This window comes from Artibeus jamaicensis, unplaced genomic scaffold (assembly GCF_021234435.1).
Source record: "Artibeus jamaicensis isolate MK-2021 breed Jamaican fruit bat unplaced genomic scaffold, CSHL_Jam_final contig_2790, whole genome shotgun sequence".
Classification (NCBI taxonomy): domain Eukaryota; kingdom Metazoa; phylum Chordata; class Mammalia; order Chiroptera; family Phyllostomidae; genus Artibeus; species Artibeus jamaicensis.
Genome location: NW_026521616.1, coordinates 1285171 through 1766112, shown reverse-complemented (window position 1 = coordinate 1766112; position 480942 = coordinate 1285171). Strand labels below are relative to the sequence as shown.

Sequence of the window (480942 nt, the reverse complement as noted above, 5' to 3'; positions counted from 1 at the left end):
TGTTCTTTCATTAGGGCCATATTTCTTTGTTTTGGTGGCCCTGTTATGTTGTAAGGGGTGGAGCCTTAGGTATTTTCCAGGGCAGGGCAACCCATGTTGCTATGTTGTGGTGCTGTCTGTAGGGGAAGGGGTCCAGGAGGGAACAATGCCACTTGATCAGCTTTTGGCTGGCTTTCAGTCACTTTCCCAGCTACCCACAAGAAATTGGGACCCTCTCGTGCTGATTTCTGGGTGGGTGAGCTTGTGTACATTCTAGGACACTGTGGGTCAGCTGAGATACAAAGTTTTAATTCAGGTTTGAATCACAGGGGTCTGACTGGGTCCATAAAACCACTATGTGGTGATCTCATCAGTTCCTGGATGTATAATTAAGATAGATACCTGGTAGCTGGCAACATTTCTATATGGGCTCCCTGGTCCTGGAATATGAACCATTATAGTATGAAGTGCCAAGCTGAAGCCCTTAGAAACCCCCTCCCCCACATACATACATACCAGGAGAGTAAAAAAAAAGTTTGCTTTCTTGGGAAAACATATTGGGGGGATTACAGAGATTAGTGACACCAGTAAAAATGTGAAAGAAGCAGGGATGATGAAACCTATCTCATGCCAGTTTCGCTTGCCTGTTTGGTCTGTGAAGGTAGATGGATCTTGGAGAATGACTATAAATTATTATAAATTTAATCATGTTACAGCTGCTTTTTTACACGTAGTATCTTTACTGGAGCAAATTGATATAGCCCCTGCCACATGGTATATAACTGTTGACCTAACAAATGTTTAATTCTCCATGTAAATTGGCAAGGACCACCAGAAGCAATTTGCTTTTACTTGTCAGGGCCAACAATATACTAATTTAACAGCCTCGACACAATTCTCCTGCCCTGTGCCATAATATAGTCCACAGAGATATCCATCATCTCCTTCCAATTAGCATTGAGTTAGTCGAGTACTTTGATGACATTATACTGATTGGATCTGGGGAGCAGGAAGTAGCAAATGGGGGGAAAAGAGCTAACAGTCAAATATAATTCATATTTGTAAATTGTGAATTGTTGTGAAATTTTAAAAAATTTATCTCCCACTTGTATAAAGTAAGTTCTCATCAATAATGACTATCAAATGATCAGTTAAACTGTCTTGTTGAGGAATTACATCCAGTCATTTTAATTATGAAACCCTATATAGCCCTGGTTAGTATGGCTCAGTGGATTGAACACTGGCCTGAGAATCAAGGGGTCGTTGGTTCGGTTCCCAGTCAATGCACATGGTTGGGTTGTGGCTGGGTCCCCAGGGTGGGGTGAGTGAGAAGCAGCCACATATTGATGTTTCTCTCCCTCTCTTCCTCACTCCCTTCCCCTCTGTCTAAAAATAAAATAAATAAATAAACCTAAATAAAAGAATTATGTCTATAGACACAATCTCAGGTTTTTCATTAAATTTTTAGAACATTTATTTGGAATCTTATATAAATTCAATATTTATTACCATCTTTAATGTGTTTCTTATGTTTCTCATTATAATTTATATAAAGAAAACAAATTTTTCACCCAGCTTATACAGCTACCTTTAAATCCCCTTTAATTTATTCCAGTATGCTATACAAATATCATCATTTCATGATATGAAAAAAGGTTGAGAAGCACTGCTTTAAACTTCAGGATTCGTAGTCTTTAATTCTTAAACCCTTATTAGTGTTTATTGGGTGTATGAAATAGCCAAGTGTGTCTTTCTGGAGAGATAGTTAATAGTTTTCATCAGGTTCTCAAGAACCTGATGATCTCAGGAATTTCAGAGGTTCCCCTATAATTTCACCCCTGAAGGAGTGATGATACAAATTAAGGGTTAATTGTACAAATAGGCCTCCATTATCACAGGAGGGAAGAATAAAGGTGCTATAAATGGAACTAGAAGGACTTTTATCTCTTTGGCTCACTCTTGTGGGAATCTTGGTCTCTTCTCCAATTCAACTAGTATAATAAGAGGATTCTAGGATTTTGTCTCTATTTGAAGTAGATAACTCCTCCTTCAGGTCACCAGAAGACAAAGTAGGAACAAGGGTGGAACCCAAAAAAAGTGTAGGTATAAATGCGGCAGAGAGCATAGACTTCAAATACTCACATGTGATCCAGCTCCATTCACAAAGAAGCTATACTGGGATTTTCAGACAAAGCTTGTAAGCCAGTATCATAAAGCCTGCCTTTGCCCAGACTTTCTCCTCTGTGTTTCTAAAATACTTCATACATATCTAGACTTATCCTAAATATTTATCTCCCTTGGAGCCTAGTAGTGGTGGCTGAAGCCACAGCACCACTAAATTATACTGTCATTATGTGATGTGGTTTTCCCTGCTAATACACTAGAACCTGTTATGAGAGGTAGATATACTGTCATTTTGTCCTTAAAACTATGTAGCATATAATAAACATTCAATGTTTTCTCAGTTAAGGGTGACTAAATTAATGAACATGCACCAATAATTTCTAAATCTTAGTTTCCTTAAAAACTCATATACCTGGAAGAGACATTTCCCCAGTAAATTAATAAATTAACTTACTGATGCAAACTTAATGTGAACTTAGGTACCTTATAATCCCAATTTTGACCAAGATTTTATCACTGCGGATATGCTGAATAAAGATATTCTATGTCTATCTACAGATGAGAGTATCTTAACCACTAATCTACTTCTCTTACTATTAAGAAAAGGCATGAATCATGTCTTTACAGTTCTTTTCGTTCCCTTTTTGCTTGATGCTATTTTCTACACATAGGGTACACTCAGCAAAAGTTAACTGAACTTGGAACAAACTTTATAGAGACTAATAATCTTAATTACATACAAGGCTTTACAGTTTATACTGCACTTTACCAAATATTATCTCATTTGATCACAAGAATCCTGTGAGTTAGAGCTTCATTGTAGAAATGAAGAAACTAAAACTCAAAAAGTTTAAACCATTTGCTTCAGGTTTTAGAGCTGGAACTAGAAGACAAGTCCTCTGACTCCTGTGATAGTGCTCTTGCCCACTGTAAGATTAATTGAATTGTCCCTCGTCTTCTAAAAGAATTTCTTAAGATTATATTGCTACACAAAAGTCAATAATTAATGCTGTTGTCCTTGAGTCAGTAAGAAAGTCAACATACAAGTACATTTGTAAGACCTGTTGGTTTGAATAATATTTTTTAAAATGACGCTTTGGTTTAAAAAGCACATTTCATTTATTTGAATTCATTCAGCTTTCAGCTATGTATATTTCTTGGCTATGCATATAGCTTCCTGTCAGTGTTTTTACTTTTGAACTTTGTCTACTCGTTTCCTGTTTTCCAGGTAGCTCTGGGGGGGAAAAAAAAAACACAGTTCAAGATGGTTTAACCTGTGAACCATACATCTTTAATTATGCTTGGCAGAAACTCTTAACCACCACCAGGGGGCAAAAACCTACCAGCTGGCGTCTTTGTACTACGTTTCCATAGAAGTCAGGAGAATACAGTACAGGGACCCTCAGTGTCTGGATTTCGATGGAGCCTCCCTTCTAATTATTTCAACCACGGAGCCCCAGGGAGAGAACAAAGGCTCAGCACAGAGGGCTCTAGTGGCACTTAACCATACAGAAGCCAGAAAGAGCTCATCAGCCCTGTTAGTTTAAAACAAGCAATGAGATCCAAAAAAGTTTGAGTGAAAAACAGGAGGTGGGCTTTTATAACTGCAAATTCTTACATGTTTTCTGCAGCTTTGATATCTATGGTGGAATTTACTAGCGCATCCATTCAAATTGAGAAATAGTTTTGTCACTGTGTGTAAATACTCAATGGTATTTGCATAGTTTGATCTTTTATTCCTTTTTAATTTTGATTTTTTCATTTCCTTGGTTTGTGTTCTGTGGACAGTTTATCTTTTAGAAACTGATTCCTTGAAAATATTTAATCTGTATTTCACAGGTATCTGTGAAACCTAGAGACAAGAAGAAACCTCAAGAAGCAAATCCTGTTTAAGCGAATCTCTTCCCAGCAGGAAGCAAGTGGGAGGTAATTAGCAGGTTGGACCCTTAGAACTTTTAAGCCCAGCTTTCTTGGCCTCCCAGGCTGACTCAGCCTTTCTTCAACTCAGGAATAAATGAATGAATCCTTAGACAGGGGACAGGGTAATGGAGGAAACAGGAGGGTACCCGGAAGCGGCCCACGGTATAGAATTTTAAATCTTTCTTCAAAGACTCCTCATAAAAACTGAGGCCGAAGGGTGGGAAAGCTGAGAAAAAGCCCAAGCGCCAGGTCAAAAGTGGGTAAAAACTCGCATCCTGATTGCGCCAGAAGGGTTTCTAGCTCAGTAAGTCCCACGCACACTCAGAGCGTTTGAATCTCCGCGGAGCCCTTTTCCACTAGAAAATGTGTTTGCTTCAGGTTTTCTCCTCAGTTTCTTTTCACTAAGGTTGGTTAAGCTGTGCGCCCCACCTCATAAAATGGTTATCAGTGAAGAGTTGGGACCCCAGCGGCCCCAGCCCGGGGCCCCTCGTCCCACCCCCACACCCCACTCCACAGCCGCGCGCAGGCAAACGGAGCGATGCCTGCGCAAAGGAAGAAACCCAGGAGGGGGCGGTGGCCAGAGGCGCACACTCCCGGCCGGCTTCCGGCAACTCAGGGGTTACCGCGAGGCAGAGGCGCGCGCCGAGGGGAGAGGCGGTTGCTGACAGGTGGCGCCTGCGCACTGGGAATGCTCATTGTGCCCCGCAGCTGCCGAACCGCCCGTCAGTCCGCCCGCCAGCCGCCCGTTCAGTACGTCAGTCCGCGAGAGTCCGGTGGTGGGTGCGGAGCCTGCATCCGTTCCCGCGGCCGCCTCCTCATCCTCCTCGTTCGTCTCACCCCTACCCTGCACTCCCTTCCCCATTCCGGCTCCGTCACCTTCCCGTCCCCCACACTCAGGACAAGAATGCCCTGCCCGGAACAACCCAGCAGCGCCTAGATGGCTTTGGTCACGGTCCAGCGATCGCCTACCCCCAGCACCACCTCCAGCCCCTGCGCCTCGGTGAGTCCCTCCAGGCGGCCGCTCAGCTCGCTTCTGTCACTGCGGCTCCGCTTTGCCTCAGCGGGTCCCGCCGAGCGCCACTGCGCACGCGCCGCGCCGCTTCCCAGGCCTTGGCACTCGGCTGCCGCGAACCCCCCCCCACACCCCATCTTAAAGACGAGCTGCAGGAACTGCAGGACGTTGATTTTTTTGCCCCCATCATGCTGGGCACCTAGCTCTCCCAGTCCTCGCCTGAACCCCTGTGGCATGCTTTCCTATGGCTTGGGCACTTCCTTTCGGGAATGAGTCATTCTGCTTTTCACCCTCCCCCTTCCTTTTCTCTCTGTTGCTCTGCTGCAGGGAGAGGACCGAGGGACTCCTGCGTTGCCCCTAACACCCACTCACGTCCCTTTACCCACACCCATTTCATGGACCAGTTCTGTACTCGCACACTGCACACCCTTCTTCAGGCTCTCTCTCTCTGCCTTTCTCCAGTCACTTGCTGTCTTTCTCGTGCTCCGTACTGTTCGTGCTTCATTGGACTGCTGAACAGTAGTTACTCCTCGGTTTCTTCCCTCCTCCCCTCCCCCAAAGGGTGGCCGTGGTCTCTGCTTCTTGGACCTCGTACCTTTCCTCTACCACATCCCAAAGCATCTGGTGCTACGTGATGACCAATGCCAATTCACATCTTACAGACATTGATGCTTTACTCATTGCTCATGATCATTCTTGTTCTTGGGTAGTGTTTGTATGGCTCGTTAGTTCAGATGCCTATGCCAGTGAAGCATGCTGCCAGCAGGAAAATACCCAGTAACCAGTCTTTTCCTGCTGGGCCCTTCTTTCCTCACCCTACCCTCACTCCTGTACACTTTATTCTTTTAGGCTTTATTTTTCAAAGTAACTATTTTTCAAAATAAAATATTGCACCAGCTAGGCGAAATGGGATCTTTCAAACACATCCAGATGTTTTAAGGGAAAATAGATGAAATGAAAATATGGGCCAATTGGAAAAATCATCTTGAACTTTAGAGTTATAATTTTTAAGATTGTGTTGGTGGATTTAGTAGTTTCACGTTGCAAAAAGATATTCAATAAACACCGTGCCACCATCCACTGTAAGAAATTGGGTTACTCTTAATATTTATGTTATCTGGCTTGTAATTTCAACATAGTTTCCTGAATTTCAAAATTTTGTTGTGTACAGTGGTGGGTGGTTTCTTTCTTTTTTTTTTCCTGAGCTTTCTTGTTCATTTTATGTGACCAAATTGACAAATACATTCTAGAAGTGATTCTATTTCAGAGGTTAATTTACCTTATGTTGTTCCAGAGTGCAGAACTAGGATCCTTGGGTACAAGTTCAGGAAGGCAGATTTTCGGTGATTGTAAGGAAGAATTTTATAACAATGGAGTAAACTGCCTTGCCCATTGCTGAAAGCATTCAAGCTGAGGCTGGAGGCCTTTTGCCTATGAGGTGATAGACAGTATTCCTGTAATAGGGGACTTCTAAGGTTTTTTCCAGATTCTTAAAGAATCTGTAATTTGAGAATAATCACCATTCAAAGCTGGAAAACATTTTAAAGTACTCTGAAGATAAGTATCATGGAGATAAAAATTTAATATATAATACTTTATTCTTGTATATTATGCTGTAATATACAGCATAAATGTGGTACTTTATGCTAGTTTTTGGAAAGTCATTAACATACCATCAGACTATCTTAATTCACTCCACTAGCGAATTCTTTAAGCATAGTGGTTACCAGGATTGATTTTGATTGAAAAACAACTGAAGGTTAGAGGAGTCATGCAAATAAACTGGAAACCATATTATAGTGACATAATTTTCATTAGGCATTGTTGAAAACATTTATGCTATAATAATATATGTGTATATTGAGTTATCATACTAGTTTCCTTGAGGTGAATGGTTAGTATACAGTAAGACCATATCTACTTGATGTGATTTAACTAGCCAAACTTGGTTATTTTAGATTCTTGAGGTATGTTAATAGTCACTTATGACATAAGTAATTAAGTTGGTCATGTGGTAAGCTCAGTTGTTGAGCTGAATGATATTTCTATATCTACTTGCTATACTAGCCTGGTTATTTACGTTGTTTACTATGTGGCCCAGGGTACAAAGGAATGCTGGGACTGGTGTGTGTGTGTGTGTGCGTGTGTGTGTGTGTGTGAAACAATCAACATCAGTGAACAATCAACTGATGAGCCAGTTACCTTTCCCTTTAAATTGTCTTCCTGTTACACTTCATCTGGAGCTAGTTCAGTTGAGTTGTCTCCTGGTCCTTGTGTTCCATCCAACCTGTGTTCCGGGATGCTGTATGACTTCCAAATATTTGCTGTTGCATCTTGCTGCACAAATAGGTTGAGTTATTTGTTTTAAAAGAAGGAGCAAGAAGAATGTAAAGAACCATGAAAGGAGAGATTTAATTTTGTGAGGCTGGAAATCTAGTTGTTTATTATATTAAGTACTTTATTACACTTTTTCACTATAGGAATTATAACACTTTAATACTGTCAGTTTTTCTGTATTCTTTCATTTGGGACTAAACAAATCTATTGATCATCTAGTGGGTATTATAGACTATTATAGATGCTAAGATGTATAAGAGATATACTCTATCAGGATCATGTAGTCTTGGGAGGGAGGAGGAGGGGATGGGAGGAAGAAAAAACATGAGGAGAGAGGGTAGAAAAGGAGAGTGAGGAGAATGATATTGTATGCCCATGGACATTCAGTTTTTAATAGCCATAAGTACTGTCTAAATTCAGATTAAGATAAATTCATTAATGGCAAAAGTGATATGAATCTCTATATCTCTTGGGTTTTTCTCTATGCCAGGCATCATGCTAAATGCTTTACATGGATTGACTCATTTATTCCTCACAGTATGCCCAAGGGAGATTGCTATTATATCCATCTTACGGATGGAAGAAACTGAGGCAAAGAGCTATTAAGGAATGTGCCCAGTGACACTCAGCTGTTGAAGCTGTAATTGAAACCTAGATGTGTCTAACTGTAGAATCTGCCATCTTTTTTCTTTGTGGTAAAATGAAGAAGTATATAAAGTAGGTGGTTCTCAAGGCTAGTTCAAACTAGCCTTGAAGTATGGGCTGAATTTCTATAGGTTGATAGGGAAGCTGGGAAGTAGAGAGTATTCTAGGTGGAGAGAAGCTCTATACACCAAGGAGACTTAGAGGTAGAGAAATGCAAGGCATATCTGAAGGTCTTAAATAAACCAGTCTGAGGAAGGATTTGTTTGGAAAGAGGAATAAGAGGTAAAGGTGAGGAGGCAGCTAGAGCTGCACAGGGACTGCTGAGTTTAGGAGTTTGAACCTGATAGAGAAGGTAATGCAAATTCCTCAGAGATTTTTCAGCAGATATGATCACTGTGGTGTTTTAAGAAAATTAATCTCATAGCTGTGGGCCAGAAGGATTTAAGAGGGGAGAGGCCACAAGTGAAACCTGTTAGATGCTGTTGCAGTAGCCCAGGTGTGAAGATAATAAAGACCTGAACTGGGAATGTGAAGTGATAATGAAAGAAAGGGGCAAATGTTAGGGATTGTGGAGAAGACACAAAGGACCCAGGGAGTGATTGTGTATAAGGGAGGAGGAGTCAGAGATGCCAACTCTAGGAATATATTGTTATTCCTAGATAATAGAGATTAGCTATTTAACTGGCAATTTGAGAATTATCTCTTTCCCTCCATTCTTCCCGGTATGAATTTTCAGAATGGATACCTATATTGATTTAGGGTCATATATTCACAGTGAACTACTAAAAAAATCCCTTAGTTTTCTGTAGTGCTTTATATTTCTCATAATGTGTTTGTTGTCATGATCTGGAGCTTTCTAGAGTAGCCTAGTAAGTTATGCAAGACAGGTTACCCAGGTTAAAGGACTTGTTGAAGGTTATAAAACTGCCTAGTGTAAGAACCTGAACTAGAACTAAGTTTCTTGTCTCCTGGTCACATCTTTTTCCATGATGTGATAAGAGAAACAGCATATGAACTTCTGATCCTGAGAACTTGACTGCCAGTATAGTAAAGGAAGCAAGACTTGACATACAATCAAGGATTCACACTCTCTTTGGAGTTCATGTATATTGCAACCTTGACTACCTAGAACAGAATTATCCAAGTCTGAGCAAATCATTTTTAGGTGATACCCTTATTCAAGGCCTGTTGTCTCTTAGTTTACACAGAATTCTTATAAAGTTGGCTATTTAGTTTCCTTACTTTTAGAAGATTATTACCAATTGCAAAATAGGAATGGAAAGTGGCAGGTGCTGCTAAAGGCTGGCTCCTTATAGTTCTGGGAAATGATGGCTGATGGTTTTATAGCAAGAGAGGAAGAAGAAAACCTGTAAATAGCTGGCTTAAGGAAAACACATAGCAATTATAGACTACTTAATGTAGGGACAAATATCCACCTTAGATTTAATACTCTCTCAGAGCTACTATTAATGGTCATAATGATGACCCTGAAAGCTTAATATTGTTTTGTTTTGATTTAAGCAGTCAGGATTGAATGAAGTATATTTTTAGATAGATGTTCATCGACATTTCACCAAAGTTTTTATATTTAAGATGCACATTTTAATTAATTTGGAAATTCATTACATATATATCATTTCCTGGTGATGCGGATAAATAAGGTATTATTGAGTTATATATATTCAAATAAGACCATACTTCTCTCCGTAAGCAGAGAAAATAAAATCATAGCAAATATAAAATTAGTTTAGATGAAGTATAAGTACTCTTAAAAGTGATACTTTTTTATTTTCTGGAAGACAGCTTTAGAAACTTAAACTGTAAAAATAGTACATGGCCATTGTAGGAAATTTGGAAAATACAGAAAAGCACAATAAAGAGAATAAAAGGTATGTGCCATAAAGTTCTGTATATATTTTACATAGTTGCTAGTGCTGATGTATATATAATTTTATATTTTTTAAGTTTAATATATATCATAGATTTATTGCCATATTACTTAAATGGCTGCATTGAGTAGTTATAATTCATTCTAACCATTCTATCACTGATGAACATCTACGTGTTTTTCAACTTTTTTCTTTTTTTGCTATTGTAATTTCTGTTGCAGTGAACATCATTGGGCATAAACATTCAACTGCATTTTGGGACATTTATTAAGATTTCAAGAAATAAAATTACTGGATGACAGAGTATAAACAATTTAAGACTTCTATTACATATTTATACTTTCTATAAAGATTGTATGATTAACATTTATTCCAACCAGCATAGTGTAAAAATGCTCATTTCTCCTAGTCTTATTTATTATACTGGATATTCTCATTTTATTTTTAATCACTAGTAATTTTAAGAATAAAGATAGTTTGATATGTATTTTGTTATTAGGTTGAATAATTTTCAGGTATTTATTAGGCATTTCTATTAACTTTTTTTAAAAGCTAGTTTTAATTTAATTTTATTTTAATTTATTGATTTGAGAGAGAGAGGAAGGGAAAGAGAGAAACATCAATTTGTTGTCCCATTTATTTATGCGTTCATTGATTGAGTCTTGTATGTTCCCTGATCTGGGAATTGAACCTGCAACCTTGGCATAGGGGGATAACAGTTTAACTGAGCTACTTGGTCAGGGCCCAAAAGATAGTTTTATTGAGTATACTCTATAAACCCTAAAACAAAACAATTTTAATATATACAATTCAGTAATTTTAATAAACTTAGAGTTTACAGAGTGCAACCTTCACTAAAATCCTGTATTTCCATTTTATGAGTTGTTTACTCTTTTCAATCTATATACCCTTTTAATAAATTATGAACATTAATCCTTTATTGTATTTATTAAAACTATTTGTTTTTTAATTGTTTGTGTTACCCTTAGCATAAAGTCTATACTACAGAGTTTTGCTAGCAGGACTTTTAATAAGCCAACCTCACTTATCTCTTCAGCTTTGTCTTATCACAAGTCCCTGCCTTGCACACTGTTCAATCAAGCTGACATGTCATGCTTCCTTTTATCTCTAGGGTTTGTACATGCTATTTCCTTTACCTGGAGCACTTTTCCTTCACCTCTTTACCTGACTAGTTCCTACTCATCCTTCAGGTCCCAGGTTAAATGTCATTTCTTTTGGGAATCTTCCCTGACTCTACTTTCAGACTATGGTAGGTGCTCCTGTGCACACCATAGCACCCTTTCCCGTTGTGGCTCTTACCTCTTTATTGTACTTGGTTGTTTGACTGCTTATCTCCCCAACTAAACTTTAAGCCTGGGACTAGGTCTACTCATGCATATTTTTGTGTCACCAGACTAAAAATACTGGATGCATGGATCAGTGGATGGTGGATTGATATAGTCATGTTTAGCAATATTTTCCATTGTTTTTAAGGATTGTTCTGTTTCCAGAAGCCCAAAGAATATGACCACCTTTACAGCTTTTCGTGTATATTGTTGAATTGTCCTCCAGAAAAACTGAATCAATCTTTGTTGACAAGTTATGTATAAAAGTGTCTGCTTCACTGTATCCTCATCAGCCTTGAGTATTGTCATCATAATTCATTTTCTTTATCATAAGAGCTATTGTTTATTGAATACTTACAGTGTACCAAACACTGTGCTGAGTACCTTACATGCATTGTTATTTAATTTCTATATCACTCCTGTGATGTAGGTATTATTATTTTCTCTATTTTACATAGAAAATTGAGGCTCAGAGAAGCAAAAGGAATTGCCCAAGATTATAGATAGGCCTGGTATCTGATCCCAGAACCTTTTCTCTTAACCACTAGTATTTTATTGCTATTTTAATTTACATTTCAAAAATCAGAGGTCAAACATTTTTCCAAATACAGGGTCCAGCAGGAGGAAGGCCTACTTGAGTATGGTTGGTAGGGTAATAATATTGGTGTTAATAATTTATAGTTTTAATTTGAACATTTTACCTAAAATGTCATATGGTGTGTTTGAGTGTGATATTGTTATATTACAGAATTACATGCTTATGATTTTGTAATCAAAGATTTTGTAGTAAAAGGGGGCGCTATTAATGCCAGACCCTGTGTTTATCATATATATTTTGTATTCCCCATTTTGTAAGTCATTGATGTGATTTGCCCAGCTTCTTCGTGGATAGTCATTTTTGCCATATTGATATGTAAATATTTTTTATATACTAAAAATATTAACCTCTTACTATTATCTTGCACACTTTTGGGTCATAATTAACTTGCCATTTTTTGTTTGTTTTATTTATTTTGAAATGCAGATATTTAAAAAATTTTAATTCCATCACTCCAAAGTCTTTTTTTGTGTGTTTGTTTTTCATACTGTTTTTCTACTTAGTTTAATTTTTCATCAATAGAGTAGAGAAATATTCACCTATATTTTCTGAAGTTGTCCGATAGTTTATTTTTAGTTTTAACTTTAATCATCTGAAATTAATTTTACTACATAGTATGAGGTAAATATTAAATTAATTTTGTTCCAAATAGTTAACAACTTGTCCCAGTTCATTTTATGAAACAGTCACTCCTTTTTTCTAATGGTGTATAATTCTACCTCTGGGAAATACTAAATTGGAGTATAAGCTAGAGAATGTTCCATTGCTATTCTCACAGGAGGTTTGTTAGTTTAGCAGGTATTACTTAGTATTTGTTAAATTGCATGTACAGAAAATAAACTTAAACTAGCTTAGATTTTAAAGTTTGACTCAAGTGCCTGGGAAATCCAGAGGAAGAGTCGGCCTTTAGTACTCAGAAGCTATCTTCTGGTATCTCATTCTTTCTACCTGGCTTTAAGTGAGTGGGAACGGATCTAGATTATTTCGTCTAGAGAAAGGCACTATGAAGAGCCCGTACTACATAGCACCATTAAATAATATTCCTGGTTCCAGCAGCTTAGGGCTTTACTGTTTTTCCATTAAATGCTTGCTGTCAGGTTGGCTACACAATACCTGGTCTGTTGTAGGCATTCACATGTTCATGTTTTTCATTTATTCATTCATTCATTCAAAAAAACCTAGGTGAAGTAGGGAAACTAATAAAGACAAAACAAAAGGATATGAGTATTAGTAAGATTCTTTACCTAATTTGAAATATGCCAGAGGCAGAGTACACATGGGAGAGACCTAAGGAATCTTGTTAATCAGCAAATATTTAATGAGTACTATTTTGTGCAGGTAATGTCATCTGTTCTCTTCCTCTGGCTCTTAGCACTGGGTCCTTTTCAGATACTTGAACAAACTGCCCTGCATTTTCTTGCCCAGGTGAGCAGCTTAGGTGCTGTTCACAGTGCCCCTTATTTTCCTGTTTGTTAAGAGATGTCTGGTAAAGTGATTTTGGCCCTGAAATGTAATGAAAGGTCCCATGGTTTCCTAAATTTTCTGAGAGGTGGGAAATATTTCACTTATTAAGTAGGAGAGGATATACGTAGGAATAAATGGAGAGAAGTCATGTACTATGTTCCAGCCTAGATTATGGAGCTGTATGATTCAATTAAAAAATAATAATTTAGTGCCTTTTTGTATCCTATGCTATACTTGATTCTGAAGATATCTATTTATTTACTCCAGGAGTGTCCAACTCATTTTCACTGGAGTCACATCAGCCTCATGGTTGCCTTCAAAGGGCCAAATGTAATTTCAACTCCTTAACAGCTAAGGAGTAGTTACATTTATACAGTCCTAAAATTATTTCGACCCTTAGAAGGCAACTGCGAGGCTGATGTGGCCCTGGTGAAAATGAGTTGGACTCCCCTGATTTACTCTTTCATGCCAAGATTGGGGATCAAGCAGCCAATTAGTCTGTTGCTACAGGAAGCTTAGCATGTAAGTGGAAAGATTGGTATTAAATAAGTAGTTAGAATACATTGTAGTAATCACAAATTATATAAGCTTTGAGGAAGAGAAAGAAGGCCAACAAGGACTTCTAAGTTGAGCCTTAAAGATTGAGTGGTAGTTGGTCTGCAAACAGAAGGTTAGGGGTCAGTAGCAGGAGAGAGGGAAGCATTCTTAAGTGTGAACCAAGGCACAGGCCTAAACATTGATGTATGCTGGGAACCACAAACAGTACTGTGCTGATGTCATGTAAAGTGCAGAAAAGGAGGCAGGAGAAGTAAAAAACAATTTCTTCTGAATTGTAACATCTAGGCACTTATTTTTATCTTTAATGCAGTATATGGATTCTCTTGGCTTTCCTTTAAAGTGAATTTGTTAAAATTTGTGATTATGGACATATATAACTGTCCTAATAGCTACCATGTTTCATGTGTTTCCTAGTGCTGTAGTCACTAGGTTTGGCACTAAACAGGCATCACAATCATTTGAAGGAATAGTATTACTGTTCCTATTTTACAGATGAGGAAACTGATTTTCGGAGAGGTATGTAGATCCCCTCGCGTAGGAGTGGCAGAGCTGGGATTTAAACTTTGGTTGTCACACTCAGAAACTAAATTACCTTTCAGGTGTTAGAATTATTCTCTGTGTCTAGGTGCTGTTTGGGTCACTTCCATTTTTTAAGCCATGTTGCTTCATGTTTGTCCAGCTTTAGTTTGAAATCACTGCAATTTGAGTCATTTTGTGGCTTATGCCTTCATACTTGATAAACTCCGTTCAGCAGAAGCTTGTTGTGAACCTTCTTAAGCACCGTGTGATTATATTAGGCATTATCCTTACCTTAGAAGTCGGGGCATGGGGGAGCAGCTATAAACTAAGGATGTAAAATTAAAAAACCTAGTGTGGTGAATACAATAGGGAATAATGGACAGGGAATGTGGAACAGACTGATTGGAAAAGATGGAGGAGCAAAATATCTTTGCAGCTAAGAAAATGAAAAATGTTATTTACTTCTAAATATTGATTCCTTTTATTTTTATTTATAATCAGAAGCCAGTTTTACCTACATAATGATTATTGTAAGAGAGAGTGTTGTCTAAGGTATGGTAGCCAGATACTGAAGCTTCTATTTTTGGAAAGTCTGCATTTTTAGGTATTACCTTGCCCCTCACCTCTCCCACCCCTTACCTTTCTCTGCTTAAAGAAAACAAACAAAAAACCCCCCAACAATCTCTTTTTTCCTGATTTAGACACAGCAGAATATATAAAATTATGTTTCTTTAAATTTAATTTTTAAATTTTTAAAGAGATTTTATTTATTTATTTTTAGAGAAAGGGGAAGGGAAGGAGAAAGGGAGGGAGAGAAACATCAATGTGTGGTTGCTTTTTGCACATCCCCTATTGGGGACCTGGCCCACTATCCAGGTATGTGCCCTGAGTGGGAATCAAACCCTCAAACCCTTTGTTTCGCAGTCCGGTGCTCAATCCACTGAGCCACACCAGCCGAGGCTGAAATTATGTTTATAGAAGTTTAAGAGAAGACATTTCTGCACAAATCGCTCATTGGAGCAGTGATTCTCTACTTGTTGCTTCAGACAGTTTTTATAGAAGTAACAATTTCAGAGAGGCTTTTCTTCACAATTGCAATATTAAGCATGTCTCAGACAAAAATTAAAATAAACCACAAGTTAGCTTCTCATATTATCTTAATCTATTAAGGGAGCTCATTGATTCTTTGGAGTTTGAGAAAGCAGTTGTGGTTTAGAATGAAAATAATATCTGCCAATGGTTCTGATATAGTCCACATGGGAGTGGGGAACCCCAAAAGTATTTTCATTTCTTTCTTCTTAGGCCTTCAAAAATACTATAGCAACATGAAGCAATCTAGCGTAGTGGTGGTTTTGAAACTGCCTGAATCTGAATCCTTTTTTTACAATTTGCTAGACTCAGACACCACACTTAATTACTCTAGTTTCAGTTTGCCCATCTGTAAAATAGAGGTAATAAATAGTACTTCTTTTACAGAAGTAAACATTAAGTGAGATAATGCCTGGCACTAAATAAGCATGCACTCATGAAGTATTAGTCATTTTTATAATGATGGTGATTTAAGTTTGCTATTTCGTTATTAAGTAATTTTTCATTATAATACAAATTTGGTGGGGAAGATATTTGCTTTGTGATGATATAATTCAAATGAATAGCCTATTTCAGGAGTTTCTCTTTTTTCATTAAAAAGTTTTTTTATTCAATAGCTTTATTTTTTTTTAATTAGAGAATTTCTGCTCTTGTTGCTAATCTCCATGGCAAAGTATGTCATGTATGATTTTGTAATGACCTGGAGCACCATGCAGAATGATTAATGCAACTATAATCTTGAAAAATCTTCTCTTGAGAGCTCATCAGTGTACTAGGCCATGTTTAGCAGCATATTAACCTATCGGATGTTTTGCTATATGGTAGGACAGATCATTGCAGGTGGTCACCTTAGTTTGTATAGGTAAATCAGCCTGAAGATGTTGGCATTTTTAATGATCAAGGCTATAAATCATGTGGCAAAATAGAATAGAAGTTGACAGATTTTTTTAAATACAGAGAATCTGAGGACACTGAATGTGTTCATGGGTTTAAATATATCTTTGTACAAGAAAACAATAGGTGAGAAGAATGATTTGTGTAATCCAGCTATACCAGGCAGTTGGCAGTTGAAACTGAATGCAGCTTTGAGAAGTTGCATTTCCAAAGCAACTGAATGAACTTGCATTAATAAGAGGTCTTTGGTTTAGACTTTGGTTGCATTTGGATTACAGTTTTTACCATTGAATGCTGTCAGAAAAGAGAGACAACCTATTTGATTTTTTTCCTTGAAAGAGTAATGAAAAAAATTATACTAAACTTTCTGAGTCCAATATTTTAAAAAATTTTTTCCTAGTTTGTTTCTTAGTGCATTTCTATAGAGCACCTTATGTGTCTTTTTTTTTCTGAGTCCAATATTTTGATTCATCTTCTAGATCTGTCTTATACCAGAGAGGACCCAAAAAATACCCAGAATTATCTTCTGGAGGGTGGGCCACTTGTAGTACGTACAGCTTTCCCTGCTAGGTGAGTGTTCTAGAAACACATCTGTATCAGTGTACCAGCTAGCACTGTTGTGAGAGGCTGTATTCGGCTTTAGTGAATTTTTTTTCAAGATTCTTTCAACACATCTGCCCATTTCATGATGGATGATTTACCAGCAGGGCCCTGAAAGTTCAGCAATTTTTGACCAAAAATGGCATGGCCTTCGTGTCCCACCTTCCCTATATACCCAATCTCTTCCTGAGCGATTTCTTTTGTTTATTTCCCTGGATGGAAAAAAGTCCTCAAATGGAAACGTTTTGCCTGCGTGGAAGAGGTGAAACAAAAAATGGAAGAAGTACTAAAGGCATCAAAATTGGTTAGTTCAAAAGTGTTTTGAGCAGTTGAAAAAACGTCTTGATAGGCGTATTACATCAAATGGAGAGTACTTTGAAGGTGACTGAAGTTTAACATGTAAGAATAAATGCACAGTTTTTTATAAATAAAATTTGGGGTCTTTTTTAGGTCTCCACCCCCCCCCCAAGCTGCAACCTTCTCAACTCTGAGCATTTTAATGTTAATTCTGTGGTTTTCAGGTAAACTTCAGAGGAACTGTAGACTGTAAAGGAATTCTCATGAGGCAAGGTGTGGCTGAAAAATCCAGGAACTTCTCCACTTGCCTACAAAACATTCTTGCAAGATATGGAATCTTGATAAATAGGGCTTTTAGTAGAGAGAAAATATTCTTAGGAAATTTCCACTTAATCACCATTTTGTAGGATTTTAATCTATAAGATAAAAAAGTTTAAGAGAATAGTATTAAACCAATGTTAAAAAGTCATCTTATATTCTTATAATTGCTTTGCAGAGAACTATAGTTATGGTGCAAAATGAAAAACTTTAAAGATACAAGGATGATTTAGATCTCTATGTTGCATGAGCTTGTTCAAAATGCCTGTCTGCTGAAAGTTGGAAATGAGATGATGTTCTTCACAAAATTAATGTTTGGTTTGTTTCCATCTGTCCTTTGAGGTGATTCAAGCCACTTAGAGGAAGACTTTGTTTTAACAGGTCCAGGGCTTTTACTTCCTTTTTTCATAGATTTTTTCACTTTATTGGATTGTATTCATTTGCAAACATTTATTAAGTATCTACTGTGCACAAGACTTTATATCATTTAAACTGCTAGTACAGTCTTCTCTTTTTAAAACCAGTTGCCTTATCTGAACATATGATTTAGAAAATTGGATGATCGAGGTTCTGTGTTTTATTCTTTCTTCATTTGCTGATATACTAAAATTTCTCATGTGATTTTGTACTTTTTTATTCCATATTCTATTTGTGGTTCACATTTCTGAAATAACTATAATAGTGGTTCTTTCATTAGAAAAAAACTTTTCTGCAATAGTTGTGTGGACTCCAAAGTGAAATCTTACAGTATTGAATGAGATCATACATAGTTCTAAATTCAGTGATGAAGGGAAAAAATTATGGAAATGGACATCTGTCTTTGGAAAAATTTGAATGCACAAAAATGTATTTGAAAATATATGGGCCAATAGTTGAAAAAAATGCCTTATCACGTAGTTATTTCTTAACGCCTTCTTAAAACTAGAAAGTTCTCTTTTGTCATTTTGCTTTTTGCCTACTTTACTTCATTTATTACTAACTTTCCAAAATACCATTTTGGAAGTTGAAAGTACCATTTCTTTAAGATCAGCAGCAAGCAATGTGACAGTGAGTTTTTTTAAATCCTGGTAAAAACCTTATTTTCTTCTGAAGAAACTATATTTTCTACACTGGCCCTCATTTTACTTCCCTGCCAAATCCAGACCCAAAAGGATAGTTTCCCTTTCTGGATAATTTAATAATGATTTTATCTTTTAAGCACTTGTCCTCAAGAAAATAGACTGCATCATAGCATAGTGGTTACATTGGTCTTAGGTTCTAGAACCAGATCTTGGAGTTAAAATCTTATCTCTCCCACTTACAGGTGTAGACTTTGGACAAATCACTTTTCTAAGCTTCAGTTTTCTTATTTTATGGGGTTATTGTTAGCTTTCATAAAAATAACTAAGTGAATGCTCAACATATAGTGTCTAGCACTATAGCATAGTGAGTATCCAGTAACTGCTAATGATTACTAATGTTAAGTGGATTTAATTTCTTTGCTTCTGGCACACTATCTCATATAAATACTTAATTTAAAAAGATTATGGTAGTTGGCTTCTAAAGCATAGTGATGTATTGCATCTTTACTGAATTGTATCAAATATGTATTTCTCTCAGATGCATTACTTTGTGAGTAATTTTATACCCTGAGTAGAAATGGGCATAACCATCTTTGAATGGTAACAAAGTAATGTGTGATGAAGTACATTTGAAGATAGTGAAAACTGTAGTTTGTGGTTATCTACAAACTACAGTTTGTAGTGCCGTTAAAGCTATTAAAGTTCTTTTTAGGTAAAGATGCAGTGAACTTTTGTACTGAGCATATGAGTCTGAATTTAATGCTCAGTTGGCAGCACAAATAAGTGATATTTTATTTTATTTATTTTTTTAAAAGATTTTATTTATTTATCTTTAGAGTGGAAGAGAAGGAGAAAGAGAGAAATGTCAATGTATGGTTGCTTCTCCTACATCCCCTGCTGGGAACTGGCCTGCAACCCAGGCATGTGTCCTGATTGGGAATCGAACTGTGATCCTTTGGTTCACAGGCCGGTGCTCAATACACTGAGCTACACCAGCCAGGGCAATAAGTGATATTTTAAATAATTTAGTCCATTTTTATTATTTATCAAAGGATTGACAAGAAATAGTCTTTTGGCAGTTGAGATGTGTCATTTCTTGAAAATGCTTCTAATGAAAGTCTACATTATTTAGCTATACTAAATGACAACCTTTTAAAAATGTCCCACAATATCATCTCTTATTTGTGACATCTGAAGTTTCTGTGAAATTCTGGCTTAATAGCTTTGTACATCAGAACCCTAAACCTTTTACCAGTAATGTGCAGTAGTAGTGCAAGCTTACCTTGCTGAGACTCCTGAATCACAATCTCAATTTCTTGTTTGATCAATTCGAGAATACGATGATTTTAATATTTCCTTGCTTATTCTATGTGAGAAATCCAGGAGGTTTCTTGGGCCTTTAATTGTTATTGAAATCTTGGGGTTTATTCATAAATATTGCTTCCTAGGATTTCACAGAATTTCAGAACTTGAAAATTGACTTTTTAACTCCTCATTTTACTGTTAGTTTCCAGAGTTTGACTTCAGGGATAAAGAATAACACAGCTGTTGGGAAGATTCAGGAATGTTTACCATTGTAAAAACCGTGTACTACATTGTTAGTAGGGATTGATTGGAGGTTTTCGAAGATGCTAGGCATTCAAGTGGACATCTGACTTCTAGGCTAGACATACACTGACGTATAATATAGAACATCACACATTTAAATGTGGCAATGGGCTCAGGCAGGTGACTGAAATTAGTGAAACTGGCCAAATGGGGCCTGTTGTATGTTTGAGACTATGAACTCTTATCATCAGGGGCTGCCAGTTGTGACCAAGTGAGAGTGTTGCCAGGAAAGTCTTCTATTTCAAGACTTTAATAGAAAGTCTTTCTATTTCAAGAAACCCTAGTAATGCAGAATGTTATGTGAAATCTCATTTTTAAATGTTGGTAGCTGAATTGGCTGGAAGTGACTTTGACTGAAAGTAACAAAAGACCAAGGTTAAACCATAAAGAATATTTTCAGTTTATCTAGCAGAAATCTAAAGATACATAGTCCTGGACTAACTCAGTAGCTTAACAGTGCTATATAAGGATTCAAGTTCTTTATAACTTTATGTTCTGCCATTAGTAGTGTATTGGATTAACATTTTTATGCTTGTCTCCACATTAAAGACATCTTTTGTGCCTGCAGGCAGTGCATCCTTATTTGACTGAAGAAGAGTTAATGGTGCAGTGCCAGTAGGTAGCTATACCTTTAATTAGGAAAGCAAAAATTTTCCCAGAAACCAGTTCCCCATTCCTAGTAGACTTCTCTTTAAGTCTCTTGCCAGAACTAGATTCATGGTTGCCTCTAGGTACAAGAGAGCCTAGAAAAGCAAGTATATGACTTTCCATCTTAATCATTGAGTGGCAACAAGGGAGAATGATGTTTAGGATAGCTGTTGTCACACTTTGTCTATCACAGCAACTAATGAAGATCAAAGAAATGTATGTAGAGGGTTAAACAGAACATATCTGTGGCCCATCTTTATCTTGTGAGCCGGCATTTAGTGAGCAATTTATATCAGGATTTTCTCCCTACTTTAGTATTCTATTACTCCTTCCTTACTTCTATCAGTTAGTTATTTTACTAGGTTTTCAGGGTAACCTAGTAGAAAAGAGACATCTGTTTATAATGTAGGAAAAAATTAGAAAACTTGAATGTAAGTTCTGGCATAAAGACTTGCTAGCAGCGTAATATTGGACAGATTTGCTTAATCTTTCTGAGCCTCTCATTCTTTGTCTGGAAAATGGACATACAATATTGCAGTATGGCATAGTAGTTAAGTGCAGAGGCTTTGGAAGCAGAAAAACTTAAGTTGTCAGTAATCATCTAACCCCCTGTGTACCTGTTTCTGTTATTTTGGCATGTGCTGACCCATATCATGTCTTTCATCTAGAAGTTTGTTCTTGAGAACTTTTGTTCTTTGGGAACATTATAATACTCCTTACATAGTGTAGGCACATTGCTGCTAGTAAGTAACAAACATGATGATAGATAAAGGGTCATATGACAATACAGATCACAAAATCAGCCTTGCAACCAGAGTTCTTTGGGACTTTGTGAAAAATGGCAGCATGCAGTCTCTGCAAGCTTTAAATCAGTCCTGCATGAAGGGGTCTGCAACCTAGTTTGTGATGTAGCAGAAATGCTTGGCTTTGCAGAAGACAAATACAAGGTCACACTGTTAGGAATGCCCTGGGCCTGGTGCTATAAATAATAATAAAGATAAACTGGAAAAAAAAGACCTAAGTTGGAATTCTATCTCTGCCAAACTAGTTGTATAATCTCTTCACATGTTAATTCTTCTGTAAAATGGGGTTAATAATTGAACCTACCTCCCAGAGTCTTTATAAGGACCAAATGAAATACAATGAAGTCCTACCTCAGTGGTTCTAAAGTTAGCATATAAGGCTAATTTACCTTTGGGAAAAAAATCTCTTAAATCACTCATAAAGAACAATATGCATGGTTTTGGGCATGCAGCTCTGTAACTGAGACTGTCTGAGGGGACATGTTTTCTGCCATTTCACACTCACTTTGTTACATGCATTTGTTACATGTAATGGTAGGTGAAATCATATGCACTATAACATACATATTTTCATTTATGTTAGTTTATTGCCTTTTGAGAAAATATTATCAAATTTGTGTAAATTAAGTGTATATTGAATGCAACTCCAGCGCTGTTATTTGTGAGATGCTCAGCATAGAACCTAGCCTTCAAAAAATGGTAGGTAGTGTTACTTATAAAGAGGATGAAGAAGTTGAGGTTGTCCAGGGCTCATCTTGGCTCCTGATGTACAACATAGACCAATGATCATTTTTTTCCTGCCACACCAGTCAAAATTTATAACAGATGAGTGTGGCCAAAAGAATAATGTCACTCTTTTAGGGATTAGGATAGATTATTAATTGTATCTCAAGGGAAAACTCTAATGTAACTGTCTCAAAATTGCAGGCCAAAATTAACATGATCTGCTGAAATAATATGCTAATTTTACTTTTTTGTTGTTTAAATTGTGAAGTATATAATTTACACAGAATATTTAAATTTTTTTAATGAAAAAATTTTTGCTTTCTTTCAAATTTATGATGTAAAGGTTTTCAAAGGACAAAGTGGTATTAAATGGAATACAAGATGTCAGGAAGTCCTAATGATAAAATTCATTTGGGAGTCACTCATGAAGGATGTTAACCATTTTCAAGTGAAGCTACACTGAGCCATAAACAGTTTTATAGTGTTGCTCTGTTTTATGGTGTTGACACGTATGTCTAACAAGATATACCACTGACAAGAAAAAGTACTTACGCCGAATGCAATAACATAATAATCTGGGTACACTCTAAATAACATGCATTTGTAGCTTAACATACTTTGGGACTTTGGTTGCTTGGGTCAGATTATGGTGCCCATATGTAATGAATCATACATATGTAGCGTAAGGCATAAATGATAGCTTAAGAAATTGCTGCGTGGAAAGACATAGTTGCCTCCCTTTTCTTGGAGGAAGTATTCTTTCTGATTACAGTGGACAGAACTACAACTCTGCAAGTTTTCTTGAGGATTCAGAATTTAAAATTAAGAATGATAGTGACAGGCAATAAAATTCTAAGAGCAATAATATGCTTTTGTTCAAGTTCTGCTGAAAGTAAAGTTGTCTAAACTTGTACCTTATCACTTGTTGCTTGGGATAGGATTGTCTTGTTTTTAAACGAGGAGGAAAATCTTGTTTTAAGGTGACTCATAGTGACATAGTATATTAGTAACGGGGTGGTGTTTCTTTGCTCACTATGAACATGAGTAGTAACAGCTACTGGCAGTTTTCCCATGAAATTTAACTCATCTTGGGAATTCTTAGGAATCTGTGTTTATAATTACCTGGTTCCAGGAAGTCTTAATAGTAAGAATAGTAAAATATCACTTCTATGTGACCATGAGAATTTAAGGTGTGGCATTTATATGAGTTATAATTAGCTTATACTTTTAAGACTTTAAATATCTAGCAGTCTCTCTTATCTGTGATTATGTTTCTCCCCCTATCTTTTAAGAACCATTTATCTTTGGTTAGGTGATTTATCGATTTAAAGTTAATTAAATCCAGCTACTGAATTCTATTTTATGTTTTTATTAAAAAAGACTTTACAGTGGTTATGAAACTATGTCTAATGGTAACTTGATTTTAATATCATTATAGATGTACAGATATTACCATGACACCCGGAAATACAGTTTGCTAGTAAAAGGAGAGGATAGGACAGGTATGGATAACTGAAGAGATACATAGACATTTATTCTCCTAGTTAAAGATTTAGAGATTTTTATAATTTCCTGTAAGAAAAGTTGTGTTGAAACCTCAAGTCATTGTTACAGTAAGAAAGATTATCCTTTTTAAAAAAGGGTTTATTTATTTATTTTTAGAGAGGGGAAGGAAGGGGGGAGAAACATCCATGAGAGAGAGAAACATTGATTGATTGACTACTTCTCCTATGTGCCAGAACCGGGGACTGAACCCATATCCTAGGCATGTGCTCTGACTGGGAATCGGGAATTGCATCAGACAGAGACCTTTCCCTTTAAGGGACCACACTCAACCAGATGAGCCCCACTAGTCAGGGAAGAAGATGATCATTTTAAATAATAAGTATCCTAAAGCTAAAGGAGATTTGGAGAAACTGTTCATGAAAAACTTAGGGAAATTATTAAAATATGATAAAGTTTTAGCAGGGTCGATACATTTTGACTAATTGATTGGCATTCTTTTCTTGGAGAGAATAAAAGGTTTTTTAAATTTATTTTTTTTAAGATTTTATTTATTTATCTTTAGAGGGGAAGGGAAGGAGAGAGGGAGAGAAATATCAATGTATGGTTGCCTCTCACGCGGCCCCTGCTGGGAACTGGCCTGCAACCCAGGCATGTGCCCTGACTGGGAATTGAAGTGCGATCATCTGGTTTGCAGGCCTGCGCTCAATCCACTGAGCTACACCAGCCAGGGCTAGAGAATAAAAGTTTTTAAAAATAAGAAAATCTGTGGGTCTAGATGTTGTTGAGGAGTAGCCTATTTGGCTCTCTACCTTAGTTTTTTCTTTATTTATTTGGAAGATTTCAGTTAGTTAAGGAGTTCTAGGTTATAGGTGGTAAGACTAATTCTTGTAACATAACAGAGCTTATATATTTGAAAGACTGTTGGCTAGGTCCTAAGAAAAGTAGACAGTAGTGTACTTGTGCAAATGATGCAGTATTAATTTAATATTTTGGAGCTCCTTTGTGGTATTGCCTTCAGTTCTTTTAAATCTCTAAGGGGAGCAAATCTTCCTTTGAGGGTGAATTTTATTTTTGGAAATAGCCAATAATAATTTGTATCCATACTGATGACAATTAAATAATCCAAAACATCTTGTCTTTTATATTTCATGATCTAGGGGTAGAAGAATATCAGTACCCACTCTCAAAGCTGTAGGACAATGGGTGGTACATAACCATGGGGGCAGCTGACACTTCAAACTATTGTCTTAGGGATTTGTCAGGGAGATGCGGAACAGGGAAGGGGGCTCTAAGCCATGGAGCCGTATTTACAAAATTAATAATTTTAGTAAAATAAATAAAGAAAAGGAAAATAGGCTTGTCTATCATGATATAAATTTTTGTGAATCACAAAATATCAAAGCAGATATTCCAAAGATGATTCAAGTGGTGGGATATTATAGAACCTCTCAAGATGATTATTTGAAGAGACCATTCATTTTTTTTGCTTTTATTTTTAAAAGAGAACATTCATTTTAAAGTATAGATTCTGTTGTGTTGGCTAAAAAAAGAAACTTATTAGTTTATTATTTTATAGGTTTAAATCAAAGTCTTTATTTTTACCTTGAGAGATATTTCAAAAAGTATTTACCATGTAAAATTAACATAGATTTTGTCCATTGTTTCTTACATCTCTTAGAGGCCTCTACTAGTTACCATTTTTTAAATATTGAAGATAAAGAAGACATTCTCCTTTTGCAGCAAATATTACTGGAGGAGTGGGAGAAAAGATAGTAGAATTCAAGAATATTTTGAGTTGATCCATCTCAGAGACAGAGTAGTTAAAATTAGATACCATATTTTTCAGACCATAAGATGCACCTAGGTTTTAGAGGAAAATAGGAAAAAAAATCGAAGCAAAAAATGTGGTAAATATTTAATAACATAAATAACATAATATTTCACCAATGTAAATATAAAGCTACATTCGGACTATAAGACGCAATCCCATTTCCTCCCAAATTTGGTAGTGCGTCTTATACTCTGAAAAACATGGTACTTTTTTTCACCAAAGATGTTGAATGATAGGGAAAAAACCTTCAGGTGAAGAGAGTAAATTATTGAGATTGTTTTTAGTGGAACAGGAAGTGGATGATAGGTAAGGTGACCTTATAATTTATTATCCAAACCAGGGTAATAATGAGAATGAAAGGGGGTTCTGGTAATGACTAAACTTGCAACAGATGTTAACTAGGATGTGCAAAGCGGGAATATGTGGCTATCCTAGTGATAGAACTCAAATTTATCTTGATGTTTATTGGGTAAGTTTTAACTGAGGGGGGGGTGAATATATTGTTTGGAATTTGTTTATTATTATATTTGTTTGAAACCACCTTACATAAGTTAGTTATTCCTTCCCTTTGTCCAGAAAGAAACAATAACCAATATTTGCTGAACATTTACTCTCTGTCAGGCACTGTCCTGCATTCTTCAAGGTATGATTTGAGTCAGCTCTCACAGCAGTCCTCTGATTATAGATACTGTTGTTATCTTCCTCAGTTGTGGCAGATGAGGAAATTAAGGTATAGGTAAGGGATAGAACAGGATTAGAATCCAGTCAGTCTGATTTTAGAGCCCACTGTTTTAACAGCTCAAGCTAAAGATTGACCTGCCTTATCCTTTGTGTCTTAAACTCCAGTCTTGAATTCCACATGTCATGTTTTGGTGGGTCTAAGAAAGAAGATCTAGGAAATACACCTGAGGTACCCTGGATTTTGTAGTTGTGTTCTTTTCTACAAAAGCTGAACCTTATTCTCCATTAATCCTTATTATACAACTTCATGAAGATAATGTCCAGATGCACAAAAATCTCCATGCATACATCAGGACTTTTTTATGTTATTAAATGTATTCTATGCTAATATCTTGCTTTTAAAACATTAATTAATTAGTGATCCTAAGTATAAGTTATTATCAAACTATCCTACAAAGAGATGTTCTCAAGTAAAATGCATGTCCCCAAAGTAAATAACATTGGCCTGATAGGAGAGCCATCTATCTGGTTTTGCTATCATTTAACTGGCCAGTCTCTGCATGTTTGGCCCTACTTTTTTCATCTGAGAAATAAGAGTTGCATCTCTAAGGTCCTGTTCAGTTTTAGCATTCAAAGATATTATATATTGTAGGTAAAGGGTCTTCAGAACCATGCAATAGTAGTCGAAGGAGTACTGTAATTGGGTTTTATTCCTGAGATATTATGGTAATTATTAGCAGGCATGAAAAACAGGTTGAGAGGTAATTTTGTTAACTGACCTCTGGCCCTGCACAGGAAGTGTAATTTACATACTATGTCTTGGAAATGTATTTTTAGATGCTCTAGTGTTTTATTAAGGATATGTACAGCGACTGTTCAACAGATAACAGAGACTGTTCATGGCTTAAATATATTCAGTAATGAATTAATACATTAATTACTGAAATTCTATTTTTAAAAACTTGTTTTTTTAAACTTTACTTGAGGATATATTTATTGATTTGAAAGAGAGAAAGGGGGGAGAGAGAGAGAAAGAGAGGGAGAGAGAGGAATTGTTGTAAGAAACATTGATCGATTGCCTCCAGGACATGCTCCCAATGGAGATGGAACCTGCAACCTGCGTACTTGCCTGGATTGGGGATTGACCCTCCAACATTTTGGTATGTGGGATGATGCTCCAACCAAGTGAGCCACCCATCCATGGCATGGATGGCTTTTAATATTATACTTGGCGTGTTCTTATGCTTTTACATTTTCAGTTTTTTTAATTTAATTTTATTTTTTAAATTTATTTTATTGATTATGCCATTACAGTTGTTCTATTCCCCCCCTTCATTCCTCTCCACCCTACCCCCCCGTCCCCACCATTACCCCCCTTTAGTTTATGACCATGTGTCTCAAGTTCTTTAGATTCTATATTTCCCATACTATTCTTGCCCCCCATCTATTTTCTATCTACTGTCTATGCTACTTATTTTCTGTACCTTCTCCCCCTTCTCCTCCTCCCACTCCCCTGTTGCTAACCCTCCTTGAGATCTTCATTTCTATGTTTCCACTCCTGATCTAGCTGTCCTTTTAGTTTGCTTTTGTTTTAGGTGTGGTTGTTAATAACTATGAGTTTATTGTCCTTTCACTGTTCATGTTTTTTTAACTTCTTTTTCTTAGATAAGTCCCTTTAACATTTCATATAATAAGGGCTTGGTGATGATGAACTCCTTGAATTTGGTCTTATCTGAGAAGCACTTTATCTGTCCTTCCATTCTAAATGAAAGCTTTGCTGGGTAGAGCAATCTTGGTTGTAGGTCTTTAGATTTCATGACTTGGAATACCTCTTTCCAGCCCCTTCTTGCCTGTAAGGTCTCTTTTGAGAAATCCGCTGACAGTCTGATGGGAACTCCTTTGTAGGTGACTGTCCCCTTAGCTCTTGCTGCTTCTAGGATTCTCTCCTTCACTTTAATTTTGGCTAATGTAATGATGATGTGCCTTGGTGTGTTCCTTCTTGGGTCCAACTTCTTTGGTACTCTCTGAGCTTCCTGGATTTCCTGGAAGTCTATTTCCCTTTGCCAGATTGGGGAAATTCTCCTTTATTATTTGTTCAAATAAGTTTTCCACTGGTGGCTGTTCCTTTCCCCCTTCTGGTACCCCTATAATTCGGATGTTGGAGCATTTAAAGATGTCCTGGAGGTTCCTAAGACTCTCCTCACTTCTTTGAATTCTTGCTTCTTGACTCTTTTCTGTTTGGCCATTATTTGCTTTCTTCTGGTCCACTCCATTGATTTGAGTCCCAGTTTCCTTTTCATTGCTATTGGTTTCCTGTGCAATTCCATTCATTTCAATTGGTTTTGCCTTCATATGTTTCTCTAATTTGTGGCTATAATCAACCAGTTCTGTGAGGATCCTGATCACCAGTGTTTTAAACTGTGCGTCTGAGAGTTTTGCTATTTCTTCATCACTTAGATTTATAGGCTCTGGGGCTTTGAGATCTTCTTGAGCCATTTTTGGTCTGTTTGCACCCGTTAAGTCTGAGGAGCGGAGCCTTGGACTCCCCGGTCGCTGGGTTGTCACTCTGTATGTGGGGGCCCCTTCTGCTGTTTTGCGCTGCTGGGTGAGGAGCAGAGCTTTAGGTGGTTTACCGGGGCCCGCCACTTAGAGTCTCTGGGTTATGACGCTGTATGTGGAGGTGGGGTCAGAGCAGGGAAATGGCCCCGGGGACCTGCTGGGCCCCGTTCCAATCGCTCGCTCCCTCGTTTGTCTATTCTCGCACAAATTCTCGACCACAGTCAACCCGAAGCCCTGCTCCCTTGCTGTTTTCCCGCGGTCGCTGGGTCTCTCACCAGGTCCATCCCTGCGCCTGGATTCCACGTGCCTGAGTCCGTCTGACCAAGTTTTTCTGTGCTACCCCGCTCTGCCAGCTGCTGGTTTTGCCCCTTACCAGTCAGGCTGAAGAATTTGTTGTTAACAGACTTCCGAAAAGTTCAATTTTCTGTGTTCTGGCTGTGTTTTCTGTTGCTAATATTTAGTTGTCTCTAAACTTGGTTGTGTGAGAAAGCACGGTGTCTCCACCTATGCTTCCATCTTGGCGGAAGTCGCATTGGTAAGAAATTTAGACTTAAACTTTAGCTGTACTTCTCAAGCTTTAAATCGCATCACAATCACTCTGGAAGTCTGTAGAAATTCAGATTGGCCCAGGAATGTGCGGTTTTTATGAGCAACCTTTGGTAACGCTGACACACAGGTAGTGCTGCATTTGGCAATGAAGAACATGAAAGGTTTTATTCACAGAAGTAAGATCACAGCTCTTATTGCAGTGGATCATTGCAGTAGCCAAATCCTAGGACTAACAAAGGCCCAAACTAAGGCAGTGTGGTTGGGATAAAGAGGTTGAAATAGATTAGAAAAAAATATGAAAAATAAAATGGTAGAGGTTTGATGGTGGATTGTGAGAGGTGAGGCAAAGGGAGAAGCCTAAACTAACTCTTGCAGATTTTGAGCTTGGTTGGGCTGAGTAGATGGTGGATACCATTAACACAGATATAAGAATGTAAAGCTTCAGTAGGTAGAAGGCGAATTCAGTTGTGGACATACTAAGTATGTAACCTTGTGGACCATGTAAGCCAGTGTTCCCATTAGGCAGCAGGATATCCAAGGAGACTGGAGATGAAAAGTTAGAAGTAATTAGCTTATAGGCTCTTGTTGAAACTCAAGGGAGATGAGATCATTGGAGAAATACCATGGACACTAACTACCCAGGAGAGAACCCCAAGAGCCCCCATGGGTAAGGGGTAAAAGTGGAAAAGGAATATTCGACAGACTCAGAAGGGACAACCAGGAGGCGATTTATGGAAGACCAGTACAGAATGGTATCACAGATGCCAGATGAGTAGTAGTCTTAGGAAGGAGTGATTGGTTTAGTTCTGTCCAATGCAGCTGAGAAATCTAGTAAACGAAAGTGTTCTGAATTGGTAATTTGGAAACCTCCAGTGACTTGGGTTAGAGCCGTTTCAGTGGAGAGGTGGGACAGAGACACCTGACTGTGGTAGGTAGAAAAAGAAATAGATCAAGTGGAAACAGTGAGTATAAAATATTTCTTTCAAAAAAATATTTCTTTCCAGAAGTGTTCTTGTGAATGAGAGGAGAAAAAGAGGATTGTATATAGGAATAAGTGAAAATTTGTCTTGTTTCTGTTTTTAAAGTATGGGATAGATTTCGAAATATTTATATGCTCAGGGAAATGAGCCAAAGGGATGGGGGATGGGAGTGAGGGAAGTGATAGAAGATAAAAGTGAAAGAGGAGCTCAAGTCCCAGGGGAGAGTATGTGGAACACTAAATAAGGAGTTAGTCTGGAAAAAGAACTAACATCCTCTGTAATTTGAATATCTATTTCCTGTTATGATTGAATCTTACTATATAGAATGACATTTAATCTTTACTTGCTGTAGAACTTAAAATATATCCAGTGTGTAGTTTTATCAATCTGTCTGTACTATAGATAAAAATTCGCATGAGTAACTACTATTTAGGTAATATAGTATATCATATATAACTAGGTTAATACTAATTTCTTGCTTTGACTTCCATATGGATTAGGAAAAACCTTGATGAAACATGGTGAGAAAATGAATCTTCCGTTCCTTTTTTTATATTCTTCCTTTCTTTTTACAGTTGTTCAACACATAGTGGACACCCGGTAAAATGGCAGCTCATGATAGGACTTGGAAAATGTTTGAATAACAAAGATATAGTCTAAAATATAAAAGGTATTCACCATTCAAGGTTTACAGTTTTTGAGCTTATTAACTCTACAAATTAACACCAAATTCAGTTTTGAATAGGTGCTTTTTGTTATCACTAGGCATAATTTAATCTGGCCATTAAGGAAAAAAATTGTCTTTAATGATGACTTGGTAGACTTCCAGCCTAGAACATATTTATTAAAAAACATGTAAAGTTCCATGGGAGAATGGAATGCTGCATTGAGGGGCAGGGCTGGAAATAACACCCAGGCTTATCAGTCTCTAGCATCTTTTTTTAAAAGATTTTATTTATTTATTTTTAGTGAAAAGAGAAGGTAGGGAGAAAGAGAGGGAGAGAAAAATCGATGCATGAAAGATACTCACACCCCCAACTGGGGACCTGGCCTACAACCTAGGCATGTGATCTGGCTGGGAATGGAACTGGTGACCTTTCAGCCCGCAGGACAGCACTTAGTCCCCTGAGCCACAGCAGCCAGGGCTGTCTCTTCCATCTTGAGGCCAGTTATAAATCCTTGATGGTTTCAAATTAGTAATATTAATTTAATGGTGATGATAGTAGAAGAAAGAACATTACATATCAAAATGGATTTACTAGAAAAAAGGCAGTGAACTTTTTTTTCAATCTTACTTGTATTGGCTTAGTGGTTAGATAATCATATACTTTACATGGTGTTCCTTTCCCTCAATATTTCCAGTACCCCAACTGATACCATATATAGTTATATCATTGACTATTCTCTATGCTTTTCTTACATCCCTGTGATTTTTATTAACTACCAATTGTGCTTCTTAAGCCCTTCACCTTTTTTACCCAGTCCCCCCAAAACCCTTCTCTCTGTCAACCACCAGTTCACTCTCTTTGTCTATGAATATGTTTCAGTTTTGTTTGTTCATTAATTTTGTCCTTTAGATTTCACATATAAGTGAAATCATATGACATTTGTCTTTCTCTGCCTGGCTTATTTCACTTAGCAAAATGTTCTCCAGATCCATCCATTCTGTCCCAAAGGGTAATATTTTCTTTTTTTTACAACTGAGTAGTATTTCATTGTGTAAATGTCCTGTAGTTGTCTTATCCATCCATCTACTGATGGACACTTGGTCTGTTTCCATATTTTGGTGATTGTAAATAACGCTGCAGTGAACATAGGGGTGCCTGTATTCTTTTGAATTAGTGTTTTGGGTTTCTTGGAATAAATGCCCAAAAGTGTAATCACTGGATCATAAGGCAGATCCATTTTTAATTTTTTGAGGAAACTCTGTACTGTTTTCCATAGGGGCTGCATCAATCTGCATTCCCACCAACAGTGCCACAAGGGTTTCCTTGAAAAAAGGCAGTAGACTTTTAAAAGGATTTTGTAAGTGTGCCAAATTGCTTTCCAGAGAAGTTAAATTAGTTTACACTTTCCATCAGTAGTGGCATGAATATGCCCCAAACATCTTTTTCTAAAAATTAAAAATTATATTCCCTTTTAGCAAATGTTGGCATTGTACCAGGTGGGGCAAAAGTAGGTTTACAGTTTTGAGTATGCAAAGCACAGTTTATTCTTGTATTATTATTTATTAATTATTGTATTCGTTTCCATACAAACAACTGTAAACCTACTTTTGCCCCACCCAGTATAACTGTTCAGGTGACAGGCAAAGCTGATAGCTGTGAACCAAGCAATGTATGTCCCAGAAGCCTCCCGCCGTTGAGTTCAAAACCAAATTTCTCCCTACACATCTTGGGGAGCCAATTATGCATCTGTTTTTCAGCAATGATGTTTAATGTATTTTTCTCCTTGAGGGAAGTTGAGTTCCTTTTACAGTTTTTAGGGAATTTTCAAGTTGTAATTTAATCTCCCAGGTATAATTTTCATAATTTATTATTAACAAAATAATTAGGAAAATAGGAACTGCAGATGGTTTACAATTCCCCAATTCCATTTAATATAAGGATTTTATTTCTCTTTTTCATTTTAAAGCCATCCTGTTATTCTTTGGTGGTCAATTGATAATAAACTTATTTTATAGCTACTATAACTAAGGTTTGGGAGATCTTTAGTTCTTCACATATGTGTAGGTGTAGGCAGTGTGTTATTAAGTTCTAGTTTCTAGTCTTTAGTTCTTTAAAAATATTTAGACATTTAATGCTTTGTTCACTTTACATTCCATTTATGATCATTGGCTATAACATTTGTGTTTGAAGACATTATCACAACTTGGAATATATAATGGGCATATAGGTACTACTCTGTCTTTTAGATTCCCTATATGTAGTGAAGTATATTATTCAGAGTACAATATGATCACTTTTAGTTTGATGTAAAATTTTTTTCCTGAAAGGAAGGAATTGAGCTATAGATGAATTGTTTGTGGGATATGCTATTTGGTTCTATGTGTTTAAAGCTTAAAAAGACCTCTGAGCTGAGCCAGGAATCCTATCTTCTAGCCTTAGCTCTGTCACTAATTAGATTTGTCACCTTGAACATATAACTTATTTCTGTGTTTTTATAAAATGTCCTACGCAAAGAATATAACTTATTTTAAAGTATTACTCAAATAAGAGGTAATATTATTAGGGAGAAAAGAAAAAACTTGGCATTTAAAATTTGGGATGGTAGGGAAATACCAGTATCTTTCTCGATTAAATTTAGCATGTACTACTAGAGAAGGCAGCACAGCATAAAATAGGGTCAGAATTCATTCTGCCAGAGCCAGGCAGATAGTATGAATTGAGACTATACTCATAAAACTTAGGGACTAGCTGGAGTCTGTGACAAATCAGTCTCTGTGTATCTCTTGCTTTAAAAATTAAGATTATTTAAAAAAACCCCAAAACACTGTGAGGGCTATACAAAAGAGTTCTGCAGGCAGGATTCTTCTGTGAGCCTCTGGTTTTTGACCTCTAGTTTAAAGGAAAGAATGCTGGACCAGAAATAGAAGTCCTAAGTTAGCTGCTTAACTAACTGGGCAATCTTGGCCAGGTCATTCAATTTCTCAACCTTAGTTTCCTCATCTGTGTAAGTTGAACTAAATTCCTCTGTAGTTACCCTTCCAGTTTCTGAGAATAATATACTTTCTTTTAAATTAAGAAGCTTATGTTCTGCCCTGGCTAGTGTGGCTCAGTGGATTGAGTGCTGGCCTGCAAACCAAAGGGTTGCTGGTTCGATTCCTGGTCAGGACACATGCCTGGGTTGCAGGCCAGGTCCCTAGTGCAGGGCACTTGAGAGGCAACCACACATTGATATCTCTCTCTCTCTTTTTCTCCCTCCCTTCCCCTCTTTCTAAAAATAAAAAATAAATAAAATCTTTTTAAAAAAGAAGCTTATATTTTGGTGGCAACAAACTAATGCACCTGAGTTTATTTTTTTATCTCACTATTTCGCCTAAGGCAGTTGCTGTGTCTTACCTCTCTCTGTTTAGCTCAATAAGGTTAAAACACAGATCCAAGAAGGCAAAAGAATTCTGTAATATGTACTTGATTATCTTAGTTTTCACTTATTAATTAGCTAGAGAAAGTAACTATGGCTCATGCAATACTTATTAAGGCGCAATTAGGAAAGAAAATGTAATGTGTAAAATTATATTCTACCTTTTAAAGTTGAGGAAAAGAAACTTCCTCTGAGAATATTACTACTTTGTAGGTATTAATTATTCCTCACAAAATCCTAGTCAAGGAGGAGGGTAATATTAGCTCTATTTTATAGTTTAGAAGTGGGGGTATCTCAACATTTATGGGTTACTGTATTTTTTAGACCATAAGATGTACGTGGATTTTAGAGGAAGAAAATAGGAAAAAAATTTTGAAGCAAAAAATGTGGTAAGATATTTAATAACATAAATAACATAGTATTTCACCAATGTAAGTGTAAACAGAACTCAACAGCAGCATTAACAACCATTATTCCTCCCAAATTTGTGGGGGGAGGGCATCTTGTAGTCCAAAAATATGTAAGTGGGCATATTTAACAAGAGAATCATGGACTCCAGTATGAAGCCTGTGTAGCAGGCACTGAATGAGTTCCAGCTAGTTAGAGGGATAATGGACGGGGAGCGAGTGGGGAAGGGAGGGATGCATGGATGCATGGATGGATGGATGGATAATTGAATGAATGATTAGAAGGCTTTTATCATAGCATAACAACTATATTTAAGTGTAGCACTGCAGTTAGTTTGCATTTTATTTATTTATTTTAAAAAATTAATAACAACTTTATTTGTAATAGCCCCAAACTGAAAACAACCTAAATGTTCATTAATGGGTGAATGAATAAGTAGGCTGTGGTACATCTATATGAGGGAATACTTGTCAGAAAAATAAAAAAGGCATGGACTGTTGATATCTAAAAACATGTATCAATATTGAAATAATTATGCTGAATAGTAGAAGCTGAACAAAAATGCATATATACTATATGATCCCATCTATGTAAAATTTCAGAAAATGCTAACCTATTATAGTGATACAAAGTTGATTTGTGGTTGTCTCAAAAAGGGCATATTGAAAGTGGCAGTGAAAAAAAGATTGCAATAGTTTATGAGGAAACTTTTGGTGTTGATGGATATGTTCATTATCTTGAACATAGTTGTGGTATCATGGATGTACATTTTATTTTTTATTTGATTCTCAAGAATAAAGTATTTTGAAACATTAAGTTTTGAAAACATCCTTCATTTTCTAACATTCTATTCTTTTACATGCTTAGGTGTAAAAATTTAGAATATCCAACATTATATTTATGGCATTGCTTTCATTAGCTGAATTTTCATGAGCCTTGGCTGGGACTTGGAAACAATGCATCTTGTTTTGATGACTTTCTCATGGGCCAGAGGCTTCAAATGAACATCACATGCTGTTTGAGCAGATCTAACAAAGAAGACAAACAGTTGATCCTCTTTGTTTCAAGTAGTGTCCTTTTCTCAACCCCTCTCTCTCTCTCTTTCTCTCTCAGTTTAGTTTGATTCTGGCAGTATTTCAGTATGTATGAGCTTTAAAGACAAGTTATAATTTCTTTTCTAATATCTATTTACTCACAATAGTGCCCAGTAGAAACTCAATTAATATTGAAGTGAATGAAAAATGAACAGCAGAAAAGCATTGTAGCAAAGTGAAAACAACACGAGCTTAGTTTGAATACTGATTCTACCTCTTGTACCTATCTTGGATAAATTATTTGACTGAGTCCCTGTATTATTATCTATAAGATGGAAAAATGCTAATACTTACTTGGGATTTTTAATCCTCCTAGTTTTAAATATTTGGCAACATATTAGGATTTTTTAAAAATATGACTATCATGTTTTAGTTAGACTTTTTACCATGGAATTTTAACACTATATACTTTTCAACATGTTTTTAGTAATAAAACGCACAACCCTAGCCAGTGTGGCTCAGTTGGTTCGAGTGTCATCTCATACACCAAAAGGTTGGAGGCTTGATCCCTGGTCAGGGCACATATGGTAGGTAACCAGTTGATGTTTCTCTTATCAGTGTTTCTCTCTCTCTTTTTCTCTCTTCCTTGCTCTCTAAAATTAATAAACATTTTTTTAAGTTAAAAATATACAGACATGAGATTCAGGAGAAATTCATGTAATTTAGCCACCAATTTGTACAGTTGTTGTAATTATGAAAAATAAGAACACCAAATGCTTTACTTAAGATTTCCTATGATTGACATAAAAAAAATTCATCCAGTCTTGAACCAAACTTTTTTAGTTGTTCACTTACTGTTTTGAGCTTATTTTTCTGCTATTCATAATTTATGTAGCTTAGATAATTTTGAGATCACAAGTATCGTATTGCACTATTAAGTTTGCTAGTTGCAATAATAGCATAATATATTTAGTAGGATACAGCTAGATTTGATTTTATATTCTCTTGCCTATGCCTTCACTGATAGTTATGACCACTAACTCATTATTTAATATGGAATACTATAGTAGAAATCTGGAAGAAATTTGAATGCTGAGTAAGGTGGTATGATAAGGTAGTTTTTGCCCAAATTTTCTTGATCTTCTGTTGTTTTAAATATTACTTTAATTGCTTTTTAAAAATCTTCATTATATAATCGATTGATTTTAAAAATATATATTGAGTGTTATGTGTCACAACCATGCTATACAATAACTGTGCATTGATGAGTATACCAGATACAGTTTCTTCTTTTGTGAAGCTTACTCTATATAATAGTGAAGATAGAATTAAGCATGTACACCAATATTTAATTAGAAATTGTGATTGTTATATGACTGAGACAAGGGAGCAGTAGTTCTTAAATGGAAAGTTAGGAAAGGCCTTCCTCAATAGTGTGTTAATTGTGGAGTTGGGGAAGTGTGTAAAGGTGAAAGAGTATATAAGGCGGATAAATGGTAATGGAAAAATACAATAAAAAATAAACTATTAAAAATGGAGTCATACTTGTGAGGCTTGAAGAATGAGTAGGAGCCAGCCATAGGAAAATCAGGAAAAGAGTAGTTGAAGCAAAGAGAATAGCATGAGCAAAGGCCCTGATGTGCTGGGAGTTTGGTGTGTTTGAGAATTTGAAGGAAGGCTAGTGTAGCTGAAGCAACATGTAATGGGGCATAATGAGGAAATCAGAGATGTGGGCAAGGGCCTGATCATGTAAGGCTTTATAGACCATAGTAAGAAGTTTGGATTTTTTTTTTCCAAGAGGAATGGGGAAACGATATTTCTGTTTTCAAAAGAAGGCTTTGGCAGCTTTGTGGAGAACAAATTGTAGGAAATGAGAATGGAAACAGGCAGGTGAAATGGGAGAATGGGAGCAGGGTAGTAAGTTGGATAGAGGGTTGAGGCAAAGGAATAACTAAAATATGACTCCAGCTTTTTGATTAGAGCAGCCAAGGTATATGTTGGACCGTTTTCTGAAATAAGGAATACTAGGCCAGGGCAGATTTGGGGGGGAGGGAATGGGAGTTGAAGGAATGGGAGTTAGAAATGACTGTGAGACCCCCAGTAGAGACGACAAATAGTTGAATATATTAGTCTGGAGCTTAGAGAAGTTTTGGGTTAGGGATATACATTTGGGAACACCAGTGAATATTTAGTATTTAAGGTTCTGTGACTAATGAGATCATTCAGGAAGGAGAATTATAAAGAGGAAAGAGGGCTCAAGACCAAGCAAGTTCTTTATCTTTTGAGATTCTGCAACATTCTGATTAACTTAATTTTCAGACCCAGTTAGACATTGTCCGACTGTCACAGAGAATTCTGCATCTCTGTGTTCTTTTTTCATAGCCTCATGCAGGCAATAAATAAACCTAACTGTGAATTTTTTAAAATTAAAAATGTTAATCTGAAAACCACTTTATTTCTTGAATATATTCATAAGCTTTCCTGGAAATCTGCTACTATTTTGAACACTTATCCTTTAATGAAAAATGCAGATGTAGAAAGTAGAAGAAACTGGGCCAAATATAAGATCTCTGATGAACTTTTCGTAGAAGATTGTTCATGAATCAGTCAATTTGTGTTCTTGTCAATAACATCTCTAAAAACAGAATGTAAAGGGTGGAGATGGCAGAGAACCTTCCCTTAGATTGGAATTTCCAATTATTTAAAATTTTCTCTACTCAGGTCACGTTTTCTGTACTCATGGAAGTTGATTGATGTTTACCTTGGTAGGTACTAATGATAAAGTTCAACTTTTCTTCTGGATATGTGGCTTTTGTTTTTTGTTTTGTTTTTATTTTTTTTCATGTGTTTGTACCACATGTTTCTTTAGAGGTTTTTGAGCCACTTTTATATTTTAAAGCCTCTTTAAAAAAAATTATATTAAAAGCCATCCTACTCAATTTCACTTCTCAAGGTTGTTTGTTACGTAACCCATTAATAAATATGGATTTTTTTTAGCTTGCATGTTGTCTTGCTTGCTTGTTTTGTTAATCCTGAAGCTCTAAAATTCTTCATTTGAATTATTCTTTCAAACATGGAGTATTTCAGAATCTCACTACTTGTGCTTATTATGCCAAAAAATACCTTTTAGGCTACCAAGAATTTCCAGCTGCCACCATAAGCGCTTTGTGCTCAGAGAGCACTAGCCCCTCTACCTTCATTAGTTGTTCCTGTACCCACCTAATCTTATGCAAATATCATTACACTTTAGTTTGGGGGGGTAGATTTGTCCTTTCTTGTTTTGATGTAGGCCCTAGGCATAGGAATACACACTGATTTTTATTGTTGCTATTGTATTGTTTCTTGGATGGAAGCCAAGACTTCATGTTAATGATATGCAGTTATGTCCAGTGGGTACTGATAGTCACCAGTTCCTATTGTAAGACATTAAAACAAACTTAAAGTTGTAAACTCTCAGTTTCTAAGACTGAGAGCTGGAATTAGTCTAAAATTAACATGTAAATAATTCAAAAGAAATCATTTTACCCTTCACAACTTTGAAAACCAAAAAAAAGCATGTTTAACATTACTTTTCATTACTGTTTTTCTGTTTTTAAAAAATGAATCAGGGTTATTGAAGGGTTTGGCTACAATAAGATTTCCCCTATGTTTTACTGAGATATTCCTTTCAATGTGCTATAATTTAAGAACCTATTTTTGAACATGTGGGTTGCAGTGTAAATTCTGTAGGGAATATTTTGTATATTAATCTTTGTATGCATCTCTAATTATTTCTTTAAAATAAATTAGGGAAATTACTAAGTCCAAGATGTGAACATTTTCAAAGGTTTTGACACAATGTTATACTACTTTTCAGAAAAATGATATATTACTTTTCAGGAAAATCTCCCAGCCATTGGTGTGTGAGTTTATCTTTCTCTTCCTTAGGAGCTTTGGAAGCATTTGTAAGTCTCTTAACTTTGCTATTCTCAAGGATAAGATTTGTATCTTGTTTTATTTTGCAGTTTTGATTAACTAGTGAAGTAGGACATGTTTATTATCTGATTTACTTCAAAAAATCAAATGAACCATAAAACACTAATGTAGATAGAATAATATCTCTCTATTCCACGGTGACATGAAAAGGGTTTGCTTACAAATGGCTGCAAGAGAGTTTATTTTCAAATCTTGTTTCTTGAGAGACTAGAGGTAAATTTTCAGTTCTGCCATGAAGTTCTCAGACTTTAACCTGTGTTTATTAGGATATTAACATTTTGAATCCAGTGCTCCAGAACACAAATTTGCCAGTTTTTTAAAAACACTGGATAAATGGAAAATTCAACAGTCTTACTTCAGTGACTTGCTTATGATTCACCAAAGGACAAAATACAGGCAGGACTACCAGCTGCTCTGCATCTGCAAGCATTTGTGCAGAACTAATTTTAATAGCAGATGTTGGATATATTAAAAAAAAGGTAGCCTCCCCTCTGAGAGTCAGACCTATCCCGTGACTTCTCAGATGCCCCATAACCCTGTTAGCCAGAGTTTCATTCCTAAAATTCCGTATTTTGCTTCCCTTACTTCTCATGTGACAAGTTTCAGAAATGCTTAAGGGCATCTCAAACCAGAAAGTTTTGATGATGTCTTAGTTGGTTCCCTAGGATCTTGTCATATTTAGAAGACTATACACTTAGAGCTCACCTATAAAAGATTCTATTTTGACCTTTTGGGATGTCCTGAGTTCATATATCCATCATAAGAAAGCCTATTTCATCACTTTGTATTGAGGTAAAAATGATAGGTAATGAAGATAAACTTTACAGAGAAACTTTTTTTTCAGTTAAATCTTTTTTTACTGTTTTTCCACTGCTATTTAGTCCCTTATTCCCCACTCCCCCCATTAATCACCACACTGTTGTCCATAGCCATGTGTTCTTTTTCCTTTTTGCTCAATTCCTCTACTCCCTAACCCCCACTGCCCACCCCACCCCCAGCACACACTAACTGTCATCCCATTCTCTATGTATGAGTCTGTCTCTGTTTTTCATGTTGGTTTGGGTTGTTTATTAGATATTAGATGAGTGAAATCATATGGTATTGGTTTTTCTTGGACTGACTTATTTCACTTAGCCTTATGTTTTTCAGGTCCATCCTTACTATCCCAAAGGGTAATATTTTCTTTTTTACGGCTGAGTAGTATTTCATTGTTTAAATGTCCTGTACTTGTCTTATCCATTCATCTACTGATGGACAGTTGGTCTGTTTTCTTATCTTGGCGATTGTAGCTACTGCTGCAGTGAACATAGGGGTGCTTATGTTCTTTCGAATTAGTGTGTTGGGTTTCTTCAGATATATTCCCAGAAGTGGGATCATTGGGTCAAAAGGCAGATCCATTTTTAATTTTTTGAGGTTTCTTCATACTATTTTCCACAGTGGCTGCATCAGTCCGCATTTCCACCAACAGTGCAAAAGGGTTCCCCTTTCTCCATATCCTTGCCAGAATTTGTTGTTTGTTGATTTATTGATGATAGCCATTCTGACAGATGGGAGATGGTATTTCCTTGTGGTTTTAATTTGCATCTCTCTGATGATTAGTCACATTGAGCATCTTTTCATATGTCTATTGGCCATCTGTATCTCCTCTTTGGAGAAGTGTCTATTCAGGTCCTTTGCCCATTTTTTAATTGGGTTGTTTGTTTTCTTGGTGTTGAGTTTTGTAAGTCCTTTATAAATTTTGGATTTTAACCTCTTATCAGATGTATTGCTATTAGCAATGTGGGTTGTCTTCTTTTTGTTGTTGATGTTTTCCTTTGTTGTGCAAAATCTTTTTAGTTTAATGTAGTCCAATTTGTTTATTTTTAAAATTTTCTTTCTCTTGCCTGGGGAGATATATCTGATAAAATATTGCTACAAGCAATGTCCAAGATTTTGCTGACTATGTTTTCTTCTAGGATTTTTATGGTTTCAGGTCTAACATTTAAGTTTTTGATCCTAAATAATTCTAATTTTATTTTTCTGTATGTATCTGTCCACTTTCCCCAACACCGTTTACTGAATAAACTATCTTTAGTCCATTGTATGTGCTTGCTTCCTCTGTCAAATATTAATTGACTATAAAAGTGTGGGTTTATTTCTGGGCTCTCTTCTCTATTCAGTTCCATTGATCTATGTGTCTGTTTTTATGCCAAAAACTGTTATTTTTTTTAATCACAGGGATACTGAAAGTGGTGATTCTCCTACAAACTTGCTGCATCAGTGTCTGAATAATGACATGTACAGATTTTGGGTTAATGATATTGGTGTTTCAGGTCTCCAAAGGAGCTCACACAAGCCCAGATAGCTGCCTGTGTGACATTTGTCATCCTCGCTCACATGTCAGAGTTTAATTGAATCTGTTGTTTTTCTGGGGCTTGCTTACTGGTAAAGGGCTAAGTATATTATTTCATTATTATTTGATTTTTAAGTTTATTTTTAAATTCTGTTTATAAAATTCAAAATTCAAACATTATTAAAAGGTATAAAAAGTCTTCCTACTTTTGTGCCCTTAACATCCAGTTCTCCTCTTCATACAACTAACGTTATTAGTTTTCTATGTGTTTCTAGGAGTACTGTATACATAGATGAGCGTGTGTGTGTGCCTTTTCCCTCTTTTATACTAATGATAGTGCACTACACACAGTATTCCGTACCTTGCTTTGTTTTCCACTTAGTCTAACTTAGAAATATTCCTTATTAGTACCTAAAGAGCTCTATGTTTTTATTATTACTAGATAGGATTCCATTACATAGATATACCATAATTAATTAATCAGTCTCCAGGATTTTGTTTATCACCCAAGGATATTTTCATTGATCTTAGAGAAAGAGGAAGGGGGTGAGAGGGAGATAAACAGAGAGAAACATCAATGTGAGAGAGAAACACCAATCAGTTGCCTTGGACACCCCCACCAGGGATTGAACCGGTAAGCTAGGTATGTGCCCTAGGTTACAGGATTCAAACCAAAACCTTTTGGTGTCCAGGATGATGCTCCAACCAGCTGAGCAACCAGGCCACGACTAGTTTTATTTTTATGTATTTATTTTAAACCTCACCTGAGGATATGTTCAGTGATCCCAGAGAAAGAGGAAGAGAGAGAGAAGCAGATAGAAACCTCGATAAGTTGCTTCTCTTCTGTGCCCAGACCTGGGATTGAACCCTCAACATAGGTATGTGCCTTGACCCTGGTTCAAACTTGCAACCTTTTGGTGTATGAGACAACATTCCAACCAACTGAGCCACCCAGCCAGGGCCATAGTTTTATTTTTAAGAGACATAAAGCTATTATGATCCAAGGGTTCAACCTTAAGAACTAAACCTGACAAGAAACAGGTCATAGCTGAGCAGAGATTATCACTAAATGAAATATTTTTCTTCATATAAGTAAAAATGGCTGTGAAAATGCTAAATGATTACTTTTAGTAATTTAAATCATGTTCTTATTGCTACAGATTAGTGATTTTCAACTTTTTTCATCTCATGGCACACAAGCTAATTATTAAAATTCTGTGGCATACCAAAAAAATGTTTTTGTGCTGATCTGACAGAAATAAGGTATAATTTTGATTCATTCACACTGGACAGCTATTGTGTTAGATGTTGTCATTTTTTAAATTTGACAATTTAAGGGAAAAGAGGTCAGTGCCCTTGACTAAATAGGTATTGCATGGATTTTTGTTCACTTGTTTGTTTTGTTTTTTTAAGTAAGAGAAAGTCACTGAAGTAGAAGAAGTGAGCAGTAGAAGAAATGGATCAGGAAACAAGTTACAGAGGCAAAAGAAGGGCCCTTGGAGCTCAGGAGAAAGAGAGGCAAGGAAAAAAGTGCCTGGGGTAGAGGGGTGGGAAAGGGCTTGGGCAAGCTCCAGAGAGCTGCCAGGTATTGCATGTTCTAAAAATTCTTGCAGCACACCAGTGTGCAACTTGGAGCACATAGGTTGAAAATCACTGCCATAGGTAGTTCAAGTCAATTATGTAATTCTAGTGAAGTTCATTTATTTAACTTGCTACCATCCTGAATACTGTTCTGCAGTTGTAAAGAATTAGTTAAATAACATCATGATTTTAAACTCATTCAGAATGCACTAGGTTTAAACGATTTATTAGGCTCCTAGTGTATGAAGACATTGTCCTTGCCCTTAAGGAGTTCACTATATTAGTAGTTACAATCTGGGCAAACATTCAGAAAGTATTCTTTTCATATTTTAATGTTATATTATGATCTGTACTTTATCTGTGTTTTATCTTTCTGTCAATAAATGGTTCCTGGCTAGCATCTTTTCATGTGCTTATTTGCTATTTCTTTTCTTGATGAAGAGTCTATTGAAATTTTTTGCCTATTTTCATTAAGATACTTGTCCTCTTGTTTAGTTGTGATTCTTTATATATTCTGCATACAACTACTTTGTCAGGCATATTTCACAAATATTTCTCCCAAGTCTGTAGCTTACTTTTTGTTTTCTTAAGTGTGTCTTTCAAAGAGCAAGTTTTTGATTTTGTTTAAATCTATTTTATAATTTTTTTCTTTTATGGTTTGTGTTGTTTTGTATCACTGAGGAATCTTTGCTTACCCCAGTGCCACAGAGATTTTTTTCTATATTTTCTTTTAAAGTTACACTTATTATTTGGTTTGGTAACTATATGATTTTCACAACTGGTCTTCCTAATTGAAAAAATAGGCTCAGAGAGGTTAAAACAGTTTGCCAAGGTCATTTAGCCATTAGTTGTCACTATGTTTCCTCATTCTCAGTTCTGTGCTTTTCCTATTGTACAAGTCTGTGCATATTGTGTCAGAATATGTGCATAGTAAGATCATAGGCCTGTGTTGGTCTGATATATCCTGGGGGTGATCATTTAGTTTGTCAGTTCCCACGGCCTTGCCTTCTGTTATTTCCTGCTGGGATCTACAATTTGTTTAGCACGTCCACCCGTGGTCAAGGGAAGAAAGAATTGGTAAACTTACTAATCAAATGTTATTTTTTAGTGCTCTCATAAGAAATATCTTGTAATTGCTTGGGTTTAATCCAAATTTTGATTTATGGAATATAGTATGAATAATATAAGAATGTGTGTTGAATAGTCAGTCAACAAACATTCGTTGAATGCCTATTATAGTTGCCAGGTACTGTGTTTAGTTGCTAAGTATACAGTAATGAGTGAGTTAAGTATACTTGATCGTTTTCCTCATTAAACTTGTAGTCTAGAGAGGTAGCTTTCAAATTTTTGTGACTGAAATCTATAGTAAAAAGTATATTTGCCCTGTCCCGGTGGGTCATTGGTTGGAGCATCATCCCATATACCAAAAGATTGTGCATTTGATTTCTGGTCAGGGCACATGCCTAGGCTGTGGGTTTGATCCCAGTCAGAACACATATGGGAGGCAGCCAATCATTGTTTCTTTCTCTCTCTAAGATAAGTGAGGATTTGTTTTTAAAGTACATTTTACAGGATGAGCTGATATGCTTGTGTAGGTGCTCCTGCACACACATGCACGTCAAAAACAATTCTTTCTCTTTTTTTATGCAGCATACTCTGTTATTTTCTATTCTATTCAGCTTAAAAAACAACAGAACTATATTGATGCAAGTCACTAAATTGATTTTATAATCCATTAATGGTTCTCAGCCTGAAGTTTGAAAAGATATTAGTAGAAGCTGATTGATTACTGAATTTTGCGGGGGACTTTCAAAAACTAGTTTGTTGCCAAGAGGCTTGCTGGGAGAACATGAATACTCTGTCTGCCTCTAGAGATTCCCGTCTGCCCACTGGTCAAGTAGGATGGAGAATCTAACTACACATTTCCCCCAAACACATCACAACTTTCAAAATTTCAAAGGAAGTGCTAACTTCCTTCAAAAGATTATGTAGTGCTGGAAATGACAATACTTCTTTACTTGTTCTCAAAATTACCCAGCTTATTATAGTTAACTAGTTAACTGGTTAAGGAAATTTGTCACTCAAAGATGAATGCTAGAACATAGAAACCTGAAAAACCGTTTCACTAAGCAGATTAAAAAGGATCTTTCTTTATTTGATTGTTTGGAATTGAGGAAACCAGGTATACTGAGCAGTATTACTTGGCTAGATGTAAATTCTGAACAGTCCTTGGAGAAGGGAGTTTTATCCTAGTCAAGATTTACATGGTTTAGTTACCAACCAAGAAACCAGTATTGTTCTCATATCAATATTTGTTCTCCAACTAGACAGTGAGAATAATGAGAATAACAAAACGGGCTTAGGACAGCTCCCAAGTCAAAGGCTCCTCAGGTTTGTTGTTGTTTCCCCAGTTAGAAAAAACTAGTTCAAGGGGGACCCAAAAAACTCCAGAACTTACTTATAAAAAATTGTATATTTATTCTTACATGTTTAAACTTGAGTCACCTTCAAAATATTCTCCATTTGATGCAGTATATCTATTGAGACATTTTTTCCACTGCTCAGAACAGTTTCTCAGCTAGTCAGTTTTGATGCCTTTTAGGGCTTTGGCCATTTTTTGTTCACCTCTTCCACATCAGCAAAATGTTGTCTTTGAGGACATTTTTCATCTGGGGAAACAAACAAAAAGTCACTCAGGGCAAGATGGAGTGAATAGGGAGGGGGCGGGACATGGGGGTCATGCCATTTTTTGGTCAAAAATTGCTGAACACTCAAACGGTATAAGCATGTGTGCTGCTAAATCATCCATCATGAAATGGGCAAACATGTTGAAAGAGTCTTGAAAAATAATTCACTGAGGCCGCATGCAGCCTCTCACCACAACACCAGCTGGTACACTGATACAGATGGGTTCCTAGGACACTCACCTAGTGGGGGAAACCTATATTATAAGGGGCCCACACTCCAGAAGATAATTCCAGGTTTTTTGGGGTCCCCCCTTATATATTTGGATAGAATTTCTTATGAAAAACAGACCTTTCAGAGGATATGTTAACATGAGAACTAAGATTTTTATGTTTGTGGAAAGAACATTTTCTATTAGAGAAGTTACCCTCCCTAGGGGAGGATTTTCTGCTGGAATATCCTGGTTTCTGACCATCCTGCTTAGACTCAGACAACTCTGGCTCTCAGAACTTGACTGAGGTATGTAGGACATGACACTTACCACTTTGCTTTCTCTGCTCAGGGGCTCTGCCTGGAGTTCTTCCTCAGGCTGACTAATCCAAGAAGTTTGTGCATGAGCTCCAGGTTTCTCTCTAGAATCAGGGCAATAGCTATAACTTCCATGCTTAGTATTTATCCTTGTTGCTCATGAAAAGAGCTCTGGTTTTATTGGGCCTGGGCTTCGTGCAGAGGCTGATATGGACTTGGATTTCTTCAGAGGACCTTCTTGCACTTTGCCTCTGGTCTTGTGAAAAATCACAGTCAGAAGCAACTTATCCTTTTGTATATGTTGCTTTTCGGAGGGACTCCTTTCTGTGGCAGTAATTAGATGTTCTTATTCACAAGAGTCTCTGCCAAGCCCCTGGCCTGGGTAGGGTGGCTCTTCCCTTCTGAATTCCCTGATCCTGCATCCCTCTTTGATGCTCTCCTCTTTTGGGTCTCTGGTCTAGTATCTTTGCTCTTGTCAACTGGGGCTAAATTATTATCCTAGCTCTTTCCTTTGGCCTGAAACTTGGGGACCTAAGGTGTTTTGTTTGGCCTCTATAATGACACACAGCACCAGGAAAGCTACCATGCCTATAGTGGAAAAACTCTGGAGATAGGACTACAAGACCTTAGAAGCCAACCTGAGTCAAGGAGCATTGTAAGGGATACATGTGGTGCTGGCCCTGGAGCCTGACCTCAAATTTGAGACACCAACAAGCTCCTCTTTAAGTCATGGTTGGCTTGGATTTGGGGCAGCCAACACTTTCTTGGTTGTAAGAGGCATTCTTTTGTCACTGGAACCCCTAGACTACTTTAGCTTTGGGGAGTTTCTTACCACAAAGGCTTTTATGATGTTTCCCAATTGTGATTTAAAAGATAAGACCCCCCGGTATTGACCATCCCCTTGGAGTCTCTGGCTGAAGCAATTCTGAATTTAGCTCCAAAATCCTTTTCCTAAAATGGATACTAAACTTAGAAAAATGTCCCCTTTCTTTGATGGGTTCTTCTCTCTAGACTCTCCTTCTCTTCCATTCTTTGGCTCTGGGGCATTGCTATTTAATGTCTGGAATTTCTTGAGGTACTTCCAGTCTCACCCTTTCGCTTATTTCCTGACATCATTCAACTTATAGTCAGCTCTAGGCTGCTATTTAGCCCTACATAAAGCCCCACTTTTCTAGGTTGTTTTCTATGATGTTAGATAAGATGGGCTGAAGAGTCTGTTTCTCCCCCATTGAGGGGAGTGTGGAGGACTCCACAGGCCCATGACTAATATTTGATGGGGACCCTTCTCAAACTCTCTGGTGGAAACTGAATTGTACATGATCATCTTGTCTCCTATCTGCAAGAGAGTTGTCCCCAAGGAGTCTGGCCGTCTCACTATGGTGTCAGGCCCTGAAATGTGGGTGACTAGGTTTTGAGAAAAAGGAGAATAGGGCAGATTTTGTAATTGGGCTTCTCTCACCTTTCACCAATTTTATGAATTCAAGGATCTTGAGGGGTAGGCCTCTCCTACCTCTACCACACCCAAACTGAATGTGATGTGTTGGCATGTGATGAGGGTTGGATCAGGGAAGGAGAATTCTAGGGAGGTATTGCTGTTCATCTGAGATAGTTTTAATGGTTGGTGTAACTATTTCTCCAGAGAATAGGGAGTGAATTTCTTCGAAAGATTATACCTGAGGTTTACAACCTTTTAGTTCCTTCTGGGCAGCTTCTTTCATCATAGTCCAGTTAATCAATTAGAATACAAAAATGACCTTTCTGCAGTGTGAGGAGGTGTTGTGATCAGAATGCTATGTTAGTCTTTAATTGTAGGTATCTTTCGCCTTCCTTGTTAATCAACTTAGAGTCCTACTCCAGTACTAGAGGTAAATCTTTCAGTTTTTTATTTATTGAAGGAGGAATCAGGCTCTTTTTTTTTTTTTTTAAACTGGGAAAGAGGCCTAAACCTTGGTTCTAAGTAAAAAACTGTTCTTTTCACAATCATCTGAAACCTGACTTGGTAATGTCTCAGGATTCTATCTCAGTAACAGCAATCTTTTTGGACTTGTCTTTCTTTCCTGGCACACATCCCCAGACAGCTGTCCAAGAGAGGCTTTTCTCTTTCTTGCTGAGTGTCTTCTTGTCTTCAAATTCCTCTTGTTTTCTGAATTCCCCTAGTTTCTCTAAAATAGCCTTCTCTTTGCTCTTCAAACCTGCATTCCCCAAAGAAATAACAGCATACAGTGGTCATATTACATGTATACATGTTAGTATCCCTAAAACCCAATTGACTCTCATAGTCTAGCTTCCAAATCAAGCTACATAGAAATTTTTGAAAGGTGTTTGTGTGACAGGTGCTGGGGGTAATTGGCAGTTGTGTTTAAACCACAGCTAGCTCTCATACCTTGGTCTGAAGATGGGAATAATTAGAATTCAAAGGCTTTAAAGACCATAAAAATAATATATAGGATGACTTACCAAGTAAATGGGGGTCAACAAGAATTATATGCTTTCAGCACACATAGAATTAAGCTTTCTGAACCTTCTTGTTGGGCTGCCCTGCTGTCAGCACTTGAAGTTGACAGAACCGATTTATTTTATTTATTATTTACTGATTTTTTAGAAAGAGGGAGAGAGAAACATTAATTTTTGTTTTTCTAAATTTATTTATGTATTCACTGGTTGATTCTTACATGTGCCCTTGGCTTAGTGGGATGGTGCTTTAACCAACTGAGCACTTGGCCAAGGCAGAACTGATTTTTTAAATCTCCTACACAGAACAGGAGGGAAGCAAGCACCTAACTTGTTAATAGCAGAAGCCTAACCAAAAAGGGAAAATAATAGAATATTTGGTTTGTATAAATTGAGACTAACAAGTTTATGGATTTTATATCAACTTTGAGCCACTTAATTAGCAACTAGAGACATAAATCCAAAGCTTTTGTATCTTGAGATTTCAGATCTAGAAGTTCTCAGTTGCTGCTATTTTATTCTCATACTTTTTGTGGGCTTTCAATGAGGGTGAACATCCAACATTGGCTTGTTTTTCCCTATGTTTATGAACTTGTTCATTACTTGTTTATCAGTTTGTTCTTACTTCTGTGGATGATTACTTTTCAGAATCCACTGTAGTACCTAGCTTAGTTACCCTGTGTGGGCATTCATTAAATACATAAATGCCCCACTATGTAAATTGAATAACCTGTGCATATGAATGACCACTTTACATCTCACTGGCAATGCACCAAATTCTTGTTGGTTTTGTTATCAGGAGCTAGTTTTGGCCCTAAATGGTGTGGCTCAGTTGTTTGGGTGAGTTCCCATGAAGTGAAAGGTTGCAGGTTCCATTCTCAGTCAGGACACATGCCTGGGTTGCGGGTTCTGTCCCCTGTTGGGGCATATACAAGAGGCAACCAATTGATGTTTCTCTTTCACATAAATGTTTCTTTCCCTCTCTCCCTCCCTTCCCCTCTCTCTAAAAATAAATAAATAAAATCTTTTTTTAAAAAGAGCTAGTTTTGGAGTGATGTGATTCCATCATCCTGGTTCTAAAGCAGCGATTTAAGTCTATCTACAGACGCAAATACTTTAGACTAGTGGCTCTCAAATTTTAATGTGTATCAGAACCACCTGAAGGGTTTGTTGAAAGCACATTTCTAGGTCCTATCTCCAGATTTTCTGATGTGGGAGACCTAAAGGTAGAGCCTAAGAATTTGCTCTTCTAACAAGTTTCCAGGTGATGCTGCTGCTGGTGGTCTGAGGACCACACTTTGAAAAATCACTGCTTAGGGATTTTTCTACTATTTCAGAAACATAGGACAGATGGTTATATCAGAAAAAGGGTGGGGGGACCTTCAAGGAGATGACAGGGTTTGTTGGACTTCATATATATATATATATATATATATATATATATATATATATATAAATTATCTGTGTATGAGGGTGTGAATTTGCTATTAAAAGTAATGTGACATTTTTAGAGGATCTGAAATACTATCATAAATGAACATGCAAAGAATTAAAAGCAGAACCTCTAAATCTGCAAAATATTCATATACTAAATCATTATGTTGTATACCTTAAATGAATAAAATATTATATGTCAATTATACATCAATACAGGGGACAGAGGGAATCCTCTAAATCTTCTTACTATTAGTGACAATTAAAGACTTAGAAGAGGAGGGGGCAGTATAGTGTAAGAGTGTGAATGTTGTTATCTGTTAGGTAGCTGAGGTGGCTAAGAAAGGACCCTGAGCCAGAAAAGTCCAATTAAGGGCTCACTGTGTTCAGGCAGTCTGGGCCCAAATGGACAACAGCCCCGCGGGAAAGGGTAGAAAGGCTTTTAAACATGTGTAGCAGACCCCCTGGGGAGGCTGAGTCACTCTGCTGATCTGCTCCAGGTGTCCTGGGTATCTGATTAGGGAGGGCTGATTCTGTAGAAAGCTTGAGAGAGAGGGATTGGGGCAGTGAGGATTCAACCAGTTTCCAGAAGGATGCCAGCAGCTATGCCTCAGTTGCCTCTAATATGGGGAATCTTGTGGTGGGGTATTTAGCCGGTGATACCTTCTTTGTTCCGACATAGGTGGTGGGTTAGGTTCATGTCCCAGTACATTCTAACATTATCTAAGATACTCGACTTAAAATTCCTACTCTGCCACTTACCATTTAATGAGTGATTTTGGAGTGTATAACTTTATTGGGTTATTACAGTATTAAATGAGATAACAAATGTGAAAAGCTTTGATTATTGTATCTGTCCATCAGTTATTTTCATAAAAGCTGACCTCTTCAGTTGATTTTTGTACACTCAGGAATCTTTTCAGACTCAGTGGGTGGTAAGTTTTATACAAAGTCATTGTTCATAAAATAACTATATCCTAACATTTGTAGTCCTGTGGATGCTGTAGAAATGCAGATATAGAAGATGTGGGTCCTGCTCTCCATGTACCTAAAATTCTGCTTAGAAAGTTAGAATTCTTTCCATTGAAAGTACCAAAATACCGTATTAAGAGTAGGGTAAACATTTTTAATATGAGAAGCCCAGAGGAAAGGCAGTGGCTCAATGCAGTTATCGGGGCTCTGGATTCTTTCCCACAAGTGCATGGCAAACTTGTCCTCTGGACCAGGATTGGAATATATGACCATCTTGGCCTTCAAGGAGGCTGAAAAGACAGGTATGATATTTTCAGCTTCATTGGTAGGAGTGGCAGGTGGGAGAGGTAAGAAGTGACTGTTGGTAGACAACAAAGGCAGTCCACCAAAGCAGATAAGACTATGATTTATACAAAGATTAGAGGCAGTTCCAAGCAATTTATCACTATGCTGAACAGTGTGCACCATTTAGGCCATAGATCAGTAAGCATTTTCTTTTAAAAGTGTGATAGTCAATATTAGATGATGAGACCACAAATGGGCTGTTTGCAAAGAGAGCAAATGGACACTCTGTTTTTTTAAACAACCCTTTAAAATGTGAAAACTATCCTTAGCTTGCTGGTCATATAAAAATAGGCTGTAGTTTGCCAGGGCAGAGGCCCTGAAGGCTCAGAGGAGAGGGAGATCAGTAAGACTGAAGTCATGGTTTTGAAGCTTCCTGAAATTCTGGGATTTGATTGGTGCTTTGAAAAATGGATAAGATTTAGATTGACAGGACTCGACTTAGGTTGTTTCCATGTTTTGGGTATTGTGAATAATGCTGCACTTAACATAGGGATACATTTATCTTTAAGTGTTTTCACATTTTGGGGATAGATAGCCAGAAAAGGAATTACTAAAGGAATTATATGTTAGTTCTACTCTCAGTTTTGGGGGGAATCACCATACTGTTTTCTATAGAGTCTGCACCAACTTCCATTCCTACCAGCAGTGTACAAGGGTTTTCCTTTGTCCACATCCTCTCCAACACTTGTTATTTCTTGTTTTATTGATAGTAGCCATACAGTAGAATATTACTCAGCCATAAAAAAATGACAAAATATTGCCATTTGTGACAGCATGGATGGACCTTGAGAATATCATGAAATATCAGATGGAAGAAGACAAGAATCATATGATTTCACCTATGTGTGAGATATAAAACAGAAAGCAACAAACAAACTCATTGATACAGAGAACAGTATGGTTAGCAGAGGGGAAGGGGGTGGAGGAGAATGAAGAGGGTAAAGAGGGTCCAATATGTGGTATCAGAAGAAGACTAAGCTTTGGATGAAAAGCACATGATTTAATATACAAATGATATATTTTGAAATTGTACATCTGAAATTTATATAATGTTATTAACAACTGTTATTCCCCCAAATTTAATTTTAAAAAGATTTAGATTGAGAGATTATGTTCTCTCTGAAGGGAGTGGTGAATAAAGAAACAAACCTGTGATACCACAAAACAGCTGTGTGTTACATGCAAAGAGTGGAGAGCAACAACATATTTGTAGATGAAATGGGCTTTGACCCTCTGCAAGTCAAAGTTAGGGAGCACTGTGGAATAATATAGCTGCACTGCCTTAGCCACTGACTAAGTAGCTCTGAGAAATAAAGATGCTCTTTTGGCATAAAGCCTCTATGTTGACTTGGAGCCCAAGGAAGCCAGTGTCTCATGTAACAATTGGCTCTTCAGTAGGAGCTGTTGTTACTGTGACTAATTAAAGAACAAACATCATGTGTTTAGGATAATGAAAACAACTGGTCTCTTAATCATACCTATACCTAAAGATTAAAACTCATGTTCAATATGTGTTATTGTTATTGGCAACAAGGAAGAATTGCAACAACTAATGCTAAGTCATTTATTCACTGAACATTTATTGAATGTTTTCTGTGTGCCAGACCCTAGAGATACAAATTGAGAAGCTCAGTCTAGAGGGAGAGAAACAATGTATATAGACATAATTACAATAGAGTGAGATAAAGGTTAGAAAATATATGTGCAAGGAACTGTGGATGCCTAGAAGAGGGAACCACAAGTTCATCTTGATCTAAACTTTCAAGTTGACTCAGTCTGATTATTGCTGCCCTTCAGTGCCATAGATTATATTTTTAATCCTAGACAATTATTTTACAGATCTGTACCATTGATTGCAAAGAGGCCTGTGTGAAATACTGTTTTTGAATTGAATCCAATTCATCATTTCTCCAGAAAAGCAATTTTAAACATTCTGCTGCTGCTACTAAGTTTTTAGGAACCTCTTTATGTGCAAGTTTATAGCTGTAGTGTTGCTTGGTCACTTCATTTTGTGCTTTCCCACTATGCTGATATGAATATTGGTTCTAAAAAACTATTGTTTTCCTCAGTAAAAGTTGCAGAAAAGAAGATTATGTGGTAGACAGTAATGGTCCCCCCAAAGAGACTTTATCTTAGTTCCCTATGAACCTGTGAATATATTATTACATTCTGTAAAGAGTGGGGAGAGTTAAAATTGCAGGTGGAATTAAGGTTGCTAATCAGATGACTTTAAAACAGGGAGATTATCCTGGATTATCAGAGTAGAGGCAGTGTAATTACAAGTGTCTTTAAAAAGTGGAAGAGAAGTGTAAAGGATACATGGACAAAAACAAGGGTTTGTTTTTTAAACATAAATGATATTGTTTAAAAAAGGGGGTGGAAATGGGAGGTTGGAAGGGCTGGAGGTGTGGGCTGGGATGGGGGTAAAAGGCAAAAAAACTGTACTTGAACAACAATTAAATTTTTAAAAAACATTTAAAAAGTGGAAGAGAGACAGAGAGTAGATTGGATTGATATGAGACTCAACCCACTTTTTCTGACTTTAAATATGGAGAAAGGGGGCCACAAGCCAAGGAATACAGGTAGCCTCTAGATGTTGGAAAAGGCAAGAAAATGGATTCTGCCTATATTAGTTTATTAGGGCTGCCATAACAAGTACCATAGACTGGTGACTTAAACCATAGAAATTTATTTTTTTATAGTTCTGGAGGCTAGAAGGCAGACATCTAGGTGTTTGCAGAGTTGACTTTTTTTCTAAGGCCTCTCTTCAGCTTGTAGATGTCTCTCTTTTCCCTCTGTCTTTACATGGTTTTTCCTGTGCATGTTTCTGTGTCCTGATCACCTCTTCTTATAAGGACACCAGTCATACTGGATTAGGGCCCATCCTAATAACCTCATTTTAACTTAATTACTTTTTTGAACACCATATTTCCAGATACCGCCACAGTATGAGGTGCTAGGAGTTAGGACTTCGACATAAAATTTTGGGTGGAGGGACACAATTCAGCAATAACACTCCCATGAAGCTTCCAGAAGGAACATGGTTCTGCCACTTTGATTTTAGGACTCCTGACTTCTAAAACTAAAATAAATTTGTGTTGTTCAAGGCTTCAAGTTTGTGGTAATTTGTTACAGCAAATTAGAAAATGAGTACAATTACAAGTAACCTGAATTTATTAATGGGAGACTGATTAACTGAATGTGGAAAATCTATACAATAGACTATTATACCACAATGAACAATAGTGAAATAAATGTCCATTGACAGGTAAGTAGATGAACAAAATATAGTATATACATAAATGGAATATTATTCATTTTAAAAGGGAAGGAAATTCTGACACATGCTATAACATAGATGAACCTTGAGGACATTATGCAAAGTGCAGCCAGTCATAAAAAGGCAAATACTATATGATTCCGTATATATAGTATACACATATAATGAGGTATGCAGAGTAATCAAATTCATTGAAACTCAAAGTAGAATAATGGTTGATAATGGTTGCCCAGGGTTGGGGGAGGGGGAAATGAGGAGTTTTTGAATGGGTGTAGAATTTAGTTTTGCAAAATGAAAAAGTTCTGGAGATTGGTTGAACAGCAATGTGAATATAATTAACACTAATGAACTTTACACTTGAAAATGATTAAAATGGTATATTTTGTTTTTTACCCCAATTAAAAATTTTTAAATAGTAAAACAATATTGTTTAAAAAGGCAATGACAGAAAAATAGGTGTAGTGTGAAGTGCTTCTGTTACATATTTTAGAGAAAGTATATATACACATAATGCTTTATGTACATAGAATATCCCTGAAGAGATATTCAAGAAACTGGCATAGTGACTACTTCTGGAATAGGGTTATAGAGAACTAGGAGGTGGGGGTCAGTGATGGGAAGAAAAATTAAACTCTTTGACACCTTCTGAATCTTGTTTACCATGTGTACATCCTATACATTGAAATAATATTTTTTATGGAGCTCACAGACACAGACAGATTAATGGTTGCCAAGGGTAAGGGGTTGACAAAATGGGTGAAGGAAGTCAAAAGGTATACAACCTTCCAGTTATTAAAAATATAGGTCATAGAGATGTAATAATTTTAAAAAGAAATAATGGCTTTTAAATGTGTCACTTGGAGTTAGGGACTGCAGAGAGTTTCTCATTTACATTATCCTTAGGCTATGAAATCCCTTTGTCAATCCAGTTACACTCAGATACCAGGATAAACAAAACCAACTTGTCTTTGCCTTTAAGGGGTTAAAAGATTTTAGTCCCAAAGTTGTGATCAGGCTTTAGGGTACACACATACAGTTATACCTCATCAGCTTCAGACCTTGTCAGACCTGGTACTCTTCACATTTTGCATTTTGATGAGAACGAAATGTTTCAACAGTTGGCACTTGCTTGGGACATGTTGTACTTGCTTGAACTTGTATGAGTCGTGATGCCGCCCCTCAAAAGAAAATGCTTCTTCACTTGTTGCTTGCTCACCACTCCTTGGTTTCTGCACTCATCTCGAATTCCATTCCAGAGCAAATTAACGATGCATACTGAAGTACCACTGTATTTTATTGTTTGATCTCTAACAGTATGTTTTCTAAATCTCTAGTTTCTTTAAGAACAATTGCAGCATATTCACTCAGAACCCGCAGAAAAGTTGCATAGAAGAAAAGGTGGAGGAAAAATAAAAGACAAATGCAATAGTCAATGTTTTGTCTTTTAAAATTATATAACCTAAAATGAATAGAATAAGAGACTTAATAGTAACAACAGGTTTTGACTCTTGTGGACTTACTCGTTAAGACTTCTGTTTGCATCTCTTCAACAAATGGTGTTGGGAGATCTGGACAGCTACATGCAAAAAAAAATGAAACTCTACCACCAACTTACACCATACACAAAAATAAATTCAAGGTGGATAAAAAAATTAAATATAAGTCGTAACACCATAAAAGTTCTACAGGAAAATATTTGGCAGGAAAATCTCAGACATTCCATGCAGCAGCATCTTCATGGATGTGTGCCCTAAAGCAAGGGACATAAAAGAAAGAATAAACAATTGGGACCTCATCAAATTAAAAAGCTTCTGCATAGCTAAAGAAAACAGCACTAAAATGAAAAGAGAGCCAACCGTATGGGAGAACATATTTGCCAATGACACCTTGGACAAGGGCTTGATCTCCAAAATATATAAAGAACTCACACAACTTCACTCCAGGAAGACAAAAAAATAATAATTAAAAAAAATGGGCAAAAGACTTGAACAGACACTTCTCCAAGGAGGACATACAGAAGGAGCAGAGACACATGAAAAGATGCTCAGCATCACTAGCCATCAGAGAGATGCAAAGTCAGAATGGCCATCATAAACAAAGCAACAAGCAAGTTTTGGAGAAGATGTGGAGAAAAGGGAACCCTAATGCACTGTTGGTAGGAATGCATACTGGTGTAGCCACTGTGGAAAACAGTATGGAGCTTCCTCAAAAAACTAAAAATGGAACTGCCTTTTGAGCCAGCAATTCCACTGCTGGGATTATATCCTAAGAGCCCTTAAACACCAATCCAAAAGAACCTATGTACCCCAATGTTCATAGTAGCACAATTTACAGTAGCCAAGTGCTGGAAAGCAACCTAAGTGCCCTTCAGCAAATGAGTGGATCAAAAAACTATGCTACATTTACACAATGGAATTCTACGTAACAGAGAGAAAGAAGGAGCTTATACACTTTGTGGTAGCATGGATGGAACTGGAGAGCATTATACTAAGTGAAATAAGCCAGGTGGTGAGGGACAAATACCATATGATCTCACCTTTAACTGGAACATAATGAACAAAAGTAAAAACCAAATAAAATATAACCAGAGTCATTGAAATTAAGAACAATCTAACAATAGCCTGAGGGGTATGGGGAGGGGACAGTGGGGAGAAGGGTTTTCAGGAACTACTATAAAGGACACATGGACAAAACCAAGGGGAGGGTGGAAGCAAGGGAGGGAGGTGGGTTTGGAGGGGTGGGGAGAAAATACAGACAACTGTAATTGAACAACAATAACATAATTTAAATTAAAAATAAGTAAATAAATTACTACTTAAAGACTTCTGCTTAAAGACTGTTAGGTAACTACACAAGCTAGATTTTAATGCTCTTCAAAACTTCCTTCTTAGTCCTTGCACCAGATATTCCATATAATGATTGCTATGTCTTATTACTGTAATTGTTATGTAGATGTTCTTGATACTTCTTGTTACATATGGATGTGTTTTCCTTACCAACAACTTTAGCCCATGTTTTTCTCCAAACAATACTTGGCCAAAGGGCATACCTGGCTACACAGCCATATCCTTATATTTTGTGGGATTTTAGATATCTGTAAAAAAAAAAAACAACACTATTTCTGGAACCTGTTCAGTATCTTTGGTTTGGAGTTTTACTTAATTATTCAGCACCCAGAAAAGTGCTTAGTACATAGTAAGGGTACAATAAATGATAACAAATAACTCACTGTAAGCTCAGTACTTCAGAAGTATATAGGGAATACAAATTTGACTCTATTTAGAAGTGAAAAACTTACAATTTTATAGAAACAAAAATTCCTTACATGGCAAAAGTTTCTTTGAAAAAGAATGTAACCCAAATGTGTAAGCCTTTTACATGTAGAAATGAGATTATTATAACTATAGTAACATTTATTATTGTTGTTGTTAGAAGTAGTAGTAGCAACATCAGTAGCTAAGTCATGCTAAGTGCTTTTCTTTTTCTTTTTTTATTTTATTTTTTATTTTTAAATATTTTATTATTTTATTTATCTTTAGAGGGGAAGTGGGGGAAGGAGAGAGGGAGAGAAACATCAATGTATGGTTGCCTTTTGTGCGTCCCCTGCTGGGAACTGGCCTGCAGGGAACCGGCCTGCAACCCAGGCATGTGCCCTGACTGGGAATCGAACCGCGATCGTGTGGTTCGCAGGCCCACGCTCAATCCACTGAGCTACACCAGCCAGGGCTCTTTTTCTTTTTTTAAAATATTTTATTGATTATGCAATTACAGTTGTCCTATTCCCCCCTTCATTCCCCTCCACCCTGCACACCCTTCTCCCACCCCTCCCCCCTTTTGTTTGTCCATGTGTCACAAGTTCTTTAGATTCTGTATTTCCCATACTATTCTTGCCCTCCCCCCTGTCTATTTCCTACCTACCATCTATGCTACTTATTCTCTGTACATTCTTCCCCCTTCTCCTACCAGTCCCCTGTTGCTAACCCTCCATGTGATCTCCATTTCTATGGTTCTGCTCCTGATCTAGCTGTCCTCTTAGTTTGCTTTTGTTTTAGATGTGGTTAATAACTGTGAGCTTGCTGTCCTTTCACTGTTCATATTTTTTATCTTCTTTTTCTTAGATAAGTCCCTTTAACATTTCATATAATAAGGGCTTGGTGATGATGAACTCCTTGAAATTGACCTTATCTGAGAAGCACTTTATCTGTCCTTCCATTCTAAATGAAAGCTTTGCTGGATGGAGCAATCTTGGATGTAGGTCCTTGCCTTTCATGACTTGGAATACCTCTTTCCAGCCCCTTCTTGCCTGTAAGGTCTCTGTTGAGAAATCAGCTGACAGTCTGATGGGAACTCCTTTGTAGATGACTGTCCCCTTAGCTCTTGCTGCTTCTAGGATTCTCTCCTTCATTTTAATCTTGGGTAATGTAATTATGATGTGCTTTGATGTGTTCCTTTTTGGGTCCACCTTCTTTGGGACTCCCTGAGTTTCCTGGATATCCTGGAAGTCTATTTTCTTTGCCAGATTGGGGAAGTTGTCCTTCATTATTTGTTCAAATAACTTTCCCACTTGTTGCACTTCCTCTTCCCCTTCTGGTACCCCAATAATTCAGATGTTGGAATGTTTAAAGATGTCCTGGAGGTTCCTAAGCCTCTCATTTTTTTGAATTCTTGTTTCTTCATTCTTTTCTGTTTGGTCATTTTTATCTTCCTTCTGGTCCACTCCCTTGATTTCAGTCCCAGTTTCCTTTCCATCACTGTTGTTTCCTGTGCATTTCCCTTCATTTCAATTCGTTTAGCCTTCATTTGTTCCTCTAATTTGTGACTAAAATCAACCAGTTCTGTGAGCATCCTGATCACCAGTGTTTTGAACTGTGCATCTGATAGGTTGGCTATTTCTTGGTCGCTTAGAATTATCAGCTCTGGGGCTTGGAGTTCTTCTTGAGCCATGTTTTGGTCTGTTCACGCCTGTTATGAGGAGCAGAGCTCTAGGTGTTCACCAGGGTGGGGCAACCCAGGTCACTGGGTTGTGATGCTGTATGTTGGGGCAGGGTCAAGTGGGGGCAATAGCAGTCCCCTCTGCTGCTTCCTGCCACTGGGGCCTGCGCGGTCTGTCTTACTGCTGTCTCCTTCACTGGTTTATCTGCGCACGAATGTGTGACCAAGGTCAGCCTGCTGCCTTGCGCCCTCACTGGGTCCACCCGTTGCTACTCCACACCTGGGATCGGCCAACAGCTGCCTGCATGCCTGGGTCGGTCCAGGGGATCTTTCCTGCCAGACCTTGCTCTGTTGCTGGCTCCGCCCCTCTTACCGGTCTGGCTCACCCAGGGTTCGTTGTTGTCGGACTCCCGTATAGTTCAATTTTCTGTGTTTTGGCTGCATTTTTGTTACTAAAACTTTGTTGTCTTTAAACTTGGTTGTGTGAGGAGGCACAGTGTTTCTACCTACGCCTCCGTCTTGGCGGAAGTCAGGATTTCCTTTTTAAAGGCTGAATAATATTCCACTGTATGTACATACCACATTTTCTGTATTCATTTGTCTGTCAATGGACATTTGGGTTGTTTCTGTATCTTGGCTCTTGTGAAAAATGCTACAATGAACGTAGGAGTGCAGATAATCTCTTTGAGATCCTGATTTCAGTGCAGTTGAATTTATACCCAGGTGTGGGATTACTGGATCATGTGGTAGCAAGAAATTTTTATGACTTTAGGGTATACATCTCTATGAAGGGATAGCTGGGTTTCTAGCAGCTGTTCCCTAAACTGCAAACATTTGAATGGAATTTATTGGGTCACAGTTGGAGCTTTTCTCCTCTTTTTTTGTGGTGTTTTTAGTCTTAAGGGAAAAATACTGTTTTACCAGTTAATTGTTTTATTCTATTGTCCTGTTTTCCTTATCAGTCTTCTACACAGATTTTGAAATAGAGATTGGTAGTGGAAGAAAGGTCTTAAATCATTTTTTGGAATCTGTCAGGAAGACTTGACTAGGGCACGTCTTTTGGTTCTTCTTATAATCACTAGTTAGCAGAGGGCTAATGAGGCCAGGTTAAGTGGTTAGATCTCCCAGTCATGTACTTTGTTATATTTTAAAGCCTGTCTCTAAACTCCCATATCAAATATGTACCCTTGAATATGAGGATAAATGAACACAATTCTACCCATTCTGGGAAGAGTACATAGTACATAGTATGAAGAGTTAGTAGCACCATCTTTACAGAAAAAGAACATCCCATTGCCTGAATTGCAAACCACAGAAATGCTTCAGCTAATCAGTCATAATCAACTTTCCAATTGCCTAACCAATCACTTGTTGGCTTTTTCTTCTTGGCAAAATAGAAATTGCTAATCAGAATTGCAGCTTCTCACCTATGATCTAACACTGACTCAGTGATTTCTGCTGGCTTTTTCCATCAAGTTTGTGGCCCCATTTGTCTGGATCTCTGAAAAGATCTTGTTTCTATTACAGAGCTCTCATTTGGAAGACAGTGAATCGGCAGCATTACTTTGCTGTGAATGTGAAGAATCAGAAATCTTTAATGATTCCAATGTACGTAGGTATATGATTTTATATAGTCTTTGGTGATTCAAGGGAAAGCTTTTTTTGGGTGAAATGGCTTTTAAATACAACTGGGATAGTGCCTAAAGGCAAATAAGTGATTTAGAATGAGTATGTATACAAATAGTGTGATATATTTGTACACATAATAACTTCTCCTCAAAGCATATCTACTAAAAAATAGAAAAATACTATACCCTGGAACCTTGAGTGAGTCTTCCTCAATAAGGAATATGATTGTTTTTGTGTGTGTGTTTTTTAAATGGTCAGTAGTCTCCTCTTCCTGGTGACAGCTGTTTGGTATTGGTGCTGCCACTGTACCTTCTTATTTTAATCCTCACTTGAAGATATGCTTACTTATTTTAGAGAGAGTGGAAAGGAGAGAAAGAGAAACATCTATGTGAGAGAAATATCAATCAGTTGCCCCACCACCACTCACCCCCCAGATATGCACCACAACTGGGAATCGAATCTGCAATCTACCCTGACCAGGGGTCCTTGCCCTGACTGGGGATGGAACCCATAACCTTTTGGTGTGTGGCATGATGCTCCAACTAACTGAGCCACCTGGCCAGGGCTGCCATTGTACCCCACATGCACAGATCTAATACATCCTGACTGTTGATAATGTTAAGCCAAATAGTATTATAATTACTGGGCTGGAGAGTCAGCTAGATCATCTCAAATGTAGAACTAACTGCATTTCATGACTTGTTATTAATTTTATTTATCTCATCTGGCCTCCAGCACAGTTGCTGAATTATTGCAAATTATCCGTGGAATCAGTTTAAAGTTGGAGAATGACTTAAATTGATGTATTAAAAAATTAATATCTCTTCAATAAGGATAACTTCCTTTGCTAGCCATGACTAAAACAAGATTCTACAAACCTTGATGACAAAATCTGGTTTCTGTCAACTTCAGTGTGTTTATTGTGCATAGTTAGCACTCTTTAAATGTTGAGGTTTCAGCAGTGGAAGCTTTCTCTTGAAGTAAGCTATTACTCTCAATTATATTACCATAGGACTGCCTTCTCTTTAACTGTCTTCTTTACATTCATGGCACGATGAAGGCGATCACTATTGTAGGACCTCATTTGACTGTTACATTGATTTATCTGGTTACACTTCATTCAGCATTGATGAAGAGTCTGGAATGGCATGAAGTCATTTATTGTGACTCATGAATAGCTAGAGTGGTGCTCATTTTCCTAGTTCTTGAAAACATTTATTGATGAATTCACATGAACACTCATTTATTATCAACATTTGCAATGACAGACTTAGAGTAGAAAGGTTATATTCTTTGCCTAGTGTGTGATAAGCAGGGGCAGCGCTGACATCAGATCTCAGCTGACAATCATCAGTGAGCTCATCAGCAGGCTGCATCATCATTGATAGAATGGGTACCAGCTGCCTGTATAGTATCCTACAAGATTTATTTTGTTCAGTCTACAGTAGAGCCCTCTGGACTTAGACCGACTTATTGTTTTGGCTGATTTTGTCTTAAAGAGACCAGTATATGGCAACCCACATGAAGAATATCTTTCTGAGGTTGAATACATGTGGTGAAAAATCACTCAAATTTTAATGATTGTTCTCCCTTAGAAACAATCAATTGGGCATATGTATTTACAGAGTACCTGGATTGCTTTATTTTAGTGCCAGCGCTTTCATTCATTTAAGTCAGATTTGTTTTTCCTCTCCCAGAGGCAAAAGTGGTTACATGTACTTACCTGGTTTTTTTAAGGTATTGGATCCTCCTCTTTTGTTTGCTCAGGGAGTATTTCCCATACTTTTTTTTCTCTCTTCTCAGCTCCCTATTTCTACCTTCACATCAAAGGAGATTGAAGAGCTCCTTTGCAATTTGAAGACTTAAACTTGAAAAAAAATTTATTTGTAGAGCAAACATTAAAATCCCTGCTTTGAATTTTCTTCAAAGGAAGTGGTATGGGATCTTAATAACTATTTGAAATAGAAGTTAACTGATGTAAAGAAGAGTAGAAGATAAAGTGAATCATTGAAGGACTTTTTATTTAATCTTGGAATAACAGAAATATGAAATTTGGTTAGCTATATTCATTCACTTATTTATACACACATTCATTCACCAAGCATTGATTGACTGTCATGTATAAATCATCATGTCCAGGGTTATGGGGATTAGGCATAAAATATAGAATCTCCCTAAAAACAAACTTGAAGCAATAAGAAAAATAAGATCTGAGGATCTAATGTAAAACATGGTGACTATAGTTGATAACTCTGTTGTATAATTGCTAAAAGAGCAGATATAGATGTTCTTACCCCCCAAAAATAAGGTAAATATGTGAAGTAATGGCTATGTTAATTAACGAAATGGGGGGAAACACTTTACAATGTATATGTTTATCACATCACCACAATGTGAACTTTAAATATTTTACACTTTTATTTGTCAAGTATATCTCAGTAAAACTGAAATAAAAAAAATAATCTACCCTAGGAGAATGTATAACCTATGCTCCAACAGGTTAGTTTTATAGATATTCATGGAAAGCCATGAAATGGAGAGGAGAAAATAACTCATATGTCGTTCTGGGGGCCAGGTGGGCAGGGGGAGAAGCAATCTGTGAATGAGTGGAAATTTGGCTGGAGGCAAAGAAGGGATGGCTTTCTCTGGAAGAGGGCTGACTGTCTTAGATCTCCTGGGGCTTTCCCAGAAGGGAAGAGAGTTTTATCAAGGCCTCTGTTCCTTCTCTGGTCCCACTCAGCCTCTAGGGAACCGCAAAAGAGTAGAAGCAGCTACTTGTTTCTTCTGCTGTGCACCGGTTGTTGGAGGCCTCCATAATGGGAAAAGGGACTGTCTGCCCCAGAGTAAGATGACAGTGTGACTAGAAAGGATCATGGAGGAGAAAGATACTAGCCCTAGCTGCAGAAATTTCACTTTGGTTCTAGATAAGAAAGAATTTAGGTAGTACCTGCAGCAGTTTGGGATACTAGTGGCTACAGCAGCCACTGAGACTCTTGAGTGTCCTCTCCATTCCCCATCACCCCATTCCTACTGCTATCCTGCCTTAAAGGAGAAGAAAAAAAACTCTGCATTAGCTTACATCCCAATTATTGTGTTTGTGGGGGTTCAGCTAGAAACAGCTGGATTCATTACCACTGTATGTGTTGTTTCTTCCCCAGCCTAGAGGTTGGGGGAAATGCTGGTTACATTAGTTTATTTCCTAAGAATACAACTAATTTCTTTGTCTCCTTTCCATGCTCTTCTGACCCTACTCTCACCCTCTGCATGAAGAGGGACACATATAGATGGTTATACTTTTTTTTGTCTATTCATTTATTTGCTAGGATGTTATATCCTTGTAGGGAATGCATTTTTACTCTGTGCAATCAAAATAGCTTTTTTGTTTACATAGCCCAGTGAAAGGAAGAGATGTTAGCCTTTTGTTATTAAAGGAAGAAAAAAAAATCCACCCTCTAGAACCAAATGTGGAGAAGGCAGACAAAAAGAAAATCTAAAATGTAAGAATTACTTAGTTTAGAATACTTTACAAGAACTGTAGATCTACATTATCCTTTAGGGCTGGACAGATACCTTAGAATGCAGTATCCTTAACTAGTATCCTTCTAGGTGGCAGCTTCTTTGGAGGTTTTCACACACTCATTTTGTGCAGTGGGGGGAATGGCTTTGGAGAGAGAATATTTAACCTAACGCTAAATTCAAAATGAAGGATTTAAGAATTTTAAAAAGTTGTTAGAATTAAGATAAGCCCTGCCCTGGCTGGTGTGGCTCAGTGGATTGAGCGCCAGCCTGTGAACTAAAGGGTTGCAGGTTTGATTCCCAGTCAGGGTACATGACTGGGTTGCAGGCTAGGTCCCTGGTAGGGGTCACTTGAGAGGCAGCCACACATTGATGCTTCCCCCTCTTTCTCCCTCCCTGCCTCTCTCTAAAAAGAAATAAATAAAATCTTAAAAAAAAAGATAAGCCCTAATCCAAGGCCTACTTCGGGGTAGCCTACCTGTGGAGTTAAGATAGAAGGGACTTGAATCTCCAGGAGTCTTCTGAAACATCTGGTGTTTCTTGTGTGTTTCAAGTTTTGTAATGCGGTGTACAGGATAAAAACAATGAGTCCTGGCCAGGTAACTCAGTTGTTTAGAGTGTTGCTCTGATACACCAAGGTTGCACGTTTGATCCCTGGTCAGGGCACATACAAGAATCAACCAATGAATGCATAAATCAGTGGAACAACAGACTAATGTCTTTCTTGCACTCCCTCCCTTTCTCTCTCTCCCAAATAAAAAGTAAAGGAGTATTATTCCCCAGCCATCAGTCACCCCTTTTCCCACCTCCCCTGTCCTTGCCTCCTTCCAGTCACTACTCACCCTCCCAGCCATCACCTCCCAGAGATAACCAGTATTCTGATTTCTTGACCAGATGATTTTGATGTCGGCATCAGGCTATGTGCTTTCTTTTTTAATCCACCTGAGGTCATGCTTATTGATCTTAGAGAGGGGGGAAGGGAATGAGAAAGAGTGAGAGAAACATGATGTGAGGAAGAAATATGAACTGGTTGCCTCCCAGACATACCCTACTGGGAATCAAACCCGTTGCCTTTTGGTTTACAGGATGATACCCAACCAACTGAATCACACTGGCCAGGGCCAGGCTATGCACTTTAGAGGACCCTCTCTGACCTCCAGAATCAGAGCTCAGTATCATGTGTGTAATAGTTAAAGAGCTCATGCTCAAGGTTCAGACAGCTTGGGTCAGTGTCCCATCACATACTGGCTTTGTCACTTCACTTCTCTAAGCCTTATTTCCCCCATCTTTGTAAAATGGAAATAATAATAATACTTGTCCATAGAGTTATTATAGTTAAATGAGATAATTTGTGTAAACTATTTAGAGGGCCTGGCACGTTATGTATGATGAGAGCAGGGGCAGGTATAGGATGACATGGTGTCACCATCTCTTCAACGGAGTCAACAATGCTGTCGTTGTCTGTGGATACAATTAAGTTCATCTCTGGAGGGAAGGAAGAGGAAAACATGGGCATCCTGACCACCTTTCCTTTCTTTACCATCCTCGATTTGGCTCGTGGCATGACTAAGTTGTGGCAACTTCTAAAGTATATGATTTAAGTTTATAAAATGGCCATTGAAAGGCTAGAAACTTACTCATGCATCTTTGTATTTGCCACAATGCCTACCACAATATCTTGTAAATTGTATATAGTTAACACCTTCACTAAAAGAATCTAAAAATGATTCTTCAGGCACACTATACTTGCATGTGCTAGATTTGTATGGGTCTGACTTCTGGTCTTTTTTTTTTTTTTTTTTTACCAGAGGCATAGTTTTGAGACATCTTGTATAAGAGGATATAAAATGTAGCAGTGAAGTAATTGCAGTTAGAAACCAGGAGGTTGGCCTGATTTACAAAATCAACCAAATAAAAGCTCTAGCTAGCTGAGTTATCTTTCTTCTATAATCTGAGGTGGGCTTGCTCAGGTGTACTTACTCCTGTTTGGCTTTAGGAGAGCAGTAGATGTCAGGACTTGTAAGTTTTTTTCATTAATAAAACTGTACAAACTTTTTTTTTTTTAGATTACAGTTTGGAAATAATTTACCCTTTGGAAGGTAATAAGCAAGACAATTTATTGAGCACTTACTATTTTCCAAGCATGCTAAATGATTTTTATTTTATTCAACACTTTAGTGTTGAATTCAAGTCTCTGAGGTCAAGTACTTTTAGTATTTCTTGTTTAAAGTTGAAGAAACAGAGACATGCATAAAGTAGGTGGCCCTGCTGGTAATGACAGCCAATTCTGCCTGACATTGTCTGCTTGAGCTCTTAACCTTATGTTGGATTGCCTTTGCCTTTGAATGGAATATTGTCATTCTGGTGCTAGGAGCTCACGGGCCAATGAAAGAATGGTTCTTAATTCGGGCTTTGCACCGAAGTAATTTGTGAACTCTTTCAAAAACAGACACTCAAATCTCACTTTTGGAAGTTTCTTATTCAGTGCATTTTGGGTGAGGCTCAATATCTTTATCTTCCATAGGTGCTTCTTCATGTAGCCAGAGTTCAGAATCATGGTTCTTAGAAATTCCCTAGGGTGGAATTACAAGATAACACATTTGGGGACATTTGAAGACTGAATTTGGAATATTGTAAAGATACATCGTTATTTATTAGAAGTGTAGGGAAGGAGGAGGTAGCTTAAAAACAGGTTTCATGTTTCAGATGGGGAGTAAGATTGTATTTTTCACTGGAAATTGGATATATCACTGGGGTATTTTATAGCCAGATTAACTCTCTGTTCTTTCTATGAATTTGTCAAGTGCTGCCACTGTTGTACTCAAGCAGTCTTTCTCAGTCCTAGTTTGCTCTGCCAGATATCAGTTATCTCAGTGCTTGGGGTGGAGTCCTGATTAAGACAAATGTCATGGGGGAGTTATGTATTTAACAAATTCTTAATCTCAGTGGAAACTATCTTCTGGATTTCTCCTAATGCCTTTGGTATTATTATTATTATTATTATTATTATTATTATTTTGTAATCTCACAGTGTGCTTAAGCAGTAGGAAAGAGGTAGTAATTCTTCTTTTCACTTTAGGAAAGTTAAGTTACAAAGGCTGTGACTTGCTGAGAACTATAACCGAAATAATGGCTAACATTTGTTGAGCATTAGCCATGTACCTGGCTCCATACTAAATGTTTTTACATGTTTACATCTTTGATATAAGTAGTGTTATTTATCCAAGTCTTGAAGAAAACTGAGCTCATTTAGTCTACAATTATTTGTGTCTACTCTGTGGCAGGCACCAGGCTAGGCAATGAGTATCCAGTGGTGAATAAATCAAACCCTGCCCTATGGGACTTACAGTCCATTGGGGAAGATACATAATAGAAAAACAAATAAGCAATCAATTATAAAATGTGATAGCACTATAAAAATTACAAATGGGGAAATAATAAAGAGTAAGACAGAATAGCCATTTAGATAAAGGATGGTCAAGAAGGACCTAATATGGTGATGTTTTAGTTCAGAATAGGTAAGGGGTTTGCTTAGTGTCACATATCTAGTGAGTGGAGAAGTTCAAGTCTGATTCCCAAGGTTATGCTCCATGCTGCACTGTTTGTCAAATATATGCTTGGAATCTGCTCCAGGCTTGTGACTGAGTCTCCTCTCTGGTCTATCCAGTGTCATGTCTATACCATGACACTGTACCAAATTTCCAGAAGGGACAATATAATATTTATAAATAATAATTTTTAATAATTAAAATAATTCTTCAAAAGAAGTTTGCTCCTTAAAATGCTTTTGGAAAGAGAGCTCTAGGAGGCAGCAAGGAAAAGGGGGAGCAAAAGGGTTGCAAGCAACATATAATTCAGCAAATGATAGAGAGCTCCCCAAGAAGTAGAAAATCTCTGCTATATCCACACTAGACTGAGAGTGGAAGTTCATTGTTCCATATTAAATAAACATTATTTCCTGATCTTGACTTAAAGAACTTGAAGGGTCTGATCCAGGAGCCACATGGAAGACTGCTCATGGAAGAAACTGATAAAGAAGTATTAGATGGTGGCTAGAACTTCAAGGTGCTTGCTTGGAAAGAATGTGGGAGGAAGGGAAACTCTACTCTTGGGAAAAGAGAGAGGTGAACAGTGAAAGACAGCATTGATTGTTTATTTATTTATTTATTTATTTAGGGGAGAGGAGAGAGGAAAATAACATCAATTTGTTATTCCTTATTTTTGCTTTCAGTAGTTGATTCTTGTATGTGTTCTGACTGGGGACCAAACCCACAATCTTAGCATATCAGGATGATGCTCTAACCTACTTAGCTCCCTGGCCAGGGTACAGCTTTGAATTTATTTATTTGTTTGTTTATAAAAAAGATTTTATTTATTTATTTTTAGAGAGGGGAAAGGGAGGGAGAAAAAGAGAGAGAGAAACACTGATGTTTGAGAGATACATCGATTGGTTTCATCTCACTTGTCCTCAGTTGAGGATCTGGCCCAAACCAAAGCATGCCCTGACTGGGAATCGAACCAGCAACCTTTCAGTTTGCAGGCTGGCACTCAATCCACTGAGCCACACCAGCCAGGGCAGAGCCTTGAATTTTAATACTACAGACTTCTTCTGACTCTATTGCAATGCTTGATTTGTCAAGTTACTCTTTTAGGATTTTCCAGTAGAGTCTTCTGAATTGCCCTTGGCTCCAGAAGAACTTGTCCACTTACTCATTCTCCTCCCAGGAAATAACAGCAATTCTTAGGGTGATCAGACTGTATAGAAGTGCAATATAACTTTTTTGACTATGGATTAGGAACCTAACTGCTGAGATTTGAATAATGCCTAATGTAAATTTCATTTTGGAAAAGATTTGTGCATATGCATATATATACATGTTACTTGATGATTGTATTGGTGAAGATTACAAATTGGTTAGATCATGGCAACCTGACAATTTAGTCAAAGGTTATAATAATATTCAAACTCTTGACCCATAAATCTAATTCTTGAAAATTTCCTCTGAAGAAATTATTTAAAAAGAAAAAATATATATAACTAAAAATTTAATGAATATGTTTAGTAATAGGAGACAAGGAGTAGCTTAGTAAACTATGGTAATGTTAACTCAGTGAAGCCATTAAAATTAAAAAATATGAAATCTATATAGTTCTATGAAAAATTATATATGAAACAAGTGAAAAAATAAACAAAAATAAAGTTGCATTTCTACCTCATTCTTATGACAAAATAAAAGATGGATCAGAGAAAAAAAAGATGGATCAGAGAATTATATTAAATGTAAAATAATTGACATTACAAGGAAGAACATACAGGGGGGACTTTTTTATAATCTTGGATTAGGGAAGACTTTTTAAAAATAAGATGCAAAATCCAGGAACCATAAAAGAAATGCATAAATGTTGGGAACTGCTCTGCCTGGTTTCAGGAGTTGTAACTGCCTCCCATGGCTAAGGATGAGTGAGCAACCTCCGGAATGCAAGCCACAAGGAGACAAAGTTTGTGTCTGGTAGCAAATGCCATCTCTACTTACTCCCCTGCCTCCAAAGCATGGTCAGATAGTCAGAGACAGGTAGGATTCCTCAGAGGAGGGGCAACCTAAGCCAGACATGATCACTTGGGAGGCCATCATGGAAGGACTCAGGGGACGGCAGCAAAGAAGGAGTGATGGACCCTCGCCTCCCGGCTATTCTGACATAGCTCAGTGCCCATGTCCTCTGGGAGAAGTGCTTCCTGGCTCTAATCCAGGTAAGCCTGAAAACCTGTGATGGGGGAGGCTGTGCAGCCCCTTGCCAGCTAGAGCAGGATCCAGAGTGATCTAGCATAAGAAAGAATTCCTAATAATTCTGTGAAGCCTGCTTTACTAAGAATGTTTTTAGTTAAATGATAAAGGCCAGGGCAGAAAATGAGTTTGTTTTCCCAAAGTTCTGTAGCCTTTGAGCTGATGGACCTTCACTTAGAAGAAGCCCTAATGGTTCTTTGTATACTATCTTAACTGTTTACTGCCTGACAATGATTAATAAGTTGTACCTGAACTCCTGTGCAAAAAAACCAATAAAAGCCTGTCTAGGCAAGGGTCAGCACGCTCGCCCATTGAGAGAGTTGCAGGCTGCTCTGAGGCTCTCCCTCCTTGAGGGAGTAGCTGTGCCGTCCCTTTTCCTCCACAGGACTCGGTAGTCCATGTGAATTTGTCTCATGTCTCATTCATGACACCTTGGGCACTGTGAGCCAGTTCCCGCATCACATAAAGTCAAAAATTTTACATTAAAAGATTCTATAAACAAAGTGAAAAGATAACATGTGAAGATTTTTAACACATGACAAAGATCTAATTTCTACAATATATAATGTGTTTTACACTTTAAAAAAATCAGAAACATGACAGAACATGCGCAAAAGAAATTAACAGACTTTCACAGAAAAAGATATGCAAATGGCTCTTCAACATATGAAAAAATTAACATATAAAAATAGTTCTCATAACCAATACCTTTTTTACCTCTTAAATTAGCAAAGGTCAAAAAAGTTTACTATTGGATTGTGTTGGCAGGAGTACAGGGGAAGTGGTATTGCTATATGTTTTAATATATTATTGATGGAGTATAAATTAAGATAACCTCCATGGAGGGCAATTTGTAAATATCTTTGAAAATTCTGAATGTTCACAGAATTTGCTCCAGAACTTTAATTAGCAGAAATTTATCCTCCAGAAATATTATTACATTTGTGCAATTTTGTATATTCAAAGATGATCCTTGTAACATTGCTTATAATGGCAAAAAATTAAAAGTATCCTAGATGTCCATCAAAGTGTTTCCACATCAACTAACATGGAACTGTCTCCTACTGTTAAGAGAAAATACCAGGGTGCAAAGATGTATGTGTATCATTTGTGTAAAACAAAATCAGAGCCAAAAACAAAAAACAAAAAAAAATTTATTTAGATTTTTTAATTACACCTAGATTGTGTCTGGTAATATACATAAAAATTTAAAAACAGCAATTCTCTTTAGGGAGAAGAATTTGTGTTGGTATGGGGAACAGATGTGAGATGAAAACTTATTAACATTTATCATATTGTCCTTTTTGAGTTTTATGTCATATGCATGTGTTTAAAAAATACTGAAACAATTTAAAAGGAGGTGGAACAAAATTTTATAGCCATCATTTATTCATTCCACAAAGATTATTTTAAAAAAAGAAAATGTCAGCTTTTTTTCTTAAATGCCCATAGCCTAGAAGGCGAGATAGAAATATAGTGTGGCAAGTGCAGTCATGGAGATGTGTATACTAGGTACAACTGTGGCATAAGAAGAGAGTAATTCATTCTTTACTTGATATGTCAAGTTTAAAAATGAACAAAATTTACATATATACTGTGGTTACAACTACATAAACACTACAGTGTGGGCAAAAGTAGGTTTACACATATGAGTATGCAAAACACTTTATTCTTGTTCTTTATGAATTATTGTATTGTTTGTGTTGCTGTAAACCTACTTTTGCCGTCTCTGTATATAAGCAGATAAATAACAAAACGAATTGAAACTCACAGAAGAGACCTAAAATAAGAATTTTCAGGACTTCCATCCAAGATGGAGGTGTAGGTAGACATACTGTGTCCCCTCGCACAACCAAAATAAGGACAACAAAAATTTAGAAACAAAAAAGCAACCAGAACTAACAGAAAATTGAACTGTACTGAAGGCTGACAACCAAGGAGTTAAAATAGACACATTCATCTAGACCATGTTACAATCCAGCAACTGGGTTGCCCTGCCCTGGTGAACACCTAAGGCTCTGCCCCTTACTACATAACAGGTGTGACAAGACAAGACCAAAAAAAAAGGCCCAAATGAAAGAACAGATCAAAGCTCCAGAAATAATACAACTAAGCAACAAAGAGGTAGCCAACCTATCAGATGCACAGTTCAAAACACTGGTGATCAGGATGCTCACAGAATTGGTTGAATTTGGTCACAAATTAGATGAAAAAATGAAGGCTATGCTAAGTTGAAATGAAGGAAAATGCACAGGGAACCAATAGTGATAGAAAGGAAACTGGGACTCAAATCAGTGGCGTGGACCAGAAGGAAGAAAGAAACATCCAATCAGAAAAGAATGAAGAAACAAGAATTCAAAAAAATGAGGAGAGGCTTAGGAACCTCCAGAACATCTTTAAATGTTCCAACATCCCAATTATAGGGGTGCCAGAAGGAGAAGAGAAAGAGCAACAGATGGAAAACTTATTTGAACAAATAATAAAGGAGAACTTACCCAATCTGGCAAAGGAAATAGACTTCCAGGAAGTCCAGGAAGCTCAGAGAGTCCCAAAGAAGTTGGACCCAAGCAGGAACACACCAAGGCACATCATAATTACATTACCCAAGATTAAAATGAAAGAGAGAATCCTAGAAGCTGCAAGAGATAAGGGGACAGTCACCTACAAAGGAGTTCCCATCAGACTGTCAGCTGATTTCTCAAAAGAGACCTTACAGGCAAGAAGGGGCTGGAAAGAAGTATTCCGAGTCATGAAAGGCAAGGACCTACATCCAAGATTGCTCTATCCAGCAAAGCTTTCATTTAGAATGGAAGGACAGATAAAGTGCTTCTCAGATAAAGTCAAGTTCAAGGAGTTCATCATCACCAAGCCCTTATTATGTGAAATGTTACAAGGACTTATCTAAGAAAAAGAAGATAAAAAATATGAATAGTAAAATGACAGCAAACTCACAGTTATTAACAATCACACCTAAAACAAAACAAAAGCAAACAACTAGAACAGGAACAGAACCACAGAAATGGAGATCACATGGAGGGTTAGCAACAGAGAGTGGGAGGAGGAAAGAGGAGGAAAAGGTACAGAGGATAAGTAGCATAGATAGTAGGAAGAAAATAGACAGAGGGAAGGGCAAGAATAGTACGGGAAATGTAGAAGCTAAAGAACTTGTGACACATGGACATGAACTAAAGGGGGGATGTGGGTGGGAGGGGGTGAGCAGGGAGGAGGGGAAAGAAGGGGGGTAAATGGACAACTGTAATGGCATAATCAATAAAATATATTTCAAAAAGAATATTCAAATGGTGAAGATATGAAAGGCGTTTAGAGTATCAAAGTTGTCTCATTCATATTTTAGAGTCTTTTTTAAAATTTATTTTAGATTCCTTAAAAATAAAGTTGCCCTGGTTGGTGTGGTTCAGTGGATTGAGTGCCAGCCTACAAACCAAACAATTGCTGCTTGATTCCCAGTTAAGGCACATGCCTGGGTCTCAGGCCGGGTACTCTCAGGTAGGGGCATGCAAGAGGCAACCACACATTGATGTTTCTCTTCCTCTCGTCTTTCTTTCCTTCTCCTCTGTCTAAAAATAAATAAATAAATAATCTTAAAAAAAAAAAGTAATCCAGGATTCTGCAGGGTCTTAGTTCTAGATTAGCATCTCATTTGTAGTCTTAAAGTTGTATTTGCCTGAAGTTAGTATAGGAGATAAAGAGACTATCATACACATCTCTTCTGTTCCCCACCGTTTAAGCCTGAATCTCAACATGCTACTATGAAGAGCCTTGGACCTGATTAGTGTGCAGGTTTTATCTGTAGAAGTGGTCTGTGATCTTTGGTATGAAACTGATTTTTCTCTCTCTCAAGGAGCTTTTTTAACACTAGTAGACTCCCACCAGGGCCATATGTAGATGCCTTAAAGGGAAGCTGCAGAGTAGCCAGAACTATATGAAGTAATTCTAGCACTCAGAATTTATGGCTCTTCTTGTTATGAACTACATATAACATGTAAATATCAATTAAAATCCACTGGAACATTAATCAAATGTGATGTTGCTGTGTTGTAATACTTTTAAATTCTACCATGCAAAGTGAGGTCCAGGTCCTAGGATCAGCTTTATCTCTCATTGCCATACTTTAAAAGTACCACTTCTTCATTTCCTTCTCTATTCATGGATTTCCATGGTCTCATTCTATGCCTCTACCTTGAACTATTTAAACTGGCTTAGTCTGGAGTAGCAGCACTAGGCACAATACCAAAAGTGGAGCAGAACTGGTACTTCCTTTAATGGTTATAGTCACCCTTCCTTGCCTGATCCCTGTCCCTTAAGGGCATTGTCTTAGTTTCCGTTTCTCGTGTTTATGGTTACCTTCATTCAGTTATTGTGTCAACCAATAGGTACACTGTACCCCCTATGTGCTATATAGACACTTGCTCATTGATGGGGATATAGTGGTACATATAATAAACATTGTTCTTCCCTTTGAAACAGATTCTAGTAAAAAAAAGGTGGCATTAAACAGTTAATCATGTGGTGAATTTTAAAATTATGACTCTGAAAAGAGGAAAGTGCACCATACTATGAGAAAGTATTCTGGGACCTGACCTGCTTAAGGGTTAGTGGTTAAGGGAGGGCTTCCTTTGAGAATTGGTGTTTTTAGTTATGCCCTATAAGGTGACTCAAAGTCAACCAGAGAAAAGTCAAGTGGAGAGAGTGGGGAAAGAAATACTTACAGGTTCAGAAACTTATGGCATGTTGAAGAACCTGAAAGAATGCTAGTGAAGTTGAACATAGAAAGTAAGGAAAGGAATAATGCAAGATGATGCTGGCAAGGTCAACAAAGGCCAGATGGTGCCGAGTCTTATAAGCTAATTAAGGATCTTGGACTTGCTTCTTCATACAATAAGAAGCCACTGAAGGGTTTGTGGCTGGGGAGCGAACATGTTAACACTTTTAAAAGATTTATTTTGCTTTACTATGGAGAATGGACTTCTGTATATATGTTTATTTATGTTAGCCATAAATAGTTGGAACTTAATTTTTCTGTGACTTGACTTGGTTAACTCATTTGTTGGAGGATGGAGCTCTTAAGAAAGAGGTTGGCGGGGGACTTCCGCCAAGATGGAGACGTAGGTGGAACCACCTTGCCTCTGTGCATAGCCAAATCTAAGAACAACTATTTTTAACAACAATAAACACAACCATGCCACACAGAAAATTGACAATACGGAGTCCAAAGACAACGAAATGCTCAGCTAAACCGGTAAGAGAAGCAAAGCCAGCAGTGGAGCAGGTTGGCAAGAAAAAATCCCCGGGTGGTGCCCGGTGCATAAGCAACCGAAGGCACTGATCGCGGGCTAGCTATGGGAGCACACAGGGAAGAGGCTTGGCGGGCTGTCTGTGGTCGGTAGGTTGCGCGATGCATGCGGATAAACCAGTGAGAAGGGAAGCCTGCGCAGGGCAGCAGGCTCGCACAATTCCGATCAGATAAACAGGCCCGGGTCGAGTGGTGTGACTAGACGGACTGGGCTAGCGGAGAGGGCCGCCATTGCTCCCTCTCTGACCATGCCCCCACACACAGCGTCACAAACCAGCAACCTGGGTTGCCTCGTCCTGGTAAACAACTAAGGCTTTGCTCTGCTTACTTAACGGCACGAATAAACCAAAAATGGCTCTAGGACAACTCAGAGCCCCAGAACCAATAGATCTAAGTGATGAGGAAATAGCCAGTCTTTCAGATGCACAGTTCAAAACACTGGTTATCAGGATCCTTACAGAACTGGTTGATTTTAGTCACAAATTAGAGAAACATATGGAAGCTAAACTAATTGAAATGAATGGTAATACAAAGTAAACCAATAGTAATGGAAAGGAAATTGGGACTCAAATCAAGGGAGTGGACCAGAAGGAAGAAAAAAATGATCAAACAGAAAAGAATGAAGAAATAAGAATTCAGAAAAATGAGGAGAAGCTTAGGAACCTCCAGGACATCTTTAAACGTTCCAACATCCGAATTATAGGGGTACCAGAAGGGGGAAAGGCACAGCCACCAGTGGAAAACTTATTTGAACAAATAATAAAGGAGAACTTACCCAATCTGGCAAAGGAAATAGACTTCCAGGAAATCCAGGAAGCTCAGAGAGTCCCAAAGAAGTTGGACCCAAGAAGGAACACACCAAGGCACATCATAATTACATTACCCAAGATTAAAATGAAGGAGAGAATCCTAGAAGCAGCAAGAGCTAAGGGAACAGTCACCTACAAAGGAGTTCCCATCAGACTGTCAGCTGATTTCTCAAAAGAGACCTTACAGGCAAGAAGGGGCTGAAAAGAGGTATTCCAAGTCATGAAAGGCAAAGATCTACAACCAAGATTGCTCTACCCAGCAAAGTTTTCATTTAGAATGGAAGGACAGATAAAGTGCTTCTCAGATAAGACCAAATTCAAGGAGTTCATCATCACCAAGCCCTTATTATATGAAATGTTAAAGGGACTTACCTAAGAAAAAGAAGATAAAAAAGATGAGCAGTGAAAGGACAGCAAACTCACAGTTATTAACAACCACACCTAAAACAAAAGCAAATTAAGAGGACAGCTAGATCAGGAGCAGAACCATAGAAATGAAGATCACATGGAGGGTTAGCAACAGGGGAGTGGGAGGAGGAGAAGGGGGAAGAAGGTACAGAAAATAAGTAGCATAGACAGTAGATAGAAAATAGATAGGGGGGAGGGTAAGAATAGTAGGGGAAATACAGAATCTAAAGAATTTGAGACACATGTTTATGAACTAAAGGGGGAAATGGTGGGGGAGGGGTATGCAGGGTGGAGGGGAATGGAGGGGGGAATAAAACAAATGTAATGGCATAATCGATAAAAAAGTTTAAAAAAAAAAAAAGAAAGAGGTTGGCAGAAAGGCAGTATGGTTTGGTGGTGAAGAGAGCAACTTATCCAGGATAAGTTGCTTTCCTTTGAGTAAGGAAATTGAAGTCTCAATTTCCTTACTCAAAAGAATGAATAGAACAAATAGAATAATTACTTTGTGAGGTTGTTGTGAAGATTAAATGAGTTAATGTCTTCAAAAACACTTCGATTAAGACCTGGGACATTGTAAACCTATAATAAATGTTAGCCACTGTTACAATCTAACAATCTCATGCAAAGTTTATTGCTACTCTAAGAACTACTCATTCTTGCTGGCCCATGGAATAAGTCACATGTGGACTTGTATAGTTACTACCGCTGAACTGTAGGAATCTAGCCTAGTCAACTGATAGAAAAACATCAGGCATAAGATTTAATTTTACAAATGTCATTTGGAGATGGAAATGGAAGCTGAGGAATGGGTGGTTGCTTTGACCCTACCTTTGGTTTTTCTTTGAAGCTCGCTTTTCACAAATACCAGTGAGAAAGTTTTGACACTTGCAGAAAACTCAACAGAATATAGTTAGTTGCTTGGAAACATCTGTATCTCTTTGTTTCCCACAATACTAGGTAAATAATGTGTGTAATTATACTGCTGAGCAAAGCTTCAGGTTGATCAAGATTTAATGGTTGACGGTATTTGAAATGTTAATAATATCTCCTCATAAACTGCTTTTCAAAAAAGATTGTTCCCACCTCTCAAAAGATTTAAATGCCAATGATTTCTTCATTCAGTGAGATGTAATTTTAGGTCTGGAAACTGGGATCTTCCCATTTTAATATTTTCTAAGAAATTTGTACAAAAACACAGAAAATATTTTTCTTCTGCTTTAAAATTTGCCACATTACATGCTCACAAAAATTATCATTGCCTGGATTTTTTTTATAAGTGTCATAGAGAGTTTTGGGCAGGTGGGAATCTATTCTTAAGATTTACAGTGGATTCAGACCCTGCCCAGGAAGTCTTTGTTTTGTGTGTAAATGCATCTTTTAATTTATTGATTTGTTTTTTTTAAGGAGAGAGGAGGAGGGTGGAGAGAGAAAGAGAGGGAGAAACACTGATTTGTTGTTCCACTTACTTTTTAAAATATATTTTATTGATTATGCTATTACAGTTTTCCCATTTCCCCCCCTTCACTCCCCTCCGCCCTTCACTCCCCTCCGCCCTTCACATTCCCTTCCACTCACATTCTTCCCCCCTTTTAGTTCATGTCCATGTATCATACATATAAGTTCTTTGGATTCTACTTTTCCCATACTATATTCTTGTCTATTTTCTACCTCCCCCTGTCTATTTTCTACCTATCGTCTATGCTACTTATTTTCTGTACCTTCTCCCCCTTCTACTCCTCCCACCCCCTGTTGCTAACCCTCCATGTGATCTCCATTTCTATGGTTCTGCTCCTGATCTAACTGTCCTTTTAGTTTGCTTTTGTTTTAGGTGTGGTTGTTAATAACTGTGAGTTTGCTGTCATTTTACTATTCATATTTTTTATTTTCTTTTTCTTAGATAAGTCCCTTTCACATTTCATATAATAAGGGCTTGGTGATGATGAACTCCTTGAATTTGGTCTTATCTGAGAAGCACTTTATCTGTCCTTCCATTCTAAATGAAAACTTTGCTGGGTAGAGCAATCTTGGTTGTAGATCTTTGGTTTTCATGACTTGGAATACCTCTTTCCAGCCCCTTCTTGCCTGTAAGGTCTCTCTTGAGAAATCAGCTGACAGTCTGATGGGAACTCCTTTGTAGGTGACTGTCCCCTTATCTCTTGCAGCTTCTAGGATTCTCTCTTTCATTTTAATCTTGGGTAATGTAATTATGATGTGCCTTGGTGTGTTCCTGCTTGGGTCCAACTTCTTTGGGACTCTTTGAGCTTCCTGGATTTCCTGGAAGTCTATTTCCTTTGCCAGATTGGGTAAGTTCTCCTTTATTATTTGTTCAAATAAGTTTTCCATCTGTTGCTCTTTCTCTTCTCCTTCTGGCACCCCTATAATTGGGATGTTGGAACATTTAAAGATGTTCTGGAGGTTCCTAAGCCTCTCCTCATTTTTTTTGAATTCTTGTTTCTTCATTCTTTTCTGATTGGATGTTTCTTTCTTCCTTCTGGTCCACGCCACTGATTTGAGTCCCAGTTTCCTTTCTATCACTATTGGTTCCCTGTGCATTTTCCTTCATTTCAACTTAGCATAGCCTTCATTTTTTCATCTAATTTGTGACCAAATTCAACCAATTCTGTGAGCATCCTGATCACCAGTGTTTTGAACTGTGCATCTGATAGGTTGGCTACCTCTTTGTTGCTTAGTTGTATTATTTCTGGAGCTTTGATCTGTTCTTTCATTTGGGCCTTTTTTTTTTTTTTGTCTTGTCACGCCTGTTATAGTGAGGGGTGGAGCCTTAGTTATTCACTCAGGCAGGGTAACCCGGGTCCCTGTGTTGTGACACTGTATGTTGGGAAGGGGTCCAAGAGGAAACAATGGCACTTGCTCTTCTCTCTGCCGGATTTCAGTCACTTCCCCCAAGCCACTTCCCACAAGCAAATTAGACCCTTCTAGTGCTGATTCCCTATGGGTGGGCTTGTGTACATTCTAGGACCCTGTGGGTCTCTCCAGTGAATTTTCCTGTTAGGCTGGATGTTCCCGTTCCCCCGTTCCCATTCCTGTTCCCACCCGTTCCGTGTGGGAATGTGGGACTGCCCAGTCCGCCAGCTGCAGTTTTGCACACCCAGGTCCACTAGCTGCCACCTTGCCTCTGCCTTGCCATGAGTCCTCTCCGCCCCCACTGCCCTACTGCGCCCCTCCTACCAGTCTGGATGAATGTGTCTTCTTTAATGCCTAGATTGTCAGACTTTCATTTTCTGTCAGTTCTGGTTGTTTTTTGTTTTTAAATTGTTGTTGTCCTTATTTTGGTTGTGCAAGGAGGTACAGTGTGTCTACCTACGCCTCCATCTTGGCTGGAAGCCCTGTGCCACTTATTTATTTGTTCATTAGTATGTACATGCCCTGACTGGGCATTAAACCCTTGGTGTATTGGGATGGTGCTCTAATCAACTGAGCTATCTGGCCAGGGCCTAAATATGTCTTCTAATTTGAGAACATAAAAAGGCAAGATTTTTAAAAGGAATTTTGTATTAAGTGCTACAAAAGGTAAAAATTTCTTACACAGAGTTCACTACAGTCAAGTTTACTTACTGAGTTTGTCACAGACTTCCTGTGGTAAGATGGTTTACTAATGGTGAATATTACATTTTAAAAATAAAAGTGTGTTGTTTTTCTCTTGTTCAACGTGATGGCTCCACCTGCATAGCTAAGCTGTTTTTTCTGTTACTCAGTGCTCTAAGGGAAGACCCAAAAGCATCATCTAAATTGTTCTGGCTACAGAAGGGGTATTGGGTGAAAGGAATTGGCCAAAAATAGGGCTTTTTCCAGTGGTTGCAGGAAGATAGAGGTTCTACCCTTTGTAACTACCTTCTTTTAAATGTTTAAGTAATGCATTACATAGCATTATTACTAAAATGTAAGTAGTATGTGGTCTTACGTTGATCTAGAAAAATGGTCACATACAGATACTGTAGCTGTGTTGTTTTTTTAATGCATGCTTTCATTTTTTTGTTTATTGTTTTGTGTTTGCCCCTCCCAGCTTCAAAAAAACCATACTGTGGAAGGTATCAAGTCACAATGTGTATTATCTGGAGCTGCATGGAAACTGAGCATTTTATTCCTGTAGAAATTTGTTTACCCAAATTTTAGAAAAATGACAACATGGGCTAAGCAAGTTTATTTTATTGTTGTTGACTATTACCTAAAACGGGAAAAGGAACTTGGTCCTTGCACTTCTTTACCAACCACTTAGTATGTGCCACACAGTTCTAGTTGCTTGAGATGAATCTGAACAAAACCAAAGAGCACTGCCCTATAAAGCTTATAGTTTGATGCTTGTTTCCATTTCACCTTCTGCCTCTGCCAAGAGAAGTGCTGAGTTCAAATCCTAGCATGTTGCTATGTTGTGTGTGACCATAGGAAGTGATTTCCCCCTCTTTGATCCTCATATTTGTCATTGTAAGACTAGTAATCATGTTGTCATGTTATCATTCATTTGGGTATCTCAAAAATCATCCCTTGCATCGTCTCTACAGGAACACATTTTCTTGTTAATTGCTTGGATCTGTACTCAGAGGAACCTTATGCCAGATAACTTAAAGAAATTTTGTTCCAGGATTTACCTGTATATGTACTCTGGTGTGTTTTTACAACTTATCTGGCTTAACATCAGCAACAATTTGTAGCACGAAAGCCAAGACCACATGAGTTTATGTAGCTGCTATTTTTCCAGTATGTTCTGCTTTGAGGGGAGAGCTTATTTGCTCTATTCCATGATTCTGGTGGGGCTGACAATCACTTGGCCCTGCTTTCCTACCACTGGGGTGGTCATATGTGCATAGATCCATGTCCGTGTTTATTATAGTCCATCTAACTGATACATATATGAAATATATTTTCCTATATTAAAATATTCTAAATATTTCAGGTGAAAATATTTTAATATAACATCCAAAAATGCTAATCTCCATAGAATGAGATTATTAAAATATTTAGTGTATGTGGTTGTTCTAGTTCAGTATTAAACTATAGGCTGGAAGTAAACAACAGTGTTTCCTAGTTCCAGACAGGAAGTAAACCTGCTTTTAGGGCTGTAATCTCTGACCAAATTATAGTTGCTTGTTTCATATTATGTGGCAGGACAAAGTCTATAATGACAGGTGTTTATAACGCAGTCACTGTGTAAGCACTCTAGCCTTGCCCATGACAATTTCTCTTATGTGGCCAGGACAAAGTGGCATTTCCCTAACCAGTTTTGGCTAACTGAAAATAGAGAAACCAGAGGGTAGGAGGAAATGGTTTAAGGACCAGTTGAACGAAAGTCTGATTTGCAGCTGTATAGTATCTGTATGGAGGCCTTGAAATGAACAGAGCCTTTGGGAGATAACCATCAAGGAAGGTGCCTGCAGTCTGCAAAGTGAGTGTATAATGTAGGCAACAGTGAGCCCTGTGGTCATGAACATCCTCTTTGAGCCATGCCTATTTGAGGCAATGCCATTTGTTCATGCCACATAAAACATACTTTCTTCTCCCCAACCTCTGTTGCTGGACTTCAAAGGCAGATGTATAAAATTTCTTCACTGAAATTTTAGAGAACATTTTTTTTTAAACACACACACACACAGATTGAGATCTTTAATGTCTGTTGGACTCCCCAGCTGGGGTGAGGGGCAACATAATCTCATGGGCAGAGCACATCTGAGTACTTTAACTTTTCTACCTGTAAAATGGAAATAAAAATATTTTCCTCTCTTACCTCTTTTTGTGCACATGGGAAAAAGTGGTATATAATATATTTTGTCAGGGCTCTTATTTGAGGCTAATAGAAACTTGCTTAAGTAGGAAAATAAGGATCATTTGCTGTTTTTAAAATAAAAGTTGTTGTTTCATGTACCGCCCCATCAAAGCCTGCCATCCACTTGCCAGCAGCTGGCTTAAGCATGAACATGTGATTCAGTTCAAAACAGTGAGATGAGGAGGAAGCTGGGGGCCTGGGGTGCAAGCAGCTTCTGGGATATTTTTTCTTTCACTTCAGAGACACAGGGGATGAGCTGTTTACTTACTTCAGCTGACTGTTGTTGCGTATAAATGTAATGAACCTTGAATGTGACTGTTTTCATGGGACATATTAAGCCTGAGAGCATTACTGACATAATCAGGATGGCAGAGCAGAGAGATGGGGAAGACTGCGTTCTTGATGAAGTTCAGCTACTGAATCAATTGAAATACTTTTCCTTAGTGTTTAAGCCACTTTTTTGTGGATTAGTTTTACTGCTTGAGACTGAAACACATCCTGAATAATACGTAGAGACATTCTGGGTTCCTTTGACAGACAAGAAGCTCTTGGAGGGCTGCATAGTTCTACTGGACATAGTTGAAGCTCAGTAAATATTTTTTAGATAAATGTGGTTGTCTTTATTTATTTATAACTGAAGAACTTAAAAATAAAACACCTTTCTTTTCCTTCTCTAACAATTCAATATTAAAGTCATTAGATGGGACTAAGTATGATAGGTGTCTTTGAGTGGGTACCAAGGCCCAGTGTGTGTACGATATTGGAACCCAAGCAGGGCAAGGAGGTCATCCACATAGGGGAGGTGCTGGAAACCAATTGTTGGAAGCTAAGTAGGGTGATGAGGGAGTCACTGTGGGAAACAAAGTTTGAGAGGTGGCCCAGTATGGAGTGTGACAGCCTGAGGAACATGAAGAAGGTATCCACACAGAGGAACACTGGCCCAGTGCAAGGTGTCAGAGCTTGAGTGGGATCAGACAGTATGTCCTCATAACTTGAAACTTATACTTCTTATTCTGGAAACTTTACTGTAATTTTATAACCACATGTGTTCAAAATGTGCCTGTATTTCAATTTTTAATGAAGATTTCACAAAGTTAACATTCCTCGTATAAAATTATTGTTTATTTTAATATATCCCATGAAGTTCCTCACAGACATGTTTGTTTGATTAAAAGTTACTTCAGCCTCCTAGCAAATCAGCTTATTTTCTATAACATATAAACTTCATTAACTATAATCTGCATTTCATCTGTATAAAAAATGATTTTTATTTTAGTTTTCAGTGGAGTGGAACTAAAGTGTTTAATTTTTTTCACAACTGTACTATAATACCTTCAAAAAATCTCCAAGGTAACCTAAAATTGTTTTGTGAGGGAACAAAAGATCAGGCTCACTGATGTCCCAAATTCTTTGATTTTGTAAGCAAAAATTTCATCTCACATTAATACTAACACAACAGCACAATATGGTTGTAGTCACTTTGCAAATGTGATTAGGTAATCAACATTAGCCCCGTTTTATTAGTGACAAATATGACCTAAATCTAGGTCCCACTGTGATATTCTGGCAGAACCAGAACCCAGTTGATTTTCTCAAAGCCAAGAGCTATGTATTGTGCATTAAATGTGCTTGTATGGAAATGAATATTGGAGAAAACTGGGATCAGGAGAAAGTAAAAGAGTACCTTGCTCATGTGAAGTTTTTCTTCACAGATTATATATCATTTAAGCAAAAGCTTTCTGTATCTAGAAATATATAACACTTAAAATTTGCTTAATTTAATGACATTGAGGAAGTAAGTGTAACACTTGTAACTAATTGCCAGTCTCAGGTGAATGAGCTGCTGGGACACGTATCACTGGAGATGCTAAAAGGGTAGGCTTATGTACAAGGAGGTAGCAGTATCTTTGAATTTAGAGGACAAAATTGCATCAAATGAGAGGGCATTGGTAATTATGGTTCTATCTGTAATGGTATTAAATGGGGTCTTTGCCCCTACATAGCTACAAATTTCACTCAGGTTATTTCGCTATTGTTTCCAGTTTCTTATTACTATGAATTCAAAGATTTATTAGACATGAGACATTTAGATATCCCTTTGGTTTTTATTGCCTTTGTTAGCTGATTAGTTGCTTTGTTTTTAAGTCCTTATTGCTATTGTTACATAGTAGACCAGAACTTTCCCCCTTCATGGCTTTTTACTATTTTGAAGTTCAGTTTACTCTTTTTTCCTTTCCTCACTTAGAAACACTTTTTTCATAATTTATTTGCTCCAAAGACTGAATGACTCAATAAATATTTATAGAATACCTATTAGGTACTTCTGTCTTAATAAATTGAGATAATTATGAATACATGTAATTACAGTTTACACACAAAGAACACAGGGGTTGGGGCACTGACCCCCCCCCCCATGCGGTCAAAAATCTGGGTAAAACTTTTGACACTTTCCCCAAACTGAACTATTCATAGTCTACTATTGACTAGAAGCCTAACTGATAACACAAATAGTGGCTTAACACACTATTCTGTACATTATATGCATTATATACTTTATTATTATAATAAACTTAAGAAAATTACAAGGAAGACAGGACTTTGGGCCAATATGGAGGCGTAGGTAGATACGCTTTGCTTCCTTGAACAACCAAATTTACAACAAAATTTAAAAACCAAAAATTTATCAGAACAGCCAGAATATTGAACGTATGGAAGTCCAATAACCAAAGACTGAAAGAAGAGACATCCAGACTGGCAGGAGGGATGGAGATAGGCAGCCATGGCAGAGAGGAGGCATGGCAACATGACAGATCTGCCAGGCACTGCAGCAGCTGGTGAACCGAGTGGTCCCACATTCACATGTGGATAAGCTTGGAGGAACAACTGGGGAGCAAGACAGACAACACAATCCCAGGGTTCCAGTGAGGGGAAACTAAAGCCTCAGAACCTCTGGCTGTAAAAATCTGTAGGTAGGGGTTGAGGCAGGGGGAGAAACTCCCAGCCTCAGAGGAGAGTGCATTGGAGAGACCCACAGGGTCCTAAAATGTACACAAACCCACCCACCTGGGAATCAGTATCAGAAGGGACCAATTTAATTTGTGGGTAGCGAGGGAAGTGACTGAAAGCTAGCAAGAGCTGAGTAAGCAGCTTTGTTCCCTCTCTGACCCCTCCGCCACATATAGCGCCACAACACAGCAAAGTGGGTTGCCCCACCCTGGTGAATACCTAAGGCTCTGCCCCTTACAGCATAACAGCACACTGAAACAAAGAAATATGACCCAAATGAAAGAACAGGTCAAAACTCTAAAAAAGAAATAAGCAACAAAGAGATAGGCAACCTATCAGATATACAGGGTTCAAAACACTGGTAATCAGGATGCTCACAGAAATGGTTGAGTATGGTAGCAAAGTAAAGGAAAAAGTGAAGGCTATGCAAAGTGAAATAAAAAATATATATAGGGAATCAACAGTAAAGGGAAGGAACCAGGACTCAAATCAACAATTTGGAACAGAAGGAAAAAAATAAACATTCAATCAGAACAGAATGAAGAAACAAGAATTCAAAAAAATGAGGAGAAGCTTAGGAACCTCCGGGGCAACTTTAAACATTCCAACATCAGAATCATAGGGGCACCAGAAGGAGAAATGGAAGGACAAGAAATTGATAACTTATTTGGAAAAAAAAAAAGGAGAACTTCCCCAATCTGGCTAAGGAAATAGACTTCCAGGAAGTCCAGAAGCACAGAGAGTCTCAAAGAAATTGGACCCAAGGAGGAATACACTAAGGCACATCATAATTACATTATCCAAGATTAAAGATAAGGAGAGAATCTTAAAAGCAGCAAAAGAAAAGGAGACAGTTACCTACAGAGGAATTCCCATAAAACTATCTGCTGATTTCTCAGAAGAAACCTTGCAAGCAAGAAGGGGTCAGAAAGAAGTATTCAAAGTGATGAAAAGTAAGAACCTACAACCTACATTACTCTACTCAGCAAAGCATCATTTAGAATGGAAGGGCAGATAAAGGGTTTCTCAGGTAAGGTAAAGTTAAAGAAGTTCATTATCACCAAGTCCTTATTATATGAAATGTTAAGGGGACCTATCTAAGAAAAAGAAAATAATCAAAGCTATGAATAGTAAAATGACTACAACCTCACAACTATCACCAACTGAACCTAAAAAACAAAAACAGAAACAAACTATACAAAGAACTAGAACAGGAACAGAACACAGAAATGGAGATCACATGGAGGGTTATCAGCAAGGGAGGGGGAAAGAGGAGATGAGGGGAAAGTTACAGAGAATAAGAAGCATAAATGGTGGGTACAAAATAGACAGGGCAGGGTTAAGAATTGTGTAGGAAATGGAGAAACCAAAGAACTTAATATGCATGACCAATGGACATGAACTAAGGGAGAGGCAAGGCAATGCTGGTGGGAGGGGTGGTGCAGAGTGGAGGGGGAGAAAGGGGAGAAAAAAATGAGACAACTATAATAGCATAATCAATAAAATATACTTAAAAAAGGTAAAAGTTCAGAAAAGAGTACAGTAGAGAGGTTTTCTTAATAGATACTCATCTTCTAGGAAGTTAATTGTCTGTTTGATAATTAAAGCTTAGTTCATTTTCTTAATCCCATCATGAAAATGTTATATATAAATTATGTTGTAATGTTACAGAACAGACTTGTGGGTGGGATGAGATACTATTACCAATTGGAACCCCCTTCTCCCAGGGTCCCCCTGTACTAGGTTTGCCTTGCCTGCTGCCAGGGAATTATAGCTCTCAATGTCAGAGATTGGTGAAATGGAATTATTTATTCAATATTCAAAAGTTATACAGACTTAAGAGTAATGACTTAATGTCTTCATTAAAATCCCAAAGTCTCTTAAAACACCCACAAACACACACAGTCCTTTCTTCCCCCCTTTGCTCAGTCCAGGGTACCATATCTCAGGAAAAGAAATACAAGTTCATGGCTCCAGTAGTCCCTGGTTCTTTCCAGTAATCTCTACTGGGCTGGCAAGCCCCCTGCTTTTTCAGCACCATCAGCTGTGTTGCCAGGATCTCCAGTTCTCAATCAAAACCCATGTGGCACCTTCTCCTGGCCTACCAGCAAAAGTCCTTTCCTTCCTGCAAGGTCTCTCCTGCTTTCTTCCAATTCTGCATTGCCACTACATCTTGCTTTCTGGCATCCTAACATGCATGAAAAGGGAGCCCCAAAGCTACTTGGTTCCAAACCTCTCTAAAGCCATGTGATTCTCCCTTTTCTCACCAAAGCTGCATGCCCCTCTCCCAAACTGCGTGATTCTCCCCTCTCTTGCCAAAGCTTCTTGGTTATCTCTTCTATGACTGCCATGCCTGGGTTTAAAATCCCAGAGCCAGTCTTTGTCTGCATCCCCATTTCCGACTCCTCCTACAATCAGCTACACCCACTAACATTCCCGTATTTTTCCAGCTTTTCTGGGCTCTCTTAATAAGTTCAGACGGGCATTGTCTCGTAGCATGGAGGCAATCATCTCCAAGTCCTTGTACAGGTACTCCTCCTTGCACAGGAGGAGTTGCTCCCAGTTACATCATGGGTTGAAGACACTCCTATCTCCCTTGCTCAAAGCATGGCTACAGTACTAATATATCCATGAAACCAGTTAAAAGTTATGGATAGGTTAAATGACCATGCCTCAGGTTATTTGCAAAACCGTTGCTGTGCAGAACAACTCTTAATGGCCCTGCTCCATGTGTTTCATCCCCCAGTTCAGACTTGTAGGGGTGAGGACACCCTATATTTTTAGTATGTCCTGGACACCGAGTTCAGGACCTCATTAAAAGTCCCTCTTTTGCAGGGGGCCTGGCTGTACCCTGTTACAGTAATGAATCAGTATTAGACAATGTAGGCTGCCTAATTAAGGCACAAAGTTTTAACTAGACAACATTTCCAAACTGTGATGTGCATCTTTTATTTGTGGACTTCCTAAAAGATGTATACTCATGCCCTGCTGACTCAGAATTTTTATTAATGGGACTAACAGATAAAACTAATCTGTTCCTAGTATAATTCATACATCTCACAAATATGCCAAATCGTAAGAGCAGCTGAGCTGAAATAGTCTTGCTTCATAACAAGTGTTTAAAAGTGCTATAAATTGCTGTAAAATGAAATTTGAATCTTTAAAATTGCTGCATTGTCACTGTGTAGTATTAAATTTTGGAAGTGTTATTTTACTGATTGGCATTATGTAAAAAAGTCAAAGAAACTAGCCTGTTTGCTTGTGGGGTGCAGTAAGAGTGGATAAGCAATTTTTAAAGTAAGAGTTTAGCTATAAGGAATGTCTTATAATATTACCCAAATAGTTTAAGGAAATTCCCTTCTATTCCTAGATTGCTGAGAATTCAAAAACGAAAAGGAAAAGAAAATCATAAGGAAGACGAAATTCATTTACAGTATTTATTGAGGGGGGAAATCCAAGCATTGGTGGGCCAGTGCAGTTCAAACCCTTGTTGTTCAAGGGTCGACTGTATAATTCAAGGAAGAAGGTAAATGAGAGAAGAGTGAGCAGGACATTAGAAAAGTAAAGCTCATACTAGTTGAGGGAGATTAGAGACTTTAGGATTTTGCATGATTTTTTCCCCTAAAAATCAGGAACCAAGTCCTTGATAGAGGGTCAAAGCAAACTATGGTTTTGACCAAGGCATTTTCCTAGGGTGTGATGCTAAAATGGTTTTCAGTTCTGAATGGACTCTTGGTCCTCATGGTTGATGGTTCCCTTAAGTAGCAGATGTAGAAATTGTTGCACCGTTCAAGGACCCCTGGGAAGAGAAAGGCGCCAAGGGGCTGAGTTCAATCTAATCTGAATTTCATATGTATTGAAATCTTTTCTTATTTTTCTAGCTAGGTTTCCAAAAGGCCTCTTTATAATTTAAAACCTAAAGTCTACATCAATGGCCTCTGGTTGAAGTAGTTTCCAGGGCAGCACTCATATCAGAATTTCAATGGAAATGTGTTATTTAAATTTGTTTTATTCAGTAAACCAGTGATGAGGAATGAAAGGAAGCCTTGAGGAATACTTCTGGAAAAGCGTTGGGGCTTTCACTGCACACAGCATAATAGCTGGGATCTGGGGCATGCTGTCAATGTAGATATATGTTAACACCACTAGTACTATTTTGTTTCTCAACTATTTGTAGTTGCAGTTTTACTTTTGCTTATGTGATTATTTGATTTCTTCCTTTATCAGACTGAAGCAGGAACTAAATCTGTGTTATTCCTGACACCTAGCACAGGGCCTGAAGACTGGAGTGACGAGAGATATTTCTAGAATAAATGACCATGTCAGCCTGAAGGATCAGGTCACGTCTTTCTGTGGTGGATTAATTTTTTTTTAAGATTTTATTCATTTATCTTTAGAGGGGAAGGGAAGGAGAGAGGGAGAGAAACATCAATGTATGGTTGCCTCCTGTGTGTCCCCCGCTGGGGAACCAGCCTGCAACCCAGGCATGTGCCCCTATCGGGAACCGAACTGCAATCCCTTACTCTGCAGGCCTGTGCTCAATCCACTGAGCCACACCAGCCAGGGCTGTGGTGGATTCATTTTAAAGAATCTGAGTGCTGAGTCATAAACAGATTTTGCTTTTCTTACATTAAAGTTTTCTGAAGTGAAGTATGGAACAAGAGTTGAATATTTACAACTTGTGCTATACCCTTTAGTTATGTTTATTTTGTCTTACATTATTCACAGCATTATGTTATCATTGGTCTTTATTTTAATCAATATGAGGTGAGAACTATGTCTTTTGAATTAGTTTGCCCATACCTTTAGTATGAAAATATCATGAGACCTAGTTTGTGTAAAGTAGAATGGTTTAAAAAGTGGTTTTGTTTTATTTCACTAGAGCAATGTTTTTAATATTTCTTAGATTTTACTTGTGTGAAACTAATTTAAACTCTTCACTTATATAGGCCAAGGAAAAAGTATTTACGATCCCAGCACTGATTTAAATTACCTACGCAGTGCAGTTGGTCTAAAGGCTGAGGACCAGGTCTGAATATATTATGTAGCTTTTGTAATTGTCCCTGGTAACTCTCTAGCTTCCTTCCCACTTGGATTGTGTGCATACTTAGCATTGTTTATCAGGAACGTTATGCAGGAAATTAGGCAAGTAATAAATATTTTCTGGTAGTTTCTCAAAGGTGTTTGCTAACCAGGGTGTTGTCTGGGGAGTACCTTTTTGTATCTGCCTTTGCTTCTAGAAATTGCAATTTTATGGAATTGATGGTTCTGTCGATTTATGCACAAATATCTCCGTATTGCGATTGTACTAGCTTCTCAAGCAGAAATACTTAACTACTGACATTAAGGATGGGTGTTTTTAAAGTTAAGCTTATTTATATAAGAATCTGTAAGTCAGGTATACCCATCTTGTCTTTTATTGTTTACCTTTTTCCCCTCCCTTTTCTTCCCCAGTTCTATTCATTAATCTTGATTGTCAGAATTCTAATGGGCATAAGCATTATTGACAAAGTGTACTTTGAACTCCCTAAAGATGACTGAAGAAAAGGATTGCATTGAAAAGTTGATTATAACAGTTTCTTCTGTCTTAGACTGTTAATTAGTGAGGGGGTGGCAGGAGGAGATGCATCAATATTTTTTCAGATTGTAGAGCATAAATATTTTCTAAAGTTATCTCAAGTTATAAAATTCAAAGAAAACCCAGGAAGGAACTTTTTAAGCTTTGCGTAAATGTAAGAGAAAGGTACATAGGAGCCTTACAGAAGTAAAAGTGAGGCTGGATGGGAAAATGGGGAGGCATTATGGAAATAGTTCATGAAAAACTATGGATACTTAAACAAGTGAGTACCTGAGGAGCTGCTGAGGTGGACTGGATAGTCTATAAACTGACAATACATGATGCTTATGTCCAACATATTGGAGGGGAAATTCAGATGACTGAGTGCTTCTTTCTCATAGGATTTTACCTTTCTCATAAACAGTATTTTGTATTCATGCAGTTCTAGTTAGACTTATATTAAGGGAGGTGTTGTCTTGTTATATTATAGTTGGTGGAATTGCTAGATTAATGGGGACTGTGAGTGCAATTAAAATCTTCCTGCCTTAAGTTGCCAATTAATTTGTTCATCTGTCATTTATTTCCACTAATAAAATAAGCAAGAATATTTTAACTGTGGAAGAACTATTAATAATTGGTCTCTTTATGATGTTCAGTGAGTTAGCAGGGATCACTAGGCGTACCTTATATTAGGAATTAGATCACATTCTGATTTATAACTTTGTATTTTTTTCTTCATTTCAGTATCTATGTTGCACTTCAGGTAAGCTTAGAGGCCTTGGACTTGTTTGTCTGTCTGTTTGAAGTGCTGAATCAACTTTTTTTAGCACTTGATTTCCAGTGTTTTGTTTATGGAAGCCAAATAAGTGACATGCCTATATTTTTAGAGGTAGATCAAGAAATTCAACCAAATCATAAGCATTTGATCTTCTTTTCATATGTGTTAACCTATCATACCTCCCAGAATTTAACTCATATCTTAATTGCTCTATATTAGGCACAGGCTTAACTTTACAATTACATATGCAGCCCTCTGCAGTGCTCCTCAGATCTTTCCACCAGAAGGTTCTCTACCAGCAGAGGAGAGTAAATAGGGAATCCCTGGCAGCCTGGGTATATAGAGTTTAAAGGGGCCTCTTACAAAGCTGAAATTTGTTTGAATTCCTATGGTTTACTTTAAATTTCATGAAAATAATTATATATCTGTATCCCTGTTATAAAAATACTACTTTCCATCAGGTAAAATTGATGCTCTAGGAATATGCTTTATATTCATCCCCTGGTTTCAATAATTTTTACCACACTGGGGCATGAGCTTGAGGTACTTGTAGCCCAGTTTAAAAAGCATAGCTCTAGAGAAAAAGAACATTGAATAGGATAGAAAAAGTTGTGAGCCTGAGTGGAGTTCACATGACTATAGCAGGAGTTTAAGAGCTGCTGTTCAAAGAGCGGGGAAGGGAGTGTGTCATTTATTCAGGTAGCCATCTGCCAGCAGAGGCTTTTACTTGTTGGTGATCTTACAACTTACTAATTATGTCTCTTTTAAAACACTGGTCAGATAATATGTGTAATCTTCTACCTAATGTTTCAGATGACATCTAAATAAGAAAGAAAAAGAACAGAAATTTGTTTGTTTCTCCCATGCCTCTACTCCATATTTTAAATGTTTTTCTTTTCCGATTATAGTACATGATCATTGTAATCATTATATTCTGATCATGATCTAATTTTAAATAAACAATATAAACTAATGGATTAATATAGTTTTCTTATGTAGCAGTTTTTTCATTTACTCAGCTTGTCCTGTTTTTCTACATTAAGGTGGCTTACAACTTGTTTGCTATGATGAATAGTTTGCAGTTGGTGTCCTTGCACATAAATCTCTGGAGAGATCTTTGATCTTTTTGTACTAGAATGTTTTTCTAGACATAAAATTATAAAGTCAAAAATCTGACCCAGTTTTAAAATCCTTGATACAGATTACCGGAATGATTTCTCATTTTCTGGCCTGTTGGCAGTCAGTTTTGCACATTATTATTTGTTTTATCTTAAATAATTTTATAGGGAAAATATGGTACAGCATCTGTATTTGAATTTTGTTATTTAAATTTCAAGTTAACCATACTTTTATTTCCTTTCAGCCCATTTCTATCTCTTGTCCATGTGTCTTTATAGTTGTTCTTGAAAACCCTTCCCCACTTCCCCCCATTTATCCCCTTCCACCTTCCTTCTGGTTACTCTCAGATTGTTCTTAATTTCAGTGTCTCTGGTTATATTTTGTTTGCTTGTTTGATTTTGTTGATTAGGTTCCACTTAAAGGTGAGATCATATGGTGTTTGTCCCTCACCACCTGGTTTATTTCACTCAGCATGATGCTCTCCAGTACCATCCATGCTGTTGCAAAGGTTAGAAGCATGTTCTTTCTTTCTTTCTGCTGTGTAGTATTCCATTGTGTAAATGTACCATAGTTTTTGATCCATTCATTTACTGATGGGCATTTAGGTTATTTGCAGCTCTTGGCTGTTGTAAATCGTGCTGCTATGTACATTGGTTCTTTTGGATTGGTATTTCAGGGTTCATAGGAAATAATCCCAGCAGTAGAATTGCCAGGTCAATTTTTAGTTTTCTGAGGAAATTCCGTACTGTGTTCCACAGTGGTTTCACCAGTCTGCACCAACAGTGCACTAGGATTTCCTTTTCTCCACATCCTCTCCAACACGCGTTGTTTGTTGATTTGTTTATGATGTCCATTTTCACCATTTTGAAGTGGTATCTCATTGTGGTTTTAATTTGCATCTCTCTGATGGCTAGTAATGCTGAGCATGTTTCATATGTCTCTGCTCCCTCTGTATGTCCTCCTTGGAGAAGTGTCTGTTGAAGGTTCAAGTCTTTTGTCCATTTTTTCTTTTTTTTTTTTGGTCTTCTTGGAGTGAAGTTGTGTGAGTTCTTTTTGTATTTTGGAGATCAAGCCTTGTGCGAGGTACCATTGGCAAATATGTTTTCCCATACAGTTGGTTCTGTTTTCACTTTAATACAGTTTTGTTTAGCCATGCAGAAACTTTCTATTTTGATGAGGTCGCATTTGTTTATTCTTTCCTTTATGTCCCTTGCTCTAGGGGACATATCAGTGAAAATATTGCTGCATGGAATATCTGAGATTTTCCTGTCTATGTTTTCCTCTAGGATGCTTATGGTATCATGACTTATATTTAAGTTTTTCATCCACCTTGAATTTATTTTTGTGTATGATGTAAGTTGGTGGTTGAGTTTCATTTTTTTTACATGTAGCTGTCCCATTTCTATCTCTTTTGTGAATTATCTGCTCCTAGCCTTTGCCCATTTTTCTGTTGGGGTGGTTGCCTTTTTCTTACTGATTTATTGGAATTCTTTGTTTATTGAGACAATCTGTGTTTTACATATGCTAAGAATATTTTCCTCAGTTTATCATTAGACTTTAATTTTTTAATATTTCCCTTGTTCTTTGTGTATACACTTGTTTTTTGATATATGCATGTCTGCGTACTGAAAAACATACATTCAATCATGTGAAGATACTAAAAAGTAAATAGGTTAATTGTATGGTATGTGAATTATATCTCAATAAAGATGTTTAACAACAACAAATAAGAACACATACTATGGTCAGATAGATGAATATAAAAACAAAACACAGTTCCTGCCTTCAAAGCTTATAATTTAGTGGATCTTTCTATACTCTTTTCTGCAAGTTAGAGATATCACTGCTCCCTCTCTGACTATAGTTCTTATATTAGATATATGTAATTTTTTTTATTAAAAAAATCATTGGCCCTGGCTGGTGTAGCTCAGTGGATTGAGCACGGGCCTGCGACCCAGAGGATCGAGGTTCAATTCCCAGTCAGGGCACATGCCTGGGTTGCAGGCCAGTTCCCAGCAGGGGACACACAAGAGGCAATCATACATTGATATTTCTCTCCCTCTCTCCTTCCCTTCCCCTCGAAAGATAAATAAATAAAATATTTTTTAAAATCACTAATGCATCTTAATGTAAATTAAGAGTCTCAGGAAAATATATTTTTGGTATTTTATGCTTGAGATTATTCATATCATTAGAGAATAGGTTGTGAAACTTGTGCTGAATTCCACTTATAAGTATTTTTATTTTATTTGTGAGTGGAAATACTGTTTACCTTATTTTAATAAGTTCCCAAATTTTTATACTTTGAAGAGTAATGCTTGTCAAAAACTGTTTTTTTAAAGTTTAATAAACTACATACTAGTTTATGTAGTATTTATTAATTAATAAAACATAGTTTATAAATATATAGAAATGAGTCACTTTTCTATATTTCTAGAAATATCCAGTTCAAAATATAATGCAAAAAAATTTTCAGGTAAAAACTCTAAATTGAAGAGACATATGCATTCATACATTTCATTGCAGCATTATTTACAAAAGCTAAGATATGGAAGCAACCTAACTATCCATCAGTAGATGAATGGATAAAGAAATAGTGCATATATACAATGGAATATAACTCCACTATTAAGGAAATGAAAGAAAGAAGAGCAAAGAAGAAAGAAAAGGAAAGGAAGGAAAAACAGGAGCCAGGTGATTCAGTTGGTTGGAGCGTTGTTGTCCTATATACCAAAAGATTGTGGGTTTGATGCCCGGTCTGGGCTTGAGGCAACTAATCTCTCCCCTGGGTCCCTAGCCCATGTCCCCCCAAATCAGTAAACAAATTCTTAGGTGAGGATTAAAAAAGAAAGAAAGAAATTTTGCTATCTTCAACAACATGAATGGACCTAGAGGGTATTGTGCTGAGTGAAATAAGTCAGAGAAAGACAAATACCATATGATTTCCCTTATATGTGGAATCTAAAAACAAAACACATGAACAAGCAGACCAGAAACAGACTCATAGAGCATTTTGATGGTTGCCAGATGGGAACGGGTTTGGGGAGCAATAGGTGGAAAAGGTGAAGGGATTAAGAAGTACAAATTTGTAGTTAACAGAATAGTCATGGGGATGTACAGTAAAGCATAGGCAATATAGTAATAATATTGTAATAGCCTTGACCGGCAGGGCTCAGTTGGTTGAGCTTCATCCCGCCAAGCAAAAGGTCACCAGTTTGGTCGCCATTTGATTCCCAGTCAGGGTACATGCCTGTTGCAAAACTGTTCAATGTTTCTCTCACACATTGATGTTTTTCGCCTTCTTTCACCCTCCCTTCCCCTCTCTCTAAAAATAAATAAATAAGATCTTTTAAAAAATAATATTGTAATACCTCCATATGGTGATAGATGGGTACTGGGTTGTACACCTGAAACTACTATAAATTGTATGTCAACAATAAATGAAAAATATTTTAAAATACATAAATCCCATGTACAAAAGATAAAAACACAAGAAAAAACCCATGTATAATAATAACAATAAAATATATAGGCATACATATACTAAATCATAGTACTGAAAAATTTAAAAACATTTTATTTATTTATCTTTAGAGGGGAAGGGAAGGAGAGAGGGAGAGAAATATCAGTGTATGGTTGCCTCTTGTGCGTCCCCTGCCAGGAACTGGCCTGCAACCCAGGCATGTGCCCTGACTGGGAATCAAACCATGGTTGTTTGGTTCACAGGCCCGTGCTCAATCCACTGAGCTACACCAGCCAGGGCAGTACTGAAATTTTTAAAAACTATAATATTTTATAGAGGACAAAAGAAAAAACTTATATAAATGGTGAGACAGTGTGTGTGCCTAAATGGGAAAAATCAGTATTGAAATAGATATAATTTCTTCCTAAGTTAATTTCCAAAATGTAATGCAATTCAACCAAAATTTGAAAGAGATTTTTTGGATCAGGCAAATCTAGCAAAACTATTCTTAATTTCATTTGGAAGAATAAGTGGATGAAATTGGACATTCACTTTTATAAATTCAAACTATATGAATTGAAACTATTAAAAGCCCATAACATGGTGGTGCCAGCATAAGGAAGAAATAAATCAATGTAACAGCATGGAAAACATAGAAATAGACCCAAGTATATGAAAATATTTAGTAATTATGGTAGGATTTCAAATCAGTTAGGGTAAAAGGGCCAATAATCAGATAGTGCTAAAATAATTGATTAACTTGGGGGAAAATTAAATTATATTGTTTCTTAAACCATATACCACAATAAATTATAAATGAATTACTGAGCTAAATTTTTAGGAAACTTAATTAAATGTTCAAGTGATAAAATAGAAACTATAAAGAAAAAGGGCCCTGGCTGGGTAGCTCAGTTGGTTATAGCATCATCCTGATGCGTCCAGGCTGTGGGTTCTATCCCCAGTCAGCACACATGCAAGAATCAACCAATGAATGCATAAATAAATGGAACAACAAATCGATTTTTTTAAATAAAAAAAAACTGCTAGATAGGACTATCTAAAATAAAGTAGTAAATAGACCCGCTCCTAAAAGAAGAGGATGATTTAGTTCACTAATTTATGACTAGTATTGAAAACATTGTTCCATACATCTTTTTTTATCAGAATTCTGTTGTGCAAATCTCTAAAATGACCAAATATGTGAAATGTGTAATAGGTATGGCTATGAATATTCTTGTGCTAGGAATTATTACTACATTTTTGCATTTAAATTATATAAATAATGCTTGAAGACTTAATTTACAGCATTATGGAAAATGGGACACCTTAGTTAAGATCTATCTCTCCCACTATATTGGCCTCTATTATGTTTTTTCCAACAAATATTATTAAGCATTGTTGAATGCTGGAATGTTGTAATTAAGATACAGTTCCTGCCTTCAAGGTTATAACGTAGAGACCAACAAGTAAATAGGCTGTGTGAGCGTTTCTCTACTAGACAACTGTGTGGTTGCACTTGGAAGACAATGAATTAAGTTTTAGAAGCACTAAGGAAGGCCTCAGTGAAAGGAACACCTTAAGCTACAATCTGAAGGATGAGTAGAAGTAGACAAGCAAAGGAGGAATGAAGTTTATTCTAGACCGAGGGAACAATAGAGCAAAGTTCAGGGACAAGATGGCCTGACTTGTTGGAGATACTACAAGAATTTCACGATAGCAAAAAATTCGCCTGCAGTTGAAGTGTGTAATATCTGAAACTAAATGTCATTTTCCAAGGAAAAGGAAAATGCCTGTTTTGCTAACATTGGTCAAGAATGGAGGAAAACTACAAGAGGTCAAAACAAAAAAGTATTGATGGTACTTTGTCAAATCTAGCCTTAACATCTAAACAGTCTGGTGGAATTCTCAACATGTTTTATTTAGATGTTATATTCATCTGTGTCCCAGTCATTGAGACCTGAGGACTCTCACAATACCCGCATTTGACAGCTCCTTGGCTTGCACAAATAAGAACCTCCTTTTAGTAGCCTCACCTCACTCTGACTTTAAGGGGATATGAGGCCTTAAAACCAAGCACTAACCCAGTTGACCAAAAGGAAAACCTGGATTGAAATCATGGTCCAGATAGTATGTACATTGTTAGGCGTTGCCTTGTGTTGTGGTTAGAATGTGCCTGAGGTGGGTGGGGAAGATTGAGGTTGGGTAGCCAGTGATGATCGCTGCTGTTGGCATTCCAGGTATGCTTGCCATGTATTAGCACTGTGCCTGTCAACTAAGCCACATTCCTAAAGTATAACTTTCTCACTGCTCCATTTTGCAATTAAGAAGCATTTTGTATCACAGAAATGTATTGTATGAAATATTTGTCTACTAGCTTAAGGCTTTGCCCAAGGTGAAAATGGTGTTTAAACAAGTATTTTCTCTTACGATTTAGTTTTCGATTTACGGTGGATGCGGTTTCTCCAGTTTAGCCACAGTGTAAACTTTGACTTGGCTGCCCTCTAGTGGATATTGTGATTAACCAATGTTTTCTGGCTTTAGGAAAAGTACCTCATTTTTCTTGATTGGCTTTCCAAGTTTAAGCTGCTGTTTCCTTAAAGAATGTGTTATTGCCACCAAAGCAACATATTTATACTTTTATTCCGTTTTCTAAGATGCTGATGAATACCTTCCCTAGCTTCCCTACAGGGTCAGGTCTAGATGGCCTGTCCTCAGCAACTTACCTTTGCAGCCCACTGCCACACAGACTGAAAGTAAAGGGCTGGAAAAAAATAATTCATGAAAATGGCAATGGAAAAAAAGCTGAGATAGCAATACTTATATCAGATAGACTTTAAACAAAGTCTATAACTAAAAGACCAATAAGGAAATTATGTCATGGTAAAGGGGTCAATCTAACAAGAGGATACAGCCCTTGTAAACATTGACACATTTAGGAACACCTAAATATGTAAAGCAAATCTTGATGGACATAAAGGGAGAAAGCAACTGTAATACATAGTAGGATATTTTAACACCCCATTGACACCAACAGATAGATCTTCCAGACAGAAAATCAACAAGGAAACATCGGTCTTAAATGACAGATTATACTAGATAGATTTAATTGTTATTTATTTACAGACAATTTCACCCCAAAGTGGCAGAATTTACATTCCTTATAAGTGCTCCTGGAACATTCTGTAGGGTAGACCCTGTGTTAGGACACAAAACAAGCCTCCATAAATTTAAGAAGATTGAAATCGTATCTTCCCCATCCACAATGGTATAAAACTAGAAATGAATTTCAAGGGGAAAAAATGAAACACACACCAACACATAGAGGCTAAATTATGTTACTAGACAATGAATAGATTAACAGTGAGATCAAGTAATAAGTCAAAAGATGCCTTGAGACAAATGAATATGAAAACACAACAACCCAGAATCTACAAGACACAGTGAAAACAATGCTAGGAGGGAAATTCATAGCATTACAGGCCTACCTCAAGAAACAGGAAAAAAATCTCAAGTGAACAATCTAACCTTACATCTAAAGGATCTAGAAAGAGAACAACAAAGAAAGCCCAAAGTGAGTAGAAGCAAGGAAATGATAAAAATGAGAGGTGAAATAGAATCTAAAAAAATATAAAAGATCAGTGAAACCAAGTACTGTTTTTATTTTTTTAATTTTTTTTAAATTTTTTATTGATTATGCTGTTACAGTTGTTCTATTCCCCCCTTCAATCCCCTCCACCCTACCTCCCCATCCCCATTACCCCCCCTTTAGTTTATGACCATGTGTCTCAAGTTCTTTAGATTCTATATTTCCCATGCTATTCTTGCCCCCCCCATCTATTTTCTATCTACTGTCTATGCTACTTATTTTCTGTACCTTCTCCCCCCTTCTCCTCCTCCCACTCCCCTGTTGCTAACCCTCCTTGAGATCTTCATTTCTATGTTTCCACTCCTGATCTAGCTGTCCTTTTAGTTTGCTTTTGTTTTAGGCGTGGTTGTTAATAACTGTGAGTTTGCTGTCCTTTCACTGTTCATGTTTCTTTAACTTCTTTTTCTTAGACAAGTCCCTTTAACATTTCATATAATAAGGGCTTGGTGATGATGAACTCCTTGAATTTGATCTTATCTGAGAAGCACTTTATCTGCCCTTCCATTCTAAATGAAAGCTTTGCTGGATAGAGCAATCTTGGTTGTAGGTCTTTGGATTTCATGACTTGGAATACCTCTTTCCAGCCCCTTCTTGCCTGTAAGGTGTCTTTTGAGAAATCCACTGACAGTCTGATGGGGACTCCTTTGTAGGTGACTGTCCCCTTAGCTCTTGCTGCTTCTAGGATTCTCTCCTTCACTTTAATTTTGTCTAATGTAATGATGATGTGTCTTGGTGTGTTCCTTCTTGGGTCCAACTTCTTTGGGACTCTCTGAGCTTCCTGGATTTCCTGGAAGTCTATTTCCTTTGCCAGATTGGGGAAATTCTCCTTTATTATTTGTTCAAATAAGTTTTCCACTGGTGGCTGTTCCTCTTCCCCTTCTGGTACCCCTATAATTTGGATGTTGGAGCGTTTAAAGATGTCCTGGAGGTTCCTAAGACTCTCTTCATTTCTTTGAATTCTTGCTTCTTGACTGTTTTCTGTTTGGCCATTATTTGGTTTCTTCTGGTCCACTCCATTGATTTGAGTCCCAGTTTCCTTTTCATTGCTATTGGTTTCCTGTGCAATTCCATTCATTTCAATTAGTTTCGCCTTCATATATTTGTCTAATTTGTGGCTATAATCAACCAGTTCTGTGAGGATCCTGATTACCAGTGTTTTAAACTGTGCGTCTGAGAGTTTTGGTATTTCTTCATCACTTAGATTTATAGGTTCCGGGGCTTTGAGCTCTTCTTGCGACATTTTTGGTCTGTTCGTGCCCTTTAAGTATGAGAAATGGAGCCTTGGGACTCCCAGGTCGCTGGGTTGTGACGCTGTATGTAGGGGCGTGGTCAGAGCGGGGAAATGGCGGCACCCTCTGCTGTTTTGCACCGCTGGGTAGGAGCAGAGCCTTAGGTGGTTCACCAGGGCTGGGCCACTCAGAGTCGCTGGGTTATGACGCTATGTGGAGTCCCGGGTCCAATTGCCCACTCCCCCGCCTGTCTATCCTCGCACAAATGCGCGACCACAGTCAACCCTCAGCCCTGCGTCCTCGTTGCCTCCCTGTGGTCGCTCAGTAGGTCCAACCCTGCGCCTGGATTCCACGCGCCTGAGTCCCTCTGACCGAGCCCTCCTGTGCAGCCCCGCTCCACCAGTTGCTTGTTTTGCCCCTTACTGGTCAGACTGAAGAATTTGTTGTTATCAGACTTCCGAAAAGTTCAATTTTCCGTGTTCTGGCTGTATTTTCTGTTGCTAATATTTAGTTGTCTCTAAACTTGGTTGTGTGAGGAAGCATGGCGTCTCCACCTATACCTCCATCTTGGCGAAAGTCTCCCAAGTACTGTTTTAAAAAATAAAAAAAGATTGATGAACCTCTAACCAGACTTACAAAGGAAAAAAAAGAGAGAGGACCTAAATAAATAAAATCAGAAATGGAAGAGGACAAATAACAGCTGACACCACAGAAACATAATCATTAAAAAATGACAACTATATGCCAACAAATTAGACAATCTAGAAGAAATATGTAAATTTCTGTAAGCATACAATCTTCCAAAACTGAACCAAGAAGAAAGAGAAAATCTGAGCAGAATGATTACAACTAATGAAATTGAAGGAGTAATCAAAACACTCCCAACAAACCACAGTCCTCAACTGGTGGCTTCATACAGGTGAATTTCACCAAACACTCAAAGAAGAACTAACACCTATCCTTCTGAAACTATTCCCAAAAATGCAAGAGGAGGGAAGACTCCCAAGCTCATTGTATGAGGCCAGCATTATCTTAATTCTAAAACCAGAAAAAGGCACTACAAAGAAAGAAATAGGCCAGTATTCCTGATGAACATTAGATATAGAAATTCTCAACAAATCATTAGCAACCCAAATCCATCAATACATTAAAAAGATCATACACCATTGTCAAATGGGATTTATTCCAGGTGTACAAAGTTGGTACAATATCCACAAATCAATTACCATGATACATCACATAAACAGAATGAATGATAAAAAAATCATATAATTATATCAATAGATGCAGAAAAAGCATTTGACAAAATCCATAACTCATTTGTACTGAAAACTCTCAGCTAAGTGGGGATAGAGGGAACATAACATAATAAAGGCCAAATATGGCAAACCCACTGCTAACACCATACTCAACGGACATAAACTAAGTGTTTCGCTTCATATCAGAAACAAGAGACACATTTTCATTCTTATTCAACATAGTACTGTAAGTCCTAGCCACAGCAATCAGACAAGAAGAAATAAGACATCTAAATTAGAAAAGAAAAGAAACTGTCATTATTTGCAGATGACATCATACTGTATATAGAGAACCTTAAATATTCCACTAGCAAAATACTAGAACTGATCAATGAATTCAGTAAAGTAGCAGGATACAAAATAAAGATTCAGAAGTTACTTGCATTTTTTTTAAGGTTTTATTTATTTATCTTCAGAGGGGAAGGGAAGGAGAGAGGGAGAAAAATATCAATGTATGGTTGCCTCTCGTGTGTCCCCTTCTGGGAACCGGCCTGCAACCCAGGCATGTGCCCTGACTGGGAATCGAACCACGATCATGTGGTTCACAAGCTCGTGCTCAATCCACTGAGCTACACCAGCCAGGCAAAATGGCATTTTATACACCAGTAATGAACTATCAGAAAGGGAAACAAAGAAAAGAACCATGTTTACAGTTCCATCCAAAATTCGGAAACAATCCCATCTATTTAAGTAGAATGAATAAACTTTGATATTGTCATATAATACAGTCTTTTACCCCAGTAAAAATAAGTAAACTATAGCTATATATAGTAAGTGGATGAATCTTGTTAGTATAATACTTGGTTGTTAAAAATCATATTGAGAAGACTACATATAGTATAATATAATTTTAAAGCCCTAAAACAGTCAAAATTAAGTAATATATTAAGAATATATACATATATGTTTTTTAAAACAATGGAATAAAAAATGTAAAGAGATAGAATCATTAGGTAAGTTAAAATGAAATTCTCAAAAAATTTCAAATACTACAAAAGAAGGCAGAAATGGAGGAACAGAGAAATTAAAATGTAAGGGACAAGCAGAAAATAAATAGTAACATGGTAGACTCAAATCTAACTATATAAATAATTACACTAAATTTTAGTGCACTAAACACTACGGTTAAAAGGCAAAGATTGTCAGAATGGGTAAAATAAAGTAAGCTCTAACTATATTCTCTATAAAAGACACCTTTAAAATATAAAGAGGTTGAAAATATATAGAGTATAAACCTGAAGTACATCAGATATTAATAATTATGATTAATTATTTGTAATCATTATCTGATATTAATACTAGATAAAATAGATTTTATCCTGGCTGGTATGGCTCAGTGGATTCAGTGCCAGCCTGCAAACCAAAGGGTTGCTGGTTCACATCCCAGTCACAGCACATGCCAGGGTTTTAGGCCATGTCTCCAGTAGGGCGCATGTGAGAGGCAACCACATGTTGATGTTTTTCTCCCTCTCTTCCTCCCTTCTCCTCTGTCTAAAAATAAATAGATAAAATCTTTAAAAAAATAGATTTCAAGACAAATAGTCTTACTAGAAGCTAAAGCAGTCTTGAAAAAGAACTAAGGTAGAGGATTTATCTTTTCTTAAAAACTATGAACAAATATACGTAAACTACAGTAATCAAGACAGTATGGTATTGACATAAAGATTGACAAATAGATCAATGGACCAATAAAGAACTAGAAGTAGACCTCACTTATATTTGATTTGATTTTTTACAAAGCACCCAAGTAATGCAATGGGGAAAGGAAAGTCTTTTTCAACAAAAGATGCTTGAAAACTGTATATCAATATGCAGGGGAGTGAACCTCCACTCCTACCTCACATCATATACAAATAGGACAAAGGTAACCGGAGAACAAATATAAAAGGTCAGAGAGAAAATTTAAAGAAAAAGAATACCACAGCATCATTAATTCTTTCAACTTTTCTCACTTTTCTTTCATATCAATATTCATGTCTCCATAAAGATCTGTGTAGTATCTTAACATATAATAAATAATCCCTAACATAGGCTATGGAGGGTAAATGAAATGCTTTTTCGATGTGATAGGAAGCAGTATTTTATCGGTTTTAATTGTAGCTTCACCATATGAGTTTGCTTGGGCAACTTACTTCTTTCTGCTTTGTGAATTTTAAATGGATAAGAAAAAATACTACACTTGATTTTAGCCAAAAGGCTGAGAAGCAATGTAAATTACAGTTATTTCATCTATAAAATATTCATACTTTATTAAGTTTAAATTGCTGTAAGTTTTAACATCCTCAATTATTTTATGTTACTAAGAAAAAATAAATTAATAAATTCCAATTAATTGCAATTAAGCTATGATTCAGTGATTTTTTTATTACACTGTTTTATACTAAGTTATGTGTGTATGTTAGAATCAGTGAAAAATATGGACCATGAACCTGGTAAGTTTATTAGGAATAAGTAGGACCAAGTATTGAGCAAGGTGTCTGGCATGTTATAAAATACTCTATAAGTAGTCACCATTATGGTGATGGTGATGGTGATGGTGATTTGATCAGCTGCACTTTGTGAAGTGGTGCTCATTGTTCAGGTTGTTCTTTAGGTATCAGAGTCGTTAATAGGTCATCTTGATGAGATTTGCTGGTGGTAGTCAGAATGACCGCTCATTTTGAATTTGAAGTAGCACAACAATAATGTAGCGACATATGTAACAATAATGTAATATTTTCCATTATTTTTAGAGGTTATTCTTTAATTATTAGCAGTTTGTTATCAGTAAAATTTGTAGACTATTGCTGAAGTTTCTTCCAGGGATAGTTTCTATTAATATTCAGGGTGGGCAAAATAGGTTTACAGTTGTGACCACATAAAACACAGAGTTTATTCTTATATTATTTATTATTTGTATTATTTATCTTATTATTGTTATTTTGTGTCCTTATCATTTATCTTTTAGATAATGATGGCTGGTGATTTAACCTACTTTTGCCCACTTGTATATCAACCTATGGGGTTGGTTAAAGTCACTTTTTATAGAGAATTTAGTTCAAGGGCACAGCATGAATAAGGTATTCCTACATGTAAAGCTTAGTAAAATTGCAGTGTTGATATTGTGATATGAGACCTCAGTTGTTAATTATTTTTCTCCTTTTCCTGTCTATACAGGAGGCAGACAGTGGGGAGGAGGAATGCCGGTCACAGCCCAGGAGGTATGTTTGTTCGTTATATCCTATACCATTTCTTTTTGTTGTTTTTCAATTACGGTGTATATTTAATATTATTCTGTATTAGTTTCTGTGTACAGCATTGTGATTGGACAACAATATACTTTACAGAGTGGTCCCCCTGATATTTCAAGTACCCACCTGGCACCTGGCACCTTCGCTTTTCAGCTAGCTCCCCAACCCCTCTACCCTGTCCATTCCCAGTCTCTTCTCTGTATCTGTGGGTCTTTTTCTATTTTGTTTGTTTGTATCTTTTTGTTCTTTAGATTCCACATTTAAGTGAAATTGTATGGTATTTGTCATGCTTGACTTATTTCACATCTATGGCCATTAACTAGCATTTCTGTAGTTAATGATTTTTTTCTCTAATTTTTGTTCATTCTTTTCATATTAGTTTATCCCGGACTTCCAAAATGCTTAATTGGTCTTTCAAAATAGTATTGCTTTAAGAATTTAGTTACTCAGATTTAAAATGGTAGATTGCATTATGCTATGTACCTGAAAGTAATATAATTTTGTATGTCAGTTATGCCTCAATAAATAAATAAAGTGGTAGATTGCTTTTTAAAAAATGCAAATTTTTACAAAATTCCAATATTGGTCCAGTTTTGACCCAAGTCTCCAGAACTATCTTGGGTAGTAAAAAAACAAATTTTCTTTACCTTTTAGGAAAATATCAACTGAAGAACATTTCAGCCTTCAGCTTTGTACTTATTTTTGTCATTACTTTTGATAGATTTTACAGTTCCTACAGCTAGTTGAATTTCACTTCCTAAAAACAAAGGATATACTGAGTAATGTACCTGGTCCTTTTAACTTCAATGACACTTTTTTTCCCTCTCATGGAATGTTGTTATAAGGGTACCAGTACCTCCTGCCATTAAAAGAAAAAAAACATTATGAAACATCTAGGAAGTATATAATAACATGTCTCTTACCTACTCCAAAGGGTTTTTAAAATTAATCCTCTCCCATAAGAAACAATCCTGGTAAATTCTAGATGATACAGAGAAAGGATACCATAAGCATGCTTATTATGGAGAAGGTGTCTGAAGGAAATGCTTCCTTAATGATGAATTATGGAGTGTTAATTTATATATATATATATATATGTCACTCTTGTGAACTACAACTTAATATTAACATATTAATAGTTCCTTTTAATCAGTTACTGAGGTTATTGGCAATATTTTTCCTATCTTGGCTATCACAAAGATTTTGGGTTAAACTTAATGTCTCCTAGGGAAGATCTGATAGTGAAGTGTCATTCTTTTGCATAAGGTTAAGAGATAGAAACTAGGAGAAATTTTAGCTGAATGCCTACCAGATGCATCATAACCTTATTTCCATTTGAATGAAAAAGAATTCCAAAGGATTCTTAAGTTTTATAGTAGACCAAATTTAAAGATCTTTGTGTTGATGTTAAGCTTTACAAATTGATTTGGCATCTATGGAGATAATTGTTGTTCCAAAAAATTACATAATGATGAAGCAATGAAGTCTTTTTATTCACAGCCTTGAATTGTCAAGCCATTAAGAATCAGACAGACCCCTGTTTTTAAAGTCGTTGGCAAATAAATCATTAATGTGACTAGTCAGAGGTACTTGTAGGTTTCTTCTACTCATAGGAAAAGGATTATGTGTAGACATGAGAAATGAAGAAATATCTAGTAGCACCCATTTTTAAAAAATCAAAACTTACTTCCTGTTGTAATTTCTTACATTGAGTGGTTCCCAGGCTATTTCTAAATCTAATTGCTTTAGTCTGACTCAAAGCAAAGAAACTCCTAAGTGGCAGATGCATGCTCCTTGGAGCTAGATGGTGTTTAAGAGGTTGATTTTTGTGTGCTTCGCTGCTATTCTGGCATTCTCTATCCAGCATTATACTTATCACAGAATAAACTAGCATGGAGTTAGTGTCTTTTGATTGAGCATGCCTAAACTCATCTTGTCAGTTTGTGGGTTCAATTGTGGTTTGTAGTAGGGAACTGAATAGTAAATAGCATATTATTAAACTAATGCCAGTTCCAAGTAATAAAGAAGATGTTGCATTAATGATCTCTTATTTTAACCAAATGCCATTTATTGGGAAAGTCATAAGTTAAAAGTAATTTTTTAATATAATTAACCCAAACCTCATATGATGCCTTTAAAAAACCAATGAAAAGGCAACCCAGAGAATAGGAGAAAATATTTGAAAATCATATATAGGGCTAAGGTCCAGAATATAAAAAGAACTATTACAACTCAACAACAAAAGACACAAACAAAAAGACACAAAAAAACCTGTCTTAGTTGGCTTGAGCTCTTGTAACAAAATACCACAGACCAAGTGACAGACAACGGGCATTTTTTTTCTCACAGTTCTGGAAACTGGGAAGTCCCAGATCATTGTACTAGCAGATTTGGTTCGGGTGAGAGCCTTCTTCCTGGTTTATAGACAGCTGACTTCTTGCTGTGTCCTCAGCTGGTCTCTTCCTCTTTTTATATGGCCACTAATCCTGTTACGGGGGCCCCATCTTTGTGACATCCTTTAACCTTTATTACCTACCAAGGACCCCCATCTCCAAATACTATCACATTGGGGTTAGGACTTCAATGTATGGAATTGAAGGGGACACACTTTCAGTCCATAACATATATTTATGGAGTGTTTATTGCCCCCAAATATATGTTCTTCTCACATATAAACTATATTCATTTCATCCCAACAGCCCCAAAAGTCTTAAATCATTCTAGCATCAATTCTAGATGTCAAAGTCCAAAGTCTCATCTAAATCTCATCTAAATCAGATATGGGTGAGACTTGGGGCCAGATTCTTCTCTATCTATGAATCTGTGAAACTAGATAAGTTTTGCACTTCAAAAATACAATGGCAGGCCAGTCATAGAATACACATTATCATTCCAAAAGGGAGAAATAGGAAATAAAGGAGAGGTGACAGGCCCCAAGTAAGTCCAAAATTTAGCAAGGCAAATTCCATGAGCTCTTAAGGCTCAAAAAATAATCCTCTGGTTCAATACTTTGCCTTCTGAATCTACTGGGGCTGTGGTCCCTTCAAGAGTCACTGGAGTGGTGGTATCATTTCCATGGGGCAGACCTACACCTCTGGCTCCCCTTGGAGTGTTTGCCAAGGGCATTCTGCTGGGCAGTGGTACTGCCCTTTGAAATCAAGGAAGAGGCAGCCTTGGCCCTTGGCCTTTGCACTTTAACCCTGTGGTAGGTATAGCAGCCCTGATCACCTCTGAATAGTCTTTAGGGTCCTTTTTCCTTTTCCTTGAAGAATAATGTGTGTTCACATTCCTTTATTTTGAATAATTTTCTTTACTTCCTTTAGTCTCAGCTGGCAGTATTTCTGCTGGTATAATCCCAATCCTGGCTTCTATTGAAATGGCCAATTAGTTCCGTGGTTCACACCCACATTAATCTCCTTACAAGTGGTTGGTCAACACACTCTTGGTATTCTCTTCAGAGCATACTCTCATTTTTTTGCAATATGGACAAACTGAAAATTTTCCAAATTTTTAAGTTCTTTTTTGCTTCACAATGCATTCGATTTATGTCTCTCTTCTTGTATTTTACTATAAGGATTTAGAATAAAGTAGGCTGCTTCTTCAGCACTTTGCTTAGAAATTTCCTGAGCTGAATATCCAGTTTTATTGCTCACAAACTATACTTTCCACAAGACCCTAAAATACAAACACAATTCAGCCAAGTCCTTTTCCTCTTTCTCTCTCTCTCCCTTCCTTCCTTCCTTCCGTCCTTCCTTCTTTCCTTCCTCCCTCCCTCCCTCCCTCCCTTTCTAGGGAAAGGGAGGGAGAGAAGCATCAAGGTGAAAGAGAAATATCCATCTGTTGCTCCTTGTATGTACCCCCTCCAGGGACCAGACCTGCAGCCCAGACATTTGCCCTGACCTGAAATTCAGCCAGTAACCCTTTACTTTTTGGGATGATACCCAGCCAACTGAGCCACACCAGTCAGGGCTCCTTTGCTACTATGTAACAAGGGTTGTCTTTCCTTCATGTCTAGTAACATCTTCCTCATTTTGTATGAAACCTCATCAGAATGACCTTCACTACCATATTTCTGCCAACATTCTGTTCATGATTATTATGTACTTTAAGAATATGGAGGACTTTTTCTCCAGCTCTCCTCTTTTCATTCTGAGTTCTCACCAGAATTACCTTTTAATGCTCCCTTCATAGCAATCTCAGCTTTTTCTAGCATGTACCCGAAAATTCTTCCAGCCTCACCCTGACTGGTATGTCTCAGTGGGTTGGGCATTGTCTCGCAAACTGAAGTCACCGGTTCCATTCTCAGTCAGTGTACATGCCTGGGTTGTTGTAAGCCAGGTCATGAGTTGGGGGCATGTGACAGGTAACTGACCAATGTTTTTCTCTCACATCCATGTTTCTCTCCCTCTCTTCCTTCCTTCTTCTCTCTCTAAAAATAAACAAATAGTCTTTTTTTAAAAGCCTTCCAGCCTCTACCTCGTATCCAGTTCCAAAGTCACTTCCACATTTTGAGGTATTCATTATAGTAGCACCCTACTTCTCAGTACCAAAATCTGTATTAGTCAGAGAAATAGAATCAATAGGAACTATATAGATAGATTTTTAAAAAGATTTTGTTTATTTATCTTTAGAGAGGAAGGGAAGGAGAGAAGGAGAGAAATATCAGTGTATGGTTGCCTCTTGTGAGTCCCCTGCTGGGAACTGGTCTGCAACCCAGGCATGTGCCCTGACTGGGAATCGAACCATGATCCTTTTGTTTGCAGGCCTGCACTCAATCCACTGAGCTACACCAGCCAGGGCTTATAGATAGATTTTTTAATGGAATTGGCTCACCATTATCGTGTCCCAAGAAATGCAGGTTGGAGACACTGGAGAGCTGATAGTGAAAATTCTACACTGAGTCTAAATCTGAAGTTAGAAGAAAACCAATGTACTGGCTCAAAGACTATCAGGCAGGAATTCTTCTTTACCTACCCACATTGGAGAGGGCAATCTGTTTTACTCAAACTACTGATAAAATGTTAATCTTATCCTGAAAGGCCCTCAGAGACATAATATTTAATCAAATATCTGGGCACCCTATGGCCCAGTTAAGCTGAGACATAAAATTAACTATGACACAACCTCAATTAAAAAATGGGCAAAGAACTTGAATAGACATTTCTTCAAAGAAGACAATAAACAAATGGCCAGTAAGCACATGAAAAGATGTTCAACATCACTAATCACTAGGGAAATGCAAATCAAAACTATCAGATACCACCTCACACTCATTAGGATGTCCACTATCCTTCCCCCTCCCCACGCCCCCAACCCCCAAATAACAAGTGTTGTTGAGGATGTGAAGAGCTTAAACCCTTGTTCACTCTTGGTGGGAATATAAAATGGTTAAGTATGATGAGTCTTCAAAAAATTAAAAATAGAATCACCATATGATCCAGCAATTCCACTTCTGTGTATATGCCCAAAAGAATTAAAAACAGGGTCTTGAGAAATTCATGTGCTCACGTTCATTATGGCACTATTTATAACAGCCAAGTGTCCATGAACAGATGAATGGGTAAACAAAATGTGGCATATGCTTATGATAGACTAGTATTATTCAACCTTAAAAAGAAGAAAATCCTGACATGTGCTACAACGTGGACAAACCCTGAGGACATTATGCTAAGTAAAATAAGCCAGTCACAAAAGGGTCCATATTGTATTACTCTACTTATATGAGGTACCTACAATAGACAAATTCTCAGAGATAGAGTGAAGGATAGGGAGTTGTTATTTAATGGGTACAGAGTTTCAGTTTTGGAAGAGAAAAAGTCTAGATATGGATGGTGAGGATGGTTGCACAGTAGTGTTACATATATTTTATTACAATTAAAAACCAAACAAACAAGTTCATTATTCCATTTATATTCTGATAATACTTTGTCTTTCTCAGAAGATAGAGGTAAAAATCTAACATAATTACAGAACTAAAAACCAAGTTGTGCATCATTGCTTTTTTGATCAAAAGATAAATGGATAAAATTCAATGCCAGTCTTCCTTTTGCATATTTTTGAACACATAGCTTTTCTTCTTGTGTGATGACCCACTTTGCTGACTGGGGAACTGCCAAGAGGTAACTATAAAACTAAACCATAAAACATGCCAATATTAAACCATTTTAACCTATAAACAGCTATCTCATATGAGTCAACCTAATAAAATTGTAAGATAATAAATAAAAATGAACAAAAATATGCTAGTGAAATAAATTTTTGAAATCCCAAGACATCTTTTTTTAATTTATTGGCGTGACATTGGGTAATAAAATTGTATAGGTTTCAGAGGTACAATTCTATGATACATCACAAGACGTCTTTTTAAAAAAATGAATAGTGTGGTAGAAAACAAAGTACTTTAGATCAAAATTTAATCATAGAATTTGTATATTCCTACGTATAACAACTCTAACCTAAGAATCGTATAAGTGAAGAGAAAGGTTTGGGGTCAGCAATTTATAGAGTTGTAAAAAAATAACAGTCTCAAAGATCTTGGAGAAAATGTATGGTTGTTTTTAAGACAAACAAAATGCTTAAGCCATTCAGTACCATTTTTATGTCCCTCCAACTCAAGCAATATATATATTTGTTGCCAATTTTTAATAACTCAGTGTGAAGTTATTTTTTATATTCAACCCAAAACCTCTCCTGTGTTTAAACCTACTTTCTTCCTCTTTAGTCTTTCATAGACATAGAGAATTACTAACCATCTACCAAAAAGGTTCTTCACCTTTCAAAACATATTATTTTCTTTAAGATACTTCAAACCTAGAACTGAAAACAAAGTTTGCAGCAGATGGGGTAGAGAAAGAGCAGTGTGGGCCAGCAGAGTCTCAGGGACTCAAATTTTTTCAAGGAGCCAGGTCTTTTTATTAATTAATTAATTAATTAATTAATTAATTAATTCATTCATTTGGAAGAGCCAGGTCTTGGATGAATGGGCTTTAGACAGGAGAAAAGAAGAGCATTCCAAATATCGAACAATGGGGAGAGTGGAAGGAAATCCTCAGAAGTCTGGAAGTAGGTGCTAATGTGTTTCAGGGACAGTAAGAAGATAATTGTCTATATCTTACAAGCAGAGGAGTTTTGATTGAATTTATCTGTGTCTATCTGTGTCTAGAAGAATGAAATGACTGCCAGAAAAAACCTGGCAGTTACACAGTATGACAGGAGGCAGGACAACTCTGCAGAAAGCTGTTGCAAGCAAATGGCTAGAGGTGGGCAATTACTTCCCCATCTGACAGCAGCATGAGGACAGTGACTGTGTCTTTTATCTCACTATCTACAGCAATTACCATGTAGTTAGCAATAGTAAATGTTTAAGGAATGAATAAAGGGGAATAATGTTGATATGTATACTAGAAATGATAGCTTTACTAGAAATGAATCAGGGTATGTCTTTGTGTAAGATACAGTTTCACCATGGTATTGTGTTACTAATTCAGTGTGGAAAAATCTTTCCTCCAGATCTGTGTTTCTGATACCTCATCAAGTTTCTTTTATCTTGTATTTGCTCTGTTTATCTTTTGCTTTTGAGATATGACTTCATTTAATTCCAGCCTATTTAGTGAAATAATTTGTGCATTTAAATATAATGATGATAAATGTACTACATTGTCCATCTTTTGGCTGTGAAAAGAAGACAGATGTACTCTACCTCAGTATATGTTCTAGTTAAAAAATATCTTAACCTAGAGAATAATTTACTTCCAAAGCTGAAACTTTGTTATCATTAAATGAAACTCCCCAGCCTCTCCTTAACCTAGGTCTGGCAACCAACATTCTACTTTTCATCGATGAGAATTTGACTACTATAGGTACCTCATATAAATGGACTCATACAATATGTGTCCTTTTATGACTGGTTTATTTCACCTAGCATAATGTCCTCAAGGTTTGTTCATATTGTGCATGTGTCGGAATGTTTTTCCTTTTTAAGGCTGAATAATATTTCCTTGTAAGCATATGCCACAATTTGTTTATCCATTCATCTGTTAATGGACATTTGGGTTGTTTCTGCCTTTTGGCTATTGTGAATAATGTTGCTATATGCCAAGAATTGTGGATCATATGGTAATTCTTTTAATTTTTTGAGGTCCCACCATATTGTACCATTTTATTTCCCATCAACAGTGTACAAGGATTTCAATGTCTTAAATGTCATCATTAACAACACTGGTTGTTTTCTGTTTTTTGGATTGTGGATATCCTAATGACTATGAGATGGTATCTCATTGTACTTTAATTAAAAAAAATAAAGTGGAGGTCTGGCTGGGTGGCTCAGTTGGTTGGAGCATTGTCCCATACACCAAAAGGGTGCAGGTTCGATTCCCAGTCAAGGCATATACCTAGGTTGCAGGTTCAATTCCCAGTCCAGGCATGTATGAGTGGTAACTGATGGATGTTTCTCTCTGATGTCAATGTCTCTGTCTCTGTCTCTCTCTCTCTGCCCCCTCTGCCCCCATCTCTCCCTCTCCCTCTCTCCCACATCAATAAGCATATGCTCAGGTGAGGGTTAAAAAATTTTTAAGAAGAAAAGTCCATTGTGAGTAGGAGTTGAAATATTCGTGATATTATATATGTTTGATTTACAAAAGTAGAGCTTTCCATGTATTAAAACAGGTTCTAACTGAACGTACTGAAACTGTACATCTTGTGCTATTTGCCCTTCTGAAATCTAAATCTCCACCATCTTACTATGTGGGTTATTCTTCTGATCCAGAAACTTTACAAACATTTGGGTATGGCCACAAGGGGGTGTAGTGAGCTGTCCTCTTGTCCTTGAGTTCTGCCATTGTATGAAGTAACCCCTTAAATTGGTAAGTGCACACTTATAGAAAGCTCTTCCTAGCCACTTGACAGGAGTAAGAATTTTCATTTCACTGAAGTACTCTTTGTTGCTGAAGAATGTATTTATAGACTCTTTTTAATATTTACCTGGCATGTTCTGCTTCTGGTAGTTATGAAAGGCATTCTTAAATCTTTTTTGAAAAGCAAATCTAATTATTGCAGCCCTAATGAAGTGAAATATATCTTTTAAAGCTAGGTAAGTAATTTTGCTTTTTTCCCCAGTTGTTATTGTTTATAGTATAAACAAACAAGAAAAGAGGTAAAATAAATTTCCCCTCAATTCTTGACTTTGCAAAACTAACTTTTGGAAATGTTGTTTTCATGTATTATAAAAACCCAAGTACTAATAAAGTATCAAATATGTATCACTGTTGGCAGAGGATTCTGAGAAGATGGTGGAATAGGAAACACCAAGAATCTGTCTCCCTATTTAGACAAAAATTGCACTGGCAGAATCTGTCTGATGTAACTATTTTAGAAATCTGGAGTCTGTTGAGATCTTACAGCTTCCAAGGGAAGACTTGGAAGGTAAATTGTGGTCAATTTCAGCCATTAGTAGATACCCAGTCTCAGCCCAGGTCAGGCAGCTGCACATGTGTTCCTGGAGCAGCTCGCACACAGCCCGTGGAAGACAGGATGGACAAAAAGGACCCTATCCTGTAGATACTAGGGATTTGTGCTCTGATAGCTGATTGCTTCTTCTGACCACAGAGGTGTCAAAATAGAGGCAGTCAGCTATTGTTGCACCTCCCCCCATTGTTGCAAAACTGTCTCCCTCTAGCTGAGGTGACTTCAGCAATTTACAGGTCCGGTGCTCTTTTTTCCACCTTCATTTTCTGCTTTTCCCCATTTTGGGAGCCATACATTAAACACTAGAACTTTCCAATCAACTACTGCATGTGAGGGGATAATTAGAAAGTGACCATGCATGATCAGGGAGAGGCACAGAAACTATGTGAGAAGTCTGTAAGTGTATACAGCACTCTGATTCATGGTACAGAAACAGCCTACAACAATTTAAAAAATAAAAATTTTTAAAAAAGTAATCCTGGGCAAAATGGAGAACCTGATTTCCAAAGTTATCACATTATTAGATTCTAATGTCCAATGTTCAACAAAAAAATCACAAGGCATACAAAGAAACACGAAAGTATGACACAGTTATAGGAAAAAAAATTAATCAACAGAAGTTGTCCTTGAAAAAGACCTAATGGCAGATATACTATATAAAACTTTAAAATAACTATTTAAAGATGTTCAAAAAACTAAAGAAATTTTTTTAAAAAACCAAAAGAAGGTGTTGAGAAAGTAAAAAAATGATTTGCAAACAAAATGGAAATGTTGCTGAAGAGAAAACTTAAGAAGAAATGAAAAAGAACTGAAGTTGAAAAGTACGGTAACAAGTGAAAATTTCCCTAGGTGGATTCGAAGGCAGATTTGAGCAGACAGGAGAAAGGATCATCAAACTTGAAGATAGGACAGTTGAAATTTTCAAGTCTAAGGAACAGAAAGAAAAAGACTGAAGAAGAGCAAACAGAGCCTAAAGGACCTATGGGGCACCATTAAGAGAACACATCATGGGAGTCCCAGAAGGAGGAGAGAGACTATTTGAAGAAATAATGGCTAAAAACTTCCCAAATGTGCTGAAAGACATGAATATAAATACCCAAGAAGTTCAATGACTCCAAGTAAGATGAACTCAAGGAGTCCCACACTGAGACACATTGTAATCAGACTTTCAAAAGGTGAAGACAGAATCTTAAAAGCAAAAAGAAAAGCAAATTATCATATACAAGAGATCCACAATAAGACTATGACCAAATTTTTCATTAGAAACTTTGGAGACCAGAAGATAATAGGACAATATATTTAAAGTGCTAAAAGAAAAAAGAAATAGTCAGCCAGGAATTCTATATCTGGCAAAATTTCCTTTTAAAAGTGAGAGGAAAATTAAGACATTCCAGATAAACATAAGCAGAGGAAGTCAGTGACCCCTAGACCTGCCCTATAAGATATGCCCAAGGGCTTCTGTCAAGGTGAAATGAAAGGGCACCAGACAGCAACTAGAAGCCATGTGGAAAAATAAAGATCTCAATAAAGGTAAATACATGGGCAACTATATAAACTAGTATTAATATAACAATGGTTTGTAACTTTTTGTTTTCTATATGATTTAAGAAACAAATACATTTAAAGAAAAAAGTTACTAGTCTAAAAGCTATTGTACTATAACCTTGATTTCTAACTCAAAATCTTGTTTTCCATATAATTTAAAAGACAAATCCATTTTAAAGAATTATTAGTTTATGTTTTGAGGCTTCACAGTGTATTAAGACAATTAAAAGGGGTGGAGGTGGAGCTGTAAAGGAGCAGAGTTTTTGTATGTTAATCAAAGCTAAGTTGTTATGAATTGAAATTAGAGTGTTGTAACTTTAGGTTGTTAAATGTAATCTCCATTGTAATCACAAAGAAATTAGCTATAGCCCTGGCCAGGTGGCTTACTTGGTTGGAGCATCATCCCATACACCAGAAGTTCGATCCTTAGTTAAGGCACTTTCAGGGGGCAGTCAGTCAATGTTTCTCTCTCTCTCTCTCCCCCTCCCTTCCTCTCTTTTTAAAATCAATAAACATCCCTGGGTGAGGGTTTTAAAAAAATGAAATGAGCTATAAAATATACAGAAAAGGAAATGAGAAAGGAACTTAAACATTTCACTACCCAAAAAAAAGCAGCTAAATACAAAAGAAGACAGTAATGCAGGAAATTGAAGGTCAAAAAAGGAAAAGCAGATGTAAAACAAATAACACAATAACAGAAGTGAGTCCCTCCTTATTAGTAATTACTTTAAATATGAATCAATTGGACTCTCCAATCAAAGGATAGATTTTGGCATAGGTGATAAAAACGCATGACCCAACTGCAAGAGACTAATGTGAGATTCAAAGACAGACAGGTTGAAAGTAAAATGTTGGAAAAAATATTTCCATGCAAATAGTAAACAAAAGAGAGCAGGGGTGAGTATACTAATACCAGTTAAAAATAGACTTCAAGTTAAAAAAATGTTTACTAGAGACAAAGAAGGATATTACATATTAACAGAAGATTTGGTGCAGCAAGAAGATATAATTTTAAGTACAGGTATGGGCCAAAGTAGGTTAATAATAATAGATAATATAGTGATTAATAAATAATACATGAATAAACTGTTTTGCTTACTCACAACTATAAACCTACTTTTTCCTTGTATTTATGCACCTAAAAGACAGACCATCAAAATGTATGAAGCAAAAACTTACAGAATTAAAAGGAGAAATAGACTAAAAACAAGGGGGTATCTCCCTTAAGAACTAGATAGATGGTGTAGTTATAATTAATGACTAAATAACTGATAATAGCAGTAAATTTTTTTAGCCACAGTCCAATATAAGATTTCTGTACATTTTTTAATTAAAAAAGTCTACTTTCACTAATTGCAAAGCACTAGCCAAATATTCTTTTTAAAGTTAATCCTTTTTAAAAAAGACATCACTGGGAGCTTCACCTCATAGTCACTACCATCATCTCCATTGTTCTACATGTGGATGCCTCCATGATACTCTCAGGAGGATCCAGATGTACCTCTTCAGCTATGTTAGCTGCAACTTCTTGTGTTAGTGTTTGTTCATCCCATCAAGATCCAGAAGATTTGGGCCAAGGACCTCAACCAAGGCCTTAGAGATCTTGAAACCAATATCATAAGGCAGGCAAGTGGACGACACAATTACTGCTTCTAAAATGGAAATAAACCAAATTAGACTGACCTTTTATTATCAACTAGGCCTTTGTGTGGTGGGTCTATAAAACACCTGGAGTGTTCATCACAGTGGTGGCCATTGCCTAGAAAGCCTTGAGTCTTTATGAGTATAGCCTTCTATTGAGAAACAGTTTGAGATTGATGGTAAATCCTTTGAGCTAAAGACTGAATGGGGCATGCCTCCTAAGAGTAGCAGAGTATTTTTTTCCTGTACTATAAGGAAAGTCTTGAGACTTATTCAGCTCAAAGATCCTATAAATCCAAAGTATTGGAGGAATAGCATACTCCATAGTTCTATCACCTTAGATGACTGACTAAATCATGGCAGTCTCAAAAGCACCTTCAACAACTTTGTACTTTATTTACACAGACCCATGAAAGGGACCAACCCTGGGAAGTGTCTAGCTTTGGGCTATTACTTTTTGCTAACATCACTAATAGAATCTCCCTCAGTGTTGAACTGGACTTTAACCCTCAGGGTGAGGGGACAACAATGCTTCAAGTGATCTCCACAGAAATTTGTGCCAATCTGCTGCTGGAAGGAGTCTGTTGAGGCAAATGTGTAGATTCTACTAACAGGAGCCTGATCCTAGAAGCTGCACATGATCCAAAGTCCTGATAGGTCTGCTGTCTTTATCATAGAGTTTTTGAGACATTTTAAGAGCTTTTTTCAGATTACATATAAAATGAAAACCAAAGCTAGGTTGTGAAAAACTCAAGGGCAGAGATAGAGTACTGATGACTTGTGTTGGCTTACCAGACTTAGCAAGACTATCAAGTGATAATTATCTCAGGATCAGGCCCACAAAACAATGCAGCCAAAGAAACCTAGGAAATGAGTTAGAAGGCATACATCCAATACATTAAGGACTTTCAACAACAACAACAAATAACTTACAAAAATAAAAGACAACTATATATCAAAAAAGACAGCTCATGGGATAGTTTCACTCACTCATGAAAAAGTTTCAGTGAATTTGCTGTTTATCCTACTCTAAAGCTGTGTTGAAGTTTGAAGGTCTGTTCTATATTAATTCAATGAATAAGATTAGCAGTGGAAGTTCATAATAATTCAGAGATCCCTTTCTAAGAGAAAACTTCACTTTTCATACTCTTGTCTGTCTCCCCTCTAGGCTGTCCGCTCTCAAGCATTTCTCATTTTTTGTGTTCCCAAGGAACAGGCCAAGCTCTGGCAACTAATAGGCATGCATTATCTAGTTATTAAATTACTAAGTAAACAAATACATGTATGAATTGAAACTAGGGGAGCTTGTGTAGAAACAGGCATCTTGCAACTTTAAAAGTAATTTAAGACTGAATGATTAACTTTTCATAGAGCTGTTATCTTTCCTAATATGATTTTCCTAATTAAACAAAAGGCGTAATTAACTTCATTTTTTTTTTAAAGAAACAGCCTGCAAATAACCAAAGATTTGCTCGTTCTTCTTTTCCATTTCCTGGCCCTCCCATCCCAACCCCCCAAATTAGAGTCTCACCTTCCTCCAGGAAATATTCAGGGAACCTAAAAAATTAATAAGGTTAATATATTTTCCTTTTTGTTACAAGTAATTTGTTTTGGATGAAAGGTTAAGAGGCTACTAGGAGAGGTTTATTCTGAACACTTAATTCAGAATTGCTGAGTTCAGTATAAGGTCAAGTTTTTTGTATATTCTTATGCTTGTGGGTTTAAACATTATAGATTGTAGACTCTTCTTCCTTGGAAACATATATACATGTACATATGTGTGTTTGTATGTAGGGTACACACACAAGTATATATTTCAGACCAGGAAAAATTATGTATATATAATATATATTTATATATTTATTTGTATGTATATATCACCCGTGTGTGCTATACTTTAAAGGAAATAGATAATATCAAAAGATTTCCTATTATAACACAAATGAACTCTCAACTGAGAGTTCACCATCATCAAATTCCATATCACTTCAACATTCATATGTAATTATCTCAAAAGATGATGAGTAAACCATCTAATGGGTAATTTTTACAAAGTGATATTAAAGAGCATTTACTAGAAATAATTTTTTTGCTTTTTTAAAAAATTACTTTATTATTGTTCAATTACAGTTGTCTGCATTTTCTCCCCACCACTTCCCCCTACTCCAGGCAAACCCACCTCCCTCCCTTGCTTCTACCCTCCCCCTTGGTTTTGTCCATGTGTCCTTTATAGTAGTTCCTGAAAACTCTTCTCTCCTACTAGAAGTAATATGTTGAATAGTAGTGTTATTTGTAGAATATTATTCAGAAAAGTGTTCAAAATGTTTGCCATATTTTCATCAATTGATGAAAATCAATCTTGTTCTCTAATAAGATTTCCGAAAAACAAGATTTTCCAGGTAAAAATGAAAATTTATCACAGAGTAGCATCTGTTCTTTAAATTATGATTAAACAGGAAATGTACATAAATTATAGGCATACAAATACTGTATTTTCTATTATACCTGTGTAATAGCAGGGAATTAGACTATATTATTGTTCTTCCTATCTTTATTATAATATTTCTATAGGTAAAGATTCAGTTCTGGAGATCCAAGACAGTGGAGGGGTAAGTGAAAGCTACACTAACCTTCTCCCAGGACGAATCTGGAATTACAACTAAATTGTAGAGAAATTATCTTGAATAACCAACTGAACACTAGCTGGAGAGAAGCTTTACAGCCACAGACAGACAGAAGAAAATACTTCAGCAAATTTTCATGGACATAAGAGGAGAGATCAATGGACATACAGTTGGGGATTTTTGGGGATCAATGGACATCATAGTTGGGGATTTTTAACATCCCATTGACTTTAGAGAATGGAACTTCCAGGCAGAAAATCAACAAAGAGACAGCAGCCTTAAATAACACACTAGATTAAATGGATTTAATTGATATCTTCAGAGCATTTCAACCCAAAGCAGCAGAATATACATACTGGTCATGTGCACGTGGAATTTTATCTATGATAGACCACATGCTAAGATACAAAACAAGTCTCAATAAATTTAAGATTGAAATCATATCAAGCATCTTCTCTGACCACAGTGCTATGAAACTGTAAATCAACCACAAAAAGAACATTGAAAAACATGCAAAGACATGGAAGCTAAATAACGTGTTATTAAACAATGAATGGGTCAACAATGAGATCAAGGAGGAGATCAAAAAATACCTTGAAACAAATGAAAATGAGGACACAACAATCCAAAATCTGTGGAACACTAGGAAAGCAATCCTAAGAGGGAAATTCATAGCATTACAGGCCTATCTCAAAAAAACAAGAAAAAGCTCAAATAAACCATCTAACTTCACACTTAAAGGAACTTGAAAAGGAACACCAAACAAAGACCAGTATGAATAGAAGGAAGGAAATAATTAAGATCAGAGCAAAAAAAATAGTGTCTAAAAAAATGATACAAAAGATCAATGAATCCAAGACTGGTTCTATGAAAAGATAAAAAAGATTGACAAAACATTAACCAGACTCATCAAGAAAAAGAGAAAGGACCCAAATAAATAAAATCAGAACTGAAAGAGGAGAAATAACAACTGACACCAAAGAAATACAAAAGATTGTAAGAAAATATTGTGAACAATTATATGCCAACAAAACTGGACAACCTGGACCAAATGGATAAATTTCCAGAAACATACAATCTTCCAAAAATAAATCAGGAACAATCAGAGAATCCTAACAGACAGATTAAACCCAATGAAATTGAAGCAGTAATTTAAAAAAAAACTCCCAATAAACAAAAGCCCCGGACCAGGTGGCTTCACAGGAGAATTTTACCAAACATTTTAAGAAAAACTAACACCTCTTCTCAAACTATTTCATAAAATTCAAGAGGTGAGAAGGCTCCCAAACTCATTTTACAAGACCAACATTATCCTAATACCAAAACCAGATAAAGATACTACAAAAAAAGAAAACTGTAAGCCAGTATCACTGATGAACAGATGCTAAAATCCTCAACAAAATATTAGCAAACTGAATACAGCAATATATCCAAAAGTCATACACCATGATCCAGTAGGATTTATTCTGGGAACTCAAGGATAGTACAGTATTCACAAATCAATAAATATGATTTACCACAGAAACAAGGAAGGATAAAAACCACATGATTATATCAATAGATGCAGAAAACGCTTTTGATAAAATCCAGCACCCATTTATGATGGGTGTTGAGAAAACTCTCAACAAAGTGAGAACACAGGGAACATACCTAAACATAATAAAGGCCATATGTGACAAAACCACTGCTAACATCATACTCAATGGGCAAAAACTACAAGCATTTCCCTTAAGATCTGGAACAAGACAGGGATGTTTGCTTTTACTTACCTTATTCAACATAGTACTGGAAGTCCTAGCCATGGCAGACAAGAAGAAATAAAAGGCCATCCAGATTGGAAAAAAAGAAGTAAAACTCTCTTTATTTGCAGATGACATGATACTGTACATAGAGAACTCCAAAGATTCCACCAAGAAACTACTACAGCTGATAAATGAATTTAGCAAAGTAACAGGATACAAAATTATTATTCAGAAATCAGTTGCATTTTCATGTCAATAACAAATTAACAAATGGAAATTAAGAAAACAATCCCATTTACAGTTGCTTCAAAAAGAATAAAACACTTGGGAATAAACCTAACCAAGGATATAAAAGACCTGTACTAGAAAAATTCTAAAACACTGAAGAAGGAAATTGAAGAAGATACAAATAAGTAGAAGCACATACCATGTTCGTGGATAGGACAAATTAACATCATTAACATGTTCATACTACCCAAAGCAATCTATAGAGTCAATGCAATTCCTATCAAGATTCCAATGGCATATTTCTCAGAACTAGAACAAATATTTTAAAAATTGATATGGAACCACAAAAGGCCCTGCATATCAACAGTGACCCTAAGAAAAGAATAAAGCTGGAGGAATCACACTATCTAATATACTATACTAGAAGGCCATAGTAATCTAAACAGCTTGGTACTGACATAGAAACAAACACATAGATCAATGGAACAGAATATAGAGCCCAGAAATAAACCTACACCTTTATAGTCAATTAATATTTGACAGAAGAAGCAAGCACATAAAATGGACTAAAGATAATTATTCAATAAGTGGTGTCAGGAAAATTGGACAGATACATGCAGAAAAATGAAACTAGACCACCTTTTTACACCACACACAAGAATAAATTCAAAGTAGATCAAAGACTTAAATGTTAGACCTGAAACCAAAAAAATCCTAGAAGAAAACATAGGCAGCAAAATCTTGGACATTACTGGTAGCATTATTTTATTGGATACATTTCCGCAGGCAAGGGAAACAAAAGAAAAAATAAACAAATGCAACTTCATCAACCTAAAAATTTTTTGCACAGCAAAGGAAATTGTTGATAAAATAAAAAGACAGTGCACACAATGGGAGAACACATTTGCTGATATATCTGATAAGAGTTTAATAAACAAAATTTATAAAGTACTTACAAAATTCAACACCAAAGAAACAAACAAACCCAATTTAAAAATGGGCAAAGGACCTAAATAGACACTTCTCCAAAGAGGAGATACACGTGGCCAACAGACATATGAAAATATGTTCAATGTGACTAATCATCAGAGAAATGCAAATAAAAACCACTGTGAGATACCATCTCAGACCTGTTAGAATGTCTATCATCAATAAATCAACAAACAACAAGTGCTGGTGAGGATGTGGAGAAAGGGAAACCCTTTGGCACTGTTGGTGGGAATGTAGACTGGTGCAGCCACTGTGGAAAGTAATATGGAGATACTTCAGAAAATTAAAAATGTATCTGCCTTTTGACCCAATGATTCCCACTTCTGGGAATATATCTGAAGGAACCCAATACACTAATTCAAAAGAACGTGTATCCATTTGTTCACTGCAGCACAATTTACAATCCCCAAGATATGGAAGCAACCCAAGTGTCCATCAACACTATGGGATAAAACAACTATGGGGCATTTACACAATGGAATTCTACTCAGCCATAAAAAAGAAGAGAATCTTACCCTTTGCAACAGTATGGTGGACCTGGAGAACATTATGCTAAGTGAAATAAGCTAGGCAGAGAAAAACAAATGTCATATGGTTTCACTCATATGTGGAATCTAATGAACAAACTGAACTAATAAGGAAAATGGGGAGAGATTCATAGATGGAGAACAGATGACAGCTAGTTGTGGTGGAGAAGGTTAGGGGGTGGAGAGATTGAGCAAAAAAGAAAAAGAACTCGTGGACATGGACAACAGTGTGGGGGGAGGGGTGTATAAGGGGACTAAATGGTAATAAAAGAGATATAATAGAGATTATATATATATTTTTTTAAATCAGTTGTATTTTAACTTTCCTGACTAGTTAGTGTTGATTTTCTTTTTATATATACAAAGGGTTGTCAAGGGACGTGTAGACAACCAGCAGAAACTATTATTAATGTTTTTACTGTTATTCACTTTTATCAATATAAAGTGAATTCTTCTTAAGCTAGGATCATAATTTTATGTCCATATAAAACCAATTAAATATTTTTTTATTTCAAAGATTTCATTTACTTTTTTCATTTTTATTTTTTTAATATATCGATTATGCTATTACAGTTGTCTCCATTTTTCTCACCTTTCTTCCCCTCTGCCCTGCACCCCCCCTTCCCACCAGCATCCCACCCTCCCTTAGTTCATGTCTATGGGTCGTACATGTAAGTTCTTTGGCTTCTCCATTTCCCATACTATTCTTTTTTTTTAATTATTTTATTTTATTTTATTTTATTTATTTATCTTTAGAGGGGAATGGAAGGAGAGAGGGAGAGAAATATCAATGTATGGTTGCCTCTTGTATGTCCCCTGCTGGGAACTGGCCTGCAACCCAGGCAGTTGCCCTGACTGGGAATCATACCGTGGCTGCTTGGTTCCCAGGCCTGCGCTCAATCCACTGAGCTACACCAGCCAGGGACATTTCCCATACTATTCTTAATAAGCCCCTGTCTGTTTTGTACCTACCATTTATGCTTCTTATTCCCTGTACCTATTCTCCCATTCTCTGTCCCCCTCCCTACTGATATCCTTCCATGTGATCTCCATTTCTGTGTGTGATTCTGTTCCTGGTCTAGTTGTTTGCTGAGTTTATTTTTATTTTTCAGGTTTACTTGTTGATAGTTGTGAGTTTGTTGGTCATTTTACTATTCATATTTTTTAAAGATTTTATTTATTTATTTTTAGAGAGAGAAAGGGAAAGAGAAAGAGGGAGAGAAACATCAATGTGTGGTTGCCTCTGACATGCCCACCACTGGGGACCTGGCCCACAACCCAGGCATGTGCTCTAGACTGGGAATCAAACCAGTGACCCTTTCATTCACAAGCCAGCATTTAATCCACTGAGCCACAGCAACCAGGGCTGCTATTTATATTTTTGATCATCTTTTTCTTAGATAAGTCCCTTTAACATTTCATATAATAAGGGCTTGGTGATGATGAAGTCCTTGAATTTGATCTTATCTGAGAAGCACTGTATCTGCCTTTCCATTCTAAATGAAAGCTTTGCTGGATAGAGTAATCTTGGGTGTAGGTCCTTGCCCTTCATGACTTGGAATACTTCTTTTGAGCCCCTTCTTGCCTATAAGGTCACTTTTGAGAAATCAGCTGATAGTCTTATGGGAACTTCTTTGTAGGTAACTGTCTCCTTTTCTCTTGCTGCTTTTAAGATTCTCTCCTTATCTTTAATCTTGGGCAATGTAATTATGATGTGCCTTGGTGTGTGCTTCCTTGGGTCCATCTTTTCTGGGATGCTCTGAGCTTCTGGGACTTTCCTTTGCCAGAATGGGGAAGTTCTCCTTTATTATTTGTTCAAATAAGTTTCCCATTTGTTGCTCTTCCTCTTCTCCTTCTGGCACCCCTATGATTTGGATGTTGGAACATTTAAAGTTGTCCCAGAGATTCCTAAGTCTCTCCTCATTTTTTTTTTAAATTCTGGTTTCTTCATTCTTTTCTGGTTGAATGTTTATTTCTTCCTTCTGCTCTCAACCATTGATTTGAGTCCTGGTTTCCTTCCCTTCACTGTTGGTTCCCTATACATTTTTCCTTATTTCACTTTTCATAGCTTTCACTTTTTCCTCTATTTTGTGACCATACTCAACCATTTCTGTGAGTATCCTGATTACCAGTATTTTGAACTCTGCATCTGATAGGTTGGCTATCTCTTCATTGCTTAGTTCTATTTATGGAGCTTTGATCGGTTCTTTCATTTGGGCCATATTTTTTTTGTCTCAGTGCACCTGTTACATAGTAAGGGGCAGAGCCTTAGGTATTTACCAGAGTGAGGCAACCCATATCGCCAAGCTGTGGCACTGTATGTGGGAGAGTGGTCTGAGAAAGAACAATGCCACTTGCTTGGCTCTGGGCTGGCTATTAGTCACTTACCCTGCTACCCACATGCAAATTGGGTTCTTCTGGTGCTGATTCCTGGGTGGTTGGGTTTGTGTATGTTCTAGGACTCTGTGAGTCCCTCCAATGAACTCTCCTATGAAGCTGGGAGTTTTTCCAATGCCTCAACCCCCACCAGTTTTTATAGTTAGAGGGTTTGAGGCTTTATTTCCCCACACTGGAACCCTGGTTTGAGCAGTCTGCGTCACTTCCCAGTTCCTTGTGATCTGTCCACACACAAATGTCGGACCTCTCAGTCCACCAGCCACCACCTGGTCCACCAGCCACCACCTTGCCCACCACCCACTGCCTTGCTTGGTCCGCCATGTGGTTCTAAAATTAATCATGTAGGACTTTTGAGCACATTAACAAGATGAAAAAACACAGGCATTTGAATATAGGGTGTTAGTGACAAAAAGTAGAGCCACAGTAAATAGCATGACTAAGAAAAATATTTACATACCAACTGGGGGTCTTTCACTGATCCACATATGGATGTAAGAACTATGTTCAAAACTTAAATAAGAAAATCATATCTCCCAGAAACTTTATACCAAATAATTTTCACTGAATAAAGGAATGACTACTGAAAGTCCTATTTATGCTTTTTCAAACAGATGTCTAAGATACAGTTGTTTAAAATCTGATTTTCCCCTTTTCTCCACCTCAGTATAGCCCACAACCCTCCCCAAAGTTCAATAATATCCTCTATGCAAAACTGACCACTCCCCTTGAGATCCAGGGCATCAAAAATGGTTAACATGTCAAAATAGTCCACATTTACTATAAAGTTTACAGCACCACAAGCATCATGAGTTTAGATATCTTAGTCTGGTAATTTCATTCAATAATATTAACTGGTAAGAATGTGTAAATATTGACCACCTAATAGTCATGGTAGCATTTTTTATGCTTATATGCTTATACCAAAATAAGCAATTTTAACGTTTTACAGTGTCAAACATTTAAATTGCCAAACTCACTAGAAAAAAAATATCACACACACATTTTTGACCACCCAAATGAGAACACACAAAACTTCAGACTGTTCTTAGGGTTTCTTTCTGTTGTTTAGAAAGAAGTTACACTTAGCTTGGCCACTCTGTAGACCCCATGTTTACCAGTTTATAAAGAGTACAACTATGAGACAGTATAATACATACATTAAAAACCATTTCACCTTTTATCCTCTTTGGCTAGAAACCTCATGAAAAGAAACTGAGGGGCTGATGAGGCAGGTCAGGTTCCATGTGCTTCTATCTTACACATTACTGACTGGAAGACTTGCCTCATCCAAATCTACTGGGTCACAATCTTTTTCCTGAGCTCCATTTTTTACTTTGAGGTTTTAGCTAGCTTGTTCAGTCACTTTGTAAGCTGGTCCTCTTGGAGAAACAGTCTGGACCTTGAAGTTCTCTAGTTTGACCTTCAAGATCCAATCTTTGACCAAAGATTCATAAAATCTTTGCTTATCCATGGTGAAGCTTGAGACCAAAACGTTGTTGAGAGTTTGTGAAATGTGAGGTAGCTGCTGCTGCATGGGCAGGGTGAAAAGCGTGTTTGGATTCTGGACAATTGGAATGATCAGAGGATACTCATCAGCCAGGTCCTCACAGTGCTACAAATGTCTGCTTTAATCCAGTTGTGCACCTCTTCAGGGCTATCGGCCTGCACAGAGAAAGTTCCAGGCGATATTACAATTTGTCCCAAATCATTATGTAACGTTGCTTACAATCCTCTTTAAGTGGTATTTCATGGAGGGGCTTCTTTTCCAGTTCAGACCTGAAGTAGCCTATTAAGCTTTTATCCAATTGAAAATATCTTCTTCAATTTTTCATCAGTGCTTCTTGTTTTACACAATAGCAAGCTTTGATAACTGCAGTATCTGAAAGTGGTTTAGGAGTAAAGTAAGGAAGACAGGTTTGTAACTGGTTCAAATTTTTTTTTAAGATTTTATTTACTTTTAGAGAGAGAGGAAGGGAGGGAAGAAGAGAGGGAGAGAAACATTAATGTGTGGCTTCTCTCACGCACTGCCTACTGGGGACCTGGCCTGGAACCCAGGCATGTGCCCTGACTGGGAATCGAACAGGTGACCCTTTGATTCGCAGTCCAGTGCTCAAGCCACTGAGCCACATCAGCCAGGACACAGTTCAAATTATTTCTGTCAGTACTTTCACCACAGTCTACTTCTTCCTGAATTGGAATAATGATGGGTACACCACCTACAGTGTCAGTTCTGTAAGCCGCTTGCTTCTTCCCACTTCCACTGTGGCGACTCAGCTTAAGAGAATGAGGCTGTGAGTCTGACTGCCTTGGTACTGTAATTTTTATAGCTTTGTTCAACATATTTACCCATTCTATTACACCTTAATGGTCATTACCTTGTAGGAAACATTTCTTTATCCCTGTGTTCATAACAAAACAATTTAGCCTTTGGCCTTAGCTTAGTTGCATTGCTAACCTTTGAAATGTAGGTAAGTTTAATGGCTCCAATAGGTGATGATCCAGAAGGAAGGTTCGATTTTCCATGTACCATGCAAAACTATGTTCAGTGGTATCCAGTGTGAAGTACCTTCAAAGAAATTTATTTTCATTTTCTTCAATGTCTAGAAAACCACAAATGTGATTCTAATGATCCACATAAGACATTTCTGAGCTTCAACATTACACAGCTCCTGTCAGCCTCATGGAACTCATGGCAGCCTCTCAGCTCACCTCAGTAGGTGCAATGCTCCTGGAGCCTGATGCTGCCCCGTGGGACCACACTCCTCACACACAACTTCATTGTGGCCTTCAGCCTAGAACAGCCACACTGCCTCTTGAGGTCACGGCTCCCACAGGTGCCCAGCTGCCAGAGCAGCAGCCGTGACAGCCTGCATATGGCACAAACATGCCTGCCCCAGTTTTGGGCTTTCTACTTAAAGTATGGTCTATAACATATATACATTACACATACATAGTCTGAAAAATACATTACTGCTGCACATAAAATATTTATAATTGGTATCCTCTGGAACAGGAAAATACAGGCCATTAGAAGATAAGAAAAGCGTATTTGAGAAGATTGCAAATAATAACGTAAAAAATATGCCTGTAGGAAGTTCATGTTTGTTACCATTTTTAGTTGGAGGATTTGCTGAAAAGAGGAAATGATTGTTATTTTTTTAAAAATAACCTGTTGGCCAGGAGTTACATATGAAATTCTAAGTTCCTTAACTGTGATAAACTAGCTGTGCAGGAGCTCAATTTTTAGAGTACCAAATTCCACCATGTAAAGCGCATTAACTGGATTCTTCCCCCTCCCCCTAGTGCTATAGTTTTGGGAGGGTGTATTGAGTTCTAAATGCCCTGTAGCATGCAGGTAGTGATGTCTGTGGGGATTTGGGAACTGGCCTGGAATTGAGAAGGTGAGGATTATTTAGCAGGATGGCAATGGGAGAGAGTTAGCCATTATTTTAACGTACTTACCTCTGATTTCACATGTGCTCTTAAGACAAAAAAAAGAACGGGGGGCAAGGACAGAAAATGAGCCTATACAGATCTCTTCATATGTCAGGAATGGAAATTAAATCATCCTTAAAACACACATGTAACTACATTTCTTAAGGAAATTAAATTATCCTCAAAACACACACATAGTTACATTTCTTTGTCACTCTAGAAATTTTTTGGAAAATGGCCAATGAGCCCATTTGATATGGATCTTTTAAGTTCTAGTGTGTGAACACATTTTGGAGGGTTATGGATTCTAATGGCTTTCTATACTTTTGGTGAAAATATTCCTATTTCTTGGAGTTTAGACTCTAAGTATTGTACCCTTTAACTTAAAAATCCTTGCAGATCAAGATCCATTATTGTGACAGTGTCCTCCTTGGTCATTGGGTTAAATATATATTTTTACCTCTCTACTGGGTTGTCTCCCTCATCTTATAAACATGGCTAGGTCTTTATCAGACTAAAATAAATTAAAATATAATTAAAAATACCAATTCATAACCTTGTTTTTGCCTCAAACTACAACTTTATTTTGATTTCTTGAAGGGACAGTCTGTGTCTACTACCTTTTTTATTGACTCAACCCAGGAAATCTGACTTTTGCTCCCTGTACCACTCAAACTGCTGCTCTTGTTTAGATTGCCAATGAATACTTTTTGGTCCCCATATTAAATGATATCACTGATCATTCCTCTGTGCAGTTCTTACTTCCTTTGGCTTATCATCATTCTTTGCTGGTTCTCTTTATACTCTCTGCCCATAGATTCCTAGTTGATTTCACCAGCAATTCTTCCAGTGTCCATTTTTTAAAAGTTAATTTCTTACAGAAAGCCATCCTGGCCTCTCTTTTACTTAATAGAGGCAAATTTTCAACCTTTTAGGGAACATGGAGTCATTATAAAATGTCACTAAAAAGAAGACTTCTAGTCCATTGTTCTTAGTAATGTGGAAAGAACGTTGGTATTGAAATTAGGAAGCCTGTGTTTATACTGGTTGCATGACCTTTAAAAAAAGAACATTCATTCTCTTTCTCACTTCACTCAGTATAATACCTTCTACATTTATGTTGTTTCAAATGGCAAGATTTCATTCTTTCTTATGGATGTGTAATATTCCATTGTACATATCCATTTGTCTGTTGATGGACATAGATGGCTTCCATATCATGGATATTGTAAATAATGCTGCAAAGAACATATGTCTTTTTGAATGAGTTTTGGATTTCTTTGGATAAATACCCAGAAGTGGAATCATGGGTCATATGGTAGTTCTATTTTTTATTTTTTGAGAATCTCCATACTGTTTTCCGTAGTGGCTGTACCAATTTATAATCCCACCAACTGTGCATGAGTGTTCCCTGTCTCTACATCTTCACCAGTACTTGTTGTTTCTTGATTTATTGATTATAGACATTCTGACAGGTATGAAGTGATATACTATATAATTTTACTTATATGTGGAATCTAAAAAACAAAATAAGTGAACAAGCAAAACAGAAACAAACTCAGCGATACAGAGAACAAACTGGTGGTTGCCAGATGGGAGGGGTGTTTGGAGAATGGGTGAAAAGGGGGAAGGAATTTAGGTGTACCAACTGCCAAATAGAAAAAACAGCCATGGGGATGTAAAGTAAGGATTGGGAATATAGTCAATATTATAATATATGTGGTGTCAGATGGGGCAATTACTTCATAGGTTATGTGAATGTCTGATCACTATGTTGTACACCTGAAACTTGCATGCTGTTAGGTGTTTGCTGTAATTGAAAACATTTTTTTAAAGATTTTATTTATTTATCTTTAGAGGGGAAGGGAAGGAGATAGGGAGAGAAATATCATTGTATGGTTGCCTCTCGTGTGTCCCCTGCTGGGAACTGGCCTGCAACCCAGGCATGTGCCCTGACTGGGAATCGAACTGCAATACTCTGGTTCACAGGCCCCTGCTCAATCCACTGAGCTACACCAGCCAGGGCTGAAAACATTTTTTAATTTAAACATGTTTATTCTTTGAGACTCAATTTACTCTTAAAAACACTATCATGCTTACTGTGAGACATAAATAATATATACATCTGAAAGTACTGCAAATTATAGGCAAAGTACTATTCCATAATGTTATATGTCACTAGTATTTTATCAATAGTGAGTGTCTTTTTAGTTCTTATGTCAGCTTATAGCAGAGCATTCTCCTGATATAAGGGAATTTAGAGGTTTGTGAGAGAAAGTATAAAAATCTTTTTAAAACTTTCAAAAGTATTTCTCTTCTAATTATTTAATATACTCATTTTATTAGCAATACCTATCAACTATAGTTTTCTGGGCTGACATCATGGTAAGAAAGGAGGATTATAAACCATTTTATGAATTCTCCAGAAACGGATGGAAAAGTCAAAGCGGAAATAACTGCTTTACAAGAGGGAATTATGTAAAGATAAATCTTAGAGGAACTGGTCTTTTCTCTTTTTAGTTGTTAGACACCACAAAGCACTCAGAGCTTAAACAGCAATTAGACTATCAAACCTAATTGTTGTTTTCTATAAGTACACAAGGTCCTTAAGTATATGAAACTAGTTGATACCATTCCTTTTTTGATTTTTAGACAAAATATGAACTAGAGGTTTTTGCTTTTTCTCAACATTTTATTATAAAAGTAAACAGATAAATTGAAAGAATTATGCAGTAAAACACCCAAATACACATCCCTGTTGGATTCACAGTTAACATTTTGCTATACTATTAACAAACTATAGAAATAATCCCTGAAAGTATAGTCTTAACATTTTGCTATACTATATTGGCTTTATCAGATATCTACTTATCTATCCATCCCTGGGCCAGAAGTTTATAAGCAGGAACAATGTTTTATTTACTCTTTTACATATATTTTATATAGAAACCTTAAGAAGTAAGTTCAGTGCTTTGCAAGCTATAGTTTTCTGAATAAATTTAACATTAAGTAAAAAACACACCATATGTATAATATAAAAACATGAATTGAAAGATGAACACCAAATTCAGGAGAGTAATTTCATTATTACATGTACAGAGATGGGAGAAAGGGCTCATAGAGGAGTTCAAAGGGGGATTCAACTGTAATGTTTTATATCTTAAATTCTTAAGAGTAAAGTGCTAGATCGTGATAGTGAATACCTGGCTATTTATTATCCTCTCTATTCTTTGCTGTATGTTTGAAATATTTCACAATTAAAAATTAAAAGAAAGATTTCTTTTAGTTTTCTTTTCCCCTGGCAAAGTGCTTTTCACTTCACTTAAGATCCTTTGTCCCTGTTAGCCTTCCAGCTGAGGTGGATTGAATAGAATCTGAATACACCGTATCTTTTCTCAGATAGTTTGATGTACTGGCTAAAGAATGACACAAAGTACTCCTTTTCTACTAAGAATTGAAAAGTATAATTTTTGCATACTTTTTGGTTTTCCTAACCCAGAGAGAGAGAAAAACTTCCCAATTAAATTCCTTGAAGTTATTTCACATGGTTGTTGAAAATTATATAATTGTTTAATTATGTAATTTTTCATGTTCACCTGATTTCAGAGAAGAAAGACATGGAAAGTGAAATATGGCCAGGGAAGCTGATACGTGAAAACTTGGAGAGATAATGATGCTACTCAGCCAGGGCCTGGAAACTTGACCAGTCTAAACAAACTCGTAGTACTAAATTGCTTGTGAAAGAGCTCAATCAGTCCTGCTGCGATTTGAACTTTTGGCTCCTGAAAGTCTAAGGCAGGCTTGAAAATAAAAATAAATCCCTTACCTACTGGGTTGTGTTCCAGGCCTCTACTGGATTCTCTCTATGAAGGCGATATCTATCCAAAGAGCAAGAGGCAGCCGGAGAAAGATGAGGCAGTGAAAAGGGGTCTTAGGGGCTTCTTCATGTACCAGGTATGGAATGAGCTCGCAGGAAGAGAGAACCTCCATCATTAATTAATGTATTGATTCCTTTGGGAATATTTATCTGGAGCCCTAAGAAGAATACAGTGGGGTGTGATATAAAGGGTCACCCAACCAACCAGAGTAAACTTAGTGCCTATTATGACTTGCTGAGCAATGTGCTAGGCTCTATGAAGTCACTGTGTCTGATTTGCTCCAGCAGAGAGATAAGTTTTATGGCATAAAATGGAGAATAAGAGCTTGAATAACAATATAGGTTATAAATTCTAAAAAGTTAGAAATGTGTCATAGCATATTATATATGAACCAGGAATTGATCACCAGACTTAATCAGAAAACCTAAGTCCAAATCCTATCTCTTTTGACACTTGCTTTGTAAACTTGAGCAGGTCCTTTAATTTCTGAGCCTCGGTTTTCTCATTTATAAATTGAAGCCTTCCACCCCACAAATAATAAAGTAAATGGGATCTGGTAGCAAGGGGATGGTGTACAACAGCCAAAAGATCATCTTACTGCTATATTTAGTACTGGGTTAGGTCCCTATTATTGTCAGGACCTGCTATGCATAGCTAGGATCAAGTAGAGGAGAAGCCACCAGGTGCAGTAATATAGGCATTTAAGGTCACCAAGAGTTCTTCCTGTTGGCAGTTGACCTTTTTCAGACTTAACCTGTTCTGTAGTGACCCTCCATCATCATGGGGACAGTGCAGAATACTAGTTAAGAAAACAGGTTCTGGAGCCTTAATAACTGGTTGGGTTTGAAATAGTGCTGTTTAACCTTGGTCTAACTACTTAACCTCTAACCTAATGGAATCATAGGGTTATCCGTGAGAATTAACTGAGATACAGCAAGTATACTCTTAGTAGAGGATCTGATACACAGTGAATGTCAGATCAACAAATGTCAGTTATTGTTTTTATGTTCAAGAACTTCTCAGCTCCTCTAGCCTTCATAATTTGTTACTCCCAATTTCTCGTTCCATTTTTCTACCTCTATTTCACCCCATTCCAGGACACTGAAGGCGACATTTGGCTCATTCACCTGTAATATGTTCTACAGCATTAGCATCAAACAAGATCTTAAAATATATTCTGAATTAAAAATTATATAATCTTCAAAGTAGTTTAAGTAGTATGCTTATTAGTTATAGTCTAACTAATTCCTGAAAATCAATAATCCATAATATAGTTCTTCATAATATTTTTCTTTATAATTTAACATATTTTTCTAGTTTCTCTAAGTGTATTTTACTTTTAAAATATATATATTTAGCCCTGGCTGGCATAGCTCAGTGGATTGAGCGTAGGTCTGTGAAACAAAAGGCTCTTGGTTCGATTCCCAGTCTAGGGCACATGCATGTTGGGTTGTAGACCAGGTCCCCAGTAGGGGGGGCATGTGAGAGGCAACCACACATTGATGGTTCTCTCCCTGTCTTTCTCTCTCCCTTCCCCTCTCTACAATTAAATAAATAAAATCTTTAAAAAAGTAAAAAATAATATATATATATTTAGTTTTGCCATGGCCAGGCAGCTCAGTTGGTTTGAGCATCATCTCAATATGCCAAGGTTAGAATTCCGCCAAGATGGAGGCGTAGGTGGAAGTACTTCACCTTCTCACACAACCAAGTTTAAAAACAACAAAGTTTTAGCAACAAAAATGCAGCCAAACCACAGAAAATTGAACTACACGGAAGTCTGACAACAACGAACCCTTTAGCCAAACCGGTAAGAGGGGCAGAGCCAGCAGCAGAGCAGGGTCGGGCAGAAAAGATCAACCGGACCGACCAGGGCACACAACCCAGGTGTGCCAGCAGCCGTGGGCGGATCCCAAGTGTGAAGAAGCGGGCGGATCCACTGAGGGCAGACCGTGGTCACACATTCACGCGCAGATAAACTGGTGAAGGAGCTAGCACTGAGATGGACTACGTAGGCCCCAGCGGCGGAAAGCGGCAGAAAGAACCGCCATTGTCCCTCTCTGACCCCGCCCCCACATACAGTGTCACAAACCAGCAACCTGGGTGGCCCCACCCTGGTGAACAACTAAAGCTCTGCCCCTCATACATAACAGGCATGAACAGATCAAAACATGGCTCAAGAACAACTCAGAGCCCCAGAGCCGATAAATCTAAGCAATGAAGAAATAGCCAAACTTTCAGATGCACAGTTCAAAACACTGGTGATCAGGATGCTCACAGAACTGCTTGATTTTAGTCACAAATTAGAGGAACATATGGAAGCTAAACTGATTGAAATAAAGGGAAATACACAGGAAACCAATAGTGACGGAAAGGAAACTGGGACTCAAAGGAGTGGACCAGAAGGAAGAAAAAAATGACTAAACAGAAAAGGATGAAGAAATAAGAATTCAAAAAAATGAGAGGCTTAGGAACCTTTAAAACATCTTTAAACGTTCCAACATCCAAATTATAGGGGTACCAGAAGGGGAAGAGGAACAGCCACCAGTGGAAAACTTATTGGAACAAATAATAAAGGGGAACTTCTCCAATCTGGCAAAGGAAATAGACTTCCAGGAAATCCAGGAAGCACAGAGAGTCCCAAAGAAGTTGGACCCAAGAAGGAACACACCAAGGCACATCAGAATTACATTAGCCAAGATTAAAATGGAGAGAATTCTAGAAGCAGCAAGAGATAAGGGGACAGTCACCTACAAAGGAGTCCCCATCAGACTGTCAGATGATTTCTCAAAAGACACCTTACAGGCAAGAAGGGGCTGGAAAGAGGTATTCCAAGTTATGAAATCCAAAGACCTACAACCAAGATTGCTCTATCCAGCAAAGCTTTCATTTAGAATGGAAAGACAGATAAAGTGCTTCTCAGATAAGATCAAATTCAAGGAGTTCATCATCACCAAGCCCTTATTATATGAAATGTTAAAGGGACTTATCTAAGGAAAAGGAAATAAAAAAGACGAACAGTGAAAGGATAGCAAATTCAGTTATTAACAACCACACCTAAAACAAAAGCAAACTAAGAGGACAGCTATATCAGGAGTGGAACCATAGAAATGGAGATCACATGGAGGGTTAGCAACAGGGGAGTGGGAGGAGGAGAAGGGGGAGAAGGTACAGAAAATAAGTAGCATAGACGGTAGGTAGAAAATAGATAAAGGGGAGGGCAAGAATATTATGGGAAATATAGAATCCAAAGAACTTGAGACACATGGTCACAAACTAAAGGGGGAGAATGGTGGGGGAGGGGTGTGCAGGGTGGAGGGGGAATGAAGGGGGGAAATAGAACAACTGTAATGGCATAATTAATAAAATATAATTTAAAAAATTTAAAAATAAAAAAAATATGCCAAGGTTGCAGGTTTGATCCCTGGTCAGGATACAAGAATCAACCAATGAACACATAAATAAAATGGAACAACAAATCTATGTTTTTTTTTTCTCTCTCTCTCTTAAAAAAAAATTACTCTGGCTGGGTAGCTCAGTTGGTTAGAGCATGGCCCCAATACATCAAGGTTGAGGGCACATACAAGAATCAACCAATGGATACATAATAAGTTGTTGTTTCTATTCCTCTCTTTCTCTAAAATAAATTTTAAAAATTTAAATACATATTTTTAGTTTTTAAATGAAGTACTGTATTTTGCCATGTATAATGTACACTTTTTGCCCAAATTTTTGAGGGGAAAAATAAGAATGCACATTGTATGTAGGTAGTATCTGAAATGCCTTGTATCTGTTCTTGTGTTTTGTAATTATTTGTCACATAAAATTTCTTGTACATAATATGTTTAAAAATGCTAAAATTCCTTTATAACACAAGAAAACAAGTATCTAAATATAAATTAAAAATTGAATTAAAAAATTAAAATGAAAGATTTTTTTCTGAAAGTTTGGGCCAAAAATGTGGGAGCACATTATACATGGGAGTGCATCATACACAGCAAAATATGGTATGTGAAAGATGGGTTGTAGAAAGAGGTGTTGGGTCCTGAGATAATTTAATGGATCACATGTGAAAGTTAAAAACTAAATCTTTTAGGAGGGCAATTTTATAGTGTCTACCAGTTCTTAAGATATTTGACATTTTTTAATGCCAATTACACCTCTAGGTATCCATCCATACAACAAATATATTTACGTGTATGCACAAAGATTATGTGAAAGCATGTTCTGGTGATATTTATTGTATATAACAGTAAAGACTGGAAACATATATCCATCAGTAGAGGACTGTTTAAATAAATTATATATAATTGTAAAGTAGAATGTCATACACTCCTTTAAAAAAATAAGGTAAACTATATAAAAATGGGAAAATGTCCAAGATATAGTGATAAGTGAATGGAAAAGCAAGAAGCATAATACTTGTGTAATACAGGTCTGTGCTTGTGTGCATGTGTATTTCTTTGGTTTGCAGGCTGGCACTCAGTCCATTGAGCTACACCAGCCGAGGCTTGTGTATTTTTTTAAAAAGGCAGCTATTATAAATTATTTTGGAAATATTAGCAGTCATCCCTGTGAGTAGGATGATGGAGATGAGAAGAGTGACTTTTATTTTACCTTTATGAATACCAAAAAAAATATTTTAATCATTCAGCAGGTGTTACTTTTACTATTTTTTAAAACTAGGTTTTTAAAAATGTTTAAAGAAAGTGGGGATTAAATGGTTAAATGTTTTGTAAAGTGTGTTGGATGTGAAAAGTGATCTATAAATGCCTATTATTTTTACTAAACAATGGAGTGTGGGGCTTTTGTAACCTGAAGAAAGCAGCATTTCAGCATCTCTTCCTACTGGAGCATATGGTGGTTAAGACCATGGGGGATGGAGAATGCCTTAGAGATTGCCTCTCATGGAGTTGATCTGCAGATCTTTTTAGTATTCCCTATTGCTCTCATGGTGGAAAGTTCCATGGAAAGGAGTAGAAGGGCTCAGGGACATTGTTCCATCTAGTGTTTAAAACTATTGTCAGGTATTCTTTTAAATAAAACTGTTAGCCACATGGTGATTGCAAAACATGATTGCTTTTAAGAGCCTTTGTTTACAGGGATGGGTTTATTGTATGAAGAGTGCCTTTGACTAAGTGTAGTGAGATACCTCTTGGTGCTGTCTGGACAACAAGTTTAAAAATTAGGGGTATTATCCTGAGAGTTTTATCCTAGCCTTTTACAGACTAACAGGAGACAGAATGTTTTGCTACTCTAGGTAACAGGCTTTTTGTTTTGTAAATCTTTAAAGTGTTTGTTTTCTCCCTTTTGACACTCTGGGATTAATTTACTATTTATTTCTCTAGATTACAACCTTAGAAGAAACAAAAGTACAAATAGATCTTCTGATTGGTATAATATTTTTTGTGTGTGAGTAGGTATTTTAAAAATAAAGTTATATAAGTTAATGTTATTTTTTCAAAGCTTAAAAAGTACAAAAATCCAGTGAACACTACAGACCTCACATTACTTCAGATGGCAGTACTGAGTTAATGTCATTAACTGCCTGGCAAACAGTAATAGTAAAGACTCCCTGGATGAAACAGTGCTACATAGGAGAGCTTTATCTGTATTCTAATTTTCATTCATTCATCAATTTCTCAGCTCAAATACAGACAAATACAACTAGTATTCTGTTATTGGAAGCTAATTGGCCAATTTGTGGATCATAATAATAATGAAATTTAGTGCTGTCTTATTCCCAAAGCACTTTTGTTTATGTGTCTTAATAAAACTGTAAAGTAAACATTATTATCATGGCCACCTTAAAATTAAAGAAACTGACCTGGCCAGGTAGCTCACTTGATTAGAGCATCATCCTGATAATATACCACTATTGTGAGTTCCATCCCTTGTCAGGACACACATAAGAATCAACCAATGAATGATGCATAAATATATGGAACAACAAATCCTTGTTTCTCTCTCTCTTTTTCCCTCACTCCCTCCTCTCTCTCCTCTGCTCCCTTCCTCCTTCCTCCCTTCCTCTCCCCCTCTAAAAATCAATCTAAAAATTTAAGAATAAAGAAAGCAGGGCTAGGATAGATTAAGTTTAATGCACAGACAAAATGACTAGAATCTAGAACTTCTGGTATCAGACCCATTGCCAGTTTAATGTTGCCTGCTTTAGCTATTTGTCAGATTGATGGAAAAGAGTATAGAAGATTACTTTTAGTCAGCATCTTCATTTCCTCAGTGAATAAACTAAAATACACAGTGGATTTTATTTTAAGGTTGCATATGCAAGGGAAATGCAGAGTCTACTACCCCACCGCTCAACTTTCTCTAGACGCCCTTCTTCCCTAATTTCCACCATCTCTCCCTCTCCTTTCTTAATGACCTGAAGAAAAGCACATAGTTCTTTTCCCTATTAAGAGTTTTTACTTCAGAGAAAGTCAAAAGAAAGATACATAGAGGAGTTAGAAAAGCAAAAATAAAATTTATTACAGTCTCATGCACTGTAATCTAAGATTCCTCACCAGAGAGTCTAATCTTATTCCTGAAGGGCAACCTTCTCAATCTTACTCTTAGCTCTCTTAAGCTTACAGAGCCATTAAGTCCAAAGAGCGGATTTTCATGCCAGACACTCTTTTAAGAACTTTACATGTGTTAATTAATCTTTATAATCACTTCATAAGTTAGGTACTAATACTGAGCCACAGGTTAAATAACTATTCAAATTCACAGCTAATTGTGGCACCAAGATTCAAACCCAGCCTTATCAATTTCAAGGCTAGGTTTTTAACTGCTGCACTCTATGGCTTTGAACTATATGACTATTTATCTTAACTGCATAAAATGCATTTTTCAGGATCTCCAAATTGGATGAAATTCCTTTCCTAAGTTTCCCAACTCATACAATAACAGATTTTGAGACTTTTCTTTAGGGTTTATTATCCCATTTTACAGATGAAGTTAAGTGACTTGACCAAAATCTTTGTTTATTAAGTGGTTGTTAGAACTAGGACTTAGTTTCCCTGGGTTTCCAGCCCGCTATTTTTGGCACTATGAACTAATATTTCTTAGTTCATAGTGATCCACCCATTTGAAATTTTGCTACAGCAGCAAAAGCACATCTATATTCTTCACTCACATCTTAGTGCACCTTTGTGTGTGTCCTGGAAAACAGTTAGGTTTTACACAGTTTTATACTTTATGGAGGGACATGTGAAACATACTTAATGGAATTACCTTTTGGACATAAAGAACATCTATTACTTTAGATTTTTAAATGTTTTAACATGTAATTCTACAAAAATTTAATTTAGTCATAGCTAATTCTGTCAAGAGCCCAATTAACACTTTAGAATATTCATATTTCTGAGCCTCGAAATGGTCAGCAAATGGACATGACAAAATTCATTTCAAATCTAACTCAAGCAACAGTGTAAAGAAATGCAGCAATTTTTCTTCAGCGACCTTTGTGCAGATATTTTTTTTAGAATAAGCTCCTAATGTGGAGTAGAAAACTAGCTTAGTTTATTTCCTGCTGCTCAATCTAATTTGGAATCATTTTTGAAGTCCTAGATGCTTGGGTACGGAGAGTTGCTCCCTAGAGCCTTGTTTCCTGACAGTGGAGAGTAAAGGATTAAATTGAGCTGAAACTAAATTGATTGACATTTTGACACTCTGCAGACTGTGAAAAGAAAAGGAATTTGTTCAACTTTTAAAAACAATCAGTAGAAAGAACTATTTCCTTAAAGTTATCTCAGTTTGCATAGATGATTTAATTCTTTTCTTAAAAAACCAAGAGGCATGTTCCAGCACTTTCCCAATTTCCTATATTACAGTTCAAAGTGAGAATTTAACTTTGAAAAGCTTTTGAAAAAGCCTGGATAGGGTTGTTAAATTTGTCTTCTTAATGGAACATGCACTGACAGAGGTCTTTTTTTTTAATTTTTTTATTGATTATGCTGTTACAGTTGTTCTATTCCCCCTTTCATTCCCCTCCACCCTACCCCCCCATCCCCACCATTACCCCCCTTTAGTTTATGACCATGTGTCTCAATTCCTTTAGATTCTATATTTCCCATGCTATTCTTGCCCCCCCCCATCTATTTTCTATCTACTGTCTATGCTACTTATTTTCTGTACCTTCTACCCCCTTCTCCTCCTCCCACTCCCCTGTTGCTAACCCTCCTTGAGATCTTCATTTCTATGTTTCCACTCCTGATCTAGCTGTCCTTTTAGTTTGCTTTTGTTTTAGGTGTGGTTGTTAATAACTGTGAGTTTGTTGTCCTTTCACTGTTCATGTTTCTTTAACTTCTTTTTCTTAGATAAGTCCCTTTAACATTTCATATAATAAGGGCTTGGTGATGATGAACTCCTTGAATTTGATCTTATCTGAGAAGCACCTTATCTGTCCTTCCATTCTAAATGAAAGTTTTGCTGGATAGAGCAATCTTGGTTGTAGGTCTTTGGTTTTCATGACTTGGAATACCTCTTTCCAGCCCCTTCTTGCCTGTAAGGTGTCTTTTGATAAATCAGCTGACAGTCTGATGGGAACTCCTTTGTAGGTGACTGTCCCCTTATCTCTTGCTGCTTCTAGGATTCTCTCCTTCATTTTAATTTTGGCTAATGTAATTCTGATGTGCCTTGGTGTGCTCCTTCTTGGGTCCAACTTCTTTGGGACTCTCTGAGCTTCCTGGATTTTTTGGAAGTCTATTTCCTTTGCCAGATTGGGGAAATTCTCCTTTATTATTTGTTCAAATAAGTTTTCCACTGGTGGCTGTGCCTTTCCCCCTTCTGGTACCCCTATAATTGGGATGTTGGAGCGTTTAAAGATGTCCTGGAGGTTCCTAAGACTCTCCTCATTTCTTTGAATTCTTGCTTCTTGACTCTTTTCTGTTTGGCCATTATTTGCTTTCTTCTGGTCCACTCCATTGATTTGAGTCCCAGTTTCCTTTTCATTGCTATTGGTGTCCTGTGCAATTCCATTCATTTCAATTAGTTTCGCCTTCATATATTTGTGGCTATAATCAACCAGTTCTGCGAGGATCCTGATGACCAGTGTTTTAAACTGTGCATCTGAGAGTTTTGCTATTTCTTCATCGCTTAGATCTATGGGCTCTGGGGCTTTGAGATCTTGCGACATTTTTGGTCTGTTCTGGCCCTTTAAGTGTGAGAAGTGGTGCCTTGGACTCCCAGGTCGCTGGTTTGTGACGCTGTATGTGGGGGCGTGGTCAGAGCGGGGAAATGGCGACCCCCTGGGCTGTTTCTCACAGCTGGGTGAGAAGCAGCGCCTTAGGTGGTTCACCTGGGCCGGGCCACTCAGAGTTGCTGGGTTATGAAGCTGTATGTGGAGGTGGGGTCAGAGCGGGGAAATGGCGGCGCCCTCCAATGCCGCTTGCCGCGGGGACCGCCGGGCCCCGGTCCAACCGCCCACTCCCTCGCCTGTCCGCCCGTGCACAAATGCGCGACCACTGTCAACAGGCAGCACCGCTCCCCCGCTGTCTCTCCTGCGGTCGCTCACCTGGTGGCTCTCTCGGTCGCTCACTAGGTCCAACACTGCGCCTGGATTCTGCGCATCTGGATTCCGCGCCTGAGTCCGTCTGACCGAGTTCTCCTGTGCAACCCCCCTTCACCAGCCGCTGGTTTCGCCCCTTACCGGTCAGGCTGAAGAATTTGTTGTTAACGGACTTCCGAAAAGTTCAATTTTCCATGTTCTGGCTGTGTTTTCTGTTGCTAATATTTAGTTGTCTCTGAACTTGGTTGTGTGAGAAGGCATGGCACATCCACCTATGCCTCCATCTTGGCGGAATGTGACAGAGGTCTTTTGAGGGGAAACAAAGGACTGCACTTCTGGGGTGTCACTCTAGGAACCTATTTATAAATGACAACTATACACATTTATGAAATCTTTATCTCTGGTGGTTTTTTAATATGAGAGATATTAAGTGTGAACTGAATAAGATACATTTCCTGCCAACTTCTTTTTCAAACAGATACAGATGCTTACCATACCATCATCTTTCCTCAACAGCATCATTTATTATTGACTTCAGTAAAATCTCCCATCTGCTGTGTCATGAAAGGAACTGGACTCACCTTAACAGTGCTATACTGAACAGCCTGCTGCCTTTTTTTTTTTTTAATCACTGCAGGAGGTTGTAATAAATTAGAGCCTGGAAGAAGTTTTAAACTGGCAAGTTTGCCAGATATTTAAAGCAATTTATTTTGGGGTGTATCAGCGGATTTTTTTTTCTTACACTGCCTTTGGGTGCCTGCTGACGCAGCCTGAACAAATCTTTCAAACATTTTCCTTTCTAGAGATGGATAAAGTTGATGATGCAATGGACTCCAATATCCAGACCTTTCATTAACTCTTAACTTGCCAATTGGTTCTGTCCTATCACCAGATCTGTAGGAAACTTAGATAATTATTTCCATTATGAGTTTGCCATATTTTAAGTCCCTCAGTGCTTTTGCCACAACTCTGTTCTATGGAAGGATCAACTAACGAGAATAATTCTGGTTTTAGACATTGAATTTGTAGTTTAGATTATTTCATTACTAGTATTTTGAAAATTGCCAAATTTCCCAATAGGAAAAGAGATCTGAAAAATTATATTGAGATTTATTTCTTGATTCTAGCATATGTTGAGTCTTACTTACAGTGACTTTTTTCTTAGTCTCCTTTCCTTTATAATTAGATAGTGAAATAGTTTTTTTAATTATTATTAACTTTCAGCTCTGGAATTACAAAGGCAACTTCAATGGTATATATTTTAGTAGAGTATTCAGAAAAGCCAAACATAGTGGTATCTGAATATTTTTGTCCTGATAAAGGGTAAGAAATAAGGGAGCCAACTTTTATTGAGTAGCTCCACAGGGCCAGCCCCTTTTTTAAGCCACTACCTAACATGTGGGAGGGAAGAGATCCTCATTTTAGAGAGCCGGTTCCTAGTGAGGGAAAAGACACTGCTCAGGGAGTTGTAAGGAACATGATAAAGGCTTAATTAAATTCATGAAAGCTTCACGGAATAGGGTTTGGTGGGAAAGGCCCTAGATCAGAAGTCATGAAACTAGTTCCTAAGTGACATTTATTGAACAAGGTCGTCTGACTAGACCCTGAATTTTTACATCTGTAATGTAAGGATACCATCTCTAGCCTCTCTTCCTCTCCAAATCATTTGGCAAAATGTAGTTCTCAAGTGTGGCTGCACATTTGGAATCGCCTGAGGAGCTTTGAAAAATACTGACGTCTAGATTCAAACCTCAAGAGATTACAATTTGATTGGTCTCTGGTGCAGCTGGATATTGGGATTTCTTAAATCTCCACAGGTGATTCATGTGTGCAGCTAAGGCTGTGAATCCTTGGTTTGGAAGATAGTGAGGAAAACCCTCTGTAAATTTATTTACAAGGGTTAGCAGATGTTATCCAAACTATGTTGATAGTTTGGGTTTTTTTCCATCATAATTTCAACTGTTTTGCTTTTTTAAAAAATCCAGCTAATCTCTGAATTTACTCAGCCTTTAGCACATAGGAAGCCATTGATAAATGTTTGCTGCACGTGTTAATGTACAGCCTTTTAAAGTTTTAAACTCATTTGAAAAATGGGATTTGTCTAAGGTTCAATATATAGAGCCTGTTAAGAGGCAGGACCTTTCTGTTGAAATATTCCCAAGAAATGCCAGCCCTTCCTGCCCACCCCCGGCTCCTTTCACCACCTCGCCCAAGCTGCGGAGTGGTGACCCCAGTACCCCACCGCCCGACGCACGGAGAAGGATCCAGTGGGTGCTACGAGCTCCGGGGCGGGGCACCGGCAAGGCCGACCCTCCTCGCCCGCTCGGCCCACCCCGCCGCGGGCCCCGCCCCGGACGCGGGTTGGGCGGACTGCTTGGCTGTGTCCTGCCGCTGGGACTCCACAGCCGAGCCCCAGGGCTCCGAGCGAGCGGGCTGGCCGAGTTTGGCCGGCGGCATCACTCATTGCCCTCGCCTCTAGCCCTGTGGACCCCAGCGCTAGCGCCTCGCGTCCTCGCCTAGCGGGGCCAGGATGCGGACCTGAGAGCCTTGAGCCAGCCCCATGACCCTGAGCACGCTGACCCGCGAAAGGAAGGTGCTTCCCGCCTGCACCTGCAGCCTTGGTGCCCCCGACATGATCCCTTACTTCTCTGCCAACGCGGTCATCTCGCAAAACGCCATCAACCAGCTGTGAGTGCACCGTGCGCCCTCCCGCCCTCGGCGAACGCGAACGCTCGGAAAGTTTGCGTTTCAGCAGTCATTTTCCCCGGCATCCTGGGGAGCAAGCAAGCAAGGGCGAAATTGCACCCTGCGTTCTTGGAGGTCTCGGGGCGTCCGGGGTGGGGAGATAGTGGGGTGGAGGTGTGGAGTAATTCTTGGAGGCACAAAGTGTCCGGGGATGGGGTTGAGGGTGGACAGAAGAATCCTTTACGAGAATTTCTGGTAAACTTTGAGGGAATCTGAAAGTGAGGTCTTCCCAGGAAAGTTGTCTGTGGTGACCGAGTGACAGCCGAGCTGTACGGCACTCCGGAGACTGGAGGGTGAAGGGCGGTCTGTAGCTTCTGAACCGCCAGCCGGAAACGCTAGGACTCCCTTGCGGGTCCAGCTGGCAGTCCTGCTCTGGTGTTTGTTTTGATTTTGTTTCAAGTAAGTTTGTGTCTGACCATAGGTTTCTGTTACAGCCCATTCACACAAAGAAAGGCAGTTGATTCTTCGTTTTCATTGGTTGTAGTCTGGAATTGTTTTAAAAAAACTGGATTTCAATAGTTTGACTGTTTTTCTTTTTGTCTCTGCCTGTAGTAGAGTACTATGCACTCACAACCCAAGCCTGTATGCATGCATACCTTCATTCACTAAAGTGCAAGATTCAGGCTTACCTTTGTCACTGTTTTTGAGGTCTCTAGAGTTGTTGTTCTTCCTTTACATTTGTGGTTTATCCATTTCTGAGAACCGTGTGCTGAGGCTTGTGGTTAATCTCACCTCACAGTTATAAAGCACAAAGTAAAGGAACAACGTCTATTCAAGTTGCATCTTAAACCAGTGGAGTGTTTTAGGGTTACTTTAGATAAGAGCAGTTTGGTCTTGGTGTATTAGCCCTCACTCCAGAGCAGCTTCAGGAGAGTCACCTACTGAGGTTTTTACTGACTCCTGGCACTTAAGCAAGGCTTCTATCTTCCTTCTAGGTCACCCCTGAAGAACTTTTTCATTGAATGTCCAATACCAGAAACTTTCCATGATCTCTTATTAAAGGGTCCCAACAGTGGCATTAAAAATGATTTATAGATAATTGTACATCTAATTTTTATTTTAGTTAATAGTTTGCACTCCTGCCAAATCAAATTAAACTCACTTGAGTTTCATCTTTTTCCCTTTGTGTAGATTCCTAGTGGGGCTTCTAAAAACAATAGCCTCCCCCCAAAAAAACCAGTGGTTTTACTACTCTGTACTGTAAACTCTATAGAACTAAGTCAACTGCTTACTTGCATTTTCCTTTTTTTTAAAAATGGACATATGGAATGAAAAAGGAGGAATAAGTAATCTGAAACTTGATAACCAATCTCAAAATAATAGTGTCAACAATACTTTAAAAATGCAAAAGGCAGGAGGAGCAACCCGTATGTCCGTCAATGGATGAGTAGATAAACAAAATATGGTACATAATGCAGCTAAATATTATTTAGCCTTAAAAAGGAAGGAAATTCTGACAAATACTTTAAATTTTGGATAACCTTTGAAAACATTATTCTAAGTGAAATAAGCCATGACAAAGGGCAGATGCCTATGATTCCAATACATGAGATACCTGGAGTAGTTTAGTTGCCAGGGCCTGGGAGAGGAGGAATGGGAGGTTTATGTTAAGTAGGTACAAAGTTTCATTTGAGGAAGAAAAAGCTGTTGTTCTGGTGATAGTTGCACAACACTGTGAATTATTTGATGCAGCTGAACTGTACACTTTAAAAGGCAAATTTTGTTTCATATATTTAACTACAATTTTAATAAAGATAAAACAATTTAAAAGGCAGTGCTTATAAGCTTTTTGGTAGTGGGAGGGGGTATAGAGTTTTGAATCTTGCTTTCTAGTGTAATCAAATAAGTCCAGATTTCTTTGGGTAAGTCATTTGACTTAAGTTTATTCCACTGTAAAATGAAGATACAGTGGTTTCTACCCAAAAGAATCATAAGAGATCATATGTACAGTAACACTTTTCAAACTATAAGTTCCTGCACAAATGAGTTAATTGAAATTAAACAATACCTAATAGCTCTCATTTATTGACCACTTGTCGCTGTGCTGAGTTTAATGTATATTATCTCATTTAATCATCACAGCAATCCTATGCACTTATTCTGTTTACAAATAAGAAGTTAAGTAATTGCTCAAAGCCATAAAGCTAGTAAATGGCAAACTGTCCTTAGAAGCCAGATCTGTTTCTGATGCTGTTAATTACTATAAAAATGATATTTTGTCTTAGTAATTGTAAGATCACTTTTGAGATTTACACTCTTAGGAATTATCTTTAACTGCTGATATGTTCAACTTAGTAGTAAAAATGAATCTACTTGCTATGCTAATAAGTATTTTGCTGCTAAGACAGATGGTCTTTTAAAAAGAATTGCAGAATATTTCTTTTATCTTTGCCTCTTTTTCCACTTCTTTTCACAAAAGACTAATTCCATAATATTTACTTATTCTAAAATGTATGTATTAGTATTGCTTTAGCCATCATTTTTATTTAGCATTTGTAGTGTTGCCTAGTTCATCATCATGTCAAAACCTCTAGGGATCATTCTGAATACAAGCCTAGATTTTATTAAACATTTTTTGGCTCCTAATGCAGAAGTTCTTAATTTGAAATCCATGGTCACTTAGAGTTCCATGAATTGCTTCAGAAGGTTAATGAACTCTTTAAAATCATATGAAAATGTTGGGTAGATATTTTAAAAATCAGATTCTCAAAGTAATGGGGTTTCATTAAAGGTTAAGAATCTCTCTCCTAAAGGGAAGTATTGTTCCTAAGGCCTGATACTGTAAAATTCAACTGGAATGAGCATTTCCTGGTTGTGCCAGATATATAAATAGCAATGACTGGTGGGAGCAACTAAAAGATTAAGATTTAAAGTTCTAAGTGACTCAAAAAGTTTTCAGTGACTATGTGGGGAATGGGTTACCTTGATACATGAGTACTCTTAGCAGTGTTCTCTTGTCACTGCAGAGGACCCCTCATAAGAGGTTTTTTTCTTTCTCTCATTTGCTGCCTCAGGTTTGTGGTGGGTTTAGAAACCATGAAACAAATCCTATGAGAATTGTGACAGAGTAAAAAGGCCAGAGTGAGATCTTAGAAGTTCTGCTATGGAGAAAGTACATGACTTCAGAGTATGGCGTTGGACACCTATTTTGGTTATTTCACAGTCTCTTTCTGCTTCCTTGACTTCTAACTGTTATGTGCCGTATAGTTGGAATTAGAAAATAGCTGGGGTTTTACTGTATTTTATTGGGGATTATATTATTATTAGATTAAGGTCTCCCCTTGCCATTGTATAAACTCATGAAGTATGGTGTAATTTTTGATGTATCATTGAAGAACATTAAATGATTGAATTTACTCCAGAAACAAAGTATAGTTACTGGCATATATGTTAATCCTACTAGGAAGAAAAAATAGGTGAGCAACCAAGAGCATTATCTAATTAGACATTAAGATTCTTGGATCAGATGGCTCAAGTGTTCATGAAAAGTTTCATTCCCTTTACATTTTAATAAAAGCAGAATTCTGAATTTCTGAAAAACATGGAAGGCTATGTTATTTTTAGAGAGCCAACATTCAAACCCCGAGAAGTCACTAAAGAAGGGGCCAAGACTTTTCTAATGTTATTTTATGCCAAACAAATAGCCAATCAAAAAATAGGCCCTGACTGGTGTAGCTCAGTGGACTAAGTGCTGGCCTGCAAACCAAAGGGTCGCAGGTTCGATTCCCAGTCAGAGCACATGCCTGGGTTGCAGGCCAGGTCCCCAGTAGGGAGCACGTGAGAGGCAATCACACATTGATGTTTCTCTCCCTCACTTTCTCTCTCCCTTCCACTCTCTCTAAAAATAAGTAAAATCTTTTAACAAAAGGAAGAAAGAAAAGTAGTCTATTTTTGTGTCCTAAAATGTTAGGGAAAGATCAAGAATTATTAGATAAAGTGCTGGCAAAAGCTACTATTAAAAGTGTCCCCATTATAAAAACCTGTTCAAAAGTGTTGAAACTTAGGTGCTGAAGACATTGATCGATTTGTTAAGAAGGTTACCTTGAGATTTTTATCCTTCACCTAAAATATTTGTGTTTATTTTCTTGGCTTAATATATGAGTTTGACTTCCTAGCTTGAAGTTTGACTCCACACTCAATAACAGAGGAGCATATTATAATGATTATCCAAAAATGTACCTTTTTAATGAAATTGAAAGGTAGAAGTAGTTTTATTTTTGTGTTAATTAGTAATAGTACTAGTGCTCTATAGTTATCCAAGTGATTTCAGTTTTGCTCTTTACTTACATATTGGACAAGTCATCATTCACATTTTACACAGTAATAAACTAAAAAGTATAAAAATAGTGATTTTATTTTTTATTTTGCACAGGGGTTACATGGTTTGTTGTTGGTAGAACTAAACTAGAACCAGCATCCCTGTCTCCCAGTTCAGAGCTCTTATGATCTGCATGTGAACTCCTAATATTAATATGTGTATCTTTTATACATACGGGAACATTTATTTAGATAAATTTCTAGCAGTGGAATTTCTGGGTCTAATGGTATGGATAGGTTAAAAATTTGATGCATTCTGCCAAATTGCTTTCTAAAAAGGCTTTGCTGATTTGCTCTTATCAGTTATAAGAGTGTATCTTTCCCTGTACCTTTACCAACTCTGGTAATGTTAATAATAACATTAAATAGAACTTAAGTTTTTACTGTGTGCCAGGTGTTTTGAGCCCTGTGTGTATTATCTCATTCTCTCTTCTGAACAACCTTTTGAGTTAGATAGCACTCTCGATTACAGATGAGAGACACAGAGATGTTGAGTAACTTGTCTAAAATTATAGTCAGGATGCAAACACAAGCAGTCTGATTCCAGGACCCCTGTTCTTAAATACTTCTCTATTTGCAGTTCTCTTATTACTAGGGAAGTTTAGCATCCTTTTATATATTTTTTTGGTCTTTCTCATTTTTCTGCTATGATTTGCATGTTTGTACCATTTTTCTACTAGGATTTGGGTTTTGTTTTTCTTTTTGATGTAGTTTGTATTTTTTGAATATGTGGGAAAGAATAATGTCTTAACTTTGCATCTTGTTATAAAAGTTTTTAATTTCTCTGCAGTAAAATCTGTTGACATTTTCTTTTATGATTTCAGAATTTTTGTATCTTGCTTTAAAAATCCCTTCCCATATAAAAGTTTTTTTATGTTTTTTCTAGTATGTGTATACTTTTAAGATATTTTACTCTTTAAAACATCTGGAATTTTCTTTATAGTGTGGATTAGAGGTCTAACTACCTTTTTTCCAAGTGCATAATCAGTTATTCCAATATCATTTACTTAGTTCATTATTCACTGATTTGGAATGCTAAACATACTATTATTTGGGGTCTGCTTCTGTATTTTTAAGTCTTGTTAATATGTTTTCTATTCATACACCAATACTATACTTTTTACTTAGTACAGGATTAGTGGTTATTTTGATATCTTCTATGTCAAGGCCTACCTCATTATTATTTTTAATGTATTATCTATTCTTACTTATTTTATCTTACAGATAAGTCTTAGAAACAACTTGTCATTTTTCACTTTTAAAAACCCTATTGGGATTTTGATTGAAACTGTACTGAATTAGTTTTGGAAAGAATTAACAGCTTTACAAAATGAGCCTTCCCAGTAAGGAATGCAGGATATGTGTCTACTTATTTGCTGTTTTAAAATGTCCTTCATTTAAATTTTACTCTCTTTCTCATATAGTAGATATACTTTTCTTATTAGGCATATTCATGGGTTTTTCATAAAGTTTTTATTGCTCTTGTGAATGAGTTCTTCTTTCCGATGACTTTCTGTTTGGTCACTGTAGGTGTTTAATAAGAAACCATTGCTTTCTGTTGTATTTACATCAGACCACTTTGCTGAACTTTTACTTGGTCCTGATACCTAGTAGATTTTTAAGTTGATTTCTTGACTTTTCTGGGTGGAAATAAGTTTTGTATCTTGTTTGTAACTCATTGCTTTGGCTAGGGCTCTTGTGTAATAATAAATAGTAGCAATACTAGCAGCCTTAACTTGTTTTCCATTGTAAAAGGAATTTTCCTTATGTTTTGTAAAGAGGTATGTTGAGTGCTCTAGGTTCTGGCCTAGACCACTTGTCAAGTCAAAGGCATTCCTACTATTCCTAATTTTTAAAAAGATTTTAAAACTAGGTACAGTTACTGAATTTTATTGAATGCTTTTTGGACATCTATTGGAATGCTCATTTTTTTTTCTTCCCTTTACTGGGACTACAGGGACTTAAATTGAGTGGAAGTTGAATCATGTTCACACACTGTCTGTATTATTTAACATATTGCTGGATTTGGTTTCCTATTACTATATTTAAGATTTTAGCATTCAGCCCTGGCTGGTGTAGCTCAGTGGATTGAGCACGGGCCTGCAAACCGAGGGATCGTGGTTCGATTCCCAGTCAGGGCACATGCCTGGGTTGCAGGCCAGTTCCCAGTAGGGGACCCACAAGGGGCAACAGTACATTGATATTTCTCTCCCTCTCTCTTTCCCTTCCCCTCTAAAGTTAAATAAATAAAATCTTTTAAAAAAAAAGATTTTAGCATTCAAGTATTCCTTGAATTCTTGGTGCAGTCTTTGTCCAGTTTATGTCCAACTTGTAGAATGATTTAGCTGTAGCTTTCTATCTTTTTCTAGCTCTGAAACAGTTGTTTAGCAGAAATTATCTGTATTTTAAAAGCCTGGAACCAAGAAGTCCTACTCCAAGTGGTAAAAACAATTTATGAAAATTTTTTTTGCCTTTCAAATTTAATTTCCTTGTTTTTTCTGAGCAAGTGTAATTATTTATTGTCCATGATACTTTTATAATCTGGATCTTGTCCTCTGCAGAAATAGGCAAACAAAATTAGAATAATTGATAATTCAGTGATGAAACCAGGCATTCATTTATTATTTAAATCCTTTTATTCTCTGGTTAGTAAAGAGACAATATTAATAATTAAAAGAGGCATGATATGTCTCTGATTTTGAATTAATACTGATCAATCAGAGAATATACCCCTACAATGTGGAATATATATATATATTCCCCACACACACACACACACAGACACACACTGTGCAACCTACTTCAGTGCCTGTAGCCCATGGGCAGAGGCCAGGCAATGGTTCAGGACCACTGTTTGCTCTGGTATGGGACACTGTGAGATACCCAGGGTGGAAAAAGTGATCAAATAAACTCACATCTAGTGAATCTTCTAGGTGTTGTTGCTTTCAAATATGTAGAAAAGGTTCATGATCTATTGTCAGGGCATAAAGATGCATTTTGTGTTTTCATTTATGATGATGATAACTTTGTGTGTCTTTATCTATACTTGCGCTTGTTTAAAGTCAGAGCAGCAGTAATTGGTTTAGAATTGAAGAGGGGATGGGGAGAGCTCTCAACTTTGGCCTTACTGGAGCCATGCATAACCAAGTTAACTGAAGAGTAAATCTGCACAATGAAGATGAAAAAGAATGGCAAGGTTGTGATGTGCTCAAGTCAAATTTTTTAAGATATATTTTATTGATTATGCCATTACAGTTGTCCTATTTCCCCCCTTCATTCCCCTCCACCCTGCACACCTTCTCCTCCACCATTCCCCCCCTTTAGTTCATGTCCACGTGTCTCAAGTTCTTTAGATTCTGTATTTCCCATACTATTCTTGCTCTCCCCCCTATCTATATTCTACCTACTATCTGTGCTACTTATTCTCCGTACCTTCTGCTAACCCTCCATGTGATCTTCATTTCTATGGTTCTGCTCCTGGTCTAGCTGTCCTCTTAGTTTGCTTTTGTTTTAGGTGTGGTTCTTAATAACTGTGAGTATGCTGTCCTTTCACTGTTCATCTTTTTTATCTTTTTCTTAGAGAAGTTCCTTTAATATTTAAGGGCTTGGTGATGATGAACTCCTTGAATTTGATCTTATCTGAGGATCACTTTATCTGTCCTTCCATTCTAAATGAAAGCTTTGCTGGATAGAGCAATCTTGGATGTAGGTCCTTGCCTTTCATGACTTGGAATACTTCTTTCCAGCCCCTTCTTGCCTGTAAGGTCTCTTTTGAGAAATCAGCTGACAGTCTGATGGGAGCTCCTTTGTAGGTGACTACCCCCTTATCTCTTGCTGCTTCTAGGATTCTCTCCTTCATTTTAATCTTGGCTAATGTAATTCTGATGTGCCTTGGTGTGTTCCTTCTTGGGTCCAACTTCTTTGGGACTCTCTGAGCTTCCTGGATTTCCTGGAAGTCTATTGCCTTTGCCAGATTGGGGAAATTCTCCTTTATTATTTGTTCAAATAAGTTTTCCACTCATGGCTGTTTCTCTTCCCCTCTGGTACCCCTATAATTCAGATGTTGGAGCATTTAAAGATGTCCTGGAGGTTCCTCAGCCTCTCCTCATTTTTTTGAATTCTTGTTTCTTCATCCTTTTCTGTTTGGTCATTTTTTTCCTCCTTCTGGCCCACTCCCTTGATTTGAGTCCCAGTTTCCTTTCCATCACTGTTGGTTTCCTGTGCATTTGCCTTCATTTCACTTAGTTTGCCTTCATTTGTTCCTCTAATTTGTGATTAAATCAACCAGTTCTGTGAGCATCCTGATCACCAGTGTTTTGAACTGTGCATCTGAAAGTTCGGCTATTTCTTGGTCACTTAGAGTTATGGGCTCTGGGACTTTGAGCCATGGCTCATTCTTCTTGAGACGTGTTTTGGTCTGTTCCCGCCTGTTAGGTCTGAGGAGCAGAGCCTTAGGTGTTCACCAGGGCAGGTCAGGGCAGGGCCACCCAGGTTGCTGGGTTTTGATGCTGTATGTGGGGGTGGGGTCAGAGAGGTGCAATGGTGGTCCCCTCTGCTGCTTCCCACTGCTGAAGCCGGGGTGGTCCATCTCACTGCTCGCTCCTTTGCCTGGTTTATCTGTGCGTGAATATGTGACCACCATCAGGCTGCCACCTTGTGCTCTCACACCTGGGATCTGCCAACTGCAGTGCTTGCTCATTGGTCGGTCTGCCCGAGTTTTCCTGCGCAACCCCTCTCGGCCAGTGGCTGGCTCTGCCCCTCTTACTGGTCTGGCTCAATGGTTCCTTGTTGTCGGACTTCCATATAGTTCAATTTTCTGTGTTCTGGTTGCATTTTTGTTACTAAAGTTTTGCTGTCTTTAAACTTGGTTGTGCGAGGAGGCACAGTGTTTCCACCTATGCCTCCATCTTGGCCAGAAGTTCTCGAGTCAATTTTTTTTTCTTTCCTTCTTTTCTTCCTGAGAGAGGAGGGAGCGAGGAGAGACAGACATTGAGACGTTGATGTGTTGTTCTACTTTTTATGCATTCATTGGTTGATTCTTGTATGTACCCTGACCAGGAATAGAACGTGCAATCTTGGTGTATCTAGACAATGATATAACCAACTGAGGACCCAGTCAGGGCTTAAGTCAAACTTTTTGATAAATCTAGAGTGGACTTTTTAAACATTTATTGCTTTTGACTTTTTAAACATTTATTGCTTTTGACCTGTAATCACTCCTGAAATTGGGCCATTTCTTTATACTTGCACTGAGAAACCACTGCCAAAAGCCAACAATTTAGGATGCTGTCATTCATTTTTTTTGTTTCTAACCGCTATAGACATTAGAGTAATAGGCTCAAACTTCTGCAGAATAGCTTGCTCACATTTCTTCTTAGGTCTCTTCAGTAAATGTGAATCCTCTTAATTATATGTTAAACTACCTTTGGGCTAAAGAACAGTGGTATAGATGCAAGCAATGTTTCTGAATTTCTCAGGTGAAAGAAAAAAAAGTTATTCTAAATACTTTAAGATAGGGTTAGTTTTACATTGTTGAATGATGCAGAATGTTACTGCCACTAACATAATTAGGTTTTAACTTGAAGAAATGTACTAAGAACATCAAGGCCTTTTTTAGGTGTTCCTGTGATTTGGAAAGGATATAGCAAAATGATTTATAAATAGATTGCTAGTGTTGCACACCAAAGGGCAAATTTGGGCTCACTTCCTCTTTTGCAGGTTGTGCAAGTTGAGCAACTCTTGTTTTCTGCATTTATCTGATTTAGAGGGTTGTGGCCCTTCTTTTAGTAACCTAAGGGATTTGGCACTAGTTATGTATAATAAAGCAGCAGAATCCAAAGTCTTGAATTGCTCAAATAAAGAAAAACCCCAGGCCCTGTCCAGGTAGTTCATTTGGTTAGAGTGTTGTCCTGATGCACCAAGATTGCAGGTTCCATCCTCTGTCAGGGCACATGCAGGAATCAACCAGTGAATGCATGGATGGGTGGAGCAGCCAATCGATGTTTCTTTCACTTCCTCTCTCTCTACAATCAATAAATTTTAAAAAATTCAGAATATACTAAGAAAAACCTCTTCGTAAGCCTATTTTAGAGTGTGGTGGTTTTTTTTTTTCTTTTAATTGTAATAGGCTCTGGCTGGTAGCTCAGCTTTTTTTTTTTTTTTTTTTTTTATGGTCCTGTGCACCAAAAGGTTACAGGTTCCATCCCCTGTTGGAGAGCATAGGAGAGGTAGCTGATCCATGTTTCTCACTGTCTCACCCCCTTCCTCTCTCTGTGAAATCAATAAACATCCTCGGGTGAGGATTAAAAACATTTTTTTAACAGTTTAGTTTTCCAGATGTAGAATTATTTGATTGATCGATTGATTTGATTTATTTAATTTTTTGGTGATGAGCTAGGTGGTTCAAATTGTTGAATGGCCCTGGCTGGTGTAGCTCAGTGGGTTGAGTGCCAGACTGTGAAGCAAAGGGTCACAGGTTTGATTCCCAGTCAGGGCACATGCCTGGGTTGCAGGCCAGGTCCCATGAGGGACAACACATTGATGTTTCTCTGACTGTCTCTCTCCCTTCCCTTCTCTCTAAAAAAATAAATAAAATATTTTTTTAATTGTTGATTATGTTTGGAATAATATATGCCTCATTTCAGAGAACTGTGAAGATCAAATGAGATAATTAGTGGGAAAGGTCAATAAAAATTTCAAATGTGATTGTTACTTTTAACATCTATGTATACTTTACTGATAAAGAGTCATATGGATATTCATGATCAATAATGGGACATTTCAAGCCCAGAGAATTTTAATTGTGGACTTTATATTGCTTGTTTTCTATGGTATCTATATTCTTAAGTTAGGCCAGAGACTCTTCTGTTTGTAACACAAGAAACACTTGAATCAACCTTCAACACCTCAGCAAAAGGCTGATCAGGTGTATAAGGTCAGCATTTTGTCTGTATGTCTTGTCTCTGCTGTTCTCTGAAATTTTAAGAAGATTTTATTTATTTTTAGACAGAGGGGAAGGGAAGGAGAAAGAGAGGGAGAAAAACATCAATGTGTGGTTGCCTCTCATGTACCCCCTACTGGGGACCTGGCCTGCAACCCAGGCATGTGCCCTGACTGGGAATCAAACTGGTGACCCTTGGGTTCGCAGGCCAGCAGCACTCAATCCCCTGAGCCACATCAGCCAAAGTTGTTGTCTGAATTTTGTGTAATAAAAACTAGTTGGTCACCATGAGGGATTAATTGAATGAGAATGTTTCTGACTTTACTGATTTTAAATATCACTTATAGCAGAGAGTTCTTAACAGAGATGCCATTTCTTTGGGACTCTTCTCTATCCTAGGTAACTTTAAATTACTGTTTGTCCTGAAGTTAATATACTCAGTTCTTAGGAATACCAAAAATTTTTAATTTCTTATTACATCACCTTTATCTTTGTGAGGAGCTTTAGTTTGAGAATTTGGGGCATATATGGAGGATGTAAATTCTCAGTGTAATTTTTACTTCCTAGGAAATGCATTGAAATAGATTCAAATAATGTATGAAATTTTACTTTTGAATATCCCTTTAACCAGTCTGGTAAAGATCATTCTATCAACTCCATCTGTGATGCTCATTCTCCCCAATAAAATCTTAGACTCAACTCTTAAAGTATCCCATTTCTTTTTTTTTTTTAATTTTACTTATTTATCTTTTAGAGGAGAAGAGGAGAGAGGGAGAGAAACATCAATGGTTGTCTCTCATGCATCCCCTACTGGGAACTGGCCTGCAACCCAGACATGAGCTCTGACTGGGAATCAAACCACAATCTTTTGGTTCACAGGCCCATGCTCAATCCACTGAGCTACACCAGCCAGGGCCCCATTTCTTATTTTTTAAAGTTATTCACCCACTTGTTTACTATCTGTATTTTTAATATATTGTATTGATTACGCTATTACAGTTGTCCCATTTCCCCCTCTTCATTCCCCTCCACCCTGCATACCCTCTCTTACCCACATTCCCCCCTTTAGTTCATGTCCATGTATCATGAGTTCTTTAGCTTCTATATTTCCCATACTATTCTTGCCCCTCCCCCTGTCTATTTTATACCTACCATCTATGCTACTTATTCCCTGTACCTTTCCCCCTCTCTCCTCCTCCCACTCCTCTGTTGCTAACCCTCCATATGATCTCCATTTCTGTGGTTCTGTTCCTGTTCTAGTTGTTTGCTTAGTTTTTTTGTTTTTGTTTTAGGCGTGGTTGTTAATAATTGTGAGTTTGCTGTCATTTTACTATACATGTTTTTTATCTTCTTTTTCTTAGATAAGTCCCTTGAACATTTCATATAATAAGGGCTTGGTGATGATGAACTCCTTGAACTTGACCTTATCTGAGAAGCACTTTATCTGCCCTTCCATTCTAAATGAAAGTTTTGCTGGATAGAGCAATCTTGGATGTAGGTCTTTGCCTTTCATGACTTGGATTACTTCTTTCCAGCCCTTTCTTGCCTGCAAAGTCTCAGAGTATTCCAGTTCTTAAATATTCTCTTTAAAAATTCTTAAAAGTTACCTTAGGTCACATATTCATAATCTTACTTGTCATTTGTTCTTGTGGCCAATAGTCATAGTCTGGTGTTTGGAATGAAACAGTAACCACTGTAAGCCTTCCTCATCAATAAAAGCGAGCTAATAATACCTGAGGGCTAAATGTAATGTTTGTGAAGTACTAATAGTAAACACCCAATAAAGGTTAGCTAATATTTTTGATTTTTCAACATGAGCCAATGTATAGAAAGAATTATGTTACCAAGTGGTATGCTAGTCTGATGGTAAAAATTCTATCATTTGCATCATTGTCATAATTGCATCTATTCTGAGCAAAGGGTGGGAAATACAGGATGGTTTCTGCAGCTGGGGTACTCAGTCTTTTGAGGATGTAAGACAGGTCAGTTGAAAAAGGATAAATACCTGGATGAGAGGAGGTAGGAGAATTATCCAAAGAACATACAAGGTCAGTCCAGAAAGTATCCATCCATGTGATATGAAAACCAGAGACATTTATTGAAGATACAAGAAACATTGTACATAGGACATGGACATTTCAGCCTCCTTCAAAGTAGGTACCTTGAGACCTCACACAGTTCTCCCAATCTCTGTCAATTGCCCCATGATATCCTGAACCTCATCTACACTCTGAAATCTCTTCCCTGTCAAAGGTGATTTTAGTTTTGGAAAAAGCCTGAAGCCCCAGGGTGCCAAATTTGGGCTGTAGCTGGACTGAGTCACCTGGGTGGTTTGATGTTTTGCCAAAAACCTCTGCATGAGACAATATGCATGAGCAGGTGCCTTGTCCTGGTGAAACTGCCAATCACCAGTTGCCCATAGCTGCAACCTTCTGAGTGATCCAGATAATTTCCACGGAGAAATGTTCAAGGTTTGGTGCAGATTTGTGGTTCTACTGAGTCATTTCGAATGCAGCAGCCACACAATACACATACTCACTCAACAACATCTACAGCCCCCGTTAGACTAAGTTGTCATTGTTCACACATACACATTCCAGTCCATTTTCCTTGGCTGCCAGGTTACCTCGATGTCACACAAACCATTCTCATATTAACAATGGTTGGACTTTTTCTGGATAGACCTCCATATGCATAACCCATAGACACAGACAGCAGTGTGATGATGGCCAGAGGGAAGGAAGTGTGAGGGCTAGATGGAGGTGGGAAAAGGGTGGGGGACTTCTGTAATAGTATCGACAATAAAAATAAAGTAAAAAATAAAAGAATAAATAAGAACATAACTTAGCACATGCTAAGTGGCTGAGGAAAGGTGCAGTTGGTGCCTTAAATATACAGGAGACAGAAAAGGATTGTAAATGAGCCAATTAGTGAAAGCTTTAGTAGGAGTAGGATTTGAGCTGGGACTCTGACCTTTATTTCTGGCCCTCTTAAATGTCTTGATTTGTATAAACACAGGTAAAGGGTACTTCAGTGGTGAGAGAAAAGGAAGGACTAAAGTGGCAGATGTTATGACCACATTACTAATTAGTTTTCAATGAATGACTGCTATTAATCATTTGTAGTAAGAAGGGAATCTATAAAGGCTTTTGTACACACCATTGATGTTCTTTCAGAAATGGCTATGAGCATATTTTGGGTATATGGGCAGAATTTTTATGAAGTTTGTTTCAAGTACCCTCTGAGTACACAGCACAGTAACCAGCATTTGCAGACTTTACATAGCTTATTTAGGAAGGCTGCCAATTTTACAAGGCTGTTGTTATTGAATCAGTACCAGTGGCTGGGAGCACAATGTGAAATCCCCACAGGCACTGTAAGAACAGAAATCATTAAACTATCTGCTGTGGCTTTATGGCTAATAAAAGAAGGAAAGAAAGCACATTTAAGTAATCCAAAGCAAAACCTCTTTCTGTGCTTCCTCCAGGTGCTTAGCTCTAGATATTATTACATCAGCATCAAGTGGTAGGCAAGGTGGTTCCCATAGTACAGAGGGCTTGTAATATTTACAGTGGGGTGAGCTGTAAGGGGAGGGATGTGCCAATTGCTATTTTTCTTTGTTCTTATTGTCTTGGCTACCAGTTCAATGGCCTAGTTGCCAACTAATGGCTCAACTTAGTATTCTTGAAACAATGTACAACCCCTTAGTTTCTAAGTCAAATAAATACACATAGGATCCATCCTAGTGGTCATGGGGACATAGGAAGCCTACAATTATACCTCGGTTAATAAAGATTAAGAATTATGTAAATGTCATGTTACATTAAGCCCAAAATGATAGTTTAATGATATTGATACAAAGAAGAGTTCTGAAACTACTAAAACTTAGCAGATTGTACTTTATTATACTTCTGCAGTGAGAAAAATGGCAGACTAAATACTATGTAAGAGAAACTAAATATCCATTTAGTGAGTCTAACTTAAGGAGTTTAAACCCAGTATAATTTTTTTCAATATTAAAGAAAACCTGAAGATTATAGGCTGGCTAGTTATCATCCCTCTGATTTAAATATTAGAAGCCGTTGTTGTTGTTTTAATCATACTTTTTTTTCTTACCTCCTGAGAAGTATAATATTTCAGTGTTCCTGTTAAGAACCCACTTTAGTCCTGAGTTTTAATGAATTGGGGCTAGTTCACTTCTGTTTCTCTTCTGTGGTCAGTCTCAGTTATCATGGTAGTTCCCTATACCCGTGCTCCTGGAATTCTCTTTCTATTTTTGCCATTTTAGGTGTTTGGAGAAATTTTCACCAAGGGCATATACTCTGTTTGTCATAAAATGAGAATGTTTATTATGCTTTTTAAAAAATAATTTCTGGTCTCTTTCTCAATTAAAATCAAAATCAACAAAGAAATATTGAATACCAATGCCCTGTTTTATGACAGTCTTACAGATCAGCTTGGGGGAAATTTCCAAATGGAGAATCCCTTTTGTTTTAAAAAGGCATCTGCCTTATACAGAGTAAAGTTGATAATATCTCATTCTTTACCACTCAGCTTAAAAATGAACTTGTCCTGAATGATTTTTTTTATGGAACTGGTAATGAAAAATCAGCAAAGCAAAAAGTATTGATTTTTTTCTTTTTAGTACTTATAGATAATGCATATTTATTATAGAAAATAAAACACTGAGGCATTCTTCCTCCCCACAAAAAGCATTAGTCCTCTTATCTCCCAAAGAGATTTACTTTTAACACCATCCAGAAGTTTTCTGTGTGTGTATATACCTTTAAAAATGGGATTGTCCATTATCTACTGCTTTGTAATCTGAGGTTTTGTGGGGGTTTTTTCACTTAGCATATTAGGAACATCCTGCTATTGTCCTCAAATGTATTTCTTTTATATTCTTTTAAGAGTTGTTTTCCATAGAACTGATTCAAATTCTGTCCTATTGTTGTACATTTTGATTGTGTCCATTTTCTGCAGTTATAAACAAAGCCTCCCTGAATGAATATCCTTGTCCCCAGATCTTTGCACATGTCTCTAAAAGAAATATCCCCAAACCCAATCCTGGGATTGCAGGACCAAAGGGAATAGTTCCAGGGCATTTTTAAAATACAAATTGCTAGTTTGCTCACCAGAAACGTTGTACAAGTCTGAATTCAAAGTGCTCCTGAAATGATAAAAAGTTAAATCAAGGTAAATACAATTTTATCCTTCAGTTTATCTGGATTACTTGGAGACCCTTTCTTTCCTATAAGAAAACTACTTCATACCTAAGCACTGATGAAAAATAATTTATAAGATATTTGAATAGAACTAGTGGAAAAAGGTAAAATAATAGCACATTGGTAAGACGAAGAAACCGATTATCTGGAGGTGTTCTTGAATATGTATATAGTGCTTATGAATTTAGCTTTGCTTCCTTTGTTTTTATTTTATTCTAAAGTTATCACCATTTTTGAGTTAGAGAATTTTAGACTAGAAAGATAAGCAAACAGACTTTCTGTGGGGTCCTGCAGCAATTTAATTTACACCTTGAACAACATTTCATTGGTTATGGTTTAGGAAGTGTTAAGCATCGTTGAGATTTCTCATGGGGCCATCTTACTAAGCGTACTGAAACTTAAAAGAATGTTCAGATGTTCAGATACATTAATTTGTTAATAATGCTTGTGCCCGTACTAATGAGATCAGCATCTCTTGATCCTGTTTATATGAAGCAGTGGGTATATTTCTCAAAGTTGAGGAGATTAACTCTTTAGGGAACATGCTGTTTCAATTCTCGAAATGAAAGTTTTCATCTTTGAGGCTATGTGAGAATTAAATATAGGAGAAGGGAGAAGAGTATGCATATTTTTTAAAGCTCTTAAAGAATCTTACTTTGAATATCATGGGCAGATCTCACAGTAGCTGGAAGGGCTTCTGGTGGACTTAAATTTAAAAAGAGCAGGGGGAAAAGAAAAGATGGGAGGGAGAAAGGAGTGTTAGAGTACAGGCCACATTTGCATGACTGGTTGCCTTCCTTTTTCTGAAACTGAGCTGCTACCTTAATGGAGGTGTGTGTTTAAATCACCCGCAGAGAAAGCGTTTGGGGGTGAAATTTCACTTTTTGTTGTGGCAACAGTCCTGGACATGCTGCTGAAACACAGAGGATGAGTTCAGCACCTTCTCTTAAGATGGTATCTGCTCATGGCTCATCTCTTTCACTTAGCAAGCCTTTGTTCACTGGAGAGTGGACCTCTGTGCATTGGCCTGTCCAGCTACAGACAGAGACTGAAGGTGACTGATAAGAATTCCAAAGGTCAGAATGGACTAGTGTGGGTCAGTCTGGCTTTAAGTGGAAAACGCATCTTTTTGGCCTGCAGACCTCAAAAACTGAATTGCCGCCTGGGAGATGTTCAATTCATCAGCTTCAGCTTCATCCTTTTAGCCCCAGTCAGCGAAAATCCACCAGCTGTCTCCACATTCTCCAGGAGCACAAAAGAAACAGAATGTTACTTAAAGAGTGTAATTTAATTGAATTGGGTTGTTAGAAATTTCACTCTAGAGATGATTTCTGCTGAAATGTCACTTTACTTATGGTGATATAGCAAATCAAAAACCAAAGGTAATCCACAATCAGTAGAGGCTTTTGTTGGGTTTCAGAATGGAAATTCACTTAGATTTCATTTCATTTACTAACATTACCCTTTGGCGAATTACTAGGATGTGATAGAGCACAAAATAGGAAAAGGTAAAGAACATTTGCATTTCTAATTTCAGCTACTGCTTTTTAATTAAATTGTTTTTTAGGAAGTATTTTGCTAACTTTCAGAATTCAAATACTACAAATATTTGATCACCAACCTGATTAAAAGTCTCATTTTTGACAGAAAACTGTACTTGAACAATTAAAATAAATAAATTTTTTAAAAAACAGTATTATAAGTATGTAAAATCAACTGAATGAGCTGGCAAATGTTTCTATAACTATTATCACATGAAAATTAAATTTTCTGTTCATTTAAAAAAAGTCTTCTTTTTAGTGACTGCCTTTTAAGTTAGCAGTGGTCCTTGTATACAAAGTTATTGAGACTGTAAGATATTGTCCTTGTCCTCTAGGGGAAAGATTGTGAGCAGAACCAGCTATGTAGTAATTCGGGGAGAGAGAAACATCAGTGAGTTCCTCTTGCACGTGCCCTGACCAGGGACCAAACCCACAACCCAGGCATGTGCCCTGACTGGGGATTGAACTGGAGACCTTTCACTTTGCAGGATAATGCTCCACCAGATGAGGTAGACTGATCAGGCAGCAGTTATACTTCTGAAGCAGTATTGTCCCTCTTATTTTGTAGATAATTACATCCCAGAGTGGTTAAGAAATTTTCTTAATGTCAGCCAGCTAGTAATTGAAGTTTAAGCTCATCTCTTCTAATGCTGTGCCTTCTCACTACTTAATTCTGCCTTTACAATTCTTCAAGAATAAGGATAAGGTAACAGAATAACTTGCTTTCTCGAGATTGATCTGTTTTACAGAATTTCCTGCCAATTTCCCAAGAATAATTGCTGTGATATAATCAGTATTTTCAACAGGTTTTTACTTCTAGTATTGCCTATAACCCTTGCAATAACACTGTATAGTAATATTTTAGCATTGTTTTAAAGGAAGAGATTTAGGTTCAGATATTAAATGACTTCAAGGTTGTGTAATAAGTGTAAGAGCAGTGACTGAATTCTTAAGTCTTCTTACTTTATATGCCATGCTTTTTATACTATACTATGTTTGTCTCTAATTTCACATCTCTCCTTAATAAATATCTATCTTTTTTAATGTCAACAATTTTTTAAAAGATTTTATTTATTTATCATTAGAGGGTAAGGGAAGGAGAGAGGGAGAGAAATATCAGTCAGTGTATGGTTGCTTCTCGTGCATCCCCTGCTGGCAACTGACCTGCAACCCAGGCATGTGCCCTGACTGGGAATTGAACCGCGATCCTTTGGTTCACAAGCCCATGCTCAATCCACTGAGCTATGCCAGCCAGGCCTATCCATTCATTTGTTGATCTTCAGTGTTCTAGACACTTGGGAATGAAATGCATCAGTGATGCAAAAAAGACCAAGTCTCAACTCTTAGAACTTACATTCCAGAATGTAAATAAACTGTTATAAATAATCAGCTGATGATGTGGCTATAAAGGAAAAATAAGTTGGGACAAAAAGATGGAAAGTAGGGGGGAAGTGGGAGGTACTATTTTAGAGAAAATAGTCAGGAAATGGATAAATTGTTGTTTGAACTGCAAACTGAAATGTAGACATTTGATGAAAATGTATAAATCATTTTTTAAAAGTATAACAAATAATATAAACAATATGAGGCCACTACGTTTATGGACACAATGACAGGAGGTTGGATTCTTAACTGTTATAAACACAATGACAAGGAAGACTCTTAACTGTGATAAACATTAACCTTTGTAACAGTTACACCTTTCCCATGTACCATGTACCATGGATTATAAAATCATCATATTAATAAAGCTCTAAATTTAGTCATTTCCTTCTTGCTAAATCACTTACCACATAAAGCAATGTTTAATGTATTAGTGATCTTAAATTTCTTACACTCTTAGAAAATAAGCGCTGTAATGGAATGGTGCATGAAAAGGCATGTTCTACGTAGCTATCGAAATTTCTAGAGTGTCTAACAAGTTTAGGAAATATAAAATCTAATTTTCTGGTCAGATTTAATTTTAATGAATTTCAAAATCTGTTATTGTACTGATACTCTGTTATATCTAGTATTATAGGGCTTCAGTCTGAGAACTTTTACCTAATGCTTGGAAATCTTTATAATTCAAACATGTTTATTGTGGAGGGATTTTTCAGAAATGGAGAAGGAGGCAGCATGACGGAACAGGTAGAGGATCTTTTCATAGGATTTGCCTGTTGTGTGCTTTAGATTGGCAGAGGCTGATGTGTTAGTAGAAGATCCTTATATAGTCCTAACTCTTATCTAATTCATGTGTGTTTCCTTTGGTTTCAAAGTTAAATCCAAACATCAATCATTCGGTGTTGTTTACCTCTTGTTAAAGCTGCATTGTTATCTGCTAGAAGATGAGGAGGTAGTTGGGGGAAGGGGACTGTTAATTTCCAGCTGCCGGAATTTCTGTAGAGCAATTACCAGTTTCCTTTAATCCACAGTTTTAGATTCAAATCATGAATACAGTGAAATCATATGGAAGAGTGGGTCTATCTATGATTAGTACTTTTTTTTCTGGAGGAAAAGGCTATAACTGCCATCAAATTCTTAAAGAAATATAAAGACCTTTTCCCCCACCCCCAAATTAATTACCTGGAATAGACTGTTTTAGGCATTTGACTTAGAAATTAAGTAAACTTTTAAGTTTTTTGAGATTCCTTCATCCATTTTTAAACAATCATTTATGGTTTCCTCATGTGGAGAGATGTCGAGCTAACATTTTTCTCTATTGAGAAGGATTGTGCAGCCTTTTGAATTCTTTTTCTTGTAATAATCTTGGAATAGATATTCCAAGAATGGTATTTGCTTAAGGGAAACTTGAAATATTATTGTAAAGCCTGAATATTTGTGTCCTCAGCAAATAGTCAGAACCTGCGGGGTCAGTGCAAAAAGAAGACTATTGAGGTAAAGTATTTCTGGTGCTTTGAACCAGAAAGGTGAAAATGACTTAAAGTTGTTACTTTGCAGAAAAGGTCATGAGAGGAATTAAGAGAATATTTAATTACATTAATTCAGATACTTACTAAATTAATTTTAAAGTTTATTGGCAGGTTGGGGACCACTGCCCTGGGCTTAGACATTGAATTGAATGAGTGCACTGTTTAACTCAGAGGGTCAGGGATTCTTCAACTCATTAAACCATTCTTATTAAGATCAATTTCTGTAACCAACCGTGTATAGTTATGAATTTTTCAGAAGTATGAACAGTCAAGTTTTATGTGGCTTTTTGCTTTCTTGCCATCTCACAGTATTTATTTAGGCCTTAATCCAATGTCTTTTTTCTCTGGAGAGGGGGAAGTGGGAATCTGGGTTTTACTATAAAGAAAGCCTTGAGAAAATTCAGACCAGTTTATCTCTCTTAGAAATAATTAACACCCTATTTTTTTAAAAAAAACACCTGATTTATTTATCTTGTTTTTTCCTCCAAGAGGATTATTTCAGTTTTTCAGTGTAAATTGAGAATATTTAGATATAGGTCATTTTCATAAGTAGAGTTTTAATGCAGAGGAAAAAGAAAATGAATGTTTTCAAAATTCACTCTTTTAAATCTGTTAAACTATTTACGTAGATTTCAGTTTAGTATTGGAAAATGAATATATAAATATAGTGTATAAACTGTTCTGTTGTTTTATCTATGATAACTATTGTTTAAATATGTCACTGTAGAAATGTTAAAATATATTATGACAAGGAGAAACAACATTCAAAATGCTGCCCTTTTAGCACTGTTGATCTGAAAAAATGTAAAGCAGATTCCATAAGCCTCTTCAGTGACACTAGAACAACTTTGGGAAAACATCCAACATCTGCTTATCTTTCCTGCAGTGGAAATGTTCGTAATTGCACTGTGTGGTTCCCTTTGAACAAAGATAAACAGATTTGTATTTGTTATACTTACGTTTCAGAAGTATGTGTACCAAATTCTTTAAATGTCATAAATGACAGTTGGGAAAGTACCAAAGACATCTGATTGTTGTTAGGGTTTTCTTAGGTTTCTCTTGAAGGCAACTGTATTTTTCTTTAAGATAATTTATTTTGATTCCAGATTTAAGAACCACTTAGGAAATAAGTTCCCCCAAGCAGGTTCCTCCATTACCTGTGCTACCATATCCCTACCTCAGTTCAACCCAGTCTTTTTAATAAAATTCACGTTCCATATAGTTACTGTTTTTTACATACCTAAGTCTGCTTTGTACCCATTTGGTTCTTCCTTTGCTGGACCCTTCCAGTGGTCTGGCCACTGCAGAAGGGCTCTACCCAGTCAGACCGTGGTATTTTTACTATGGTGGTGATTTCTGGGTTGAAACCTGTTTGTTCCAACTTCTAGGAGACCAAACGGCTGAACATTTTACCCTGTTGACCGGGCAGCTCTTTGTCTCCGGATAAGTCACGGCAGGCAGTTCTGGCAAATGAGTTCCCTAAAAGATACTCACTGCTTTGCTTTAGTCATGACTGTGCTGGAGTTACATAGTTGTGTGTGGGAGAGTTATGTGTGCTCTATGCATACTAGCAATCACACATGTATTCAGAATGAAATAAAACTGAATATTGATTATTCTGCTGGTTGCCAAGGAATGCATCAATACACTTATTGTCAATGTCTTTCCCCCTGAGCTGAGGGAATAACCTCCGTGCTATGATCCTAAGCCTAGGGCTAAGTTTCCTATCTTTAATGGGGTATGCATACCTTGTCTAAATATAGCAAGGTGTGGACTTGGCTAATATGGAGAGAGACAGTAGGGTGACCTTAGCTGGTCTTCAGTACTGGTATTACAACTTTATTTAAAGAAATAGGGACACTATTTGAATTTCGCTTATAGCCTGAGATGCTTTTTCCAGCTGCTTAGTTTCCTTAGGTAAAAAGTTACCTGCACTAAACCGAAGAATTGTTTTAAAAGCTAAAGCAAATCACTTCATTAAAAAGCCAGGAGTTCATTCCATATAAAAACATGCCTGGAGGGGGGTTTCTTGTTCTGTTTTATTGGACGAAAGTTAGCACTTACTCAGAATATAAAAGGTAAAGCCTAAGTTTCATGTACTTTAGAATAATAACTTACATTTATATAATCCTATATACTTTGCTACTTTTTAGAAAGCTTCCACAAACTTTGTCTACTAAGAAAAGGGGATATTTTATCCCTAATCATGTAAGAAAGGTAGATATAACTAATTCTATTTTACAGGTGAAAAAACTCATGTAAAGAGAAGTAAAATAACTTTCTATAAAGCTAAATGAATCAGTAATAAGGCCAATGCAAGTGATTCCAGTACGCCACCCTTTAGTTCAGGCAGCCCTCTTTACCTCTTTGATAAGTATAAAACTACCCAAAGCAGCCTTCCCATCTTTTTATTTTTCAACTGACCAACACTGGAGTGAGGAAAGGACATGATTTTTTTTTAGAAAATTATTTCCAGTGACAGCAGAATCCAGAGAGCAAATTAACCATTTGATTACTGAACATAAACCAATAGGGTTTAACAGTCACGTTTGCAGAGTAGCCAGGCCCAATGTGACATAAACTTAAGAGGCCTTCTTTGAGATGAAAAACCTAATTGGCATTTTTAGATTAATACTGCAGAAATGTGGTGATCTCATCTTGAACTAATGGAGTGCTTTTAAGGTTCCTAATAACAATCTCCTTTATAAAGCTTAAGAGTTTATAATGAGGAATAGAGATCCAATTCATTAGTGACAGAACAGGAACTACAGGTCATCTGACTGTCAGTTCCATGAATTTTCTTCTCTACCTTCACATGTTTCCCTGCAGCAGGTGAGATACTAACCTTCTCTTTTGTAAATGGAGAATCCATCTAAAGTGCTGAAACTGACTCAGAGTCACCCAGCCATAGGTATAGTAGAATCAGAAAACTCTTGAGTTTTGAATTCTGGTCACTTGAGTTCTGGCCAAGTATGTATTATACCTACTGTTTACTGCCTCCCCCAAGTCAATGAAAATGTGATCTGAGAATTGGCAGTCTATTTGTGGAAAGGTTTGATAAAACCACCTTATATTGTTCATTGCATTTCACTCTAACCTCTTGTTTAGTGTATCCCATTTGTAGAAGAGAAATAAAAGGGAAGTTAGTTGCCTGTTATAACAGGCAGCTTTACTATGATAAGTATATATGTATACATGTGTATATAGCTGTGTGTACATCCCAGACTTACTCCATTCCTCTCCTATGTGGACAGCATGTGGTTCATCTTTACTATAAATTCTTTTTTTTTAAGATTTTATTTTTTTTGTAGACAGAGGGGAAGGAGGGAGAAAGATAGGGAGAAAAACATCAATGTGTGGTTGCCCCTCACACGCCCCCATTGGGGACCTGGCCCACAAGCCAGGCATGTGCCTTGACTGGGAATTGAACTGGCAACCCTTTGGTTCGCAGGCTGGTGCTCAACCACTGAGCCACACCAGTCAGGACTAAATTTTTTAAAAATTCTCCTGCAGCTGTTTTACACAACTACTGATTTTAGGTATGGGAAAATTATCTATGAGAACTGTCTTAGAGATATTCTTTAATAATGGGTAACTTAATTTATCTGAGAGCTAGAGAGATTTAGTGTTGCCTGCTTAGTGATTCTTCACTGATGTCCTATTCTAATGTAATACAGATGAATTTGTAAAATTCATTTGCCTTCTTTTGACTGAAATTGGCTTCAGCCTTCTCATTCATCTTTATGTAGGTACTATGTTCAGATAACTAAGTTTGTTTTCTTTGTGACTGGTTTAAAATGGTGGTTTTAAAATTTAGTTGCATTATCTTTCACTTAACTTGAGTTCTGGCTGTATCATCAGTATATTGTCATATCCGTTGAATAGGGGGTAAGGAAGGAGGGAAGTCTTTTGTGTAAAAGCATTCTGTACAGCTGTTCTTCCTTGATGCTGGCAGTTTGGTTCCTGACAGGATATGATCTAGACGTGTGTGATAACAAAGTGACACAAGGAAGAATTGCCTTTAAGGTTGCCTGGCTTGTCCAGGATGATTGGCCGTCAGCTGGCAGATAGGTCAGGGCAGATGCGATCTACAAATCTGAGGATTAGCAAAGTATAATTTAAGGGAAAGTTAAGATAGTGGGGAAAAAACTATTTTGAGAGAAGTGTAGACAAAAGCTGGTGGCATGAAAGTTAATAGCCAGGTAAATAGACTCTTTTGACCTGACCCTCCTACCTGAGAGTCTTAAAGTATTGGAATTTGTTAAAAGCAGGGGGTTGACTTAAAGAATTAGGAGGTGCAAAGTAAAATACATTTTTTGAGTGGAATGAGTTTGCACGTATCAAGGCTTTTCATACTCAGATTTTTCTTTCAATTTGAATTTCTTTATGGAAAATTTTTATCTGTACCAGAAAGTAAACTAGACAATAACCCCCAGGTAGCCATCTTTTCTTTATTCCCACTAGCTCAGACTAGACCACTCTTTTCTCTTGGGCTGGATTACTAAAGTAACATCTATCTCTCTATTTTTAAGTCTTAACCCCTTTCAATTGACACTACATACTGTAGTTGGAGCAGTCTTTCTGGAAATGCAAGCTTTCTGTTATCCTCAGGGTAAAGTCCAGTTTCTTTAGCAAATCATATAAGACCCTTCCAATCTGTACTGTGCTTATCTCTCATTATGTTTACTCTGGTCCTTCCTTCACTCTTTCATAGTACAGTGAGGTAATATTAGCCATTTGTGTGGCTTTGTCCAAATTTATATAAAACAAATTTATATAAACCTATAGATTATCAGCTCTATTGTCATGTTAGCAGTAAGGAGAGCTTATATTGGACCTAGAAGAGGCTACTATGTCTGAGCAAAAGGTTTCTAAAATTGTTTGTACTTGACTCACACAGAAGGCAGCTGTAGGACAGTAACCCATCAGTACACCCAACTTCTCAGAAAAAGGAAGTTCAAGACAGGACACCAAATAGAACTTTGTGAGAACTTTGCAAGTTGAAAAGTTCTTTTTGCAAGTAGAAGTTCCCCACTAGCATAAGGTGTGATTGAAGGCTGCAAACAAGACTAAGTAAGGTGGCCTCTCACTGTGGTTTGTGTTGCAGACACATGGGCTTATATACCTGGCACATGAATCCAGAGAATAGGTTTTACAGTGACTTTCATACTTACTGTCCTCTGAGGTGTGCTTCAGTCTTCAGCATCATCCCTGTTATTTTCAGATCACATTTTTTAAACACTCCGTACATGGCATTAGACTGGGCACTGCATCTAAAGCACTTTGAATGCACTCTTTCTTCGTTGCCGTACATGAAAGAGCAAATAGCATAGACCTAGGAGTTTCCAGAAATAAAGTTTAACATACACCAAAGCAGGATAATAGAACAGACAAATGAATGTGTGTATTATCTTTGCTTTTACATGAATTTTTTGGTACATGATAGCATTTTTATTTAGAATTGGAGTAAGAAGTGAGGAGTAGGTCAGCTTGCCTCCCACTCAGATTTTCATACAGTAGGTCGTCCTCTGTCTCAGCTACCACAGAGATAGGCCGTCTCTGCCAAGAGCTGAGTGGCACTTTTGATGAAGAACCTCAGTCAGTTGAGTGGAGACATATAGACAGCTTGTTTGAGTAGTAGACATTACTGATAGCAAAGCATTTTGGATAGAGGTGGCTCATAAAGGAGGAACTTAATCTAAGAAACTGTATTTCTTGGCCCTAAGAGTTCTAATTGTTGGTTTCTTCACAGCTCACTTTCTCTCAGGCCCCACCCCTCACTTTAGAGAACTTGTTGACGACAGCTTTACTTTTTCAAGTCTTGCACAAAGGCAGATGTCTCTGAAAATGCAGCTTACGCAAAACATCTGTGTGCTTGACTCTGTTCCCACGGTGTGTTTTCCTGTACTGCCTTTTTTTTTTTAGTCCTTTTTAAAAATTGAAAACACACTATAACATCATGAAAATTAGCAAAAAGAGAAAAAAAACCCACAATGCCACCTTCCTTACCAATAACCATTTCCTCCCCTGCCATGTTACTTTCGAATTCTTCACATTCATAGCTTTTTGCCTGGTTACGTTCTTTTTTTTAAGCAGAAGTTCTGATACTTTATCACACAGCCGCTTCCCTGTTTTTTTCCTGATTCTGTCATCATCTTTTGGTTTTTGGTCTTGAATTACCGAAATGGCACTGCAGTTTATCAGCATTTTGTCAGAGTCCTTGTTTTTATTTTTCCTTTACTAGACCCACGTATTCTACTTTTTAGAGTATGGCTGAGATGCAACCTTCATTTTAAATGTAGGACATCTGTGTGTGTAGCATTTAAATTTTATTAACATTTTAAAAATGTTTTCAATTACACTGATTTTCAAAGCATGTTACTATCCCCTCCCCCAGGGTAGCCTCAGTTAGAAAAAATATGTCTACAGAGTAGAATTATTGATTTGCTGCAAGAAATATACTAATTAAGATTTAAGATAAGCATGTAAAATAGAAGTAGAATATATATTCTTTACTAGATGAGAAGAAATATACAAGAAAGATAAAAGCAAGGTAAATAAAAAACACAAATTAGTCCACATATTAGTATTATATCATAGTAAATATAAATAATTGAATCTATTCATGCAGCCAAAAAAGAAAAAGAAAAAAACATATCTACATTCGTTTGCCCTTTCTGTGTTGCAAACCTCAATTCTCCCAATATCTGACATGAGTAGCAGTGTTTCATTTGTAACTGGTTGTATACTTACCAGAGATGTCTATATGTCTCACATTTTGTCCTCTTTATAATGGTGAATGAGGCCACATTCCTGTCTCTCTTTGTCTTTCCTTTCTTGTTTTACAAAAAAGAAGAACTAAATGGACCATGTCTTCTTGTTTTGGTAGAATGGTTAGATGTTGAGTATCTTCAGCCACCTTCCTTTTGGAAGTCACGGTCCCCTGTGGTTTGACATTTAAAGGGTGGACCTCTGTGGTGTGTAGGGTTCCCTGGTGACTAAGAAGTCTGTTAGACTTACAGCCTCGCTAGCTGTCTATTGCCATGTGAGAAAAAGAAAGACCCTCCTTAGGATTGCAGCGTTCCTTCTAATCATTGTACAAAAACTTTGCTTTTGGCAGTTAAAATTATTTCCTTTTGTTCCTTATATTTTCCTGTGTCCTGAGTTACCATCTGGAGTATTTCATAGGACCTAGCTCAACCAGTGCCTTAAAACAATTCAGGCAGCTGATTTGAAATTAGACTGCAATGTTCTTACTGAAGCAAATATGTGATGCTTTAACTTCTTTTCCTCTAACACATTTAAAACACATATGAAATTTAAATTTACTTTTGGATCATTTTGGTTTGAATGTTTTTCTCTTTTTTTCCAAATCCTCACTGAAATGTTTGGAATTCTCATTGCTTCACATTGCACTCTAGAATATTGCAAAATACTACATGTGATCTCTTTTTCTCTAGCTGTCTGATTTCTTAAATACTATCTGGACAATAGGGGGAGAAGGACTATGGGTTATTGTTTCTTCATAAATTTATCTAAGAATGCTCATTTAGTGAATTTGAAAAGTAAATTAACTCTTAAATATTAGATCCAACATCAAGAATACTCAGTACATTAAATTTGCAATGAACCAATGGAGAAATTTTTCATCTGTATTAGTGGTACAATTCTGAAATGATTGTGTAAGGGGGAAGAGAGTAGGAAGCAAGGAACTTTGGATTGGTTTAAAAACTGAGTTAGTTAAGGCCTGCAGCTGCCACTTGCCTTCTCTTTTCCCTTATCTTTGTCAACTCATTAAATTGTCCTTTGAACTTTGCCTTTTGATATTAGTTTTTCTTTTTCTTCTCATCTTCTTCCTCCTACTACTCCTTCTCCATCATAAGCAACAGCAGCATTATTACTATTTAACAAAAGTTAACTGCTTTTGTAAGTGTCAGAACTCAAGCTGGCAAGTGTTCCTCCTGGATTTCATTATGCATTAGTACAGGGCCAAGAGGATCTGTAATATGAATTAAAACAGCTATGAAAACAAAGATTCAACATATTTTTGTCATGCCTTTTTCTATTCCTCTTGTTTGATATTTGAGAATTAGTATCTTTGAGAGATTTTTGAGAGTGCCTGTTGGCAAATTGTTTCACTTCCTTAGCCTGAGAAGGTAGTGAACAGCTATGAAAGAAGTAGTATAATGAGGAAAATTTAAAGACTCATGTTTTACAGTCTGTATTAAATTTTTGTGGACAATAATTTCGAGAATTACTTGTCAGGTTACAGTAAAGTTGTGCTGAACTGACAACTTAAAAAACAAACAAGGAAAACCTTGAATTTCTGATATTTGAGAATTCACTTTGAACCCTGTTTATACCCTGGTAAGTAGGTTACAATGAGACTGCATTGTACAGAACAGGCAAAGAATCCAGAATGCTAAAAAAGCCATGGAATAGATTTAAAAACAACAACAACACAAACCTTGAAAATAGGCCTAAAATTTGATCCCTGCTCTTAGGTTGTCAGCTTAGGCAGGTTATTCTCAAAACCTTTGTTTTCTCATCCATGAAATGGGCAAAGAATGGCTTCTGTTCCTAGAGTTGTTGTGAGACAGTGATTGGGAAGCACCAGGCTTTACATATTTAAAAGGGTGACAAAAGAATAGGAGCCCACAAATGAGAATGTGAATGAATAGTCAGACATATAAAAGGAGAATACTAAGAAGGTAGAAGGTTGCCAACGATACCAAATGGTCAAGAAAGATTAGGATTGAAAAATGGCCATTGGATTTGGTAACTAGAAGAAAAACCCAGTTGTAGTGCATGGGAAGGTGAATTACAGATCAGGAAATGGAGACATTGAAACCTATACCTCCTGTCCTTCCTTCTGATCTTCTGCCACATATGGCTGGTTCATGACACTTTAGTTCCATTGAAAATTCACTTGCTGTTTCCTAAACCAGCAAAGCACACATCTACCTCAGAGCCTTGCATTTGCAGCTTCCTCTATCTTTAATGTTCTTTTCCCAAACAGCCACTTACAGCAAGGAAATAACATGGCTTCCTCCCTTACTTCCTGCTGCTCACATATCACCTTAATCAGACTTTCCCTGACCATCCCCTACGACGCAAACATACAGAGCAGCCCGCCCTGTTCCTCCACTCTCTTTTTCTCCACAGCGCTTATCACCATGTGGTATCCAAAAGGGCATCACTGCTCAATTCTGGCTAGTTGTTGCTAAGTGTGAACAAGGGACATAGGTATTCAGATTTTCTCATCTTTAAAGAGAAGCTAAAAATTTTTGACTTTTAATTACAATTGGTTGTGAGTTTCAAAGCACTATGAAGACCAGATTCTCTCTCTGGTTTACGAGCAGTGAGTAGGGTAGGGGAGGGTTCAGTGTCTGGCAAAGGATATCAAACTGGGATGCTTAGAGAGGTACCAAGTGGGCTTCAGTGTCTTAGAAGTAAAGTGGGGGAGAGTCTCAAAAAGGAGAAAGAGATTTGCCAGTACACATCAAAGCTCCAGGTGCAAAATGAAGATCAGAAAATGGTGGTAAGCTAAGACTGAAGGATCTTTGTCCATTGGGTCTATCACTTGGGAAATCATTGGCAAACTTAAGATGGGAAGGAGTTTCCAAGGAGTGGTGGGACAGAAGCAAGATGGGAGTGAGTAGAAATGACTGGCAAGGGATGAAAATGGGAACAGCAAAGTATAGACTTCCTTTTAAGAAATTTCAATAGTAAAGGAAAAGAATTTAGAAGGAAACATAGAGTCAAGTAAGGTTTTTGTTTTAAGGATGTGCAAGAACAGACTTGAGCATGTTTCTAGGCAGAGGAGAGCAATGACTAGAGAGAGGGATCACTGACTGATAAAACTAGGAGACCAGAGAATGGGGTCAAGGACACAAATGAATGGGTTGACTTTTAACAGATAGATGGGTCAACACTCTCTCAGATTAGAAAAGGAATATAATTCTGCAGATGAGAGAAAGTAATTGGGAGAAACCATACCAGCTAGCTTCCATTATCTCGATGTTGTAAACACCAGGTTAACTGGAGAATTGAAGAAAACAGGAGTTGTGATGGGAATTGAGAGTAGAACCTTTGGAATAGAAAGGGAAGGGAATGGGGGTGGGGGCTCTCTGGAGGTGTGAAGGGCCCAGCTGAGTCAGTTCAGTGTTGTTGCTGTCATTTCTGATACCTTTGTCACTGAGACCATGAAGGTGCTGTGGCATCCAGAGGCATGGTTTTATAATCTTCTTCAGTATTTTACTGCCTTTCATTTATTCAATAAATATTTATTGGACATCCACTTAGTGGGGGGCCCTGTGCTAGACATTAGAGAGAGGACATTGGACAAAGCAGTTGTTCCTAGTCAACGAGCTTGTTGCACACAGATATAACTAACTCATCAAATAATCACATAATTTTAAGCTATAGTAAGTATTATGAAGGTACTAGGCTTGTTAGGGAAGGAAGAAAAACCAAAAAGAGGTTGATGGCTTCTCTTCCTCTTGTTCTCCCTCCCTTCCCCTCTCTCTAAAAATAAATAAATAAAGTCTTTTAAAAACCACTCCAAAGGGACTCTGGGAATTAGAAGTCTAAATGGAGTCTTAAGATTGTAGTAGGAATTAGAGTGAAAGGAAAGAAGGTTGAATAAGAAAAGTGGGTAAATAAAAAGTAATGACACAGATGGCGGAAGATGACAATAACAAAGAATAGAAGTTGGCTCGAGCCTCACAAGTAGTTTTGCGTAAGGGTGAAAGAGAAATGGCCTGAAAGCAGGGTTTGACGTTTTGGCCAAGTGCTTGAAAGCCCAACTTGCATTCCTTCCACAGGTGTGTTTCAAATACCTGGAAAGGCATTTGTTGAATCGTGCAAATGAGTGATTTTTCAAATCTAAACAGTTTTTTAAGTTAATCTGCTTAGGTTAATTCCTACTAACTATTTTAAATCAAGTGCCAAATAATGTTGGTCATGTCTCTTGGTAACCAGTATATCCAGCATTTTAAATGCTCAGAAAGAACTTTTCGGGTCTTTTTTTGGTCTAGGCAACTTTTAAGTTTTACTTCTTTGAAGGAAAAGTATTTAAGTCTAGTGTTTAGGGCCACAGAACTGAGAGGCTTTGTTAATTCAGCCTGTAAAGAAAATGGGCTCCTTTGGATTGAGGCAGTTTCTCCTTGCCTTGGAGGAGGACCTTCTTCAAAACAAGACTCTCACCACTGCCATTCACCAGGAGACTACCATCAGTTGTGTTGGGAAGTTGTCTCAGACCACGTCCGTCCATTCATGGGCACCTAGTTTTTTTTTGGGGGGGTGAGGGGATTGCTTGTTTTTGTTTTTGTTTTTTGAAGGTGGGTGAGTAAGGTGTTTTGAAATGGCTACTGTGAGGCTGAGGCTTGCCAGGGCAGCTGCAGAGGGTCAGAGTCTAGAAGGTAACAGTGAGGTCATGAGAAAGCCTGAATTCTGAGCCTTAGCCCAAACTCAGAAGTGTTTTGGGTCCAGGCTGCTCAGTGCAAGTCCAGGAGTGATGGCAACCTGGAGGGTCAGGAATGTGTGTGTGCTCTTCTCAAAAGTATTCAGAAATTAAAATGATTTTACATCTGTGCTGTTCTCACAAAATGTGCTGAATTAGGCCCACCTGCTACAGTTGGAGCCCTGTGGGCCTGGCCCTTTATTGTTTGGTAGTACTTTTGAAACCCCAAGCTGAAAGCTAAAAACTTTAGATCCCTGAAAAGAGGTCAAGTGGCTGTGTGACCAGACAGTATCTAGAAGGAAAGACTGTTGCTCTCTGAAAAGACTGAAGAGGAACCAGGGACTGGGCAGATACCCACTTCTTTTCCCATGTAGTTATTCTTGCCCTGCTGCCTAGGCCCCATGGTCTTCTAAGTTCTGGTTTGAGGCATCTAATTTTTATTTTAGTATTATTTTTTTGTCCTTACCCAAGGATATATTTATTGGTGGGGGGCGGGGTGGGGAGAGAGACAGACAGAGACAAACATCAAGGTGAGGGAGAAACATTGATCAATTGCCACCGGTATGCACCTTAACTGGGGATAAACCCGAAAGGTAGGCCTCTTGCAGTTTCAAAGTTGGAGGCCACCAAATCATGCACATGTGGGGAATTCCCAAAAAGGAGACTTAAGATAAGATTAGGAAGGAGAGATCTATTTTTGGACAGCCAGGACAAGTTTTTATATTTTAAAAAACAATGTTTATTTCTTATGAAGACTATTTCTATTTATTTATTTATTTCCTTCTTTTTTCTTTTTTTTCTAAATTGTTGTTCAAGTACAGTTGTCTCCATTTTCCCACCACCACTTTCGCCTGCCCCTCCCACCATCACTCCTACCGCCCCTGTGGCTTTGTCCATGGGTCCTTTGTACATGTTCCTTGATGACCTTTCCCCTTTGTTCCCCTGTTATCCCTGTCCCCCCTCCCCTCTGGTTACTGCAATGTTTAATAGACAACAAATATTAAAGAAACAAAAAAGAAGCAGCTTTAGGAATCAGTATGAGAGGATTTGCCTCATGGGAATATGTCTTAATCTTTCCCCACTCAAACCTAAATTTCATCTTCAGGATGCTGTGAAAAATAGAACAAACATCACACCAGACTTTGAAATGAAATCCTGCCTTTGTTCTCTTTTAGATGAACTGACCAGATGTGTTTTTAACTGTTAGTTGCTTCAAATTATTATATTAGCACTTTGTCCTGTTGTAGTAACAGCTAACTCAGGATAAAGGGTTAAAGTGCCACTGTGGGTGTCAGATGACATGGGGCTGAGTCTAGGCTTCACTACAAGCTGTGTGACTAGGGGCAAGTAATTAAATTCTCTGAACTTCACTTAATGTATCAAATTTTCTTTTGCAAGCTCAGAAATGAATTTTAACTATTTTAAGCAAAGTATTTGTTAGAAGAATGTCAGAGCTCACCTAATAGATTGGAGGCCAAACCACCAAACTCAGAGAACAGGCAGGGCCAAAGGCATTCAAAGAAAGCCAGGGAGTAGGGGCAAACTGTTCTATACCTTGCCACTCTACCCACAGTGAATGTGACCATCCCCCCTTCCCCTACTCCCTTGGGTCACTGGCCTAAGATTCAGAAGAGAGTTTCCAACTGGCCAGGCCTAAATTATATGCCAACTTCCTGCAAGGCCCCTTGTTGTTTCAAAGTTGGAGGCAACCAAAATCGTGCACATTTGGGGAATTCCCCAAAAGGAGACTAAGAGAAGATTAGGAAGAGAGATCTGTTTTTGGACAGCCCAAAGCAGTAAATGTCAATTCAGAAGTGTCCTACTCTAGAAATTAGAACGAAGTTGAAGTGTGTGTATGGCCAATGGTGAAAATTAATGATCCTAGATTATGCTTATTTCTCAACATTTCTAAAATGTACATTTTGAGGCAAAACATGTTTGAATATATAGTTTTTAAGATCTTATCAGTAAGAGAACATTCAAAATGAACAAAAAAAAACTGGGGGGGGGGTTTCACCTTCTATTTATAGTCTATAGGGAAAAGACCAGGAGAGTTTAGTCCTGATGGAATTTGTCCTTCAGCCTCAAACAGACAGACCTTTTTTTTTTTCTCTCTCTCTCTCTCTCTCTCTTAGACTGTAGAAAAGTAGGAAAGGGGGAAAACAGCAGCATTTGAGGGTAGTTGTGCTGGGCATTGTGCAACAGTTTAAGTGGAAGATTAGGTGGAACTAAAATGGTCTGTGGTTATAGTTAATGAGTAGGAACTGGAGTCCTAAGCTCTTCCCTACTTTGCCAATCATTGATCTACTAATGCACCCCAGCCTCTACTCGTATGCTGGTAAAGAGACAAATAATTCTGCCTGGTTTCATAGGCATATGTCTGGGAGTTTATGTCATGGGGGAGAGGGTTCCAGGTATCAGTTGCCATTCTAATATTTCACTTGAACATATAGCCAGGTGTCTTGCAGATTGGAGTGGGTTGGGGATTGTTTAATTACTGATAATAGTATCTATGATACTTGGGTTTGAATTGTCTCTGATTGTGATCTAAGTTTCTTTAGGATTACAGAATCAAACTTTTCATATTATCTGGTAGTGTGCTTTTGACTTTTGAAGCCATGTTTTAAGGCACAATGACTTTTTCCTTCTATTGGGGATTTAGCCAGACTTTTTCAGTAGGCACTAGTATTGATAGCTCTGTAGTTCTTTGGCCTCTGATCTGATATTTGAAGCTTTTTATTATGAAATTCTTTTCTTATGTGTATGGTCACACTAAGCGGGGACATGAACTTTTTCCACCTAATGGGATTGACAGAAGCTTCCCTAGTGCCTTTAATCTGAAAATTAGACAAATAAATAAGCAGAGAAAACTTATCAGAAAAGAGAGAATGTTAAGAGGGTAGAATGAATTTGAAAGTTTCCTCTGGATGAATATTCTTCAAAACAAAACAGTAACAGTTTATGTTAAGTGTATTTGAAGTTTATATAAATGGCAACCAACTCATCTTGTGCAATTATATTGTGTGTAATCAGTATTATATACTAATGTACCTATAAATTTTGGCTTCAGGCAGAAATACCAAACTCTAGACTCTGGCATTATAAACATAAAAATCTACTTCCTTCATTTTAATGTTGAAACAAAAGTAATATACCTACTTTCTGGAACTTCATTTCCCATAGTAAATAATTCATTTCTTGCGGGTTGCATGTAAACCAGGAAAATGTCTAACTAATATTTAGCCGTTTGGCCAGGGATGTTGTTGCTCTGTTGTTTCCTCGGCCTGCCTGCTAGTCATGGGTGATCACTCTGGCCACATTCCTCAAAGATTATTCCAACCTCAGAATAGTTAATTAATTTTCTTCCCTTAATTGACCTTTTCCTCTACTGTTTGCCTGAGAAGAAACTTCCAGTTAACACATTTCATGCTTTTAGGAAGTGATTCTGATTGAGAGTGATTGGCACAGAGTACTTACTTCCCTGTATTTATTTAAAGTAGAGTGCTCTATCCTCCATTTTCTAGATGAAATTGCTACTATCATTCCCCAAAGAATTTACAGTTCTTTTCTCTACTGTCTAGCCCATCCGGATTCATCCCAGTGTTCTTCATTCCCTGCAATATAGTCTTTCTGTTCATGGTCCTCTTAGAGGGAACTGAAAAAGAATCGAAGAGAATTGCGGTCAGGATGGATTTCAGATTTCTTATTCCTGTACTGTACTTTTAAGTTCTGTTGAAAAGTTCTGTAGGGAGACATTGTATTTCATCTTCTATAAAACTATGTCATGAAACTAGACAGCATAGTAGAGAGTGATTAAGAGCATGAACTTTCCAATCAGATCTTGGTTTGAATTCTCACTAAGGATTACTAGCTGTATGATCTTAGGCAAATAACTTATGATCTCTGAGCCCCTCGATCCCTTATATGTAAGTTGGGGGTAAAAAAATAGTACCTGCTTCATAGGACTGTTGTGAAGATTAAATGAAATATTATAAAGTGCTTAGTTCAGTGTCTAGCATAGAGTAGGCATCTCATTAAGTTAGCTGTTAATTAACTCATTTCATATTTCTACCTACGGATGAGTCTCCTGATGAGCAAGTGATCTTATGGCAAGAATGGAATAGATAGTCTTCAATTGTATTCTGATAAAGAAGAGGAATTATGATCCTGTGTCATTATCTTATCAAGCCTTTAGGATGAGAGAGTAGTGGTGTTCATTTTATCTTGTGTTTTCCTTAAAATAGAGGTTTTAAGTCCTTTTCCGTTTGTGTTTATCTTAAGACATCTGTAATCACATATGGATGGCTTCATAGAATTACAAGAGAACTCCTTTTTCTGGGCCAGACTCTAGAGAACTGGTCAATTAAGAAAAGGTGTAACCCTGGCTGGTGAGGCTCAAAGGATTGAGTGCCAGCCTGAGAACCAGAAGGTCACCAGTTTGATTCCCAGGGAAGGCACATGCCTGGGCTGCAGGCCAGGTCCCCAGTAGGGGATGCATGAGAGGCAACCACACATTAATGTTTCTCTCACTTTCTTTCTTCCTCCCTTCCCCTCTATAAGAATAAATAAAGTCTTAAAAAAAACTGTTGTTTTAAAAAACAGGAAGAAAGGAGAGGTGCAAAACTTTTTACCTGCTTTTCTAAATTTTTAATTAGAGACCAACTCTATATGTCTGTTGAACTTCCAGGCAACTATTTCAGAAAGACTAATATTTACATAAATTAATCTCTTGCTATTCTAGCAAGATACACTAAGCTTTTACCTTACATTGAAGTACATGTGATTAAATTTGCATATAGTTTTCTTCATATGCAAATAAAGCATTTAATTTGAAAGTTGAATTTGATTCACCTAAACTCTGGTAGTTGCAAAATTTATTTTTTTATTTCCATGGTACTGTGCTGCCATTGCATCTATGTGTAGAGCTTTAACTTTTTTCCCATGATGATAGGGGATTTTTGTAACCAGCCACACTTTCTTTTCTTGTGAACAACGTGTGCCACTTTTGTGATACCTGAGGAGTCATAACCTAGGGCCACAAAATGAAGAAGATTTGGTTGTACCATCTGGAATATGTCTGCCATGACCCTGGGAGCCCGTACCTGCACCTAGCTGGATCTGCTGTGCACTTTGTTCTATCAGAAGTTTACTGAGATTTGTGTAAATAGAAAGGCATCTTTTCCCTTATACCATACGTGAGTTTGATTTCTGATCTTTCTTTCATAATCAGAAATTTTCCAGGTAGCTTTGAGTTAAAAGCAAGACCTTTGTCCCTCCACCCAACCATCCCCTTGTGAAAGCCCTACATACATTTTAAAGAATACACTTAGATATGCTTTAAAACAAAGCAATGAATGTATCTAAGAACAGTATTACAGAACTCCCCAAACCAGGAAGTTAGTTCTTAAACTAGTGTGTGTCAAAAAGAAACTACCTCTGTCTCACAAAACAAAGACTGAAGTGTGCTTGGTCGTTTTAAGCTCACAACAAATCTATTTTTGTAGATGTAGAGACTGCTTTGTTTACGGGGAACCAAAGTTTCCCACAGCTGTAACTTTGCCTGAAGATATGTAGACTATTTAATCTTTATTTTTTAAATATCTTCATTTAGTAAAGCAGGTAGTTGCTGTGTTGGCAGAAGTGTGAATTTCATTTCCTGTCTGTGGTGTACCCCACTCATCCTGTCACTCAGACATTTTGTTTTAGGTTGTTCCCGTAACATGAGTGAAACAGAGTGACCCACAGCAGGGTGACATGTGCATACCACGGATGTAACAAGAGACAAGACTTGTGCAACAGACCACAAGAGCGCAATGCTTTATTTAAAGATGAAAACAAAACAAAACAAAGGCAGCCCCTCCCAGCCGCCATGCAGATTTTAAAGTGGTGGCTGTGGATTCATGATTGTTTTTAGAAGACATGTTCCGATGTATTTGGCAAGTCACGTCAAAGGTTTATCACCTTCATGCCACTTGATTAAAGGATAAAATTGAGGAAACAACTGACTACTTTATGTAGAGGTGATTGAATTTTATTTGCCAATTAATTTATTATCAAACACTTGTATTTTATAGTCCATTAATCTGCCATATATATTGAGTTGTGTAGCAGTTATTTTTTACATGTGAGATTACAGAATTTCTATTGTTTTAAGTTACAATTCCTGCTGCAGATGGGACAGATGTAAAAGTGTGCAAGAAACCATGGGATGAATGAATTCACCCATCAAATATCTAATGAGCACCTGTTTCCAGGGTTGAGGATGGATACAGTGCTGACCAAACTAAAATTCTTGCTCTTCATGGATCTTATATTCTATTATAGGGAGATAACATCAATCAAGTATACAAGTGAAAAAATATAATTTCAGTGTATGATAAATATCCTGGAGGAAACAAAACAGAACAGGCTAGAGTATGATTGGGGTGGAGGGGGACGAAGATGATACTGGAGCTATGACTTTGTGACAGGCCGGGAAAAACATGTCCCAAGTAGAAAACAAAAAGCACAAAGGCCCTACGAAGGGTCCTGTAATGCAGAAAAAACAGAAGGCATTGTGTAAACAAAAGGGGAGATGGAACAAGATCAGAGTAGGATGTTACAGGGCCTTGTAGTCCAAGCTAAAGACTTCAGCTTTCATTTATGTACAAAGGGAAGTCATTGGAGGGTTTTAAGCAGGGAAGTAATATTATACGATATACTTGTGTAAATTTAAAATATGTAAATATACATACTGATCTATATATTTTAAGTCATTCTGGTTGCTCTTTGCTAAGTGGTAGTAGCAGTGCAGAAGTGGTTGCAGCCAGACCAGTTAAGAGGCTTCGTGTTGATATAATATCTGGGATTAGATTCATTTCAGGGATAAGGAGAAGAATATAAAAGAAACAGGGTAGGCCATGAATTAAAGCTGAAATGTATAAGAACAGGGGTTTGTTACATTATTCCATCTACTTTTGCATAGGGATGACATTTTCTGTAATAAAGCTTTTAAAAAATCTTTTTTGCAGTGGTCAGAGTAAAAAATGATGGTGCCATGGACCATTCATTGTAAGAGTGGTAATGGAGTGAAGTAGGCAGATTCAACATTTAATTAAAAGTAATGCTCATAGGTTTTTCTGGATGGATTACATATATATTGTTGTAGGATAAGAGAGAAACCAACGATGGCATACAAATTTGATCCAAACAACTTAAATGGATGAGGGTAGGGATCAGGTTCATAGGGGACTCAGATTAGCTTGGCAATGTAAGTTTGAGATGCCATTTAGTTTTCCTAGTGGAAAGGTTGAGTAGGCAGTATAATTTGCAGTACATTAGCTAACCCTGAATAGCATACATACTTAACAGCAAACTTGGAACACCCTCCATTATGTGTTTCAAAACTTTGCTGTTACTAATTTCAAAGTTCAATCCCTTTTCAGATTCTGTGGGTAACATTGAAAGGCTTGGTCTCTTAATATGAAATAATTTAGATATGTTTTCTGTTTGCTGTGGATATCCACTAGCAATTGTATTTTGAACAGCCTCTATCCTGAGGAGTGGAAAAATTCTCCACTTCTGTTGAGCTGTCATTCATATGAAGGACGAAGTTAACACAGAGGGCAAACTCTATGGGTTAAATACACTTCCGGTGCACTACTTTTCAGTGCAGTTGGGATTACAAATTGGTGAAAGTAAAATTTTGAGTAATACTGTAGTGTGGTGTGTATTTTAAACATAGTTTTTTGACAAAATTTGGATCTGTTTTTAGTAACTAAGTATTGTAACATATTCACATCTGACATATTAATAATAACTAATATTGGTGTGATCATAAATCTAAAAAGTAACTAATATTTACTAAAGGCACCATTCTGAGAAGCTATATTCTTATTGAATCCTCACAACAACCTCATTTTATTATTCCTGTTTTATGCATAAGGGAATTTAGGCCAAAATAATTTCACTCAGGCAAGAAGTAGCAGAGCCAGGATTCAAACCCTGGCAGTCTGGTTCCAGAACCTTTACCCTATTTTTATTTCCAGAATCTTCACTCTTAACTTCTACCATGTAATGCATGTAGGATATATTAAGTTTTGTTTCATAAAAATGTCTAGAGTAAACAGGACTGTGTAAGTAATCACAGTCTCTTTTGACTTTATTTTTACTTCATCACATGAATTTGGGACTTTGGAAGAAGTAAGAGAGAATAATCCCCAAGTGAGTCTCCATACTTAGTCCTGAATTTCCTTTCTTAAATAATTTATTTTCTTTTGACCTTTTTATTTGTAGCATCAGTGAGAGCTTTCTGACTGTCAAAGGTGCTGCCCTTTTTTTGCCACGGGGAAATGGCTCCTCCACACCACGAATCAGCCACAGACGCAACAAGCATGCAGGTAAAGCTCAACATAATCCATTTCTTTCTTGGTTTTGTTGATTGTTTTGTTCTAAAAGTCTGGCTTCCTTATCGCCCTTTCTCCAACAAGTCTGTAATAATGAAAGCAAGCATTATACTATGCTAGAATCACTTTTCTTTTACTCTCAGACCATTTTTCTGGTGCAGAATGCCTTGAACTTCTAGTAGGTGTTTAATAAGTATTTGTTGGAAAAATAAGGTACAAAAATACTTCAATAAAGTTTTATGTGCACCCTGGCTGGTATGGTTCAGTGGATTGATAGGGCCTGGCCTGTGAACCCAAGGGTTACCAGTCAGGGCACATGTGTTGCAAGCCACGTCCCCAGCAGGGGGTGCATGAGAGACAACCGCATATTGATATATCTATCCCTCTCTTTCTCCCTCCCTTCCCCTCTCTCTAAAAATAAATAAATAAAATCTTCTTTAAAAAGTCTTATGTGACTTCTCATCTAAAGTTTTGAAAGCTAAAAGATATTCAGATGTTTCCTCAGATCCTATGCAAAATCATTTCAGCTAATAAAAGATTACATTTCTTTTCCTGTCTACTCTCTAGTGATGTTATAATGAAAAGTATATGATAGATAGATGATAGATAGATAAAGAGGTAGAAAGAATAGATATTAAGATAAAATAAACTCAGTGCCACTGTTGTGATAACAACAGAGTGTAGTTATATCACATTTTGAAACACCAATTCTTAAGTGCTAGTGGATTTCTTACACTAAAGTGATAGTGTACTAGTTACACTAAAAAGACTAGAAATTTAACTCAGAGGACTTTGATAGAAACAAGAAGTCATCAAATAAAGTTCACCTAGAAATGAATATAAGACACTGATTTTGAATAACCTGATAATATTCTGCATTCTATTCTAATGTGAGGGTTCCCCACACATACATCCAAACAATTCTTGGATACGAGGTGGGTATCCTATAATTCAGCTGAATTCTGACACTGTCTACCTGGAGATACTGTCAAATCCCACAAGGTAAGGGCTCAGTTGTCCAAGACTCCCCACTCCATACTTCAGATGTCAATCATAGGTCCAGGTTGTCTGAATTGGAGTTTTTGGTGACCCACTCCTTGGGTTTAATATGCGAGAGAAGCTCTTATAACTCACAGAATCTATTTATGAAAGGATATAATTCAGGAATAGCCAGATGGAAGATGTTCACGGGAAGGGGATACAAAGCTTCTAAACTCTCTCTAAATGTGCTACTCACCCTGAATCTCCATGTGTTCGCCAACCTGGAAGCTCTCTAAAACCAGTCCTTTGGATTTTTATGGAGACTTTATTGCAAAGGCATGATTAATTGAATTATTGGCCATTAGTGATCTTGTCAACCTCCTGCCACTCCCCCTTTCCCTGTCCCCTGGCAACCAGCTTCCATCCTTAGGTACTTTACAAAAGTCATGTTATAACATAAGAAAAGAGGGACTTCCAGTCAAGAAGGAGGCATAGGCAGACATGCTTGGCCTCCTCGTGCAACCACAGAAAGAATGACAACTAGACCTCAAAACAAATCACACCCAGAACCATCAGAAAATGGAGCTGTATAGAAGTCCAACAACTGAGGATTTAAAGAAGCCAGATTCATCCAGATGGGTAGGAGGGGCAGAGAAGCAGAACAGCAGCAGTGGAACAGATGGTTCTACATTAACATACAGTGGATAAAAATCAGGAGGCTTACCTTGGGACTGAGTGACCCCAGGCCCAGGCCAGACCAGAGAGCCCAGGGTTCCAGTGCCAGGAAGATAGATTCCTGTAGCTTCTAGCTGTAAAATCAGTGGGGGTTGGAGTGGAAGAATAAACTGCAGGACATTCAGAGACTCCATTTAAAGGATCCACACAGACTTGGAACATAAGCAAACTTACCCAGTCTGAGATTCAGCACAAGGGCAACAGCTGGAAGGGTGCTAGTCACATACAGGAAGTGGGTGAAGTGACTAGAAATGGTGCAAGCTCCTGGAAAACCTCCAGAAGCCAGGTAGTGGCATTGTCCCCTCTCTAAGTACCCCTCACACACATAGAGCCACAAAGCAGTGAACCAGGTTGCCACACCATGGTGATTACCTAAGGCTCCTCCCAACACAATTTACAGGGGCCTTTTCTACAGTAGGTCACACTACTAAGACGAAGTCAAAGCACCTGTGCCTGATACACAGAAACAAACACAGGGAGGCTGCCAAACTGAGGAGACAAAGAAATATGGCCCAAATGAAAGAACAGAACAAAACCCCCCAAAAAGAACGGAACGAAATTGAGTTAACCAACCTATCAGATCTCTCCAACCTATCAGATGGAGAGATCAAAACACTAGTGAGCAGAAGGACTTCCGCCAAGATGGAGGTGTAGGTGGAAACACTGTACCTTCTTGCACAACCAAGTTTAAAGACAACAAAGTTTTAGTAACAAAAAACGCAGCCAAAACACAGAGAATTGTATATGAAAGTCTGACAACAACAAACCCTTCAACCAGACTGGTAAGAGGAGCAGAGCCAGCGACTGGCGAAGCAGGGTTGTGCAGGAAAACTTGACCAGACCGACCCAGGCACACAGGCAGTGGTTGGAGGATCCCAGGTGCCCGGTTGCTACGGGCAGACCCAGTGAGGGTGCAAGGCGGCAGGCTGACTGAGGTCACACAGTCACCCACAGATAAACCAGCCAAGGAGTGAGCATTGAGATAGACCACGCAGGACCTAGTGGCAGGAAACAGCAGAGGGGACTGCCATTGCCCCTCTGTGATCCCACTCCTACATACAGTGTCAAAACCCAGCAACCTGGGTGGCCCTGCCCTGGTGAACAACTAAGGTTCCGCTCCTCAGACGTAAGGGGCGCAAACAGACTAAAACATGGCTCCAGAAGAACTCAAAGTTCCACAGCCCATAACTCTAAGTCACCAAGAAATAGCCAAGCTTTCAGATGCACAGTTCAAAACACTGGTGATCAGGATGCTCACAGAACTGGTTGATTTTAGCCACAAATTAGAGGAACAAATGAAGGCTAAACTAGTTGAAATGAAGGGAAATGCACAGGAAACCAATAGTGATGGAAAGGAAACTGGGACTCAAATCAAGGGAGTGGACCAGAAGGAAGAAAAAAATGACCAAACAGAAAAGGATGAAGAAACAAGAATTCAAAAAAATGAGAGGTTCAGGAATCTCCAGGACATCTTTAAATGCCCCAATATTCGAATTATAAGGGTACCAGAAGGGGAAGAGGAACAGCCACGAATGGAAAACTTATTTGAACAAATAATAAAGGAGAATTTCCCCAATCTGGCAAAGGAAATAGACTTCCAGGAAATCCAGGAAGCTCAGAGAGTCCCAAAGAAGTTGGAACCAAGAAGGAACACACCAAGGCACATCATCATTATATTAGCCAAGATTTAAATGAAGGAGAGAATCCTACCTAGAATCGGCAAGAGATAAAGAGACAGTCACCTATAAAGGAGTTCCCATCAGTCTGTCAGCTGATTTCTCAAAAGAGATCTTACAGGTAAGGGACTGGAAAGAAGTATTCCAAGTCATAAAATCCAAAGACCTACAACCAAGATTGCTCTATCCAGCAAAGCTTTCATTTAGAATGGAAGGATAGATAAAGTGCTTCTCAGATAAAGTCAAATTCAAGGAGTCTGTCATCACCAAGCCCTTATTATATGAAATGTTAAAGGGACTTTCCTAAGAAAAAGAAGATAAAAAAGATGAACAGTGAAAGGACAGCAAACTCACAGTTATTAACAACCGCACCTAAAAGAAAAGCGAACTAAGAGGACAGCTAGATCAGGAGCAGAACCATAGAAATGGAGATCACATGGAGGGTTAGCAACAGGGAAGTGGGAGGAGGAGAAGGGGGGAGAAGGTACAGAAAATAAGTAGCATAGACGGTAGGTAGAAAATAGACAGGGGGGAGGGCAAGAATAGTATGGGAAATATAGAATCTAAAGAACTTGAGACATATGGTCATAAACTAAAGGAGGGAAATGGTGGGGGAGGGAGGTTCAGGGTAGAGGGGAATAAAGGAGGGGGAAATAGAACAACTGTAATGGCATAATCAATTAAAATTTAAAAATGCTTTAAAAAAACTGGTGAGCAGGATGCTCAACAAACTCATTGAGTGCTGCAACAACATAAGAGAAGAAATGAAGTTTACACTAAGTGAAATAAAGAAAAATCTACAGGGAACCATCACTGGAGGGGAGGAAGCTGGGGTTCAGATCAACAATTTGTAACATAAGGAAGAAGACGCATTCAGCCTGAACAGCAAGAAGAAAAAAGAATTAAAAAAAAAAACTCGGATAGTATAAGGACCCTCTGAAACGTCTCCAGACATACCAACATCCCAATCTTAGGAGTGCCAAAAGGAAACAAAGAAGAGTAAGAAATGGGAAATGTATTTAAACAAATAATGAAGGAGAACTTCCCCAGTCTGGCAAAGGACATAGACTTCCAGGAAATCCAGGAAGCTCAGAGAGTCCCAAAGAAGTTGGACCCAAGGAAGCACACCAAGGCACATCATAATTACATTACCCAAGATTAAAGATAAGGAGAAATCTTAAAAGCAGCAAGAGCAAAGGAGACAGTTACCCACAGAGGAGTTCCCATAAGACTGTCAGCTGACTTCTCAAAGGAAACTTTACCAGCAAGAAGGGACTGGCAAGAGGTATTCAAAGTGATGTAAAGCAAGGACCTACAACCTGGATTACACTATCCAGCAGAGCTATCATTTAGAATGGAAGGGCAGATAAAGTGCTTCCCAGACAAGGTAAAGCTAAAGGAATTCATCATCACCAAACCATTATTACATGAAAATTAAAGGGGATTATTTAAGAAGAATATCAAAACTATGAACATTAAAATAACAAATTCACAACTATCAACAACCAAATCTGAAAAAAACAAACTAAGCAAATAACCAAAACAGGAACAGAATCACAGAACTGGAAGTCACATGGAAGGGAAGGGAAAGGGAAGGGGGGAGAACGGGGGACGAGGTACAGGGATTGAGAAGTATAATTGGTAGGTACAAAATAGACAGGGGGACATTAAGAATAGTATAGAAAATGGAGAAGCCAAAGAACTTACATGCACAACCCATGGATGTGAACTAAGTGGGGGGATTGCTGGAGGGAAGGGGTACTGGGTGGAGGGGGGCAAAGTAGAAAAAATTGGGACATCTGTAATAGCCTAATCAACAGAATATATTTTAAAAAATAAATTTAAAGATCATAACAAGATATCATTATTGCTCTCCTCAACATCAGAAATTCCAAAGGTTTTCGGAACTCTATGCCAAGAACAGGAAGAAGACTAAATACATATTTCTTATAAGTCACAATATCACATCTGCTAATAGTGGTATATACATTTGTATTTCCATGTGTTGTATTTCTCTAAAGATAGGTATAATTGTACTGATAAAGGTGAGAAAGAATCAGAGAAAGTGTGTCTAGGGAAAGTGGTTTCTAGGTCTAGGAAGGTAATCAGCCCATGCCTGTCTTCTAACAACAAGTCTTGTTTGTGTCATTTGGGGGTGGGGAGGGGAATAAAAGTCAACCTGAGGACAATAATTGAAGAAATCCTTATCATTGCTATACAGAGAATAGTTGCTTATTGTTATAAATGTTCCACTTTAATGTGTTACCTCCAGGAGTAGAATAAACTGGAATTACTAGGAAAAGAACAAAGAAGACTACAAACCTTGAGTGTATAGGTCAGAGATGAAAGCCAGAAATACTGTATCCCATTGAACCAATAGTTGTGTTTAGCTCCAGTCCAGATAATCTGAGCTATTTTAGTAGCTGTCCTACTTTTTATCTGGAACTTCATCTAGTTACAAATATAGCAGCTCAAAATTTTAATTCATCTCATTGGACAGTATTAATCCTTCTACCACAATTCTGCTGCATGGAAAATTTTTAAAGGAGTAAGGGGGCAAGGAACTCTTTTGAAAAATTAGCTATAACTTAACTTTCTAAAACATTCCTCTTCAATGCCCACTACCAGAGGGGAGGGGCACTTCCCCCTAAAACTTGAATGCACAGAGGAAGTAGACCAGCTAAGCTTTGTATTTCTGTTTGGTATGGATATTTATCACTTACACTAAAAAGAAGACAAATTATTGGTTTAAATCCAGCTTGTCTGACTAAAATGGTAGGCAGATTGCTCTGTGACATGTAATAGGAAATGGAATTGGTGGCTTTCAAAGTCCCTGGTACTGGTTGGCCATTTTCTTTGGTCAGACTTCCGCACTGGCCTGCCACCCAGGTTTCTACTTGACCTTGTTCACTTAGCTTTCCCAATACTAAAAAGAAAAGCAGATTTAACACAAACTGAATGGGCTTGATTTGTAATCCGGCCCAGAACAGATGAGGCAGTGTGGGTATAAACGCAGCTTATAAAACCAGACCTTCACATGAGCTGTAACTGCCTTGGCTGAGCTTTCAGTGACTGAAAGATGATGACAGAATTGGGAACAGATCAAAAGCTTACTATGTCTAATTGTACTTCCTTATGCATGTTTTTTGAACTAGTTAGAATTTCTTATCTGGGCTTCATTTGAAATATCAAATGCATTTTTGTAATCAAAAGTGATATGGGTGAATATGTCTGCTAACATTTTAAAGGGAAATAGCAAAAAGTCTTTAAAATCAAATTGAAATCTAAATTTCACTCTTATCACAGAAATATTTGAAAAATCTAAGGAAGAGATCTTATGGTACCAGTATATTGCCTCACTCAGTCTTTGTGAAGAATGATTTCCCAGTAGAAAATACTCAATTTGGTCATGGTATTTCTTTTCAGAGCCGACAGACCTGAGCTTCCACATACCAGCTCACATGAGAAGCCTGTCTGTTACAGTGGAGGGCTTAATGACTTTTGTCTGTCCTTCAGAGACAGCAGCTGCATCTTTGGGCTAGTAGTGCTTGCAGTGCGGACTTAGAGCTACTATTTGCCCAAAAATGATTCTGCTACAGAAGTTCTTCATCATGAAAATCCTTTCCTCAGATTATTTGTTCTGAGAGAACAGAAGAAAAGTTAATTTTTAAAAGCCCTCAGCTGCTTGCCCTGGCCAGATGGCTCAGTTAATCAGCATTATCTCATGCACCAAAAAGTAGCAGGTTCAGTCCCCAGTTGGGGTGCGTAAGGGAGGCATCCGATCAGCATTTGTCTCACATCGATGTCTTTCCCCCTTCCTCCCTCTCTCTCCCTTCTTCTTTCTCTAAAAATCAATAAAATCATCACTGAGTGAGAATTAGGAAAAAAACAAAACTTCAGCTGCTTAACTCAGTTGTAACTTACAATTCTAGTCCTTCATTGTGTATACCTAATACTTTGTGTCCCACACTGTTTTTCCCCCACACTATTTTTAACAGCTTTATTGAGATATAATTTACATACCATATCATTTACCCATTTAAAGTATATATTCAGTTATTTAGTATAGTCACAGAATTTAGCATATTCACAGAATGATGTGCAACCATCACCACAATCTAATTTTAGAACATTTCTATCACCCCCCAGAAGAAACACAGTACCCATTAGCCATCCTTCCCTATGTCCCCTATCCTTCTTCCCCATCTTAAACAACCACTAAATCTACCCTTTCTCTCTATAGATTTGCCTATTCTGGGTTTTTTATATAAATGGAACCATATAAACAAACAATCTTTGACACAGGCTTCTTTCACTCAACATGTTTTCAAGAGTCATCTGTGTTATAGTATGTATCAGTACTTCATTCCTTTTTATGACTAAATAATATTCCAGTGTGTGACTATACGTGCCACATTTTATTTATTCATCAATTGATAGGAATTTGAGTTGTTTTGTTTTGGGGATTTCATAAATAATGCCGCTGTGAACATTTGTGTACAAGTTTTTGTGTTCAACTATGTTTTCATTTTTCTTGGCTTTATAGCTATGAGCTCACACTTGTTCTTGCACATGAGACTTATGTCTCTGGATCTAAAATATAGTAGAATGGACATGGCCAAATATAATGACTCTCCTTTTTAATTTTGCAAGTTGAAAGATTCTGCTTTAATGGAATTGGTCAGAAGGCAGCAGTGAAATGGGGTGGGAAGAAGGCAAGAAGACTATTTTTTAAGAGAAGAAAGGGAAGAAAAGAAAGGCCTTAAGACTTGCTAACCCTTTAGATAAACACATCTGATTGCCAACCTACATGTTTTTCTTCATGCCTTTCTACACTTGCACATACTCGTATTTTATGTTATAATTAACACTTATGAGGTTACCTGGAGGGAAATTATGCATGTAGGTTTCAAGACCAATATGAAAATAGGTTACGCTGGCATCCCTGATTAGGTGGATATATCAGTCACTTCAAACTAAAGAAAGGGCTTGACCTGGGTGGGCAGGAATGAAGGCTTTTTGTCTTTGATTGTATTCATTTATGATAGCACATTAATTGTCTCCTATCTAAAGCCTCAAATTTCCTGGTACAAAATAGAGAATATGAGGAAATCTATAATCGTTTAATGCAAAGAAATTTCTATTTTGTTTTATAGAATATATAAGAACAAGTGAGGATTCAAATAATGGTTGACCATTTTAAAACACCTCATATGTTCAGTAAAATATATATTCCTTGGGATCTTCAGTGTTTAATAAGTACTTTTATTTTACTATCAGCCACTAATTTGGAAATTGTTTAAAACTGTTAACATTATTCTACAGGGAATCTAAATATCTTCTTAGGTTAAATGCAACTGAAGATTACAGTTATAGAAATAAGAAAGGCAAGATTCCTCCTTTGGTACCTTCTGTGGGCCTGAAAGCACAGCTAGTGCTGCCTCTGCCCAACAGACCTCATCGTCTTGGCACAACACTGAGATCGGTTTCAAGTGTCCCTTCCATAGGACAAACACAACGCAAATGTGACTGCAGTATACACTAAAAATGAGAGTATAGGGTATTCCCTTATACGTTCTGTCTTTCCATTTAAAAAGAAATCAATAATCATATTAAGACAATTTCTCTAATTAGAGTCTTTCAGTGAACCAAAACTTACTTTTATACAAGTCAATCCATTAGAAAGAATTCTCTCTGTCAATATAACAGTGGAGAATAACTTTTTTGTTTTATAAAATTTACCAGGTGATCTCCAGCAGCATCTCCAAGCAATGTTCATACTACTCCGCCCAGAAGACAACATCAGGCTGGTAAGTTAGTAGTAGCCTTATAACTCTATCTTTCTCAAAAGACTGTGTAATACAACGAACTTTGTGCAGTCATTTATATGTCCCAACATAATACCAGGAACTCTGTGGAACAGAAAAGAACAGCGACATGGCACTATTATCAAAGAGCTTAGAATGTAATTGAGGATATGAGCTAATGTGAAGTGATGTGAAATAACTTGATGGTTCAAGACTGTTGGTGAGCACCAGTTTGTAAGTTACTGACCATAACAGCAACTGAAGTTCAAAAAAGAGAAAACTTGGGAACTTGACCTCATTGAGGAAGATTTATGTAAATGGTAGAGCTTGAGCTGGGTCTTGATTTAGATTGGCAGAAAGAAAGGAGACCATCATTCTAGAACAGGACTCCATTGAAGCAAAAGCATACATAGGAAGGGACAAGGTGAGAGTGAAATGGCCAAGGCTTTGTGCGGGTCTCGGTTGGGAGACCCGGGCTTTGGTTTTTACTACTTACCTGATGTTGGACAAGTTACTTAGCCTGTCTGCACCTGCTTTTTCATCTCCTTTCTACCTCTCACAGTGTAGAGAATCAATGGATGTGAAAGCATACTGAGTATAAAATGCTGTCTAAATATGGTGATTATTGTTTCCATAGAAAAAAATAAGATACCAGAACACAAGGCAGGCAGATAGGGACTTCATGCTCCAAACTAGAGGTCTCAAACTGAAATCCATAGGCTAAAGATGTGTTTTGTTTGGATCACAATGTTTTTTGTTTTGGTTTTGGTTTTTGTTTTTGTTTGTTTTAGGGGGTGGTTTAATCTCAGCCAGAAAATTAAATTTGAGTGATTTCATGTAAAAATCCAGACTTGGTGCTTTTCTTCAAAAACCAAAAGTTCTGCCAACAGTGGGCCTTGTTCTCACATGCCAAATTGGTGGAGGGGAGAGCATTGGTTCATAATTTGGCCCAGGTTCATAATTTACCATCATCTCCCCATATCCTGTTTTCTCCTGGACACTAAAGCCAGGTGTCACCATTTGTCATCATTCCTTTACCCTTATTTTTCTTAGAGTAGAACATCTAATAAAAGTGGGAAAATAAAAATGTGATGAATATGTTTCTTTGTGGAAAGTGAAAGGTGTTTCTACACACTTAGTATTCATGTGGCCTACTACACTCATTTATATTCCCTATCAGGGATGTCCAACCTGCAGCCCACAGGCCACAGGAGGCCCAAGATGACTATGAATGCAGCCCAACACAGAATCGTAAATTTACTTAAAACATTTTAAAATTGTTTTGTTTTTGTTAGTGTTTGTATATTTAATGCGTGGCCCAAGAAGTGGCCCAAGGCAACTCTTCTTCCAGTATGACCCAGAAACATGAAAAGCTTGGATACCCCTGCATCTGAACTTCTAGATTAATACCTGGAATTAGTACCTCTGCCTCTTCAGGAAGCAGTAGGGAAGCATTACAGGTTTCTGAGTCAACTATAGTATTTAAGAAAAATTCCTCAGAAGCTGATACAGAATAGAGAGGAGGAGGCAGCCATCTTAAATTAGGGAGGCCTGCTGGGCAGTTAGTTATTGCAATAATCCAGGTGTGTGGTGATGAACCCTTCTAGGCTACGGGGGTAGATTGGAAATTGGGTTTCCATAGACATGTTAAATTCAAGTACTTGGTCCTGCTTTTTCTCTGAAGAGAAATAATGAGTAGAATATAAAAATGACTAGAAAGTTTATATCAGGCCTCTGGTAATTACTGATTCTTCATTCATTTGGTTATTTTTTTGGTTCAATTATGCCATTTTTCCCTTCAAATTGCTACCTCTATCACTTTGACGTTGCCACTAAGCAACTTAATTAGAAATTCAAAGGAATTGAAATTTTAAAATTCTTTCATAAAGTATTTTATATTCTAATTCTAAAGTAGTATTACACACATATATATACATCTTATCTATATTTCTTGACATATTTCTGACTTAAGCACTTCTTTATAAATGAACAAAATGAGGTGTGGTTCTTACAGCATTAATATCTCAAAATAATCACCTGCACAGCATTGTTAAGCTACCACCTGCTGGACTTCCACCTGGAGAGTTTAATTTGGGGAGGGAGAGGCAGTGATAATTTGCATTTTTAGCAAGTTTCCAAGTGATGCTGATGTAGCTGGTCCAGGAGTCACACTTGAAAACAATGCCTCTAACACCCATAATAATGGTTCCTTGCACATGCTATATGTCCAGTAGATATTTATTGGTAGTTTCCAAAAATTGTGTGGTTTACTAGAGCTGAAGCTGATGTCTGTCACTCACTCACTCACTTTATCTTTTTCTCACTTATAACCTGTGGAGTTTGGATTGCACCTCTAAATATTAAAATAATTTAAACCACAACAGACATGGGAGAGTGTTATGGAAGCAATTAGGAAGGTAGAATTGGCAATTAAATTTTTTTCTTTCCCTGCTAAAATACACAGTTTCAGCTACTTTACATTTATAAAATATAAATTCAGAAAATATAACCGATGCCTCTGAATTAATTCAGAGCTCAAATGACAAGCCATTTTACAGTTGTTTGAATTGTTACAAACACATAGTCATTATGTTTCAGATTATTGTGTGAGTCATCTTCAAGAAAATGAGTGAATACATTGTGTGCTTTGGACAAATTAGCACTTTTCTAACTGAAAGGAGCATTTGTAGACTCAAAGCAAAGCCTTTTGTTTTGAGTTAAATTTGGAATCCCAAAACTCTCATTCTGGGGCTTGTCATAAGGTTAAAAGTTTGATAGTCAACTGAAAGTCCTGCCTTTAATTTTTTAATAACTCAACAAGTAGAGTTACCAGATCTCACATTTTGCTTCAGCATTAAAAATAGGACTAAATCAATTTTTTCTTTAGAGAACCCTGTGTTCAAAATAGTCTCAAGAATTAACTTTAGTACTTAGGAAAACAATAGCTGGTACAGTGAAGACAGTGGTTTTATAGTACTCTTGCACATTATCAAAGACCCATTTATTTAATAAAAAATGGACTGGGAGTTTAAGGACTTTCCTGACCTTTGAAGTAATATCAACTAATGTTCTTAACTAGAACTGAGGTGCTAATAAGGTATGAGGAAGTGTTTTTGAGTACCTTGCTAGAGAGTTTAAGAAAATAAAATGTATGTTTTTTTATAATATATTAATTTTTTCCAAACAGAAAATGGGTTTATTTATGGGTTTAAATGGGTTTACACATGTTATGGTTTTCTTTAATCAGACAATGCAGAAAGGCATAAAAAAAAATAAAAATCACTTCGTGTCCTGCACTCTGAAAAAACACCCTTAGCCACTGGGATAAGTAGTCCTCTAGTTGTGCATGTGTGTAAGCAAATGTACGCATCAGGTTCTCTGAGATCTGCTCTTATCTATGTGGACAGGGGTGAAAATAACCGAGTCTGAGCATCAGAACCTTCCCATCTACCTAAAGCATGATCTCAGTAGCTCTGAGAAGCAAAAGTGTAAAGTAATTTAAAGCAATAAGGGTTTATGTCTGGGGGACAGTGTTTATAAAGGTGACAGTGGATAACTGAGGACTTATCAATGGATGAATGGATTGGGGAGAGGATGTATAAAAAAAGGGTAAGTACTAAGCAAAAATATCCATCAGAGTGATTTTTTTTACACAAGAATGAGATGAAAATATGAGTGCTGTTTATAACCTTTCTTCACATTTGATCATGAATATTTTTCCATATTAGTAAATAAAACTTTTTAAATGGCTACACAGAATATGTCAGGGTTTTTTATTCAAGAATTTCATAACGATAGAATAAAAAAAGATAAAATCCAGAGGCTCCCTCAAGCTTTATTTTTTATTTTTTGAAGATAGTGTTTTTAGTTTATTCATGTCACATGAAGTCTCTTTTAATTTTCGATTATTGACATTACTTTGTTCTTTCAACTGGAATATAATATTTACATATTTTTGAAACCTTTCTCTGATGGATTGGGTGAGCTGCCTGTCTAGACATTGGGACTTTATGCTGTGGCTTCCCTGCGGATAAACATTGCATGCAGACACATGATGTTAGGCTCTCGGTGGAAAAAATTAAAGGCAAAGGTACAGTGTGAGCTTGGAGAAGAGTTGGGTGATGTTGGGTGATGCTGAGGAGAGAAGTCATTGGACCAGATGGTATTTGTGGACTCTCGTGATCAGACACATTTAAATTAGTTACTGAGGGAAGCTTCAACATCACTCTTTGGTAGATATTTTAAATTTTAGAAACAGTTGGGTTCTTACCTCAGAAATAAAGCAAAGGCAGGAGGTGACTTCTCAGACCTACCTCAGTCCTAGGATTGCTGGATCCAGTTCACCTGAAACTTTTAATAGAATTTCAAGTTTAGGCAGAAAATGGACTTTCTTGGATTAATTTCCGAGTTGCTATTGCTGCCAAGTTTTAAAATCTAAAATATTGTTTTATATGGACAATGAAAATAAACTGCAGTATCTTTTTCAATGAGAACTTCAGTTAAATGCATCTGAATCCTTGCCTTATTTCCAGTCACTTATTCCATGTAAGTTCTGGAGACTAGGAACATTGGAATTGCTGCCAATTCTAATATTAGGGTATTATATATTATAAACTACCACTTTCAGCTACATTTCTCTGATTGGCTTGATGAATTAAATTAGGTAATTAGATTTTGTTAAGCTTCTCCCCAACAGAGAAGTATGAAATGAACCTCAAACTTCAGAATGAGTATTTGGTTTTTCTTTATGCTGTGGCCCTTAAATTTTTGTTTAATTCCTTAACCTAGAATCTTGATGCTTAAAAGGAATTTTGGAGCTTGAGGTCAATCACCCGGCATTGCAGAATTTTTTTGTAAAAAAAATTATTATTCTAATTACAATGTAGGAGTTGAACTAACGTTATAGCTCCTGACTCCCTGATTAAATAAAGTTCCATTTCCCCATTGGTAAGAATTTAGTAATTACTACAGGTACTATCTAGAGGTTCATGATCAAATCTCAAACCTTTAAGTACTATTCTTTCATTTAAGAAGCTTAAAATTCATTGAATCTGAGATGTCTGATTACTTCATCTTAAGTCAATGAGATAACCAGGACCTTTCCCATTAGGTTTGAGATGATCTGTTGAGATTAAATTTAAATTAATCAGAGAGTCAAAAAATTTTTTTAATTTATTGAGTTATTTTTCAAGTACAGTTTTCTTTTGTCAATTTCTCCCATCCCACCCCCCTCCGCCCTGTCTCCCCACCTCCCTCCCATCCCCCCCCCACAGACCTCATCCCTGTGTCTTTCATACTTGTTCTTCAAATTTTTAAAATGCTTATGATTATTATAGATAGATAGATATAGACAGATTAAATACACACACCACCCTTTTTAAAAGGTGACAACTAGTGTTTGCACTGAATATTGCAAAGAGACTCTTGTTGCCCACCTGCTAATTTGACCTAATAACTTGCATGACACTTAAGGTAGTACTTACAGAAGTCGTTTTCTTTCCTTTTATCAGCTTCAGTTAACCAGTCAGTTGCCACTAGTTGGTGTAGAAGCTGTGGATAAATTACAGACCTACAGTTCAGTTGTTTCCATGCCACTTGTATTTGAACCTTGCCAGAAATTCTCAAGAGCCTTTACAGAAGATAAAAGAACCTCTGACATATTCAGGAAACTGAATAATTGGCTCAAAATTTGCCAAGGCAAGCCTGAGCTTAGATACATAATACTATCTGAGATCTTGTTTATAAGAAATTCTGGTTTACCTGCATGGGCTTTCTGGTTAGTCTAATATTTCATGGAGCATTTCTGGAATGAGAGGGTCAGTGCTGCCTCCACCTCCTGTGCATGGACTCCTATCCATAGCTCTATGTGTATAATGCTCACTTGGTCGAGCCCACTACAGCTAGACCCTCATCCACTTGAATATTAGTTCCTCTTAGTGAATTTAGGTGGAAATGCTCTGTTACTTCATGGAACATAAAACTGCCTGTGCAACTTTCCACCTTATGTGCTTGGAATCAGTATGTGGACATGACATTCTTCTTATATTACCTCTTATTAGAAATAAGCTTTAATGTAGCCACTTCTGCTGTTTTTGCTTCCCTGGCTTTTCCTAGGAGTATCAGAATAGAGACAGAAAGATAGGCATGGATATCTTACCTCTACCTAGATAAATGGTTTATATGAGCTGTGTAACTTGTCTCTTTTCCTCTCTGCCTGGCCATTTATAGAATAATGATCACATTAGGGGAAGGGGATCCCAGGAAGAGAAGTACTAAAAGAATTTCAAACATCCTTAGCTGGTGTGGCTCAGTGTATTGAGCACCAGCCTGTGAAACAAGGGGTCGCTGGTTCGATTCTCAGTCAGGACATATGCCTAAGTTGCGGGCCAGGTCCCCAATAGGGGACACACGGGAGGCAACAACACATTGATGTTTCTCTTCCTCTCTTTATACCTCCCTTCCCCTCTCTAAAAATAAATAAATTTTTAAAAAATTAAAAAATAATTCCAAACAGAAATGTCTGTCAAATTTCTGACAGATGTCTTGAGCCAGTTGATGAGTTTGGAAATGTTTCTTGTCTGAGAGAAGGAATGGTGGTGGGGGTTTTTTTATACAGAAGAAATTGCTTGTATATATATTTTCCTGCCTTTTTGTTAATAGAGAAAAAGAAGAATGAACTAAACTATACACTCTGAGGCAGGGACCATATTTCTCTTCCACTCTTGAATCCTCAGCACTTCTGCTCTGATTGTATACACAGTAAATGTATAATAAATATTTGAATGAATGTTGAGTGGAAACCATACCACTTTACATTTATTTATTTATTTATTTATTTATTTATTTACCCTGGCTGGTGTGGCTCAGTTGATTGGAATGTCATCCAGTAGACAGAAGGATCACAAGTTCAATTCCCAGTCTGGGGCATATACAAGAAGGCAGCCAGTCAATGTTTCTCTCACACTGATGCTTCCCTTTTCCTTTCTCTCTCTTCTCCTTTATCCCCTTCCCTCCCTTTCCCTTTTTAAAAACAATGAAAAAGTGTCCTCAGGTGAGGATTTTTTTTTAAACTTTTAAAATTTCTTATTAAGAAAAGTCCCAAATATATAAAATACAAAATATATCCTCATGAACCCATTACCCATCACTTTTTTTTGATAGTTGAATAACCATGTACATTTTGCCAGATTTTCTCCATCTATCCCCTCTTTTTGTTGTTACTGCTGGTGGGATATTTTTTAAACCACTTTATTGATGTATAATGACATACAAAAAGTTGTGCATATTTGATATATACAACTTGATGAGTTGGGATATAAGTAGATACCCATGAAACCATTACTACGATCTATGCCATAAATATCCATTACCTCCAAAAGCTTCCTCTAATCCTGTCCTGTGGTGATGATGATGATAATTAGAGAAAACACTTAACATAAGATCTATCCACTAAGCAAAATTTTTTAAATAAGCTTTATTCTTTAGAGTGATTTTAGGTTCACAGAAGAATTGAGCAGAAGGTACAGCATGTCCTCAAATAATGTTTTTTCAACCTTGTTTTTTTATAACTTTTTTCTATCAATTAGCCTATGGCAAAATTGGTTTCATTATATGTTCTTTTGCTTAAAGTTGCAGAACCTGTTTGTGTTAAGTGAGGGGTTACTGTACAGAGATTTCCTATATACTTTCTATCCCCTCTCAGGTATCGTCTCCCCCCATTATCTCCATCCCACCAGGATTACACATTTGTTACAATTGGTAGACCTACGTAGACACATCATTATCGACTCAAAGTCTATAGTTTACATTAGGGTCTACTCTTGATGTTGTACCTTGCATGGGTTTTAATAATGACATGTATTCAACTCTTCAGTAGTAAACAGAGCAGTTCTACTGACCTAAAAATCCTCTGTGCTCCCTTAACCCCTGAAAACTAATTTTACTGACTCTATAGTTTTGCTTTTCCAGAAGGTGATATAGTTGGACTCATAGACTATCTAGCCTCTTCAGATTGGCTTCTTCCACTTAGTAATAATGCATTTCAGGTTCCTCCATGTCTTTTCATGACTTGATAGCTCATTTCTTTTTAGTGCTCAATAATATTCCATTGCCTATATGTAATATAAGCTTCTAAAAGTTATTTCTTCAATTGTAATTGAAACTAAAGAAAATTTTGTAGTATATGATCTGTAAGAATTCAATAGAGTAACTTCTCTAAGGTAATGTTTGCTTTGTTATTATAATTGTTTATGGGACTCGGGTCTGTGAGTGTAATGCTCCCGTTCATACAACCTCACAATTCCCTCCTTGATCTTTAGAACATGACCTGGTAATTGCTATTATTATAAGTATTGTGCTAATCACAAATATTTATTAAGCATTTGTTTACTGTATGCCAAGCACTGTGCTCTACATGCATTATTTTATATGAATTTACAACCCAATGGAATAGGTATTATCCCAATGGAATAGGTATTATACTTCCCTCCAATTACTTTAGCAACTCTTATAGGTTTTTTTAAAAAGATTTTATTTATTTATTTTTAGAGAGACGTGGAGGGTGAAAAAAGAGGGAGAGAAACATTGATATAAGAGAGAAACATCAATCAGTTGCCTCTCCCACACCTCAAACCGGGAGACTGGCCTGGCCCACAACTCAGGCATATGCCCCAAACAGGAATCAAACAGGTTGGCGCCCAGCCCACTGAGCCATACCAGTCAGGTCATACTTCTAAAGTTTTTACAGTCAATACATGAGCTCAGATTTGAATGTAGGTCTTCTAACTACTGGCTGTATTGTCACACTGAGTATGCCTTATGATGCTGATGTAAAAAGGATGAAATGATCTAAAACTGACCTTTTAATTTTCTTAATTTCTCTGTTGTCTGTTAACCTTCAGGCTGTAAGACTAGAAAGTACTTACCAGAATCGAACACGCTATATGGTAGTGGTCTCAACTAACGGTAGACAAGACACTGAAGAAAGCATCGTTCTGGGAATGGATTTCTCCTCTAATGACAGGTATGCTACCACAAAAGAGAGGATGAGAAGATTCCTTTTTAAGTAACCTATTCCATTTGCCTTTTGAATTATCACAAAAACATCTTATACAGTTCTACTCTTAAAGCTAAATACCTAAAACTAGAAATCACAAAAATATCTTAGTTACACAATGTTCAGAGATGAAAATATTTAATGAATATCCTTAGTAGTATGTTTCTGATATACACTATTTCTTACCTTCCTCTCATCTTTAAGTGGTGATGATATAAAGGATATGGTTTAAACTTATATCTCCGGGGGGGTGGAGGTTGGGAAAGCTGCCTGTTCTTTGCAATCGACTTTATTTTAAGCAGTAATGATTCACTTTGATGATTCCAGGTCACATGCCCTTTGTGATACTGCACCAGTGGGTCCTGGATTCAAAAAGAACCCACTTTAACTCCAGTCTCTTGTATTTATCCATGGTCTTACACCTTGCTTTTATCAAATGTTTTGCTTTCCTTTTCTTTAAACTCAAAACAGAAACTTTTATAATCACGTGCCTTTGGTTTTAGTGGCACTTTACATCCTATGATTAAGGATATCAGACATCACACAAAACCTGGCTTTATTTTGTCCCTGAGGTTTGTTGCTCTCCTTTTATTTTCCCACTTTTTCGGGGGAAACCTTGGGAAGTCTGTGGAATGTGGCTGCTAAGCAGATCTCTGCATTGTAGATAATAAGCCTCAGGAAATCCTGCCAGATGTCTCAAAGCACTGACTTCCTGGCTCAGCACTAGAATGGAACAGTGGAGTAGAGAGCTAGGGGTGTGACCCAGGTCTGGAAGAATTTAGCCACAAAGAGAAGAGACTGAGAGTGATTCTATTTGTCCTGATGTGGGAGTGGGGTGGGGGGGTCACACTGTCACAAGAAAGTTTCCCAAGCTAGTATTTACCTGAGCTTGTATACAGCAGTCAACTTGAAAATTATTTGCATGTTCACAAGGACCACAGGGCCAGAGCTGTTACCTCGTATACCACTTACAGCCCTTAATTATATGATCTGAAATTACACAAGCTTGTAAGCCACATTTAGGAAGCTGTTCCTCCTGCATGGTTTTAACCTCTGATGTATCTAAGCAACAAACCTTTCAGTAAACAAACATGTATCCTGTAAGAACACCTACCTTGCTTACATTCATTAGTATTTTAAGACCTGTGATTTGGGTTTTTATATCTCTAGGTCTGTACTGTCTGGTACGGTAGCCACTAAACTATATGTGACTATTTACATACATTAAAATGAAATAAAATTAAAATTTTAGTCTTCAGTTACAACTAGCCACATTTCAAGTACCCCAGCTATATGTGGCTACCATACTAGACATTATGCTTAGAGAACATTTCCATCATTGCAGAAAGTTCAGTTAGACAGCACTGCTCTAGATCTTATTTCATTTGCTTCATTCATCCTAACTCCTTCTTTGGAACCCCCATAAAAAATGGAACTGGGCAGCTTGGAAACTTCATTTGAGTCTTCCCCTAGAGAAAGAAGAAGATAACTTCAGACTCTCCTGACCCAGAGAGTGAGCAATCAGATGTCTAATCTTATCTCTCTTAATTTGTCTTAAACATTCCCAGAAATCATAAAGACTCCTTATTAATGTGGGTGCCCAGTAATTTATCCTCAGTGAACTGCATCTATCTTCAGTAATAGGCCTGCCTGAATCATACCTAGCAAAAAAGGCTTGTTTATGGAAGACAAAATGTGATATGAAAAGCTATAGAAACTAGTTTTTATTCTGTTTGGTAAACTTGATATTACGAATTCCCATATATCAAAATGTAGGAATGGGTAGATACACTTTGCCTCCTCGCACAACCAAAAGAAGAATAACAAATTTGAAAACAAAAAACAACCAGAACTGCCAGAAAATCAAATTGTACGGAAGTCTGACAACCAAAGAATTTAAAAAACATTCATCCAGACCAGTAGGAGGGGCAGAGATATGTAGTGGAGCAGAGAGGATTCATGGCATTTCCATGCAGATAAACCAGGAGGAACAACTGGGGAGCAAGGCAGATGAGGGAACCCAGGGTTCCAGCAAGGGAAAAGAAAGCCTCAAAACCTCTGGTTGTAAAATCTTGTGGGTGTTGAGGTGGCAGCACAGTTGAAAACACTGGTAATCTGTATGCTCACAGAAATGGTTGAGTATGTTGGTAAAATAGAGGAAAGAGTGAAGGCTATGCAAAGTGAAATAAAGAAAAACATACAGGGAACCAACAGTGAAGGGAAGGAAACTGGGACTCAATCGTTTTGACCAGAAGGAAGAAATAAACATTCAACCAGAACAGAGTGAAAAGACAAGAATTTTTTAAAATGAGGAGAGGCTTAGGAACCTCCAAGACAACTTTAAATGTTCCAACCTTCGAATCATAGGGGTGTGAAAGGGAGAAGGGGAAGGGCGAGAAATGGAAAACTTATTTGAAGAAATAATGAAGGAGAACTTCCCCAATCTGGCCAAGGAAATAGACTTCCAGGAAGTCCAGGAAGCTCAGAGAGTCCCAAAGAAGTTGGACCCCCCAGGAGGAACACACCAAGGCACGTCATAATTACATTACCCAAGATTAAAGACAAGGAGGGAATCTTAAAAGCAGCAAAAGAAAAGGAGACAGTTACCTACAAAGGAGTTCCCATCAGACTGACAGCTGATTTCTCAAAGGAAACCTTACAGGCAAGAACGGGCTGGAAAGAAGTATTCCAAGTTATGAAAGGCAAGGACCTACATCCAAGATTACTCTATCCAGCAAAGCTGTCATTTAGAATGGAAGGGCAAGTAAAGTGCTTCCCAGACAAGATAAAGCTGAAGGAGTTCATCATCACCAAGCCCTTATTATATGAAATGTTAAAGAGACTTGTCTAAGAAAAAGAAGAAGGTAAAAACTTTGAACAGTAAAATGACGACAAACTCAACAATTATCAACAACTGAACCAAAAAACAAACTAAGCAAACAACTAGAGCAGAAACAGAATCACAGAACTGGAGATCATATGGGGGGTTATTAGTGAGGGGGGAGAATGGGAGAAAAGGTACAGGGAATAAGAAGCATAATAGGTAGGCACAAAATAGACGGGGAGTTAAGGATAGTGTAGGAAATGGAGAAGCCAAAGAACTTACATGTATGATCCATGGACATGAACTAAGAGGTGGGGAGAATGCTGATGAGAGGGGAGTACAGGGCAGAGGGCAATGAAGGGGAGGAAAAAAATGGGACAACTGTAATAGCATAATCAATAAAATATACTTGAAAATATATCCTATGTTTGTATGAGCTTCTTGGATGTTGAGAGAAATCGTGCTTACTTGAGATAAAATGGTGCTCAGGGAATCTAGTATCATTTTTACCTCAGTCGATGTTGAAGGAATTTGTATCATTTTGTATCGGACAATAGAAAAAGTTAATGTTTTAGAACAGTATTAAACCAAAGTAGAACACATTGCTTATGACATATTCTTCCCAGGTAGTTTCCAAGATATGTTATAGCAGTTCATTTAACCTGTTTACAAGTTCTTTGAGTGTTGTGTTTTATTTTAAATAATACAGTTTTTAATACACAGCATAACCTTGGTTTCCAAATTTCATTGGGTATATTTCAAGTTATGAAATAATAAGGCTTTATGGTGTTGTTTCGTTATTTTTCTTTGTACCCCCCCCAAAACCTTGAACCATTTGGTACATGTAGGCAATCAATAAATACTTATTAAATGGGTGAGTAATAAAATAAGTAACTATAATGGAGAAAATCTGATAAGATTCAAAATAAACTATATAAAAATATTGGTGTGCCTCCCTTACCTGTTGTGTAAAAAAGTTATTTCTTACTGTAAAAAAAAATTCCAACCTAAATACAAACTGAAAATGTGATGTGTGATTTCTATGTATCAGTGTCATCTGTCCAAAATTTAACTGGTGTCTGGTCACAAGTTCACCTTCTGTATCTTCTGTAGTTGTTTAACTTCTAGATTTATCAGTAGGTTATCAACCCTTCATATTTATACCCAAATTGCAGTTGTTGCTAGGAACCTGACTAAACACTTAGCCAAAATAAAACAAAAAACTAAAACTAATTGCACTCCACCTTAGGAAGTGATTTGATTTTCAAAACAAATTTTCATTGTACTCCTCTACTCAACAAAAACAGTGGTGAGCTGTCTTCTTCCCTCCTGAACTCTGGCAGGACAAATGTGCATCTGGAGTTCAGGCCTAGGGTTCCAGTGTGGGTAAGCTGTTTCGGTCTTGATTTGAATCATCTGAACTCTGGAAAAACTGGTGGAGTGTTGAGTAACACAGGCCAGCAAGTGCAGTGGAAATCATTAGACACAGCTCAAGTAGGGTATGGCCTTCATTAGCCCTTCAGTGACTCTAAAAGTTAAAGCTTGGTATTCCTCATGTTGTTTTTAATACATTCTCACAATATTTCCCTTCCTACAAAGTCGCTTTCAGTCATATTAGAGCACCCAGTACAGATTCACAGTCAATATTTGTTCTACATATCAGTAAATTAATATATATTGTTTCACTTTAAATATTTTGGATTTTCATGGTAATCCTATGATGGTAGGTTTTGTTACCTGCATATTAAAATGAAGAAATTAAGGCTGAGAGAGGTTAAAAAAACTTGTCAGAAGGAATTGAAGTACTGAAGGAGAACAGATCCAGATCTTTTGGCATGGCATAACTGCTCCATAAGTAGTAGTTTTGACACATTTTTAACTTAGTGTTTAAAACAGCCCAATATAGATGAGGAATCTGGTGCACAAAGCAATCAAATAATTTGCCTAAGATTATTTATACAGTTAGTACAAGACCTCAGGTTCCAGAACTCATCTGACTCCAGAGCCTGTGTTCTTAACTGTACTTTGCTGTTCTGCCTCCCACTTCCAAGGTTCTTTCTACTATACCTGCTGCTCTTCTAGATGCATTGGCAGCGAGAGGATATAGGAGCCTTTGGGAGACTAGATAGAGGGGGGAAATGGTGTATGGCAGTCTTAAGGAGAAAATGTAGCGGGGTCTGGGGTGGATTACAGCTGTCCAGAGAAGCAATGTGATACAGCATGCAACAGGGAGTCCATAGCTTCCTTTTTCCACCTCTACCATTAATTTAGTTTCCTCCTTGTATGATTTAAATAATATTTTAATACACCATATAGGGCTACCCTTTCGTTGATTGTTGACATTCCTATTCACTGTCCATTTCAGCAGTGCTAGTTCAGTGCTCAGTCACCAAGCAGTGCTGTATTTGAGTTGTGTGTCTTGTCTCTCTTAACGTGTCACAAGCCATTATCGATTACTTTTTTTTCATATTTTCATTCCTTTTCCCAAACTATTGAGTGTATTCCGGGGTTCAATAAGTCTATGTAAACCTCAGTATAAACCTCAGTAAACCTAAAGTATAAATGTATACTTTTTTATAGTATTTTGATTTTTGAACTATGTGAAAGTATTGTCTATTTTTATACATAAAAAATAATTCTTGAAGTTGAGTTGGTTACTATGACTTTGGGCTAAGACCTGCCAATTTCAAATCACCTGGATTTTACAGACTGTAGCCATTTGCAAGACAGCAACACAGAGAGCTAAGTCCTTAAATACTTCAGGACCTGTTTAAAACAGCTTCTGAGCACATACCCTGGATTAATAGTGATATAGAAATTTCTCTACTCTAACACTTAGAATAGAATCAGTTTAGAGGCTTATTTTTTGTGTTGGAAGAGTTAATAAATAGAACTGCTGCCTAGAATGACAGAGAGTAACTTAAGGACTGTTTCTTGTCTTGCAGTAGCACGTGTACCATGGGCTTAGTCTTGCCTCTCTGGAGTGACACGCTAATTCACTTGGATGGTGATGGGTAAGAGGTTTCCCTTTTTATCTTTCTACAGAAAGCCAAGAGGTAGGGTTCTATCTTAGTGCTCATTCATTCAGCTGAATGGGAGGCCCACTGAGCCCAACTGAACTGTCATGTCAGCAGCTCAATGAGTTCTTTTAAACTCTGTTTTGTAAAGTGGAGTGAACATGCAACTTGCCAAGGCCTCTCACTTCTGTTCTTCTAGGCCGACTATGGTAAGAATCCAGACAAAGAGGAACTAGTTTGTTGGCTCACTCTTTAAACTGAACATGTGGGACTGTTGCAATGCTCTCCCAGAGGATGATATGTTCTGTTTCAAATAATCTCTTGCTGCCTCTGCCAGCTGTCAGCCTACAGTATAACCCCTTTTCTGTGCCAGTTTCTTCTAGTGACCCTCCATCCCCACCCCTGGTGTTTTTAGAATGTGTCCCAAAGAGACCAAGATGTTTGCTCCAGTTTATAAAACCAAGGTCAGGTTTGCTATGAACCCACAAGACTTCCAAATAGAAATTATACAGCAGAACAGCTTGTCCGTAGCTACACCTGGAGAACTGGATGTATTATGATTCCCTAACTCCAGTGTGGGAGTCCATTCATTCTGCTTAGTAGATAAAATCAGACAATTTGTTGAAGCTTTTCAGCCAAGTCCTGTCCTCTAGTTAATGTCTGCATGAAGTGCCTGAGAGTCCTTCTACTGAGCCAGTAGTTAACTAGCCTGGGAAAGAACCTTGAAAACTCACAACTGAAATAACCCACTCTCATTTGTGTGTTGTTGTCTTACTCTTTTTTCCTTAGTGGGTTCAGCGTATCAACGGACAACAGAGTTCACATATTCAAACCTGTATCTGTGCAGGCAATGTGGTAAGAAGACTTGTAATATCTCTTAAATATCTCTAATATTTAAGGTTTTTAAATATGTTATTGGAGCAATATTTAGTCAGAAGTAGTATTTGAAATAGTACAGTTCTCTACAAAAAATGCTGATCTGTGTGTATAGACTAAGTGTGATCTGTTTGTGTGGCTATCATAGTTAAATATGACTTAGAAGTTTAATTTTCTTATTATCACGGTAGAAGGCCCTGAGCATTGGTGAACAAGTAAAATTCAGAGGTGAGCTTACACTGGAAGATACAATAGATTAGATAGCCAGTTGGAAGTGCATTTTATAGGGATACACTGACTAAGTTAGTATCAATCTAGAGGCAAGTCTAAACATCACACTACTACTATGCATTTAGCTTTCAATTTATTAAGATAATCAGGGATGGCTCTAATGAATTTACTTTAAGGTAGATTCTTCCATTTAAATTGCTGGCAACTGTTTGCCAGATAGTTTGCATAGTACAACTAAAGTCTAGAAAAAAACATTGTAGTTGTTAATGACCATCAGCTGGTGCATTGACACTTTTGGGTTACTTATTCTGTGTGTCAGGCATTGTGCCTAGTGCTTTATTTATATGAATTATATCAGATCATTATACCAACTCCCCAGCAGGTATTATTTGCTCCTTGTTATGGATGAGAAAACTGAGGTTTTAGAGAAGTTGCATAACTGGTCTTCAAGTATCTCTCATATTTAGACAAAATAGACTCTTACTCTTTTTTTCTAGGTTATATAGAAAAATGGTCTAATATAACCAGGGAATGATGTCTGTTCGCTGATTGGGGATTTGAGTTTTATTTCCTCATTCAGTTGCCTGTTTTGTAGTAGAAATCCCCATGAGGAACACAATGGAGAGAACACAAGCCAAACAAGAAATAAAGGAGCCTGAAAAAGACTCCAGGGAGATAATTTACCCCTGAATAACAGGATTGAGAGGCATGAAGTGGGTGAGGTTCTCAAACAGAGTCAACTGAACAATTAACAGTTTTAACATTTCATGCAGTAATTGAGGTAGGATAGAGTTTCTGTTCATGTGGTTAGACCAAATTTTTAGATTTAGAGCATATTTCATAGATAAATATCTCATAGAAAACTTATGACTGCCTTTGACTAAGGCTCAGTTAAAGGCAACTGACCTGTCGCCAGGTACCAAGTAAAACCAAACAGCATAGGTCCCATAAGTGACAGTGTTTTCAGTTATAATTTAGGGAGAAGTATAAACCAGTCTAAATTCTTAAAACAGTGAAGATTCAGTAATAACCTTAGTTCAAGCTTTGATGTTCTAAAGTAGACTGACTAGTCCTGGCTCTGTTAGCTAGTTGCAGAATAAACTTTCTTTGGTGTACCACATGGAGAGAAGTGAACTGAACTGAAAGTCGCAGAAGATGTATGGACCAAAGCAGAATTTTTTTTTTAATTTTTTATATTTACTTATTTATTTATTTATCTTTAGAGGGGAAGGGAAGGAGAGAGGGAAACATCAATGTATGGTTGCCTCTAGTGCGCCCCCTGCTGGGAACTAGCCTGCAACCCATGCATGTGCCCTGACTGGGAATAGAACCGTGATCCTCTGGTTCGAAGACCTGCGCTCAATCCACTGAGCTACTCCAGCCAGGGCTCCAAAGCACCATTTAAACCAAGGGTTTCCTTCATAGGACTATACTTACCGCAGCCTCCCACTACTGTCAGGCAGCTGAAAGATCTGAGGTGGCTAAGCCTTGAGTGTATTTTAGGGCATGTGGCATATGCTTTTGAAACATGTATTTCCCTAATGAAGGAAACATATACTGAATATCCTATACATTGCACTAAGCTGGCCCTTACCTTTGATTCTATGTAATAAAATGAAATTCACTGAGAATTCTCTGAATTTGACTTAATTCCCTGAGAATCTGACTTACTTTGAATCATAAAAGTATTTTTAAGGAAAATTCTGTTTCCCTGATAGAAATGGACTGGCATGGTTTTTCCATGTCAAATTGATAATGGTATTATTTTTTAATTTACATTTCACAGAGTTGACAAGGACTCATGGAACAGACATTGTTATATACTATTGATGGGAGAATAAACTACCACAACCTTTTTCTAGAATGATTTGCCAATATGCCTTATTATTTCCCATGCCCTTTGACCTAGTAATTCTGTTTCTAAGAATTTATCCTAAGATAATAGTCATGGGTGTGTGCAAAAATATTAACTATAAGAATGTTTGTCAGTGTTCCAATAATAGTGAAAAATAGAAAACAATTTAAATGTCTGAAAAATAGAAATTAAATTATGATATATTCATGTTACTAAGTACATAACCATAAAAAATTATCTAGTTAAGGATATTAATTGATATGGAAAGACATTGATGACGAAGTGTCAAAGAAAAGAACACGTTAGAGTAGTATCCAGAATATGGTCATATATTTATTATAGATCTATGCATAGACAAAGACTGTGAAGATCTAAAACCTTACCACTGGTTATTTCTGGGCAGCTGGATCACATTGCCTAAAAGAATGCCTGGTTCATAGTTGGAGTACAGTTAGTACTTGTTAAGTGAAATGTCTTAACTAGCCATAAATTTCTGCCTTTTACCACAGGTCCCTAAATTTTCTAAAGTGAGCATGGATTACTTTTGTTATGAGAGAAAAAATAAATAAAAAAGCATTCTTAAGAAAAAGATGTAAATGAATTGGCCACAAAATTCTCTCATACTGTTCTTTTCTGTTAGGAGGGACTTTAGATCCCTGCTCTTGTGTAACTAACTTTCTAGCATTTCTGTCTTTGGCTTTTCCCAGGTGTATAACCAAAAGGTACATTTCAGGTTTGTTTACCCTTCTTGGGTTCCTGAATTGAGAGTCAGAGATTTAATTAGTATAAGAATAACTTATGAATGATAGAATCTAGAAAAAAAAAAAAGAATAACCAGAGCTGTTCTTAGAAGGTGGCTCAAGTGTATGAATAAATGGTTTAAAGAAACTGGGAGACTAAGGCAGCAAGAATTTTAAATATCATTAGATCAGTACTTCCTGGACATTAAAAGACATGTCCTCAAGGCTTAGGGACATCTGTCTATGTGATCTTTGTGGAGCCTCCAAGAATCATAGGAAATGTATGCTGTAACATAATTCTGTGCCAAGGGAAACAAATCTTTATATAGTAAATGGTTGCGATCTGTAGTTCTCTGGTGATATAGCATAGCCACAGTGTGCTTCCAGCTGTGGAGTCATGAGTTCAATAGGTACTCGGACCTATTTTTCACTCTTGGGTTGTCAGTTCCTATTCTCCTCTATCCCCACCTTAATGATGCCTCGTCTCTTTCAGAAAGAACTATTTGATTGCTTTGAATAAATAATATACTAAAATCAGAATCAGAGAATCTTGAATTCCAAGGAATAGATTCTCCAGAGGCCGAATTCTGTAGGATTTAAAAATTGAAACAGTTTGGGGTCATGTGGATTACTGGCCTTTGGGGACCCCATAATTCTACAGTGCTCATTTCCCTGCGTATCTTTCAGGTCTGCACTACAGAGTTTACACAAGGCTTGTGAAGTGGCCAGAATGCATAACTACTACCCAGGCAGCCTGTTTCTCACCTGGGTGAGTTATTATGAGAGCCATATCAACTCAGATCAATCATCAGTGAATGAATGGAATGCCATGCAAGATGTTCAGTCCCACCGGCCCGACTCTCCAGCTCTCTTCACTGACATGTAAGTCAGTTTACTGAGGATCACGGAAGTCCTCTCTGTTATGTCCTAGGATGTCATAAGCAACATATTCCTCCTTAATCTCTTCTGTTGGGGATTAGCCAGAAATATTAGTCATTGTCTGCACTACATAACTACCATATGAAGAACCCTGTTCTTTCTGTTGTCTGCAAAGGCCTTAGGAGTTTTACTCCTGGGCACAGTACAGTCTCCATAGATAAGAATTGCAATAGCTGAAGTCTGCCTTTGCATTATCTGTGAAAGAAACATTCAGTAAGCAAATTAGTGACAAAGAGAACCTTTTACAAAGATGTTTCTAGTCAGTTTAAAAAGAATGCCTAGGTTGTTACTGTAATTCTAAACTGATTTCTGTTCAGAATTTTTTTTAATTTCATAATTTCACATGTCTTACTCAGCCCACCTTTACCTTGTTACATCTGTCTCAGTGAGATTTTATCAAATCTCCCTTGTGTGCTGTGAGTTAAATAAAGGCCTAAGGTGGAGCTCATATTTATTTCCTTTTTAGGTCTGTGTGTTGAAACTTATGTGACAATTTTAGAAATTTTTTCACACCTAGTTCCTGCTTTGGAAATTAATCAGGATGTTTATTTTGCTCTGAATTGATCTTTCTGCAATTCCAACATATTCTGTAGCTGGGAAAGAAGAGTAGCTGCTTATACTATCTGACCTTACAAATCTTCATCTTCAGATTCCTAATGTGATACCAAAATAGTTCGTGATTTTTAAATGCTTAATTCAGAGAATTAATAAGTGATTTTTGACTAGATAAGGTGATATTTCCAAGAATTGTGTGAACAGAACAGTCAAACAATCAATGGAAGCTTTTTTGCATAGAGTGTTACTGGCACTGGGACCTCTTCTTCATTAGCCTTCGTCCTTTCAAGATCCCACAGTAACAAAAAATGTAAGGGTTAGTTTGGCTTTCAGAATCTTGGGAAATGTTACTAATTTCCTGCTTCATAGCTGATTGGTAGGTATCAGAGGAATGGATGTCACATCTGACTCAAAAATGGACATCCTGAACCAGACAAAGAAGAGAGAGAAAACATGTCTTATTTTTCATGATTTTATTAGAGAAAATTTGGAAATGACAGTACAAAAAATAAAATTGACCATCATTTTTCTATATATTCCCAAACAAAAGAAATAATGTAAAAAATGTAGTCCCTGGCACATGGTAGAGACTCATTAAATGTTAGTTCTTAGTATATGCACCATAATCCCAGTTTTAAGATAACTTAATAAACAAATTTTTATCTGTTCATAGAAAAAGACTTTGAGCTGTCAGTTACGGTATTAATGATTGTCTCTGATAAGAATTTTTAGTTTCTTTTGTTTTTATGTATTTTCCAAATTTTTCTTCAGTGAGATTGAGGGAGAAAATGTGTTTGTGTTGTAATGCTTTTTCCATTCCCATTCCTTCGTAAGTGGACTAGAAAAACCTTAAAAGATATGCTGAGAACACAGAGAAAATGTGTGCCACAATGGACTTCAATGCTCTACTATGAATAAAATTTATGTTTTAAAATCCAAGGAAGGGGACCAGGGAACGTATACATGGTGCCTCTGGTTTATGTCTAATGCTGTGCCATGCACTTCATACAGGATGTCTCATTTAATCCTCAGGAGACCTCATGAGACAGGTATTATTACTGTTCTTATTTTATATGAAAGGGAAGAGGCTCAGAGAAAGAAAGGAATTTGTTCAATTTTACATCACTAGTAAGTAGTAGGACTGGGATTAAAACCTAGATGTGTCTGCTCCTAAACCACTCGGCTTCAAACAAGTGTGAAGGATTTGGATACAGATTGCTAAACTAAGGAATCTAAACCATGCATACATGTGCTAAAATATTGTTATATCAATATTTCTTTTTAATAGAAGACTAAAGTGTATACTTTCAACCATTATCTATGTCTAGGAAAAATGGTGGGGAGCATGATTAAGAATTTTAATCCTAGTCAAGACAGGGAGGCCTTGGCCGATTGACAAGGAAATGGCACAGGTATTAGCTGTATTCTGCAGAGTTCATGAGAAACTAAAAGCCAAAGTGGTAGGGAGCCCCAAGGTTGTGGGGTCAGAACATCCATCTTTGGAGATTACTGAAGCTATTTTTGCAGCCAGTGATAAGGCTGTAGGCAGCAAGGGCAGGCAGAATGCCTGAAGGCTTAGTCCATGTCCATCTCCAAATAAGGAGGTACAGAGCAGATACCTTTCTTGAGTAGGTAGGAGGGGTAAGATGAGACAGAAAGTGCTCTCTGTCAGCCTCACTCAAATTCTGCATAACATGAAATAATACTTTTAGAGAAAAGCATCCAGTTACATTGAACCTATACCTGTCTAGTAATTGGAGAATCAGCTTCCTATTTTGATTTCCTATTGAAGTTCTGAGGATAATTTTATTTATTTATTTTTTAAAGATTTTATTTATTTATCTTTAGAGGGGAAGGAGAGAAGGAGAGAAATACCAATGTATGGTTGCCTCTCGTGAGTTCCCTGCTGGGAACTGGCCTGCAACCCAGGCATGTGCCCTGACTGGGAATCGAACCGCGATCATGTGGTTCACAGGCCCGTGCTCAATCCACTGAGCTACACCAGCCAGGGCCCAGATAATTTTATTTTTAAAAGAGTCAGAAGATGAAAGGAAGCACCATAATCCTGCAGGTAGAGTGTTAGGCTGGGCTGAGAGTTCTGATTCTCTCCTGCCAGTGTGGGTGATCATTGGCATGTCATTTAACTCTTCGGCTGTTTATTTCCTTGATCTGTAAAATGGGGATAACAGTTTCACAAAGCTATTGTGAGAGTGTTTGTGAAAAGGAAAGCATTTTGGATAGAAGCACTCCAGGTAGTTAATCCTGAAAACCTATTTTGGAAGAGAATTTGCCTCCTTGAAAAAGGCAGAAATCATTCTTCCCTATTTCCCATTTTCTGGAACCATAGCAATGAATAAATAATGAATATTAAGTGGTATTTTATGTTACAGAAGACCCAGTTCTATAGTGGGTCATACCACTGGCCTACCCAGCTCAGCAAGTGGTACTTGGGTACTTGATGGGAAACCATGGATTATGGTCCATCATTAAAGCATTACACTCAATATAGCCTATTTGTCTTTACTACTTCATGGATCTACATATGTGAATATATTTAAGGGCTTTTATACATGTACAGCCTCTTCAATAATAATTTCTACATGTTTACATTCTATACATTCTGAAAAGAAACTTTAAAAAACATTGTTTTCTTTTGGACATTTCTCCAGAGTACAAATTTAAGGGTAATAGAGGCAAAGCTTGCCAACTTGGAAGCATAATCAGAGGGCACATTCATTAACTTAAGTTAAATCCATGCCTAAGAAAATTCGCCACTTCTCTCTTCTCAGACCAACTGAACGTGAGCGAACAGAAAGACTAATTAAAACCAAATTAAGGGAGATAATGATGCAGAAGGATTTGGAGAATATCACATCCAAAGAGGTAAGAGACCGTAAGTCCTTGTTGTTTCAAGGCTAGATGGGAGTGGGATAAAGGCTGGGCTAGAAATGGTGAGTGATTGAAAGTACAGAGGGACTTTACAGAGAGTATAACATGTCATCTTTGTTTCAGATACGAACCGAGTTGGAAATGCAGATGGTGTGTAACCTGAGAGAATTCAAGGAATTTATAGATAATGAAATGATAGTGATCCTTGGTCAGATGGACAGCCCTACACAGATATTTGAGCACGTATTCTTGGTGAGTTTTAGGGCTGCTTTGAGTGATGTACTAAAGCTAGTCCATCCTAACTCATGGAGGGTGGGGTGTAGCTGTTAATTTTTATTATATTTAAATAAAATGCAACTTATACTAAAAACAAAGTTACTATAGATACTCAGACCTCATCAGTTTCTAATTCTTTTGCTATTTTCTATGCTCTTAAGTTTATTTATGTCTATTGTATGGGGGAAATGTTGTATAATGGTGAGCTTCTGCTCATCTGTTCCCAATTTCTCATTCAGTGACATCATAAAATTGACTATGGTGGGAAAATTTACAACAAGGAAATTGGCAGATGCTACAAATTAGGTCTTTCTTCCCTATGGGTTATTAAATATCTCATCTGTTCTTCATAGTAGTCAAAGTCAAAGGCAGACCAATCCATAATAGTTTTCTACAGTGTATCCAAATAGCATGATCCTGCAGGGCTGTCCAACCTTTTGCCATCTCTGGACTACATTGGAAGAAGAGTTGTCTTGGTCCACTCATTAAACACATTGCAATTTGTAATCACAAAAAAATCTCATGTTTTAAGTACATTTATAATTTTGTGTTGGGCCACATTCATAGCCATCCTGGGCCATGAGTTGGTCTCCCCTGCTAAGGTCACTCTTTCAACTCTGCCAAGTGTCTTAAGGTCTGATATATCCAAACAGAGCAAGTGGGAACAACTTACAGCTGAGAGGCTATTGGACTTTTAAGCATTTTAAACCTTGTGGCTACATTTTGAGTTCCCCCAAAACTTTTGTGATTACCAAAAAATGGGTAGCTTAAAATTGTTCTTTGTGAACAATTGTTCTTCTTGAACAATCAGTAACCTGTAATTAGCCCAAGGAGACCTCTCCGATGGATGGATTAGGAAAGCTTCTAAAATCCTAAAACATGTATTTCTCCCAAATGTTAAGAGTTCTACTTTTCATCTGTACCATAATAGTGGGAACAAGGTTAGCAGGGGACAGTTAAAATTGGAGAGTGGAGGGTGGGAAGATGCCAGATCCTTGTTTTTGTTTCCATTTACCACACACTTTGACCAAAAATGCTAACAAGGAACTGAATTTGATTTATTTGAATTTCACATCATTTCTCTTATGAGGACATGTGTGTACTGTGAAATGATTAGAAGCTGGAAAATAGGAGAGGAGAGGAATGAATGCACACACAGAAACTAAACTGCGTCATCTCACCCTGAATATTCAAGAGTTTTATTTGACCAAGCAGTCAGACTTTGTGTCATGGAAGGCTTGTGCCCTGAATTAACTCGTGACACTCTAGAGTATGTGTGCTTATAGAGTGACTCATAGTGGCATATAGCTGTGAAATTACTCATGAAAAACTGTGAGCTGGGAGGGGAGCTTCTTTTCCATTACTTTAACTTGACCAATGTGTGTTGCCGCTTCTGGGTGTGGATCATTCTGCAAAGCTGTTTTTGACCTTTCCATTTGTAAAGCACCTGGCTTTGCTGTCTTTTGTGTATACTTCCACGAGGACTCGGGTATTCCTTACTCTTGTGTTGTCGGGAAGAATTTTTGTGTTATCTATAGAAAACATATGAGTCATTCATTCAAATGGACCCTGCCCCCAACTGTCTTCATGTGTCATCACATTTTTATGAAGGGCTAATGACCATAGCCACGAATAGCTCATGTTTATAAGTGACCAAAGTTGTAAACTTAACTTTTCCACTGATCATGGATTTTAATACCTAGAAGTATATAGGCGTGAATATCACATACAGTCAGTATCTGACTGGTCACACTGTTTAATGTCAGTCATACTTCCCTGTTTCTCTGCTACCACCCCTCAAAGAACTTTCTCCTTACCCATCTCTTCAAAGGGTATGTTTTAAGGACATGTAAACATATTTTAATGATACTTTAAACAGAAAGAACAATTCAGTTCTTCCTAAATTATACCTTCTAATTGACTGTAAATTTCTTATTACAAAAATAATTCATGTTCATGGTAGAAAACTTACAAAAATTTAAAAAGACAATAACATTTAATTGTCACCAAGACATAAGCTCTGTTCTCTTTTATTATATAATACTGCCTTTCAGTCTTTATTAATTTTTTAAACATATACCTGTTTTTGAAAAAGGAAATATTTTTGAAAAAAGGAATATCTTTTCTGCTTCAGTTACGTCAGTGTTTTCAAGAGAATGGACGTGTTCTTTGTACATGTGAATATTTTTCTTATTTGAGAGGAAAAAACTTTAAAACTGGAGAATCCTGAAATTTAACTCTCATCCATCAAGATAAGTAGATGAACAGGTTGTCTAAATATCTTATTATATTCTTTCCTTGATGGCTCCCTCCCTTTGTTTGTACCAACATGTCCTATGTCCAAACCCCCATCTTCTCCAGTGAGTCTCTGCTCTGCTTGCTTTCCCAGCAATTGACACGGGAAAAGAGGTCTTATCCAAGCTGCGAATGGTGGTGTTAATTTTCTGCAAAGTCATTTCATCTTGTGCATAGCTGCCATGCCTGGAGCGCAAGTAGATTGTGTGAAGGGAGACAGCAGGATTTCTCCCCTCCCTGTGGAAGAATGCTCAGCTCTGTGATGCACTGCACAGAGATGTTTATTTGGCAAAGTATCCAGATGATATGGAGAATAAAAGTGTAGAGCATAGTTTAAAGAAAATCTGCAGCAAGAAGAGAGGATTCATTGGTTGGAAGCCAGGGTATTTCCAGAAAAAGCTTTTCCACGCCCTTAAGAGTGTACTATTTCTCTGAGCTGAAAGCCTTTGACCAACCAAATCTCAATATCAACAGCTCTCCTGGAGGCTGTCCGATTTGGCTGAGAAAAAGCTAGAAGTGAACGGAGACCCTTTGCAGAAAGGCAGGCAGCTTTCTTAGTTAAATGAGGGAAACACAGGAGTATTGGACACACAACCAATAATTTTGTTTGTGGTACTTGCTTCAGCAGCACATATACAATAATTTTGCTTGTGAAAAAAAGGTAGTCAGAATTTTTACTGCTGATATCTTTTTTAAGATTTAACATTACAGATCCTTTTAGAATAGTGTTTATTTTTCAAAGACAATTAAGCCTTAAATTTGTGGTTACTTTTTTAATTTGTGGTTACTTTTTTTTTAAGATTTTATTTATTTATCTTTAGAGGGGAAGGAAAGGAGAGAGGGAGAGAACATCAATGTATGGTTGTCTCTCATGGGTCCCCCACAGGGAACCAGCCTGCAGCCCAGGCATGTGCCCTAACTGGGAATTGAACCTTGATCCTCTGGTTCACAGGCCCACGCTCAATCCACTGAGCTACACCAGCCAGGGCAAATTTGTGATTACTTTTTAAAGTAGATACAGAGAAATGAAGGACATGTGAATAGGTGAGACAGTAATCAAATGGACTATTTTTATTATATTCATGATTTTTGTCCTTCTGCTAGATGTATAAGATATAGTTAAAAGAAATCTTGTGCCTGGTTGCCACGGTAATGTGGCTTACAGTGTTGAAACTGTGGATATAATGAAGAAGATATGGACAGGGGTAGCAATTCTTGGAGATTATGTCAAGTTGCATTGATTTTAGCAGAACCCCAGTACACTTCTTATCTGTCATAAAGTGCTCTCTTTTGTTTTGCTGGCAACATTCAGACCACAACAGGGCTATTTCCTGAGGATAACAACTGAAAATAAATCAGTCACTTGGGTCTTTGGGCAAGGGTACAGTGTAGGGGAACAAGAGTGAAAAGATGGAAATGAATTTATTTAAACGTGTATTATCGTCCCAAGATTTCATTTTACATTTCAGGAAGATTAGAAAATGATTTGCATAATTACATAGAACATAGTAAAAACCCCCATGGAATTAAGTCATTGTAAGCCTGAGAAGCAGAGAGAAAAAAAGACCAAGTCTGTGGAAGACCCCAGGGGGCTAATATAAATGGCATATATATTGAGGACAGAAAAGTAATTACACCACAGTGACTCCAGTTTTTTCAGGTTGAACTCCAAGCAGCCCTAACCACAGCCCAAGTCACTTTATACAGGCTTCACTGAGTCAATAGCCAGGGCTTTTAATTTATTTTGTTTCTGAATATGTGTTATTTCTGATTATTAGATTGAATTTTCTCTGGACAAGTAGATAAAGCCATGGACTTTCCCCATCACATCAGGGTTATTTCCATCTAGCTAGACAGAGTTCCTCAGAGGATTTAAATTTCTAAATTAAGAAGTTAGGTGGTCACATTTCTCTGGCTTCAGTTTAGCCACTCAACCCTTTATTGCTTAGCTGCTGTCTCCTTGAAGTCTTCTGTAGTTCTTGCCTGTTTCTTTGGTGTGGGAGCTAGTTTTCTATGGTTGAGCATAATACCTTCAGAACCATCCATATTTTTTGAAAGCAAGTCATCTGAGCCCTACTCTGCAAAAAAAAGATGAGTTGCCGTTCACTTCCTGGAACTTTGTATAGTATTCTTGAGACCTTCCAGTTAAGTGACTAAAATACATTCCACTTGTAATATTGTAACAGTGTTTGCATACAATTAACAATTTTCAAAGTCCTCTATTTACTTATTTAATCATTCAACAAACATTTGTTGATCCTTTTTATTGTGACAGGCATGAAGCTAGATATTTGTGGAGTGTGATCTAGTTCCATAAGGAGGGACTAATGAACCATATCAAATAGGTACTCCCAGAAAGACCAATGGAATAAGGATACAAAGATGACCCTTGAATTAGACGATTAAAAGAGGTCATTAGGAACATTAACAAGAGTGATGAGGGAGGGCATAAGCCACAGTGCTGTGGGTTGAAACACATAGGAAATAAAGAATTGGAGAAAGTATTATATTATGTTTCTGTGAGTCTTGAATATGAGAGGAAGAGAAAAAGGACAGTGTGTAGAGGAGGATTCAGAATGAAGAGAGGGTTTTTCTACTTTAATATGAGAGAAACTGGTTTTTTTGTTTGTTTGTTGACTTGTAAAGAGCAGAAATTTGTTCTCACAGTTCCAGAGGCTGAAAATCTGACATCAGGGTGCCTGCATGTTCAAGTGAGGGCCCAGATCACAGAGTTCTCTTTGTATTCTCACATAGCAGAAGGAATTGGGAGAAACTATAGTTGTAATTTGAGAGCCAGGTGCCCAGTAGATAGATAGGATTAGGGTGGGAGAAGTGTTCCATTTTATAGATAAGGGAAGTGAACACAGGTTAAGTGGTTTGTCCAACTCCCCACAATAAGAAGGGGAGTTGGGAGTTGAACCGAGTCTTTTAATGCTAAATTCCGTTGAATGCATAATTCTGAAATAGGTAAATTCTCATTTTTAAATGTTTGTCTTTTCAAATGACATGAACAAATAGCTTAAAGATAGAAATGGACCTGAAATATTGAAAATTTGCTCACTTTTACTCTTAAAAAATACAAATTGAAATTACACTGAGGTAACATCTCACACCTACTAGATTTGCAAAAATTCAAAAGTTTTAAACACATTTATGTTGGCAAGGCTCTGGAAGAACTGGCACTCTCGTACATTGCTAGTGGAAATGCAGAATTGTTCTAAACTCTATGGAGGGGAATTTAGCAATGTCTCTAAAAAAACTATAACATTTACCCTTGACCCAGAAATCTTGCTTCCACAAATATGAAACATCATTCACAGGATGGTGGTATAATAAACTATTATATTACTATCCAATGAAGTTCTGTGCAGATGTAAGAAAGAATAAGGAGAATCTCTGTGATCTATGATATAGAGTGGTTTACCGTATATCAAACATTTGAAAGTGAAAAGTAAAAAGGGTATATGTAGTATACTATTTTTATGTAAGATATAGTATAGTTATGTATTTGCTTATATTTTCTTTCAAAATAGAACATAGGTAGAATAAGCCAGAAACTAATGAAAATGGCTACCCATGGGGATTGAAGAGATAGGGGTAGGAGTGAGACTTCAACTTTACTTTTATTTATTTATTGTTTTTTAATTCTTACCTGAGGATATGTTTATTGCTTTTAGAGAGACAGGAAGGAAGGGGGTGGAGAGAAAGAGAGAAACATCAGTGTGTGAGAGAAACATTGATTGGTTGCCTCTTGTATGCACTCGAACCAGGGATCAAACCCACAACCTAGGTATGTGCCCTGACCTGGAATCGATCCCCACAGCCTTTTGGTCTATGGGATGATGCTCCAACCAACGAGCCACCCAGCCAGGGCTCAAGTTTACTTTTAAATACACTTTTGATTTCCAACCATGTGAAAGTTTTGTATATTCATAAAAACTCAAAAAGAATGGAATTGAAAAATAAAAAATATTCTTATTTTTAAATTTTTTTATTGATTATGCTGTTACAGTTGTTCTATTCCCCCCTTCATTCCCCTCCACCCTACCCCTGCATCCCCACCATTACCCCCCTTTAGTTTATGACCATGTGTCTCAAGTCCTTTAGATTCTATATTTCCCATGCTATTCTTGCCCCCCCATCTATTTTCTGTCTACTGTCTATGCTACTTATTTTCTGCACCTTCTCCCCACTTTTCCTCCTCCCACTCCCCTGTTGCTAACCCTCCTTGAGATCTTCATTTCTATGTTTCCACTCCTGATCTAGCTGTCCTTTTAGTTTGCTTTTGTTTTAGGTGTGGTTGTTAATAACTGTGAGCCCTTATTATATGAAATGTTAAAGGGACTTATCTAAGAAAAATAAGTTAAAGAAACATGAACAATAAAAAATATTCTTTAAAAAATGGAAAAATTGAATACAAACAGAAACAAATGAACCCAAATGTATATCAGATTGATAACCTCACACAAAAAAGATAGATTTAAATCACTTTAAAGCATAATACTCTGATTATACTCCTTAGTAGGGTGTAATTTAAAAAAGAGAACTGCAAAGAAAATTTGAACTTAACAGGTTTGTTGTTGGTTGTGGTGTTGGTGTAATAGTATTTGAAACTATTTTGTAAGTAAAGCAAATGAGTTGTTGGGAACCAAGGTTCTCACCATGGTGTAGATAAAATAATGGGGGAGGGGCAAGAAAGAAAGCACCTTGCAGTGTTAAATTTGAATCAGAGGTACCAGTATAAACTGATTATATATTTGGGAATATTTGCCAGATCTGTCCCCTGAAAAATTTTAGAAGTAATGACACCCATTAGTTACGAAGGCACCTAATTTAAATGCCTAGATCTTGATTAGAAAGTACCATTCTTCACTAAATAAGCCAGAGCTTCTTGGAGAAATGGTGGGCTTCACTCACAAAGTGAATCTAAAGCAATTTTTTTTTTGGTATTAGGAAATAAGGAATTGCTAAAGGCTAATGGAGTCATATCAAAACAAGCCTGCTTGAAAATATTCTCACTGGCCAAATTCAGGACAATTTGAGTGTCAAAAAAGAAACTGATGATAATAGATTATTACAGTAAATACAAAAAGAATTCATGAGTGCATAGAAACACTCAGCTGAAGGGTAGAAACATTGATTAGATGAAGCTCTCTTTTACAGAAAAATGCCAGCTAACATGCAGAGACAATGATGGAATTAGAAAATCACCATTTGTAACCTCCAATAAAATAATTGATTTGGGCAAGATCAGCAATTGATGCCAAAACCATAGTGTAAAAGATTATTGTGAAACAGATATTCACATGGCTTCGAAGATTATTTATACCTAAAAATGACTGTTTGTAAAGAAACCTATGCAGTAGAAGGATGTACCAGATACAAAGATACTACAAAGAATTCAAAGTCAGCATGACAAACAATAGGACAAACTGACACTAATTACCTCGTGATTTGATGCTGTAGGAAGTACATAACATCAGCCTTGTAATATTCTTGCCAAGAATCCTTGACCTGAATCTAGTCATCAGGAAGCAATCAAATCCAGATTGTGAGGAGTTCTCTCAAGATTACAGACCTGTAGTCTACAAAAATGTCAATAACACAGAAATGATAAAGGTAAAGATGGACTGTTCTAGATTAAAGGAGATCGAGACATACAACTAAATGAAAAGTGTGATTTTTTAAAATATTTTACTTATTTATTTTTCGAGAGAGGGGAAGGGAAGGAGGAAGAGTGGGAGAGAAACATCAATGTGTGGTTGCCTCTCATACGTCCCCTGCTAGGAACTGGCCTGCAACCCAGGCATGTGCCCTGACTGGGAATCGAACCGCGATACTCTGGTTCGCAGGCCCGCACTCAGTCCACTGAGCTATGCCAGCCAGGGCGATTTATTTTTAATTTATTGATTTTAGAGAAACATCAGTTTGTTGTTCCACTTACTTAGGTATTCATTGGTTTATTCTTGTATGTGCCTTGACCAGGGATCGAACGCACAACCTTAATGTATCAAGATGATGCTCTAACCAGCTAAGCTACCCAGCCAGGACCAAAGTATGATTCTTGATAGAATTAATATGAAGTACATTTTGAGGACAAATTTTGAAATTCAGATATGGGTGATAGGTTGTTATTGTATTAATATTATCTTTCTTGGTTGTAAAAGTGGAATTATATAGGAGAATGTTTTTGTTCTTAAACAATCTATGATCAAGTATTGAAGGGAAGTACGATGCTCAAATTATTTTTAAATGGTTCAGGGAAAAAAGTAGGAGATATACATTGAAAGAAATGGAAGAAAAGAAAGTGAATGTCAAAATACAAAAAATTGGTGTATGTTCCAGATAATCTGTAAAACCTCCTTGAGTTTTGCATATCATATTTCCCTCATTTGTCAGAAGCTGCTGTTCACTCTTTACACACGTGCGCACATACTACTTCCCACTCCTTACATGCAGCATAATCCAATAGAAAGAGTGTGGGCTCTAGAACGAAATCTAAGTTTAATGTGTAATAATGCCACTTTGTTCATTCAACAAATGTTTATTAACTACCTGCCAGGTGTCAGGCAGTATACACGGGTTTCCAGAGGGAACAACAGAAGCTTACGTTACAGTGGAAGAGAGAGAGGTAGTAAACAAGCCCATGAATAAATACACAAATAAAAATTGTGACACCTGCTTTTGAAAAAAATCAAAGTACTCTATAAGCAAGAATAACAGACATTTAACTTAGATTGGAAGATGGTCAAAGGCACATTTCCAGCAATGTGATCTTGAACAGAAATTACCTTAATTCTATGAGGGTCAGTTTTCTTATCCATAAAAATGAAGCTAGCTTCTTACTCTATCATTTGTGAAAACTAAACACGGTAACATACATGTTAAGTACCTGGCACATAGAGTGGAAATTCAGTGATGATATCAGCGTTCTTTTTAGAAACTCTGCTTCTTCCCTGACAAGCCTCCCGTTCAAGTATTGTGTTTGGTTCATTTGCTAATACTCCCTAACCTTGTCTTTTTGGTTCCACAGGGCTCCGAATGGAATGCTTCCAACTTAGAAGATTTACAGAACCGAGGGTAAGCGTCACTGTTTTATCTCTACCAGTTGCCAGTCAAAGAGGTGTCAGTGACTTACTTTCAGCTTAAGAGTTGTTTCCCATTGGTTCTAATCAGGTGCAATCGAATAAGAACTAAAACTGCTGTTCTCCCACTGTTTCATCCTCCCACCTACCAAGAAAGATCAACTGTTTCAGTGGCAAGGCTTTCAGAAACAAATGTGTAAGCTTTTCATGCTGTGCATAACAAAAATGTACTTATTGGTTCCTTTAAAAACAACTTTTTTAGAGCAATTTAAGTGTTCACAGCAAAATTGAAGGGACGGTACAGAGATTTGCCATATACCCCTGCCCCAACACATGCATAGCCCCCCCCCACACACCATTATCAGTATCCCCCCACCAGAGTAGTGCATTTATTGTAATTAATGGTCCTACATTGACACATCATAATCACCCAAAGTCCATAGCTTACAGTTCATTCTTGGTGTTGTACATTCTGTGGTTTTGGCCAAGTGTATAATGTATCCATCATTATGGCATCACAGAGTATTTTCACTGCCCTAAAAACCCTCTATGTTCTATCCACTTATCCCCTGACTTCCAACCCCAGCAACCAGTGATCTTTCTACTGTCCCTATAGTTTTGCCTTTGGCTCCTATTTTTCTATTAGAGTATGCAAGACTGCATATGTTGGTTTCACGGCTGTTCATTCAGTTGAGCACCTTCTGTGGCCAAGCATAATACTAGGTGCTAGGGATCCAGAAATATATGAGTCTCAATAAGGTGCTTGGTGACTAAGTTATAAATGTAAAATAGACAAGCTTCTGAAATCGAATAAGACCTACCTTGTGTTAAGAAATGTGCTCCTCAACAGCCAGGTTATTGAGTTTCATTATAGCAATTGAGACCATACTGAACATTCAGCAAACAAAAATCTGCCATTCTTTCCTTTTAAATTCCTAGCTAATGCCTAAATTATTTTATTGTACTTGGCCTTAGGAGGTCAGATCATCCCAACAAGAGAAGAGAAAATTGTGTCTGGAAATTGGCCATGCTGACTCTTCATTGTAGGCAGAGATAAGACTTATTACTAAGACTCAGAGAGTGATTGCTGCCTGGCTGGTTGTGGGCTGCTGGTTTTCTCAGCTACAACTCAGCCTTCTGGTTATCTTTAACCTGATTAGATGCATACTCCTTACTTTTCCCCCAGAAGAAAGGCATGTCATAATTGCTAAAATGAACTTGGAGCAGAATTCAAGCCAAATAATTATAAAAAGAGTTCCAGGGGAGGAAATCTGGTTACTTAATATATCAAAATAAATAGAACTTGGAAAGTTTAAATTGATAGACTTCTTGAAAGCAGAGACTTTAGTTTTGTGTAAAACATACATCTCCCTAGCTCAGAGCTTAATAGGGTACTCAATAAATGTGAAAGATTTATAGAAAAATTGACAGACTATGGTCTGTGGGAAAGTAGCACCTAGGCACCACATTTAATGTGAAATCTGAGATGTGATCTAGCAGTGCTGGCCAAATGCATTGAATCACATCATGCATACACACACTTTGACTTCAGAATACGCTTTGACTTTTGACTTACAATCCCAGCTGGAAATGAGGCCTGTTCATCTCATTTACTACTTATAAGGCTAAATATAAAATGCAGATATATGTATGTGTGTATATATATTTGTTTTAAAAGACAGTATAGTTGGATAGTCAGATACCAACTTAGATCTTGTTTCTTAAATGTACTAGTTCTTAAACTTGAGTGGGTGAAGAATTACAGCTCGGGGATCTATACCCCAAAACATATAAGGGATTTGCAAGTATAATTTTGACATAAAGGCTATATTTCACCAGTATGCTGACTTTAGAACCCCAAGTAAAGTGCTAGTCTGTATAAAGATGACAAAGAAATTTTAGGGAGTGCCAATTCCAATTGGAGTGGCTACCTAGAGTTCTGTAATAAAAAAGGATTGGGAAGTTCTGTTCTGCTATAATCCATTACCGAAGTATGGAATTGGAGGTGAGAGGTTGTTCATTTTTATTTTAAATAAAATAAGAGAAGTGTGTTTGTGTTTTTTTCCCTGAGTTTTATTGAGATGTACTACATATACTATACAGTTCACCCATTTAAAATGTATGCTTCAGCCCAGACCAGTGTGGCTCAGTTGGTTGGGCATCATCCCACAAAGCGAAAGGCTGCAGGTTCTAATCCCAGTCAGGGCACATTCCTGGGTTGCAGGTTTGGTCTGTGGTTGGGACGCATACAAGAGGCAACCAATCATTGTTTCTCTCTCCTCTTTCTCCCTCTCTTCCCATAAATAAATAAATAAATAAATAAATAAATAAATAAATAAATAAATCTTTTTAAAAAGTAAAGTGTATGACAGCAAACTCACACTAATTAACAACCACACCAAAAACAAAAGCAAACAACTAGAACAAGAACAGAACCACAGAATGGAGATCACATGGAGGGTTAGCAACAGGGGAGTGGTAGGGGGAGAGGGGGGAAAAAGGTATAGAGAATAAGTCGCATAGATGGTAGGTAAAAAATAGACAGGGGGACAGTAAGAATAGTATGGGAAATGGAGAAGCTAAAGAACTTGTGACACATGGATATGAACTAAAGGTGGGGAATGGGGGAGGGGGTATGCAGGGTGGAGGGGAATTAAGGGGGGAAATGGGACAACTGTAATAGCATAATCAATAAAATATATTTTTTAAAAAAGTGGAAAAAAGTAAAATGTATACTTAGTTGTTTTCAGTACATACACAGTTGTGCAACAAGCAGTTTAAAACATTTTTCAACCCGAAAAGAATGCTAAAATTGTACTTTTTAGCATTCACCCCCATTCCCTTCTTTCCCTTAGTCCCTAGAAATTACTAATACACTTTCTGTCTCTATAGATTTGCATATTCTGAAAATTTCATATACTATAAATGGAATCATTCAATATGTGGTCTTTTAAGAATGATTTTTAACTTGACATTGTATTTCAAGATTTACTAATGTTGGAGCGTGTTATTAGTACTTCATTTCTTTTTTATTGCAAAGTAATATTCTATGATATACCACGTTTTGTTTATCCATTCATCAGTTGATGGACATTTAGGTTGTTTCTACCTTGGAATATTTTGAACGCTGCTATGACCATTCATGTACAATTTTTAGATGGATTTATATTTTCATTTGTCTTGACTTCCTACCTAAGAGAAGAAATCCTGGGTTATATGGTAACTCTATTTAACCTTTAGGGGAACTGCTAGACTCTTTTCTACAGTTGCATGTGCTTGCTTTTTAATTTTATTTTTAAATCCTTTCTAGTAAAGGACTTTAGTGCTATGTTAAAACAGATTCAAATCAGGTCCCAGAAACAATGTTGGTCTTTTCACCTTAACCACAGAATTGGTTACCTGTGGCTCTCCCTTTCTTTTTCTTTTATCTAAGATTTTATTTACTTATTTTTAGAGAGAAGGGAAGGGAAGGAGAAAGAGAGGAGCAGAAACATCCATGTGCAAAAGAAACATGGATCGGTTACCTATTGCACCCCCAGCTGGGGACCTGACCAACAACCCAGGCATGTGCCCTCACCAGGAATTGAACTGGTGACCTTTAGGTTTGCAGGATGAGGCCCAACCCACTGAGCCACACCATTTAGGGAATGGCTCTTCCTCTCTGTCATCACTTCTCTGACTTGGGAGATTGGGTTTGTATAATCCTGCATGTGGTTCTGAGAAGGAAGCAGCTTTTGCAGAGAAATGAGCCCATGTTGTCTTGATAGAGTAAACTCCAATGATGTCTGAGTGCACAAAGCATTGAGGAAAGATAAGCTTTCAGCAAATTAAATCGAAGCCTTTATTGAGATTGTGCAGTGAGAGAGAGCAGGAAAAAAATTGATACAGAAACTTTTTTCTGCAGGCCTCTCAGTATGGGAGAGCTCTCAGACACATCTGCTGCCATAGCAGCCAGGAATGCAGCCTAGAGAGTTCAAGAGAGAATTTTAAGTCCAACTTTCCTGACCCTCCCAGCCCTGGCCTCATTTGCATTTCCTGTAGTTTAGAGAGAGTAGTAGAGCAAAATCTGACAATCTGGCATTTAGGAAGACAGGAGGAAATTTTTTTTCCTCTTCTGGAGATACTTGATTAAATTATAAATTACTTCCAAAGAATAAATTAATTTGCTGGTAATTTTAGTGACTAAAAAGGAATTGTCACATCATGGAACTTAGATTGAACCTTTGGAGTAAAATATGAGACATGTTTTCAAAAGACTATCAAAGATTAGATTGTGAAACTACATAAACTGAAAATGGAATTTAGATGTTGAACTTGGTAGATAACTTTTCTCCCAGTAACTCCCTGATGCCCAGGTATGCCCAGAACCCTGTAAAACAGTTTCTGTGCCAAATAAGTATAGACCCTTAGTTTCTTAGCTTTCTTCGGTATTTTAGTATTTAATTTCAGCTTAGGGAGTAAACAAATTTTAAGTAAGAGAAACAGTGCTGGAAATTGGATTTAGCCTAAGTAATAGAGCCAATATTCTCCCTTGGTTTCCTTGCAGGGTGCGGTATATTTTGAATGTTACTCGAGAGATAGATAACTTCTTCCCAGGAGTCTTTGAGTATCATAACATTCGGGTGTATGATGAAGAGGCAACAGATCTCCTGGCTTACTGGAATGACACTTATAAATTCATCTCTAAAGCCAAGTGAGTAATGGGTCCTGAACACATTCTTACCCTTGTTGTCTGTGTACACACATGGCTGGGGCCTGAAAGCTGTAGATAACTCACTGAGGGTACGGAAAAGGGAAGTAAGGGAAAAAAAGAAGACAGATTTCTTAATCCTAGGGGAAAATGGCTAGCGACTGAATACTTTTCCTTTAAGTAGATAAAGCCCCTGGAAGAAGATGACCTCATGTTGGCTCTTTCCATTGAGCACAAAGTAAGAGTAAATAAACTTAAGCTGCAGCAAAGGAAATAGAAGTGAGAGAAATGAGAAATTCTGAATGAAATACTTAAATTGCCACTGGAGATATTTTAAAGTTATATAATAGAAATTATTCCAGATTGTTAGACTGCTGGGTTCTCCTCTCTGTAAACAAGGAGATAAACATAGTGAGCTTTGGAAATCTTTTCTTCCTTTTTTTTTTTTTTTAATTGTACTTCTGTGATATTCTAAGTAGTGAAATTTTTCTCTGGCTTTTCTGTTGTTGTCTTCCTTAAATTAATTGGCCCTTTTTAAAAATTTTTAATTGGTCCTTTCAGTGAAGCTATTTCATGGTATTGATGTAGTGTTTAATTAATATTAATTAGTATTAATATGTCAACACTTTTTTTTTAAAGTCTCTGGGGATCTCCTTGCCTTCAGTACGAGGAACCGTAAAAACTCATGTTGGCCACACCACCCCTTCAGGTGGGACCACGTTCAAACCATCCCTGGCAGAAAACAGACACTTCTGTTTTTAAAGTGTGCAGCTAAAAATGATTCCATGCTTAAGGACCTTCATGATCAGAAAATTCTCCCTTTTAGTTACCTGAATTCCCATACTCTAGCTTTGAGTTCATCCTCACAGTACCTAGCCAGCACCTAAAAGAGTGTTTTATATTTTGGAAGAGCATTTTATATTTTTTCATTAAATTATTCCCAATAATACCACTCCTGGCATGCTTACTGTGTGCCAGGTGCTTCACGTATATCCTCTCACGCCGTATTTTCCAGAACCCAGGAGGCATATACTGTCCTTCTCTACAGAGGTGGACAGACTGTAGAGATAAGGTCCAGAGAGGTTAAGTAACAAGTGGTAAAAATAGGACTTGAACCTAATACCATTTCACATTTCAGAGTCCATCATATACCTAGGAATAGTCTAATCCCTTAAGGCACAGGCGGCAAACACAAGGCCCGCTGGCTGAATCCAGCCCTCTACCTTGTTTTATCTGGCAGCAGCGCCGACCTCTCGCTTAACTGTTAAGGAGTAGTTACATTTAGACAGTTCTAAAATTACGTTCGGCCCTTTGAAGGCAACCTTGAGGCTGATGTGGCCCCCAGTGAAAATGAGTTTGACACCCCTGCCTTAAGGAAAGGGGACTGGAAAAGACTAGGCAGGTTGTCAGGGTTATAGCTAAAGAGACTTGAATTAGGTGAGGCCCCAGTCTCAATGAAAAGAAAGGCTGATTTCAGCAAGGCTGGGATTGGGGTGAGGTATACAAGGTGCCTAGGTTACATTTAAGCACTCGCTCTCAGGTCCCTGCAAGTGTAGGTTGGCATCTGAGAGTGAGTGCCTCCCACACAGCACACTGGGCACCTCATGTGTTTTACCTTAATAAGAGCCCTGAATTCCGAGCTCTGTATACACATGGGTGGGTTCAAGATTACTAATGTGATGCTAGGCTTAATGTGGACAGTCCAGCACTGGCAGGGGCTGGGGAGTGGAGGGTAGAGAAGTGGGGTTAAACCTGAAAGGTGAAATTGGGTTAGGTGAGACCTGTCTTCAGATCCTTCATCACATGAGTTAGAAGCCATCCATTGAAAGCCTAGTTCAATATGAAGTGTTTTCATGGGAGTGGATGTTAAATCGTATTTTTCTTAGGATTGTCCAACTTTGAGTACCTTTCGGGCCTGCAGGTATAGACCTGAAATTTTATGCATTAAAGTTGTCAGAGCTTGATGGGGAAATAATTGAGCACAGGTCTGCACTTCCATCTGAGTCACTGTGCATTGGCCTCCCAACTGTAGTTTAAGTGAAAACCCTGTGGTGCCATAAACAAAACAAGCATTGTATTTTCTAGCTGGCATCATCTAAGCACACAGACACACCACACCAACCTTAGGACACCAAAATTTTGCATCTCGTTGACAAGGAGGGGGTTAATCTTACCTTCCTTTCTAGACTGTTTTAATTGTTCCAGACTATCCTCTGCATTCCTATAGCTTATTTGGCTCACTCATTTTGGCACTTAAACCCATGCCTCCATGCACTGATACTTAACTCTTTCAGGTGCCTCCATCGTCAGCAGGAAGATTATAAGCTTCCAGAAGGAAGCTTATCTACTATAATACAGTGAGTTAGTGAGTGAATTCCCCTTTTAGGCTGATGTGTACGTTTTTTTAATTCATTGGAATAGCCACATGGGAAGAATTCCAGCCCGTGTACACTGGTGATAAGAGCAACCATTCTTTTTTACAGATTTAAAAATGTTGTTTCTACTTACAGCTGACAGATCTATCTAATCAGCAGATCCATAAGTTTGTTCACACATTAGCAAATATTTAAAGGCTTTTTCGGTGCCAGGCACTGTGTTATTAGCAGAATTGGCACAATCGAGTAATGCTTATACAGGGTAATAAACTCTGGCATGTTAAGACTGAGGGGTTTTGTTTTGTTTTTGTATCACTGTATGGTAAGTTTGTTTTCTTGTTCTTCCACCACATTAAAAAAAATAGTTATTCATTCATTCCACCTTCCTCACTGAAAAAGCCATTTGGTACATCTCGTGGTACATCTCACGGTCCCATCCATCTCCATGGGTTGTACAGCCAGACCCTAGACAGAACATGGGTCATGGTGTTGTGAAAAGTAATATCCAGGGCTACCTCTGAGTAAAAAGGAGGATTAGTTTGGGTCTTGCTCTCCTCCAGCAACAGAACCCTAACTGGAACTTGAGCTGGAAACAATTCAGAACTTTCAGATAAATTAGATGAATCACTGCCACACCTGTAATTCAGGAGTGTGCCAGCCATGAAACATTCCCCCGAGGCTATGAAGGGACAGGCCTCCACCCCCACTCCAAGTGGGGTCCAGTCTCTAAATTGAAAATTCTCCCCTCAGGCTCCATGACCAATTGTCATCGCAATTACCATTTTGAACTTTAATTGTCTGCGTCTCTCACAAAATCCTACCTATTAGGGAAAGCTGTTACTGATCTTTGCCTCACAATACCTTGCACATTTTCTTACACATGATAAATTCCTGGTAAATGTTTGTTGAATGAATTAAAGAGGCTAATGTTAACATTGAATATTCTTTGACTACCCAATGAGAATTGCCTGCCCTCCTGCACAGTTGATTATAGATATATACAAGTACACTTAGGTGGATGGATTGCAGACAAGAAAATGGAAGGGCGGAACAGGAAACTTGGCAACATTTAGAACCCAGCTTTTAAAGTGGACTCGCTATTGTATTTTCCTCCTTACCTCAACCCCCCAAACTAGGAAACACGGATCCAAATGCCTTGTGCACTGCAAAATGGGGGTGAGTCGCTCAGCCTCCACTGTGATTGCCTATGCAATGAAGGAATATGGCTGGAATCTGGACCGAGCCTATGACTATGTGAAGGAAAGACGAACAGTGACTAAGCCCAACCCCAGCTTCATGAGACAACTGGAAGAGTACCAGGGGATCCTGCTGGCAAGGTGAGTCCTCAACTGTGACTTTCTCAGATTTTCCATCCTTTGTGCTTCCTAGGGAAAGGTGAGCCATCCTGCTCTGCAGTTGGTTCTCAGCCTAACCTGAATGTGTCATACATTTTGAAAATTGAAATCTATCCAATTATTTTCAAAATCGGTGTAAAAATTTGAGCTTAGCATGGAAGATTAGGCATTTAATCAAAACGAATTGTATGTTCCACCCTTTAATTTAAAGGTGGAAAATTGCCCTGGCTAGTATGGCTCAGTGGATTGAGTGCCAGCCCATGAACTGAAAGGTTACTGGTTTGATTCCCAGTCAGGGCACATGCCTGGGTTGTGGGCCGGGTGTCCCCAGTTGGGGGTGTGAGAGAGGCAACTGATCGATGTACCTCTCACACATTGATGTTTCTCTCCCTCTGCTTCTCCCTCCATTCCCCTCACTCTAAAAGTAAATAAATAAATAAATAAATAAATAAATTTTAAAGGTTGGAAAATACTATTTCCTTATTTCAGTTTTCAACTATCTGTAAATTTTAGTAAACACTCCTCAACATCTTTTAATGCCAGATGCAGCTGCCTTATCAAAATGGATACTGATTGCTCCTGAGGTAATTCTAGGCATACCTGAAATTCTTAGAAATTTTTTGGCCCATTGTTTAAAGAAAGAAAAGTACCTGCTGCTGCTTTGGACATTTTTTTTTCTGTGCTTGCTTTCACTGAGCCTGCTCCCAGGAATTTGGTCATGTAACAAATCAGCAGAATTAGGATATATATAGCCTATCTGAGGTGTGAAGGTGCATCCCAGAAATAGTGCTCTTATTTTCTTCTTTTTTAATTGATTTGAGAGAGAAAAAGAGGATGGGACCAGTGGGGAGAGAGACATTGACTAATTGCTTCACTGATTTATGCATTCATCAGTTGATTCTTATATGTGATCTGACCAGGAATGGAACCCGAACTTTGGTGTTTTAGGGTGTTGCTCTAACCACCTGAGCTACCTGCCCAGGGCTTGGGGGGGGGTTGGTTTTTTTTTTTTAATCTTTCAATCCAATTTTATATATAGGATGTTGCTAAAGTAGTTTCATAGTTGTGAGTATGCAAGTGTTTATTCTTTTATTACTTATTAATCATTGTGTTATTTTTATATGAATAACTATAAACCTATATCTATCCCACCCTGTATATGCTTTATGAAACTGTAAAAAACTACAGAGGAAAATATTATTTATATACTCAGTCCCACAAAGAACAATTGATATTATCTGTTCAACTGTAACAACATTTATTGAGCACTTACCCTGCACTTAACCATCACTGTTCCTTTTTCCCCTTAGCTTTATTGACATATAATATTTTTTACATATAGTATTGTATAAGTTTAACATGTACAATGTGTTGATTTGATACATTTATATGTCACAAACAGCTTGTCACCATAGCATTAGCTGATATCTCCATTCCTTTACACATTTCTTTTCTTGTGGTAATAATATATAATATTTCTCTTAGCAGCACTCAGGAATATAATACAGTATTAGCCCTAATCACCATGCTTTACATTAGATATCCCCAGAACTTGTTGGTCTTATAACTAGAAGCTCCTAACCTTTCACCAGTACCTCCCATTTCTACCAACCCCCACCCTGGTAACCAGCATTCTTACTCTCTGTTTCTGAGTTCATCTTCTTTAGATTCCACATATAAGTGACATCATACAGTATTTGTCTTTCTCTGTCTACCCAGTATTAGGTCTTGAACATCTTCCTGTATCAATAAGAACTAGCTATTTCAACAAGGTAATGGTTTTAAAATGAGCAGTTAATTTCACTACATTATTTATTACCCCTTGGTGGTAAAAGCTGCTTTGAGCTGCTCTGGGGGAAAAGATTCAGGTATTAAACTGGGTTTAATGCTCAGTTTCCTGAGATGCCACATACTGCAGTCCTGCAGAGTGCTAGATTTTGCTTTGTTTTTTTCATGGAGGCATTTTCTAGGTGGTTTTGTTAGGGTGAGGGCACAGCTGCCTAGAAGCAGTTGGGGCTGGTGCCAGAGTTCGACTGCAGTGAGTCTTATGACTTGGTCTTGACTCTTGAATCTGGGCTGTGTTTACCCTGAACAAAATGTTAAATAGCCTTCCAGCCTATCCAGGCAGAGGGGCCACCCTCCCACCCCTGAAGTATTGTGAAAATGTGGTCACAGCATAGCATTATGGTTTCCACTAAAAAACCCCTCCCATTTACTCAGTACTTGGCATGATTTCATCTGAATCGTTCTCTTAGGAGGCGGAGAGGATATGAAAGGCAGGGAGGATTCTTAAAAAGAATTTTTAGGTCTTTGGGGCCAGATGTCGATGACATTTTTAGATTAGATCAGAAGGTAGGGCACAGCAGTTCTTTTGGTACAAGAGAGAGGCATCAGAGGGTTGGATGAAACATAAATACTATATATTCCCAGACACACAGGACAGATGTTAGGCAGTGTCCTCACGTGGCCCATTGAGAGGAAGGATACAATGTGTCCTGCCAATTTCAGTATTTATTCTGGAATTGCAGGCTACTGCAAGCTGTTGGGTTGGGTTCTTTTTAGTATATGTGGTTTTTCTTAGATGTTAAAGGAATTTCACAAAAATCTTAGATGAGCATAAGCAGGGCAGCATAAATCCACAAATCACCTGCCTCTTTCCTTTTCGTTCCCTGCCTTCCTGGGCTTGATTCTTGGCGGGAAGGGCAAGCCCTGGGGAGTACGAAAACCACAGAATTTGAGTCAGTATATCTGGTTTCCATTCCTGGTTTACCCGCTTGCTGCACCTCTGAGAAGTTACTGCACATTTCTGTTCTTTACCTGACCCCATCTGTAAAGTGAAAAATCAAGAGACCTTTCTCACAAGGTTATTGTAAATTAAAATGTGTGCAAATGTACAGTATGTACTGTTAAGGGTTATTCAGATAGGATTCTCATCATCTCCTTCTTCCAGAAAACATATATGCATGTGCCATTTATTTCTCCCTCCTTGACATAGGTATATGCCATTTATTACCTCCTCCTCCTTCCAACCACTGCTTCCCACCACTCACACCAACTTCATTAGAAACTGGAATGGAAAGTGGTACTGGAATTTTCTATATTGTGATGTCTCCTGGATTTTAAGAACTAGAATCCAATGCTGGGGTTAACACTTAGGCTGCTTTTAGCTGCAAGTAGCAGAATACCTCCATCAATCAGGAGCTTAACAAGAAACTGCATACTAAGATTAGGATTATTTGAGGAGAGTTTCCTAAAGGGACTATTTACAAATATGTGGGATTGAAATGGAATCAAGGGATTTGTATCAGCAGAGCTATTTGGTAATAGCTTCGAGGTCCAAAGAGGGAGGGAAGAGTTACTAGAACCTAGAAGGAGAGAAAGGCATGTTTAGTGAGGAGCCATAACTTTAAGGACATAGCCTACTTGGAGTAATCCTGCAGAAGGGAGCTGGGGAAGTAAATGGTCTGCTTTCACTCTCCTCCCCACAGTCTTCCACTGAAGCTGCCTATTAGTCCAGCCCTGTGGAGGTCAGAAGGCAAGGGGGCCTGTTGATGTGGTCCATATCAGCCTCGGGAGCAGAGAGCAGGATGGGAAAGCTGAAGAGTGGATCTGCAGGGGCACACAGAAAATACTTGGCTCAGCACCCAGCTATAATTTAACATCACTTGTAGCAAGAAGCACAGAAGTAGACTGTAATGGCTCAGTGATGTAATCAAGGGTTTTGGCACACTCTTCATGTTTCTGCTCTACCTTCCTTGGTTAATGGGTTAGCCCTTGAACTTGTCTCCTCATGATCGCCAGACGTCTGCCACATTTCTAGACATCTACCTGTAAATTCCACAGCATCTGGCTGAATGAATGCGCATTTCAATTATGGGAGGAAGACCTTTCCCAGAAGCTCCCCAGCAGAGTTCTCTCACCCCTCCCAGGACTCATTGGTCAGGACTGAGTCATGTGCTTAAAACTAATCACTGGCCAGGAAAATAGAGTTTCCCGGGCTGGCTAAAACAAATTCACATTCACCCTGTGGTGGTACAGAAGTGCTACATTCCCTGAACCCATGGGACATTGAATACCCCCAACCAAATCAGACCTCTGCCAGTGAGGACAAAGAGCGGGAGTGCCTGCTGGATGAGCAGCCATTAGGGTCTGCAGTCTGTGATGTGTGGTCAAGAAATGGCACTCTCAGGCTCCCGTCCAGTCAAACCGCCAAGTGCCTTAGACCCAGCACACTCTCATCCAACCCTGGAGAGCTTCTCTAGGAACTGCCTGCTCAGAAGAGCAAAGAAGGAAAAGCCCCAGACTCCTTTGATTATCTGAAGCTCTGTCTAGCTTTGCAGCTCAGGTAACCAGGAGAGGAACGCCCTTAGAAAAATCCCACTCATTCTGTTTGCAAAGTAACTCTATTTCCTAGCCAGGTACTCAGGTGGTACTCAGGTCTTGTGTTTCATAATTTCATCCAGGAAGCATGTGGTAGTTTTCCTAAAGAGACAAAGCCTTGATCTTAACATTCTCTCGCCCCATGGTTATCTAGGGTGGCACTGGGTACTTAATTTAAGGCGGCAGGCTCTGTTTGAATCTCAGTTTGGTACTTTTACTTCTTGGTAGAAAAGAAGTTTAGCAAAGTGACATCAGGTCTCCATAGTGATTTATGAATTAGTTATAGTCTCTTCATCAGAATGTGGGGCTGAGGGCCAAACAGTGATAGCCCCTCCGAAATGCGAGAGACTTTTTGACTATTTCATTTGTTTCATTGTATCTTTGAGAGTCTGGGGAAGGCTAATATTTAATATTTTTCCTTAAAACTAAAAGGGGGATATCATAAAGCCACTGATATTTTCATACCTAATTTTATTATAGCTGGGGGATGGGAATGAGTCTGGACGAGGGTGTGTGTGTGTGTGTGTGTGTGTGTGTGTGTGTGTGAAACCCTTCATTAAACTGCCAGCAGCCCTGTTTGTTATTCTGCACTCTGATCATGCAGGTACCTGGCAGATTTATGTTCCATTAGACAAGTTCAGATTTCAGGCTTTTGCAAGCTGACCATGTGTCTGTGATATTAGGTTCCAGTGCATAAGGCAAGGAAGAAAACTGGGTGGCGGCCAGGGAGAATTCGTGCCACATGTCCTCGTAGATGTCAGCTTTGATTCTTTGAACATCCTTGTGACCAGGACCAGAGGAGGCAGAGTTGTTTTACCCTGGGCTTGCTGATGATGGAGACGCCGAAGTCTAGTTAGCTGGTGCGCAGTGGTCAGCCAGCAGGAGGGAACCCAAGAATGAGAGGACCTGGATTCTCGGTCAAACGCAGCCAGTCACAATCAACATTTAAAGGGCTTAATAGCTCTTCGGAAAAATAATCTTGAAGCAGAGCACACAGAAAATGCTCAATTGAAGCTTTTTCTGTTTCTTCTTCCTGCAGGCTGCCTAATGCCCTAAGAAGTAACTGTAAACAACCTGATTTTGCTATAACTGATAATCCATTTTTAGCACTATTTTCCTCTATATAACTTTCTCAAACAGAATTAGTTCTTTACCAAACATAACAATCAGGAAGAAAGCAGGTTGAGACGAGAGAATGGGATATTGTGTGCGTCCTGTTATTTAGACTTCCTTGTTCATTTACTGAGTAAAAGGCCAAACTCTTACCCAACATGGCCCAGTCATCGCATGTGTTAGCGTGCGATGTGAATTCAAATTCAGGTCAGAGGCCACTCAAGGGGGAAGAACCGGAGCTGATTGCATCATCCAGGTCATAAACCAACTCTGAAGTTCTTTTTGGCAACTTGTTTACTTGCTACCTATGTGGAACCAGGTGGGGGGAGTCAGCTGAATTTAGACATTAACAGTTTAAAATAATAAATATGATCCAATGCCTTCTATCTCTTCTAACCAGTGAGGGAGCATTAAAATAAACTGTCTTCTGGAAAGTTCACTGGAAAGCATCTACAGACTAACACATGATTTAAACATGCCCTATGCCCCACCTTTTCTGCTCCTGTATATTAAACACCTTCAAGAAACCAAAGTGTGCACCGGGCACAAGAATGGCCATGGCAGTGTCGTTTGTAGGAGAACTGTTCATCAACAGGATAGATTAGTAAATTCCACTGTGTGCAATTACAGACACACATTGATGAATCTTAAAAACATAATGTTAGGCAACAAAACAGTTGTAGGATACATATAGTGTTTCATTTATATAAAGTTCAAAACATGAAAAACTGAGCAGTATATTATTAACAACAAAACATGATGACTCTATAAAAAGAAGGAAGGGAATGATAAGCAGGAGAGAAGTTAATAACCCCTGAGTGGGAAGGAGGAAGAGGGAGGGGATCAGGCAGGGCCTGTGAAGTAAAAGTGCTTCAAAGGCCATAGTAACAATTCTGTCAGTGCTGGTTTTTATTGTGAAAATGAAAAAGGCAGCAGAATCAGACCTATCTTCAGATTGGGATTTTTATTTCTCCTTTACAAGTAGGTGTCAGTTTCATTCCAGAGCCCTGAACCAATATTTTCTGATGATTATCTATTCCAGGAAGAGAAGGAAGTTCCTGCTGGGCAAAGCAGTTATGATGTCACTCACTTCCTCTGAAACAGGCACTGTTGTGCCTATTAGCATAAGATTTGTTAGTGGTTTACAGGCAGTTTTAAAAATCATACTTTGGAGGGTTTTTGGGATTATGAAAACACCCCATTTACCTGTTGATTGATAAGATGTTCTTTTACATTATTGGAAGGCTGAGAACAACACCCAGAGATGTCATCCTGGTCATTGGCATGATTGGAATTGTCCTGCTGTGGTGGCTGAGAGGGCTTGGTGCAGGTTTGGACGTGCTCATTAATAGGTGAGGGATAGAACTTGGAGAGGACAGTCATACTGAGATCAGGAAACCAGGGTGTCTATATATGAAAGAAGAAACTTTAAAGGGAAACACATTGGCATTGGTTGGTCACAGTGTTTAGTTAGACCTCACCTATCCAACCAGTCAGCTTGCCCCTCCACACAGCCACTCAGTCGTTTGGGATGTGTGATATGTTGTCTCCTCCTAGGGGTGGCTGGAGTTCATGCAGCTTGGAAAGAGTGAAGACCCTAATTTACACCCAGCTAATTGATTATAGCTTGTCTTCATAAACAGATTGACCTGTTTGTTTCCTACCCAGAAAAGCATCCTTTTGCTGTGTAGGCCTGAGTCAGAGAGATCCCCACCCAAGTAGCAAAGGGGGAGCCGAGAGCAGGTGCAGAGTTGAGAACAAACAGGGGTTCACATTAGTGCAGGCACATGACTCAGCAGAGATTTACAGGCCTCTGAGGCAGGCGTGGCCCTGAGCCCAGGGTGAGCTGTGCTGTTTCCCTTTCTACCCTGCGGTTAGGTCACTCTTCATCAGCTTGTAAGTCATGGAAACCATACCCCATAAACCATTTAGTGACCTATTCCCTGGGCAAGTGATCCTGACCAGTCACAGGGCCACCTTTCTCTTTTTGGCTAGAGCTTTGGGAACTGTGCTTCTTTGTTTGAGAGTGTGGTTTGAAATGAAATCTCATCCCCACATTGGACCTTCCCGCCATAAAATAAATCAGTGTGTGTGTGTGTGTGTGTGTGTGTGTGTGTGTGTGTGTGGTCTTCCTTTGGCCCTCCTACTTTTCCAGGTATCACCTTAGCTTGATGGTTTTTATCCAAAAACCCTTATGAAAGGGGCCTGTACTTTCTGCTCATCCTCTTCCATTTGTTACCAATCTTTTTCACCAGATTTACTAGCCTTATCTTTGTTTTCTAATTCATGAAAGATTACCACCCTCCTCACACTTCCACATCAGTGATTAATCCCAATTATGAGGATTTGTAATGGGCTTCCATGGACTATTTCTCTTTGTATTACTCAAATGATTTTTTCTGGTTATTAATTTAAACATGCTTGTTATTATTAAAATCCAAAAATTATAGAAATTGTGGAAAGTAAAGCCCTCCCCAGAAGTATTTTTGCCTTCCTTGAAAGAATTGTTACTAGTTTGGTGATTTTTTTGAGAACTATTTGCAGAGTTCTTTTTTTTTTCTATTGTTGTTCAATTACAGTTGTTCCCATTTTCCCCCCATTGCTCTCCCTTGCCCTGCCCACCCCCAGCCAGAGTTCATTTTTAAAAATGCTACAGTTCATATTCCTCCCAACTGTGGTGTATGAAAGGGCTTGTTTGGCCAGTACCGTCATCAACGTTGGCAGCTAGCAACCATGTTAGCTCTTGTCAGTCTCGTAGGTTAAAAAATCATATCTCCTATTTATTTGTTTCCTTTGTTTTGTTTTTTTGTTTGTTGCTGTTAGTTAAATTGAGCATTTTTTCAAGTAGCTATTGCTTACTTCCATTGGACATTAACAGAGCATTTTGCAGGTTAAAATTTAAGTTTATCTGGAAGAGTTTCCAGGGGGAGGGGTGTGTCAATTGTTTTCACAGACCAGACTAAGACATCTCTTGTGTATGTCCTCCACAGCAAGCAGCGGCATAACAAGCTCTGGAGATCTCATTCAGATAGCGACCTCTCAGACCACCATGAACCCATCTGCAAACCAGGGCTAGAACTCAACAAGAAGGAGATCACCACCTCAGCAGACCAGATTGCAGAGGTGAAGACCATGGAAGGTCACCTACCCATACCTCCTGTCTTTGTAGAACATGTCGTCCCACAAGATGAAAATCAGAAAGGCCTGTGTACCAAAGAAAGAATGATCTGCTTGGAGTTCACTTCTAGGGAATTTCATGCCGGACAGATTGAAGATGAATTAAACCTAAATGATATCAATGGATGCACATCAGGGTGTTGTCTCAATGAATCAAAATTCCCTCTTGACAACTGCCATGCATCCAAAGCCTTAATTCAACCTGGACAGGCCCCAGAAATGCCCCACAAGTTCCCAGACTTAACGGTCGAAGATTTGGAGACAGATGCGCTGAAAGTAGACGTGAACGTCCACTTACTGCCTATGGAAGAATTGACATCTCGCCTGAAAGACCTTCCCATGTCCCCTGACCCTGAGTCACCAAGCCCCCAACCCAGTTGCCAGACCGAAGTCGCAGATTTCAGTACAGATCGCATTGATTTTTTTAGTGCCCTAGAGAAGTTTGTGGAACTTTCTCAAGAAACACGGTCACGATCTTTTTCCCACTCACGGATGGAGGAATTGGGTGGAGGAAGGGGTGAGAGCTGTCGACTGTCAGTGGTAGAAGTGGCCCCTTCTGAAGTGACAGCTGACGACCAGAGAAGCAGCTCTTTGAGTAATACTCCCCATGCGTCGGAAGAATCTTCAATAGATGAGGAACAGTCAAAGGTAAAAACTATCTTTATAGTTCTCTACCTAATGAAGTTCTCTTTGAAGACAAAATATTTGGGATTCTGCTATGTTCACTTTATTTTTAATGTGGCTAAAGATTTGGGAAGGCAGTATGGGAGAGAGAGTCTAGCTCAGACTTTTCTTGAAAACTTAGGGCTTAAATATTTTTTAAGTCACTTGCCTTTTGAGAAATTTATCTTTTCGATTTTTGGTGTCATTGGCAGCACATCTGAGAGGGGATGAGGGAAAGAAGGGGTTAGCCAAAACAGATGTCCTGGCTGAATGAAGAGCAGTCCCCTCCCTGGCCCTCTGCAGTTCAGATCAGATCTCACCAGTAATGAAGTCCCAGGGACTCACGTGCTGCCTGAATGAGACTTGTGTCTCTGAGGGGATGGATTTGTTTGGAAAAGCCTCTGTCTCAGGAGATTCAAAGACTGGACATGTGTAAATAGGTGTTGAAGTAGCACCTGCTTCTGATACCGAATTCTTGCTGTTAATAATGTTTCTGAATTGTCCTTCAACTCAGACCCTGTAGTAGTCAAGAATTGAGGGATGGTTTGGGGAAATGAGTTGAGAGCTGACAGAATCTCAAGGTTCCTCTCAGCGGCATATGAGCTCTTATGAGCCACCTGAGACCAGGGAAAGAATTACTGTATATCAGTATTTCTAAGACTCATTTTAAGACTTCTGAAATTGGGGTGCATTTTAATCAATATAATATATCAAGATAGCACAGCAGTTGGGAAGTAAATGGTGACATAGTTACTCTAACATACCAGACTTCATTTAATGAGGTATGTAGAACTGAGTAGATTCTTGATATTATTTGATGTCTGTCTCCTTATATTCACCACCTTGCCCATTACTCATCATTACCTCTCTTTTTTTTTCAATTTTTATAAAGATTTTATTAATTTTAGAGAGAGGGGAAGGGAGGGAAAAAAGAGGGAGAGAGACAAAATGTGCAAGAGATACATCAATTGGTTGCCTCTTGCAGGCCAGCACTCAATCCACTGAGCCACACCTGCCAGGGTTCACCGTTCCAACTCTTTTTAACTACTCAAGGGCAGTCGTTGCCTCTGCTTCTGTCTTCTCTCCCCAAAGGCTATGCTTCTGTTTTATTTCTACTGGGAAGTTTGAATATCTGAGCTCTCCTTTGGATCAGCAGGTGTAGGAACTCTTACAGAAATAGCTTTTTTGCAAAGTCCCTGGTCATATGAGCACTCCCTGCACCGCCCATGCACACACCAGGCCCGCTGTGGCCTCTCTTCCAGTCTTGTCAAGTCTGCCTCTGTCTGATGTCCTGGCAGATTTCTCCCAAAGGCATAACTGACCTTGTTAGTTTGTGCCAGCTCTGATTCTCTTTTGAAGAGGAAGGCCAGAATAATTCCTAGGGAAATGTACTTTTGAAGGCTTATGAAAATGTTAAGATAGATTAATGGTCATAATGGTGTCACTTTAAGAAGTGTCCATGGGGCCATTTCTAAATTTTGAAATTCTTCTTTTTTTACAATAGGACTTGATTTTTCCATTGGCCAATTTTCTTTGGCTTTCTTATAAGTACATCTGGGAATTCATAACTGATAGAACAGTAAAATGTCAGAGTCACGGTTTCTAATTTTGCTCAGGCACATGGCTACATAAGCCAAGTAAACCTTTCCCAGAAGGAGCCATGTGAAACTTAGGAATTGTGTGATCAGATGCCTAGTGTCCTCACATGCTGGGACACTGCTGCTACGAGAAGTGGGAGGCCATGGATGAAAGCTATGACAGGCGAGAAGAGAGCAGAGAGTCTCCAAATCAGACATCAGATGATAGCCTCCTCCTTGCTTTGTCTAACACTGGGCATATTTAAGGTGGCCACTGAGCCCTTGAATGGAACTATTCCCTTCAAACTAGGTTAGACTCTAATTGGCAGTTGATAGAGGCCAGAGAGAATTTCATTTACCCCAGTATGACCTAGGTTCTGAAGGCTCGTGGTCTTAGGAAAATTAGGAGCCTCCAATGCTATTTGCTATTCATTTTTGGAACAAGATGTTAGATTGGCATCCTATTGGAGTAAACAGAACAGAAAGTTCAGTGGACAGTGATATAACCTGTAACTAATTTTGTATCTCTGCCTTTGATGAACCCGTTGCTTTCTTCTCGTACAACAAAACTGATGGTCAGCATGCAGTCCTCAGCAGAGGACAGTTCCGGCCACTTCATGATTCATGTCCTCATAGCCAGAAGGTTCTCCTGAATCAAAGGATCAGTAAACATAAAAACTGGCATTTTCAATTTGACTATAATTTGCCATAACCATCTCACTATTTTCTCTTCTTAGGCAATCTCAGAACTGGTCAGCCCAGACATTTTCATGCAATCTCACTCGGAAAATGCAATTTCTGTCAAAGAAATTGTCACTGAGATTGAATCTATTAGTCAAGGAGTTGGGCAGATTCAGCTAAAAGGAGACATTTTATCCAACTCATGCCATACACCAAAGAAGAACACCGTCCATGAGATGCCCCTTGACAGGCCCCAGGCTCCAGAGAACAAACCCGGGAATCTGGAGCAGAATGAGGGCTCCTGCTCAGCCCAGCCTGAACTAGCCAAAGACTCAGGGAAGTGGGACCCAGAAGGCTGCCTGACTGTACACTCATCCATCACAGACTTGGAAGAAGAGGAACCAGCTGAGGGGGAACAAGAGCTATGGGGCCCAGGGATGCACCCAGGTACCAAGTGGTGCCCAGGGTCTGTGAGACGAGCCACCTTGGAGTTTGAGGAGCGCTTGAGGCAGGAGCAAGAGCACCATAGTGCCACCCCTGCTTGTACCTCATCATCCACTCGCAAGAACTCCAAGAATGATTCCTCTGTGGCAGACCTAGCACTGAAAGGAAAGAGTGATGAAGCCACCCTAGAACATTCATCTGTCCCCAGGGAACCAGAGATGAACAAGGGCAAAGGGAAATGCAGTGGGTCTGAGTCTGGCTCACTACTGCATTGTGAGCAAGATGTCATTGTTCCAGCACCCAAGCTACTGGATTTTCATCCCTCGCCAGCTCCTCAGGAGTCAGAGGCTAGAACCAAGCAGCAAGGATTCCTGAAGGAGCAGAGGACTATGGTTTCGTGCCAGGGATCTGAGCCACAGGCAGTCCCTCTTCCCAAGCAGATAGAAGTCATTGAGTGCACCCGCACAGTTACATCACCTGCTCACACTAGGCCTGGGGGTGAAGTAGCCACCAGGGAAAAGAGTAGGGAGCAAGAACTGAGGGAGGCGAAAGTGGAGAAGGCTGTCACTGTCCTCTCTGCATTGGACGAAAATCTGAACAGGACAATGGGCCCCAGCCAGGTCTCTCTGCCCCACAAAGTGCTACCTCTGCCTCATTCTTCCTTTCCTGAGCACGACAGGCCCACTGACCCAGCTTCCACCCTGAGCAGCCCTGAAGAGAGGGACAGCAGCCTGGCAACAGTCCTGGACACAGCAGCTCCTTTTGTCAGTCACACAACCCATGTACCATCTGCCAACTTGGATTACCTGCATCCCCAGACTGTGGTTCACCTGGAAGGCTTCACAGAGCAAAGCAGCACCACAGACAGTGAGCCCTGCACAGAGCAGGGTAGCTGGCAAGAAAATGAGGGGGGCCCCCTCTCCAGTGGCAGTGAAGTGCCATATGAGGGCTCCCAGTTCAGTAGTGAAGACTTAAGTTTAATTAACAAACTTAGTGACAACATTGGAAAGTTACAAGAAAAACTGGACCTATCACCTGTAGCCTATAGACTCCCATATAGCTCTAGTAGTGACAGTGTAAAGAGTCTCAGGCACAGCCCCAGTGTGCCGAAGGAGCACGGTAAAGAAATCGAGCCCCGAGCGATTTGCCAGGTAGGGATCACCAAACCATCCCAAATGAGGCGTTCAGCTTCCCTCGCCAAGTTAGGTTACTTGGATCTGTGTAAAGACTGTTTACTGGAGAGGGAGGCTGTCTCCTCTGAGTCCCCTCATCTCAAACTGCTTCAGCCCTTCATCAGAACAGACTCAGGCATGCATGCCATGGAGGCCCAGGAGCCTCCAGATAACCCAGATGGCCCCCAGAACCCAGAGCCCACCATGTATTTTATAGAGCAACTTAAAACCACAGAGTGTATCGCACAGAGCAAGCCAGTGGAGAGGCCCCTTGTACAGTATGCCAAAGAATTTGGTTGCAGTCAGCAGTGTTTGTTCCCCAAGGCACGACCTGCATTGACTAGTGCTGAAGGAGGCCTTGCTTTGCTGCAGACCCAGGGGCTGCAGTGTGCAGGCCCCGCTGCAGGGCTGGCTTTGGCTGCCCGTCAGCAGCACGGCAGAACTCACCCCCTTAAGAGACTGAAAAAAGCAAATGACAAAAAAAGGACAACCAACCCCTTCTATAATACCATGTGATTCTGAGCCTACACATGTGACTTTCTAAAAGAAATGTTTGTAAAAGGGACAGGTGTAATATGTAAGGAACATGCACTTTATTGGTTAATTTTATAATATTTTGGTCATTTTACTGTTCCTGGCGCATGCAGGGTTTGGGGTTTTTTTTCCTCTGTGTATGTATGAGAGAGAGATTGATTTGGACAGCAAGACCATTTTATCATTTTTTATTTTTAGAAAATTCAAACCTCAAAATATACTCATTTTTGAAGAACACCTTTATCAAAGGCAAATTGCTGTTTTTCAATCAACTGCCACCTGCTCCTCATTTTGCCCTCGGAGAAAAGGCATGCTTGCTTGATTGAGGAAGAAAGCAGATGAGCAGTGGGGTGAAGCCGGAAAGTGAAAAGCTCCCCTCACCCCTCGGGCCTGTATGACGATGGTTTGCTCTCCAGACCTGATGCATCAGATGGGCTCAAGGGCAGCCAGACATGAGCGTGGCCTCTCAGCCTTGGCTTCCAGCCCCAGCCCATTGGAGTTCCTGGAGGGGGCAGATTCTGCTTGGTTTTCAAAGGGGCTGTTCCAGAACCTATTTCTGCTGATATTCCAGAGTGGATCATTACAGAAGGCGTGATGATAGCTGGCTTTGTAAACTTGTCAAGCAAATTTTTTTTCTATTAAATTGAGTCAACCCCAAATGAAATCAGAGCTGTCCTCTGTAGAGGAAGGCATAAGAAGGAGGTGATGAAATAAGGGAGTGAAGAGGCTGCTGCTCACTGCCTTTGGGGTGACAGGCTCCACACAGGTGGTGGTCCCAGCCCTCCCTGCCCGGAAATGTGCTCTGCAGCATCCTCCCAACTGAGGCACAATAGGGACGAGTTTGAAAAACAGCAATTGGAAGTCACTGTGTTCTTGTAAAATGAATACATATGTAGGGTTTTAACCCTTCCATTACTTGAATAATTCTGTGGGCCTCTGAGTTTAATGGCCATATTTTTCTCCAATTATTTTGTTCCCTCCTGCTGTTTCTCCCAGTACTGCCTTTTTAAAAATTTCATTGGTGATATTTGAATTGTTACATTACATTTGTATAACCTCCATTGATGCAAAGTTTTCTTTTTAATATTATCACTGTTAACACTTGACATAAGTTTTTTTCCCTTTCTCTTCCTGGAAGATCTGTCATTTCTCTAGTTTTTACACAGTATTTATGTACATAATGTCACTTTCTTACAGTGTTTTGTTGTTAACGTCATAGGGTCTATTTGATTTATTCTTTTTAAGAAGGAATAAAACTGCAACTGGAAAACACAGACACCACAGAAGTAAAACTGGTGGGTGTTGGTAGGAATCTGCAGAGTATATTGACAGTTGTTTTAATTGTTTAAATGGAGATTTCTAATTGCCAGTTCCTGCCAAATTATGTGTTAGTGATGTCCTCCTGAGAGAAACCCCTAAGCCTAGGTTCCCATTAGTTCACAGTTTGACTGAAGGCTGAGTCCTCTTTAAGACTGAAATCCCAGAGTTTGCCAGTAGCTGAACCTCAGCCAGGGAGTGTATAGGAGTGTTAACTGCTTCCCAGGGTGGAAGCTCCTAATGGATTAGGCTGGAAGGCTGCAGGCCCTTAATGACTCCATTTAGGATGCTGTTGCTTTGCTGCTACTGTGGAGATTTAACAGAGGAGCACCTGCCATAAACAAGCCTATTTCAGCTTCTTACAGAAAACATATTTAGCCTGGAATGAAGCACCCTCATCAAAACTGAAGAGGCTTGCAAATTTGCTTCCCGTTGGCTTTGTTTGGTGTCCACATTGCTGAGAGATTGGCCTAGTATAGACTTGAGATTCAGGTTTTTGGTTCATCACCACACAGACTGTCAGGGTGATGTCAGAGTCCAGCGTTTGGTGGAGCAGGTAGTAGGGTGACCCGAAGGTGAGAGAAAAGGCAGGCGGAGGCCACTCATGGGTACTCCAGGAGCTGTGAACCCAGGTGCCCTGTGGGAGCCATGGTTGCATCTGACCTCACTGCCAAAAGGCAAATCGGACAGAAACCTGCTATATGTGTTTATGGTATAGTGATTGTACGTACCTGTACTGTCCCTAAATAGATTTCTTAAATTTTCAAATGTGTCTTGCACACGGCTTTGTGATTCCTGGATATTGACTGTGTTGTAAAGTGTTTTGTTGGGTGGTATATAGCAGTGTGAGGTGGCTTGCAAGACAGGGCTGTGATTTTCCAGAGCTCATCCTTCTAAACTGTCCTGTGTTACTGAGGCAATTCCACCACCACTATGATCAGGAAAAGACAGGAGATTTTGGCAGGGCTGGGAAGAAGAGGATTTGCTGGGAGGTTAAGAGAGTGGTATTCACTCATGTTGATCCCTCGAGATGGTGACATCCTTCACGTTAAGAACTACAAGCAGGATGGACAAGGTTGCGTTGTTCTCTCTCCCCCCACTCCTATGGTGTTTGATGCCCATTCTCACTGCATTAAATAACAACAAAGATGGGAAGCGAACCCTGTAATGCTGTGGAGAAAAACAAAAAGTTTTTTAAAGAGTAGAGCAGCGATTTGCCACACTTTTTTATCTCATGGCACGCAAACCAATTACTAAAATTCTGCAGCACAACAAACACATTTTTTGCCAAACTGAGAAAAATAGGCATAATTGTGATTGGTTTAAAAAAAGTAATTAACTGCCCTTTTTGCCCCAAAATGACTTGTTTAAAAATCAGGTGCCTATGCCTACATATAAGGATTTCTGGTACCAAGAATTAACCAATCAGATACAACCTTATTATGTGACATGACCAATAAGGTACAACTCTGTTATATGACCTATATATTTATGGTTCAAGACAGGGCATTCACATCAGGTGGCTATTTGCTGTGTTGGCTGTTGTCATTGTTTAATTTAACAGTCTAAGGGAAAAGAGGTCAGTGCCCCTGACTAAACAGGTATTGCAAGTTCAAAAGTCTTGCAGCACACTGGTTGAAAATCACTAGAGTAAGCAATTCTTGCTCTGCCTTCCATTTTCAAAAATAATTTTTATTACATAATTTTTCTGCCTAAATAAATGTCCTCTACGCAAGGTCTGTAATTCAGCCAGTGCCATGGGGTTTTTGCCAGCCCTCTCGAACTCCCACAGCTGTGTGTTCTTGTGTTGTTTACATAGCTGAGCTATGTCCAGGAAAAGAATATGATGAGCTATCAAGGACTTCAGACTTTCTTCTCTTCAAACTTTGATAATCTCGGGGGACCTGTTTCCCTTTCCTGTTCGTGGAAAATTCAGCCCTGGAACAACAGGCCTGGTAGGTTGACAGAGATGAGTAGGAAAGGCTTTGACCTCTTGCTCGGTGCCTCTCTTTACCGTTTTTGAAAACCGCCATAGTCTGACTCCCGTTTACTATGGAGGACCATGTGTGTGAGTGTGTATGTGTGTAAAAAGTAACATTTTGGTGCATGGGGTAAAAGCCCAGCAGCACAGAGATTTTGAGCTGTAATCTGGATGGTTACCTGGCCAGTAGGAAGGAAAGAAACCCTTACCCTTTCTTAATTTTAGAAACACTTAGGAATAGTATATATTATAGTATACATGTAGTGCTATAGTATAGTGATATTCATCTCTTCTCATTTTGGTTGCCTTTCAGATTCTGAATGTTTGGGATCATTCCTAGCATCTCAGCCTCTTCCGGCTCTTTATCTAGCATTATCCTGGTTCTGTACCTTTATCCCTACTATATTTCCTCTTTCTCGTTTTGGAAATTACCAAGAGCTCCAAGGACAGCCAGCCTGAGGATCCCAGCCTAGGTTCTGAGGTCCCCTCCTGCTAAAGGGCCCCAGTCAGATGCTGTTGGATAGACCTGTAGCCTCTGAGATGTGGCAGCTCTCAGAAATCTTCACCTGTTCCATCTGAGGATTTCAGTTCTGAAGTTATCTAGGCATGTTTGGTAAAGATGTTTTTATGGGAAATTTTTTTTAAGAAAGTGTTATGCAAAAAGGGTCACTTTTAAGGGCATTTTTAAATAAAGCCATTCTTTGGCTTTTTTGAACAACTATTTGTGGATACTTTGTTTACATTGTGTGAGTATTAAAGTATGCATCATGTTGGCAGCTCAGTCTCCTCCTCCAGGGACCCAGACCTGGCTGTCCTGTGAGTCTTCGCACAGAGCGATACGATCATGGTCAGCCCCCGTGGGTAAGTGGGGAACACCTGGAGCTGACTTCCATCTGTGCCCTGTGCTCCCATCCAACACTCTATGGAAATAGTCGTCATTTCCTCAGTGATGGTGTGTCTTATAGTGATGGTTGTACTGGTGAATGGCTACTGTCATTTTTGTTTAATTTTGTTTTGCTTTTTGATGGTAGATGAGATGAAATTTTATTTCTTTCAACACCAATCCAACTTAAAAGGATCTTGGACTTGGTTTTCCCTTTCAAAGTAAAAGAACAAGGCATGTATTAGACAAACGTATTTGGTGTCTCAACTCATCTGATCCCTGTATTAGGAAAAAGCCTGCCACCAAAGCAGGAAGCTGCGCGCTCCTAACCCTTCTCCCAGGCCTTGGGGTCCCTTGATGCCATGGAGAGCTGTTGTAAGTAAGGTGCTTCTATACTTTTCCAGCCTGGAAGTGGAGGGTGGCCCAGCCTGACTCCTGCTATGAAAAGAGAACTAGCCTCATTTTCTCGGTGCCCCGGAGATCTAGGACAGGATTTCTAAACTGGAATCAGCCTTCATGGGCTAGAAGATGCCCCAAGGGGTATAGGACAGGGGCTGCCATCTGTGTCCTCACTGCAACACTGATGACAGCATCCTGTGTACACACGCAGACCTAATGCCCGGGGCTTAACTCAGTCTGATGACCCAGTCTGAGAACTGGGTAACTGGCCCTGAAATGTTTCCCAGTCAGTAAGCCCACAGGGAGTTGTTTAATTTTTATGTTTTATTGGATTTTGGTTTGCTTGGTATAGCTTAAGGTGCCTTTTCTTTCTTTTTATTTCTTTCTACATTATTTTATAGGACTCGTTCTAAATGTGGGAAACAAGTCCAAAAGACTGTTACCTTTGCCCCAGGCCACCCCAAACTTTTATGCTCATATTTTATTAAATAAAGCAGGTGCTCCCTGGAATCTCTGGGACCTTTTAGAGGCATTTGAAGCAGAATATAGAGTGGTCTCATCTCCTTCCGTAATCTTCATGGTGGTTGGGATGTCCACTTGTATCATAGATTTTTTTATTACTGATGTGCTCCGCTGTTTTTAAATGTGAACTTGTGCGCAAATGTGCAGATTCAATGTTCTTGTTACAGACTGAATAAATTTTTATTTTGAAGATGAATGTGTGTACTTAATCAAGTGCAACAAAGGGGAGATGCCGGAGGAGGCATAGGGATTGGATCACTGGTGATACATGGGAAGCACTTCTCAGTGCTCGATCTTCATCGAGCACACCCTTAATTAAGAGACAGCTGAGCTCCGAGAAAAAAAAAAAAACAACTTTCTACCTCCCACAAAATAAAGACTGCATGGGAAATAGTATCACTAAAGGTTATTTCAGATATTGTGGTTCCAATCAAGTGACTAAGCTGGGAACTTGCCTGGTCAAAGAGGGGCTTGCCAAAGCCACCACCTGAAGGTAGGAGAATGAATAAGCAAAAGGACCAAAATTCCTTCGCCATCTGTGGTGCAGAGTGACTGCTCTGGGACAGCTGCCGTGACCTGCCCTAGCAGAGACTGGAATTCTCGGGTGGATGACCTCTGGACATTGATGAGAGAACTCACAAGCTTTTAGCACAACACCTCAGCTCACTCAGAGGTTTCTAGAAGTGGGGTATGACTCTCCAAGGTAAAAACCAGCCCTCTCCCATTAGAAGAGAAGCATTTGATGTCAACAGTAGAGGAAGGGAGATGGGCCAAAAGGACAGTTCTCTAAAACAGGCTGGGCAGAGGGAGAGGTTCCCACTTCTCCCATCCCTCCACAGGTCCATCATGAGATATTTAGTATACTCATCACATATGAGGCAGCGCTGCTAACACAGGGAAAGCTGTTTCCCGTTCTAAATTGCTAATAAGATACAGTGGAATTTCCAGAGAAAACACTGCTTTGAACAAAAATTTTCAGCCTGCTTCGTTCTGATTCTGCTCCATATCAAGTGAGAGGGGAGTACCACTGTTCTCTGGTTGCATGACGATGAAGACAAGATTATCTCACAAGATATTATAGGAGTACCTAGGGTCCCAAAAAATCTAGATTTCAGTCTCAGCTTTCTAGCCAAAGCATATGGATCAAATCATGTCTTAAGATGCTAGAACGCCTCTTCCAGAAAATGGCTTTTATGAAAGATGAAATCCATGCATGTCTTCTACAGATTGCAATGTAGAGCCCAGCTAACAGTTTCAATGGGCAACTAGAAGAGAAAGCACCAGCCCAAACGGCCTCTTCACCTGATTGGCTCTTTCTGCCTTGGCTCCGCCCACCCACGGCTCCACCAGTGCTTGGCAGCCAAAAGGAGGCTAGAGGGCAGGGCTGAGCCATACCAGGTCCAAGCAATACCTGTGAATCGTGATTCCTGTACCTGGAGAGCACACCAGCCCTCTTTCCCATATGGTGTAGCTGAAGGTAGATTGAAGAATTCCTGCTTCCTAGTCCCAGACCTTTCCTCTGGAATGGAGTGCCTAGCTCTCTTAAAGAGGAGAAAAAGAAATAAAAAATTTAAGGACTCTTTGGATTTACAATGAGAAAATCATTTATAACCGTTGCCATGCAGTTTCAGTTAAGTGCTGAGAGTGGAGGTCAGGTTTTAGGGGGTTGAGAAGAGAAGCTAAGAGGAGTGGGAGAGGAAATCTAAAAGAGCCAACTGTTCACATGTGTAAAGTCATTTGGTTTCGGTAGATCAGAAGTCTGTTTCATGTGAATTATGTTTTAATGAGCTCCATATACTCCTGCTTTGGGCCCACATGTATAACCCCTGTTCATGTGCAGTTTTAGGATTTAAAACATCGGTTTTTTTGTGCTTTTAATTATTAAAATGGTTTCTAGCTATTATTTTTTAACCTCTCCCCAAAATATCATATTGCTGCTGGCACTCATTCCTCTTGCTGAATTTCCTTTGTACCTCCAAAACTCAAACTCAAAGCTTGAACCATCTTTGACTTCCTCTTCTAACATAGTTAATGGCTTCTCAATTTTAATAGGACTTTTCGGTCACCCCACACATTTTTTCCTAACAATCATTTTTTTTTAATCTTGCTGGTACCCGGGACAGAGATAGCTGGTCTCATTATGATGATAGTTGCCTAAGGTTACTGCTCTTTTTTTCTCTTTTAAATAATAGTCTATCACAAAATCAAACATTGATTAGAAGAATTGTAACCAGGGGGTGGGGGGAGAATGACAGGGGAGTGTTCACTGGAATAAAGTCACACTTACACAGATGAGTAAGTTCCAGAGATCTTTTGCACAGCATAGTGCATGTCATTAACAAGAAGTTACCATGTACTTGAAATTTGTTAAGAAGGTAGATCTGTCCTGGCTGCTGTAGCTCAGTGGGTTGAGCGCGGGCCTGTGAACCAAAGGATCGAGGTTCGATTCCCAGTCAGGGCACATGCCTGGGTTGCAGGCCAGTTCCTGGACTTGTGTATCAGCACTTGTGAGATAAAGTGGCACACCTTGCAGGAGAAGCCGAAATGCGTGGTGCTGAAAAACATGGACCTAGATACCAGACTACTTAAGTAAGAATCTCAGCATCACTAACAGTTGAGCAATGGGTAAGCTACTTAACCTCTTTGTGCCTCAGTTTTCTCATCTGTAAAATAGGGATATTAATAATGCTCATCTTAGAAGATTGTTAGAATGGAATTAGTATGTGGAAAGCCCTTAGGACAGTGTCTTGCATGTAAGTGTGAGCTGTTGTTATTAAGGAGCAACTGAGTCACTTAGGTCTTTGCCTCCTAATTTTGTTCCTGGAATCTTTTTTTTTTTTTAAGAGAGAGGGGAAGGGAAGGAGAAAGGAGAGAGACATCAATGTGCGAGATATATCAATCAGTTGCCTCCTGTGCGCCTCCAACTGGGGACGTGGCCTGTAACTCAGGCATGTGCCCTGAGTGGGAATCAAACCAGTGACCTTTTGGTTCACAGGCTGGTGCTCAATCCAGTGAGCCACACCAACCAGAACCTGGAATCTTTGGATAGATGGGAGACTTCTCATCTACCCTCATGACTTCCCTCCATTACATGAATTATTTCTGGAGCACCTATAACAGTTCTGATTCTATTCCTCTACAAGCCACTGAGTACTTGTGTTACTGTTGGTGTTTAACTAGATATTGACAAAGGAAAGAGAGCAAAGAGAACTAGACTCTGAGCTTAATAAAATGGGAAGCAGAAGCCTGTTTGATTCACCAGGAAACTACAGCTTCACACCCCAGGGGACCACAGCATTATGCTCCACCAAGGGAATTAACACTCCTTCCTCCCCCACCTTCCAGTATCAGATTGTTGAGGGGTACTAGAGAAGGTGCTGGACCATAGAGGACTGTCAGTCTATCCAGGAGGTGTAAACCTATCCAAGCCCATGAAAGTTTGGAAAGTTGATTGGTTCTTTTGAGAAAGCACCTGGTCCATCCCCAAACCCAATCTCCTAGTCATAACCCCTGTGGAATAAAAAAAGCGCTCTCTCTCTCTTGTTCGTGACCTGCACTCACATGGCGCACACACCTGTTCTCTCCATGGCCTCTGGCCTCCAGGAGGGAGTCCAGCATTCGGACTGCAGCTGGAAACACGTGCTAAGCTAGCTTGATGCTGGACTGAACTGTACTTCAATATGGAGCGTAAAATCTGGGCCATGGCCTTCATCCTTGCCCTACGGAAGACGAGATTGGACTTTTTCATGGCAAGACAGGCCATCGGGAAGTCAGGAGGGGAACCCACTTACTAGTACATCATCAATAAACCCTACACACAGTGACATCCTCCCACGTGGTTCTCAGGAAATTCTTTTCCTTCAGATACTGCAAGAGACCCATGTCCACCTTCCACCGGTAGCACTTGGACTCTCCCCAAGAAACAAAGGAGCCTTCAAGGTTCCCACCATCTTCCCTCCCCTTTACTGAATGCTCTCTGGAAAGCCGTGTTCCGTTGATTCCCTCTTGTGCCCTGGAGAGTGGGAAGTCATAACTGGCTCCATGCTGCTGCCAACCGCCCCCGCCCCCACCCCCACCCCGGCCTTATGACCCAAAGAAACGGATGCAGGCAGAGGGCGGGCACCGGGTAGACTGCAGACACAGGGAAAAATTGTTCTTCACTGGCTGTATTTTGACCAGATTTTTCATCTCCTTAACCTTGGTCAATACTCAGATCCCTGGGTCCTGAGGGATTGGGATGAGGAGGGGTTTTTCCTGGAATAGAGGCTGGCACCCATTCAAACCAGGCCCAGAAGACTTTAGGAGTCAAGCTGGGCGTCTAAAATTTGATAGGCCAAAGACCTGTGCCAGCCGCTTCCCTTGAACTGTTGTTCCCAGTGGGTCAAGGCCCATCTTCCGGGACCTCTCCCCAAGAGTCTGGAGGTGCAGCCCCACAGCCGCGGCCCGGGACCGGGCTAAATTAGGAGTGCGACTGCAGCAGGAATGCAGCGCGAAGGCACCTGATCTTGCCTGGCTGCCAGCTCTGAGAGGAGCGCGCCCCCTCCTCGTCCGCTCTTCCCTCAGCGCCCAGCTCTGGCTGCGGGAACAAGGGCCTCCCCACCACACCTGGGCGGGGCTGATCGCGGGAAGGAGCGCCCGCACGCGCCATTACTTCTGATAGTTTTCCGAGGTCGGCCGACTCACTGCGGGGAGGCCGCAGCGCTCGACTTTCCCGCCGCGGGAGGGGGCGGGGCACCGCTGGTCCCGCCCTTGTCTGGGCGCCGCCTTCGCAGGTTGATGGCAGCAGCAGCTGGGACCGCAGGGGCGCAGGGCCTCGGAGAGCCGCAGGCAGCGCAGTCGAACACCCGGGCCCCAGAACGCCGCGGACCCCCGGAGAGGCAGTTCCGGCGCCCTGACGCCTACTTCAGCCCCGGCGCGCCCCCAGCCCCCTCCGCAGAGCTGTCGCAGCGCGAGCGCCCCTCTGCCCGCTCAGGACCAGGTACCCTCCCTACCCCCTGCCGCCACCGCCGACAGCGGAGCGGGCGGGGTCTCTTGAGGGGGCACAGGTCTGCACCCCTTCCCCCCAGCCGCTCAAATCGGTCCCCGGCAGGGCAGACTTGGTGTCTATATTTGGACGCACAGTGGCCCACACGCCCGCAGGGTGCAGACACCTCGTCTCACAAGAACACAGTGCTGGGACAGGAGGCCGGAGGAGGGTGCGGGGAGGCCAGGCCTTAGTTAGGCCCCGGGCTGCAGAAGAGGCTTGAAGGACATGGGGGTACCCGGGGCTCGGTAGAGGGCAGGAGTCAGTGGCTAGGGCTTTGGAAGAGCCCCTTGTGCCCCTAAAGAAGAGCACAGGACAGGCCCTGGCTGAAGAAAAGGCACCTCACCCTCCCCTCTCCGGCAGATCTGCCCCCCTCCCCCGGTGGAGCACCCCGCCCCAGGAGGGGTTAGCAGAATACAGGAGTCAGAGAAGCAGGATCTAAAGTATGTAGGCAAAAGCCAGAAGACCATGCTTAGGGCCTTTTGGAGAAGACAGTACAGAGAGAAGTGGAAGAAGAGAGATGATCCGCCTTATGCTATGCCCCCAAAACGACGGGAGGAAATTGATGGAAACAATAGCAGAAAGGACTCAGGTTAGCTGATGGGAGGAACTTCTTGGCAAAGTTTTAGAAAAAGGCAAAACCTCACCTGCCTGAATTATGCCAGAGAAGCAGGTCTTGGGGGGTAGCTGCAGTTCTAGCCGGCTTTGGGCCAAGATCTGAGGGTGAACAAGGTGCCTCTAGGAGATAGACCACCTCTGTGAAGAGATGCTTATCCAAAGCTGGCATTGGGAGGGCAGCTTGGCATTGAGGCTCCTCCCCAAACCATTTCAACTTCCAGAAAGGCTTTGGGCCCAGTGTCCCCTCAGTCTGGGTCTTGAAGAAGTCAGGCCCCACCCAAATCCTAGCTCCTTGCGTTAAGCAGCATTTCGTATGTGGCGTAAACTTTCCTGTGCTTTAATCACCTTGAAGAAATCTTCCTGCTTCTAGGACCAGATTATGTATCAATTTATATCCAACTCTTGGCCAGATAACCCTTCTCACTTGCCACCCTCCCCTCCCCCACCACCACCACCACACACGCACACTCTTCCTCCCTCCCACTGTTTACAGGACTAAGGAGCAGAGGCATTTCTGGGCACTGAGATCCTCCATCGAAGCCCCCAGCCATGAGCCGGCGTGTGGTTCGGCAGAGCAAGTTTCGCCATGTGTTTGGGCAGGCGGCAAAGGCTGACCAGGCCTATGAGGACATCCGTGTGTCCAAGGTCACGTGGGACAGCTCCTTCTGTGCTGTCAACCCCAAATTCCTGGCCATTATTGTGGAGGCTGGAGGCGGAGGTGCCTTCATTGTCCTGCCTCTGGCCAAGGTGAGGGATGAGGGGAGGAAGCTGGTGGGAGAACACTGGCTGTGGCCCCTGGGGAGTCCGGGCAGCAGCCTCTGTTCTCACCCAGTTCCATTCCTCTGCCAGGAGGGCTGTGTCTGGGTTGGCTGCTGTCTGTTCCCCAAGCCCTCACAGACCCACTGGGAGGCCCCCTCACCCTTCCCAAAGCAGCAGCATCACAGTGGCTGTACCCACTCGCAGCCCAGCACCCTGTTCCCAGCAGGGACCAGGAGGGGTGTTGGAGACAGTTTGGAAGCAGTGCAATCAGAGTCTGGCCAGATTCTCTTCCTTGTCTCTCCTAATGCTACACCCTCTCACGTTTTGGGGAAGCTTTCTCCCTAGCCCAGGATGACCATTTGATTAAAGCACACCACATGGCCTCACACAGAGGGCAGTCAAGCTCTAATCTGTCCAGAGCCCCTGGACACCTTCCCCCCAAGGTTCTCACAGTAAGGTAGCATGAGAGCAAAGTTCATGGAGACGTGACAGATCAGGCCAGAGCCACCCCTACCCCAGGGATGGGGGCCAGGCAATGACTGCCACCTTTACTGAGTATCCTCAAGCCCCTCAGCCATCTCCACACCAAGCATAACCTTGACCTGGATTCTGCCCCTACACCTTGTTAGGGGAGGCCCCACAGGTGGCAGGAAGAGGCCTGACAATAGCCAGTGACTCACTGCAGGACAATGCAGACACCATCCAAGGACACCATCCTCAGGGCTCAAATTTCAGCTGGAGCCACCTCCTCCCCCAGTTACAACTGCCATTCCAGTGCCACGCAGCCACCTTCTCTCCTACAGTCTGGGCCAGTGCCAGCCCCTGCAAAAAGCCCCCACAAACAGCCCATAAAGACCAAAAATAGATGGGCCCCATGAGGTTGAGGGGTAACAGGCACCAGGACTGCCCGCTGCTTGTGGTTCCAAGGTGAACCAGTGACAGGTGGAGATCTGCCAAAAGTGGCTAGGAAAGGACTGTCAGATACTGCACTGTGTATTATCTCACCTTGACCTCTTCCACCAGGGGCTCCCCATTGACATCCCAACTGGGGGGAACAGGCTCAAGAACAGCCTCCTCCAAGTAGGTGCTTTGGAAGAGCACAGGACCAAGAGTTCAAGTCTTGGCTCTACCAGTATCTTGCAGTGGGTCCTCGGTTAAGCCATCTGACTTCTCTGTGCCTGATTCCCTGCAACTAAACAACTTCCGCTCTGTCTACCTTCAGTGAAGTACAGGAAGTAGGCTGGGTGGGAGTGGAAATGCAGAGAGGGGTCTGCAGAGAGAAAATAGATAATAGAGAATTGAGATGTAAACAGGGCCACTGCCTCCTCCCAAAAATCACACAGGAGAATGGCCCCACATCTCCCTCTCTGACCCCTCCAGACAGGGCGAGTGGATAAGAACTACCCACTGGTCACTGGGCACACTGCCCCTGTGCTGGACATTGACTGGTGCCCACACAATGACAATGTCATCGCCAGTGCCTCAGACGACACCACCATCATGGTAGGAGCCAGTTGGAAGCTGATGGGTAGTTGGGCGGGGGAAGCAGGGAGGGCTGCCTCACCTGTTCTGGGGAAGGTGGTAAGTGGGTGCTGGGTCCCAGGGCCCTGCCCTACCCAGCTCCCAGGCTATTTTTAGCCACATACCCACCCCCTCCCAGCATGCACTGCTTAGGACTAATTATAGCCATGGCCAGTTTGGGGCCTGAAGAGCAGGAGGGTAGTGTTCTGAAGTCTCCCTGATGGGGTGAGCAGGGAGGTCTCTGGAGAGCTGGCAGTGCCCCCTCCTGGCTCCCAGCTGCGTCTGACCCAGGCAGACACCATCACATCTTGCCATGCATTTGGCACCACTCAAGAAATCCAGTAGGATTGGAGGGTTGAGGAGGGGAAGTAAAGGAGGAGCAGAGGGACAAAATGGCTCCTCATCCCACCCATCCTCTGCCTTGTCCTCCTCCCCAGGTGTGGCAGATTCCAGACTATACCCCTATGCGCAACATCACAGAACCCATCATCACACTAGAAGGCCACTCGAAGCGTGTGGGCATCCTCTGCTGGCACCCCACTGCCCGGAATGTCCTGCTCAGTTCAGGTCTCGGGGCCTAGAGAGGGGTCCCTACCGTAGATCTGGGGATGGGGGTGGCAAAGGCAGGGCCCGGGGTGATGGTGCATGGCCACTCTGGGCAGGTAGTGACAATGTGATCATCATCTGGAACGTGGGCACTGGGGAGGCGCTCCTGAGCCTGGACGACATGCACCCGGACATCATCCACAGCGTGTGCTGGAACAGCAATGGTAGCCTGCTAGCCACCACCTGCAAGGACAAGACCCTGCGCATTATCGATCCCCGCAAGGGCCAGGTGGTGGCGGTGAGTGCCTGGCCTGCCCACTCCCCAACCCCTACCCCAGGGACCAACTGTCAGGCCCCTGCATCGGAAATCCTCTGAGCCCCTGGTCCCAGCTCTCACCTCCTCCACCCCGTCCGCAGCGACCAGTGCCCCCACCCACCACCACCCGCGTTGTCCGCAACCACAGCTCCCTGCCCTAAGTAAGCCGGGAGCCCCCACTCCTCTTCCCTCCCCATCTCAGGAGCTCCGAGGAGGGCTCCTCGATTTGTGATTGAGAAGGGGAAAAGCTGCAAACTATCCTCTCACTAGAACCTGCATGAAACCCGAGCTCCCGGACCCTTCTCCTCTCAGCCGGTACCCAGCCCTATCTTCCAGGGGCAGGGGCCTGACAGTGGCTTGCGGCCCGGCCCTTTCCGCCCTAGTTGACTCGCTGGGCTGGGGAAAGGCGCCAACCCTCTCGCATTGCTGGTCCCAGCTGGGTGCTCTGGGAGGGTGGCTGCACCTGCCTCCTCAGCCTCAGTGTAACGCGGGAGCGCGGGGCACCTGCATGTGTGTCTGCGCCCAGTGCGCACGGCCGAAGGGCCCTCTAACCTACTAACCCCGCGAGCAGGAGCGAGCCCGGCCTCACGAGGGCGCCCGCCCGCTGCGGGCCGTCTTCACTGCAGACGGGAAGCTACTCAGCACCGGCTTCAGCAGGATGAGTGAGCGGCAACTCGCGCTCTGGGACCCGGTAGGCCAGGCCGCGCTGGGCGCGTGCGCTCGCTACTTCGCTAGGTCAGCCCGGAGCGCTCTCCCAGGCGGTGGCCAGTGCCCAAGAGGGCTGAAACGGAGAGGGAAGTGCCCGTCTGGGAACAGCCTCGCTGCGTCCCCGGGAAACCAGCAGACATCCCCTGCTCTAGGGGTCAGCCTCCGAGGGCGCTGGAGGGCTCACCATCTGCTCAGAGATGCACGCCTCCTGCTCTCTCAGGGCCCGGATGCTCTGCAGGCCCGGAGCCAGCCAGGGCCCCCGGAAGCTGAGTACTTAGACTCCCTTTTGTCTCCCTCCCGTACCTAAGTTTGCAAGCTGGTTGCTCGGCCCCCCCGGATCCCCAGAGCAGACAGCTGGGTGACACCTCTCCCTGTTTCCCCCCTACCCCCAGGAGAGGTTTGCTGCCCACGAGGGGATGAGGCCCATGCGGGCCGTCTTCACGCGCCAGGGTCATATCTTCACTACGGGCTTCACCCGCATGAGCCAGCGAGAGCTGGGCCTGTGGGACCCGGTAACGCAGCTGGAAGCTTGGGGTGTGTGCCCTGGGACTGGCATCACGGGAGAGGGGCCAGGCGCCCCCCACCCGCCGGGCATGCCCACCTGGACAGGGATGGGGACTGCTGCCCTCTTGGCAGCGCCTACCATCCCCACACCCACCCCTCTGCCCAGTTTTGCTGCGTCGCCTGAAGGAGCCCACACTGGCACCCCCACCTGGTGATGCCGAGTCCCTGGGGGTGGTTTGCGGTGACTGCATGCGGCAGCGACGCGAGGGGCACGCGTGCGGAGCACTGGGAGTGATGGGTCCAGGGGCGGGGCCTGCTGCTGGGTTCACCAGAACTGTGGTGGGAACGCATGAGGTTTGGGGAGGGCAGGAATCGTACTGGGGCTTCAGGGGATCCAGAAGCAGCACAGAACTCGGGACTGGACTGGTCACACCCCCTGTGCTCGGGCAGAACAACTTCGAGGAGCCGGTGGCACTGCAGGAAATGGACACTAGCAACGGGGTCCTACTGCCCTTCTACGACTCTGACTCCAGCATCATCTACCTCTGTGGCAAGGTGCTTCGAGGCTGGGAGGGGAGGACCGGGGGCCGGACAGATGTGGAGGGCCCCTTCCAGGGTGCGTTTCTGAACCAACTGGTTTTGCAGGGCGACAGCAGCATTCGGTACTTTGAGATTACCGACGAGCCACCTTTCGTGCACTACCTGAACACGTTCAGCAGCAAGGAGCCTCAGAGGGGCATGGGTTTCATGCCCAAACGGGGGCTGGACGTCAGCAAATGCGAGATCGCCCGGTCAGCACTCCCGCTTGCCTGCCTCTGTCCTCGCGTCCCCTCTGGGATCACACCGGGGTTTCCCCACTAGTGTGATCTTTGGGAAAGAGTGGGGAGGAAGGTGTCAAACAACCTTGCTTCCAGTGCCAGTGTCAGTCCCAGCGCTAACTAGCTCGACATTGTCTGAACTTCAGTTTCCTCATCTGTAAAATGATGATAAACACCCCAGCAGAGGTGTTTTACCAGCGGGACCAACAATGTGTTTTAAGTGCAGCGCCTGGTAGGCACTCCGCAAGTGTTGGCCTCAAACTGGTTGGTCCCAGGTAGAAGTTAAGGGAGCGGCAGCTTGCGGGGGTGCTGAACCCCACGCTCCTTTGTAGGTTCTACAAGTTGCACGAAAGAAAGTGTGAACCCATCGTCATGACTGTGCCCCGCAAGGTGAGGCGCCAGGAGGGGTTGGGCGAGGCTCCGAGGCGGGAGGGAGCGGGCACATCCTGCTGACACTCGCCCGCGCGTTCCCCTACCCCTGCAGTCAGACTTGTTCCAGGACGACCTATATCCAGATACTCCGGGTCCGGAGCCGGCCCTAGAAGCAGACGAATGGCTGTCGGGCCAGGACGCCGAACCTGTGCTCATCTCGCTGAGGGATGGTTACGTGCCCCCCAAGCACCGAGAGCTCCGAGTCACCAAGCCCAACATCTTGGACGCGCGCCCGCCCTCAGGCCCCCACCGCAGCCAGTCAGCCAGCGACAGCCCCTTGATGGTAAGATTCCGCCCGGCTCCACCCAGTCTCCTCGTCCCGAGCGCCCCCTACACCGACACCGCCTCTTCTGTCCTCTGCGCCCCAGCAGCAGCAGCACACTCTCGAGAGACTGCTGGAGGAGATCAAGGCCCTTCGAGAGCAGGTGCAGGCCCAGGATCAGCGCATCACGGCCCTGGAGAACATGCTGTGCGAGCTGGTGGATGGCACGGACTAGCGCTCCGGGGACAGCACCGAGCCCGGAGGTGCAGGCTGGGCCGGCTGCCTGGACTCAGCTGGCCCAGGGTTTTGGTCTGGAACTCGGGACCCCACGTCTCTGGGCTGGGGACGGGGCTGGGAATGGAACTCCCCCACACACACACACACACCCCAGGAGGCCTAGAGAAATGGACCGTCTCACAGACGTGCATCGCGGGGCTGTGCGCCTCGCCCAGAACTCAGCAGGAACTGACCTTGCGAGGCTGGGGCGACAGGACCTCAGCAATGGTGGCGCACGGTGAGACGGTGTCCCCCTCTGTTTCTAGTTCAGGGCAGAGGACCTACTTAGTGAGTAGCGGTATGCTTGGGGATATTTGGAGAACTTGGACTTGACCTCAAAAGGGTGACGATTCGTTGGGTGTCCCCCAGACTGGCTGGGGGAGATTACAGCGCTACTCCCTCTAATCAGCGCACTTGACTGCACCAACATGAGTGGTAAACCGAACAGGCATCACCCCAGGTCTACACATAAAACCCTGTGACTGTAGAGCTGGCCCCCCGGCCACGCCCAGCAGAGGGGTTTCTTCCCACCTGCAGGTGAGAGGGCAGCTTCCTCCTGGCACTTCTGAAGGACATCTGACAGAACTGGCCTGAGGGAGCAGGTTCACCATATCCCCCCACCCCACCCCCAGTCCTCTGCCGTGGCCTTGACTCTAGGAGGAAAACAAGACATAACTGAATGAAACTGTTTACTAAGCGCTCAGTCTGTGCCTCCTGCATGGATGAGGGGTGAGGAGGGCAAGACCCAGCCTCTACGGATGCTACCCCTAGGCTCCTGGGGACAAACGCAACACCGCCCTGGGCTCAGGACCCATCAGGCATCTTCTTGCCTCAGAGCCCCCCCCCACACTGAAGGTCGGAAGGAACCCCCAGAACGCAGGTGGGCATTCTTCCCCAGTAAAGGTAGGTAGGAGAAGCCTCAGGTTTGAAGCCTCTTTAATTTGTGCCTCAGAATCAGTCTGGTGCCCCTGGCATCAGGGAAGGGGATAAGAGGAAGTTTCTCTTTGTTCTTCCACTCCTTTTGTGTCCCTTCTGAACCTCACTGGCTGAGCCAGGAAGGCCAGCCAGGGAGAACCCGGAAGTGTGCGCTGTGGGCCCCGGGGCCCTGGCAGCGTCTGTGCTTCTCTGGGTGGGTGGGTGGGGGCGGGGCAGGGGGAGCCGGGGGTTAGCACCATTGGATGAAGGGTTTTAGAGTCAGCCCCTGGGTGGGGGCGAGTGGGACGCACAACCACAGAGGGCTAGCAGCAGCCGGTGGGAAGGGGTGGGTGGTGGTGCCAGGGCACTGGGCAACCCCTCTGTGCAGTCTAGTGTAGGGTCCAGGGTTTGCCCCAGCCCGACATCCCCCTCCCCGCCCCTGCACTTGCCAAGACAGCATGTGGGAGTCAGGCCTTGTCCAGGACTGGGGGGCTAACTTGGGCACCCTCCTTGATCACAAAAACATGTCTTGGGGGAAGGGGTCTCCAACCTCTGGCCGCCCAAAGTGAAGATGCGACCACCCTGAGACCTGGGAGGGGTGTAAGGGCTGGGGGAGCCGGGCACCCCGCTAAGTGCACTTGACGCAGAAATGCCAGGGTGGGGGAGGGGCCGGGCCCTGGACGTGCCGGTTTGTGTCTGGAACAAAACAGCAACCCAGCACGTGGGGAGCGCAGCTGCCCTCCAGGGATGAAGAGCGGAAATGCGAAGGCTTCACGGGCAGTGTCCTGGAGTGGGGTCAGTGAGCAGAAAGTAGGGCGAGCCAGAAGGAGCAAGGATGCAGACACTGCTCCTCTAAGGGCCGGTCTCCCACTCAGGACCGTCTGGCTTTGCCCTGCGACAGGCCTGGGCCCAGCGGGGAGGGCTCAGGGTCAGGACACAGCAAAGCAGGGGGACCTGGCCGTGCCAACTGCCTCCAGGGCCCTGGCCCGGAAAGATACCCCACGGCCACGCCGAACCCCTCCTCGTCTGGTGCGTGGTGTGCGCCTGTGCCGCCGAGGCGGTGGCTCTGGTCTCCAACCACAGTGCTCGTGGGTCAGGGCGTCTCCGCTGCTCTGGGGCGGGGCTAGCATGGCATGGCTGAAGGCCGGGCAGTGGCATTACTGCTCTGTCAGTGAGAGCCGCAAGATTCGCTCCAGTTCCTCCTCCTCCTGGCGCGCACGCCGCCGCCGCTCCTCCTGCTCCTGCGCAGACAGCTCCATGGCCAGCCGCAGCTGCTCATCGTAGCTCCGGAACACGCGGCTGCCGGGGCTGGGGCTGGGCCGAGGGCTGGGAACGGCCATGGGGGTCGAAGGCTGGCGCTGTGGCGTGGGCGGGGCACTTTTGGGGACAAGGAAGACACCTCTAGGGCTCCGGGCACAACTGCCAGGGAGTGGGCCGGGAGCCAGGGTGAAGGTCCCAGGACACACCAAGCCCGCCACCCTCCAGTCCCGCATGGCCTCCCTGGCTCCCACCCAGTTGTGGCAGATCTCAGCCCCTGCAAAGCTTATCCTCCCAGCAGGCAGCAGCCAGTGCGTGTGGGCATCTTCTAGAACCCTGGCCCTGACATCCTGCCTGGTGAGGGTCTGGAGGCCATGAGGCCTGGCTCCTCCTATAAGGGAGGCACTTCTGGAGTACTGCTCACCCACCCAGAGTCAGGAAAGTGTATGGTAGAAACCATCTCGATTCCAGTAGGGTCCCTGGTGATGGTACCACGGTCTCTCTGGGCCAACAGGGGCTGCTCAGTGGGCAGCGACCTCACCCACTGTGACAGAGCACTGGGGTACTCTGTGCTGGGGCGGGTAGCCATCTCCAAATCCTGGAGGACACTGACCTGCCCTGTCGGCGACCCTCGTAGGACATGGGGTGAGTGCCTGGCTTGCTGTTGGTTAGTGCCTCCCATATGGTGACCTGGAGGGAGAAGGCGTGGGCCTGTTGGCTATGGCGGCACTGCAGTCAGCCCGCCTGTTGCATCTGCGGGGCACACACCTGGTCGTACTCGCTGCCCGCCTCAAGCAGGCTCTGCTGGATGGCAAACTGCAGAAGGTCGTCATCGTCGTCTCGGGTCGCTGTCTCCCGCTGGCCACCCAGCACACTGTACCCTCTTGGAGCCTCAAACAAGGTCGGGGAGATCTCGCATCCACGGCAGGAAGCTGAGGGCAGACTGCGGTCAGAGTGGCTCCCCAGGAAGGGGCAGGGAGGGCTCCAGTGAAGGGCTGGAGGGAGGGGTGACTTCGGAGGGGGCCAGGGCTCACTTGTGGAGCTCGAGCTGCTGACACTGGAGGAGTCACTGCCTGGGGAAGGGGTCTCACTGCTGGGGCTGCCTCGCACCGAAGGCACCGGCTCATCACAGCCATTGAGGTTCCCGAAGGTGATGCGGGCATTGAGGATGTGGAAGATGGGGATTTCTGAGGAAGAGGAAACCATCAGGCACCACCACCCCCAACTCACGCCTCAGCCCCACCCCGCTCTTTTGCTCATCTAAGCCCTACCCCACCTCTGCAACAGCAGCCATGGGGAAAGGGGGATGGGGGTCTCACCAATCTTGACAGGGAAGCCAGGAGGCAGGCGCAGGGTAATGAAATCCCGGAGCTTGGCAAAAAGCGCATTGCTGACAGCCATGAGGTCAATGATGGGGGCTACCTGCTCACACAGGGACAGGGGGTGCTCCTCACACAGCCACAGCTTGGCCTTGAACCTGCCCCCCCAGGATCCCAAGGCATGAGGGACATTGTAGAAGCGATGGCCTCCCAGAACCTTCTGGAACCCCTGTCCCGTCCTGCCCTGCCCACCCCTCCCCAGCACCAGCGAGGGACCTCACTTCTGTGTCTTGGTGGTCAGTTCCATGGGGCGGCCCATGTCACGGTTGCCAAGCTCAAAGTTGGGGTTGAAGTACTCTTCTGCGGTGATGGCAGTGGGGTTGGCTTGGCTCAGAGTCTGGGTGATCAGGGTCTGTACCACACGGGGAGGGGCCCATGAGCCCTTCTCAGTCCCTGATGCCTGGCCAGCCATTTGGTATTACAGCCCCAGAGCTGTCCCCCCTGCCACTGTGGAGCAGACATGGTCTTGGGCACTGTGGGAAAGAGGTCCACAGGCCACGCTAAGCAGGACACCCCCCAGGCCTTCTCCTGAGCCATATCCATACCGTTCCACCGAGGGGCACCCCTGGCACACACTTACCCCATTTTGGGGGCCCCCATGCTGCTCAGCAATGCCCAGGAAGGACTGCAGGGGTGTCTTGCAACCTATAAGAAATGTGCCATCTCAGAGGATATTGCAACCCTCAGAAGTGACAGCAGCCAAGACCTAGGGAGGACACTGGTTCCTGGGGGGCAGGGGGACTGTTTATCCACAGCGCACATCCAGGCACCGTCATCTGAAAGTGACCGAGGACACCAGAGGCCAGGCTAGGGCCATTAGAAGTACAGCGAAGAAAACATAGGCCTGGGGCTCAGGAGAAACTTCCCAAAATATCACTCTCCAGGTTCAGGACAGTGGGCGAAAAAGATCTGCTTTTGGTGAGCAGTTTTGGGGTACATGTGTGTGTGTGTGTTTTCTTTCAGGTACTTCCATATTCATTCATTCTGCTGTGAGGGGGGAGGTAGATCCCTCCACTTCAGACAGACTAAACAACGCCCAGAAAGTCAGGTGTAGTATCAGTGGGCACGGAGAATCAGTGCAGGGGCCCCTGGCTTTCTGCCTAGAGTATGTCTCACTAGAATGGCCATCAAAAAGCATACATGGCAATTCTCTTGCTTCCCAAATCCAATGCACACATTAGTAATCAACTCCTTCCCGTTGAGCCCAAATGCTGCTTTGGAGTCACCTTGGCAGCGTGCTGGGCAGCCACCACCAGCCATGAGGACCGGGCACTTGCAAACTACTTGCCCCATAAACTCCGGATTTTTGCCGGGATGTCAGAGGCGAGGCTGCTGGAGGTGCTCAAGTGGAAACTGGTTCCTCACACCACCCCCCCCATGTGCCTCTGCCTTATTACCTTTGACCTTGCCCTTGTGCTGTTCTGAAAGATGCTCTGTCCGTGTCCGGGTGATGAGTTCCACATTGGATGCCCCATATACCTGGGGAAAGATGAAGAATGGGCTCAAAGATAGCTCTGGTACCCCTCCCACCCCAAGGGCTTTCCAAATAGTTCCTACAAGAAAGGGCCCAGGGCAGTGGAGGAGAAGCTGTTTGCTCAAATCCCCAGGCCTCTGGACAAGTAAACACATGAGGTCATTCATTCTTATTCACTCAACAAACATTCTGTGAGCAGCCTTTACAGGCCAGGCACTGAGGCAGGCGCCAGGGCTACAGTGGAGAACAAGCTTGTCCAGACATGGTCCCTAACCTCCTGAGGCTCACACCTTAGTTGAGGAGACAAGAAAGCGGACAGTTATAACAGAGCAAGCTAGCTTTGTGCTCTGCTTTGGGGAGCACGAGGCCGTGGGGACAGAACACACCCCCTGAGCCGCCTACAGAAGCAGGGAAGGCGTTCGGAGGAAGCAGTCCAAACCCTGCAGTACCTGGTGGTCCCTTCACTCAGGAGGGGCACCTGGTGGGTGTTGGGGGGCCCTAAAGTAACCAACCCAGTCTTCTTAAGGGTGTAGGCCTGGCTGTGGGGTTAGGCAGCCAGGGTCTGAACCTCCGCAGTTACTTAGTGTTGTGCGACCTCGTGTAGGTCATTTAAGCACCTCAAGCCTGTGTTTTCTCCTCATAAAATGGGCCCATATCCTACTTCACAGAGTTGCTGTGAGTGTTCAATGGATACCGTAGAAAGGGTTCAATAAACACCTGTAAAATGGGAATAATAATAGTACCAACCTGAAAGAGTTGTTCTGAGCACGTGTGTGTCTGTGTGATGTATACATGTGTGTGAATGTGTGCATATGTGTACATATAAAAATGTCAGACCAGTGACTTGAACATGAATATAGTAAGTGCTCAGTGAATCTGGCCATTCTCATCAGTTGCCTCTTAGTCTAGCGCCCTTCCCTCAGTGCTGCGTGGGCCCTGCACCTCCAAGGCTGAGCGAGTGGCCATCAGGAAACCCCGGCCCGGCTCCCTGCAGGCAGGTGTGTGGTGGGTCTGGCGCCAGGGAGCTATGGCCTCACCTTGGCTTCGTACCCGTTCACCATTTCAGTCTTCTCACTGCGCCAGCCCAGGATGCCCGTCTTGTTCCTGAGGAAGCAGAGTGGTCCAGGTGAGGGGCCAGCCCACCAGGTTTGCTCCAGGCCATCAAGGCCATTTGCCTGCTCACCTCTCAAAGGAGATGTTCTTAGTATCAAGCTGCGTGGTAACGACGGGCGCAGTGAGCCGGCTCAGCACCTGCTCTTCGGTGGGCTGGGCGGCAGCCAGTAGCAGCTCACGGTCCTGCCCAGCCAGTGCCAGGGTCTCCGTATACACTACCCTGCGGTCATGGTCAATCTCCATGACCACAGCGCTTGTATCTGCCAGCCAAAGAACAGCACAGAGGTCAGGGGTGGCAAGAAGCTGTCTACCGCCTCCCCACCCTGCCCCACCTCCCACCTGCCTGACCTTGGCCCCTGAAGACGAAGCTGCGGTTCCCTCGCTGCCACGTCATATGGTCAAAGCCCAGGAGTGTGGTATCCACCCGCAAGTTCTGCCCACTCTTCCACACTTTGTAGGTGTCACTAGGGCAGATCTTGGACACCAGGGGCACTAGGTGGAAGGGAAGGTCAGTGATGGCTTGGATTTGCCTGACCCACCCAACTTGGGCCACCCCGGGACATGGGCGTCAGGGGTGTGGCCAGGAAAGGGAAGGGAACTGGTAGGAGATAAAGGGCTCCCCCAACACCCCCATGTGTTCATTCATTCAGCCTCTCGCCCAATCTTCCAACAAATATTTATTAAACACCTACTGTGTGCCAGGCACAATTCCCGTCACTGGGGATACAACACTGAACGAGACAGAACCCTCCCCTCTTGGAGCTTACCTTCAAGCAAGGAGTGACAGTTCACAAACAAATGAGCACATCGTTACAAAGTGGAGGAAGTAATAGTAACGGAACTGAGACAGTGTCTGAGGCCGTGTGTAAAGGCCTCACTGGTGGCACTGAGCTGAGAACTGAATGATGAGGAGCCACGGTGAGCGCAATGGGAAAGGAGAGCGCACTAGGCAGGGGAGCAACAAGTGCAAAAGCCCTGAGGTTCAGAAAGGCCCAGGTCAGCCCCCTTACCCCAGCTTGTGAATTCCCATTTCATCTCCACGTAGAAGTCCTGGGCCTGGAGGATAAGGAGAGTGGCTAAGTCTGCGTGCGCTACAGACAGGGTTCAAGGGCTACGGTGGGGAGGCCGAGAGGCTGGCCCTCACCTTGCGCAGCTTCTCCAGGAGCACAGGGATGCCTGCCAGCCGCTTCACCACCCGCTGGTAGTCCCGGTACCGTAGCACCAGCTGCACCAGTTCCAGGTCCCGGGTACTCACAGCCTCCTGAAGCACTAGGGGAGGCAGAGGCAATGTCACAGGGCAGGTGAGGGGAAGATGCTGGGGAAACTCTGGTTGTGGGGCTGGGGTGAGCAGGGGTGCCCACCTGTCCAGCCGCTGCGATTCTCCCTGCCCACGTCTGCGCCATGTGCCAGGAGCACACGGGCACACTCGAGGTGCCCCAGTGTGGTGGCCAGGTGCAGGGGAGTCCGCCCACGGGGGTCCAGCTGCTCGATGTCCACCTGGAGGAGGAGGTGAAGACACAGCCCTGGTCACTGCTGCACAGCCTGTGAGCCCACTAGCCTCTGAGCAAGCGGCAACCACTGTGCTGCCTGGCCTTGCCCGTCTCACAGGGCAACGGAAAGGACAGACAATTAGTTGGGGTCAAGTGAGTGGAGAGGGGCTTGTGGAACAGGGCGGGATGTAACTGAGAAAGGGAGGGCCTTCCTCCGTTCCTGTTCACCCCTGACTGGGGCCCCTCTGCCACGGCCCAGCGGGCTGCCTTGAAGAGTGAGAGGCCACTGACCGAGAAGGGCAGCTGGGAAAGGACCCGTCCTAGGGGTCCAGGACCCCCTTTAGCAGGGGCCACCAGCTTAGATCATTGACATTATCCCTCAATGAGAACTAGCAAAGCAAACAGTTGCAGTAAGGCATTATAGGAATGAAAATATGTTCACAGTCCAACTCCAAACCCATGTCCTGTACCTATGGGACACTATGTACTAACATTTTAAGCCATGGCTGGTGTGGCTCAGTGGATTGAGCGCCAACCTGGGAATCAAAGGGTCACTGGTTCGATTCCCAGTCAGGGCACATTTAACCTGCATCCAGTTAAAAATTGCTAGATATGCAAGGAAGTAGAAAAATATGACCCATAATTAACAGAAAAATCATTTAATAGAATCATATACAGAAATAACAAAGATGATGAGCCCTGGCTGGTGTGGCTCAGTGGACTGAGTGCTGGCCTGCAAACCAAAAGGTCGCTGGTTTGATTCCTTGTCAGGGCACATGCCTGGGTTGCTGGCCACATCTCCAGTAGGGGGTGCATCAGAGGCAACCACATGTTGAGGTTTCTCTCCCTTTCTTTCTCCCTCCCTTCCCCTCTCTCTAAAAATAAATTAAAAAATAAATAAATTTATTTAAAAAATAAAGATGATGAATTACTCGTTATACTCAAGAATTTAAAGAAAAACATGAACACGACATACCTGAGGAAAGAAATGGGAGACAAGTACAATATCTGAAATGAAAAAATTCACTGGGTAAAACTGAGAGTAGATTAGATACTGCAGAATAAAAAAAAATCAGTGAACCTGAAGATACAGCAATAGAACATTACAAACTGAAGCACAGAGTAGAAAAAAGTACTGAAAAACATCCCAAGAGCCTCAGCAGTCAGCGAGGCACTATCGGGCGTTCTAACATATATGTAATTGGAGCCCCGGAGGACAGGATAAGGAAATGGGGTAAATAAGGCAAATTTAGAGAAATACTCGCCAAAAATGTTCCAAGTTTGATTTTTAGAAAACTACTCTAGTGGGTTGAAGGGTGGTACACTCCCCCCAGAATATATATCTACACCCTAACCCCCACAACCTAGGAATGTGAGCTTATTCAGAAAAAGGGTCTTTGCAGAATAATTCAGTTAAAGATCTCAAGACAAAATCAGCCTGGATTATCCAGGGCGGCCCTATGTCCATAAAACACACACAACGAAGACACACAGAGAGGAGAAGTCCCGGGTGAAGACGGAGGCTGGGCCTGCAGTGATGCCGCCACAAGCCAAGGGATGTTTAGCGCTAGAGAAGCTGGACGAGGAAGAACGGCCCAGAGAGCTTTTGGAGGGAGAAGGATCCTGGCTGATATCTTCAATTTAAACTCCCAACCCCTGAAAGTTATGAGAGAATAAATTTTCGTTTTAACCCAAAAAGCCTGTGATAATTTGTTGCAGAAACTGACACAACGCTAAATCCACAGAATCAAGAAACTGAATGAATCCCAAAAACAAACATCAAGAAAACGACACCCCACAAAAAAAAGAAAAGAAGGAAGAGAGAAACTACACCAAAGCCCATCCAAATCAAATGCTGAAAACTGGTGATAAAGAGGAAATCTTAAAAGCACTTTGAAAAACGAGACATACTATACAGGGAAGAACAGACACAGGGAACATTACATACTTCCCACCAGAAACCATGCTAGTGAGAAGACAACAGCACAGAATCTTTAAAGTCCCAGGGGGAAAAAAAGTCAAACCAGAATTCGATATCCTGTAAAAAGAAATCCTTCACCTGGCTGGCATAGCTCAGTAGGTTGAGTGCAGTCCTGCAAACCAAAAGGATGCAGGTTCGATTCCCAGTCAGGACACATGCCTGGGTTGAGGGCTAGGCCCCCGGTGGGTGGCCCATGAGAGGCAACCACACATTGATGTTTCTCTCCCTCTCTTTTCTCCTTCCCTTCCCCTCTCTCTAAAATAAACAAACAAATAAATAAATAAATAAATAAATAAATAAAATCTTTTTAAAAAATCCTTCAGAAATAAAGGGGAAATAGTTTCGTAGACAAACAAAAGCTAAGAGAATTTGTCAACAGAAGACATTCAAGAAATGTTATAGAAAGTTATTTAGTGGAAGGGAAACGATACCAGATGGAAACTTAGATCTACAGAAAGAAATGAGAAGTGTGCCCCAAATGGTAAATTTGTGACTGAATATAAGACAGTCAATAAAATATTTAAAACCCACAAGAATAAAGAGAAGAGATGTCAGCAGGTGAGAAATTTCAACACAGCTTCTGGACATGGTTAAGTGGCGTGGGCATCAGTGACTTAGGAGAGCAGAGGGTACCATGCCAAGCGTTCAGAAAGGGAATCCCAGGGAATGGCAAGCCGGTCACCCCCCCGGCACTATTACGAGGTGCAGAACATGAGGTCAGTGGAAAGAGCAGAGGTGGGGAGTGAAGCTCGGAGGTGAATTCCTGGGATGCTGGTTAAAATTCAAATCCCCCGGCTCCCTCTCCAATCTTGTAATGATGGGAGATGCCCCCCTTCCCCTCCACAGGATGCCAGGGGTTTATTCTCAGTAGACACTGGGCCTGAGACGCACTGGACTCACAAGCATTGGCCTGAGGATGAGGTCATGGGACTGGAAACTGGGCAGCAGTGACAGTGCACCCCTTCCCTGCCTCAGGTCCTGACCCAGCAGCAGCCAGACAGCCCCATCCACCCTCAGCGGGAGACTGGAGGAACGAGAGGCACCGGAGGCCTCTGGGAACCGAGAGCTGGGAATCCCACAGTAAGCAGGCCCGCCTGCCGCCCAACCATCCCACAGCAGCACCCACGCGTCAGTCTGTGAGCTCCACGGGCCTGTTCTTGAACACGTCCCTGGCCAGGGATGACTGGACATTCGAGGACAGCTGCCAACATAAAAGAGACCAAAACATGCAGGTGGATTCTAAAAACCCAGAGGAAACTCAGTCAATGCAGGAGGCAGAAGAAACTGTTGTGGCGGAAAACAGTCACTTACATCTTCAGAAAAACACGAAAGGATAGCTGTAGTCATGAAACCGAAGGGGGCATCCTGACCTCGGGGGACTCCTCCCTCTGCTTCCTCCACCTCAGCTGTTCCAGGACAGCGGCCCCTGCCCAAGCGGACAGCGCCTCAGTCCACTCCCTTTCCAGGCAAAAAGCTTCGGAACTGTCTTTGTCGCTTCCTTTTCCCTCACCTTCCGTGTCCAATCCACCAGCAAAACATGACCTTACAGGCTCTACCTTCAAAACAGGCGCAGGGTCTCCTCGGGCTTCATCGCCTCAGGCTTCGGCCCTGGCGCAGGTTCCCCATCCCCCACCTGGTGGTCTCTTCACTCCTCTCCTGGCCCCTGCAGCTGCCACCATGTTGTGAACTGTCCCCCAGGTCCTTTGGCTCCAAAATCTTCCCATCCGCAAGCCCTGAATGTCTCTCCAGCTCAGGTGCTGCCCCGCCTCTCCTCCCAACGCCCCCCCCCCCCCCCCACACACACTAACACCGGCCTTCCCTGCAGCCCTCTGTCCCCTACTGGGCGCTCTAGGCAGTCCCTGCGGGCGCGCGGACTGCTGCTCAAATGCCACCTCCTTAGGAAGCCCGCCCTGACAACCCATCTTAAATGACAGGTGCTGTTTATCTAGCGATTGCCTCTTACCCTGTGTTAGTTCTCTTTCAACATTAAATCGCCTGTTTTTGTTTTTTGTTTTTTTTCACTGCCTCCCTTACCGGGACTGCCAGCCCCGTGCGGTGCAGGTCCCTCTCTGCTGTGTGCAGTGCTGGGTTCCACAACCCCCACCTGCCACTAACGGCACTTAACAAACATTTGTTAAACAAATGCAGACGACTGTCTTTAAAGGACATGGGGAGGGGAAGGCAATAAAGTGTAAAACCGACAAACCACAAAACAGTCCTGGAAGTATGTTGTCTGCTACTATGGAGGTGAATCACAAAGCAGCCTCAAGAATTTGAAGAAGTTGCCCCCGGGGCACGAGGTGAAGCAGTGGGGAGAGGTGTGGCCAGGACCGCTGCTCTTCATTGGAGCCTTCTAGAGATGGCTAAATATTTTAAAACGTGAGTATAAATTCCTTTATCAAAAATAAAGCATTATATGATCCCGGTTCGATTCCCAGTCAGAGCACATGCCTGGGTTGCAGGCCAGTTCCCAGCAGGGGACTCACGAGAGGCAACCGTACATTGATATTGCTCTCATTCTCTCCTTCCCTTCCTCTCTAAGGATAAATAAACAAAATCTTTTATAAAAAGCATTTAAAATCATTTAAATTATTTATATAATTTTTATAACCCTGTGTTGGCATTTCTTCACGTTTAAATATACCACGAACCTCAAATTTTTTAAAAAGCGTACCGGCCCCTGCGACCCCCTGAGCTGTGACTTAGAGCTGCGAGCTGCCCTCCTGCTGCTCCTCCACAAGGGCTCCCACAAAGGAGGGGGGCACTGGTTAGCTTCGCCTGTCTCGGTTTGGGCTGGGGCCCTCAGGGTCCTGCCCTGGGCCCGGTCCTCAGCCGTGGGTGGGGGTGGTGAAGGACCACACCCGGGGCTGGCTGGGGCCCACAGGAGGCCTTCCCACGGGGCTGCGGCTGAGCCATCCCACCGGCCCTGCCCCAGCTGCCGCTGCTAACGAGGCCCTCGGGAGCCAGCAGGGCACCCTTCCCGGCCCCGGGGCTCTATATGCTGCCTGACACCCGTCCCCTCAGGCCCCTCAGCTCCAGGCTCCAGAGAGAGGCTGGCACTGCCCAAAAGGCAGGGGTTCTCCTCCCCACCTCCACCCGTCAACAGCTCTACCCACAACCCTCCCCGGGGTCCCCAGGGCATGTCTGTTTTCCAGGGCCAACGTGGGCTCTGCACACACCCAGCCAGGCCCGAAAGAAGCTCCCCGGCCTGCCCAAAGCAGGGCCTGCAGTGGAAGTGGCACCTTGCCCCGGCCCCAGGTGGGAGAATTCATTAATTCCTTCAGCAAAGGCCTGCAGCTATTTAATTGCTGGAATGAAAAGGTTTCCCATGAAACCCAACACCTAGCCCTCCCCACCAAGAGAACGGAAACTCTGCAACCCAGCAGGCCTCAGCTGGAGCCAAAAGCAGGGGTCCTTCCAGCTTAAGAGCTGGGGTTCCCTGAGCAAGCCCCTGCTTCCACTCAGGCACACATCTGCAGGTGCGCACACACACCTTAAGGATACACACTCATACTCCTGCTACCTCCACACTCACAGTGCCTGTGCAACCAAAGTATGCAAGCACATGTGTGCCCAGCTGCCCTCTGGCTCTGCAGGTGTCTGTGCACATGGGTAACACACGTGATGGTTTCCAGCACATTTGCACATGCACACCGCTCACACCCACATCCACTAGCAGAGTATGTTTTCAAACTTCTTCAGCACTAGCAGAACCCTTCTGTTAGGTGAAACCTTGCAAGGACACGGCAGATGGACAGACTAAACGCGGGTGCTGGAGAAGAAAGGGGAGGGGCCCAGAGCTGGGGCCTTGCCGGCTCAGCCTTCATCTCTCCTCCAGCCCCAGGGGGACAGCGGGAGTTCAGTGTGGTCGCTGCTTCTCAGCCTCTCACTCGACCAGGAGGTGTAGGGACAGGTATGCCTGAGTCATTCAAGGGGGAAGGAGGCAGGATGTGTCCTCAAGCGGAGTCAGGCCAGTGGGGGTGGCACCTGCTGACTCTCCCTCCTCCCTGCCTCCTCCCTCCTGCCCCACGCACTCCCTCCCCTCAACCCAGACACATTGATTTTTGGTTTCCGAGGTTTGTGGCTCCCTCCCCTGAGCTTCCCAACTCACCAGCTATGGTGACGGCACACACCCAAACTGCTTACTTTGGGTGGGGCAGCTGGAATCACAGGTGCTCTTAAACGCAACAGGTACCTTGGGTTGGGTGGCCTCTGTCTGAGTATCCAGGGGCCTCAAATCCCACTTTGCTGCCTCTGGGCCAGAGGGATGAACTGGGAAAAGCAGGGAGGAAATCCATGCTGGAGGCAGCCCCGGGAAGAAGGGTATTACCCTAGGACCACAGCCTGGCCCCCTCCAGGGGAAGGATCCTGCTCCCCTGGCCCTCCCATGGGAGCCACACAATCTAACCTCTACCCCTCACCTCCGGGGAACACCAGAGACTTGTGACTCCAGAACCAGGGCCACGGCCAGCTGACTGTGCCAACTCAGGGCTTTGTCCGCCAGGAGGGAACTGGCGCACCCACTGGTCTGCAACCCCAGTCCCTTCCCAACCTGGCAGAGCATATGCAAGGCAGGAGACAGGACCCAGCAAGCACATACTGCTGGGTGCTGGCTAGAAATGGTCATGGACCCTTCCCTTCACCAAAAAACACCGGCTCAGCACCTCCCATCTCCCTACCACTCCCAGCTTCCAGCCCCCAAAAGAGCTGAGGGTGGGGGCTGAACAGAACCCATGAACCTGCTCTGAAGCCCGCCATGCCATCCCCTCCTTGAGCAGGCAGCACTGCTAAGCTTGCCCACGGGAGGGCCTCTGCGGGGTTTTCTTGGAGTGAAGAAGAGGCAGCTGTGCCAAGTGAAGACCAGGGAAACCCAGATGGAGGAAAGCCTGGCTGCTTTCTTTGATAGTTGATGCCAGGAGAACCAGAGGTCAGGGCCCCTCCTATGGTGTGGTTTTATGAAGTTAGGTGGCTACCCCCGGGTGTATGCCCTGCGGTACATGCCTGGATCCAGCACTGTTGGCTCTCCCTAGGAGCCTGAGACCTGGGGACTGAGCAGTGCATATCTGGATGCACAAGTCATTCTGGGTCAGTCCTGGAGTGAAGACACAGCCAGGGGCCGCTCCTGCCCAGACTGCCTGGCACTCCCCTTCCTGGCGTGCCCAGAGCGAAGGAGAGCGCTGGCCTGACTCCTCTGTGGTTGAACAAGGGTTAACCTCCGCTGGTGCCCTATATTCCCCCTGGCCGGGATCAGGGCACTCGGTGTCCATTTCAAGGAGACACTAACTTGCCCTGGTAGGTGGGGGTGGGGCAGTGGGAGAGTGGGATGGGGGAACCTGGCGCTGCTTTCTGTGGCAGCCTGAGGGGAGGAAAAGAGGAACACACCTAGCAGCCCCAAACCACCCTTACCTGCTGCAGGCTCGCCACCCGACCTCAGCCCAGTAGGATGACCTGAGCCCAGCGCATCAGAGAGGCGCAGGTGAAAGAGCCTTTTCTTCTAGGGCATTTTGCCTCTGTCCAATCTCTTCAAGAAGACCGCCAACCCTCCAGCAAAGGATTGTGACTGAGGCACTCTGGAGATTCAGCTATTAGCCCTCCAACAAACCTTCGGTCTGCCACCATCCTGCCAGGAAGTCCCTCTCAGGTGAGCCTTAAATCCTTCCAACTGTTACCTCTATCAGTGACCTTCTTCTTTTGCCCTCAGGGGACGAAAGCAGAAAAGAGCCAGAAGAGACTGCGTCGCCTGCGTCTCAGCACCCTGCACATTACACTGCACTTCCTCGTTCACTCTCGAATCACCACAACAGGGGTGCCCTCCTTGAGGGCAGGGGCTGTTCGCCACTGTTCCTCAGGACCTACCACTCTGAGCTCATTTCCTGTACCAGGCCTCCCTGGCTGAAACCGCTTCCTTGATGATGGACCAATAAAGACATGGTCTGAGAAGCAATGTGGAGCATCCTGTGTAAGCAGAGGTAGAATGGAAGTGGACACCCCAACCAGCCCAGAGGCTTGGAGGCTCGTCACCCCAACATTGCCTGGGACTGCTATGCAAAGACGGCGCTGTGCTGGCCTGGGGTGCTCAGTGACAGACTTCAGAGACACACCTTAACCCTCACCTGGTTCACCGTCTGGTGATGTTCTCCTCTTCCCTTGGGAAGCAGACAGCTGTTCAGACTAAACTTCCTGTGACTCAGGAAGTGGTCCTCAAAGGGGGCAAATCCTGAGTGAAGGTCTTAGACCCCAGCCAAGCCTGCAGGCCTCCACCCGAGGCAACCCAGGACAGGCTGGGCCCATCTCTGGCTCCTGCTTTCCCACCCTGGAGAGTGAGTGGCCCATGCCATAGTGCCTACCTGTGGCCTGGGGGCCAAGGGCAGAGTTTGGAACTACCTGTGACCTGTGCCTGCCTTGGTCCTGAAGAGTAGCCAGGAGACCCCATCTTCTTGGAGGACCCTTATCCAGCCAAAGCTGGTTGACCCATCCATTCTCACTGACTAGCAGAAGCCAGGGAGCCTGCTGCGTGTGCAGAATCTCAGATCTTTCCTGTGGCCAGTGGCTCCTAGCTTCTGGAGCCACTGGCTTCAGAGCCTAGAAGCCGGGCCCCAGCACCAGAGAACAGGAGCGCGCCTTTCAGCACCTGGACAAGGCCCTCGGGGCTTCCCCAAGAGGGTCTCTCTTTCTCCACCCCCCATTCCCAAACCGGGTCTGGGGTCTGTGGGATCCTGAGGCTCTGCCCAGTCTGAGAAAATAGAAGCACTCGGTGAGGGCAGAGGGCACTGGGTGGGGCTGGGATGCCTGGGAATGTCACACAGCCTATTCTCTGATCCGTGACTTGTGACACCCCCCCCTTCTTTTCACTCAGGCCTTGCCCACCTCCGCACACTCACCCGGGAGGTGTCGCTCAGCTGAGTGGGGTGGACTCTCCCACCACATAGAACACATACGGAGCCGGCGGCCCCTCCCCAAAGCCCTCACTGCCCAGACGAGGGGAAATACAGTAACCCCTGCCCCAATCTGAGAGGGTCTGGGACACGTGTGGCGCGCCCGTCCCGACAGAAGGGAGGGGGCGGGGGCCGCTCCCATCACCCTCTCCGGGTCAACAAGCACAAACGCGGCGGCTCGAACAAAGAAGAGCTGCAAACTCGCTGGGGAGGCGGGACAACGCGTGCCGCGCCCCCTCCCCACGCCGGGCGCGGTGCCCGGCCGTAGGGTCTCCGCGGCGCCCCGACGGCGTTCTTACCTGGCCGGCGCGGACCTCTTTCTCCAGCTCGCGGTGACGGTTGTGCCACACCAGGTAGTGCAGCGGGTACTTGCCCTCGGGCCCCTTCCTAGCGGAGGCGTTGGCGGGGATCATCGCTTGCTCCGCATGCCGGGGCCGCGGCGCCCGGCCCGGGAGGAGGGACGGCGCCGGAGCCCGGGCCAGAGGCCGTGGGGCAGGGAGCCGGCGCTGTCTGCTCGCTGGGCTGCAGCTCGGGCATGTGCAAGCGGCGCCGGCGGGCGGGGGCGGCGCGCCCGGCGCGAGGCGAGCGGCGCGGGCCGCGGGCGTCCTCGCGAGGCGGCGACGGCGGGCGACGCGAAGAGGCCCCCACCCGACCGGAGAGGAAGCGGGCACTCGGTGGCGCGCCTCGCCTCCCACACCCCCGCACACAAAGACGACGCTTGGCTGAAAGAGCAGGCGCCCGCAGCGGGCGCGGGGGCGCACGGGGCGCGGAGCCCCGGAGACGCCGCCGCCACCGCAGGGACGGGCTCCCGCAGCTCCTGGCTTCCCGCAGCCGCATACCCCGGCTCTCAGTCCGAGCTGCCGGCGAGGGATGCGGGGGATGCAGGAAAGAGAAGAGGGGAACCCGAGTGCCCAAGGCAGAGCAAGTTAGAACTCGGCCCCGCGGCATTATGGGGCTTGTAGTCCACCTCGTGGAAATGGGGGTGGCGAGGGGCCGGAGGACGTCCCATACTGGCTCCCACATCCCGTGAAAGCGTGGGGGAGGGAATCAAGCCTGCCCGAAAACGGAGGCAGCGTCCTGATGCCAGGTGGGCTGGGACGCAACCCCACCCAGTAGGGAGGGGGTACAGGCCTCGCTTCAGCACTGAGGGGAGTGGGAAGGTGTGGCCTTCAGGCTTGAGTTTGTGTCCCAGTGGGACAAGAGAAAACATCCACATTCCCAGAAGAGTGACTGATGGGGGACTCCTGAGAAAGGTGAGGGACATTAGTACTAAGGGTCATTGGAGCAACCAGGGGTCTGGTGCCTGAATTATTACGGAGTTTTCCCTGCCCTTTTATAAAATTAAACTCCATCTCCCACACCTAACATTGGAAAAAGAATGTCCACTTAGACTGAGCGGACAGTCGCCTTTCATCATATACTGTCCTTTGCAAGGACCAGAGTGGGGCTGGGCAGAGAAAGCAGCAGGTGGCGGCTCCCAACCTCCACCCCTGTGTAGTCCCCTTAGGAGGGGAAGTGACTGATACCAGAGACTGTCTCCTTCCTAAATAACTCCAGGGCAGAAAGATCCCTGCAGATGCTGTGGTAAAAGTGGATTTGGTCTCTATGACCGCCATTGTAAGGGCGGGAAGGACCTAGATGCTTGGTCCAACCCACGGAGGGAGGAGGGACTGGGATGTTAGCGAGACCTGAGTTAAAATCCCTCCCTATTAATTGCCTGACTTGAAGCAAATTGCTTAAATTTTCTGGCTTCTGAGACCACTCACCTCTAAAATGAGACTGGGAACTACCTCCTGGAACGGGAGGATAGCAACTACCCTGAGAACGGGACAGCCCTCTGCCAACTAGGCGGACTGAGACAGGTGGCGGGGACCAGGCATAATGCCTTGATGAGCCCACCTTACAAGATCGGAATAAGGAATTCCACACCAGCCCTACTTAGAACAATCTAAAAAGTGTTTGTGTGGGAAGTGCAAGCAAAAGCTTGCAAACTCTCCGCTCCTCTCTCAGGCTTCTTTGTGTGGTCTCTTTTCCTCTACACACCCTCGGTGCCAGGCCCAGGGGGCCGGGAAGGATGAGGGATGAGTGTACTGCCTCGCCCGTTTCTCTAGCCTGGGAGGAGCCAACTGGCGTCTTGGGCAGCCGGGGACCTCTGCCTACCTCTGCCACGAGGGGTCAGCAGAGTGTCGTGGTTGCATCCCGAGTTGAGGAGGGGGCTGGAGAGGAAAAGGGACCGCTAGGAGTGGCCGGGAGAATGCCTGTACATTTCCTTATTAAATTGTTTTTAGAACCTTGTGTGTGATTTCTCTTTAACTGCTCTGCCTCCTGAACTGGCAACATCTCCAAAGGGAAATCATGAAAACCCTTTTAGCCCTAGTTCAGACCTAGGCTGTGGCAGGGCTGGGGGCTTCTGGGACAAAGTTTGGAGAGTGGATCCGTGTCTGGGCCGCTCTCAGGTAGTCCTGGGCCAACCGGGAGGTAGGGCGGGAAACGGAGTGACTCACCCCTTCTTCTGAAAAATCTTGGAGCTCAAGGGAGGGGGAAGCTCAGACTAGACTGGGAGCTATGCTCTGGGCAGCTGGTTGTCTTTTTGCCAGGCAGCCATGCATAAACGAAACCTAGGTCGTTTTTTCTTCGGCCTGCGCGCTCCAGCTGCCACGTGCTCGAGACGCGCCCACACAGGGGAGAAACAAAGACAAACAAGCGATGAGGCTGCCGGCAACCGCCTCGACATTTAATAAATGAAATTCCATAGCTGGGGGGTCGATCGGGTGGATGGGCGGCCACCGCCGGTCGGCTGTGCGCCGGGTTTGGGTAGCCATGCTATCCCTCCCCTTGCCCGGGCTGAGATCACCAAGCTCTAGGACCGCCGTCTCGGTGCGGGTGCAGCACCGGGTGGTAAGTGGTGTCCCAACCCCGACCCCACCCCTCGAGGTATCCTTGCCTAGAGAAACCCCGCCAGCCAGCGACTGGCTGTGGAGGAAAGGGAGGCCTTCAAAAAAATTTTTTAAGGTGTGATTTTAAAAATATCCCGTGGATCGCTATTTCAAAAAATCTTGTCAATCTGGGCTGCAGGGAAAGGCGATGGAGGCAGCTTTGCATGTATTTCGGGTGGTGTGACTCATGAGCATTACTTTTGTCTCCCCCTGGGAAGCAGCCTGTCCACCCACAAGTCACTGCTGCTCTGGCACCGCTGGGATAAAATCGACCAGTTCAGGCACCCCTGCCCAAGGACTGCCCCCACCCCTCACCCCGGTTACTGAGCAGGATCCTGCCGCTTGGGAACTCCAAATCGTGTCACCACTGACCTGCTCCCCAAACCACGTCCTGGGAGCCCTTGCTCGCTCCCCCCACCCCCACGCCCCGCGCCCGCCCCTTCAAGCAGAGTGCTCTGGCTTTTCACTGCCGCAGGTATGGGGGCTGGGTGCACGCCAGGCACACGTGTTTGAGGGAGCATGCTCAGTGCACGGGTGCACCCACGTGCAGCCTGCGTCTCGGCTCCCTGTCTGCACCCCCCAACCTGCCGAGTCTCTGTGTGAAGTCCAAGAAGAAAGGCTGCTACAAATATAAAAGTCCCTGCGTATTATATGCACACGCCCTGAACACAAGCCTCTGGTGGCTCGGAAACACTGTGGACGTATGCCAGACGGACGACAAGTGGATATTACTGCACACAAGCACAGTGGTCACTCCTCGGAAGGTCTATAAAACACGGCCCAGATTCCTTCCTCTCTGGAGGCAAGCATTGAGGAAGGATAGATAGGTTTATTCTTATGCTGGAGGTAGGGAGTTCACTGCATGACCTCTCTAGCACCTGGACGTCCATATTGTTGGCGGTGTGCACAAGTCAGCAAGTGTGAGTGCACACACACCTGGACACACAGATGTGGACACATGGAGGACCAGGACTCACACTTCGCCCCAACGAGATAAGCGGATACACCAAACTACAGCCCCCTTACAAGAGAAGGTGCTTGGGCCTCCAGCTCCTTACTCTTGTCCCTGACTCCCAGGGAGCACTGTCGTAGGGCCGGAGGAACCGACCGCCCCCCACCTCGCAAGTGAAGGGGATAGGGCTGACTCACACTGCCTCCGGGTCAGGGAAACGCGGGAGCAGGGGCAGGGCCGCAGGCTACAATGTCCGTTGGATCCCGGCGGCGGCCGCGGCCCCTTTAAGCGCCCCCGCCCCCTCCCGTCCGCACTCCCAGCTTCCTTTCTCCTGGAGGCGCGGCCGGCACGGCGAGTGTGCGGGCTGCCCCTCCCCCGGTGGGCAGGGCCAGTGCTGCTTCCTGCGGGAGCGGCTGGGAGCCGCGCAAGGGGCGGAGAGAGCGAGCGCGAGTGGCGGCGGGGCGGCGCGGGGTGGCGCGGGGCGGCGCGGGGCGGAGGGCGCCCGAGGGCGAGCGGGCAGGCGGGCACGGCGGGTTCCGGGCCAGCCCAGGGGGCGGTCGGTTGGCCGGGGCGCGGAGCCTAGCCGCGGCCTCGCCGGAGCCGGGCCGGGCAGCAGGGGCCGCCGCCGCCCGGGCCCGCTGCCGCCGGGGCCCGCCGCCCGCGCCCCCCACGCTGGCCCAGAGGGCTGGGGCCGCGTCGCCGCTGAGGATGTCCCGGAAGGGGCCGCGAGCGGAGGTGTGTGCGGACTGCAGCGCCCCGGGTAAGCAGGCCGGGGGCGGGACCGCGTACCGAGGCCGCCGGCCGGGCAGGCGCCGGGGCCTGGCGGGAGCGCTGTGCGGGGCCAGAGGGTGGGGTGGGGCTGGGGGCTGCGGCCTTCAGCCTCGGTCCCCACCCGGGCCACTGCGGAGTCGCGTCCTTGGCGGGAGAGCCCGGCTGGGGGGCCCCCTATTTCCTCGCGTCCGCGGACAGGCGAGGAAGGACATTCCCCACGCCGCCTCCCACCCCTCAGTCAGAGGGAGGCGGGCAGCTAGCTGCCCCCCGCCCCCATCTCAATATCCAAACGGAAGCGCCAACCTAGGGTGGCCGGAGGGCTGTGGTGGAGGCCGCAAGGATTTAGGAGGTGGGGGCGATTGTGGTTTTGTGTCATTTTAGTGCCACCCCCGCGTCTTGCACCTGCTGCTCTCATGGTCTGCTGGCCCGCTGGGGTGGCGGAGGGCAAGGGGCAGAGAGCTGGGCAGATGGGCCGGGGGGAGGGGGGGTCTTGGATACTGTTTCCTTCGGAGCACATGAGGGGGGTGGCTACTCCTAGAACTCCCTGCCCCTGGCTCCCAAGGCTGGGGCTCCTTGCAGGGCCTGTTGTTCAGGGCCAGTGTGAGCCTAGGTATCTTTCTGGGAGGCATCCCCAGGTCGCCTGGTGACTGGGAGCAACTAGACTCGGTTTTTCCTGTGCCCCAGTAAGGCCGGCTTGGGAAGGTGAGCTTGGCATTGCCTCGGCTTGGGCGCAGACCCCTCCCGGTCCCCCAGCCCAGCCTGACTAGAAGTGTTGAGGGGTGTCTAGATTCCCCAGGAGCCCGCTGGCTTCCTGGCCTGCCTCTTGCCTGTATTTACTGTGGTGTTTCCCTTCCCAGGAGAGTCAGCTCCAGGCTGATTTGAAACCCCTAACCTGCTAAGTGAGGAGCAGTGACCCAAGAGGCTGCTCCTTTCTGGAGTGTAAGGACACTGCCAGTGATGGGGCTCAGCCGCTGGCCTGGGGAAGGAAGCCCTGGCCCTTGTCCACCCTCTTTCTTTAGAAAAGCAGTTTTCTTCCTGGGTAGGCTCAGGGGGTCTGTGAACTCCAGGCTGACAATGGACAGACTTAAGTGTGAGAATGTGGGGTGCTGTTTCGTGGGCCCTTAACTTCAGTCATCCTTTGGGTGGGCCAGGACCCTAACAGGTTGGGACCAACAGATGCTGTGGTGGCTCCAAACTAGAGTGTTTGGGAGCTGTGGGTGCCTGACAGAGGCACTCTGTGGTGGTTATGACCCTGAGGCCTCCTCTAGGGACACGTCATGATCAGGAGGGCTCTGAAGCAGCTGTCTGGGGTACGTGTCCCCACCCCTAATGATCTGGAAACTGATCCCCTTGCCCCAGCTGCAGGCTGGTCTAGGGATGGAAGGGCTGAGAAGAGAGCTTGCCTTCTGTGTGTCTGTCCCAGGCTGTTCTGCATCTCTGCTGGGCTGTCATTGCATGGGTTGTAGTGGGGACCAACTAGGGCTGGGAATGGTGGTGCATAGCAGATAGTCTTTCAGGGGAGCCTGGATTTTCGTGTTGCCTTTTTTTCATTCAATTCTGTGACCCATGGCAAACTTTGCTCACTTTGGGCCCAAGTTTCCTTAACTGTGAGGCAAAGAGATTGGAGCAGAAATGGTTTTTGAGTGCCCCGTCTCCAAATCTGTGGTCCCAAGGGCTTCAGGGACACAGGGCAGCATCAGAAAAGCAGTGTCTTTTTTTCCCATTACATTTGCCTGTTCAGTTGAAGCCTCTGAATGCCCCCCCGGCCTCAGGGAGGAGCGGTGCATGTCTAATGTGTGGGACTGCCCGGCTCCTCCCAGTGCATGTTCCACAGAGGCACTTGTGCCCTGGGCGCCTCCTTTCCCCGATCCAGAATATGGGCCAGGAAGAGGCAAATGGTGAGAAGGTGAGGATGATGAGGTGGGCAGGGCGATGACAGTCTTACTCATCACCCCACCCCAGCACCTAGCATGGTGTCTGGCACATAGCAGGCACTCCCCAAGCGTTTCGACGCTTGTCGGAACCCCTGCTGGCTCCTTGGGTCTACCCTGTACCCCATCGGACGACAGTGCATGGTGCAGCATTCTCAGTCTGGGGACCGTAGCACCCGAGGGAAAAGGCTTGCAGGGAACCAGCCATCTAGAGCCCAGACCCAGAGCCACCCTCTCGTGTGTGCCTCGTACCCAGAGTCGCAGGCTTCTCTCACTGTGATGGGAGCCCTGCAGTCCCAGCTCTAGGAATGGGGTTGAGGCTTTTTGTAGTTGGTTAATTTGGGGGGGGGTCGTGGAGGTAAAAGAAAAGATGAGATGCAGCCTGACCCCGAAGGCCTCTGTCCTCCCTTTCTCCCAGGCCTGGGCACACAGGGTGAGTGTGAGCATGTTGTGAGGCTGCTGCACACGGCATGGCTGCTGGGCAGCTGGTCAGGTGGCCTCGGGAGTCCCAGAGATGGACAGCGGTCAGGAAACCCGGAGAATCCGTGTTCTCCCCTCCCTTCCCCTTCACTCACCCTGCCACACAGACCTGGCCTGCTCTCAAGGGCCTGTTCCCAAGGGCCTGCTCCTTGCCCCATGGGCCTCACTGCAGCCCAGGCACCTCGGATGAGCAAGGCCGGCCACCAGCTAAGGACGTTGGGGGGCCTGCAGGCTCACTTGTCTCTTCATAGTGTAGATTATCGTGGGGTAGGTGAGTGGTGGGCTCTCTTCCTCTTCTACTAAGATACTACCTAACGCATGACAAAGTGCCCACTCCTCACTGAGCAGCCTGATGAGTTTCTACCTTTGACGTAGCTGCATGACCACCACTCCAGTCGAGAGGTAGTGCATTTCCATCACTGAGGGGTTTTCTTGTGGCCCCTCCCAGTCAATGCCCCCTAAAGGTAACCGCCCTGCTGCCCTTTCTCCCTGTGGATTACTCTTGCCTGCTTTCAAGATGGCGGGCTTGTCTCTCTTTCCCGATGAGGATCTGGTCCCCAGCTCAAGGGAGGCTAGCTGTTATAGTAGACCCGCTGGCCCAGAGGCCACTAATGGCTTTAAGTGGTGACATGAACATACCGTGGTAGAGGTCTCCGTGGGTCAGCACTGGTTGACCTTATCCTGGGACCCCTCCTGTCGCTTCACTTGCCCTCACAGGTCAGACGCCCACCCTGACTGGAGGCAGAAGTCCCGGAGGAGGGGCAGGTCACCACACCGCCTAGCCTTTATGTTTGCTGTCTCTTCTGTCCCAAGCTTTGTCTAGGGAGCCTCTTTGGGACAAAGGTCCCTTTAACCTTGAACTTTGGCAGCCATTTGAGTCTCAGAAAGTCTTCCTGGCCCTTCTGCTTAGGAACTGGCCTAGGTGGGGGCTCCTGCTTGGGTTGAGGTACACCCCAGGGCCCCTAGGCAGAAGGAGAAGGTAGGAGGGTGAGCTCGGGCTTCTCTTCTATGTCAGTCAGGACTGAGCTGGCACTAGTGTGCCCCAGATCAGGACAGTGTGTCCTGCCCAACCTTCCTATTTCAGGTCACTGTGGAGGAGAGGGAGGACCCCTCCCTCAGCTTTGGGGGGTGCCAAGCGAAGCTTTGGCGCACATTCCCCAGTTCCTGGTTTCTTGGTCACTGCCATGTTCAGGGACTTGCCATGTTGGTCTGGCCCTAACTATCTGGTCAGTCCTCCTAGGCTTGGCTGCCCTGGTAGGGCCATGGGCCTGGGGTGGGGGTGGAGGCCTTGGGGCGGCCCCTTTATGATCCTGGCCTGGGCGGCTCCCCATTTACAGGAAACCCCACCATTTCAACGGGAGGAATTTAGGCTGCGTCATTTCCAGCTTCCTGCCTGGGCTGCTGGCGGTGGCTGAAGGGCAGACCCCTGACCCAGTGGTGTTTGGGAGTGAGTGGGGAGCTCTCCATACCTGGAGCGCCTCGCTGCTTAGGTAGAGCCACACGAAAGTCTGCCTTCAGACAGCAGTCCGCGACCTTTTTGGCACCAGGGACCAGTTTCTTGGAAGACAATGTTTCCACGGCCCAGGGGAGGGAGGGTGTCGGGGGGACAGTTTGGGGATGATCCAGGCCCATTACATTCAAGCTCTCCTCCTGCTCTGCAGCCTGGTTCCTAACAGGCCTGGACTGATAGTGGTCTGTGACCCAGAAGTTGGGGGCCCCTGCCTTAGGGCTCCTCATCTTGGCACAAATAGAGAGTTCCTTCCTCTTGGGCCCCTGGAATTAGTCCCCCAAGAAAGTGTGTGGTGAGCACCTTGTGTATTCCTGTTGTCTTGTTTTGGGGGGATCCCTAAAAAAGCCCTGGCCCAAAAAGCTGAGCCCCTCTTCCATCCTGTTTCCACGCTGTGAGGGGACTCTTGCCGTGGGCAGAGCTCTTGCAGCACTCTGGCTGAGGGTCTCCTTGAATTTCCCCTGGGAACTTTGAGGGAGGTCCTTTCAGGGAAGGGTCTGAAAATCACCTTTTGGTTGGAGAGGCTCTTGTTACCCCTGAGTGCCATGGGGCAGGGCCGAGAGTCAGCCCCCCTCCCCAGGACAGGGCTTCCTGAGACGGGCGGGAGCCTGCACAGAGCACAGTGCCCTGCGAGACAGGCTCCCTGCCCCCACTCTCCAGTGTCACACAATGGCTGCTTTCTCCCCCGTGACCTTTCCACAGCCTGAGTTGTATGCAGCTGTCTCCTCCCCCTCTCCCAGGGGGCCTAGAGTGGGTGGCATCTCCCCTGCCCTGGCCCCCTTCGTGTTTCTAAAGTTCACTTCCCTCCAAGGAGTTGAGCATGGCTCCCGGAGCCCTTGCCCAGTGGGAGCTGTCCCCTTCAGGGGCAGCGCTTATGGACCTGGCATGGTCTCTGGCATCTAAGTTCCTGGGTCCACATAGTGCTCATCTTACTCATTAGCTGTGTGACCTTGAGCAAGTGCCCTAACCTCTCTGGAGCCACTCTTTCAGCAGGGGGACTGTTTCCTGCCTTGCCTGACAGTTGTGAGAGGCATCATGCACACAGCACCCCATGGTAAACTGTGGGTGCTCAGTCAGCATTAGTTCCTTTGCTCTCTCTGTCCCTCTTAAGAGGGACTCCATCAGTGATGGTGACAGGAAGCTCAGGCATGAAAAGGCCTCTTGCCTGGCAGGATAAGAGCAGAATCAGGAGCCCGTGAAGGGACACAGTGGGTCAGGTAGGTGGGCCAGTGGCTCCAGTAGAAGTCTGGGTGCACGGGAGAATGTGGAGCCGACCTGGACACAGGAGGAGTGTCTCGGGCTGAGTGGTGTGTAACCATCAGGGTTGTGCCCCCTGGGGCATTTCCTGCCTCCCTGGAGAAGGGCTATGGGACTGTAGTAGATTGCAGGACAGGAAACCATGCTCGCTGAGCAGGCCCTGGGGACCACACCTTCCCAGAGGAGCAACAACATGCAGGGAAGAGCGTGGCTGTGTCAGTTGCCAGCTTCGAGCCTTGTGGGAAATCCCTCTCACTGCCTGAGCTCAGCTGCCTCGTCCGTGACCTTTGCCTGCTGACACCCCAGCTCCTAGACCTCTGGGGGACCCAGGGAGTGAACATGTGTGGGATACTAAGCGTAGTGCTAGCCCTGAGCAGAGGCCTAGGGGGTCTTGCCCGTGCCTGGCTGTAGCTGACCCTTGCCCCCACCCTGGCAGACCCTGGCTGGGCCTCCATCAGCAGGGGCGTGCTGGTGTGTGACGAGTGCTGCAGTGTGCACCGGAGCCTGGGCCGCCACATCTCCATCGTCAAGCACCTTCGCCACAGCGCCTGGCCTCCCACACTGCTGCAGGTACGGGCCTGGTCAGCGGTTCCTCCTTCCTCACAGAACGTGCCAAGCGCAGGCACATCTTCCTCATACTGACATACACACCTGCCTAGATTCAGCAGCTCCTGGGGGCACCCACCCACCCACCCACCTGAGGCAGAACCTAACCCTGACCCTTTCCAGCCATCCACTCATCTAAGAGAGGACTGTAGTCAGACAGATCTGGGCTCTCTCACCTTGGCTCTGTCGCTTCCTGGCTTGTAGCGTTGAGCAGGTCACTCAACCTCTAAGCTGTGGCATGCTGGCCCTGTGACCTGAAGTTCTAAACAGGACACACATCCTTGGTGGGCTGACTACCTGGAGGTGCAGCAGTGACAGGCACACAGTAGGCCCTTTGGTACTCCTTGCAGCCACACTGGCTGTGGCCAGTGCCCAGCACCCAGTGGGCTCTCGCACTTGGCATCTCCTTCCTGCAGATGGTGCACACGCTCGCCAGCAACGGGGCCAACTCCATTTGGGAGCATTCCCTGCTGGACCCTGCGCAAGTGCAGAGCGGTCGGCGCAAAGCCAACCCCCAAGACAAAGTCCAGTGAGTCGGGCTGGAAGGGTGGTGGCAGGGGCTGCACAGTCTGGGACATGGGCCTGGGAGGTGGCCGGATGACTAGCCTCTCTCGCTCTGCTCCTCGTTTCCTCCTGTGCGCTCCACGCAGCCCCATCAAGTCAGAGTTCATCAGGGCCAAGTACCAGATGCTGGCATTTGTGCACAAGCTTCCCTGCCGGGATGATGACGGGGTCACCGCCAAAGACCTCAGCAAGGTTTGAGGGGCCCCAAAGTGGGCGGTGGGCCATTCTCCTCATCCATAACGCCCCGAAGGCCTCTCCTTCATCACCACTGAGCTGGAGGCCACAAAGGCAACCAGGCAAGAATGGTGTGCATGGTGGAGCAACAGACTTGCTCCATTGGGCTGTATGTGGTCAGAGCCCCCAAGCTCCCAGGTGGACACTCAAGGCTAAAATTCTCCAGCTGCCACCCAGAAGTCAGAGAAGCTTAGGGCAGTTTCTTAGCCTCTCAGAGCCTCAGTTTTCTCATCTCTACAATGGAAAAGAAGTAGCAGCACCTGCCTCACAGATAACTCCTATTCCAAGCAGAGTGTGGAGCATATGGTAGACAGTGACTGACAACAGCTGTTATTAATTGGTACTAACTCCTAGGGGGACCCCTCGGTCCTCCCTGACACCCTAACTTCCGCTGGGCTCTTGGAGCTGAAAGCATCTCAGGTGCTGCCTGTTCTAGGTGCAGCTTAAGGCCGGGGTGGCAGGGCTCGAGCACACGCAGCTGTTAAACACTCCCACTCCTTGCAGCAACTGCATTCAAGCGTGCGGACAGGCAACTTGGAGACATGTCTACGCCTGCTGTCCCTGGGTGCCCAGGCCAACTTCTTCCACCCAGAGAAGGGCACCACACCTCTGCACGTGGCTGCCAAGGCGGGGCAGACGCTGCAGGCCGAGCTTCTTGTGGTGTACGGGGCTGACCCTGGCTCCCCTGATGTTAATGGGCGAACACCCATTGACTATGCCAGGTGAGGGTCAGCAGAAGAGTGATGCTTGGGTGGGTGGGGGGAGTGGGCCGCTGCTGCAGGCTGAGCCATGCCCCCTCCCCACAGGCAGGCGGGGCACCACGAGCTGGCAGAAAGGCTAGTTGAGTGCCAGTATGAGCTCACTGACCGGTTGGCCTTCTATCTCTGTGGACGAAAGCCTGGTGAGCAGAGTGTGGGGCAGGCCTTGCTGGGCCAGGCAGGTGGGACCCAGACACACCTCAGCAGCAGGTGCCATGGTGACAAAGCCGGCTGGGGAACAGTGTTGCTAGGCAACTGGCTCCTGTGAAATTGCTGCAGGCTCTGGGCTGCAGCACATTGGGTAAGGAGTGGGGGTGGGCATAACTTCCAGCCAGCTCCCAGGGCCTTCGGGGGCGGCCTGCCCTCCTCCCTTTCCCCTGACACATCTGGGTGCCAAGCCATGCTCATGGCAGTGAGGTGGGCTTCCTGCTGCTAAGGCCACTCAGTACTAGTGACTTGGCATTTTTATTTTTGTTCAGATCACAAGAATGGGCATTACATCATCCCACAGATGGCCGACAGGTGAGTGCCCACCTTCCCAGAGGCTGTTAGAGGCCATGTGGGTGTCTGACCCCCAGAGCCCCCAGCCCTCCACTTCTCTAGGCTTTAGGGACCTGGGACCCCTCCACATTCCCCACCCCACACTCCCTTAGGAGCTAGAAGCACAAACATTTCAGAGTCTGATCCTTACTCCCTAATTCTGGGTCCAAGGCAGGTAAGGAGGCACATGGCCAGCACAGCCTCCTGTCAGGAACATAGTACTTAAGTGTGAGGAGCAGTGGGTCGCTGGCTTCTATTTCCCACTAAAATCTTTAGATAATCCTCTGCACTTCAGTGAATAGGTGGTGGTCTCCAGGGATTTGACTAACACCAAAGTTTGGTGTTAGTCAAATCCCTGGCCTCTGTGGTGTGCTCAAAAGTTGGACAGGGGCTCGAGAGCAAGGCGTGGCACAATTCAGGTGTTTCTGCCTCTGATCTGAGAGGCCCCAGGTACCCAAGCTATGGGCATCAAAGCCCTCACCCCAACTTACGGGGTGGGTGCTAGTGCCACCTGGTGGCCGCCAGTAATGGCCAAGTCTTCATGCCAAGCTGTGCCTGCTGGCCTGAACAGGAGACAAAAGGCTCCCTCCTCCTCCAAAGGCCAGTGTGGGCAGATGGGGATCGTCATGGTTGGGCATCTCAGATTCCTGAAACCAGACCTCCTCTGTCCCGAAATCCTGACTCCCCCCTACTTCTTTAGTCTGATTCTGCCTGTGTGTGTGCCTGTGTGACAGGGGAGTAAACACACGTGGGCATGTACTCAGTGAAATGTTAACTGAGCACCTTCGCAGTGTCAGCTGCCGTTCTTGGCACGGGGACACAGAGGTAATGCAGACGTGAACCCCGCCTTTAGGGAGCTCACAGTCTAGAGAGAGAAACGTCCTAGTCAGACAGTTGTGGTTTAGTGTGGGAAGTGCAGCGAGACAGGCAGAGGTGTAGTTAGAAATGCTGCACCAGGAACTAGAAGCAGGTGGTGAGATGATGAGCACATGTGAGAGGCCGGGAGTCCCAGGAACAAGACAGAGTGAGAGTGCGGCCAGTCCTATGAGCCCTGACAAGAGCTGTGACCATCCCAAGGGTAGAGGGGTTCTAAGCATGGACGTGTGGAGCCAGGTCTGCTGCTTACTGGCTGTGTAACTTCAGGTAGGCTGCTTAACCTCTCTGAATCTTAGTTCATCTTTTCTGGAAATGAGGGCAACTGTACCTATCTTTCTGGGCTGTTGAGAGGATTAAATGAGGTGATACATGCAAAGCACTTGGCATATTTTTAAAATGAGCTTTTTGTTGAAGTGTGCCATACATCCTGTTATTATTGAGAAGTTTTGCCCAGGCTGGTGTGGATTGAGCACCAGTCTGTGAACCAAAGGTTTGCCAGTTCAATTCCCAGTCAGAGCACATGCCTAGGTTGTGGGCCAGGTCCCCAGTAGGGGGCGCACAGAAGGTAACCACAAATTAATGTTTCCATTTTTCTCCCTCCTTCTCTCTCTAAAAATAAATTTAAAATCTTTTTTTTTTTTTTAGGTTTTTATTTATTTGTCTTTGGAAGGGAAGGGGAAGGGGAGAGAAATATCAATGTATGGTTGCTTCTTGTGCGACCCCTGCTGGGAACTGGCTTGCAACTCAGGCATGTGCCCCGACTGGGAATCGAACTGTGACCAAAAGGTTCACAGCCCTGTGCTCAATCCACTGAGCTACACCAGCCAGGGCTATAAACTTAAAATCTTTTTTAAAAATGTTTTTACAGCCGGGGTAGTGCAGCCAGACACATCAAAAACATCATCCTGGGTGCTAGGTAGGAAAAATGATTGTAGGGGCAAGAAGAAATAATGGCAGAACTTGGGAAAAATCTGGCAAAGGATGAGGGAGGTTTCAGGTGACTCCCAGGAGCTGCGTCAGTGCTGGGTGAGTGGGTCACTGAAAGTCAGAGTGAGCCAGCCAGGAGTAGGCTGAGGGGAGAAATGAGTTCAGTTTTGTACATTCTGAGTCTGGCGCACATGCAGAGATGGGTCCGAGCTTGATGTGGGAAGGCGTGTGCTGCCCTGCTCCTGGGTAATTGCTGCCTCTGTCCTATTCTTCCCTCTGCTGCCTTCCTCTGGACTTAGATCTCGGCAAAAGTGCATGTCTCAGAGGTATCTGGCGTCTGCCATGGGAGCAGGCTCTGGAGGTTGGGTGGGGCAAGGTGGCTCTTGGTGTGTGGCATCTGGTGTCTTGTCTGCCTGGGATCCCTGCATGTTTGGGAGGTCACTGGCAGGGGCCTGGCCGCCTCTCATGCCTGGCCTCTCCCTTCTTCCCCATTCCCATCTTTCTCCTTGCCCACAGCCTGGACCTGTCTGAGTTGGCCAAAGCTGCCAAGAAGAAGCTGCAGGCGGTGAGTCTGCTTAGACCCCTAATACTTGGAGCTGCTTTCATTTTGAACCCCCTCCCCGCCTGCCGCGTTGCTCCCCCTTACTCTGACATGGTTCTGTTTTCCAGTCTTAGACCTGCTCTCATTGTGTTCTTCCCAGTTTCTTCTTTTCGGCTTCTCCACTCCTCGTCTTTTACCCTGGCTCTGCCTTTCAAAGGCTCCCAGGGCCTTGGCTCCATCTCTGCCTAGACCAGCTACTGCTGGTCTAGTTTGGCCTTCCTTTTGTCCTCTCCCACCTTGGAGCTTGGCAGACAGACCCCTACCCCAGTTTCCAGTTCTGAGACTGTGGGGGCTGGGTGGCATAAGGGAAACAAGCCATTTCCCACATCATATGACATCTGGTGGACTAGCCCCACTGGCAGTGGGGGCTGTTTGTTCTGACAAAGCCTGTACCCACCTCTGCCTCCAGCTCAGCAACCGGCTTTTTGAGGAACTTGCCATGGACGTGTATGATGAGGTGGATCGAAGAGAAAATGACGCTGGTGAGCTGGGGGTGCATCAGAGGCTTTGAGCAGATGGGACAGAGCAGCTGCCTGCCAGGGAAGGGCTAGGACCTGGTGCGGCTCTCAGGCACTTTCACTGGAACTAAGAAGGGAGCGTGCCTGGGGTTGGTGTGCTCAGCAGGCCTGCCTAGAAGCCAGCTGTCCCCCCCCCCCCCAACCGGGGGCAGCTTCCCCAGCTGGGCAGAGTGCTGAGCTGGAGGCCTCCGGCAGCTCCTCCCAACCCCACCCCACCCCGAGACTGGGGCTCATCTCTGCTCTAATGACCTCCCATTTTGGCTCTCTTCCCAGTCATGCACCCGCTCCTTCCTGGCCACAGCCAGATTCCAGCCCCAACTCAGCTGGGCCTGGCTTGAGGGAGTCACCTTGTTCTGTCACTCAGTCCCCTAGCTGGCCTTGCCCAGCGCCTGTCTGAGGACCCCTGTTTTGATCACCAAGCTCAGTGGGGATGGGGAGGAGCTAGGAAGGCTGTGCTCAGTGCTCCCCCAGCCTACTTATGGGCCTGGCCACTCTGGACAATCTGCTCCCTGCTCCTCCCCCACAGTGTGGCTGGCTACCCAGAACCACAGCACCCTGGTGACAGAGCGCAGTGCTGTGCCCTTCCTGCCTGTTAACCCTGAATACTCAGCAACACGGAATCAGGTGAGGCGCTTTGGTGGGTTGGCCTGGGGCTGTTTCCTTCCTTCCTTTCTAGGGTCTCCAGCTCGGTGGGCCCTGCCCTTCCCTACTGGCTATTGTCCGGAACAGCCTGTTTTTCTCCACCCCTGGCCAAGGCCTCTCTCCAGGCCTGGCTGGCACTGGGATTTGGGAGTGAGGCAGGGGCTGTTCTTTTGAGCACTTGGTGAGCAGCCCCTGGAGGTTGGGTTCCTGCCTCTTCTTGAGAACCAGACCCCAAGCCCCTGAGTCTTTGCTAGACCTCACCCCTGTCCTGGCCCCATGAGCCGGGCTGGGTTTTAGCTGTAGTTAGAGCAGACAGCAGGGGGCTCCTCATGCCTGTCTGGCCCTTTCTCCTCGCAGGGGCGACAGAAGTTGGCCCGCTTTAATGCCCGAGAGTTTGCCACCTTGATCATTGACATCCTCAGCGAGGCCAAGCGGAGACAGCAGGGCAAGAGCCTGAGCAGCCCCACAGGTAGGAAGGGTGAGGATGGAGGTTCGGGTGGTGGGCACTGTTCCAGGATATTCTCTTTCCTGGCTCCCTTTCTGGAGTAGCATGATAGATGGGTTGTGTGGTTGAGCCCTACGTGACAGGCCTGTGCCCTCAGACAACCTCGAGCTGTCTCTGCGGAGCCAGAGTGACCTCGACGACCAGCACGACTACGACAGTGTGGCCTCAGACGAGGACACAGACCAGGAGCCCCTGCGCAGCACCGGCGCCACGCGGAACAACCGAGCCCGGGTCTGAGCACTGCCCCTCCCTGGTTCCTCCCCAGGCCTCCATCAAGGCCCAGCTCTCTCCTCTTGTAGCCCAAAGCCTGGGGGACAAGTGGGCTGGTCACAGCTTTGAGAGCAGCCCTCTGGGGGCATTTGTCTGCTGACTCTGGTGGCTGACTGGCTTGTGTGTCACCCTGCAGAGCATGGACTCCTCAGACCTGTCTGACGGGGCCGTGACGCTGCAGGAGTACCTGGAGCTGAAGAAGGCCCTGGCCACCTCTGAGGCAAAGGTGCAGCAGCTCATGAAGGTCAACAGTAGCTTAAGTGATGAGCTCCGGAGGCTACAGAGAGAGGTGAGGGCTGCAGCCTCGGTGGGAGAGGGGGCTCCCAGGCCCCCAGTGGGGAGATGGGACTGGTACCCGGACCCCATGGAGTTTCTGACACCACTTCACTCTCAGATCCACAAGCTGCAGGCAGAGAACTTGCAGATCCGACAGCCTCCTGGGCCAGTGCCCACACCCCCTCTCCCCAGCGAACGGGCAGAACACACATCCATGGGGCCTGGTGGGAGTGCCCACCGCAGGGATCGCCAGGCCTTCTCCATGTATGAACCAGGCTCTGCCCTGAAGCCCTTCGGGGGCCCTCCTGGGGATGAGCTTGTCACTCGTCTGCAGCCTTTCCACAGCACTGTGAGTTGCCAGCTCAAGGCGGTGGGGAAACTGGGTTGGCTCTGCCCCAGGGCCCTTCATGATACCTGTTGTGCTAACCCCCAGGAGCTGGAGGATGACACCGTCTATTCAATGCATGTCCCTGCCGGCCTTTACCGGGTAAGCAGTTCCTGGGACAGGTGGGCTCATTTTTGCAAATAGGTTCTAAATCTCAGTGTGTGCCAGGCTTCATGCTGGAGGCTTTGTGCACAGGGGTGGCTAGACATACATAGTTCCCACCCTCAGTGCGGGGAAGCTGGAAGGTGGGTGACAAGGAGGAGTGACCGACTTCAGCCCTCCTGGGTTTCAGATCCGGAAGGGGGTTTCAGCCTCAGCAGTGCCCTTCACTCCGCCCTCCCCACTGCTGTCGTGCTCCCAGGAAGGAAGCCGCCACACGGTAACATCTCATCCCCTGTGCGGAGAGACAGGCTGAATGGGATGTGTGCAAGCGAGTTGATGGGGAGCGTGTGGGTCTGAGAGTGTGTACCTCACCTACTGTCCTTCCCTGTACCTTCCAGAGCAAGCTTTCCCGCCATGGCAGTGGTGCTGACAGTGACTATGAGAACACGCAAAGTGGGGACCCTCTGCTTGGGTGAGGCACACAGATAGTGGGAGGTCAAGTGGTCCCTAGGGCATCTGAAGGCACAGGCAAGAGATCTCATGACTGAAATGTCTCTCTTTCTAACCCTGGGTCTCAGACTGGAAGGAAAGAGGTTTCTAGAGCTGGGCAAGGAAGAGGACTTCCACCCAGAACTGGAAAGCCTGGATGGAGACCTGGACCCCGGGCTTCCCAGCACAGAGGATGTCATCTTAAAGACCGAGCAGGTCACCAAGAACATTCAGGAACTGTTGCGGGCTGCCCAGGAATTCAAGCATGACAGGTATGGGGGTGGGATGCATGCTCACGTGGTCTGTGGGTTTGCAGAGGGCCAGAGAGGGACCGGTGTTCCACTCCATTGTCCTGGGGACCTTCCCTGAGAGCCCCCTAATTTATTTGTTCCCCTCCCCCTACAGCTTTGTGCCCTGTTCAGAGAAGATCCATTTGGCTGTGACTGAGATGGCCTCTCTCTTCCCAAAGGTACAGGGGCCAGAGAGAGGAGCAGGATCAGAAGGGCCTAAGGGTGGGGCTGGTGTAGGGAATCTGCTCCCGGGGTGGAGACATGGATCCTACCCAGCCATGACCAAAGTTCATGGTTGGAACTGTGAGGCCCAAATCCCTCCTTCCTTCCTCCAGAGACCAGCCCTGGAGCCTGTGCGCAGCTCCCTGCGGCTGCTCAATGCCAGCGCCTACCGGCTGCAGAGTGAGTGCCGGAAGACAGTGCCTCCAGAGCCTGGCGCCCCTGTGGACTTCCAGCTGCTGACTCAGCAGGTGATCCAGTGCGCCTATGACATTGCCAAGGCTGCCAAGCAGCTGGTCACCATCACCACTCGAGAGAAGAAGCAGTGACCACTCTCCCTGTACCCTCACCTACACCCTGGGACCTCACTGGCTGTGGGAGCTGGGCCACTCCGACACTAATCCCCACCCCAACAGAGCCGCTGGCGCAAGTGCCCTTAGTGCTGCCACTCTCCCCTGGCAGCCAGGCGCCCTGGTGCCGCCCCCCCTTAAGCCCCCAAGGACGGGGAGGTGGGGTGGCAGGAGCTTCTGTCCCCCACATTCCATGCACCTCCCCCTGTACATAGCATCCCCTCCCCTCCTAGCGTGCAGGGGCCCATACGGCATCACTCCCAGCCCCTTCTGCCCTCCAGGGCACCCTCAGCAAAGGGTCAGGTGGGGACACTCCAAGTGGGGTGGTTCTCCCTACATGCATCCCCCCCATGAGCCAGTTCAGTCCTACTGGGGGCTGAGTGGGGGCATCCCCCTCCTTTGTACATAATCTCTGTGGATGTAGCCACCAGCCCCCATGCTGCTCTCCTTCAATGCCAAGCGGCCCCTGCCTAGGGCATAGGTGCCAGCCTGTGTTCCCAGGGTCCCCAGCAGCAAACACTGGAAAATCCTTTTTTTCCCCTCTCTTTTACCCCTTAATTTTAACCTTGTGGTAACCGAGTGTCCCTGCGTGCCTGCGTGTGAGTGTGCGGGGCGGCAGTGCCGTTCCAGAGGCCTGGCCAATATGGAGTTAGAGGGGTGAGGGGACCAGAGCAGCAGGACCAGCATTGGGGGTCAGCCCCCCTCACCCATCCTAGGGGCCAGGGACTGCCAGAGTAACCAACTGGGGTCCTGCCCACTGCCTCCCCTCATTACTCCCACCACTTGTTCCCCTTTATGAACTTAAAATGGAAACCACTTCCCTCCATCTCTCCTCCCCCTCCCTTGTGGAGGGGGAGTGTGCTGGCTGGGGCAGAGAACTGAGCACCTGAGCCTGGGGCTGGCTCCCCGGGGTCCCTGACTCAGCTGAGAGGCCCCTCCCTATAACCTCTGAGAGGCTAGCACCTGTGCCTGCGGTGTCTGGGTGCCTGGAACCTGGGTTGCAGCCTGGGAAGGCTGGAGAGGCAGATGGCAGCGCCCACCAGCTCTTCTCCCTATCCTGCCTCTGTCCCTGGGGGCCAGGCTCTACCTGTGTGGTGGGTGGGCTGACTGTCAGGATGTGTATCATGTACATTTGTATCAAAAATAAATAAGTGACCATGTGCTGTTTCTGGTACTTAAGAGAATTGAGGGGAGACTGGGAAGGGGGTAAACATGAAAGGGAGAACCAATCTGTCAGCAGCATGAAGCCAATGAGTACAACTGTTCCAATCTACATACTGCGGATAGGAAGCCCTCCTGTTGTCTCTTAGAGGAGCCTGGAGCAGTACCACTGCCCACTCCTCTCCCCACAGTGGTGGGAGGGGTTCCCCCACACTCCTAAAACCCTACCTTTCCTGCCAGGTTGGCAGAGCCCAACTTGATTTTGTAAACTCCCTGCCTCACACACAACCTAAGTGACCTAGGGCAGTGTCCTGGGTGGGTGTGTCTATATGGCAGGTGTACAGACTTAACGCCAGGCTCTACTAAAATAATTTAATTAAAAATACAGTTTTGGCAAGGGAAGCTAAATAGCTCCTTTTTCTCCCCTTGGTTATACCTGCCCTCAAACACATTATGGGCCAACCCCTTTACAAATGCTTAGGCAGGACTGCCCCATTAGGCCACCAGGGGGCAGTCCTGTGCACAGTCCAAGTGGCAAAGGTCTTGGCCTCGCCAGGATAGGAGGAGCAGAACCTGCCACAGTGGCAGGGCTGGGGCAGGTCAGTCGGAGCTGTCCCCATCCGTGCCACTGTCTGGAGTGGGTGGTAGGAGGGGTCTCCGGCGCGAGCGCTTGACCCGACGTGGGAGCATCAGCAGCCTCCTCTTCAGCACGGCTATGGACAGGGTGGGAAGCAGTCAAGGGCAGGAAAGCCATGGTGGGTGGGGCAGCTGGGTAAGGAAGGGAACTTCTCACCAGCCACTGTGTCCTGGCTATCCATTATGGGTCCCCAGTAGATGCTCTCTCCACGTCGGAAGTTTCTGTGCAGCCGAGTGCAGAGTGTGGCCAGGGTGAGCAGCACCAACAGGAAGGTCAGGGCCATGGCTGCCCAGGCAGCCTCCTCCGTGCGTGGGGTGGGACCCTGGGCTGCCCGTGGAGGCGCTGCTGCCCGAGGGGCCGGGGAAGCCTGGCTTGGACAGGCACAGCCACCTGGGCTGCTTTGCCCTTTGGGCACCTGAGCCTCTAACCTGGAACTGGCACTGCCTCCAGGCCCCCCAGGCAGCAGGGGGGCCGTGGGCCCAAATGGGGCATTACCTCCCTCACCTGAGGTTCCCAACATGGGCTGCCTGGTCTCCAAGCTACTACATGGGGAAGGAGAGGGGAGCCTCAGGGCTGAGGGAGTGGGCTGGTGACCAAGGGCAGCCCGCAGCCCACGCCTCCTGGCACCACTAGGAGAGTGTTGCTTGGGCCCTCTAGATGCCACCTCTGTGCCTGGGGGCCGCCAGCTCTGCAGGGTAAAGGCCAAAGCCCGGGCCTAAGGGGAGAAGAGACAACGCTTATCCTTTCTCTGCCCAGATAACTCAATGACCATACCACCAACTAAGCCTGGGCCCGGCACCCCTTACCTACACACACCCTCACGGGCACAGCCTCGCTCTGCTCAATGTTGGCACCAAGAGAGAGGACCCTGAAAGGCTGCCAGAGAGGAACCATACCTTCTTCCTCTGCTTCCTTCGCCGCCTTCTCTTCAGCCAGTAGGCAACCCAGGCTGGCTCCACCCATGCCATCTCCAGTACCACCCCCCATGCTTCCAATACCAGGGGCTATGAAAGAAATGAGGTAATTGTTAGAGCTAAGATGAGGGTGAAAAAAGAGCTAGAGGAAGCCCCTGAATTTTCCTTTCCCTGTACATGGGGCTGCAGCCTTTGCCAGTCAGTGCCAGACAACTGAATATCACCAACCACTTACCCGATCCCGAGTGAGGCTAGAGTCAGGAGCGAGTGAGGGCTGGGCCATATAAACGTGGGCCAGGAGGGAAAGCTGGAGCTTCAGCCAGGGGTGGGCACAGGGGTGGTAGAGGAAGCCGACATCCTCACCCTGGAGAAAAGGCATGGAGACATCAAGCCAGGCCCAGGCCTCCCCTGAGAATACCAGGTTCTCCCACGTTGGGGGCCAGGTTAAAGGGACTCCCAGGATGGCCACGTGACCCACCATCAGGGCTCAGGAAAGGACAAAGGACCCTAGGTCCTGGCATGTACTCCCTCTTGCGTCTGAGCATTCTTTCCACCCCTTCTCTATCAAGTGCCACCCCTCAGAAATCACAGCTTTCATGACAGCATGCCAGGATGTCCCTGTCAGACTCCAACCTCACTCGTTAGCTGTGCACCTGCAATGATGGCTCTGCAGGGCCCCAGACTAGACTGCAAGTATCCCCTGTACAGAGACCAGGACTTCTTGTCACCGATCCTATCTAATTGTCAGTCTCCAAAAGCATCCAAATACAGGGCACACAGGCAGCAGGTGCACAATCCCAGGAGGGAAGCACTTCAATTATTAATTCTTTGATTAAGCTGACCTGATGCTCAGCACTGTGCCAAATGCTGTAGGAGATGCCAAAAGAGAACTCCTGGATTCTGCTTGCAGGAATGTAAAGAAAACTCAGGGAAACAGAACTAATGCAAATGAAAGAACAAACTAATAAAACTCAAATTGATTAGTTAAGTTATGAAATAAGTTATAAGTATTACACAAATTTGGAGAAGGTGATGAGTAAGGGCTGATGTGATCAGGCAAGGTCTCATGGGAGAGCTGACTCCTGCACTGGGCTTTGAAGATAGATGGATAGATATGGATGGCAGCTGGTCAGGGAGCTGCCTCCTTCAGCTTCAGGTCAAGATAGGACAGGTGTGGAGAATAGGCCGGAGCAAACATACAGCAGTGGGAGTAAGACTGGCATTCACATGTGTGGTGGGGGAGCAGACCAACAGGGCTGGAGAGAAACCACAGATTTCAAAAGGTCAGACAAGGCTTATTTAACTAGGCAGCGCCTGAAAAAACCAGGCAAGGGAGTATGGCCATGATAAGGTGGGAAATAAGGAGCCATCGAATGCTTCTGAACAGTAAAACGACTTAATGAAAGGGCTGTTTGAGGTGGAATGAGGTCTCTTGGCCTGGAATGATTCAAGAGACCTGAAACAGTCACCAAGATTTTTTTAAAAAGTGAGATTTTTCTAAAGGAAAACCAAAGGAACATGGCAGCTATCCGGACACCGGCAAAAACAGAGAGGCAGCCATGCAAGGTGAACTCACAGTTTGGAGCCTAGTAACCCGAGGCACACTCCTTACACCATTCAGCTTTGTACTTTCCGAAGTGCTCTCACACACTCTTCACTTACTCCTCATGGGTAAGGGTACCACGGAAAACTGGGGCCCAGAGAAGTCGGGGAAACTCCGACAATCACACAGCAGAGCTGGGATATGAGTTGTTTTTCCCATACTATCCCCAGAGTTCCTTGCAGCCTTCTCCCCACACAGCCAGCTAGATATTCAACGGCCTTCCCGACACAGCACTGCAAAGGACAGAGGCCTTTGGCTCACTGTGGGGACTAAGAACATTACCTCTTCCTGAGAATGGAGCAGTAAAGAATGGAGCAGATGAGCAGAAAAGACAGAGAAAAACTGCAAATGCAGACACCAAGAATGGCTCCGGTAGTACTTACCTGCTGTGGGCTCATCCGTGTGTAGGTCACTCTTGGTGACACCTATACATGGGGAAAGAAGAAAGCTTAAAGCAACTGGGAGACTCCGTGAGTCGTGGGGAAGGAAGAGCAGGCCCCACGCCCCCAGGTTGGGATGAAGACGGAAGACGTTGGCGACTGAGGGACAGAGAACCGGCAGAAGTCCTCAGAGGGTGACTGTGGAGGGTGCAGAGAGGCCAGGACGGAACGGGCTACCCCTTCTCACACGCCCTCCAGGCTCCTACCTGTTGGGGAAGAGGCCACAGGCCCTCCGGACAACGGGCTCCCGCCTCCTCCCCCGACTCAGCCATCACCTGTGGGTCCAAGGCGCAGAAGGGCTAGGGCGCCGGTCTCGACGAGGGCCCTGCCTTCCAGTCCGGGCAGGCCCGGCCCGCCAGGGGAGGGATCCAAGCCCCCTCTCAGCGGGCCCCTCCTTCCCGGACGAACTTTCGGCAAAGCGCTCTAAGATTCCCGGCCGAAGCCTTCTCGGGAGCGGGCCGCCTTACCTGAGTGGGACTCAGGAGCCCCGCCAGGGCTGCCAGCAGAAACAGCTGGAGCGAAGCCTGAGGAGGCGCCATCCCGGGCCCAGCCCGCCGCCCCGGCCAGAGCGGGAGGGACTGAGCGCGCGCCGCGCCCGCCCTCCCCGCGCCCCCACGCGCCCACGTAGACCCCGGGCTCCAGCCGTTCGACCGCCCGCACTAGCCCGCGCGCCGGGACACCCCAGGCCCGCAAAACCCCCGCCCCTCCCGCCCGCCCCGCCCCCACAGCTTCGCGCGGCCCTCGCCCCGCCCCCGCCCCGCCCCAATGCCCGCCCACTGCCGCGGACACTGAGCGCACGCGTCCCGAATCCCAAACCGGAAAAGTTTTGTGTGGGAGCCAGGCTCAGGCGCGGAGCGCCTCCTCTGCTCGGTTTTCGTCGTCGCAGCGGGTCTCCGCGGCCTGCAGAGCGCAGCTGCAGTGCCTGGGTGGGGTCATGGAGCGGGGCGAGGGGCGCGAATGGAATCCCTGTGGACCAGAGGGCCCAGGAGGGAAAACCGGTATTCTCCGACAAACTTGCTTCAGACCCATCCATGGGCAGAAGGGCAGAATCACCAAGTCCGAGCCGCGGAAGAAAATTTCCCGCTCAAGAGCCTCACCTTCAGCCCATCCCACTCCTACCCTGGCAAATAGGGCCCGAACCCAGAAGAGCCTCGGCGGGAGAGGGTCTCAGACCTCCACCCTCCTCACACCCAGAAGCTCTGGGAGGCCGGAGTCGGACCCCGAGCCGCCCTCGCGGTCGTTCCTTGGCCAGCGCGTGCCCAAGGAGGCACTGGCCGCCACAGCGAGGTGGCGAAACCGCAGGCCTCTCCCCCCGCAGCGAGCGGTGGCCGTGCCTCCCCAGCAGCGGGGCGCCGCCTTGCCGCCCTCTCTCTCCCTGGTCCCCTTCTTGGCGCCGCTCAGGATTTTTGAGGAAACACGGAAACGTGGGTGGAGGGTGAGAGTTGAGATATTTAGTCCAAACCTCCAAACAGAGCAAGAACGTGTTACTTCAGTCATCTCTCACATACTTGTGACTCACGGAGAGGTCCCTAACCTTTTCCCCGTCACCCTAGTAATTGCCAGCCATTGAGTTGGTGGACTCCAACCTACTCCCTGCCACAACCCCATCCCTGTCTGGCGAGCATCTCCCTCGCCCAGCACCTGGGTGCGTCTTTTCCCCCAAGCGTTTCTTCATCTGGGGAAGTCCTTCCTGGAGAGCGGTTTTAAAGATTTCCTCTCTCTGAAGCCAGGCTCTGGAGGTGTGTGTGTGGCGGGGTGGGGGGCGGGGAGACAGCGCACCGATGCCGGGAAGGGAAGGTGCAGCGCCCGGCGCTCTCCCCTCCCGCCGCAAACCCGCCCGCTCTGGTCCTCGCAGGCCCCGAGCTCGACCCCCGCCCGGCGCGGGTATTGCGCAGTTGCTGGTGCCCACAGGGCCGAGAGAAACGCCAGGGTCGCAGAGCGCGGCCAAGCCCGGGGACAGAGGCGCGGCCGGTGGCTTCCCGTGCAGTTCGGAGAACCCCAGAGCCCGCGCTGGGAGCTGTGGTTTATTCACTTCTCCCTTTTGCTATTTTTCAATAGCGGCTCCTGAGGGCGCAGCGACGCAGGGTCTCACCCGCCGCTACCCACTATGCGGGGCGGAGAAGGGACCGGACTCCTGCTCATCCCCGTCCCCCAAGCCTCGGCCTCGGTCTCGGAGTCTCCTCACTTCTCTGCTGCCAACACCCCCCTCCTCGTTTCGCTGCCCTCCCCACTCCTTCCGGCTCGCCGGCGCGTCCTCGCTCCCTCCCTGTGGCCCCGGTTTCCTTCACCCTCTGCTCCTGCTTGTCGCAATCGCTGTACAAAGGGCCGGGGGCGGGAGTGGGGGGCGGACGAGGGGAGCCGGGCCCGAACTGGCTGCCTCTGTGGTGCTGCGGCCAATCCGGAGAGCGCCCCCCCGCGCGGGAGGGCCCTGGGCAGCCGCCCGCCGCCGGGCGGAGCCGCGGGCAGAGCGGCGAACTAGCTGAGGCGACTGCCCCATCGCTTGCCGCCTTCTGTCCGCTGCCCGCCACCCGCCGGGGGCTCTCCGGCCTCGCCATGCCGCTGTGGGGCGCCGCCCTCGCCCTGCTCCTGGCCGCGTTCGCCCTGCTGGGCCTGCTCTCCCTGCGTCTGCGACGCCTCGGGAGGCGCGCCGTCGGAGCCAGGACCCCGCCGGGGGCTCGGGACCGGGACGAAGACCAGGAGGCGGACAGCGGAGGCCCGGCGGACCAGTTCAGCCACGAGCGTGAGCCGCTGCCCGGCGGCTGCAGGCTCATCTGTAAGCCGTCGGCGCTGGCGCAGTGCCTGCTGCGCGCCCTGCGACGCTCCGCAGCCCTAGAGCCGGGCCCGCGCTCCTGGCTCTCTGGGCCCCACCTGCAGACCCTCTGCCATTTCGTGTTGCCGGTGGGGCCGGGGCCCGAGCTGGCCCGGGAGTACCTGCAGTTAGCGGACGATGGGCTGGTGGCCCTGGACTGGGTCGTGGGACCTTGCGCGCGGGGCCGCCGAGTCACCAACGCCGGGAGCCTCCCGGCGGTGCTGCTGGTGATCCCCAATGCGTGGGGGCGCCTCACCCGCAACGTGCTCGGCCTCTGTCTGCTCGCCCTGGAGCGCGGCTACTACCCGGTCATCTTCCACCGCCGCGGCCACCACGGCTGCCCTCTGGTCAGCCCCCGGCTGCAGCCTTTCGGGGACCCGTCAGATCTCAAGGAAGCGGTAACTTATATCCGCTTCCGACACCCCGCGGCCCCGCTGTTCGCGGTGAGCGAGGGCTCGGGCTCGGGGCTGCTGCTGTCCTACCTGGGCGAGTGCGGCTCCTCTAGCTACGTGACGGGAGCCGCCTGCATCTCGCCGGTGCTGCGCTGCCGCGAGTGGTTCGAGGCGGGCCTGCCCTGGCCCTACGAGCGGGGCTTTCTGCTCCACCAGAAGATCGCACTCAGCAGGTGGGTAACGGAGGCCGGTAAGGGGAGAAACTGGGGTCTTGGGCCAGCAGAGACACAGCTCTGCCTGGTATTGACCGGAACAGGTCTAGAGCAATTTGGGCAAAGTTCTCCTCACGCACTAGCTGAAACCGTTCAAACCCTCTAGTCTAGACAGAACCAGGGAAGCCGGTTTAAAATCCATGGACGACTCAGTCAGCATCTTTATGCTAAGCAGGGCCTCCTGCCCTGGGGCCCCTGGCCTCACCTCAGCCCCACCGTGTCCTAGCAACCCGAGCACCTGTCCCACCCACAGCAGAGGCAGTGCCTGACATTTACCACTTAGTCTGTAGCTGGTCAAATCAGCAAAGAGGGCCCCGGAAGCAATTGCAACTGATGATGTGTCCAGAATATTACCTAATAGCCTTTGAGCCTGGAGGTGACAGAAATAAAAAATTTGGTGGTATTTGATTATTAAAATTTTTTAGACCTGACAAATCTTTTGCTTATTCCTTATTTCATTTTTCATTTAATGAAAAAAATAAAGAATATTTCAGCCCTGGCTGGTATAGCTCAGTGGATTGAGCGCGCGGGCCTGCGAACCAGACAATGGCCGTTCGATTCCCAGTCAGGGCACATACCGGGGTTGCAGGCCAGTTCCCAGCAGGGGACGCACGAAAGGCAACCCTACATTGATGCTTCTCTCCCTCTCTCCTTCCCTTCTCCTGTAAAGATAAATAAATAAAATCTTTAAAAAAAATTTCAACAGATTTTAATAAAATCTCCCCCAAAAGAACAATCTACTCTGCCACCACAGAGGCAGGTGAGACTTTCCACTGAGAACGCCTGAGCGACATTCCCACAGCACAGGACCAGGCCTCGGCTTGCAGTGGCTCTTTTCTAGGAGATGGTGGAAAGAGCTCAAGGACATTATGGCAACAGTGTGGTGTGGCAGGAAGCCCTGGGACGTGGAGTCAGGCAGCTCGGGTTCAAATTCTGAATTTCCAGCAAGTTAGCAAACTCCCTGAAGCCTGGATTCCTGTATCCCAGTATCCCTGGAGCCTCACTTTTCTCTTCAGTTAATAGAGTTAACTACCTCCCAAGGTAGGTAGTTATAAGCATGAAATGAGATAATGGAAGTGAAGGCCTGCTGTACATGCTCAATAAATGGTGGCAATTGTGATTTCCCTTTCTTTTCTTGCCCCATTTTGCCTCCTGTTCTGAAATCAAACTCTGAGCTCAACAACAGCACTCTATCGTGGAAAACCAGAGCCACCCGAGCACTCCGGGGCACGGTGCTCTCCTGTGGCTTCATTGCCAGCTTCCATCCCCAGTGACCACCACTAGCACTGACCCTGGGTACCACCTGGAGGTTAAGGTGAGGGAAGTGGAAAGGAAACCTGAGCCTTTAAGCAACTGCCCTGCCCATAGCACTTTGGGATTAAAAACTTGGGGCAAGCATCTTTGAATGTTTGCAGGTGACACACCCAAATCCAGTGGGCCAATGCTGGACTGCTCCGTCCAGAGGTCTGAGCTGCCCCTCTGGGCCTCCTCATCGGGTCCCAGGCCCTCTCCAGGGAAATGGCAACAGCAAAGATGTCCCTCTTCCCTAAAAGAGTTGCTTTCAGGCTCTTCTTTGGTAACTCACCTAATAAATGAATTACAGTCACCTCCTCTGCAATTTAGGCCCCTAGGAATACCTTCTCCACACATTCATTTGTCATTATCTGGATAGCGTATTGGCTCCTAAAATACAAACTAACTAATACATCCTAAAGTAAAAGATTAGTCATGGAGGGGGTGTCACCTGCTGGTTTGGATAGTCTGAGCCAGTGAATTCTTCTAGGAGGGACTCAGGAGGTGCAGTTCATTGCAAGTTCCCCACAGAGGGTCAGGAGTTGAGGTCAGGAGGAGAGCTGCCACTGTAGCTCAGCAGCTGCAAAGTCAACTGCTGCCCCAGGGCTGGGCAGGTAGTACTGAGAATAAAGGCCTGGTAGGAACTGTGACACAGGAAAGAGGGCGGAAATACTGTGATTGTTGCCCTCAGGAATGCTAGCCCATGTTGCCATTTGTCTAGAAGAGACCGATAGCTGCATTTTAAATGATGACCATGAAATGAAATTTTTAAAAACACATGGCCAAAGAAAGCCTCTGTGGCCAGAATCTGGCCTGTGGGCTGCCACTCTGTAACTACTGCTGTCAGTTTGTGTTCTAATTCTTCCCTCACTTTCCTACCCTCCTTATTCAACTTCTTGCCACCAGATATGCCACAGCCCTGGAGGACACGGTGGACATCCACAAACTGTTCAGGAGCTGCTCCCTGCGAGAGTTTGAGGAGACCCTCTTCTGCCACACCAAGAACTTCCCCATCAGTTGGGACACCTACTGGGACCACAATGACCCCCTCCGGGATGTGGATGAGGCGGCCGTACCTGTGCTGTGCATCTGTAGTACTGATGACCCTGTGTGTGGACCCCCAGATCTCTTTCTGCCCACTGAACTCTTTCACAACAACCCCTACTTCTTCCTCCTGCTCAGTCGCCATGGAGGCCACTGTGGCTTCCTGCGCCATGAGCCCTTGCCAGCATGGAGCCACGAGGTTATCTTGGAGTACTTCCGGGCCTTGACCGACTTTTTCCGAACGGAAGAGAGGATGAAAGGGCTGAGCCGGCACCGAGCTTCATTGCTAGGGGGCCGGCGTCGCTGGGGAACCCTGCAGAAGCGGGAGGTCTCTCCTTCTGCCAGTCTGGAGGAGATCTTTAGCTGGAAGCGATCATACACAAGGTGAAAGCTGGCCAGAGAAGCCTCCCCACAGGCCCCCATTCGGAAAAGAAGAACAGGGCTGAGCTTGGCAGAGTCCTGAAAATGTGGTGGGGACTGAACGGAGCAAGCAGCTCCAGCTCTTTGCCACTGATTCAGCCCCTTCTGTTCCAGTTTGCAGGAAGAGACAGAACTTCCAGCTAGCTGCCACTTACTTCACCCCGAGCAGAAGCCCTGCCCAGGCTTTCCTCAATACATTCTCGCTCATCCTGGTCAGCAGCTGAACATCACTGTCTCCTATGACCAACCTCATAAGCCAAAGATCAGTGCCATTTGAGCCCATGGACTCGGGATAAAATGCTCTCTTCTTAGCAATGACCACAGAGAAGATGAGTTTCTGTGTGTCATTGGCAGCTTTGTGACGCTGCCTCTCAAGTTGGAGACACTCGGTGTAGCAAGGACAGGATGTCTGTGTCTGGGTCCCACTTCCCTCATTTCATTCTGCGGTCGTGCCACTCTGCTGACTGCATGCGATGGCAGCAGTGACAGCAGTTAGAGTGGGCTGGAGAGCCGTGTGGCTGCTGGAGAGCGGTGTGGCTGCGTCTGTCTTGCGTGGGTATGGGGAAGGCCGCAGAGGCAGTATGTGTGGTGCAGAGACGGAGTCCGTGAGCCCCAGGGTAGAGATTGCGAACCCCTGTCTAGAATACTAAGGTCCAGCCTTTCAGACATTTCTGCAGGTCTCTGTTGGGAATGGGGCTGATCTGTGGCTTCAGCCTAGGACCTCAAGCCTCGCTGGACAGATCCCAAGGATGATTTTAGGAACAGGAAGTCCTTGAACAGTTTGCTAGACTGTGGCTCAAGGAGCCAGACTTTCAGGCACTGTGGCTGCTCCGTCTGGTACCATTTCTGGGGGTTATTACTCCAGAGAGCTCTGGCCAGAGCTGCTTTTCCCCTGCAATGTGGACTTTCTCTAAATGGTGAAGAGTATGAACCCCATGTCTTAGGTTTTTTCCAGTTAGCTTCCCTACGTTCTGACACTACTACCAGCCTCTGTCTCTCTAGAACCTGAAGAGACATCTGGGACCAGGCGGAACAAAAAGTTCCAAGAGGTTGGCTAGAACTGACTCAGTAATGGATGAATATTTCACATTACTGTGCTTCTTCTGGTCAATTATTCAAAAGGCCATTCGTGTAGATGCAGATAAAACTTATTCCTTGATCCGGTCACTCAGGGGTGTTCGGTTTTCTGAGGAATAATGCTGAAGACCAGCATAAGACAAAACATTGTCCACACTGATGTACATGTCCTGGTTTGGATCAGTCCATCAAACAATACAACAGGATGTCTGCTTCCACGTGCCTCTGAGAGCTTTGCCCTGAAGTTTTAATTTTTCTTTGAGAAAGAGGGCACCTATATATTTTTTAATTTTTAAATTATTTTAAAATTTAATCTTTATTGTATTTTTCCCCAAGGGCACCTGTTTTGACTGGAAGCCCCATCCTAGCCTCACAAACAGCAAAGCAATTTTACAGAGAGACGTTTACTGAAGCTGTGTCCTAAAGCTTCGTACGAGGACTTTTTGGGGCCACAATTTCAGATTTGGATAATCTTAAGCCTTGTTCTTCTAGAGCAAATAAGAAATTCGGAAGTATCCAAGAATCTAAACTGAAAATGCAGACAACATTCAATTGTCCAAGGTACATTCATTCTCCTGTCATGAAAAAATGACATCCCTCCTTCCCCTCTTCTTGCTCTTCCTCCTCCACACTCCTCATCTAAAGGTCTTTCACCATTTCTGAGCAGGAGAAGTAATAAGGAACTGAAACCTAAAGAAGCCATCCTACCGCTGGTTAACCACCCCTGTGTGAGACTTGGTGAGGGACAGTCACTGATATCAGCCCACCTGTCTGCAGCATCAGGTCCAGGTTAATTAGGGGCCTGCAGTCCCATATGCAGATCATTCTGAACTGACTACAAAATGAGAAGCAGCCACTGGTTTCTCAACTCCCCCATTTCTGACTTAAATGTCCCCCAAAGGCTAACTCTATATTGTTTCTCTAGGCCAGATACCCCGGGACTTTGGTTCTTGAAGACAATAGCTTTTTGTGAAATTGTGGTTGATGTCCCTTTCCTTTTACAGGAAAGAAAGCCTGCAGGGTGGGATATGTGTGTCTATATCTCTTTCTATTTGTCTGTCATCTAGATGTACTGACAGAGTTATCGTCCGAAAGCCCTTCCATAGGCATGACAGCCCTAGTCCAGACTCCATGAATTACCTTGGACCCACAATCCTAATGACCTAAATCAGCGATTTTTAAACTTTTCCATCTCATGGTACACATAATCTAATTACTAAAATTCCATGGCACACCAAAAATAATAACAGTGATTACCTTTTTTTTTTTTTTGCTTCAAAGTGACTTTAAAAAAAAATCAGATGCCTATATTTATGTATAAGAATTTTTGGCCCAGACTGGTGTGGCTCAGTCAGGGATTGAGTGCCGGCCTGTGAACCAACACACTGCCGATTCAATTCCTGGTCAAGGCATATGCCTGCATTGCAGGCTAGGTCCCCTGTCGGGGGCATGCTAGAGGCAACCACACATTGATGTGTCTTTCCCTCTCTTTCTCCCACTCTTCCCCTCTCTCTAAAAATAAATAAAATATTTTAAAAAATAATTTCTGGTACCAAGAATTAACCAGACACAACCTTATAATGTGATGTGACCAATAAGATTCAACTCTATTGTATGACCTGTATACTTATGTTCAAGATAGGGCATTCACACCGGACACCTACTGTATTAGTTGTCATTTTTTTGACAATCTAAGGGAAGAGAAGTCAGTGCCCTTAACTACATAGACAAGGATTGCATGTTTCAAAAATTCTTGCAGCACACTCATTGAAAATCACTACTTCTCTCCCATCTTACCCTCATTGCTTGGCAACATCCGCTTCTCAGCTTATTTTTGTCTAGAAAGTATAGTTCCTGTACCAAGGGGCCTGGGTGACCCTATCCTCCTGTCTAACGAGGGAATCACCCAAATGGCTCTGCTTTGGTTAATAGCTGATTATATGAAATCAGCTTGAGCAGCACCAGACACACTATTCTGAGAATGTGTGGCCCTTGAACAAAATGACAAGTTATGAGTTTGAGGAAGCAAGAAACAAAACAAAACCCTAAGAAGCACAACCGACTTGGAGTTTCCCAGGTAGCAAGGCTTCACCAATCCTGTCAGGCCCCATTCAGTTGCTTGAAACCCTCTTGGTCTTTTCATTATTTATGAACACCTTTTTAAACACACACACACACACACACACACACACACACACACACACACACACACACAAAAACTGCCACTGACTTAAGGGAGGCATTATCTCAGAAGCAGAGACTGAGTTCTCTGTCTCCACTCATTGCATCAAAATGCAGGAAGCAGACAACTGCCTCTGAAACTGGGTTCTGCTAAGTTCTGACCTCTGATACCCAAGACTACGCTAAGCTATAGCTTAATTCCTTTAAAGATTTAGTGTTTGTGAATGTATACGTAGGTTTCTGGGGTGGCTTGGCTGAAGTCAACAGTATGAGAAACAAAGCCTCAGATCCTCTGAGAACACACCATCTCTGTTTTAAAAGAAGGTATCTTTTCTGAAACGAGTACTATTAGAAAAGAGGTCTTGACACAGGAAGTATTATCTTGTCTTTATATGTAACCTCAAAACCACCCCCGCGTCAGAAGCTCCTCTGACTCCCCTTCCATCCAGACCACAAGATCCTTTGTGTCAGTCACCCTTAGTAATGCCAACATCTTTTCCTTTACAAATGAACTTTAGCATGAATTCTTGTTTAAACAAGCAGATACACGGGCCACTTTGGTATAACTTGGTAACAATGCCCATAGGAGTATTTATAATTCTACAGCCAAGCCCAAAGATGGCATCAGAAATTATTTTCACTAGTTACCGCAACTGGCAGAGATGCGACTGAGGAGTTATACCTAGGGATCATCCAAGTGCCTGGATATGGCACGAACACCTCAGGAAGCAGTAAGTTCCACATTATTTGTGGGACAGGCAAGCTACACTGCAACTTGACCCACATGATGGAGAGCACATGTGCCAAGAAATAAGCTCTCTTCTCATCTGCAAGTTGGTGAGTTAAGATAATGCTAATGAGCTCAGGGAGTTGTAAAGACTTCTGGCTGATTTATGGGCTTGAGGATCAGATCACAGACCTGACCCGCATTCTGGGAGTTGGGAGGTGAGATAAAGATTTTAATGACAGACAAACCCTGCCTAAGTGAACAGGTGTCTGTAAGATTCAAAGTGCCCAGGAAGAGCTGTAAATTGAAGGAAAAGTAGAAATTAATTAAAACAATAAAAGATACTAACACATCAAAATTAATGTCTCTAGCCCACCTGGACCTTCTGTTTAATAAAGCACTACCGTGCCACAGTGTTATCTATCACTAGTGTGGCTGAACAAAAATCTTTCCATCTTGTTTGCCTCTGAATAGTAAATAAATTGCAGTCTCCCTGCAACAATGGAATGTCATTTTTCAAATCTCCAGAAATAAACGTGCTGTTTGAAGTCCTCTGTGTACTGAGCCATGCTTACCTACCTGTGGTTAACAGAGCATCCCTGTACATTCTCTGTGCGCTGGTGGTTGCTTCACTGCTGTAGATGTAGCTTTGTGTCCCTAACACTAACCAGTGGTAGCTGTTTAATAAAAAACCAGGCCTCCTTCTCTGGGCTAATAATTTCCCAGCAGGCTCAAAATTCCCTGATCCTCAAAAGTACCTACATAGAGACATTTCCCTAATTAGTGGACCATCAGTAATTTGTGCATTGGCGAAAGTTCTGAATAAGTAGCTTGGAGTTGGGGGGGGTGTTCTAGTTTGTACTTCATCAGTGACTCCTATTTCTTTGGAAAAGTTATTTTGAGTTGTTCCATATGAAAAGACAGACTGTAAACAGGCCTTAACTTAGGTCTGTTAAGATACGAGACAGTAAAAGCAGTAGATCCCCTTCTGCATGTCTATGAATTCCTTGACTGGAGCTCGAAGACCCCTCTGGTGAATGGCAACGCTTTCAGGTCTGACTGTTCTCATTCTTACAAGGCCAAGATATTCTAGTTATTAATTCCACTGTAAAGTTGGGAAGGGCCTGGAAGAGCAGCACCTTTTGAGGCTCAGAGGCTGGGTCCTGGTTGCCCAACTGAGGGCAAAGTCTCTGTATGACCCGCCCAAACACACACATGTACTCTGACGACCATGTCACATTGGCTAACAGGTTTTGCCTTGGTTCATTTGTTCTGGCCCCAAACCATCTGTTTTCTTATTTCTCAGAGATGAAGCGACTTTCAAGATCTCACAATTAGTTTAGTGGGGCTTGCCTTTTCCTAATCAATCACTGACTGAGGTTACAGTAAAAAACGCTCATTTTAGACTTCATAATGTAAAGGATAGTAACACGAGGGAAAAGAATGTGTCATTTGAGCTGCTGGAACATACAATTCCATGGGAGAGCTATACACATAAATGACACTCCCAAATTTATTGTACAGCTTGCATAGCCTTAGCACCTCAGTAACCTTGTCTACCTCTATCCATTAAGGTCTGGCCTTAGCTGATGTGGCTCAGTGGATTGAGCACTGGCCTGTGAATCCAAAGGTCACCAGTTCAATTCCCAGGACATATGCCTGGGTTGTAGGCCAGGTCCCCAGTTGGGGGTGTGCAGGAGACAGCTGATGGATATATCTCTCTTTCTTGCTCCTTTCCCCTCTAAAAATAAGTAATCTTAAAAAAAAAACACTCAAAACCGTTTTCTAATTAAAAACATGTAAACCCCAGCCCATAAATGCCCCTCCTGCCCCAAATTAGCCTTCTGACAAGAAACATCACTTTAACAGTGCTTTAAACAGAACTAGTTAGATATTCTGCTCCATATATAGGGCTGCAATGTGATTTTTCACATCTGGAAAGATAAGCCCAGATGAAGCCACCTTTTGGTTTTTACAATGTCCAAGAACTGCATATATCTCTGTGTGGGAGCTGTAGTCATATAGACCACAAATAGGTCTATATTAAATTTAAGGACCTGCATTAAACTGTTAGAACCTCAAAAATCACCTGACACCTATAACACAATAGGCCACTTCACTGTCTGGCAAATAGAATTTGAGGTAATTGGACTAGAGGGCTTCTATTTGTATCAGGGAGTTTTACCCTCATCCCTATCTTACTCATTTTTATACTTCAACATTCAGCACAGTGACTGAGATTCAGTAATTATCCAATAGTCTCTGAATTGAATATACTTTATTGGGATAAAATTATTTTTTTAAAGATTTTATTTTTTGAGAGAAGGGGAGGGCGAAAGAGAAACATTTATTGGTTGCCTCTCACCAAGGACCTAACCTGCAACCCAGGCATGTGCCCTGACCAGGAATCCAACAGGTGACCTTTCGGTTTGAGGAATAACGCCCAACCTACTGAGCCACGGCAGTCAGGGCAGGATGAAACTACTTTAAGAAGAACCGAGCAGACACTGTGTACTAAAATTACTTTATTACAGTTGATTTTTTTAAACATTTCCTTTGCTATTATACAAAGGATACTTACAAACAAAATATTACATATGACCTTGTTTTCGCTCTTATGTTCTGACAACTTGGTAACAGCTTTAAATGCACAATCTATACAATTAATACAGGTTATATAAGAACTATAAGGTATGTTGAACCAGAAGAATACTGACAATATACTGTACAATAAGCCTTACCAGTTAGTGCTGTGGACCATTTCTACCAAAAGGAAAATGCACATCTGTACAGTCACCTTTACCAGCTGGTGCTGACAGTGAGGGAGAGGCTTCTTCCCCATTGCAACCCTTGATAAGCCTCCACTGTGGGCATCTGTTTGGTCCGAAAATTGAGAGGACTGTGTATATTTAAAATTAGTCATCTGTAAAGTGGCAGAACGTCACTTTCAAGATGATAATCTCTCACACACACAAAAAAAAAACAAACCAAAAAACCAAAAACCAGTCCTAGTTTTAAAAGACCACAAGTCCTTCATCCACTACAAAAACCCTACAGGCTCAAGGGCTTTAGGAGATGAGAAGATATAGGCTGCCAAAAAAGGAGGCAAGAAACCAAGTCAAAATCTAGGTCTTGCAAAATCATCATTTTTCCCTTCACCAAAGGGAACTAGAAATGTACAAATTCATTGATGAACCTCAATGATAACGTATCAGTTTGCTGATAACCCTCATTTTATCTGGACCCGATTTGTGGGAATAACTGAAAGAGATTGTGAATAATATACACCACTTTTAGAAAAAAACATCCTGCTTAGTTAAAATATTCCCTTCAGCCACCAAAGCTGGTCCTGGGCTATTACAGGTGTGCATTCACTTCTCAATGGTCTACTCAGAAATGATAAGGTTACAGCTTTTTTTTTCCTTTTCTTTTTTCTTTTTTAAATAGAAAAAGCAACTGACTGAAGCACTTTTCTTTTTTAGGTAAATAGCAAAAATAAAAATAAAAAACCAACCCTGGCATTTGCACAAATAATGCAAATGGAGCGATATGGCCTTTAAGGTAAGGGGTTAGTACAAAGGAAGAGAGAAGTGAAGAAAACCCAGAGAAAATGATGTATTAATTTTCTTTTTAAAAATTTCTACAATACATGTGCAAAAAAATCATGCTGGTTGAGGAAAACAAAGGGAAATGAATATATAAAATTAAAAACATAAATAATATGTTTGGATGACTGGTAAAAGCAGAAACCAACCTGGGTTACAAAAAGGATTATACATTCAAGATGCTCTTAAACCCAGTGGGATAACTTATGTTAAAACTGTGTTAATAGTTACGTTAAAAATCTCAAGTTTGTTTTTAAATCTTCACAATACAAGCAAAGCTGTTTTAAAATATACACTATACATATGTCTCATAGTCTCTCCAGCCTCATTAATGCGCATTAGGCTATCTTTTTCATATACTAAAACAAGGGGGTTCTGAAAGCTAAACTGCTCAGAGTAACCCATCCATTATTTAAATGTTTGTCTTAAGTTTTAAATGGGTTAAAAAATTTAGCAGACTTACATAAATAGGATTTAGCAACACAAGTGTTAATTTAAAAAACTCTAAAGCATTTACAAATTATCACGTTGGAATAGTCTGGGGGAGTTATGTGCACTATATCTTAAAATGTTATTTACATCAGACCATCACTTTCATAAAAGTTTCCCTAAAAGATAAAAAATAAAATAAATTTGGAGAATTAACTTATTCTAACCTTGCAGAGAAGGATCATAAAAGGAAAGGTAAAATAAGAACAAAGTTACCTTTTAACAGAAACCCCACATATTCCTCTCCCCTTGGATTTTGCTCTATGAAACCACCTGCAGTTCCTAATAGGCTGATGTATCGAGTGTCAAGATAATGTGGTAAAATACTTAGATAATTTACTGGCCTCAAGTGGACTTTTAAAAACTTCTCTCCTTGTGACTCTGCGTGGATTATTTCAGGCATGTGTAGTAATTAACTGGAGGGGCACTCTAAGTAGGCACAAGTCCCATTTAATGTGGAATAAAAGTTATAACATTAAATGCTACTAGGGAGAAGGGGCGGTAGTTTCTGTGATGTTATGAGTGCAAGGGAGAACATGTGGAACGGACAGCAAAAGAAGAGCTGACAACACAGCAGGGGCAGCCCACATTTTAAACTAAATATGCTTGTAAATGACAAATAAAAGGGGTTTAGAAGGGTCCCAATACCCCTCCCTTCATTTGTTTCAAAGGTGCCAAACAGTCACATGAATCAGCCAGAAGCTGCAAATATTAAGCAGTTACATTTTTAAAAATCACACAATTCACTCCATGATCATGGACAATTTATAGTAACCATAATGTTCATGCGGAGGCAATATATTTGAGGGCTCAGAAAAAGCAAAATGTGCCACTGAGAGAAATCTGTTCCCATACAACTGGTCTTCATGCTTTCAAGTGGCCCTAATACCTGTGATGCTAAGCCAAGCCATGCAAAAGCAAAGAGCACACACTTTTCATTCACATTCCTATCTCATTTCTAAACTCCACTGACCTCAGAGTTGCCATAGAAACATATGAGTACTGCAAGAATACAAATAAAGGTTGATAGATTTTTTTAAATGCATTTCTCTTGTCTATGTTCTCCAGACTTAAATACTGTGGGGCTACAAGGCATATCAAAGAAAGGTTAAGTGGGGATCATGAAAAAGGAACATATAATTCTGGAAATAGAAAAAATGCTCTAAAATGGGATCAATGTGCCAGTTCATTTCATTTGAAAATTCAGCTAGAGAACCCAATAAACAATTCCAAGCCATAATGTTACCTGCACAATTTACATAAACATTAAAACTCTTGCACTTTATAGACAAAAACACACTTCTGTAAACATGGCCACTGGGGGAGGGAGGCTCCCTACCTCACTCATGATTGAGAACATGTAATCATTTTACTGAATAAAACGACTTCACTTCAGATTTTAAACCTGACCAATGATTAAGCTTCATTTCCCCATTTAACAACATTTAAGCATTAATTCTAAAAATGACACCTAGATGGTTTCACGGTTAGATGCTAGGCCCACAAATCAGCAATGACAGCGACTCCTCTCTAGCTGGCACAGACTTACAAACTTTAGTACAAAAACAAACAAACAAAAAATACAGAAACTAGGTCAATTTGTTAGCTACATATTTACAAAAAATTACATGACTTTTCACTCACAATTGCTAAAAATTGTGAGTGAAAAGGAAACTGTGCAGGTTGAAATTACCCGTACTTTGGGGGAAATTCTTGGGCATCAAGATACCCTTTTCATTCATTCAGAAGTCTTGTATTCTCTCCACTTTTTCATGGCAAACTACCTACAGATGTTCAGATTAGTATATCCAGTGGGTATCTTGTTTTAGAGAGAATTAACATTTTTCTCTATTTAAAGGAGAATCTCTTGTATATTTAAAAACAAAACAACCCAACACAGGCACATTCTCTCTCTCTCACATACACACACACACACACACACACACACACACACAATCTCTGAAACTTCAGTTAGGATTGTTGGGAGACAGTTAACAGTGGTGGTGACATAGTAAATGGCTCCCTAGTTTCCTTCTCTGCATTTATTTTTTCCAAAGAATATCTATTTTTTTGGGTAGGTGGGAAGTGCAAGTTTAAAATACCCCACAATAGACAGATAAGGTGCAAACTAATTTATATATTACTTATGATGTGAAGGCTACCATTAGGCCAAGTGGGTTCTCTTCCCTTGTTTGAGTGAAATTTTGGAAGTCTGAATATAAATGAGGAAAAAATGAGTTAATGTGACTTTAAAGGGGGCTCCCAGAATCAGTAGAAAATAAAAATATACAATAAAGAGTTCTCAGCTTCACTTTCTTTTTCTAGATAAGTGTTTAATAAAACTTCTTTACAAAAAGTCATTTCCAATGTAGTCTACTGTAGTGATTTCATAAAAGTGCAGACAACATAACCAGACACACAGCAAAATAGACTTCAATCAGTAGTCCTTGCGTACAAGAGGCAAGTCTGCTAAGTGTACAGCACTCTTCATTTTCATAGGAATCTGAGGGTGGGAAATTGCTAGTTCTCAACAAGAAAGAGTGAGTACTTTTTCAAAGGCAATGCTACAACCTGGTTGGAGCACTACCTACACCATGTTAGATGAGGGAAAACAAAATAGAGAACCTGTTTCTCTTTAATAAATGATCTGTATTTTGATAAACAGCTCAAAGATGACAGCCCAAGTTTTGCCTTTGTTCCTTAGAGAAGGTAATTTTCTATCTAAGAAACAAAAACCTCTTCTTCCATCATTATAGGAGATTCATATTCTACACCTTAAATGTATTATTCTCTGACTTGAATACACACTAGACACTTCACATTGTCGGCACGGGACAAAACAAGAGACCATATAAACCTCCTAGGAAAGGGTTGCTGCGTTGAGCCAAATCTCTGCTTCACTAGTAGTGGCTCAGAAGGGGTGGAAGGTGCACAAAGAACTTACTACGAGCAAGAAGAGGCAGCTAAAGGGAGACAGCCCTCCACCAATACCATACCCTTCTCTCCCAGTGGCCATTTCCTGTTGATTTTATAGTTTAGGAGAACCTTGGATGCTTTTGCAGTCATTCTTTTCCTGGTCATTTTGGTCCTTAGCAAAATTTATAATTATTGGTGCTAGTGGAGTAAAAAGAGGACGAGGATCAATGATATCACTAATACTCAAGAGTGCACGTGAAGATTCACTGTTTCTTTGATCATCTTCGAAGAGGAATCACCACCAGTGTTTTGCATTGCCATGGTTCACTTCTCTCTGCATCATGAAAAAAACTCGTAGAAACACTAACTGGCTCCTTCCCCAGCACTATTTTACTGCATCTGCAACTTAGGTTTCCACATTTTACTTAATTTTCTTTCCATCCAAACAAGTGCTAAAAGGGGATTAAAACAGAGACTGCATCTAATGACCACCTTCTCATAAACACCACCCCAGAGTACTCATTCTTAAACACATGCATTCTTGCCTAAACTGAGGATCTGAGATAACAAAACAAAATAACAGAACCTTAAGTGCCCTGATGGAAATGTACAGTATGAGTTACATCCACCTATCTATACATACATATAGACACTCATATGTATATACAATATATACATACACATGATAATAGCTATACCAAAAATGTGCATATTTAACACAGTTTTAAAAAGCCAGTAGATCATGGTATAATACAATTTATTTCCACTAGTGAATGGCACAAATGGAGAAATGCAAAGGAGGTGTTTCAAGTACGATAAGGTCATTTTTCACAGGTGAAAATAAACAGTATTATTCCAGTGTCCAACATAATGTATTTTATAAAAGTTTAAAATGCCAGACATTTAGTACTTAAAGAAGTAGAAAGTACTAAAGTCTGCCTTATGGTCTGAAAAAGACACTCACAGAGTTTTTGATTTTTGAAAAGGGAATAAGGAAAATTTGGTGGGAGTGGGAGGGATGTCAAGGACAGTTTCTTTAGTGTACTGAATGGTGTTCACCTGATGTCTGGGCGGCTTAAAATCATGACTGTACTAAAAAGTTTAATTCACCAATAAATCCTTGGTATAGAGTACCAAGCATATTATACCTGTGGGTGTGGCATCAAATGCAGGACTATTCATCCCTAGGCATAAAAATGCCCCCAAAAGAAGGGCAGCTCTGGATAAAAGTAATATAAACATTTTCCAGATTACTATATAATGAAGAAGTTATAATTTGGGGTTAGAACTGACTTTAATAACAGGAGAAAAAGTATGTTCAAAAGAAAGGTAACCCAATTAGAAATAACATATTTCAAGGTATGAGGCTTTACATTATTTAAAATGCTAACTAAAGAAAGGGAGAGACAGTGAACACGAAATTTTTACTGCCAAGCTCTGGATACCAGATATAGCATTTATGACTTTCTGATATGCTGGGCAAATTTCTCATACTTTTCATTTTCTTAAATACATATGTACTGAGTGAACACCAATGTTGGGAGGAGGTAGTAATTTGATCAAATGTTGACATCTGTACATTGATTCAGAAAGTGCCTGCTTCTTTAAGATTTCTTATATCTTTCAAATTTTCCTGCTACAAGCTTTACCCTTTAGTGATTCCTACTTGCATGAGATTTCTCAGAAGTTAGATCTTATAAATACACACAAACCAATTAATATGTATCATTTTTAAACTATATATTTTAAAATTAAAATTAACTCCATGGAATAATCCAGGTATACTCATGACCTACATGTAAAACTGGACAAAGCCTTACTGGATAGACATTTGGAATCAGTATTCAATCACGATTTTATAAGTACACGTGGCCTGTGTGAACCCAGTAACTCTGACTAATTTAAGTTCACAAGTGGACTTTAACATGTATCTTTGACAGTCTTTTGCATTTTAAAGAGTTTTGTGTATAAAACTGATCTGCTTCCCTGTTCTACCCCTCTAGCAGTACAAAGAGGCTAATAAGAACTTTTAAAAAGGTATCAAATTCCATTATATTTTTGGACATTTTATTAATTCTAAAGCTCTCTTCTACCATTTTCCTCCATATAGGTAGATATTTCAATTTGTTTGAAATACTACGATATTTGAATGCAAAAGATATATTGAGAAAATCAAAAGCCCCTTTCATTAGATATGACAGGTACATGTCATGCTCACCTAAAAACTGGTGACCTTGAGCATGGCCAAAGAGGACAATGTATCAGAGTGCTACCTGAAACACTGCATAAAATTGTGTGAAATTCTATGGTGATGTTGGTTTTTAAAATATTTACATCAAAACATTTTTCTTCCAATTACCTTTAACTAAATGCCAAAAACTCCTAAGGGGATGATTCATGAATACTGGACTGATATGCCTAGGGAAGACTTAAATTTAATAAATTCCCACTTGGTCATTAGTCTGGTCTAGGTGAAAAGCATCTTTTACAGGGAATTAGAAGAATTCTAACTCCAAGTTCTAACTTGGAGTTAGAATTCTTTGACTATATGAAAAGCAGTATCCAGAGTTAGCAGCAGCTGTTCTTCAAGACAACTGGGGAGGAAGCAGGACAGTAACCTGTAAGAAAATCTGATATGTCATTGGAAAGGACATTTGTTTTTTCTTCAAGTAATACTCACAGCTCCCTATCCACCTTCAACTAAATTTCTATACTGGCAATGAAATACCAAGTAACATCTGACTTTCAGCATTGGATTAATCCTTCATTGCAAAATGAAACGAAATGACACAAATTAACACATGCTCCTCTATGGAAAAAAAGAAAATGGTTAGCTTTTGTCAAGAGACTCCTTGACCACTTCAACTTACTCTTTTTTTTTTAAATCTGCCAAACTTGCTAGTTCCTCTTCAGTAGTAATTTAGCACTGAGGCTAGAGACTTCAGGAAGTGGTGTTTCCTACTATATGATGTTAAATAATGCCAAATGGTCACTAAGTCTCAAGGAACTAGAAGTTTGTAAAGTACTGCAGCAACAAAAACAGCAATTTAAAAAAAGAGAGGACCTGCACATGCAGCAAAATCTACAGTGGTAGTGAGGATTAGTCAGCAGCTGGTAAAGTCATTGGCTCAGTGATTCCTGGTTCACTATGGCAACTAAACTTTAAACAATTGGCTATTCTACGTGTAAACAGGAAATCCCATAAGCCATAAGGGGGTAATCAAATTAATTTCTTTGTAGTGTGATAACAATTCTGTTAATGGCAGTGTACAAATATGGCATCATTCAAATACCTCTGGCATTTGATGAATATTGGCTATAATTCTTTGTTTTTGTACAAAGTAAATGTACTGTTTGGGGTTTTGAGAGCTACAGAGCTTAACTAGTATGAAATATCACAGTATAAGCAATAAAACATTAGGATATACAGGCTTCACCTCCTCAGTCTGCTGCTGAACATACCCACAATATGAAATTTCAGGGGCCTCTCTCTCACCCTTCTGGTCTTCTCCTTTAAAGGCTTACAGGTTTGTTGATGCAATTTCCACACCACTTGTGATCTCCTTAAGCACCTCCACTTCACATGCCACAAAGAAGGCACAGTTGAATGGAAAAAGTAAAATTTACTGACAAGCCTATGCAGCATTCAAAAAAAGAACTAAGTTGTTTCCTACTCTCTGAAAAAATTAATGTAACCCTTTAGTGTTCATGGCTTTCCACTTTTACTCCAAATGAGGCTGAGAAGTCAGACCAATTTAATAAAAAAAATATACTGGCGAGGGAATACAAGTGTGTTTCCATAACTCATTCCAGCATATGTTGCCTGCTATGAGTGGCTCATAAGAATCAGGGGTATGGAGAAGGCTTTAGATCTTTTCTCAAACTTCCTAGGATACAGTTGCCCCAAAGTGATGAGTCAAGCCACTTTGCTGTATTTTATTTTTACAGTGTTCAGAAAATACCCATCTAGCCAATTTTTTTACCACACACATGACGTATGTATGCGTACACATGATTCCTTTTCAAAATATCTCCAAAAGTTAAAAACAAACAACAAAAAACCCGGCAGCCAAATACTATGACATCCCAATTAGTAAACACAAAATAGAACGCTTTACAAAAATGAATAAAATATACCATATGCACTCAAGCTTCCACACTGTAGTAACCAAGTGAGGAAGCTGCTATGATGATGTCTGTAGGCAGTTTCTTTTGGCAGACAGCTCCAGCGGAATTGCCACTCTCAATGATTAAGTTATGTATAAGACATGTGTGACCCATTGGATATTTGTGAAGTGACACTAGTGCTTCTGCTCATGCCCTGCTCCGTCCGTCCCCCAGAAGCTGTCCGCCTCAGAGCCTGAGGGCTATTGCGGACTCCCATACTGCTACCTCGGGGTACCCCTTGTATTGGCCCTGAGGGGTGACCCCATGGCTGGGGTCCACCTTGCATTGGATGGCCCCAAGCTTGTGGTGGGCCACCCATGGGATGACCCCAGTGAGGTGCTGGACCACCAGTAGGGTTGTGAGACCAACCAGAAGCTCCTGGGTAGCTGTGGCTAAATGCCTCAGGGGAGAGATTAGAAAGGACCATGTTACTAAAACCTAGTCTCATGCTTTCAGAGTCAAAAGCTTCAATCTCTCTGGCTTGACGCTCCAGTAAGCTTCTTATTCGTTCTGTGCGTTCATTCTGCAAAGCCAACATCTCTTCTTCAATCTGTTGAGGGGGTTAGAGGAAGGAAGCAAAATGAAAACTGATTTACTTTTTAAAATCTAAAAACTAAGAAAGCAGTAATTACTCAGCTTTGAAGTGAATCATAAAGAAATTCACTCTGGCTATTTTATGGATTTGCATTTAAAAACCAAAGAGATGTACTGTGGGAATCTCATATAATTTTTTAAATAATATTTTATTGATTATACTATTACAGTTGTGCCGATTTTCCCCCTTCACCAGCATCCCCCACTCCCTCAGGCAATGCCCCCATCCTTGTTCCTGTCCACAGGTCATTTGGGAAATTTCTTTGGCTAATCTTTCCTATAATGAACTTTACATCCCCATGGCTATTCAGTACTTAACTACTTGTACTTAAAAAAAAAAAAAAAAAAGATTTTATTTATTTTTAGACAGGGGAAGGGAGGGAAGGAAACATCAATATGTGGTTGCCTCTCCTGTGCCCCCTACTGGGGACCTGGCCCACAACCCAGGCATGTGCCCTGACTGGGAATTCCTTTGGTTCACAGGCCTGCGCTCAATCCACTGAGCCACACCAGCCAGGGCTCTACTTGTACTTCTTAATCCCCTCACTTTTCATTTATTCTCCCACACCCCTCATCTCTTTATCTCTAACCTTTGACATTTTAATTATGTGTCTTGGGGTGGGCCTCTCTGTGGCCATCTTGCTTGGAACTCTACTTCCTAAATTTGCACATCGATTTCCTTCACCAAATCAGGAAATTTTTCTTTCATTATTTTTTTCAAATTGGTTTCCAATTTCTTCTCCTTCTGGCACTCCTATGAGGTGAATGTTGGACTGTTTAAAGTTGTCCCACAGGCTGCTTTTCCTATCTTTGTTTTTTTTCTATTCTTCTTTCTTCTTGCTCTTTTGCATGGTTTTTGTTTCCTTATGTTCCAAATCATTGATTTGACTCTCAGCCTCACCCACTTTACTTCAACCACTGTTTCCCTGTAAGTTTTTTTATTTCAACCAGTGTATCCTTCACTTCTGACTGGATCTTTTTATGCTGTTACGGTCCTCACTGAATTCCTTGAGCATACTTACAACCTGTGTTTTAAACTCTACACCTGATAGATTGCTTATCTCCATTTCATTTAGCTCTTTTTCTAGTTTTGATCTGTCCTTTCATTTGGGCCATGTTTCTCTGTCTCCTGGTTTTGGCAAGTTCCCTGTATTTTTATGTATTAGGCAGAGCTTCTCTGACTTGGTAGTGTGGCCTAATGCAGTAGCTGTTCTGTAGGGTTCTGAGACACAGCTTCACTTATCACCCAAGCTGGGTGGGTACTCAAGGTGCACCCTACATATGGGCTGAGTACACCCCACTCTTGTAGTTGAGTCTTGGTTGCTACTTGCAGATCAATGAGAGGGCTTTACCTAGGTCACTGAATGGCTGTGACCACATACCACCAACCTCCATACTCTGTGGAGAATCAGCTGTGCAGAGGCACAGTGGTGGTAAAGGCCAAGGTCGGCCCCCACCAGTGTTTTGCCCTGGGCTACCCTTTCTGAGCTACAAAGCAATCAGAGATGGCTGCTACTTGTGCTGGGCCTGGAGATTTCTAGGCAAGGCCAAGTTGTGAATCTAGGCTACTAGTTCAGGGCCTGGGGCTCACTGATGTCAGCAGCTGCTTGCTTGAGAGGATTTATTTGTTTCATTTATTTATTTATTTGTAAGATATTTGTTTATTTTTAGAGAGAGGAGAGGGTAAGGAGAATGAAAGGGAGAGAAAGATCAATGTGTGGTTGCCTCTCATGTGTCCCCCACTGGGGACATGGCTTACAACCCAGGCAAGTGCCCTCACTGGTAACTGAACCAATGATACTTTTGTTCGCAGGCCAGCACTCAGTCCACTAAGCCGCACCAGCCAGGGCTTGCTTGAGAGGATTTAGGAAGCTGTCCAGCAGGAGCCAAGACCAGCTATTCATATGGAAAAGCAGCTTGGGTGGGCCCCAAAATTGGTAGGTGCAGAGTCTCTGGGGATCTCTAAGGATGGTCAAATAGTGTTAGCCAGGTTGACAGAATCTTACATCTGGCTCCAGTCTGTTGTGGAGAAAGGGCCAGAAAAGGGACAAGGGCCTCTGCTCGCCTAGATGCCAGATACCTCAGCCCCCTCCTGTATACCACTGGTGTTCCTCAAGCTGCTTTCCTGGTGTCGGAGTTCAGAGGGAGTGAGTCTGAGTAGAGGAGTCCCTGTGTGGTTTCTTTAAGAGGAACTGCAGGAGGCTCTCTGGCAGTTTCTTCCGCCAACTCAATCCCAGCTAGCTTTTGCAGCCTGAAGTTGTGCGGACGTATCTTCCTGGCACTGGAGCCCTGGGCTGGGTGGCATGGTGTGGGGGAGGGACTCCTCAAGATATGGCTCACATTTTTCTATCCAGCATAAGTGGACGTGGGACCAGCCCATTCCAGGTCTCTGCCCTCCTACCAGTCTGGATGGATGTGGTTTCTTTACTTCCATAATTGTCAGACTTCCATTTAACTCAATTTTTGTTGGTTCTGAGCGATGGTTGGTCTATATTTTAGTTGTAGTTTTGATGTGGTTGGGCAAAGAGGTGGGTCATGTATGCCTACACCACCATCTTGACCAGAGTCCTCTAATTTATATTTCTAAAATATGTAAAATCAAGTCTTTAAAAGCAAAGGTAATAACCTCTATTAAAATAATAAATTAAGGTATTATCATCAATGGCTACTAAATCCATTAGGTAAAAAGTTGAATGAAAAAAAAATGAGTGAGGAGAAACCAGCCTTAGTAGACATAGCATAATGTTATTTAATAAGATAAATATGGCATTGGTATAGGAATAGAAAACTAGTAAATTAGCCCTGGCTGGTACAGCTCAATGGATTGAGCACAGGCCTGTGAAGCAAAAAGTCAAGGTTCGATTCCCAGTCAGGGCACATGCCTGGGTTGCAGGCCAGTTCCCAGCAGGGGACACACAAGAGGCAACCATACATTGATATTTCTCTCCTTCTCTTCCCCTCTAAAGATAAAGAAATAAAATCTTTAAAAAAAAGTTAGAAGACACTATGTACTTAGAAATCAGTGGTTGGGTAGACATTTAATGAGTTCCAGAAAACTAGGAGGTATTACAAATAAATATAAGTGACTATATATAGTTTTTAAAAAGATTTTATTTATTTATCTCTAGAGGGGAAGGAGAAAGGGAGAGAAACATCAATGTATGGTTGCCTTTCGTGCATCCTCTACTGGGAATTGGCTTGCAGGGAATCGGCCTGCAACCCAGGCATGTGCCCTGACTGGGAATTGAACCACAATCCTCTGGTTCGCAGGCCTGTGCTCACTCCACGAAGCTACACCAGCCAGGGCTATAATTTTTATAAATGTAAAAAAAACCATTAAAGTCAACAGTCAATAAAAATAGTTGAAGAAACTTTTTATGATCACATTGATAATGCCTGAACCCACTGATCAATATAATATCACTTAAATGAGAGACGACTAGATATTATGTATCTCTCAATATGATGCAAAAGGAAATATATAGTAACCCTTACAAAAATTTAATCTAAACATGACCATACCTCTAAATCTACTTACCAGTTTATAATAAATATGGAGAGGAATATATAAATAACATGAGAATATAATCAGCCATATCTAAAATGTGAGATACCTAAAGAGCAAATGATCCAATGTACAGTTTAAAAAGGGAGTAAGAGCCCTGGCTGGTGTGGCTCAGTGGATTGAGCACTGGCCTGTGAACTAAGAGGTCACTAGTTCAATTCCCAGTCAGGGAGCGTGCCTGGGTTGAGAACCAGGTCCCCAGTGGGGGAGCGGGAGAGACAACTGATCCGAGTATCTCTAATACATCGATGCTTCTCTCTCCCCCTCCCTCTCTTCTCTCTAAAAGTAAATAAGATCTTTAAAAAAATTAAATGTCTCCCTATGATTTGGATGTTAGAACCTTTACAATTGTCCCAGATGTTCCTAAGCCTCTCCTCATTTTTCTTAAATTCTAGTTTCTTCATTCTGTTCTGGTTGAATGTTTCTTTCTTTCTTCTGCTCCAAACCACTGATTTGAGCCCCAGTTTCCTTCTCTTCACCATTGGCTCCCTGTACATTCTCCTTTATTTCAGTTTACATAGCCTTCACTTCTTCCTCTATTTTGTGACCATATCCAACCATTTCTGTGGGCATACAGATTACTAGTATTTTGAACTCTGCATCTGATAGGGTGGGTATCTCTTCGCTGCTTAGTTCTTCCTCTGGAGTTTTGGTCTGTCCTTTCATTTGGGCCATATTTCTGTCTCAGCATACCTGTTACATCATAAGAGAAGCCTTAGGAATTCACGAGAGCTGGGCAACCCATGTTGCTGCATTATGGAGCTGTATGTGGAGGAGAAGTCCACAGACAGGGAACAATGCCCCTTGCAGGGCTCTCAGCTGGCTTTCACTCACTTCCTCCACTACCCACAAGCAAATTGGGCCCTTCTGGTGGGTGGGTCTCCACAACAAACTCTCCTGTGAGGCTGGGAGTTTCTCCCGCTGCCTCAATCCTCACAGGCTTTTACACTCAGAGGTTTTTGAGGCTTTCTTTACCCACACTGGAACCCTGGGTTGCATAGTCTGTCTTGCTCCCCAGCTGTTCCTTCTGGTTTGTCCACATGCAAATGTGGGACAACCCAGTCCTCCAGCCAACACTCTGTCCACCTGTTCCTCCAGCTGCCTTGCTGTGCGTCCTCTCTACCCGGCTGCCTGTCTCCACCCCTGCTACCAATGTGGATGAATGTTTCCCCTTTAACTCTTTGGTTGTCAGATTTCCATATAGTTCAATTTTCTGGCAGTCTGGTTGCCTTTTATTTTTGTTGCTGTTCTTTTGGGTGTGCGAGGACGCAAAGTATTACCTACTTACACTTCCATCTTGGCCAGACCTGTATCAGTTTTATACTCGCATTTTACTAGACTTTGTAGAACACGTAGGCTTTGCTTCATATATTGAAATGATTAATTAGCACTGTTTAATTCTGAACCACTAGGTGGAGCTAAAAATACAAATATAATAGTACTAATATTTCCACAACATTATTCCTCAAATACTATAGGAAGTTTTCTTTTTGGTGGTAATTTTGAAGCATAAAAAACAGAACTTTGTACTGTATTTTAAATATGAAAAGTTGGAATCAGATTTATAACTTCTGTACATTAGACGAATTAGATTTTTCTCAAAATTTATGTTTTAATCTTTCCAACTTGAATGAGGAACATTGATTGAGATAATTTTTAGAGGTAAGTACCTCTCAAGAAGCCAATATTAAAGACAGATGTGGCAGAGAAATAGTAACACCTTACTTAGGTGGACGTTTTAAAGAATATATTCTTATCAGAAGAACTACAGGAAACAACAGAAAATCTATGAGCTGAAAATCACTGACAACTTTTAATAGGCAAGACCATTAACTTAATGGACCAATGGACTTAAGACTATGTCAACTACTGGGAAATTATAGCTCAGGAATTCTAGAACATACCTCTGAATCATGGATACAATTGATAATCTACTACTTCTTATAACCAATTCCTTTCCTCTTTTTATCACTCAAAATCTTTTGCCCAGTGCCCTTATCCAACACACACACACACACACACACACACACACACACACACACACACACACACACACCCTTTAAGTTCCTTAAAGGACAGAAATGAATTTTATGATTCTAGTTCTATTCTCTAATATATCTGACAAAGCATAAGTAAAAAAACAATAAATAAAGGTACATCTAAAAGTAACATTTTCAGCCTGACTTTTCACCAATGTGGAACTGATTTTATCTTCTGTTCCCTAGTAATATTCCACCAATCTGTACAGTTCCAGGTCCAGGATGTATGAATAAAGTATATATTCCTGATCCTTTGTCCCTGCCTCTTCCATGCAATTGCTAAATTTATTTTCTTCACTCTACACGTTTTTCTGCAATCTCTTTAGGGAGAGCTACATACATAAAAGAAGTGAGAACATGGAGCCAAAGCTACTCTCTCAGAATTCAATTGTCTTCACATAATTCATATCTGTCCTCTAGCAATTATACTTAATTATAGTCCCTTAATGTTTAGAACTCATAAATTATAAGGTTCATTATTGAATCAATACTTTTTCAAAAAAGAAAAAATGACCAAATTAAAAAGAAAATATGATACTGTAAAAATAGTCTAATGCCAACTCTGTCAATATCTTTATAAAATGCTTCAAGAAGAAAGCAAACACTAGCACAATTACCTTCCTTCTATTACTTATACCTTTTGTTCTAAGAGTGCCCTGCGGAGGGAGACCCTCTGTTCAAGCTCCCGAAGCTCCCGATCATGTTGTGCCTCAGCTTGCATCTTGATTTTGCTCTGATATGCATTTAACAGCTCCAGTTCCTGCTGCAGCTGCATCTTCAAAACCTGGCACTCTGCTTCCTGTGCTTCATCCAAGCGTAGCTGAGAGAAAGAAAACATATATTCTACTGTGAGCTATCTGTTCATGACTTGTGGAAAAAAGTGTGAAAGAAGACAGGCTATTCTTCTGTAGGATATACAATTGTTTTCTCTTCTATCTTAAACTATCTCTGAAAAAGGAAGGCACAGTAACCAATGATAGCATTATGAAGATAAAGCTATCATAAGCTACTTCAAAAATAACTGTATTTTTCTTAAGAAAAATTCAGACACTTAGTGATGTAAGACTCTGAATTTCTTGCGCCAGCCAGGTAGCTCCATTGGTAAGCGTTGTTCTGATATGTGAAAGTGACCGTGGTCAGGGCACATACAAGAATGAACCAATGAATGTATCAGTAAGTGGAAAACCAAATCTATGTCTGTCTCTGTCCCTTTCTCAAATCAATAGAATAAAAAAGACTCTAAAAAAGAAAAAGACTCTGGATTTCTTCTCTCGAATGGAAATAACCACAGAATAGGGACAAAGCCAACTATAGCCTATGGGCCAAAAGGTGCGTGCGTGTGCATGCGTGCGTGTGTGTGTAAGTCTACTAGTTAAGAATGGTCTTTACATTTTGAAAAGGTTACATTTTAAATGGCTATATACTCAAGTACCCATATAATATGTTCAATTTTGTCTCCTGGCCCACAAAGCCTAAAATATCTACTATCTGGCTCTTTTAAAAATAGTTTACAAAACTTATATTAAAAATATTTTATATTAGCACTCAAATGTGACCATCTGGCCCTGGCTGGTGTAGCTCAGTGGACTGAGAACGGGCCTGTGAAACAAAGGGTCGCTGGTTCGATTCCCAGTCAGGGCACATGCCTGGGTTGCAGGCCAGGGGCCCAGTGGGGGCTACATGAGAGGCAACTACACATTGATGTTTCTCTCCCTCTCTTTCTCCTTTCCTTCCCCTCTCTCTAGAAATAAATCAATAAAATATTTTAAAAATGTGACCATCTGCATTCCCAATACAGTACTACTTTTTGCCCACTTCTTTTGTTTTTAAATAGTTTATTTTTTAGAGAGAGAAGAAGGGAGGGAGAAAGAGAGGGAGAGAAACAACAATGTGTGGCTGCCTTTCAAATGGCCCGCATTGGAGACCTGGCCTGCAACCCAGGAATGTGTCCTGACTAGGAATTGAACCAGCAACCCTTTGCTTCACAGGCCCGTGCTCAATCCACTGAGCTACACCAGCCAGGGTGGCCCACTCCTTAATAAAGCTGCTGCTCTAATCTTGATAAGCTTGTGGGATATGCACTAAACATTTGCCTAGGAGGTATCAGCAAAGAGCCTATTTAGAACTTCATGTCTAAATGGAGTATACAGAGAATTCTGTATACATCATGCCTGCTTCCTAGCAATGTTGAGAGCCAGAAGAATATGGAGCACCACCATTTTCCAAGATGCAGGAGAGCTATCACTTCCAACTAATATTTTAATTGCTGGGATTTTATTCAGGTGGTAAAAGGATGGGGCTACTAATTGTTGTGCCTAAATAAAACAAACTCACGGCTTGTGTGGACAGCATTTCATTAATGCTGTGGTCATACTGCTCAGCCAAGATGGCTAACTTCCGGGTCTGCTCTTCCTTGAGCCGTTTCAGAACAGCTTTGTGCTCACTCTTTGGTGTAGTCTCCAGTAGGTGATTTCTTAATGCTTTGTACTGTCTGGTTTGGATTTTGCAGGTGTCCTGAAACTGCTTTTTTATTTGGAGTTCTTTAGACTAGAAAAGCAAAAATAAATGTATATAATTTTTAGCACATGGCATTTGGAATACCTTATGCTTCCATGAAAACAAAGGCTAACTAGAAGAAAGGGAGAGGAAATAAAAGGGAGGTGAGATTATCAGGTTGCAGGTACTTTTGCACTTGGCTAATGGGTCAAATCACTGAACTCTATACATTTTAATAACAAAAACTCTAATTTAAATCATTATAATACCAACAACCTCATTTATCACAGGACTTCAAGCAATACTACATATTACCTTATATATACTCTGGCTTCTCTTCAGATTGTATAAATCTTTTGCCTTTTACTACTTATTACCTTACTAGTAAGTTTAGCAACTGAAGTAAACATTAAAATTAGTTTTGATTACTATGATGTATACAAATGACAGAAAATTACGTTTCTTCTCATGCAGTAAGTGTAGCAGATATAAAAGTACAGACAATATTTTATCAGATCTCAAGGATTGAATGTAAGCATATGTATGCTGTTCTTATCTGAGACACTTTGCTCCAATTTCTTTTCATGACAATCTCAACTCTAACTACACACTCTATGACAGACCCCATCAAAATAGGGTATTAATAACTAATATTGTTATTATAATTGGTCTTTTCCTAAGGGAACAAACTAGGTAGATACACATCATATAACAGTTCACTCTTTAACACGACAAGCAAAAACTTGAAAGTCAGTTAACTAATCTTTCAAAAGTCAAAAAAAAATTATGAGGCAAAGGAGGAGAAAGCATTCTCAGGGTGATGATAAACAGGAATTACATAAACATTTCTGAGATAAAATAATCTAAGTTCAGAGATGCAGAAGTTTTGCCTTTAGTTTTTGGTTAACCACAGGTTAGGCATTCTATGAACTCAGGTTTTAAAAAAATTTAATATGATGAAATATACTTCTATAAGGTATATTATTGATCAATCCCACAAGTGAGAAAATATTCATTTACTACAATAAGGCAAAAATCTATAGGTGAAATTATTTTACCTAATACAAATACTGCCACATACTGTTTGATACAATGTGCAAGAAATGCATATATGACCAAAGTAATAACCTTATCAGGAAGTAGTTTTTGCCCTCCCCTATACTACAACATCAAATATAACCTTCCCATATTTTATTCTAACTGAGGCACTAGGTCATACTCATATATCTTTATTCTGTGAAGGATGAAGAAATGTCTAGCTACAAAGAGAAAAATCTTGGTTTAGCTATGCTGTTAACAGCATTGCTCTTAAATACTGTCCCTGGCTAAAAAATTCTTTCAAGTTAGCTAGGAATGGAACAATGGAATTTAGACATACCTTCCTGCCTCTGTTTAACAGCCTCCATTCTTTTAAATTTTTATTTTTTAAATATTGTACCAAGAAAATTGTGCATCACTAGCCTAATGAGAAAAACAACTCCCTGAAAAAAATGAAAAACTGACATATATCACTGAACAAATTTAGGTACAGAGCATGACGGTTTGATTTATATATATTGCGAAATGATTACAACAGGTTACATATGAGGTATGTCCATTTTGTTAATATAAGGAGAATGGTTTGCTCAACATCAGTGTCACCTGGCAGCCCAGGAGAGTGGACTGAAATGTGCATGTGTGAACAATGAGCCTGTGTACTGTGTGGCCATCACATTCAAAATGACTGGGTGAGTAGAGCAACAAATCTGCATTAAATTTGTGTTTAGCTTGAACATTCCTCTGCAGAAACTATATGGATGATTCAGAAGGGCACTGCTATGGGCAACTGGTGATTGGCAGCTTGAAAATGTGCTTGCTCATGCATCATGTCTCGTGCAGAGTTTTTTGGTGAAACATTGAATCACCCAGGTGACTCAGCGCCCACTACAGCCCAGATATGGTGCCCTATGACTTCTGGATTTTCCCCAAACTAAAACCATCTTTGAAAGGGAAGAGATTTCAGACCATCAGTGAGATTCAGGAAAATAGGACAGGACAGCTGATGGTGATTGGGAGAACTGTGTGAGGCCCCAAGGTGCCTATTTTGAGGGGGACTGAGGTGCCTTTGTCTTATGTACAATGTTTCTTGTAACTTCTTCAATAAATATCTCTAATTTTTCATATTCCATGGCTGGACACCTTCTGGGCAGACCTCATACATCTCGCATAGATACATTTTCAATAAGAATGGTAATACCTATACCAAGAATAAACTATATCCCTCCATGTTTGACTCAGTGAAAACAAGATGAACTTAAATCTTAAGTTATAGTGATTTCTACTCATATAACACTGACAAAGCACCATTTGGATGGCAGGTGAAAAAACAGCAGAACGGGCAATAGGTGTTTACCCAAACCATTCCGCAGACAGTACCCCAACCCCCATAAATCCTACTCAACTCACGGAAGTGTTCAAGGTGAAGGTACCCTAGCCCTTTTGTAAATCTTGGAGTCCTGAGTGGTATGGCTCAGTAGGTTGGGCACTGTCCCATGAACTGAAAGGCTGCCCGTCTGATTCCTAATTCCTGGTCAGGGCGCATGCCTGGGTTGCAGGTGAGTCCTGCTTTGGGGTGTGCGAGAGGCAACCAGTAGATATTTCTCTCTATCACTGATGTTTCTCTCCCTCTCTTTCACCCTTCCCCATTCTCTAAAACTAAATAAAATCTAAAAAATAAAAATAAAGTCTTTGAAAAAGGCAACTAAATACTTAGACAAACAAAAACAAGGTAATTGGTGTTAAAATATAGTCTGTTTTGAACAAGTAGATAGATATACAAAACTAAGAGGAACTTGGTGATTTTCTTTCCTACTAAACTAGCAGAACAATTTCTTTATGGGAATTCTTGAGCTCGTGTGTCACCAGAAGGAGGCATTCTATTCAAAGACTGACTGTGAATGTAATCATTATTTTCTTAATTTCTGTATAATATCTGAAAATCAGCCTAGTGTTTACAAGCTGTCAAACGAAAAAAGGCTGCAGCAACAGGAAACAGGAAGGGTTAAATATTGAACAGAGAAATATTCTCTATCCCAGAGAAATGCTGTCATATAAAATTTATGCTATGACTATAAAAACTAGTAAGCTTTCAGTGTGGTTTACTTCTGGGCACTGATAACTTTAAAATCATAATTAATTTCATAGAAATGTTGTTTTAAAAATCTATAGCTAAAGAGTATATGCCTCTCCAGTAAAAACACAAAATAAATCTGAAAAATCATTAGGAATTCCAATTTTTCTAAGCAATGACTAACGAAAGTCAACATAAGCTACATTGTTAATGATGTTATAATTAGCTATTTTGAAGACACAGCAAAGTACAATTTGACTAGGGTTCCCAGGAAAGGGTAAAACAGCTCTGCTTCTATCTTTTGTTCAAGATAGCTTGTTTAAATGGAATTGGGTGGGAACTGGGGATACCACTGGGTGTGGCGTAGCTTCAAGATTTTGACACAAATGACCTCCATGAATGAATTGCACTCCAGCACAATTATTCAGTTTAGACCAAGGAACAGGTTATAGTTTAATTACCAAATAGTTTTAAAAAGAGGTAAGGTCTTTAAAAACATATTGTGGGACCTGGACCTTACTAGATGTAAATAAAAGTTTGAAGTGTACAGGTATGTTCAGACTAACTGAGGTACTAATATAGATGTCAGCCTATAAAGTGGTGGTTTCAGTTTATTAAGATTCATCTGACTGTACTCCTTCAAATATTTATTACAAGTTATAAAACTTGAAAATTTCTTGGAATTGTTAAGTCTGGCTGATGTTGGAGAAGGGGTTTGGTGGGTCAGGTGGCTGGAGAGACAAGGGGGGAAATTAACTTTATGTAGTACAGTACACTTTGGTATCTTTCAAATTTCCTACCACACAAACGAATTCCTCTATTTAAAGCAAATATGAGTACAAACTGTAAAGTTCTGTGACAATTCCACTATTCCTCTTCAGATAAGCATAGACAGTGAAGGCAGAGGCATTTCTCATTCACTGGCACCTGTACTGATTAGGAACTTACTGTCTTTTTTGGATACAAATCCCATTTAGAGCAAATAAGATTCCAAAACTGACAGAGAGAAGCCCACAGGTTAACATGTTGACAGGTAATATCAGAAATGAACATTTGGGTACATTTAAAATAAGAATTTTGAATCTTATTTATGGAACTTAAAAGTTTTGGCTATTTTTGAGTACTCAGTGAGAAATATATTTAAAAAGAGTATGTAGCTACATGCAGCTACAGACACTCCAAATTAAAACCAAACATGTTCAAAATGAAAAGATTATTCAATTTCTTTATGACAGACATCTGTCTTAGACGGTTACTGTTTACGTGGATGCCTTTTATCTCTTTTCCCTGTCAAGAGGCTTAAACTAAAGGTACCTTCAGGCTCTTAGGCTGTTGTCGAACCTCCATGACATGCTTGCGCCTTAGTTCTCGTTCTCTTCGCTTATTATATTCCAGCTGGTTAGTGAGCTCAGTTTGATGTTGCAATCTGATCAGCTCACAGCGCATCTTCTGAATTGTGTTGAGGTGGCGAAACTCCAGTTCTTGCATGGACTCATGCTGTCGCAGTAGCATGGCATGCTCTAAGTCCTTTTGGGTCTGCCTTTTATTTAACTCCTAATCCATATAGCAAAGACAAAAAGTATAATTTACTGCTATGTAATACCAGAAAAACATCCTAAAAAACAGAATAACCAGGAAAGAGATGCAAAAATCTGGTTCAATAATGGCTGCATAGGAACACACTCACATACACACACACAATGTAAAAGTCCAACTTGTCCCTTTTGCCTCTGCAAACCCCTTCTCCAGAGGCCAACAGTTTGTTGCAAACGTTTCCCAACCTTTCTCCCCATGCTTATCATGACATGTCTATTAAAGAAAAACATATAGTTTTAAAAACTGAATAGCAATATACACTATAGGTATACAATATGCTTTCTTCACCTAACAATATAATGGACATATATGCAGTTCAGATCAGCACATACAGATCTTTTTTTTACTGTAGTAGATAGGTAATTAGTAAAACAAATTTCCTTGTTCTATCCATTTATTATTCATTAATACTATTTTATGCAATAAGATATCAAACCTAGCTGAAGAGGCTTAATGTCTTTCCTTCATTAATTGTTTCTTAATTTTATATTTCAAGAGGGCTCCCAGTCCTTAGGTTAGTTATTTAGACTCTCTGTGCTTCAGTTTTATCACTTCTCAAGACAGATAATATATACCTATTTCATAGATTTGAGGATGAAATGAGCTTGTAAGTGGAAAGTTCTCAAAATAATATCTAGTACGATGCTCAATAAATGTTATTATTCTTTCTTTCAGATTAAAAAGAACAAGAGTACAACACACAGTGTAGAAATCAAATTGTCCCTGTTGCCTCCGTACATTTTTTCCAGAGGCCAACAGTTTGTTGCAAATGTTTCTAACCTTTCCCATTATCATGATGTATTTATTATAGAAAAATATAGTTTTAAAAATTGAGTAAGAATATACACTATGGGCATGTAATGTGCTTTCTTTGCCTAACAATATAAATGGACATATATCCAGGTCAGATCACTACATACTATTGTATTTTTTTTTTAATTTCATTGTAAGCTTCTGTTTTACAATACCATAAATTTTCTATTTTTTGCTTTATAAACAAATTTTCAATGAATATATATGCATGATGCATCAGATAACCATGTTATTATTTATTTAGGATAGATTTCCAGAAATGGATTTGATGCATAAAAGTACAAGGGAGGAGCAAAAAAACCCCACTACTTATAAAAAACTGTGTCTTTATTCTTACATGTTTAAATTTCAGTCACCTTCAAAGTACTCTTCATTTGATGCAATACACTTAAGACTTCTCCCCCACTGCTCAGAACAGTTTTTGAACTTGTCATTATTGATGCTTTTTAGTGTTTCTGCTGTTTTTTGTTCCACCACTTCCATATCAGTAAAAAGTTTCCCTTGAGGCCTTTTTTCATTCATGGAAAAAACAAAAAATGTCCCATAGGGGCGAGATCTGGTAAATAGGGAGGATGGTACACAAGGGTCATGCCATTTCTGGTCAAAAACTGTTGAACAGGAAGCATAGTGTAGGCAGGTACACTCATAAATCACCCATCATGAAGTGGGCAAAGGTACTGAAAGTCTTCAAAAAAAGTTCACTGAAGCCAAATGCAGCCTCTCACAACAATGCCAGCTGGTGCACTGACACAGATGGGTTCCTAGAACACTCACCTAAGCAGGGGAATCCTGTACAAGAAGCCTACCCTCCAGAAGACATTTTTTTGGGGGTCCCCCTCTTATATATGCAAGTATTACATTTTGAAAGCTTTTTTCAAATTATATTGCAAAAGGATAATTATCAATTTAAACTTTTACCAATACTGTCATTTCCCCATGCTAACATTACTCAGACGCAATGTTATCAGTCTTTTAAGCTGTGCTTATCTAATTGATGCCACTGTTTTAATATGCCTTTATTTAATTATTAGTGAATATGAACAATTATGCTATTTTTTAAGTTTATTTTAAACCACTTTTGGAAATAAATTAATCCATGCTTACAAGTACCCCAAATAATGAGAACAATTGTTTTCATTGGTATAAGAGTCTCAACATTTGCCTAATTAAGAATTACATGATTATTAAATGTACTGGTTGTTTTCCTTGGTGGCTGCTTGAAGATCAGCTGCCATCATGAACAGTAATGACGCAGTTAGTCAATCAACAGACTACTTCAGTAGAAACAAATGTTCACTGACATCCTTTACCCTGAGAAGGCAACAACACCTAAGACAGATATTCGGGAAAAACTAGCCAAAATGTATAAGACCACACCAGACGTCATCTTTGTGTTTGGATTCAGAACCCATTTTGGCTTTGGCATGATTTATAATTTAATGATGATTTCTTGGATTACACCAAGAAAAATGAATTTAGACCACAGACTTGCAAGATATGGCCTATCTGAAAAGATGACCTCAGAAAAAAAGAGAAAGCAATGCAAAGACACAATGAAGAAAGTCAGGGGGACTGTAAAGACCAATCAACGTTGGTGCTGGCAAAATGTGAGCTGGAGATTGGCAACAGAAGAAGTAGAGATTATTTAGTGACTTTATCTGTGGTGATTGTACAGATTTTTCAAGAGAGGATTAATAAACTAAGAACTTTTATGTGAAAATAAAGTTAAATGGTAACACACATTTCATGGCATCCATTGTAGATCAAAAGGCATAACTTACCCAATTTTCTCATATTTAAAAATACTTTTTTTAACATGGATTTCATATTTATTAAATGTCTACTATGGGCCAGACACTAAGCATGTAAAAGCCTGAACAAAATCTGTGACTTCATATACTTTCCATTCTAGTTGGAGAGACTTCCTTCAAAAAATTACATGTAATGTGAGAGAGAGAAGTACAAAGAAGAATATTTAAAGGAGAGAGAAGAATTTTGTGATCAGGGAAGGCATTTCTGAGGAGGAGACATCTGAAGAGAGATTTGAAGGAAGGGAGAAAGCAAGTCACATGAATACAAGAAGAGGGATTTAGGCAGAAGGTCATACAGATGCAAAGGTCCTGAGGGTGGGATTAACTGACATATTTTCAGAAAAGATCCTGATTTCACATCATTCAAACGTACCTCCCTGACAAGATCTTGTTCTAAATTATGGCGTCCAAGTAACATTCTTCTCTTGAAGCGACGGCACTCCAGCTCTAGGTACTGTCTCTGACGTCGAAGAAGGTTAGCCTCTTCTTCTGCTTGGAAATGCTGTATATTCTCCTTCTGCTTTGAAAGCCACTCCTGTTTTTCTTTTTTTGGAGTGCTCTGGTTTTCATTCAGCTCCTAGCAACATAAAAAAATGACTAAGTTAAGAATAAATAAAAATTAACTACATGGATGTACCATTTGGTATATGGTAAATTTAAATAAAAGTATTTTATCTGTGTCCTCTCTAATGCTCAAGCAAGGCAATGACCTTAAGGAGGTAGGTCATATTCTTCTCTTCCTTGAGTTACCCAAGAAGTAGGACAGGAAGAGAAATGTACACTAGAAAAAATGTATATCCTTTTAATTTGGCACGGCTACATTTATGATGGTTTCTAGCTTCAAAAAGCACAGACTAACTGGTAAATGAAGTAAGACATACCTTCCTTTAAATCCTTCCTCAGATAGAAGAAGTGCTTTCAGGTAAAAATCATGTGCTAATTTAAATTAGGGTTAAAATGTAGTTATGTTTCACTTCTTGGTTTTTGACAACATAAATACTAAGTTTTTGGCAAAATTATAGATGGACTCGATCTAAGAGAATTGGTAATTAAATAGAAAATCAATAAAACTATGGGACAATAGAGATTTTCCTTATGAATGGTATTTAATATTCAGCATTAATAACTACTGAGCAAAAAAAAACAATGTTTTTCTACAGCATTTTAAATATCACCTCACAAACTACCTAAATGACAATGCATTTTATTGGACAAGATGAGAGCACTGACAACACACTCAATGAAGTGAAGCACACCCTAGAATGCTAATTAATACTAGTACATTTTCAACCTAGAAAGCATCACCACTGTGAGGAATATAAATGATAAATCAACCACCCTTCCTAGGCATAAAATGATTTTTCAGAGACTACTAACCTTTTTCAGAGACTAATAACCTTTCCGCTTATTAAAAAAAAAACAAAAACCACAACCCAATTCTTTATAACTTAGGTTTGTAAGACACTCAAACACATAAAAATAAAAAGCACATACATTACGAGCTCTGAGAGTAGGGTGCATGTGTATGCACGCTGAGGGAGGAGAGAGGGGTTACACAGGCAAATACACGCAGAATCACCTGGGTAGCTGTTAAAAAAATCTGTCAGGGAACTTCCCTACCAAGACTCTATGTCCCTTCCTCTAAACAGAGAAGTATTATTCTAAGTAAACATACAGATCTGACTTCCTAAACAAAATGAGGTTATTAGTAGGACTATAAGTTATATTATTAAAGAATTCTCTGTACCAGTGCACCCATAAAACTAAAATTTCATTTCATGGGGAAGCAAAACTATAGAACCACATTTTGTTGGATATTTATTAAAGTTGTGAATCCTATTTACAATCCTTTCAAACCCAATGTTCCAGTACAGAATTTGGCTTCTGCTAATCTCTATAGTCATGGGAACATGTTGTCATGGGAACATTACAGTCATGGGAACATGTTGTAGGTTATACCCTCTAAATCTTGACCAAGTTCACTTGGCTGGGTTTATACAGCAAGTCTTTGTACCATCAGTATGTACATAACAAGAATATCTGTGATTATAAAGCAAATTCCTACACATACAAAAGTATTAATATCAAAGAGATTACTGTTATTTTGTCAAGATCAATTAATTTATCAGTGTGATAATAATTGATTTCATGGGCTAAAAATTTCAATCAGTCTATGAGAGTGGGTTATGAACTGAGATATATCATTTTTGTCCTGGACACAATCCTGAGTAATTATACCTTTTCAGAAACTGCCTTGGAACAATTAAGGCTTCTCAAAGTTAGACTACATCTGCTTTTAAAAGAGGCTCAAAAGAGTAGCTCATAAAGGGCAAATGAATATGAAATCATGTAGCCATAAAGAAATAATCAGCCCTGGCTGGCGTAGCTCAGTGGATTGAGCGCGGGCCTGCGAACCAGAGTATTGCGGTTCGATTCCCAGTCAGGGCACATGCCTGGGTTGCAGGCCAGTTCCCAGCAGGGGACTCACGAGAGGCAACCACACATTGATGTTTCTCTCCCACTCTTTCTTCTTCCCTTCCCCTCTCTCTAAAAATAGATAAGTAAAATATTAAAAAAAAAAAAGAAATAATCAACATATTCTGCTATTAAAGAAAATGTGATGAGCAAATAGGCCCTTAACCCTACACTATGTTAAAATCGAAATAAGAACAAATTATTGTAATCTGAGCCAAAAGTAAGAAAAAATAAGGTATGGTTTATTTTGAAGATAACTTTTTTTACATTTCAAATATTTTTATTTCTAATGAGTCAGTATTTAATAAGTGATAGGAAAGCTATTAGAAATAAAATAATTTATATTTTCAGGAGATGATTCCTTTTAGAGCCTACTGAACTGAGGATTCTTAGTCCACTGACAAATAACTGATCACAATCAATATTTTCATTTAAACTAATATATATTTAATGACTATAAACAACAAAAGAAAAATGTGTGTGGAATATAGTTAATTACATTTTAATAACTATATATAGTGTCAGGTAGACTTACTGGGGAGATCATAAGCTATTTAAATGTTTAATCACTACGCTGTATATCTGAAACTAATAATTCAATGTCAATTGTAACTGAAGAAAAAAAAACAGAAGAAAAAAATGTATCCTATAATTCTATTTAGCATTGGGTATTATTAATAATCAGGTAACTGGCTTGAAAATTTTAATAAAGTAAGTACCTCCTTAAGTTGTTCTTTTCGAAGTTTATATTCTCTTTTCTGGGACTCCAAAAAGCTATTCAGTTCTTTCTTCTGTTGGGCCTGAATATGTTGCTGGAATTTTTTCTCCTCATTGGCCATCACTTTAGCCTGTAAGAAATTTTAAAAATGGATCAAATTAATTAAGTAGATTCAAAGTAGCAGTTTAATACACATCACTAAAGATACTTTTGTTCCCTCAAGAACATAAAATCAGTATAAGCCCTACTAAAATAAAAACTCCCAAATAACTATTAATAAGTACTACTCAAATCTTTTATTATATGAATTTTAGAGAACCAGTAATCTATGGCCATACCACTCTGAACGTGCCCGATCTTGTCTGATCTTGGAAGCTAAGCAGGGTCAGGCCTGGTTAGTACTTGGATGGGAGAACCAGTAAAATAAAATTCACTTTAAAATACTGGTCTCTTACAGAGTCAAAAGTTCCCACTATTTTTTCATTTAACATAGAGTACGCCCGTCCCACACTGAAACAAAACAAATATATATTTATCTAAAAATATAACTAAATCATGACCTTTTATCTAGATTTACTTGTATATTAAACAATATAATCATATTCATCTTCAAATGAAACACTGACCTTCCATTTATACATTAAATATGAAAATATTTTATATATACTATTACATATAAATATTATATATATTATACTAATTTACTTTTGCTTATAAATGTAATATATATCCATTGTAGAATATTTAGGAAATACATAAAAACACAAAGGAGAAAAATCTTACATGATTTCAGCACCCAGAAATACCCAATATAAATTTCAGTGCAAACCCTTCCTAATTTTTTCATGTATCTATATAGCTTAAACAAATTTGTAATCATATTGCACATTTTGTTTCATAAATTGTTTTCCTAAATATGTTTTTATTTTTTTATTTATTGATTTGAGAGAGAGAGAGAAAGAGAACGAGAGATCATTTGTTGTTCCACCCATTCATGCATTCATTCATTGGTTGATTCTTACATGTGCCCTGATTGGGGACCAAACTCACAACCCTGGGGTATCAGGGTGCTGCTCTAATTAACTGAGCTATCAGACCAGGGCAATAGATTAGTTTCTATCTCTTCTCAAGTTATTAAAAATACTACCCAAAGCCCAAAAGAATTCTAAATATCTGTACATTCTTTCATCAAATTATTTTAAAATCAACTATTTATTTACAGCATAAATTATTTTACTAACTTCTCTACTATTATGAGAGAATGGCTTTTCTCTTTTGGAGGGAAAAGGTGAACAGGGTAACTATGATAATGCCTCAGTGTAAAGTAGTCAGACATATTTGATGATTTTGTGTGAATTTACTGAGTTTTCACTTTACTCGAAAAACGTGACTCTCAAAATAAAAGAAAACAGATGGGATACAAAAAACAGAAGAAAATGTTTCACATGATAAGATTCCTTAAAAATATAGCATTATCATATGGTAGAATGATATTTATAATAGACTAAATCTTTATCTTAATTTATAACCTCTAAATTTCCCTATATAACAATCTTTAACTATTCTGACATAAAAATCCTGCTATAAATTTTAAAAAGTTAAAAAAAAATACACAGAGAATTATGAATGACTGTTTTGAGACCTAAATCTCCTATTGAGGGTGATTTATCAAACTCAGTAACCAGGGGATGCAAGGCCTAGCATATTGAAGGACTTACTACTGTGACATTATGAAACTATCAAATGTCAGGAAATGATCCCATCTTCATTGGTTCCCAGACTCAGTACTTTTTAAATTTTTAAAAAACATTTTATTTATTTGTTTTTAGAGAGACAGGAAGTGAGGGAGGGAGAGAGAGAAGAGAAACATCAATGTTTGGTTGCCTCTGATGTGTTCCTGACTGGGAATGGAACCGGCAATCCTTAAGAACTTGATTTTATACACGTTATATAAATATTTCTTCCTTTCTCTAGTTAATGTGTTTGGTTCTGGGGAACAGATGTCCTAACACCAAAATGCTACCTTGGCTAATTCTGAGGTGATCAAAAGCTAGAATAAATAACAATACTGAATCAGCCACCTCCTTTTCCATAGCAGCCTGGTGTTTCTTGATAAGCTTCTCCATTTCTGCAGCAAAATTATTACGCTGAGTTTCAAGATCTTTGTCTAATCTGAGGCGATGTTCATCCATCTCAGCCTTTAGCTTATTTTCCAGAGTCATCAGCTGCTTTTGATGTTGCCGCCTCATTCTCTTATACCCAGACATCTGTTCTCTAAGTTCAGAGTCCTGCTCATGTTCTTGCATTTGCCTTGTAACCTAGAAGAAAAGAATAAAATAATATAAAACATTTTTCTTTCAAAGACATTTTAGACCACTCAACTATTAAGTAGGCAATTAATATAAAAGATCTCAGCTAGCACTTCCCAGTTAAAGATCCAGCAGGTATTCTAAACTAACAGACAAGCTGGTTCTAAAATTTATATGGGAATGCAAAGGACCTAGAATAGCCAAAACAATCCTGAGGGGCAAACAAGTTGGAAGACATACACTTCTGTAATAAAAATAGTGTGGCTTTAAGGATAGGTTCACTAGATCAAAGGAACAGAATAAAATCTAGAAAGAGATCCATACATATTCATTTGATTTCTACCAAATAACCAAGGTTGTTCAAAGAGGAAAGAAAAGCATTTTTAAACAAATCCTGCTAAAACAATTGACTCTCTGCATTAAAAAATAAAAACTTTGACTCCTCTATTATGCTACATGAAAAAATTAATTTGGAATGAATTATTTAACCTAAACATAAAATCCAGAATCATAAAGCAGAAAACACAGAATATCTTCATGACTTTGGGGTAGGCAAATATTTCTTGGGTACACAAAAGGCACAGAGCATAAAAGAAAAAAAGTATTAACTGAATTTTTTAATTGAGGTGAAATAATTCACATAACATTAATCATTTTTAAAGTGAACACAGCATTTATTACATTCATAATTTTATGCAACCACCACCTCTATCTAGTTACAAAATATTTTTATCACCTGAGAAGAAACCCTTTATCTGTTACACAGTTGCTACCCTATTCTTCCCTTTTGGTATCCACCAATCTGTTTTCTGGCTCTGGATTTATCTATTCTGAATATCTATTTTGGATATTTCATATAAATAGAATGATATAGTACGTGACCTTTGTGGCTGGTTTCTTTCATTTAGCATGTTTTCAAGTTTCATCCATGTTGTATAGCATGTATCAGTACTTCATTCCTTGTTTTAGCTAATATTCCATTGTATGCATATACCATGATTTGTTTATCCATTCATATACTGTGGATATTTGTGTTGTTTCTACCTTTTGGCTATTGTGAACAATGCTACTATGAACATGTGTGTACATGTACTTGTTTAAATACCTTTTTTCAATTTTTTAGGGTATCCACCTTGGAGTAGAATTGCTGGGTCATGTGGTAATTCTATGTTTAACTTTTTGAGGAATAATCAACTATTTCCACAGGAGTCCAATCATTTTACATTCCTACTAGCAGTGTACAGGAGTTCTAATTTCTCTGTATGTTCTCCAACACTTCTTATTTTCTGTTTATTCTTTTCTCTTTAATAGCTATTTTAGTGGATGTGAGGTGGTACCTCATTGTGGTTTTGACTTGCATTTCCCTAATTAAAACTGATGATGAACATCTTTTCATGTGCTGTTGGCCATTTGTGTATCTTCTTTGGATAAATGGCTATTCAAGTCCTTTACACATATTTTAACTGGGTTATTCAAACTGGATTTTAAAACTAAAAAAAATATTTAATTTCTAATCAACAGTAAAAAAAAGAAGAGTTAAATCACAGATGGAGAAAGTTACATGATCTATATGAGATATAATACTTGCATTCAGACTATATTAAGAACTCTTACAAAGCAATATAAAAGGATGAGCCTCTGAACAAGAAGTCAGGCAAAAGACTCAATGAAACACTTCACTAAAGAAAGTACCTGGACTTCTGGCCAATTTGGAGGTATAGGTGGAAACACTGTGCCTCCTCGCACAACCAAGTTTAAAGACAACAAAGATTTAGTAACAAAAACACAACCAAATCAGAGAGAAAATTGAACTGTATGAAAGTCCAACAACAACGAACCACTCAGCCAGACTGTTAAGAGGGGTGGAATCAGTGGCTGGCTGGCAGGAAAAAGTGGCCAGACTGACCTAGGTACGCAAGCGGTGGTTGGCAGATCCCAGGCGTGGGGTGGCAACGAGAGGACCCAGTGAGGGTACAAGGCAGCTGGCTGACCAAGGTCACACATTAGCAGAGATAAAACAGGCAAAGGAGCGAGCAGTGAGACAGACCGCACAACCCAGGGCCCTAGTGCCGGGAAATAAAGCCTAAAAGGACCAACTGAAAAAACTTTCAGGGGTTGAGGTGCCAGAAGAGGCTCTCAGGCTCACAGAGAGTTTGTTAGAGAGACCCACAGGGTCCTGGAGGGTGCACAAGCCCACACACCCAGGAACCAGCACCAGAAGGGCCCAATCTGCTTGTGGGAAGCAGGAGAGGGGACCAAAATCCCAGAGAGCACAGAACAAATGCCATTGCCCCTCTCTGGCCCCGCCCCCACATACAGCATCACAACCCAGTAACTGTGTCACCCCACCCTAGTGAACACCTAAGGCTCTGTCCCTCATATGTAACAAGCACAAACAGACCAAAACATTATGGTTCAAGAAGAACAGCTCGAAGCCCCAGAGCCAATACTTCTAAGCGACCAAGAGATAGTCAAACTATCAGATGCACAGTTTAAAACACTGGTGATCAGGATTCTTACAGAACTGGTTGATTTTAGTCACAAATTAGAGGAACATATGAAGGCTAAACTAAGTGAAATGAAGGCAAATGCACAGGAAACCAATAGTGATGGAAAGGAAACTGGGACTCAAATCAAGGGAGTGGACCAGAAGGAAGAAAAAAATGACCAAACAGAAAAGAATAAAGAAACAAGAATTCAACAAAATGAGGAGATGCTTAGGAACCTCCAAAACACCTCTAAACATTCCAACATCCGGATGATAGGGGTACCAGAAGGAGAAGAGGAAGAGCAACAAGTGGAAAAGATATTTGAACAAATAATAAAGGAGAACTTCCCCAATCTGACAAAGGAAATAGACCTCCAGGAAGTCCAGGAAGCTCAGAGAGTCCCAAAGAAGTTGGACCCCCCCAGGAGGAACACACCAAGGCACATCATAATTACATTACCCAAGATTAAAATGAAGGAGAGAATCCTAGAAGCAACAAGAGAACAGGAGACAGTTACCTACAAAGGAGTTCCCATCAGACTGTCAGCTGATTTCTCAAAAGAGACCTTACAGGCAAGAAGGGGCTGGAAAGAAGTATTCCAAGTAATGAAAGACAAGGACCTACATCCAAGATTGCTCTATCCAGAAAAGCTTTCATTTAGGGCATGGAAGGGCAGATAAAGTGCTTCTCAGATAAGGTCAAGTTCAAGGAGTTCATCATCACCAAGCCCTTATTATATGAAATGTTAAAGGGACTTACCTAAGAAAAAGAAGATAAAAAAGATGAACAGTGAAAGGATAGCAAACTCACAGTTATTAACAACCACACCTAAAACAAAAGCAAACTAAGTGGACAGCTAGATCAGGAGCAGAACCATAGAAATGAAGATCTCATGGAGGGTTAGCAACAGGGGAGTGGGAGAAGGAGAAGGGGGGAGAAGGTACAGAGACTAAGTAGCATAGACAATAGGTAAAAAAATAGACAGGGGGGAGGGCAAGAATAGTATGGGAAATATAGAATCTAAAGAACTTGTGACACATGGACATAAACTAAAGAGGGGGGAGAGGTGGGGGAGGGGGTGTGCAAGGTGGAGGGGAATGAAGGGGGGGAATGGGACAACTGTAATGGCATAATCAATAAAATATATTTTAAGAAAAGAAAGTACAAGAACCAACAATAACATATGAAAGGCTGATATTGGCAGTATCTTTAAGTCATAGAGAAATGGAAAAAAAAAGAAAAAAAGACCACTGTAAGATTTCATTTGAGCCCTGGCTGGTGTAGCTCAGTGGACTGAGTGCAGGTCTGTGAAGCAAAGAATTACTGGTTCGAGTCCTAGTCGGGGCACATGCCTGGGTTGCAGGCTAGGTCCCCAGTAGGGGACCCATGAGAGGCACCCACACATTGATGTTTCCCTCCCACTCTTTCTTCTTCCCTTCCCCTCTCTCTAAAAATAAATAAATATTTTAAAAAATAAAGATTTCATTTGACACCCACTAGAATGGTTAAAATAAGACAGACTGACAATGCCAAATGCTGAAGAGGATGTGAACCAACTGGTACTCTTATACATTGCTAATGGACAAGTCAAATGGTACAACCATTTGGGAAAACTGTTTGGCATTCTTATAAATGAAAACATACATATACCTTTTGAGCTTGCAGTTTTACAATTAGGTATTTACCAAAAAGAAATTAAAACATCACAGTCGCGTAACATAAAGACTTGTGCAAGAATACTTATAGCAACCTATGTGTAATAGCTCAAAATGAGATTCAAACCAAATTCTCATCAACAAAAAGGATGAATAATAAAATAGTAGTATATCCATACAATGGAAAACTATTTATAGTAATAAAAAAGACTGAACACAACAACATAGATGAATCTTAAAAACATTAAGCTGAGCAAAATATGCTTAACATAAAAGAGTAAGTTCTGTGTGATTTCATTTACAGACATTCCAAAAACAGTTAAACCTGACAATAGTGAAGAAACAGAAAGTAGTGGTCATTAAAACGGGGAACCGACTAAAGAGTGATATAAAGGAAACTTTCTGGTATTATATGAAATTTTACAAAGCTTGTTTTTGTAGGTGATGGTTAACATAGGTATGTACTATTGTAAAAACTCTTCAAACTGAATAAATACCTAAGATCTGTGCATTTTATTCTATGGAAAAAATCCAAGGCAAAAGAGACCGAATTATAGCATATGGTAAATATACTGAATATATTAAATAATATAGCTATACTTATCTTTCTACATTAATCTACATACTCTGAATTTTATTTGAAATAAATGAAGTCTTTAAGTTTAAGGATATGAATCTTAAGTTTTCTAAATCCATAACTTAAGTTTTAAAAATTAATTTGAGGGAGCCAAATTTTGGGACAGGAGACCTGCCTGAGAAACACTTAATATATGCCAAGTCACAAAGATGTTTCCCCATAAACTGGTTCCACTCGAGGTACTTACAATAGTCATGAATAAAATTAAGCAACTTTGCTATTTGCTCTGTTCGAAGAGTCATTTGGATGTTGCAGAATAGTAAAAAGGAACCTGAATTATGATGGGAGATAGTGTTCATGAACCCATATGCTATACAGATTCAAGGGTCACAGCATGGAATTTATAAAATCTGTCCATGTAGTTGATAATTCAGATAACTCCCATATCTTTTTTCTGTCATATGTTCCAATACCCTACATTTCCTATGACATTTTAATATAATTTCTTTCTATCCTTAGAATCCTTTATTAGGTTTTGGTTCTCCTTATCTGACTGATCAGGATTATAGGTATTCCACTTAAAAAGCCCAAGTGTCTAACAGTCAATGAGTGGATAAAAAAAAAAAAAGCCACAGCGCATTTACATAAAGGAATACTACTCGGCTATATTAAAAAAAAGTAAATCTTACCCTCTGCAACAACATAGATGACCTAGACAGCATTATGCTACGTGAAATAAGCCAGTCAGGGAAAGACAAGTACCATATGATTTCACTCCTATGTGGAATCTAATGAACAAAATGAATTCATAAGCAAAAGGAGACACATCCACAGACAGAAAGCAAGCTGACAGCTGTTGGGGATAGGAGGGGATTAAGCAAAAAGAGAGAGAGAGAGAGAACTCCTGGACTTGAACAACAGTGTGGCAATAACAGTGATGTGGGGGGAAGTGGGGGAGTTGGAAGAAGGTATAGGGGGAATAAATGCTGATGGAAAAGACCTGACCCAGGGCGGTAAACACATAATACACTGTACAGATGGTGTGTTGTAGAATTGTGCATCTGAAACCTGTATAATTTTGTTAACCAGCGACTACCTAATAAATATAATTAAAAAAGAAATAAAGGCTATAAACCAATTAGAGAAATGAAAAGTACAGTTAAAAATAAGCAAAATGTCTTAAAGCCTGAAAAATATAATAACCATTTGGCAAATAAATAAATAAATAAACAAACAAACAAATAAATAAATGTTCCTGAAATGAACAAACAATCCATTTTTTATTGTTATTTGGGAAATCAGAAGAATTACGTTTTGGGTATATCAAATTGGATTGCCTGACATTTCACAAACATTCCCCTTCATTTTGGTTAGCCTCAGTATTTTCTGTTGTTAATGCTTTCTTTTCTTTAAAGATCAAAAATATATATTTATTTTTAGAGAGCAGGAGAAAGAGAGAAACATTGATTGGCTGCCTTTCTCATGCCTCCAACCAGGAAAGACACACAACCCATGTATGCACCCTGATCAGGAATCAAACCACTATCTTTCAGTACAAAGGATGACACCCAACACACTGAGTCACAGCAGTCAGGGCCTATGGTTAATTCTTATGTGGAAATAACATTTCTCCTTTCCCTTGAGCCTAGAACCAATTAAGGCTCAAACAATTAGTTTTATAAATAAATACTTCCTTTATGCCCTGAATTAAAAGTAATTTGAATTCCTATTTAGTATCTTATAGCTCTCTTAAGCATTTAATATATTCTAACATACTAGTTATTTATGTACATGTTTTGAAGATAATATCAAAATCTGAGTGTTTTTGTATAGTCTTTCTTATAACAAACACTGAAAAAGTGAATGAATTTTTTGCAAAATACACCTCAAATACAAAGAGTTATATTTGAGTACAGATGCCAAGGTCCAAAATGAAAAATATACTTCTATTTCAGGGGAAGTACCTACCAGTGATGCTGTCCGTATAGTAGCAAAGTGTTCTCGATTACGATAGTGTGATTTATGACGAGATACTTGTGGGGGAGACTGGGGATCTGATGCTCTTGTTCTAGGATCTCCCTCTTCTCTGTAATTTTCTTCCTCCTGGACAAAGAAAGAGACAACACTATCTGAGGTGAGCCAGTTTGTTTGAACTTTTCAAGAAAATTAATTTAAAGACAACTTGACCAACAAATCTAAAAAGTCATCATTTAAAAAGCAAAAACAAAAATGTGGAATGCTGATATTGTATTTTCAATATAATTAGAATTAGGAGACACTATTTCTTCAGTGTATGAAATAGCACATAGAGTCACAATAAGGAAATGTATAAGGCTAGATTTATTTATATCCTACTCATTATATGAGAAATTGAAAAGTTTTAATATGGCTTGAAAATAAAGAAAATGAAACAGGCAGTATTTTAACACAGCAGTAATAAAATTAATTACTCTAATGCTCTTAGGTTTTAGAAGGGAAAATATAGCTTAAAATATCTTTATATTACTTTAGTCAAATATCCAAGATAAGTAATTAAAAAAATAGTTATAAATTGACAACATTCCTTATATATTACTTTGGTTCATTAACTAAAGAGAAATCAACTGAAATAGGAACCAACTAATTGTGGGACTAATCTTTTATATCACTGATTCTATTACTAAGAATATAAAAATTAAACATGATTTTGCTCTGAATAACACTACTACTTATCTAATAATTCTTAAGAACTTTCTAAATTTTTAAAAAACTCAACACAATTTCCCATTTTAACTATTTTTAAGTATACAATTCAGTGGCATTAATTACATTCTCAATGTTGTGCAATCATTGCCACTATATCCAAAACTTTTTTATTACCCCAATTGGAAACTCTGTATCCATTAACAAAAAATTTCAATTTCATCCTCTATTCTGTCTCTGGTAACCTCTAATCTACTTTCTATAGCCCATGAGAATTTGCCTAGTCTAGGTATTTCACATAAGTAGAATTACACAATATTTATCTTTTTGCATCTGGGTTGTATCACTTGACATAATGTTTTCAAGATTCACTTGAGGTAGCATGTATCAGAATTTCATTCCTTTTCATAGCTGAATAATTAGATGTATATACCACATTTTGTTTATCCATTCACTCATCATTGGACAACTGTGCTGGTTCCAATTTCTGGCTAACATGCCTACTAACATCCCAGGTAATACCTACAGAAAGCTATAAAGTTAAAAAGAAAGCATTCTTATTCATTGCTAAAAAGAAGTATTGACCTTCAAATATTTGCAAGAAAACTTAAAATTATGGACTTGAAAATACAAAGAATAATGTAGCAAACACCCCTAAATTTGTGACACCCAGAATTTATCATTTTCTGCAACTACACTCAGTTTTATTTTAAAGATGTAAACATGGGTAATACAAAAGCTATTTCTGATCATCCTAACCATTTCTCTTGCTCCTAGAAGGCAACTATGATCATTAATTTTATGTGTATACTTATTACTTTAAATGACTTTATTTTCTATCTAAGTAACTTCAAATAATACATGTTATATTTCTGTATTTCTTTCTTCTAAGATTTAAAAAATATTCTTTTGGAGTTCTCAAAACATTAGTTTCTTAAATGCAAGTCTTAAATCGGGAATTAACAAGCCTATTGTTCCAAACTTCTGAAACATCAAAAACAGAACAAAACAAAACACCAAACCCTACAACCAACCAAACAAAAACAAACACACAACCGCAAACAACAAAAAACTCCTCTTAAACTAAACAGATAAAGAAAATTATTTACCAAAGTTCAAAGTTTTCACTGAAACCCAAATACTCACAGGTTTTAAGTGGATGACAGAACTATTGGACATCACAGTATGATCTCCCTCCATCATATCTAGCTCACTCTTGTCATCTGAGGCATCTGGAAGACTGTTAACACTACTGCTTTGGCTACTGGCACTAATGGACATACTGGGAATAGATTGATTACTTCCAACACTATTCACTGTTCCTGTCCGTCCAACACCATGATCTTGTTCCTAAGGGAAAAGAGTGTGAGGTTCAAATATCTGTATTTCTTTTGCATTGCTCGCACACAGTCTTTAGAAAGTCAGAGGTCCATCGTGAGAAATTCTCTTTATTTGTCAAGACCATGAAGTTTACCAACTGTTACTTGGCAATAAACACATAAAAATGACCAATAAGTTAATTAAAAAAAAAACAACCATGCAAAAAAGGATGGTCATCAGTTCTGGGTTATTTCCAATGTATAGCATTTTCTAAAATTCATTTTTACTACTTATCTCATGGGCTATCTATAGAGATTCTGCTCATTCCTCATGGTTAAAACATGGGAATCATGGTGATTCCCATGGTTAAAACAAGCCCCAACCATTTTAAAAATCCTGTAAACAACCTTTTTTAGTTATTTTTTTATTAAAATATTTTATGTTTATTTTTTTCTTCCTCATGACATGGTCTCTAGCCTATCCTCTACCACCAAATAATTAACATTAATTCCTATCTATTTTTGTGTGAATTGTAAATTACATATTACTTATATAGTTAATCACAATCATGAAACTGCTTTTCTGAAATTACCAGGTTAAGAAATGGTATCTGGGCACCAACATTACAGCAGTCTTATCATATCAAAATTCTGTAAGATATGCAGAATTTAATTAATATATAGACACATGGTGTGTATCTCACTCTATACATAGGTATACATACCAGTGTGTGTGTGTGTGTGTGTGTGTGTGTGTGTGTGTGTGTATATATATATATATATATATAAGCTTATATATACACACATATATGAACTTATATCCCTAGCCTATCAGAGACACTACATTAAAACTACAGATTTAACTATATTAGTTTTATTAATTTCACAACTTTGCTAAAAAATTTCCTATATTTAAAATAGTCCAACAATTTTGTAATGATTATTGTAAGACTAAAACAAAATAAACACAAAACCCAAAACTATGAGAAAGTACTGTATTTTATATAGTTCATTAATTATGCAGTGCTATTTTAAAAAGTAACTAATGCTTCTGGTGTCAGAATGCAAAGTGATCTCTTTCACTGGCAAGCAATACAAAAGCTTTGGAATTCAGACAGGAGCGAAGAAGAAAACTGAAAATATTTAGAGTGACAGATCTACAAATAAGCTATATATGTCCCTGTGAGGAAGTTCTTTAGCATTTCTATTGCAAATTTATACTTCCATTTGTACTTCTAAAATACTCATCTGTAAAATGAGTATTTTAGAACTATGTAAATGGAATAGAACTATGCAGAACTGAAAAGAATAAATGGTCCCTGGTGATAGAGTAGAATGCCTACTAATTTTGTAATGACTTCTGAGTGAATAATGACAACTTCCAGAGTTTATCATTTCAAATCCTTACAAAAGTTAAAAAAAAAAAAAAAGATTGAATGGCCAAGAGATTTAAAAGGGACTAGACTAAATAACAGTGGACATGTTTTTTTAATAAAAGACTTTGCAGAGCTTTTCTATGCTAATGAACACTATGAAAGGGTTGGGTTTAAATAATTCAAAATATTTTTTCCCACTTGGGATCTTACAGGACCCATGTTTAAAAAAACACAATTTAGGAACCACTGATCTAAAAGATTCATGGCAAGACAAATTGCATTAGGAAAGCTGCTAATAAAGAGGACTCAATATTTGAGTAATTTCTAAGTTTCTACCTCTTCTTCTTCCTGTGCTTCTACTGCTGGTCCATTATGTGCCTCCTGGAAAAGGAGTTTCTTCATCTTTCGATACTGCAGATTGTCCAGCTCTCTTACTGCATCTTTTGTCCTTTGAATGAGATCTATTAACACTGTTTCAGGGCGCTCCCGAAGAACAAACATGTGCTGCATAGGAGAAGGTAAAAGTCAGACTAAAACCTATATATTTTTTCAGTTGTACCCTTTCTCAGATCATAGAATTGCTATCCTAAAGAATTATGATAGCTAATGCTTATAATTTATAGCTATCAAATTTTTATATTTTGACTTCTTACACTTACAAAGTTGTCATTTACACATATACACTCTATGCCTACATAACTACCCCTGCACATATCATAAAAACTTTGAACGTGATACCTTTGTCAGCCAACTGAAAATGCTGAGTTAAAATAATCAAAACGTCTAAATAAACACTAACATTTAAGTTCAGATTTTTTTTTTAAAGCTGGGGACAGTGAAACAAGTAAGGACCTAGAATAGAAGAAGCAACTGGAGAGGGATTAAATGGGGAAATGGGGAAATGAGCCTAGGAGGGGCAACTTTGGCTCACTAAGAAGTCAGAATAATGCGGGCCTTGGGGACAGAATCAGGGAATCAGCCTGGTAAGAGCCGCTGCCGCTGCCCATTGCTCCCTGGTTGTAAGTCTCTTGGGGTCCCTTTGGGTTTAGGATGCATGCCTGTGGGGTGGGGGGGAATGGATACGGGGGAGGAAAAAATGAGTGTGTGCTCCTGGGAGGGAGAGAGCATAAGTTCAATTCTTAAATTAGAGCCCTAGATAAAGGCTAAATAAAGGTTTATATATTACAGACCTGCTGATTTCATATATAAACCATGTTCAGTTCTGAGTTAGGATTCAACAATTTATTTACTGATGGTAGCTTTATATTACATAAACTTGGGTGTTATAGGCTCCTTTATATGTTGCATAAGAAACACTTTATAAAACACTAGCAGTTAATTAAAAGCCATTATATTATTAGTGGTTTTTACCACGAACATTTAATAAAGCTTAACCTATCAAATACAGAAAAGCAGAAAGAACAATTCCACCGTTAGGATTACCACTGTTACATTTTGGTATATTTCTTTTCTATTTTCTCTTCTTTCTTTCTTTTTAAAATTATAGTTGACATTCAACATTATTTTTAGATATACAGCATAATGGTTAGATGTTTGAATAACTTATGAAATGATCCCTGTAATACATCAAGTACCAACTTGGTACCATTCATAGTTGTTACAATATTATTGATTACATTCCCTATGCTGTACTTTACAGCCCTGAGATGGTGTATTTCTTTTCATAAATTGCCCATGTACAAATTTCAACTTGTAGATAGACAGCATAGAGATTGCAGAAAGATACCTTCTACCTTGAGTTTATGAGATACCCTTGAATTCTTATTACACTTTAACCTTCTTTGTTATTTTAAATTTATTTATTCACTATGCAAAGTTATACTATATTTTTTATAGTGTACACTTTTATTTTTATTTTTTTAATGTACTTATTTTTTTAGAGAGAGGGGAAGGGAAGGAGAATGAGAGGGAGAGAAACATCAGTGTGTGGTTGCCTCTCATGTGGCCCCCACTGGGGACCTGGCCTGCAACCCAGGCATGTGCCCTGACTGGGAATCAAACCAGCGACCCTTTGATTCACCGCCCAAACTCAATCCACTGAGCTACACCAGCCAGGGCAATATATTTTATTATACTGCACTGTTGTATTATGTTATTTCAACTCATAAACATATGCCTACAGAATATTTCATCAAATGTTTATGCCAAAATTATTTAATCATTACCCTAATTCTGGATGGTTATTTCCAATTTTTATTTCTGAGATAAACAGCTTCAGACATTAAAAAAAAACTTTTTTCTATTACTTTTTTTTCTTTACAATGGACTGTGACAAAAATACAATTAGGCCAAAGAAAAAGAAGTACCTGATGGATACTTCCATTCGTTTCCAATAAGGCTGTGCCAATACACTCAAGTATTCAATACAGGTAAATGAATACAATGTGCATGCCTGAGATCTAGTCTCCAAATACCAAATACCTGGCCATGGTGGGCTGAATTATTATCAAGAGTTTATGCTTAGGCAAGCATAAGAAGGCAGTCACATTCTTCCTTTTTCCTGAGCCTAAGCTTTTTTGTATGTACCACTACTTATATTATTCAGCCTGCTTATTAAAAAATGTGTATTTCTAATATACATTCTGATAATTTCAGTAAAATAATTCCCAGTATACTGAAGTTTTTGTTGCTACTATCTTAAGTACTTATTTATTCAGGCTTTCATTTCTGAGACTATGAGTGAGATTACTGTTCAGAATTCCCCAAGCATTTCTGAAACTTTATATTGCTGTTTGACATACTATGGCAGCAAATTATACTATTGAATATATATATCTCAAGATTTTCTTTGTATCTTTAAGTGCTGTGTGTCAGTGAAAGTAAACTAAATCTCTTTGAGATTTTAAAACTTTCATATAATAATAGTCTGCTTATATCCTGTAGTAAAAAAATCAACAAAATTCCTTAGGGTCACAAATAGAGTCAAATCAGACTTACTAATGTCTTATCTATATGTTTTAAGAATTATACAAATTTCAACAACGCTTTTATTGTTATTAATAAAAGAACCTCCAAATGAAATAATATTTTTTAGAATATAAAGGATATATATACCAAGCATGTATTTAGACAACCAAATCTAATGAAAATTGAATAGAACTCACATGATTTAAAAAATATTTTCATTAAGTTAGAAAAATGCATTTCTAGGAGAAACAAAAATATCCATTTAAAAAAATTTTTAATTTGATCATGCTTTTACAGTTGTCCTGATTTTGCCCTCATTGTTCACCTCCACCCAGCACCCCCGACTCCCTCAGGCAAGTGCCATACAGGCAAGCATTCACGCGTCATGTATATAAGTTTTTTGGCTATTCCATTTCCTGTATTGTACTTTTCATCACCAGTGCTATTTTGTACTTGATCTTCATGTTTTTCTTAAATAAGACCCTTTAACATTTCATGTAATAATGGTTTGGTGATGATGAACTCCTTTAGTTTTTCCTTGTCTGGGAAGCACTTTACCTGCCCTTTGATTCTAAATGATAGCTTTGCTGGGTAGAGCAGCCTTGGCTGTAGGGGCATTTCATGACTTTGAATATTTCTTGCCCACCCCTCTAGCCTGGCAAAGTTTCTTTTAAGAAATCAGCTGGCAGTTTTATGGAAACTCCCATGTAGTTAACTAAACTAATTGCTTTTCTCTTGCTGCTTTTAAGATTCTCTTCTTTATCTTGAACCTTTGGCTTAATCATGATGTGACTTGGAGTGGGCCTCTTTACATCCATCTCGTTTGAGACTCACTGTGCTTCCTAGACTTGCATGTCTATTTCCTTCACCAAATTGGGGCAATTTTCTTTCATTAATTTTTCAAATAGATTTCCAATTTCTCTCTCTCTCTCTCTCTTAAAAGAGAGAAACAATAATGTGTGGTTGCCTCTCACATGGCCCCCACTGGGGTCCTGGCCCTCATGCACCCTGACTGGGAATCAAACTGGCGACCCTTCGGTTTGCAGCCCACACTCAATCCACAGAGCTACACCAGCCAGGGCAGATTTCTAATTTCTTGTTCTTTCTCTTCTCCTTCTTGACCTCTTGAAGTTGTCCCAAAGGCTGCTTATTATACTATTCTCATTTTTTGGATTCTTTTTTCTTTTTGTTGTTCTTGATTGGTTGTTTTTTGCTTCCTTATGTTCCAAATCATTGATTTGATACTTGGCTTAATCCACTCTACTGCTGTATCCTTGTAAATTGTTCTTTATTTCAATCAGTGTATCCTTTATTTCTGACTGGATCTTTTTCATGCTACTGAAGTTGTCTCTAAGTTCCTTAAGCGTCCTCAAAAACGGTGTTTTGAACTTTGCATATGATAGTTTGCTTATCCTTTTCACTTGGCTCTTTTTCTGAAGTTTTCATCTTTTCTTCCATTTGGGCCATGTTTCTATGTCTCCTGGTTTTGGCAGCCTCCCTGTGTGTATTCCTATGTATTAGGTAGAGCTGCTCTGACTCTCTGTCTTGGTAGTGTGGCCTGATGTAGTAGGTGTCCTGTAGAGTCTACTGGCACAGCCTCCCATATCACCCAAGCTAGGTACTTGAGGTGTGCCCTTTGTGTGGGCAAAGTACACCCTCCTCTTGTAGTTGAGCGCTGGTTGCTGTTGGAAGGGATTTACCCAGGTCAGTCAGCTATAAGGATTGGTATGACCACTGACCACCAACCTCCATCCTCTCTAGATAATCAGCTGTGTAGAGGCAGGCTGGTAGTGCTTTCTGGCGTGGTCTGTAGCTATCCACTGGGTGCACCGGCTCTGGAATTTCCCAGATGGTATAGGCCAAGGTCAGCCCCCACCTGTGTTTTGCCTGGGGCCACCCTTTCTGAGCTATAAAGCAATCTGAGATGGATGCTACATGTGTCTAGCTCATCCCTCTCCTTTGCCTGGGAATCTTGGGATCTCTTCAAGATTCCCAGGCAAAGCCAAGCTGTGAATCTAGGATGACTGCTGCTAATGCTGGGCCTGGAGCTCACTGAGGCCAGCCAGCTTTTGCTTGTATGAGAGGATTTAGGAAGATGTGCAGCATGAGCCAAGACCAGCCATTCATATAGAAAAGCAGCTTGGGTGGGTCTGTAAACGGGATGGAGTAGAGTCTCTGGGGATTTCCAAGACAGGTCAAATAGTGTCAGCGAGGTTGATGGAGTCTCAAATATGGCACCAGCCTGCCAGTTCTGTGGCTCTACAGGGGGAGGGTCAGAAAAGGGACATTGGCCCCTGCTCACCCAGATGCCAGCCATTTCTGCCTCTCCCAGTATACCACTGGTGCCCTTTAAGCTGCCACCCCAGCATTGGAGGTCAGAGGGAGTGATTCTGAGTAGGTGAGCCTGTGTGGGTTCTTTAAGACCAACTACTTGGGGCTCAAGATGTTTCTTCCACTGACTGAATCCCTGCTGATTTTTATAGCCACAAGTTTTGGGGACTTATCTTCCGGGTACTGTTTTCCTGGGCTGAGGGTTCTGGTGAGGGGCCAGGACTCCTCGCCCCAAGACAGCCTTCTTGAATTTTTATACATTAGACGTGGGTATGGGACCTACCCATTCTGCATCTGTACCTCTCCTACCAGTCTGGATGGATGTAGTTTCTTTAATTCCATACTTGTCAGACGTCCATTCAACTCAATTTCTAATGGTCCTGAGTGATAGTTTTTCTAGATTTTAGTTGTAATTTTGATGTCACTGTGAGAAGAGGACAGGCATATCTGCCCATGCTGCCCTCTTGAGAATATATATTTTTAAAAATATATTTTATTGATTATGCCATTGCAGTTGTTCTATTTCCCCACCTTCATTCCCCTCCACTCTGCATATTCCTCCCCCACCATTCTCCCCCTTTTGTTTATGACCACATGTCAAGTTCTTTAGATTCTATATTTCCCATACTATTCTTGCCCTCCCCCCTATTTTCTATCTACTGTCTATGCTACTTATTTTCTGTACCTTCTCTCCCCTTCTCCTTCTCCCACTCCCCTGATGCTAATGCTTCATATGATCTTCATTTCTATGGTTCTGCTCCTGATCTAGCTGTCCTCAGTTTGCTTTTGTTTTAGGTGTGGTTATTAATAACTGTGAGCTTTTTGTCCTTTCACTGTTCATCTTCTTTAATCTTCTTTTTCTTAGATAAATCCCTTTAACATTTCATATAATAAGGGCTTGGTGATGATGAACTCCTTGAACTTGACCTTATCTGAGGGCAGCACTTTATCTGCCCTTTCATGCCCTAAATGAAAGCTTTGCTGGATAGAGCAATCTTGGTTGTAGGTCTTTGGATTTCATGACTTGGAATACCTCTTTCCAGCCCCTTCTTGCCTGGAAGGTCTCTTTTGAGAAATCAGCTGACAGTCTGATGGGAACTCCTTTGTAGGTAACTGTCCCCTTATCTCTTGCTGCTTCTAGGATTCCCTCCTTCATTTTAATCTTGGCTAATATAATTATGATGTGCCTTGGTGTGTTCCTTCTTGGGTCCAAATTCTTTGGGACTCCCTGAGTTTCCTGGATTTCCTGGAATTCTATTTCCTTTGCCAGAATGGGGAAGTTCTCCTTTATTATTTGTTCAAATAAAGTTCCCACTCGTGGCTGTTCCTCTTCCCCTTCTGGTACCCCTGTAATTCAGATGTTGGAGTGTTTAAAGATGTCCTGGAGGTTCCTTAGCCTCTCCTCATTTTTTTGAATTCTTGTTTCTTCATCCTTTTCTGTTTGGTCATTTTTTTCTTCCTTCTGGTCCACTCCCTTGATTTGAGTTCCAGTTTCCTTCCCATCACTATTGGTTTCCTGTGCATTTCTCTTCATTTCAATTAGTTTAGCCTTCATTTGTTCCTCTAGTTTGTGGCTAAAATCAACCAGTTCTGTAAGAATCCTGATCACCAGTGTTTTGAACTGTGCATCTGATAGGTTGGTAATCTCTTGTTTGCTTAGATTTATGGGCTCTGGGGCTGAGCTCTTCTTGAGCCATGTTTTGATCTGTTCTTGCCTGTTATGTATGAGGAGAGGAACCTTAGTTGTTCACCAGGGCAGGGCCACACAGGTCGCTGGTTTGTGACACTGTATGTGGGGGCGGGGTCAGAGAGAGAGCAATAGTGGTCCCCTCTACTTTTCCCTGCTGCTGGGGCCTACCCACTCTGTCTCACTGCCTGCTCCTTCGCTGCTTTATCTACACGCAAATGTGTGATCGCGTCAGCCAGCCACCTTGCGCCTTCACTGGGCCCGCCCGTTGCTACCCCACACCTGGGATTTGCCCTTGGCTGCCTGGGTTGGGGGATATTTTTTTTTTTGCCCGACCAGCTCTGCTGCTGGCTCTGCCCCTCTTACTGGTCTAGCTGAATGGTTCATTGTTGTCAGACTTCCATATAGTTCAATTTTCTGTGGTTTGGCTGTTTATTGTTGCTAAAATGTTGTTTTTAGATTTGGTTGTGCGAGAAGGCAAAGCATTTCCACCTATGCCTCCATCTTGAGGGAAGTCCGGAATATACATTTTAAGTTTCTTTTGAAATCTCTTCTCCCACAGTATTTACATAAATATATATATGTATACCACATTACTTCACTTTCTTTCATATTATTTTAATATAGGAAAGATCAATACATAAAATATTATAGATATAAAAATTAAATTCAAAGCTGCACTATGTTTTGCCAACTTCGAAATATAACACTATGCCACATAAATTAAATTTTATCATTATAAGTCATAAATATTATTCTTGTACATATAACAATTCAGACATTTGGTACTATTTTAAATATTGAACTATACTTCTATTCAGCCATGGTAAAAGCAACTAATCAATTTTGAAAAAAAAATGAAAAACCTAGCATCTTGAGATAAGTACCAAGAAAGAACAATATATAAAATTATTGTTTTAGTAAAAACTAGTAGAGCAATCTTAATACTGTTCAGAATCAAAAAGGAATAAAACACATTCCTTAAAATAATTTCCTAGGGGTAGAAAACAAAGTATAATAAAACTGACCTTTAAAAGTTCCTCTGATGTAGGGCGATCCTGAGGGATTTTCTGGAGACAAGAATCTACAAAGTTGCGAAAATAATCAGACCTATTGTAAAGGAAAGTATCAAGTGAACATATTGCTATTTTCTTTAAAAACAGATCCACAAGTCAACATATGTGCCTACAGGTGGGTGGGGGATGGAGAAGAAATTATAAAAAGAAAAGTGGACACAATACATTTCATATAAGTCTACGAAAACCTTCTAAATCAACCAGTGAAACTGTACTGTTTTTCAAAGACAAACTTACACAGGTTATTTAAAATCCCATCTCTACATATTTAAATATCACAACTCATTAAAAATTGAGGCAAAATTATGGAAGTCAATCTTTTTCTTCTTTGTATTCAAATCTAAAATAACATTCTTCTTGATTTGTTTTTCTCTCTTGATCACTCCTTGGATTGTCTTCTATTTAGCATGTTTCAGAACATCACTCTATTAGTTTCAGAGGGAGAATTTTTTTATACCTGGGGCATTTGGTGTCCCTTAATAAATGGACAGAACTTCCATTAACCCCAGAAAACCAATTAAGATATTTTTTAAAACATTAGAAGTCTGCAACACATTTTAGAATGTACTTGATAAGCATTCAGTGAGCAAGGCAATAAGTAATAATTACTCCATCAATGTCTGACTTAAATAGTCAAATAGCATTTTACATTCCTTGTGGTAAGATTTCTTTTTTGACTCCCCAAAGTACCACAGCATAAAGTCTGTGTTCCACTATATTTATTACATGATATACCATAATATTAAACTCTGTGCCAAAAGATTCCTTCTATATCTCTATATAAGTAAGCAAAGACCTTCATATGTGCCTTAATTATATAATCATTAAAAAAGTACCACTAATTTATGCATCTACTTGTGAATTTTAAATTATTTATTAAATATATAAGAATTTCCCCTAGAATTTTTCAAATGCTAGATACAGCCGAAGAATTTCTCACTAAAAATTTCTGATAAAAATTCTAGCTTTCTAAAACCGTCAATCTGTTCTACATAAACTTCTTTATCAAATCAAGGGGGAGCACTAGGAAAAGGAACATCAGAGCATTCTGAATAATAAATAACATAATAACCATTAGAATGATCCAAAGTTATAAATCAAATCATTTTACCTATGTTTTATACCATATAAATTAAATACGATTCTCCTAAAAATATCACTGCAGGTATGGCAATCTACATATTTTAATTACAAAATATTAATGTTTAAATTCTGATATTTATAATATAATCAGGATTACAGCTATCCTAAAAATTCAAAGAAAATATAATATATACATTTTTGTGAAGAGCAATACTTTTGCTTCCATGTGACATTATTGAGATACTGACGCTATGAAAAGCAAACTTAATAAACATGATATAAGGGTAAAATAAATCTATTTTATTTTATTTACCTTTCCTAATAATTTATTTAACATGGGTTCACTGAGGGAATTTCACAAGCCAATACTACACAGAACAGTGTCTCTTTTTAGATGCTTTTTTTTTTAAAGATTTTATTTATTTATCTTTAGAGGGGAAGGGAAGGAGAGAGGGAGAGAAATATCCATGTATGGTTGCCTCTTGTGTGTTCCCTGATGGGAACTGGCCTGCAACCCAGGCACGAGCCCTGACTGGGAATCGAACCGTGGTTGCTTGATTCCCAGGCCTGCGCTCAATCCACTGAGCTACACCAGCCAGGGAGAATAGTGTCTTTTTTTTTTTTTTTTTTTTTTTAATATTTTATTTATTTATTTTTGAGAGAGGGGAAGGGAAGGAGAGAGTGGAGAGAAATATCCATGTATGGTTGCCTCTCGTGTGTCCCCTGATGGGAACTGGCCTGCAACCCAGGCATGTGCCCTGACTGGGAATCGAACCGCGGTTGCTCTGATTCCCAGGCCCGCGCCCAATCCACTGAGCTACACCAGCCAGGGAGAATAGTGTCTCTTAATAAGCCAATAAAAACAACATACCCCAAAGCAATGATGGAATAATTACACTATTGTCAGAGGGCTAAACCTACTTTTTAAAAAACATTTATTTATTTACTTTAAGAAAGCAGGGAAGGGAGGGAGGAAGAGAAGGAGAAAAACATTGATGTGCATCATCTGTTGACTCTCACATGTCACCAACCTGGGACCTGGCCTGCAACCTGGGCATGAGCCCCGACAGGAAATCAAACCAGTGACCTTCTGGTTTACAGGCCAGTGCTCAGTCCACTGAGCCACACTAGCCAAGGATAAGCCTATTTTAATATCACTTCAGGTATTAACACATTTTACCTAGTTGAAATGAAATAATTCTGATAACATTATGAAAAAGCACTTAACTTATACAATGTTGAGCAATGTATCTGTTAGAAATACTCACCATTCATTAGACTGTAGTGTAGGGGATTCATTTTGGGCTATATGATATAAGGCACTCATTGCATTCATATTAAATAAAGGAGGCTTCCTTTCCGCTATAAGAGAAAGAAAACTTGCCTGTTAAAATACATGCCTGTTATAAAGGAGAACACAAATACCACTGAAGTTAAAAAATAATAATAATTGCAAACTTAGCAAATACTGAGTTCAAAGAACATTTTCAAGTAAATTGATTTAGAGTAAATTATTTACTTGATGCCCCACCATTCTTAAATACTTTAAAACAATAATATTCTACTAAAGAACAATATTATCCCCATTAAATCAGGCCATTAATGCTAATACATGACTCTCATCTAATCCTCAAACCCCATTCAAGTTTCACTCAAATGTCAAATAATGTCCTTCACAGAAAAAATGAGCTTTGATCATTTGTGTCCTTCAAGTAAACTGTCCATTTTATATAAGTTGTTAAATTAACATAAAATTGTTCATACTACATCACTATAATCCTTTTAATACCTGTAAAATCTACAGTGATATCACATGTGTCATGTATATTCTTTCTTTTCTTCCTGATCAATCTGGCTAGAAGTTTACCAATTTTATCAATTTCCTTGAAGTAGTTTTTTACTTTACTGATTTTCTCCATTCTTTAAAATTTAGTTGATTTCTGCTTTGATCTTTTTAATTCTCTTTTCTCTCCTTATTTTGGGTTGAATTTGCTCTTCTTTTTCTACTGCCTTAAAGTGAAAGTTGAAGTCATGATCTTGACAATTTTGAAGACACAAGACCTTTGAATATTTTAATATGACTCTGACTTATGATTAAATTTAGGTTACGTATCTTTGACAAGAACATCACAGAACTAGATGTTGTATTTTTCTCTTCATGTTCTAGGAGGCAGTGCATAATTTCAAATGGTCCTGTTTTAATGGTGTTCCCTTTGATCACTTAGGGTCATGTCTAACAGGCTTCTTCATGGTAAATTTTCTTTTTTCCTTTTGTAATTAATAAGCATTTTGTAAGAAGGTACTTTGAAATGATATATATAGTTTTCATAAAGCTTTCATTTTATTTATATGAACTTACAGACTTTTATTTTTAAAATTTTTTATTTATTGGTTTTAGAGAAAGAAAGGGAGATAAAGAAATCAATTTTGTTGTTCCACTTACTTATGCATTCATTGATTGATTACTGTATGAGCCCTGACTGGGGATCAAACCTGCAATACTGTCATACCAAGATGATGTTCTAACCAACTGAGTGATCCGGCCAGGGCCTACAGGTTTTTATTTTATTTAATAAGCTATAAACTGCCACTACCATTTATTTTGATGTTCAAAATGCCTCACATATGAGCAGTGACAGTGCTTCCATTCTGGTTTCTTTTTAAAAATTTAATCTTTAGTGTATTTTTTTTCCCATTGCTATTAAGTCTCCTTGAATCTTCCACTCCCCAGTAATCACCACACTGTTGTCCATGTCCATATGTTATTTTTCCTTTATGCTTAATCTTTTCATCCTTTCTCCTACCCCACCCTACTGGCTGTCACCCTGCTTTCAATCTGAGTCTGTCCCCATTTTCCTTGTTAATTCAGTTTGTTCATTAAATTCCACATATGAGTGAAATTATATGGTATTTGCTTTCTCTGACTGGCTTATTTCACTTAGTATAATGTTTTCCATGGTGTACATACTGTCACAAAGGGTAAAATTTGTTTTTCTAAGGTCGAGCAGTATTCCATTGTATAAATGTGCCACAGTTGTTTTAACCATTCATCTACTGATGGACACCTGGGCTGCTTACGTATATATCTTGGTGATTGTAAATAACACTGCAACGAACACAGGGGTGCTTATGTTCTTTCAAATTAGTGTTTTGGGTTCCTTCAGATATATTCCTATAAGTGAGATCACTAGGTCAAAACGCAGATCCATTTTTAATTGTTTGAGGTATCGCCATACTGCTTTCCATAGTGGCTGCACTAGTCTGCATTCCCACCTACAACGCAAAAAGGTTCCTCTTTCTCCACATCCTTGCCAGAATTTGTTGTTCGTTGATATACTGATGATAGCCGTTCTGACATCTTTTGGGAGATGATATCTCCTTGTGGTTTTAATTGGCATCTCTCTGATGATTAGTCACATTGAACATCTTTTCATGTCTGTTGGCCATCTGTGTGTCCTCTTTGGAGAAGTGTCTATTCAGGTCCTTTGCCCATTTTTTAATTGGGTTGTTTTTTGGTGTTTTGTAAAAGTTTTGTAAATTCTTTATACATTTTGGGTATTAAGTCCTTATTGGATATACCAGAGAATATGTTCTCCCATTCTGTGGGGTTGTCTTTTTATTTTGTTGATGATTTCTTCTGCTGTACATAAACTTTTCAGTTTGATATGCTGCCATTTGTTTATTTTTTCTTTTGTTTCCCTTGCCCAGGGACATATCGCCATAAAATATTGCTACGAACAAGGTCCAAGATTTTGTTGCCTATGTTTTCTTATACAATTTTTATAGTTTCAGGTATAAAATTTAAGTCTTTGGTCCATTTTGAATTTCTTGTGTGTGGTGTAAGGTGGTCTAGTTTCATTTTTCTGCATGTGTCTAACCAATTTTTCCAACACTATTTATTGAATAAATTATCTTTTGCCCATTGTATGTGCTTCTTTCCCCCATTGAATATTAATTGACTATAAAGATGTGGGTTTACTTCTGGGCTCTTTATTCTGTTCCATTGACCTTTGTGTCTGTTTTTATGCCAGTACCAGGCTGTTTTGATTACTATGGCCTTACTGTGTAGTTTCATATTAGATAATGTGATTCTTCCAACTTCCTTCTTCTTTCTCAGGGTGGCTGTTGCTATTAGTGCCCTTTTATGATTCTATATAAATTTTTGAAATATTTGTTCTAGTTCTGCAAAATACAGCATTGGAAACTTGATAGTAATTGCTTTGGGTCTACAGATAGCTTTGGGTAGTATGGACATTTTCGTGATGTTAATTCTTCCTATCCATGAGCATGGTATGTGCTTCCACTTACTTGTATCTTCTTCAGTTTTTTTTCCTTCAGTGTCTTATAATTTTCTGAGTGCAGATCTTTTATATACTTGGCTAAGTTTATTTCTAGGTATTTTATTCTTTCTGTAGCAATTGTGAATGGGACTGTTTATTTTTTTCCCTTTCTGAAGGTTCATTATTGGTATATAAAAATGCAACTGATTTCTGGATATTAACTTTGTATCCTGCTACTTTGCTGAATTCATTTATCAGTTACAGTAGTTTCTTGGTGGAATCTTTGGGGTTCTCTATGTACAGTATAATGTCATGTGTAAATAATGACAGTTTTACTTCTTCCTTTCCAAATTGTATGCCTATTATTTCTTCTTCTTGTCTGACTGCGGTAGCTAAGACTTCCAGTACTATATGCTGAATGACAGAGGTGAAAGTGGATATCCCTGCCTTGTTCCTGATCTTAAGGGGAACACTTATAGGTTTTGCTGATTGAGTTGAATCATATACTAACATGATTCAAACTAGATTTTTTAAAAATTCAGAGATCCCACTCATTACCTTGTATATATCTCTCAAATGTATCTGTAAGTGTGGACTGCTTCTGTAAAATTAAATTTTGAGTTGATTTTTTGCATGGTGTAAAACAGTGATCTACTTTTCCCATTACTATTCATTGAAGACGCAATCCTTTCCCCATTGTGGATCCTTATTTAGCTCCTTTTGTCATGAATCGACCATATATTTGTGGGTTTATTGTGGGTTCTCTATTCTGTTCCATTGATCTATGTTTCTGTTTCAATGCCAATATCATGCTGTTTTGATTACTAAAGTTTTCAAATGTAGTTTTATACCCAGAAACATGATACCTCTAGCTTTGTACTTCCTTCTCAAGATTGCTCTGGCTATATGGACACTTTGTGGTTCCACAGAAATTTTAGGATTATTCATTGTATTTCTGTAAAAAATGCCACTGAAATTTTGATAGGAAGGGCATTGAATCTGTAGACCCATACTGCTTTGGACAGTATGGACATTTTAACAATATTAATTCCTCCACTTTACAAGCACAGAATATCTTTCCATTTATTTGTGTCTTCCTCAATTTCTTTCATTAAAGTCTTATAGTTTGAGTACAGATCTCTGACCTCCTTGATTAAATTTATTCCTAGGCATTTAATTCTATTTGATGTGACTGTAAACAGGATTGTTTTCTTAATTTTTCTTTGTGATAGTTTGTTCTTAGTGTATAAAAGTCCAACTGGTTTTTGTCTATTGACCAGCTGGAACTTCTAATACTACGTTGAGTAAAAGTAGCAAGAGTGAACATCCTTGTCTTGTTCCTGATCTTAGAAGAAAACTGTTTAGCTTTTCACCATTAAGATCTTTGCTATGGGTTTGCCATATACAGCTTTCATTATGTTTACATACATTTCCTCTATAGCCAGTTTGTTGAGGTTTTTTTTTTCATAAGTTGATGTTGAATTTTGTCAAATGCTTGTTCTGCATCTAGTAAGATAAAATTTTTACCATTCATTTTATTAGTAATGTATCACACTGACTCACTTGCCAAATGCTGGACCACCAACTTTCCATCTCTGAATAAATCCCACTTCATCGTGTTGTATGATCCTTCTAATGGGTTGTTAAATTCAGTTTGCAAATGTTTTGTTGAGAATTTCTGCACATATCTTCATCAGATATACTGGCCTGTTATTTTCTTTTCTTGTACTGTCTTCGTATGGCATTGGCATCAGGGTAATGCTGGCAATGTAAAATGAGATTGCAAGTGTTCCCTCTTCTACTATTTTTTGGGAGAGTTTGAGAAGGGTTAATATTAATTATTTAAATGTTGGTAGAGTTCACAAATGAAGCCATCTGGTCCTGGACTTGTGTTTGTTGAGAGGTTTTTCATTACTAATTAAATCTCCTTACTAACAATTGGTCTGTTCAGATTTTCTATTTCTTCATGATTGTCTTCATAGACATTCAGTCTAGCTGTATGTTTCTAGGAATTTATCCATTTCTCCTAGGTAATCCAATTTGTTGGTGTATAATTGTTTATAGTACAGCTGACTCTGGTACAACATGGGTTTAAACAGTGTGGGTCCACTTAAATACCAACTTTTTTCAATAAATATATTAGAAAAATTTTTGGAGATGTTCTTACTACTGTGAAACAATTGTATCAATCACACTAGGCTAACATAAAGCAATTATATTGCTTATTCCTTGTTATTTATGCATGAAACATTACATAGTAATTTTTTTCACATTATCTTATCATTTTTGATGCCCAATATTATCAACATATAGAACATCAATGGTGTTCTGTATCATATTAGATAATATTAATATAGGTACTGACAGACAATTCACCTTGTAAACAGACAACATAAACCTAAAGTATACAGTACAATACTGTAAATGTATTTTCTCTTACAACTTAAAAAACATTTTCCTTTCTCTAGCTTACTTTATTATAAAAACCCAATATATAATACATATAACATACAAAATGTGTTTACTGTTTACATTATTGGTAAGGCTTACAGTCACCAATAAACTATTACTAATTAAGTTTGGGGAGGGTTCTAAAGCTATACATGCATTCGACTATGCAGTGGTCAGTTCTCCTAAACCCCCCATTGTTCAAGGGGTCAACTGTGGTCTTTTATGATCCCTTGTATTTCTGTGGTATCAGTTGGTAACCTCTTTTATTTGCAATTATATTTACTTCAGCCATTACTACTCTTTTTTCTTTGGTGAGTCTAGCTAAAGGTTTGTCGGTTTTACTTTTTCAAAACACCAGTTCTTAATTTCAATGATCTTTTGTAATCACTTTACTTTGTATTTCAATTATTTCCATTGTTATCTTTGTTATTTCCTCCCATCTACCAAATTTGGGTTTAATTCTTCTTTTCCTAGTTCCTGGAGGTGTAAAATTAGGTCCTTTGATCTTTTTATTTTTTAATGTAGGCACTTATCACTATGAACTTCCCTGTTAGAATTGCTTTGGTGCATCTCATGAATTCTGGATGTTGTATTCCCATTTTCATGTTTTCAGAGATGTTTTTATTTCCCTGTGTCCTTTGATCCACTGGTTGGTTGGTCAACAGCATGGGGTGGTTTTTTTTGACCCCCTTCCTCCCCTCACGAGGGGACCACAGCCCCATCACCAATTCCTCTCCTTATTTGAAGGATCCTTAGAGGTCCCCATCACCATCCCATTTATCATACCTATTGGCTCCCAGTACAGTGGGGTAGCAATAGCTGACAATCCTGTGATCTGGCCCAAATGCTCTGAAACTTGGCCCTCAACTCCCACTCCGCTCCAACCAAGGGACCTGCCAGCCCAGCATGAGCCTAGGGATCTGGGCACAATGTCTTGACCCTGGGCCTCTCAACAGGTAGAGCCCCTCTCCTCCAGGTGGCCCTGCCTCTGCCCACAATGCCTTGACTTGCACAGGGGTCTCACAGGCCACCATACACATGTCATGGCCTCAGGGAAAAAGGGCTTCAAGACTCTCCCTACAGCCCCCAGACACCACTTCCTGCCCCAGATCCCACTGTCTAGTCCCCAAGCTCAGAGCTGGGCTACTGCTGTTGAAACAACATCCCATAACAACCACCGACATTATGACACCTTGCACCCCCCCCACACACCTACAACATAATACCCCCACATCTCCCTCCCACACACAACACATGCAGGAAATGTTTTCTGCAGCCAGTGCCTCTCTAGGAGCAGCTGGAGGCTGAAAATCATTGCCATTAATCCTGGGCCAGATGGTCCCACTGTTGAGGTAAGAGAAGAGAGGGGACTCTGGACCTAGCTGGAGAGGCTGAGGGAGTTTGAGCCTACGTCCTAGGTCTCCATCCACCCAGGGGTCTGTCTGTACTTCTTTGGGACTCTGTGTTCGGTTACTGACTGCAGCCAAGGGTGAGGTGACAAGTGAAACCAAGGTAAGTGAAAAGGAACCGTGCTTCCCTCATCAGCATGGATGATGACTAGCTACCCTCCACTTTCAAGTCTCAGGGTCATCTACAGGTCTTGTAGCTTAGGAACCTAGAGGGATCCCTGCTCTCCTTGGGCTCATTGAGACTCTGGACTCTGGGATACCCTTCCTAGAATTTCACTCCCTCCCCTCCACTCTTCCCTAGGGATATGTTCACCCCTACTTCTCCTGGCTCCCTCCTCTCAGTAGCATGTTGTTTAATCTGCACATATGTGTGAATTGCCCAGTTTTCCTCTTGTAATTAATTTCGACTTTTGTACCACCGCGGTCAAAAAAGATGCTTGATATGATTTCAGTCTTCTTAAATTTATTAAGACTTCTTTTGTGGCTTAACATATGATCTATCTTAGAGAATGTTCCAAGTACATTCCAGAAGAATGTGTATTCTATTGCTTTTAGCTGAATTATTCTGCATGTCTGTCATTGTCAATCAGGTCTAACATGGCATTTAAGGCCAATGTTTTCAAACTGATTTTCTAGATGATCTATTGATTGATGAATGCAGGGTATTAAAGTCCATTATTATTGTTATGTTGCTGTCTATTTCTCCCTTTAGGTTTCTTAATATTGCTTTATATATTTAAGTGCTCCTATGTTGGGTGCACAAACATTAACAAATGTTTTATCATCTTGTTGAATTTACCTCATTATTATGTAATGCACTTCTTTGTCTCTTATTAGTCTTCGTTTTTAAGTCCATTTGCCTGATATAAATATAGCTGCCCTAGCTTTTTTTTTTGGTTTCCATTTCCATGGAGTATCTTTTTTCATCCCTTCATGTTTCAGTCCTGTGTGTATTTTTATATCTGCAGTGAGTCTCTCATAGGCCGCATACAGATTCGTCTTTTTTTTTTTTTTAAAGATTTTATTTATTGATCTTTAGAGGGGAAGGGGGAAAGGAGAGAGGGAGAGAAACATCAATGTATGGTTGCCTTTTGTGCGTCCCCTGCTGGGAACTGGCCTGCAGGGAACTGGCCTGCAACCCAGGCATGTGCCGACTGGAAATCGAACCGCGGTTGTGTGGTTCGCAGGCCTGAGCTCAATCCACTGAGCCACACCAGCCAGGGCAGATTCGTCTTATTTTTTAAAAAATCCATTCAGCCACTCTATGTCTTCTGATTAAAGAATTTAGTCCACTTACAAATAAACTAATAGACATGTACTCATTGCTATTTTGTTCACTGATTTCTATTTTTTATTTTAAAATATACTTTATTAATTATGCCATTATAGTTGTTCTATTTCCCCCCTTCATTCCCCTCCACCCTGCATACCCCTCCTCCACCATTCCCCCCCTTTAGTTTATGACCACGTGTCTCAAGTTCTTTAGATTCTATATTTCCCATACTATTCTTGCCCTCCCCCCTATCTATTTTCTACCTACCGTCTATGCTACTTATTTTCTGTACCTTCTCCCCCCTTCTCCTTCTCCCACTCCCCTGATGCTAACCCTCCGAGTGATCTTCATTTCTGTGGTTCTGCTCCTGATCTAGCTGTCCTCTTAGTTTGCTTTTGTTTTAGGTGTGGTTGTTAATAACCGTGAGTTTGCTGTCCTTTCACTGTTCATCTTTTTTATCTTCTTTTTCTTAGGTAAGTCCCTTTAACATTTCATATCATAAGGGCTTGGTAATGATGAACTCCTTGAATTTGATCTTATCTGAGAAGCACTTTGTCTGCCCTTCCATTTTAAATGAAAGCTTTCCTGGATAGATCAATCTTGGATGTAGGTCTTTGGTTTTCATGACTTGGAATACTTCCTCCCAGCCCCTTCTTGCCTGTAAGGTCTCTTTTGAGAAATCAGCTAACAGTCTACTGGGAACTCCTTTGTAGGTTACTGTGCCCTTATCTCTTGCTGCTTTTAGGATTCTCTCCTTCATTTTAATCTTGGCTAATGTAATTATGATGTGCCTTGGTGTGTTCTTCTTGGGTCCAACTTCTTTGCGACTCTCTGAGCTTCCTGGATTTCCTGGAAGTCTATTTCCTTTGCTAGAATGGGGAAGTTCTCTTATTGTTTGTTCAAATAAGGTTTCCACTCGTGATTGTTCCTCTTCCCCTTCTGGTACTCCTGTAATTTGGATGTTGGAGCGTTTAAAGATGTCCTGGAGGTTCCTAAGCCTCTCCTCATTTTTTTGAATTCTTGTTTCTTCATATTTTTCTGTTTGGTCATTTTTTCCTTTCTTCTGGTCCGCTTCCTTGAGTCCCAGTTTCCTTTCCATTACTATTGGTTTCCTGTGCATTTCCCTTCATTTCAATTAGTGTAGCCTTCATATGTTCCTCTAATTTGTGACTAAAATCAACCAGTTCTGTGAGCATCCTGATCACCAGTGTTTTGAACTGTGCATCTGAGTGTTTGGCTATTTCTTCATCGCTTAGATTTATTGGCTCTGGGGCTCTGAGTTGTTCTTGAGCCATGTTTTGATCTGTTCTTGCCTGTTACATATAAGGAGCGGAACCTTAGTTGTTCACCAGGGTGGGGCCACCCAGGTCGCTGTTTTGTGAGGCTGTATGTGGGAGCGTGGTCAGAGAGGGACAATGGCGGTTCCCTCTGCCGCTTCCTGCTGCTGGGGCCTGCGTGGTCTGTCTCACAGCTAGCTCCTTTACCGGTTTATCGGTTTGGCTGAAGGGTTCATTGTTGTCAGACTTCGTGTAGTTCAATTTTCTGTGGTTTGGCTGCGTTTTTGTTGCTAAAACTTTGTTGTGTGAAAAGGCCAGTGCTTCCACCTACACCTCCATCTTGGCGCAAGTCCCTGTTCACTGATTTCTTATTTCTTTCTTTAGCTCTATTCCGTTGCGATTTGATTATTTTCTGTAGAGTCATGCTTAGATTCTCTTTCTCTTTTGTGTAGTGAATATAGGTTTTTGTTTATATAAAACAACTTAATTTAATAGTCTTTTTTAAAAGAAGATTTTATTTATTTATTTTTGGAGAGAGAGGAAGGGAAGGTGACCAAGAGGGAGAGAAACATTGATGTGTTAGAGAGAAACAGTTGCCTATCACACTCCCCCTACAGGGGACCTGGCCCACAACCCAGGCATGTGCCCTGACTGGGAATTGAACGGATGATCTTATGGTTTGCAGGTGGCACTCAATCCACTGAGCCACACCAGCCAGGGCTACTTTAATTGTTTTTTAAATTCATAACAACTAGAGCAGAACAAATTTTAAAGCTTACATATTTACTCCCCACAACCTCCCTTATTTTTGTTGTCACAATTTACATCTTTATATTCTTTGTATCCATTAAAAAAATTGTTATAGTTATTTTCATTATATACCTCTGAAATACCCTCAACATACAGGGTGGGACAAAAGTAGATTCACAGTTGTTGATACATAAAATAATAGAATAATCAATAAATAATAATACAAAAATATGTGCTTTGCATACTTCTAACTGTAAACCTACTTTTGCCCCATCCTATATACTTTTATAATAAAAAAATGGCTAATTTTTATTTTTATTTTTTAAAGATTTTATGTATTTATTTTTAGAGAGAAGAAAGGGAGGGAGAAAGAGAGGGAGAAAAACATCAATGTATGGTTGCCTCTCATGTGGCCCCCACTGGGGACCTGGCCTGCAACCCAAGCATGTGCCCTGACTGGGAATCGAACCAGCGACCCCTTGGTTTGCAGCCTGTGCTCAATCCACTGAGCTACACCAGCCAGGGCTAAATTTTATTTTTATAAAAATTGTAAAATCATGCATATAACCTGAAAAAAATCCAACAAATTTCATCAAATTATAAAGAAATATATAAACTAGCCTATGAAAAATCCTGCACTTTAAGATTTCTTGGTTGTGAGACATAACACCAAGTTATTTCAACCTTTATGATAACAAAGTATGAGTGAGTCATATTTATTTAGGTCTATATTTATCAAAACCATGGACAGTATAGTTGATCTAAGTTTGTTCTTTCACCCATAAGAAAATAATATGCTTTATTCATTATCTCTGATTTAAAGTAAAAAAGCATATAACAGATACATTTCTCAAGACTGCAAATCTAATTTGCAATGAAAATCATGCCTCTGACCTATATTGTCTAATAGGGTAGCCAGTAGCCACATGTGACCATTTAAATACTAACTTTTTAAAATGAAATATAATTTAAAATGTAGTCCCTCAGTTGCACTAACATTTCCAGTGCTCAAAAGCCATGCAGACACAGAACATATTCTATCACTGCAGGAAGTTTTAGTCGCTTGTGCTACTCCTAGACCCTCCCCCTGGAACCAGAATCAGTCTTAAAGTATAGTTCCTGACTTAGTACTTCATTATTCAAAACATTTATAAGTAATATCTTCAAAAGGATTTATGACAGGTTATTTAAAAAGCTGAAGATGACAAATGTATGCCTGAAACTCTAGTGTCTCATTCATTTACAATTATATACAGTCAGTCACATCTTAAGCTACTTTGTGATAAGTCTACTTTATGAACTATAATAAAAAGCTAGAAAAGAAAGAAGCCATTTCAAAGAAACTGTATAGACAGATTTCTTTCTGAGCAGTACAATGAGCTAATTAATACTTTCTATTAAGTAAATACTAAAATATGTTAATGACATCTGACAAGACCATTAATGCCACTTCACTATCACCAAGGGGTAGAGTATGTAATAATACTCCATGGGCAGAATATATTAACCGGCATCTCTACATTTAATTAGTACCTACCAGTAAGAAGAAGAATAAAGGGTACAGGAATAAAGTTTATAGTACTTAAAGATATATTCGAATGGAAGAAACACATTATAAACCTCAAATTGAGACCAAGAGATCGAAGAGAATGACACTGTGACAGTCTCCAAACCCATTTTCTGATGTTGTCAAATTTAAAATAAATATGATAAAGAGCCTGAAGGCAATGGTTAATGTAGAAATTCCAAGAGAAGCAAAAATATTTAAAGATTATTGTGTAAAAATATTAGACTGAAAGAAACAGTCCAGCTGTAATGGAAATTATGATATTCATCTACTATGTACTGATAAGCAAGCTTTACTTTTATTTTTACCTCAATTTCTTTTTTATTTTATTTATTTATTTATTTTTAGAGAGAGGGGAGGGGAAGGAAGAAGAGTGGGAGAGAAACATCAATGTGTGGTTGCCTCTCATGTGTCCCCTACTGGGGACCTGGCCAGCAACCCAGGAATGTGCCCTGACTGGGAATCAAACCAGTGACCCTTCGCTTCACAGGCCCGTGCTCAATCCACTGAGCTACACCAGCCAGGGCCCTCAATTTCTTTATTCACTTTTTTTTAGAAAACTACTAACAAACCCAGGTTGATAATGATTAAAATAACACATGGATTATATTCACTCTTAAAATTATTTATTTGTTTGTTTGTTTATTTGGGGGAGGGGAAGGTAGGAAGAGAGGGAGAGAAACATTAATGTGAGGTTGCCTCTCGCACACCCCCTACTGGGGACCTGGCCTAAAACTCAGGCATGTGCCCTGACTGGAAATTGAACAGGTGACCCTTTGGTTAGCAGGCCCACGCTCAATCCACTGAGCTATACCAGCCAGGGCTGGAATATTCTTATAAGAAGAAAAGAAGGAAAGGATGTTGGGCTGATGGGAGGGGTGGGGAATCAAAAGCAACATGTTTACCATCTTTAATTACAGTGACAGTTCAGTTACCCACCTGGATCCCTTAAAGTGGGAATGTTAGTAAAGTTATGATGGCCCACTGCCTTAAGCATAGTTCCATTTATGGGCAACAAAATAAAATGTGTGTATAAAATCAACACACCATATACAATATGATATGCAGCCTGGCATCTAATGCTCATAGCCAATTTAAGGTCATAAGTATCCTAGATAGAGGTAAATAATTCATGAATGCTTTAGAGACCTTCCATACATGGTAAGTCTAGTAACTATATATATATTCTAGGTGTTTAACAAACAGTCATAGTGTTAGCTGTAGATATTTCAAACATAATACCACAGTGGAAAATTATTTTAGACCTAATTTAATGGAGTAAATACAATATACCTAACCTAATATGTATGGAAATTTAACAGTTCACCAAGGTAAAAACTTAAATAAATGTATTGTTTCCCTTAGTAACTGACACAAAAAATAAAAATCTGTAATTTCATACAGAAATTGAGGTAAGACATTGATTACATCTTACTTCTTAGTAATAAAAAAGAATGCTGCCCTGGCTGGTGTAGCTCAGTGGATTGAGCATGGGCCTGTGAAGCAAAGGGTCGCCAGTTTGATTCCTAGTCAGGACACATGCCTGGGTTGCAGGCCAGTTCCTCAGTAGGGTACACGAGAGGTAACCATACATTGATGTTTCTCTCCCACTCTTTCTCCTTCCCTTCCCCCCTCTAAAAATACATAAATATATATTAAAAAGAAAAAAATGCTTACCTAGTTCAATACATGTTATTCCAAGAGACCATACATCTACTTTGCCATCATACTGTCCTTCATCCATGGCTAAAATTACTTCTGGGGCCATCCTAAAACATAAAATATCATTTAAATTAAAGTAAAAATAATGGATATCATTCATTAAAATATAATGACTATCTACATGGAGAATATGTGTGTGAATTGCAGACAATATTTCTGGACATATAAATTTTTATAATGAGAAACAGATGCATTACATTGTGAAGTAAATGTTTACCACTGCACAGATGGTGTAAGACTCACTATCTGTCACGATCATATAACATCCATCCTAAAGGAATAATGCTACAGAGCAGGGTTGTATTCCGCACTTCAGGTTTGAAGATTCTAATACAGTATCTCCTTTATGCCAGTGGTGATCTCTGGATCCCTTTACAAATGTCTAATTTTTATTAGATATATCAAATTCCATCATTGGCAGTGAATATCAGTGGTTATTTTCCTTGAAATTACAAAATCCATTTATTTAAAAAAATATCTGCCACAATAATCAGGACTAAATAACCATAGTTTATCAGTCTTTCTTTCAATTAAAAATAGTGTTTTGTGATAAAAGTGGCTAGGGAAGGTCACGAATAAAACAATCAAACAATAATCAATCTTACACTGTTATAAAATGAAACATTAATTCATATCTTCAATTAGAGTCTAACATTTTTAATGGTATTTTAATCTATTACTTCATTTGCATTTAGAGTTAAGCACAGATAAGACACTTAAAACACCTGCTGACTGTTTCAATAAGATTGTTACCAGGCCCTCCACCGTGTGTGTGTGTGCACATAGGCAAAGACATACAAATATGTGCCTAGTTACTATGTTCCAAATACACCACATACAAATTAACAGATATGTAATTAAAATATATTTTCAACTGTTAATAATAGGGTGTTTCCAATGTGTTCTTTAAGATATTGAACTAAGTTTAGAAAATCACAAAGTTAAACTTTTTTATTGTAGAATTTTCCAGGGCCTTTTAAATATCTAATATTCATCATTAATTTCTAAGAGGAGAACCATTAAGAAATATTATTTGCTCACAGAACCCAGTTTGTATAGAGGGGAGGGAGACTCTATCTAAACTAGGGTCCCCATAAAAAATGTTTGCTCTTCTAAAGCAGTGGTCTTCAATATTTTTTATTAATTTACCTTCAATGGATTAATAAAAACTATGTTTCTCCCTTGAACATTTTTGAGTTTATATCTAAATTTTATAAATTTAGTAGCTGCAAAAGATATATGCACAGTACACACATTATATTGTACGTGTGCTCTAAAGATATTTAAAACTTAGAGCTGCAGAGTTAGCTCAATTTATCAAAAGCTGCTATGTAACTTAATTGGCAAAACCAATGTTCATAGTCATATCAATCAGTCAAATCAGAATAATTTCTGCCAGAAAAGGTCTGATTTCATTTCCCAATATAAATAACATGTTAACATGTCTCCATGACAACTATCACAGTTACGAATTCTACTTTAGAAAAAAAGAAGGGAGGGAATATAATTGGGGATAAAAAAAAGAGCAAGGAATACAAGGAATTAGAAGGGAGATGACAAGAAAGGCACAAAGCCTTACCAAGAGTATGTGTCCTGACTCTTTAATACTTCTCCTAGATGCTCTATTTTCTGAAATTGTCCCTCTGGTGTTGCTTTGAAGCTTTTATATCCCAGAGCAATGTAACATGGTAATGTTGTGGATGGGTAAAAAGCCTTTCTCTTATAAAGCAGGAGGAAATTTGAAAGGTCCATGGGGAAAAAAGATGTAGTGGATCTAAGAACACTCTCACATACAGAGAGAAAAAGGACACATATGGATAGAAATTGAAGATCTGGAAAAGTATTCCCTTCAGATTTGCTGATATTAATACTAAATTATTTATGGTTAAAATTACATGATGTCTAGAATTTGCTTCAAAATTACTGAGGGATGGAGAAGAAGTGGACAGGAGCGAGTGCACAAGGTTTGGGAATGCCATTCCGTGGGAATGTCCATGGAATAATGGTATTGGGACGAATGGTATGTAAGGCTTTTTATACTCTTGTTGACTTTTATATGTATTTGAAGTTCTCTATAATAACATACAAAAACCCTCAAAACTCCAAATTAGCTATCAGTCTTGAGGTACTCTTAGTATGAAGATCACTGATATACAGAATAAACCTAAAGAAAACACCAATTTCAACTTAGCATTTCTATCTTCTCCCTACTTCAATTTTTATTGAATTTTTTCAATCCCATAGCCAATATATAATGCAGATAATAATAAGAAAGAAAATGTGAAGGCAGGTGGGGGGGGGAGAAATGAAAAAATAGGAGCTGCAAGGGCAGCACTCCAAATCTATACTTGAAATTAACGATAATGCTTAAAGTTAAAAATGTCCAAAATAGCACTTTATTTCTAGGAAAAAGACATGTGAAAAAAGTACAACCACACATTACCTATTTCAATTCTGAGGATCATTACCAAATAGAATTATACTTACCAATATGGTGTTCCCACAAAAGAATTGGCAGGAGATGCCATGGATGCAGATCCAAAGTCAGCAAGTTTCACCTGGCCTGGTTCTGTCAGAAGAATATTTCCTGCTTTGATATCTCTGGGTTTAAGGAACACAGAAAATTATTTCTTTTTCTTTTATTAGATTGTGTTGAAAATGATAACAATTAAATAAAATTTTGTACAGTAGGCAGGGAGAAATCAAAACAATGAAATTCTCGTATAATCTCTCAATTGGGACAGTAAGAATTAAGATCCAAATCAGAAAACAAAAATATACACATAAATATATAGGAATAATTTTCTAAAACAGAAGACAAAATAGCAGTCAAAACAAAAGATAGAATATGAGGCAACTGGAGCATTTAGTCTATATTTGAGTTCTTGTTTACTGGTACAAATAATGGCTTTAAAAATAGAATTTAAACAGCTGACCACTTCTGCATAAATGCAAAATTTCTGAGTACCTCACTTAATGTAAAGAAAAATATAAAAACTGCATGCCCAAATTTTCATTAATTTTTTAAAATTTGAAATTTAAGTATCATTGTTATGCAATCTTATATTGGTTTATTAGTTTCAGGTGTATAATATAGTGACTTGACATTTTTAAAACTTAGAGTGTGATCACCCAACTAATTCCAGTAATCACCTGTAATTGTGCAAACTTACCACAATATTATTGACTATATTCCTCTTCTTCTTTTCACCCACCCTCCCACCTCCTCCTTTCTGGTAAGCATCTCTTTGGTTGCTGTGTCTGTTTTGTTTTGTTTTGTTTTAGATTCTACATGTAAGTGAAACCATACAGTATTTATCTTTCTCTTCCTGACTTATTTCACTTAGCATAATACCCTCTGACCCATTTATGTTGTTGCAAATATGCCCCTGATTTCTAAAAAAGGATTATTCATCATATCATTTCCAAAGCTTGGCATAATTCACCTAACATAATATGATATGAAAACTGATATATAAGGATAATGTAGTACCAATGATCCCAAATTTACTTTCAAGCTTTTCTAAATTAGCAAACATACCATACACACAAACCAAGAAAATGATGGATATTTATATAAGACTGTATATATGTCCAATAGGTACCATAATATACACTTAAACTTTCAAAAAAGAAACACTTTATTTCCAAGTACTTGTCAATTCTTACTATAGTACTGTAATGGATATAATACTGAATCTATCGTCCCTCCATTTGTTTTTTGTTTTTTTTTATGGAGAGGTACTTTGAAGTTGAGAATATCTTAGGTTTTAATTCCATCTTTTCCATATGCTTACTACCATATGGATTTCTCTTGGACCTTACTATCCTCACCTAAAAAAATGGTAATTCATGAACTCAAAATGACTCTATTACATAGTTTAATATGTATTGCCTGGTTCACATACATAATCAAAAAACTGTTAATTTCCTTCTAACACAGGCAAAACCAATACCAATGCTAAATATGCATTATAAAATGGTTTGATCTTAAAGTTACTATCCTTTATCATAGATTATCAAGGGTTAATATTCAAAAGGATTAAAAGTGTTAAGTGGCCTTTATATGTCCATGTTATGGAATCAATGGAACAAATCTGACATTATCAGTTACCAGGAAGACAAAAGATCTGGGATTAGTCCAGTTTAATCTACCTGGCTTTATAAGCTTGGGGAAATTAGTCTCAAATCTGGGTTCTAGTTTCTCACCTATAAAATAAAAAAGATTACATAATTCCTAATGTCCTCTCCAGTTTGCAAATTAAATAATTCTGTAATTAAATTTCTACCCTAAATCTATAAAGTGCATATACTTCAAAAAGCCCAGCAGCACGTATAGATACAGATAAAAATTATACTAAACAAAGAGATCAATGTATTAGTATGTTTTTTTTAAGGCATGGACAATCTAAAAAAATGAGTTCATAAGATTCTGAAATACTTTTGTTTGGTTATAATGAATACAAATTTCAGGGTTAATGAGTTCCAGGGTTGATAAATGCAACAAACCATATGCCTATTAATATATGATAATTTTCAACTTACTTACCTATGAATCATAGTATGAGAATGTAAGTAGGCTAGTCCCTGGAGAGCACCATGTGTAATTGCTGCTATTTCCAATTCTTGTAATGGCTTTTTGTGAACTTAAAATAAGAATTTATTTGAAAATCATTACTACATAGAACATTTTGTTTAAAGTAATAAATATACATCTTTTGATACATATGGGGCAATTTTAAACACTAAATTAAGTAACAAGGGATTTGCCTCCCAAAATATAAAAAAATGGCTACTGAATGTTATAACTAGTATCACTTGTGCCTTGCTGTTGAAGTAGAGGTTATAGCCAATATTCCTCCAAAATAATAATGTTTAACAATTATTTGGTGATAATAAAAACAAAAGTAACAAAAGATAAGTTTTCCCTTTATCTTCACATGTTTTCATTCTGAACTAAAGGAACACATCAAGCTGAATGCAAAGAATGTAGAATGATGCTCGTTAAGGGTGTTAACCCTTAACACCCTTAAGAGTTAAGGAGAAAAGGCATTTTCTCATTATGAGAAAAATGCACTTGTTATGCTACCATTAAGTGAGGATAGTGCACACCATGCTGAGAATCTATTGTAGAAAAGGTTAAGGTTGTCACTCTTTTGGAAGGTTTTTACATTATTCAAGAAATCTCTTAAAAAAAAAAAAAAAAAGAAATCTCTTACTGAATTCTCATTTCGCTAATACTTTTTTCCCCTTTAATAATTAAAGGAAACCTACCTTCCAGTAAATCTGAAGCAGATCCTAAACAATATTCCATTACAAGCTATATGAAAAGAAATGTTATAAAAGCATTAAATATATTATTGAAAAGATTTTATTTGAGATCATATAAATTCACCAAGAAGATCAAGAAAATAGTTTGAAGTGAAGTAAAACAAACTCTAGTCATTTTTTATCTTAAAAAACAAATATTTATGTAGTTAGCAATTTGTTAAATGCATATACAAAGTTAAACCAATGACACATTAATCTTTGATAATACCAATATATAATCATTTGTACAAGATCCATATTTCACATATAATCACTTAAGTTGTGAAGGAATATAAATATTTTGTTGCTATTAACCTAGAGTAGCAATACTGATCATTAGGAAGCAAAAAACTGTCCTCTGGGACTATATGCACACAACTTAGGTTATTTAGAGTTTCAAGTTCATTTAGAGCAAACATGGAGTACCTCCCACATGCCAGGTATTTTATATATATTAACTAATTTAATCCTCACAACCACTTTATGGGGTAGGCCCTATTATTTCTTTGTTTTACAGATAGAAAACCTTGAGAGACAGAGAAGTAATCAGCCCAATGTCACTGCTTTTTCTTTAACCACAGCCTCCAGTTTAGGAGTATCACCACAACCACCACCAAAATCAAACTAGATAAAAATGCAATAAACATTACAAATCTAAATCTAACTTCAGTACACTAAAATGATAATTAGTTATGGCTTCTTAATTATTCAAAATAAAGGGTCATTTCTGTTTAAAGAACATTTAGCCTTTCTCCTAAAAGACAGTTATTATTCCTATACCATTGTAGGATTATTACCCTCCCTATCACCTCAGTGGTAATAGGGTAAAATTAATCTCTACTGCTTGTAATAAAGTATCTCAGTTCTCTACCTTTAGTACTATTACTCAGCTAAGGAATCACAATCAATTTAAATTTCACCAGAATTCACCAAGAACTTTGTGTGGTAAAACAGAATACAGTATATTTATGTCAAAATGATGTAATAACTTTCATCCCCAAGTAATGGAATTGTTTTCACAATGTTTGGGAAAAATTTAGTAGTTTAGTAAACTACTAAAAATGTTAGAGAACATTTACCATGCACATAAAGGTCAGCTAAACCTCTACTACAGTAAACTTGCAAAAGTTCTTATTGCCTAGGAGTATGAGTTCTAGGAAAAGCTGCTCTTCCTTTTTTAGCATGAAATAACATTTCAAGGTGTTTTTTTGCAAGCTTCACATAACTATTTTGAGACATTCTTAATTTAATCAATTCAATGTCTAAACCCACTAAAATTATAGCAAAGAGAGAGCAGATACCTACCCATGCTGTGTGCTCACGTAAATAGCAGCCTTTATATTCTATACTGTTGGGATGTTTTATTCTTTGTAGAAATTTGACTTCCTTAATAATATCCTGCCATTTCTGTGGGGAGTAAAAAAAATAAAGGTAAGAATTATGAACAGCTACTTTTCCTTAGAAATTTATATAAGAAAAAAGAAATTACTAGATTAATGGTTAATGATCAACATACAACTTTGCTTTATTTACAATATTTAAATATCAAAATAATAAATTTAAAAGGAATTACATTCATATTTACAACTCAATTACATAATTTATAAAATTATTTCATTCAAAGTAGGATAAATTTTAGTTTGATAAAATTTATTATCAATAAGTCTTATTAAGATTTTACAACCATACAACACATGTTGGTAAAAACTATATACTATATTTAGAAATTTTTCTTCAAAATTCAATTTCCCCGTTCTTATTTGCAGCTTTATTGACATAATTTACATACCATACAAGTTCACCTATTTTGGTTTTGGCTTGTATCTTCTACCAAATATTAAAGTTTGTTTTTAAAACTCAAATAAAATAATTACTGAGACATAAATTTGTAAGCACACTTTCTAAAATGCTACTAACAGTTAGTTATTGCACAGGGAAGGTCAAAGAAAAAACAAGCAATGTGAAAACGTTTTCCTACATATTTTACTAAGGGCTTTCTTCATTGATACCTACCAAACATTACAGACAAACCAAACATTAGGCCATATCCTAAAAAAAAGTTACTCTTAAGAAGCAAGCTGGGAACTCTAAGGGACCCAGCCAGATCCCTGGCCGGGCTGATCTGTTTATTGATTAGAGAACCATCCCAATAAGTCAAGGCTGCAGGTTTGATCTCCAGTCAGGGCACATACAGAAAGTAACCAATGGGTGCATAAATAAGTGGAACAACATATCAATGTTTCTTCCCACTCCCTGCCAAATCAATAAATAGAAAGTAAAAATAGGTAAGTAAGTAAATAAGTAAGTAAATAAATAAATAAAAAGGACCTAACCATGTTTCCTTGGTCTATGAGTTTCATAAGCATGGGATGGGAAGCAGGAATTTGTTTTTTGTTCTTGTTTTAATTTTTAAAACTTTACCACCGTGGGCCACATTTCTAAAGTCAGAGAAACTAGCACAATAGAAAACTTTAAGAAATATCTTATGCTAGAATTTAATATCATATATCTTCTATGGTTTTTAACAACCCTTCGACAAAATACAGCAAAATAGGTACACAGTGTTCTATACAAAATGTGTAAGAAATAAGGTGCTAACTTCAGAAAATGTTTCATGGGCTTTAAATTTCAAATCTGAATGCTCTGGGAGGCAAGCTCTCAAACCAAACAAAAACCTGTATTTTTTAAAGTAAACAAACTTTCATGAAGGACAATAATATTAGATGTAAAAAGATAATGCCCTACATGAGACTTTTTGTTCTACGTGTGACTAATGACACTCCAACATAGCACAAGTCTTCCTGTGAAAGCTACTTTTAAAGTTCTACTATAGAATGCTAAATAAAATTAGAGTAAACTTGTAAAAAATGGAGGGGTTTTTTTTTTGAGTTTTAGAAATTTTTAGGACTTTTTAGTTATCAAAATGATGGAACATCAACACAATCATAATAATGTCATCATACCCATAGTATGATCACAAAAAAAAGATTTACCATAAAATAAAGAGATTTTTAAAAGACAGAAAACAAAAATCTTTAAAACTTAAAGACTGATACAGAAATTCTACCTCTGGGCACACCCTCCAAAGCACTGAATGCAGGAACTCAAATATTTGTACACACATGTTCATAGCAGCATCATTTCACAGGAGTGTCAAACTCATTTTTACCAGGGGCCACATCAGCCTCGTGGCTGCTTTCAAAGGGCTGAGTGTAATTTCCAACTCATTAACAGTTAAGAAGTAGTTACATTATACAGTCCTAAAATTATTTGGCCCTTTGAAGGCCATCGTAAGGCTGATATGGCCCCCAGTGAATATGAGTTTGACACCCCTGATTTACAATAACCAAGGGATGAAGAAATCCAAGTGTCCACTGACAGATGAATGATTAAACAAAATATGCTGTTTTATATAAACACATACTGACCTACACACACCTATTTTCAAATATTATTTAGCCTTAATAAGGAATGAAATTCTGACACATGGATGAGCTTTGAGGGCACTATGTTAAGTGAAATAAACCCATCACAAAAGTACAAAAAATGGCACAATTTCACTTATATGAATTAACCTAAAGTAGTCAAATTCATAGAATAAGATAGTAGAATCATGATTTCTAGGGGCTGTAGGAAAGGGGGAATAAGAAGTTATTATTTAATGGGTATAGAGTAGGAGTGCAACCCCCCAGGCTACAGTCCCTGGTGTGTTGGGAACCTGGCTGCACAGCAGAAGGTGAGCAGCAGGCAGGCCAGCAAAGCTTCATCTGTATTTACCGTGGCTCCCTATTAGCTCCTTATCACTCACATTACCTCATGCAGCATTAAATTCTCACAGGAGTGCGAACCCTACTGTGAACTGCCCATGCAAGTGATCTCAGTTGCACATTCCTTAAGAGAATCTAATGTCTGATGGTCTGAGGTGAAGCTAAGGCAGTGATGCTAGTGTTGGGGAGTGGCTGCGAAAACAGATTATCATTAGCAGAGAGGTTTGACTGTACAGAGACCACAATAAATCAATTATTTGCAGACTCATATCAAAACTCTATCAGTGCATGAAAATGGAAAGTGACAATCAAGCTGCATCTGCTGGCAGTCTTTAAAACCATCTGCCCAGCCTCTTCCCCAGTCCATGGAAAAATTCTCTTCCATGAAACTGGTTCCTGATGCCAAAAAGGTTGGGGACTGCTGGTGTAGAGCTTCAATTTTGCAAGATGAGATGAACAAATTTCTGAAGATGACTAGTAGTGATGGCTGTACAGCAATATGAATGTCCTTAATGCCACTAAACCATACACTTAAAAATGGTTTAAATGGTAAATTTTGTGTATTTTGCCACGATTAAAAATTTTTTTAATTGAAGACAGACACATCCTATATAGATTTAGAAAGTAGATTATATTTTATAAAATACATTTATACAATTAAATACAATGTCAAAATAACTAACCAGAATATTAGCAAATTAACGTATACTCAAGGTAGTAGCAATAATCTTACATTTTGGTTTTTCAGACTACACACTGCCTGTTTTTCATACTAGATTTATACTGCCTATAGTTTAAAGTTTGTTTAAAACAACACTTAAATAATCTCTAAGCCATTAAAAATTATATATATTTACTGTCAAATATATTTTACTTTAGTTTATTATTTTAGAAATTGATAATCCCTCTATGATAAAGATAGGGTACCATATTAAACCACACTTAAAAAACATAAAAGCAGGGAGCACAAACTGGGAAGCTTTGGGATACCAGTAATACTATTTATGGCTCTAGGTATAAGTTAAGTGGGTACATTCAGTATGTGAAAAAAATTCACTGAGATATTACACACTTAATATTCCTACAATTTTCTTCAGTATGTTATAATTCTTGGAACAATTTTCTACCTACCCTCAATTAAAAATAGTATCTTTCTCAACATACCAGCAAGAATGTATATATTTGACCACCTACCTCAGTAGACTGCTTTCCACTGTAAGACATTTTCTTGATAGCCACCACTTCATTGGTACGTACATCTCGTGCCTAACAAAAAAGAGAAACATTATAAAAATTAAGGTTAAACGTGGGCAATCCTTTCTCTGAGAATAAAAGCATTTATAAACTAGCATGTCAAAAAGGACATACTTTTTTAAAGAACATTAAAAAGTATAACTATAATCAAATTTATCAAATTACCTTTTTCCTTCCCATCCCTTTTCTCTAAAAAAATTTTAAGTGTATTTTTAAAGTGACTATAATTTATTAAAATCCAAACTTATTAGTAATAATTATTAACTGAAATTAAGAAATTAAATTAAAACAATATGACTTTTGCCTATCAGGTCTAAAAACAAAAAAATAAATATATTCAGTATCAACAAACATCTTTTTCTCTCCCTCAGGACCACTTACTATGCTTACTTATCATGCCATATTAGTCTCCTCTAATCTAGAACAGCTCCTCGACCTTTTTTTGTCTTTCATTACACTGGCACTTTTGAAGACTATTCTGTGGAATTTTATAGGATGCTACTTAAATTTGTGCTTGTCTGACATTTCTTCAAGACTACTGTATTTTGTCATGTATAACACACACTTTTTTTGCCCAAATGTTGTAGGAGAAAACAAGGATGAGCATTATACATGAGTATAATAATCTCACATATAATACACAGCAAAATACTATAGATTCTGGTAATATATCCCCAGCCAAAATACTACAAAGTGTGGTATTTTATCCTTTTCAGGGTATCACCTGGAGGTATAAAAAGTCTGTCTACTGTCATTATTGTTACTAATTTTCATCACCCACTCAAGGTGTTATTTCATGGCTTCTTTCCCCCAATGTATGCAGTTATAGTTACTATTTCCTACCTTGTATCTAAGAAGCCATCTGTGGAGAGATACTTTTAAATGTAAACATCATTCTCATCAATTTCTCCTCCTAGATTTGGCAACCAGTGAAGATTTGAGCCCAAAACAATCTTTGCCATGATGATTACAAAATGCTGGCATTTTCCAAATCTACCATTCTCTTCATATTTATCAGTCAGCATTCTATTATAAGGAAAAGACCTTTCTTTTCAGCTATCTAGCCCTCATCTGTCATGCAAAGTATGAATTCCCATTTTATTTGATGGGTTATAATCCATTACTCTCTCTAGACTGATGCTCAGATTCCTCCAGATGTAGCCAGTGGGAGCCTCTTCACCATGGCTCCAGTGTCCATTTGACAGATACCATCTCTTTTTTTAAGCACTTTTTAACTTTCTGTCACAAGATGTTCTAAGGCTTATTTTGTATGTTCCCTGACCTCTCAAGAGAATGAGCCATTCTTCCAAGGAGCTCTTGTTCCTTCTAGAGAGGAATTCAAGACCTGAGTGTTAAGTGGGGTGTCAGTGTAACCAGCATCTTGCAGCAGATGGAAATAATTAACTAGTTCATATTAACATCTCTAATTCCCATCTGATCCCATGGAGTTCTTTGTTACCTTTCCTGAGTCCATATTTCTATCAGTGAATTTCAGCTTCAACAATTATTTCCTTTATCCCTCAACATTTAATAAAAGGAAGTGGTATTATTGTTATATATGTGTATCTGTGTGTGTGTTGTGTGTGTATGTGCGTGTGTATGTGCGTGTGCGTGTGTATGTGTGTGTGTGTGAGAGAGAGAGAAATAGAGGAAGAAAGAGAAATGTGAGGACTTCCGGCCAAGATGGAGGCATAGGTGGAAACTGTACCTCCTCGTACAACCAAATTTATGAACAACAATATTTAAAAACCAGAACGCAACCAAAACAGAGAGAAAATTAAACTGTACCAAAGTCCAAAAACAACGAACCATTCATCCAGACTGGCAAGAGAGGCGGAGTTAGTGGCTGGCGGAGAAGGGTGCAGGAAAAAGTGGCCAGACCGACCCAGGAGCACAGGTGATGGTTGGCAGATCCCAGGCATGGGGTGGCAACAGGCAGACCCAGTGGGGGGCACAAGGCGGCTGGCTGACCACAGTCATACATTCATGCGCAGATAAACCAGGCAAAGGAGCAAGCAGGGATATAGACCATGAAACCCAGGGCCCCAGCACTGGGAAATAAAGCCTAAAAGCAGCAACTGGAAAAACCTGTGGGCATCGAGGTGCCAGGAAAGGCTCCCAGGCTCACAGAGAGTTCGCTGGAGGGACCCACAGGGTTCTGGAGGGTGCACAAGCCCACACATCTGGGGACTAGCACCAGAAGGGCCCAAAATCTGAGAGAGAGCAGAAAAAAACGCCATTGCCCCTCTCTGACCCCGCCCCCACATACAGCATCACAACCCAGCAACTGTGTCGCCCCGCCCTAGTGAACACTTAAGGCTCTGTCCCTCGTATGTAACAAGCACAAACAGACCAAAACATTATGGCTCAGAAGAAGAACAGCTCAAAGCCCCAGAGCCAATACTTTTAAGCGACCAAAAGATAGCCAACCTATTAGATGCACAGTTCAAAACACTGGTGATCAGGATGCTCAAAGAACTGGTTGATTTTAGTCACAAATTAGATAAACAAATGAATTAGATAAGTGAAATGAAGGGAAATGCACAAGGAACCAATAGTGACGGGAAGGAAACTGGGGCTCAAATCAAGGGAGTGGAACAGAAGGAAGATAAAAATGACCAAACAGAAAAGAATGAAGAAACAAGAATTCAAAAAAATGAGGAGACGCTTAGGAACATCCATGACATCTTTAAATGCTCCAACATCCAAATTATAGGGGTACCAGAAGAAGAAGAGGAACAGCAACAAGTAGAAAAGTTACTTGAACAAATAATGAAGGAGAACTTCCTCAATCTGGCAAAGGAAATAGACTTCCAGGAAATCCAGGAAACTCAGAGAGTCCCAAAGAAGTTGGACCCAAGGAGGAACACACCAAGGCACATCATAATTACATTACCCAAGATTAAAATGAAGGAGAGAATCCTAGAAGCAGCAACAGATAAGGGGACAGTCACCTACAAAGGAGTTCCCACCAGACTGTCAGCTGATTTCTCCAAAGACACCTTACAGGCAAGAAGGGGCTGCAAAGAAGTATTCCAAATCATGAAATCCAAAGACCTACATCCAAGATTGCTCTATCCAGCAAAGCTTTCATTTACAATGGAAGGGCAGATGAAGTGCTTCTCAGATAAGATCAAGTTCAAGGAGTTCATCATCACCAAGCCCTTATTATATGGAATGTTAAAGGGATTTATCTAAGACAAAGAAGAAAAAAAAGATGAACAGTGAAAGGACAGCAAACTCACAGTTATTAACAACCACACCTAAAACAAAAGCAAACTAAGTGGACAGCTAGATCAGGAGAGGAACCATAGAAATGGAGATCACATGGAGGGTTAGGAACAGGGGAGTGGGAGGAGGAGAAGGGGGGAGAAGGTATAGAGACTAAGTAGCATAGATGGTAGGTAGAAAATAAACAGGGGAGAGAACAAGAATAGTATGGGAAATAAAGAATCTAAAGAACTTGTGACACATGGACATGAACTAAAGGGGGGAATGGGAGGAGTGGGTGTGCAGGGTGGAGGGGAATGAAGGGGGGAAATGGGACAACTGTTATGGCATAATCAATAAAGCATACTTTAAAAAAAGAGAGAAATGTTCCTACTAATACTTCTAATTCCAATCCAACACCATAGGGTTATTTCTAGCCTTTCCCCTTTCCTTATTTACAATAAAGAATTTACTTCTTTCTTCGGCAGTAAGAAAAGTAGTTCTCTACAATATTTTTACTTGTTCATTCAAATCTACTATACATATACAGCAGTTTCAGAACTGCCAAACTGTATCCCTGGGAGAAACAAATTAACTAGAGTTTCTTTTGTCTTTAGCCTTAGGAGTATTTAGCCAAAATAATGTTTCCAAAATAAGATTATGGATTCCCACCCACTTCTGTGTGCTTATGTTATAATATAGTTAGGTTCATTTGTTTCAGTATGTATTACATTTGGGTTTCCCCTATAGCATAACTTTTATTTTTGAATGAACATTTCATGAACTTTGATAAAATTCACTTTTTGTAGTTCATACACAGAAGTAGATCACATTTTTGGCAACTATGAATAAAACTACCATAAATATTCAGATATAGGTTTTTGTGTGAGCTTGAGTTTTAATTTCACTTGTATTACTTCTAGCAGTGGCAATGGTGGGTCATATGTTAATGGTATGTTTAACTTTATTCAAAAACTGCCAAACTGTTTTCACAGTGGCCAAACCATTTTGCATTCCTGGCAGCAATGAATATTTGCAATTACTCCACATGTTCACAAGCACTAGATACTGCCTGTATTCCTTTCTTATCTTTATTTTCAAGCTATTCTAATATGCATGTGGTGGTATCTCATTGTGGTTTTAATCTCTATTTCCCTAGGGACTAATGATGTTGACCAACTTTTCTTATTTTTATTGACCAACTGTGTTTTTTGTGATGTGTCCGTTTAGACCTTTTGCTCAATTTTTATTGGGTTACTTTATAACATTGAGTTTTGAGAGTTCTTTATATGCTCTGGATATGTGACTTGCAAATATTTTCTGCCAGTCTGTGGCTTTCTTTTTCCTTCTCTTAACAGTATCTTTCAGAAAGCAAAAGTTTTAAAATTTGATGAAGTTCAATTTATAAACTGTCTTTTATGGATAATGCTTTTGGTGTTCTATTCTATGTTGCATAATCTAGAGTAAAAAAGATTTTCTCCAATATTTTATCCCACACTGTTTACAATATTATGTTTTATTTACATTCAGAATTATGATCCACTTTGCCCCTCTAAAGATAACGTGTGAGTCAAAGCTTATTTTTATGCATATGGTAGTTGTTCAGGCACTATTTGTTTAAAACACTATCCTTTCTTCATTAAATTATCTTTGCACTTTTGTCAAAAATCAGTTACCATATTTGTGTGGGTATATGTCTGCTCTATTTTGTTTATTTATTTATGTATTTATCCTTTCAACAACATCATACCATCTTAATTGCTGTAGGTTTATAGTAAGCCTTTGTAGTCAGATACTAAGTTCCATAACTGTGTTTCTCAAAAATGTTTTAGCTACTTTAGTTCTTTTGCCTTTCCATAAAGTGTAAGAATATGCTTATCAATATTTATTTTTAAAAGCCTGTTGAGTTTTTCATTGAGACTGCATTTAATCTATATCAATTTGAAGATGATTGACAGCGTAACAGTATTTAGTCTACCAATCCATCAACACAGCATACAGCTCTTCACTTATTTGGGTTTTCTTTGATTTTTTTAATCAATGTTTTATGGTTTTCAGCATATAGATCTTGCATCTTTTTGTTGGATTTATACTCAAGTATTTCACTTTGGGGGTTCTATACATAGTACTTTCAGAATATAAGAAATTCTAGTTGTTCACTGCTGACATAGAAATACAATGGATTATTATGTATTGATCTTTTATCCTGTAACCTTGCTAAACTTATCTATTAGTTCTGGGAGTCTTTTTGCAGATTGTTTGGGATTTTTCAAAGGAAACAATTACACTGAGTAAACTGGGTAAACATATACATAAATTTTAAAACTATTCTTGTTTTTAGATTCTTTAAAATACAAACTATAGCTTAGAGTGAAATTATGATACTGAATCCTGAATTTATAATTATGTAGATGAAACATAAAACAAGACTAGCATAAAGAATATAGAGAAGAGCCCTGACTGGTGTAGCTCAGTGGATTGAGCGCAGGCCTGTGAACCAAACAACCATGGTTCGATTCCCAGTCAGGGCACATGCCTGGGTTGCAGGTCAGTTCCCAGGAGAAGATGCACGAGAGGCAATCATACATCAATATTTCTCTCCCTTTCTCCTTCCCTTCCCCTCTAAAGATAAATAAATGAAATCTTAAAAAAAAAAGAATATAGAAAAGAACTATGATTTCCACATTCTCCTTAAACTGATTAATATTAACAAATGAACTGAAGGGAATGGGATACTGTTCTAAAAGAATAAGTAAGATTAACTGTGAGGAGAGAAAAAAAAGTTTGAAAAAGTGTTTGACTACATAAAAAATACAATGTAGAACAGAATTAAATGAGCTGTAAGTAATTGAAGAAGAGAACAATACTACATGTCATCTATACTCACTGTCTAAGAATAAGAGTAAAGACGAAATTGGCTATAGGCCTAAAGACAAACTTGATGCTGTTAAGAGAAAAAAAGGAGTGAAAATATACACAATTAATCACTTTCTTTCAAACCAGGGCACTCTCTATGAAGATCCATTTGAGAACTATTTTAATTAACTAACAAGAATGATCTGAAATCACCGTATCAATTCATTATATTATATGTAAATAGTCTTTCTATATTCCTTTTGTGTATGTATTACCTTTTTCTTTTAACACTAAAAAGTTTCTATAACCATGAAAAATATAAAACTTGCCAAGCTCTGCCTGGTCAGGTAGCTCAGATGGTTAGAGTAGAGCATTTTCCCAACATGCCAAGGTTGTGGGTTCCATCCCAAGTCAGGGCACTCACAAGAATCAACCAGTGAATGCATAAGTAAGTAGAACAACTAACTGATGTTTCTCTCTCCCTCTCTCAAATCAATAAATTTTTTAAATAAATAAAAATTACCAAGTCCCCAAAAGAATACAGGTTCGTAAAATCTTAAAGTAGGAAATAGAAAAATGAAGAAAAAAATCTTTTGTAAAGTAATATGCAAATGACTTCATGTTGGAATCATATATGGTCTGTCATATTTGTTGAAAAGCTACTTGAATCCCAGGCCAGTGTTCTGTGGCCCATTTATTGACATAATGTTGGTTCTCTTTAAGGTATTGGAAAATAAAAGAGAATATTTATCTTCCTGTCAATCTAGAGATAGAGGTCCTTTTAAACATCCAGCTCTTTGATTTCAAATACTTATTATGATACCAGTCCTTGATTACCTTGGTTGATGAGACAGCCAGCAGAGCTGGCTCAATTAAGAGTATCTTTAAATTTAATGTGATCACTACTGCCAATTACTGAAAACTCAGAGATATAAGAATTATTTTTAATCATCTAAAAAAATTTTGACAGAAGGGTCCTTCCTCTACATATTCTATAGATAGACACTGCACATATACCCAGTCAAGGTGAGAGGAAACAAAAACAGAAGCATACATTCATGCGTGTATACTCACATATGCAACACATAAACACACCCCCACACAGGTTTATCTGACACCACAAAATATGAAGGCTGGCGACTCAGAAATGGAATTACAGCAAAAATGTTCAAATATAGGCTACATTCAAACTATACTCATCCACATGGTGCATGCTTCCCAAACATCAAGACAATTCACAGAAAGCACCTGGTCAGAGCAGCTGCCCCTCACTCCTCTATGCTTTCATGCAGTGGTTCCTGGTGTTATGCTAACTTGAGCCTAAGTTTCCTGACTTCCTAAGTCAGCCTTTTTGTTTCCCTCAAATAAAATTTGTAAAATTTTATTTTACAGATCTGTCAAGCATACAGTAAAATTGGTATAGGACAGTGAACCTTTACTCCTCCCACTAGGTCAGACAAAAGAGCAAGATATTAAATATTTTAGGTTTTGTAAGCCAAATATATGGTCTTTTTCTGTTGCATAGTTTTATTCTTTTTTCAATGTAAAAACCTTTCATAGTTTGAAAGCTGAGCAAAGACAGTTCATAGGCTGGATTTGGTTCAGAGGCTCTAGAGTTTCTAGCCCCTACTACAGAGAAATCCTTGGTTAACATTTTGCCACATTTGCTTTTAAATTCTCTATCTAAACATACATAATGCTATCATCACATTATCATTACTTTCTTAGTGAAGAGGATATGAAACAGACATTCTCACTCTTGATTCCAAAGTATTTCCTCATATATCGCATGAGAAAGAAAGAACATTCCCTTGAATAACCACAGCACAATCACCAAATTTAGGAAATTTGGCATTGAAATAATACTATTATCTAGTGCATATATAGTCCATATTCAAATTTCACCAACAGACTCAGTAATATCCTTTAAGGAATTTTTTTTCCAATCCAAGTTTGTGAACATTATGTTCAATCACCAGATCTTTCCAGAGCCAGCTCCTGATAACTAGCTCCCACTAATTTGCTTTTGTTGACCCTATTAGACTCTTACTTCTGAAATTACAAAACTTTTCTCTCAACCACAGCTCTCAGGAATAATCCAGCTTGTATAGGACAACCCCAGACACCAATACCTAAAGAGGTCCAAGTACTAGAGAACCACGCCCCCCCAATAATTCTATTCCACGAGTGAGGAAATACAATGTGAGGAAATACAATACCTTCCTACCTGTCATAATATTAGTTCTCTTGATTCTACCAATTTAAACTGTAAAATGCACCTTCACTGTCAATACCTAGTTTAATCTCTCAGCATTTCTTTTCTAAACTATTGCAAAAGCTTTCTAATCAGTGCAAATAATATTAACCAAGGGAAATTTCAATACTAATTCTTGACACAATGCCTGTGTTAGACTATCCCTGAAACCCAAGTAAAGCATCATGTAGGCATATATGTAAAATGATTGCATATAACTATCACAAAGCAACACATACAGGCTCAAATCCTTCAGAAAAGAATAGTGTACAAAGTGAGCTATAAATTTACCCTAGCTTCATTCCTGAATTTGAATGTACAGAAAAAATAAGAGTCCAAGAAGGCCTATCTAGGTTGTGGAAACAGAGGCCAGAGACAGGAGCTTCTGAATGTCTGGGACTTAAAAGCCTTAATCTTACAAGAGAGAGCTGAAAAACAGCTCAAAAATCTGCAAATTCTCCTCAAGTAAATAATCAACTCTAAGTATCTATCTGTGTTAAGACTCCCAGAAACTCAGCAAAAAACGAGTAGCTGGAAAACCAGAGATAGCAGAGCTTCCAGAAGACAGGAAGTGCTGGAGAGATGAAGGTGGGAATTCAAACGCACCGAGATAACTTGGGCTTGATAAACACCCTAGAAATTCAGTTGGAATTCCAGAAGATACATGCTTTAAGAATAAGGGTCAAGGCCAAAACTGATGTCAACTAGCCCTAACAAAGCTTAAAACCAAGCCTCAAGGTGATTCCCCAGTATACTATCAGCTTACATAATAATAATAAGAAGTAGCAGCAGCAGCAGTAATTGTCTTTGAAAAAAAATCATTCAAAACAGCTACAAATTTTCCAGCATAATTATGAATAACCAATGAAAAATTATGTCATGCTAAAAAACGGACCAAATACTGAAAAGGAAAAAACTAGAAATATGAAGAGACTCAATGAGGATTATCAGAAACTTTTAAATGAACAAACAAAATGGGAATCAAATAGATATGTTAGAAATAAAAGATATAATAAAAATTGCACAAAGGAGAAAAACAGTAAATACTATACAGTGTTTTACATTGTCTGAGAAGCAGTAAAAGTTCTAATTTAACTATAATAAATCAAGAATATAATTATAATCTCTAAGGTAACAAAAGAATAATAAAAATACATTATCAAAAGATAGAGTTAAAATATATATTACTCATGTCTTTTGTGTATTGTAACTTGATGCTTTGACATCTGGGGACTTGCTAACAAAAAAGCCCTGCTATTCCCAGATTTAGTTAATCCCTAGAGACAGCAAACAAGCACATTTTACATATACAGATCACCAATCCAGAGCCCATATCTCCAATGACTTCACACTTTGGGCTCTCTATACCCTGGTCTAATCACCACAGGACCAAGCACTAGACAACCAGGGACAGGCCTGATACTCCAGAGTATGCTGAAATTACTTAAAATTCCTTACCCTGCCACTCCTGTTCCTTCCCACAGAAACCACAATAAATGTTCCTGCCATGTACTTCTCTCGATTCTTCTGCCTCCTCAACTGAACCAGTACTTCCCCCCTGCGGCCCCCACTATGGCATGGTGTGCCTCCTTCTCTTGCGATCTGGGAGTATATTCCACAAACTTTCTTTTCAGTGGCAGTTGTTACTTGACCTGTTAGCATCCCCATACCTAAATAATAATAAAATGTTTTAAAATAAAAATAAGAATGAACACTTGACTAACTCAAAAGATGACAAGAATGAACTATAAAGAAAGAATAGATAGGATAAACAGAAATCAAATAAAAAACAATAAACTTCTACCGAATTATGTTAGTAATTGCATCAAATATGCAAAACACTCCAATGAAAACAAAGGTGAGAGAGAGAAAAAAACTCCTTGGCACTGCTCTTGGCAGCAATTTTCTGGATATGACACCCAAAGCACAAGCAACAAAAGCAGAAATAATAAGAGGGACTACATCAAATTAGAAAGCTTCTGAAGAGCAAAAGAAACAATCAACAAAATGAAAAGACAATCTATGGAAGGGGAGAAAATATTTTCAAATCATCAAGAAAAAAATTAAAGGTCCAAATAAAATCACAAACGAATGCAAAGTCACAACCAATGCTACAAAAATACTATTATAAGGAAATACTACAATTACATGTTAACAAATTGGACAGCCTAGAAGAGATGGATACATTCTTAGAAACATGCAATCTTCCAACACTAAATCAGGAAGAAACAGAAAATCTGAACAGACCCAGAACTACTAAAGAAAATTGGATCAGTAATTTAAAAAATCACTCCCAAAAAACAAAAGCCCTGGACCTGAGAGTTCATAGGTAAATTTTACCAAATATTCAAAGAAGAATTAATACCTATCTTTCTCAAACTATTCAAAAAAACTGAAGGGAAGGCTCTCAAACTCATTTTATGACACCAGCATCACCCTGATACCAAAACTGGACAAAGACACAATAAATAAATAAATAAATAAATAAATAAATAAATACTTCTTGATATCCCTGATAAACACAGAAACACAGATGCAAACACTTCAACAAAATATAAGCAACCAAATTCAGCAACACATTAACAAGTTCATATGCTATGATCAAGTGGCATTTAGTCCCAGGATGCAAGGTTGGTTCAATATCCACAAATTAACTAATGTGATACACCATATCAACAAAATGAAGAATAAAAACCTTATGATATATCTAGTTGCAGAAAAACATTTTCTTTGCTTTTAAGTATATTTTATTATGTTACAGTTGTCTCAATTTTTTCCTCCCCTTTATCTTCCTTCCTGTACTGCCCCCGCCATCATCAGCAATCCCCCTGGGTCCATGGGTCATATATGTAAGTTCTTTAGCTTCTCCGTTCCCTATGCTATTCTTAACTTCCCCCTGTCAATTTTGTGCCTACCTATACCTTTCTCTACCCCACTTCTCCCCCTCCCCACTGTTAACTCTTCATGTGATCTCCATTTCTGTAATTCTGTTCCTGTTCCCACTGTTTGCTTAGTTTTTGTTTTTTAGGTTTAGTTGTTGATAGCTGTGAGCTTGTTGTCATTCTACTGTTCATAGTTTTTGATTTTCTATTTCTTAGTAAGTCCCTTTAACATTTCATATAAGGGCTTGGTGATGATGAACTCTTTTAACTTGATCTTATCTGGGAAGCACTTTATCTGTCCTTCCAGTCTAAATGATGCCTTTGCTGGATAGAGTAATCTTGGATGGAGGTCCTTGCCTTTCATGACTTTGAATACTTCTTTCTAGCCCCTTCTTGCCTGCAAGGTTTCTTTTGAAAAATCAGCTGACAGGCCCTGGCTGGTGTAGCTCGGTAGATTGAGCATGGGCCTGTGAACCAAAGAATCGTGGTTCCATTCCCAGTCAGGGCACATGCCTGGGTTGCAGGCCAGTTCACAGCAGGGGACGCATGAGAGGCAACCATACATGGATATTTCTCTCCCTCTCTCCTTCCCTTCCCCTCTAAAGATAAATAAATAAAATCTTTTAAAAAAAATCAGCTGACAGCCTTATGGGAACTCCTCTGTAAGTAACTCTCTCCTTTTCTGTTGTTGCTTTTAAGATTCTCTTATCTTTAATCTCAGATAACTTAATTATGGTGTGTCTTAGTGTGGTCCTCCTTGGGTCCAATTTCTTTGGGACACTCTGAGCTTCCTTGACTTCCTGGAAGTCTAGTTCCTTTGCCAGATTGGGGAAGTTCCCCTTCATTATTTGCTCAAATAAGTTTTCAATTTCTTGCTCTTCCTCTAATTCTGGCACCCCTATGATTCAGATGTTGGGAGTGTTTGAAGTCCCAGAGGTTCCTAAGTCTCTCCTCATTTTTTAAAAATTCTTGTTTCTTCTAGTTCTGGAACAGAATTCTTGTTTTGAATTCTGTTCCAGTAGGATGTTTATTTCTTCCTTTTAACATGTTCCAAATCGTTGATTTGAGTCCTGGTTTCCTTCCCTTCACTGTTGGCTCCCTGTATATTTTCTTTTATTTCACTTTGTGTAGCCTCCCTTTCTTCCTTTATTTTGCAACGAGCTCAATCTATTCTGTGAGCATCCTGATTACCAGTGTTTTGAACTCTGCATCAGACAGGTTGTATATCTCCTTGCTGCTTAGCTCTTTTTCTGGAGCTTTGATTTGTTCTTTCTTTTGGGCCACATTTCTTTGTCTTGGCACACCTGTTATGTGGTACAGGTGGAGCCTTAAGTATTTGCCAGGGTGAGGCAACCCACTTGGCTGTGTTAGGGCGCTGTCTGTGGTGGAAGGGTCAGAAAGGGAACAATACCACCTGCCTGGCTCTTGTCCCTCTTTCCATCACTTCCCTTGCTACCCACAAGTGGACTGTGCCCTTTCTTGTGCTGATTTGCAGGTGGGTGGGTTTGTGTACATTTTATGACTCTTGTGTGAGACTGGGAGTTACTTCATCCACCATACCCCCCTGCCAGATTTTTGACAGCCACAGCCACAGCCACATATCTGAGTCTTTAGTTTCCAGTGCTGAAATCCTGGGTTTCAAGTCTGTTTCACTCCCTCATGGCTCCTTCTGGCTTATCTGCAGGCGAATGTAGGATCGCCCTTGTAGTCTGCTGCCTTGCTGTATGTCCTTTCCCCGCAGGCTGCTGTCTCCATCCCTCCTACCCGTCTGTGTGAATATTTCTTTTTTAACTCCTTAGTTGTTGGACTTCCATGCAAATGATTTTATGGCAGTTCTGGTTGTTCTTTGTTTATAAATTGTTTGTTACTCTTCTTTTGGTTGTGTGAGGCAGTGAAGTGTTTCTGCCTATGCCTCCATCTTGGCTGAAACCCAGAAAAAACATTTGACAAAATGCAACACCCACTTATGATCAAAACTGTCAGCAAAGCAGGGATAGAAAGAACAAAGTCCAACATAATAAAAGCCATAGACGATAAACCCAAAGCTAATACGAAACTCGGTGAAAAGCTGAAAGCTGGAAGTTTTTTCCCTAAGATCATGAGCAAGACAACAATGTTCATTCTCACCACTTTCAGCACAGTATTAGAAGGCCTAGCCACAGCAATTAGACAATGAAACAAAATAAGAGGCATCTCAATTGGAAAGGAAGAAGTAAAACTGTCATTATTTGTAGGTGACATGATACTAAATATAAAGAATCCTGAAGATTCCACCATAAAACTACTAGAACTAATAAGTGAATTTAGTAAAGTAGCAGGATACAAAATTAACATTCAGAAACCAGTTGCATTTTAATACATCAATAATAAACTATAAGAGAAGTTAAGAAAACACCAAATTTACAACTGCTTTAAAAAGAATACAAATCTAGGAACAAATCTAACCATTAAGATAAAAGACCCATTCTCAGAAAACTACAAGACACAATAAATTGAAGAAGATGCAAATAAATGGACAGACAGACCATGCTTATGGATAAGAAGAATTAACATTGTTAAAGTGTCCATACTATCTAAAGCAATCTAAAGATTCAATGCAACCCGCATCTAAATACCAATGGCATTTTTCACAGAACTAGAACAAATAATCCTAAAATGTCTATGGAATCATAAAAGACTCCAAACAGCCAAAGCAAAGCAATCTTGAGAAAGAACAAAGTTGGAGGCATCATACTACTTGATACCAAACCATACTACAAGGTTACAGTAATCAAACAAGTATGGTACTGGCATAAAAACAAGTATATAGATCAATGAAGCAGAAGAGAAAGAGCAGAAATAACCTCACACTTAATATGATCGGTAAATTTATAATAAAGGAGGCAAAAATATACAATGGCCTAAGACAGCTTTCAATAGATGGTATTGGGAAAATGGGACAGACACATGCCAAAAAAAGAAACTAAACCACTTTCCTTTACCATATAAGAATAATAAATAAGTTCAAAACTTACATGTGAGACCTGAAACTATAAAACTCCTAGAAGTAAACTCACAGGCAGTAAACTCTTTGACATTGCCCTCGGAAATGTATTTTTACAAGATTTTTTATTTATTTATTTTCTTTTTAGAGAGAGAGGAAGGGAGGGAGAGATGGAGAGAAACACTAATGTGTGGTTGCCTCTTGCACTCCCCCTTCTGGGGAACTGGCTCCCAACCCAGGCATGTGCCCTGACAGGGAATCAAATGACCAGCCTCCTTTGGTTCGCAGGCCGGCACTCAATCACTGACCCACACCAGCCAGGGCAATAGTTTTTTGTATGTATCTCCTCAGAAAAGAGAAGCAAAACAAAAACAAAAACAAACAAATGAAACTACATGAAACTAAAAAGTTTTAGCACAGTGAAGGAAACCATCAACAAAATGAAGAAACTAAAGGAGAGAAGACATTTGCCAATGATATGTATGATAGAGGTTAATACCCCAAATATATATGAAACCCATACAATGTAACACCAACCAACCAAACAAACAAACCCAAAACAATCAGATTAAAAAATGGGCAGAGGACTTAAATAGACATTTTTCCAAAGAGGACACACAGATAGCCAAAAGACATGTGAAAACATGCTTATATTCCCAGCTCTCAGGGAAATGAAATTAAAATCACAATGAAATATTACTTCCCACCTGCCAGAATGGCTATCATCAATAAATCCACAAATAACAAGTGTTGGTGGTGATGTGGAGAAAAGGGAACCCTTGTGTACTCTTGGTAGGTCTATAAATTGAGGCAACCACTATGCAAAACAATACAGAGTTTCCTCAAAAAATTGGAAAAAAAACCCAACAAACAATGAAAGCAAAATACCATATATCCCAGCAATTCTACTTCTGGGTATTTATCCAAAGAAAACAAAAACACTGATTTGAAAAGATATATACACCCTTATGTTTACTGCAGCACTATTTACAATAGCCAACATATGGAAGCCACCTCAGTGTCCATCAACAGGCATATGGATAAAGAAGATGTAGTACATATATACAATGGAATATTACTTAGCAATAAAAAGAAAGAAATCTTGCCACTTGCAACAACATGCACAGACCTAGAGGGTATTATAATAGGTGAAATAAATCAGACAGAGCAAGACAAATACCATATGATTTCTCGTATATCTAGAATCTTAAAAACAAAACAAACGAACAGAAACAAACTCATAGATACACAGAACAAAATGACAGTTGCCAGAGTGGGGGGCAGGGGAGGAATAGGTGTAAAAGGTTAAAAGAATTAAAATGTACAAATTGCCAGTTATAAAAATAGTCACAGGATGTGAAGTACAACATAGTTAATAGTATTTAATTAGTTATATTAATTTAATTAATATATAGTTAATATTTTAATAACTATGGTATCAGATGGGTACGAGTTATGGGATGACCACTCTGTAAGGTTATATAAATGTCTAATCACCATGTTGTACACTTGAAACTAATATAATATTTTATGTCAACTGTAACTGGGGGAAAAAAAGATCAACATGCATAAATCAGTTATATTTCTATACTTCAGCAATGAACAATCTGAAAAGGCAATTAAGAAAGTAATTCAAATTACAATAGCACCTAAAGGAATACCAGACCAATAAATACATTTATGCAATGAAGTGTAACACTGGTACATTGAAACATTGCTGAACAAACCTAAAGAAGACCTAAACAAATGTTTAGAAAGACTTCCTGTGTCCATAAATTGGAAACCTTAATATTATTTAGATGCCAATACATGATCTACAGATTAAAGCAATCCTTATCAAAATTCCAATAGATTTTTAAACAGAAATGGAAAAGCCAATCCTGAAATTCATATGGAATCACAAGGGGCCCTAAATAACTAAAACTATGCTTTAAAAAGAATAACAAACTCAATTGTCATCTCAAACTTACTACAAATACACATTAATCAAAACAGTGATATAGTAGCAAAAGAATGAATATACAGAAAAATGTAATACAACAGAGAGTTCAGAAATAAACCTATACAGGAATTGATAGGAGAAATGTTTAGATGTGTTCTGTATGCAGACAGTTATTTTAATGTACTTAATGGAAATCAAGTGACTAAAAGGCAGCATAGGCCAATATGTTTTATTCTGATACTTAAATAAAAAGTTTACTTGGAGTGGTTGAAGACATTTGCATGAAATTGCACCTGGTGCAATAATTGATATTTATAATTCTCCCAACTGTTATATTGCATTTTTTTCCTTTTCTTGGTGCCCCTTTAAAAATGTCCTGAAGTCTCTTTTTTTTTGCCTATTTCAGCTATGGGACTTTTTACATAATATTAATGTAAAGATGTGTTACTGTTTATAAATTACAGATGTAAATAAACCAATGCAGTTTGCTAAAAAAATAAATGAATAAACCTATACAATATGGCACATTGATCTGACAAGAAAATCAAGCAAACTCAATGGGGAAAAATAATCTCTTCAACAGATGGTACTAGGATAACTGGATTTTCACATGCAAAGAATGAAGTTGGACCTCTACCTCACAACACATACAAAAATTAACTCAAAATGCATTGATGATGACCTAAATATAACAGCTAAGAACATAATCTCTTAGGAACAAATGGGGTAAATATCTCCATGACCTTGGATTTGGCAATAGATTCTTAGACACGACACCGAAAGCATAGGCAACAAGAAGAAAAAACAGATAAATAGGACTTCATCCAAATTTAAAACTTTTGCATATGAAAGGATATTATCAAGAAGGTGGAAAAAACTACAGAATGGGAGAAAATATCTGCAAATCATAAACTTGATAGTAATTTAACATTAAGAATACATAAAGATCCCTCCTCTCTCCACAACTGACATCCCGAACTTTAAACTGGGAAAAGGACTTGAATAAACCTTTCTCCAAAGAAGATATATGAATGGCCAATAAGCACACGAAAAGATGCTCAACATTATTATTCATTACGAAAATTCAGATAGAAACCATGAGATACCACCACCTCGTACCCACTAGGATGGCTCAATAAAAATAACAGAAAATAACACACATTTGGGAGGATATGGAGTAACTGGAACTCTGGTACATTGCTGGTAGTAATGGAAACAGTACAGACACTATGGTGCAGTTTGGCATTTCCTCAAAAAGTTAAACGTATTATTACCACGTAATCTGGTGTTCTCATTTCTAGGTACATAGCCAAATTTGAAAACAGGGACTTAAAGAAATACTTGTATGCCAATGTTCACTGTAGCATTTACTCACAATAGCCAAAAGATAGACATAATCTAGTGTCCATCAACAGATGAATAAACAAACCATGGTATATACATACAATGGAATATCATTCAGCTACAGAAAGGAATGAACATGGATGACCTGTGAAGTGATATTAAACAGTTTAAGTGATATAAGCTATACATGAAAGTACCTGTATTATATGATTCCATTTATATAAAATATTAGAATAGCAAATTATAGAGACAAAAAGTAGATCAGAGGTTACCAGAGGGTAGGTAGAGGGGAAAATTCAGAGTTATTGCTAATAGATACAGTTTCTATTTGGAGTGATGAAAAAGTTTTGAAAAGAGATAGTGGTAATAGTTATATAACACTGTGAGTATAATGTATGCCACAAACTATACACTTAAAATTGGTTAAAATGGCGAATTAGAGTTTTTAGCATAAAGTACATACATTAGCATACAAGTACACACATAAGAAAAAACACCGTGGTTCCGCCAAATAATAATCCTAGATTTTCACAACACTAAAATTGACTCTGTATGGGACTTTACAGAAGTCAGCGTTCTGCAATGTTTAATTCTATAGCAGTACAAGTGATACAACTTCTAAAAACAGATGCTAAAAATTCTAAACATGTAAGTTCAAGCAAAGTAATATTTCTTTCCATTTTCAATAACCTATGAAGCCCAATAAATAAAACTATCTATTTTCATATTATACACACACCTATGCAAGTTACTATAAAATGGACTATGGCCTGTATCTCTTTACATCACCGGTTTTTGCTCTGCCAGGACTGGATGTTATATAAATGCTGGTCACTGACATTAAGCCTTTAACACTTACAAAATACACTGCTCCAAAGCTTCCATGGCCAATTTCTCTGAGATCTGTGAAGAGCTTCTCTGGATCTTCTTTGAAGAACAGTTCTGCAATTTCAGGGTCCTTCAGGCTGCCTGCACGGTTAGTTGATGGCATCCTGCTGGGCAATCAGCTGTTTGATTCTAATTTTATACTTGCTATCCCAGTCCTTGGTTCATCTGTATGAATGAAGCCACGCTGGCATGAACTACTGTAGAGAAATAAGAAAAGAAAGAAGTCAGAAAAAAGCAAAAGCTGCTAAAAATAATTAATGTAAGATCATTTTCTGACAGCCCATACAAAATTATCTCAGGTCTAGAAATTCACTGAGAAGGAAGTATGGTCTATTCAGTACTGTAGTTCCTAAACCTGGTTATCAGAATTATCTTTAAAAAAATTCCTACTATATATAGGATATAAATATTTATTATACTTATACTTCTAAAATTAATAAGTATTTTTTCTTAGATTTCCTGTATCAGCACTTAAATATTTATCTAATCCATCAGCAATAGATAATATAAGACACAATTAAAAACAAGCCCAACTCAAGATGTACCCACAGTATATTTCTAAAAACAGTCCCATTAATGATTTTCAAACATAAGAATATACAGAAAAGATTTAATTTAGTAAGCTGTTCCTTACTTTTCCTTTCAGATCTATATGCCAATGTTTTAGTCAACTCTAACACAGACATTCCAAAGAAAAAATGCAATGGGAGAAAGTATTGAATCTTAATGCATTAAATCTTAATACTTCCCCCACAAACCTGATTCACACAAAATATGGCCTTTATCTAAACTGCTTCATTAGATAAGTAGACACTACAGATTTTCTGCTACCAATTCCTTTGTATCATTTTACCCAATTTTATTTATTTTTAAAAGACTTTATTTATTTTTAGACAGAGGGGAAGGAGAAAGAGAGAGAGAAACATGCCATGTGGTTGCCTCTCGAATGCGCCCCAACCAGGGACCGAACCTGCACTGTTTAATTCTATAGCAGTACATTTTTGAGTGTTGAACTAGCCTTTCATTTCTGGGATAAATCCTACTTGGTATCTAGTATATAGTATCATTTTTATATATTGCTAGATTTGATTTGCTAATATTTTGTTGAGGATTTTTGCTATTTATGTTCATGAAGGATGTTGGGCAGAAATTTTCATTTTCTGTAACTGTTCTTGTCTGGTTTTGATAGGGTAATGATGGCCTCATAATGAATTGGAAGTATTCTCCCTTTTATGAGCTTGAAGTTATGAAAATTGGTATTATTTGTTTCTTTAATGTTTGAATTTGACAGCAAAACTGTCTAGTATCAGTGGACTTGAGTTTTTCATGTGGAAATGATTTAGGCTATTAATTTAACTTCTTCAATATACATATGACTATTCATCATCAATTCTTGAGTGAGTTTTGGTAGTTTCTGTCAGTACAGGTAATTTGTTTTATCGTTACTGTCAGTCATTAGCTTAGAGCTGTTCATTGTATTTCCTCCTCCTTTTAATGTCTCAGGGCCTATAGTAATATTCACCTTTAATTTGTTTTTGTTTTCTAATTGCACTGATTTCTACTCTGTCTTTTAGTGTTTTCTTTCATATGTTTATTTTTGGTTTTGTTTAAAGCTTTTATCTTTCTAGATTCTGAAGATGGAAGCTTTCATAATTGATTTGAGATTTTTTTTCTAATATAGCATTTGGTACTTTAAATTTCTGTGTGTGCACTGCATTAGCTGTATTCTACAAATTTTATGTTGTCTTTTTATTTTCACTCAAAACATTATTTTCTAATTTCCCTTGAAATTTTTTTTATTGATCCATGGGTTGCTTAGAAGTATGTTGTTTAATTCCCAAATTTTGTGAGGTTTTTTTAAAGTTATCTTTCTGTTACTGACTTTAAGTTTAATCACACTGTGGCCAGATAACATATTTTATATGAACTGAAAATTTTTTAAATTTAATTTATTTATCTTTAGAGGGGAAGGGAAGGAGAGACGGAGAGAAACATCAATGTATGGTTGCCTTTCATGCATCCCCTGCTGGGAACTGGCCTGCAGGGAACCAGCTTGCAACCCAGGCATGTGCCCTGACTGGGAATCAAACCGCGACTGCCTGATTCGCAGGTCCGTGCTCAATCCACTGAGCTACACCAGCCAGGGCTGAACTGAAATTTTTTATACTTGTCAAGATTTGTTTTGTGGCCAAGAATATGATCTTTCTTGGTATGAATCTCATACGTGCATTTGAAAAGAATATATATTCTATTGTTGCCAGTGGGGTGTTTTAGAAATGCCATTAGGTCAAGTTGGTTGGTAGTGTTGTTCCACAGTGTTACTCTATGAATTTTCAGACTACTTTTTTAAAAAAGTTTCTGAGATAGGTGTTTTGGAATCTCCCAGCATAATTATAGGCTTGTCTTATTTCTCTTCTCAGTTGTATCAATTTTTGCTTCATGTAATTTTAAGTTCTTTTGTCAGGTTAATGCAAATTTCAGATTTGATGAATGGAATCATGTTATCATAAAACGGATTTCTTTATCCCTTGTAATTTTCCTAGCTCTGAAATCTATTTTGTCTGCTATTAAAATAGGCACTCCAGCTTTTGTTTAATGTTTTGCACTTAATTTAGATTAGGTCTGCTGGCAACAAATTCTCTTAGTTTTAATCTAAGAGTCAGTCAGTCTTTTCCTCCCTCTCTCCTGTCCCCCTTACCCCCATGGCCTTTATTCCTGAAGACTTGGGCTAGCAAAAGGATTGTTTTGGATTGACAGTTCTTTCATTACCTTGAAGGATATTATAGCACTTCCTGTGGATTCCATTGTTTTATATGAGAAATCTATGGTCATTCAGATTTTGCTTTATTTTTGTTTTTAAGCATTTTGATTATGACATGTAAGGCCTAGGTTTTTCTTTTGTTTTGTTTTTACATTTGTCCTGTTTGGGCTTTGCTGAGTTTCTTCAATATCTACCTTTATGATTTTTTGGTCAAATTCTGCCATTACAAAAAAGATTTTATTCTCTACCAATTTATTTTCCCCCTCATTATATAGTACCACTGTGGTGAAACTCAGACAATTTATAATTATCCCCAAAGTCACTAAAGTGTATTCATTTTTTCAATCTTTTTCTTCTTTATTCTTCAGTTTATATAATTTATCTGGCTCTATCTTCAGGTTTACCATTTTCCTCTATCATCTCTGTTCTGCAGTTGAGCCCATGCAATACTTTAAATTTCTGATACTATTTTCCAGTTCTAAATTTTCCATGTGTTTCTCTTTTTATAATTTCAGTTTTTCTAAGAATCTGTGTCTTTCCAGTTGTTTCATGAGTATTAACCATTATCTCATTTACAATAGCTGCTTTAAACTTTTATGTGAGAATTGTAACATGAGTCATCTCAAAATAGTCACTGTTGGTCTTCTTTTTCTTTTGTTAATTTGTCACATTTCTCCAGTTTGTGTGTGTGTGTGTGTGTGTGTGTGTGTGTGTGTGTTCATTCATTCATTCATTTATTTTGCATATAGAGTAATTTTGGATTTTAACCTGGACATTTCAAATATTGTCATTTCTGAGTCCTGTTAATATCCTCAGGAGAATGTTGATTTGTGGTTAGTTTCTTTTTTGTTTGTGTGTTTTTGTTTTGTTTTGTTTTGTTTTGTTTAGCAGATGCTAACTGATTTAGATGGCTAGTTCTGTCTCACTTTCTGTGGCTGGGGTTCTAGTTATCAGTTCTATTTAAACCTTCCTTCTCTCTCTGTGCTCTTTGTATTTTCCTGGCACCCTGCCTCTCAGTACCAGCCTGGGGCTTGGACAGTGGTTTATATGATAGATTAGTTCTGTTTAGTGTACTTTTGAGTCTGTTTCACCCAGCCACAAATTAGTATTTGTGTTGTTTTATACACAGAATTGGGGCATCTCTTTTCTACCTCTCTCCTCTCCTGATTTCCCCCATACTCTTCTGTTTCCATTGGCCTTTTACCACTTCCTCTGACCAGGAAACAGGTTTCTCTGATAATTTTAGACTTTGTCATTTTACAATTCACTAAAGCTAGAGCTGTCCTTAGGTGAAGTGGGGAAAGGAAAAGAGGACAAAAATTCCCCAAAGAATTCCCCTTCATACTTTTTGTATGACATGGGCTCTGTTTCCCAGTTGCTCTGTCAGAAAGGTTTGCTCACGTAATTTTTCTGCTGCTGGGGCACTGCAGTCCTAAAAGTGGGGTGAGGGGAGACATTTCCCCCCACAATCTCCAGATCACAGCATCCCTCTTTCCTGGTCCTTCGGATAGAAAAGGGGGATTTCTATAAGGGTTTTCTTTTAGCACCCTCAGCATATTCTTTGCTCAGGCCACTCTCAGGAAGATAAAAGAGAAAAATGGAATCAGAAAACTCATGGTCATACTCACTATACTTCAAGTTTAGACTTTTTCCCCCTCATTTATGTTACTTGTTTATGGAATATTGATATATATCTTTTGGCCACATATATGTTGGTGGATCGGGTACTTTTTACATAATTTCAATGATACCTGTTTATTTAATATTGACCCTTAATTGTGTTTGCTTTGGATGTTCAGGTTTTTTGAAAAGATTTTATTTAGTTGTTTTTTGGGTTTTTTTGAAAGAGGGGAAGGGAAAGAGGAAGAGAGGGGGAGAAACATCAGTTGGTTGCCTCTCACATGCTGCTTGGTCCACAACCCAGGCATGTTCCCTGACCAGGAATTGAACTGGTGACCCTTTGGTTTGCAGGATGACGCTCAACCCACTGAGCCACTCCAGTCAGAGCTGGATGTTCATTTTTTTTGTTTGACTCTAATTTTTTTATTGTTCAATTACAGTTGTTTGTATTTTCTCTCTACCTCTTTCCCCCACCCCCTCCAAACCCACCTCCTTCCCCTGCTCCCACTCTCCCTTGGTTTTGTCCATGTGTCCTTTGTAGTAGTTCCTGAAAACCCTTCTCCCCACTGTCCCCTCCAACTCTCCTCTGGCTGTTGTTAGATTGTTCTTAATTTCAATGTCTCTGGTTATATTTTGTTTGTTTTTTTCTTTTGATTATGTTCCAGTTAAAGGTGTTTGACTCTAATTTTCTATATAAAATTTTTAATGTATTAATCTTTTTGTGAGTTAAAAAATGTTAATAACCTTTGGATGTTCATCCTAGTTAAAATTTGTATTTTTCTAATTTAAAAAATATTTTATTTTTCTCAAATTTAAAATAAAATGTATTGAAATTATAAAAGTTGCTATAAAAACTCAGGTGATAGATAGGTGTATAGATTAACAAGTAATGCTCTTCACAGCCTTACTTGATCAGAGAAAAATGTTAATATTTCAATACATATCCTTCCATATCTTGTTTATAAATTTGCAGTACATATAGGGTATATATTTAAGCCATTTATTTAAATATTTTAAAGATGTTTGAGTTATAATTTATATACAGTATTTTAAGTGTGCAGTTGGAGTTTTGACAAGTATATACACTTGTATAATTCACTGCCCTATCAGGTTATAGAATTCTATCACCCCAAAAACTTTCCCTGGGCCTTTTTGTAGCCAATTTCCCTATTTGTCTCCTTCCTGGCACCAGACCACCATGATCCATCACTTTAGATCAGTTTTGCATGTTTGAGAATTTATCTGAGGAATCGTACAGTATGTGCTCTTTTGTTCCAGGCTTGTTTTACTGAGCGTAATGCTTTGATATTAATCTGTGTTGCTGCATGAATCAGTAGTTTACTCCTTTTTATTGCTGGGAATAATATTTCATTGTGTGACTATACCATTATTTTATTATATATTTACTTGTTGGTAGACATTTGTATTATTTGCAATTTGGGTATATTATGAATAAAGCTGCTGTATACAAGTCTTTCTGTGTGCCTGTGCTTTCATTTCTTAGGAGTAAATGATAGCTATTTAAGGAATTATTCCATCATATAGTAAATATTTATTTAACCTAATAAGCTTCTGTTAAACTGTTTTCCAAAAGGGTCTTTCCATTTTACACTCACATCAGCAATATAATGAGTTCCCTTCCTCACATGCATTTATCACAAATTATTTTTTAAAAAAACTTTATGCAGGATGGGGAAAAAGTAGGTTTACAGTTTTTGTATGAAAAATAATATAGTAATTAGTAAACAATAATAGTTATCTGTACTCACAAGATACACATACATAGATTTATTTCTGAACTCCTTTAGATTATTGATTTATTTGTCCTATTTTTAATATTCTGGCAATGATGATAACGTGTTTTGGTATTTGGTAAACCAAATGTTCCAGATGCCTCATTATTTCTTGTTTCTTGGATGTTTTGCATGGTGCTATCCTTGTAAATTTACTGTTTTCCTACTATCAACTTTAATATTTTGCAGTCATAGTCTTAATGTGTACTATTTGTTCCTTAAATATTTGTGGAAGTTAGATCATTGTTAGGAGTGATATAGAGAGAATAATTAAGTATTCCTAAAGTTTGAAAAATATATATGTAATATTAACTGTAGGAGACTGGGTGTAGGGTGGAGAGAGTGATACAAAAGTGGATGACAGACATTGTGTCTACCTGTCTGGGAGAGAGTTAAATAATTACACTGTAATACAGTCAATACTGCAGGGATATCTGGAGCATGGAGGGAGAATGATCAGCTTTTTCTATGAGAGTTAAGATTTTACAAGCAGTATTTTAATCTAAGTCTTGAAAAATTTTGAATGGGAATTTGTTAAGCAGTTAAGAAAGAAGATGCAAATCATGGAACTCACTAGAAATTTTGATGTAAATTCATTCATTCATAGTTCTTCAAGATCTCAAGTAACACTGAAGTTTTTTTGTAGGTAGATTAATTACACTTTATATGGAATTTAGTTCAGTCTCCTTAGTTAAGGAGTGAGAAGTTAAGTGATTTTTCCAATGGTCATATATTCTTTGTTGTTGTTGTTGTTGTTGTTTTAAGATTTTATGTATTTATTTTTAGAGAGGGGAAGGGAGGGAGAAAGAGGAGGAGAGAAACACTGTGCTAGAGGCATCACTGATCAGTTGTCTCGCATAGGCTTCCTTCCCATCAGGGACCTGGTCTGCAACCCAGGCATATGCCCTGACTGGAATCAACCCCACAACCTTTTGGTTCACAGGCCAGCACTCAACCCACTGAGCCACACCAGCTAGAGCACAATGGTCTATATTATTGAAAGAACTGTAATTGAAGCACTTCATTCCAGAGAAGCTCTCCAGAGTAGGGAAATCGGTAAAAGTATATGGGGCAACCTTGAAAATATGTCAGAAATGGAATACAAATAACAATTAACAAATGTTTATACTGCAGTGCAGTATTAATTTAGGGAGGTACGAAATACATGTGTATTTTATTTAGTTATAAAGAAATTTTCTAGCAAGGATTAAAATTGATTCAGTGACTTCACTAAAAATGAGGGTTAGTTGCTTAAAAGTTATATAGGAACATGGGGAGAATTGGCTAGAAATTTTATGTTACCTTAGAAATCTATTTAAATCAATTTTAGAGCTTTTCTCCCCTTTAATTGGTGAATTTAATCAAGATAAACAACAGCTAACATTTAATGTAGTGCTTACTGTGTCAGAAGTATTAGTCTGTGCTTACATTTAATAATTTATTTAACCCTCACAACCACTCTGTGAGTGAGGTAGGTTATTACTTTCATTTTAAAGATTAGGAAAATGAGGCTATGTAAGTTACAGCTTACAAACAGTTAGTGTTGCCAGAATCTGTATCTTGGTAGTGTCATTCCAGAGCCCAGCCTTTCCATTATGAGAGGCATTAAAATTGGGTAAAATGGCCCTGATTTGTGTGGCTCAGCTGCGTGGGGTGTTGTCCCTCAAAGTTAACCAGTTTCATTCCTGGTCAGGGCCACATACCTGGGTTGCAGAAATGAAAGGCTAGTTCAACATTCAAAAATCAAAATAAATTCTCCATTCTAAACAAATTAAAGAAGAAAACACACATAATCATATCAACAGAAGCAGAAAAAGAATCTGACATATTCAACATCCATTCATGATAAAAAACTTAAAAAAAAACTAGGAATAGAAGGGACTAGGAATCATTAACCTGGGTCAGGTTATCTATAAAAGCCTGCCACAGCCTAATAATTAAAGACTGAAAGCTTTCCCCAAAAGATGTCCACTCTAATCATTCCTATACAATATTCTACTAGGAAGTTCTAGATCATGCAATATGAAAGAAGAAGAGGAATATTTAACAAAAAGGAAGAACTAAAACTATCACTAGTGGCTGACATATTGTGTCCATGAAAAAAATCTCCCCAAATGTACAAAATAGCAAGGGAAGAAAATGAAATATTTAGATATGTCTAAAAATATGTGAGTAAAATTTATATAAGAATAAAAGCCAAATGAAAGAAATCAGTCAACTAAATGGAGAGATGTACAGTGTTTATGGACTAAAAGACTCAGTATTGCTATGAAGTCCATCCTCCCCAAATTGATCCAAAAATTCAATGAGTCATAGACCCAACACATTTTCAATCAAAATCCAACATAATTTCTTATAGATATCAACCGATTCTAAAATGTATATGAAAAGTCAAAGGATCCAAATTAGCCAAAACAAATTTTATAAAACAGAATGAAGTTGGGGGACTCTATCAGATTTCAAGACAATACAGGCTACAGTGATCAAGATGGCATGGTAATCATGGAAGGAAAAGACAATCTTTTCTGAAAATGGTGTTAGAGCAATTGGATATCCATATGCATGAAAATGAACTCTGACTCATACTGCACATCTTATGGAAAAATTAACTCAAAATGTTTTATTTATCTCAATGTAAAATTAACACTATATATCATTGAGAAGAAAACACAGGTGAAAATTTTTATAAGCTTAAGTTAGTCAAAGACTTCTTAAATACAATGCCAAAAGCAGAATCTACTATAAAAGGCAATGTTGATAATTTGGACTTCATTAAAATTAAAAACTTTTACTCTTACAAAGAACACTTTTGAAAGAAAAAAATAAAGTAAGCCAAAGACTGGTAAAATTACTTTCAAATTATGTATCTGAAAAAGGATTTGTATTCAAAGTATATTTCAAAACTCCCCAAAACTAAAAAATGAAATATAGTGATGCATACTTGGATGATAAAACTATAAAGAAATTCCCAGAAGTTATTACTATAAAACACGATAGTGGTTACTTTAGGAAAAGGAGGTTTAATTGAGACTTGTGGAAGAACTTCAGGGAGTGGCTAGTGAAGTTTTATATATTTCTTGTCTTAGTGGTTACAAGGGAGTTTTATTTATATTAATTCATTAAGCTACATTTTTGTTTTGTTGAATTTTCTGTATCTGTTTGATTTTATAAAGAATAAAAACAGAAATTATATACATAATACAGTTTTGCAAAGAGGGCAATATGACAAAGTGGTATGGATTATTTTTATGTAGTTAAGACTGGTATTATGGAACAATATTCACAAGCCTATACTTTCCGTATATTCCAAATTTTCAACAATAATAGTATGTTCAATTTCTACAATAAGGAAAAAAGATGAGAAGATCCAACAATATTTGTGCATATGCTCCAGACTGTTAAAAGACATATAAGATGAAAAATAACATATATAAAAATATGAAAACTCCAATAAGTTAGAAACCTCTGAAATATTTCATTATACTGTTACACTAAAGTTAATAGTACCCACTGCATAATTACTTCTTTTCTAGAAATCTTCAAATTCCCAGAGGTCAAGTACTTTATTATAAAAAATTCATGCCATCTTGGTTGCCCTGTACCTGTTCAGAATATTACTACAAGAGTCATGAACACAAAAATGATAGAGGCACTTGACTTCAGTCTTGACCATTTTATAATGTTATCACAAAAAACTATAAGGAAATAAATAGCACACAGAAGATTTTCAAGCAACCCTAATCATAAACTCTGTAATTTCTCTAGCTCGCTGAATATAACTATTAGGTACACCAATAACTAAAATACAGAACTAGTACAGCTTGATAAACTACAGGTCAGGCTTAAAAAAATATACACATTTGGGATAGGCAGAGGAGGGCAAAGGGGAAAACACTGGGATCTGTAACAGTATAACAGTAAAAAATTATTTTTAAAATACCACACCCATTTGTGCACTGGCTGGGTGGCTCATGTGGTTGGAGTATCATCTCACACACCAAAAGGTTTTGGGGTCAATCCCCAGACAGAGTGCAAACAAGGAGGCAATCTATGAATGTTTCTCACATCATGTTTCTCCCTCTTTCTCTCTAAAAACCAACAAATACATTCTTGAGGATTAAAAAATTATATGTAAACACATAAACATATATAGAGATATCTATAAACATTTGTAACAAGTTCTTAAAGGTACTATGGATTGCACGTATGATTTTCTGACACTTGGTCCTATCCAAAATGCCCATGGAGACATCTGGTCCCAGCCCAAAGGTACTTGAAATTTGGTCCCATCCAAAACATCCAAACTTAGAAAATAATACTAGGTTCAAGTAGTTCATAACATTTATTTATACTTTTGATTTATAGGGTTAATACATAAACATACTATCATGTTTTATTGGCTCAATAATTAGTGTGGCTGGATTTCCAATATTAACCCTTTTTGCCTTGGCAGCCTAGCCTAGCTGTTAATGGCATATAGAGTGAAGTGAGGTATATTGAGTTGGCATGAAGCAAATGTCTCCGTGGACACTTAGAACCAAACAATAAGCTTTTGGCGTGGACAGAAGAGTTTCCACTGACATTTTGGACAGGACCAATAGTCCTGCAAGGGCACATACAATCTTCTTTAAAAACAAAACAAACAAACAAACAAAAAAAAACAGGCTATTAGGTTACATCTTTAAAATATCTCATCTGTTCTTAGAGGAAAATACTGCAATAATTTATCGTATCCTTTCTACTAAAAAAAGAACAGTAAAAAGAAATGAACTATCCTATAAATAGGAAAGGACATCTAATTTATTTCTGGTTCCACAAAAGTAGACTAGAGAAATTGATCATTTATTAGGCTATTCAGGGTTCAATGTAAAAGGCATACACAATTTTTATGGGTAGTAACATCTCACTGAATCCTAAAATATACACCTCTGAGAAAGCTAATGAAACTAGAATAAATAATCCAATATAATTTATTTTGAAATTTCACCAAAATAGGGTTTTCAGAATCAAGTAACTGTTCCACGTTTGCAAAACAGACAAATAATTGACAATAATATCAGTCAAAGCAACAAAAAGAAGATGGGGAAAGGGTACTGATAATCACAACATATTCAGTATTACTTTAGAAATGTTACTTGGGTGAATGGTCATGAGATCACTGTATTCCCTTTTAAGAACCTTCAGATTTTCACAAAAAGGACATTGTTGTCTTAAGCAACCACTTTAGTACCATAAATCCCTCTCCCTGTATCTGTTAATCAGAGGTTTCAGGCTTAGGAAACAGCCAATTTAGTCAAACATCCAATCCCTTTAGAGAAGAAAACGTCTCTTTACATAGAACAATCAGAGAAGAGATTACACTACTATATCTCCCTTAACAGACACACACGTCACTATACCAATAACTAGAATAATAAATACAACTGAGAAATATCACCAATAAAATAAACTTGACATTACAGGAATTCACATTTACACAGAACTGATTTGTTGCCTAAAGTATAAAAATTTAGACTTGGAAGAAACTAATAGATGATTTGGTTCCAAAAGGTCATGTTTCTGTTCTCAAAATCACATGGCCAGTTAATGGTGGGAAATACAGAATCAATACCCTGAACCACCTTTTAGCACTTGAAAAGGAAACGAAAGAGAAACATGAAAAGCAAGGGTAATATTGTTAAGGATTTCAGTGGGTTGTTGGGTACGAGAATGTGCACAGGGGCAGTACTGTGAATAGTTTAGTTTGGAGCACTGAGAAAGATATGAAGATTCATTTTCATTATAAAATAAGACACAGAAGTAATATAAAATATATAACCATTTATATAAAAATAAGAAAATATGTATCTACACATACACAGGTAATCAATCCATAAAAGGACACCTTAGAAATGGCGGTATTTGGGACTTTCCCCCCATGGATCCTTTCTATCTTTCAAATTCTTGTTCCCCTAATGTATGAACTACTTTTCAGTTTTTTAATTTGAAAGAAATACAGGCAATATTCTTTTCAAAAACAGACCTTAATTATACAACCCCATTAGTTACCATTTTATGTGTGTTCTTGATACAATTAGAGTATAATCATTCAAAACTTTTATGCACCGTTCACCATGTCTTACATGTATAACAAGCACTTAAATAACATCTATGTAATTAAGATTAGAAAAAGGAATGTTAGTATTTTCTAATGTTTAGTACAAAATACCTAACTGTACCTTGGTGTTTATTCAATATTTGCATAAAATAATCTATTTTATAGGATTTTTGCAGGTGAAGAGATGAAAAATAACAAAGAATGAACTTCACTGTTTATACAACCTGACCAAGGACTAGAAAAGCACTGCAAAGCGACAACAGTTTATTTTTCTTTTTTTTTTTAAGATTTTATTTAGTTATCTTTAGAGGGGAAGGGAAGGAGAGAGGGAGAGAATATCAGTGTATGGTTGCCTTTTATGGGTCCCCTGCTGGTAACTGGCCTGCAACCCAGGCATGTACCCGGACTGGGAATCGAACCGTGATCCTATGGTTCGGAGGCCGGCGCTCAATCCACTAAGCTACACCAGCCAGGGCACAACAGTTTCTTTTTCATTAGAAGAAGAACCACCTGCTAAATCCCAAATCCTCACCATGCCAAGAGGTAAGAAATGTGCTACTCATATACCTTACTCCTAGGCTTTCTTTTGACAGGGTGGGGGTGATTTGTTCAGCCATTATTAAATTTGAAAATGACAAATCAGATTATAAAATGGGAAATTTCAGCATAACTAAGTTGTGACTTAATAACACAACTGAAATCAACCCCCTCACGTTTAATAGCACAAATATAGTGTTTTAACATACTGTTACTAAGTCATTTTTATGAATCATTTAATGTAAATATATAAAACAGAATGAGAAGATGGAAACAAAGGACAATGAAAAGAAACTACATTAATAAATCTGAAGGGCTTTTATGTTCCAGAAGAATAACCAGTAGCAAAACAGAAACAGGATCAAGAACTATCAAATAACCAGAGTAAATATATAGGAAACAAAGAAAACACAATCTACTCTAACATAATATAGAAAAGAAAAAAAAGATGAGAGAAGCAGAATTTAAAATAAAGCAATTTGACAAATATAAGCCTTAAACACCTTGATAAAAATAAATTGGAATGACTAAATTATTTTGCATAAAATCCTCATTTTGGGTTAAAAAAAATAACCCAAACACATTCATTTAAGAGACATACCCAGCCCTGGCTGGTGTGGCTCCGTGAATTGAGTGCCAACCTGCAAACTGAACAATTCCTAATCAGGGCACATGCCTGGGTTGTGGGCCACATCCCCATTAGAGGGCACAGGAGAGGCAACCACACTTTTGCTGTTTCTCTCCCCCTCTCTCTCTCTCCCTTCCATTCCATCTCTGTCTAAAAACAAACAAATAAATAAATAAATAAATAAGTCTTAAGAAAAATAATAGACCCATCCAAAATAAATAAAACAAAGGTTGAAAACAGTATGACAGACATGTTTAGTTTAAAAAAAATAAGGTGCAGAATAATATATAAACAATAGTATGCTAATTGTTTCTTTTTTTTTCAAGGGGGGAAATATATGGGTGTATGTATCTGTACTTGTATGTATTTGTACATGCACAGACTGTCTCTGGAATGATATTTCACAAATATGTAGTAAAATATTATTGGCGTCAAGGTACTAGATTGGGCCTCTGAGGAACAAGGGTTGATTTTACACTATAGTTAAGTATACAACTTCTGAAGCCAAAATACGTGAGATAGAATTCTACCTCCCTAGCTTACTAACTGTATGATGTAGGATGTACTTAACCTCTCTCTGACTCAGTTTTCTTAGCTGTAACATGGTACTACTCTTAGGGTTGTTATACTATTACTGCTAAGTAGTATTCTATTGTATACATATACTACTACATGAGTGCTTTTCTAGGAAATACACATCATTATTATTGACTCCTGGGCAAACCTGAACGATAAAACTTTATTAACCTTATTATTGTATTTCATTGTAAAATACCTTGCTACTACAGTAAGAAAAAATTTAAATAAAAAGGTAAGAACGTCTCCTAATTTCCATTACTCAACATTATTCTAGAGGTCTTAGCTTTGTTAACATATACCATAATACATAAAGTATTCCTACACACCAATAAAAACAACAAAAAGTAAGCAAATTTCATGAATAAAAAACTCACAAGTTACAAATGGCTATTAAAACATATAAAATATGCTAGTGAAGCAGAGAGAAATAAAATGTGGAATATAAAAACAATAAAGTAGATAAAACCAAAAGTCAGTTATCTGAAAATATTACAAAATTAAATTTTTTTTGGCTAGAGGAAAATGAGAAGGCCCAAACTACTGGAATCTGACATGAAAACAGTCATAACCACTACCAACTTTACAGAACTAAAAAGAATTACATATGAATAGTACGACCAACAAATTAGTCAAAATGATCAAATTATTCTAATTAAAAAACTACCAAACTGACTCAAGAAAATAGAAAATCTTACCAGCCTTGTAACAAAGAGAGACTAAATCAGTAATTGAAAAGCTTTCAACCACAAAACACCCAAGATGAGATGGTTTTTCACTGGTGACTTCTACTAAATATTTCAATAATTAATACCAACTCATTTTTATGAGGTCAGTATACTCTCATATAAAGCCAGGAGATGACATCTCAATAAAGAAAATCACAGATCAATATGTCTTATGAATACAGATGGAAAAATTCTCAACAAAACATACCATGACCTGGTGAGATTTATTCTAGGAAGGGTGGCACAACACATGAAAATCAATCAATATACCATACTAATAAAATGGAGGAAAAATACATAATCATCTTGGTAGAAGCAGAAAAGGCATTTAACAAAATCCAACACCCTTTCATGATACAAATGCTCAACAAACTAGGAAAAAATGGAATTTCCTCAACCTGGTAAAAGACGTCTTTGAAAAACCCTCAAGTGTCATCATATTTAACAGTGAAAGGCAAAAAAAAAAAAAAAAAAAATCCCTTAAAATGAGAAACGAGGACAAGAATGGCACTTTCAACGCTTTGACTCAACATTGTATTGGAACTTCAAGCCAGGACAATTACACAAGAAAAGAAATAGAAAGCATTCCGATTGGAAAGGAAGAAGTAAAATTATCTCTACTCACAGATGATGTAATTTTATATAGAGAAAACCTTAAACAATTCACAAAAAACTGTTAAAACTAGACAAATATCAGTTAAAACTACACAAGTTATCAGTTGTACTTTTATACTCTAGTAATTAACATTCTGAAATGAAATTAACTGCAAGGGACAAAGAATAAACAAAACAATCCTAAAAAAAGAATATATTGGAAGACTCGCCTAGCCTAATTTCAAAGCATACTACATAAAGCTATAGTAATCACATAACTACAGTAACTCAATGTTACTCTCATCAAGATAGCCACAGAGACCAAGAGAAGAAAATTCAGAATCCATACCTATATGGTCAAATGAATTTCAGCAAAGGAGTCAAGATCATTTAATAGGAAAACAAAGCCTTTTCAAAAAATATTGGTAAGACAATTGGGTATCTACATGCAAAAGAATAAATTTGGACCTCTATTTCATACCACATATAAAATTTAAGTCAAAAATGATGAAAAATCCTCTTGGAAGAAAACACAGGTAAAAATCTGCATGACTCTGGATTAGGCAACACTTTTTCAGATATGACACTGAAAGCACATACAATTAAAGAAAAATGGGACTTCATCAAACTTAAACATTATTTTTCTCTAATTTTTCCATTAACATTTTCATCAAGAAGGTGAAAAGACAACCTACAGAATGGAAGAAAACATTTGCAAGTTATTTATTTGATAAGGGCCTAGTATCCAGAATATATAAAGATTGATTAATTGGGTTAACCCAATTAAATAAGCCAATTAAAAATGGGCAAAGATGCCCTGACCAGTGAGGCTAAGTTTGTTGCATACTATGCCACAAAGCAAAAGGTCAAGGGTTTGATTCCCGGTCAGGGTCACATGCCTGGGTTATGTATTCGGTCCCCAGACAAGACAAGTATGAGAGGCAACTGATCAATGTTTCTCTCTCACACTGATGTCTCTCTCCATCTCTTCTCCCTCCCTTCCCCTCTCTCTAAAAATTAATAAAACCTTTTTTTAAAAAAAATGGGCAAAAGGTACTTGATAAATAAATATTAAAAATTTTTTAATGGGCAAATTATTTCAATAGCCATTTCTCCAAAGAAGATATACAAGTGGTCAATATGTAATAAAAAAAAATCCTCAACATCATTATTCATTAAGGAAATGCAAATCAAAACTACAATGAGATATCACTTTACACCCATCAGGATGACTATAAGCAGAGTCAAATAACAGGTGTTGGCAAGAAATTGGAACCCTTGTGCACTGCTGGTGAGAAGGTAAAATGGTATAGCTGCTGTGGAAAACAGTTTGGCAGTTCCTCAAAAAGCTAAACATAGAATTACCATGTGACCCAGCAATTCTACTCAGCCAAATCCACCCTGCATTTCTCACCCAGGATAATAGCACCACTATTCTTTGTCTCTAAGGAGAAAACTAGGTATGACCTTTGAATTTTTTCCCTTCCTCTTTTTCACATCTAACATTAATCTAATAAAATGGTAAATCTAACAGACTAGAATCTCCTCCCTTATCCATTGCTGATGATAGCTTAGTTCAGGCATGAGGCATATATTACTTAGAATAATGTGTTAACCTCCTATCTGGATTGTTTTTTTTTAAATTATTATTCAAGTACAGTTTTCTAACTTTTAATTCCATCCCCGCCCACCCCCCAGTGCTCCCCACCTCCCTTCCATTTCCACTCCCCTTAGTTGTTGTCCATGTGTCCTTTATACTTGTTCCTGTAAATCCTTCCTCTTTCCCCCTGAAATTCCCTCCCCTCTCCCCTTTGGTCCCTGTCCGCCTGTTCTCTATTTCAGTGTCTTTGGTTATATTTTGCTTGCTTGTTTTGTTGTTTAGGTTCCTGTTAAAGGTGAGATCATTTGGTATTTGTCTTTCACAGCCTGGCTTATTTCACTCAGCATAATGCTTTCCATTTCCATCCATGCTGTTGCAAAGGGTAGGAGCTCCCTTTCTTTCTGCTGCATAGAATTCCATTGTGTAAATGTACCATAGTTTTCTGATCCATTCATTTACTGATGGGCACCTAGGTTGCTTCCAACTCTTGGCTATTGTAAATTGTGCTGCTATGAACATTGGGGTGCATAGGTCCTTTTGGATTGGTGTTTCAGGGTTCTTAGGATATAATCCTAGCAGTGGAATTGCTGGGTCAAAAGGCAGATTCATTTTTAGTTTTCTTAGAAAATTCCATACTGTTTTCCATGGTGGTTGTACCAGTCTGCAATCCCACCAACAGTGAACTAACTAGGGTCCCCTTTTCCCCACAACCTCTCCAGCACTTGTTTGTTGCTTTGTTTATGATGGCCATTCTGACTGGTGTGAACTGGTATCTCATTGTGGTTTTAATTTGCATCTCTGATAGCCATATTGAGCATTTTTTCACGTGTCTCTGGATCCTCTGTATGTCCTCCTTGGAGAAGTGCCTATTCTTTCTGGATTGTTTTTAGAGTCATCCTCTCCAACTCATCTTTCATATAGTTTCTTTCATTTTTTCATTAATATTAATGAAGCACAGATTAAGGCAGGAAATTCTTTTAAGAGAGGTCACAGAATCACTGTTCACTTTTAAAAACTCAAATAATACCATAATGCCTACAGAATGAAGTTCATATCAATAGATAAAGTCTTCAGAAACTCCACAATCTGGCTGGAACCTTCCTTTCTAGTCTTTTCTTCTAGTGTATCCATTCCTTAACCGCAGTAATATTTATTCATCAAAGGCCTCCATGCCACCTGAAATACTCTCCTTGCCACTTTCTTAACTAAATTATTCTATTTAAATCTGACTTCAAATCTTGACCCCATGAAATTTTCATAAAACTTTATTTGGAATTAGTAATCCCTTCCTCTTCATATACTTTAATTTTGGATCTCTATTTAAAAATTTTTTTCTATGTATAGAATACATATGTAATACATATGTTTCTATGTATAGAATACATATGTAATACATATGTTTTCTATGTAAACAACTAGAAGTTGTTTACATGCCCTATGCCCCCAGGCTAATAGATCATAAGGCCCTGGAGCTCCTCCACAGAACCTGATAGTGTCACATATGTGTGTTGAATGACTAGTTAAATATCCTATCACTTAATTTACTTCTTACATCTCCTTACACATGTTTAGGTAAGAGTAGTTTTTTTTGTTTGTTTTTGATGTTTCAATTACAGTATACATATAATATAATTCTGTATTAGTTTCAGATGCATAGCACAGTAGTTAGACAATTATGTACTTCACAGTGTGGTCCCTCAATATTTCAAGTACCCAACTGGCCCCACACATAGTTATAATATTACTGTCTGTATTTCCTATGCTGTATTTTACATCTCTGTGGCTGAATGAAAAAAGTAAGGAAATTAAAAGGTACAAATTGGTAGCTACAGAACAATCACAAGAGCAGGTATTTTTTAAATTCACTCCAATTATAAAAGGAGACATGATTTATTTATTACAAATAAAAAATCATTTTAATAAGCATATAATTACTTTTAGGTAATTTTTAAATAACTTCAAATCTAACAATCTGCTTTGTACATAATTACCTATCTTAATTGCCTGAAATACACTGAGCATGTATACTAAGATAAAATTTTTCTTAGTTATTCTCTAACCTTCTCTCCTTTCATACAACACTCAGTTATTCTCTAAAATTTAAATTTGTGATTATTTTCCCAAGATCAAGACTACTCTTATTTAATTGTTTTGCTTATTACAAATATGGCCGTGTTCCAAAGAAATTTGTATTAACGTAAAACTAAAATCTATGGAATAGGATTTGCATCATTAACTTTGCAGAAGAAATGTTGATTCAAGTATTATATACCATTTGTACATATAGTCAGTTCTGCTCTAACATTTATTTTGAAAACAATTAGGATAATGCCAATTATGCATTTACTTATGTGCAATTTTATCCCTGAGAAATAACAGATGAATTCAGAAAACTGCACCCAGCTGAACCAAATATATTAACTATATTTCTGTATTCTATAGGTTCTGGCACTTGAAGGGCTAGCCAATTCTTAGAGACAGCAAACAACTAACCAGAGAGCATATTTTCACATGCAAACCTATCCAAAATGCATTCTCCCAACCATCTCCTCCTATATCTAGCTCTTACACTCCAAGCTCATATTTCCCTCCCTTGATCACTGCGGGACCCCAACAACCCAGTGCAGTCCACTGAAGTGAATTGTTCAAAGTAGCCAATCCTAAACCTGCTTATCTTGCCTCACCTATTTTTTCCACAGAAATGACAATAAAGGCTCTTAACCATTTTTCTTTCAAGTTCCCTCTCCCTCCTGAGCAACGTGGTGATTCCCTTGGTGGCCCTGCATGGCATGGTGTGACCCTCCTCTTGGGAACTGTAACAAACTATCTTTAAAAACAAACAAACAAGCCCTGGCTGGTGTAGCTCAGTGGATTGAGCGCGGGCCTGCGAACCAGACAATCGCAGTTCAATTCCCAGTCTGGGCACATGCCTGGGTTGCAGGCCGGTTCCTTGCAGGCCAGTTCCTAGCAGGGGACACACCAGAGGCAACCATACATTGATGTTTCTCTCCCTCTCTCCTTCCCTTCCCCTCTAAAGATAAATAAATAAAATAAAATAAATAAAAACAAACAAAAAATAAAACCTGTCTTTTCAATGGCAGTTGTCACCTGAACTGTGGGGGCCTTATCACATCTGAGTAATAGTAAAACTTTAACATCATAAACACCAAGAACACACAAAACACACACATACACCTTACACATATGTTAGCTACTTCAGTTCACTGCATGTGTTATGGACACCTGTCCACATGTGTTAATATAAAATATATCTCGTGTTAATACTTTTAGCCTGATTTCAGATAATCTGTCTTTCATTGTCTTACAATAATTCCCAAGCTGCAACCCTTCTTATTCTCACTTCCACAAACTTAAGGTCCCTTTCAAGGTAGAGTACCATATTTATTGTATAAGTATATTTATGTTTTTACTAATCATTTAACATGCATAAAACCACACTGCTGTTTTTATTAGATTTCTCTTTTTTTATGTGTCAGTGATAAAGTTTTTGAGTGCTAACCCCATTTCCCCCCAAAGCCCTTAAGTTTTAACTACATATTTAGCAATAACATACATTTGTTTACCAATTCATCAGTTGATATTTATTTAAGTTGTTCTCACTTTTTGGCTAATTCATAAATAAAGCTATTATGAATATTTATTCATATTTAAGTCTTTTGTGAGAACATGTGTTTTCATTTATCTTAGGTAAATTCCAAGCAGTGGGACTGCTGATAAATGTACATTTAACTTTCCAAGTACAGTCCCATTGGCTCTAACACTTTGGTTTCCCACCAGCGATATCTGTTCCACAACACCTGAAATTTGTTGGTCAGTTTTTTTTAATTTTTATTTTATTGATTATGCCATTACAGTTGTTCTATTCCCTTCATTCCCCTCCACCCTGCACCCCCCCACCCCAACCATTCCCCCCTTTAGTTTATGACCACGTGTCTCAAATTCTTTAGATCCTATATTTCCCATACTATTCTTGCCCTCCCCCTATCTATTTTCTATCTACCGTCTATGCTACTTATTTTCTGTACCTTCTCCCCTCTTCTCCTCCTCCCACGCCCCTGTTGCTAACCCTCCATGACATCTTCATTTCTGTGTTTCCACTCCTGATCTAGCTGTCCTTTTAGTTTACTTTTGTTTTAGGCGTGGTTGTTAATAACTGTGAGTTTGCTGTCCTTTCACTGTTCATCTTTTTTTAACTTCTTTTTCTTAGATAAGTCCCTTTAACATTTCACATAATAAGGGCTTGGTGATGATGAACTCCTTGAATTTGATCTTATCTGAGAAGCACTTTATCTGCTCTTCCATTCTAAATGAAAGTTTTGCTGGATAGAGCAATCTTGGTTGTAGGTCTTTGGTTTTCATGACTTGGAATACCTCTTTCCAGCCTCTTCTTGCCTGTAAGGTCTCTTTTGAGAAATCAGCTGATAGTCTGATGGGAACTCCTTTGTAGGTGACTGTCCCCTTATCTGTTGCTGCTTCTAGGATTCTCTTCTTCATTTTAATCTTGGCTAATGTAATTATGATGTGCCTTGGTGTGTTTCTTCTTGGGTTCAACTTCTTTGGGACTCTCTGAGCTTCCTGGATTTCCTGGAAGTCTATTTCCTTTGCCAGATTGGGAAAATTCTCCTTTATTATTTGTTCAAATAAGTTTTCCACTGGTGGCTGTTCCTTTCACCCTTCTGGTACCCCTATAATTCGGATGTTGGAGCGTTTAAAGATGTCCTAGAGGTTCCTAAGTCTCTCCTCATTTTTTTGAATTCTTGTTTCTTCATTCTTTCCTGGTTGGTCATTTTTATACTCCTTCTGGTCCACTCCTTTGATTTGAGTCCCAGTTTCCTTTCCATTACTATTGGTTTCCTGTGCATTTCCATTCATTTCAATTAGTTTATTAGCCTTCATATGTTGCTCTAATTTGTGACTAAAATCAACCAGTTCTGTGAGCATCCTGATCACCAGTGTTTTGAACTGTGCCTCTGAAAGTTTTGCTATTTCTTTGTCACTTAAGATTTATGGGCTCTGGGGCTTTGAGATCTTCTTGAGCCATTTTTGGTTTGTTCACGCCCATTAAGTATGAGGAGTGGAGCCTTAGGGGTGGGGCAGGGCCTCCAGGGCGGGGTCGCTGGGTTGTGACACTGTATGTGGGGGTGGGGTCAGAGCTGGGAAATGGCAGCAGTCTCTGAGGCCTCCTGTCGCTGGGACCCACTGGGTCCTGTCTCACTGTCCACTCCCTCGCTGGTCTATCTGCGCAAGAATGTGCCAGCACAGTCAATATGCCACCCTTCACCCTCGCCAGATCCGCCAGTGGCTCACTGGGTCACGCTCAGTAGGTCGCTCACTGGGTTGGCCCTTTGCAACTCCACGCCTGGGATCCGCGCGCCTGAGTCCTTCCAAGTTTTCCTGTGCAACCCTGCTCCGCCAGCTGCTGGTTTCGCCCCTCTTACTGGTCAGGCTGAAGAATTCGTTATTGGACTTCCGAAAAGTTCCATTTTCTGTGTTCTGTCTGTGTTTTCTGTTGCTAATATTTTGTTGTCTCTAAACTTGGTTGTGTGAGAAAGCACGGCGTCTCCACCTATGCCTCCATCTTGGTGGAAGTTCTGTTGGTAAGCTTTTTATCATTTAAAATTAGAGAGACTTCCAGCCAAGATGGAGGTGTAGGTAGACGTTAGACATTTAAAATTTTGAAGGCAGTTCTGAAAATCTGTCCAGTACAGTACTAAATGATGCCTTACTTTTTAAAAATAATTTACACTTCACAACCTATGGAAGCAAATTCGAAATAGCCTGTAAGATATCTTATTATTGAAGAATTGATCAAGGGCCTTAAATTGAAGTCTCTAAAGAAGCTAGGAAGATAACATAAATTAGCAAAATAGTTAAAAGTGCCAGAAACACATTAGGAATATACATGTCTCTCCTAAAGGAGACAGTTCCCACGTGGATCCAGTCTATTATTGCCAAGTTAAACTAGAACAGTGTAAGAGCTTCTGAATTATTAGGAATCATATTCTAAAAAGAACACATCAGTTTATTAAAGTCTTCTGTTTAACAGAACCTGCAGTTTCTGAAAAATCCCATTTGTTTACACCCTACATATTAAACCCCAAAACTTAAATAAATCCTTGTTAGCAGTATGCCTGTTTTTTTCACTCAAGTAGAGTGCAGGGGAAACTGCTCACATCTGTAAACTATAATAATATAGTTATATATTATTATATATAATATATATTTAATGTAGAATAGATAATATCTCTGAATGAATTTAATCAATTCTATAGAAAAATCTTCCTACTGTAGTTTGCTACAACAGATGATAATAGTGTAGACAATAAATGATGCAAAAAACATAATTTTTCAAACTAGAGATATTTAAGTATCCACTATGAGCAAAATATTAGAGGGAGGAGGAATATAAAGGAGAGTAAAATAAGACTCGCAAAACCCATTCCCTTATTATAAACCCTAAATTTTTTTAAAAGATCCTATTTATTTATTTTTAGAGAATAGGGAAGGGAGGGAGAAAGAGAGGGAGGGAAACATCAGTGTGTGGGTGCCTCTTGTGTGCCCCTCACTGGGAAGCTGGCCTGCAACCCAGGCATGTGCCCTGACTGGGAATGGAACTGGCACCCCTTTGGTTCGCAGGCTCACGCTCAATCCACTGAGCTACACCAAGCAGGGCATAAACCCTAAATTTGTAAATGAGAAATGGGCAAAGAGAACAGGCAATTATGATAAACCATTATTTAAGTGACTTATGCCTTGGAGACACACAGAACTGTAACAGTTTAGAAAAGAGAGACTGCCTAGATGAGGGCTGGGCAAGAAAGGCTACATGGCAGGAACAATATAGAACTTCTAAAAACTCAAGAATTTTGAAGACATACCCTCCTCCTCCAAATGGACTGGTACCCCACAAGGGGAAAAAGCATAAAAGTCCAAATGGAAAAAGAGCAAGCTTATCTAGAAAATAATATTAATATCACAGATACAAAACTACATACATATGTATATATACTTACATACAAAACACTATCTTTAGAAAAATAATTTAAAAAACTGATACAGGAACTTTTTCTAAGGATAGATGTTGGGAGACTATGACAGCATTATATAGAAAATAATTTAACTAGCTTCCCACCCTGATTCCTGGGAAGGGACACTTTCAAACCCTGGAATTTACCGGAAGTAATAAGAGTATCTTTGTTATTCAGGAGGCCATTCTGCTGCCAATGATTCGATTGATCACACCCCACATATTGAAATCTCATTTAATACTCTAGACAAGTGAGTTTACTGGTTGCTGGGGGTGATACTTCCTGGCTCTACAGAGAGAAGTTGGACGCTCTGCATCTGCGACCCTCCCAGGCTTGGCCCCATGTCTCTTAATTTAGCTGGTCCTAATTTGAATTCTTTATAATAAAACTGTGACAGTATAGCAGTTTCCTGGGGTCTTTGATTCATTCTAGTAAATCATCGAGCCTGAGGGGAATCATGGGAACCCCTTCGATTTGTAGCCAGCTGGTCAAAAATGTAGGTGGTCTAGGGACCCGAAGAATTTGCAGCTGACACCTGAAGTTGAGGACCACGCCCTTAAACCAATAATCTGATCTCCAGGTGGTTAACATCAGAATTGCATTGTAGCATTTTTGACAGAAAGGAGATACAATTTACATCTTTCACCTAATTACCTAAATCAGGTATTTTAGAAGTAATAAAAAGAACCTTCTCTGATCTTATTCTTTCTGCATGTCTTAAGTAGTAATTTTAATTCTTTGTACTTTCAAGTTTTTATTCACTACTTTCCAAGATGGTTACAAGGACAAGGCAGTCTATGTGTGAAAGTACATTGCAAAATTGTGAAACCCTATACAAATATAATACTATTAAAGGGAATTAGATTAAAAGAGTCGGGTAATTTCCAATGTGTTCTGTGATATATACAAATTTTCTCTATGTATCTCTGGAAAGATACTTGGAAACTGAGAGCACTGATGGCCTTTGATGAAGGAACTCAAGAGCCTAGGACACAAAATTGGGAGGGTGACTTTTCACTGTCTATTTTGTACTTTTCAATGGTGAAATGTTCTACCTATTTAAAAAACACATGTTAAAATTTAAATAACAAAAATTCATTTTGTGGCCATAATATTTACATGAAACATAGTACCAAATAAACAAAGTTTAGAATTTTCATAATTTTCAACTTTCCACAAGCACTCCTCTCTCATCTTAAGACCTTAGGGTCTTCAAGACCCTAACCCCATCAAATTCTAATTCTCAGAGAACTCAGAGATTCTGAGAACTAGAAAAGTAACTGATATGATCACTAAGAGTTATTTATAGTACTTGGTAAGTATTTAAATACTAACTGGTAAGACAAGAGCCTCTTTACAGTTGTTTCCCTTTAAAAAGATCATATACCTTTACTTTTCCATTTGCTCATTGTTTAATAATGTAACCACTATAACAGGAGGAAAAAGCAAGCAACCAGAGTGTTATAGTGATACAAAATTCTTTTAATGTTTCTCTGACACACACACTTTTATTACCTCAAGTTTGGAAGCGTAAAGACCAAAATTTTGACAATTGTTATATGTGAATGCTAGAATTTATAGAATTATTTTCATTTTTCTTATAAGTATTTCTAGTTTATTTGCTCCAATAAAAGTTCATGCAAATTTTCTAAATGTAAATAAAAAAACAGAATTGCAACATTCTTAAAAATGTCAGAAACTTAAATACAAGGTACAAATAAAGCAGGAATTTTTTTAAGTTTAATATCATAACCCAAAATCTACAGATTTGCAACTTTGCAAGGAGAAAGATTTTTTTGTTTAAATTTTTCAAAATTTCATACATACATAATCTGGAAAACATTCTTCCAAAACATTATGGTTCAAAGATGGGGGGGGGGGGCAAAGAAAAGACTCAAAATAGTTTGATATTTACAACTCCATGCTACTTATAGACAAAGTTATCTGCAACTCCACACTAGACTCACACAGATGATTTTCTGTCAAAACTTAGATACAAAACGACTAACCTGAATTCTTTAAAATATCATGGAAGACAATAAAAGACCAAGGAGCCCTGGCTGGGTGGCTCAGTTGGTTGGAGCATTGTCTCATACACTGAAAGGCTGAGGGTTCAATTCCTGGTCAGGACACATACCTAGGTTGAGGGTTCAATCCCCAGTCGGGCATGTATAGGAGGCAACCGATTGATGTTTCTCTCTCACATCGATGTTTCTTTCTCTCTCTCCCTTTCTCTCTCTCTAAAATCAATAAACATATCCTAGAGTGAGGATTAAAAAATTATTACTTAAAAAAGTATACAAATATAGTCACTATGTTGTATACCTAAAGCTTACATATTATATATGAACTATACTTTAATAAAAATAAAAATCACAATGATGTCACAATACTGGCCATAATACTGTGACAAAATTTAAACCAAATTGTTTTTGTAAACTTGGTGTATGCAAATTTGGGATCAACTTCTACTTCTGAGCAATGATAGAATAACTGAGACAGGATTTACCTTCCTGTCCCAGACACCTGAAAAACTGGAAAAATATAAAATCCATTTTCAGATACCAGACAAGAGGCAATATATGACTGCAAGCTCTGAGAGGAGTGAAACAAAAAAGGTAGGTTATATGGTTACTGGCTTTCTACCTGGAAGCACTTTCCAGAATGCAGTACTGTGAAAAGGATTCCAAGTAAAGCATAGCAGTCCCTGTGAACTGAAAAGAGAGATCAGAGTTCAGTTAGGCCAAGCAACAGAAATAGAGAAAGTAGCTTTTTAGGGAAAGAATTCCAGAACTATTTAGGGGATGCCTTCAGAATTTTACTCCATACAAAGTTACGCATGCAAAGCGTGAAACTCCAAAAATATAAACAGTTATAGGCACTCTAGAAAAATAGGGCAGTTCTCTAACAGAGAACAACTGTTAGAAAGCTAACTTCCCAGAAGTCACAATAGGCTGGGGGATGTCTGAGTTTCAACTCAACCACAGTGGAGATTACTTATTGAAGACTTAAAGCATTCCGTAGAGACCCCAAAGGGGGTCATAACCTTAATAATAGGGCTAAATTAGACCTAGCATAAAGACCTCTCTAAATTCATCTTAACAAAGCTTAAAAACAGCCTTGAAAGGATCAAGCTGATCCATAAGTAACTACCAATCAAAACAAAGTGTAACATTCTTCAGAGATAGAAAAAATTTGTCAGCATATAAAAAACAAAACTGACCACATATTACAATCAATCAAAAATTAAAAGCTATACCAACCAGACCTGTGCTGGTTGGTATAGCCCAATAGATTGAATGCCAGCCTGCAAACTGAAAGGTCGCCAGTTCAATTCCCACTTCAGGCACATGCATGGGTTGCAGGCCCAATCCCTGGTTGGGATCATGCAAGAAGCAACCAATTGGTGTTTCTCTCACACATTGTACATCAATGTTTCTCTCTTTCTTACTCCCTTTCCCTCTCTCTAAAAATAAATAAATAAAATCTAAAAAAGAAGGACATATCAAAAAATAGCAAAGGTTAGTCATAACTAGCAGAAACATCGGTCAATAAAAACAGACCTCATAATGAAAGAGGAATGAGGAGGAAAAGGGTATTAAAATTATTTATTGTAAATATCTTCAATTATTTATGTAAGAACATATGCTTAATTGAGAGAAAAGAGAAAAGGAACAAAACAGAACTTTAAAAAATGAAAAATAAAATTCAGAAATAAAAAATGTTAGTAAATGGGACTAACAGTACATATGCCACTGTAGAAGAAATGAGCCATAAATTTTAAAAAGATCCGCCCTGGCTGGTATAGCTCAGTGGACTAAGAGTGGGCCTGTGAACCAAAGGACTGTGGTTCAAGTCACAGTCAGGGCATATGCCTGGGTTGCAGGCCAGTTCCCAGCAGGGGGTGCACAAGAGGCAACTATACATTGATATTTCTCTCCTCTTTCCCTCTAAAGATAAATAAAATCTTTTTTAAAAATCTATTGATATGGAAACATGAAAACAAGAACCAAGTAATAGAACAATAAAAGAAAAACATGTAGGATCTCAGTTACTGTGGGACAGTATCAAAAGGTCTAACATGTATAATTGGATTACTACATGAAAGGGTGGACTAAAAATATTATTAGAATAACCAAAATTTCTTAATTTTGATGTAAACCATAAGCCCATAGATGCAAGAAGCTCAATAAGCACCACCAGGGTAACCTCAAATCAAGACAAATATTATAGTCAACTTGTTGAAAAACCAATGATAAAACTAAAGTCTTAAGAGTAGCCAGAGAGAAAAGATATTTTCTAGGGAGGAACAATGATAAGAATGATTGCAGATTTCTTATCTGAAACCGTGGAAGTCAAAAAACAAGGTTATGACATCTTTCAAATACTGAAATTCTAAAAAGTCAATTTACTAAATTGAATTTAATTTAGAATGGCTATATAAAAAGTAATTATAAAACCAAATGGTAGCCCTGGCTGGTGTAGCTCAGTGGATTGAGTGCAGGCCTGTGAACCAGACAATCGCGGTTTGATTCCCAGTCAGGGCACATGCCTGGGTTGCAGGCCAGTTCCCTGTGGGCTAGCTCCCAGCAGGGGATGCATGAAAGGCAACCATACACTGATGTTTCTCTCCCTCTCTCCTCCCCTTCCCCTCTAAAGATAAATAAATACAATCTTAAAATTAACAATAATAATAAAATCTTAAAAAAAAACACAAAAACCAAATGGTAAATAAGCTAGTCACAAAAGGCTAAATAGTATATGATCCCTTTCATATGAGGTTCCTAGAATAAAGAAATAGAGAAAGAAATTCATAAAGACAGAAAGTAGAATGGTGGTTGCCAGGGCATGGGAGATAGGGAATGATGAGTCAACGTTTAACTGGTACAGAATTCCAACTGAAGAAAATGAAAAATTCTGGAAATGGATGGTGGGAAGCATTGCAAACAATGTGACTGTACTTAACGCCACAAATGCATTCACTTAAAAATGACTAAAATGGTGTCATTCATATATTTATTTTGATAGTTTAAACAAGATAGGACTTTATTTTACTTCCACATATTAGTGAGAAGTTCAGTAGTCCAAGATTAGTACAATGGCCCCTTGGTACTACTATCAGGGACTCAGGCTCCTGTTTTTCCTGCTATGCAGCCTTCAGAGTATGGCCTCCTCAAAGTCACCTCGTAATTCAAGACAGCTGTTGGGAGCTACGGCTGTACATCCTAGAAGAAGAAATAGCAGGACAAAAATGGGCTTTCCTAGCTAATGTTAATGTTAAGGTAGTCTCAACATGGCTTCTTTCTATACTTAGTTGTAGCACTGTGTTCAGGCAGATTCCAGGTGGTTCTGAGTGATGGTTTTTCTGTAATTTAGCTGTAATCTTGATGTGATTATGGGAAGATGTGAGTATCACAATGACCTATTCCACCATCTTGTTATTATGCATATTTTCCACAATTAAAAAATACTAGTAAAGATGTGAAAAATAAACAGTTATAGGCACTCTAGAAATATAGGGCAGTTCCTTATAAAACTAAACATGAGTTTACTATAATGACCCACAATTGGGTCACTTATCCCTGACCAACAAAACTTATTTTCACACTAAAACATGTACACCATTTGCATGCCTCTTCAGTGAGTCCTCACTTAATATCGTCAACACGTTCTTGGAAACTACAACTTTAAGGAAAAAGGATGTATAATGAAACCAATTTTCTCACAAGCTAATTGACATAAACAAGAGTTAAGTTCCTACAGCATATTTCTGGTCACAAAAACTTCACCAAACTTCTAAAAAAAGAACCCAAAACACTTCTAATATCAAACATTGCAATAAATGTGAGCTACAAATGTGTTTAAGAAAGATTAATAAAAAACAAGCATGATAATTATTTTCCAACTCACTTATTCCAATTCAGGGTCATGGGTAGCCAGATCCTATCTTGCCGCTTAGGGCACATGGAAAAAAACCAACCCCAGACAGGATGCTATTCCATCGCGGGGTACGCACTCATTCATATTAGGACAATTCAGACACACAAATTAACCTAATGTGCACATCTTTGGGACATGAGTCGGAACTGGAATACACACTGAAAATCCATGCATACATGGGGAGACCATACAAAATCCACATGTGGTAGCCCTGTCCAGGAATCGTTTTTTTCTCATCAATGTTGTAACAAAATGTTGAATGAAATGACATTATGCGAGGACCTGGTGTACTTTATTTTTAATAGCAAAAAGCTAGGAGAACACCCAAATATCCTTCAACAAATGATGGTTAAACAAAATGTGGCACCATCCTGTACATAAAATATTACTTAGCAACAAGAAAGAACCAACTATTGGTACGTGAAGCAAATTGTATAAATCTCACAAGAATCATGGTTAAGTGAAGAAAAGAAAAAAAAGAAACCTATTTCAAAAAGTTGTACCCTGCATAATTATATACATTCCAAAAATGTTAAAATTATAAAGATGAACCGAGTGAGTGGTTTCCAAGGGTTGGGTGGATAAAGGAGAGGAGAGGTGACTATGACAATAAAGGGAAGCACAACTGCCCCTTGTGATGGAACTATTCTGTATCTTGACTGTGATATCTGTCATAGTAATTCTACATATGTGATAAAACTACAAAGAACTAAATACACATAATGAGATCATACAAAAAGGAATATAGGTAAAATTGGTGAAATCTGAATAACATCAAATGAAGTTGTATCAATATCCATTTCCTGTTGAAATATTATACTAGTTATGCAAGATGTTACTACTGGGGGAAACTGAGTGAGGAGTACACAGGATTTGCCAGTATTATGCCTCATAATTGCACTGAACCTATACTTATACCCTCTAAAAATTTTTTAATTAAGGTAAAATAAAGACTTTTTCTGACAAAATCTGTGAAAATTCATTAAAGTAAGTTCCTTGAGCACATATAAAAAGTTACTGAATAGAAACTGGGATCTACATAAAGGAAAGAGGAATAATGGAAATAATAAATTAAATGGTATAAATATAAAAAACTTTAAAAAATAACTTAGTTATCTTTAAAATACAATAAATTATTTAAAGCAAAATCACAACAGTATAATCTAGAGTTTTTAACATATATATACACACGGACAATGTATGACAACAATGGCACAAAGGATTAGAGTAGAAAATAGAAGAATGCCGTTGGAAGTTTCTTACATTTCATGTGAAATGGTATATTATTTGAAGGTGGAATCTGGCAAGTTACAGAGGCCTATTGTAACCATAGAATACCACTTAAAAAAATTACAGCCTGGCTGTGGCTGGCATGGCTCAGTTGGTTGGGCACTGCTCTGCAAAGCAAAAGGTTACCGGTTAGATTTCTGGTCAGGGCACATGCATGGGTTGTGGACCTAGTCTCTGGTTGGGGCACCTGGGAGAGGCAACTGATTAATGTTTCTTTCTCACATGGATGTTTTCTCCCTCTCTTTCTCCCTTCTCTCTAAATAAATAAAATGAAATAAAAATCATGGCCTGTTAAGCTAACAGTGGAGACAAAAATTGAATACATATACTGAATCCAAAAAAAGGCAGTGAAGAAGGACAAAGGAACAGCCAAAAGATGAGACAAATAGAAAATGAATAGCAAGAACAAATACTTAAATCCAACCATATAGTTATTTTAAGAATATTCCAATAAAAGACAGATAAGATGTATTTAAAAAACCTGTCAACATGAAACTCACTTTAAATATAAAGACAAAAACAGATTAAAAGAAAGATATATCATGCAAACACTAAGGATAAGAATACTGGAGTAACCCTTGGATATACCCAAAAGAATTAAAAGTAGGAGCTCAAAGAGTCTGTACATTGTACACCAATGTCCATAGCAGCATTATTCACAACAGCCAAAAGGTGTAACAACTCAAATGTGTATCAACAAATGAATGGATAAGCAACATGTGATACATACATACAATGGAATATTTTATTCAGCCTTTTAAAAAGAAATGGATATCGCCCTGGCTGGCGTAGCTCAGTGGATTGAGCGCGGGCCTGTGAACCAGAGTATCGCGGTTCGATTCCCAGTCAGGGCACATGCCTGGGTTGCAGGCCAGTTCCCAGCAGGGGACTCACAAGAGGCAACCACACATTGATGTTTCTCTCCCACTCTTTCTCCTTCCCTTCCCCTCTCTCTAAAAGTAAATAAATAAAATATTTTTTTAAAAAAAAAGAAATGGATATCTTGAGACATGCAACAACATAAATGAGGTGTGAAAGCATTATGTTAAGTGAAATAAGCCAGTCACAAAAGAACAAATACAGGGTGGAGCAAAAGAAGGCAGTTGTTCATATGAAAAATGATATACTATTTAACACACAACAGTATTAACTCTGTGCTAAGAATAAACTCTGTGTTTCCTGCACACACAACTGTAAACCTACTACTTTTGCCCCACTCTGTACTATATGATTCCACTTAAATGAGGTACCTAGAACAGGCAAATTCAGACAGAAAGTAGAATGGAGATTTAGACAGGCTGAGGGAAGGGGCAAATGGGAGTTACTCTTTAACAGATGCAAAGATTTTGCTGGGATGATAAAAAGTTCTGGAAATGAGTAGTGGCAACGGTTGCACAACACTGAATGCACTTAATGCCACTAAAATGTATACTTAAAATGGTACATTTTATTTATGTTATGTATATCTTACCACATTTTTTAAAAAAATGTCTAATGAATGCTGAAGTGGCTATACAGTGGCACCTCAGTACTTGTCAATTCTTTCCAGAACTCATGACGAGTCCCAAAACCAATGCATATCTAACAATGAAGCATTTTCTCTTGCAGGGCAGTGTCATAACTTATACAAGTTCTAGCAAGTACAACAAGTACTGAGCAAGCACCGAGTGCTGAAACATTTTTTTCTCATCAAAATGTGACAAGTACAGGAGCTGTAAATGTGACGAGTTCTAAAGCTGACGAGTACCAAGGTATGACTATTACAAAAACAATTCAGAACAAGAAATATTGCCAGAGTTAAAAAGGGATGTTTCATAGTGAGAAAAAGACCATTCATCAAGAATACACAACAGCCCTGTCTGGTGTGGCTCAGTGAATTGAGTGCTAGCCTGTGAACCAAAGGGTCCCCAGTGGGGGGCTCTCCAAAGGCAACCACATATTGATGTTTTTCTCCTTCTTTTCTCCCACCTTTCCCCTGCCTAAAAACAAATAAATAAAATCTTAAAAAAAAAAAGAGAGAGAATACACAACAACCCTAAATGTATACACACCTAACAGCAAAGTTTCAAAATACATGAAGCAAAACTGACAAAACTGAAAAGAATAAACAAATGAATAATTATAGTTGATAGTTCAACATTCCTTTCTATAACTGAGAGAACAGAAAACCAGTAGGCATATAGAAACTTAAACAACACTCATAATAACTTGACCTAATTCACATTTATAAAGCACTCCATCTAACAAATGCAGAATGTACATTCTTCTCAAGCACTCATGGAACATTTACCAAAACAGACCATATACGGGGTCATAAAACAGATATCAATAAATATAAAAGAATTAAATTCATTCAGAGTGTGTTCCCTGATCACAGAATTAAATTAGAAATTAAATCAGAACCCTCCCTAAATATTTGGAATTAAACAACACATTTCTTATTAACACATAGTTGGTCAAAGAGGACGCAAAGAAAATTGGAAAATATTTTGAATTTGAATAAAAGTGAAAACATGACATATGAAAGCTTGTGGTTGACTGCTAAGAAAGTACTTTAAAGAGAAATTTTATAACATTAAACCCTTATATTAGAAAATAAAATTTGAAGTCAGTAATTTAAGCTTCTAGCTTAAGAAACAAAAAGTGCAAATTAAACACAACACAGGAGGAAGGAAGGAAATAAATTGTAAAAAAAAAAAAAAAAAAAGATGAAATGAAAAACAACAGATATAAGAAACCAATAGAGAAAATTCAATTTCAACAAAATCTAGTTTTTTAAAAGGTTCTTAGATTTTATTTTTTCTTGGTTGATTTTTACAGAGAGAAAGAGACAGACACACAGACAGACAGATCCACCTATTTATGCATCCTTGGTTGCCTCTTGTATGTGCTCCGACCAGGCATTGAACCAGCAAACCTGGTACATCGGGATGACCCTCCAGCCAACTAAGCTACAAGGCCAGGAGAAAAGCTAGTTCTTTAACAGATAAAATAGATAAAACACTGGCCAATCTGATACAGAAAAAGAAAGAAAATATACAAATTATCATATCAGGATTTAAAGAGGGGATTTATCAATAAAGACCCTATAGACATGAAAAGAATAAGGAAATATTACGGATAATTTTACCAGTTAATTTGGTAACAGGTAAAATGCATAAAGTCCTTAAAAAACAGTAACTATCAAAGTCACTCAAGAATAAATAAATAACTGAAAATAGTTCTGTTTCCATTAAACTGAATTTGTAGCTAAAGCTTTCTCACAAAGAAAACTCTAGGCCCAGATAGTTTTACGAGCAAATTCTACCAAATATTTAAAAAAGAAATAACACCTGTTCTACATAAACTCTTCCAACATATAAACACATCAATTTATTTTACTAAGTCAAAATAACATGATACCAGAAAAAGATATGAAGAAAATGACAGACCAATATCCCACATGGATGTAAGTGCAAACTTCTGAACAAAATATTAGTAAACAGAATCCAGCAGTTTATGAAAATAATAATATATCATGAGCAAGTGGAGTATATCATAGAATTGAAAATCAATCAATGTAATTCACTATATTAAACTAAAAAAGCATATTTTAGTAGATTCAAAAAAAAGCATTTGACAAAATTCAGTTCTCATGACAAAAACTTTCAGTAAACTGAAAAGAGAAGTTTCCTTAACCCGACAAAGAATATCTATAAGAACCCTACAGTTAATATCATATGTAATGATGAAAGATTAAATACTTTCACCATAATATGGAGAACAAGGCAAGGATATCCATTCATCATACCTATTCAAGAAATAAAAGACATTCAAACTGAAAAGAAACAAAATTCTTTATTCATAAACATAACTGTCCACAGAGAAAAATCCCACATAATCTATAAATAGCTACTAGAATTAGTAAATTTATCAAGGTTGAAGAATACAAAATCAATATACAAATATCAATTGTATTTTTATACACTAGTAATGAAACTAAAACTTAGGAGAAAAAAAGTAACATTTACACTAACCTCAAAAATCCTTAAATACTGCCCTGGCTGGTGTAGCTCAGTGGATTGAGCACGGGCCTGCGAACCAGAGAATCGGGGTTCAATTCCCAGTCAGGGCACATGCCTGGGTTGCAGGCCAGTTCCCAGCAGGGGACGCATGAGAGGCAACCATACATTGATATTTCTCTCCCTCTCTCCCTCCCTTCCCCTCTAAAGATAAATAAATAAAAATCTTTAAAAAAAGATACTTAGGGATAAATCTAACTAACAAATATGTGCAGGATTTATACGCTGACAACTATAAAACATTGATGATAGAAATCAAAGATCATGCAAAGACATGTAGAGCTGTGTCCTACTTGTAGACTAGGATACTCAATATTGAAGTCAATTCTCCTCCAAATCATCCAAAAATTCAACCCAATCTCAAAACACCAGTAGTCTACAGCAGTCTATTTGTAGGAGCTAACAAAGTGATTCTAAAACTTACATAAAAAAGCAAAGCACCTAGGATAACCAAAACAATTCGGAACAGAATCAAGGGAGGACACACTCTAACTAAACTCAAGACAGGATGAAATTACAGTCATCAAAATAGTGTGATGCTGGTGTAAAGATAAAAACACAGATTAATGTAACAGAGACCAGAGGATAACATACACATATACGGTGAACTGCTGTTTGACAAAGGCGCAAAGATAATTCAATGGGGAAAGGATAGTCTTTTCATTAATGGGGAAAGGATAGTCTTTTCATTAAATAGTATAAAATACATTTTTTTAAAAACCTTTTTTATCTTACCCCTAAACAAAAACTCATTCGAAATAAATAAAAGACCTACATGTAAAACTGAAAAATTTAAAACTTCTATAAGGACAAAATTTTTTCATGACTTCATTTATGTAAAAATTTCCTAGATATAAAACCAAAAGCACAATCCATTAAAAAAAGAAGAAACGTATAAACTAGACCTCATGAAAACGGAAAATGTTCTTTGAAAGATAGTGTTAAAAAAGTAAAAGACAAGTCAGCGACTGAGAGAAAATATTTGTAAAAACATTTTTCTAATAAAAGGGCTTATATCTTGAGTACATATAAAATTCATAACTAAATAATAATACAGCTCAATTTTAAAATGGATGGGGGGGCAAATAACTTAGCTAAAGAAGAGAGATACATAGCAAATAATCACCATGAAGAGACATCAAGCAAGTGCAAATCAAAATTACAAGAGTTTCATCCCCACATAAGCCAGGGACTAGATTTAATGACTTACTTCCAAAGGGTAGAGTAGGTAAAAGGAAAATTGTAACTTTACATAAGTGAAACTGTAAACACTACACTAACCAAGTGAGGAAGGCTAACATCATAAGCGTCATGAGGATATCATGTACCTCCTGACATGAGGTAATGAGAAGGCACTACATCTCTGTGGTATTCTTCCACAAAATCCATCACACCTCTAATCATAAGAAAAATATCAAACAAACCTAGGTGGGAAACATTCTTCAGGATAGCTGGCCAATACATCTTAAGACTGCCAAGGTCATAAAAACAAAGACAGGAGGGACTGAGAAATCCACACATTTCAGAGCAGACTGTGACAGAAGGAAAACATTAATGGAAAAACTAGTAATATCCAAATAAAGTCAGGAGTTTAGTTAATAAGTAATAATACGCTCATGTCAGTTTCTTAATTTTGACAAAAGTACCAGGAAACACAAAGTCTCAGGATATTAATTAATTACAAATCGAAAGTGGTAATTAAAGTGGAGAATGCAGAATATAACCACCTTAAGCAAATGAACCAAGTTAATAATATTAACAGTAATAAGACATATCGACATCAGGTTATATGCCTGAGAAGGTCACAATACCACTTTGCAGTATATTCTAAACAAAAACATAAGTCCTTAGCCCTGGCTTGTGTGGCTCAGTGAAGTGAATGCCAGCCTGCAAACCAAAGGGTCACTGATTTGATTCCCAGTCAGGGCACATGCCTGGGTTGCAGGCCGGTTCCCTGCAGGCCAGTTCCCAGCAGGGGAAGCACGAAGGCAACCATACATTGATGTTTCTCTCCCTCTCTCCTTCCCTTCCCCTCTAAAGATAAACAAATAAAATCTTAAAAAAAAAAAAAGAAAAGAAAAAAACCCAACCAGTAAACCAAAATAAGCATAATTCATGCAACATCTACTAGGCCTTTACCAGGTCCCAGGTACTGTCCTAGGTGCTGGAGATTCAGCAATTATAAAGTAGTTTAAGCAAATATAAAAACAATTACAAGGTTACTTAACAAAAATTTATTAAATTAAAAATAGTATCTGCAATGAAGTTTACCCCTTTTAGAATATTAATGAATTCAAAATTTGCCTTTCTAAAGTACCATATGGCACTAAATATAATTCCAAAGAGGGAAATCAAAATCTCAAATCAGTTCAAACCTTTTCCTCAAAATAGTTTGAGGATTAAACCAAATTTTAAAAAATGTCAAATATATACTTTCAGCTTATATTAATGCAAGAAGCCACTCAGTATGTTCTATTTATTAATTTCTAATATATAATCACCCCTTTAATTATTCCAATTACTTTCTCATGGAATAAATGGGGTTTTTCCCCTTTTATATATAATAGACACTAAATCTTATATGTGACTACTTCTCTTCTTACTTAGAAAAAAAAGCATGAAACAAATTCTCAGTCCATTGCTTTCAACAGTGAATATCATATCATAAAGATAGGAAAAGAGAACAGTTCTCATGTTAAATACTTACCACAAAAGTAGAAAAAAACAACAATAACCAAAAAAGAACAAGAGAATATTTTTGGAGGTAATGGATATGTTTTGTTCCTTGATTGTAGCATCAAAATGAATATTCTAAATTGTACAATTATTGGTATATGAATGATGCTTCAATAAAGCTTAATATGCTAAATATCATCAATAGTTTCAGAGTATTTGCCTGAGGATTCATCTTATTTTCCTATCTTTATTTTTACTTGCTCATCTTTGTCTGTTTAATATGTCTTATGCGGGACTTCTGCCAAGATGGAGGCATAGGTGGAAACGCTGTGCCTTCTCACACAACCAAGTTTAGAGACAACAAAATTTTAGCAACAGGAAACACAGTCTAAACACAGAAAATTGAACTTTTCAGAAGTCTGATAACAATGAATTCTTCAGCCAGACCAGTAAGAGGGATTAAGCCAGCAGCTGGCGGAGTGGGGTTGCACAGGAAAACTCAGTCAGACAGACCCAGGCGCACAGATCCCAGGCGTAGGGTTGTGACGGGCAGACCCAGTGAGCGACAGGTCACACATTTGCACGCACATAGACTCGCAAAGGAGTGAGCAGTGAGATGGACCGAGTAGGCCCCAGCAGCGGGAAGCAGCAGAGGGGGCCATTATTGCCCCGCTCTGACCCTGCCCCCACATACAGCGTCACAACCCAGCGACCTGGGTGGCCCCGCCCTGGTGAACACCTAAGGCTCCGCTCCTCCTACTTAACGGGCTCAAACTGACCAAAAATGGCTCAAGAAGATCTCAAAGCCCCAGAGCCCATAACTCTAAGTGACGAAGAAATAGCAAAACTGTCAGATGCACAGTTCAAAACACTGGTGATTGGGATGCTCACAGAACTGGCTGATTTTAGTCACAAATTAGAGGAACATACGAAGGCTAAACTAAGTGAAATGAAGGCAAATGCACAGGAAACCAATAGTAATGGAAAGGAAAATGGGACTCAAATCAAAGGAGTGGACCAGAAGGAAGAAAAAAATGAACGAACAGAAAAATATGAAGAAACAAGAATTCAAAAAACTGAGGAGAGACTTAGGAACCTCCAGGACATCTTTAAATGCTCCAACATCTGAATTATAGGGGTACCAGAAGGGGAAGAGGAACAGCCACAAGTGGAAAACTTATTTGAACAAATAATAAAGGAGAACTTCTCCAATCTGGCAAAGGAAATAGACTTCCAGGAAATCCAGGAAGCTCAGGGAGTCCCAAAGAAGTTGGACCCAAGAAGGAACACACCAAGGCACATCATAATTACATTAGCCAAAATTAAAATGAAGAAGAGAATCCTAGAAGCAGCAACAGATAAGGGGACAGTCACCTACAAAGGAGTTCCCATCAGACTGTCAGATGATTTCTCAAAAGAGACATTACAGGCAAGAAGGGGCTAGAAAGAGGAATTCCAAGTCATGAAATCCAAAGACTTACAACCAAGATTGCTCTATCCAGCAAAGCTTTCATTTAGAATGGAAGGGCAGATAAAGTGCTTCTCAGATAAGATCAAATTCAAGGAGTTCATCATTACCAAGCCCTTATATATGAAATGTTAAAGGGACTTATCTAAGAAAAAGAAGATAGAAAAGATGAACAGTGAAAGGACAGCAAACTCACAGCTATTAACAACCACACCTAAAACAAAAGCAAACTAAAAGGTAGCAAACTAAAGCTAGATCAGGAGCGGAAACATAGAAATGAAGATGTCATGGAGGGTTAGCAACAGGGGGGTAGGAGGAGGAGAAGGTACAGAAAATAAGCAGCGTAGATGGTAGGTAGAAAATAGATAGGGGAGAGGGCAAGAATAGTAGGGGAAATATAGGATCTAAAGAACTTGAGATACGTGGTCATAAATTAAAGGGGGGAAATGGTGGGGGCAGGGGGTGCAGGGTAGGGGGGAAATGGTGGGGGCAGGGGGTGCAGGGTGGAGGGGAACGAAGGGGGGAATAGAACAACTGTAATGGCATAATCAATAAAATAAAAAAAATTAAAAAAATATGTCTTATGTTACTTACCTGAAATCAAATAATATATATAACTTCAAAAATTGTGTTTTGTCTTTTGCCCTGGCCAGCTGGATCAGTTGGTTGGAATGTTGTGCCATACACACAAAAGTTGGAGGTTGGATTTCCGTTAAGGTACGTACCTTGGTTGGGAGGTTCCGGTTTGGGGAACGGGAGGCAACCAATCAATGTTTCTCTCTCACAACAATGCTTTTCTCTCTCTTCCTCCCTCTTTCTCTAAAATCAATAAACATATCCTTGGGTGAGGATATTTTTTTAATTGTACTTTTTTTATGCATTAAATTAAATGGAGATCTTTCAAAGCCAAGTCAAACGACATTATTCAACTATCTGAAGGTGAGAAATACCCTAAAATTACTTTGTCTGCATTAAAATTTTTAATTGTACAGAATGTTAAAAAGGGTCTCAAACTCTCAAAATTTAGTCTCACCATCTCCCCCTTTTTTTTCATTTCTTGATTTTAGACAGAGACAGGAAGAGAGACAGAGAGAGAGAGGAAGTGGAGGAGACAGAGAGATTCTTGTATGTGTTCTGACTGGGGATCAAACTCACAACCTTGGCTTACTGCAATGATGCTCTAACCAACTGAGCTACCTGGCCAGGGCTCTCTTCTTTTTAATTACCCAAAGTACTCTGTATTTGTACCAAATAGTCTAGTACTTAATTATATAGTAACAGCAAATATCTCACATTTTGAAAGATTTTTGATAACTTTTTGTTATTTTATTTTTTAGAATGTGATTAATTAAAGATTTATTGTTAAACTCTAAGAAACACAAGTAGAAATAATAATCCCAAAATGAAAATAAAATGAAATAATACATTAACTTAAGCATACCTCTTTGAAAATCAAGTTTGTATTTTTCTAAAGAAGGTATGTAAATGACCAATAAGCAAACTGAAAACATGCTCAACATTACTAGTCACTAGGGAAATGCATATCAAATCCACAAGGAGGTAGCACTTCACACCCACAAGGATGCCTCATAATTTTTAAAAAATTTTAACAGAAGGCATGGCTGTTGTGTCTCAGTGGACTGAGCTCTGGCCTATTAACTGAAAGGGCACTGGTTTGATTCTGAGTCAGGGCACATGCCTGGGTTGCAGGCCAGGTCCCTTTTTGGGGGTGGGAAAGAGGCAACTGATCGATGTTTCTCTTGTACATGGATGTTTCTCTCCCTTTCTTCCTCCCTTCCACTCTCTCTAAAAATAAATAAATAAAATGTTTTTTTTTTTAATTTAACAAAAATTAACGGTTATAATAGATGTGGAGAAACTGGAACCCTTGTGCACTGCTAGTGGCAATGTAAAGTGGTTCTGTTTCTGTGGAAAACAACTGGCAGGCAGGTCCTCAAAGCTAAATATAGAATTACCATATGACCAAGCAATTTTAGACATAGGTATATACCCACAAAAACTGAAAACAGGTATTCAAAGAAGTACATATAACATACATATCCACAGCAGCACTATTTACAATAACCAAAAGGTAAAATCAGCCCAAATGTCCATCCATAGATGGATATACAAACTGCGATATAGACATAAATAGAATATTGTCCAGCCAAAAAAAAGAATGAAATGCTAATACATAGTACAAGGTAGATGAAGCTCTACAGAATTATGCTAAATGAAAGCCAGGCATAAATGGTTACACTAGGCTGGCCAAAAAGTTCATTTCTTTTTTCCTGTAAGATGGCTCTAGTAGCACTTAGTTGTCTTTAACATCATTTGAAACAATTTTGTTAGACTGTATTGACAGCTGTCATATCAGCGTGCATTTAAAAAAACTTATCAAAATTAGCAAATTTTTGTGTAGCCATTTAATATTGGCTATTTTCTTCCAATAAGCAACACTTTTGGCATATTATGCTTTATTATTTCAAGAAAGGTAAAAATATTAACTGAAACACAAAAAAGATTTGTGCAGTGTATGGGGAAGGTGCTGTGACTGATCAAATGTGTCAAAGTGCTTTGCAAAGTTTCAGGCTGGAGATTTCTCTCTGGATGATGTTCCATGGTGAGGTAGACCAAGTGAAGTTGATAGTGATCAAATCAAGACAGTAATTGAGAAAAATCAGTATTATACCACACAGAAGATAGCAGACATACTCAAAATATCCAAATTGATAAAGTTATTGGTGAAAATGAAAAATGTGTCTTATTTTACGGGAAAAAAAACTTACAGACTTTTTGGTCAGCTCAATACAATATGAGATTCCATTTATCTGAAATATGTAGAATATGCAAACTTACAGAGAGAGAATGCAGACTGGTGGTTATCAGGGGCAGGGGAAAGGGATGAAGGGAAAACAATGGCTTAATGGGTAAAGGGTATGCTTCTACAGTAGGTAAATTTTATCTATCCTAGAAGAGAGGTGATGGTCACACAATACTGTGTATGTACTAAATGCCACTAAACTATTCATTTTTAAATTATTAATTTAATACTATGTGGATTTGAACTCCACGTTTTAGAAGTTTATTTTAACCATTTGGGATAGAAATATTTCAATTGTATTAGATACACACTGAACTAATAGTATTTTCCTTCTGACTCAAGGATCATCATTGTGAATAACAATGACTGTAAGTCATCCCTCTTGTGTCTTGATTTATGTTTGAGCCTCGGTTGTCTCATATGAAAAATGTCATATTTTGGCTAGGTCACAGGATCTTAAAGTTTTTTTGAATCACAGACCTTTGAAAAACCAATTAAGTTACAGATTCTTACTCTAGAAAAATGTACATATATATCTATCTGGCAAATTGCATATGGCTTCAGGAAGTTCATATCCACACAAGCAATTCTCATGGGTTCAACGTTCAGGGGAAGAAAGGTTACCCAATGAGATTACTTGTACAATTCTTCCCAGTTTTAAATTTTAGATTCCACTGTAATCTAGCACACTAGTATGGCTTCAAAATCTATATAGGTTCATGGAGCTATGCCTTTTATTACTTGTGGTTTTACAAATAATTGTCCTTGTTCACTGTCAAGTTCTCTAATACAATTGCTGGTCGCTGTTTAATACTTAAGAGAATTTAAATTTTAAAAATTCAATAATCAGTACTATGTGTCCTATGCTAAGCATCATAAGGGAGCAATACAAAATAACTATAGTCCTACTAAAGTTAAGATGATTAAGTAATTACAAAAAAGGAAAATACCTCATTGAATACTAAAATATTGATAATGAGCCCAAAAGAGAAGAACAAGGAAAGTATAAGCTGAAGCAGTTAGGGACAATTTCATGGAAGACTTGAATGGACAGAGAGAACAGGGCAGACGAGATAAAAAAGGCACTAAGGGGACATCATAAACATAGGCAGAGCAGGTATAATAAAGTCTGTGTATTGGGCAGTAATGGAAAATAGGCTGCAGTAACACGGAAGGATCAATAACAGATAACCTTAAAAATTAAACAAAAGAATTATTTGCACCATCAACAAATGAAAGACAACCTGCAGGATGGGAAAAAGTATTTGTGAATCATATATCTGATAAAAGATTAATATCTAAAATATATAAAGAACTTATAGAACTATATAACCCAAGAGCAAAAAAAATCCAAACAATCTGATTTAAAAATGGGCAGAGGACTTCCGCCAAGATGGAGGTTTAGCTGGATGTGCCTGCCTCCTCACACAACCAAGTTTAGGGACAACTAAATATTAGCATCACAAAACACAACCAGAACACGGAAAACTGAACTTTTCGGAAGTCCGCTAACAACAAATTCTTCAGCCTGACCGGTAAGGGGCGAAACCAGCGTCGGGTGAGGACTTACAAAGGAGGGCTCGGTCGGACCAGGCGCGGAATCCAGACGCGTGAATCCAGTCGCGCGGGTTCCAAACCCAGGATTGGACCTGGTGAGCCGCCGAGCAGCCCACCGGGGGAGCGACACAGTGGGGAGGCGGTGGCAACGAGTTGACCGTGGCTGCCTGGTTGCGCGCGAGTGAGGGAGTGAGCGGTTGGACCAGCCCGGTGGCGTTGCGCCATTTCCCGCTCTGACCACGCCCCCACATACAGCGTCACAACCCAGCGACCTGGGACTCCAAGGCGCCGCTTGTCCCACTTAAAGGGCCAGAACAGACCAAAAATGTCGCAGGCAGAACTCAAAGCCCCAGAGATAAATCTAAATGACGAAGAAATAGCAAAACTCTCAGACGCACAGTTTAAAACACTGGTCATCACCTTCCTCACAGATTTGGTGGATTACAGCCACAAATTAGAGAAACATATGGAGGCTAAACTAAGGGAAATGAATGGAATTCCACAGGAATCCCATAGAGATGAAAAGGAAACTGGGACTCAAATCAATGCAGTGGACCAGAAGAAAGCAAATAATGGACAAACAGAAAAGAGTCAAGGAGCAAGAATTCAAAGAAATGAGGAGAGTCTTAGGAACCTCCAGGACATCTTTAAACGCTCCAATATCCGAATTATAGGGGTACCAGAAGGGGGAAAGACACAACCACCAGTGGAAAAACTATTTGAACAAATAATAAAAGAAAATTTCCCCAATCTGGCAAAGGAAATAGACTTCCAAGAAATCCAAGAAGCCCAGAGAGTACCAAAAAAGTTGGACTCAAGAAGAAACACACCAAGGCATATTATAATTACATTAGCCAAAATTAAAATGAAGGAAAGAATCCTGGAAGCAGCAAGAGCTAAGGGGACAATCACCTACAAAGGAGTCCCCATCAGGCTGTCAGCAGATTTCTCAAAAGAGACCTTACAGGCAAGAAGGGGCTGGAAAGAAATATTCCAAGTCATGAAATCTAAAGACCTACAACCAAGATTGCTCTACCCAGCAAAACTTTCATTTAGAACGGAAGGACAGATAAGGTGCTTCTCAGATAAGACCAAATTCAAGGAGTTCATCATCACCAAGCCCTTATTATATGAAATGTTAAAGGGACTTATCTAAGAAAAAGAAGATAAAGAAACATGAACAGTGAAAGGACAACAAACTCACAGTTATTAACAACCACACCTAAAACGAAAGCAAACTAAAAGGACAGCTAGAGCAGGAGTGGAAACATAGAAATGAAGATCTCAAGGAGGGTTAGCAACAGGGGAATGGGAGGAGGAGATGGGGGGAGAAGGTACAGAAAACAGGTAGCATAGACAGTAGATAGAAAATAGATGGGGGGTGAGAATAGTTTGGGAAATATAGAACCTAAAGGACTTGAAACACATGGACATAAACTAAAGGGGGGTAATGGTGGGGTTGGGGGGGCAGGGTGGAGGGGAATGGAGGGGGGAATAGAACAACTGTAACAGCATAATCAATTCAAAAAAATAAATAAATTTAATTAAAAAAAAAAATGGGCAGAGGATGAGAGTAGACCTTTTTCCAAACAAAACATACAGTGTTCACCGTCACTAATTATCAGATAAATGCAAATCGAAAACACAAATGAGGTATTACCTCACATTTGTTAGAATGGCTGTTATAAAAAAGACAAGAAATAACAAGTGTTGGCAAGAATGTGAAGAAAAGGGAATCCTCATACATTGCTGATGAGATTGAAAAATAGTACAGCCACTCTGAAAAACAGTATGGAGGTCACTAAAAAAATAAAAAATAAAACTATCACATGATCCAACAATTCTACTTCTGGGTAGTTATCCAAAAAAAAAAAAGGAAACACTAACTTGAAAAGATATCTGTATCCCTCCCATATTCATTGACGTTTTACTTATAATAGCAAAATATAGAAATAACTTAAGTGTTCTTCAATGGATGAATGGATAAAGAAAATGTGAGCTAGAAATAGTATATGTAAACATAATATTTATAATCTATATTAATACATACACATAGGCTGTGTACAAATACATGTGTATATCTATCAGGTCATGGAGTATTATTATTTGGCTGGAAAAAATGACATCTCACCACTTGCAACCATATGGATTAATCTTGAGGGAGTTATGCTAAGTGAAATAAGTCAGAGAGAGAAAGACAAAAACAAAACTATATAATCTATGTGGAATCTACAAACAAGCTCGTGTCATAGATAGAGAAAACAGATTGACAGCTAGCTGTCAGAAGCGGGGTTTGGGGATGGCAGGGTTAAATGGGGTGAAGAGGGTCAAAAGGTACAAATTTGAATTAGAAAATAAATGTTATAAGGATATAATGTACAGCCTAAATATAATATTATAAGGATATTAACTGTAGTCACATAATGGTGACTACAGTTAATAATACTGTATGGTACTTTTATTTTTTTTAAATTTATTTGTCGTTCAAATACAGTTTTCTGTCTTTTACTCCCATCCCAGTGCTCCCCACCTCCCTCCCATTTCCACCCCCCTTAGTTGTCGTCCTTGTGTCCTTTATACTAGTTCTTGTAAATCCTTTCCCTTTTCCCCTAAAATTCCCTCCCCTCTCCCCTCTGGTCACTGTCCGTCTGTTCTCTATTTCAGTATCTTTGGTTATATTTTGCTTGCTTGTTTGTTGTTTAGGTTCCTGTTCTTTCACAGCCTGGCTTATTTCACTCAGCATAATGCTTTCCAGTTCCATCCATGCTGTTGCAAAGGGTAGGAGCTCCTTCTTTCTTTCTGCTACATAGAATTCCATTCTGTAAATGTACCATAGTACTCTTAAAAGTGGCTTAAAGAATAGAACTTAAAAGTTCTCATATAAGAAAAAAAAATGTAACAATGTATGGTGGCAAATGTTAACCATACTTACACCTACTATGGTAATTTTGCAATACATACAAATATTGAATTATTATGGTGTATACCTAAAAGGAATGTGATATGTCGACTACACCTCAATTTAAAAAAAGATTGATTGGGCCCTGGCCAGGTGGCTCAGTGGCTTGAAGTGTTATCCTGTACACCAAAAGGTTGAGGGTTCAATCCCCAGTCCAGCCATATACCTAGATTGAGGTTCCCAGTCAGGGCCCATATGGGAGGCAACAACTGATGTTTCTCTCTCACATCAATATTTCTCTCTCTTAAGAAAAATCAATAAACATATCCTTAAGTGAAGATTTATTTGCAAAAATCATCTAGAGTAAAGCAGTCACAACAGATGAAAAGGGATGGTTATCGGGGGAGGAGGGACATGGGGGAAACATGGAATGTCAGAAACTTTCTACAGCTGAATCTGAGTGGTGCATATAATTGTTAAACTTCATTTGTGCACTTTATTGTTTGTATATTTTACCACAATTGAAATAAAAAGACACAAATAGTTGCTGCCAGATGATACTGCACCTTTGTAAATTTGAACAGGTAACAAGAGTGGTGTGTGTTAGGAGATAAATCTTATAGCAATATGTAAGAGGAACTAAAACGAGAGCGGAAAGGATAGCCTTTTAAAATAATTTTAAATTAGGGTAATAATACTAGTTAATATTTATATAACACATTATGCCAGGTACTATTCTAAGATATATATATAATAATGCATCTAATCCTCTTAACAATCTTATGTGACAGGTATTATTATTATCATCCTATTTTATAGATGATGAAACTGAGACCCAGAAGTTATGTAATTTGCTCAAGTTCACACAGCAATGAGAGATCCAAGATGATAAACTTTGTTTTTCACCACTCTACACCATATATATGGCCAGGAATATACAACAAAACAAAACAAAAACAACCAAAAACTGGAAGTGGCAATCTTAACTTACCAACTAAAAGAGGAACTAAATGGTGCCTACAGGGATGGAATGAAATCAGCGGCAGAGTGCATCCAGCAGCAGCATCCCTTTTCCCCACCCTGTACCTTCAATGTCAGTACCATCCTCTCACCAATTTTAGTCAGCATTTCCCAACTGACTAGAACCTCACTCGGCAAGGACTGGATTTGCAACATCACCCTTACATCCCCTACTCCTAAAACAAGGTTTCACAAAATAAAAAGTAGCTTCTCACAAAAGTATTAAATATTCATGGAAAAGAGAACAAAAAATGAAACATATATCAAAGGCAGAAACCCCATGACTTCATAATCTACTGGATGAATACACATGAGGAAAGAAATGAAAAGAATTGTTTCTAGACTTTAGAAAGATTAACAGAAATAAAACTTTATGTCCCTACAAAGGTTGTACACAAATGTTCACAACAGCTTTACTCATTAATAGCCAAAAACTAGAAATGATTCAAAACTAATCAACAAGTGAATGGATAAATAATGATACATTCAAACACTGGAATATTACTAAGCAATACAAGAAGTGAACTATCAATACATGCAACAATATGGATAACTATCATACATATTATGTCACAAGGAAGAAATTAAACACAAAATGAAACTCTAGAAAAGACAACTCTAATTATTAGTAACAGAAATCACATCAGTGGCTGACTAGGAATGAAACTGGGGTGTGACTGATGGCAAAGAGGCCTAAGGGATTTTCTGCAGACATAAAAATGTTCTATATCTTCATTATAGTGATGGTTACAGCCACTGAGCTGTTCACTAAAAAATGTGTGAATTTTACTTCAAGTAAACTATACCTTGGTAAAGTTGACTTAAAAATGTTATTAACACTGAAACAGGTAGGTAAATAAGGGTAACTTTGCAAGAGAGGAAAAAGATGCATTTATTTTATATGTGTTGAACCTGCTGACGTGCCTATGGATATCCACAAAATGCAAGACATCTCAGGCAGGCATAAAAAATGGGATGGGGAAAGGCAATGGAAAGAGAAGAAGAAAAAAAGGATCTGGGCAGAACACAAACAAAAAAGTATCAAGTGTCTGAGACATTCAGTTAGGAGAAGTCAGAAAGAAGAACCAGTAATATAAAATTTTTAACAAGGAAGGGATTGTAAATAGTGTTAAACATTATAAGGAATAGAAGACAAAAGACCACACATGAATTTATTCTCCTTGTGGATCCTAAACCTGTCTTTCATGAACACCATTTCCCCCCAGCATTTAACATAGTACTTTGCAAACAGGGACAGAGTCTCTCTCTAAACTCAAAGTCCTATTTCCTGAAAATCTACTAATAAACAAACTGATATTTTAGGCATTTAAGATATTAAAAAGAGCCCTGGCTGGTGTAGCTCAATGGATTGAGCGAGAGCCTGCGAGCCCAAGGATTGCGGTTGGATTACCAGCCAGGGCACGTGCCTGGGTTGCAGGCTAGCTCCCAGCAGGGGACACACGAGAGGCAAACCATAAATTGATACTTCTCTCCCTCTCTCCTTCCCTTACCCTCTAAAGATAAATAAATAATTTTTTTAAAAAATATATTGAAAAGAAAATAAGGTCAGAAAGCCTAAGGACACAAGATATATGCTCTCAGGATTTTTAACATTTTTTACATACACTGAATTCTAAGAAAATGCCGGTAACAATTACATATCCTAAATCAGCCCTGTGTGCCACACAGTTAATTTACTAATGATGAGCTTTTTCCTCCTCAAAGTTTTGATGAAGGCTTATAAATGTTTACTGTTCTTCTGGAGATATGCATAGTAAGTGGGTTCCACCCACCCATGCCTAATCCCATCATTCAGATATTTAATGCCAACTATCTTTGAAAGGATACACAAAAAATGTGGTTGCTAGTAGGAAGGGGTCGAGGGTAGGCAGAGGACAGACATGATAGAGTAACTTTTTTTAAGATTGTATTTATTTATTTATTTTTAGAGAAAGGGAAGGAGAAACAGAGGAAGAGAAACATCAGTGTGTGGTTTCCTTTCACGCACCCCCAACTGGGGTCTTGGCCTGCAACCAGGCATGTGCCCTCACTAGGAATCAAACCAGCAGCCCTCTGGTTCACAGGCTAGTGCTCAATCCACTGAGCCACACCAGTAAGGGTGGATAACTTACTTTTCATGTTATAACTCTTTGTACCTTTTGAAGTTTATACCAGCTATGTTATCTTATTCTAAGTAATTAATTTTTTTGTTATTTAAAGCTTTTCTGATTTTTAAGACAAAAGCTGCTGATTTTCCAAAGATCAATCATGGCCCCAAGATATAAGGATAGAGATGATGGAAATGCTTTGTTTAACTTTCTTCTGTCTTCTCACATAACTTCACTGACTTTCCCTATTATAGAAAGCCTTAGCTCTGCCCAATCATTAACTTCATGTCAAAGTACTGTCAGCCTCTCAAAGGTAAGTCCTTTCCTTCCAAGACAGGTAAGAAGACAGTTATATAGATAAGATTTACTTGTTTCCTCTAATCTTTCCTGGGTTTTCTTACAAAAATCCCTACTCCTAACTCAGCCTTCTATTTGACTTTCTGTCCCTACCAGCCAGCTCCCTATTACTCTGATTACCAACACCACCATGATCACTAACCTGAAAAGAAATTCTAACAGAGAAGTAAATCACATACATTGGTATTGCATGTACAAAGAGTTGATGCAAGATTCTCAGACTCCAACACTATAAGTAGGTAGCCTTAGAGAAGAGGTTCAGTAGAGTGATAGAGGCAGAAATCAAACAGAAGGTGTGAAAGAACAAAATTAATGGTTAACAAACAGCAGTTTTTAATGATCTGTGAATCGTTAAAATACAACGAAATAGTCTTAAACTTGTGAAATTTCAGAAAAAAATCTTAGAGAAAAATGTTATTTACAGGAAGAATGCAACTGCTAATTCATTTAAGTCTAACGATATTTGATTGATCAGTCAATCAAGAAGTTTTTTTCCTCCCTCCACCCTACTGTCAAGTAGGTGCCACTCGACCAAGTATAGTATAACTAGCTCAGGCTTTACACACTCCTAGCTCCATCACTTACTGACTGGCTATGTGATCTTAAGTTATTTAACCTCAAGAACATCAGTTTGCAAAAAATTAAAATAAAAATGTCTTAAAGGACCTGGCACACAGTAAATACTCAGTAAGTGGTGGCTCTTACTACTAAGATTCTTACATAAGGTTTCAACATAATTCAAATTTTAAAAGACTAAGCTATAACTCCACACATGACAAACATTTACCATGGTTGATATATTTCAATTCTCTTCAGGACACACAGTAGAACTGCACTTCCTTACCCTCTGTAAAATCTCTAACAGCATACAACTTACATAAGCCAAAAAGATATGACCGTCTTCTAGGTAGACACTAGAGAGCCAGTAAGTTATTAGCAACAGTCTCCATCCCTTTGCCATGAAGATCCATGGGATCCATGTGTTGAGATGGAGACTCTATCAGTCTGAGACCTTGCAGAAGCTCTGAGAACAAGCAGAATCCACCCACCCACTCACACTATACACATGTAAAGCAAAAAATACTTGTCCTATTAAGAGTCATTGAAATTTTTGAGTTGTTACACTAATATAACTTAGTCATTCTTCACACACAACCAAAGTCAAAATCATTACTTTTCTTTGTTCCCTTGCAAAATAAAGCCATTCACAACATATCCTTTCCCCTACCTCTAGTAAGGCCCTAATTCCATCAATTTTTCTGCCTTAATCTCTCAAATTCATCACATCAGTGCCACTACTTCAGACTTCTGCAATAATCTCTTAACCAACCTCCCTACATATAATTTCTGCCCATCTATTCTCCACAGTATATCCAGAAGAATCTTTTACAAACACAAATCTGATCATGTCACACTCCTGCTTTCATATGAACTCATGTCATTAGCAGCACAATAAAAATGACCCTTCAAGAAACAACTGTAAGATAAGCTAAATGCTCCACATCTTATTATGTATGGCATTTACACAAGTGTATAAATCTGCAAAAATTAAACATATATTATTTACGAGCAGGTACTTTGCTTCCTTAGTTATGCCTCAGTTAATTAAAAACGAAAAAGATATGGCCCCGAAGTACCTTTTCAGCTTCACTTTACCAAATATCCAACCCAAATCACATAAATAAGCCTATAGCCACAAACTATTAGTTTTCACCCACTTAGATATTCATCTCTCATACTCTCAGGTATATACTACCATATGATACCCTCACCGATCCTACTTTTCCTCCAGACCCATATAAAACCTCACTTCCTCAGGGATCATTTCACCTGAGGGATGTTTATCCCTTAACTCTACTTCATTTGTGCTGTAACAGCTTTCTGTACGTTGCACTTACTGTAACCTTAGCATTCACTACACCAGTGGGTCTCAATCAGTGATGGTTTTGTCCCCAGGGGACTTTTAGCAATGTCTGCAGATATTTTTGATCATAGCAACTGAAGGGAGTACTACTGGTATCTAATGCTGAAAAATATCCATATTACACAACACAGATTTCCACAACAATGAATTATCCTACCTAAAATGTCAATAGTGCCATGATTGAGAAAACTTGCACTGCATTATTGTATATATTTGTTTGCAAGTATGTATCCTACTAAACTGAAAAATGGAAGGAATCAGGTCTTACTCATTTCTGTATACTGGCACATTACCCTAGCAAAGAACACTTAAAAATGTGGAATAAATGTCATTACTAAACCTATTTTGATAAGCTAAGTGCTTAATATAGCACTCAAAATATTATATAATAAATATATGTGTTATTACTAAATCTTATTTTGATACTAAAGCTACATAGTTTTCTGGCTAAATTGGAAGTCTATAAATTCAAATTCCATCAGTAACTATTTTGATTTGGTGTTTTCATAGTGTATACCAACAAATCATAAATTTTTCTTGATACAAATTAAATTTCCAATTTTACTGAGAAATAACTGACATACATCACCATATACATTTAAGATATTACAGCATGATGGTTTATATGTATTGTGAGATGACCATCACAATAGATTTAGTTAACATTCATTATCTCAATAAAACAGGCACAATAAAAAGGAAAGAATATTTCTCCTTGTGATAGAACTGTTAGGATATACTCTCTTAACAATTTTCCTATACACTGTACAGCAGTGTTAACTACAGCCATCATATTATACATTATGTCCCTAGTATTTATAATCTTATCTTGTAACTGGAAGTCTGCACCTTTTAATCACTTTCTTCCACGTCCCCCACCCCTTAACCCCCTCCTCAGTTAATCACAATTATGGATCCCTTTTCTGTGAGTCTGGTAGGATTTAGTTTGTTTTTATATTAGATTTCACATGTAAGTGAAATCATATAGTATTTGTCTTTTCTTGTCTGACTTACTTAGTATAATGTCTTCAGGTTCCATCCACATTATCGCAAATGGTAGGATTTCTTTGTTTATGGCTAAATAATATATCATACACACACACACACACACACGCACCCCACAACTTCTTTATCCACTCATTCATCAATGAACACTTAAGTTGTTTCCTTGTCTTAGCTACTATGAACATGGAGGGGGGAGTGCAGATACCTTTTCAAGTTAGTGTTTTCGTTTCCTTTGTATGTATTTCAAGAGAAAGAATTGTTGCATCACATGGTAGTTCTATTTTTGATTTTTTGAGGAACCTCCATACTGTTTTCCACTGACTGTACTAATTTACAATCCCACAAACAATGCCCAGGGTTTCCTTTTTCTGCACATCCACAACAGCATTTATTTTCTCTTGTCTTTTTGATGGTTACCACTCTAACAGGCATGAGGTGATATTTCGTTGTGATTTCTTTTCTTTTTTATTTTTAAAGATTTTATTCATTTATTTTTTAGAAAGAGAGGAAGGGAGGGAGAAAGAGAGGGAGAGAAACATTAATGTGTGGTTGCTTCTCACATGCCCCTTACTGGGGACCTAGCCTATAACCCAGGCATGTACCCTGACAGGGAATCAAACCCATGACCCTTTGGTTCATAGGCCAGCACTCAATCCACTGAGCCACGCCACCAGGGCTTCATTGCAATTTTAATTTTCATTTCCCTAAGAACTAGTGATGTTGAGCATCTTTTCATATACCTATTAGCCATTTAGATATCTTCTTTGGAAATATGTCTATTCAAGTCCTTTGCCCATTTTTAACTGGATTATTTGGGGGTTTTGCCAAATCATAAATTATAACTTATGTAAATATCTTTAAAAAGTGTTAAATTGAAATTAATTTCTATATTAAGCATGAATAAACCAAACAGCTCAAAGACCATGCTTCAAAAAGCTTTTAAAAGAACACTTTCAAAAAACTGTTTTAATCTCACATTACAATGTCACCAGAGTACGATAAAGTAAAATAATGGATACTAAAACCTGGGATACCATTTCATCTAAATTTAATCCAATATAATTTATGTTAAATAGAATGGTGGTATAACTTAACATATTAATGGTCATAAACAATTAGTTTTTGCATTATTTAACAAACATTTCATATCTCAACAGAGTCATTTTATTGTTTATGACTTGTTTACCATCTCTAAGAGAGTCATAAGACACATTTAGATGTTGGCACATTATATCTATTTCACCACTCTTAACCTAATATATTCCAAGCGATCACCTGGAAGTTTGAATGAAATTCTGTAGTTACAAGCCTCTTAAATTAACCAGATGCCTTGTTAAGTTGAGTCATTTAGAGTAGATAAAACTATAAAATAATGGGAGGCTAATTCTCCAACTAAAGGTAAGTTTTACATACAACTTCCAAAGTCCATTCTTGTTGATTAAATTTTTTTTCAAAAATCACATTTGGCCCTCCTTATAGGCCCAAAATCCAACTCAATTCTAATACTAAAGCTACCAAATAAAAAATTAACAATATCTACCACTCTTATCATTTATTTTATTATTAAATAATGACTGGCATCTACTTCATATGTATTCGACTAGAAAAAGAAAAATTTCATTTGGTAGCAATTCATTATTTATCTTTTACTACAGGAGTAAACTCTAGTGAAACTTACTCTTCTAACTTACCAAATCACCTAATACATATTACACAAACAAAATTCATGTACCCATATTTTAAATATTCTCTGAAACCATGCTATTCTGGAATGTAGTTCTCACCAACCAATTTACTAAAGATTAATATGTTTACATATGTATAATCAGTTCAATCAAAATGTCACATAAACAAAGAAATATTCATATTCTATACTTTCTATTGCTAGCAATCAATATTCCTCTACTATAGAACATTTCTTTCCCAAATAAAAATTTTCACATCTTCTTTCTTCTTAAAATCCTTTTGCTCTTGATTGAAGTTTTATGGCATTACTTATAGAATTGAACGTTCAAACATAATACACAAAAATATTTTATCTGTACCTAAAATGATAAAAGGATCTTTTCATTACCCTATTTTCAAATTATTTGTGCTTTTCTAGATAACAGAAAAATTATTGTATCTCAAAGTAAAGAATCTGAAAGTGGAGCACATTATATTGTCCCTCTGGGACTCAGAAGCTTTAGAAACAAATTAACTAAAATACAGTATTTCTATAATGTGATGGTCCTGATAAAACATCACAATCATAATCATGTACACAGCATGTAGTTAAAAACTACATATTAAATACTATAACACAGAATCCTTGAAACAAAACCTACTGAAATACTATACTCCTATAACTGTCCCTATAAAACATCAGTCATCATCTACCATTTACACATTATTTAAATACCATGTATTAAGTACTACATATAATACATGCCATACAGAGTTCTGTGCCACAGTGAAGAGTAAAGTTTCCTTATCAAGTACAATATAGGTTAATTAGTAATTTTAGTCTTTACAATCAAGGATATGTACACTTTTAGCAGACAGACAAAGCCTTTCCAATTTTGAGTGACACTAAATTCCCAAGAGTAAAAAAAGGAAAACCTTGACCTTGTTTAGAGATGCTATTCATCAACTTTTTCTGAAACCTCTTTCTCAGTCTCAGTGAGAATAAATTAGAAATCAATCCAAAATACAAACTAGAGACTCCTAACTACTACCGTGAGTAGATTAAAAACATCAACTAAAACATAAGGATATGGGGTTAGATGGAATGCACTGAAACAAACTAAAATTTTAAAAGTATAGTTTACCCTTCAACAACACAGATTTGAATTGTGAAGGTCCATTTACACAGGAATTTTTTTCAATAAATACCTTTTCTGTTTTCAGTCTGTGGTTGGGAGTGTCCACAGATGCAGAGGGCAAACTGTATTACTTATCTACATCATTTTATATAGGGCACTTGAGCATCTGTGGATTTTGGTACCCTGAGGGGATCCTGGAACCAATCCCCTACAGATACCAAGGGACAACTTAAGTTGTGGGGGAGTCAAAAGTTATATGAGAATTTCCCACTATGCAAGAGGTCAGCATCCCTAACTTTCATATCATTCGAGGATCAGCTATGTAATTAATATATTTATTTCATATGTTTAAATAGGCACATAAATCTTATTAAAACATGCTTCAATTTATATTTTTAAATTAACCTACAGAATAAAAATAAAAAATATTGCCCTGACCAATGTAGCTCAGTTGGTTGTCATCCTGCAAAGCGAAATGTCAACACTCAACCCCTGTCAGGGTACGTGCCTGGGTTGTGGGCCTAAGCCCCAGTCAGGGCAGCATGTGCAAGAGGTAAAAGATCAATGTTTCTCTCACACATTGATGTTTCTCTCCCTTTCTTCCCCTCTCTCTAAGAATAATTTTTAAAATCTTTAAAAATAAAATTAAAAAGTTCCTTAATATGTTCCAAATAGTTTTCTTTTTTAAAATAAATTCGGCAATTTTGGAGAAACTGCACTCGTATACATAAGGTGTGACACTACATGTGTGATAACACATGCTCCCTGATATAAAATCTCAGAAGTTACCATCATACTCAAAACTGCTGGTAGCCTGCCCAGGATCTTTTAGACAAAGTCCTCAGTACCCTACAAGCATGAAAAAAGAAAATATGCATATAACATCACTATGAAACAGACTAGCAACTAGAATAAGGAGAGCCTGAAAGCAGAGCTGTTAAAGAAAAAACAAACAAGCATATTCACATTTCAAAGACATGAGATTAGAAGCAAAAAAGAAATTTCAAAAAAATTTAAATGGGTACCCAGAACATAAAATATAGGGAAAAAAGTTTTCTCTACAATGCTTACCCTTAATTCCATACCACACTGATACTTTCCATTTTTAAAATTACTGTGACCCAATAAATTGAACTCACAAGCCACTAATGGGTCACAACCTAAAGTTTGAAAACCAATGGTTTATAGGAACTGACAACCATACCATAGTAAGGTCCTTGCTTTCCTATGAATATCTAGTTTGAGAAAAACAATTGGGAAGGAAAGAATGAGAAGGCAAAAATCCTCCAGGGCAGGAATCGTGTATTACTGGCATACAATCATCATTTAATGTGTGTTGAATTAATACAATGTGAAATATAAAGCACTTTCAAAGTGAAGACACACCTACAAAAGATACCTTAAAAAAATAAACAAATGCTTAATAAAGCATGAATACTTTGCATGCCTTCAAAACTGGGGATGGTAAAAAAAAGCTCCAATTGGTAAGAGTGGTATTAAATGGCCCATGAATATAAACAAATGAAGGACCAAAGGAAAAGGATGTTCTTCAGAATAGGCTTTATACCCAGCACAGGAAAAAGAAAAATCTCTTGTAGAATTACATAGTAGTCCATTATAGGTACAAAAAGTTTGTAAGCGCCCTGATCAGGGCAGCTAAGTTGCATGGAGCAGCTACCAGTAGACCGAAAGGTGGTGGTTTTGATTCCAGGTCCAGGTATATGCCTGGGTTGCAAGTTCTGTCCCCTTGGTCAGGGTGCTCGGTCCGGGTGTGACCAGGAGACAGCCTATCCATGTGTCTCTCTCACATGAAGGCTTCTCTCCCTCCCCTTCTCTTCTCTCCACAATCAGTAGGCATGTCCTTAAGTGAATATTTAAAAAAAAAAAAAAAAGAGGTGAAAAAAGAATCTGTAAGCTACCTTTGGTTAGAAATTCTAACCATTTCTTTCAAATATATATGTCAAACTCCAAGTCCATAAATCCAACTTCAAATCAAAATTATGGAATGCAATTCATTCTTAAATATTAAACCCATTGTATTCATCTGTAAACATTTATATAAACAGCTAGTGTGTGATAGCCAAAAACTTAATGAGTGCTTACTATGTGTCAAGCAATATGTTAAGTACTTAACAAGGGTTATCCCATTTAAACCTAACAACCTTGTAAAGTGGATACTACCTTCATTTTATACATGGGGAAAATAAGGCTTAAAAGTTACATAAACAAGTTACACAGCTAATAAGTGGTGGAGTTAAGATATATTAAGTGCCGGTTTTATTATTATTGGTGGCTGCAAATCAGTATTTTGTTCCATTCCATTATTTGTTAGTGCTTTTCTCAGAAACTAAACTTTGTATATCTTTCTGAATGAAGTGATTCATCTACTTCTAAATCTGTAAACCACTGTCATATTGAATAATTTTAACAAAAGGAAAAATTAGCCTGAGCTGGTGTAGCTCAGTGGATTCAGTGCCAGCCTGCAAACTGAAAGGTTGCTGGTTCAATTCCAGGTCGGGGCACATGCCTGGGTGTGGCCAGGTCCCCAGCTGGGTGTGGGCAAGAGGCAACCTACTGATGTTTCTCTTTCCCTCCCTTCTCTCTCTAAAAATAAATAAATAAAACCCTTTTTAACAACGTAAAAGCCTCTTCTCAGCTTTAAAAGATAAGTTAGAGGCCAATTAATTGTAGTTATTTGTAAGCGACAATATCACAGACACTGGCTATACTATACGTCTCTTATGCAAAATACTCAGTAACACTTTTATTTATCTTATTGACATGCCAGGTATTTGTATTTTGAAAAAACCTTTCCACCTTTTATGGGCCACTTATTTTGTCATTAGGTAAGATTTAGCTTTAGACTATATTGCAGAACAAAAGTCTGCTTCTAGCACAAATGGATGAGACTGCTGTAATTGTTAACCAAATGTTGACAGATACATCCCAACTGAAAATAACTGTAGTCCATCTATACTTTTTAAATCATGTCATTTTTTAGTAGAAATGAGACATCCTTAATGAAATTAAATATTAATTTTTCTCACTAAAATCTAAAATACTTTAATCCAACAATGGAATACAATGGAATGAAATAATACAGATTTGTATCTTTTTCACTTACATTTTAGAATTTGAAACTAAAAAGTAACACAGCCAAAACAAGTACAGAAACGTAAAGGCAGATGAACACATGCTGACATTCTGTTTAATGAAACAATCCCAATTTTAAGCAATAACATTTTTTGAAGAGATTCATTCATATATGATCCTGAACACCAGCCCTTAACTAATATATACCAAAAAAGCTCTTAATTTCAAAAAGGTTAAGTCAGTATGAGTGCAATTATTGTAAGTAATAGAGACTACTGAAAACCAAAAGGACATACAATGGAAAAATTAACTGACTTTAATACACATATCAGCCAAGGGGGAAAAACAAGTTTATTTCCAGGTAACTGAATAACAGATTGATCTCAACTCTAATTTCAATGCCAGGAGTTGGCCCCTACATGACTTTTGGATTTACTAAGTATTCATACCTATTAAGTACCAGCAAATTCTTAAAACAAATTATACTCTTTATGGTTAATGAAGAGCATGCAGTCTTTCTGGTATTCTGTAACTAATCAGTTTCATTTTTATTAGAGTGATGGGACCATAACATGGGACCAAATATCATATATGTGCCTTGACTTACAGAAAGCATATTTTATATTTAACACACATTCAATTAATTACCATATCCACAGTTCCCTGAAAAATCTATATTATATAAAATGCAATAATTATTTTCTATTTAGTTCAACTCATACTTTTGGTCCTGTAACACTGTTATATTTCTTAAAAGCCTCTCAAAAGTTTAAATCTGTTTGAGAAAGAATCTTAGTTTGAAAGAAATTTTAGTCACTGTCAAGATAATCGTAGACTATTCAAAGCCTTTAAATCCACTTGATCCTAAACCATTCCTCCATCTATGAAACATGAGAATTATAACCAAATTAACAAATCAGAATCAGAATGCCAAAAATTAAGTCATTAAAAGGGAATCCAGAGAAAGGGCCAGTTGTGAAAGAACAGGAAGTGATGTACACTGCCATTTTGTAGATGAACTATTTAGTAACAGAAGAAGTACCATTCTAATCTGAAATCAACCAGCCCAGACTAAGAGCTCTCAGTATTCTCTTTCTGACAGTGTCAGCTGAAATAACCCTCTGGCAGTTTTCCTTAATAATGAATTTATCTAATTGATCATGAACATACTTTTACTACTTTTAGCAGAATTCCTCCTAGCTACAGAAAAAAAGGGTTCCTTTTGAGTTGCCCTAAAGAGTACCTGTTTTAGTTCTGACATGCTAAATGTAGCAAGTAGTTTACCTATATCCTGTGTACTTTCTTAAGGTTTGTAGCCTTTATAGATAAATCCTCTCTGCCTGCATCTTTCCAAGATAAAAAGTCATTCTTTACTAGTCAGTATGCTTGGGTTTATACATGCTAATACACATGAATTATCAACAACAAACCATAACACAGAAAATTAGACGTTATGGGACAATTTGCCCTGGGGGGAAGGGGGCAACTCTATACACCACAACATGCAGCTTTGTGAAATAAAGATTTAAATGAGAAATGCTGTTAAAAGTTAAAATAAATCCAGGTAAAAATCAAAAGAATAAAGAAAGCAAGAATTCCATTTTCTGAGGAAAAATAATAAACTAATTTAACATACCATTAACGTGTCTTCCTATATCAAAATCATGAAATAACATGACTGAAAATAAATTAGTGCCTCACACTCCTACTAACATCTTTTAATCCCTGTCTGAAAACAGGTTTTAAAATGCAAAAGAAAAGAAAAAAACAGAAAAACTCTCATAGACAACATTAAATATAGATGGCATTTGAAAGCATTTAAAAATAAGTCACTAAGTGAGGCTTAAACACCAAATACAACTTGTTAGTAAAATATCAAGACAACTCATATCTGTACATACATATTTTAATTACTTTCATTGCTTTGTGGGAAAAAGTATCAAATTCTATGAATATTCATATATGGAACATTTTGCAATCACTTCAGTAAATTTAAATACTGAAGAAAAATGTAGCAACAGTACACTTCAAGACTACTTTGGTAACAAAATACACTGGGCAATAAACTTCCAAAATGTCAAAATTTTTATTTTATTTATTTCTACTCTACTAAAGGACAAAACCAACAAGTACTGCTGTAAACCAGACAAGAGGACCTGTCTTAAACAAAGATGACATGAAGAAAAAGAAGTGGAAAACGACTTATTGACTACAGAATAGAGATTCTAACACAGCATAATTAAGCAAATTATAGTGTTTACTGGTTTTTCATTTCCTTAAGAAACAAAGCACTTGCTAAAGAAAGACTTGTAAACTAATCATTTTCAAAATTTTCCAATTTCAATGTTATACAAAATAGCATTAACCCTAAAAATTCACAGCCCAGGGAGAAGGAACGTCCATTAGACGACCTGTCTATATGCAATGATCTTTAACAATTCTTCAAGAACTACGAAAGTCATAGGAAGAAAAAAAAGTAAATTAGGGGATGGGGGTACAAAGTTATCTTATTTGAATCCTAACGAAAACCCAATATGCCCACAAAAAAATGTCAACCCCATGTTTGAAAGAGACATTAAAACTGTTTGAACATGGCAGAGGGGTCCCTCTCGAGAGGCCTCATCCCCCCAAAATAACAAGAGGAACAGATATACTTCCCAGGGGCGGATCTCAGGGGGAAAGTATTAAACCGGTACTGTTATCAATTTAAAACCAAAGGAAAAGTAACCTTTCCAAGGGAAGCGCCATTACTTCCCTCTCCTGCTCCCCCTCCCTTCAGTGTATACACGGGCCTGTGTATGAAGAAACTGCCTTGGACTTCTGCAGCATTGCAGCAGACTAAAGGATGGGGTAGGGGGAAGGGTATGGGGAGAAAACGCTCCCATCACACCTACAGAAGAGGTGTATAGATTTCCTGAGGGGTGGGTGGGGGAAATGGAATCCACCCAGCAAGCTACCCAGAGCAGTCTCCCTTCCCGAGAACACACAGACACTACAAAGGAGGGAGGAGCAGAGGGACCAGAAGGGAAAGGGACCTCGCGCCTTTTAAATCGGGGTGCACATTAACCCGGTCTCCCTCTGAGGGCCACACCTTCCTCGAGGTATCCCCTTCCACCACCCCTTCCGGTGACCCCCAGGAAAGAGCAAAGTAATTGCTCCTGCCCCTCAAAACCGGAGGGCGTCTACCTCACCAGCTTCTTCACCCCACCCACAGAATCAAAGACCCTCCTTGTCTCCCTCCCCCACCCCACCCCCACATCCCTCTGCCGCGCAGAGGCCAGAGGGCCGAATTTCCCCGCCCCCTCCAAGTCTCCCTTTCCCAAAGCAGAGGTGCCCTTACCCTTTCGCCGACAGGTCTAGGTGGAGTACACAGGCACAGCCCCCTACAGCTTTGGGGTAGCTGCTACGCTGGAAGGCGAGGAGTGAGGAGGAGGAGGGGGCCTGGCGACACACCGCCGCCCCCCCCCCGGGCGCCCCTGCGAGCTGCCCAGCCCAAGCTCTGCGACAAGGGGCGGGGGGGGGGGGGGCGAGGGGACAACAGGGGTCGAGAAGGCGCCCTAAGCGCTTGGGCTTAGTTAAGATGGCGCGGGAAGTGCCAGGTGCCGCCGCCGCTTCGGGGGAACCGGCCTGGGCCTCGGCCGCCTCCTGTCCTCACACAGCCGAGGCCCCGTCGGTCCCCCGCCGCGGCCCCTCGGCGGGCGGGCCCACGCACAGCTTTCCGCTACCACCACCACCACCCCTGGGAAGGGGGCGCTCACAAAGGGAAGAGAGGCCGCAGGCCAGCCGGCCGGCGGCGGGGCGGGGTCCCCAGGGGCCAGGAGGCCTCAGAGATTCGCGGGTGCCTAGCGCTCTCGGCCCGCGAAGGGCGCAGGCAAGCGGGACCCCTTTTCTCCGTGCAGGCAAGCAGTGGAACCAACTCACTCTCTTTGCCACCCTCCCTCTCTCTCTCTTTCCGAGCCCTGAAGCCACACAGCCCAGCCGCTGCCCAAGTACCCCCCCTCCCAGACACCACTCCCCTCCTCCCGACAGCCTTCCCAGTCTCCAATCTCGCGAGACTTTCCGCCTGACAGGCCCGACCCTGCACGAGACACGATTGCGTACGTGTGCACGGCCTCACGGGAGCGCGCAAATACTTGCACTGGGCGGAGTCTCCAGAGTGACACTGGACTTTAGACTCTGTCCAGCCGGGTCTTACTGAGCTGGCAGATCTGTTGTGCCACGCCGACGTCAGATGCATTCATTTCATCCTGAAACTTGAGAAAGAAGAGCTTGATCTGCTCTCCCCCTTTCCTATTCCATTTCCAAACCTCCCCCTCCAACCTTGCGATTCAGAAGTTTGCCCTGACATGTAGAGTATCCCATTCTTACACACCTTAGCTCAACCCCTCTGTGGAATTTAGAGGTAAACTGGTCAGCGTAATCATTATGTAATTGAATTTTTAAGAGTCTAATAGTTTATAATAATTTTTGGAACGGTAATAAGAGTTGGAAATACAGATCTAAGTCGCCCTGCATGTTGGTGATGGTAGGAAAGAGACAAAATTCTTTAAAAGTTTTGGTGGATTTTTTTAGTAGATCGAGTAATGGGAAGTTTTTTGTAACAAGTGTAGTAAAGGGAGTTCTAAAGGTCTTAATTCAGGGAAGTGGTAGCGCTTCTCTTTTTTTTTTTGGTGATGAAAACTTTGTTTTTTAGGGAAAAACCGTCAGTGGACTAAAAAGAAAGAAATTTTATTTAAGAACTGAACGATGTACCTAAAATGCAGTCTTAAAAAAAAAAGTGTTGGGCCCTGGCTGGTGTGGCTCAGTGGACTGAGTGCTGGCCTACAAACCCAAAGGTCCCAGATTCAATTCCCAGTTAGGGCCCATGCCTGGATTGCAAGCCAGTGTTTCTCTCCCTCACTTTCTCCCTCTGTCTCTCACTCTCTAAAAATAAATAACATCTTTTAAAAAGTTTTTTGGTTCTTCAATAAAACCACTGTCATAGATTTGTCATGTGAAACATATGAGTAAAAACATACTCCAAAATAGTTATAGAAAGATACAGTAAACTGGGAAAGTAAACTGGCTGTGGTCAGAAAAACAAGCTATCTGCTTCAGTGGGATATACGCATAATTTGTTTTAAATATTCTCTCTTAGTAAGGGTTCCTGTTCTGAGTCAGTCAGTCATTCCGCTTTTCACTTACATTATCAAACATTCTCAAATGGCAACTGACCCTCAGCATAAAAAACATACCCTAGTTCTTCTTTAGAGGGGTAAAGGAAGACTACATTCCTCATTTCCCCCCCCTTCACAGCTAAGCTTCTTAGAAAAGTTATCTTTCCACCTCCACCAGAACTGATCTTGCAAAGTTCAAGAGTAACCTCCTAGTCGCTATGTGTAATGGAGTCATTTTCATCCTTTCCTTCTTGACATCTGCAATATTTGACATAGTTAATACTCCTTTTATCTTGAAATTGTATTCCTCCTTGGCTTTTTCAACACCAGTTTCCCTTCGCCCTTCCTATCCTCAGGGCCTCTCTTCCACCACCCACCCTTTAAATGATTCCCCTCCAATCTTTATCCTTCTTCTGACAGTGTTACAGCAAGAATGCTCTCTTCTAGTTAATTCATACATTCGGGAATGGAGAGAGATTCAGGTCTTCCCATAGTATTCATTCTTAATTTTTTATGGAAAATTTCAAGTATACACAAAAGAAGATAGAATAATAAACCTCCATGTGTCCATCCCCCAGCTTCAACTATTATTCACACTTCATTATTCTTGTTTCACCTATTCTCTTACAACATTTTTCCCTTCTGTTGTATTTTTAAGTAAGTCTCTAGTAAACTATCATAACATTTCACCTGTAAATACATCGTATATAATTCTAGCAAAGATTGTTGTTGTAATATAGCCACAATATTATCACACCATTACAATAATTCTTTTTTTACTTTATTAATTTATTTTTAGAGGGGAAGGGAAGGAGAGAGGGAGAGAAATATCAATGTATGGCTGCCTCTCATGTGACCCCTGCTGGGAACTGACCTGCAACCCAGGCATGTGCCCTGACTGGGAATCAAACCATGATCCTCTGGTTCACAAGCCCACGCTCAATCCACTGAGCTACACCAGCCAGGGCTACAAAATTCTTTAATGTCATTGAATATCCAGTCCATGTTTTGTTTCTCCCAGTAGTCTCCAAAGTATCTTTTCACAGTCCATTCATCTAAACCAGGATCTGAACAAGTTCCACACTTTACATTTAATTGATAAATATGCCTCTTAAGTCTCTTCTCATGCTTAACAGTTTCTCTTCTTTTTTCCTGTCTTTCTTTTCTTCTTTCTTTTTTGTATGCAGTTTATTTGTTGAAGAATCAGGTTATATATGCAGTATAATTTCCACATTCTGGATTGGTCAATTGCACCTTTACAATGTAATTTCACATTTGCTTCAATGCCCATATTCCTTATACACTGACAGCTAAACCTAACGGTTTGATGTTGTATAAGTGGTGTTTGTATAATATGTTATATCTGCTACTACCTCATTCTCACACTTACCTCCATCTCTACCATAAATTGTAGCTTCCCA

General features: G+C 39.6%; 7 protein-coding genes, 2 non-coding genes and 1 pseudogene across 25 annotated transcripts; 5 read left to right on the top strand and 5 right to left on the bottom strand.

Annotated features, from left to right (window-relative positions):
• The first annotated feature begins 4732 nt into the window (after window positions 1-4732).
• On the top strand, window positions 4733-257939 carry SSH2 (slingshot protein phosphatase 2). Of its 5 annotated transcripts, none has more exons than XM_037162789.2 (16): window positions 4733-5023; window positions 62109-62189; window positions 107072-107115; window positions 188541-188644; window positions 197788-197852; window positions 206750-206871; window positions 212674-212742; window positions 213535-213600; window positions 217135-217329; window positions 220731-220824; window positions 220954-221082; window positions 230435-230481; window positions 235033-235179; window positions 238688-238888; window positions 247390-248224; window positions 250554-257939. In XM_037162789.2, exons 1-16 carry the CDS (start codon window positions 4961-4963, stop codon window positions 252627-252629), a joined length of 4338 nt encoding a protein of 1445 aa, XP_037018684.2. In that variant the 5' UTR covers window positions 4733-4960; the 3' UTR covers window positions 252630-257939. The 5 variants fall into 5 exon arrangements, with proteins under 5 accessions (XP_037018684.2, XP_053518745.1, XP_053518746.1 ...); XM_053662771.1 differs by having other exon boundaries at window positions 5011-5023; window positions 62109-62193; XM_053662770.1 differs by lacking the exon at window positions 62109-62189.
• On the bottom strand, window positions 129557-130944 carry LOC119062006 (pleckstrin homology domain-containing family A member 1-like; annotated as a pseudogene).
• LOC119062078 (small nucleolar RNA SNORA42/SNORA80 family) lies at window positions 154971-155101 on the bottom strand. Its single transcript, XR_005084910.2, has one exon. It is a non-coding gene; the product is annotated as a small nucleolar RNA SNORA42/SNORA80 family (small nucleolar RNA).
• Window positions 201251-201328, top strand: LOC119062080 (small nucleolar RNA U2-19). The gene has a single exon (XR_005084912.1). It is a non-coding gene; the product is annotated as a small nucleolar RNA U2-19 (small nucleolar RNA).
• A 4413-nt stretch (window positions 257940-262352) lies between the features above and the next one.
• CORO6 (coronin 6) lies at window positions 262353-270235 on the top strand. Of its 3 annotated transcripts, XM_037162812.2 has the most exons (12): window positions 262353-262727; window positions 263884-264137; window positions 265530-265652; window positions 266108-266237; window positions 266333-266514; window positions 267104-267223; window positions 267633-267752; window positions 268195-268299; window positions 268390-268535; window positions 268895-268952; window positions 269047-269277; window positions 269366-270235. In XM_037162812.2, exons 2-12 carry the CDS (start codon window positions 263940-263942, stop codon window positions 269489-269491), a joined length of 1539 nt encoding a protein of 512 aa, XP_037018707.2. In that variant the 5' UTR covers window positions 262353-262727; window positions 263884-263939; the 3' UTR covers window positions 269492-270235. The 3 variants fall into 3 exon arrangements, with proteins under 3 accessions (XP_037018707.2, XP_037018709.2, XP_037018708.2); XM_037162814.2 differs by lacking the exon at window positions 267104-267223 and having other exon boundaries at window positions 262357-262727; XM_037162813.2 differs by lacking the exon at window positions 267104-267223 and having other exon boundaries at window positions 262357-262727; window positions 269363-270235.
• Window positions 270236-270307: 72 nt separating this feature from the next.
• Window positions 270308-286970, bottom strand: ANKRD13B (ankyrin repeat domain 13B). Its single transcript, XM_037162809.2, has 15 exons — window positions 286376-286970; window positions 277032-277167; window positions 276815-276939; window positions 276681-276726; window positions 276019-276162; window positions 275741-275930; window positions 275595-275661; window positions 274481-274562; window positions 273664-273728; window positions 273305-273435; window positions 273024-273181; window positions 272739-272891; window positions 272473-272636; window positions 272318-272394; window positions 270308-271824 (listed from the first exon to the last, which is right to left on the bottom strand). Exons 1-15 carry the CDS (start codon window positions 286487-286489, stop codon window positions 271605-271607), a joined length of 1872 nt encoding a protein of 623 aa, XP_037018704.2. The 5' UTR covers window positions 286490-286970; the 3' UTR covers window positions 270308-271604.
• A 3441-nt stretch (window positions 286971-290411) lies between these two features.
• GIT1 (GIT ArfGAP 1) lies at window positions 290412-306222 on the top strand. The gene is made up of 20 exons (XM_037162799.2): window positions 290412-290724; window positions 296347-296480; window positions 296933-297045; window positions 297167-297272; window positions 297819-298036; window positions 298121-298215; window positions 298552-298594; window positions 300932-300980; window positions 301426-301498; window positions 302061-302158; window positions 302534-302645; window positions 302779-302912; window positions 303088-303240; window positions 303346-303576; window positions 303661-303714; window positions 303905-303991; window positions 304113-304186; window positions 304293-304475; window positions 304609-304672; window positions 304829-306222. The coding sequence occupies exons 1-20, from the start codon at window positions 290673-290675 to the stop codon at window positions 305039-305041; spliced, it is 2286 nt and encodes a 761-aa protein (XP_037018694.2). The 5' UTR covers window positions 290412-290672; the 3' UTR covers window positions 305042-306222.
• A 359-nt stretch (window positions 306223-306581) lies between these two features.
• Window positions 306582-313185, bottom strand: TP53I13 (tumor protein p53 inducible protein 13). Of its 7 annotated transcripts, none has more exons than XM_037162804.2 (7): window positions 313109-313185; window positions 310024-310092; window positions 309761-309802; window positions 308010-308138; window positions 307757-307864; window positions 307017-307575; window positions 306582-306936 (listed from the first exon to the last, which is right to left on the bottom strand). In XM_037162804.2, the coding sequence occupies exons 2-7, from the start codon at window positions 310087-310089 to the stop codon at window positions 306824-306826; spliced, it is 1017 nt and encodes a 338-aa protein (XP_037018699.2). In that variant the 5' UTR covers window positions 310090-310092; window positions 313109-313185; the 3' UTR covers window positions 306582-306823. The 7 variants fall into 7 exon arrangements, with proteins under 7 accessions (XP_037018699.2, XP_037018700.2, XP_037018696.2 ...); XM_037162805.2 differs by lacking the exon at window positions 313109-313185 and adding an exon at window positions 311910-311982; XM_037162801.2 differs by lacking the exon at window positions 313109-313185 and adding an exon at window positions 310285-310503.
• Window positions 312284-320580, top strand: ABHD15 (abhydrolase domain containing 15). Its single transcript, XM_037162800.2, has 2 exons — window positions 312284-313251; window positions 315490-320580. The coding sequence occupies exons 1-2, from the start codon at window positions 312371-312373 to the stop codon at window positions 316013-316015; spliced, it is 1407 nt and encodes a 468-aa protein (XP_037018695.2). The 5' UTR covers window positions 312284-312370; the 3' UTR covers window positions 316016-320580.
• A 1962-nt stretch (window positions 320581-322542) lies between these two features.
• TAOK1 (TAO kinase 1) lies at window positions 322543-478378 on the bottom strand. 5 transcript variants are annotated; one of them, XM_053662773.1, is made up of 22 exons: window positions 477706-478378; window positions 455500-455593; window positions 441477-441579; window positions 415328-415553; window positions 396938-397009; window positions 393282-393383; window positions 391941-391986; window positions 391216-391312; window positions 389154-389267; window positions 386622-386713; window positions 373206-373299; window positions 370807-370888; window positions 363169-363336; window positions 361284-361487; window positions 359424-359558; window positions 352507-352743; window positions 350427-350555; window positions 347606-347809; window positions 344327-344566; window positions 339742-339954; window positions 338045-338227; window positions 322543-331759 (listed from the first exon to the last, which is right to left on the bottom strand). In XM_053662773.1, the coding sequence occupies exons 4-22, from the start codon at window positions 415457-415459 to the stop codon at window positions 331298-331300; spliced, it is 3006 nt and encodes a 1001-aa protein (XP_053518748.1). In that variant the 5' UTR covers window positions 415460-415553; window positions 441477-441579; window positions 455500-455593; window positions 477706-478378; the 3' UTR covers window positions 322543-331297. The 5 variants fall into 5 exon arrangements, with proteins under 5 accessions (XP_053518748.1, XP_037018781.1, XP_053518751.1 ...); XM_037162886.2 differs by lacking the exon at window positions 441477-441579; XM_053662776.1 differs by lacking the exon at window positions 455500-455593.
• Between the last annotated feature and the right edge of the window lie 2564 nt (window positions 478379-480942).

Coding starts and splice junctions, on each gene's coding strand:
- SSH2 (XM_037162789.2), top strand. CDS start 4,961: ATGGCTTTGGTCACGGTCCAGCGATCGCCTACCCCCAGCACCACCTCC. Junction 197,853..206,749: donor CAGAAGACAACATCAGGCTG/GTAAGTTAGTAG, acceptor GTTAACCTTCAG/GCTGTAAGACTAGAAAGTAC. Junction 248,225..250,553: donor TAGATGAGGAACAGTCAAAG/GTAAAAACTATC, acceptor TTCTCTTCTTAG/GCAATCTCAGAACTGGTCAG.
- CORO6 (XM_037162812.2), top strand. CDS start 263,940: ATGAGCCGGCGTGTGGTTCGGCAGAGCAAGTTTCGCCATGTGTTTGGG. Junction 264,138..265,529: donor TTGTCCTGCCTCTGGCCAAG/GTGAGGGATGAG, acceptor TGACCCCTCCAG/ACAGGGCGAGTGGATAAGAA. Junction 268,300..268,389: donor TCATCTACCTCTGTGGCAAG/GTGCTTCGAGGC, acceptor CTGGTTTTGCAG/GGCGACAGCAGCATTCGGTA.
- ANKRD13B (XM_037162809.2), bottom strand. CDS start 286,489: ATGATCCCCGCCAACGCCTCCGCTAGGAAGGGGCCCGAGGGCAAGTAC. Junction 276,727..276,814: donor TCCTGGAGAAGCTGCGCAAG/GTGAGGGCCAGC, acceptor CTTATCCTCCAG/GCCCAGGACTTCTACGTGGA. Junction 275,931..276,018: donor CTTCGTCTTCAGGGGCCAAG/GTCAGGCAGGTG, acceptor TTTGGCTGGCAG/ATACAAGCGCTGTGGTCATG.
- GIT1 (XM_037162799.2), top strand. CDS start 290,673: ATGTCCCGGAAGGGGCCGCGAGCGGAGGTGTGTGCGGACTGCAGCGCC. Junction 296,481..296,932: donor GGCCTCCCACACTGCTGCAG/GTACGGGCCTGG, acceptor TCCTTCCTGCAG/ATGGTGCACACGCTCGCCAG. Junction 297,046..297,166: donor AACCCCCAAGACAAAGTCCA/GTGAGTCGGGCT, acceptor CGCTCCACGCAG/CCCCATCAAGTCAGAGTTCA.
- TP53I13 (XM_037162801.2), bottom strand. CDS start 310,356: ATGGCGCCTCCTCAGGCTTCGCTCCAGCTGTTTCTGCTGGCAGCCCTG. Junction 307,865..308,009: donor CTAGCCTCACTCGGGATCGG/GTAAGTGGTTGG, acceptor TTTCTTTCATAG/CCCCTGGTATTGGAAGCATG. Junction 306,937..307,016: donor TAGCCAGGACACAGTGGCTG/GTGAGAAGTTCC, acceptor CCCTGTCCATAG/CCGTGCTGAAGAGGAGGCTG.
- ABHD15 (XM_037162800.2), top strand. CDS start 312,371: ATGCCGCTGTGGGGCGCCGCCCTCGCCCTGCTCCTGGCCGCGTTCGCC. Junction 313,252..315,489: donor CAGAAGATCGCACTCAGCAG/GTGGGTAACGGA, acceptor TCTTGCCACCAG/ATATGCCACAGCCCTGGAGG.
- TAOK1 (XM_053662773.1), bottom strand. CDS start 415,459: ATGCCATCAACTAACCGTGCAGGCAGCCTGAAGGACCCTGAAATTGCA. Junction 393,384..396,937: donor GTGGAAAGCAGTCTACTGAG/GTAGGTGGTCAA, acceptor TACTCCCCACAG/AAATGGCAGGATATTATTAA. Junction 389,268..391,215: donor TCTCATACTATGATTCATAG/GTAAGTAAGTTG, acceptor CCTTAAACCCAG/AGATATCAAAGCAGGAAATA.